This window comes from Oenanthe melanoleuca, chromosome 7 (assembly GCF_029582105.1).
Source record: "Oenanthe melanoleuca isolate GR-GAL-2019-014 chromosome 7, OMel1.0, whole genome shotgun sequence".
Classification (NCBI taxonomy): Eukaryota; Metazoa; Chordata; class Aves; order Passeriformes; family Muscicapidae; genus Oenanthe; species Oenanthe melanoleuca.
Window position 1 is genome coordinate 27,313,132 of NC_079341.1, and position 543,945 is coordinate 27,857,076.

At 42.4% G+C, this 543,945-nt stretch overlaps 3 protein-coding genes across 5 annotated transcripts; 2 read left to right on the plus strand and 1 right to left on the minus strand.

Annotated features, from left to right (window-relative positions):
- The first annotated feature begins 13,622 nt into the window (after positions 1-13,622).
- On the plus strand, positions 13,623-469,091 carry KALRN (kalirin RhoGEF kinase). Of its 3 annotated transcripts, XM_056495829.1 has the most exons (61): positions 13,623-13,665; positions 13,941-14,045; positions 163,991-164,065; positions 174,291-174,405; positions 198,142-198,334; positions 202,053-202,565; positions 221,927-222,049; positions 228,625-228,816; positions 235,450-235,581; positions 239,765-239,995; positions 261,277-261,399; positions 279,100-279,291; positions 291,299-291,468; positions 296,151-296,325; positions 306,174-306,369; positions 311,958-312,124; positions 318,004-318,123; positions 320,734-320,952; positions 323,829-323,978; positions 324,844-324,958; positions 325,352-325,467; positions 326,056-326,178; positions 328,470-328,652; positions 329,700-329,818; positions 330,955-331,021; positions 331,644-331,753; positions 332,886-332,955; positions 334,616-334,705; positions 338,289-338,381; positions 338,693-338,804; positions 339,940-340,130; positions 340,539-340,640; positions 341,304-341,446; positions 342,577-342,679; positions 375,505-375,534; positions 377,086-377,332; positions 415,045-415,328; positions 416,059-416,163; positions 421,262-421,392; positions 424,841-424,907; positions 426,155-426,258; positions 428,156-428,225; positions 428,755-428,841; positions 429,581-429,673; positions 430,754-430,804; positions 431,123-431,200; positions 432,005-432,190; positions 435,205-435,376; positions 439,233-439,471; positions 440,331-440,578; positions 443,703-443,826; positions 445,094-445,153; positions 453,340-453,367; positions 453,762-453,933; positions 456,058-456,179; positions 457,269-457,400; positions 459,098-459,262; positions 460,079-460,157; positions 461,286-461,486; positions 462,365-462,503; positions 464,369-469,091. In XM_056495829.1, the coding sequence occupies exons 2-61, from the start codon at positions 13,973-13,975 to the stop codon at positions 464,912-464,914; spliced, it is 8,856 nt and encodes a 2,951-aa protein (XP_056351804.1). In that variant the 5' UTR covers positions 13,623-13,665; positions 13,941-13,972; the 3' UTR covers positions 464,915-469,091. The 3 variants fall into 3 exon arrangements, with proteins under 3 accessions (XP_056351804.1, XP_056351805.1, XP_056351806.1); XM_056495830.1 differs by lacking the exons at positions 13,623-13,665; positions 445,094-445,153 and having other exon boundaries at positions 13,767-14,045; XM_056495831.1 differs by lacking the exons at positions 13,623-13,665; positions 443,703-443,826; positions 445,094-445,153; ... (7 more) ...; positions 462,365-462,503; positions 464,369-469,091 and having other exon boundaries at positions 13,769-14,045; positions 439,233-439,428; positions 439,526-441,521.
- A 1,504-nt stretch (positions 469,092-470,595) lies between these two features.
- Positions 470,596-476,010, plus strand: UMPS (uridine monophosphate synthetase). The gene is made up of 6 exons (XM_056496708.1): positions 470,596-470,775; positions 470,957-471,110; positions 472,408-473,070; positions 473,736-473,911; positions 474,415-474,529; positions 475,327-476,010. The coding sequence occupies exons 1-6, from the start codon at positions 470,626-470,628 to the stop codon at positions 475,506-475,508; spliced, it is 1,440 nt and encodes a 479-aa protein (XP_056352683.1). The 5' UTR covers positions 470,596-470,625; the 3' UTR covers positions 475,509-476,010.
- Positions 476,011-489,347: 13,337 nt separating this feature from the next.
- ITGB5 (integrin subunit beta 5) lies at positions 489,348-542,035 on the minus strand. The gene is made up of 15 exons (XM_056496215.1): positions 541,616-542,035; positions 537,586-537,671; positions 531,870-532,074; positions 528,924-529,173; positions 525,474-525,642; positions 519,491-519,652; positions 518,010-518,105; positions 516,865-516,954; positions 514,764-514,898; positions 511,502-511,931; positions 495,972-496,194; positions 495,182-495,285; positions 491,733-491,852; positions 490,456-490,622; positions 489,348-489,932 (listed from the first exon to the last, which is right to left on the minus strand). The coding sequence occupies exons 1-15, from the start codon at positions 541,722-541,724 to the stop codon at positions 489,837-489,839; spliced, it is 2,442 nt and encodes an 813-aa protein (XP_056352190.1). The 5' UTR covers positions 541,725-542,035; the 3' UTR covers positions 489,348-489,836.
- Between the last annotated feature and the right edge of the window lie 1,910 nt (positions 542,036-543,945).

A 543,945-nucleotide genomic window follows, 5' to 3' on the forward strand; every position in this document is an offset into this window, starting at 1 on the left:
GCTGCCTATGCAAATGCCAGACAAGTCCAGGGGTGATGTTCTGGTATTTGCCTACCATCAGCCTCTCCTTGGCTGGACTCTCTTTGCTGCTGATTGCTTTGAGCCATAGCAGAGACTGAGAAAGAGAGAAAATAATTTCATGTTGCCTCCCGGCAGGAATCTTGCACTAAAAATCTAGTGGCTATAATGTTATTCTCCATTACTGTAATATTGCAGAAAAGATAGAAGAAGCTTTTTTTCTTAAATTACAAATCTCTGGTTGCAAAGGAATAAAGCCTCTGAAAGGGCAATTTGGTGCTAAGGGAACTCCTCTCTGTCCCCTGTTCAATAGCAATATCTTTTTAGATGGTTTGGATAAAATGATGTTCGGCCTTTTTGACCTTTGACAGAGAGTCAGAGTTTGTTTGAAAACTTTTTGGGTGAGCCCAGCGCCTTGGCACTGAGCCCATTCAGGTGCTGAGCTGAAAAATGAGGCGGTTCTGGTAACGGAAATCTTTGTGTGATTCAATAATCTGCTTTCCCATACATGTACAATTCAGCCCGGTAAATCTCCTCATGAATCACCTTCTTGTTTATTTTCCACTCTCCCTGATTAATTTGCTTATTTCCTCAGTGCTGATGTTCATAATGGAAGGCTGTTCAGAAGGTCAGAATGCCTCTCACTGGACACTTATTATTTTTTTTTTTTTCATTTGCCACTAGGAAGCAAGAGCGTGATCAGTGGCAGAAAGGTTTTTTCTTGTGTTTATTTTTTAAGTTGAAACCTACAGACACCTTGCTGGTTTCTTATATATTCAAAAAAGAAACAAAAAACGTCATGTTTCTTTAGATAGTCTTTCCACTGCATTCCTAGGAAACATAATAATTTGGTTAAGTCATTCTGAAAGCATGTTTTTCGTTTCTGTTTTTTGATTAGTTAAAGTATTTTTAATGACTTGGATTGTATTGTATCACCTGTAATAAGAATAATGAATATTTACAGTAGAGGGAGCAATAGCCCCATTACTGCACTATTTCTCTTTGGCTGTAAGTTGTGTTATAGCTTTATATAGCAGATATACAGAAAAACAACAGTTAGTGAGATGTAATGATGTGTTCTTTTCTGTAGTAAAATTTCCCTCGTGATTCATATTAACTATTGAACTAATACTTTCCTTTTAAAAAGAAAATTATGCTTAATGGAGTTGTCTCACAATAAGCAGGATGAGCAGAACAACAACACTGTTTCAACCTGAAAGAGATTTCTTTTTTCAATTGCTACCTTAAAATTATGCTCTTATCAGAGAATTTTAAATTCTAATCAGCATATTTAGTATTTTTTTTTTTTTTTTTTTTTCTGAGATTTACTGAAGGGTTTCAAACCTTTGAGAGTGTTTTGTGCTACCTGTGGTTAACAAGACCCTTCTGGTGTTGCTATGGAAATTGTGAGGTTACAGTATGCACATGCTGGATCCTCTCCATGCTTAAATGGCCCTGGAAAAGGTGATGGTTTTTCAGTGTCTCTTTGTTCAACAACATTTCCCTGAAGCAGGAGGCAGTCAGAAAAATTAGGAAATTATTTGGGTAAAGTTGTCTTAATACAGGATGTGTCTTTAAGACCTCTTTTCAATGCAATGAGCCGTACAGGCTATTTCCCATATCAGCCTTCCCAGATTGGACTTTTAACTGCAGGTCAAATAAAAATCAATGCCATTACTGGGCAGCCCATTTTCATTAATCCTTTGGGTGGTCGCTTGAGAAAGATTTCTATATTGTGCAGTGTATTTCCTTCAACTGAAGAGGCTCTTGAAAAAGAAGGATGAGCTTGGCACTGATGTGTCAACTGAAGCTTTTGTGTGAAGCTGCAGTGGCTGCATATCACTGTAGGGTTTGAGTTGGTGCCTCTCCAGATATACAGGTCTGGATGATGTAGCCAAGAACTGAAATGTGCCGAAATGCTGGTCTGTATTCCAGTTTCTGCCCCCTCTTTACCTCAGCACAATTACGGGAAGGATGTTTCTCCTATATGGTTGGGATTTTTTAACAGATTGGCTCCTGCAACATGTGGTGTCTTATGAAGGGCAGAGATGTGACTCATCATGGGAAGTGGTTCAGGCTGGAGGACTAATCTTAGGTGAGAATAGAAGTCTCTTTGGAAGGTGATCAGAGGAAGGGGGGAAAAAGAAAGCTTGTCGCTCAAATGATCTTCTTGCCATTCAAGATGAACTGTCAAAACGTTGTCATTTATTGCCACTGACTAATTTAAAAAGCTGAATCACTAATGCATAAGTGCCTCTTATTTATAATGTGATTTAAATGGAATGCCTCTGATTTAGTTCAGTTTAATTTGGACATCATGCCATCTTTGCAGGATCATATTAGTGTCACTTCCATTTTTTTCTTAAAGGTTGCTCATCAACAATTCACAGCATCACCCTTTCATTTCACTTTGGCAGACCGGTCTTTCCTCTATGTGTGCACGCAGAGAGTTTCATTCTGATACAGACTCACAGAATGATTTAGGTATCGTGACAGAACCATGGAAACATTGTTTTGTCTCCATAAAGGTGTGATAATTACATCACAATGTCTTGAAGCAATTAGGATTATAATAATATGTTACAAAGTGTATGTGGTGTGTGCATAGCAGTCTGTTTGGAGACCTCCAAAGAGTGGTAGTTTGTTATAAATGTTTACACAATAATTAGCAAAAAACCCCCAATCTTCCTACCTTGTCATAAGTAATTGGCTTTTTCTGTGTTAACTCAGAAAGAATTGACGTATTAAAGCTATTTTTAACCACAAGGTTGACAATTTATGAACCAATTAACTCTCCACTTTTCAATAGCACTCCTTGAGCATGTCAGAAAGCTAGAGCAAGGACTCCTTGCCACTCTTGTGAGGCAAATAGTATCACTATACTCATTTTACAGAAGTATTAAAGTGGGGCACAGAAATGTGAATTGCTTGAGTTTGTTTTGCAGAGCCATAGCAGAATTGTTAGAAGATCCAGAGATTCTTGTGTGTGTATTGAGAATGTGTGTGCATGCAGACACACACACACACACACTCACACACACACACACGTGTGTGCAAATCACCCAGAGCCATCAAGCCCTTCTGACAATCTGTCACACAGTTGTTGAGTATTACTGCTCAACTTCCAACTTCAATTTTTTATTCAGGTACTTTGTCTTTTATTGAGATTATAGAGCAAAAGATGGGAAATAAGATTTCTAAAACCATAGGTAGAAAATTGCCAATTGCAAGGAAATAGAAAGCACTGCCCTAAAGAATCAGAAACTACAAATAAGGGTCAAACTCTGCTGCTGTTCTCTGTTTGAAATCTTGAACTAAGGCTAATGAAAATTTTGCTTCATCTGAGAGTATTACCAAAATTAATGAGGAAGTGACAGCCCTGGAACTTGAACTGTCTTTCCTCTGACTTCTATAACAATTATACTGGACTCTACAGAAGTAGGTGTCTTTGCTTGTGGGGTGAACTAAAAACGACATCTGTTGGGTAGGCTCAGAAGGAGTTTTCTGTCACCTTTTCATGGATTGGTTTCTTTAAGACTGACAAAGTTTTGCAGAGGGAGATTGCTGTTAGGTTGAAAGTTCCAAGCAGAATCTGAGTCGGTAGCTCCTCTGCCTGATGTTGGTGTCTAAAACTGTCCACCTACACTGTTATGGACAAATCCATAGCACAGCAGGGAGGCAGCTCCGTGTCTTGGCAAAGTGTGGCAGATGCAGTAATTTCTTTAGGGATTTTTGAAAATATTTTCATGGCCTTTGGCACTAAACATCTACAGAACTGTATTGGGAAGTCTACCAGGCTCTTGGCATAATCCCAGCATGGTGATGCTTTCCTTCTCTCCTCTTTTCCATTTCACTAACCTCCCTCTCCCCACCTGGGTTTGCAGGAGATGGAAGAGATCCTAGAAGGAAGGCCAATGTGTCAGCAAGCCGTGGCAGGTTTGTGGCACTCTTCTGGGGCACAAGGAGGACTAAAACAAATGAAGCCATTGCTGGTGCAGTGAGGATGTTCAGCTCCCTTGCACTGGAGAGGTTGAAAGCTTTTGACTCTATTTTAAGTGCCTGCAGTTTTGTTTGCATGCCATAAACCACAGAAAGTGTCATTGGGCCTGGAACAACAAAGTATTGTGTCCCTGGTGAGCATGGGAAGCCCATGGAGCTTTTGTTTTCTTTGAAGACGTATGTTGGAGTATTTTTCTTATTTTAATGTTTAATGCTTTCATGGTTGTGTTTCTTGCACTACTGAATGTATCACAACAAAATCCAATTCAATCTTAAGAATAATCACTTTGTAGTTTGGAGAGTATACCTTTCAATATACACCATAAAGATCTAGAAGATTAATTGAATAATGAGGTGGTGAAACCAAGCAAGAAAGTATAGAGGACTGGGAGAACATCTCGAAGGATTTAATAAATTGGATGATTGGGCAATATGATGGCAAATGAAATTCACAGAAGATAAACACACAATAATGCATTGGGGGAAATAATTGAAGCTGCTTCTGTGCACTGATGTATTCTGAATTAACTGCAACTTCTCAAGTGTAAAAAACTTGGTATTATTGAGGGTAGTGCAAGAACTGATGCAGGAGTACTGAGGGTCATCCTGGGCTACATTAATACAAGGTGGAAAAATAATTTTCTGAAAAACCCACTTTACTGAAAGCATGTAGAATGCAAACATGTTGATTTTTAATTCAAGTAAGAAATTTCTCCTGATTAAACTTCCTAGGATTCATTCTGGTTACACAATCTAAATGTATGATGAGTTGTGATGATAGTATTTGAACCTGAGATTTTCAGTAATAAAAGTATCTTATACTGATTAAACCGAAAGACATTTGGATGAAATATTGTCTTTTTGATGCTTGGCTTTTAATGTCACCAGATCAGGGACATTACTCCAGTCCCACTATTAGTCAGTAGTAGGCATAGGACACTCATGTACGCTACTGACTAAAACTAAATGCTGCCATTGGGCCAGTGTTACAGATACAAGGCATAGAAAAAGTATTCAATCTAACAAATTAGACAAGATGATAGTCACTGGTAGATAAATAAGAGTATTTAGTAGAGAACATTAATTTTCACTGCCAAAATTAGTTTTGTTTTGCCATATTTTAGAAAAGTACATATATAAAAAAAAGAAATGCATGTAAAACTTTTATGTGACTGTGAGAGAATCAGCACAAGTATGTGTGTGCACCCATACATATATGAAAGGAACAGGAGGGATGGCCTTGGCAAGAGATTAAAATAAAAGTATTGAAATGCCATTACACATAAACAAATACGAATTCATGGATTCCAAATTGTATTTGACTGTCTGAATGATAATAATGACTGTAGTGTTTATTTCTGTTGCCTAGGAAAGCCACATATGTTTGCAATATTGACATTTGAATCTTAAATTCATGTTGTGCTGTTCGATTTTATAGCTGATGAAAAAATGTAGCTTTGAAATAAAAGCTTCTCCTGGCAGAGCTTACAATCAGTTATTCTTTCACACTTGCAGAAGATCACACTTGAAGCAAGGGTGGCTGGGTGTTGTGGGTCACTTCTGTGAGCAAAGGAGACCAATGTGCCTGTTGCTCAGAGTGTGCCACCTGGGAGGAGAAGACAGAAGCTGCAAGGGGAATGTGTGTTCTTGGGCACCAAAGTGTCCTGCTAAGGCTCTCTATCATCCACCACAAATGGGAATATGGAAATCACCTCTGTACATAAGATCCACTAAGGCTTCTTGTAGGAGTAAAATTCACCCCAAAGTTGTGTGTTGTTCAGCTGTAGATCTAAGTATTCCACTGAATTGTAATGAATTTTGCCTTTCCCTGAAGGCAGGCATATACTACAGCCCTCTTGCAGATAGGTTAGTTATTATTTAGAGGGGTAGTTATTCTCTGTGAAGTTCACAGCATAAAGAAACCTTGTATTTGAATCTAAGAATCCTGGCTCCTAATATTTCTAATTTTCTAATATATATTTGTTGTTGGATCTTGGTAGCCAGAGCCTATGGCCTTTAGCTCAGAATTTTGGCAGCTCTGGAGCATGATCTGTCTAGTGCTGGCTATGCAATAAGGCATGCTAGCATAGAACAGCATAGAATTGTTTTCTTCCAGATGTTCACCAGAGCACAGGGAAGAGCTGACATGACACAATCAAGGAAAGGAAGATGCTTGGTTGCTGTGTACAATTTCTAAATTCATTATATCAGTCAGTGATACAGAGTGCTTCTTTTAAGCAGATATCAGTGTTCCTAAACAGATCCAGATGACCACTGAGGGTTTACCCTTTGAAGGAAGGCAGTACTTCAGCTCCAGCAGCTGTGAGGCATTATATTTTCAAAGATATTCAGAATCATGTGTGGTCCTAAAGAATTTATAGCATAGCTTTTCTGGAGGACAATTTTGATAACCAGCCTCTATCAGACTGACAGATGGGGCTGTAGAAATACCCACCTTGAAGGCAGCTCTTCTGCAGAAAGTATGTCAGTCTCACCTACTGTTATATAAATGACCTCCCTTGCAAAGCAAGTGTCACAGTGGTTTGAAACATATTGTTTTGAAAATAGTATCTGCAGATACTGTCTTGCCCCTTCTGCAGAACAGTATCATCTGTGACTTCCCATCTGGTTCCTAATTTTGTCTCCTTCTAAGCTGTCAGCACACCAGATCCTCACACTTCTGTATGAATCTTGGCCCCATCAGCACTGGAACTAAAAATACAGATATCAAAGTGGCAATATGTATTGAAAACCCAAATGATACAGACGTTCTTTCTTGAATGTACTGCCACTGAAACATCTCTTCTAGAGTGAAAAACATTAATACTTGCAATTGTTGGAATGGGCACAAACCCCATCAGGAATCTTCAGTACGCCGTATGTACATTGTCATCCCTCTCTAGGTCTCCTTGGGAGCCATAGGAATCCATCCATGACCTTTTTAATGCATGAGAAATACAAGATACTCAGAGCTAGATGTGGTGGCAGTAGCGAGCCACTTTTAAAGTTCAGAGCTAAGCTGGGGTTTGAACTGAGATCTGAAGTACCACTGCAAGTAGGTAATGACTAGGAGTCACTGTGGAGAGGGATGGAAGACTGGTTATCAGCCATGGGGTTCTGGGGAGCACAAGGGTGTGGCTGTGTGGGCACATCTTCCTCCTTGTCTAGTTAAAAGTTTCTGGTTGCTGTCACATCTGCTTCTCCTCTACTCCCAGTATGACAACACCTCCCCTCCATCACACTTGCCTGTAGCAAGCAATACTGGCAGGAAGCTGGAGATACTCTCCATCCTTGTGAATCTCTGTTTATAGGCAGCAGGAAAGAGACCTGCTATTAGTGGAAAAGAAAAAGCCAACAAGACAATAAATGTAGGAGAACATCTGGAACCTTTCCAGCTGTAGCTGTAAACCAGGCTGAAAATATACCTGGGGAAAGTGACAGAAGAGGAAGTGTGCTCAGCAAGGCTCTTAAAGTGCTCTAGAGAGAAATGGTGACTTGAAAGCAGGGAGACACTGAGTAACTGAGTAACTCCTGGTGTCAGGAGGAGTGATGGCTGCAAGAAGTGCTGTGTGTGCCTGGGGGAGTGTGGGGGAAAGCTCAAAGTCACTGAGTGACTCCAATGCATCAGATTTGGTCTCAGTAATTTACTGATTGCTGCTTTCAAAAACACTAATTTTTTTTTAAAAACTCCTTCCCCCCCCCCCCCCCCCAAAAAAAAAACAACCCCAAAAAACCCTAAAAACCCCAACAAAGCAACAAATCAAATCTACACTGCCTCAAAAAATACCACTGAGAGATATCTTCTGACAGTTCCTTGGGTAAGGATTTGTAGATAAGACTTGTTACATGAGGAATACTGGGATGTTTGCTTAATAGCAAAATAAAATTTATTTGATTAACTTTCTTCATTTGGATAATTAATGGAATTAATGGAATTAACTCCCCTTAGTGGGTGGAGTCTGGTATGAACATCAAAATGTGCATTTTCAGTGTTACAGCTACTGCAAAGCAGTAACCTGGATAAACAGCTCCAGTTACAGGGCTGCTGGCAGGAATTTCAAGGACTGTACTTTGTAGTAAGGAGTTCTACAGGATTTTGAAAGGTTGTCACCTGATTCGGTAGGAATGCATGACTCATTTGATGTGTTAGCTGATTAAGTTTACTAGGGCTTTTGAGGAGAATACAAAGATTAAACATTATGGCACATTTACATATCCGAACTTTAGTTTTCTAACTTTGTGTAAAACAAAACAAAACAAAACAAACCTGGCTCACATTGTTTTTGTTTTTTTTATACATCACTACTAGTTTTATCACAGCAAGAAATTTCTTCCTCACACTAATTTATACTGGTGAAATGGAAAACAGGTTAGTATTTATGTCCAACCATGTGTGAAATTAGTATCCTACAAGTGCATTGAAATGAGTGCTCGTGGTAATATAGTAGTAGTCACTGTTTAATTTTAATGCCTGCTTCACTTTAAAATTGGTTTTCTGAATAGCTACTATGTACATTTACATTCTTCCCAAAAACACTTCAATATTTAATACTTCCTTTTCCTGGTCTGGATCTGTAACTCCTTCTGCACTGGTCAGAACTTGCCTGGGAGATTGCTTGGAATTTAGGAGCTACTGGTAAATTAGTACTGCTCAGTATCACTAAGAATCTGGCAGAACTTCAGAATCAGGATTAAAAGTTTACAGGAAACTCAGAATAAAATGTTCCAGCTTAACAGTGCTTAAGACTGATGTACTTTATGTACATAAAAGTACAATGTAGACTTGGCCAACACAAGCTTCTCTTTTCAAGCCTGATGTAGCAAATGGAACCTGGCTAAGGAATGCCACTTTTGTGTTTAGATTTATATATTTCATCAGTTAACAGAATCTGTGATCCACTAGCACTTATTAGCAACTTATTTAACAAATTAATCCAAATAATTACCATGAATAAAAGAATTTTCAGTCACTGTTGGCTCTTCCAGATTCGTATCTGTAAACTTAGCTAAGACTTGTGTCTTCTTGGATGCATCAGCTGTTCTACTTGTTACTAATTCAGTCTAAGCTTCTGTGGCCAGAGTGACAAATGCAGTTCTGGAACTTATGAAGGAGACACAATTGTCTGACTGATGATGCTAGTAAACCTTTGCACTGCCACCGTGATAAAATTAATCTATATTTTATAAATTGTTTTGCTAATTGCTATTGTTTTCTTCTGGGTGGGCTGATGTTTCTGTAGAGAAGTGATTATTGCTCAGCTTTCTGTCCAAGTTTGGGAAAATTGGAATTTCTGTCAGCTCTGAAAGCAGGAGACTAGATGGCAACTGAGCAGACATTCCCACTTCAGCTGTGATCCAGAGGGGTAATATAAAAAGAGTAGGGATGATACTGGGACAGGGACTTTGGCATGGTATTAGAGCTTGCTCTAACATACAGCTGTTCCACATCTGAGCAAACAGTAGAGCTAAGCCACATGTGTGAGTGTGAATGTGGGTGCTGCACAGCCAACCTTGATGTGTGTGTGCTGTCTGTTGAGCCAGAAATAATCTTTGGCATATATATGGGCATTTGAGTCTAAGCATATGAAATGTCTTCTGCCTCCTCCATCCTGCCCTGGAGGCTTCTCTGAACACCCTGTTTCTGGGGACTTGCAGATTTTTCCTTGCAGGATTCCTGATTGTCTAGAATACAGATGGAAATTTCCATCCCACTGTGCCTGGTCCCATATTAGAGCACATTAATTTCAAGTCTAATATCTAGACATAGGCTTAAACAGGCGTGAGAAATTCTTCTCACATACCCAGAATGTAGCTGCAAATAATGTTAACTGGGCAGCCTTAGGTACTTTTAAGACTCCTGCTCTACTATTCAGGTTTTCTCTTGATCTCACCTCCTAAAAACACTCTCTATTTAGACATTTCTGTGTCGCTTAATGGGAGGGACCTTCTGCACAAGTAAGGGTCTCTGCAGCACCTTGCAGACTGCAGCTCGTCTGCTGAGTCTGGCAGATTGGTTTTTCTTCCGTCCCTTTTGAATGACATCTCTTGGCCCATGTACTGTGTTTTGTGACTCTTGAGCCTTTGTGCAGGACACACCTTTGTGTCTGCCTTCTCAGAGTTCTGTTCTGATTCCAGCAGTGCAGCTGTCCTGGAGCCATCATAGGTATTTCTCCTGTCTTGGATCTGCTATCTTGGAAAGATGAATTTTACTGATTTCTTGTTCACATTCTTCTCCCTCCTCCCATCCTGTAGCACTCAAGCTTATGAGACTTAGCTAAAAAATGTTTAATCTTGGATACCACCTATTGCCATCCCATTGGAAAACTTGACTGTAGCAGAGACCTTAAATCAAAAGCCTGTGTGACAGTTTCTGATCTTTGAGCACTTTAGGGGCTGTCAGAAAGAAAAACATTCGTACCTAGTTAAATGAAGTTGTTTGGTATGGATTGAGGTATTTGTCAAGTACAGCCATGCAAAAGATTAAAGCAGTGTCTGTCAGAGAAACTACTGTATTTTGGCTTACGTAATTTTACAGGGTTTTTTTTCCATGTTTTGCTTTTCAAGGAAACTGTAGGTGCCTTCAGCATTATATCTAAAAAGGGAATTATACATTGCAGATAGTATTTCATTCTATATTTAACAGCTCTTCTTTGAACAACAAAATCTGTAAACTCATTGCTGGGACTTGAACTGAAGTCATGGTGGTTCTTAGTTCCTAGTTGTTAATGATATTTTACAGTGACAGCCGTGTTCTGCTTGCAGTGTTAAGAAAAAGAGTAGCTCACTCAGTGTCTGTGTTTCCACTAAAGTTTACTGATATTGGACCATACTGATACTGCCCACCCTGCATTTCCATGGTGTGTGCATATAAGAGGTGTGTGCAAAATGTGACAGCAGAGCTGCTGCTTCATTGATAAAGCCATGCAAACAGTGTCCTACACAGCAGACATGAGCAAGTAAAAGGAATGGCCAAGTCTTGCTAGACATTAACAAAAAATGTCTCCAAACACTTTTATTCTTTAAAAAGTTTGAATTCCCATTTTTTCTAAATTATGAGAGATTTGAGACCATTTAGGTTACAATGAAAGTTTTCTGTGAAGAAAAAAAATCTTTTTGGAAGATACATGTACTTTATCCAGTAAATATGAATATTTTCACTGGTTTAATCATTAACCAGGAATCTGTTATATTGGGATGGCAGATAAGCTAAATGAACTGTTCTCCCTCTCCTCAGCATTTTCTAACACCTTTGATTGGAGGCTATACAGACAATTGTGCTTTCTCTAGCCTATATAATTCCTACAACTGATGCTGTAGAACACATCTGCAGGGTTCCTAAAGAAAGGGGACTATACATTTCTCTGTCATTGACAAAAATAATTCCCTTCGAATGATGCTAAAACTTCCTTGCTTGTGGGTGACTTCTGTCTAGCTTCTAAAGATGCTCCTGAATGCTTTTACTCTAAAACCAACCAGGTTGTATGAAATCCTGAGTGGATTAGAAGCTTCATGAGGAAACCACATTCTTCCCAGCTGCCCAGCTCACACTCCTAATTGAACCTGTATGTAAGATTCCTGGAGAGAAAGTCTGCTTTGGACTAGTGAATATGTAGAAATGAGATCTTGAGATGGGATCCGAAAGGGTGCAATTTGTTAAGCCTGGAAGAGGAAAGGCTTTTCTGCACTGTTCTGTGATGTGGAAGGGGTAAATGGTCACTGAAGAAATCTGGTGCTTGAAAGACTGATTTTACTCAAGTGCTTGTATTCCAGTTAGTACCTATGCTCTAGCGCTGGCATGCCTGATATGGAGGTGCTTCTGGTGTCCTGGTGGTCCTAAGGAGAGGAGCTCAGAGGCTGCACAGGGGTCTGTAATGAGCTTTGAAAGCTGGACATAGCCTTTGTGATGCTACTTCCTGCAGATAGTTGTGAAATGACCTTTTTAAACACCTAAACATAAAAAGATGAATGGCTTCACTTAAAACCAGCTGGAGGTAGGCATGGGAAATGGCACAACATGACATGTTCTGTTTCAATTGGAGTGGCAAACAGTAAGGTCAGAGGAGATGTGACTGGGAAATCTGTGCTCATCCTGTCGGGTCAACAGCATTTTGACAGTGCAATATCAGTGCAGTATACATCCAAATCCAGCCTTCTCTTATGCTCTATTGAGAAGAGATCATGTGGAGGAAACCTATGCTCCTCTGGCATCTAAAATAATCTGGGCTGAAACAGAAAATGTTCTGCCAACCCCAATTGCTAAACTACCTATGGATTGAGAACTGATCCAAAATGTCACTTACAAGCAATTGGCTCTGACACTTCTGCTAGACAAAGTACTTTCTTCCTTAAGATGCACTAGACTGATATCACTTTTGAAGTGCTCCAGTGCATCCCTCCATGCTGAACAGGTTTTTGGAGAGGTTTTGTCTTCAAGTCCCTTAAATATCAGAGATTTTCAATGGCAAATGAATGATGATTAGGCATTACCCCTAAAGGATAAAGACAGTGAGGCCATGGGGATGTTCTGGCTAAAAGACTTCTGTTCTTGAGAGTGATGGATGGGATCTTGCAACAAGAATGGGTTATCCAAGGGTAATACAGCCAGAGGGGTTAATACACCAACAGTTGATTTTTCTTTCTAATGGCAGAGGAAGCAAAGATGAACAACTGTGAGGTGTGAGAGTAGCACTCCTACTTTACAGTGGTGGTTAGGTGAAAAAGCAACATTTCTCCTTAAGCTCATTTTAGAGCTGTTATGAGATCATAGAAAAATGAGGAGCTGGGGAAACTTCAAATGGGTGAACAGGAAAAGAAAGTGCCCAAATGGCAAACATCTGTCTTCGTCTATCTCTGCCGGTCTGTGCTTGAAATCTTGATAGCTGGGCTCAGGGAAGAACATTTAACTCAGCGGCTAACAAAGTACAAACAAGTATTCCTCACAGCACTCCTTATGAGGCAACAATTATTGGCTCAAATCACAAATATTGGACCTACAGTAGAGAAGTCAAAATCATGTAAAGAGCAGAATCAACGTCTGAGCTGGGACCGGGACCTTGGCTTTCCAAACTCCTGTTTGGCTCTCTAGTCACCGAGGACTATAAAGAATAAAATATGAAGGCATACCTGCAACAACGTGCAGTTTTGCTGATCGCTTCCAAAGCAATTGCGCCCAACAGCTCCTGAACATAAAAAAAACCAACCCTCACCTCTCTACCCAACCCCAAAACAAAGAACAGTTTTTTGTGGTATAATCACATCAGCGTTCACTTTCGCTCCCCGAGTACCTGCCCACCTAACAGCCGAGCGCCGCGCTATGCCCCCGCGGCTGTTCATCACACGGGAGACACAGCAGCGGTGCAGCCCGGGGATGCACAGCGATACGGCTGCGGAGCGTACAGGGGTAGGGAATAAAACAAAAATTCCCTCCGGCCCCTCGGGGCGTCCGTGCCCGCACCTGTGCCCGGCGCGCCCCGCCCGGAGCGGCCGCGCCCCGCAGAGGGGCTGCCCCGGCGGCGGGGGGCGCCGCAGCTCCCCGGCCGGGCCGGCCTGGCTCAGGAAGTGCCGGCAGGGAAGCGGCGGGGGCGGCCGCCGGGGGCCGGGCTGTCAGCGCGGCGAGGGGCAGCGGCGGCGGCGGGGGGAGCGGAGCAGGTCGGAACAATAGCGGGTGGAGGGGAGGGGGCCGGCGGCGGCGGGGCTCGGCACCGGCACCCCGCCCCGGCCGCGCCGCCCAGCGCAGCCCGGGGGCAGCGCAGCCCAGCCCCGGGGCAGCCGCCCCGCCGGCACCGCGGAAGGGATGATCCGAGCGGCGCTCGGCTGCGCTCGCAGCTGAACGCGCCTCCATCCCTCCCTCCTTCTTCTCCCTCCCTCTTTTTCTCTCTCTCTCTCTCGGCTCTCCTCCTGCCTAACTCACTGGATATTACCAGCCGCTGGGCTCGCTGCCGCCTCTCCCCCAGCCATGAATCCCGCCGAAGGGGCGGCGGAGGAAGGCGCTGTCCCTGACTCCGAGGTGGATGCTTTCTTCCGAACAGGTAGGGGAGCCGCGGGGAAGGGGCCAGGGCAGCGCCGGGCCCTGCCTCCGCCCGGGATGCGGGGCTGGCGGCTGCGGCGGGTTCACCGCCAGTGGCGGAGCCGCGGGGATGGGAGAAGAGGGGATGGAGGGGGTCCCCGCCTGCCTCCTTGCTTTGTCCGCCGCAGCCCCTCGGTGCGCCCGTGCCCTCGTCGCCCATCCCGCCCCTGGGAGGATGCTACCGCCGGGCTGCGCTCTCACCGCCTCGGGAGAGGAGCGGCCAAGCCCCCGCCCCAGGCAGGCACAAAAGCCCCGCGAGGATGCTCGGGGAGAGCTGTCGCGTTGTTACCCCCGCGGGAAGCAGCGTCTGCTGGGCCCCGCCGGGCCCCCGCCCCGGGCGGCGGCGGCCACCCGGGTACCGGCTGGTATTTGGAAGCGGAGCTGGCTGCCTGCCCCTCTCCAGCCGGGCGAAGCGCCGGGCGCTACCCCTGCCGCCCTCGGGTGGGCAGTGAGTGAGCGCAGAGGCGCCTTGGGCAGCGCTCGCCCGCAGCCCCGCTGCCGACCGGGGATGCTGACCTCGCTAAGTAGCTCAAGGCTGCGTGAGAGCCCTGTGTTTCACTCTCCTGATTCAGAGGATGCTGAAGTGCAGCCAAAGTGTAGCTGGACTACAGCAGAGCATAGGGAGCCTTTGCTGATGAAGCAGTGGTTAATGAAATTTTCTGAGCAATAAGTACGTGCTGGGGTCCCCTCTCCATCACTCATTTGTGAGATGGTGTTTGTGTGGGAGCCCCCAGCTCTGAAACATGGCTTTGCACAGGATGAGCATCTCAACTGAAGCAACTTGTGGTCTGCATGACACACCCCCCCGTTCTTGCTTGCTCCCTCCCCCGTCAAAATCTTAAGAAAGTTTTATAATCTTCTTGGTAGATTTTTAATTAAAAATTGTAAAGGATTAAGTACTTGTTTCATAAGGGGATTGACCCTTTTGGGCTAGGACTGACAGTGCCACAGCTGTTTGTCAAGACTGCTTTTCAGCTGTTTCCCTTCTTCTACCTGCTCATTAGCTACACACAATGCTTTGAGCTCCAGTTACAAAAAAGCGATTATGTAATCACCAAAACTTTAAAGAAGTAAAATCCTGAAGGCTTGCAGCAGCTCCCTGCTATGGTAGACTGCACCCCATTTATGTGAAAACCCTTTGATCTAGGGGAGAAGTATAATAAGGTCTGGCTGTGTGTATCTTATGATCCGCAAGTCATTAAGCCATAGGGTATTTGCCTGTTGATAGCCTACCTGGTTACAAGATCATTTCCTAAGTCTCAACAATGACAGATTTGTTAGAAAAAAGAAAAGAAAAACAACCCACCAATTTTCCTTATAAAAGGAACATGTTAATTAAGGTTCCCCCCCTCTCTTTTCACTCTCTCCTCTCCTTCACCCAAAGCCGAATCATTTCTCTGTGACACTGCCTTCTCAAAGTAAGCATGTTAACAGAATTGAAGTTAGAGAGAGTCAAATCTGTCTAGCTTATATAAAAAAGTATTCCTAAATGAGGGAAGAGCATAGGGAGCCATGTGGCTAGACATTTCTCCCAAGGTGCCTATTTCACCTGTAGATCTGTGAATACACTTGTAACCTGCATTATACATTTAGCCCAGAGATTTCAGAGAGTCTCCTAACACTTCTGCTTCTTGAGAAAATAAGATCACAGGGTTTGGGAGAGGTGCCTAAGTCCTATCTTTGCACTGAAACATGTATGCATAGGCCAACCCTGATGGCTGGCTGCTTCACCTTAAGCTTCATCAAAGAAGATGGCAAAATTCTCATTTCTGCATCATTATGTAGCATCTTGTGTCCAAAATGATGATGTGGAAAAAAAAAACCCAGACTATTAGCAATAATTTTGGCTGTCTACTGGCAACATCCCTGAGAAATGGGGAAAATACGAGCACGGGTATGTCTTGTGTGAAATCACAGTGTTGGTTCTCTGTGTTGTTTGGGGCCCCTTCACTTGTGGGTTTGTGCACTACTGTTGTGCCTGTGTGAAGTTTGGTTTAGTGGATGGTGGAGAGAACAGCTGATGTGGGGTTTGGAAGAACAATTGTAGCCAGGACACAACTGACTCCCCCACCTCTCAGGTTCGCAATAGCAATCCTGTCTGAGTAAGGACTGTGGATTGGGTCTGATTTGTAATAGTAGATACAGAGTCCTGCATTGACTTAGCATTATTTTTCCTTTGATACTAGATTTTTTTTTTTTTGTTTGTTCTATACCTTATCCTGAACTTGTGTTCTGGATTTGTAAAGTGTAACCATTGTCTTACATGTTCACATAAAATGAATGTATATGGTTTAAAGATTAGCTGCTCTGATAACCCCAGCTTATACTAAACAGCCTAAACTCTTCCCAGATTCAGAGTTCCCACATGGAAGAGCATGAACTCATCATTTGTTAAAAAAACGGAGTCGAAACAACTAAACCTCTCTCCGAGGCTTTTAGCAGGCAGCTGGGCTTTGCACTGAGCCGGGAGGATCGATAGGCTGCTCTCTGCTACCGGCAGAGGAGGCTGACGCTGGGAGTGGCGCCGCTCACAGAGCAGCGCCCCCAGCAGCACCCAAACACTCGAGGTACCCGTTCCTTATCAGTGGAGACACCTGAGATAGCAGGTTTCTGAGCTGGACCTGGAAAGGTAAACTGAAGGAATTAACACCAAGTAATAAAGAAAGGTCTGTTGTGGTGCTTACACTGATGAGAGCTAGGAATGACTTTTAAGGAAAGGGTGGATTTAGCAACTGTGTAGTTGATGCTGGCAGTCAGTTAAAACCTCCCTGGAGTCAGGCAGAAAAGGGACTATTCTGATTTTCACCATCTGATATATGCAGGAATTCTCTTTTGGAGAATCAATCCCGTATAATTGGGATAAAAATTAACAGGCAGAGGGACATGAAGGGCAGAAATAACTATTGCTGTCTCCAGCTCTGGTTTCTAGGATAACACCACCTGGTAAATTGTAGCAGCAATTTCTGCATGACATCTATCACTTCTGTTTGAGTAAAACCCCAAATCTATGCCTAGGTATACCTTACCAAATTTCTTAAGTCTGGTTTTTTTGACAGGTAAAATATGACCAGGTTCTCTGGAGCTCTTACTAGTCTGTATTAAATGTGTACTGAAGCATTTTTATTGTGTGGAATGAAATCCAAATACTTAGTTTCAAACGTAAAGTAAGTCACTTTCGAAGTGTACATATTAAGAGAAATCCCTTGGAAACAGACACAGAGAGAAAGCTTTAGCTTCCTGCGTAAGTTGCAGTAATTTCTGCAGTGTGTTTTGGATACAGGTGTGAAACACATAAGGAAATTCTTTACCAAAATTTAAATATTTATAGAAATCAGTGACAGAACAATTCAGCAAACTACCAATTACTAGCAGAAGTAGTCGTCAATATTTCTCATGTGCTAGCACATACTGTTTTATTTTCTAATTTATTTTTCTGGCATTTAACTTTAACATTGATTATATCTGATATGAAGATGCTGACTTGGTCATCGATACTTCCTGTGAGTTGAAAATTGACATTATTCCATCTCCTTTGGATGCGATGAATAATTCTGTTTGCTCTCTGCTTTTCAGTCAGCTATGCTTCTAGTGTTGTTCATTTGTGCACAAGTGACTGACAGTTCTGCTATTAAATAACTTTAAAATGATTGGCGTTGGCCAGGCTATTTGATCAAAAGATGTGCTTGAAATGATGTCAGCAGAGAAGTGCTCCTCAAGGTTGATGGACTCAAGTGTCTTCTTGTAGAGCAGGTAAATTGATTCAATTGAGTTGTCACTGGGGTGAGGTATTTGTGTGATGCCTGGTTTCCTTACCTTGAGGCTTTATAATTCATAAGGCCTGGTCTGGTAATGTGTGCTGTTAAAGGAGGCTCTGTTGCAGAAAAAACTGTCAGGTCTGTCCTACCATTTGGAAAGCTCTTGTGTTCTTTGAGGTGATGCTTTTAATCAAAATCTGTTCCACTCTCTGGAGGCTTTGACCTCTGACCCTGTCAGGAAAATGAGTTTTGTTGTTTTCTTTCTTTATTGTCTAATGTAGGTGGTTTTTATTTTTTCATGTGATTGAGATGTGGGAGGAGTTGCTATTTTATTACAGGTGTGAACCCAGCTCCCCCCAGGACTCCCCAGTGCATGGGGAGGGCTATGCCCTCTGTCCCATCTACTCCACCTCAGGATTCTGAGGCAGATATGATAGTTCAGGAATTTCATGTAGACATGGGAAAGGCATGAGATGGTCTTGATGAGAATGACTGTACTCTTTCCTCTCTTGCCATGCAGATGTTGCTAAGAAATGGGGCAGAAACTGCTGGATTGTGGGGTCTTGTGTCAAAAAAGGACAAAAGGATCTCTTTTTGCCTGATGCTGGAAGTGAACGATTTAAATGAATGATTTATGTTCAGAGGAGCATTTCTTTCCCATAATGCTTCCTTCCTTCTCACGCAGCAGAAGTATGTACAGAACAGCAGGGAGGATATCTGATAGTTATTTACAATGTGTTTATTCTGGATGGGATTGCATTGTGTTATAGGACAGTAGGAAGATACTTATTCTATTTGATATTAATTCAATTAATATTAGACATAATTACATCCAGAGGAAGAGGCCTTTCACACGCAGCTTCTGTTCAGAGCTCATCTGTACTGGGGTTTACAATACGTGATTTCCAGGTCAAGGTACAATAGGGAACATAAGCTTAAAACACAGACATTAGTAAAGTGCACTGTAATGAAGCTTGATATGGTACCTACAGAAATTAAGGGAGAGGACCTGTTGCCTACACTGTGTTTTTGGGTTGGAACTCTAAAAGGAGAAAAGTGTCACCACAAAACAGGAACCCTCCTAGTGCTTGTGTAGACCATTTTACATGTAGACTTAGATGGCCATGTGAGTCTTGGAATAATGAGTGACTTGGATACAAGTGAGCATCCAGCCTGGCCAGGCAAATATAACTATCACTCTTTCCTACCACCTGCCTCCCATACTGTATTTTATCAAGTCTCATAATACTAACCTGCTGGGGAAACATGAGGTTTTAAAAATGGGAGCGGCTTTGATGGGTTTGGTGGGTTTTTTTGCTGTAATTTCCAGGCACACCCCCATGTTAAAAGCCTTTTAGGGAGTCCTCTGGCTGCACAGGTGCTCTGGTCCTCTTGAAGGCTGGGAATGAAGTATTCTGTTGTTTCAGCTGCTGTGACCTTATGGTCTCTGGAAAGGCTGATTATGGATGTAGAGCAGCTTTATTGCTCCATGGTGACATGTACCATACAGTACCCAGTGGTATTTTAAGTACTTCATAGTTACATCAAAGAAAATACTTATGGAGTATTAGGCCTTATAAACCCATAGTGCTGTGCCTTTTACTGCTGGAACTTAAAGTCATGAAATGACTTAGAGGTATTTGTGCTTTTGTTTGATTTGGACTGGTGTCCTGCTTTTAATATTTCTTTGGATAAACAACTCCCGTTTTACAGCCTTGCATGGCTCACGCACCCTGTGTTTAACTGAAGGGACTTTGCCACTTGGGGAATTTTGCCTAGAGAATCTGGCAAGAATAACAGGGAGTATTCCAATACATGTTTTGCAAAGGAGAGCTGGATATGAAAAGTCAAATATGATTGTCTGAACAGAGAGCCTTAAAGTGTAAAGGACTGTAAAAAAAAGAAGTCATAATATTTTGAATTATTTCTTTCCCACTCGCTTCTAGGATGGATTGTGTTACTGCTGTACAGATCCAGAGAACTTCAGAGGAATTGCTTGGGAGTTTTCACAGATGTAACTGAAAACAGAACTTGGCCCAAAGCACTGCAGTGGCAATCGTAAATCTAGGTTTAAGTCAGTCACCTGTGTGATATGTGGCCTGCAGTGTGTTGAACTGGGATTTAGAGCATTTCGTGCTAGGAATGGAGTAATATTTCAGCAAAATATCTAAGTTTTCATGTCATACTTCATATTTGGTTCAGAATGATCCTTGTATTTGAATCCAGGGCAAAGACTTTCCTCTATTCATAAGTCATTGTGAAAGTCATTAACCTATGTGATTACCGTGGATTCACATTCATTTCAGTTGTTTTTCATTTATTTTGTTTTGAACTATTCAGTGAACATTCAAAGTGATATATTGAAACTCTATATGTTCACTGCTGAAGTGTTAAATATAATTTAAAACATTTGTTGAAGTTCAAGTAATTTCTGTTACTTAATCAAGGGCTTAGAAGATAATTCTGTTTCTATTTCTAAATATAAATATTCATTTTGCTTGCTCATTTTCCTTAATGAGTGCCTGGAATAAATTGTGGTTTATTGGGGTTCTTTGTCTCTTATCAACGTGTGGCTTTCTTACTAAGATCTAGGAGTGGTTTTTGTTTCTTTCAAATTGCACAAAATGAAAACATTCAGGTACATAGGTCTAATTTGTTGCACTTCCACTTCAAGGCAACAAATTACCTTTAAAGCTAAAAATGAAATTCCTTTTTTAGTAACCCTAATTATATGAACCAGCATTTCAGTTTCACTGATGGAACAAAACTACCATAATTAGGCAGACTGTAGTTTTTAGTGTAAGGTCACATCATGCTTTGCTGAGAATAATAAGAGGAAATGATCTTCAATTTAACATCTTGGTGACTGGCAGACCAGCTGCTCTGGTCATTTCTTTTAGTGAAGTGGCCTTGGGAAAAAGGGTGAATGTATGTTGTTTGTGAGAGAAATTAAATTAACCTCATTACATGATTAGTACCCATGTAGACACTGTGGAGTTTTCAGGTTTTTAAAATACTTTCTTTGGGTGGGAGGAGGGTAGTTTTGGTGTGTGGAATTACTGTGTGGAAGTGGTAGAAGATGTGCCTTATTTTTAAAATTATAATAATAAAAATATAACAAGGAAATGCTCCCTTCTGGGGATTGTGACCCTTTCTTTGCCAGGTGACTGCTTGAGGAATCAGTAAAGGCAGCAGGTCAGGCATGCTCCAGTGCAACTGCCATAGAAAGGGTGGTCATTGGTCCCGGTAGGTTTGTTACCTGAAATCAGAAAATATCTATATCTCTCTCTGTATGGTTATATCTCAAAAAGTGCCTTGTATAGGTTCCCCGGTAATATCGGTGCTGCTGGCATGGTTCCTGGCTCCTGGAGCGTACCCCGTGCTCCCGCTGTTTTAGTGGCAACTGGCAGCCTACTTTGGGAGCAGCATCGTCAGCTGGAAACAATAGAGTCTGATTCTTGTTTGTCAGCAGGGACAATAGCCCCGCTGATGGGCTGCGGGCAGGAGAGGGGGCTTCCTTTGTATGGCAGTGCGGGCATGGCAGATGGCTAATTGGACATGATAAACCACGGGGGCAATGGGGGAGAAAAAGATCTGCAGGGATTAGCGGCTTGTATCCCCCACACTAGGAAAAAAATGTATTTTAAAGATGTCATCAACTTTAGTGCTTTGCCATGAATATATCATTCAGTAATGAAGAAGGAGGGCATCCTAACGAAAGTCTTTCCTCAGTTGTTGTGAAATCTGCTTTATTAGCTGGGAACAAATCCTGTTACTGTCTGGGAAGGTAGGTGAATGCATGGCCCCCATAGGCACTGGCATGGCACTTAGGAAAATTAGCAGTGCATATTTTTCATAGGTCTTGTAAGTCAATGTCAGACTGTTGTGCCAAACAGCATTCAAGCTGAACACAAAGAGCTTTACCAGCTGTGTTTGTCAGGAGCGGAAAGTTATGATCTACCATAGCCTGACTTGATAAGAAGAAATGTTCCCTCAATGTTGGAGCACTGAAAAGCTAAGCTGATGATCAAAGATAGAATTTATTTATTTAAATATATTTTCTTGGTCTTACTAGAATATACAGTATCAAGCCAAAGCCTGAGACCCTTGCACAAACAAACTTTTGCTTATTTAAAACAGTTTAGTGAAAAACGGAGCTAAAGCCTCTAGATTAGGTCCTTAAAATCGATCAGAGGGGTTGGGCACCTGTCCTATGAGGAAAGGCTGAGAGCTGGAGAAAAGAAGGCTCAGAAAAGGATCAGTTGCAATAAGACAGGAAGCATCATTTTTAAAGTAAAAGACAGTAGGTTCAGGGTAGAGATAAGGAAGAAATTTTTTTATGATGAGGATGATGAAACCCTTGAACCCTTCTCTGTTTGCCCAGAGAAGTTGTGGATGCTTCATCCCTGGAAGCCTAGATGGGAGTCTGAGTAACTTGAGGCAGTGGAAGATGTCCCTACTTGTCACAGGAGTGTTGGACTAGATGACCTTTAAAGGGCCCTTTCGATCCAAACTGTTCTCTGATTCTAAAGTATCCCAGGTAGTTTTTGGTATGAGATGAGTAGGCTTAGCTGATGGCTTCAGTCTGTGGGCTGTGAGCCCAAAACTCTGTCCACAGCCTAAGCAGCAGAAATCAGAAATTCATCCTAATAAATTGGATTCATTTTAGCTCCTTTTTTTTTTTTTTTTTTTTTTTCTTGCTGCCCCCTCCCTCTCCCCAACCAGTTAAGCAACTTTGGGAGTAACTCCACAGAGAAGCTATAGGAAGTAAGGCTGAAAAGGGGGGGGTCACAAGTGTTGGTGGCTGCTGCAGTGAGCAGCAGTCAAATCACTGCTGGCTGTAATTCCCTGTTCTGTAAAATGGTATCAAGTGCCTAGAATACTTTGCTATTTTAGTGTCTCCCATAATAATAATGTTATGGCATATAACAGATACATTTAAATTGTAGTAAAAATAAATCTGTGAGAGGTTAAAAATAATAGCTAGCAAGAAATATGCAGTTCTCTGGATTTACTTTCTGTGGAAATATCTGGACTGTGTTTCTCTTCCACTGTTTAGTATTGTCTTTTCCCACGGGACCAGTTTAGTGGAGACTCCAGATGAAAACTTTCAGCGAATTGCCTTTGGTTTTCAGCAGACCATTTAAGTGGTATACCAGTCAGTCTGCACAGCTTTTGAAGCTGTAGGTGCTTGAGAATATTCGAAAGATTGTGAGTGAATGCAGTAAGACTTCCTGTTGGGCTGTCCTTCTGTAGCACCTATGAGATTGTCATAATGATGGTTCCCTACCAGAAGAAGGGTTTATTATTTGTATTGCTGTCTCAGTCTCTGATTAGTTCCCTCTGAAGCAGATCCTGCATGAGCACTGAACAAAAGGTTGATCCTTGCCATTGAGCGCTTATGATAAAAGCGATCAAGTAGACTGTGATTTCATTTAACCAAAGATTCATGTTTTGCTTTTGTTTTTAAACATGTCTGAAGTGCAAGTCTGAGGAGTTACAGAGTCAAGCACTCTATGCAGACCAGAAGAAATGGCTGAAAATAAGATACAAGCAGAAAGATAGGGAAGAAATGAGAAAACTGTAGGGAAAGCATGGAAGAATGCCATAAAGTTACCTAACAGAGCACTTCAGAACTGGAGGGCATTTGGCTGAGAAAGGGATCACAGCCTGCATCCTCTGTGGAAGGGAAGCAGATGATGTCAGTATGGGGAAGGTCAGAAGCCAGAGGAAATCACGGGAATGAGACAATAAGATGTTTGATTGGAGTTGTAGCTTTTGGGATAGAAAGCCAAAGGTAGGTTTTCTGACACACTAGAGAAAAGGCAAGATTGCCTGGGTACATAATAAAAGGAAGGAACAGGCAAAGCCTGTGCATGTTCGATGCTCAGACTAGGTAAGGCAGCCATAAGAACTATGGCAAAGCACAGGAAAAGTAGCAAGGTTTTCTCTTCTAGATGTCCCTCACCATTGACGACTCTTATTATCACACTGCAGTCTTTTAATAGGGATGCACCAGATGCCTGCCTTGGTTTGGTGCTGTGAAGAGAAGGCATTTCCATATGAAGTAAAGACACGGAGCCAAAATCCTTGTGTGTTCTGCTTCATGTTTAATGCTTCTTGTTCACAGAAACATGTCATGGAGAGCCGACCTCCTTGCATCTGACTGCCACTCTGTTCGCAACAATTTAAACTTTCCTGCTCTGCTTTTCTGTGTTGAGACAGAGTTCAGGAGTGATGCTAATTGAGTCAGTCTGAAGCATTCAGATACATTTAGTCAGAAGGAGAAAGTCAGACCTACCGGGTAAATAGTAATGATCTTGTGCATTTCGAGGACTTAGGTCTAAGGTGTGCGAATCTCCTGTTAACAGCTTGCTCCTATTCAAGTCAGCTCTGCTTGAAAGTTAGCTGGACTGTTAAATAGGTCAGCTATCTCTGTTACAGGTTTCTGCTAGTCTGTAATCTGTCTACTACTTCAGGTTATTTGTCAAATCCCTAATGAGGCTGTCTTGAACTATTTGAGCCAGGAGAAAGTTTTTAAGTGTGTCTCTGATGCTAAAACTGGAGGGGAAAACCTGTTGATTGGATGAGCTTAAATCAATTGGAGCTGATCCATGTGGTAATGGGAGTTAGTAAAAATGACACTTCCCAGCATATAAATCCTTATAATAGGAATTTTTTTTTTTCCTAAAGCTGATTGTCTTCATCATTGAGCTGCACAGTAAGGTGTTACAGGCAGCTTAGACCTGGTTGCTGTGATTGGGATTGATTTCAGTGTTTGTTCCAGCTTCAACTCCGTCATGATGTTTTAGCCTGTGAGCCTTATGATGCTCATTTGCAACAGCTCAAACCCAATGACTGGTAGGTTTTCTCTCAAGTAGACAAAGGGCCAGTGTCTACAATATCCACCTCCAAAATCAAGAAATGCTTGACATACAGCAGGGTGAGCAATAATTTCTTTGCTCAGCTCCTCTTGTTGTGCAGTGGTAATGAAGGTAACACTAATTAGAAGTAATACACAGAATTAGTACAGCATTTCAGAATACTCTTTTGAGTTTTGTGATCTTTGTGTAAAGTAGGGAAGTCTCATCTACCAAAAGGGGAAAATCAGCCACAAAGCTGTAGTAAGTGGTTTTCTTGAGATTGTATGGGCTTGGTGCCCATGTTCTTGAGAAACCCATGTCCTAGTGGTGGAGCAAACCCTGACAAAGCACTGAATGGTTTCATCTTCTGTTGGCAGGCCATAGGCCAGGAAAAGCACACCAATCCCTTTTTACTGTAGGATTTTCAAAAGTTCATGCTGAAGTGACAGGTGAAATCAGAGAGATGTGCAAACTCTCATCTCTTCTTGAACCTCTTGGTACAAGTTCCTGTATATGGATGCAAGTGGCCTGCTACAGACAGGTTGTACTTCTTGGCCTTAGTCTTGGAAATGAGATTAACACACCTTCCTATGTCCACACCAAGAGGTCAATGGTCTTAAGAATTTTATGACACTTGGCCCTATTTGTAAATACATGCAGGTCAGAGCCACAGCTGGTAGGAGAAATGGCCCAGTGCCAGTGACAGCAGAGGAGCTGCAGTAATTGACACAGGCAGACATTTTGGCCTGTGTTCAGCCGACAGACTTGTGTGGGGATAGGGCCAAAGAAGACTGGTAGCAGAGTAAGGTATTTCCAGTTTAATGTGTTAAGACATCCACTTGATTTGCTCATCACCGTAGTACCCAAATGCTGACAAAAGAAGGTGGTTGGGCTCTGAGTCCATTCTGCTCATGTTTGGTGAGGTCCCTGTGCCTTTTTGGTAATGAGCGTGCTGCTGTGAAAGTTGCATTATTAAATACTAAATGCAAGGGAAATGTAATGACATGCTGTTAAGTTCCACCTACCTAGGGATGCTTTGCTTTCTAGGTTTCTTTCAGGTTTGCTAATATATTCCATATTTCACAGAGATCTCTCCATGAAGAGAGTGCTGTCAGGAGCCATTTACAGCTCTCATCCTGTTTTGTGGTTGTTTACAAGTGCCAGGTTCCTTTTTGCTGCAGTCACCCACTCTACCGTAGAGTTTATGCTGGGGATGTCTCTCATGAGCACATCAGTCAAGTCACATCAGAGCAAGTTAGTTACTTGGGGCACAGGCAGTGTGATTTTTTGGGGTATTTTTTTTGTGTGTTTTTTTTTGTGTGGTTTTTTTGGTGTGTGTATGCTTTTGTTCTTTTTTAAAAATCTGACGTGGAGTTACGTTAGCAGCTGCAGCTAATGACTTTTGGAGAGATCTCCTCTCCTGGGTCCCTTTTTGCTCTTCCAATCTCTATCCTTATATTTGCTGAGAAGTGTTCCAGGAGCTGAATTTAAACTTCCCTAGACATTACTATTTCTTTTGGTGTGAGGACACCTTGCAAACAGTGGCTCAGGCAGGAGCCTGAAGTAGTTAGATTCCAGAGGAAACCAACTGTAACAATCTATTTTTAAAAGGTTATTTTGATGAATTGGATTTTATGACCTGATTTGAACTGGTGTTGAATACCCACGTGTTATGTTGTTGCAGCCTGGACCCACAGGAGTGTCCATGTGTGCTGCTCTGCCATTGCAATCCTGTCTAATTTCTGTATCAGACAATACCAAATTATTCTCTCTATTTTCAATCCTACTTGTCCTCTGTGTCAGTAGTGGAAAGTTGCAGATCTTTTGCTGAGGAAAATAAAACTTGTTACATTGCAGTTTCTTGGCTGTCCTGTTTCCCATTTGACCACTGGGAGTCAGGGGTTGGGTCTGTCATCTTTTATGAAATATTATTACACTTATTTTGACTATTAAAAAAAAAATCCCTACAATCAAAGATTTTATGCAAGTTTATGTAAGGTTCATCCTTATTTTTTTTAATAACGTTGCAGATACTGGTACTATATTAAGACCTTAAGACACCAAACATCCAGACCTCTCAACTACAATGAAATTTGAACAGCCTTGATTCAAAAAGCCAGGGGCTGTTGCAGCATCAGTCCCTGATGCCTTGTCTGGACAGGTCCCTGCACAGCTCCTCTTAACATCAGTGGCACAGGAGTTTTATAGTGGGATTTTGGCAGGCACCAGCCTGGGCTTGTACTTCCTTGTAGGAGGCATTCAACATGTAGGAGTGAATATAAACCTTGCATTCAGTCTCTTGAAACTGCCTTAGTATTTCTGTTGTATAATTCAACACAATAATTCAACTGTGCTGAAGTGACTTGAGTTGATTCTCAATCCAGGAACAAATGGAAAGCTGTAATGGATGGCTTTGGATTAGGTATTGATGCTCAAGAAAGCTAAGTGACACACTTTTACACATGGATAAGTAAATGAATATGTTAATTTGTAAGTTTAGAACTTGTCATGGAGGTTTTTATCATACTGTAGTCCTGCTGTGACTGCTGACAAATGGGATTTTTAGATAGGAAGCCTCCATGGATGAGTAGGTGCTAATGGCTCTGTTGTTGGCACCCATCCATTTGAGACCCTAAGTGGCACTTAGATATTAGAAGTGCACTTTTTTTGAAGTTAAGGCTTGAGGTTTCACGGTTTTGAAGCTGTTGGTGCAAATAAGGTGTTCCCTGAGCAATTCTTGGAAAGGAAGGCTGCATTTCTGTGTCTTGCCCAGATTCCTCTTGGGGTAGCTATATTCTCTTGCTTTTCCACATTTCTACGGTGTGATTATGCTTTGCAATGCTTTGGTGTGCATGAGTAATTGCTGAATTTGACTGCATTAATTGCTGCATTTTCATTTTGAGAGGTGATTTGTATGTGTGACTCTTCCACAGGACTTCCGTGTGGAGACCACATTCCTAGCACCTCTGCTTGTCTTTGCACGATGTCCCTTGCTTTAGTCAAGGTAAAATAAACACAGTCTCTGGCAGCTGTGTCAGGAACAGCACATGCAGACATTGTGTCCAGGCACCCCATCCTTCCCGGCTGCTAGCAGAGCTGTCCGGGAACACACGGGCTTCCCCTGCGTCACAGCCCAGCCTCTGTTCCTGGAGGAAACCTCCTTGGGTCTTCAGCTCTTCCTGCACAGCTGCACGTGGCTCCAGCACGTCACAGCTCATTGTTTCAGATCTCAAAGTGTGCCACGCTCTGCAGCACGAGATGAGCTGGAAAATGTTAGTTTACTACGATGTTATTGTTGTTAAAGAACTCAATAAATGGTTAAGCACCATGTGTTGGTCAGACAGAGCTTCCCTACTTACACTGCTTGATAAGAGGCTTGTGAGAGAACACCTGCTATGAAAAGAAGGGGAAAGACAGGCACTGATTGTCTGCAGTATCCCAAATCAATGAGTGTTTTTTCTGGTGCTGACTGGAATTGAGTTTCCAATACCTCAACTCTCTCCTGCTGTTTTGTGTGTCATGTTCTTATAGGGTTAAATTAGGATGCAGCAGCCAAATTCAAGCTCTTCTGATAAGAGCTCTTGAGCTTCTGCACCCATAACTTCCTGAGGCTCTCCAAGGAGGAGTCTGCCATGCCTTATCTGACAGATAGCTCAATTGATATTTCTAAAGGTTTACTTTGCTGGCGTCAGGGCATCTAGGTGCAGCCAGAAACATTCATCCTGAAGTTGTGGGTATCCCCAAGTTCCATTGACAAGAATTCTATTACAATTGCAATAGAAATGCCTCAGCAGAAGGAAGTAAGTGGGCATAAAGCAGTAAGGAGTGCAGCATCCCTGTAAGATAAAACAGTTGTGCCTTTTTTGGTGGGACATAATTTGGAGAGGGGAATCCAGGCTTCTAATTTTATGCATCTCACCTCTTCTGATCTATGCCAGACCAGAAGGTTACTCAGTTATTCTTGTTCATCTTTAATATCAGTTATCCCTGTGCTGTGAAAACAGATTCGTTGCAGAACAAGGATTTTTTTTGACTTAGAGTAATCCTAAGAGAAAAGATTGCTGCTGTGAAAAGTAAATCTCTTGGTGTTCTTGTTCTGTGTTCCTCTTGTCATCATTAAAGCTTCTTGTGTTAGACTGTGAGCAGCCCACATCATCACCGGCTTTCCCTGCTGCTGGATCCTGCAGTGAGACGGTAATCCTGCATTTACCATCACAGTGTTTTCACATACAGTGTGATTTTACAAATCTGATATTATGTTTCTCTGCAGGAACAAGAGCAACAAGCAGCCAGCTAAACAGCAGTGTTAGCAGAAGTAAGCAAGTATCATGCCATCTGACAGTGCTGGACAAACAACAAGCTAATTTTTGCTGTGTAATACCAAGGTTGTAGTTAAGTTTAGAGGATAATGTAAAATTGTGGAGATGAAGATCCTACTTCTGCTCTGGCCTACTGGATGACATTAGGCAATTAGTGTTGCTCTGTGCCTCAGTTTCCCTCTGAAAGTTGGGTAATTGGCTGTGAATTAAAAGCCCTGCAAAATAATAACACTTAAAGCAGTGCATGTAACACTTACAGAACACTGTCATCATCTCCACTCCATAAATGTGAGGAGCTGAGGCAGAAAATGGTTTGCCAAAAGCTATTGATGTAGCTGGGGCAAGAGTCCTCATTAGACCTCTGGAGCTGGGGCTGCCTGCCCAGCCTGCAGGGTTTGTGCTGCTCATGGCCCTCCTGCCCCTGCCACCCAGCACTGCAGCCTTGGGGCAATGCACAGCACTTCCTGTGGGCTACAGATTCAGGCCCATTCCTTTCACTGCTTCTGCTGAGTGAATTGGAAAAGTAATACAATGTTTTTCATCTAGGAAAAAGATTTTAGAGTTGTCTGCTAAATAGTACAAACTATATAGGACAGCATTGTCCTAATTAGTTTTCTGTCAAAATTAACAGCCCTTGAGTTCAGTGGGAACAGATTTAGGCCAATATAGTGTCTTTGAAAAATTCACAGGACTTTTTGAATATGAGTTTGAAACTTCAACATCATGGAACCTCCTCTGAGCAGAGCTTTACTCTTCATATGAAATATTCTCCCTCCTTAAAAGCCTGCATCTTAGTGTAATTTGAATCCATCTTATTTTAGGGTATATATTTAGTATCCAGCTGATTTTTTCCCTCTAAAGTTCTTGGATGCAAGTCCACTAGGAAATCTCAGCATTGCCAAACCATTTTAAGACATTTGGAACTTCAATTACCTGCTGAACTCTTAAAAAGTAATTTGGTAATGAAAGCAGTGAATGCATTCTGCAGTGTTTAAGGATTGCTTACAGAGATAAAATGGTTTTGGCTGTAGGTCAGATAAATACTTTTTTGATGAAGCCTATGTGCAACCAGTTTTTCTCCTCTTTTTTGAATGATTCTGAAGAGTCTAATCCTTCAGAATATCCCCAAATGAATTTGGGTTTACTAGACCCTGTGTTCTTAAATGAAGAGAAACATTTAGTATTTTGCACCTAAGGAACATCTTTCATCTTGATGTAATTTACGAAGCCAAATATGTTCAGTTTAACCAAAATTGTGTGAAACATGAAAATGTAATTTCCCATTTTAGAGCCAGCAGCAGGAAATTATCTGACTCTCAAGTCAGGCTGGTAGTAGAGATTGCTGGAAAATGATATGAGATGGCATGCCTCAGTAAGAAACTTGGGTAACAGATAAAAAAAGGGTGCAAAACTTTTTGTCTCCCATTCTGTATTAAGGATTATGTTTGCATATGAATCCTTTATGAATTCTGCCCATGCCTGGGAAGCCAGACAAGGGCTCTGGTGTATGTAAGCACTGCCAGCATAGAGGAAGAAAAAGATCTGAACTGCCTTGCTACCATGCAGGTAACACACAGAGCCTTTCTTGTGTGAGAGAAACTTCTCAGATCTTGTAATGTGCTTCCATTTTAAAATTCACATTTGTGGAGTTGGGTGGCTGAAATAAATACCCACATAGCTCTGGTTTGAGAGGTGATTGAATTACTGTGGGATGCTTGTCTTGGTGTGTGGCTGTGTAGTATTAACAAGTTTATCCTAGTCACCCAAAAATGAAGAATTTAGTTGAAAAAGGAAGACCATTAGTACCAGAACTGGAGGGAGGGGGGGAAGGAGGGAGAAGTTAAATTGTGATAATGGAATCTGAAGCTTAGTTTCTGAATTTCCTGTGAATCGTATCCTAACTTTTTAAACTCCATGGTTTATTTGGGACACTGAATGTAGCCTCATTTGCCTTTTTTTTCCCCCCTGAGCTACAGCATCTACAGCTGTGGCCAGATGTGCTACTTGGCTTGCAGCTGAGCTGGGTTCAAAGGCTTTGAACCCAAGCCAGCCTTAAAGTGCCTGGGCACTGCTGGAGGTTGGTGTCTGCAGGCATAGCTGCAAATGTAGTCCTTCTCTAACCTAAATCAGTCAAAATGATCTGGGTTAAAGAAAACCCTCCCTGCTTTTAAATAGAAAGCCAACCTGGATCATTTTGACACAACCGGGTTAGGGAGTGACTGTGTACAGATATAGTGACAGATTGGAGGGGCTGAACCCAGCTCTGCTGCAGCTGAACCCTGCATGGGACCACAAGCCAAGTAACACTTGTGTGAGCGTTCAGGAAGCTGCCCTGACTTTTGTCCTATACAATAGTCTTGTTTGTAGGAAATCATGAAGTAGGCTAAAGGAGAGAAATGCAGCTGGTGTTTCCCCGTTTTAGCCTCTGGTGGCCAGTTTGCAGCCTGATGCCATCTATTGTAGATGTATGTTCCTGCCCAAGGGCCTGGTTATGGCTGGGTTTTCCCAATAGGAGGTTTAGAGCAACTTCCAGGTTCTGCTAAACTGTGCTTGTGTTCCTCGGCTGTAAGGAAGCTGCTACCCATGCAGTATTTTCTGTATAACATCAGTAATTTTCAGGTATTTATGCACATGAGTGACACACATGTAGTCTTGACGTGATAGATGCTCTGTGGGTCTTCTCAGCATTCTAAGTATGCTGATAAAGGGCAGATACTGCAAGTCTTGCTGCAGAAACTGAATGAAAAAACATTTGAGATTTTAATTCACAGAGGATAGCATGAAAATCTCTTGGGCAAATTTGTAAGCATGTGTGTGTTTGACATTGGACTTGACAGTGATCTCATTGATTTCTGCTGGGCTCAGACTCAATTGCTTTGGTTTAACATCAGTGCATTTGAGAGCAGAGTGAGGCCTGCTGAAAGGATGGATGCTTTTTCTTTCCTCTTGGGGAATCTTTTGGCAGTGGTTATGCAGGTCATGTCCACATGCTGTGACCTGTCTGCACAGCAAGCCACCACTCTATCACTTGGCTTTAGATATTTCAATACCTTCAGCTGTTTTCCCTCAGGAGAAGAAAGATTCAGGAGATACAATCCTCTTGTTCCCATAGCACACACTGGATGCTGTGGTCCAGCCCCTAACCAGGGCATTGTGTTCTGGCCATCATGTTCTCTTTCAGTTCTCTTTCAGTTTCTGGTGGAGGCAGCAATAGGAGACTCCTGGTTTTGTGTGTAGACTCATTCAGGAGAGTCGAGCATCCATTTAAACAAACAGAGGGATCCCTGCTGCAGTGAGATGTGTGGTGCATGGTGGTGAAGAGAGATGCTGACCCATTGGATGGGGTGCTTCCCAAACACAGAGGGAATGTCATTGACTTCAGTAGTCCCATCTAGTGCATGTTGCAGGTGTATTGATGATGAGACGTGACAGCTTCATGTCCTGTAGCCCTCAGGCTCATGATAACCAGTAATAAGAGACTTTCCCTTGTCAGTAATTATTTCCTAAAGCCTTCACAGCACAACACAGTGCTTCCTTCAGCTGTCTGTGGTGAAGACTTGACCCCTCCTTGTTTCACCTTTTGTGACATTTACTCATAACAAACAGGCCTAGATGTTGCAGTATGTTTTTCTGGATCACTGAATGCATTGTATGCTTGTCCTTCAAAGAAGAAATACAGCATCTTTCATCTCAGCCCATTAACTTGTTTTTGTTAGTTTTAATTTTGTTAAAGTCTTTTAAACCCAGTCATTTTGCAGCCTTGAAGGAAAGCCATATGAGGCATTTGGACAGTACTCTCAGGCACATGGTGTGACTTCTGGGGATGCTGCTGTGCAGGGACAGGAGATTGACTTGATGATCCTTATGGGTCCGTTCCATCTCAGCTTATTCTGTGCTTCTGTCAGTAGGCATTATTCATTTGGGAGAAATGAATTGATTCATACTGGAAGCACACTTCCTTGTGCACCCATTGCCACAAGGCTCTAGCATGAGGCAACAGCCATGAGTCCAAACCAGAGGGTCAGCTAGAGTGCTGTGCAATCTCTGAGGGGATGGGCTATAAAATCCTGCAGCAGTACTTGGACACCAGTGGGGCTGACCTGTCCCAAAACAGTCTGACCTCAAGTGGCTGTGTCTGGCAAATCTACAATTTCTCCTGTGTTACGAGCATGCTCTCCCAGCCAAGGCTCTCTGGTCTCCTGTGTGCAGTGTTATCTGCAGAAACAAGTCTACATGCAGCCTACAGGCTGTCTCCAGCATTTTGGAAACCTCTTTGCATGAATGGTTTATCTGCACATCTGGAAATGAGCTTGATTGACACAAAAACCCAGGAAAAGCTGCATCCCAGATGCTTTTGCTATGATTTGGTTGTGTTTTCTGTGAATACTTGGCATTTACAGCACTGTCTGGTCTCCTTCAAATCATATACCTGCCTGGAGGCTGGGACCCTGTGAGCTCATGGCTTGAGCTGGAATTGACTACCTTCAGCCTTAAATACTACTCTTCTGCAACAACTGTCTTTTATTTGTAGAACTGCAGTCCAATTTCATGGTATGCAGGCAGTTTCACTTACCATTTCACATGCTTTTTCCATGCCATCTCTGCCTCTCAGTGCAATGGTTTCCACATACTCTCATCCTGAAAATTTTGGTGGTAACAATAAAAATGTCCATGTTTGTTGATTTGGGGAAAAATATCTTCAGCTTCTCTTGAAAAAAAAGACAACCAGATAATTTGATGTGTTTGGACAAAAAACTAATAACTGAAAAATTTTGTTTGAAAACTACCCAGAATACTAGAATAGAAATTATTAGCTAGTAAGCACCAAACATTTTCCAACAAAAATATTACACTATCTTTGAGAGCTTTGGTTATTTTTCTGAGTCAAAGACATTTCATAATGAAAAGAAAGTTTTGCTGAAAACTTGTTCAGCCCTGCTCCTCCAACTAGCTCCTTAAACACCTCCTAAAAAAACATTGTTTGCATCCACAGTAAACTACCATGTTTTAATACTTTTGTTCAAAATGAGGTCTGATAACATATTAGCAAATAAACAAACAAGCAGGCAAGCCCATGACCTGCATGTGCCAAAGTTAATGGAGCTGTCAGCTGTGTTCATGCCATGGTGATTTATGGGTGCTCTGATGGAGGGGCCTCTTCCCTCTCTTTCTGCCTTGTCTGCATGTTAATGGCTCAACTCACTGAATAATGATGCACTTTAATACAGACTTGTCTTATTTTTGTTTCTGAGCACTGGCAGGGCCAGAGTTATGTCTGTGTTTCTCTGAAGCACCTGTCGTGGTTTTGGCCAGGAGGAATTTTACCTGGAGATGAGAATGCCCTTGCTTTGTGGGATCACTAGCCAGTAAAACCAGTTGCCATGTCATATTTCAGTGAATCTGAAGATTTGGCACCAGGGTAGATGAGGTCCTTGGAATATATGGGATTGCATGGATGTGCATGGGTATGCCTGGCATTTTGGGGTGGTTTCAGTGTGACAGAGGTGTGTGTTTGAGGGCAGGAGGGGCACACAACAGGCTGTTGTTAGGCTTCATGCAGGACTTTCCTCAGGCAGTTTGTGAGGGGACAACATTTTCAAGAATTGGAACAGACCACCCAAGGAAGTTGTGGAGTTATCCTTAGAAGTGTTTAAAGTGTGTGGATGTGGCTTGGCAGTGCTGGATTAATGGTTGGACTTGATCTTCAGGCTCTTTTTCAACCTAAATAAATCTGTGATTTTAGAATTTCAAGAGCTCAGGTATTTTGTTTGTCACAAAGATGTTCCAGATCAGTCTTTATTCACTTCTCTGTGGGATGAGGAAGACAAGCTCCCTGCTGCAATGCACCTCCTGTTTGTCCTACTTGATATTCCTGTCTCTAATACAGGCATTTATGGTAGGGCCAGCTCAGCATGTTATTAAATTTACGAGCCCTTGGTTAAATTGTTAGTAAGAATAAATATTTTAAAAGACAAGGGCAATTTAGAGATCCTGGGTTAGGTGTAGCAATTTAAACAGGAAAAGTCAATTAATTTTATGAATAGCATGGGCCAAGACTAGAGATTTAACAGTGAGAAAAGAAGGGGGCTTCAGGGGCATCTGCCACCAGAGTGTATCAAACACTGCAAAAGACCTTAAGATATTTGGATCAACTACTGATGTGTGATTCCAGTGTGTAAGGAGGGTATATGAGAAAGGCAAGATTCTCAATAACAAAACATAGTTCCCCCATGCTTTTATACTTTAAAAATAATTTTATTTTGGGACTCTGGTGGGTCAAAGTGATCCCAGGGCTGCTGTCTTATGTAGGATGCTTGGAAATCAGTAGACCTTTAGGGTAAATAATTCTTTCAAGATTGCAAATACCTTCTCCCTCCCATTTGCTTCAAAGGTAAGCCTTGGAATAAAATAAAATTCCCTGTTTCTGTTGACAAATATTGCAGAATATGGCATGAATATATAGTGTATGTGTGGGAAAACAGCAATTTACATTGTAGCTGCAGTGAATTTTCATGCTGTTTGGAAGTCAAAAAGTATCACAGTTCCAGAAAGACAACAGAGGCTGCAGTTTGCAAGCTCTGTTTCCTCCTGCTCTTGTGCAGTATTTATCCACCAAACTGTGCAGAGGGCTGTTAGCCACCAAGGCGCTTGGGGATTTATCTCCCAGGCTGGCTTTGTTTCACTAAGGGGTATGGAGCTTTCATCCTTTCATCAAGCTACTCTGGAGAGGGTTAGTTGTGAATATGCCAGTGCATGGTACAGCTGTCATAGTCCTGCTGCTTGAGCAGAAATTTATGGCAAGAAAAGACAGATACATGTGGTGTTGGGTTATGAGAGTGACAGATTTGCTGTCATGTCTCATAGCAGTTTAGGTGAGATAAATCTGTTTTTTATTTATTTTATTTTGTCATAGAGTGTAAAACTTGAGCAGAAATAAGGGATATTTAACAGTAAAGGAAGACTAATTTTCCTATTGGTGTAAATGTGAAATTTCTGTACTGATTAGAGATTATTAAAAAAAATTCTCAGCTAAGTGATTCAGAGGAAGCAGACAAGGTACAAGGCAGCGACAAGGCACAACCTCCAACATTCTGGGGACAGAGTCCCACCCCTCACTTGGTACAGTGTGAGCAGTGCTTACCTGCAATGGGTTATCACAGCTTTATTGAAATTGTTTTCATGTGTGAATTGTTGTCTTCCCTCCAGCAGCTGTCAAAACCCTCCCTTGAGTAACTTCTCAGAGCAGTGTGATCCTGATGCAGGAGGCTGCTGGAGCCTGGGCCCCCCGAGAGGTTGTTGCACACGGCTGCTCACATGGGAAGATGTGCTACACCACATGAAAATGAAGCAATTAGGGAAAAACCTGGAAACTGGGTTTTAAGCCAAGATTTTGAGTAGTTATTACCAACTTCTTAAATTTTCTGGCCCCTGCTGGTAGTTCCTGAAAAGGAGTTTAGAAACTGGAGGTTGTCTACATTGTAGTGCCTCTTGTAGTGTTTTTTTTGTTAGTATTTATGTTTTGAGACCATATATGTGACTATTTGTGTCAGAAGCTGTTGCCTTAAGCAAGCCAAGTAGTGAGATAAAGGTCAGGGGGTCTCCTCCTCTGTGCTTTCACAGTAGGTCTGCATGCCCATATCCTGTCCACTGAATGTGATTTAGGATGTCTAAGAGGAAAAGGATATTTTCCTGTATATATGAGTGTATTTCTGTCTCTGAAGTAAAATGTGAAGAATTAAAAGGAAAAAATCCATTCATTATGTAATTTCCTCCCTCGCTTACTGTATTTCCTTTGAAAAATGTAATCCCTGTGACACTTGGATGTTCCAATGAATTTGTTTTAAAAATTTTACAGGTGATTCCAAATACTTACTACTTCCTTAGTGGAAAATCAGTTTCTAGAGACTTCTTGGCAAATGTGGTTTTTTTTTTTTCTTTTCTTCCTACATCATGGTCACACTCTTGTCTAATTTATTATCCAGTTCTTTAGAAGAATAAATGAATCTAGGAAAACTGGGTTTATTTGCTCTATGCCTGGTTTTGACTTGTCACACAACCATGACCAGGACCATGGAGAGAACATTAACCTGGTTGTGATTTAAAGCATCAGAAAATGTATGTCCTTCAGGCTGGTGAGATTCCTCTGGGATTGCTAAGAAGAGCTGGCAATAGAAACAGCCAGGTCTATCCTGGGCATGACTTACATGGGGACATTGGAACACCTTGGCATTAGTGCAGGTCCTGCATTTACCACATTGCCAGGCTAGCACCATCTATTGCCATGAGCTGTCTTTTGAAACACTTAACTTTGTTCTGGAGAACAGCTGCCTGATGTTTGGAGTTTTTTCCCCTCACATGACTCTCTGTATCTCAACAACTAAGCTGCTCTGTGTACAGATATAAAATAATACTGCTTTTCTGATAGAGATAGTCATCTGAAAAAGAAACCCATTGTCTTGGTCCAAGATAGATGTCCTAAAAAGGAAAAATATAACCTCCCTGATTGCTTAGAAAATCTTGACTCCATTCACTCCATTTTTTAGTGAATGGATTTTTTAATTGCTTTGCCCACAGAGAAACCAGAAATTGAATGACTGCAATACTTGCTTCTTTTCATTATTTGTAAATTTTGGTACTTCACAAAGAAATATTGATATTGGGAAAATAGGCTTGAGATTTTTTTTTTTCCTTTTTACATCTGTATTTATCAATCTACTTTGTGTAAAACCTAATAGTAAAATGTGTTGAATATCTTCTGATGCCTTTGTTTCAATCCAGCATCAGCTTATATTGTGCCTTGGGTAAGGTATTGTGTTCTTAGCTTTCTGAAAGTTAATATCTGCTTTACCTGGAGTATTCCCTCAGCTAATGCAGCAATTTGTGGTTATCTGTCTTTTATTCTTTAGACCAGCTGGAGTTGTTGACATCTGAACACCTTTAAGTAAAATATGAAATCTGTTGCCTCATTCACTAAGATGCTGAAATGTACAGATGAGGAAAAAAAATCATGGTATTGCTGAGCCTTTAGTAATTAATATTCCTAGTATCCCTAGTTCATTAAACAAAACCACAAACAAGCAAGCAAAAATCCCCACCAGCCCTATTGGATACCCAAAGCAACCCAGTTGTTGTACATATTAAATGTGTAATTTGTAAACAGCACACAAAGGTCTTGTCTTCTCCAGCACTGTGAAAATGAGTTTAGAAATGAGAGTTTTGTGGGATGCTTATGCTAAAAGTGCAGTTCCTAATATTAGACATATAAGTACATTTTGGACTTGTATATGAATTGAGGCTGCATTTTGGAAAAGAGTAATAATATAGCTCTCCGGAGATCTGCAGATGAAGTCACTGGTTCAAGGCTGTGTCCAAGATGTTGGTTGTAGCTTTCAGAGTCTCTGAGTTGCAGCACAACTCATACTGGTGTTTACCTGGAGCATCCTTACACCCACAGTGAGGGCTGGGCCTATGAAGAGCAGTCTGTGGTGGTGCTCATGCAGCCCAAACAACGAGGTAGTTTTGCCTGTTCTGACCAAGCCAAGAGATAGAAATACTTGTTGGAGCTTCCACACCAAATAAGGCTGTGGCAGCAACAAAAGGTCAATTTTTTCTGTGACTTGGTGTTAATGGTTGCTTTTATTGTTTATTTTGATGATCAGGTGCTGTGATAGAGTAGTTCACTTAATGTCTCAGACATGCAGCCTGGAACAGAGAAAATCTGAGAAGGAAAAATATGTTTTCTCTAAACAGAGCAATTAGGAACTTAGAATGATAAATGCAGCTCTGGAACTGATGTGTCTCAGACCCTTCTTTTTTGCCCCACATTGCTCTTCTTGGGGTGAATTCACAAACAGCTAAATTTGTCAATTGTGTAAGAAGTTTTCACACTTTAAAGAAGCAAGTTTCAATATTTTTCTAGGTTTTTAAAATGTTAGAATTCAGGTTCCCAACACCTCAAGTTGGTTATTTCCAGTAATCCTCTTTCAGTAAAGTCAATGCCACTGCCTTTGGTAAGCTTAGGTGATTCTGCAACAGAGAGAAAGAGATTCAGTGATCTACTAGTTGGTCTGCTCCAACCACCAAAAATTCCCCTTTTCTCCATTCCCTGATCCTTTCTTCCACTGCTGTTTTAGCAGACATTAAAAGCAGCAGTATTGGAGACTTGGTTAAATTCACATCTGTCTGCTGATGTAGCAAAGCTCTGCACCCTGCTATCTGCAAGTTTTCCCTAAATTATAAAGTGTGCACACAAAGAGAGGCTTCCCTCTGCCTCTCCCCAGAGCCATCTGGGCTTTGTTTATCTGTGTGTGAAGTGGGGGGTTTTATGTGGCCTCCCTGTTGCTGCACCATCCTGGAGCATGTGGCCTGAGCTAAGCTGCACATGGGATGAGTTGGGTGCTGAGCCACAGCCCCTCAGCACTGTGGCTTTCACCAGGAAAGGGAAAGCTCAGCATAGTTCCATTCCATCCAGGACCAACACCAGCCTCAGCTGCTGCTGAACTGCCCTGCAGTCCTGGATCCTCCCAACAGTTAGGATGCTGTTGGGAAGGCAGCTGAAGTGTTTGAGCTCTTTCTTTGTGTTTTGTGGTCCAGTGAGCCTATATCTACTCTGTCCTTCATCCACTGCAGTTTATTCATAGTTATACCCCTACAAAATAGCCCAAGACAGTTTACTTGGGCTGACTAATTGCTCCTGTCTCTAATTTTATCTTCATACCAAGTCATACAGTGCTTTTTAAACCAATTGAGGATCAAAAAATAAAGCAGAATGTTACAAGAGGCCATTCTCTGTGCATGAAACAAGAGGCTGGTCCATCCCTCTCGTGAGATCTGCAGTGTTGCTCATCCTCCAGAGTGTCAGTGCTGAAAAAGTCTGTTCTGGCTCTGCAGTGCTTTCTCTCTCTGCTGCTCCGTGCTGGACTGGAAGGCTGCAGAATTTAAATTTTAAATCACATTCCTACAAAGTGATGATATGGAAATATGGAAATGATATTTATTTGGTGGTTGTTCTCTGTTGACTATGGCCTTTTAATGGTTTTTGTGGGTTGTTCCTGTTGGGTTTGGTTGGGGGTTTTTTGGTTGTTGTTTTTTTTTTTTCTTCTTACCAATAAAACCCAGTTTTGTTTTTTCAAATTCTTTATTCTCCAGTCATGCTTTCTTTGAAGCAGAGTGTGACCCAAACTGGACTGCAAAGGCTATTCTTCCACAAGCTGCAAGGAGGCCACATGTGGTCCCAAACCTCACTTACTTGAGATCATGAGATCTCACTTTACCCCACACCATCCTGAACTGCAAGATTTACACTAAAGCTGATAAGAGAAATTTATTTCACTGGATTTCCTGCTTTATTTTGCTTGCATGGTTTGACATTGCTGAAATTGTGGGAGAAGTTGGACCTTTCCCAGGGTCCCAGTTGTAGAGCCTGCCAGGTCTGCCAGCCACCATGGGGTTGGCAGTGCCCTCTTGGGAGGAACGTGGTGCCAGGACATGCAAACCGCTGTGAGGCCGAGGATCCTGGCATCACAGCATCTGTGGCTCAGGAGCAGGCTGCCAAGCCACTAGGGCCCCATTTTTCTTCTGGAAGAAAACCAGGTTTTTAAATACTAAAATGCTGCATTTGGCAACAGCCTTTTTATTCCCAGCTTTTGTTGTTCCTGACCCAGAAGGAAAAGAACCATCCCAAATTCCCCTCTCTCAACAGTTAGCTATTCCTTGGATGTTTCCCATTTAAGCATTCTTTAATGCAGTTCTCAGATCCTGACAGAAGGAGGTACAGCCCAGACAGCATGAGAGAAGTTCGTTTAGTCTGAAATAAACTTGATGAAAACTTCCTTGGATATTCCCTGAAATATTTGTGCAAAAACTACCATGACTGCTTTTTCAATTTTTAGGATCTGCTATGGTTATAAAACTGTTGCTGTCTCCCATTTAGGAAACTGAGTGGAATATGTAATATAAATATGCACTTATGTGTGCAGGCTTAAAGGGCACAGCTGAAAACTGAAGGCTTTGGGCTGGCTTCACCTCCCATTACAGAAGTTTTTAATACCAGCCCAATAGGAGACAGAACTGCAATCAGCAGTAGGTAGTGATACAGGAACACTCATTAAAACAGGGTGAAAATTATATATTGATTAAAAGTTTTGTCATACCCAGGAATGTGACAGATGGTTGATTTGTATTCAGGAAAAGGTTATTGGCTCTTAATTATTTATTTATTTCAGCAGTTCAAAGATACTCAGTTGTAAGACCTGGAGAATACGTGCAGTAATTAATAAGTTGACAAAGAAAAGAGGTGATGCTGTGCATGTCCTATGAGTGCCCATCAGCAGGACCAAAACACCATGGAGCCCTGGTGAGTTAATTCACAGAACAGCTGTGAGATGTGGGGAATTATTAGCATCCCTATTTTACAGATGGCACCAAAGCATGGAGAGTTGGATGCAATGGCAGGATTTGACAGTGGTTGAGAGAATAAAATGGATCCAATTTGCTCCCTCATTTAGAGGGTATGACTGAGGTTCTGAAATCCTACTTAAAGCCATTGTTTTCATCCTTCCCTCAGTTGTCTGGGGTAATTGTTTAGTGGGATCCCTCAATCCCCACTGGACTCGCCTAACTTTATTTTTTTGTTGTCATGTAGTGAGTTTCTCTGTATCCTGGGCATCCTTTCTAACACTGACATTTTCAGAGTTGAAGATTACCTTCATGTCTAAACAGCTTGTGGATTAAGAGCTCTTTAAAATTTTTTGAAAGGGCTGAAATTCTCCAAGTTATAGTTCCAGATTTCTCTTTTAGGTAGTGATGAATTTCTCATTCACCTCTGCATGGGTGTATAATTCGAAAAGCAAGACAAGAGGGATACACAGTTTGTTGTTTTCCTATGTGTGTGATAAACTTAATATCCCTGTTTGTCAGTTCCCAGCTTCAATTTTATTATTTGGACTTAGTCAAAGTACAGCATCCTCATTAGGTTTTCATGTTTATTATTGCTTATTTAAACAGATTCAGCATGCAAAGGGCCTCAGAAATCTTCAAAGAGAATTTACTAAAGGTCCAAGACAACACAGTTGTTCTAATTGTATCATAAATTCAGTAGGGACATTAAACTGTTGGTTTCATGCTAAAAATACTATTTGTATGCATCAAAAGAGGCACTTCCATTTGCACATCTATCAGTTCTTGTAGAGCACAGTTGTTTTCTCAGGATATTTCTTACCTGCAACCTAATAATTAAACAAACAAACAAACAACTTGTAAAATGGACTGAGAAACTGAATTTCTCTAAAAATGCAGGGAATGCCAGGCCAGATTGTGTGTGGAATGGATGGTCATACCAGGTGATGTAGAGGTCTAAATGGTAATGTAAAATATCCTCTAAAATGACATTAAAAAAAAAAAAAGCCACTCTTCTGATCAAAGTTCTGGAGAGATTGTGTTGCCCAGAGGGTAAGTTTCACAGCAGTTTCTTGGTGCTAGGAAGCTGTAGCTAAAAGTAAGAGATGAAGACTGGAAGTGAAATTCCAGTATTTTGGTTTAATTTTAGGTGTGGAGACACATTTTGGTGAATTTAGAAAATGGAGATTTCTTGCTGAGTAAACCCAGGCTCTTCAGCACCACATTTTATTCTTTTTCAGCATTGCTCATGTACAATGAATCCAGTTTTATCAGTAAAGTAGTGAGTGATATATTAGATCCACATTTACTGCTCTGGGGATTAAAATCCCACAACAGCACAAAGCTGAAAGGAGTGTGCTTTCAATGGATATGTGTATCTTAAGTAGGGAAAAGCAGCTTTCTGTCATCCTAGAATTGATACAAACCAGCTTAGTCACATTGAGGTATCGCTACAAGAAGTACAAACCCCATTTTGAATGCACATCTTTGCTGTGTTGGGGGGTAAAAAGGTCAAGTTAACCGAAGGAGGTCATGAGGTGATACAGAAAAGATACAGTAGGAGAAAATAATTGAAGACAGGAAACTTTTTCTCATACACTTCATAAGTGATAAGTGAGGAATGGAGTAATGTCATTAATACACAGTCAAAGTTGCTGCGGCTGAGATCTGTTCATACAGTGTTGTATTGAAGCACATGGGTTAAAAACCAAGCTAAAACAACACAACCCCCTCTCTCACCAACTTTTTAACCAGTTCAATCAGATTAATTTGTATTGAGTTTGGAAATCGCAGGCTTTAGCAACAGAAAGTCCTTTTTGTGCTGACTTTTCCTTATTTTGGTGTTATAATTGAAAACAGAGATGTAGCCCAAGAAGGATGTGACAGAGTCCTCTGGCTGATTTGTGAATGTAGAGCTGTTTATCAGGTCTTGCATCTTCTGAGTAGGAAAGTCTTTGTCATGTCCCAGTGAACATCACAAAGATGTGGTGTTCACCCAGGCATGATTTAAACCAGACAGTGGATCCTAAGAGGAATTCTGTCAAACCTGAGAATTTCTCCCTGTTTTACTGGGAAAGCTCAACAAGCTCATATTGAGTCTTAGAGACATTTGAAGGCAACCATCAGAGTGCTACCTGCACTGGAAGAACACAAGGGTTGTTACAGGTGGTGGCATCTCAGGGAAGGCAGAGCAGCATCTGAAGTGCATTGCTTGATGATGACTTTGGCACACTGCAAAATGGACAGGTCCCAATAGACATCTTTTGAAAATTGGTCCTTTCAGTAGTTATTTTCTTCAAAGGTATAAACAGGGTTTGCTTGTCAGGATTTCACATGTGTTTCTCATAAACTCCATGTGCAGGTATCTAAGGAACAGTTTACAGCTTAGCAATATGTGAGAATGGAAAATATTATTTTTGTTATAAGTATTATTGGCTGGATGACTGAAGTTTCTCATTAAAGATCCAATTCTTCTGAGGTGCCTCTGTCCCCAAGGAGCCTCCATGCTTGGAAGTGGTTCAGGACAGACTGCATCCCACACTCTGTAGGAATTTCAAATTTCCATAGTAACTTAAATGTCATTCAAGCTAGAAAACTTTTGGCCTTTTGAAAGTTCTCAGTGTACATAGCCTGGGTCTGATCCTGCTCTTATTAAGGTTAATGGGAGCTTTGTCATCAACTTAATAGGAGTAGGAAGGAATCTGCCACAAGCTGTGCCTATCTGAGCTGTGAAGTATTTTGCACAAATAAAGAATTTTTTTTGGTGTGGTGGGAGTTTTTTTGTGGTTTTTTTTCTGATTTTTTTTCCTCTTTGCTATTTTTTCATTATTATTTGTATAATATATATTCACTATTATTTGACTGAGCTTAAATATGCTGTGCACTGTATGAACAGGTACTTGGAGAGGAAGCTTGCCCCAAAGAGCTTGTAATGTAAATAGGAAGATAAGGGAAAGTGATTGATTCACAGGGGCTGGTTTATTCCTTGGAAAAGTCCTTCCCAAGTTCTGGATTTATCTCAACTAATTTGTCAAGTCTCTTCTGGGCAATATCCCATTCTTTTTTGACTACAGGTCAAACATGGTATCTGTTTAGCACAGAAGAGCATGAATTTACCTGTGAGCAAATACTACATTGCCCACACAGGTATATTTATTTTAAATATGTTAGTATCAAACTTTATGTCAGGATAAAAATCTTCTTCTGTTTTCCAAGGTATATTTTTGCGATAAATTTTGAGTGAAATTAATTAATTGTTGCAATAAGAAACACTACATCTTAATCTGCTTCCTCCCTATAGGAAAAACCACCAACATTTTCAACATGACAAATTAGCATTTGCTGTTATGAGCTTTCTTCTGTATGGGATACTACTTGAGGAATGGAATGCTATGGTGTATTGAAGGGCTGTGTTGTAAAAATGCATGTGCACAGGGGGTAAAATTAAGGTTGCCTGGGTAACCTTAATTCTGGAATTTCCTGATTTTTGAATGGTATTTTGTGCAACCTTCATATTGCCTCATAGTGGTGTTTGCAGTGTGTTCTATTTACAAGTACATGGTATAAACAAAAATAAATGTTTTGTAATGTTAGTAGTGGATTTCAGCTGGTTATTTGTTCTTGATTTCATGCAGGAATTGTTTTGTCTTTTGAGTTTGTTTTTGAACATTTTAAACAGTTAATATGCAAAGTAAAATGTTATGGAATTTGTCTTTCCTGTACTGGAGTCAGCTCTTTCCAACTGAACCTGGCCATATAGGGGTGAATCAGAAAAGAATTTGGCTCAAGTGGTTTCTATTTCCTTTGGTACTTTTCTCCTTGTTTTGCAGTAGTTCTGGATGCAGCTTTTCAGTGAGCAATGTATTTCTCCTACAGTTTCACTATACTAGAGAGATCAGGATGGAAAACATAACATCCAATCAAAGTGATGTAATCTCCAAGGGAAAAGTTTCTTCTTCAGCTTGCTATAAGTAGAAATTATGTTTCCTTTTAGCAGGTCTCCTGGATCAAGCTGTTTAGGGCTTCTAGAAGGGAGTGACTGCATCCAAATGGATTCTCTCCAAAGTAAAATGTTCTTTTTGTTTTGTTTTGTTTTTTGTTTTTTTTTTTTGGCTGTGCTTTTAATAGCAAAAGTTGTTTTAGCTCTCATCAATTTCTAAAAAGATAGAAGAATGAAGTTCACTGAATCATCTGAAAATATAGCTGATAAGTAATCATAAAAATCAAACCAAAGAAACAAGGACTGGAATGCAACCTATGATGTATGGGAACCTTGAGGAAACAAAGATGAATGAAGTGTTTTATTGAAGCTGGGAGCAGGAAGGAAGCAGGTGGGTAGAGCTAGCTCTAAATCAGATAGCAGTAAATATGGTCTCAGTTATTTTTAATATTACGTCTCTGATTCTTCTAATGTTGGGAAGGTATTTTGGTTTCCTGAGGTCTGATAATTGAACAGTGAGACAAATGTTCATGTTTGCAGCCAAGACTGATGGTGAGATCAGAGTTGCAAGCTAACTAAGGGAAGAACCTGGACAATAATTAATTCTTCTTGCCCATTAAACTCAGTAAATCTCAATGCCCTTTGGAACATGGGGAATGAGAGCAGGTGAACACCTTACCAAAGGGCTGATGGGGTGCAGTGTTGGGGTAACACCTCCATCACTGAGTTGATGGCTTTCAGCAGCCCTGTGTCCAACCCATTAGAACTAATCTCTTTCTAAAAATGTTTGCTTACACTGTGATTTAAAATTGACATTCCTCCCTGGCAGATCATATGATTTTCCAGCAGGGGTAGAGTGAGTAAAAGTGCTCAGGAGACTCCCAATATCAGCTGTTTCGATCTAAGTATGAGTAAGGAGTGGTTTGATGTCCCTCAGACCTGCTTTCCAGGCTGGAACATGCTGTTCCTTTTTCCTATCCTGAATTTTCCTATATACTTTGGGCCAAATTGCTGAAGTAAACACCCCGAGTACCATTTGAGATTATGGAATCCCAGACAGGTCTTCCTCCCAGTGGGGGCTGGAGAGGGCGGGGAGTATTTTATCATAACTTCCCCAAATCTGAGCACTGTAATCACAGTGAGTTTGAAGTTTAAGAGACACTTAAAATAAATCACTATGATATAATATGAAATGCACAATTAATCAATCTTTATACTAAAGCCCTGCAATAATGTTAAATGTATGGTTAAGGAATTTTAGTGGTTGTGGTCCTAGAATACATGCAAATGATTATGAGGCATATTTGAGTTATTTCTTTTTCTTCTTTTGGTATCTTGTAAGGCAGGGACAATTCCTGCTAGACAGAGAAATTGAATCCTTGATTCAATTTGCAAAATGAAATTCAACCTAAATATTGATTTGTTCAGAGTACTGTCACAGTGAGATCATGCAATGACTTGCAGCATTTTGTGCCAGCTTCTGTTTTCATCAAGATCACTGGGAACTTTGTTACCAACTTCTTTGGGAGCAGCTCTGGGCTGTTCACGTGTACTTGTCATGCCAGCACTCCCACTTAGCACAGCCTGAGGATAAACTGGTCTTGGAGGTGATGGTTCATTGCTCAGAAAGCCAGTGGGGAAAGATGTGAATTTTTTGATGTGAGGTTTTCAGTCACTTCCTGGACTATTTGGAGCCTCAATGCCATGTGGTTGTCACTGCTGAGCTCCTGTATCCATCACAGCTCTTCTGACCAAAGGCCCTTGCACAGATGCACCTCTACCAGAGCAGCTGTGCTCACCCTGCCCTGGAAAAGACTAGCATAAATCTGTCAAGCAGTTTTACCTTTTTTTTACTTAGAAATGCTGCAACCACAGCCTCATCAGCAGTTGTCCTGGTTTAATTGCATTGACATGAAACCCTTGCAACTGGCACAACTCTGTGAGCTGGACAAAAGACCTCAGCACATCCCTGGCAGACAGAGCGGCATAATTATGTGGGTATTTCGACACTTCCCTTGTGCTGCTGTAAGCCTTCCTTTTTCCTTTCCTTCAGGCCATGACATTCCCAGTGATGAAGATACAGCTCTTTGTAAAGAAATGACATTGACTTGTCTTGCCCTGGAGATCTGCTCACTGCACATAGTAAAAGTCAGGTCGTGGGAGTTTGTTACTCTGCTCTATAAGTCCAGCCAAAAATCCTGAAAGTTTCCCTTGTTTCTGCACTATCAGAACTACTGTTACCTGCATTTATCTTGCAAAGCCACCTGTATAAACTTATTGTCTTCAAATTATGCTCCCAGTGACATATGTACAACCCCAGAAAGGAAATGGTGTTGGCCAGATGACATGGGAGACATGAGTAATGGATTTACACAGCTCTGGAACTGAAAGGATTTGTGTTGTTACTGATGATGCATGAGCCAGAAAACAAAAAGAATTTGACTTTCAACTTGAGGTGGAGTTTGCAGTGGTGCTGTTTTACTTTTAACCTCAGTGTCATTTTGTAGGGGTTCTTAGCAGCTGTACAAGCCATGTAGTCCTGTTGTAGAGTCACAGTGCAAGGCTGACTGACGCCACACAGGGAAGATGGCAATCGTGAACATCAGGAAAGCTATCTCTCAAAACACAATAGCTCTCTGATGAGAAGAACCAAACTTTTTTCTTTTTTACCCCACCATGAAAATATGTGATGGAATCTGAAAGTCAGGAATTCTTTCCATCTCCTAATTCACAACTTTTAGATCAACATCACAGTATGTCATGTTGGAAAATTAATAGCTTCAAGCTGAGTTTTGTCACAAAATCCACAAGCTGGCCTTTACAGCCCAGCAAAAGTACAGACAGTGCTGGTTAAGTTGTTCTCTGTCTTCTGGTTTATTTACTTCAACAGTGTTTAGTTACTAAATATAATTTCAGGGCCTAAATTTTCACTGTTAACACTTGAATTTACTCTGTTGTAGTTCATTTGAAGCCAGGAATGCCACATTGTCATAAGAATGAAGTAAAAAGGAAATCTCTTACTTCAATCTAAAGAGTTATCGGGTGCTAACAGTTACAAGGAGAAAGGGCCAATATTTTCAGCACTGCATTCTAAAAAACTTAGACATTTAAATCCATATATGGATGTGCCTTTAACACATGCCTACTTTCAGACATGCTGAATCTCTGCAGTCCTTGTTGGCATAAATGGAGATCGACATGTTTGTTGCTAATGCTAATGAAAGACTTTGGGTCTGCTTTGCACATGTGCATGCCCATTACTGGAGCATCCAGGACACAGAGCCAGATGTTGAGCTTCCAGCTCTCTGGGATGGGTGGGCTTGCCATTCTCTCTCTTTTTGAGGGACTTCCTGTCCCAGCTCTCAAAATTTGCAGGCTACTAAACCAGCTTGAAAGCACAGAAGGCTGTGAAAAGCCTTTCTTCAAGTCTTATCAGTGCTTTCCCTAATCATCTAGGTTCTGTCTTCCAGACCCATAGATCAAGGCCAATGTGGGCTGTTGCTGAACAAGAGGAGATGTACCTTTTTCTGAAATAAGTAGCTTCCCTTGCCTCTTGAGTGTCCTCAGCCTTAGAAACAACAGACAGAGACCATTATTCAAACATGGCTTGGCACAGAGATGCAGTCACTAAGTGTCCAGCCCGGCTGCAAGTTGGTTCAGTTGAGCAATTTTATAGAAGGCTGATGCAATCCTTTCTTTTTTTTTGTTATTTTATTTTTTCCTTGTAATGGAAGAAAAAATTCATATTCTTTGGGTTTGGTTGGAAGTTAAATGATCCTTACTACGGTATTTCCCAAACTACCATGTAATCCAAATAAGTCTGGATTTGACTGAACTGTAAGAGGCTTAGTGATATCTGAGCTATTGTTTTAACTTAATGCTGTCTGGTGGGTTGATTACACCTAGTGTTGTAATGCTCAGAGATTTGTTTTGCTTGTTAAATTGTGGATAAAGAAGATGAGATTCCTTTCATCTCTTTTAGAAATTAACAGGTCCATCAATTGCTCATTTAACGATTAACAGTTTGTGGCGTGTCTCGCTGCACAGGCTTTTCAGGTTGTATTCCCAATTTGCACTTCTGATCAAGGATCTGTATTATTTTGGTGGAGCTGTGTGCACAAGGCATGATGATATTTTGGATGTTTCATTTCTTTTCTTTTTTTAATAGCCTCTCTCAATGGGGGTCAAATTCCTCACTTTCACTGCTGCAAATTTACTGCAAAAACTATGTAGTACAACACATCCATTCTGCCTCTTGTAATGGATGAGATTTACTGGTGTAATATTCCTTGTTTGTTCTTGGCTAGCAGTATGATTTGCTGAATGATTACCTGTAGCTGCCAGACTGGTATTACGTGACTGCTTACACCTTGTGAAGATAAAATCGTGACAAAGGATCAGTCAAGATGTCAACTCTGAAGCTATTGTTAGTAAGCCATAACTGTCAAAGGGTGTAATATTAATGGCAGAAGAATAACTGTATCATGTAGTAAAGAAACTTTTTCCCAAAACTTTACCATCAGCTATCAGCATCAGGAGAATGTTACAAATTGGCATCATTATAACTGCAGTGCCCAAGTCCTGCTCCCACTCAGGTGTAAACAATCAGGGCAAATTCACAGCATAATGATGGAGTTATTAAACACTGACACAAACAGAGCCAGATTGTGTCCTAGTTATTACCTTTGTGAATGTGTTCTGATGAAGAGGCAATTTTGGGGGAGACAAGCACTCCTCTGGTCACTTGGCAGCAAAATCTCATGCCTAGTGCCTGTGCAGGGCTCCAAGCATCAGCTGTGTGTCCTGCTCTATTCCAGTTCTGTCCTTGAGATGCTGGATGGAAAGGAGGGACTGGCATCAGGAGGACTTGAGAATCATAGGGTATTTATTTATAATGTCATCTGGCCTGGAGAAAGTTGATACCAGTTTGACAATTTAAACTGAAAACAAAAGAGACTCTGGGGAAAGAGGTAAAATTGATTCCCTCTTGTCATACAGGTATCTTGTCTGATATTTCAGTGACATTTACAGTGATTAAATAGAGAGGATCTGTAAACCTATGATTTAAGATTTTTAAAAAAAATATTTTTAAAAAAGTCATTAGGGATTGGGAAGAAAGCCTTTATGATCTCTTTAATCAGTTGGGGAAGACTTGATACTACACCAGCTCATGAGAGTCTGGCCTCATGGTATCTCTTTTCCTGAAGTAATAACTGTTAACTATATCGTCTATAATTTGAACTAACAAAAATGTATTGCACACTGGGGAATTGTTCTCTCCAGCTTCACTTCTTTCTGTCATTTGTATGAATGATGCTGTGTCATGTGTTAGCATAATATACTCCCCAGATCCTTGCCTTATTTTGAAACATCAACTGGAGTTTTATTTTTCCCTTCCCTTATAATTTCACTGCTGTTGCATTCCTGATGTTTGAGATCAATGAAACAGATGAGCTAATGACAGCAGGCAAAGTAATTATTCTGAAATTTTATTTATTCATCATTTGGTGACACCAAAAGCCTTAAAGAGGGTCTGAGGTCGTTCCCAGGTCCTGTACAGGTGCTAGCTGCCTGGCATCCAGATTTGAGAATATATTTAAGTGCCAAACATTTTTATGCTCTTGGCTCCCTATAGAAATGAGTAAAAATTAAGGGTCTAGATGCATCAGAAAATTAGACTTTTGTTTTCCACTGATATCAGTTCCCAGAATCTCATAAATAAAGACTTACTAAGCCAGCCAGGCCATGAAGTAGATTGTGTGGGTGCAGGTTATGGAGTGAGTGGTGTAGCTTTGGAAGTATTTTGATAACTGTCCATGAGAAAGCCCTTAAAGAGTCACATGTCAAAATGCCATTTGAAATCTCTGTTTTACTGCATTAACTGCTGCAGCTCAGGAGTATAGTGGCCTGGCATCAGGACAGGACATCAAGTTGTTCTTATGTTTATCAGGTACTTCCAGAAGTTTTCAGGCTTTTCTTGCCAAAAATATAACCCCTACACCTGGACACTAATGCTGTTATAACTCAAATAAACACATATGGAGCTACTTTTCCAATTGGCAGCAGCAGCCTATTTTTATCTGATAGCACTTAAGTCCTAAGTGGGGAACATGCTGTTAATAATAATTTGCTAAAAATATTTTGTAGTGAATTTATCATTAATGCAAAATGTATTTTTCTATTTTTGGAGTAACTTCTCTGGTGATTGCATACTAGTGGATATGAGGGCAATGGCCTACGTAGAAACTCGTACTAACAATTTTTTCTGTGATGACTTTGAAGCTGTTACATTAGAAACTTAATGCTGGTTTACCATCCCCTGGCTTTCATGGAAACTTCAGCCTGACTCTGTCCTGAGCTGGGAGAGGAGACGTGGCCTGCACACAAAACTGATGTTTCCTATTGACGAGCAGGGCTGAGCTGCAAATGGAATTAAGAAACCTTACCAAATCTCTATTGATGTTTTTCAGTCCTAATAAACACTTGAATACAATTTTTCGGAGTGTTGATGGTAGGAACTGAGATGGAGCTAGCATACAGCCTGACAGCTTGGAAGGGAAATAATAACTAAGAGTACTCAGTAGGCTGATACCCAAATGCAGTCAGTTCAGTGGTTAAGGAGGGCAGATTAGTTATATGCTGAATCTCTTCTGTGTCTGAGATACAAATTCACCTGCAGTAGCTCTTAGATAGGTTCCTGTGCCATCAGGTGCCACTCAAAGCCTAGTGGTAATTTTGGTACCATCACAGCAGGGCAGTGGTAGCCACACCAGTGGGTCACACCTGGGGCAGCCTCTTCAAACACAGCCCGGTGTGTTGGCAGGAGAAACAGACTTGTAAGGTCCTGCATCACTCCTGTGTGCACTAAATTTAGAGGGTCCCCATGTCATAATGAATAGATTTGTTATTTATAGGCAAAGGAGATCATTCTGGAGACCTCTCCTTTCCACAGATGTTGTTTTTTCATTAGTATCTAAAAGATTAATTGTCTTCTCAATCTGAACATAGGGCTAAAATGGTAACTGCTCTTAAGCTTACAAAATACTTCAACCAGAAAGAGGAAATGTCTGACTTTGTAGAGTCCAATTTTGAAAAAACATTGGCTTTCCCTTTATAAGAAGAAAGATTTTGTGTTGAAGGAGAAATGAAAAACATTCCCAGACATGGGTAAGTCTCTTACATAAGCCATCCTTTCTTTTCAGATGCCCAACAGTAAATGATGCAAATGAAAAAGATACAGTTTGGGGAGTACTATTTCAGTGTAATCTTCCACCTCACGACTGATGCCTGAATGATTTTATTATAACAACATGGTTTGGGGCACAGTGTCAGAAAGTCAGCTCTTGCCTGGAGCACACATTAGAACATCAGTAAGCCCTCCATTGCCAGTTGTCCAGAGAAATCTCTCTCCCTTATATTGTAAAATTTTTCTGTGCTGAATACTATCACTGAATTTCAAACACAAACCCACTGAAAAGGCAAAGGCTCTCATGTGGACTGGCTTTTCAGTGGCATTACTAAACAAGCTGTAATGTGTGGATTTCTTCCTGTTGGTGTAAATCAGTGTTAGGATGCAGTATTTGTAGTGTGACTAGATCTTACTAGCTTGTCACCAAAAGGCTTTGCAGATGTCACTTGCTTCAGGAAAACCCTCCAGATGCTCTTTGTGAGGGTTCTTTGATAAGGAGGAGCTTGCAGGGTGGGCTATAGCAGTAGTTTATCATATTGCAGGTGTGAGGATGTACTGACCAAGTGACTTGGGTTTCAGCTTTCCCCCAGGAAGAGATTTTACTTCATAGAAGAGTGCTGTGTTGGTACTGTAGGAACAATTTGTCTGCATCAGTGAGAAAATACAATCCCAGAGAGCATGTGGAGAGATAAATGAGCATCAGTGAGATTTGCCTTATGTAGATACACCCCAGGCAAATTGTCATTGCTTTGTAGTATGTGCTCTCCTGCAGGGTCTGCACCAAGCCTGTCTGTTTTGGGAGGAGGACTTCTCATCTTGACCCATGAGTGCCAGTCAAATTTAGGGATATAATTAATGTTTACTGTGTGGTCAGTCCATAACATAACTTACTTCCAGGCCAGTGCAGAAGTGCTGTGCTGAATTACAGCCTCGTCCAGGGAGTGCCAAATGGGTGTAACTTGTGGAAATAACTACTTTACTAGGACAGTACAGGGTCTGCTCACCTGAGCAGCTTGGGCAGCCTGTACTGCTGCCTGTTCAGTGGCTGTTTTCTGATATGCAGCCCTGCTTACCTGGCTCTGCTAGCTAACAGAAAACTTGATTTTTTCTCGTGTGTTTCCTCCAAAACCACATTTTTTTTCCCTTGTCACCCCCCACCTCTCTCTAGTGCACAGTCCCAGGCAGCAATTGATTCTCCAAGCCTTGGAGATGAAGCTCCCAGCACTTTTCAGCTTCTGCACTTTGGGACCTCACATTAGACCCTTTACTCTTGGCTGACTATGTGTAGGTACAGTACATTTCCCAAGTCTGAGGGCATGTTGCATGACAGGGAAGCATTGAGTGAAGGAAATAATTTTTCAGCCCTACACATAATTAAACCAGAGAATTCATTGTCACAGGAGGTTGTAGGGTTCAAAATTATAAATCGATTCACAGGCCAATTAAAAGCACTCCAGCAAAATTTTTGCAAAACAATTTAATTAGAATTTGTTTTAGAGAAAGCTGAAAACTCATTGCTGGAAGAGCATTCTGAAGAAGCATCCCTTGTCAGGGGCCTGGGTCTTATATGTGAGATTCCTCTGGTTATATCAGTCTTTCCTGTGGTCAGGCCTAGGGCTGAACAGGTATATCTCTCCAGCACAGATGTTCTCCAGAATGATGTGGTAATTAATTTTTTTTTTCTTGTGGTAGGTATGAGAATAAAAATCAAAGAGCTAGTAGGATAAAAAAAGGTCCATGTATATTCTCTCTGGTCTCTAGAAATCAGCACAACAAGTTCTTGATCAAAAAACAAGTAACTTCCTGGGACCCATGAGCACAAGTGCTGGGATGTGGATGCTGTGTTCCTACTCATGGCTCTTGGTGTGTCTTGAACTTTAAAGATGGTATAGAAGCAATTTTTTTCTGCCTTGACTCACTGTATGAGTATTTCTTGGCAAATTATTCTAAGCAGCAACACATTTGAGAAAACTTGCAATGTTTTGTTTGAGTTATCTGTGAACAAAATTAGATACTTAATTTGCCAGGTGAATTTGTTACTCTGAAGATTTTGCTGGTCTCTGATTTGAGCCAGTTAGGTTTGTTTTTGTAGTTGATATTGCTTGTATCTATTTAAGTGTCACCGTGTCTTATTGAATTCTAAATGTCTCACCTAAGTAATGTGTACAGAGCCAATGCATTTTGCTTTTTTATCAAACATGGGAAAATACTGATGCATAAACATATTGTAACCTTGATTTCTTTTACAACTTCTTTAAGCACTTAACAACTGCAAAGCCCCAGCTTCAAACACTTCCTGCAACTACTTAGGGATTCATTTGAATTAAGATAATTCAAATGTTGGCACGTAACTATGAGTTGTGCTTTAAAAAAAAAAAAGCTTTGGGAAATGAAAGGATTTAATTTTTTTCCTAATAAAAACAAACAGCTGGGTCTCCCATATGGTATTCTCTTGTAAAATATTTACATTTGAAAGGCGCCCAGACTCCTTGCAGTAGAATACATTTTAAACAATGAGCCCAAGTGAAAAAAATTCTATTGTTGTTGGTTCTGATTGCAAAGGTTTTTAGTGTGCACCTTCCTCCTTCTGAACCTTCTGTGCTCAGCAGTAGGCTGTCATCTTAGTGTTGGAAGATTTGCCTTATTAAGTAACTCAGTGTTTCTTTTCTGAAGAAATAAAAATTTTCATCAAAACTCAACCGGATACATGTCAAAGGGTGTGTGAGAAGCAGGATATTGTGAAGGAATTGGAGGGGAGATGATAGAAGGAATGAACTATTAGTACAAGAAATTCTTAATAGTTTGCTACTCTGAGCTGCAGGAAAGTTGGCCGTAGGAGAGTGTCCCTGGAAGCACCGTCTCTCCCTGGTTACTGGAAGCTGTTTCCTTGGCTGCATGGCTGCTGGAGTCTGTCTTTTTTACCCTGCTGCAAGTATAAATGTTAACTTTCCAGCTGGAATTGCTCTGTTTGCTTTCACAGTGAAAACAGAACTAACCATTCTGGTAATGTTATTAAAAAATATTTGTCATGTCAAAAAGTCTTGCTGCCTGTAATTATGTTTAAACATCCCAAACTGAATAGCAACATTCAAACTCAGCTGAAGTATTTGATTAGACTCAGTTAATAGTTACTAATGGCTGTGCAGCTTGTATGTAGGACTCGAGGGAGAGAATGGGGGAATTAATGGCAAGCTTATTTGGAAAGCAGTGAATGACTGAAGAGCTATGAGGTCTTGAACCTTGTCCTGTCCATGGAACAGGGCAGGGAGGCTTGTGCCAAGGCTGTTTCATGAAGCAAGAGACCTGATTTTACCAGATTAAGACTAGATCTTGATAGAAAACAAAACAGTTTTTATGTCTGCTGAATGCGAGGTTGATGAGGGTTGCTTTTTTCTTGCCTTTTTTCTTTAATTTTAAAAAAGTTTCTGTTTTGTCTCAAGCCCACAGCAATCTTTACTGGCTGTGTTTGTTGCTGGTGTTATGCTCTGCAGAGCAACAGGGACCTCAGTCTGTGGTGTTTCAGCAGCAAACCCTGATTACAGCTCGTTCCTGGTGCAGGACACATCGTCTGTGTTCACCAGACACCCACAGTAGTTTTCTAAGGCCTCCTCTCTTGGAGAGCTGTATCACTCCTAACACCACCAGTGCTACTAAAGCAATCCATCACTCCTTAATGTAGCTGCAGATTGGATAGTTAAAGGTGCTTTTCCCTGAAAAGGTTGATGCTCAGGAGAAATTCTCTCTGCATGGGCAGAGGTGAGCAATGTAATCATCCTGTGATGCCATAGCATGGCTTACTCTGGGAGGCTGCATTTATAGCTGTATTGGTATAAAATCCCACCCCTGACCAGCAGTTGCTCATGGAGGAAAACTGGGTACAGACCTGGTTTTGGTAATTAGAGAAATCCATGCAGTTTTACTTTCCATTTTATGTCACTCAGTTTACCAAGGCCCCTTGGTGTAAGCTTCCCTGCAGTCCATGAAGATGTAAAAGTGTATTTTGAAGGAAGCTGTTTTACCCTATCAATGTCATCATGACATCCTGCAGAATTAGTTTCCAGCACAACTTTGTCCTTTCTCCTGTTTTTTTTTTTTCTATACTTCCCATTCTGAGAGCATGCTCTCCTAGCTGTTGGAAAAGAGTATTTCCCTATTGAATTATTTATCAGCTCTGTCCAGTGCATGTTGTTTCTCAGGAATAAATATGAACTCCTAGCAGGAAGATAATTTTATGCTTTGTGGCAGTAGCCACAAGATGGTCAAAAAGCACTGCATCTTTTTATTATAGGCAATGCTTGGACTTTAGGAATATATTCTATTCAGAAATAGTGTGTTACCAGCACCTTGAGAAAAGCCATGAGACTAAAGAATGCTTGTTTCTGTTACTTAAAAAAAAAAAAGTTGTAAAGATAATGTCTATGACACATCTGATGTTTGAGATAAACTTCTTATTGGGGTATGAAGCAGCATGCTGGTTTGTTGTTTTCTGTTTTGAATGGAGGAATTCAAAGTTTTTGATTTATAAATGCATTTTTTTCTTAATTTGAAAAAGAGAATCTCAGTAAGTCAGAATACAAGAGCAGATAATCTCAGTGCAAAACTGATGGTTTCCTTGAATAAGTCTGGGTGTTTCATTTCTGACACAACTGCTAGAGGCTAGTGACCATTTTAAAAGGAACACAGGAAAGGCACAGCTATTTTATGCTGGAAAGGAAAGCACCTGGCATGGTTACATTGAATTCAGAGACCTACATCATCCGCCCATGTTTTTGGACGGGTCTGGAGGAGCTGGCAGGAAGATAATAGCAAGTTCAAGGGGTGCTGCTTACAGCAAAATCCCCAAAGCAAGGTTTTAACCCCTTGCTGGCTGCAGCTTTTCTCTTTGGCCATGTGCTGCCCTGGAACAGCTGTCGGCAGCTCTGAGCGCACCAGGCTCAGCACGCACAAAGGCTCAGCGACACCGAGGTTATGACCTAATGTTAATGGTGCTGCCATTTATTGTGTGGCTGCCATGGGACTTCCCCTGCTTTGTCTAGGGTCCTGCCTAATATTCTCTTTAAAAGGCTTCCTTGCACAAGGAAGAATTATGAAATCAAACTTTCTCTTTTATTATAGCAGCTTGTGTTTACTCAACGTGCTTGCTCAGAAAAGCTATTTTTGTCACCACTGGGAGGGAGAGAGTAGGTTCCTGCATGTCCCGTTTTAATCAGAGTTTCAAATGGTTGTTTTCCAGGGGACAAAAAAAAATCAGGTCAGCAGTCAAGGGATCTTTTTATGTTGATGGTGACAGTTTTTATGCTGCGGGAGTTATAATCTAGATGAGAGAGGCAAAAATACTTGAGGACAGATATCTGGCTCTGTAGAGTAAAAATGTTAAGTGTTGCTGCAAGGCTGAATGTAAGTCTTTTTCACTCGAGTGCTTTACTGCAGCAGTGCAGTTTTGCACCATAGATTTTCCCTCATACAGTCTGTGCACATCTGCATTAAAACTCGGTTTTAAAGTTTGCTTCTCCCTACCAATTGGATGGTGGGAGGCATTTATTTATTACATTCTTGGGGAATGTCTGTGGTGTTCACCCAACAATAATGTGAATAAATACAGCATATCAACGATGATTGATGATGATAATAGTGATAATTTAAAAAAAACCCAGTCCTTAGACATCTTTCTTTCTATCTTTCTTTCTATCTTTTTTCTTTCTACCTTTCTATTTATCTAAATAGAAGATCTCTTATCTGCAACTGGAGATAAGTTTAATTCCAGAAGGGCAGCAAGGATGGAGCATTGCTCTCCAGTTCCAAGAGCACAAGCCCTCTGCTAGCAGCATCTGTTCACATTTGTCTCTGGTTATTAACTTATAGCTGACCCATAGAACATGTTTGGGCAGTCCTTTTTGGGACAGTAAAGGGCAGCAGTGCTCACACATGCCGGCCAATTCATTATAATTAGTTTTGCAAACTGGGAAATCTAGAAGAGCAAAGGTTGATTAAGCACAGGATAATCAGAGCTGCAAAATTCAGTAAAATACTATTGGGCTCCTACTGTGCCCAGGGGATGCCTAGGGGAAAAGTGAATTATAGATACATCATGGCAGAGACAGTGCTATACGGTCCTGTCCAGAATTATTCCTGATATTTTTTTTCAAACATGGAGTTAAACTTTCCCTTTGGTTAGTCAGATTTAGTTTGAGATTCAGTGCTAAAATGAGTAATGTATATTTAAGGTTCTTGTCTCTTTTTTTTCTAGCTGGTGCCTAAAACTGAAATACCTGAAATAACTATGTGCTTGTTAAAATCTTTGTTAGGTTTTCATTCAGAAAAATGATAAATGGATGGGCAGGAAGAGGAAACATTTAAATTTTTTGAACATAAAAGCCTCATGTGGCAGTAGAAACAGAATAGAGGCTTTTTGCCAAATGCCTAGGACAGACGCAGGGCCCTGAGCACCCCCACGTACTTGTGATGCCAGCACTCAGCCACATGGTGAAATTCTAGCTCGCCAACTTTGTTTCATTACTTGGAGAATCTGTTTCAAATTTACTTACATAAAAACCCCACAACCTATTAAGTGTGGCTCATTACTGAGTTTAAAGGATATCTGTAATAGATATTTCTCAAACTTGCAGGTAATGGAGGGTACCCTTTGGAGAGTTACCTAAAATGACCCTTTGCATGTTTAAACCATTTGCTTCCACCACTGCAAAATGAATTATAAGGATATTTTAAAGGAAGTACATATTGATTAAGAGACTCCTAGGATCCTTTAGTTGTGGTTCAGAATTGTCACAAGATGATGCTGTTAAGTGTCTGATGTTTCACAGCTGGATGTTGCATTGGGGACCCCCGTGTTTCATCTCACCAGAGGCACACAAGAGCCCAGTGCTCCAGACAGGCAACACTGGTGTGGCTTGTTCATCATCAACAGATCACCTTTTGAAATGCTGCTTGCCAAAGTTGGGAGCATGTTGCTTGCAAAACAAATCATAGAAAATATGGACCTCAAGAGGTGCAGTTTATCCCCTACTTCATGGTGGAGACTGACTCTTGCATTTTACCTGGCAGTTCCAGCAAGGAGATGGCCACAGTCCTTGCAGTGGCATCTGTTCCAGCACTTCATTAATGCACTGTTTGTAAATGTTTTTTCCTAAAACTTTATCTCTTTTTCTCCTAAAACTTTATTTTTTGCAGAAATTTAAACAGGAATCTGCAAGTGTGAAGCTATCCTTTAATGAATTTTTTTGAAAACCCTTTCCATAGTCCTCACTGATGAAATAATCCCAGCTCTTTCAGTCTTTCCCAGGAGTATGTGTGCTCTGGACTTCTGCACATTTGCATCTCTAGGGAGGGTTTTTTTTTCCTTTTCCTTTTTTTCTGGCTAATGGCAAAGTTACAGAGTGTTTTCAAGCAGTTAATTGGGTAAAATAGAAGGCAAAACTAAAGAATTAACATTTCATTGTTCAACTAATTCAGCTTGTTCCAGGTGGCCCAGTGTCAATTTAATGAACTTCTTGTAATTCTGATGTGATTGTGATGGTTTCATTTCCCGAATGTTTTAATAAATGTATTTTCTCTTTATTATCTTCTGTTTCATTCTATAGTATTTACTTGCTGCTGGTTTTCAGGTGGAATTTTTGGGTAACTGAGAACAAAATGAAGAGATTCAGCACAAGATGGTGGAAATGTACTGACTGCTCTGTTCCATCCCAGCCACACACTGATTTATCTCTTTCTTCATCTGCAAGCCAGCTACTCTGATTCTAACTCTGATTCAGGCCTCCTTGCTGTTGGTGCAATAGTCTGAGACATAGGAAAACTTCTCTTGAGTTTCCTTGCTATCCTAACACTGTTGAAATTGTATTTTAACTTTTTTTATGCGTTAAAGAACAAAAATCCCAGGCACAGAAATAACCTGAACTTCTTTTTTTGTGTTTTTTGAATGTAAATCTTGACTGGCTGTTTGCTGACACCAGCCACCTTCATGGCTGTAAATGAGAACAGAATATGGTCCTGCTTCTTTATAGAAAAAAGAAGAAAACCCACATAGTTTGGACTTTCAGTGATATTATCTTTTGGTTGCTGATCTATCCAATGGTTTTCAAATTACGATTTCTAAAAAGTTACTCATAAGGCATTTGCTGAAGGATTTTTGGCCTAAGCAGTTTGGCAAAGTGCTGGTTTTACAGGATCTGTATCAGAGTTCTTGACTGTTAGTGCTTCTACTGACTTATCGTTTCTATGCTGATTTGCAGCTCTGAGTTGTGGTTACCTGCAGTAATAACTTTGGCCCTTTACACTGAGCAAATGGCCCAGATTCAGCACTGGAGTTGCAGGGAGGTTGCAAATCAGGGCCACATGTATAGACTTAATATTTGCAGGAATATGGATTGAAGGCGCTTTTCTGTCAGGGGAAGCAGCCAAACAGGATGGAGTCCAGTGAAGCCAAAAGCTGGGCTTGTGCAGTGAAAATGCTCGAGTTGCAGTCATGCTGAGATGGCCTGGAGGAGCAGCTCTTACCTAAGTTGGCAGCAAGATGGTGAAAAAAACCATCTCTCAAAACACAGCCCTTTAGGAGGGAGGCAGCTGTTCAAGTCTCTGAGTGAAAGCCTCCTATGATGGCTGCATGTCTTTTTCAAGTATTCTTGGTTAAAATAAATTTCTTTTATATTTTTGTGCAGAAAAAAATGAAAGAATAACAAGTACTGAACTTTCCCAAACTCAGAGCAGTGTCTTGGGATGATGAAATGGATGACAGAGACCTGTGCATGACTGTCTCCTCTTTTACAAGTTTAGTAGCCACAGGGTGCAATGTGGTGACAGCAGGCATTTCCTGGCTGGGCCAATAATTCTTAGAGGAGAATATTTTTGCAGGCCTCAAATACGTTAAGATCTGAATGTCCTCTTTTTATAGCTGAAGGAAACCATCTCTCTGACCAATCTTTCTGTTCACTTACTAGCTGTCTCAGCACTTTTCAATCCACAGTCATCTAAGTGACAGAGAATAGTAAGCTTGGACTTTCAGTCTTGAAAAGTACATCTTGTGGGGGGGATTGCATGCTGTTCCTGCATTTGGAGCTCAGGACACTCAGAAATGCTGTGGAATCTCCAGCTGGTACATAAATAGTAGTAAGCAATATGTAAGAAAGAATGAATCTGCACCTGAGGGGTGGTGTGAAGGAGCTGATGTTTGCACATTGTGTATTTCAGCTTTGGACCAGACCCATGGATGCCCAGAGCATTCATTTGTGGGATGTGTGTGTCAGTCATTTGTGTATCATTCACAAAGGTGCTCTTTGGCTGTCCATGAACCTCCTTGGCAGCACAAACCAAAGCAGCTGGGAGATTTCTTCAAATGTGTGTTTTGGACCTGTGCTGTGGTGCTGAGGTAGCTGAACCTGCTCTTACCCTTGAAAGGTGAGGGGCCATTTTATCACTGCTTTTAATCAGTGATAATTACTGCTGTTGTTCTGTAGGATGAATGCACATCCAAAACTCTCCTTCTTTACATTCCTTTTTCTCCATGTGACATATTTGTCTGTGGCAGCATCTGTTTAGCTTCTGTAAAGCAAAGACAGCAAAGCCCCTCCTGGTGTCTGTGAGGGCTGTGCTGTGCCCCTCAGCCAGGCAAAGAGCAGGCACCCAGCTTCCCTGCCTGGCCCCTCCACCTCCCTCTCTCCCAGGGAGTTGTGTGCACACATCAGCACTGCTCCCACTCAAGTGGTTGCTATTTTGGAAAAGAGCAGAGAGGATATCAGCCCCTGTATGGAGCACTTACTGGAAGTGCCTCACTGACTCACAGCAATTACTGGGGTATCTGAGGTTAAGGGAGTGATGAGTAATAGAGGTCTTTTTCACTTCAGGGATGCCAGATCCTGTCTTCTTGTGCACCCAATGGAGAGAAGTAATTTGCAAGCCTTCAGTAAAAATATATAATAGATGGATTTTTTTTTTTTTCCCCTCAACAATACTAGCAGTGTCTCTAAAATGTCCCTTTGCATAGACTGGATGTGTCAGCAAGAGCAGAGTGTTGCACACTGTATCCTCTCTGAGAAAGGTGCAGGGCTTTACTCTCCACCAGACCTGCAGAAACTGTCCTGAGACCTGACCTTTTCCTGCATAGCCCCTCTGAAATTTGTTGTATCACACAGATATGTTGTATAGAACACAGGGTTGTGCCTAAATAAGATTCTTGCTGATAATTTTCCAAGAGTGCTCTGTGCCTCTTCTTTATCAACTGGTGAGCCACATGCCTGGCAGACTAACGATTGATGCCTGATAGCAGACATTCCTGGGAATACAAATCCCCACGCTGCTCTGTTATGTATTCATAAGGCAATTATCAAAATGGAGGTGATCTTGCTGAGCATATAATTTGGATGCTGAATAATCTGTACTCAAAGTAGTATCAGTGCTGAGTGAAGGAAATGGTTTTTTGTCCCTGAACATGTAAATCTTCAAGCAGAGAATACAGCCCAGCAACTCTTTCACGTAAAGCTTGTCAGGACTGGGCACCCACAGTCCAAGCCCATTTACTGCAGTTGCCTCACCTCCCTGAAGCAGGTTCTGTTGCAGAAATGCTTAGCAATTATCTGGCACTATATCTTCCTATGGGTTATTGCAATTCCATCAGATGTACCAGATGGTTTCTCCTCCTTTTCTTTTTAGACTCATTGTAATTTTCTATGGGCTTTTCCATGTGTCTGTAAAATTCAGAGTTTGGCTGTTGTCAGTCTCTTGCCTGATTTCCATCACCAATTTTGCTCTCCTTTGTCGTGATGCCGGCTGTGCCATCTCCTCCTGGAGGATGCCTGCCACAAGCGACTGGAGCTGCAGCCCATACACATTTAATTCTTGAACTAAAAATACAGGGATGTCATTCCAGTCATTTCTACCCTGAGGCCAGACAGGCTTGGGGGGTGTTTTATCATGTAATGAAATGCTTCCAGTGACACCATATAAATGAAGAATAATAACTTATGCATCTTGCAGAAATGAATTCAAAACTGAAATATAATTAAAATTGCTTTTAAAGAACAATTTTTTGCTGAATTAAAAACAAGGAAAATTCCTTTTTAAACACTCACTTTTCTGCACAATGTTGGGTTTTAATCTGATTTAGTAAAGTAATGGGAGTTTCCAAAGATCAATGTTTATCTAAAAAATATTGGCTTCCAGTTATGTAGACAATACACAACCAGAATGGATGAGACCTTTCAGGGGAGAAAAAGTTTTGGTATCACTATTTAAAAGCTAGTCAAGAAAAGAAGGCTTTGTTTGAATAAAACCTTTCTTCCTGAGATCTGGGCAGAGTAGATGTGGGACTGAAGAATGGCTTGTAGGGTCACAGGTTCACTCCTTCTTCTCCTCAGGATCAAGGCAAGTCACCTGTGGCAGCTCCTGGTTTTTGTTGGTTTAGAGTTCTGTGTAAAGTGGGGTTCACAAAGTGAACTTCCTCAGCATCACATTTCCCAAAGCTTTCAGAACCTGGAGAGTGTCTTCTATCACACTCATAAGGCTTCAGATCTAAACACAGAAATGAGCCAATCTTTTCCTTGGTGGCTCCTGGCTATGCAGGGTGGATTTCTGACCCTATGTTTCTGCGATTAAACCAAAACTCGTCATGGCCCTTGGGTTTTCCTCAATCCAAGCAGGGCACCAGGGCACTGACCCTGGGCAGACCCAGTTTTCTGCACCAGTGCCCATTCAGCCAAAGCCTGGTAATTGTGCAGCCAATTAGTCTTTGTTGCGAGCATCTGTGACAAAATACACTTTGTTTTAATAACAATCATTATTTGAAAAGCCACTAAAAATTAAAACAGATGCAGCCATTATGTAGCTGCTTGCATTTGTGTGGCTCTACCGGCTTTCTTCAGTCATGAGTGAAATTGTAGCTTGTTCAGGGAATATGGCAGACCCCTAAATATGGAGATCAGGCAAAATATTTTCATCCGGCTGCCTTCACACAGAGGAGCTCACACACGCCTGTGCTCCCAGCGGCTCAGGGTGAGACAACGAGCTGACAGATTTTTGAATTAAAAATAAATTCAAGTCAGCCTTGAAGGCAGGGATGGGAGGGAAGCCTGTCTCACTCTCTCTGCTCCTCTCCACTCATATAAGTGTTAGGTCTTGGTAAAGCTCCAAATTAAAATATAATTTGCAGGTTTTAGTTTTGTGAGCATTTTTGTGCTTTTGAAAATTATTATCTCTGGAACTCAAAAAAATATCTTTCCTCCACCTTTAGTGATGGGAATGCGTTTTCTAGTAATCATAGCAGTAACCAGCAGTTACTCTTCCTATACTGTTCAGAGACTCTGCAATATTTGTCAAAGTAAAAATAAGTAAAAAAAAAAAAGCATCAGCTGAATGGTACAGGAAATGCTGTTTGAAAATATCTAAATCATGGCTAAGAAGATAGAATTGTCTTGTCACAATACTTGGGATGATATTCTTCCATTTTCTTAATATGCTTATTACCAGGTAACAGTGCAGTGGTCAGGTATCATTATATCTGCTGTGGGAAGTAACAGGGACTTGTTGAAAGTTTTCAGTGTATCATTGCCTGGAGAATATGAGAGACGAGAAAAGGAGTTAAGTGAGAGAGATGTCTTAGTTTTGTACATGCCACACTTGCTTTTTCCCCACTGGCCCTATTTGCCCAGAGTCCCCTTCCTTTTGCTGCACAATCCGTGCCGTGAGCTCAGATGAGAAGCAAGGTCTCTGTTCTTCATTTGCTAAAGGAAAAAAACAACAGGATGCTTTTATTTTTCTAAACTTCATTCCTCACATCAGAGCTTCTTTCAGAAACTGCTGTTCCTCATCTGTTCTCACTGCCTCCCTTTTTCTGACAGTTCCATGAAGTTACAGCTCTCAGTAACAGGCGCTAGTTATGGGCATTGTGCATCACCAGGAGCACCAGGATAGGTAGAACCAGAGAAACCCTTATTGTGATCTTTAACTGCTCTCCATTTTCCTTCCTTGGTATTACCTGCTGTGCCATGCATCCAGTAGTGGGCCAGTTAAGTCCTTACCTGAGAATTTCCATTAAAATCAGAGGGATGAGCAGTGATAGCAAGAGCTACTCACTCACCTGAGGAAGAGCTAAAGTGTGATACTGGAATTGCAAGTCAGATCTCCTTAGGCACCTATTGGCTTTATTTCCACTTCCTTATTTTTGTAGAGGTTAATGAAAGTTGGTGATATCAAGGAGATTAAGTGAGGAGATCACACTCCCAGGCAAATGTGAGTGCTGAATTTGTGGTGTCCAGCAGCAGAACAGGGAGCTGATGTTTGTTACCAGGTATGTGCCAAGGTCTGCCTGAAAGGGCTCCTGGCCGTGCTGCCCAGATCAGGGACTCATCAACCTTTTGTGCCAGATTTTTGCAGTGGGAAAGCTGCTTCTCAGTTGCTGTTCCTATGGATGTCAGTGCTTAAATCATGACATTTATTAATTAAAAGCCCGAAAATCCAATAAATGAAGAGATACGCAGGGTGCATAATTTTGGAAAGTTGATTAGAGACAGTAGAAAATGTGTTATATTAGAAGACCTTAAAAGTGAATCACACAGGCCTTTAAATAAATAGTTAATCCTAACCATAATTTTGTAGAGGAAGTTGCTGAGTAGAAACTTTTTTCCCCATTTTTCAAGTGATAGTCTGGGATGCAGTCATGTTAGTGGACTCATCCAAAACACAGTTTCAGAAGAAGATTAAGAGAGCAGGAATTCCTGGCTCTTGGCCCTGTGTTCAGACCATTTGCCCTAACAGAGAAGAGGAAACCACAACACACCAGGCACTTGGTTGGAGTACAGTCCATTAAAGAGAATACGAGACTTTTAAATTCAGCTCTGTTTCAGCAAGGTGCTTTCAGCTTGCACTTAATGTTGTGTGATTTATGCAATGACTTCACATGTTTTCCATGGGGTTACTCATGCTTAATGTTATTTGTTTGCTGAATCAGGGCCTAAATCAGATCTTCTTTTAAAACTTCCTAGTTAATTAGTGATCTCATATTATCTTGTGCCCAGAGCAGTTTCCAAACTGGCATTTTAGAACCTGTGGGTACATTTAGCTTAAAATAATCAAGATAAATGTTAGATTTGGAATACTAGTCCAATCCAAATTGCATGTTAACTAAAAATACTGTTTGCATAAGCAGTATTGAATGCAAATAATATTAAAGAACTGAACCAGCCCATGTGTGCAACTTAGGAAATGCTGGAGATCCATAAGAAGAGGGAGTAAATGAGAAAGCTATTGGCATATTAAAGAGCAAGTCACTAATTTCTGTCAGATTTGTGACACAAGGCTTTGTAGTAACTAGGGACCAGTATATTTCTCCAGCTGTTGTAACTTGGCTTAAACTTGCAGTCAATTTTTCAGCTGAAGTAGAGGCATAAGATGATGGAGGAAGAGTGCTAATGTGTTTATAGTACGTGATAGAAAGTCTGTGTTCAGTTCTTGTCCTTGCTATAAATGTCCTTTTGGACTGTGGGCAAATCACTATAAAATTTTGTGGGCCTCAGGTCTCTGTTTTCTGCTTCATGTTTCATTTACCCATTGGTTACATATCCAGAGTTTGGACTTTCCAGAACCGAGTCCAATGTCAAAAAGCTGAAAAAGTTTCAATATTGCTTCTGGTATTTCCATATCCCAAGATCTAAACACATATTTTCCATCTAAACAAGCTTATTTTAGATATAAAGAACCATGCCAATGGGTAACCATGAGACCTGCAAACAAATCTTCCCTAAGGGCAGAACTTTTAGAAACATAAAGATATTGTCCAATGCATACAACAAGAGAAAAATAATTTCATGCTTAAAAGCATTTTGAACAAGACTAAAGGGCATATTGATCACACTTAAATCCTGTGAAGGAACATACACAGTTTGAGCAGTGATCTCAATGAGGCCCTTGGTGAAGTAAAGCCACAGAGCACTGCATCCAACATTGCAGCCCTGAGCAGTGCAGGTTAGTGGAGTGGTACCAGCAGGAGCTGGGAGAACTTCAGCATCTCTTAGGGAAACAGCATCACTTGTAGAACATTAGCACAAAGGGAATGAAGCCAGCAGAGTAATTTTTGTTTTTTTCCAAATGAATAAAAATGACAGAACATTGTAGTTCATATAATTTTATGATTTGTTTATTGTAAATTGCAGGATGTTTCTTTGCTTTTCAGAAGCACCTACATATATTAACCAGATGTAGAACCCAGTGTGCTAAAACTGTATAGTTCTGTAGGACATCTGACTTGCATATCTTCTTCCCTGGTCCCTGTGTAGCAGGATTGAACCAATATAGAGTTGTTTGGTCTTACCTTGAAATGTAAAGAAAAATGGGCCCTTGTCATTTGTGAGATTACCCATCTCCATTTTCTTTAGTTTTGCTCAAAGGGGACCTAGTCTATGAAAGTAAATAATCCTAAGCAAACCTTAAAAGCACCACAGAGTAAGTTCAAAGGAAATGGATTAAGAATGAAAGCCATCTTGTCATAATTTAAATATTTTTGATATAATTACAAAATTATATTTGCTTGCTTGATGTTGGTACTGACATAATGCTGTTGTGCATTAACACAGAAAACATAAAGTTCATCTTTATCACTCAGCATTTCAACTTTAGTGTGATGTAGCTTCCAAATCAATCAGAAGTATGGAAAAATTTACTCACTGGATAGAATTCATCAATTATTTGAACTGCATTATAAATCTGTGTGGATGATTTTAATCTCCATGCTATCAGTAGTTCTCTGTAGTGGAGTAAGATGACATTTTATGATCTGCCTAAGCTGTTTGCATTTTTTACATAGATACATGGCATTACTAAGGTTAAGTGAAAAGAACCAGAAGGAATTTAATATGAGAGATTATTTAAGGAGAAAAAATGTTCTTAATATATGTAAAATGACAGCCACCCATCACTCATAGTCAGAAGCTGTAAGAGATGGACTTTTTATTTGAGTTCTTGCGAAATTGTCCTGGAACTGTCCCAGAGGTCTCTTTACCAAAAGAAACAAAATGTGTTGTAAATCTTGTACCACTTTTCAGCCTTAAAGATGCTAAGGTATAGAGAATGAATTTGCAAATATCCTTATTGTCAGCCTACCTCAGCCAGTTTGGTTGTTGAAGCTTTAAAAGTGATATCTGAAGGAAAGCCTGACCAACAAAGAGCTCTGAATGCTTTCTTTTCTTCTTATCCAGCCAACCTGTAGGTGCTCCCAGTGCTACCAGCTCATGAATATACATTCAGCCCTGGGAATAAACACCAAAAAAACATTGCATAATGCATAAGGCACCACTAAAACTCTTGAATGCCAGTGAATCAAAAGATTTTTTTTTTTTTTTACTAGTACATGAATAGACATTTCCAAGGGTTGCAGTAGTGGGGCTGTAGTTATTGGCCAGCAGTTCTTACTGATGCAGAACCTAAAGTGTGATTTGCAGCTAGGACTGGAAAAATTAATCTCTGGCTTTAAACCTGTATATTAATGTGGACATGCAGATACTTCATTTGTAAGTTCATTCAAGTACAAAACCAGCTAAATGATATCTCCAGAAGAAGCTGAGGGTGTAAAAAGATGCATAGTCATACTCCCAAAAAATATAGGAATAAACCTGATGCCTGGCTAATATGGCTTGAAATTGTAGGTCTTCAGGCTTTGCTTGAAAGTCTGTTGAAGTTGGTAGAGGGATCCTCCTTGCATTACCTAGGGCTTGCTTTTGACTGCAAGTGTATGCCAATATTTCAGAAGCATTAAATATGAATAATTGTCAAAGCAGCACATGAAATTACAGCCAACAGTCTAAAAAGGTGATGAACAGGTTAATTAAGGGAATCCTCCACAGATTCTCTGTGTTGTGTTACAATGCTGGGAGTTTGGAGATAATAGTAGGTGAGGTATAATTAAAGGGCTTTTCAATTTCATGTGCCAGAGTTTGAGGTCTGCATGGTACATTATCAGTCACTTAGCCTGAATTTTATTATGTGCCCTGTGCAGCTCAACAGCTTCTGAAGAATACTAATTTAAATGCTCTGCAAATGAAGAATACAGTATTGATTTGATGTATATCCTGTTCGATTTGAAAACAGAGAGCAACATTAGCCTTTGGTCCTTCCCCTGGATTCCTGTAGCCAGCTATGGATTCCTGTCCCAGCTATGAAGCAGTCATTGAAATCAACTGTTCCATGGGCAGGCAAGTATGGGGTCCATGGTGCTGCATCCCAAGAGTCTTCCTGACTTTCAGGATATCAGTACTCCACTCTGCTGGCATTACCATTCTTAATTATTCCAGTTACAAACATGAAAACCAATTGACATCAGTCAGGCTAAGTGGGGTTTAACTGCTTGAGGGGATTTAACTGCATGCAGAACTTGGCAAGAATGTGAAAATTATATAATAAATAACAGTTTTTGAGCTTGGGAATAACTGACCAGGCCTTGTCAGCATTGATGGATAATTTTCATCCATCAGTCCCTTTTTTCCCCCTTATAAAGATTGGTTATGATGACTTGAGGTTTTTTTTTTTTTTTTTTTTTTTTTTTTTTTGTTTTTTTTTTTTTTTTGTTTTTTTTTTTTTTTTTTTTTTGTTGTTTTTTTTTGTGTTGTTTTTGGTTTCGGTTTTGTTTTGTTTTTTTTTTTTTGCACAAAAGAATTCTTCCCTCAAGTGGTTTGGACAATACTTTGTGAGCTGTTTGTACCAGGGATGCTCCCTTGCACAGGTAATGTTCAGATGCCAGTGCAACTGAACATGAAAAATGTATCTGTATCACAGGAGTGGCTCCAACCAGACAATCTTTATGACCCACTAACAGGTCCTTCTCTTGCTGTAAAATATCACTAAGGAAATGCAAAATGTTGCCTATAGTTACAAAAGGTCTTCTCTCCCATCATTAGTTGTTCTGACCAATACAGTGGGGTTTTCAGCACTTCAATTAATAAACCTGTAGGTCTTTGCAGGCAGTGTTTGCTGCTGCCTTGCAGTGTGCATAGGAGCTCTTGAAGCAGACTATAGCAAGTCAAACAGCTTAGTGTGAAATTTTGTGTGATTTACATGCAATAAAATATAGGAGGTCTTGAGCAAAGAGTCCGTTTGAATAACTTAATGATCTGTGGAAAATGCAGCCAAACAGCTTTAAGGTGCTTTAGGGGAACTAAGGAGGTTGTCAGCAATCAAAAGAGTTGGGAGGTTTTAATGACTGAGATATGTGGGTGGGACTGTCTTCACCAGTCACTGCTGACCATAAAAACTCCTTCCTGCAGCCCTTAGGCAAGGCTTTCCTTGCCTGAAGTAGCTGTATAGTCACACCTAAAACATCCCATTGGTGTTAATGTCTTGCAGGTCATTTCACAAAACAGCTGTTGGTTATAACTGTGTAAGCATATTTGCACTCCCAAAAACTCAGCCTTATTATTGGCTGGTAGTTAGGAGCTTATATCTTGTGTTGCCCAGAAGAGACAAAATGTATTTACATTTCAGCACAGAGAAAAACTATGTGGGGATATTTTAGTAAGCATTTAAAGACAGCTAACAGCTCCCATCAAGAACCACATAAAAATCCTGTTTCTTGGCATGGCCCACACAGTTATGTTTGATGAACCTGAAAATGTTTTGTACAGAGAGATCTTGCAATGTTTTGTCTAATTGTCAGAAAATACTAATGATACATCCAAGTTGCTGTTGTTTTCCAAAATACAGTGGTAATGATGAACAAGGCATAAAATCTTCCCAGCAGAATGATGTAATATGTTTAAATATGTAAACTTTGTAAGTGGCTCTCCAAATGACTTGAAAGAAGCCTATAAAAAGCAGCCAATCATTACTTTTACCTTCCGTGTAGCAAAGACTCCTCAGTGTGTTTGGGGTGGTCACCAGTGCCCGTGGGACAGCCCTGGCTGGTGCAGAAGTGCAGAGCTGGTGCATAATTTCCATCCCTCTGAGGCAGAGACCATGGCTGCTGATGGCTCTGGAGTGTCTGTCAAGTCACAGCCTGGCTGAGTGGGTGATGGATGTTCTGAGCAGCAGTTCAGAGCTGGAGAGAGCCCCGAGGCTGAAGTCATTTATTTATGCACACAGTGTCCTGCACACAGCAGCGCAGCCTGGCCCTGCGTGGGGAAGCACCCAAGGCTGCCTGCATGGACCAGCTGTCCTGGGCATCCCAGTGACTTCTGCTATGGATGTGTGCCTGGAGAAATTGTCCAAAGACCACTAAGGCTCTCTCCACCACCTGTGGTGCCTGGGTCAAACTGGGAGGATTCTTGCTGCTGGTCCCTGTTGGTCGGTGGCTGAGCCACAGCCATGGTTCCAACTGCCCAAGCAGCTGAAATGGTGGCTTCCAAAATGCAGGAGTTTTCCATATCAGTAGTGGCTGGAGTGGGCATGTAAGTGATGGCATGGGAGGTGTCTTCCAAAAAGTAAGTAAGACTTGGGAAAGTCTGGGCAACATGGGTGCTATAGTACAACCTTATGGCAGCACAAGGATTTTGCTTCCAGGAGACATTGTATAGAACTGGTGACATGGAAGTGACTGGGCGTGGGTTCCTATACCCAGATTTGTCCGCTTCAGCTCAGGAATGACTGTAATATATATTATATTTGTTGTAGTTGTTCCAGTTTCCTCAGCAAAGAGTTTCCTGAGGCAGGGACAAACTGACAGAACAGTTAATTTATGGATTGCTTTTTTCTTTGTCCAGTCCATATTCTGGTTCCCTGGAAAGAAAAATGTTTACAATCAGGCTGGATTACCAAACTGCCACTGATGCTATCAAGAGTGATGATTTAGGATTTATTTATACCCACCCAATAGGAAGTGATGGACAATGCTGTTTCTGGCAATCCTCACCCACCAGCTCTTAAAGGAGCCAGTCACAATTTCACGTGATCAGGATTTCTTGTTGTTGTCTCAGAAAGCAATTAAAATTTTAATTAAAATCAGCACTGTCTTTATTGGCTACAACTGTAAATATCCTAAAATGATCAGACACGAGTCTGGAGCCTTTGGAATTGTGAATAGTGAACAGTTGCCAAAGGTTGAAATGAAGGAAAGTGTTGGCATGCATTTAAAACCCATATAAATGCTAAATTAAATCTTTTAGATTGGATAATAATCTCCATATTTATTTAAAACTATTTTAAGTATATCTGTCTCAAAATAAAGCAGGGAGGCAAAGGGAATGACATATACTTTAGACAGAACAACATTACTCATCAGACTTTTAACTTCAACAATCACAAGACTTTTAAAAGACTCTCTGTGCAAGTCTGTAATGTAGAACATATTTTCAGCTGAATATTTAGGACAAATAGAGTCAGTTGCTGCAAGTCAGGATTAAGCCTCCAAGAATGAGCTTTTTGGAGGCACTGGGATGACACCATGGTGGGGAATAGCTGATGATTTCTTGTATAATTCTCTTCTCCTCTCTATTGCTGGAGTCCTGACTTAAAGCTCAGTAGATTGCAAAGTTTGTTCAGTTTTTAAGACTGTAATAGATTTTTTTAAATTCATATTTCTTCTATTTTAATTTGTGTCCTTAATTTAAGAAGATTTTGGCATATATTTTAGGCAAAGAGTCTTGCTCAGGAGAATCATTGGTTTGGGGAAGAAACTCTACCAGCATGGTGTGGATCTAAGTGAGTGCAGTTTTAAATGTGAATATGTAAGAAAACTTCCCCTATTTTGCTTATTAAAGGTTAAAGCACAGGCTCAGTAGGTAACTTCTTGAAGGTGTAGAATCAAGGGATGTCTGCATTCATGAAGTGTCAGGCTGTCAGCAAAATGGGGAAAGAATCATAGAATAATATAAAAACGGGGATTTTATTGTAATGTCCCTTCCCTTTTTAATCATTGAATCTGCCAGTCTCGCCATGCCTACAGGACAGGAGTGTCCTTCACTTTCTAACAGAATCTCAGTGTTATGCAATGGATCTCACCCAGGATGTTGCAAAAGCCCTTATAGTCCATGTCCTGGCATTTCAAGCTGCAAGATCCTGCATGTTTGTTTTGTTTGTTATGGGTTGTTTTTTTCCTCATGAGAAAAGAAAACCTCAGAAATGTGCATAATTGCTAATACTAAACAGCCAGTGTGCAGTAAAAATAACATTAGATCTTGGTGTAGTTGTAGCTCCAGAGCTGCTCTTGCTGGTAACAGCCACACTCGGGGCTGCTCTACCAGGTTGTGTCTGCCAAAAGTCCAACTGACTGTTCTGCAGTCTATATGTACATGGAGACTGTTGCTGTGGATAGAGGTGTTATTAAAAAGGCACAGAAATTATGTTTTCTGGTTTTTCCATCCCACCTGGAAAATGCTCTCCCAGTGCCCATTGCAGAAGGTGGGTGAGAAGAGGTGCAGCAAGGAAAGAGTTTCCATTTTCTTTTCTGTACATGAGTGTCCTGCTTGGGGCTAGTGCTTGATTGCAGTAAAAGAGTTCTGTTTTCTCCATGTTAAAAGTGAATTTTTTGTATTAAATATGTGCCTTGGTAATACAAGTCTAAGACCAGATATTCTGTCACTGGGACAGGCATTCTTCAAGTGCAGCCTAATGGCCTGCTTTTGTTAATCACTGTTATGAATAGCCCTAAACAGGCTGAAAACCTAATCTCTCAGAAATGGGAAAATAGCAATGGTTCCTTTGGTCTGTGATATGTAGGAGGAAACAACCATCAGGAAATTTATTCCCAGAGAAGTGTTGCAAGTGGGGTTCAGGCAATAAGTTTGTTAAGCATATACTTGATAGGCATCAATAGTGTCCTGGTAAAACCAGAAGAAGTAACAGAATAAGATACCAAATAATGGAAAACTTCAAAATAATCCTAAATGCTCTGTACTTATAGTTATGAATATACCTGAACTGAACCTCTGTTTCTCATCTTCCTGTCAGTAAAAAGATATTACCAGGCACAAGGTTGTTTAGGGGTGTGAGGTTTCTCCTTCCTTTCTGGCATATGGTAGGAATCATTTTATCAACTTCGTCAGCTGGAAGCCTTAGGCAATGTTGTGAACCTCAGGCTTTCAAAAACTGTGGATTGGGTTCACCACTGCACTCAAAATGAGATTTGCAGAAGTATATCTTTGCTAGTTTTTTGTATATGTATCTTGGACTTTAGGCTTCAGGATCTGTTATTTTAAAATTTACGTTGATAACCAAATTTCAAGGGAAGCTTCAGGAGGTTTGTGGTACAGTCAGGAGCAATCCAATCTCTGTTTTGCAGCATGTTAGGTGTGGTAGGAATAGTTCTGGAGAACTGAAGTTTTATATCATATACTCTTATGTCTAATATATGTACTTCCAGATGTGACACAAATGGGACTTGTTGATATTCATCCAACACAATGCACTGATCATATGCAGTAATATTTCACAGAGATAAAATTTTGGAGGTTGGAAACAAATTAGTCTGGCTTATTTGAACACATTTAAATAGACACTCTGGGAACCTGCAGATCTCTGAGTGTTTTTCATTTCTTGTAAGATCTCCAAAGCTAAATTAGAGCAAAAGGCATCATTAAAAGGCCACACAACTGCCACAATTGTATTTCATCAACCTGTAATTACAAATAGTTCCCACCGATTTGCCTCACTGACCTCCAATGGAGGCAAATGAGCATTTATTTGGCACTGTGTTGAAAATTGTCCTGTGTGTTTCTTTATGTACATTGACTTTTTTTATTCTTTCCACTTTGTGTCTTTGTTTTTGGGGAATCACCAGTTGCTACTATTTTCCTGAAAGTTATAAAAATAGGAGAGACAAAACTTTGAAAGTGAAGAGGGAATGTGTTGGCAGAAAAAAATCAATTTGAAGCCACTGGAGAATTCCTACTGTCACTTGAAATGACTGTTGTGGGGAGAGATAATATTAAGGCCTGGTTTTTAAATGTGATTAAGATAAACAAGCAGTGTTTCTTATCCTTGAGCTGGTTACAATCTAATCCAAGCAGCTCAGTGTAAAAGCGCATTTTTGGCCTTAATTGATATTTTTAATAATGTCAGTGCACAGTCTGGAACGATCACATTTTGCTTTGACAGCATAAAGCATTGTGAAAGTTTTCATCCGTACCACTGAGCTATAAACATTGCCTGAGCCAGCCCAGCAGAGCTTGAACGTTTGAACTGGAGCCGGCTTGCCTCAAGCAGGGGAAGGAGACACTTTTCTTGCCGAGAGCAGAGTTGTCAATGGTGCTTTGGGGGGACACCAGCAGCAGCCACTTGCAAGAATTTTAGATTATATGGGTCTGATTCCATAAACTGCCTGGCCCTGAACTCACATGGAGCAGAAGTTGTGTGTGTGTGAGAGAACCAGGTAGGAGTTGACCCCAAGATAGTTTTAGGTTAACTGCTTGTTTGTGGGGCAATTTCAGTATTAACAGGGAAGAGAGAAATTCCTTAAGAGCTGTTGGATGCTGAAGCCCCTGCACAATGGTCATCACAATACATCCTCCCTGGTTATTTACTTTAAGGGTGTTAAGTCCATCTTAGCCCTTTGTAAGCCTGAGACTGAAGTTTTTGTTGGAATTTCTATCTGTGAGCAATGTCTCCACCAGTGCTGGGTTATCCCTTCTGGCCCTGGAGAGTGCTCGCCTCCAGCCAAACAGGACTTTTGCCAGAGGATGCTTCTCTCTTACTCAGAGCCACATTGTCCTGTGCTTGTAGGGGCAGCAATGAAAGAAAGGATCTTAAAGAAAACATGAATCCTTATTTATTATATCCATGGTGCAAATCAAGGCTTTGTCTGCTTGTTGCTAGCCCCAGGATGTAGGGAGAAGGTGTGATTGGGGAAGCTGCTTTGGGTGCTGGGAGCCATCCAGACTTCTCTGTGTTTAGGTGGTCTTGAAAAGCTTTGGGTAGCAGAGCATTGCCTCCAAAGAGTGGCACTCTCCATTCTGGACCTGGCTAAAATGATGCTGCTATAGGTTGTAATATAGCATATTACAGAGAGATTTGTAGGCTTTCTGCAATGATTTCCATCACTTGAGTTCAACTCTTCCATTTGTAATCTCAGCTTCTGTCCCATCCCCAAACCCAGGACCAGAGCTGGTGAAAACCTAGAGGAGGGAAAAGCTGCAGGTTTTCCAAACAGCACTTATGGTTTGATTTAGGGATGAGTGGAAATAAACTCACTATAAAGCATTAACAAAAGCAAAAGAAAAAAAGCAGAATGAAGCATCATAAAAACATTCCAACAAACAAAACAGGAAGGGAAGATAAAGTAATTTTCTATTTGCTTTTGAATTTAGAAAAAAACCCAATTTATAATGCTATAAACCCATATCAGTTTTATCTTACTCAACTCATTTTGTTTATTTGAAGTAGGAAAAGTTTGTACTCACTCAAACTGACTTATTTTTTATTTTGATGTACGTAGTGTTAAAGAAGTATAGGATAGTGTTGGTGAGAGTCAAACACCACATGGAAACACTGCAGGGTCCCCAGACCAGCATTCAGAGGGCCAGACTCTGAGCCACGTAGGACATTTATAGCTCCCACTGAAGTCATTTAAAGTTCTGCCGTCCAGTACCTTCCACATCCATTGCTTTTCCCTTTAAATCTGTTTGCAGCCTATCTGTCTTCATCCTTTTAAAATAAATTTCTGAAAACTCCTCTTTGTTTTCAAAAGCATGAGATCATTGTTTTTGATGGTTAAGAGTTTCAAAAGAGAAAGAACACACTCATTTTCTTCATGTAGTTTGTTTACAGAAATAAACATTGACATTCTTTTTGTTATTTCTACTTCATCTGAAAGCTGTATCTCTTCTTTACTGTCTTTAGTGGCCTAAAATTATAAATAAAATTTTAAAGTTTGTTTGCCTGTGAAAAAATAAATCTTGGAAGAAGTTGGCTGTGCAATCTTTATCCCAAACCAAACATTGAATGACAGAGCTGAGAGCAAGTGTTGGTGAGGAGAAGGAACACGAATAAGGCACTGATGAGGATTGAAAACCAAAATGGGTTAAGTGTCAAAGCTGCTACTCATGAGAGTAAATGGGAAATAAGATATGGAAGTACCAAACCTCTGTTTTCATCTTGACCCAAAGAGGCAACACTGACACAACAGAATACATCCATATGTGTCCAAGGCTGGTCTGTGCAGGTGAGAACATTTGGCTGTTACCAGCTTGTCCCTTTGCAATCTTTTCTGTGAGAGGAAAAAGAGCTGGGTCATGGTTGGCCACATCATGAGAAGACTCAGCTCTGAGTGCTGAGTGAACTGAGATTTTAAGAAAATGAAGAGTTTAGATATATGTGTTTGCATCCAGAGACTGCTATTGTCAATGTCCACTTTTTACCTCTTTGCAATGCTGTAAAGCCAAGGGATGCTCTGAGTTTTGTCTTGAGTTTTGTCTAATGCTCAAGTGCTTAACTTAATTCAAAATGTAAAGTCAGGAATCTCTCTGGACTAATTCCTCTTTGCTCAGTTGTGTATAGAGTAAAATAAAGAAAAATTGGTACTATCATATGAAACATGGTGTCTTTGCTGACTGTGCATCACCAGCCAGCTGGCTCCTCAGAAAGGATTTTAGTCCCCTCTGAAACCTGTGAAACACTACACAAGTTCACACAACCTCAGTAGTCAGATCTTGCCAAGGTTGGCTGGGATTCACACCACCCTGCATGTGGGTAGTTCAACAGGCCAGACTCCTGAGCAGTGTATTTGGAGCTGGTTGATGATTTTGTATTTATCAAATAAACCTCATTTGATTGTATTAATTCACATCCTCTTTGTGTATCACTGTCAAACAGCTGATTAACCTCTTACTGTCCATGACACACACCTGCCCTAGGGTGAGGTGCATGGACACCTCTATACAAACATACAGTGTGCTGTCCAGCTGAAACCTGTCTCTTCACATGATTTTCCTATGTCCATTTTGTTACCTTTCATGCTAATGAAAGACTCATTAGGCTAAAGCTGGTGCTGATGCAGAAATCAATGGCAAGATGACCAAAATGTTGATGGTACAAGACTTAATCCATTGCTTTTGTTTGTTTATTTCTTGCATCTTCCCTCCATCCATTTCTTGCAATTTCTCTCCATCCTTTTATGCACACTCCAAACACATGTTGAGTGGCTGTTTTGGAAGAAGGAGCTCACATAAATATTCAAGACATTCTCACCAGCAGCAGAAAGGGCTCTGTTATGAACACTTACCTGGCAAGTAAGTTTGGCTCACTGACATCTTCTGTCTCTATCCAAAGCACAGAGCCAAGGTGTTTTGAGCCTGCCAGTGGGGAAGTCAGGCCACCCAACAATATCACCAGAAGTTCTGTTTTAGAAATGGTCTGGTTTTGCTTCCTGCAAAGATAAGAGTTTAAAATATTCAATAAAGAATAGGGGGCCCATAACTCAGCTTTTGATGAGACTTCTGGGACAAATTTTGCAACTGTCATCATTTTTTCCATTCCTCTTAGAGGTGAATGGAAGAGCTACAAAGCTTAAGCAGCAGGGCTCCTTTCCAGTCTTTTGTATGCATACATCACACAGAGACCTCACAGATCTCTATCTAGAGTGATCTCAGAATTCCATCCAAATTGGCCAATATATCTATCCATCAGTATTCTTTTGAGAACTTAAACATGGAAAAGCTGAATTTACTGTACATTTGGGTACAGTGGCTTTTATACAGACATGCATTTTATATCCAGTCCTTGGCTTTTTCCACCTGTTGCAAAAAGAATTAAAAAAAGCATATCTCTGTCAGCATAAGGTTATCTTAACCCAGCTCGACTTGCCTTTTTGAGACATCCTTTTTGCCAGACAGCTTGTGGCACATGCAGAGCTCTGTATGGGCTGCTCAGAGGAGCAGCAACTCCCAGGATGAGTGCCTGGTACTCCCAGGGTGCTCATGACTGCAAAGTCCATGGTCTATCTGGAGTGGGATTGTCATTCCTCAGTGTCCCCTTTTGATGACAGCTGCAAAGAAATGAAGACAAGGACTGTTAAAAAGTTAAAATATATCTTTGTGATATTTCAAATTAACACTTGGTTATGAATTTTGGGGGTTGGGGTGTTCTGTTTTCTCTTTTTTTTTTTTTTTTTCTTCCCTCAAGAAATCTATCAGAGGAGTATGCTTGTTTATTACCTTTCAACTATGATCTGTGATCAAAATAAAGATTGTGCTCCTGGCTCAGAATTAGCTATGGTAAACTTCAAGTGTGTGTGTATGTGCATGAGAAAAAAAGGAAATTTTAAGAGAATGACTTAGAGTAGATAACTAGAAGTTGTTTTGGTCACAGCACAGTAACCCTTTTGCTTCAGACAGAAGAGTTGGATGCTGGTAAAGGATAGTTGATTGTAGACAGTGACACTGAAGTTACTGAAAACATCCAGCAAGTGGATAACTTCTTTGATTGTGGTGATGCTCTTCCCTAAATCAGTTTGCTTAGAGCAGGTTGTCTGATAAGAGCTCTGTTTGCTGTTGGAATGAGAAGTGGGTGTATTTAATTTGTGTCATCAGAGGTTAGATAATGCTAAGTTGAGGCAACTGTGCTGACAGATGGGAATGCTTAGTCACAACCAGCTCCTGGAGCCTGTAAGATCTCAGATTTATAAGAACCAATACATTTGTTTTCTTACAAGTGATAAGGGAACAAGAGACCCTCTACAGAAACATTGATTAAGTCTTATTTTCTCTCCTAATGCCCTAAAGTTATCTGATCCTTCATGAGAACTTGTGCCTACTTATCCTTTTTAATTTATTGAAATACTTTAAGCCTTTCAAGTTACCCACAGGTAGCACAGAAAAACTGGTAGAAGCGTATATTTCAGCAGCAAATTTTTCTTATTTTACTGATGTTTGGAGGAGAAATAGATGCTGACACCAAGAGAAAACCCTGCTGGTATGGCGGATGCATTCATGGTAATTAGTCAAGGAGCTATCAGCAGGAATTCTTACATTTCTGTTGTCTGTGACATCTCGAGATTATCCTTTCCAAAGTACAATAAACTTCAGGAGGCAAAGAACCCTACAAGGAAATTCCAGCTATGAAACAGTGTTTCTTCAGTGTAGTAGTGAGGAGAATATAGGGACTTGTAAGAGCATGGCAGCTTATAAAGCTCAGACCAATAATCCCTAGAGGTACAAATTTCTGTACTTAAAAAATTGTTCTTAATATTCTTTTGCTTTTTTAGATGTCTTTTTATTTATTTCCTCTCTGCTTATTGAGATGGAAGTGCATATGAAACGTTACAAAAGCAGTGGTGCTATTTTATTTCAGGATGTTACGTTTGTCCCCTTGTTTTCAGCCTGTTGGGTGAAACAATTTCATAGCATGCAGCAGATATTGAGAAATGGAGGTTTCTATCAGCTTTTATGTCTTTTTCTTTTCCTTAATGGTTGCATTGCTCTCCATTGAAAATCAATGTAAAACCAACTTGATCTTAGTGAAAATACAACTTTACCCAATGTGTTGCAGAAAGTTCTAATCATGTAGCCTGGTAAGATACACAATGAATACATTGACACAAGGATAGGATTGGTAAGGACAGTCTCACAGAGCAATTGTCAATTTGGGTCAGAATTTGAACAATTTGAACTTTTATGAACTTACATCTTCCCTCCCAAAAGCCACAGGAACGTTTCAAGGCCAAATGATTTGTCATGAAAAACTGTGTCTGGCTCAGGGACTGGCGTCTGTGCTTCTCTGAGTCAGGGTTGCTTAGAGGTCATGAGAGCAAAGAGAAAATATTGTCCATTGGTGGACATTTCCAGGGGAGCAGGAGTGGAAAGGAATTTGTTTCTAGGGAGGGGGAATTTGCAGGAGAAGAGAGGAGGGAATCAAGCGACAAAATTACAGGAGGAAAAAGGGGCTTATCTATGAGCTTTGTGGTCTCCTTTGATGATGTATTTAGGGGTTAGCACTGTAAAAGATGCAAAGGGTTGGTGGGTACCTGTTGTTGCTTGGCATAGCAGAGGTTGGATTGGAGCAGTGTATCCAGAGGCAAAGAACTTGGCCTCTGTTGCTATCTCTGAACACTCTGCTGCCAACTGAAACGGTGTTTGGGTTCATTCCTCAGCTTACTCTTTTGCAACCTCAATTAAGAAATGTTCAATCAAGAGCTGTGTACTCAACTCCATGAAAAAGCCACTGTGGCCTTGGATCTTTCCTCACTCTTCAGATGTTGCTGGGGATGCATTCTTTCAAATGCTGATATTGTGTCGCTTCCAGACTGAACCATTTTAGGATTGTGGTTAAATATCATATTGTTGAAATTACTGCTGTTGATATTAAATTGGCTGGATGGTGACTCTTGCTTGAGGTTACCACAAGAATAAATTCTTTCTCTAATGACTGCTTTCAGGTTCAGTGCCACTAACATTGTGCAGCAAATCTGTTCTGAATGTGCTTAACTAAACTTCTTGGCATTAACAGATGTGTTGCTTCCACTGGTGTACACAAAACAGATCTTGCAGAATTTCTTTGTTTTGGGAAATCTGGATTCTTGAAATCAAAGGGGTGAACTGAATGTTTAGAATAGATTTATATATGTTTTAATTCTTGCCCTGTGAAAATATTGTACTGTCTTTTAGATGATACCTTTAGATTTACATCCAGAATTGTTGACAAGATGTCTCTTAGAATTTGACATCTGAGTACAGTGCCACATACTATTTCAATCTGGAGTATTTTTCATTCATTTTATATTCATTTAAAACTTGCTAGTGCCAGTAAAGAACCCCTAAAAAGTGGTAATTCTCTACCAAAATAAGCTTGGAGACACATAGTGGATAGAGCATGAGAAATGCAATGTTCTGCTCTGCTATATTCATTTGCTTGCTAGAAGCAACATTTCCATCTTGGTTTTTCTGTTTGTGTTCTCTCATCTATGTGAATGTACTGTGTATTTGTTAAGCACTCATAATACTTTCAACACTGTGAGATGCAAATATTATAGTAGTCCCTTCCTCAAGTATTTCAGAAATTAGAAAATACAAAAATAAATATGCACCTGTGTCAGGACACTGAGAAGTCACTCAGCTTAGCCTAAGGGGACAGAGCAGACCTATAAAAATGCTTAAGTGAAATGTGTGCTCTGATTTTGGAAATAATCTAAGGTTTTTGGAGAGGTCAGTGTAAATGGGGAACATGCCTGCGCCAGTGTCTGGGTGACAAGGGAACTGTTGTGTTTTTCTTTGATAGCAGCTGCAGAGTATGAGGCAGAGAGGCAGACTGAGGCAGGAAAGGTGGGACCTGTAAATGCTGCAGTTGCTCACTCACATGAAGTGAAAGCCAAGGTGATAGGTGGGCGACTCACAGTGGGCTGGTGGGAAACCCTCTGGGGATGCCTGAGCTTGGGTGTGCTTGTGATGGTGAGTGGTGGGGAGGCCATGGCCAGCACTGGGTGTCTGCCCTGGGCAGCTCTTTGCATTTAGCTCAGTGTCCTCTTGAGGGGATTTGCAGCCTTGCACCTTCCAGGGAGAGGCCCTCTCTGATGAGCAGAGAAAGGCTGGGTTGGAGAGATTACAAAGCTGAAAGTGGTTTATTTTTGTGATGACTTTGTGACTGCTGTTTACATGGCTGATACATAAACTCTCTCCTATCTCTCTCCTCGCTTTCGTGCCATCTCCTGCAGTCTGCAGTGTCTAAGTAGCACCAGTTATGTTTATTTAAGAAACTTTTATGTTCTGTCTCCCATACAGCTTACTTCAAATCTCCTTTCTTACTTGAACCATTACTTATCTAACCCCAAAGGGGAGATAATCTTTAGAATTACTCCTGGCGCTACAGGGACAATGTGGGAGTCACTGTTTGAATAGATCCTTCTGGAGACTAACAATGAGCAAAGGGGACCCAACATGCACTGTATGCACGTAGAGAAATTTTAGGGTGTTCTTTTAATAGAGGAGATTTCTTCATGGCAAAAGCACTTCCAGAAAGGTTCACAGTGCATTAAAAAATGCCAGATTTTTATTTATGATGTGAAACTGAGTAATTTTCTCCCTTCATTAACCTGTAAAAGTGCAATTGCCAGAGGTCTAACAAAATCAACAGAGCTGAGGCCTCTCTGATAATGACAATCAGTTTCTAGCTTTAACTTATGAAAAAGAAACACAATAGTATTATGTGCAAAGCCATTAATAACTGGGTAAGTCTTTGAAATTAATTTTCTTCCTTCTCTAAACAGTCTTTCTGCCTTGGTCATTTGCATTATAAATCTTTCCTGCAATGCCATCGGTTTAAATTTTTAAAATTGAGTGTAATTAATGTATAAATAAGTTCATTTGTGTTGTAAGCAATGGTAGGAATTCTGGCTGAATAACTAAACACATCTTTTAATTCTTCTGTTGTTACTAGACTACCAAACACTGTCAAGAACCATCATCCCTAGTGATGGCTCTAGTATCAATTGCTAGACAGAGATCTTCTAAAAGTTTAAGTTTTCAGTTGTTTATATAGTCTTAGTTAGCTAATCACAAAGCATAATCAGCTGAGCTAAACCTCTGGCATGTTTAAAAATACCTGGGATGGGATGTGCAAACTGTGGTATCTAAACAGTGCAGAAGATGTAGAAAAGGCTTTGCAAAACAATTTGATAATCAACTGAACAAATTCAGTTTGTTCCTTAGCCCAGTTTCTGAAAGACCACCACCATTGTGGTGACTGAGATATACTGACAGTTCTCTGGGTAATTTTTGAGCCCAGTGGGAAAAGACTGAGTATGGCTTGAGTTACATCATTATTAGACTGTAGAGAAGTCCTATTGTAAAGGGTGGTTCTGAAAGCTGTGCTGTAGAAAAGGCTTTGGATCAAGATGCATCTTACACCCCAGGGAACTCCTCCACAAGACAGCAAGCTGTAAGAAATGGGCATTGTTAATGCCAGTGTTGATTGTATTTCATTAGAGCATGAGGCTGGGAAGCAGTAAATCTGTTGTTTGGTTGGGGCTTTTTTTCCTGACTCTGACCTTGACTTACTTTAACTGTTTGGGTAACTTTTTTTTCACCATCTTGGATAATCTTTAAAAGGATTTAAATGTTTTGCCCTCTGTTCTACTCTGTGTTTTACCTAGAGAAATGGCATTTAGCTCTTGTGTCACCCAGACCCACTTTTCACTACACTGAGATATTCTCATTAATGGGGATATTTCTGGAAACTTATTCAGCCACAGGAGCAGGGCAATGTTACTGAACTTGGATAACTACACATTATTAGCTTCACCCTTCAAGAAGCTTGATTTAGCATAAGCATAAGGCTGAGAGTTGGAGGGGCAAAAAAAAAAAAAAGCTCTTTTGTGACACTGTATTATTTCTAGGGAAGCAGTGTTAAGGTTAGGATGAAATCATTCTGAGTCAAATCAGTGGAAGCTTTGCCAATTGCTTTGGTAAAACCCAAGCCTTTAACAAAATGATTAATTAATGAGAAAAAAAATCCTGACCAGGGAACTCCAGAAGCACACTTTCTACCTTGTAAGTTCAAACTCAGTTTACACTTTGATGAAAACAAGAGAATGTTAAAGAGTTTTGAGTCAACTCTAAGTCAACAAACCATAAGCCTCTCCCTGGCTATGCTTTTCATCCCCACTTCAGGCTGTTAACCTGGTAGAACTCATTGATAAGAGCATTAAAAACTTATTGGTAAATTGTTGAGAGAAGCCACGCAAAGAGACCGATCTGGGAAGACTCCTTTCTCAGCTGCATATCAGTTTGCAGATACTTTCCAGCCTTCTGAGCAGCCAATCTGAAAAGCTATTTACTTTCAGACATATCAGGTTGGAGTTCTAGCAGCTGGAGCTGAGTGAATAATTACTTCAATTAAAATACATTCAGCAAGAGGTCAGTGAATATTTTGTGTAACAACATACCTAGTACTTAGCAGCTTAAATGTGTGCAGATTTTTCAGCTGTGCACATATACAAAGTGTCACTTTAGACCAGTTGTGAGAGGCCCAGAGGTCTGGTTTTTACTGCCCTGCTGTCTGGTGGTGGTGCTGGGCTGTGGGGCTGGAGGTGTGATGGGGGAGCAGCAGCCACAGGGGACGTGCTGCCCTGCCTGGGCCAGGACTCAGAAAACTTCTGCTGGGCTTGGGGTGCAGCCTCACTGACATTAGATATGAACACTGAGCACACAGATGGGCTGTCCTCTGCTATTATTATGCAATAACTGCACAAAAATGCTATTAAGCTAAACATGAAATTAATTGAACATAATATGGAACAGACCCACAAACTGACTCCATGGTCTGTCTGAGATGCCATGGTCTGGTATCCACAAATACAGATTTATTTCTAGGTCGTGTAACCCATTTTAGTTGTGACAGGTAGTTAAGGCACCTGAAAGGGAGTTCAGAGAATAGCATGTCCTAACTTCTTGATGACCTGCTTGTCCTATTTGTGGAGATGTTAATTTTATCCATCAAAAGACCATGGAAAATATTCTTAATTTAGAAGCATTTTCTTTTCCTCTTTTTTTAGCCTTTCCATATGTAAATCTGTATCTGAAAAATCTTCACTCCTTTCCCTCTTTTTGTTTTTCATTTAAATGGTTTAAATTCATTTATCCTTCACCAACTAAGGGAAGGTGGATGCTGCCCAGGTAAGGGATCCAGGCCTGAACTGCAGAAGTGCATTGAATTCCCAATAGGACATGAGAGCATCTGCTGTGTGACAAAGAGTGCATCACACCACTGAGCTTTGCTGCTGTGTGCTGGGTTAAGTAGGGGACTGTGGGTCAGGGTTGACTGTCATGCTGAGTGCACAGCTTTTAAAAGGAAAATATTTTACTCAGCCATATAAGGCTCAGCAATTGAGTTAATTTGGCTTTTTCTTTTTCCTGTTTTTTTTTTTTTTTTTTTTTTTTTTTTTTTTTTTTTTTTTTCCCCTGGAACAAAATCCTGTTTGATACAAAGATAGTGACAACTGATTTCTGACATAGGTCTTCCTAGAGTCAAACATATGGTTGGTCATGCTCTTTATATAGGCTTTCTCATCTGAATTTTTTTTTCTAAAATTGGCAGTAGTTAAACCCTGTGATGCAGTCAGATGCCTTACTGCTGGTAAACTATGTAAATTAAGTTTTCTAAAATCTCAATTTAGATTTTGTTTCCTATACTTGGATTTTTTTAGGCTAGTTTCTGCATTACTTTCAAAATTTCAATCTCACTGTAGCAACAGTGATTACCATTTACAGTAGTTTTCCAGTTCTTCTCCTTTAGCAGTTCTCTGTTTGCAGATCCCTTTTGTAACATCACTGAATGAAGAACTTGGGTTCAGCTGCTGTAGCTCATTAACCTAATTTCCTTCAGACTTGCTGCCTTCCAGAGACAAGTCCCACTTTCCTGTGCCCTTTGTTCCTTGTATCATTTTACACCTTGCTTTGCAAAAATACATGGTTTTGGAATGGATTCCCAAGCAAGCCAGATTGCTACTGTTCTCCCTTCATCACTCTTTGCTGCTTTACCAGGCCTTGTATCAATCAGGCATTACAGTAGTAGCAAAGTTAATCTCACCTCCTGAACACTGGTGAAAATATTCAGTGGCTTCAAGCATAACATTAATAATAACTCCTGAAAAAATTCTGCAAACACCCATCCTTCATGTGCAGTTTGAGATCTCAGCCAGGTCTGAGCTAATTTAATGTACACTTCAGTGGTAAATTATCATGCTAATTTTTAATATGGGTGTTGCACCATACTAATTTTAAAATTTTATAAATAGATAAGTGCACTGTGCCAATACAACCAGACTTAAGCAGTCACATTTTGCTGGCTCATTAAAGAATCAAGTCAGGTTTGTTTGACAAGATTTTTCAGTGACTGAAGTATGCACTGAGGTATTGATTATATTCATCTTTATCAATAGTTTTTTTAATTAACTTTTATATTCATCTCCCTGAGGTTGATGTCTGACTCTATAGTTTATGGTTGTCCTAACTCTGTGCTTGTACTTTTTAAATGTTGGCACAGCATTATTTGTCTGCTAAAGATTTTTCCCTGGCTTAATTTGCAGGCCAAACTTCTTAGCTGGATTTAAGACCTTTGAGGTTTGCTGCTTTTTGGTTCTGCTTTTCTTTTCCATAGATTCTGCCTGAAAATGTTTTCAGGTTTTGATTACCTGGAGAGGAGTTAATCATCTTTACATGATGGCAATTCATTGCTCCATTTCTCTCAGGGCATGGTGCTTTTTTCCCTGGTAACAATTCAACTTCTAGCATCTAGGAAAAAAGATCTACATAACTGCTAAGATTATAATTGCCGTGATTTATTTTTCTATAGAAGTTTATATAAAAATTCAAAGTGTACAGAAATTTAGCTGAAGGAGAATAATTTACTGTAGGAAGTGGATGAGCTCTCTGCTCTTATAGAATGCTCAGATCTAAAATGAAAGTTCAACTTGGCTTCTGGAGCAGCATGCTGTGTAGTTTTCCCTTTAAAGACCTTTCCTCCTTTTGCAGTGAAACCTTTTCATATAGGGCTTTTCTTCCTTGAGAAGATCTCATGCTGGTTAATGTCAGTGGATACACCCACGGCTGCTCAGGAGGGAGATGTCAGAACGGCGTCCTGCCGGGTTTGGATTCCCGAAGCAAGCCGGGTACTCTGCTCAGGGGAGGGAAAGGAGCTGAATGCTGCCTCATGCAGCAGTCAGTAATTTTCCCTGGTTAAAATGAAGCTTTAAATACAAAGCCCTGTACTCCCTCCCCCACAAGCCTAATCAAAATACTTATTTCTTTTGTTTAAAAAGCATAAATCACAATCATTTCATGTACTTGTGCATGCTATAAACTGAAGCTATCTACTTTTTCGTTATAAAGACCTCTGTTATTGTGACCTGTATTATATTTTCTTTTTGCTATTTGAAATTTTAGTCTTTGATGTTGTTGTGATCTGTAGCAGCATGGCCAGTAACTTGTGTTTCCTCCTGTCTGTTGTATCCTGTCCTATCTGACATGTGTGTACTCTGCTTGCCATGTCCAGAGCTGACTGTTCTCCAATGATGCATTAGGCAAGCTGAAGAGCTGAAACATGACAGCATCTCCACAGCTGAAATAACTACTATGCTTTAATGGCTAACTGACAACCACCAACACAGTGCTTCCAAGCTTAATGTAAAATACTAAGAAAATATCAGGCACAGAAGACTGGATATCTCTATTAAACACAGGTGCCTAAAAGGACTACTGCAATGATCAAAAAAATAGAAAAGATATATAAAAGTACTCGTTGAAAAAATACTCAATATGTGGTTGTTTAGTTTTCTTGAACAACACAGACTGAGGGGAGATAAGGGTTGTTTTCCTGTAGATAAAGGATGAGATAATCTATTATAGCACCAGTAAAAGAGATTGAACTCCACGTTATTGTCTAATACAGAATGTCTCCGAATTTCAAGTCAAGTTGGATTGGGTTAGTAGCTGGAAATTTTCTATGAGTTTTCTAGGAAACTGAAATTTAAACTTGGTCATCATTTGTGAGATTGTTGTGAGCTTTTTCTAGGTACAAGTAGATCCTTTCAAATCATGACCATTGTCTGGTGGACTGGATCAGATATCTTGAGGTGACTTAGTTTCCTATGACTTGCAAGCATCGTGTGAATACTTCGACAGCCAAAAGGAGAAGATGGAGGGTGCTGTGACTGAATAAGGTCACATATGCACCAGGTATGGCACTGCATGGCTGGAATTGGTGCAGTCAGCCTGTACAGAAAAGACTGGGAGACTCTGGAAACCATGGCTAGCTATTATCTCAGGAAAAAGCAAATACTGGATTTTGACCAATCCTCATGGACTGGTCCTCCCATTCCTACCCTGCTGGATCCAGAAACTCGATCTTCAGAGGGTGTAACTGGTGCTGCTCAGCAAAGGCTGCAGTTGTGGCAAGAACTCTTGTACTCCTTCAATCCCTACAGCTCCTATCGCCACTGGAAGGACAGAGAAAACAGGCACAAAAGTTCCAGTGAGAGCAGCTTTACAGTGCATTTAATTGTCATACAGTTGATCATCTCCCTTCCCCCCAGTGTTTTCTGAGTGATTGGTAATTTGATAGATTCAGGATGATCCTGAAAATATGTGTGGAAGACTTTTTGTCTTTTATTTTGTTCTGTTCAAAGAGAAATAATTAATTCCTTTTCTGCTGAACTCAATTCTGTCGCAACTTAGTTTTTATTCCTCATCTTACCACTTGACAGGCAAAATGTGTTTGTGTAAGAATTGGCTTATTAAAGTGGGATAGCCCAATAAACCAGAAGTAAACCCATCATATCCCAGTAATATCCTTGCCTAACAAAAAACCAAATCCCATGCAAGTGTTCTTGCTTATTGTTCCAGAATACATAAAAGTTGTGCCAGCCAGTGATGGGAAATAAACTCTTATTTTTATATTTGAGTTTGCGGGTAACAGAAAAGAGGAAATGTTCAGCTCTTTGAAATGAAATGCCATCTAACCTCAGCCCATGAGGAGGTACAGGCTGGATGTCTGGGTGCTGTCTGTGTACCTATCCTGGAGGTCTGTGGGAGGGTAATTGCAGGGCAGAGATGTTCCAAATTTTTGGGTGCCAAAAGCTGGATACTGACCACAAATATTCAGTGACATTTGGATTGCTGATGTTTGTGTTATTCTGAGTGTAGGTGTTTCTTTTTGTTTTTTAGTACTGCCAGGACTTTGCTTTTTATGAACATCTCAGGTGAGGGGGAAGAAGAATTGTTGAGTACAGCAGGCCAGCAGCAATTCCATTGCTTGGACTAGTCTCAAGCTGTTCAGAGAGAATTACCTTCCTCTCTCCTTATTAAATGCTAATAGCACATTGGCTTTTGAAAACCTTTCTTTGCTCAGGTACTTGGCTGATATCTGTTAATTGTGGTATTTTATGGAGGTGGGCTGAATATTTCAGTAACTGCAGAGTACTGTGTTCCCATAGCAATGGAGAAACCTTTTGCATGACTCACAGCTAGGAAAAGCAATCAGGGAGAATGGTGGTAGAGCCTACACAGTCCTAGTTCTTTGGGACAGTTTGTTGTGTCTGCTCCTTGCTGAGGAGGAAATGCTGACGTGGCAGTACTGGTTGAGTTGACCAAATCACGCTGAAAGACAAGACATCTGATATGATGTCACATATTTTGGGGACAGTATTCACCTAGATATGTCTTCAGTGTTGTGGCTGTCCTGTCCACAGCTGACAATAGGCAGGGTTGTCATGTGGTTGCCCTGTCTGTCTGCTGACCACACCTTTCCTGAGGAGAAGGCATCTGAGACCACCATTCTCCTGGTAGTGCCATTCTTCACTCAACATTCCTTTTCTTCAACTCAAAGTAAAGAATTTGTGCACTGCAAATACTGAGGCAATGAGCTGTTGACCGAACAGCTGCATGATGGTTTTGCCAGCTTTCAGGAGCAGCCAAATTTGGGAAAGGGCCTGACAGACTTAATTGACAGAGAGAAGTATCTGAATATATTTTCTGCAAAATAATCTTCTGTTATTTTTATAGTTTCTTTGCTTGATCAAACACAGAACTAGAGAAGTAAGGAAAAAGAGAATCTGGATTGTATAGCCAGATTGTCTTCTTCTGAACCATGGATCTTAACAGACACACTGTGCAGGCTGGAGAGCATTCTCCCTTGACAGGCTCTGTCTCTTTGTGATCAGAGGTTGTAGCATATCAGCTGGGTTTGGTGGTGGAAGGGGACAAGAACATTGGGGACTGGATGCCATTGAGTGCTTGGATGCAGGTTAGGGTGATTGTGCCCTATCAGTAATGCAATGGGGCTATGCCAGGATTCATTCTTTGGGCCAGCCAGGCAAAAGCAACCATGGGTTTGCCTTTATGAATGTGCAAGGAGGAGTTCAACTGCTTCTAGACAGCACATAGATATTCAAAGGAAGGCACTTCATATTTAACAGTTGTTTAATTAGTAGGAAGAGGCATTCTGAGATCCTCTCTGTAAGATGCAGTAAATTGAAACAGGAAAGATGGGTGACACTTCAGCCATCAGGGTTATGGCATCTGCAGCAGCTTACCAGCGGATGTTGGAAGTTCTTAATTACCTGCAATATTTCAATAAAGATTTAATAGCTTTCTGAAGTAAATGATCTAATGTGACCACAGCATGTTGCTTTGTTTCCAAGAACTGTTAAGGAATTATCTGCAGCTTGTCTGAAGTGGTGGATCTAAAATCCTGTTCTTGTGATAGACTCTTCTTGCTTCAGAACACAGGTACTCATGCTTTGATTATTTCTGCATATACCTAAGCAGTGAAATTAAAGGGGTTGATAAAACAGTGGATTAACACAAATTTTTGACTTTATATTTTTAGGCATAAAGAATCTTCAGGTTGAGTTTCAAAACACTTTTTGTCTCAGGCTTATTTATTATATATGTCTTAACTAATGAATAAAAAGCATGCTGAAGTAAAGTGCCTTGATCAAGGTCATACAAGAGGCTGGTGACATTACTGAGACTGGAAACATACCATGATTTTTTGAATACAATTTTTTTTCTAGGACTGAGGTGAGGCCATAGCATCTGTACTGGTACATTCTCTTCAGTCAAATTAGCTCAGTTATACTGATACTTGGTCTGGTGATCTGGAGAATTAGAGTTCTCTGCCCATTGCTAAAAAATAATGGGGGGAAAAAAGCAAGACAAGCCTCATTCATTTTGCATCCCATTCCTGTGCTGAAGAAAGGGTTTAGCTTGTGAATTTAAATAACTGTTAGCAGATACTCTTAACTGGCTGGCTGAAAGAACCTTGACAGAAATTACAGTAAAAGCAGACGAGAGATATTGAATATTTTTCACTACATATAACTTTTGACCATTTATGAAAATCTGCTGATAGATTCTGGCAAAGACAGTCCAACAGAATAATAATGTGCTTGACATTTTTGCTCTTACTGATGTGATATTCCCTCTATATCAGATTAGCAGAGGTGAAGTTTAAAGCTCTTTCACAGGCTGACCATTATGTATGTAAACAGAGAAAAATGCACAATTGTGTCTTTTACTACGTTAATTAATAAACTGCAACACAGTGGTAATATAGTGCCTTTTATGTCTCAATTTTACAACACATAACAGGTAAATAACCTTTCAATTCTTTCAGAGGAAGAAAATTAAATTCGAGGACCATGTCACTCAGTGAATCAAACAGTGACAACAAAGTTCCTCAAGTTCATCTCCATGTACAAGCAGCTGTCAGCTACCAAAAACCAGCACTTTCAATCATGACTGGTGGCTTGTATTTTGTGACATGACTAATGACAGTGACATACATAACTGGAGCTCATTTTTAGAGTCTGAGCCATAAATAAATTTAAAAGCAAGTCTTATTGTCTCTCAACATCACCTACTAGTTCTAAACTATTCAGATCTCTTTTATGTAAATGTTGCTGATCTCTTTGTCCTCTCAAGAAAATAACATGTACTTTTAGGCTGATTTCTAAGAAAAGCCAATCTATCATAATAATTTCCTCTAGCAGAAAGAATATGTTGTTATCTGAACTATCAGAGGGATGAAGTTTGGCTTTTTGAAGAATTTGATCTAAATCTTGAAATGTATCAAAGATCATGGTGATTTAGCAGAGCTTACCTGAACCTTATGAAAGTTCTCCTTTAAAGTTCTCTCTACTGAACTTCTGTTTCTGAAACTATTAGAGATGTCTGAGACCTTGAATTCTCTTTTAACAGAAACTTCTCTTGATTTAGCCCATGAGCAACAGCTGTGAAGATCAATAGCCACTAGTGGGAGGAATAAATTATATTGGCAGGATTTTTATCATGACAGGAAAAAAATGATTTTAGTATAAAACCAGGAGGTTGATAATGCATTTCTTCTGTATTTGTAAAATTTCCTATGAGCTTATGCATAGCTTTGTATAGACAGATTGGTGTAATTCTTAACCCAAGTGAATATTAGAATAAATATTTAATCAAACCACTTACAATGTAAATCATAGAGTGAAACATAAATCTCATGTACAAACTTTCTATTTCTTGCTCTGAATTTTGATGCAATATTTATTGACTAGGTCAAGTTGAATAATTTAGACTAGCATGCTTGGATTTCCCAGAGTTGTAAGTACTTTGCCTGCCATTTACCCAGCAATCCTCCCATATCTTGTTTGTCATTTTTCCTGCAGCAACTACTGAAATTATAAATGCCCCAGTATTTTTGATTTCTGCATCATCAACTTACGAGAAGCAAAACTAAAAGTAGAGATGGTGTGAATAGGCTGCTCAGTAACAAAAGGGGAAGAAAGCAAACCCAGCTGTAATCCATTGACATATTTTTTGTCTCAAGTATCTCTTCAGCAGGTTGGTTCTGCTTTTATAGGCTGGCTGTGCAATGAGTGGCATTAGTGATATAAACCAATGCCTACTCACTTTGTTATTAGACCAGAAGGACTTTCAAAATGAGTATTTCAGGAGACTGAGCTGTCCCCAAGCCACCTGTTAGAGAAAGTAGGACAGTTTGAGCATCTGATGTGTGCTGGAGCAGGGGCTCCTCTGCAGCCCATGATGTGGACTGTGGTGAGGCATTGTGCTCCTGGGACACACTGCAGCAGGGGATGCCCAAAAGGGGTGAGACCCCATGGGAAGGCATGCTGGCAAGACCTGTGGGCACCTGCAGAGAGGAGCCCAGAGTGGAGCAGCTTTGCTGGCAGGACTTCTAAACCTTCAGGTTACCCATGCTGGAGCAGTCATTTCCTGAAGGACTGCACCCCATGGAAGAGACCCATGCTGGGGCAGTTCACAGGAGACTGCCATGGGAGAGACCCCACACTGGAGCAGGGGAGGAGTGTGAGGAGTCCTCCCACTGAGGAGCAGAACAGACACGTAATGACTTGACTACAGCCCCCATTCCCCATCCCCCTGCACTGAGGGGAGGAAGGAAAGAAATTAGGAGTGAAGGTGAACCCAGGAAGAAAGGAAGGGTGAGGAAAAGATTTCAGGTTATTTTCATTATCCTATTCTAATCTGATTGATAATAAAAATTGTACTCATTACCCCAAGTTAAATCTTTATTATCTGTGATGGTAATTGGTGAGTGACCTCTCTCTATCCTTTATCTTGACCCAGGAGTTCATGATATTTTCTGTTCCCTGTGTATTTGAGGAGGGGAGTGATAGTACATCTTTGTTGGGCACATGGTGTCCAGTCAGGGTCAGCCCACCACAGGATCTCAGATACCAGATTTTAAATGACAAAGTAAATCTGTTCTTTATGCAGCACAAACATACAGAGCAGCAGTGACCAAAGAACAATGAAATCTGTCTCTTGTCTTTGAATTATAAATAATACCTAACATATGCATGTAATTAGGACCAGGATTACATACATGCAGAGAGCCAAGTGAGAGCTGTAACATGCTTAAAGAACAAGCAAGATCTTTCCAGTCCTGAAGGGATTATGTGACAGCATGTTCATTTTACAAATATGCTCCTAATGCGCCAATTTCTGCTCCTGATAAGTTACTGTTGTCTTACTTCTCATCTTGGCAGATGTTTAACCTGGGGATCTTTAATTATATTGTCTTGGGGACCTGGGAATACTTAGGATGAAGGGCTAACCTTCAAGGCCAGGCTGTCATCAGATGCTGTGCTCTAGATATCCCACAGAACAAAATACTGACTCTGGCAAGGGTTGGGCTAAGTGAAAAAATGGGAGAGGAAGAAAAGCTTGTTAAGAATGTAACAAAAATGGTAGCAAATCTGTGGTTTTACAAGTGGTTTCTTCACTTATGACCAATTACCATGTAGTTTACTGCTCCTAAATTTGCAACACCTGTACCAGTCTCACATCTCTGCTGCTGCAATAAGTGTCAGATGCACTGGAGAAAATCCAATGGCCCAACAGAGAGACAAGGAATGTGTCTCATTTGATATCAGTTGAGCTGCTTATTACAGCTATTATTGCTGGCACTTGTCCCTTACACCATGCATATCTCACTTGTTTAAGTAAAAGGGAAAGTACATTATTTTTCTCTTCTGCCTTTTGGAATAGAATTCAGTTAGTGGTAATTGTTTTTAGAGAGAACAACTTGAAATTCTTGTTTAGAAAGGTCCCTCCCTACTTTATGAGTCCAGACATATCCTGCTGAGAAGTATCTTGCTCTCTTTGACATCCTGCATGTCTTGCCTGTGCCCCTGGTGTGAGCTGCTGGTCAAGGAACAACAGATGAGAAAGAAACACGAGAAAGAATGTAGTCTCCTACTCCTATTGATTTGGAAAACTGATCACGTCCTTGTGTGCTTTAATTATGAGTACTTTTGCACCAAACCCAATAAGGTTTGCAGTTGTAGTTCTAGAAAATCAGTTGTTTGCATTTTTGATCATGATCATGCAAAACAGAAAAAAAAATAAATTATTACCTTAGATTTCCTTCCAGGATAAGGTAGACAATGTTCCTCTGGAGCTTGGTTGTAGTTCTTTAGGGACCAATAAAATTATAATACTGTATCTTGTTTAAATCATTAAGTAACTTTATCCAGTTTTGTAGAAGAAAATATTGTCAGATTATCTGCCTGCTTTGATGTAGAAACTTTTCCTTGGGTAAAGCTTTTTCCATTGAATTCTTATTCATGTCATTTTTATTATTTTATTGTTTTCACACGTGGACCCTATTATCAGCTTAGGGATGAATTGGTGCTTCTATATTCCTTTAAATAGAGAGTTCAATGAAAATATTATTAATCTTTCTGGAGTATTTATTCAGCATTACGAGTAGCATATCTGTGGCGTCAGTGTTAATGATTTTGTGCAGGAAGGAATGACATCTCTCTGTTGACCCTAAAGCACTGTGGGTTTGCCAAGTATTATTTTGTAGCACAGACATCTGCTACAGGTTGCTGTGGTTCCATGAAAGATGGAACATTGATTTTTTTCTTGTGCTCTTACATAGACAGGAAAAAAATGTTGCCTGCTACAATTCATTTGAAGGGGAATCGAGCAAGGTTTTTGCATTCCTCTAACCTCAGCTCACATGGGAGTTTGGGTGCTGCCTTTGTAGGTGATACTAAGGTGGTAGCACAAAAAAGGGTTGATTTAAAAAAAAAGGAGTAATTAGCTACAAGTGAAATTTGTTGAGCCTCTGCTCAGTATGTACCTTATTCTACTGGAAACTGTGGTGGAAAAGAAAAAAAAGTTGACCTTTCCCAGGAAAAAATAAAAGTTGTGCTCTGAAATGGAAGGTGGTAGCTGATGCAATACCCTGGCCAGGACCTGACCCCTGCCCATAGTGGAAGATGCCAGAGAAATATTTGTATTTGTGTCCTCTGAGTGGATCAATTCCATAGCTGTATGAGGCATGGCAGGCCCCCAGTGCTGCACGTTAACTCTTGTCACACCGTTAGGCCTGGATCTGTCTCTCTAGTTTATTTTTAGAAGTGATTTGGCAGAGAGAGAAGTGCCAAGACTTGCCCTTTCCCTGTGGAGGGGAGCTCTGATTATTCCTTTAGCTGCTGCATTCTTGTTTGTCTGTCTCTAATCTATTCTACCTCTGGAGGCATTTCTACTGCTCTCATTACTGTGGTATGTGAGCACTTTGTGCAGTGAGCTGAAGAGCAGAGTCAAATACAAAACCCCCCGGCGGGGTCCTGCGCCATATTCTGCTCTCTTTTCAGGGAGGTGCTGGGGGTGGGGAAACTGTTGGGTTTGCTGTCCCCTTTCTGTACCTTCTGTATCTGGCCCCATGGTGGTTACTGCTTTCTGTGGTTCCTGTCCCACCACTGTGTGCTAGAGGACTTTCTGTGTGGGGGCTTCCACTGGGACCTGTGGGTCCAACACACTGGAATGACATTGGCTGTGATGGGGCTACACAGATAGTACCCTCGAGTTGCCAACCAGGATATCCCACAGCAGCAACAGCACATGTGCTCCTTTGAACCATTTCAGGGTGATGTGATTTTTAAAGTCGTGTTTGTTTAAGAGTCATTTGTGCTCTGGGCTACTCCCTTTCCAGCTTGGACAGCAACCTGTGAACCGTGACACTTCCTTTACAAGCAGGTGTTTATCTTCTCCCTCACACGAGCTGTATGATCCTTTAATTGCAGTGCCATCTCATCTGCCTGTGCCAGGGTTTAGTCACAAGGCCCGAGTGTGTGTTTGTGTCACACATGCAGTACCCGGAGTAGAGTGGGTTTTGTCCTGTTTTGGTGCAGATGTGAATTGCTGCCAGATACATGGAGGGGCAAAGAGCTGTGCACAGAAAAGTAGAAGCACAACCAGCCCACACACTCGGTGACAACTTGGCATGTCAGGAACACTGTTTGCTGCAGCTTCTCCCTCTCGTATTCATAGTGTTAGGGGAAAAAAGGCTGAAAAGTGCCTGGGTCTCTAGAAGGTGCAATTCCCTATGCTGACAACCCACTGTTGTGGTGCTGCTGAGGTGCCTGTCTTATCCCTAGCTGCATTCCCTGTGCAGCATTGCAAAGAAACACTTTTGTCTGTGATGGCTCAAACACTCTGGTAACTGCTGAGGTATTTCGGTTTTTCCTTCTTTTGGCAAGGGATCCCTGCAAGGTGGAATACTTCTGTTTTCAGCAGTGATGGAGAGAATAAGAGGTACTCGTTCTCCATCTGCTGAGCACTGAAATTGTTATTCCTTCATGCTTTCCCCACCCTTCAAACATAAAATTGGCAGAAAAAAAATGAAGCTGTAATACAACAGCTCTGAATTAAAGCATAATTGTGCCAAGTTTTGTTAAAAAGAGCATTGCCCTCAGTATGCTCTTAACACTTCAGCTGTTATGGCTGCTGGGAAGAGAGGAAAATTGTTCATTTTTACCTGCCTGGATATTATGGGGTTAACAGACCCCACGCTGGGACAGTCAGTGTTAAAATCATTGCCTAGAACAAGTGGAAATCCGACTACAAAAGCAGTTGGGCAGCACCACTTAGTAGCCAGGCTGTCAATAGCTGGATGCACGGATTGCCAGCGAAAATACCCAGAAATGGGCAGGGCACTGCTTAGAAAGAAAACCTAGTAGGAGCATGCACAGTGCTGCTGGGAAGGGGGTGGGATCTTTACAAGAGTCATCAAAGACTGATGTGGGTGTCACGTCTGTCGGAGACTAAGTGAGCAGTGTAATGCTGATCTATCATAAACATTTGTTTAAAGTCTTCCAGAAGACTCACCCAGCCCAGGCAGGGGGCCCGGTGCATTAACTGACTGTCAAGCAAAGCTACTTTGTATTCATAGGCAGGTAGCAGCCTGTCTGAAAATCTGCCAGATTTTCTGTTTAATTATCTATGAGGGACGTGTCACCATTAGGACTGTTTCCTCTTTTGCATTCTTTGAGGAAATGCAAGAACAGGCTCCCTCTGCCAATGACAGGGAAATTCAAGGATGCCTGGAAAGCATGGCTTTGCTGGGGCTGCAGCTCTTTTAGGGCTGGTCAGAAAAATTTGGCAGAGGTTGCACTCTGTGCATTAAAGCTGAAATGCTTTGTGCTAACTGGTCTCAGGGATGTTTTCCAAAGCCATGATTTGGGAACCAGTGCAGACTGTAATTACTTCAAAGAAGGAGAAATCTCCATCAGACCTCTCACCTTTTCTACCTTGAAACAGGTATTTTGAGTATACTGGTTTTCCAGTAAAATTTGAAAAGATTTTCGGTTGAATGATGAACTCTAACAAAAGAAAAGAAATTATTCTTTGTTCAGCTCTAGGTTATGTCATAGCAGGGTGATTCATAGGCCAGCACATCTGACAACCTAAAAGTCCATCTTACATTTTCAGTCAGTAAGAGGATGCACACCCTGTGTACTGCAGGCTGAAAACTCTCTTTTAACTCTCTTTTCTCTAAAAATGAGGTTTCTTACTTTCCCTTTGATTATTTATTATTGGTTTCCTCTACGGTGAGGAAAACTGGTTGCTCAGAACAATAATTTAATTATTAAGGCAATCAAGGTTCCTGGTGTACTCTTCCCTTCAGAAAGGAGTGTTAGCAAGCAATCCTTGGTTCAATAAATGTATATACAGAATGAATTTTTAAGTCAGACAGGAAAAAAAATAGAGAAGCTTTATGGACATTCAGGGAAAATTACACTGAGAGCTGGTCAAGATACAAAGCAACCACTGCACTACCCTTTCCCTGCAACTTCATATTGATATTATTGGAAAAATACATTAGCAGATGTGCACTTTTCTGGGGAGAGAGCAAGTTGCCGTAATTAAGAGATGGATGATGTATTATTTAAGAGTAATTTGCAATTAGTGTTCCTAAGTGCTCTGCTATATCATTGGTTTCTTCTCTCTGTCTTGATCAAATGCAGTTGGATAATCTGTAAATTAAAAACGAGAAAAATCACTGTGAGTACAGCTTTGGCACTCTGGACTGAAAAGAGCAGGGAGAGGAATTGGCAGTTGCTACTCTGGTTGCAGAGGGTGGGTGGCAAAGCAGTGATGATGCCACCTTCTTGTGTTGTCACATTTACCTTTCCCTTGGTAGATTTATCCCTGCAGTGGCTATGGCAGAGAATGACCAAATATAACTTATTATTTCAGACATTTCCCCACTGTTTGTGGCTTTAGTAGAAATATAAAAGTGTTCAACTTGTAATGTCAATGCAAAGAATTAAATATTTATCATAAGCATAGTATTCCAGGGAGTGACTTGTAATTGATTAACATGTAGATTTGCATACAGGAGCATTAGGAAACCCCACATTCTTTTCTAAAAATACATGCAGAAACATGTTTTGTTTTCAAATTTTCAGATATATATGTTTAAAAGAAACCTAAACAACTGTGATTGACAAGATGCTGTAATTCTGCTGGCTTCAATGCCTGATTATGCTATGTATCCCATAGGGCAGCTGTCTCAAAGGCTTTTTTGTCTATCTACGACAGTCAATCTCTACTGTTTCTGAATCAGCAACAGCTTTAATTTGAGCTGGTGTCAATGTGAGCACCCAGTCTTTCAGGCTAACAGAGTGATGGTTAATTTGCACGGTTGGAAGCAGTCACATAGTTGTGGCTTCACAAATTCTACTTTATCTGGCAAAACATGCTAATCTACTGTTAGTGTGCTCTTAGGTTGGTGGGTTAATACCTTCATGAAACAGTGCACGTTTTCAGCAAATGTATTTTATTTCAGTAGTGAAGTGGGCTTCAAGTGCTCACACACTTATTGCAACTCAGAGGATGGGCAGTCAATTGCTGAGCTGTAATAGCTCAATCATTTTTGGTTATGGGAATATACCGATGCTTTCTGGTTTTATTAAGAGTTTGATTTTTTGTTGCAGGCCAAACTTGAGTTGGCAGTGGCAAGCTGGAAATGCTTATGAGTCTTTTTCAAAATCAAGCAGATCAATTTCAGTATTTTAAAGTGGTTTGTATTTGTTGTCACCAGTGCTACCTGGCCATTTAAGCAGAACCTCCTAGGAGTTCATTTCTTCTATCCAGGTGAATGAAATTACTTACCCAAACTAGAAAACCAGGAGGATTTTAAACCTCTTTTCACTGAGAGGGCATTTCAGTCTCTCCTGTGTTTAGGCTGGCAATTTGTGAGATACCCACACAGGAGTTAGAGGCCTGTTTTGTTGTTATTGTTGTTTGGTTTTTTTGTTGTTGTTTGTTGGGGTTTTTTTGTTTGGTTGTTGGTTTTGGGTTTTTTTGCTGAGTCTGTTAAAGGTGTTTGACACTGGTCTGGCTTGTAGAGCTTGTGCTGAAACCTGCTGTGAACTTGGCAGTTCTCTTGCAGAGATCATGTCCCACCATCCTGTTGGAGGTTATAGCCCATGGAAGATGTGCTTGTTCTGTAGCTCTCAAATATCTTTCCCTCTCCAGAAAGATAGGAAAAACTGTCTCTGATTCCACAAAGCTCCCCTGATGTTAGAGGGAAAACCAGAATGGAACTGAGCTAACTTATGGATATTGCAATATCTACCTTGCCATAGAGTTTAACAGGAAACTGTGGCTTTCAAAAAGCCTTTTGCATTTAATGTAAGAAAAGAATTTCAATTGGAGTCCCTCCATCATAGCTGTGCTCCTGATAATAACAGTTTCCAATATATTTACAGCAGTCAGCATGGCTCCAGGTATTTAAGAATCCTATCTAGTCAGAATTGCCCAAGTCTTTTTTACTCAATATTGTCTTCCAGTTTCTTGTCTTCTGGGAGAGGAGTGGGTAGTAGAGTGGGTGACCCTAAGCCCATTGAAGCACCTTATATGATCATATTTTCTGTTTTACCAACAGCATTGGTTCTAAGTGGTGATCTTTTTCTTTTTAAAAACTCATTCCAACCAGAGTTGTGAGGTTTATTTGTGCAAGTGTAAATGTCTGATACATAAATATTTCTGGTTTCTTTGGTCTTTTATGTGTTCAGAGCACTGATGTGATAGGATGCTGGAAATTTGGTTATTAACAATAGATATAGTGATGCTATTCTGAAGATTAGATTAGATTCAAGGTGCAGCCCACAATGCTTATTCAGTTTCGGATTTTCTTAGAGAAGTCAGACAATGAGAGACAAACCTGAAAGAGAATTATCATTTGTATGATCTATCATGATTCATGATAGGGTAGCACATTGTTGAATCAGCTGGTTTTAGACACCAGGTACCAATCCTGTGGTGTTGATGAAATTCCATAGAAAATGAAAAATGAAAGAAATGGAAAAGAATAAAACATGAACCAAGAGTTGAAATATTTTATGAAACACATGCTAAATCTCCCTGCTTTAGGACTGGTGGCCTACAATGGAGCAGAGTACTGGGCCAAAAGGAATAAATCTTACTCTGAATCAGTAAGACAATTTTATGCACAGCATGAATTCAGAAAGTGGAGGAAAGGAGGAGGCCGTAAGACAAACCTTAGCAGGAACAGAAAGAGGTAGAATATGTCTGCAAGAGAATGCAATTGTGACAGGAAAGGAAAATTGACACAATATGAACAAAATATGATGAACTCACTTTTTTGTTCTATGCTACTTTGTCTTCTCTGTCAAAGCCTATTCCATTACCTCACTCATTTGCTGAGTAGTAACCTGTGCTTCCCTGGGTCATTTGTTGTTCCCAAGAACTTTACTACTCATTCAGATCACCTTGAGGCTTGATTTTGCATTAGGTTGGTGACACTGGGTTTAGTCCTGATTTATATTATTCTAATCATATAAAAATCGTACACTTCATTGGTAACACTCAGCATTTCTTTAGGGCTTATCATTCATTTATCTCAGAGCACTCTGTGGCAGTAAATAATGATCACTTCCAGCAAATGGCAGATGATTAAAAACACCAAGGAAAGCAGAGAGCAGTTGCATGTTTTGCCAGTGATCACATGGTATGGTGGGGAACACAAGCCAGATCTCCTGATGCCTTGCCTATGAGATCATGCTGCCTCCCTAAATAAAATTAAAATAGAGTTATGCCATAAAAAAGGAATGACTCTGCTCTGATACCAGTCTTACTGAGATCAGCAGTGGGCCTCCACTTAATAACACTGTATTACTGCTGGCTTCACTGGGAACACCATTAGACTCCCATAACTCCAATAACTGGAGAAGAAAGTGCCCAAGCTTTGGTTTCGATCTGTACACAAAATGCTGTAGAACACGCAGCAGGAATGCTCCAGTAGGTGAAAAAAACAATCATTCACCTCACAGTTTACAGAACAAATCAAGTATTTGCTATATCCATCCAATCTGTAACTGAAAAAACCTGCTGCTCTTTTCCCTAAGGTGCAGTGTCTCCAGTTTATCTGTGATTTTCTGAAACTCATGTGTCTTCTGTGGGATGCATGTGTATCCCACCACCTTTCTCCCTCTCTTTCTACTCCATTCTGGTTGGGAAATGTGTTTTTAATATTGTGAATCAGAGATTGTGTTTCCATGCTACCAGCACCACAGGAAATTTAGCTCTTACTAATAATAAAAAAAGACTTAGTGATTTCAATTGGAAGGGAGTTCAGGACAAGTGCAGTGTGCAGTGCTCCACCACAGGGATGTGAAGGTAGGAGCTGGGCAGCAGTGGCCATTGGGAAGAGCTGTGGCTGTGTGGAAAATACACTGCAGCAGGGAAAATGCAAAGCAGTCCCAGGGTATGGAGCAGTTGGGATGGCTGCTTAGGCCAGTTGGCTCTATGGCAATGCTTCAAGGAGACATGGGGATGTCAGCATCACATTGCTGAAGGACACTGAGTTTTTAAGCTCCCCTGTCAAAATTATAAATCTGGGGCTCTGTACTCCAAGGTGAATGATGTATCCTGTGCCCCAAATAATTTATGCTTTTTTTCCCCATATGAAAAAAGGTAGAGAAAAAAAAGATGTTACTGTTTCACTGTTTTCCCTGAAAGTATACAGTTTTTCCTCTTGGATATTTTCTCCACCTCTTAAGAACTGTTTTGTATCAAAAGATCTGGACAAATGATCATAGCAGATGTTTAGGCCACCTTGATGCACATTCATTTATTTGTGTTGGATCAATTTGGCTCTGTGTGGTGTGTGGCCCACAGTTCCTGAGCACCTGAGGCAGAAAAGTTTTCCTTACAGAGCACAGGCACTTTCTGCTCCATGGTGCAGACAGGACCCCAGTTCTGCTCCTGTTCTGCTCACCTTTTCCTTGTTTGTAGCCTTGGCTAATTGCAGAGGCATGAGGGGGATCAAGGCTTTGTGTCAGGGAACCTGACCCCAAGCCATCTGCTGATCACTTCTGCAGTAAAGCTCTCTGATGGCAATGCAAATATATGGGTGCCCTGAATTAGGATGCAATTTTCTGGGAAATAATAAACTTAGGGGCAGTGGAGCTTAGGTACATGAACATAAAGTAGTCTGTGATAAATGACAGGGCAAAGGTGTAATGCTGCTTCAGTGAAATGGAGCCTGGGTTTATACCTTTCAGAAATGTGGCTGTGATTCATCTTCATGGGTCAAGGTTTGTTTGTGATCCAGTAGAGGAATGTGTAGGAATCTGAACATGAATTATCTTAATATTGCACAATTGAGCTGTAATACTGAATTTTGGTGGTGGCATGAAGTCATCTACTGTACTTTCTTGTGCATCTTGACAGGTGTGCATTGGCAGGGCATCCCTTGAAATATTTCTGTCATGATAACATATTGAATGTGTGGCCAGTCATATCTGAAGTGGTGCTCTGCAATGACTGACCATTTTCTTGTAGAAGGTTTTAAAAGACATATTTAATGTGTATACTTGATGGCATTAAAATATTTTGATTGCTTTAAAACAACACAATAAGAACAAAATTACAACTTTGAAGTTGGTTTGGAGTTCTGGCCTTCCTTTGCTTTGGTACTTCAAGTTTATACACAAAAGAAATACTGGGTTGCCATGGTAACTGCTTTTTCACAGCTTCATCCTGTGTAATATGCTATAAATCTTTCTTATGTGCTAGATGGCCAGAGATAAGGAGGTAAAATCTAGGATCAGAGTTTGATGTATGGAAAGCAAAGTATAAAGTGTGCTCACGTGGAAGTAATTCAAGCAGTGCAAAGCACACAAATGTGCCAGTCTATCAGTGCATCTCTCTCTATTTTAATTAGTATTCCTCTCTTGGGAATACCTGCTTCATCAAGTTCTCTGTATTTACAGGCCATCCAGTAGAACTGAAATTGTAATGTTATAGCTCTGTCATGTGGCTCATGGTTTTCTTAATAAACATTGCCTCCACCTATTTCTTAATGGGATTTGCTCAAAGCAGACTGACAAACAGAATTTGTGATGACCTCTGTGGAAAATCATTATTGCCTTGCAAGGCAGTTAGTGTCCCATAAATCAGTAAGATTATAACTCTTGCTCTCTCCACAAAACACAGCTCCTTCCTCCTCTGTTGCCCTGCTGGGCTCACACATCTGTGTGATATCTGAGGATAATGCCTGCGCTGGGCTCATCTCCCATTACACAAGCAGATTTTCTGAGTGTTTCAGTCCTGTTCAGCATTTGGTTTGTAGTCAGTATCTAAATCTTAATAAGGAAAAGCTTTAAATTGCAGAGAAATGGGTGTCAAAACTGCAAACATGTCTTGGTACATGTTTTTGGTAGTGAGAGTGCAGCACAGTTCTGGCATTAGCAGTCTCTGCCTTCAAAAACTTTCAGACCAAACAGGGGCAGCGAACAAAAGTTTTATGACAGAAACACAGGGATGTCAGAACTTCCCAAAGAGCACACAGAGATGCAGCAATGTAGTGGGGAGCAGAGGGGAGCTGAGAACTGGGTCTGGCTGGCTGTGAGGCATCACCTGGTTTGTCCTCAGTGCAGGATTTTGTACAGGTTCATGACTTTGAATGAGATAGAAAACTAAACTTCTCAATGTCTCCTTGTTGTGTATTGCAGGGTGAAGCAGGGTGAAAACCCTGGAGTGAGAATCTTTTGAGTGAAAAAATAAGAAATGGTTTATTAGCATTTGTACCAGATTTCAATGATAACCTGGGTGCATACAGAGAAACATACAAAAAACCCCAGTTCTTGGTCACACAGTGTTGTGGTGCTACTCTTATAGGTACTTGAGGACTTGATATTCTTGAGTTTCTCAAGCTTATCTCATCTTTTCACCCTTTTACCTTTGTGGAAAACGTGTTACTGGTGAAACCCACCACGAGAAACAGTACATTAAAACATGAATAACTGGCAACATAATCTGCAACAGATAGATCGAAACAACCCAGCATTTCCAACAAAAACCTGGCTTGCAGCCCTGTTTCTATTTTTACTGGTGGAATGAAAACCTAAGGAGAACCATGATGGCAAGCAAGTGCATGTAGACGTTTGTCTTCATCTCTTTCTCAACAGATACTGAAAGTCAGTTTTGCCAGAACTTTGAATTCTTGATCTGTGCTTCACTGGGTTGGCATAAAGTGGGATCTGACACCTGAAACACAGGTTTCAAAGGCTGCCCCATGTTCCTCTGCAGCATTACAGCACCACACAGGTTTTCACCAGTGAGATTCTTTTTGCTGGGCAATAAAGTTAGTTGAGGAAATTACCCCCATGTCATTATTATGTTAGAAGTGTTGTGGCTAATTGTAAATATCCATATTGTGTTTAGTTATCCTGGAACTCGGGAGCAGCTCAGACAAAAGCCTAAGATTCAGATTCTACTTACTGAAGGAAAAACGTTGGACAGCGTCTGATTTTATTTGCATTGATTGCTTTATCCATTAAGCTTACATACAGGGGAGCTTTTGTGAGTGGTATCAGGCTGAAGGTAGGCAGCATAAAGAGCTGCTGGCTGGATGCTCTGCTTATTACCAGCCACGCTATGGATGGGGACATCAATTGCCAGGAAAGTATTGAACAGTGAGACAAAAGGCTGACCTTGTAATGGGCAGCATAAGGGGCTTGTTATGGACCATTTCCTGGATGAACCAGGCACTTTGGCACCGGCCTCATCCCCTGTCCACACCAGAAACAAAAGTGCCTGAGAATCAGGGCCTGCCCTGGCTGTCAGGCTATTGCTGGCACGGGCAGAGCCACTTGCTGAGATCTCCTGTGAGCTTCTTTGTGTAAAAGGGAGGAGCTGCAGCCCCCACCAGACACCAGAAGTTTGATTCTTAAATAAGGGTCACAGGTAATTATAACAACAACAAACAACAAACAGTAACAACAACAACAACAATGTGTCTTTTAGGGGATAAGGTTGCAAAATGGTAGAGCAAAGGCAGTGTGGTCATTAAAGATCTCTATAAGCTTCCTGCGTGCCGAGTGTTTTCAACTTTCCATGAATCAGGAGTCCCAAATGATTTAATTGGCTTCAAAGCACAGAATGCTGTGCTAAGTCCCAGTCGTTCAATGTGTTAAAGCATAACTTGGGTTTCCTGAATTACCTTGGTTTTCTTCCATTGAATACAGGACCTGGAGAGGAGACAGTGGGACTTAGCACTTTCCCTGATGTTAAGTTGGGATGTGGCCAGAGTATACATCCAGAGGAGTGGGAAAAATTTTCCAGACAAGACATGATGGTTTAGATGTGCCCATGTAAACACTGTCTGCTTTTCCTGATTTATTTAACGATGTCACCTGGATAAACTTCTACAATGCTAAGTGTATCTTTGAAAATCCATCTCCTGCAGGGAATACTCACATCCCACTTTTATGCATTTGATCCGAGTGCTTCAATCACCAGCTTAGGTGATCTGTATGAACTCACTGGAGTCTCCAGTGGCAATTCAGAGCCTCTAAGTATCAAATTAGAAGCCACTTCTAAAGGGAGGATTTTTTATATGTCTTTTCTAAAACTGAAACAATCCAATAATGCTCCTTAAGTGCATTGTAGGAGTCTTATAAGAACTCATTCAGTGACTGTTTTGAGAGATCTGGAACGAAAAGATAAAAAATATCTTCAGTCTTACTGTGGCTGACTCTATTGCATCCAGATGGAGGATAATTCTGGTTAACTATCTCTCAGCAAGAAGAGTGGTGGTTAGACGTTAAAGGGAGCAAAGCACAAGGTGAAATTAGTATCAGAGATGATGAGGATATTGACTTTAAACATGTGCAACAGAGATGATACTAAATTTGTAATGGTTGCATAAAGGTGTGTTAGGAAGTAGAAGTGAGGCTTTTTGTCTACTTGAGGTCGTTCAGTTTCTATACTGAGAGTTGAAATCTTGCACAACTTCTGACCAGCTTGGTAAGTTTATTGAAGCACTGATTGTCTTTTCAGCCTGGTTTTCATACAGGGCATGGCACAGGGAAACTCTTCTGTGGAAAGGGATCTTGTGTTGTCACTGTGCATGTAATACATGTTCTTCTTGGCTAAAATGTTTCCTCTTGATTGAATTTCTTGAAGAAGTTCCAGATGCATCCATGTTTTTATTACCAAGATAACCGAATCCAGTTTACACACAGAAGGCAGCCTCTACTGTTGTTCTGGTTCTTTTAAAGTAGCAATAAAAAAAAAAATAGATTTTTTTTTTTTTCTAGAGAACATGTTTTTCATGCACTGTAGTTCTCTCATACTGTCATTTCTTCAAAATGGAAACAACGAGTTTGCTTGGTTTCATGGTGCTATCATCAAATCATTAACATAAAAGAGCATAAAACAGAAATGAAATGTAAATAATATAATGAATCATATTTAAAGATTTATTGTATATCTGCCTCATAACTCTTTGTCTGCCTTTTTCTTTTCTAACTGAAATCTATGGCAGATTATAAAAACTGGAAACTTTCCTTCTTTCTCCACATTCTAGAAAGCTGTATGTTAGGCAAAACATATAGGCATATGGACAAAACTGTTAATGAATTAGCATCTTAGATGATTTTGAAGTCCCCATCAGGAGACAAACTCAAAATAGTGAATTATGCAGTTGTTTCTTTATATGTATATTACCTACCAGATTCCCTCAAAAGAAGGTGTTGTCCCAATGAAAATTATATGCCCATATCCTTGTATAACCAAAGCATGTAACATAACCTTTCCTTTAAACTCTTGTGATTAACTGTAAGCTCATTGTATTTTTTGATGTATCCATAATTGATTGAGATTACAGAAGTGTGACAGCAATTCGTCTTTAGGAAAGTTGCTTTGCATTAATCATACTTGGTTGTGGGGAGAAGTGTGGGTGTGACTTTTCAAATTAAGCAGCCTCAGAGAAAAACACTTAGTGATTTTCTTCAAGTAAGTTAATGTTTTGAAAATTATTTTCCTTTGAAAGCAAACAATCTTGAGATCTAGGTTTGAGAAGGAGGAGCAATCTTTTATTTTTATTCACATTTAATGTTCTGTTCTCTTCCTTGGCATTTTTCTTGCACTAAAAAAATTAATTAACTTAATTGAGTTCATTTGGAAATAGTAACAGAAGGATGACAGACGCGTTTGTTGACCCTTTCCCTAATGAGGGAGCATTGTGTCATTCAGTAGCTGCCCAGTGCTGTGCGTGCATGGAAGGAGTACAGCAGTGGTCCCACTCCCTCTGCCACTTAATCAGCAGAAAAATTCCCCCCACTTCATTACCAGTCTGCAATAAAAGCTGCAAAGATGCTCCTGCTGGTTCCCTGCTGGGGGTAGCAAAGCCATCTCTCTGGTGCCCATTCAGGGCCTTCCTTGTCTGTGTCCAGACTGAAGAACTTTTAGTAGGACAAAAGTCTTTGGAAAAAACAAGCAAGATGAAAAATGAAGATGTTTCCATATGGAGGCAGGAGGAGGATGTCTTGTCCCTCTGTGCCCCTGCCATCTCTGAGCAGCCAGCATTGGCATCACTGCTGTGGCCCCTCCAGTCCTGTCCTTCTCTGGCTGCAGGTATTTACAGTTGCCAGCTCTTTTCTGTGTGTTTACATGCCACTTTCTGTGCTGGTTTCTGAATTTTATCTGGGCTTCCATGTGCAAGTGCTCTGTAAAAAGTAGTCCTGTGAATCTGAGTAACAAACATCATCTGGACAGGAGGTTCACTTGGAGAGATCAGCCAGTGTGAAGTTTTTACTTTGTGCTGGGATCACACAGGAAAAGCTGACTACACAGAAGCCTTAAATAATCTCTCAGGAATTTACTCTTTTTACCTACATGGATCATCCGTTAAACAAAACAATTAAATTTTTGCTTATTTTTAAAGCTGAAATTGAGGGCAATGTTGTGGGGAAGGGTTTTTTTTTGTCGGGTTTTTTTTGTTTGTTTTTTTTGGGTTTTTTTGGTTGTTTTTTTTTCTTTCCCTATCTAATCGGATATCCAAGGGGACAGCCCAGAAGTCAAGAACGGGTGCAGGGGAGTTGGGGGCTTCTCCTTTGTGGCATCTCCCCTTCCCCCTTGGGTTCAGGTTTCCTCCCCTCCAGCTGCAGACAGCGCTGGGGCAGCAGTACAGGCTCGGGTGAAGACAGATCCTCTCCCACATCAAGCCTCCCACGAAGCTCCAGAGATCCAAATTTGTCTCATCTTTTACGGTCTCAGCCTGGACGTTGAAAACATCTGCTAACCTGTCCTCAGACATAAAAAAAAAGGGGATTTATGTATTGTAGTCAACTTGATTTAGAGGGGTAAGAGTTATTGCAAGACAAGGAGGTATGGGCTGTTCCTCGCAGAGCGAGAACCACCACATGGCCACAGCAGACTGCTTTTGGCAAGCACGGCTGAAGCTCACTAATGTTCATGTTTCCTATGGAACACGAGGGATGAGCCATGAAAAATGCCAAGCAGCTCTCCAGGAGCAAGGCACTCTTGGCTTTCCTCACTGCTGAGCCCCGTTCCCCCACGTTCTTCGGCTCCTCAGGCTCTGGTTTACCACACCTCCCCTGTGGTAAAAACACACAAAACACACACACGCATGCTCGAAGTTAAACCTGCTCCTAAGACTTATATAACTCATTAAATACAAGCATATGCGTTTAAATGCTCTCCTGAGTGACACCCTCACAGCACATGCCAGCAAACACATATTTAATTGCATGTGTTTGGTGAAATGTTGATTTTGTTTTATTTATTTCATGCTTGGTGAGAAGGAAAAGTTCCTTTCATTTTTCTGCAACTTTCTGTATAGAGAGTGTTGAAAACCTGGACTCCCCACCATCAGTGAGAAGCTTTGCTACTTACTAAATCTAATTACTTCCCCCCTGTGGTTTGAAAAAAATCAATGGTGATTTCTAAATGAGTGTGCTATATAATAAATTAAATTATTTTAACAATGGCTTGTATCCTTAATATCTGGCTGCAAGATAAGATGTGTTAGCAATTGGGCATGATGTGTAGAAGAAGAGGAAACATTTCCAGTGCCCAGTATAAGTTTGACAACAAACAAGCAGTAACATTTATTTATTAAGATAAGATATGTGTATTCCTGCAAATGAGATGCCACCACACAGCCAGAGCTCAGCAGAAAACATCCTGGCTTTGCTCAGCTGTTGCATGAGCGTGGCTTTGCTGGAGCAAGACAGAATTTTGAGGAGATGTCTTGTACATTTTTCTTCCCAGTGAACACCATCATTCCCCTTGCTGAGGTGTGCAGTTTCCCTGTTTAGATTGGACTGATCTTTACAGACTTATTTCAGCAAAGCTTTTGAGCATGTTCTTACCTTCAGCAGCAAGTTAATGAGCATGCTTTGATGCTTGTGGGTTCATTGCTGCCCCTCTGATCTGGAGCAAGGTCAAACTAACACTGGAGCAGGACTAGAGCTACCACACTTCAGATATGTCCAGATTTGGCTATTACTAGGGTAAAAGTTCTTAAATTACTACAGGTGGCAAATTTGTACCAGTGGAGCTTTTGGCTTGGGATCTTCAGGGGGAAAGATGAAATGCTTCTACTTTTCTAAAAGTTGAACTGCCCTTGTGAGATTTTTACCTTTATCTTTTTGAATAATGCCTTCCAGGTGTGGAAGGGAAGCCCCCTTTCATTGTTTGGCCTGAATGTGCAATGGGTTTGGTGAACCATAAACAGACCTGTTACAAAGTATTGTCCCCAGAAGGATTTCTGATAAAAGTGAAGGACCAGACAACATATTTCTATTATTTTTAAATGGTTAAGAGTGAATAATGAAGCTATAAGCTAGTTTACTTTGGAACAGGAGACTTCTTGGAAGCTTTCTCCAGTGGTGTGATAAGAGAACCCCTGGAAAAGTGTCATTTCACTGTGGACAAGCAGGGTAAGGGCTGGCTGGCAGGTAACACTAAGGATATTAGAGGAAGAACATTTTTTATAGAAATTGCACATAGGCCTAATGGGGGGAGGCAGGTTTTGGAAGAAGGTCTGCATGGAGGAGCAGAGGCAGAGGAGCAGTTGTGTGCTGCTGGAAACTGGCCTCCTGCCAACAACTGATGGGTGCAGATGGAAAATCCAGAACTGAAAGGGTTGGATGGTGTGGGAGCCCGTGGCACAGCTGGCGAGGCAGCAGGGTGGGCACAGGGCAGATGTGCTGGCAGCTGGGGGCTCCCAGGCCTGCAGCAGCTGTGCCCCTGCAGCTGGGGGCCCATCGTGCACATGGGACTGCTCCTCCCCTGGGCTGCCAGCCTGGCACTGACAGAAGGTATCCTTGATTTATTAAAACAGTGTAAATCATGAAGATTCTGGGGGTTTTGTTTTGCAGGAGGGGGTTGTTCAGGTGCAAAGATTTAAACTGAAGCAGTGTTACAACTTTTCTATTTATTTTTTGTCATGCCAGAATGAGAACTATATGGTGACCACAATGTTTTCAAACCTATACTGAGATAAATGCATGCAGTTGCATATATTCATGTCTTTTGGACACAGAAGGGAATTCTTTTTGCTCATCTTTAAAGGTCATTGTTCCTAGTCTGTCTAATAACAAAATATTAATTAGAGTAACTTGTATAATCCTCGTTTATCCCTGACAGTTTGCTAAAGCCTGCATAACCCTGCAGGCTTACTGCCAAATTTTAGTGAGTGCAAAAGATGCCTTGGATTTGTGGTCATGGTAGTTTCTTGTGCTGTAAGTAAATGAAATGATCAAAATGCACAAGCAGCATCTGACATTAATTGCATGAAATACAGTTCTGCTGAGAGTTAAACAAAAGAGAAATTCACTGCTGGAGACTCCTTGTCTTTAAGATTGATGCTATGTGGGACAACAGCCTTAAAATTCATTATTTAAAGTTCATTGGAGGCTGCTGACAGGGGAGGCCTTCTCGATGAAAAGAACTCTTCGTGTGGGATTTCCTAGTTTCCTAAACAGGGCTGGGATTTAAAGAAAACTGTGTTAATAATAGTTAGACCTTTTGGGTTTTCCTTATGTTCTCTGTAATGCCCAGGAAATCTGTGCTGCCCCATATTCTCAGATTCAGAAATAAGATGGTGCAGGTACAGGCAGCTGCTTAGTGCACTGTGTTTAAAAAATGACATTTCCTTTCCTGTTTGGAAGCAAAAGCACTGTGAGGCTTATTAGAGCTCAATTAACATAATATATTGCAGTTACTTCTCTCAGAATGATACCAGACATCCCCCTTGGAGGGGGTAAATTGAATCCTGATAACTGGCATTTAAACAAAACTGGAAACCAGCACTTAATAATAGGCAGAAAAATACAGAATGTAATTGTTCCTCTTCTGAGTTCAGCTGAGTCTGGTTGCAGGTAAGGAATAGATTTCCATCTTATGTTAAGAAAAAGTAAAAAAAGGGAAAACCTTGCCTGAAATAATCATTACATTTGATAACATGGTTTGCTGTCAGTACAGAGCTTAGAGAGAAGGAAGGTTTTATGGTCCTCAGTTTAGCACTTGATGGACATTTATGGACTTTATCAGACATTTCTTCCCAGGCCCTGCTCTCATTTTCCTAAAGGACAAAGATAATAATTTTTCAGCCTGCTATAATCTTCCAGACTCCTTAATATGGTCCTTCTAACACAGGAAAAAAAAATTTTGTTCCAGCTATAGCCTTACAGAGAATTGTCTGTGTGCTTTGTAACATGTTGGGAGAAAAATCACTGTTGAGTTAGTGCCTCAGAAACAAAAATCCAATGGCTATTATGTTGCCCACAAATCAATATGATTTTCAGGCTTCTGAACAGAGCTTCAAGTTATTTTGGTGCTGTAACAAACAGTTTATATGAAAATATTTTTCTCTAAATATCTGTTTTTATCATGATTCCCAAATCATAATCTTTTAAACAAAATCATTATTTCAGATACAGGAAGTTTTAGGACATTAAAAGTGAATTGCATTTAGTCAGTTCCTCGTCGTGTCTAAAAGAGATGCTGCCATGGCAAGCTGCCAAAGCTGTGTCTGTACATTGGTGTGCTTTGTGGGCTTAGCTCAGCAGCAAAAAGTTAAGTTGGGAATGATCTATCAGAGAGTGGTTGGGTGGGACATTCTCCCCTTGCTTCACCCAGCTGTGTCTATCCATGACACACAGTGATGCTAAGTAAGAACATTCAGTGCAGCCAGTTCTGGAGAACAATCCTTGATTTAAAATGTAGTCCCTACTAGAAAGTGTCAGCTGGAAAATTTGTCAGATGGAAATAAAAGCTGAGTTGCAAGACCTGTTAAAGATGTGGGGATCTATGAAAAAATGGTGATGGGTCTGAGGGTATTTAGTTATTTTCATTGCATGTAAAACACAGCTAAAATAACTTCCTGGGATTATTCACGTGTAACCTGAAGGAATTATGACAAAGAGCTGGCAGGCAGGAGCTGCCTTCACAAGCCACTAGTGTTCACACTCTGCACTGCACTTTTCCCAGGTCCTTTTCCCACCCACACTCATATTCAGCAAGATGCTTGAGGTCATGCTTACATCCATTAAACACCTCTGAAACAGATGATCAAGTACTTTATTCAATAGAAATCTTTGCTGACTGGGGCAGTCAGTGCCATGCCAGCCTTTCTGGTGACCTGCTGCCTTTGCCCCATGTCAGGGCTGGGTGCCCTCAGCAGAGCCCATCCCCTTGGTGTGCAGCAGCACAGTGTTGAGGGCTTGATTACTCTTTGTTAAGTGATTTGAAATTTGTGTAAGGAAGTTGTCATAGGAAAGCAATATATTGCAAAATATATTCTGTTCTGATGTACTTGTTAATAGGTTCTGAGATCCCTTGGAGATAGAAAGTGTTGCATAAATGTGAAATTTCAATTATTTAATGTAGCATTACTCATGCAAACGTACTGCAGACCTTCTATCTGATTAACATCTGTGCTGGTTAATTTCAAATGTGTTTAAATATTGTTATTGGACAAATTGAAAGTACAAACAAAACCTAATTTGTAGTTTTATATTGGTGGTAAGACTCCATTATTATTTTTTATGTAACTTAATACAGATTATGTGCATGTATTAATTATGAATAAAACTGTGCAATGGAATGGGTCACAAGTGGCCAGTATTTCAGTGATTAAAATAACAAAGCACAGTGGAAAGAAACATATATAAATTGAGACCCATTTTTAATTAATATCAGCCTCTTTTGAAACATGTCATGCAGGTCTGAGAGTGGCTGCTGATGTCCATTGCAGTTTAATAGCCTCCTTTGTGTGGTTCCAATTTGCATGAGATTTACTTGGGAATTGATTCTTCTCCAGCCCTGCTAGCTGCTATTTTAGGAAGACAAAAGGGACCAAGTATGGTTCTGTAGCTCAAGCACAGGGCAGGATTTCAAGAGCTGAACCCCAACAGGCTTTGTATGGCTGTCAGGCTGCTTTGTTTTTCTGAGCTGCTCCAGTCCAACCACTGAGTTTGTGAGCCTCTGTCTTACAGAATAGAAGTAATAATAGTTCAATTATTATATCTAAAAATAGAAATAATAGAAAGTCCAATTTTCATTGGACCCCAGGCATTTAATAATCTGTTAATGGTTTATGCAAGTTCTGAAGATGGGGAATTGCAGCTTCTTTGTAGCAGGTGAAGCCCAAGTATGAGATCCTCAGTCCCGGCCTGGCAGCCCTTTTTGTTCTGGTACAAGGAGCAGGGGGAGCAAGGAGCCTGAGCCCAGCTGGGGCAGATCTTTCCCTACCTGGGAACCAAGCTGCTTCCCCAGGGTCCTGCAGGAAGGGTTTGATGTGTGCCACGCAGGAGGCAAGGGTGTATAAGGCACCTGGATTTACTGCAAATGTAACCACAGTTCCTCATAGGGCAGGCTGGAGCAAAGTCTGTGACACAGAGAAATCATCACTGAGATCACCCAGGCCCATGGCCTTTCTAGCCCCAAGGTGCTGGGATTTCGAGTGTGCAAAGAGGGCTTTGAACCACCCAAGGCTGCTCTTCCCCACTGGCTGCTTGCTTTAGCATGGTTTTACACCAGGTGACCTTATTCAAGTGGCTCCTGAAGGGCTGCTCATTGCTTTTATTTCCACAGGGATTGCAGTCATGTAGGTTGTACCTGTATAACTCTGGGTGAAGCTCATTCTTGTGTAGGTGTGACCATGGCTGGGTGTGCACTTAACACCAACTGACAAACCTATGAAGTTGTACAGGTACAGCACAGTAACGTCAAGGGCAACATCCAACAGAAGATCAGATGTGGGAAATACAGTTTGCACCATAGCCCAGGGCGTCTCTGCTGAGTTTGTAGACAAGGGTGCCAAGCAGTCTGGTGCTAAAGTGATTTTTGGGATATAAAGGCCTATTTAGCAGCATTAGCACAAAAAAGATTACAAATTTGAAGTAACTGAAAAGGTAAAATCTAAATAAACAGAAAGAAAAACTGAGGGTGCTGTGGCAGGGTTTTTGTACAGTCTTCAAAGTAGAAACATATAACTGTAGCACCATCTGAGTCTCGAAGAGAGGCCAATCCTGCATGGTCCAGATTCTTGTAGGAAGCAGAGCGTCGGTGGGAGCTGAGATGACAGAGCTCCTGGCAGGATGAGACCAGGAGCTGGCATGTTTCAAACGTGGCTCTTTTTGCTGTTAGCAACCAGCTCTTCTTTGACGAGTAGCAAAATAAAATGAGTGATGTGCTTTTTTGGTTCAAGGAGTTTTAAAATGTGATGGAGAACTGCCAGGATAGGAGAAGCACTCCTCCCTTATCTTTGCTTTTGATGTGCAGAGAATGATGTGCATTGCCTTGAAATAGTCTCCTGCACTGGGCAAACAGGAGAAGAAAGGGAAGAAAAATCCTGGCAAAAGGACCATGGCAAAAATAGTGTGCAAAATAGCCTCAGTAAAATGTGTCACGATAGGAAATCAATTTTGAATTATACTATGTGGCGCATACTGTATTTTCCATCCTTCCTTGTAATGAGCAAGCACACCCTTACATAATTATGGCTTTTTAAGAGAGATTGCCTTTGGCTGAATTTATTGCCAGACAGATCTATCCCATGGCATTTAAACTTCACAATGCTACAAAATGTGCAAGCTGGCTGAAATGGCAGGAGGATGCTTGTAAAACTTCATGCCAGTGAGGGCCATCTTTCTTTTGCTCTTGCACCTCATTGATTTCTTGCAGTGGGTGAACACCAACACAAATTGGTGCCACAGATCTCTTGCAGGAGCTGAGTTTCACCCCCCTCTTGCTGTACCACAGCAGCAGCAGCACTGCTGCAATAGGAAGAAGGGGTTTTCCTTAGCACTGAGATCCTCTGTCCATGTACCACATCCTGCAAGGAGGGCTGAATAGCTGACATGGCTGAACATGCAAACGTGGTGACAATCATTGAAATAACTGCACAAACTGGGAAGTGAGGCTTATGCTATCTCTATGGAAATCCCCAGAGAGTGTAGATGTTGCAAGTTGTTGGCATGCAATGTTTGCAGCTTCACATTCTTCCACAAGATATTTGGGCACATTTTCCGGTGTTACTTCTGGGTTGAGACACATCAGAGGCCCTGAGTGAACCTGTTTGGCTCAAATGGGAAGGGAGACACTCATCTTCCATGCACATTTGCTTCTTCAGCCTTGCAGCTGAGGTGCAGGTGCAGATGCAGGTTATGATGGTGGCTTCCATTCCAAAAGCCGACAGATGGATGGATGGATGGATGGATGGATGGATGGATGGATGGATGGATGGATGGGTGGATATACGTTCATGGAAGTCAGATATCGCATGTGGATAATTTTCAGAGGCTGGATTTGAACTAGACCACTGTGGAAGGAGTGCTGTGCTGGCTGATTGCTACTTCCCAGCAGGGAAACAAGTGCACTTCCAGTGGCAGTTGCACTCAACTGTCCTGTTCATCTTAGAGTGTATTCATAATTGACAAGACAAGATGAGATTTTCACATTCTCTGTATTTTTGTTGGTAAGTTTCTTTCTACAAATGGTGGGGTGAAATCCCCCTCTCCTTTTCCCAAATGGGATTACTATTTAATGAATATGGACTCCTTCTCAGCTTAGAAGACATTTTCAGCAATGCTCAAAGTGAAACTCAGTGACTTATTTACTTCTAGAAATTGCTAGCTATCCAAAATTCACCCAGGAATGTCAGAATCCTTCTCACAGAGTCATGTTATAGCCCTGCTCAGCTGCATGAGATGCCAATTCACTGAAAACCAGAAAAACTGAGGACCCAGTTCCTGGTTTTGTAGTGCTTTAAAGAGATAATTTAAATTATAAAAGAACTGGTTTTGAGTTTTCATTTTGAAATGTAAACTGGACTTGGTTGGATTGTTCACTGTGTTTGCAAATTCTGTGAAAAATGTTGATATTTGTTCTACCTTGTCCATTGAAATGAGGAGGTATCTCCTGGGTCTGAGATGGATGAGAGGTGCCCAGCATGGAGCTTTGTCCTGACAGACCCACAGAAGCCTTTTAACATAAATATTATCTGCAGCCAGCTTCACTGGCTCTTTAAGGGTTACTTCCTTCATGTTGAGAAGGTCAAAACACCATAAGGAAATTGAACATAACTTCTTGACATTTGAGATCATGAATTTTCCTTTTGAATTAGAGCAGTAAATTTGCAAGTTAGTAAGAATAAAACTCTGAATCCTTCAGATGGTTTGGGAAGGGGGGCCAATTCTAATTAATTCCTCCAGGTTGAGCAGTTCTTGCTCGTCTGGTTTGATTTTGATGAGCTGTCTGAGCTGCTGTGTACAGAAGTGTGCTGCTGTTTGTTTTGTTTCCCAAAGCACAACTGCTGGAATCCCCCAGTGACAACAGCAGACCTGGATGTGCTCAGCTGTGGCAGATTGGTTGTCTTGGTGCTACCCTCGGAGTCACTGGCTGTTTGCACAGCACAGAGGGATGGATATACATCACTTTGTCCCCCAGAAATGCACTGAGCTGAAGCTCCCCAGCAGTAGAGACTGGGGGATGCTTAAGTGCAGATCTGGTTTGCACCTGAGCTTTTCCTGTTCTCGTCATCCTCCCATCGTCCCTTCCTCTCCTGCTCCTTGTCTCAGCTGCTCCAGAGGGCTGTAGGGTTTGTGTTTGCAAAGTGATGGGGGCAGGACTTTGGTTTATTCTCCAGAAGGGGACAGAGGATGTGCAGGGCTGCTCTCTCAATCCTACATGCTGTGATCTCTGAATGGGAAGGAGAGCCATGACCAGAAGCCAGCATCTGTGTGTGTGTGTTCACCTGATGTGGTAAGAAGTAATTCCCATACTGCAGCATAAGGCTAATTAATCACCATCTTATTGAGAAAGCCACTGAGTGTGGACTTGGGAGTGCATCTGGACCAACAAGTTGAATGTGGTTTCAGATTGTTTGCTAGCAGAGAGGGCATTTGGCATGGGGCAGCCATGTCTGTTGGTACCATGGTTTAGCCTCCAGAGCAGGGTGGCTACATGCAAATTGCTCATGGGAAATAGTATATGGCCTGTGCTGCCCTGCTAGGAAATCATTTAGCAACAGACTAAGCTAAAATCCTGCCAGGCACCATTTATTTGACAACAGAAATCCAATCTGCATTTAGTTTACTCATCAAATGCAACCTGTGTTGTCACAGTTCAAAGAAATGAAGAGGGAAGAGGAACTGGCTGCTCCTCTGCTCGTGCAGACTCCAGGAGGCCTAACTTCCCCAGAATATCCTGCAAGATGGGCAGGGAGAGCACAGCTGTCTAAAGAGTGTCATGGGGCCTGTGGTTAGACCAGTCTGACTGGGATAGAAAGAGCTGCACCAATGCAGAATAGCACAGTTATTTTATTAGAATTTTCCCAGAGAAGCATGGAACGGTCAGTGAGGGTGTCTGGAAGCAAAAACAGGCTGTTTGATCTGCTAGTGTAAACAAGCAGTAAATCTAAAGCCAAATTCAGATCTGGTTTGCAACATATAATCCACCTTGGCTTAACGAGGGTTAATGAGGTCTAACCCTGGGCTGGTAATGGGCCCTGAGAGGTTCCTTCTCATCTGTGTAACAGACCATGGATTCTGCCTCACTCACTCATAATTATTTCGACGACAGTTCTGGGTCCAGAGCCAGGAGATCTATTTGTTCTACATAACAGAACAACTTTCCAATTTATGTGTGCTTTACAGTGCTATTTTTGTTAACACTGGACTTATCCAATCAGTCTCTCCTAGTTCCAATTTCTATAGGTATTTTAATTACAATTTCATTGCATATACAAATATGGCAGCATTTCTTATATCACTACTGTTTCCTGTATGGGGTTGCCCCAGATTTTGGGTGGGTTTTGTTATCCATTCCTACATGGGTGTGTTCCAGCTCACAGTCACCACTTCATCCATTAGCCCTTAACAGGTCTTTGGTCTGTGTTTGAGCAAAGCAGAGTGTCTTCCTGGCATCTGGTGTAATGTGGTAACCTATGGAACAGATATTGAATTATATATTTTCCAAGGACTACTTCTATCTACGTTTTTGTATGGTGTCACATCTTCCAAGATTTTAATAACTTTTTGTTTTCTTTTTAAAGACAAATATTTCCTTTCCTTTTACATGCTTCATGCTGCTTTTCAGAAACACGCAGGGGAGTTGGAAACACCAGCTGTTTCCTTTCAAGATCTCTTTGAAGATCCCTGGGCCATGTACTCCTTATTCAGCTCTCGGGTAGCTGCAGGGTCTGTGCTCCATGCAGACAGCAAGGGAACAGTTTCCAGCCTCTCAGTCTCACCCAAGAGTACCTGGGGCTGACGTGTCTCTTACTTGTGGCAGCTTGGTCATCCCAGTCCGACCATGGTGGAAGCATGTGACATCTTTGTGACTGTCAGTGATAAAAATTCCTGTTTCTCAATCCCTGTGAGGTGTGCCTCCGTGTTAAAGAGCAGCAAGGCAAAACATGAGCAAAGTGAGAAAACGCATTCCTATGCAATTTGCAGTCAGAATTTGGATAAAAATTACATAGGAGAGGTGGAAATGATCACAGCTGGTCTGTTTTAAGAATAAAGGGCTACAGCAGATAAAGTGTGCTCAGCTCCAAAGAGTTTAAAGACACCTGCTGAGAGCAGCCACTGCAGAAATGTAGGAGTGGTAATGCTGGATTTGGTCCTGGAAACATTCCATTGTAGTCAGGGGAAAACTGTAAATGGTTGCTAGGATAAAGTCCTGACTTGCCCCTGACACATTTCTGGGCATGTCCTGCATTTGGGGTCATTACCAGGCTGCTGAAGCTTTCCCCATGAGCATTACTCCCATTGCCATGACAAAAACATGTCTGGTGACCCCACTACATTGACTCTGCCCTTGCCTGGACACGGCCCACCATGCTGGGGTGGCTGATCTCACAGAGATGGCCATTCTTCCCTACCAGCCAGTGCCAGTATCTTCACACAGACAAGAGCGTGGGGAGGTGTTTGAAGCTGAGAAGTGGCTACTTAGTCAGTCCATGAAGGGACCTGGTCCTGTCCATCTCTTCCTTGGTCCCAGAGAAGGGATTTAAGGAACACTGGCTACCTCTGTACAGTGCCAGCTCTGCAGCTCAGCCACCAATGCCATCCTGGCATCAGAACTCTCTGTGAACTTCTGGTCATCACAGAGGCTGGTGCTGGCTGTGTCCATGCTCATTATCCATCCCTACCCAGTGCAGGAACTTTTCCCCCTGAATATTACTCCATCATAAAGAATATTAGCACGAGGTGTAAAAGTAAATCCCAGTTAAGAAATATTTGTTCTAATGATGCATTCATGGCATTGCTTTTGTTGCTCTCAACAATGGTAATCACATGGGTTTCTGGAAGACCCTGCAGCTAAGAGATAACCATGGCCTTTCTATTGCAAATATGCCTATGGGTAACTTTTTATGCATATGCAGCCTCATTAAGCCATCTGTAGAAAATTAGACTGCTCACTGCATAATTGTTTGCAGGAACAGGAACTGGGTTCATCGCCTTTCTAAAAAATTGTATATCTGTCTAGAGAATGACGACTTCATCTTAATTTGCATCAAGGCAGTGGTAATGAAGTAGACTTGATGAAAATGAAAAACAGAGTATGAGAACCTGGCATCAGAAGTGAACTACTGATAGCATAGTCTCATATTCAGTTCATCTTGAGACTGTGCTGTGCTAGCTCTGGGAAAGTGTCAGCTCCTTACTTATATCCTGAGAACATCAATCTTTTAAATATCTGTATACCAATATTGGTGCTGTGTTCTCACTGCTTATACTCTTATATACATGCACTCTCTTTTTTTAAAAAACAGAATATTAGAATTTTCAAATTTTTCTTTCCTTTCAAAAAAGGACAGCCCTTTACTTGAACATTTTACTATGCTGGATTGAGGTGGTTTCATTCCCAGCTTTTCCTCTCTCTGATACTGCAGTTTTTTCATGGCATAAACAGGATTGTGCACTTTCCCTTCTCCTGCTCTGTATGTATTGTCTTTAGAGATTGTCTTCTCCTTGGGAAGTGCAACCTCCTCAGGTTCCAAGCTAATGCAAACAGAGTGTGCCAAAGGAGGGGCTGGCATGTCCCTCATGTGCATCCTGTTTTTGTTCTGCTACAGACAAACCTCTAGATGTGAGCCTACAGGAGAGCAAAGCTTCTTGTTGTGCTGGTGACCACACTGCCAGGCAATGCCTGGTGCACTGGTCTGCTGTGTGTCAGGCACCCAGAGTTTGGGATCTTTGGGATCTTAGAGGTTTGAAATGTGTTGATGGTTTGAAATGTGTTACACTATGAGCTTTTGCCTAAACTGTTGAAAATCTTCCTTCATGCTTTTTTTCCCAAAGAATTTCCCCTCCAAAGCAGAGCATTTGGTGCTATTTGGATTAAATATATTGGTTTGCTACTAATGGCAAAACTCCTCACTGAGGAAACTCGAAGGCAACCAAGGATCTCAGCTCTCTGAAGGTGTTGTGGATGGGATTGATAGATCCTACTTCAGAAGTTTACAACTTTTACACCTTCATTTGGGCTAATCACGAACCTCTTTGTTGTTAATTTTGAGATGTAGACGCTTTTAGAGATTGATGCATTCCATTTCTGTTTAGATGTCTTTCAAATGAGATTAATTCTCCCCTATATTGTGCCATTTCTCTGTTCTCTCCTTTGATTCTGTTTTAAGCCATTTGCAGCCCATGGAGCAAAACCACCAACCTGGCCTCTCCAGTTGTCTTCCAGCACTGCACTGCAAGGGGAGAGTTTGCACCTGCCCCAACCCCGTGCAAAGTGAAGGCTCAGCAGGAACCAGGGAGTTAGAAATGATCCAAAGTGTTCTTACCTGAAAAAACAGATTGAAACCCACAACTGAAGGTACTCATGAGCTCACACAGTACTCTAGGGCTTTATTACTTTCTGTGCAGTACCTCTTTACAACCTGCTCTATTTCTCTCTCTTTTCTTCTGCTTTCCTTGACTGAGAAGCATCTTTGACTTGGAAGGGAGCAATGAGAGATGGTAGCAACTCACACTCTACCCCTCTGTGTGCTGTTGGCAGCTGAAAGGGGAGGATACTTGAGCTGGAAACTTCCTCACTTGCATTTTTCCCCCACCCCACAGCCATATCTTACAGACAGGGAAGCAGATATTGCTTGGGGGGCTCTGGTTATTTCATATCATGCTCTTGTGAGACTGAAGTGCAAGTGCACAAATCAGCCAGTGCCATTAGGGGTCCTTAATAAATATTAATTTAAGTGTGTGCTTTCCTGCTAAGAAGGTGACTGATGAGCAGAGTGCACACTGGCAGCTGTGCACAAATTAAACTTTTCCATTTGCTGAGCTCATGCATGGCCACAAAATGACATGGGGAGAGAAGATGCAGCAAAGAGGGCAGATGCACACCAAAGTCATCACACCATGGACTCCATCCATTCTCTGTAATTTACATCAGAAATGTCTTTGGGTTTTATTTTAATTTTTTAATCTTTTTACAAGGGAGACTTGATCTGGTTTAGTAAATTTTAGGATATGATAATTTGCCAAAGTACAAGTACAAAGTACACCAAATCTGGCAGTTTTGCCAGCAAGAGAATACATTATACTTAAACATAAGCAATTACATAGTTTCAAATTTCTTTCTCCTATTTGCAACTTTTGGGCTTTAATGGCTCAGAAAATAGTGAACAATTTTATTCTTATTTACCAAGTTAATTTTCATTCATAGTTTATACTAAACTTGCTAAGAATGGAAATTGGATTTCAGTTAAAATGCAGAAAACCTGCACTGTGAAATTGCTTTAGTATTAGTTAAGTAAATCTACTTGTGCTGGATGAAGAGGTTTGGGGTTTTTTACTAATCCAAATATACTCGTATTTTAAAAGGTATAAATCCAATTTTTAGGTAATAAACTAGACTGATTATTTTGGGGCAACCTGTCCTTCCAAATTATTAGATCCCAGTTTTCCACACTCATTTCTTTTTGATGTTATAGCAAGGGAAAAAAATACTCCTGTTGTGTTGTTTTTTTCCCCCCAATACTCAGTTCTTCTCTTGTTGCTGGGTGAACTGATTGCACTATTTTTAGTGAACTAAATTAACCTCAGCTAAATGGATCATTCCATTGAGACAATAAATATTTGCAAGGGTGGCCGAACCTAGCCCTAGTGATAGATAAAGTAGTATTAAAAGGAAATAGTTTTTATTTTCCAGACCTTGAAATGTTAAAGTTTTCTGTAAAACTGTATTTAACCAAATGCATAACTCAGTCAATCCTAGATCCCCAATGATCAATTGGTTGTTATTAATTCACTTGATTAAATCAATTCTTGATCTAAAATGGATAATCATTGATTTTAGAATGCTACTTAACACAATTAAAAATGAGGTGAAGATTTTTTTATGTCCAGAAATATTCACTGTGATCTAGATAAATGAATAATCATGTGATTTCAGAGTTGAATATAAATAGAAACTGAAAGAGTTTCTATTGTTAGCAAATATAGCTGATGATTTTTAATACAGAATTCTTCTTATTTATCTTTATAGTTTGTAAAGCTAAGAATTGTTTATACATTGAAAGTCAAACACAAACTAAGTATTTTAGATGCAGAAGAAAAAAGTCATGTAAATATATTGGGTTGGATTTAGTTGAGCGAGGTTATTAAATTATTCAGTTCTTCATGTGATATTTAGATAAATAAAGTCTCATTTTCCACTATGCAGCTGATCTCATTAAAGGGAAAAAAACCCTTTAATGTTTAAACCAGCCTCCTCTAATTCTGAGCAAATCCCTAAGAATGTTCTAAGGAGAGAGAATTCTTAAATCACTGGATTTTGTATCCTAATTAAATCTCTTGACGGCTCTCCGCATTATGTGCAGCAGTGGCTCAGTGCAGTACAGGAGGTGGAGTTCAGCTTTTCATCATTCTCCTTTTTTACAAAATAAGACTGATATTTCCTTTTTTTTCTGTGTACTGAGGAGCCCTGTTTCCGGGTATCCAAGTTCAGTTACTCCTTGGAGGTGTCTGTTTTCTGGGTTTTCTCCTTGCCTGGGGAAGGGGGACTGTCCAGAGGAGGGGTAGATGTTTCTCTTAGTGCAACAAATTAGGAGGAGGAGTGGATCTTTTTCTGAACTTGTCTTTAGAATGAAGTATGGGATTTGACTGATAGATTTTAAACCTTAAATGGATTAATTAGACTGTGACTGAGATCATGTATAAAAAGGAGCAAGCTAATTAAGTCTGAGCAGTACTCCAAATGCCTTTTGTACTGATGACTGGAGATCAAAGGCTAGAGCAAGTTTTTTAAGATTCTATTTCTTTAAGTGAATAAATGAGCCTTGCTAAGGGTGGACAGCATATCCTTTCAGTCAATCCAGGCATATTTTCTACCTGGTTGATACCTTAGAAGTGCCTGATTTTTGATTGATGCTTGGGTATTCAGGTATATTACACTCCCATGCATTATGGCAAAATAGATTTGTACTTTTGCATTTTGATGCCTAATTTAAGAGAAAAAATTTTCTCCTATGCCTTGGGCTCAATTGTCAGAGATTCTAGAAATTTTCTTATGGATGGGCTGTAACTGCACCAATCCAGGAATTGCACATGCCCTGATGACTCCAGACAGGTGTTTTCTTATACTCTGTCCTGCCTTGCTGGTGCCTGCTCCTCTTGCTTTCTGGGCTACACATCCAGATTTGGGGTTTGTGAATATTTTGGGGCCAGGTTATAGTCATCTTGTTATGGATTCAAGGTAACGGTAATAAACATCAAAAAGCATCTCCTGTGATCTTCTGAATGCCAGCTGTGAGCCTGGAAATTGGGAAAATAATGGCAGTCAGCTCAATACAAAGGAAAACTGAATGTCAGTGAGGATTAGGAGTCTAAGTGGCACCTTAGTTTTTCTTTAACATTCCATTGCTGTAGTTTAAACAGAAATGATAATTTCCCTGAGCAGAACAAGCCAAACCCAGATACATCCTTGTGGAATTCAAGAGACAGTAGGAAGGCAGAAGAACAGGTGTACACCTCACTGAAAACTTTGGCATTTTCACATAGATATGATTTTGATGTACATTTTCTGTATTGAAGTTGAGGGAATTTTTTTCTTATAGACAAGAAAAAAGCAAGGAGGGGGCTACTAATTTTTGACCACTCCATTCTAAACTGAGAGCTATGTCCATGTGAATTTTTAAATGAAAAGAGTAAGTTTTTGCCTCTTGTGGAGGTAGCATGATGTCTTGATCCTGGATGGATCGCTTGTATCCTGGATGCAAATGATGTCTTGAGAGATCTGGTTCTGTTTTTTCACAAGTTCATCTTAGAATAAACCAAATCATTCAGAGTTACACCATTTAATTAATGAGGCTTATCCCTTTTCCCGTCCTGTGGTTCAGCTACCAAAATTTAAAGGATTTTTTAGGACAGTGAGAGTCACTGGTTAATGCCCAGGTGAATGTGCAGAGTCTCCTGCTGAGGGTGTTGAGAAGCTGGGCAGCAGATGAGGTTTACAAGATATTACTCCTGGCAATCTCATCAGTCAGATTCAGTCTGATATGCCAAGACTTGTGAATGGGATTGAAGGAGGATTTATTTTCCTCCTGCTCTGGATGGCCTGAGGTGGAGTGCTTCTCTCCAGTCTGTGGATTGTTTGCAACATCCCTGTTGCTTCTCATGCATCACAGCACAAATTGCTTCAGTCTGTAATGCTCTTAGAGAAATAGCACCATTTTATGGCAGTAAGCATCACTTGATGGATACTCCAAAAGAGGTTTTGTTGACCTTTGTGTCTTTCTTATATTTTCTGATTTGTTTCTTTTTTGGTGTTATCCATTGTAGAACAATATAATTTCAGAAATGATAGTAGCTGCTAGCTGGAGACTTGAAAGCCTCTCCTGTTGCTGTGTTTGACCAGCAACATAGGAAAACAGGAAATAGCTGGTTCCTCAGCCTTTTCCTCCTGTGTGAAGAATGAATTGATGTTTGGTACCTTTCAGTCCCCAGCTCTGCTTTAAGCCAAAAAGCATCTCCACCTCTGTGCCGATGGGTGCTCTGCAAGCACCTCTTTCTTTCTCCAGTTCAAACTGGAGCACCCAGCACCTGATTGCAGATCATGACAATGGTATTTGGACACTGGAGAGCCAATGGCATTGTGGTTTTTAAACCTGCATAACAGCAGAGGGGACCTTTGAGTCTCCAAATCAATAGCAGAACTCTTAGACTTGGATAAAAACCCTTAAATACACCCAAGGACAGATCTGTGTACAAAGAAGTGTAAATATTACCTTGTGTGTCTTGCCAAATCCACTTAAACAACTTTCCTAGATCTGCAAGCAGTTACTATTTGGAAGACAGATGACTATCAGCCAGTGTTCAAGCCATATCTGCCTTTCTCAGGGCTAACTAAATGAGATGATGCCTCTCAAGCACTTTTATTTGCAAATAAAAACTGTTCAAAAGCATATTATGGACAAAGGAAGAATTCTGTGGACAGGGAGATGGGATATATTATGCCTGTTCATAGAAATTTAAACTAGGTTATTTGGCAGGGCACAGCATGCATGCAACTGCCTGCATTATGGAACCTTATTACTGTATGTAATAGAAATAAATCAAGTGCTATTAGATAAAAATGTTATCATCTCCATTATTGTTACAGCAGCAGCCATTCAGCCCAGTTCAAAACAGCACTGGAGTCACTCTCCAAGCACACAAAGGCAGGTAGGTGGCAAAAAGCTATTTGCTCCTCAGCTGCTTGTCACATACTGAGGAACAAGTCTAGAGGAAAGTCTTGTATTCAGGTACATAGTATGAGCAAATCCATTGTAAAATTGGGATTGTAGCTCCACTGCAGAGACATTAAGTGGAAGTGCATTGGACACTTCAAAGTTCTCAGGAGTTACAGTGGAAAACACATTTCATTTGCTGTGTATGAACACAGCATTACTCAGCCCCTGGGATCAACTGTGTCACTCACAACATCTTAACCAGATGGCAGCCAAAAAGAGCCATGCCATGCATGCAATGTGACCTGGAGAAACAACTAATGTCATCCAGGAAGCCAGAATAAGTCACAGTGAGGCCACATCTTCTAGAAAGCTGGGTCTCTCACAGATATGGATGGCAAAGCTAAAAGCTCCTTCCACACAAAAGCATTTCCAAAAACTGTCTGTCTCAACTACTAGTGGTGTTGCACTTTTATACAGGCTGCTAATCTGACAGGTTTATACTAACCACATCCATATATGTGTATCTCTCTCAGTATGGATGGTATAAACATTTACATACACACACATGCACACACACATGCTCAGTATTCTCTCTCTGGCTTTCACAACTCTTTGACTTTTGCAAGTGGCCTGAACAATGAATATATAACACAAGTTATGTTATTTTGTTGGTTTTTTTTTTTGTTACCTGGATGATTTTCCAAGCAGTGCTCTCACTGCTGTCTTGAAGCAGCGCTGGTGACTGAGAGGTTGCTTTAACAAGATAGGAGCAGAAATCTGAGTCTGATCTGTGTAACAAGTAGTCAAAGTAATTTAAGATTATTGAATGGAAGATGTGATACTTAAAGCAGAGCACTCAGGTATGGCTTTTGAAGCCCTGAGCCTTTATTGTGGTTTTCAGCTTTCTAACTGAATTTAGGGTGCAGAATACTTCTAGGTCTTTGATACAGAGCCACACAGAGGCAGAAGGAAGCACAAGGATTTAGCCTCTTCTTCTCAAGGCTGGCACACAAATGAGGGTGCCCTAATTATGCAAAAAATTACACCTGCAAAAGACATTCCTCATGTGAAATCTAGCCCTGTCTGAAATGCAAGACAGAAAGGAAATCTGTTTTTTCCAGTGAATTGGGAAAATGTGGAACTTAAGTTAGAGGAACTGCTGGTATATATGCTGCTGCTGTTTATCTTTCACAGGAATAAAATTTAATATGAATATGTTTATTATTACCTCATAAAGCCAAGCAGCATTTTACAGCAGAAATATCTTTGATGGATTGTTTCCTCCCATTGGAATGAATTCCCAGTGAAAACAATAACATGTTTAAGGAGTCCTTTGGGAAGCAGAGGATGACGAGGCTGAAAAGCAAAGCCTTGTGCAGTTTCACACTGGTCTATAAATAAGCTCACACCTCTCTTCTGTCTCTATCCACCTGGGAAGATGTTCATTTTTAGGACACTACCTGTATTTATATTACTGTCTCTGGAACTAGAAGCAGTTCATGTACTAACAGGATTTACTTTTGAAACTTTTTGAAGCTGAAGACATTAAAAATTAGAGTTGTCCTGTTCCTTTCTAGAGTTAACTAGATGTTAAACTCCCAGTGTATTTTACACCTTCAACTGCTTACAGAGCAGGGTAATGTGAGTGATGTATGTGTGCAGGGGAAGTTTTGCAGCTGAGAGGGAAGCACAGGAAGGTGGATCCTGCTCCTGAGGCATGTAAGCTGCAGGGCCTGTGTCTGCTTCTCCACATGTATGCCTTGCTCACAGTGAGGTTCTTCTGGGATATTTGTGATGTCAAATCCCACAGTGGCTGTACTTCTCTGTCCCTCTGCTTGTAAGACTTGAACACGGACAGATCACTTTGAAGTTTAAGGGGTAACTTAATTGACTCTAATGCATGCTGTCTCTTCTTCATCCTTGATCTCTTCAAAACACTTTGAATACTCCAAATGAAAAGTGCTTAAAAAGGTGAACAGTATTTTTGTCCTGCACATAAATTAATGACCTTATTTTTCTTAGTGATTTGAAGGGTTGTTTCTGTACCAGTTGGCAGAACAGCATCATAATCTCTCCCTGTCTATACAGAAATAGAGGCAATTTGATTCAAAACCCCCCAACAAACACAAATAACCTTCACCATTAGTCATCAAAGGTGTTAATAAACAGAGCACATAAATATTACATTGACTATCTGCCTCAAATAATACAGCTTCCACAAGATAATCTTCATTATAAGGATTGACCTGTCTCTGTTGAAATTTTTATGGAATTGTAGCATGTCAATCATTACTTGGGGGAAGCAACTTAAATTACCTGGAGATGTAAGATTTGAGTGGAAAAAAAGGCAACCCCATTTCTGCAAGATTCAATGCCCAAAAGAAAGATATCCCCCTCTCCCTCCCAAACACAAAATCACTTATAAAAGGAGAAAATTTAATTAAAGGATTGAACTTGGAGACAGCAGCTGAATCAGATTTATAGTCTGAAGATCTAGGACACTCCTGCATCTCTTCCATCTGGATCACTTATTTGTTAGGAAAGAAATTTTTCTGCTGTAGATGGTTTACTATTACACAACTAACATTTATGAAGTGACTGAAATGGAAATGGTAAAGAAACCCACTTAAAAATCCCAAATGAAGAAATATCCCAGAATCAGTTTAGAGCAGAGAGGTGTCTTGTCCCAGCCAGTGCTGAAGGTCAGCTTTGGTTATGATATTTTCCCTCGTGTCTTGCTGCACTCTCATGTGAGGTCACTTTTCTGTTCAACCCCTCAGAGATGTCCATCTCCTATCAGCAGGTCCCTGGAGTGTAGAAGCAGGAGATGAATATCTAGGAGGTCCTGTCCTCCACCTGTCCTTTGCAGAATATTGTCCTTTGACATAGTTGTCATTTGCTACTTGATTATGTTTAAACTGTGTAAGTGGCCTTACTGCTGAAGATGAAAGTAATTTGAAAGTGCTGTCTTTCAAGGTGTTAAGTATCCTTGTGTCTCTTATAAAGGCAGTGGGAGGTGATAGCACTAATCACCTCGCAGGAAGCATTTACCATCCCTGAGGTTGGAGCTGTAGATTACCAAGTCCCTCGGGGAAGGAATCTGTCATGATTTATTTGTCTTTGAATCTCCAGAGTCCCCTATGGTGCTGTATAAATAACAACACCCTTCTGGAAATGCCATTTGTGCAGCCTTGCTAACTGACCCACTTATCTTAAACATCTCAAACATCTTACACTTCTTTTCTACTGTGATGCTTGAGGGTGCAATGTTTGTGCTCTCAGGAAGCTGAGCAGGGGGTGCTGGTGGAGTTTTGGGGCCCCCAGCCCAGCAGCCTCCCCTCCAGCACCACATTGTGAAGTGGCACAGGCCCAGGGGCTTCCCCTGCCCTGGGAGCACTACAAGTGCTTGATAGCAAGTGCTTCACTTGTCATTAAAAGTTTACCTGGAAACTAGTTTATCAAAGAGGTGACCTGCAAACTCCGAGAAGAACAAATTATTTTAGGACAGTGTTTCAAATGTCTCAGACTGAGATGGCGGGGGAGATTTGTGGCTCATTTTCTCCCTGTCCTCGTTAATGGGATCGCAGTGGCTGCTTGGGGTGTCTGCTGTAGGATACACTCCACTGCCTGTGCTGTGGCATTGAGGTGTCACTTGTCCTCCACCACTGAACATTGCTGCATGCTGCCTCTGGGTTTGTCAGCTTGGTTTGAAAGGCAGAGCAGATCAGCCCACCCTCACCGTGGCACTCCAGCCTGTGCTGGGGTGTCATTGTCACTATGCCATGGTGGAGGCATCAGGTCTCAGAGAAGATTCTCTGAGTGACCCACACTCAGTGCATCACTGCTCATTGCCAGGAGCCTGATCAAGCAGATGTGTCTCCAGGTGGGAGCACGTGAGAGCCACTGTCTAGACTAGGCAGAGAGGAGAAAAATAAAAGATAAAATCTGACATCTGTTTGGTGTCAGATACCCCCCTTATCCTGCTGCTCTGCATGCTGACTGAATTACAGATTTACTGCAGAGATTGAAGCCTCTCCCTTTTAACACCGCCAATTTGATGCAGGTTTAGAGGGCTAATTTGCTAGTTCCACTGGAGAGAAAGGTCATATACTCCTTTGCTTGTAGCTAGTGATTCCAGTGAGTACAAAACCCCTCAGAGCAGCACTGCCAGTGCATTCAGCACTAGGAGTGTGCAGGGTGGTGAGGCAGGACACCAGCTCCTGTAGCAACACAGGTGTGTGTCTGTGAAATCACACATGGTGATGTGTCTTTGGAGTTTGGATTTCTGTATTGACTGTAGGGGAACAGGAGAGGAATTCAGGCTGAGCTCTTTGCAGCTGAAGGTGACCATATGCTCCCAGCTAAGCAGGGAATGTCACAATGCAGCCCAGGCACTCAGAGTGCTGTCATCAGAGCAAACCTGCTTGCTGCTCGCCACCCTCAGCTCAGGACTTGTGCTTGTGGCACAAGGAAAGCAGCTTTTCACTCCATTTCGGGCATTCTGAATTCCTCAGTTACAGCTTTCCTGGACTTGGTTAATTCAAATTTTTGATTTTACACTCTGCTGTTGTTTCCTCCACGGAAATGGGGAGGCTGAGCATGTTTGTTTCCTTCTAGCCATAGCAGCCCCACCATTTCAGTAATGGTGAGAGCTCTATGAAAAGCTTTTATACATGAATTGCAAGAGGTTTGCTCCACACTAAAGTGCTTTCTGATCAATGATTATCAAGGTCAGCTATTACTCTGTAGAAGTTTCAAACCTACTTGTTAAATTAGGAAATTTTTTAGCGATGCTGTCCTGGAAGTACTTCAGATCAGGTGTGTACAATCCTCTGGCAGAAAAAGCTTCCTATCTAATTCAGAAATACTAACATCTGTTTTTCAGTTGTTTTGCAGCTCTTTTTTTTCACCTCCTTATTACATACTCATCACCAATGAAGTGAAGGAGAATCTAAAATGCAAAGTCCACTCCTGTGGCCAAACAATTTTTTGTCTCATGTGAAAGAGTTTTGCTGCTGAATGCATTATCTGCTGTGGGAGACAGAGCTGACAGGCCCTGGGCTGGGAGTTTGACTGTTAAATCCCACCGACAAGGCTGGTGATGACTTTGACAGATAGCACAGCTTTTGTGTTGTGGCTCAGCTTCACATTCATATTTTCTTAACCTCATAATATTGAGATCTTCTCATGAGGAGATGCTCTGACAAGTTGAAATATTATTTCAGTGGTGGCCAGCCAAACACACCTCTCACCCAAATTGAATTCTTTTGGCCTTCTCTGTAATTACATGATGAGCCAAAGAGGGCAGTGAGCTGCACAGTTGTTTGGGAGCGTGAATCAGCCTCCTACTGGGGCTTTTCAGAAGCTTGTCTCTAATGTTACACAGCAAGAATATCAGGACCACACAGAGGCTGCAGGACACCCCAAGGTCAGGGTGCATCACAAGGTGGTGTGATATCTAAGGTGTAAATGCAGAAAAGGGGCCCAGAGATAAACTCTTGTGGGTTGTACACATTCTTTCATGTGCTGAAGAGCCCTGAATAGCAGGGCTCCATCCGTGGGTGGGTTCATCTGAGGATTTTGGAGACACTTCTTCCCCAGGATCCTGGCAGCCAGACCCTGCATGATGCTTCTTCTCCCCATGGCCATTACATTGAGGTTCATCTCTCCCTGTTAACTCACACCTCCTCTGATCATTATTTTGTGTTGGACTTTGCAGGAAAGCAAAAAAAGGCTGCTTTTTTGTTTTATGTTTTTTTTTTTTTTGTGTGTGTATGTGTGTGTGTGTGTATGCACACAATTCAAATCTGCAAAGTGCTGAGTTTATTTAGGACTCACTTGTGCCAGTGAATGAATGAGACTTGTGGTGATGCAGCTGATTTATATGTAGAAAAATGCACAGCAATATCCAGGGCAAAGATCAGTGCTTCCAGGTAGGAAAGGATCCCATGCAGGGACTTACATCCCCACCCAGCTTTGGTGCAGGGCTGCACATCCAGGTAGGGGCTCAGCGGAGTCTTTCCTTCTGTTAAGGTGTCAGCCCCTCACTCTGCAAAGCCTGATGGCAGACTCGATGGCTCCTCAGTGAAGCTGCTTCCCTTTCTCCTGATCTTTCTCCTTCTGTGGGCCAGATCCTCAGCTGGGACAAATCATAACAGCTCCCCTGGGTTTCACTGCAGCATGTGAAATTACAGCTGCTGACTCCAGCTGCTGAGGATCCAGCCAGCACCAAACAAAGAGCCCAATGAAAACCTTAGCTCATGGAGATGGCTGCCAAAAATTCAGATGAACAGCTGTAGACCCAAAAGAAAATCTGGGCTGTGATGTCATTGCTCATCATTGTGCCACTCAACCAGTGCTTTAAACCTGATGCTGCAATACAAACAGTGGAAGTGCTGGCTACACCTGCACAAACCCACTTCCAAACCCAGGGACTCAAAAGGCTGCACAGACATAGCTCAGGTCAAAATCTGGCTTTCACCTTTCCACCTCATGCCTTTTCTGCCTACTCTTGGCTTCCTTTGACAGGTGCCAGCTGGATCTTTGCCTTTTGTCTGGCTTGGGCTTGGTGAGCATCACTTTGCCCCCACACTGCTGGTGGACAGCCATTTATGATGTGTTTATTCTTGTTGAACTGGTGAAGCACTCAATTGGGAGGAAAGCCTGCCAGTCAATTTGGTAGGAATGGGGTTGTTTCTCATGTTGTGCCATTTGTGATGTAAAATCCATGAGTTTCCTCACACCTGCGAGAGAGGCCCTGGGGTACAGCTTCGTGCAGGGTTTTGGAAGATGCCCACCAAGCTGTGAATGAAGGGCTCCAGTGGATTTCAGCATGGCTTCAGTCCTAAAGCATGCAGGGTTTCTGGCAGCAGGTTTCTTCCAGCACCACACTTTATATATATACATAAATATATATGTATTGGATCTCACTTATTCGTGAGTGTTTTTCTTTTACAGGAAGGAGGACATGCATAGAAAGGAAATGTAATGGCTGTATATAGGAAAAATGTTACTTTCTTTGGCTTTAAAAGTTGAGTTCATACAAACCACAGGAATATTCCTCCTCCCACTGGGAGAGTCAGGTTTTGTCTGGGTATCATGTCATCTGTCCATGTTCGTTTTGGATCCAGGAGAAATTATTAAAAATGATTGAAAAATCAGGCTTTGAAACAGTTGGTATGGAAGTGTGAGACCTGTCTATCACCTTCCATCAAAGAAATCTTGGCACCTTTCTCACCATCTGACAATTCTCCTCACTCTACTTCTGTAAAACAGAAATGCTGGCTGCTTGTGGTGGGGGAATGCAGCCCAGTTGATACCAGCAGATATTCTGTGCTCACCATGTGACCCATTGGTAAGCAGCCTTGGTAGAAAATTAATCCTTTTTGAAGAGAGTTAAGGAGACTGGAGGCTATTACTGTGCCTGGCAAAACATGTTGGTCTCTGTGATAGGGACGACAAGAAATCTTTTTGTACTGTTTTTTAAAGCAGGTGCTTTCTGTTCTCCATCATTGGCTTGTTTGATTTTTTTTTTTTCTGCTGTCACTGATGATTCTTTCTTGGTCAACATCCTGCACCATCATCTAGTCAGATTTCCTTTAAACTACTTTTTTTCCAGCGTTATCCCTTTTCTCTTCTGTTCTCAGAAGTGAATGATTGGCCTATTTTTTCATATCTTCATGTTTCTGCATCAGTCTTTTTATCAGCAGGATGAAGTGTCACTCACTAATCTAGGAAAACAGCCCTATCCCAAAGTAGCATAGGCATAGTCTAAGTGCCTTCTTGAGTTTAAAACTAAATCATAGCCTTCTCCTGCTGTCTCCCTCCCACCAAGAGAGCTGTTTCCAAGCTGGGACTGCAGTCACAGATGCAGGGCCACTGCAGGATCAGTGCACAGGGTCAGTTTGGCAGCCCCAAGCTGGGATGAGATTAGAGGCTGAGACTCAGCTGTCACAGGCAGCTGAATCACTGCAACATGGGAGCAGCAAATTTGGGCTTGGTGCTGACACAGCCTTTCAATAACTGGATCATGGGGGCAGAACACCTCCTTATGCAATAATATATACACAACTTTATGTATAACAAGGAAAATTAGCCCACATATTACTTCTCCCCCTACCTGCTAAGTTACTGCATTGCCTTCTGTGCTTGCTTGTTGACTAGAGAGAAGGCATCTGTCTGCTGAGAATAAATTCAGCAGGACTGGCTTATTCATTATGGATGTGTCCTCATTGTCACCTCTCTACAGGGAAAAAAAAAAAAAAGGTCTGTTCACCTTGACACTCCTCCTGTGAAGGTGTGTCACTTTTTATTCAAGTTACTGCCAGTAACTTTTCCCAGTGCTCAGGCTGGGCTCAGAGAGCCTGATGTCCCTCACTCTCTGTCCTCAACCTGAGCTTGCCTGGTCTCTCATCTGCTCCTTATGGGGAGTTAAAGGATTTCCTCCATAAAGGTTCTTCAGGCTCTTGCTCCTGACTTGCTGATCCTCCCAACCTCTCCAGAGCACTGTTTGATTTTAATTGTTCTTATTCCTTTTTTTCGGTCATTTGACATACTTGCAGCATGTTGCCTAGCATTTCATTAATTTTTCATTTTCTGCCCCCGGGAAATTTCTCTCCAATTTTGGCATGTTTCCCTCATTCTCCCTGCAGAACACTGAGTCAAAGAAATCATTTAGTTTCCTAGTAATATCCGCCTCATCTGTCATCATGAGATAAAATTACTAAAACAATGAACAAAAGGTTAAAAAAAAGCTGGATGTGTCTAACTGCCAGATTATAGGTCCTTGCAGTGAAATACTGGTTGTGTGTGTATTTCCCCTGTATGCCTTCATGTTTGCCTCCTGCCTACTCCCTCCCCTTTGATCTGATCCATCTTTCTTGCTTAAAAAATGGGGTGGAAACCCCTCCTGAAGGCATCATTTTTGCTGATGGGACAGCTAAAAGGCTTTTAGAGATGTCTCTTTGTTGACTGTCATTAAAGGAAGTGTAGAGTGGTTTGTAGCAACAGAAGTTTTATTGGGATGCTTGTGAGTGGAATGGGCAGCTTTTGCCTTGAGCATGCAGGAAATGCTCAAAACATTGGGTAGACAGAGCCAATGCAAGCAGGAACAAGAACTGGGAGTGCATAGCAGAGAAGAGGAAATTCTTGGCTTGTTATTATTCATATTGTAAACGAAAGTGTTTTTTCTAGCCATCAGATTGCACAGAGAATTATTATTATTATTATTATTATTATTATTATTATTATTATTATTATTATTATTATTATTATTATTATTATTATCATTATTATTATTATTATTATTATTATTGCTGAGGACAAGGATCTGCAAATGGATTATAGCAAATTTCTCTGGATACAGAAACTCCTTTGGATAGCAGCAGCTCACACAGGTGTGACAGATGTAGTAAATGACTGACAACTTTCTCCAATTTGCCTTCTGGATCCTGAGGCAGCAGGTGTTAGCAGGATGTGGTCCCTTGTGGAGCTGGGAATGAGAGGAGAGTGCCAGGGCCAGGCTCTGTCCTCGCTGGGTGGTGCCAACCTGGAGTTCTTGGGGCAGTTAAACCAGACTGACACTCACATTGCTCAGATGTGCTCTCTTCTAACTGCTGCTTAGTTGAAGGTCTTTTAATCTTCACACATCTTCAGGCCTCTGCAAATTACCTTGCAGGTTTTTCACAAGCAAGTGTTAAATCCCAAGTAGGTAAAATTGAATAAAACGTTGTCTGAGTCATCTAAAATTTGTACTGGGGAGCTCTTGTTTAACAGGATGAGACTAACTGTATGTTTCAAACAACTGTCAGGCTGAAGCTTGCTTTTATCCCAGATGTGTGAACTTCCAGCAATGTTATTAACTGGATTTTTCATCCTCAACACTGTATGAAATTCCTTCCTGCTATTGCCATTGAAGGGAACAAAGGAAGAAAGAAAAGGCTGGATGGGATGGGGTGGGGTGGGTGTTTCAAGGTGTCTTCTGCTTTTCTAGAGTGATTATAGAATAAAGCTTCTGACAAAGCCACACTCTGCAAGTCAGTGAATGCGTTTCATGTGATAAAGGAAAGAAGGGTAAAAAGCCTCAAATTATGTGTCAGTTTGGAGAATTGTGCTTTGGGATTCTGGCAATTTTGGTGGATATATTAAAGGTGGAATCCAAAAAGTGTAGAAATGTGTGATGGTTTTGTGATGTGTTAGTACCAGCCAAAGTCACCAATTCACCACTAGCCAATGGAGAAAATACATTTTTTAAGCCTTGACAGAAAATATCTTTGTGTTTTGCATTTGGGCTGTAGTTCAGTTTGAACTTTTTGAAGACTTTCTCATCTGTGCTCCTCTGGGTTTGGATTTTTCGCTTTTAAAAAGTGACACAAAACTCTTTTGCTTGAAAAAAGGCCTGCCCTTATGGTGCATTGATTTTCATATGTTTAAGCATATGAGCAGCATGAGGAGCAGAGAAATATCACCAAATCATGAGCTTTATTTACAGAGTAAGTAAATAACTGGTAGCCATCAAGTTTATATCATGAGGTCAGAGGGAAGACTTTTGTCCAGTCACTGATTGTCCAGAAAGTGTGTGTGTGGTCTGTCCTTTACAGCCCATGACCATGCTCTGTTATGAATTTGCCAGAAGAATCAGTCTTTCTAAAATGCTTGTTTTTCCAAACTGCTATGGGAGCAGTCCTGGACCACTTGCTATTCCATAATTCAGGTTAGTAAAACACTGTAAGTTTGCTTTTCTCATTTTAACTTGATGACCTGTGATGAACAAAAATTGAGTGAGCTATTCCAGTTTATTTCCCATGTGCATTTTAATTCTGCATCCAATGCAGGTTGCTCTATCAATTATATTTTTCTTAGATCAAGAGTTGCTATTTAATTTTTCCAGATATTTCAGCTGTTTTAAATTTGCTCTGCTAAATGACCACTAAAGCATCAGGATGACAGTTAGTCAACACTTGGGAGTCTGTTTTATGAAAAATTTTGACATTACCAAATTTGTTTTCTTTCAAAACTCAAATAAAACCAACCTTGTTTGAATTTCCCGTTAGAAAAAAATTTGCAAAGCTAGAGGTGAAATACGTCTTTCCATCATCATTAAAAAGTGTGAGAGGGCTCAAAAAGGCTGCAGTAATCAAACCCCATCATTGGCAGCACAGAGGAAACTCTACTGCTTTCTAAAAGACAGGCAAGTAGAGGAATTGAACAGAAGACCGAATTTTAAATCCATCTCCGTAGCCCATTATTGCTGTTGATTAATTTTATTTAGCTTCAGAGCCCATTAAGACCCACTCCTTGTCCCTACAAATGTGGCAGATAAGGGCAGGGTCCTCTGTCTCTCTCTTTTTCTTGTGTTTAAATGTACAACTCTAGTGATCTTTAGTATACATCATCAGAGGAAAACATATAGCTCCTTTTACATTTTTATTCAGAGGAGTGGGGTTCTAAGGTGACATTTCTGGTAGTGTCTAATGAGCAGCTTTATAACATGTGCTTGCATGTGTATCCTCTAGTACAAAATCTCACCATCATGCTGGGTGCCACATGACTTAACACTGTAAATGTCATTAGTGTCTTGTATGTTAACAACCCTAATTGTTTTCAGTGATCTGTCCTGGATTGTTAGCTGAGGACACCAGCTTTTAACAGGAGACGTTGCACTAATTGGCCAGTTTTCACAGATTGGCTAAACCTTTGGCCTTTTGCAGTTTGTGTGTGTGTCTAATCTTGGTTAAAGGCATGCAGATGATGAATAGAGCATTGAGCTGTGCAACCACCCTCCAACAGTGACTATGGACCTCAGTGGTTCCTACCAGTGAGTTCCTGGGAAGAGACAACCAGATGTTAACGACTCTGGCTGCATTCCTTCTTATGTTCAGAAGCTCCTGGAATAAAAAGACATTACAGAACCTCACAGTTTATAATTTGTGTGAGACCTTGTTTAGCTTTGAATTATTTGGAATCTTACTTCTTGGAATCTGGGATCACATTATACAAACACACTTCAGCCATAAATTCTGCAGACTTGCAAAACTGGTTACAAAAGCCAATGCTCTGAAGTGGTGAAAGCCCTTCTTTGGTGCTTTAAATGGTGTCTCACTTATTTGCAACTAGTGAAATTCAACTACAAAAATCCTTTTTTAATGAAAGGAACTTCTTTAGTAAATAATGCTGACATGTGTAAAGCAATCCAGAATAACAGCCATCTTCAAAGTAATGTGACTTAAAATTTAATGGCAAGAGGGGATTTTGTCCAGAAGGCCAGGAAAAACAATTTAGGGGACAGTAAGCATTTCTCTTGCTGAGCAGCTACCAGAGCAAATCTCTCTGCTGCCTGGTTCAGCAGTGCCTCATGCACTGTGCCACTCCATGCTGCTCTGTGGTGACAGATAGCAAAGCTGACAGGAGCTGCTGGGACCCAGGGAGAACCCTCCTCAAATTGCTGTCCTGGGGTCGAGGGATGCCAGAGGCTGGGGTGGAACCATGGAGGGGGGAGCCCAACATGTGAGCACATTGTACTGGACAGCATCTGCAAACACAAGCCTGATGAGCCAAGGTTCAGGGAACTCTTCTGTTTTTAAAGTAATAGGGAAAAAATGTTTGGTTTTGTCAGAAATTTGGATTAAATTCCATTTCCATCAGCCTGTGTTAAAAGAGAAATTGTGACTCCCTCATAATTGTCACATAGATTTTTATTTTCCAAAGAAACAAAATATTAATAGATTCTGAAAGTGTAAGACCTTGTAGTGCTTGTGTTTTGATTTATGGCTTCTAATAGCGAAGGAAGCAATACTGTGTGAACAAATTATTCAGACATCAGAAAAAGCTAGGAGGCAGGGGAGGGTGGGGGAACAAGAGGCCACTAAAGAAATTTGCCTGAAGAGGCACCTAAAGTGATTCCTGTTTCCCTGTGGAGAGCTGGGATAAAGTGTGCAGCACTGAAATGTGACTGAGCCTACCAGATGTGGGGGAAAGGAGAATGTTGGACTTTTTTTGCAGGGAGAGGATTTTTTTGTGTGCTGTGCTGCTCTTGCAGCAGTGGGAATTAGGAGTCTGCCTGGTACCACAGCAGGTCTATTGAGGACTCCTGTCTGAAGCAGGGCTTTAGCATTCATGATACACAGACTGAACTGCTGACAGTCCATTCAGCAGGGAAAGTGAAAAGGACAGAACTGCCCTGTTTTCTGCTCAGCTGCACTGCTCTCTGTTTTGGACTAAACTCTGCTCCAAGGGCAAAGGAAACTCACGTCTCTTTCTAGCAGTAGATTAGGCAAGCCTTGGTTGTATCTGATATTCTGTCTGCTGAAGCATGGTGTGAGATGCCAGAATGTTCTGCTTTCAGAATTGCAGGTTGAAAGAGTTTGTCATTCGATAATCCAATCTATATAATTCTCTTTAATCTCTTTTCCTAGTGGAGTCATTAAGTACACAGGAGAGTTTGGCAGAGAAATGATGGAGTGTGATATATCTTATTTTGGGAACTGACTTTCCTTTTTAATAACAATGAACATTTTTCCACCCATCACTTTTGCAACTGACACAGGAGATGTAGTAAAATTCCTATTCAGAGGAAGTGTTAGGTCAACCTGCAGCATTTCCTAAATACACAAACAGCTACCAAGATTGTCTGGGTAAACCTCTCAGATTTACAGCCAAGTGCTTGTTTGAACTTCCTAAGCATGTTGAAAGATTGATCTTAATGTAAACAGGACCTGCTTACAGCACTGACAGTAACACCTTACTTTAGTGGGAGCAGGAGGAGGGTGCACAGGGGATCCAGCAGACTGTGTCTGATACAACACTGAGAGAAATTTTGCCAGTAGAAGCAGATGTTTTGAGGGTTTATATTTTCAAATTTCCCCTCTGAAACCTCCTGAAAAGAAGCAAGGTTTAGAGCATGCTCCTCGCTTCTCTTTTTGAAATCTCTACTCCTTGAGAGGTTTCTTGCAGTTGCTAAGAAACTAGGTTCTCCAAATGGACATCCCTTTGAAAATCCTGGTTTATTGTCAGAAGCATTTGTGGTATTTCAAGAAGGCAAAAAATGATGAACAGTTCTATGTTTTGTTCCGGGGTTGTTTTTTTTTTTTTGGTAAGTTTAGGGCTTTTGTGTTGTTTTGGTTTGGTTTTTTTGGGGGGGAGGGGTGGTGTGTGTGTAGGGTTTTTGGTTGTTTGTTTGGGGGCTTTTGTTATTTTTGTCATTTTTGGCTTGCTGCTGTGGGCAAGTACAAAAAGAACCATCTTTCTCACAAAGACACCTGCCATGAGAAATTTGGCAGAGGAAAGCATGTTCATCATCCTGGCACTTAGGAAGGTGCTGCTTTTATAATATGAGAAAATTGGTCCGTGTTCACAGGGCCAACATAACACAATCCCACCTCACTCAGGTCTCTTTTCCAAGCCTGCATGGCTATCACAGGTGAGCCTGTGAGGGAGGACCATGGGAACAGAATAAGGAGCATCTTTATCCTGAAGGCATGCCCAGCTTTTGCTGTTCAGGCTCTGCTTTTTCACTGCCCTGTGTATTTCATTCCAGACCCAAACTCTTGCAGTGAAGAGGCTCCAGGAAGAATTTCCAGATGGTGAAATTGTACTTGTGGTTACTGTGGCAAGGTGACCAAGAAGCTGACTCAAATGATGCCAGCTTGAGCATCAGTGAGTGCTTGAGCAGGCTGGGGCACACATTTCTCTTGCCTAGAAGATGGGTAATGGCTGTGCCAAGCTTTTTAATGTGGTAGCTTATCCAGTGCATTTATAACTGCTTGATTATCTGTACATTCCACTGCTCTTTGACATAGAGACATCCTCTTGTGAGCTGTCCTCAAAATCTTTCTCTGTTTCTTCAGAAAAGTGAAAAGCCATCATCACTCTTTACACTAACATGGTTTTGTGTTCTTCCCTGGGAAAACAGCCATCATTTGAGCCTATCACCAGTCTCTAGCTTGCTCCATTTTTTGTTTAAAGACGTATTATCTTCAAAAATAGAAATCAAGGTCCAACTTTTTTGATTTATACAGTCCATGCTACCACCTGGTCCTGAATCCACAGTGATTCTGTGTAAAGATTTCCCATCTCTTTCAGTAAGTGTTTCATGCATGGATAGCATGAACTGACTTATCCTTGTAATGATATGTTTGCTGGAAGTGTTTATTTAGCTGCTAGTTATCTTTGTGTACTATGGAGAAATTCAGGCAAGATTTGCTACTTGGTAAACAGGAAAGCAGGGTGGGAACCAAAGTCTTTTTATACATGCCAACTCCTTTAGGATTTTTCTACAACAAATATTTTCTGTTTAAGAAAACTGTCTGACAGAAGAAAAATGGGAACAAAATGATCATGGAGTTTCAGCTTGGACAAGAAATTGCATACTGCTTTTATTTCAGATTCTGGATTTGAATATTATCTTGTCTGGAAAGGTTTGATGAGGTTTTACTGCCAAATACCAGCATGTTCTTATCAACCCCACACCCTGTCTCCTGATCACCGTGGAAAAATGGATCATTCAGGCCTGTTTTATGTTCAAAAAGGCAGTTTATAATTTGAGCAAGTTAGCCTGAAATAAAGAATTATGGCTTGGATGTCTGTCTCCCTCATCTGCATGAATTTACAACATCTATTTGAACTGGCACTGATTTATAGTCTTTAAAATAGTGCAGGGCTTTTAATTGAAGAGGACTGACAAATATGCAGGGAATAATAGGCTGTGAAAGGAATGAGGTTGCATAGATATTTTCTGGGTTTTTTTGTAATTTGCCTTTGAACCTAAGTTAAATTTCTTTTTCTGTGCATATAAGATAAGCAGTAGTTATTTGTCTTGTTTGAAATGATTTCTTGATTTCATTAATCCAAACCATTCTGGAAAATTGATTCCAAATCATTCTGGAAAAATAGAGGCTCAGGCCCAATGCAGAAGTCACACTGTGCTTGTACTGTTGGTCTATAATGATGCATCTGCTTCAGATTCATGGATTCCTTCCATCTACCTCAAACTCAGGGATTCCTCCTTTGGTTTCCAGTTCTCCTGGCTATTCTGATTTCTTTTCTTTATTTTTCCTTTCTTTTTATAAAAACACTTTCCACTGTCATATCATCCAAGGATGTCCACTGGCTGTTGGGTGTCTCTCATACCATTGTGGACATAGGTCCCATCCGTGCATTCAGAGACAGTGTGCTGTGAATTTTCTGTTTCCTGTGAGTTGGGTATTGAGGCACAGCTCTAAATGACAGCCCAGGCAACCAAGAGGTAAGTTACTAGGCTGTTTCTAAGCAGAGAGAAAGGGGAAGGAAAAGAAAGAACATTCTTGTTTAACAAATTATTCTGAAGCTTTTCCTCATCATCTTAATTATTAGTTCCTCACTATTTCCCTCCATAAGTAATTATGAAGAAGAACAGTCATAAATTATAACTTAATTTGCCCCAATTAATGTTGAATGATCAGTGCAGTTTGCAGAATTGAGTGATTCAACTGCACTAATGGATCGTGGTGAAAATGGCTTTCTGTCACGTTGTATAATGCTCTGTTATTGTCTTTAGCTCAGCCTGTGAGATGCTAGAAAATCTCTTGTTTGCACTTGCTTGGAAGCTGGAGTCTGTCTCAGATTGCCAAGCAAATTACGTGGGTTTTCTCCTCAATGCTGTTACCAGGAGCCCTGACAAAGTCCAAACCAGGAAGTGGCTGGATTTCTTATTCATGGGTTATCTTTATGGCAAAAAACCAGTATGAACTCATTACAGATAAATGTACTTGCTATACCCATCTTTAAGATCATGGTCTTACATATTAATTGTCAAGATTACCAATTTCCCAATAGTTTGACTGAGATCTGCAAAAGCCATTGATAAGAGTTTATTTCCTGTCATGGGACTAGACTCTGTTTCCAGTTACCATCTTACAGCTTTATGTGTAACAGATCATTGACTGTTTAGAAGACAGGATAAGAAAAAAATCTGTATAAAATGTACTTCTTTTAACTTGTGCCACATTCAAATTTTCTTCTTTTGACTTTTAATCATGCAATTTAGCAGGATAATATTTTCATTTAAAATTGAGTCTTCCTGTCTCTCTTTTTTTTTTTTTTTTTTTTTTTTTTAATTCAAGGTCCTCATTTTCACTTATTATCTGTCTGTTCTTACCCCATTTCACTTTCATCTGGAAAGGCCTGGCAGTTCTGAGCTATCGATCTTTTGATTGAAACAATCTTTTTCTTTTAGGAAAGTCCTAGATATTGCATTAAGTTCTTATAAATTCCAGTTGGGTTAACAGAAGATCATAGGATAGTTAGATTACCCTGTTTTCAATAAATAATATGTATCTGTGACTTGAATAAATATGTATTCAGCCTGCAGAAATGATAAGCATTGTCTCCCAGATGACACCAGTTCTCTAACAGGAAGTTTCTATAAAGATATTTGGCTTCAGCCTGGAGAAATTGGAGCACATCTCTTTATGACTTCTTGACTGCCTTTCAGCACAAGTCCCCTCATAACAAGATCCAGGTCTTGGCCTGAAAAAGGCCTTGGAAAGGCCATGGAATTTGGCCTTCTATGCCAGAAGAACATGTATCTGGGACCCACTGTAATGGAGATGCATCTGAGACCTTGGATGTATCTCCTGTCTGGAGGAACAGATTTGACTCACAGCTACAAGTTCTGTGTGAGACCTGGTTTTGCTCACGGGACATGCTGCAGTACCTAGGTGATTAGGTATGTGGCTTCATGCTTTATTTTCAAATCTTTGGTAGCTGTTATTACTCAGAAATTTAGTCCAGTCTTTGTCAGATATAATGAAGACATGAGGGGAAATAGATTTGGGCTAACACCCACTCTGTGCTTAAATGTCTGTTTTACCAACTAGACTCCGTATCTTCTGAGGATCACCACTTGCTGTGGTGGGAATTTCAGATCTAATGAAATGTTTGAAAGTTCAGAAGATTGAGAATGTGTAAACATGCTTCTGAGACAGGCACCTTTTAGAAGTGTTAAGTAAAAACAGCCCTAAACATCTGCAGCATGGAGGATAAGCGAGTGCCTGGTTTGGTGCTGGTGTGTGTCAGGGGAGGCCAGGCAGTGCAGGGCACAGGGCTCTGTGCAGGGACAAGGCTTTATCCTGAGCCTGTGATAACCCCCTGCATGACCCCAGAGAGGGACTTGGCTTTCCCATGCCTCTCCTTTCACCCACACAGGAGATTTGCTTTACTGTTCTCCATGGTGGCTGCTCCAGAATAGGAGCAACCCTGCTCAGATGTGCGTGTTAAAAGCTCAGGGATGACTCAGACAAGCTGGTTTTCTTTCTGAATTTCTGAATGCACTATTTGCCACTCTGATTTCTCACTTCCTTCAGTAAATATTTGTGCTGAGTGCTGGGTTGCAACTGAAGGTCTTCACTAGGTCAGAACAGGGCAGTGGGGCAGCTGAGAGTAGCTGTCTCTGACCACCATGTGCTGGAAACATACTGAGGCTTGCACTGCTGGTAAATTAGATTACACCCAGTGCAGTTCAAGCAATCAGCAGACTAATTGCTCAAGATGTCGCTTGGCAGCAGTGCTAATGTGTGGCACTTGAATATTTTCTCACTTTTTTAGAGACGGACTTTTTCTTTCAAGAACAGCTTTATATCTTTGCTTTCTGCCTTTTAACTTCCCTCTGAGCTAACCATACAGAAAAAGCCACCCACTTAGCACTGATGGTATGAAATTTTCTTGGCCAGTGGAAACACAAGATGCTGCTTCCAGTCTCTGTCAGTGCTCTTGGGAGACAAGGAAACACGCTGTCCCCAGCATATGGGTGAACCAAGATGCTGGAAGACTGAACGATTTGCTTGTGATCACAAGTTATGTCAGTGCCCAGGATTAAAAGCCAAATGTTTCTGGCTAGCCGTGGGCACCATTATCCTTTCTCATCTTGGGACCACCAAGGAAAATGTCAGAGCTTCCTGGAGATGAGAGCTGGCACAGCAAGACCCCAGGCACAGCCACATGGCACTGGGGGAAGAACTCACATATTGGGCCACCTGCAGCTTTCTTCTGCCTCACTGGTGACGTGGGTTACCTTTTTCACAGGCTTTTGAAGAGGGTACATCAAGCTTCCTTCCTTGGAAGGCCATTTCCTTCCAAGGAATCAATGCAAGTGTAGATTCAGTGTTAATTTCTAGAGAGTGTTCTGAAATGAGCTACAGAAATGGATTGGGACCTGCACTGATGTCTGGGTATCTCCATCATCTGTTTTTTTTTTTTTTTTGTTTTGTTTTGTTTTGTTTTTTTCTTCAGGATAACAGTTAAAGGAATGGTTAGAGATATCCCATGTTTATAAGGCAGTAACTGTTTCTTGGGCTAAATTAATTTATAAGCAACTTTGAGTAAGATATACTTCCTGAGGCTTTCAGCCAATGGATTGTCCATGATGGCTTTATTGCCAGATTAATGTAGTATACCTCTGTGCTACTCTTAGCAGACAGATATGTGGTCTTTTTTTTTTCTCATCCTAAAATAATTTAATAAGGGAAAGATAAAAAATTAAATGGGCTTTCAGTATCAATTTAATCTGCAAAGGGCTTTCAATATCAATTTAATCTGCAGCTATCAGTAGTACTGTGCACTAGCCATAGCTGTGTACTCCTTCCTTGATATCCCTGGAGGCTCTGCACTGTTGTTAGTGTTCCTAAACACTGATTTCCATACTTCAGCTGTAGTGGTTTGCTTTTACATTTAAGTCAGTTCTGAATTTTCTGGATTTTGTTTTGGGGTTTTTTGTTTGTTTGTTTTTGTATTTTTTTTTTTGTTTGTTTTTGGTGTTTTTTTGTTTTTTTTTTTTGGGTTTTTGTTTTTTTTTTTTTTTTTTTTTTTTTTTTACTTATTCGTTTTTTATTTTTAATTTTTTTGGGTTTTTTTGGGGTTTTTTTGGTTGTTGTCTAGAATAATTACAACTTCCCACAAAATGCTGCTTTTGCCTTTAGATATCTGAATTTACTCAACTTAGATACCAATTAAATGTTATTTTTTCATGAAAATTCAAGTAACTATGCAATGTTCTGTGCTGTAAATGACAAGGCAAATCCACTTCTTCCTTTAAAGAATGAAAATAATTTGCAGAGAGACCATGATGAAAGTCACACAGAAGTGTGGAACTTAAGGATGCTTTCAGTGGGGTAAATCTACAATTCTCTGAACACTGTCAAGTGCTGCTCCTCTCTGCATCAACATGACAAAGGACAGGGTTTAATCCAAAGTCTAAAGCACTAGTATTGTGAGGGCTCAATTTTCCTCCAGCCCCAAGCATTTCATTGTCTGCCATCCTCCCATGCCATCTGTGCAAGGCCCTTCCCCTGGCACAGCAGCCCATAGCTGTCCAGGGCTGGCTCTGCTCGGAGCACTGGGGGAGAAGCCGAGCTCTGAGCCTGCAAGCAGAAACTCTGTGTTACTGGTTGGGAACTATTTGCATTCTCAGATGAGGATGACTCAAATAGCACGAGCTGTGACTACTGCTGGGAAAATATCATCTGGAGGATGGAGTGAGCCACAAGTACACCCATTCCTTCTCACTGTGCTTGTTTCAGAGTCCCCTTGGCCATTTAGGAAGGCAAGTCAGCAGTGGCTTGTTGCAGGAGCAGCAGCCTCGCCTTGTGTGACTGTGAATTTCTAAAATCGCCAGGCAGATTTCATCATCATGGGCAAGACCTTGGCTGGGGCTGGCTGGGAAAGGATTGGCAATTGCCTGGCACTAAAAGGTTGTGTGATTGACAGGACTCCTTGGGAGTATGTCCTAAGCAGCACAATTAGCTTTGGAGGCTGCACTTACTTAGCTTATACCTGAATACATAAAGAGATTCAGAGAACTGAAATGCATCTTTCAGCACCATAACAGCCATAATTGGCCTGATGTTACATTGATCACAGTGCTCCTAAATGATGAAAGCCAGGCACGCTGCTTTCCAAATCAACTATTTCACACTTAGCTAAAAATGTTAGCATTTGGATTTAATTAAACACCCTTGCTTGTCCTTGTTGGAGGGAGACAGCAAAGGGAGGAAAGCCACAGTAAAGCTGCAAGGATGGCCTGGCAGGACTGCCCTTGCAAGCAGGCACCTCCAGCTTATGAAACCAGCATGGAAAGGCTGGGTGTGTAAGACTGGTTAATGTTTTGGAACGTTCCTCAGAACGCGCTAACTCAGTACATCTGCAAACACTGGCCGTGTTCCCAGCCTTTATTTTCAGCCCACTATTCCTGTAAGCTCTTATGCAGTATCTCTTTGGTTGCCATCAGGCATTGTTGTTAACTCCCTAAGGCACAAGGGTGGAAGAGGTAAGTGCGGGTCTGGATGGGGTGGTCAGCATTAGTGCACCTGTACACCAGGGAAAGCTTTGTGACAACTGAGTAACAGAGCAAATGTTCTCTCAGTTTACCCTCCATGAATCTGTGTTTCACAAACACTTCAAAGCTAATGCTTCTGTAAACCCTTTGCAAGGCTCGAGGTGACCATCACACTGGGATCACAGAGCAGCTCTGTGGGTATAATATATGTTTAACCCTTTGGCACAGGAACCCAGAGGAAGGAGCTGGATGTATTGGGGGATGAAATGAGGAGAAGCCAAGGCATGACTGAAAATTGTTGCTGTAGGGAACTCATAAGAAGACGTGACAAAGAGTTAGAGGATCTGTATGTCGACATGGTAGGAAGCTTATCTGTTCTTTGGCCCCTAGAACATCGTGTTTCTTTCATGTGCAGGATAATGGGACTCAGAAACCTGATTACAACCTGTCAGAGTCGCTGTGAGGGAAACCTGCTAACCCTTACAACACTGGGGTTTACAGACAGCTGAGGAATGGTTAAGTTACATGTGAGCACATGAGTCTCTGTAAGCAAATTGGCCATGTCTGTAATGCAGTAATTTGCAGCTGTCAAATAGTTAATGTCGACTCAGCTTGCGGACTCATACATTTCAGTTTAACATGCAATTCTGCTCCGACAAGTGTCTGTATAAAAATAACACCTTCCTACAGAAATGATCTGCTATCTGTGTGTAATCACATGCAAATCTGATTAATTTGCTGACTAAATTAAGGGGAACAGTTTTGAAAAATGGGTGTCTAAAGTTAGGTACATACTATTTATGTACCTAAATATGCAGTAAAATTTTAAGTGGTACTTAAATCTTGTCACTTTGAATTGCCCTTGGAGTAGCTTTTAAAATCAGATTACCTTTCTGGAGCCCTGAAGCGCAGAATTAGATAAGTGGGTTTGAAAATATTGTCTTCATTTTTATTCCTTATTATCTCTGTTGAAGCTGGAAAGACACAGCCGCTCCAGGAGCAGGCAAGCAGATTTCTTTTTCATTCCTCTTGCAAGCATACAAGCCAAAAAGATGACAACTTAACTTCTAGATCCCAGCATGAGTTTGCAGACCTGGTAGTTGGAAAAACAAACCAAACATCTTTTTACTTGTAAACTGACTGCATTTGATCTGGAAATCATTGAGATGCAATAAGCATGAACTCCATGATTCTGTTTTTATGGAGCAGTTTTCTGAGTAGAACCACACGTAACAAAACAATCATTATAGTTGAATGGCAATGCTTATGAAAAGGACTGGATTGAAAACAGTGATGACAGAAGCCTTCTGTTTATCCCTGGAACAGCAGTGACAGTGGTAGTGTAAGCTACATCACACTGTTCCCCAAACAGCTGACACCCAAGGGATTGACTGGTGTGGCTTCAAGTGCACTGTTTTGCTGGATTTCCATCCGTGATGGGTGCTCCTGAGCTGGTGGTGCAGTAAGTGGTTGCAGAGCCACTGAACAGGTACTGGTGACTTAGGGCACTTCACCTTACTGGCACTTTTGTAGCTGTGCTATTGCTAAACACTTTCTGGAAGCAAAGGAGTGAGGAGGTATCTCAGCTGCTATTGCTTGCTTGGTCTCCACAGACAAGCTCACTGCTGTTCTCTTGATTACTGCTGGCTGTGCAGAGCTTGGACTCCCCCCTCCATCTTTTTATGCTGACATCTGTCTGTTGGACATCAAAGGGCAATCTTTCAAAGCCAGAAAGTCGTATGACTTAGGGAACACTTAAGTGATGATCTGCAGAAATGGGGGTGAGCTCGCTCCTGGAGGAGGCATTCTGCTGTCGTGATGTGTTAAAACAGCTCTTTGTATTTGGGCAATAACAAAGATTCATTTGAAAGTATTAGCTATCATCAGGGCTTGACCTCTTCAGAAAGTACTCTTTAGTCTGGGTTTTAAAGTGGATTTGGAAAGATAATTATTCTTGTCCCCAGAACCTGAACAATTTATGTGCCCAGCTGACTTCCCACTTTGGCTTCAATGGATATTTATTCCATGAAATGCATGGTTGTGCTGTGTGGCAGAGGGTGATGGTAATGGGCAGATCAGATACATGCAGACAGAGATACTGCTCAGGGTGATACATTCTTAATTGTCAGTAGTCTTATAGCAGGCAATGTGCTCAGTACTGTTGCACTTCAGTGCAGGGGAAGATGACACTGTTTATTTATCTCTTTGTTTTTTCTCTGTGCCTAGGTTCACAAAACATTTTCAAAAAACCTTCATTTGATGGCCATGAAAAGATTGTTTGTATCATTTAAGCTAGTGTACCACTCTGAAAATTGAATTTTGTGTCTCCTGCCTGATAACTTTCTTTCTATAATATTTCAGTATGCATTTTTTGTTCCCAAGATGTCATTATTGATCTATCTGGCAGCTTTCATTAGTAGCCAGTGTCATGTATCTCAGCTTTCTGGAGTTGCTATAAATGGATATCACAACATTTGATAGGGCTTCCTAGGAAAAGTGAGAAAGGGAGTAGACGTATTTCTACAGGCTGAATTTCCATCATATCACAAGATGCAAGTAGGCATTATCAAGAGGATTTTTTTTCTGGACCTCTCAGTCCCAAGTTATAACTCTGATGTTGATCAGTGGGATCCACTGGGTGAGATATAAACCAAAGATCTGCAGACTCATGAACATTTCCATGCTATGTTCCTCAGGAGCAAAACAGGTGGAACATCACAGCAACTTTTCCAATGCAGCTTTATAAATATCAGGTTTATAAAAAGCTAATATAAATGTCCTGTATCAAATACCTGGCCGTGACACCTGCATTCTGCCATCAGTCTGCTCCTATGAAATATGGGAAATGAAATTGTGCATCTGGTTGTCTCCCACCATAGCTGGCTCTGGTCACTTTAAGCACTTTGGGGTAAAACTGATCTCTCTGATGTGTTTGTGCATCTCTACCAGGGCTGCTGACTGGACCCTTAACAAAGCTTCAGGATGCAGATGTAAGAGATGGTGAGGAGCATCAGCACAACTACTGTTTCCCATGACTGACACATGCATGTTGCACCAGCTGGTGGTGGCAGAGGGGTGGAAACAGATCTTCTTAATGTGCACCTGCTAATATAAATTAATTATTATACTAATGAAGCCAGGGCATGATGAATCTGTTCTCTCCAGTCCATCTTTAACTCTGCTTTTCTTCATAAGCAGGCAGAAAAACATCTCTGCATTTCTTTATTTTCCTTTGTGCAGTTAGTTTGCTATTTCTGATTTGTCATCGCTCCTAATGTTTCATTGACTTCTGACTGTGACTTGTTTATTCAAAGCAGTATTAAGTGCCTAAGAGTTATTGAACAACTAACATAGTGGACAAGTCATTCCAGCAGCAGAGCTGGAACTGGCAGGAAAAGGTCATGGAAACCCTGGGCTGAGTTGTACGTTGTAGGTTGGAAATGTGTACAAATATAGAAGGTGTGTGGGGTTGCATGTTTGTGTGGGAGAGCAGGGATGCCTGGTATGAGATGTTTATGCAGGATGTATTCCTGGCTGGGGAAAAATACAAAACTGGGTTATTAAAACTGCTGCAGCCAAAGGAGTGAAATCTCACCTGCAGTAGGAGATGTGGGAGAAAATGTGCTTTCTCCTCATCTCTTATTTACTGAAGATATTAAATGTCCTTTGGTTGACTTACCTTGATTTATGCTGAGCTCTGCTCCACAATGTTATACTCAGGGGAGGCTTGACGGCACCTGTAGCAAGGTTCTACAGGCTACAATAGGTCATCTCAAAAAAATACAATTTCCCTGTCTTTAGAAACCTACCTAATAAACTTGGTGGACTGTTACTGACATGTTGAGTGTGACAATTTTCTCTTGCCTGGAATTGCTGTTTTTTGCAGAGCATACTTCTCCGTGAAACCAGTAAATCTATTCAGAGGAAGGGAAAATGTGTGTGGGAAAAGGATTTTATAATTCAATCTGTGAAATTAAAATATCATTGCCAATATATTGCACTTCTGTCACCTCCATTGAAAGAAAAAATGCAACCTGGAAGTGGGCTGGAAAGAGGGGCCCCGGAATATTTCCCTGTGCTTCAGGGAGGAGTTGGATGGTCATCTGCCTCCAGCTGTCCAGGATCTATAAAGCAGCAGCTTGCACCCTCTGGAGATCAGTCAGATCTCATTAACCTGTAGCCAGTTATTTGTGCAGCTCTGAGCTCCCCCTTAGTGAAAAGAAGGCAATTTGCTGCATTTAGGTGATAATCTTTTAGCCTGTTCCATAAAGATAGGTATATTTGGGATGGGGAACATACTCCTGGTAACTCTGCTATCCAGAATCACAGTCCCTTGGGTTTAATGGTGGATTTGGCAGTGCTGGGTTAACAGTTGGACTCGATGATTTTAAAGGTCTTTTCCAACTTCAGTGGTTCTATGATTCTACAGTAGATGAGATGAGATTGAATAATAATGTTTGTCTTTGAAACCTGCCCAGTGGCTTTTTGTGACTCTACCTTCCAGTGAGTAGCATTTTGGCAAATTTAAGGGCTGCTTGTCCAGAAAGACATCCAGACAGCTCATGAGCTTTAATGCCAGTCATCTCTTTATATGTGTCCTTAGCTGGAACAAACTAAAGGAAAGCTGCATTTTCAACCAACTATCCAGTGATCCTTTTGAATTCAATATTATAATAACATCGCAGGTTATTAGCACAAAAGTGTCAAGCTTCTTACAGCACTAAGTCTTAGGGCTATAAACATTTATACTAGCATGCTAAAGAGATTTGGGCATAAGGGGCCATACTGGCATCAGGGAGCAGCTGAAAATATGAGTAGGCTAACATTAGATTAAACAGAGGCAGGCAGTAATTTAATTGGCATTTATACGTTGAGAGAAGGAAAAAAATAGTAAGTTAAAAAAAGAAATGTGGCTAAGAAGCTTTTGGAAATCAGGGAGGTAATTTGCTTTCCAAAATGATTCACAGCATCTCGTGTTAGCTAATTAAGAAAACAGCAGGTTTGTGAATTTAACTGCAGTGGGGCTAGGGCTCTGTGGGCTCAGCTCTTGTCCATGTGTTCCTTGGGGTCTGTTCAGCCCCTTTGGAGCTTTTGCTCTGCTCTTTGGCATCTGGGGGAGCCTGGCCTCTTTCAGAGGGCAGAGTTACAAGTGGCTGCACTCTGCGATAGGAGCCAGATGAGGGTGAAAGGGGCAGGTGGAGAGGCAGGAGATTATCCATTGACTGGCATGACTCAGCCATCCATAAAATGATTTTCATTAATGTTTAATGTGTGTCAAAAATGTCAGCATCCGTAAGAGAGGCAGATAAATTATTTAGTCCTGTGAGTGTCTTGCCTCTTCCCTCCCACTGATGTATGTAAAATGTTTGCCCTGGTTTTGTTTGGATGTGGGTTGTGGTGGGGGAGTTCAAGCGATTGCTGTTACACCCAGAGTGCTTCCTGGCCAGATCCTCACAGGAGCCACTGCCACTTCACAGTTCGTTTCTTGGTCAGAGAGGTCTGGGCAATCTGAAGCCAGCTGCAAGTGGGCTGTGCACAGGCCCTGTTGGTGGGCTGCTGTTGGTTGTAGATTGGTTTTCAGAGGAGTAGACCCTGGGAAATTGTAATAAGGACAGAAGAGTGGGGTGTGACGGGAGGTCCTGCTCCCCAGGTCAGGGCTGTGGAGGGCAGCTCTTGGAGTAGCCCAGCACCACAGTGCAGCCTGTGAGCTCTTCCCTGTGCTCCCAATGGGCCTGCCTGATGTGTCCCCAAGCTCTGCCTGATGTCAGCTGCAGTGCTTTCTGCTGCTCTTCTTGCTGCCTTGGTTTTGCTGGGTTTGTCCAGAGATGCATTACCTAGAGACCTGCTACTGCCCTGTTTGGATGAACTGTGTCCTGCTCAGGGGAGGGAGCAGCCTCTGTGATCCCACCAGGGCTTTGCCTACTCTCCCATGTGCCCCTCTGCAGGGACAGTTTCTATTTTTGCCTGCCCTGTGTCAAGAGCTTAGGGCATGGATCTTGCTTTATCCCTAACCAGGGAATTCACGCACAGGAAGGGAAAACTCCCATTTGAATTGCAGAATTAGGTTTTCTTTTATTCCTTTTTTTTTTTCTTTTTGTTTTTTTTTTTCTTTTTTTTTTTTTTTTTCTTTTTTTTTTTTTTAAATCAGCTTCCCAGGATAACACAATAGCTGCAAGCTGAAATCATAAGCCCTGGCAGAAAGAGGGACCAAAGGAGATGAGCAGAGGCAGAAATGTATCCGGTCAGAAGGGATTTGAGGCGACGTGAGACAGGGGAAATGTAAGCCTAATTAATTGTGAGGTGCTGGTTTGTGAATCTTGAATGAACCACCATCAAAAATGACTAATTTAAAACCCAGTCTGACATTCATATTAGACACAACCATCCTTCCTGGACAGGGATTTTTCTGAAGGCAGCAAGAACTTTGTCAATCTCTTTGGATGGGGTATGTCAGAAAAATTAAAAAGAGAAAATGTAGAGTTTTTAAACATGGGACGAAATGCAATTGCCTTGTTTGTTTAGGATGTTTTTTTCTTTTTTAGGCCAGTCACAGGCTTTGGGAGAAGGATCTCAATTGGCCTCTAATTAAAGTTGCTTTCTTAGTGTCTGGCATGAAATCCCCTTGGGAGGCAGATGTTTGCAAAGCACACTTGGGGCACTGGCATATGGTTCCTTTGTATGGCTGGCGTTTCAGCAAAGTGCCTCCTCAATGTTGTACATAATTAGATATTTTATTTTATTTTTTTGTCCTGGAGAAGTTACTGGTGGCTGGGGACCTCCAGGATGTGAGTAGGAGGCTTTCTGGGACACGGGTGGGAAACCCTAAGCACGTCACTGCTATGTGACAGGTGCTGGCACATGCCCTTTTGCAGCTTTTTGGAAAAAGTCTGTTGACTAAACCAGTGCCAGTTAAAGGATATCATTCTAACCTACAGAATTTAATAGAGGATGGGACCCAGGGTACCCAGACTCTACAGCTTCAAAAAGGGCCTGCATCCTTCATGCAGGAATCCATCAGCAGTTCTAAAATTTTTATGGGATTATAAAATTCTGAGGAATGTTTCCATAAGAAACCAAATTGTAATTGAGAGGGGAGTGAAATGAAAAGAAAATATTCATGCACACTAGACCTGGATAGAGACCATGGCTGTGTTTAAAATGTTACTTCAGATTACAAATGGCCCATAGCTGTTTATTAACACCATAAAAGACTGTTGCATCTGGGTGGTCACTGATGTGTAGAGCAATCTGTAGATGGCAAGAAACTTAACCACTAAAAGCTCAAGGTGCTGAATATACTTATTTCCCTCTAGGGTAGCACATCTATCCCTTGTACACTTAAAAAATAAAACACAGGATTTTGTGTCAGATGATCTAATTTTTCCAGTTCTAATGTCTCCCATTCCTTCCCAGAAAGTCCTTTCTGTGATCACCAGAGCAAGTCTTTCCTACTGTCTATGCCTCATTTTTGCTGTCTATAAAAGTGCACTGCAACAGTTCCCTGCCTCAGAGAACTTGGAGAGGTTTTGTCAGACAAAATTAATTCATGTTTGAAAGGTGCTTTTGAGGTCTGTGAACCTGACTGTGCTTTACTAATGTGGGCAGCCATTATTTCCGTTCTGTAGAGAGGAAAACCAAGATCTGGCACAGTTTAAACAGCTTGCTCAGGATCATAAAGCATTTAGTAGCAGAACCACAAATAAAGCCAAGTCTTTTGACTAGCAGTCAGATGTGCTATCCATGGGGCTATCTATAATGTCTAATTATTTTTCTAAGTCTGAGAACTGAAAGATCTCAGCCTGATTCTAAAATCCTGATGAAAATTGAAAGGAAATGTGCAAAATATTTACTCATAGTCATTGCATTATTTTGACATCTCTATTAGTATATGTTTAAAATGAAATGAGTAAAATCCCCCATGGAAGAAGTGGAAGCAGAGCCTTTGCTGCAGATTGTGCATAAATTCAGTATCCTTGTGATGCTTTGAGTGATTTTGTGCCACAGGAAAAGGCAAAGCCTGGCTGCTGGCTTAGGTGGGATGCACTGGGTGGGATGTTTTGGGCTTCAGATGCTGAACACGGTTATTAGAGGCCACACGTGCACACAGGCTAATGAATTTGCATGCTTGCTGCAAGGCACTCTATCTTTCTTGAGGCTTTGCCTATTCTTTGGCTTGATTTCAAGCTGAGGCTACTGTTTAAATGTGTGGACACTCAAAGGCTGTGCTGGGAGGCTCAATGCTGCCAAGTACCTCGTGGAAGGAATAACAATCTGGGCAATTAGCAAGGTCCCCCAAAGCCCAGCCCTGCCTCTCTGGGTGTTACAGGCAGGGCAGGGAGGGGGGCTCTGCTGGCAGGGGCTGTCCCTGTGCGGGGATTCGAGCCTGAGAAACCAGACACCGACCTGTTGGTGTAGGGGGGCAGAAAAGCAGCCAGACCTCTGATGTTCACTGGCAAAATTTGGAAGGGGATGTGGCTTTTAGTACTGCCACCCAATAGCTGTAACCAGAAGGATAGTTCAGCAAGCAGGAGTGGTGTAAAATTAATAGAAAGAAGGACAGTTAAAGAAACACAGAAAAAATAACGTTAGTCTTGGACTGAGCCTAGCTATTACATATAAACCCAACATTCATCTTTTAATTTTAGAAAAAATGCAGCAATGTAATGCATGTGACTTTTGTCTCAGCTGGGATAAAGAGTGTGGCATGTGATGCAGTGGGATTGATCTTTTGTGCAGACAATCTATTTGATGTCCAAGTGGTTCCTGCAACTTTTGAAGCTAGGACATGGATCTGTGTGTCAGTCTGCACACTGGATCTGGTGGCTGGAGAAAGCAAACAGAGGAGCATGGAGGGGCACAGCCACCATCCCTGCCCCAGGGCTGTGGTGCTAATCCAACATGTCTTTCACCTTGTCCCTGCCACACTCCAATCTGCAGTCCCAAATGCTTCCTGTGAGACCAGGTATTACCTTTTCTTGGTTATTACAGAGAAGTATATAGTTCTGGGTTAGTCTTCAGTAATAGTTGGTAACAATATTTACAGCTTAATTTTGTGAGGTGTTTTTCTCTCTGGTGCTGTCTTTAGTTTCAGTTTAATTGAATCCTTCCTTTGTGAAATCAAGGCCTGCTCTTCTGCTGCCTGCAGTGGGGAAGGATGGCAGGAGGGCCTTGCAGGCTCCTGGGGAGCTCAGGGCACCAAAATGCTCTTTCTTTGCATCAGGGATCAGACTGTTGTCCACAGAGAGCGATTGGCAGATGCAGAGTGTCCAGCCTCATTTATCTCTGCCAGATGGTGCTAAAATGCTAGTCTGGAGCACATGTTGCTCCTATTCAACCAAATGCTTGTGCCATGCTGTGGCCTCTCTGCCTTTGAACCAATGAGCCTCAGCCAGCAAAATCCCAGAGGCAAAGGCCCCAGCAGCCCTTGGCTAAGCCCCTCTGTGTGGCTTGTGGAAAAGCAGGGAAGGCTCACAGCCCTGTAGGGACAGACAATAGCCTGCAGGAAGGGGAGGAAGGGGTTAAAGAGGGTTTAGCACACACAAAAAGTAAATATTTGAGGCATAAATGCAGAAGGAAAGAATAATGGAGAGAGAAGGGCAGGAGGAGGAAATCAGAAGTGTAAAGAGAAGAAAAAGGAGGATTATATTCTGCTGGGAAACAAAGGGATGTTTGTATGAGAAAAGCATTGGGGAAATGAGGGTTCAGCTCTGCACAAACTTTCTGTCTGACACTGGACAAGTCAATCTCTCTGTGTCTCAGTTTGCAAAGGCTACAATGGGAATACTAAAGTCTCCTTTGTTCTGCCTCTCTCTGCTCACATCAGACGTCCCTTCTGTTTGTGTATTGTAGAAAGCCAAGATGCTACAGTACTGCAAAGACAAATAAATTCCACTGAGACTTGGGGTGGAGGCGGGGGAATAAAAAGGTAGGAAGAGAATAGGCAATGATAAACCTGGAAGATAAATGCCCCAAAAACTGGGGTGTGGGAGTGGGGTATAGAAATACAGGAGAGGCCTTTATTGGGGGAAGAAGAAATATGGACCAGATTAATCCTACTGCTGCATCCTGGACTCCAGTGGAGTTCCTCGAGGGATGGGTTTAGCCCAAGGAGTTTGGTTTTGTTTGGTTAAAGAAACTTTATGCCAAAGTTTTTAAATAGTCAAATCTGTTCTGAGAACTATGAGAATGTGGGCTGCCTTTCCTGAAACGTTGCATGGGACTTGGGATGAACAACTCTTGCTGAAGGCATCGGGAGCCAAGTGATTAAGCCCCATGCAGTGCTCTGACAGGAGGCCTTCTTCTTGCCTACGCATACTTTTTTTAAGTATAGAAAGTATTTCCATATTTCCAGCAGCTGATCTTTATTTGAAGCCAAGAGCTGCATTTTTCGGATTAGAACTAAAGCTTTTCTAGGAAAAGCCACTCTGGAGCAGACCACTGCTCCATCTAGCCCAAGAGGGTGCCTCCAGCAGAGACCCTGCACTCTGCTGCGAGAAAGAAATGCTAATGCTCACAGGGCTCTCTCTGGGGATAATTTATTTTTCACTCCAAGAGTTAGAGCTTGGTTTTCACTTCAAAGTCTGTAGGCTTGCATTTTTTCCAAAACCCTTGCTTATTTTATTAATCTCTACAGTTCTCTGGAAATGTTTGTTGTTTGCTGATCTCCAACCTGTTCAAGGAAGCCCCTTGAGCTGCTGACCTCCATGTCCTTCAGCAGTGAGCTCTCCAGGCCAATTGGAGGATTTGTGCAGGGGAAAAACAAATTTTCTTAATTTCAGGACTGTTGCATTTACCATGGAAGCATGCCTTGAGTTTCTCAGCTCACCCATCTGGCTTCTTATTACAGCATCTCATCTAAAACTGTGAGCTGCTTTGCCACCCAGGGAATCCCTGCTAGGAGATGTTCTGTGCACGTGCAGTGCTGCTCTGCCCTGAAATGTGAGTCAGCCATGCTGAGGATCTGCTCTTAATTCTTCAGTGCTTCCAAGTTTACAAGAACACATTTCACTGTCAGCCGCTCAGGCTTGGCATGGTGTGCTTTCTTCTTGAGTCACTGGAGTAATAAAAGTTTGTCGCCAGTCATAGTGTCCCTGCTCCATGGATAGCACATTAAGCCAGGATGTGATGAAGGTGTGAGGGGCTGCAGGGTGACTGGGTCACAGTACCTTGCTCTCTGTGCCTCTCTTTTGGTAAAGAGGTGATGGCAGTGCTCGAGTGTCTTGGCAGTCCATGCAGGTAGAAAGCAGGAAGGGCTTTGTTGTGTGCTCTGATGTTTATGAGGATGGTGAACCAGCAAACCAATGCATGGACAATGGCAGGATGGCTCAGCCTGCCCTTCCTTCGTCCCTCTGTCTCTGCCCATCTGCTGCAGAAGGGCTGTCTGAGAGAAGCAGCAGAGAGGTGTGGGGCGGGCTACAAAGCACAGCCTTTGTGTGCACGGGGCTCTGCAGCAAAATGAGATGGTGCTGTGCAGACATGGCCTTGGATCCAGCATGCAAACAAACAAAACAAATACATTAGAAACAGCTGGGGAAGAGGATGAAAATGAGCATCATTAGGAATATGCTTATAATAACTTACAAACTGGGGAATGCATCATAGCTATGCTGGCCCCTCCTGGAGACAGATTGGCTGCTGCTTTTGGAGTCTGTATGAGAGCCATTGGTTTTCCCATTTATGTATACCTTGCCCCAGCTCTTGCTGGAAACCTGACAGCATGCTCAGAGACGTAGCCTCTAATGCAAGGATTTTGTCAGGAGCTGGAGCAACCTCTGGAAGCACTAACCATGGCTGCATCTGTGGGTCGTGAGCTGCCACTCGGTTAAGTACCTTGCATTGTTTTAGGCACATCTGCCTTCTGGAGGTTCCTTCTTCATCCCAAGGGAAGTTCTGCAGCTCTTGGGACTTTTTGTTTATTCCTGGTTGTAGGACAGGCTCACAGTTTTTCAATTCATTCATCATTTACTTTGGAGTGTGTCTGACTTGTCCTGGGTGGTACTGTGGAAGGGGAAAGTACCTGCTGCAGCACCGTCCCCACTCAAATCTTTCCTTGCCTCTCTGTGCTCAGTCAGGACATTGGGGCTGTGACCAGAGAGCCCCTTGCCTGCAGCCTGCCCTGCTGCAGCTCAGGAGGTGACCATCTTTTAAAGTCATACATTTTTCTCCTGTCTCCATGCATATTTCCTCTGTGAAATGCTGTTCTTCCTTGCAGGAGAGTGTCTGAAACTGGCCTTCAGTCGTCAGTATAGTGAGTTCTTGCTAGAACTCACTATATTGTTAGAATAGCAGTCCTTGTGCTGTGCTTTGCATACACCCACTGGCTTTTTTTAGCAATGTTCACAAGGATTTCAGTTGTATACTGTCTGCTGCACAGTTGGGTGCCTAAGAATTGACTTTGCCATTTTCCTGACAAATTTAACAAATACTGGGCAAAACTCAACTTGCACTGACACTGCAGATCTTGCAGCTGGATAAATTTGGCCCAGTACTCCACTTGAGTGTCTTCAAACCCTTGTGATGTGTCTCACACATTGGCTGTTCCCTTTGCTTCATGGTTGAATGAGATGCTTATATACAAAGCTTCTTAAATTGCAAATGATGCCTGTGGCTGACCACTTTCTACCTTTGATGTAAGAACTAGCCACAGCCTGGGATCTGAGAGGTTATTCTTGTTAAGAGGATAAGTTAATAGCAAAGTCTCATATATTAAACACAGAGTGCATGAAGTCCTGCTTACTTGAATACAGAAAGAGTTCAGCAATCAGGACTCATTTCCCTGGTCCCAAAACACTTCACTGACACAATGCACTCTTTAGGCATCCCCTGGGATTGTGCTGCAGTGCTTGTTCAAATTGCAGTTACATTGGTCTTGGCCTTGCATTGAATTACCTCACTCCTTTGAGTGCTAGTTTTTACTAGCTTAAGCCAGTGAGCTTAACACATCTCCTGGAGCTGAATGTCACAGAGGTGACACCTGAGAGCAAGTGGGGACACAGAGAAGTAGTTGTAGCCTTTGGTCACCAGCAAGGGACATATTTACATGTATAAGGCAGCCTTGTTGCACAACCTGACTGTGACTGGCAAAAACAGTAAACCAACCACAATATTGATAACACTTGTAGATCAGCTGCAGGTGAAAATGGATGTTTCGGTCTTCATCCTGTGTGTTGCAAATGTCTGCATGGATTGAACCTCTTTGCCTTTGCAGGCTGCTTGTTGGGAGCAATAGATGACAATGCAAAAGGGGTGCTTTTATCCCCAGTCTCACTTTCAGATCCAAATGGTCAGGTACCATCTGTTGTGTTCAGCAAGGAGAGTGTGATGGCTGCAGCAATGTTGCCCTGCTTCTAAAATCTGCTTAGTGAGAAGACTTTCTTACCCTGACACTCTCTCAAAAGAGTGTTGGTTACTGGCTGCCTGTGAAAGGCAGAAAGTGAAAATACAGGGTTTCAAATGTGTTATATTCTTTGGTGAGCTGGAATAGATCTAAGGCCTTGTCATGATGGCTATTATTCACTACTCAGTGATGGATGAGTTACTTTTCAGGGGAACTGAAAAGGTGTCCTTCAAACCCACCTTTTAGAATAGCAGTGTCTGGATTGCTCTGGAGTGATCCCTTACTGCTGGTCTTTTGCAGAGCAGAGGGATGCTGCTGGAGCCTGAAACTGGGCAGTTCTGTTCCCAAGAGAGTAAAAGTCTGTGATTTCTTTGGTGAATATTTAGATGCATGAAGTAATTTGCCACTTCAGGGAAGGCAAATGGCCTGTGCAGATATGCTTAATGTGTAATCAAACAGCATGAATTACCTGAGAATGTGCCCTCCTTACCACCCCTTACCCAGGGAAGACTTTGGATGGCTCATAAGGACCATGTCTCTGAGTGCTCTCCCACTTTGAGCCATTGCATCCCAGCTGTGCTGGGCACTGCAGAAAGGGGCAGAAGGGAAAAACCCTTTTCAAGCCAACCCCTGTGCACATCTGTTTCAAAGGTTGATGCTAAATGGATGTGTATATGCTGTAATGTTCCTGGAAATTTTGCCTGGGCTATGTTCAGAGCAGTGAAGGGAGAAGGTTCCTGGCTCACTCTGCAAGATGGGCATCTCCCAGGCTTGATACTGTGGTCTGTGAAAAAGGCAGCAGGGATTAATCTAGTTACTTGGTGGGAAATTTGTTACCTTTCAGAACTTCTGAAGGACAGAGCAATGAGCCGATTCTCTGTATTTGTTTTTTGGTTTTTTTTGGGTTTTTTTTGTTTTTTTTTTAATGAACATATCTATATTGATGTTAATGTTTGTTCATCAGACATTTGGGTCTCTTTGTTGGTGCTTTTATGTAATTTATAGCCTTTCTCCAGTCTGATTTTGACAAACATGGCATGCCCATGAAGCTGGGAGCAAGAACATGCTCTCTTCTAACATGACTTTCCTGTTTTTCTGTTTTGCAGGTTCTTTTCGAAATGATGGTTTAAAAGCTGCTGATGTCCTTCCTATCCTGAAGGAGAAAGTGGCCTTTGTGTCAGGTGAGCACATCTTTCCTTGATCCCTCCAGCCCATCATGAGCACTGTCTGCCACATCCTGGTCCTTATGCTTCAGTGTCTCAAGGGACCAGTTTCATATTTGAATTTGGTAGTACTTAAATTAGCTCTTCTGCTAAGGAAAGGGCTGCATGTGGACCAGGTCTATCCAGTAATACTCAGAGCACTGGAAACCATTCCACATTAATTTTCTTCATGTTCTGAGACAAAGGTAGGATGAAAGGCAGCTACTTGGCTCCAGCCCACATGTGGGCTGTCTCAGCATGCAGGACACTTCAGGGACCCTGCTTCTGGTTCAAGGTCAGTTAATAGCATTCAATTCCTGCATGTAGGAAGCACTCAGGCCTATAAATCACTGGTGTTCCATTTACAGTCCCAATCAGCTTGCAGTTAAAACTACCATTGATGCTGCATTTACATAATAACTCAGATGCTCAAACTTCTCCTGCCATTCTGTACAAAGATTTACAGCCTTCATTCAGGAGACAAATCTCAAGGATCTGGGGGTGGATGAGGACTAGACAATATGGAAGAGGCTTTGAGAATAGCTTGGATGATATTGCTTCTGGTGTGAATTACAACTTGTCAGTGAGAGGGGGAAGAGAAATCTGAAGCAATCATAATCTTGCATGAAGTCACTCAAATTGGCAGCATAAACCCAGGGTATTTCCAGTGGCAGTGTTTCTGATGATTACAAACCATTCAGGTTGCTTGCAGTGAGAAAACCTCCATCAAGAATAGCCAGCTCCTCTTGTTTGCAGCCTTTGCTTTTTGGTTTCCTTCACCTCCACAGTAATGCAGACTGCAGAAGGGAGGAGGTTGCAGCATGGCTGTTTTGTGCCTGGACTCTCCCTCCTGGCTCTCTCCACAGGAGTTGAGTCCCCCAGTCCCTTAAGGATGGAGTTCATCCCCATGCTGGGCCACAGAGATGTCTTCCAGGCAAGAAAAGTTTTTCCCTCTACTGATAGCTGGTGGAAGATGTCTTCCCACATTTTCACAGTTAAATGGCCCACGGATCACAAGTCCAGCTGTGACTTGAGGAAACAATTTGAGGATCTATAAATGCTGACTAAAATTTTTCATCAATTACATGAAAATCCAGGAGCTTGAGGGAAGTTTCTGAAACACGAAGTCTTTTGTGAAAACCCAAGACTATCCCAACAGTACTCACATGCAGGATCACTTTATCTTGCACTGAAGTCTCATTATGAATGTCCTGAAATGTTTTATATGGTTGGCTTTCACTGCTCTGAGGAGGGGAGCATAGTCATAAAAACACAGCGTACCTGCACACCAGTTTGAGACACAAAAGCTGAACTGGGTGCTCTGGGGAAGTGAAGGGGAGGAATTTATGCAGGGACTGTACTGCAATTTAATTCTTGGCTCCTGCTGTTGCTTTGCATGGAAATGATTGCAGGATCATTTGGTAATTCGTGGAATATTTATTAACGACAACCTGTCTGGATTGTTTATGTGGCCCCTTCCACTGCTGGTGCCTGTGTTCAGCTCTGAGCCAGAGGGTCTCACATCAAATCATCAGCTCGTTAGACACTGTCCTGTGCCAAGCCTGCCTGCGGAGGGGGGTGTTAAATAATCAGCGCCAGCACAATCCCCCGGGCTTTCACACCATGATCCGCTGCAGGCAGGGTACAGCTTGCTCCATATAGGCTCACCAGCCTCCAGACTTGGATCTGCTCAAAATGTGCCGTTCCTGACACAGCTAGAGGTCCTAGGATTTACACCTCCTCTTCATGGTCTCCAAATGCAATGACTACAGGCAGCAGTTCCCTTTGCAGGCAGAGCACTTTGAGCTGCTGGTGTTCACTGCAATAGCCCCAGCATCCACTTCCAGCCCAGAGTGTAAGTACTGCCAATGGTCCCCTGGACTGTTGTAATAAAGCTGATTAAGAGAATGATTTTAGCATTTCAGCTGATGGCTAGGTTCTCCTTAATTAAAATGGATTAATTTCCTAGAGTATGCTTTGAGCACTGAAGAGAAAATGTTTGACAAAAAAGAAAAATACCTGGACTTTTCAAGATCAACAGCAAAAAAAAAAAGTTCTGTAGCTAGCACATACTCTGAGAGCATATTGTGTTTTAATCAGGCTTCCTTGAGGAACAGGAGAGTTTTATTGAATCTTCTTCAGAGTTTAATACTGCAGTTAATTTTAACGATAACAGTACAGTAAAGTTGTCAGGGGGGCTCTCCTTACACCAGCAGAATTTATCAGCACACACAAAAACTCTCAGCTGAACATGCCAGTTACAGAGTTTATTGCTTTTCTCATCAGCTGTGGCTCACCAGCTTGTTTGTCTGTGATTCAACAGGAAAACTGCAGAAAACACGCAAGACCCTTCAGGCAAGGGCTACACCTTGCTTTGTGTTCCAGTGAGGTGGATGCTCCACACCTGGACCCTGTAAGCCAAAGGGCAGAACAGGCAGGCAAGGCAGAGCCACTGCTGCCTGCTCCAGAGCAGGCACAGCAGGACCTGCCTGCACAGCCGTGTCATCTCAGAGGAGCACTCAGCCTTTCACAAGTGCACTTAATTTCAGAGTTGACATACAGCTCTAAGTGTCTGGGCATGGATTCATCCAGCCTGAGTGCTGTCTGGGGCTCTGTGCCTGGCACTTCCTCTTGGCTGACTGAGCCGGCAGAGAGCAGCAGGCGTGGGGCTCTGCATCTGCATCCCTGCACTGCAGGAAAGTTGAGGGGTGGTGGATAATATCAAGATTTTTTCCTGGAACTGGTTCTTGGTTTCTTCCAGTGATCTCATCTATGAGTTAGACTGAACCTGAACAAAGTTCACATGTGTGCCTAAAGAGTACCTGAAAATCCCATTCCATAGTTCCTATGCAGAGCGATGGACTGAGCAGTGTGGGTGAGGTGCATCCCATCCATCACTGATTGCTTCCATTGCTCACCTCCTGGAAGCAGATTAAGCAGGGGCTGGCAGGGGGGAGGCTTTGGCCACCTGCTTGTTGTCTAAACTCTAATAAAATCTTGGCTTTGCCTGGGTGGTTCAGTGTGTTGCTTCCAGGAATGGAATGGCTTTGGGGACCATTAGGGCCTGAGTTACAAGCCAGAGACTGATTTTTTTATATTCTGAGAGGGAGATGAACACTGATGAGAAGAAATAAAACAGGTTGTAGATTATTTTAGGTGCTTTTTTTCAGTGAGAGGTGGTGAAATATTTTGGAAACTGGGCTTATAGTCTTTCTTGGGAAACAGACACTGTTTTAGAAGAGTGGTGTAAATTTGGGTGTTGTTCAGCTGCTTGATTATATTTATGGTAGATTTTCTATTGATCAGGGCAGTACAGAATGACATGTATGAACTTTTGGGAAAAGGAAGGGAATTTGTTACCATGTTGCCTTCCCATGCATGGAAATTTTCATGCCCTTAGGCTATAAAAAGCTTGTTAGTTGACTGATGTCACGGGTCTCACTGAAAGCATTTCCCCACATCCCACCCAGAAGAGTTTCTCAGGATCCTTCCCGGTATTTCCGCTCCCTGGAGGGCTCGGGAGAGCAGTGGTGCGTGGGCTCCTGCTGTCACCCAGGTACTGTCTGCTCATCTGCTGAGGCAGGAGTACAAAGGAGGAGGCTGGCCAGGTTTCTGAGCGTGGTTGAGCACAGAGGAATCAGCAGCAGAAGGGTGGAATAAGCTGGTGAGCTGCTGCAGCTGTGACAGGCAGAGCTCCCAGCGTGTGTCTGCAAAGCAGGAGGTTTTTCTATCTGCTTTGGGCACCAAAAGGGCACAGAGCAATGAGAAGTGGATGTGGTTACAGCTCAGCCATCCCCATCCTTTGGTAGCCCACTGTCCCCAGCCCCACATCTTGGGAGCAGCCTCATGATCTGGGTCACAGCAACATCTGGCTGAGACTTGAGGAAAAGAAGATATTTCCTGAAAGGTTTTCAGAGAAGGAATTTCAATGTAAATAGATCTAAAGAAAGGACAGCTTTACAATTAGGTTCCACCAAATTTAGGCCAGCAGGATGAAAGAAAGAGAAAAGCTCAGAGAAGAAGACACTGCTCTTTCCAAAAACTTGTCCAAGGACACCACAGGTCACATAGTGGCAGAGATGCTACATGTGGAGGTGCATGTTTTTTCATTTTCTGCTGTAAATGCACTTCACTCTTCAGAGAAAGGGTTCAAATGAGACCCCCAGTGCCTCTGGGCACTGAAATAGTTCACATCCTGGTTTCAGGTCACAAATGCTGATTTGTGGACACTGGAATTTGTATTGGGTTAGGAATAAAATTAACCAAAATGTCTAATTTTTGAGTGATGTAAACATTTTGTATTTACACAAAAATTTTTGATTTAAATTAAAAGTTTCCATTCTCCTTTTCCTCTGGAATGGAAATTTCAAAGGAAACATTAACAATTCTTCTATATTTTGTTACAGAAAAAGATCTTCCTTTTTATGCCATTGCCAGGTGAAGTTTGAAATCAACGGAGATTTCAAAAACGGGAAATCTGCTTTTAAAAAAACATTGCATTCCTTGGGTATTTCTCTGTGCTTGTCTGCTTGTCCCAAATGAGGATGAGAAAGACTGTGTTGTCAGGGTGAATCTGTCCTCTCCTTGTTCTGTACAACTTCTAGCACTGTGCCCTGTGGTGTGAGTTTGGAGTGTCTGTCTGTACCACCAACACCAGTGCCTGGCAGCGCCTCATGCTGTGGCTTATTGGCCAGTATACATTTCAAATTAAAGAAGGACCCCAAAATACTTGCATAAAGCAGTGAAAATTAATTACAAGACACAACAGGTTGTCTCTTCAAATCCATGCAGTGGCTTTGGGTGATTGCAGGACAAATCTACTCAGTAGGAAAAGAGATCATTCAGTGGCTGCTCTGGGCATCCCATCTACAGTCTCTGACTTGCTCTGCCAGGAGATCTTCTAGTGAGAACAATTAGCCTCATTTTTGCAGTCATTAATCCTAAATGTAATGTCATAAGAGTTTGCCATTAGAATTTGATTTGGGAAATTAATTCTGAGACGTGGATGCTGCAAAGAGTGGCACTCTTGAGGATCAGGCCCTGGTGACTGCACTGCAGCTGTGTTAATTGGCTTGCTGGGGGAGCTTAAATTTCTATCACTTTTAGCTGAACTGGAGAGTGGTCACACAGCTAATTCTGTGTATGACCCTTGCAACAAATTAGTCTATCTTGAAGTTGCAGGAGTTTTAGTAGAGAAGTCTGCTCACAGTAAGTTCAGTAGCACAGAGCTCAGCTATGACAGAGAAAGGAATGTTATTTTAGGACTCTGGATACCAATTCCTTGATACTTTCCTTTCCTAGGAAGTCTGTCAATTAGATTTAGAAATCCAGAGTGTATTGTTTATCACTGCATTGAGGTGCCTGACATCAGCTGAGCACCGTCTGTCTCCTGGTTCCCTTCGTTATAATTCATTTTTTCACCATATTTGGGACTGAAATACCTGATGAGGATTATTTCAACTTCTCTGGAAACTCACTTATGGTCTCAGCAGAGTCTACAGCATCAAGATTGATCAGCTTATGATGTGCAGGGTCAGATGAAGCGGCGCGTTCCTTGAACTGCAGTAGACATCTGAGCAGGGGCCAGAGACAGCGTGTGCTGCTCCCGTTTCCGCTGCTGGTGTGCTGCAGGATGTTAGACAAGGTTCTTGGGAGCCTGTACATCTATGGACATTTGCCTGTGTCCCTGGTTAAACCTTGTGACCTCATGCTTGTGAAGAGAGTGCAAAAGGAAGCAGCGGGTTTGAAACTCTTAAATGTGGATCGCTGCAAGCAGGTGAGGATTGTGGTGGAAGGGCTGATAGAACTGGAGGGATGCAGCTTGAAAACAGAGCTTGATAAAATCATTATCTGCTGTATACAAGAAGTCTGCATTAACGGAAACTGATAATTTCCTGTCCTCAACAGGACTACACATAGCTGGAATTTCAGTTTATTGTGTATTTACAGGGATGGCTGTGCCTCAGGACTTGAGATTGGTAATGCCTGTACACAGAGTTCATATCACTAACACTTTGGGATGGCCAGTTTCTTGGCTTAACTGTGGGCAGGTGGAGCCACTGTAGGCAGAGACATTTGGGTGCACCACTAAGAGCTGTTCATGCAGCTGCCAGAACAGGGATCTTTTCACTGGGGTCTCTTTCCTCTTGGTTGCAGGCTTGACTGGAAAAGTGGTCATCAGAAGGCCACTAACTGTTCTGCCTTCCTGCATACAGGATTTCTGAGGTTTCTTTAAGGTTTTCTTTCTATGTGGTATGCATCACAATGCCTTGTGCCATCACTGCAATGTCCCCTGGATGATTTGTGGAGGAAACTTTATGTGATCTTGCTTTTGGGAAAAAAACCCTGAATTTAGCCATGGGTTCTTATAGGATGGAAGAAAGGGAGATGGGAAGAACTGGCAAGGAAGCCACTGACAGGAAAGGCCATCAACAAAGGATTTTGTAAGAGAAATGCAAGGCATACATGGCTAAATATTTGTTCTCAGTGTATTCTGTGCCCTGAAGAACATGTGTTTTTCTAACTCCTTTTTTCCAGAGCACTAATAACCAGACCATCTGTTTGCCTCTCTAAATCAGAGCAAAGCTCATGAAAACCCAACTTGAAAAACAGTAAGAAATTATCAGCTGTTTGTTTTAGCATTTAATAACTGTAATTAGCAAACCTAATGACATGTTTGATTATTTCATCACAGTTCTGTGAGTCCAGGGGGAGGCAGGAGATGGGACTTATTGATTAGAGCAATTGAGACTCCTGGCTTCCTTCTAGTTTTTATTGTCTTTTAAAACAATGTGCTGAGTAGCTCTCTGAAGACTGTGGAGATCATGGCTGACTTGGGGCAAGATTTGTCTCCCTGAGTGGATTACTAAAAAGCAGAGACAGAGTCTCAAGCACTGTGAAGCTCCAACACAGTGGATCAAGTCAGAAAACCTCATTTCTCCTCCTGGATCTTCAGGTGACTCCCTCTGGCATCTGGGCTGAACTTCCTCCCCTCTCATTACTTTACTACTCCCTTCAGTAAAAATATAATAATAAGGAAAAGGAATGGTATGGACAGACTCCCTGCATGGCCAATGCCAGAATGTTTTCTTCTCTTTTATTTTTACTACTTCTCAGCAGATTCTGTTAGAGATGAGCATCCCTATGTAGGCATGTTCAATGATGGTGATCCCCCTTCAGTCTGCCTAGAAAAGCTGAGATTTTGGGTTACAAAAGATAACAAAAACATTGCATATTATCAGTATTTAAGAGAGTGAGCCACAGTAACTGCACTCTGCAAGTGCAATGGTCAATTAAACATTCAGGGGTTGGTTCTGGAAGAAATCTGATGTTTCTTTGTACAGGCTCATGGTAAAATTGTAAATTATGTAGGCATTCCTAAAAATTAGGCATTTCTCAGTAATTGGGGTTGCATGGAGTTGAAGGAAGGAATTGAAGGATTCTAATATGTACGATGTATTTGCAATAATTTCACTCTATTGCTCAAAGCCTAGAGCTGCACTTTTATCACAAATGAGAAACATTTGTTTCTAAACGTAATATATCTTGATATTTTACCCAAGTCTCCTTGTTTTTGTGTGCTATAAGACTAGAAGGAATCAGTCCAGGTGCTTATTTTTCTTTCCATCACCCAGAAACATTCAACTGGGTCATCATGCAACCTTCCTTCTCCAATGAGAATTAACCCATTTTCTCTGGTCTGTCCTGGTAACTTCTCACCCTGTGCCTGAGCCTTATTTATCCTGCTCCCCTGAGGACAGTTAAGATGTACTGTTGAGGGACAGTTTTTATCCTGAAGCAAAGACAGGACAGGAATGTTCTGGTTGTTATTTTTTTTTTCTATAGCTGAAATCCTTGTGTTGCTGCTATTTAAAGGGTCAAGAATTTTCTGACTTAATGTTTTCAGCCTACCAAAATTTACACAGGCTTCTATTTATTTATTTTGTAGAGCTCCCTTTGGTGGAATGGTAGGTGTTAAAGGGATCCCTGACCAGAAACACAATTTTTGGTTTACGAAGCCAAGGTGAATGGGCAGCATCAGAGTGATTAGTGCTGCTGGGCTGTGGGAAGCTCATGGCCCTTTCCAGGTGTTTCATATCCTGGGAGAGGATTATAAATGTGGGCTTGGATATCTTCTGATCTGAACTCTCAGTGCTTTTCCATGTTGTAAAAATATTTAAATAATTGTGAATGAAGGAGAGGAGCCTGAATGAGTAGTGGGTAGCATGTTCTTCTGGGATGCAGTTCAAGTTAAGCTCTCTGCTTCAGCAAATACCTGGAAGCTTTTGAAAGCTTGGTTACGTCTAGATATGATGGGAAATTTTTCAAAACCTTGAAAAGCTTCTTGTGTTGAAATAATACTTCCCTCCAGCTTTAGTTACTTGTATTGGTTTGCCATTCTATAGGCTGGCTTGCTTTTCTGTTGGACACATATCATGCATGATATAATGATTTGGCATTGATGTGGTGTGTGAAATAATCTCAACAAAAGGAGAATGTACTTAAAATGAGGAAGCTTTTTTCATATAAAGATCTGGATATTCAGATGCCTTGCTTCCTTGTAAATTGAATCCTTTTTTACATTATGCCCCTATTCTCATGCTATGTTGGCAGAGGCATGGGTCTGCCAAGGTGACACTGAATTCTAATGGACCTTCCTTACCTTCATGATATAAAGCCAAAGGCAAATAGCACAGAGATTTGGGTGGAGATTAGGCAGGACAGTTTTTGTATTCCATATGTACCCCTGTCTGCATGAAGGCTCAAAACAAAGATGACATCTGTTGTTTGCCTCTCCATTTGTATCCCTGGACAAATCAGACACCACCTGGTTCCTATGGAGACTTGCACAATGTGGCCCTTCAGGTGTATTGCATCCACTGAAAACCATGGGTACCAGAGGCATCTCTATTTGTGTAGAGGAAATCTGTGTAAGAGACTCTGTCTTGTACAGGCAGCAGTGCTGTAGAAGACTCTTTAGATAGATCTTAGCAATTAAAAATTATCTGTATTTTAAGAAAACTTAAATATAGCAATGAGAATGTGCCAGTAGCACAGACTGCAGGTGTCCTGAGTTCTTAATGAGAGAGCAGTGTGGATCAGTGCCGGAAACGTTCATGTCCTTGTGTAGCTTTTTCTTCTTGTTGGCCAAGTAAATTAGCTCAGAAAGCACGTGGGTTTCCTTTCTCAGAAATGATATTTCTGTTAAAGGGATTATACTTTCCATTGAGAAGTGCAAACTCATGTGCATTTTTACAGTTTGTTTGCTAGGTCTTTGCAGTTCCGTACCAGCTTTTTGAGCTGTAGTTTAGCTGTAACTTTTTCCTAGATAATAATGCAAACACATATCTAACAACACACAATTCCTGGAAGAAATCCTGAGACAATATGTGCAAAAAGAACTAAACATTAAATGAGGTACTAGATTTCAGTTTCAATCGCCTTAAATTTTATTTTCAGGAGAGAATAAAATAAGGTGCTTCAGAATAGATGTATTTGCCCCTTTATTTGTGATTGTATAATTCAGGGTAAAGTTATTCCTTTATGGCTAATCCTTGTAATTGTTGTAAAAGATAAAGGGTCAGACACTGACAGTTTAAAATAACTGGTTTTTAAGACAGGAAAGCTACAGGAAACCCACAGGAAACCCCCCCCAAAACAAGTATTCCGATTGCCAACAACACTTTATAAATGGAAAGCTTAGAAGACAAACTTCTAATCAAAATTTTCATTCTAATGAAGTACATTATAGATTAGAACATTGTGCTGCATAAACATTACCAGGATACTTGGCTTCAAACTGGAAGGACGTGGTAAACTATCTTGGAATGAACGGTGCAACACAGAGCAACAGTGAAAAATGCTTTCACTCTCCTGGTGTTGGCCAGTTTAAAACTACCCCCACAGTAGGATTTCATTAGCATCGCCTGCTTGGAGTGGCAGATATATTAGATGTGATGGGATTAGGTGAAAGAAGAAGTGCTAGTAGCAATTTTCCTTGTGTGGGCTTTATTTTTTTTCCTTATATCCCCCATTTGGAGGTCCAGCAAATGCAAGCTTGTCTTCCTCAATTAGGCAAGTCTGAAAGCTACGAGTGCGCAGACTCTCAAATGTGCTGTAATTTATAATTATCAATTCAGTGCACATAGGTTTTTTTGATGTGTGCTTCCTGCCTGATTTTCTAACAATCCTTTATTTTCCACAGGTGGCCGTGATAAACGAGGTGGTCCTGTCTTGACCTTCCCAGCCCGCAGCAATCATGACAGAATAAGACAGGAAGACCTTCGTAAACTTGTGACTTATTTGGCCAGCGTGCCAAGGTAAAGCTAGAAAGAAAACACTTCAAAGCTTAGGGTGGATGGGTGGGTGGGGAACTTGTTCTTGGCAGTTGCTGATTTCCAAGTATTAACATTTAGTACCTTGAGTTCTTGGGGCGGAGGAACAAAAGTGTTCCCTTCCTCCTCCTGTGTGCGCTCCCATGGTTTTTATGGCACACGTGGCAATGCAGGAGCCCCAGAGGGGAGGCAGTGGGAGCAAACCTGGGCTCCTCACAGTCTCAAGGAACAGCTCTCATTCTCCATGTTTCAGTGCAACTGTTTTAAGGGAGCGCAAAGGGAGGAATGCTTAGAGATCTGCAGTTAAATATAGCAAGCTGGAGAGAGCCTGCTGTCTTGTTGCTTTTTAATACCTTGTGGGAGGTTTGGGAGAGCTGGGGTAGGGGGCTGTAGTTGCTGGGGAGGAGAGAGTGCCTGTACAAGCAGGCAGATCTTCCTGCTCCAGTACTTTCCAGAGATTTCTGCAGGTCAGGGAAGGAACATGGGTAGACTTGGGAGGAAGCTTTCAAGAAAGGCATTTTAAATTGTTCTGAATCTAAACCACCACCTTTCCCCGCATTAGTCTCTGTGGCTCTCTTCCAACAAGCAAGTCCCCATCCTTTTCCCAGGGATGCTGGAGGAAAGGTGTGTTGCCAGAGCATATTTATTTTTTCAAGCTTTGGGAGATCATTTGTAGGGCTCGGTGCCCAGGGAGGTATTTCTGATCCAGCCTCAGAGAGTATGAGACTTCATATTCCCTCATCCAGCTTCCTTTTCCTATTTTTAAGCTTGTCAAATATCCTTGCCCAAAACCCACTGCACCAGCTGTTAAGGTGAGTGTTACCCCAGGGCAGGTGAGGGAATGAGAAAGGATGCTCAGGGTCCTGTGCCACCCAGGGCTCTCTTTTAAACCCCCAGAACATGAGCTGTTAAACTGTTCATGTTTTGGCAAAGAGTGTGAAGTTAAGAAATGAAGGGCAGAGGGGTTGGCTGCATCTGGAAGTAAGGAGGTAAGGGTCTTGGAAATGCACACAGTTACTTAAACATGCAATGTGCAGAGGACAAAGGTTGTGTTTGGTCTGGGAGAGGGTTAAGGGCTGTTTGGAGGCTTAATCACTTGGCTGCAGAGTCAATAACAAATGCAGCCATGTGTACCAGATCTTCCAGTGCTTGTTTCCTGGACATCCTAAGTCCTCTGGTGATGCACTTTTTGCTCTGTTGAACTTCTGGTCATCAAGGTTTTACTAGTAAGCTAAGTCTGTTTACTTTTCTCCCCACTCCCTCTCATTTTATTCTCTAGTCAGCTCCATTTTCAGCCATACTGTGAGAGAGATTACAGATGTGCTGTGGGGCTGGGGGAGCAGTAGGTCAGTCCCTGGTGGTGTGTGTCCCAGAGCTTGGCAATTCCCCACAGCTACTGCAGTAACGAGACTGGTCCCCTACATCTTATCATTTTTTGCATGGTTGCAAGTATGAAGATAGAACATTACTTTGGGTTGCAAGCAATTGCAGAGCAAAAATGAGCTTCTAGCATGTCAACCTTTTCTATAAATTGATCTTCCCTCGTGGAGGTGGCAGTAATAGAAAGACACATCCCTTCTGTTCCCCACTGTCACACAGCTGAATCAATTAGCTTCATCTTTGATGCTGCTTTTGGTTGCCTCACTCTGGATCAGTGCAGCAATGATTTTTCTCTGATGATGCAGAACCTGAGGACAGAAGTATGTGCTGAAGGAGCCAATACAAGACCTGGCTGCCTGCCTCCCTAGAAACATTAAAAACCATTCTCCTCCTGGTGGTCACTACAAAGCCTTGTTCTGTCCTGGTGCACAAAGTCTTTGGAGGATGTCTCTCTCTAGTTACACCAGAGAACATCCCTTCCTCCATGGTACAATCTCCTGTCATGAAAATGCACCCAGCAGTGAGGGACTGGCTATGCATGGAACATTTTCACTGGCTTCTCAAGGGTCCTGGCAGATTGGATCTCTGGAGGTATTAACTGGAGTACTGTCTCCTTCTTGGGTTGTTTGCACATTGAGAGATGTGGAGCAGAAAGCAGCAAGAGTGATCAGAGGTCTTGAAAACGTGGCCTGTCAAGGAAGGATTAACAGGCTAAAGGTGTTCAGTCAAGAGAGTGAAAAGCATGTGCAAGCATGGGGTGATGCTGCAAAAGGAAAGGGTTTGTGGGGCAAAGACAAACAAATGTGTTACACCAAAGAAAACGAAGGCTGGATATGAGGAAAAGATTTCTACTGGATTCCCACTAGCACTATAAGGCATTTAATTTTTTCTTAAATCCTTCTGTTGTTATATAGACACGCCTCTGGCATTGATACAAATGTTACAGAGAGGCTATGACAGATCAGGAGGCTATTTCTCCCAGTTCCTCCTAGTCCTGTTTTGTCTGGTGCAACAGCTGTGAACTTGCTGCTCCAGGAGGGAGATGTGACCACAAACTTCATGGGTTTGGCACATGGGATTGTGTAACCTGTGTGGTGTAAGGAAATACTGAAAACTCATTTTCCCTAAACATTTTGTTCACTTTAACAAGGGCAAGCAGCAGAGCTTTCAAACTTATTTATGTTTTGGAAACAAATGTATGGAAGGAACAGTTGGAATTCCTATCACTGGCTCGCAGTTCATGTTTATTCCAAGATGAGTGCTGTAGCTACTAACTCTATCAGCCATCCACCAAAATAAACAATTTCATTAGCAGAAACTCTGAACAGGATGTCAGAAGAAACTGTTCTGATGTTGAGTGCTAAAAGGAGAAGAGTTTTCTTCTGGCTAGCTGAAAAAGTAGAAATTCCTTAGGAAAAAGAGACTGTAATTTATCATATTGACACAGGATAATAATTCTTTCTTTATTCTTGGTGCATTGGTTTCTGAGTGAGACAGATTGCTCTCCACGTTGATACTATCTGTCACTTAACCCTTGTTTTATATCTTAATGGAGGGGGCAGAGGTGGCGCAGTGCTGGGAGCTTGGAGCAGGTATGAGATTGGTGATGAAATGTGATGATAGATTAGGGTAAGTGAAACCAGGGTCTTGCTAGCAGTTTTCAAAGTTTCTGATTCAGCTTTCTGCAGTTCTTTCTTCAAAATCAGAATAATAATGTGGGCTTTCTGAAAGCAGCTATGTGTGCTTGAGTTAGAGCAGAATAGTGAGGGCTTTCATGCAGCTGGGAGCCACAGTGAGGCAGGTGCCTGCAGGCAGTGGGGTTTCCTGTGTGGTTGAGGATTACTGCCTGGGGGTGAAGATCTAGGAACACAGCTTGTTCCTATCCCAAAATGGTAACCTTTCAGTCCACAGTGCCTGGGGTAATTTAAGGCTCCTGGAAGGTTCAAAAACCTGATCCTGCAGTTTTGGGTAGGAGGAGGAGGTTGTGTGTGGGTATCTGAACTGAACTGACGCTGTCCTGGTTCAGTGCCCTATGTTGGTTCTTTCAGGCATATCATAAAGTCCTTTTCTCTAAACAGTTCCACTGTAATTAGTTACTAAGAAACGAAGACACTATTCATTAGATGTAAAGATAATTCCACGGATGCCAAGTTTCTACCACTGCCATTTTCTGCTTGGTTTACATTTGCACTAATGCTTTCTGGGTAGGCGAAGCTGTATTTCTTGTGTCTCAGGATAGCTTCTATTTACATGCAAATTTAAATGGATGCAATGTTTAGAAATTTGGAGGGCGTGACTAAATCTAGGATAACATGGTGTTTATGATCAGGGGAGCTAAAGGAGAATTTTCTGGCCTTGCTGAAGGCTTTATATTTTAACACCAGCACAGTGCCATCTATTCCATAGACTGAGCTTTGATTTATGTGTGTGTAAATGAAACTAGCACCAGGCCAATCTCCTCTGCGAGCCCTTTGGAATTACGAATTAAGTTATGCGTAGGCTATAGGAGGATAAAAAGGAGACAGAATATTATTAGCCTGAGTTATCTCCTTGCATGGTGAAGCAATACGATGAAGGAAATGTTCTCTGTCAGCTGGAGTGAACCTTCCGGCTGAGCACATCAATCTGTTCTGGAGCCAAGATAAGCAATCTTCTGTGCTCTCTGCAGAGGGGAAACCCGAGATGCCTCGGGGGCCTGTGTTTTTAAAGACATCTAGTTTTTATTTGTGCTCTGTTCAAAAGCTGCTCAAATGTTTCCCTGTTCTGGGGGACATCCAGGCTCCTAACAGCAGCAAAGTGTTTGCAAGGGCCAGCCCTGGGTGTTTGTATAGCTCCTCAGAGCTGCCCAAGCTGGAGGAGAGGTGCTGGGAGCAGTAAAACAACTGAAGTACCCCTAATAATTAGTTTAATGACTGGGACTTTGTAAAATTAGAAGAACAATACCGGGGTTGGGAAAATGTAACAATATTCACCCACTCTTGGATTTATTTTAAGCACTTCTCTGGCGACCTGTGATACTGTGTATATTAGTTCCTCTGGCCGGGAGTAGTATGAAACTCATTTTGTTGATTGATAGGAATTAAACCCTAGAGCTCTGCTTTCTGTTATGTGATCTTAGCACAGAAGGAGCTTTAGAGGACCTTTTTTTTTTCCTTCCCTGGAAGCTATTGTAGATTTGTAAAAATAACCATCTATTTAAAAAATAACACCAGGGACGTCATACTAATTTTAGTAACTAAATATCTGGTGCCATCGATAAGATAATTATTCCACCATACACTTCTTTCAAAATACAGCAGTAAAAAATGCAGTGAAGCTAATGATCTTCATGGACATGTAGTATTTTCTTCATACCTAATTTAACAAATAATTGTAAGGTATTGTGGAGAAAGACATTCATTAAAAGTAAATAACTGACATGAGTGCTGGTGCATTTAAGAGTGTTTTGCCACTCTGTAGCCAGTTCAAATCCAGACTCTACCACATGTGGTACTGGTGTGTTATGTTTTACCACTCTGTTAGGGATTGGGGGACTTCTGTTGAAATATGGGTGCTCTTACCTTGTCCTACTGAAAAGCTTCTGAGCTCACTGTCTGTACAGATTGCTTCCTTCCTCCCCTTACTGACCACCTCAGGGCCAAGTTACACATTCACTGCTTGTTGGAAATCAGCACTTCAGGAGAGGATCTCTGATTTCCTCTCAGCCATGTTAATAACCTGTTGAGGCATTTTATTCCTGGGTGAGTGGACAGTATAATTGACAGCTATAATTGATGTTGAAATTCTGCAGCAGGTGTCTACAGCTGCAACCTTAGAAACACCCATTTACTAGAAGCTGCTAGAAAATGTGGGCTTCATAGAAGTGCAGAGAGAGTGACAAGAGATGTCAGAGCCTGGGGAGCAGGAATTATGAGAAAAGATTGAAGGTGGTGGGGCTGCTTATGTTAGAGAGGGAAAGTAAAGTCATGTGTTGAAATACACTTTGCAAGCCCAAGCTAAAGTAAACAATTTAGTCTCAGTGTACATGGAAAATGTGACAAAAAGAAAGTGATTAAAATCACAGATTGAAGAACTGAAGCAGATTTCTCTATCCTCCCCATCTTGGAGACCTTGTTATGAGGTGTGTCTGGAGAGACCAGGTCTTGTCACTCCTGTCTCACCGCAGAGGCAAGAGAACAGCAGTCACTCCAGCCTTTGTAAAACTGCTTTGTATAAAGATGTGGGGGTTTTAAATAGATACACAATTTCCTATGTTTGTTTTTAAAACAGCCCAAACCTAAGGTAAATGGGAGGCCTTTGGTATCTGTTTCTAAATTACTTCCTGCTTTCATTGCCTGTTGCTGATTTTCTGGATAGCGTAAGGTCAGATCTTGCACAGCTCTGGACCTAAAGCAGATGTCCTCTTTTTCTCTGCCCTCTGTGGGAGCTGAGAGTGCTCTCTGAGTGATTCCAGCCTGGTTACCTGCTGAGCCTTCTTCTGCTGTCCAGCTCCATAACATTGCAAGTGTTTTCAGGCAGGTTTTGTGATGAGCAGCACAAAGAGCATGATGCTCTTGATGTAATGTGAATTGCACAGCTTGGGTAGCCTTTTCCCTCTACAGACTAATAAAAGGCAGGGTAAGCTGGGGTCTGCATCTCACTTTTACCAGTAATCATCGATATGGGTCTAAGAGAAGTCCCACTTTATTTTGAAATAGAAACAAATGAGATTAACTTAATCATAATATTTAAATAAGTTTATGAAAATTTCATTATCTTGTTTCAGAATGTGAGTTTGGGAATTGAAATAAATAAAAGGTTGATGCTTGTACAAGAGTGAATTCCTTATTTAAAGTAAATTCCTTAAAGTACTTGCAAAAGGATTTGCAAAGTATTTTCTAAGTAGTTTATCTTGTATCCAAACATTTTGTACTGTTTAGGAAGACCTGAAAATCTCTTACTGTTTTTTTTCCCACAAAGTTCTGCAATATTTCTTTATTCTTAAGTATAGCTTACTCTATTTAATTATCTTTTAATTGTATTCCAATAAATAATTGAAGTTACTGATTGCCACATGCAGAGAAACTGGGATTTCAACTTGTCATTGTGTTTTTAAGCATTGTATTCAACACTCAACATCTGCTTAATTTTAGGCTATAAATCTGCAATTGAAAACAGTTAATATGAACAAATCCCTCATTTATTATGTCTGAAATATTTCCAAGGCAATTGTTCTATTTTACAGGGTAGGGGAAGGAGTTCAGCTTTCTCTTACTGCCAACCATGCAGGCCCATGCTGAGATTTCAAAGTCATATTGGGTTCTTTCTGGTTCATCTAATATCTCCAGCACAAATTCAACAGGTTAATATTTTGAAGATTTAGGATTGCAGAGGGTAGCCCTACAGGCCAAGTTTAGCATAGAAGGGAAATGCACAGGTCTGGAAGAGAAGTTGCCTTTCCTGGCACTGGGCTGTTTTCCAGCTGAGTGGGAGCTCAGTTGTTCTTTCTTCAGTGGAGTCAATAGGTAGGGCTTGTGGAGGGCACACATGCAATGAAATTAAAGGTGACAGTTTTACTTTGTGCTCCTCCCAGGCATCTCCACCCAAGGTCCAATGCCTTTTGTTTTTACTGGTCTAGCCTTTTTTTGTTTCAGCCCTGCCCTCCCAGCTGCAGAGCTTCTCCTCCCCACAGGCAGTGCATTCAGGCTGCAAGCTCAGAGCAGCCAGAAGAATGCCAGTGAGTGGATTCCATCCCACATCCCCCATCTTCCCATGTCCTCTCTACTGAAAATAGCCAAAAGGTGCTGCTGCCCAGCCCCAGATCTGTAGTACCACCACACTCTTACTGGGAGGAGAGCCATGGGAGGGCTGTTAAACCCTCTGAGCACAATCAGAGCTGCCTGTGGCTGTGCTTCCTGCTTGGTTTCCTGCCAGGACCAGGAGGGCTGACCTGGAGACGCTGCCTCTGATATTGGTGGTGGTTCCATGCCACCACTCAAGGTTTGGTGGGCTTTGCCAAGGGTCTGAGCTTTGCCAAGGCCCTGAGAAAACCTCAGTCTTCCCAGGGGAGCCTCAGGTGCTGCTCAGCTCCCCTGCAGGGACTGTGGGATGCTGATTCTTGCTCTCTTACATGAGACGGGTGCAGCCTGTGCAGCCTCTCCCTGTGCTGCTGTATTTCTGTTAGCAGTGTTGCACGTAGCACCTCACTGCATTTCCAACAGAGGATTCTGCTTGGATTTCTCCAAATCTGGATCAAACAGCAAAACAACCCGTCACCATTCATGCCACCACAGCTGGGATGCAGGAGCCACCACGGCCTGGTACCACCAAGTGGTGCTGGCAGGGTCTGGGGCCTGATCCCATCCCCTGAGTTGTCTCACGTAGAGCTGTGCTGCACACTCTGCTTTTTGAGCTCTGTCCAGGCCCTCAGTCTGGGGATTAGATCAGCATTGTTCCTCCTCCTAAATGGCTTTTGCATGTTGGTTGTACCGGCTCTGCTGCCTGGAAGAAGGAGCTGAGGTGATGGAGAAAAGGCAGAAACTTGTAAACTAGGATATATCCTGCACCCAGTCACTGCTGAGGCAGCTGGCGGGCACCACAGCCTGCTATAAATTTTATGCAGAGCATCATTCTCTCCGTCCTCTTCCTCAGTGGCTCTCTGAGAAGTGTTTTGTGAGTCTCTGCAGCACACCTCCCCATGCTGCTGTCCCTGGCCTTGGCCACGCTCACGCTGGTGTAAAGTTCTTGCATCTTCCTCCTGGGCCTTTTAACCATCAGACCTGTGGCTCCACAATGCTCCAAGAGGTCCGGGCAGCAGTGACTGGGAGGATTCCTTGGAGAAGGCAAGCATGTGCTAATGTGAGCAGTAATTCAGAAAAGCTAAAATTAGCAGACAGAGAGGTTTTGTGGGGGCGTCTCGCTGGCAGCAGAGCTGGCACAGGCTGTGCACAATTCCCTCCTGAAGCTGTCAGCAGCCATCAGTGGAATATGTAGCAGTTCAGCCAATCCTGAATTTTCTTTTAGGTGATCTCTTTCCTACAGTTTTTGCAGAGACTGAAAAATAGTTTTTGCCTCATTCCACTGTGGATGCTTGTGTTCCTCATCAGTAACTCCAGTATGTGCTATATCCTTTTCACTCTTAGAAATTATTACAATTTGGAAGTGGCTTATGCCATCTCTTCATGGATGTCATTAGAAGCAGGAAAACCACTTCTGTGCTTTGCAGTCTGCTTTGTGATGGGCATGTTGTCCAAGTTGTCTCAATATCAATGGAAAGCTCTTCTAAACTCCCATGGAGAATGGATGAAACCTTTACTGTGTGCCAGTATGAAGCAAGTAATGGGAGACACAGGAGGAGAGTCGTCTCAGCCTAGAGAGGCTGATCCTTATCCTCATTGGATGCATGGGCATGTTGGGGAGCCTGCTCTAAAGTCTGGGTTCCCCAGTGCACACTGAGGAGGACTGAGGATATGTTTTCAGCAATATACTTTTAGCCATGTCTCCAAATGAATATTGAAAAGGTGATGCCATCATGCTGTCAGTCACTGTTAAACCAAATCTGTCAGAGAAACTGCTCAAGAATATTAAATTTCTACAAATTTAATAAGAATAGACAGCTGCATCAAGAAAAGAGACCTAATTAGTGTCCACAGAGATGGGAGGGTGGTCTGAACTCAGCCCTTCTCAGAGACTGGAAGTGTGCAGATATCCCTAGATCATGTAATATGCACATTTGTTATTAACCATTAGAGAATCAATTTGCAAACCACTACCAAGGGTTTGGCAGTTCCCATGCTCATAAAAGCCCATGCTAGTTTATGGTATTAGAAAATTTGATCATAAAAAGATAGAACAATGACCAATTCATGGTAACATGGGATTGAGCAGGCTGATGTTCTTATAGCATGGAAAGTATGGCTTGGGACTGGCAAAATTTGTCTCAGAGGTTGGATGCTCAGTTCCCTGCTGTTTGCAAAGGGAATTGGTATCCAAGTTGGGTAGACAGTTGTAAATCAATGGTTTCTTCTCATTTTCCATAAGGTGTTCCTAACCAAGTCTGTGGTGTTTTATGCCTTCCTTGTGGATCCTGGCACTGCTTCAGAGCTCCCTGTGGATCCTGCAGCACATAATGTAACTCTATGGTGTGCAACTGTTGGGCTACTTAGATTAAGAGAAAAAAAGAAAGAGAGAAAGAAATACTTTAATGCAAAGTAAAATCCTAAATAAGAAAAATAATTTTAGACTCTCTCCTTTCCCCCCCCAGGAAAAGGCAGCAAAGTGTAATTCAGACATGCTTTTGGCTTGGCAAACATGGTCTGGTCAGCAACGTGTGCCACAGTGTGTTTTTCTGCTATTAACAGGGGAGGATTGGTTTCCCTGACTATGTACACAGGGCTTTATTTTATGTCTAACTTGAAAGAGAAACCTTAGTCTCTAGAGAATTTTCCAGTGATGTCATATTTTAGAAAGATCCTTTGTGGTACTTCACCAACAAGGCAGAGCACCAAAACAGCTTTTCCTTGTCCTGCAACTGTTTTCAGGAAAATCTTCCACCTCTTAAACATGCCTATGCTACTGTGCAAACAAGAGAAAGTAGAAACCTGCTGTAACCTTGATGCTGTATTTACAAGGGACATCTTTGCTGAATGGTCCTTTTGCTTAAAGTTATTGAATAGAAATTGTAATAGAGCATGGGCTTTGTAGAATAATTGCATCTCTCTCCAAAAATCATAGCAGCAGCTCATCTCCAGCCAGAGCAGGCTGCTTTCATGTGCTTTTCCTGTCCCTTTCCCCTGTTTCACAGGGGAACACAAGAATTGACAGTCTCTAATATTAATGCTGTGTTATTAGAAAACTTTTGCTAGAAGGATATGTTAAGTTTTATAGTTTGTTTATTTATTTGAGAGTCTGCCAAGCCAGATGCTTATGTTATGGATGATGTCATTGAGGATTGAATAAATACTACTTTTTGAAGTTTAATTTGAAAGTATTACTAATTAAAAGTTATTTTCCTTGGTAAGCCATATTAAACTGATATTAAACCATATTAACTGATATTTTAAATCTGAGGATAGAAAACCCTAAGTGGTTTTATTAGAGATATGCTTCATGAGGCAGAAGTACATATCCTTTAAACAGTGTGCACTGATTAGACTTCTAATTTCTGGGAAGGAGGGTCTTAAAGCTGTCTTTCCCAATCCTGAGTTGGAAGCACTCTGTAAGAAATTGATTGTGTACTGTGTCACTGCCTGACCTTAGAAAATGCACTTGGAAAGCATGTTTAATTATGAAATGTACCATTTTACCATGCAGCAGTTCTAGGGAGTGGAAGAAGAATTTAGGGGAGAGCAGTAATCTCAAAGGTGTCTGATTAACTAATGAGTGATCTTGCACCTAGGACACATGGCTGAAAAAGTTTCCTTGTTAATAAACTTTTGGTCTAAGAATTATTCAAGTGGGCAATATGTTCTTTTTCCTTAAGACCTCTTTTTTTTCTTTCATTTTAAAGACAGAACTAAACTCTTACAACACTGATTAATCACATCCAATTTTGTGGTTGTGTCCTCTTATTTCTCCATTTGTCTCTTTCTACAACATTTGTAATTTAGTTTAGAAACTGCATCTGGAGAAGCAAACATTTCTGGGATCACAGATTAGTTAAGATTTTGCTCCCCACTAGAGATTTGTGGGTAGTAGCTGCAATTCCATTCCAATATCTAATTAAAAATCAGGTACATGGGAAAGTAGTGAAAAATCTTACCCGTAGGAAGAATGTCTGGGAGCTCTGCTTTTTAATGAACTGTTAGACTAGGAATCAAATACACCAGCAGTATGTGCAGGTTTTTTAGGGTTTTATTCTTCTCTCTTCACAAGGCAAACCTCAACTGTTATATCATTCTTCACTTCAGGCTTACTGGAAATCTCAGTTTCTCTTTACTTTCCAGAACAGCCACCCTAATGATTTTGCAGGGTCGGATCGTAAACTGTAGGTGACATGGAAATAGGGTCAGCTAAAAATATTTCCTGGGATTTTCATTTGGGAATGAATTCTGTAGGACACTTCACCACAGTACTTTTAGGGACTGTTAAATTGCATCTGTGTGTATTAGCATCAGCAGCACTCACCCGATGACTTGTTGGGCACTATGAATTATATGAAGAAGGCACAAATTGTTTTAGGTAAAATCCACTCGATACCTTTGAGAAAGAGGCCATTTGAGAATCCACCTGCTCTAACTTGGACACTAGGTGTAGAAGAGTTCATCTTAGCAAATAAGATGTTAGTTGGAAAAATTAAAGCAGAAATGTTTGAATAACACACAGAATTTTGAGCAGCTTAAATCAAATATATTGGATACAATACCAATGCAAATCTGTCTTGACCTCCATTTCTGGGCTTTTGGAATTGGTGACAAGTCAGTATTTCCAGGAGCTGAAGTTCATTTTGTCAATACTGTGCTCACATTGCCCTTTCAGAGGCAAATGGCTTATAACTGTTTTTACAATGAAAGCATATTTTTCCCTTTTTTTGTGGGAGGATACAAATGCACAAAGAACTTCAACTGTGTTCATGCTGCCTTGAAAAGATGCCAGAAGTCAAATGTGTAATTAGGGATTCTGTTAAAAGTCTAATTCCTCTACCTATGAACATTTTTTTGACACATAGCTTTTTGTGTCATTGCTTTCCTTTTTGTATGTCTTATTTTTTTGGCCAAGAAGTAAGTCCCCTTTTCACAGGAAATTGTCATAGATTTTCTGGACTGTTACTTGTTCTTTGTCAAAGTTCACTTTTGTTTTCAAGTGAAATACTCTAAAGCATAATATTGGACCCTGTTTTATTTAAAACCTGGTTACTCATGGAAAATCTCTTTAAAATCCTTCATTAGATGTTACATTTTAAGATGATACAACAGATTATGTAATATATTTTTATGATGTAGGTTTGTTCTTGCAGCGATAAAGTTGAATGTTTTCAATGCTGGGACACTTTTTATTCTACATCACATGGGTTCAAATGTTGGTCAAGTTCTAAAAGCTAATGATGAACTATTTTAGGTAGGTAGGGCAGAGAGAAGATCAAAGAAATCGTGATCACCAGATGATGTAACAGAATTGTTGGGGGTGGATTTTAAGGTAGTTGGAAGCAAATTAATATATAGGGTAATTTTATGAGTTAGTCTCAACTGATTTATCAAACCATTAGTTTTTCCTACCTTTGATGTGTGCCTCCTGTGAAAATTACAGGATTCCCCTGTTGGTTCTTCCAGGCTACAGATGACTTCAACAGAACCTGAATGAACTTGAAATATATATCTGCTCTGCAAACAGAATCAGGCAACAAATAAATCTCAAGATGATAGACTAGAGAGGGTTTTTGTAGGCAGCCATTACCAAGCTCTCAGACTTTTCCACAAGTCTCGTGCTTTTTAAGACAGAATAAAGATATTTATTCATTGTGTAAGTTGCCACAGGCATAAGAAGGAAATCATTAAGGTGGAAACATGCATTCACCATGTCTGCTCTTAGCCACAAATGAAAGAAGGATATCAATACTTTTTCAGGCTAACACATTAAATTACTACAATAGATTGGAAACTGATGCAAGAGGTCAACCAAAGCAGTAAAAGGCCTGCCTGGCCTGCAGGCTTCTACTTACCGTGTCCTTTACTAACTCTTATTTAAGTACTGTGATCCTCCTCCAGAGAAGCAGTCAAGTGTGATCATATGTCCATCCACATCCAGCAAGTGTAAACATGTGCTTCATGCACCATCTTAATTGCTTAATGAAGCTCCTTCTATTGTGAGGCACAGCCATACAAACAGGAACCAGATGGAAGATATTTTTATCAGATGGGCCATAGGACTAAAGAAACATGGTCATTGAACATTGCTGTCCTTAAAAACCCCAGGGTTGGGATACGACTGCATCCAGGCAACATCCCCACAGTGTGATAATTCAGACAGCAGCCACTGTCGTAAACCCAGACTGAGTCTTACCTCCCCTTTCAGGTACCAATGACCTGAGCTTGCTTAAGGGGCATAAACACACACTGACAATTATTTCAGAAGTGTTCATATCAAAGAAGGCAGAAACAGTTATTTACGTTTGGAAGCAGGGTTGTTTGTTTATTTTTGGTTTTTTTGAGTCATTAGTTTTGTGGATGATTTTAACAGTTTGTAAAGCATCACTCTCATAAGAGACCAGTTCAGCATGCTTTTTGTTTTCAACTGGTAGGAAAAAGTCTGAGTGCATTTGAGCTGTTTTCTCTGCTGTTTGTCATGCCTGTCATAGCAACAGAGGTTTTAACTTGTTTTCCTTAGTTTTATGTTAAAAAGCCCTAAAAATTATGCATTAAGCTAATTCTCCTGTGGGTTCTACATCAAATCCCCACTAATTGTGCTTTTGCAGTCTTTTCCACTATAGGATTCAAGTACTAGTTTGATTATGCTGTGATCACTGCTTTTACTCCACACAATACAAAAAGAGCAAATCCTTGATTATAATTGCAGGCATGTTTATTTGGCCAGGCTCTTGTCCAGTCCTAATTGACAGCCTGAATTGTGCAGCATGGTCATCAAAATGGGCAAGAGCATTTGTGAATAATTCATGGCTTTGACAAATGTTGTTTCTGCAGGTTTGGTGGCAAAATTAGCAGCAGTGAAATAGTTAAAAATTCTGGTATTTAGGCTGCCAGAATTGGGTTTTCAGTTAGCACCTCAATAAGATGGAGAATGCAAGTTCATGTTCTAGTCTCATTGTTTCTTCCCCTGGCTGCAGACTCAGCAAGACAAATGTGCATTAGTTTATATTGTCAAGGCTATCTTTGCAAGCAGATGGGCTAGAAATCTAATTAAAAAACTCAAAAGCTTTGATTCTGGAAAAAAAAAAAAAAAAAAAAAAAAAAAAAAAAAAAAGTCCGTGGGACAACCCTAAATCCTCTGAATTAAATGGATGTTCTATGTCAATGCTGTTCTATTGTCACACTTATAAATAAAATATGAAGGGGTCTACTTTCACATAGACCCATAAATGGGCTCATTTATGAGTTTAATAAACCATGTGTATGCAGTACAATTAGATAAGCATATGTATAGAGCAATAAATGATTGCTATATAAAATCAGCACACGTGTAATAGAAAATATATCCCAGTGTGGCTAAATAAGCACATGGTTAGATTATTAACTGATCTCTCTTAAGCTTTTTTAAATTAACTATGAGGCAGCCATGACTATTTGCAATTTTTTTGCAATTATGGATCTTCCCTGTGTCTGAAGATGTGGTAAATATAATACATTCAATGGAAGAATGCAGTGGCTTCAACAAAGAAAAGTGTGGTATCATGCACAAGGAGGAGATGAATAACCCAGTGAGGTTCACTTGACTCAGTCTCATGCCTTGGACTACAATGCTCCAGCCAGGTGCAAAAATGACAACTTGTGAAGCTATAATTGTAAGGAAAATAGCTACATATATTTGTGTTATCTCAGTATCAGGGACTCACATATCATAGGCTTTTCTTAAACTGGGGAATGTATCCAGTGTGAGGCTAGGGATTTGCAGAGGAACTGTGAAATGGATTCTGTTGGTTCTTGTCAGTTGTTTTCTGGTGGAGAGGGGAAGGGGTAATTATGGTTATTCAGCTTGCTAGAGAAACTCAAAGCATTGAGCCCATCTCTGCACAAGATATTTTACAGGCATTAGTTTAACTCACAGGTAGGAAACCCATTAGTCTGGTGGAGTAGATTTGGCCTGATGTGTGCTTGATGTGCCTCTTCCAGGTCAAATGAGTGGCTCAGTATTAGACCAATATCATTAGGTGCAGTATTTCAAGAATCTGTTCTCTGATTTTCATTAGTATGGGCTTGCTGACATCCACAATAAATTGTAAGTTCTCTGACTAGCAGATTCCTATCATTACTATCCTGGCATATGTTAATTTGTCAATATAATTTTCAGGTCTGTCAGCAGGAAAAGCACCACTTGGGGTATGTAATTCCTGAGATGAATAGGTTGATGATCATTCACATGTGCCACTTTTAGATGGAATTGGCAGTGAAGTTTTATTGTGCTTTTGATAGAGAAGCAATATAGCTAATAAGGAGAAGGGAGCAGACAGTTTAAACCAGGCAATGACTTCAGAGCATTTATCTGAACCTGCTTTAGCTGATAAAATAATACCTCTGGTTTTTCCAGTTAGAGGTGACTGATAGGTACAGGTACTGATGGAGAACTGAAATTATTTGCAGTAGTGATGAACATTCAGGATTGTAACATTAAAACTGCATCGCCATGAGAGCAATGTGTGCATTCCCAGCTGTGTGGGTAAACCTGAGGAGACCACACCCTGGCACCTGAGGAACTCTGTCTCCTGCAAAGGTCACAGCATCTGAGGCTGGAGAAATATCTCAAGTGGTCTTGGGAAGGCTCTCACAGTTACCTCAGAGACAGACTCAGCTAGGGCTTGCACATTTATTGCCAGGATTTTGAGTGTTGGATTCATTTTTGCTTTCCAGAAGCTTTTTAGATTCAGCTTTCTCACTCTGGGTGTCAACAGTGTCTTTCAGGTCTTCTACTGCCTTTGAAATACTGAATTATCAACCTGTTTGTGCTCAGTCAGCTCCAGTGATTTTGATCTCTCCCATGTTTGTGTCTCCACACATAAAAAGGGATGATACCTCACATCCAGTGGCTTCATTGGCATGGCTTATCCCCTCTTGCTAGACACAGTGAGAGAGCCTGGCCTTTCTAGGAGACAGATTCAGAACAAATTGGATGGGAGCTAGAGGTTTTGGAGCTGGGTTAGGAATAGCACACCAGTTTCCCCTGTCTCCTGAGAACTTTGTTAAAAGGACTTTTCGACTCTCAATGCCATCCTGGTAGCTTTTTGAAAGAATGAGTAAAGTCTGCTGTATGAATGAATACACAAAAATTGATTTTACAAGTGTATCTTACAGCATAGATTGATTTTGTAGCTTCAGAGCAAGTCCTTCTGGATGTAATACAACAGGCAGTCTTCACCCAGCCTGGCATGGCAGGAAGCATCTATCTGATAAGTGAACTATTTTAGGTAAATCATTGTGCCTACAAAGACCTGCTTTGTTTGTATGTGGGTGGAGCAAAAAAAAAAAAAAAAAAAAAAAAAGTGTACCACTCATTTATTAGTCATAGTCAGTCCTCATTGTCGAACCCAGGGCAAAAAGAGGCATCAGATTTTTAATTTTGCAATTCTAAAGAGAACTGAAATTCTCATGTAGTATCAAAACAGACCCATGGACCATGGAATGTTTCTGGGATGGAGCACTCAACCTTTCCTCCTAACAGATGCACTGGAATCCAGTGTTTGCCCTTATGTCAGTGGATTCTGGCCAAAATCCTGTAAGTCTTAAGGAATAGTTTAACCATTTTTGCTTAGAAGATGTAAAGTGCAAAGCAAATCTCATGCTGAACTCTGCACTGCAAATAGGCAGAAGCTAAGATAGTTGTGGAAGAATCTGCTTTTTTGAAGTGCAAATTTTTAAGTGAGGAAAAATCCAAAAGATTTAGAAATTTCCCACAAATTGTTATGTCAGTCAAAATATTTTGTTAAAATTCAAAGGGTTTCTTTTAAAGTAGACTGATAAAAAAAAGGGAACAAAATAAAAAAAAAATCTGAAAAGGTAAAACAGAATATTTTGCTGTTATAAAAGCCTTTTTCAGTTTTAAATTCAGTAAAGCTTTCATGAGAACCTGCACTCATCATGAAATATCTTACTTGTAATTGATATGTAGCATCTCATCTTCTCTCCCTAGTTCCTTATTTTAATTGTAGTTCTTCTGTAATGGGTATGCATTGCTCTCCTGCACTGCCAGGAGCTGGGTGTGGGAACTGATGAGTGCTTATTGCACGAGATGTCAGTACTATGCAGAAAAAGTTGTTTTACCATCTTTGAAGAGCTTTTTTTTCCTCTCATCCTCTATGAGCTCAGTCAGCTCTGGATTAAATGTGCAAGTCCCAGAGTGGTTTTACCTGCCTGCATCAGGAAGGAATTTGGCATGGTGTCTGCCTGTGGACATTATTGCATTTTACCAGGTGCTGCTGTTGACTGTCTAGACCTACATTAATCATTCTTTGCATGAGCTGAACATGTTTGCAGGCTTCTTTATGCTGTAAAGGTCTTTCCCCTATGGGTTTCTCTGCCTCCCACAATGTGTTTCAAGGAAATGTATGTATTTGCAATCTGGAGGCTTTCCACTCTGGGGTGACTCTGTTTTATGGCACTGACTGGAATTCCTGGAGCTGTTCACCCTGCTCCATTCACTCACTTGTTAAGTCACTGATGTTGTGAGCTGATAAATTAGGATGCCATGTCTAAGAGCCCAAGCACTCATTGCCCAGATGAAGTATCCCTTTCCTCATGTCAAAATCTGGCAGTGCTGACCATAGACTAAACTTCATAGTGAAGTTAACAGCATGTGAAATGACCTTCATGCTCTCCTTCCTTGAACTGTGAAAAAAACTCATAACACAGGCAAAAAGATCCATTTATTTTCTGAATCTTAGTAGCTTGACTGTGCTAAGCACAGCCATATATATTTATTTCTCCTCTGGAATCCAATGGCTTTGAATCTTCAAACCTACTTCAAATAGCCTCTGCTCATCCAAACCTTTTCAAGAATGGTGTGTTTATATTTCAACACAACCCTAATATTTATTTTTTTCCAGTAAATGTCAAGAACATATAATTTTCATTTAGTAAAACATTTTTGTTTTGTGTCTGCTAAATCATCTCGAATACAAGACTTTAAATGCTCAAGAGAGAGTTGAATGGTACTTACTGTTCAAATATTTCTTTGTTGTGGTAACAAATCTTTAAATGTAGCCCTGCTTCAACAAAAACAAAGCCCTGATTAATTTCATATTTAACTCAGCAGCTGTTTCAAGGAAGACCTGCCAGATATTGATCCAAATATAGTAGACGTGCAGCAACAAAAGGGGAAGAGGGTAAATGGGTTTAGATGAAGACAACATTTACCAGCAGAAACTTAACAGGAATGTGAAAAATTATAGCATTTGTCCTCCAGATTGGGCTTTAACAGCTGCGATCATGCATTTTTTGGACGCAGCTGTGTTTTATATCTTTGCCATGTGAATGAAGAGGGGAAGCTTCTCAAATAGTGTTTATTTGCTCAATTAAATAGGAGGCTGAACTTTGCAGAACTTTGGGTCCCAATTCTGCTCTGGGATGTAATGATTCAGATCTGGATTTTTACATGGGTAGAAGAGAGCTCAACACAAACCTGCTGAACCCTGAGAGAGATGCCAATGGGACCTGCACCTCTCAGAATGACTCCCAGGCGCTCATGGGATCATGGTTACATATTGGAAAAAGGTTCTCTTACACCTAGCTGGTGCTCTTCCTAGCTTACATCATTTTACAACAGAGTTGCTTTGAGTTCAGAGCCGTTTTTCTTAGATGTAAAAATCGAATACCAAATGAGTTACTTGCTTGAGAGTAGCAGGAGAACCCATCTGGCACCAGTTAGCTTCTGCTGCAGTATATGGGTTTTTTCTGCCTTTCTGTTCCCTTCCTGATGACTTGGGGCCAGAGGCAGGGGTTGAATGTTGTTGTGCAGCCCACACATCTACATTCTTGTGCCATTCACAGACACACCTCATGTCCCCTAAGAGCAGTGGCTGGAAACCAGAGACAGGAGGCTTGTCTTTGGCTGGACCAAACTGGCTCAAAGTCTTTTTACAACATGTCACTGACATTTCTCTAGATCACTGCTTTACGTCCAGCTGCTGCCACTGTGAAACTGGCTTTGATATCTTTCTTTCTCTCTCTTTTTAAGAAAGAAAAGTGAGAATGAGTGATTCCTTTTCAGTGCTGAAAAAGGAACAAATTTAGGTCAAAGTAAGGAAGAAAGTATCAATTGGAAGTGGAGTCTGGATGGCTGTTTCTTCTCTAATTGCAAAAAACTATTGTGAAACCAAGTTCAAAAATGTAAGAAGGAAAATCTAGGATGAAGATTGTCCACCTACAGTCTTTTAGGTAGCTGAAGTTCTCTGGTGGGAGCTTGCTGTGAATTGTTGTTCCAGAGTAATGGTGCTCTTGTGTTGTGCATGACTGAGCTGCTCCCCTGGTGTCTGATACAGCAGCACAGAAGGGAGATGTGAGGATCAGGATCTTTGAAAGCACAGTCAGTCTCATCCCACTGAGCAGCCACTGTCACTGGGGGATGTGGGTGACAGCTCAGACTGACAGCACAGGAACACATTTCTTAACTGGGATAAAAAGCAAGATGCAATTTGCTGAGAAGTATTAAATAGAACAAAGTATTTAATAAATAATGCTAGTTCAGGAGTGCTTGGAAAACAGGTCTACTAAAAAGTACTTTATCTGGTCCTTTAAATGTACTGGAAAGTAAATTATGAATACAGGTACTGACTGTTTCTATGGACAAGGTGAACTTCAGGCTCAACATGGTGATGTGAAACCAAAGTATGAAAGTCTATAAGTGATGCTGATTATAAACCTCTCTGTCTAGTTTTATTTCCAAGCTGTGTAAATAAACCACACACAAAATGATCAAAAAATTGCAACTAGTCAAAAATATTAACACATAAATCACTGAAGTGATCCTTGGTACATTTTGATATGGAAGCAAGGCAGCAGAGTTAATAAGCTCTCATATGAAGTGAGGCCTTTGGGACAGCAGTTTGTGCTTGGAAGCTTTTACATACCTGTTTTTCTTCTCTCCTCCTTTTCCACGCTCAACTTGTGAACCAATTGGCTGACTCCAGCCACATTTATCAAAGGAACGGTGATCTCAACAATAATTAATTTCCTGCAGATTTTGCTCCTATATATTGTTGCCTGAAGAGCTACTTGTTATTCTGACAGTGTCTCCTGACAAGGTTATGCTGACCCACCTTAAAAGAGATCTTACTCTCCTTGTTAACAAATCATATTTAGAATGAGATGCTGGACATGTCAGATCTGGGCTTTTAGTGGTCCAACAGGAATGCTAAATGTGCTGCTTCATCATTAACTCATGACTGCAAAATGGGAATGGAGATTTTATGTCATTTCAGCTAATCAAGTGCTGAAGCTTCCAAATGCCAGAAGCTTTGGCCAAACCATAAGGGTGAAAAATACACATAATCAATAGGTATCTGAAAGATTAATCAGTAAGCATGAAGTCCTTAAATTCATTTGGTACCCAGCAAGCCAGCTCTTGCCAAAGAAAATACAATTTAGAGCGTGCCTGAATTAAAGAGGAAATTTGAGAAAATAACCTTATGAAAGTACCCTAGGAACCAAAATAGAGGCATTTATTTTTACAAAATTATCACATCTGCTTCTGAGTTTCAATTTTATGCCTTTTTTAAAAAAATCCAGATTATAAGTATTATTTTCACAAATATTCTAGGGTATTTTTTTCAAACTTAAAAACTGGCCTTTGTCTTTGCTTAAAAGCAATGGAGCAACTGAAATGTCTTATCAACTATCAAATAATTTCTGGTCACCATTGCAAATCTAGTCCAGATGAGCACAGCCAAAAGGCTGATGGAATTGTCCAAATACCTTGATTTGAGTGTTTTTTCCAGTTTCTGGTCAAATATCAATACCGGAAAAAATTAAGCAGCACAATCAACATTAATTGCCATACTGAAGTGGTTACTCGTGTGTAATAGATATGTGTATTGATGGATCATCCTGGGAGCCAGGAATACAGCACGTCTTGCCTGGAAAATGTGGAGGAAGCTTGATTGCTACTGATGCTTTTCCCAATCGATTGCTAAATTGGGAAGGGTTTGAGTTGGTGCTTTTAAACAATAAAGTTAATAAGCACAATGAGACTGTTCAAAAGGAGCCTCATGTCATTTCCTCAGTCTGTGCTGAGGTAACTGAAGAAAAATGAGTGACTGTCAGAGATGACAGATTGTCCAAGATTGCCTCACCAGAGTTTATCAGAGCTTCATTATGTCTAGGCCAACTTTTTTAGGATGCTGTCAATAGCTGGAAATATTTGGATATTGCAAATTCAACTTGAATTTTTTTTAATAAATTGTCTGTGAGGTGTCCTCACAATTAGGTTAGCTTTTTGTGCTTTCACATCCGTGTTCAGTTTTGGTTTTGCAGACACATATTATTCATTATTTTTAATTCCCTGGATTTGCATTTATGGTTTCCTGAAAAAGTAATTTATTGGAATTTATTCCAGATAGCTGAAAACTGTAGTATGAATATGGGTAGCTGGAGACCTGCTGCGAGGCAGGCTCCTTAAGCAAACACAGCATGGCAGATGGTCCTTGCCCTAAATAGTTTTCTTATCTCACACTTCTTTCTTTGAGATATTAGTATCTGGCTATCTGTTTGTGCAGAGTAAGTGCTCTCCAAGGCACCCTCTCTGCAGCAAGCTCTGCAAATGAAAGTAGAAATGATGAGCAGGCAGCTTTCTGTCTTGCAACAGTTTAAACACTGTTAAATAATAGTTTTTGACAAGCAAGTTTAGAAATCAGGAGCTAATTTTTTGCAAAAAGTCAGAAGAATGTGGAGTTATCATTGTGCTGGGGGAATCAAATCATGTAGAGGAGACTAAAGACCCAGAGATCTTGTTACAGGTTAGTACCATTCATCACATTAAAGAAAATAAATGCAAGCGGAATTACTTCTGCAAGAATGTGGCCAACACTCATGAAATAGAGTTAGATTTTCTCAAAATGATAAATGCCATCCATTTGTATGTTTCCTGTACTAGAATTGAAAAGGGGTACCCACCTTTGCACTTTTATATTTCTTACAGGATTTTACATGCCTGTGTGATGAATGAAGTAGGGAATTGTCTTTACAATAAAGAGCATTGTTAGGAGTTTGTATTATTGGTGTAAAAGTGGTTACTGATGGTTATTGATGTGTTTTGAACATAAGAATTCTATAATTATTCTTCTTTCTTTCCTCCCTTTGCATCCCTCTTTCCTATCAGTTTCATATTTGAAAATGTACTAAGCTTTTTGGAAATTTGGTCTAGTTACAAGGACTGTGGATAGTGCTAGTAGTGAATAGCTGCTTGTTCCAGAAAAGAGTAAGAAAGCAGTCCCAGCTTGCTCCTCAGGATCAGTGACCATTCTCCCATGTCCACCAGAAAAAGCTGGGGAATTGTTGCTGTTTCTGCTGGGGAATTATTGCTCTTTCTTCTTCTACTGAAAACATGCTGTGAAGTTTCCAAGGACCCAGCTTGTTGTCCCTGAGTGCTCCTGTCTGGCACTATGTTGAGACTGTTCAAGTTAGCAAATTCTCAACATACATTAGCCTAGTGTGCATCCTCTGAAGAATATTCCTGTCCTTGTTCTAGCCCAGAAACCTAGTTCTAAGCTTTATAGGACTGTTTTCCATTGAATATGTAGTAGATGAAACTTATTAGCAGAAAGAGCGTTTTAAGAAGTTAAAGAGGTAGAGTGCAGTGAAAATCCTTCTGTGTATTTGTGCACTCAGAGTATTTCTGTGGAGGAGGGACAGTTACAATTTCTACATTATACCTATACCTCTTTTTCTGAGGATAAATACTACTATGTCCCTTCTAAAGCTATGCTGAAAGCTGCACAGGCTTGACTTGAATTGATATATCTTTTTATTCTTTCTTCTTTCTTCTCGTGAGAAAAAAGAAGAGATGTGTTTGCAAGGGAATGCTGTGGTGTTGTTGGGCCCCATGCATTGCCAGTGACCTGGCCAGATAACTGCCTTGGTCTTCTGAGAAGGCTGGAGCAAAAGTCTGACTGCAGATTGAAAAAGTCCTGCAGCATTTGGAAGATCAATTGAAAAGGGCCCCAATGATAACAGCACACATGCTGAGTCACAAGGGCCTTCCTGTCAGGGAATAAATGCAAGGCATTTTTCTAGACATGACACTTTTCTGGAAGTGAAACTTTTTAAAGGGGCCCTCTAAAAATGAAGGTACCCAAATTTAAAAGGGGCTGGTAATGCTAAGGCACAGGACACTGCTTGTTGACTTTGCCTGGGTTCAATATGTTGAAAGCAGAATCCATTGTATGTACACATAAAGAGATTCTATACAGATGTATTTGATTCTGTTTTCAATTGTGTGAAAGTATGTATGTTTTTAGTGAATATTTGAATTACATATGTTTGGAAAATTAGAGATTAAACTGTAATCTAGACTCTTGAATTTCATGTAAATTGCATTATAGTCAATTTAATATGACCTTTCTTATAGCCTTTATACTGTACTATCTTTCATCTTTTATGTTAATCATTCCTTGCTTTGCTCTGAAGCACCAAACACCCTCAACAAAAGCCAAGTCTCACTGTGGCTGCCCACAATATTAATTATCATGATGTGCTTTTATTCCTGCAGTGAAGATGTTTGCAAACGAGGATTCACTGTTATTATCGATATGCGGGGATCCAAATGGGATTTGATCAAGCCTCTCCTAAAAACCCTTCAAGAAGCCTTTCCTGCTGAGATTCATGTTGCCCTGATTATAAAACCTGATAATTTTTGGCAGAAGCAGAAAACAAACTTTGGCAGTTCCAAGTTCATCTTTGAGGTGAGAGTCATGTAGAAATTAATTGTAAAGTGTTATCTCTGATGAGAACTTTTCTTCGTGTAAAAAACCCCTCTGATTGAAAGCACAAAATACATCTGAGGGCAGGTGGCAGGAGTGATGCCCTGGTATCAGGTTGTTTTCTGAGCACACTGGTGAAATGGGTTGCATGTTTCATCCCAGAGGTTCTTGTCATATTTATTCTTGGTGATGTTGCATTAAGTCTTTCCTTTGTTTCTCATAGGAAAAAAAACAACAATAAAACACAGCACCAAATCAGTCAAAATGCTAAAGATACAGTTTTCTAGATACAAATGTATGAATTTGTTAGTTTACTTCTACCCACTTCCACTAGTGGCTTTTTTGAAAATAAAAGACATTTGCTAATTTTTCACCTCTTTAATTTGAGATTTACAGTTTGGGGATAGCATGAACAACTTGTGTAATGATAAGGTGCCTCAGGCATGTCCTTTGAGAAGTAACCATTATATAACAAGTGCATAACTAAGGAGAATTTTACTAACTTTGTTGTTGATGAAGAAAAACCAGCTGTGTTCTCTATAGCACTTCAGTTTTCTGTGAATTTCAGCTTCTTGCCCAAATGAAGCAAAACTCAGGTGCATGAAGTGCTTATGCATCAATCATGCCACACCATGACTTAATCATTATGTTGTTTTTTCATAATTCACTGAGAAACACTTATATTGTTGGCAGTTTTACCAATCCATTAATTTCAGAGAGACACAGAGATTTTGCATCTCAGAAACACAGAAGAGAAATTGGTTATAGCTCTTAACATTTACTGCAATGGAAGACTGTATTTAAGTATCTGTTTAAGTTTTGTTGAAATCATTGTGATATAAATGTGTCTTTATTTTCAACCTATTTTTGCTGTGGGGAATTAGATTGCTGTTACTCATTAACACAATTTTACATTATTATCACATTTTAAGTGCTTTTAAATTTTCACCTCTGTTTCACAAAATCCAGTAAACTCATAAATTTTACTTTGATTATATAAATCTTCACACTCCTCGGTACCTTTGAGGACAGATAAAGTAACAGTTCAAGCACATATTTTTAGAACATTTGTTTGTTTTTAAAATTAATAAATACCTTCTGAAGGTTTGACATATTTTTATTATGTGGTGTTGTTGTGATGGTAGTAAACTCTGACCAAGTTATGCTTCATAATTGCAGCTCTGAAAGTTATTGCTTAAAAAGCTCTGGATTCATTTGCTGTACATGCTGGAATTCATTAAGAGTATTTTCATTTTGTGTGTGTTGTCAGTGCCTTTGAGCAGTTCTTTGTCTGCAGGGCTGTTCACATGGGTGTCCAATGGTTCACAAATTTTTGGGCCAGAGGAGGAGGGTCTGTGCTTTCACTGTGCATTGGACCGTCTGCAGACATTCAGAATCATAGAATGGCTTAAGTCCTTCAGTTCTATGATTCAAACACGGATTTCCTGAGCTGTGGTCCACTCTGCAGTGTACACAACACAGTCAGAGATCTTCTATTGAAAGGATCCTTTGGGATGCTGCTGCTGTCAATAAGCTCAGGCTCTTGGCCAGCTCATGCTCTCTCATAAGAACTGTGAATATCAGACAAGGTCAATATGGCCCACATTTATCTGATTTATGTGGGGCAATTCACAGGTACCCTCTCTGCACTGACCTGCCATGGCAATTTCCCACAGCTTGGATCAAACAAAAGGGCCTTGGCAGGAGCACACTGCAGTGGAAGGCAATGGAAGTCTCTGTTGATTTACCCCATCCACAAACTCAGCTGTACCCAGTGCCAGTTTTAAGGCTAGATTTCTCTTTTGAGCTTAATGGAAGCATTATGTGTGTGCCAGGACACTGTAGGACCCTTACTGGACACTGATGAGCTGGATTTGGGGAATGAGATTCTGGCATGGTGTTTCTATGTCATGGTCCAGAGTGAAGCATATACACAAGTCTTCACTCAGAAAGAGAAAGAAAAGTGTCTGGTTGATGTATGTGGATTCCAAAGTTTTCTGTCACTTTGAGGAATGGACCAGGCAGCTTATTTAGCATTAATTCAGAGGTGCCTTCAAGACCATTTTCTTTCTCCTGATGAAAGAGGCTAAATAGTGGACAGCACTTTTTAAATTGATTTCAAAAAGAAGGATGAGCAGTGCCTAGGAAACAGTAAGAATCTACCTGCCTCACTAAAAATGTTTTCATTAGAGTTTCAAGAACTGCTTAAAAAATCAAACCTGAATAAAGAGAATCTCTGCAGAATTTAGAAATGAAAAGCCTTTCTACTGTCTCATAATGTCAAATTCTGTGCATGATTAGAGCAATGTTTCCATTAACCTGACAGACTGCAGGAGATGCCAAAGTGTTAGCCATGAAGAGAAGTATTTCCCTGACAGGCAGTTAAACTCTAAACTGAATTATCTTCAAGGTCTCAGTGTCCAGGTCAAGAGGTTTAAAAATTTGAAAATGCTCTGAAGTGACATACTTATCTTCCCACTGTTTGTGTGCTCCTCCCACTGTCCTCTCTTTTCCTCACAGTAAGGAATATTGCAAGAACATTTTAAAATAATCTTTCTCCTGAGTTTAAGTTCAATACAATGCATTGAAAAATGCCTGATATTTTTGGATGAATACAAATTGGAAGAAAAAGCCCATTATTAACCTTTAACCAGTAGCTAGCCTACTATTTTGGACATAACTTAGGATAATAATCAGGATTTTAGGTGTTTTTCTTTGTATATGACTTCTATGAGAGTGCTGTGATTATTGGGTGCCTCCATTTCTGAAGAGCACAAGCTCTAGCATTCTTTAGAGGCCTGATCTTTCAGGGATCCATGTGTAGTCACTGATGAAGAGACAAGCCTTTAAGTGCTGCCAGCTTGGGTGTTAACATGAGAGCACTGGAAATTTCTAGTTACATGAGAAAACCCTATGCTCCTAATTTCAGAAAGAAGTAGTTTGTCTAAAACAAATGGGAAAACCTATCATTTGCTGTGTCCTTAGACTGTAATCTGCTTTCCAGACACCCAGTGCTTTTCTCTATCAGCAGTTACTGAGTTTGAATGAATTAAAACCATTTCTCATTGACTGTGTATGATTCGTGAGCAGTACTTTCTATTGGCAATAAATTCTAGTTGTTAATACTTCAATGACATTTCATTTTTACATTGATTTTAGCTTAATTACATTAGGAATTGCTAATAGGGAAGAGTGGCAAAAAGCCAACTGGAATTATTTGGAATAAGAAACGCAGCCTATCCTCTGTTATGGCAATTTGCAATACCTGCTTCAGTTCATATACCTGAAAATTTTGCTTCTGTGTAGCTGCTAGCAAAGTGCCTGTAATACCATCTACCTGTTTAGTGAAAAACCATGTCCAGATATCCAAAAGCTTCAGTAAGAAATCTTCAGTGTCCAACTGGGCTGATGAAATCTGTGGCAGAAACATTTTTACTACGTGTTTTTGATACTGAAAAAGATAGGCATTATTCCAGTAAATATCACATATGTAATAAGTATATAAGTAAATAAATGCCATCAGAAGTAAGGTTTTATGTCCAATTAATATATCAAAATTGAACACATTCCTTGACATCCTTTACCAATGTTCCTTCAATTATGTATTGATGAGGGAAATACTTCATACAGTTTATGGGCTGTGCTGTTAATTCTGATTGGATGGTTCCTAATTTAAATGCTGTTCTTTTCCCTTCCTTAGACAAGTATGGTGTCTGTGGAAGGCCTGGCAAAGCTTGTGGATCCTTCTCAACTGACAGATGAGTTTGAAGGGTCCTTGGATTATAACCACGATGAATGGATAGAGCTGCGTGTCTCCTTGGAAGAATTTTTCAACAGTGCCATCCATTTGTTATCAAGGCTGGAGGATCTCCAGGAAATGTTGGCTAGGAAGGAGTTTCCAGTTGATGTTGAGGGCTCAAGAAGGCTGATTGATGAGCACACGCAGCTTAAGAAAAAAGTGATTAAAGCTCCTGTGGAAGAACTGGATCGTGAGGGTCAGAGGTTATTACAATGCATAAGATCCAGTGATGGTTTTTCTGGTAGGAACTGCATTCCTGGAAGTGCAGATTTTCAGAGTCTTGTGCCAAAGATCACCAGCCTTTTAGACAAGCTGCATTCTACCCGGCAACACTTGCATCAGATGTGGCATGTCCGCAAGCTGAAACTGGACCAGTGCTTTCAACTCCGGCTTTTTGAGCAAGATGCTGAGAAGGTAGGGAGCAATCTGTTCCTTTTTTCATACTTTAAACCAGTCTCTATTGCAAGGGTGACCATTTTTTCTGTAAGTGGCAGCATGAGGTGTTCATCACCGTTGTAAATCTCATGTTGCCAGCAGATACACTTCATGTGACTCCTAAACCAAATTAGCTGAGCTAACTGTTAGATGTAGCAGGCACAGTAATATCCAAGAGTAATTTTTCTGTGTTACTTTTGGTGAAAGTTACTCTGCTTCTATATCTCATAATGAGTATATTTAGTAGACATTATTACAAGAATCTGACTTTTTTCAAGCTTCTTTACTAAGCTTATGAATATATTTATCTACTTGTCACAGCACCGAAAAAATGATTTTGGGGCTTGATTCACTATGATTATTGTTTGCACTTCTTGGAGTCTATGGGAAATTTCAAGTGTGGGTTTCAGGGAATTTACTTTAGAAAATTGTGTAATGCTAAAGGCTTGGCTTTCTTAATGCAGAAATGCTTGGCACCTTGTTAGGTGATTTTGTGAGTAGTCTTTGTTGGCATCTTTAAAATTCCAGGCCATGGAGGTGAGGTATTCTCAGTGGAAGGTACTGAACTCTCAGACTTGTGTTTATCTCTATATCCATCAAAAGCACCAATTTTTGAATCTTCTCTACTTAATGTATTATCCAGTTGTTTCACTAATGTGTCTGCCTGGATGGACCCAGGAGGAGTTGAAGAAGAAAAGCAGACTTCATCTGCAGGGGGATTTCATGAGAACATTTTTATAAATCGGCTACTAGTTAGTGTCATTTTAAAACATCGTGGAGAAGCACATTGCTGAAACAAACGTAATGTTCAGTAGTGCGGAACAAGACACTTGACATTGGTTTTCAATGCATGTACCAAATCTTGCTAGGACTGGAAAAGCTCTATCTTTGTATAATCAATCCTCCTGTTGAATTCAAATGAGTCCCTCTAAAATAGGAGTCACTGCAGCATCACTCATGGACGCATAAGAGCAGGGTTTTATTTCCCAATGGTACATTGGTAGCATTCTACCTGTTCCTTCTCTGTCATATGCTGTAAGGAGGCCACTCACTTCTGTCCTTCCCAGCAGTGGCTGTACTTTGGTCAGTGCATCACTTTAGATTTTCAGTTTCTTTGGGTTTATTTAGATGACCACTGCTTAATAATACAATTTTATAATTTATTGTTATTATTCAATAATATTATTAGTGAATTATTAGTATTTAGGAAGTTATCATAATTAGTGATGTTAAAAGCTGGATGTCTCTCAGATCAAGTCAGTGTTTGAGAAGTCCTGGTTGCCAAGCACTGTTCTGTGGCATTGAAGGAAGAATCCAGGGAGTTTCCTTTCTACCTCCTGCATGGGCACGAAAGGATAGTGTGATATAAGTCTAGGCAATGTGACAGTAATGCTCTTTACATGTATTATTCTGAGATTGATATGTGTAAGGTCTAGGCAAGTCAACAAATACATTAAACTTTTGAGATCAAGGAGGAAGCAGTGAGAATGTGATTTCTGCCTTTGTAACTCTGGTTGTCTTGAGCAATTCTAGTTTGACAAAACCAGGATTCTGCTCTTCCCTTCTTCATCTGCCTCACATTAACTAAACACATAGTCAGCTTCTCCCTGCTTATGCTCTGCTTGCCTTTTCTTGACTTCTACATTTTCCCAAAGAATATAAAATATTTTCTTGTTTTATATACCCAAATCTGTCATTTTAATCTTCTCAGTTTGTGAGTCTCTAAAATTCTTCCTGGAAGGGTTGCAGACCCTTTAACATCACATTTCACACGTGCAGACTGATGTAAAACATTGATGTGCTTTTCCTCTGTAGTTGCCTTTCTGAAGTCTCTTTGAAGTATTCTGATCACCTCAGACTGGAAAGTACTTGTTTCATAAACTGTCCAGAGCTAAATCCAGCCTGAATGCTGTCTCCACTGCAGAAATAGCCACCAATGTGTCTGTGTATTGAATTTTAGAGTTTCCAGGTACCTCCATTTTCTCAGTTGCATTCTACTCAGATATGGTAGCAGAGCCCAGTTACTCTTCATCTCCTGGAGAGAGACACAGCTCTTTTTGTATAATCTGGACATGTCATGTAGCTCTAATCAAATGATAACTCTAATAGCCTGTGAAAGCTCAAACTCCAACATAAAATTCTGAACGTAAACAAGGGTTGAGGGCCTTTTAAAATATCTGTCTATATTCATTGGATGATATTTCAGGAAACCTGTTCTACTAAGAAGAAAATAGAAAAGGACTTTAATTTTCTGGACATCCCTGATTTAAAAAATTTCAGGTGTCCTCATTGCCTGAAAAGTTCTTAAAAAATGGGGTAGGAAAAAAAATAAAAGGGACACCAGGACTAAAACACACATATTTTAAGGAAGGTTAATTTTTCTCTTTGGTATTCTAGTACCACATATGTTAAAAGCAGATCAATTCATTTTTCTTCCTCCTAGAAATCCCCTGTATTAGAACATTTAGAAATGGCAGTCACTGCCTGGACACACAAAATATTTAAATTACAGGCATTAGAACTTTCAGAAGTCTGTATAGTTATGTGCCAAACAACTCATTGCCAAAATAAACAGAGGGGGTGGCAGCCACAGCCTGGGCTTCTCCCACTCAAATCAGTGGGAGAGAGCAGGGCTCTCTGCAGAGAAACTTTGTCCCCAAGTCAGGCCTGTAGAGTTTTGCTTTCCTGTACTGGGGCCAAGGGAAAGGAAAAGTGGGGCTATCACACAGGCACAAGCAGTGCAGTGAGATTGAATCTCCAGATGGAGACTGGAAGCTCCTTGAAGCTCAAGTCAGCAGGCAGGTCAGCCATGTGGGGAGCATTGGCAGAGGGGTGTGAGGAAGTTCACATGCTGTGCAGTGCTGACTGTAATGATCTGCTGATAAATAACACATTTCAGCTGCTGGCAAAGCCCTGACCCTCACTGTTCAACAAATTTATTCCTCACCAGCTAATGGAGAAATACGTATGTACGTATATATAATTTTGAAACTAGAACTGAGGCTTCTCTGTGGTTTACTGGGTAACAGGGAAAATATTTTTAGTCACCACTAACATTAAAAAATGTGTCCCTATCTAAATTGAATATTGTTTGAAACAAAAACTCCCCAATCAACATAGATCCAAGTATTAGAACTATCTGAGAAATGATAATTGGTTGGTGGAAATCTGGACAGGGAGAAGAATTCAGGCAAGAGTCCACATGTTTTGCACTTGAATAAATACCAAAAAAAGACAAAAAATTAAACTTATACTCTGTACTTTCCAGCTTTTCTGGAAATCATTTGTAACTGGCACTCAATTTGACTTTTGTAGGAATTTCCACATCATTCTGCGTTGGTTCCACACCAATTTTACTACCCCAACATGTATGTGAATGAAAAACATCTATCATGATGTAATCAGCATTGTCCATGCTAAGTATAAACAATACAGTCACTGGCAGGACCGAGGTGAGGGTCTGCACAGTGAGCTGCCCACAGCAGAGCAGAGAGCTGCTCTAACACTGTGGGGGTCTGCCCCAAAGGGAGGCAGAGCGGGCTTGGAGTGTTCTCTCTGTCCTCACATCCCCTTCTGCTTCCTACACAGTCCACTACACAAAGGCAAACTCCAAAAGATGGAGTAAGAAAATGCCATGAGTAAATTTCATTGGAAGCTTGCGGTGGGAGAAAATTTTATTTGGATCAGTCCAGCTTTGTAGAAAGTCTAGTGGCAAACCACAGGCCACATCTAGTCTTCAAGGAGCAGTGAAGTAGCAGGCTTACAGTCAAAACCATCAGCCCCGTGTAAACCAAGGCTTCCCTTTGAAAAACACAGCTCTGGCAGTGGTTTTCCCTGTGGAGCAGGGATGGGAAGCTGTGCAGGCTGCTGGGGCTGCGTGGTGCTGCTGCTCTGCGAGTGTCTGCAGGCAGAGGCAGCAGAAAGCAGGGAGAACTTGCAGCTCCTACTCCTCAGCAGCTGTAGCTCCCATTTCCCAGGTGATGTGACCAGCCTGCAATGACAGAAAGATTTCAGTGAGTGCAAGAGTGATGGGAATGTGACTAACAATGCCACTGCTGGCCCCTTCCTCAGTCAGGTCTCCTTAAATAAGGGAACTGATGTGTTATTCTTCTGAGTAGGTGCTATTAAACTTAGCCACCATGGAGAGAAATAAATAATGTGGCATTTGGTTTCTCAAGGAAGGAAATCACAGATATCCCAGCTGTACTTGACTCCTGTCCAGTGTCCAGTTCCAATTCCTAATGAAAGTGTTGGGAAGACTCCTATTAATTGTCAGCAGAAGCACATTATACCCATTAACTAAAAATATACCCATTTTGAAGTGTCAGATGAAGTTTAGGAGTTCCTACTTTAGAACATCACTTAACACCAAGCAGAGTTAGTATAGAAAAATACAGAGAAGCTGTAGCTCAACAGCGAAGTCAGTGGGAGAGAAGAATATCCAAGAATATATAATTCAAGTATTTGAACCATGCTCATGCTGGTTTTAGAGTATTACACCTGCCAAGGTTCATGTTCCTCAGAAGGAAGGAATGTTCTGCAAGCTACTCTTCATCTAAAGAGATGCAAGATGGATAGCTTTGATGGATAATAGAATGCAAAATGTGGAAATTCATGCTGTGGTTTAGGTGGGAAAAGATGGCTTTAAAGAAGAAACTTTGATAAGTTGATGTTTGAGAGAAAGGAAACACTCATTTGTGATTACATGACACCCATATTAACTGTTTTGTACATTACTTCCCCACATACTGCATTTGAAAATTCTGATGCTGTATGTTCTACAATAAAATGCATTGCAAAACTGATGATATGATCCTTCTTGCTAATAGGAGACAGTTTATTTTATTACAGTCCATTAAGTAGAGCAATTGTAGCTGCTCTTTTAGTCAAGGGAAGCATTTCCTAGAAATGGGCCCTAGCTGACTTTCTGGAAAAGCAGTATAAGAAAGATTAAAAACCAACATTGCTTTCTTTTACATTCCACATCACCTTTAAGTTTTCTTCTTTAAGCAGTGTCAAACGACCCTTGAAGTGATGCATAAAGCAAATTTATAGAGTTTTCCTGTTTGCAACATGTCATGTTAACCCTCAAGGACTTGCATAATTCCACCAGGCTCAGCACCTGGGACAGGCTTCTCTGACTGAGATAAAATCACTTAGTGAAGGACCATTTCCCCTCTCTTATTTCACTCCTGGAAGCCCTTGGTTTCTTTGATCTGTGCTATGTGCCATAAATACAATTGCCTCCAAGATTTCATGTGAATTGTTGGCTTACAATTACTGTGAGAGGGATGTGTCCTAGGGAGTGAGAATTGGAAACCAATGAGGAGAGTTCTGAGAAGGTAACAGAGGAACCTTTCATATGTGAAATGAATAAAAAGCACAGGGGTTCTGGGAAGGTGGTTAATTAGGACTGGGGAGGAGGCAGGAAGCACATTAAGAGGGGACAGAACCACAGTCAAGATTAATAATGAGAGCACATCTGAAGTACATATACCCCACGTGCTGTTTGACTGTGATAGGATTTGTTACTGAATGAATGGTATTTAGCAGTTAACAGCAATAATGATACAGTCATAATAATAATGGATTAGACATGGATTTTTGTATAGGATTTAGATTTCATTTAAGTTACATGAACGCTGAATTGGTGTGCAGAACTCAGCATGCTCTGGATTTTCCATCTAAGTACTTACACCATGAATATCACAGCAGCACAGTGAGTGAGCATTGCAATCAGGAGCTTTCCTGGAGATTTTGAACACAGGGGATGTTAGACTGAGGTAAGCTCCATAAGACTTTTGCAATAAAAGGAGTCCATAAGCTTAGTGTCTTCTGCAGAGATATTTGACTGAGGGTCTAAGTGAGACTCATTTAAGCATGTTTCTGTCATCCTTAACCTATTTCAAATATCTGTGCAGAGAAAGGACAGGGCCTTGGGGTACAGACACTGCCTGGGAAAGGCACTGGCTGTCCATGTTTGTGAACATCCATGTTTGCAGAGGGCTTTATTAGAATAGTGACCAAGAATTTCCTTGAGTGAGCATAAATGAAATCTCTTGCCCATAATTCCAGAAAAAGAGTTCTCAGAGGACCAAGGTGTTGGTGGTCAAACCCCTCTCAGCCCAAAACAGCTGCTTCTCTCTTCAGGTGAAACAATTTGGTTTCAGGTTAGTTTTAGCTGTAGCCCTGGTCTGGTTGCATTTTAGTGCCCAAGGTCTCCCTGAGCTGTCTGCCAAAAAGACGGAGGCGTGGTCATGTAAAGCAGAAAGAGTTTCAGCTATTGAAATCTGTGAAGGACTGAGGTCTCTCTCAGAGCTCCCAGTGACAGCACTGAGTGAGCTGGAGCAGTGTGGCAATGCCTGGTACCAGGAATATATCCCAGGGTTCTGGTTATGTTAGTTCTCATTTACAACATTATGGACAGCCTGATTTGCCAGGGCTTGCAATAGTCCTGATATATGAATAACAAGCTTTGAAACCAATTCCTGACACAAATGGTTCTTATTTTTATTGCATTGAATAAATATACAGATCTCTACATTTACAGATCTGGAATAGACATTGCTCAAGAGTCTTTGAATTTAGTCGAGGTATTTCAAGTTGCCTTAACATCTTTGTCTTTTTTCATGCAATGGACTCTCGAACAGAGCACGTAATATCTGTTCTCTCCTGAAACCTTGTTTCCAAATCTGGCATCTTCTCTCCCATGCTGCCAATGAAAAATGCTTTATTTTATAATCTGAAGATTCCCTTAGCATATGGTGCCTTTTTTTTGCTATAGAGATTCTCAGACAACTGTTCATGAAATCAGGTTTGGGTTGCCAGTGCTGGGAAGGAAATTCAGCCATCAGCCAAAATAAGCTGCCATGTAAATAGAAGGTCATCATCTCATCCCCAGGCTTTGTACTTAAGTCCACTCTGAAAACTAAAACAGCGGAGGGCAGGCCCCATGTTCAACATGAAGTGTTTGCTCTGACACATCTCTTCTAATACAGGCAGAACACAGAAAATAAGTGCAGATAGGTCCCTAAATTACTGGATTAACAGACACCATTTTACAGTATCAGATCATAAAATGTTGGAAAGATGGTTATATAGGTGACATGGAAAGGAGGCTGGAATTGATACTGAGTTGGTGCATAAACATCAAATAGTTGAGTTTGTGTTTGTATGACATCTATTGCAGCTAGGTCCTGAATCTGACTGGGATATTGGCTGTTTCCAACAAAGAAATGCATATTTTCAGTTGAAAATAGCCCTTGGAGATGTGAGGGTATGAAAACATTCCTATAGAATACAAATGTATATCCATAGAGGATCTGGATTTCTTTGGCATATACTGGGAATATTCTGCTTCACTTAAGCTGTTTTGAGCAATAACTCTCCTGGTAGCATCAATCAAGGGCAGACAAAGGATCAACACCGGAAGTTCATATCAAAGGGGGAAACTGTACATCTATTCTTAAAAATCTGTGTATTACCCCAGATGAACCTATGCCAGCTCTAATCACTTGCATTTAATTACTTCACACTTCCTAGAACAAAGGAGGCTCTAATAAACAGGTGAACATTGAAAGCATGTAGCAATAACACTATTGTAGCCAGTTTTAATTAAGTTTCAGTGTTTATTCAAATATGTTCTTTATCATGTGTCTTTTGTCTTGTAGCATTTAAAAATAATTGCATTTTGCTACTGAGTACTGCTTCTGCTTTGTCTTGAAGCACATCAGTACTCACTGTCATGGGTAAGCCAGTATGAAGTATTCTGATGCAGCTGGATAATCAGTATGATGTTCTGAATGCATCTTTTCTGATATTTTTGGAAGATCAGTGGTGGCATAACAGGCTCATGGATTTCCCGTATTACTGGGCTTACCTGGTCTCAGATTTATTTATTTTTTTAACAAATCAAATAAAAGAACAAAGTTTGCCTAGAAGCAGAAAAACATAACAAGAGGTGGTTGTGCACAGAGCGTGTGTTGACAGTTCCTTGTGATGCTGTGAGCATAGATGTCATGTGCTAAAGAGATTTCATAGGGATCAGCACCTTCCCTTTTGGACGGCTCTGAGAGTGTCACCTAAACTGTATCAAACCTGCCATTTCCATCACCTGGTCATGGGCACCAAAGAATCATTGAGGAACCGTGAGGGCAAATCTTCTTCAGCATCTATAACAATAAGTTATTTGCAAACCCTTCATCTTTAAGAGGAGGATGAATCCTGCATAGCCTGCATCTCTCAGTTCACAGCCTGCATGCTGGCACTTTGCATCTTTTCAGGCTGCAGTTCTGAATTAAGGATGCAGTGAGCTGACATCTGCTTGCTTTAATCAGAAGTCTCCTTCTGACAGGTTGCTAATGCCATCCACAATTTGTTGCCCCCAATCTAAAGTGAAGAGTTGTCAGAGTGGGAAGTAATCGTGGTGGGCTCTGTGGGAAGTGTTCATTACTGTGACCACTGCTGGTCACACTTAATAAGACCCTCTTCTTGGTACCTGTAAAAAAAAAAAACAAAACCAAAAACAAACCACTAGATTTTTGCAAGATCAGGAGATCGTTATAGACGTTTTTAACTTTCCTCAAAGCAGAAACAGAGCTCATTTCTGCTAATTGGACTGTAAAAGAAAAAAGTCTTAATTAATAATGATGTTCCAAAGGAGCTTGCAGGTTTTCTACCGTGTCGAGCTTGTACCCTGCTACTTTCCTATTCATCAGTCTAGACCGGGGGCTCTTCCCTTGTGTGCCAATAGCATTGTGAACATTTGCTTTTCTGCCTTCCTATCCATCAGTAGAAAGCTTGGAGACAAAGCTAATAACCACAGGACAAATTCACCAGTACACACCAACTGCTTTGTGCTGATCCTACAACTGAAAGCAGCTACAAACCCATTTTGCCATCTGGTTTGAGGAAGTGTGGGATTGCCTTGCCTGCTGAGCAGAGCAGTACAGAGATCAGGGTAAATATATATCAGAAATTCTCTTCCTTGTGCCTGTTATTCTAGTGGTGAATGTCACCTTCCATTGCTGTAACCATCACTTCTTTCTCTGTGCCAAAGGGACAGGACCCTTTGTAGCCTCCTATTGACATTTCTGTTTCTCCTGCAACAAATCTGCTGCTGGTTCAACTGCTCTGAGGGTACAAACTTCTTCCCTTAAAACTTCCATGACCTGAATTCAGAAGCAAAGACCACAAGAATGTTCTGAAGGCATTTGTACGAATTTTTCAGATGTGGACAGCTGTCCATCAGGAAAGTCAATCATCTGCTGGACACGGATTTCTGTTGAGCTGGATTGGCATTGGAGCAGCAAAGGAAGTAAAGTTCAAAGTTAAAAATTGGGCATTAAAAACCACAGGGGTTAACTGCCTTGTCTCCTGTCGCACAGGAAGCCTGTCCTGCAGTGGGAGTCCCGATCTGATGTGTAAAATAAACATCTCAGTGCTTTCCTTTTTCTCTATTAATTCATTCTGTCCTGTGCTGCCAGATCTGGTGGGTTTTTTTCTTTTATTGGCAGATAAATTTGTTGCCTCCACAGCACTTGGAATTGAACCCGATGTAAAAACAGTGACAATGCCTCACTCAGCTCGGGATGAAGGAAGAGCTGCGCATTTCCTCCATGCTGAGCGTGCCCTGCAGCCCAGTTCCAGCGCTGGGGCCCTCTCTGTCCGCTGGGACATGCAGCAGGGCTCTCAGTGCCCTGTTGGTGCAAGGGCTCAGCCCCTGCCCTGTTCCAGCCCCTGGATGCCCGAGGAAGCTGGGCTGGAACACGCCGTGCTCGGCTGTCCGGGGCTTCCTGCTGCCGACACTGCATACGCACTTACTATTCCTCCTGCTTCCTCCTCAGCATTAGAACGGGTCCAAAAATAATTGGAGGCAGTATGTTCTGATGGAATATTTTTGCGTTTGCAGAAATTTCCTCTTTCTTTCGCTTGCCAATTTTGATAGGGAGCATTTTGAGACTGTTTCAGCACCTCTGACTTGGCACCGCTGGGAGGCACAGGAATGCTGCCCTGATCAGTATGACACAAAAATGAGTTTTGACACCTGAATGCAGGCTTAAAACTCATTTCTAAGGATGATTATGGCACGTTTTAACCACAAAGTTCTGTTTTAGTGAATGAAGATGAGAAGACCCAAATGCTCTAGAGGGCAACAAAGCCCACACATCTAGAAAAAGATGGGCAAGCTGTTTTTTTTTTTATTTGATTTTTTATTTATTGCTTTGATCCTCAAATAGGTTAGGTGGTAGGAGACTAACTGTCAGGAAATAATGTAATTAAGCTGTACATGAGGTTCACAGACTTATTGTGCAGCATCTTTCAGATGTAGCCATGTGATTATTTCTAAATTAATGTCTTCCTGGCCTGGCTGAAATGCTTTCAATGGCCCACACTTGGCAGAGCTTGGACTCTTAAAAGTGTGTCTTAAATTACCCTTCATATCTATTTATAGGGAACAGTAAAAGTAGATGAACAATCTTCTCTGGAGCTGGTGGGGGTTGAAAAGGAAAAAAAAGGAGCATGGTCTGTGGATAGTTTCCAGAAGTATCAGTGTCATTTTAAACCAGGTGGCTCTGACTTTTCTTCTTACAAATCATGCACATTACAGAGAAACTGATTCAGAAATATTTTCTTCAACCCTCGTGTCTTGCAATACCCCTCTGTATTATTTGGCACCAGAGTCCTGGATGCCTCATGTCCTGCACAGGTGCTGAAAAGGTGTCACAGACAAAACAGTCTTGAACTGAGGAATTTTGCTCAGTTTAAAGCTTATGAGCACAAACTTCTGATCTTGATTTGAATGTTGAAAGTAAAAAGCAGGACACACTGCCATAAACACCTACTTTTCACCAGCCTAAATTTCCCTCATTTTTGTCTTGGTTTATATTCAGTCCATCAAAAGTTTGGTGGGCTGGTGGGCAGCAGGGCATGTCAGGGATAGTATTCACATAAGTTTGTTTTTTCTGCTCTTACAGCTATTCTCTAATTCTTAATTTTTTCTGCTGTTGTTCCTTAGAGTTCCTGCTCTGACATGACCCACTCATCCCTCAGTGTGTTTCCAGCACATTGAACTGGTTGATTTAAGGGATGGGGTAGGGGGACTGGGCATCCCAAAATCCAGTGGACAGCTGATATCCTCCACTTTCCATCTACACAGAGATCCCAGCACCAGACATGAAGCTCCTTGACAAGTCAGGTGTTTAAAGCTGTGGTTACACCCAGCTGCATCTCTGGGCCTCACACACACGTGGGCTTGGCAGAGGAATGCCACAATTCTGGTTCAAACCAGCAAACATCTGTCTGGTGTTCAGTGCTTAATGGTAGCAGCTATTTGGAGTCACAGGAATGTCACACATTCAGCCAGGAATAGAACCAGGGTCTTTAACAAAGTCACCAAACTCCTACAGTGTCTTCAACTGAATGAAAATTTCTTCGAAAAACTGAGAGGAAGATCCACATCTGGGGGGAAATTTTCATAATTTTCACCATGTTTTCCATTCATGTAGCTGTTAACTGTTTATATCTTTTAGTATTACATTTCCTGTCCAACCAATGAATTAATTTCCACTTAGACAGCAAGCAGTTCTCTGTAGATGATCTGTGCCCAGAAAAGGTCATTTCCAATTTAAGAAACAGAAAATCCTTTCCAGAAATGCTTTGGTGTTTGATGTTACTAAGTGTGGTGGAAAGGTGCAATATCTCAAAAAGCAAGCAAACAACACAGATAACAACATATAAAATATGCCCAGACATCATTAGTTGTATTTATGTGTTCAGGATTTGCAATTTTCTCCCACCTTCAACAGTAAAATTCTTACTTCTCTATTCAACATTGTAGGAATCACATACCTTACTTTGTTCATGGCTGTGGCTTGATATGTGTCAGGAAAAAAATACAGACCTCTTACTCTTGCATTTAGTAGGAACATTCAGAGTGAGTATGTTGGAAATGGTGCTCTGCTATAAATACAAAGCTATTTGTCACGTCACACATCTCACTAATGTTCTAGTGAGTTGAAAGTTGGGCCCATTGTCTGGAATAATTTAATGTGCTATAGCCTTACTTACTGTACTCTATGAATCATATATACAGATATTCATAATGGAAAAACTGTGTTCATGCAGCATTGAGGTTTACACAAATACAGCTGTGGGTCTGAATCTTCAGCTGGTGTAAATTGGCCTTGTTGGAATGACACCAATTTATCCTGGCCATGGACTGCACTGAACACATGTGAAAGGGAAAGATCTGGCAGAGGTATTGGCTTGTCCATCACCATCTGTAAACACGAGACAAACACAAAAACAAACACAACGTGGTATTTAGGCCCTGGCTTAGCCAAGCATTTAGATGTATGCAGTGTTCTATTTTAAAGCTACAAGTGCTTTGATTTAATTAAGGCTGTATTTACAAAGTGGCAACAGGAATTACAGCAGATTGGAATTTTTTTTTGTTGTTGTTGAAATGGTTTTCATAAAATTTGTTGATTTATGAAAATAAAATGTGCTATCAAAGTTTTCTTTAAGTCCAAATTTTATTCTGGAGCCAGTACCCTCCTACCTGAGAACAGCCATGTGACTGTGGAGGTACCCAGCCTGCTGTAAGAGCCCTGTGGGCACTGATGGAAATTAATGACCAGCCTCAGTGCCAGCTTTGCCACAGGCCCTGCTCAGCCAGACACTGATCTATCAATTCATTTTGTGGCATGACCTGGGACCTCCTCTTTGCTGTGGACCTGAGCTGTGGCCACGGGGCTGCACCTGAGCCTGGTTACCCTCACCAGACCTGATCCTGACCTGCTGGTTGACTTCGTGGCTTAAGCTTGAACTTGTCACCACAACTTGTGCAATGTCCTCTTGTTTAAATCTGCTTGCTGTCAATTGCAAACCTCAGGGGCTGTGGGACTGGCTCTGGTTAATGAGGTCCCTGTTCTACCTGCTGAGTGTTTCTGGCTCCTTATCCCTTGGGGACCAGCTAGCCTGGACAGCCAGCATCAGTCCTCTGTTCTGCTGAATTTAGTTCAGGGGCATGACTGGAGGGATTTTTCTGTATTCCAGGTAAAGTCCTGATTCTTTAGACTGTTGGCATTTCCCATGTCCTCCTTCATGGATGTGTTGCACTTCTGTTGGCCTTTCCCAGACGTTTAGGTGACCTAGACATATGGCTGGTTCCAATTAAACTGTAGTTTTGATTCTAGTCTGGAGACATTGGAGGAATTTCTTGATTGTCTCTTATAAAGTTAGCTCACATGCAAATCTTTCCTGGATCATGCCCTTGCATGTCAGTGTAGACTGTGTGTGTACCACAAATCTGTTGCTCAGTATTCCTTTAGTTCAAATACTGGCTAAATTCAGTCGCAAAAGATGTGAGAAATATGCCTTGATTTTTGTTTAATTGAGTTGTTGTGAATACTTGAACTCCCTTAATGAGATAGGAAAAGACCTTGTAGCTGTAAACTTTGCAAACCTCAAGAGAGGGACTCTGGCAGTTACTGTTCTCTATGTGTTTTTATTTTGTTTATATTGTGGAAACATATAAAAAGGAACTTGCTTAGCAGTAGATGCTCGCAGAGTGGAGCTTTCCACTTTCTGTTATAGATTATTCAGTTTAACAATGGCTGGACAGTTTTAAAAGTACAAAATGCACATGGACTCTTAAATGGACCTCTCCTTAATAAGCAATGCATGCTTACCTCCCAACCTGTGAATCACAGATATTAAGTTTCTTAGTGGTTGGTAAAAGCATTTGATAAAACAGATTTATTCTTTGAAGACCTTAAGTGACTACAGTGCTTGCCTTGAAAAAATTTATGGGGTCCACAGATTGGAAGAGATTGGAAAGCACTAATCTAATAGGGATTTCATCTGGCACATTATTAGTGATCTACCCTCTCCACAACTACAGGCAAGACAGTATTTTAGATTAACATTTTTTGTCTCTTTGTTAGCAGCATATGGAGGCATAGTGAGAGAATACATTTATGATTACCTGGATATCAAAACCCTGCCTCATATTTTCCCTAAGTGCTCTTGAACTTGCTCTTATTCAGAGTATCACCTGAGTTGTGCTTGTCAGAGCAAATCACATGAACACTACTGGTCTTTGTCAGTATTTGTGCAGGGAACTACCAAGAGAAAAGATAGTGAGGCAAAGCAGAAGGTACTGACGTTGATCCAGCAGCTGTTGCTCTCCCACTTTTGTATCTCCTTTTCTAGAACTGATGCCAGAAGTACTGCACAAGTTATCCTAAATGATGTCAGCTGGAGTATTTCCAAAAAAGAAATAAAATCAACATTTCACAAAGTCCTTAGGATCTTAGTTGGGATTGAAAGATATCCATGAACTAAAACAAGTGCAGAGAAAGGCCATGTATCTTAAGAAGCTTCAAAAAAGCAGGTTTGCAGTAAAACAAACAGCACAAGAGACAATGAGCCCACCTGGTCCACACTGGAAAAGGTTTAACACTTGAGAGAACTTTTTTAACTTATAGGGAAATGTTGACCTAAAAGAAAATGAGCCTTGGACATGAGCCTTGTGGAGATCAGGGAGGATGTGAACAGCTCACAGCAGCAAAAAGTTTTTGGAATTGCTTCTCATAGGAGGAGCTGAGCTGTAGCACTTCACTAGTTTTCAGGTGGGGCTTCATCCCTTTATGAAAGGAAATTTTATCCTGTGGTTGGTTGCCAAAAGCAGTGATTGGACTTGACCTGAATATCCCTTTGGAACCATTTTCTTTATATATGTCCTACACTGTTCCTCAAGATGACATGGCTATAATGGTTATCATTCTGCCCTTAATTAACCATATGAGTGTGATATTTATGGCTCAGAATTTAGAGAGAAGATGATTCGCTACAAGCCAGTTCATAATTAATTCCAGCCCTAGTATAGTGTTCAATAGATTTGTGATTTATTATTTCTAGCATGTATAAACAATTTCATTAATAAATGTGTTCAGTTCACCAGCTGCCAAGGCCATGAGGACTGTAATCCTCCCATCAACACCACTGGCACAGGGTGTCCTGCCAGCCATGGGCACATCAACCTGTGGTGCTCTGCACCACTGTGTTCAGAACCCAGTGCTAATGCTCCTCAGCAAGCACTGACAAAAGCCAGGGAGCAGAGGTTTTTGTCTGAAATGATGTTATAAATCTCATTTTAGCTGATGTAGTGCTGGACTCTGCACAGCCTGCATACATGCTGTTCCATATCCTTGTGTTTCTTGTCTGTTCTCAAACAGCTGTTCTCACCCTGTACTCACTGGCCTGCCAGATGTTACAAATCCAGGGAAAATATGGAGTCACATTCTCCCTCTGTAGGACTTACTCACAACCAGCTTGAGACCTGCTGTTTGGTCTAACACTTAACCTGTATTTTCTAGTAACTCATCAACTATGATGACAAAACATGAGGTTAAGGACTCATTGTTGCCAGCAGGACTGATGCTGGAGATGTGATCTGATACCCTAATCTCAAGTGAAATTGCCTCAAAACCACATCTATAACAATTACTACTGCATATATGATCACTAGTGACAGTGAGGCTAGATTCTTTTCAATGCATGGGGAAGAGACCCTTTGGATCATTCTTAGTTCTTCTGACTCATAAAAGACTAATTTCCTTAATTCAATGTAGCACTTAACATTCTTCAGTATATGCATTTAGTTTTCTTTATGTATTGTGAGAAACAGGACTACAAGAGAGAATAACACTGAAAGTTTCTCTTTTAAAAGTGTGCTTAACCCCTCCCCCTGCTTCTCAGTCACTGGAAAACTCCTAAGTACTGAACTGGTCTCTAGATTATCTAGAGCAAAATGGAGAAGTGCCAGTCTGGGAGACATTGAGGATAGTTGTTTCACGTGTTTTTAGTGATGTAATGTCCAATCTTAGTTATTCTGTGCTGCTGTTTAGTGTGAATTCATGACTGCAGGAGTGATTAGAAGACTCGAGAGCAGAATTATTTCACTGGCAGTCAGCATGACTCCAACTAAGAAGTCTCAGGAATAATTAAAGTTCCATTAATTTGGTGATAATCACTAGACTAGGTTTTTTAAGACAGTCTTTTTCATGGATGGGATGAGATCAATTGATACAGTGCTGTACAGCAATGTTAGAGTGACACAGAAAATCTGTTTGCTGAGACACTCTATCTGGCTTAAACTGATCTCACGGGGCACATTCTCCACTCTTTGATGTTTATTGTATTAAAAAATCATCTCTTTGACAGGGAAACTGACTTGTCAAAGGATCTTGAACATTTTTCCAGTAACCCCTTGAAGCTGGGGCAGTCCTTGCAGGGTTGAGAGAAATAGCAGTTGTTGGGTCATTGCCGCGTTCACATCCGTAATGGCGCGTTTTAATTAAACAAACCAGGCAGCACACTCGCTTCAGGAACACAGGAAGCATCAGAGTTTCTCATGTGGAAAACAAGTTTCACTTGAAAGCTTTCAGGAAATATTGCTGGTAATGTGGGCCAGGCCAGACACTGTTGACAGACCTTCATACCAAAACCTCCTGGCCACGCATTGCAAACTCTCACAGCACCATCACAACTCACATTTCCTCTGGTATTTCAGAGTCTCTGCTTGGAGTCACATTGTTATGAGAAAATTGTTTGAGGCTATTTTAGAGTTTTTGGTCAAAGAAAAAAGTTTGAAAACACTATCTGTTGTATAAGACCTCATTTTTGGGTATTTCTTTATTTAAATTCTATCATTGTTAAGGAAATCTTGTGACCTGTGGTACTGTGTAATATTTACATATCTCATCATTGAGGTCTATTGCTCAGTGTTGCTCAAAATTCTTGAAGGACATCCTTTAAACTGTTGTTGTATATTTCAGTTGAGTTAACAAGACAAAAAAAGGGCAAATTATCTCATAAACTTCCTTTCTTTTTCTTAATAGTTTATTATTTTATATTAAAAGAGAGAAGCATGGTTTAACTTAAGCTTGATTCTCATCCAGCAATATGTATATAGATTAGATAAAGGAAATGCTCCCTATCCACAGAACAATAGATTAGTTGTTTAAATTACTTGTCTTAAAAATCCTGATTCGGCTTTGCTGAGCATAAAATATTAAATTTACTGTTTATTTTTAGTGGGTTCCTGCCAATTTTCTTCTCCCTGACTGTCTTTAGATTGTTTAAAACATTAAATAAAATGTTCTCATCAAACATATATCTGCTTACAAGAAATCTCTGTTGGTCTTTCCACAGAGACATAAAATCTTGTTGTTAGGACTTTGTATGAACTTTGCTGTTATGGAATTTTCCTTTTTTATTACCTTTGTGTTTTTCCTGTCTTTTTTTTTTTTTTTTTTTTTTTTTATTTAAGCCCACAAGTGTGGCAAATTAAATTGTGCTAATGTTGCTTATTAAATCTTCATAAAGTGAGAAAAAGGAGTCCAATGAGAGTGCTTCAAATGTCTCTTCAGGTGCAGTAGGTAGTTTCATTCTGTTTAATTAGCAGTAATGTTTGAAAACTCTGACCTTATCCTTGCAAAAAAATTGTTACTTATATTTCCTGAAAAAATGGTGATAGGCCTGATCAGCTCCATTTGGGAAAAAAAATGGGAAAGTAATTGTGAAAAGAAATGGGAAAGTATCTGTATCATTGATATTACTTTAGATTTGCCTCTTGAACTAAATTTGGTTTTTAGGACTATTAATCATCAGAAAATACAAGGCTGATGTGGATTCTATAGCTGCAAGTGTATTTTCATAAATAAAAGATTAGGAAGTCAGGAATATGTGACAGATTTTTGGGACCAGGTCAGTGTAGTATGTCTGGTGACACTTGGAATGTTTATTTGCCTTTGGTTGAAAGGGATATTCAGTGTTATTTCTGCAAATCCCCTCCATAGGGCCCAACACACCCACGCTGGATTGAGAGCTCAGCATGAAATGTTGTTTTTCCTGCAGGAATCTTAGGTGACCCATGCAGGGCCTCTTCTCTCCTCTCAGGAGCATCATCTCCACAGGGAATGAGGAGCTGACCCTGAGCAGCTACAGCAACAGAGCAGTGAGCTCTGAGTGTTCTTCAGCTGTCACAGGTCAAAAATTGTTATGCAGTGCTAAAGGACAAACCAGCTTTTTATTGGAGGACATGTAAATGTTATAACAAAGATCTGGACTGATCTTTTGACCCTAAGGTGGCTTCTTAGAAGCTGCATCACTGCCTTTTTACCTTAAAACACTTTTTTTAACACCAGGGACTGAACTGACCTGACCTCTGCTGCCTCTATAGTTAGGTTTTCTTTTTTCTAATGAATTAATGAGTTAGGCAGGTTTCATTGTTATTATTATTATTATGAAAGAGTCCTTATTAATGGACAGTTCCCCAGCTTACTGGGATGGAGATAAGATAATGTGATTTTTAAGGGATCTTGTAAAAAACAAAATGTTTGCAGAAAAAAGAGATCTGAGATTGCAATTGCCTGCAGAGCTGTAATCAGGAGTAAAGAATGAAAGGTTCTGACTGTGAATGCATTTAGTCTCTAACACAACACAGAACAGGCTAAAACATAAATGCACTATCTCTTAGCTGACTTGTGACAGCTTATAATGAATGAATGTGCTGCAGATTGAAATGTCACACTGACGTGCTTCTGAATAAGAAATGAGTTTCATCAGCTTTATTCAATATATTTTTATCTGTGTCTGAAGTACTGAACAATCCATTTTGCTTGTGAGTACATTTGGAAGTGGAATAAGTTGAAATGTGTGCTCTCTATAGATATTAATAAAATTCTTTTTTTTTCTCTTCATTCCCAAAAATAGTAAGTGAGTGATAGGCTGAGTTCTGGCTTTGAAATTGGAAAGATCTAGGAAATAAAAGTGTAGGAAGTCAACTGTCTTTTTGAATGTAATGTTTGGAAACTTTATGTATAGATAAAAAAGAAAGGGGTTTGAGAAAATCACATTGGTAATATTTATGGAATTTTTGGTCCATTTGTGAATTAAAAGTACTTTATGAACTGCAAGATCTTTGGTCAATGAAGAAATCCCTGATTATAGTTCCCTCTGCTGACATCTTTCTATATATGAAATTCCCATTACTTATAGGAAAAGACTGTGGGATCAAGCTTACTGAGGGACATGTTCAATAAATTATTTTTCCTGACCTATCATTCTGTTAATAGTGAAATTTTGTGATAGCTTCAATGCTTCCATTGCTCAACAACAGTTTGTTTTAATGAGGATCATAGGAGAGATGATTTTGGCTGTGTTGCATACACACCTATCTCAGAAGAGGATTTTTATATTTTGTACTGTCTCTTACCTTTTCTCTCCTTGTCTAACAGTTTTTTCCCTCTCTCTTGTGTGGCCCCCTCTAGATGTTCGACTGGATCAGCCACAACAAAGAGTTGTTCCTGCAGAGTCACACCGAGATCGGGGTGAGCTACCAGCACGCCCTGGACCTGCAGACACAGCACAACCACTTTGCCATGAACTCCATGGTGAGTTGGGAGCAGCCCAGGAGGGGGACAGGGCCAGCACAGGAGGCCACCTCAGTGCACAGGGCACCAGGGACTGTGGCAGGTGGTGTAAGGGAGGCCAGGCTGGCTGTGGCTGCAGCAGTGCTGCTCTGTCCAGCCAGACATTGATGTATGGTAACTTCCTTAAGAGCAGCACAGTCCTGTGGAGTTTGTTTACATTTTGGACAGCAAATACAATATTTTTTAAGTTTTTTGACATTTTTTTGACTGGGAATTAATGAGAGCTGTAGGATACACTTTAATAATTTATACTTCTTCCTCCACACCCTGCTAAGGTACTTTTCAAAACCTTGAAATGAAGACACTAATCAAGCTGTCAGTTGTGGCCACAGTGGGATTTTGCTTTTTTCAGTTGTTAATTGGTCAGAACTTTTGAATACAACTCAATTTACCTTTCTTTTTCAAAAAGAAAAGTCATCATTATACCTTTATAAGTGCTTTTCTCATTTTCTTATTCTTTACAGGCATAAGGTAATTGTCCTGGAAGCTGCCCTGCTTTCAGTACAGAAATGAGGACAGGATGTATTGATGTTTTGATCATTGCAGTGGCATAGACCAATGCATGTATACCCCCTGCTGCAGCTACACAGTGCAGAGATGAGCCCTCACTCAGCACTCTCTGTCAGCTACAGCAAAGCTTGCCCTGAGTGAACCACTCCAGCAGGTGAACCTCCTCCTGCTGAGCAGGGTCAGGCTGCAGCTGCCAGGGCTGGCACCTCAGAGGTGGCTGCAGTTGATGTGCAAGTCACTGGGGAGCCACAGCTGCTCTGCTGCTGTCTGAAATGGGACAAAGAGATTCCCACTACCTGAGGAAGTTAAAGACCCCACACTGCTTTCATAAGGTTACAGGCATTAACCCTGGGATTCTGGCCAAATTCCAGGTCAGGTAATTAACTTCTCTGACCTGGATCTCACAGGCCACTTCCACCTTGCTGGCTATTCCCCACTAAAAGCACTGTGCCTCTCTGGGCATTGCATAGCAGTGGGAGATGAGAAGTGTTTATAATGCCTATTAATGTGTTTATTGGGATTGTATCTGAGCACAGCACTGAAAACCAGGCTCTAGGTACCTGATAGTTAAACTTGCCATCACAGTGCCATCTAGCAAAATCCAGGATAACACTGCTTCCATATAACACTGCTGCTCTCAGAGTCCCAATAAGTAAATGTGTCCTTGGAGGTTAGAGCATTAAAATTCATTTGACTGATGAAAGATGCAAAATTGGTCATAATTCTTCAGAAATACTATTAGAAGAGTCAAGCTGGAGGATCTCCCGCTTTTCTTTTTTGTAGTAATAATGCCACAAAATATGGTAATGTAAAATAATGTTGTCTAGTATTATTTTCTTAAAATAACTGAGAGTTAGGCTTGGAAAGAGATCATTGCTGTTAATAGAAAATTAATAATTTTGCTAGAAATTTGATTTCTAAATTAGCTGAATCTTTTTACATGCAATACATCAACAACTGTTGGATTGAGAATAGCTCAGCTGTTTATTACTCAGAAGTATGAGTAATAAAATAACAAAATCTTGAGGCACTTTTTTTGGTCGTGAGGCTTGGGCTTTTTTATGGTATTGAATTTTTTTTTGTTTTGTTAATACATTAAAATCAGTATCTAGTGAAGATCTGGAGGAAGACAAAGTAGCTAAAGTTGGCTGTATGTTTAATGGAGAAAAAAGCATACAAATTTTGGTGAAGGATCAGATCTTGGATCTCTGAGGTGTTTTGGTTTGATTGTGTTTTTTGTCTGGTTTTTTTCTTTACACTGTGCCTAGTGTCCTTTAAGCCTGACATAACTAATAATAATTAAAATACAGTCTTCAGTTCCTCTATAAAATGCACACCCCTAATGTTTACTGGGTCATGCCTTCTGTTGCATGATCTTCCTGTACATCTCTATAGGCATGCTGTGACCAAAGCTCCTTTTTAGAAAAAACAATTTGCTGCTCTGTTTGTTGCAATAATAATTCTTCCTTCTAAATGATCAATGTGGGATCTGGGGAAATCATATATTTGAGGTAATAAACTGTAGTGTGTTATTTTTCTTTCAAATAAGGAGCATAGATTATTTTTTTTCCTGTGATTCAAGGTAGTGCTTGTTTTCACTTCAGTTTCAAAATAAATTGTTACTCTTTATCACAGCTATATAATGTTTGTACTGAAGCAATAATACTTTTCACAAAGATGAATATTTATCTCAGATATTTTTCCAGCAATATCAGTAATCTAATAAATTCACTAGAAAACAAAACCTCAGTGTTCCAGTATGGCACAAAGCATATGGGTGTAGGTCTGCACTTTGATACCTGTGTACATGCCATTTGTTCTAACTAAAGTTATTTGTATTCCCTTTGCCTGGACTTTTTTATGCCTGGATCTAATAACTTCCTTAAATTATGAGTTCTTGCTTTCTGCACACAAAAATGGGAGTGTTCAGTGCTGATACTGCTGCCTGCCCTGCTGTCAGGGAAATACCTGACAGCACACAGAGATCCATGTTGTCCTAAATCACAATATATTTCTAACACGTGATAATTATCATGTAAAGGCTAATAATGGCTGTTAAATATTCCCAATATTTGTCTTCAATGAATGGTATTTTTCTGTATGTAGGCTGAGCTAAAATGCCATCCAATATTACACAAGCTACATGTAATTGGTCTTGTTATAGAAACTTAAAGGTCTTAAAGATATCTCATGAGGGCTTTTTTTGTCACTGAAACATTCTGCTTTGGATTTATGTGTTAGGCTCATTTCATGTACAGTTTCTAAAGTCACAGTAGCACAGTACAAACTACACATTTTTTTATTTAATTTTAAAGAAAAACCCTTCAGCAATCAAATGTCACTTTCAATTAATCTGCAGAACCCTTTCTTGTAGCCCACCTTTGCTGCTTGCCATCACAGTATCTCACCCAGTCCTCTAGGAAATAAGATGAACACAGTCAAATTCCTTGCAGATTTAATGCTTTCCACTGCTCATTTTTCTTTTGTGAGTGTCAGGCATTCTTTTTATAAGTGTGTCACAAGAAAGTGTTGTCTCAGCCAGGCTTGGAGGGTTTAATTAAGAGGGGAGGTCTCCCAGCATGCCTGAGAGATGATCAGGGATGGATTGCTGCATTTCCCTGGGGGGACCATTCCACAATTGCAGCTCCACTGCTGTCAGTGCTGATTGCTGGCACTGAGGGCTCTTGCTGAGCCCGTGCTGGGACCTGGGCAGTGCTTGCTGTGCTGGAGGGAGCTGCTGTCACACACACTGGGACCACAATCCAGGCCTGGGCTGGGCCATAGAAATGGGCTGAGAGCTGCTGGACAAAGAGGGGAATGGGAACTTGCAAGGCATTGCTCAAGGTGTCTGTAAACTGTAAAAGAAATGCTTTCCTATCATTATATCAATATACATGCAGGGAAATTTTGATTTTTTTTTCCAGCCCAGTGATTTTTAGAAGGTAAAAATCCCTTTTTTTGCACTAAAGTTTCAAAGTTGAAATAAAGGAGATAAAAAGTTAACATGAGGAGTGCCATTGAAAAATGTGCAAGTACATGTGAAATAAAGTTTTTTCAATGCTGAAAGGTATAAATTAGCCAAAACTTCAGTGCATCCCAGTGTCTACTGAAGCACTTTTATTCTAGACATTAATATATTTTTTCCTCATTTTTTGACCTATTGTGCTCTTATGTACTATAAATGAGTGATCCCTTGCAGTCCTCTTCAGGGACCCCTCTCAGTTTTGAAAGATGAGGTTAGGTTAAATTTAAAGTGAGACTTTTCCTGCACCTGCTATGCTGGATTTTCCAAGCCTAAAGGAAAAACAAAGTCACAGACTTTAGTTGCTCTATTGAATTTATTTTCTACTAACGTTGACAGGTCTATATAATAGTGATGCAGAAAAAAATCTCAATTCACTCAGTTTATAGAAATGAACAAACCAGAGGGAAAGGAAGATTTAACTTTGTGAAATGTCAACAGATTAATTTCATCAACATAGATTTTCCATTTTACACATTGACACATAAAGATGAAAGAAAAAACCTGGCTTATAATGTTTGTTGTTCTTCAAGGTGGAAAAGAAATGTCTTGCATTTTGTGGATTGTGGTCAGTTAGATGTTGGGTTTTTTCCTGAAAGTAAATTATGGATTGCCTTAAAGCCATACTGCATTTTACTTCATCTGCAACAGCAATACAGGAGAGCACATCAAAGGTGATACTGCATTTGAATGTATTTGTTGCTCAATAATGAGCAGGAGAAGCTCAGAAGTCTCTGTTTTCTGAACCTTTTCCACTTGGTGCACAAAGAATGGAAGTGTGAGCTGGTGATGCCCAAACTGCTCCTTGCTTCCTGCTGAAAAAGCTATGGAGTCAGTGGGTTGGTACCCTTCCATGAAAAATTCTCATGTAGGAAAGGGAAATTTTCATCCTCATCCCTGTATAAAAATACAACAGACATAACAATATATAAATCTCTCTGACTTAAAAACCAGACTCAGAAGATCTGCTGCAGGTCAGCTAAACTTCCCCTTACCCTCCTGCTGGTTAACACATCTGTGCACTGGAGCCATTGGGAGCCAGGGAATTCACAGTTGTTTCCTCCATGCCCACTGAGATAAATCAGCATGGGAAAAAAGAAATAAACAAAATCAGGATAAAAACAGCCATTTTCTACATGAAATTGAAACTTCTTCAGGAGCTTTTTCTTCAAACACAACAATGTTTCGTGACTTTGGCACAGCTCATCTAAGTTTTAGCACCTGTAGTGATGCTGCACTACTTTCCACCAAAGGATTGAATGAAATGTTGCAAAATTATCTTGGCTGAGGTTTACTCATGAAGGATTTCTGGGAAAAAGGCTTAAAATTTAGTCTGATTTCCAGTTTCTAACCTAGAGGGACACAAAGAAATGTTGGACTGTGGCTGGTGGTCAAAATTTCAAATCATAGTGTCTTTTTTTAGTATACTTTAAGCTCCAGAAAAATTTTGATTTGTTTCTCTAGTTGTAGAGAAAAAATAGTTATTTCTTAAAAATTAATCTAACAATTTTGAGCCAAATCCAACTTTTAAGAAAAGGTTTTGTGATAAGGGGAAAAACCAAGACTGAAGGCTGGGTATTGCTCTAGATCTATGTTATTTATGTCACAGTTGGCACAGTCATGGTTCTGCCAGGGAGAATTGAGTGGCTCAAAGGGCTGGGACCCAATCTTTTTCCTCTTTAGCACCTACAGTTATGATGAATGTGCTTCAGAGTTATCCCACACACTTTGCAGACATACTTTGCCCTGCTTTACAACTTAGTTTGGACCCGTGCCTACCTTGGCAGTGCTCTGTTGCATTTCATGTTTGGATTGGCAGATACCTTTCCACGTTTTGCTCCCACTCACTCTGATGAGATCCTGCTCCAACAAACACTTCCATCTCTGATTTATTATTTGCCCATGAGTAATGCTGCTAAAATCTTCAGGGCTGTGTCTGTCCTTGTGCCTGAGGGTCTTACAGATTCTACTTCTAGAAATTTCTAAAGCCCTTAGGAAATAGTTTAGAGAGACAAAAGAAGCAGCAGCAAGAAGCATAATCAGCAAAACATCTCAAATTTTGAGATGTTCCTTTCCTGTGGTGAGGAGGAAAGAGAAAGGGAAAATACTTAAATCAAATGACTTTCCAGGAATCTGCAGGACAGCTGTCATTTTTTCTTTGGATGGTGCATCATCGTAGAGCACTGTCATTATGGCTATTTATTGTCAGCTTACATTCCTATGCAGAATGGGGGTATTGTAATGCAATTATATTGCTGTCCGTGGTTTGGTTTGAGAAAAAATTATTCTTCCATTTCTTCAAGGCTGAATAAAAACAATAATGGAAAATTCTTATGAAAGAACAGAAAATATTACGCTTTTTGAGGTTTTGAATCCTTCTAAATGCAGAATAGAGTTGAATAATATCTCTGCTGGAGAACAGCTTAAAATAGCCTGCAGAAAAGATAACATTTTAACTGAAGGCCGTAATGTAATAGACATTTCTATGGAAACACTTATATTTCTATAGAATATCCTTATGAGCTCTTTTAAATTCTGCAAGACTTTTCCATTTGTTGACACTCCATGTCTATAAAGGATTATCAGACAGTTCTCAAAGGGCATAAAGCAAACATTTTTCTTAAAAATTGGTGGATATAACATCCATAAATATGAATTAGTGCAACAAAAATATCAGGAATAATATTGAATCAATGAGTACACCCTAACAGGTGAGTGAGTAGGTGAAGTATGGCAAATTAGTTTTACATAAATAAATTCAAGGAGAGAGGGGGAGATAACAATGTTAGATAATTGCATAGATGTACAGAAAAAATGCAGAGGGATGTGTTTTTAGAAGGGAAGGTAGTATGCCTCCTATTCACACATATTTTAGCAGGTGGTTGATTGCTCTCACTGAACTGCTTGGCTTTACTCCAGCTGATGGTGTTTGGAATGTGTAATGAAGGCAGAGGGTGGTCACAGTTCTCCCTTCTCTTATTTATGTGTGCTGTTTAATTTTCAGAATGCCTATGTCAACATCAACCGAATCATGTCTGTGGCATCACGGCTCTCCGAGGCAGGCCACTATGCTTCCCAGCAAATCAAACAAATATCCAGCCAGCTGGATCAAGAGTGGAAGAGTTTTGCTGCAGCTCTGGATGAGCGCAGCACCATCTTAGCCATGTCTGCTGTCTTTCACCAGAAAGCTGAACAGGTGAGTCGCTCTGGGGAGAGGCAAAATGGGCTCGTGCTGCCTCAGAAAAGGTGATGCTGCAGTTATTACTTGGTGGTTTTTGGCTTGTGTGCATGAGGCTGAGCTTTGTTCCTGGGGGCTCAGTGTCCCAAAAACAAACAGTAACATTTCCACCCTAAAAACAGCCCATATCCCCTGGTGGGTGAGAAATTATGTTTTCACTTTAGTAATGAGAATGTGATCATAACTGAATATGAATGTGATCATACATTGGGGCATTAGCAAGCTGATTTATTTATAATATTTCATTAGTGCTGTGAATAAATTCAGGGTTTTTATGGTCAGGAAAACAGTATCTGCACTCATGTATTTGTGCTATGTACAGATGAACATTTACACGTGTGACATAGGCACAGACCAGCAGGCAATTTCTAGGAGACAAATAATATTATTGTTAATGAATATTATGGAATTCATTCCCTCACTTACAGTGCTCCCAATAGCCCCAGACTTTGCTAGACCTCACCAAGTAGAGATTTCAGAGACAGCTGTGAACATCAAAGAAAATTTTCCATACCCCTGAACTCTATTTTGTGTCTTTAACAACTACTAGAACGGTTCCATAGTTCATAGCTGGAATAAAGATTTAAAATGTCACTGAATAAACCTTGTCCTTTTTTTTTTTTCCATCTAAACCAGATCCATCTAATGATGATGCTTCAACATTGATTATATGTTCATTACATTCATTTTCTAGTGATAAACACTGCTTTGGGGCTCTCTTCAGTATTGTTGTGTGCTTGTTTTTCCAAGTAGTTAATACCAAAGCTGCTAAGTGGGTGTGCTTGATATTTATAAAATAACCCATACTTGAAGCATCTGAAGAAGGAATTGTAATAGCTGAACCAGAAACCATGTCTCTTAAGCCAGAATATGTGTGTAGTAAAGGTTATATTAAAGAGTAAAGATTTTCCTCATTGTTTGTTTCTGACTGTAAAATTACGATGGATTTTTCTTTATTCTGTGTTTCTTATTGACAACAGGCAATAACATAGAGCAATTACTCACCCTACTGGGCACTTACTCATGTAAGCACAGCCAGTGCCTTTGATGGGACTGATAATCTAAGAAGATGCCCAGTACAAAAACTTTCATCTCCTTACAGTGGGCACTGTAGTGATTAGGTGTAGTCTTCATGTTAACAGTTTTTCAATCTTCATATATTCATACAGGCAAATCAAAAAAATAATGTATATGAAGTCTGTAGTCACAATGAAAATGCTAGGGTTTATTAATGAATTAGTTCTTTTTTGCTTGGTTTAGGTTTGGGGTAGTTTTTACCACTTTTTTTTTTTTTTTTTTTTTTTTTAATTAGTGGCCCCCTACTTCTCTGAAGTGTCTTTTTCTGAGGTATTGTGCAGCATGAAAGGCAACAAACCAGAAAACTATACTGACCTGCCTGGCACTTCTTCCCAACAAACTGAAGTTTGTGCTGTCTGATAGGAGCCAATCTCTCATTATTAACAGACAGGAAAATTTGCTAATTGTGCCAGCAGTTGTTTCTTATTTGCAGTAAAAGAAAATTCAGTGGAAGAAAAATGCTGGTGTGAAACCTGTGAACTCAGCTACAAAAAAGAAATGGGGGTGTCACTGTGTCTGTGAGCCAGGACTAAAATTTCATCCCTGCCTTAGTACTCTGGCATAAATCAACATCTTCAGCTAATAATTTGGTCATTTAACCTCTGTACAGTATAAATAGTGAGGTGATTGAGATTTGATGTGTAACTAAGTCTGTTGTCTATCAAACATTCATTCCAAATGTGAGTCTTAATTAGTTGGCATCAGCCACAGGGGCTTTTTAACTCAAATCAGGGCTTCATTATTTTACAATAAATAGAGCTTACTATGAAATAGGGCTTTATTGTGAAGCAAAGATAGAGATAAACCCACAGTTTCCTCTGTTGCAGATCAAATCTGTTTTTGCTCCCTTTGTTCTCTCAGTAGGGATTATCTTGTTGCAGATGCAGCCATTTCTCCCAGAGTGTATCCCTGCTTCCCTCACACCAATCTCTGGTGCAGATTCTCATTTCTTCTCCAGTGCAATAAGCTGCTAAAGTCTTTTTGTTCATTCCTTCCTATTGATTGAAGGTCTCTGTGCTGCCAAAAGGAAGCCAGTATTGTAGGACCATAATCTTTCAGCCTCTGGCATGCCCTAGCCTGCAAGGAAGTTGTTGGCTGGAGACAGAGATTTATGAAATATCTATAATATGCAAGCTGAGCAGGAAGAAACTTGTGTTTTCAAGGTCTCTTCCTAAGGACCCCACACAGAAAACTGCACAGAATACAATTTGTCTGGCTTGGAAGGATGAAAGGCTGAGTCAACCCTGCTGGGAATTGAACCTCACATCTGTCTTCATGTGCCTCAGAATCTCAGTGCTTTCCTGGCTTTTATTGCAGATACATGTGGCATGTATGAATGGGACTCAGCTGAGTTGATTCCTGGATGCTTTTATTTATTTATTTTCCTTTCTTATTTTTTTCAGTGTGTGTGCACATACTTGTCTTTCTTAAATTTTTAAGCACAAATAGCACATACTAAACCAGCACCAAGAAAACAGCAAAGAATAGCAAAAAATAAAGAAAAGAAGGAATACAATACAAATCTTGCCAACTACTTAGCCTCCAGCTAGGCACCCTTCATACAAGTGTCTGATCAAAAGCCAATAGACTGCACTCCAAACAACCACTGTGTCCAAGTCAAGGTACAGCTCAACAGATTCAGTGGAGGTGTTTCCCAAATGTCCTATCACTCCACCTGCCACATATCTCTCAATTCCTTAGTGTTTTATTTTTTTCTTAAATTTCCCCTCCCTTTTTTATGCTAACATGGAGATATTCTAGAGCAAAACAGAATCTGCTTCTCTGGGTTTATGTATGTCTGAAGCTATTCAAAGTGTCTTATCTCACTGAGACTTCAAGAGAACTTGCTGATTTTCTCCAGATGAGATTCCAGCTCACCAACCACCAGATGGGGAAGTGCCCACCCCCATTGTGTGGTGTCCTCCCCATTTTGGATGTAATCTCTGAATGTACTAACATGTTCATAAGGTTTTCACTCTACAGATCCTATCAGAATGAATAAATTGATGTTTTGAATTAGCCAGGAGGTCTCAACCAATTAATTCTGGGTTAGAGTCTACCCTCAGAAGTAGAATGACTGTTTAAGGCAGTAGGTGTTAAGTGCACACACTAGACATTTATGCTGATTCTCAGAAAAGTGACCCCTGATGATTTATTTCATATTACTTTACTCCCCAGTGTGGAAGATTACTGTTCTCAGCTCTGCCTGGATCTCTCTAAGCACACCTTCAACTCCCCTATATGAGGCAAGGAAATGAAAGGAGAGGAGAGGAGAGGAGAGGAGAGGAGAGGAGAGGAGAGGAGAGGAGAGGAGAGGAGAGGAGAGGAGAGGAGAGGAGAGGAGAGGAGAGGAGAGGAGAGGAGAGGAGAGGAGAGGAGAGGAGAGGAGAGGAGAGGAGAGGAGAGGAGAGGAGAGGAGAGAAGAGAGAAGAGAGAAGAGAGAAGAGAGAAGAGAGAAGAGAGAAGAGAGAAGAGAGAAGAGAGAAGAGAGAAGAGAGAAGAGAGAAGAGAGAAGAGAGAAGAGAGAAGAGAGAAGAGAGAAGAGAGAAGAGAGAAGAGAGAAGAGAGAAGAGAGAAGAGAGAAGAGAGAAGAGAGAAGAGAGAAGAGAGAAGAGAGAAGAGTTAATATTGATAAAATGCAGGGTCAAGACGAAAGCACACTGGAATTTTATTTTAAATTTTCTGGGTCCTGGAGAGCCACCCTGGTTATTCTGCAGCTTCCACACAGAGGCAAACAGTGAGCAAGGACTGGGCAAAAATATTGAAAAATGCAGAGTACAAAACGTCTGAGCTGTGTTTTGGAGCAACCATGTGGTACAGCAGAGCAGTCCCTGAGGAAAATTAGTAATAATTCTGAGAATCCTTTATTACCTGTTAAAATTTGCATACAGATTTTGCAACTCAGACTGTGAATTAGGAGTAAGTGTAGGTCATAATTTTAAAGATACTTTTAGATTGGGTCAGAGACACAAAGGTACCATAGGGACTTCTTTATTTTTGGGAGACATTCTTCCTAATCTTTCATAAAGCCTTGGAAAGCATGGACAATTATTTTAGCCTGTTATTTCAAATCATATTTAAGGAGTTTTTGTTCCCAATAGGAGATATTCTAGTCAATAGAGTAATTACAAATTTAAGCATTTCATTTAAATGGTGTTGAGTTCTAGTAGAGAGTAATGACTCCTGTTCCAAACTAGCAGTTAATAATCTACAATTTTAAATGCAAGTTTTTGCAACTCAGTCAAATGGTGATTTTGTGATAAGAATTTGCTTCTAGCATGAAGGGTTACATTTAAATAATTTTTTGTCTGCCTGCCACAGTGTGTGACAAATAATAAAAATTAACAAAGCTGCTCTTTTCAAAATATCCAAATCAATAGTGCTATGGCCTGAACCAGCACTTTGCAACAATCCTTAGAAAAAACCCTGTTTGCTCTTCCTGCATGGTTCTGCACACAGTACAGACCATTCTGCACTGTTTCAGAATATCAAACACTGACAGGCTGCATCTCTTTTTAAAACAAATTGTATCAGCTGCTCTTGCTAGTGGCAGAAGCAAAATTAACAAAGTAATTGTGGCATTGTCTATATACAAAAGATAGATGTGAAACAACAAGGTAGAAGTGTGCATTGGATCTCCTTGAGACTTCTCCCACATACTGTGCAAATCACAGTCTGGAGATGTGACAATAGATGAGTAACATGACTGTAAGAGCTTTTACTGAAATTGGTAGAATTCAGCAGTTTTGATAAGAACCATAACAGTGTGATTCCAGCTGCAGGAGCACTCATCTATAAGGTGTAAAGGTCTTTTGTTCACTGTTCACCAAGATGTTCAAGGAACAGCCCTGAAAGGGATTGATCCCAGCTCTGTGCTCTTAGACTGCATAGGAAATCGTGTGAATTCCCTAACTTTGGCACAAAATATGATGACTTCAGCTTTATGCAGGGGTGTTTGGGGATTTCATCTGAACTGATTCAACAGATCATAAGTCAAACCAGTGCAGGAGAGCCTGCCATCCCTGCCTCTAGCTTTCTAGAAAGCACAAGTGTCACTGGTAGATTCGTACTTTGTAGACATGAATGTTTAGGAATTGATCTTTGTCACCAAATCTTTCTGCACAGAAGTGTTTACAGTGCAAACAATTTATAGCCTTGATTCCACAGCAGCATGGTGAATAGCTTTACATTACCAATAAAAAAAGATGCTGATGCCAGAGACAGAGTTGAATTGGAATGTTTTGCTTTGACTCTCACAGCCCTTCATGCTGCGAGTGAGTGCTTAACTAACAAGCCACAGGTGAACACTTCAGGAGGTGACAAAGCTGTGATCCTGGGGTGGTTTTGTGGCATTATACATTCATCCTACAGGGCACTGCATCTGTTATATAATTAGCTGTTCTTTTTTATAAATAGCCCAAGGTATGGCAGGCTGGTTTAACAGAAAGATGGAGGAAGAGAAAGCATTAATGAGAAGTAATGAGGTGGCATTAGGCAGCTCATATGGACAAAATATGAACATGGGAGCTGTGTCATTGAACCAAGGCCTGCTTAAAAGAAAAACAGGGTGGGAATCTTAGAAACTAAATTCCTCTTTTCTTTCATAAAACAGGCAGCACCCAGGAGAGCTTCCTCAGTTTGTTCTGCCAAAGTGCATCAGCACTACTCTGGAGGCCTTTCGAGTGGAAAATTTTTTTCCACCCCTTTGCACCCCAAAGTGTTCAGTTTCTGGCTGACTGTTAAGGCTTCCAACCAAGGTGCTAAACCATATCAATTGCAATGGCAATGCTTTTTTTTTTTCCTCTCTCTTCATGGACATCTGCCCACCAGGAACTGGACTGAGACCAGCAGCTCATTTTGTGCTGGCTGCTTTGCAGCCATCAGATGGTAATGGTATCTGATCACTGCTGACCTGGGCCAGCAGCACATGTGTGCTCAAAGCTTTGGCATCCTAGTAGTAATCCCACCAAGCTGGACCTGAGTTGGGATCTCCTTGAATGTAGACTGTCTTTCACTGAAATGAATGTCAGCAGTGATTTTAAATGGGAGTTTTCTGTTGCTCATGTGAGTAGTTTTAAGGACAGATAAATTACTGAGGGAAGACAGATGAGGCTATGCCAAATGCAGCTGGAGCTGTCACTGTGCCCTTTTCTCCTACATACTGGAAGTTTTTTTCTAGACATATTGCAGCCTCTCTTTTAGGAATGCAGTATTGGAGCCTCCCTGGTGATGTGCCATGGCTTTTAGAATTTGCAGATTTGCTGAACCTGCTTAAATAAACATTTATTTTCAATCCAGAAGAAACAGAAAACTTTCCTTTGTATCTAGGTGTCCTCTGAATACTGAGGAGGTGACAGGAATATCCTTTTCCAAGGTGCCCAAAAAGGACTCCTTTGTAACTTCTATGTTCTTCTCAGACATTGCTACAGTCATATGTGGCACTCTACAAAGTTTTCTAATGTTGATGAGCTTGTTTTATGTCACTGTTGCTCATTGTTCCTGGAAATGTTTCAGTTCCTTTCAGGTGTGGATGCCTGGTGCAAAATGTGCAGTGATGGAGGCCTCCCCTCAGAAATGCAAGACCTGGAGCTGGCCATCCACCATCACCAGACCCTCTATGAGCAAGTAACACAGGCCTATACAGAGGTATGTGCTTCCCAGAGCAAACGTGAGTGATATCTGCCAGGTGATAACAGACAGTGACTGCATGTAGGAGCTTAGCTTTCCCAAATGAGCTGGGGTTTCCTTTCCATTTCTGCAACTCTTTCAAAGATAGAGTCAGACCCAATCCCAGGCTCTAGTACATGACTTCCCAGCAATTTGCTTGTAAGGGAAAAAACAAAGGACAACTCTGAAACCATATAGAAATGAAATCTAGAACCAGTGTTGGCACCCTAAAGAAGAGCCATGTCTCTGTCTGTGCTGAACTGGGAACCCCCTTTTGCCACCAGCACTTTTACTGCTTTTGCTTTCCTTCTGTGGATGAGTCCTGCTCTAGCACAGGTATGTTAATGGCTCAAAGGATGCCAAAGGCTTTTTCCTTCAATGTACAAGTCAAAGGGATGTAAAGTCCTAATTGCAACAAATGCTCAGAAGTCTTTTCTTTAGATAGAATTTAGAATTATTTAGACTGGAAAAGACCCTTAAAATCCTGAGTCCAGCTGCTGAGCTAAAACTATCATCTACCACTAAATCTTGTCCCTAAGCACCATCTCAGATGTATTTGTATGTATTGTTTTAAATATCTCCGACCTAAACAGGGTATGTGCTTTTTTCCCTTAAAAAAGATGACAAGAATGCTGAGACTAATTCTCTGGAATTTTGTCAAAAAAAGCCCACATGATATTCTTTACTTGCTTTTTTCCCCATTCAGGCTACAGCATAAAGTAAAAGCTCCTGACAAAAAAATCTGTTTCCCTGGCCTGTGCTGTACTGGAGTGTCTCTGGCTGTGAAGGGATTTTGCTCCTTGCAGGGTTTTCCAGACTGGACTGGAGGACTCTGGTAGTGTTTGCTATACTTAGTAAATTACCAAGTGAAGACTCAAGACAGAATATATATATACATATATATATATATATATATATATATATATATATATATATATATATATATATATATATATATATATATATCCCACTTGCTCATCCCTTGCTCTGGTCATCATGGAGGAATTGTATATTTGCTCTAAATCCCATTTTTTCCCCCTAGTGCAAACTGTAGCTGTTTCACAGATGGCACCATTAGTCTTGTCACTTCCAAGCCTCTGGAGGTCTTCCTGGCCCTCTGTAAAGGATATCTGCAGATTTTCACTTATTCCCTATCTTTATATAGAGCAGCCATGGGATGATTTCACTAGCACAACAGTCTGTCTTTTGGTTCACCCAAGGTTACATAACTTTTTTCAGAAGCATTTGCGTTCTGCCCATCCTTTTCCTACCACAAAGCCAGGAGTATCACCAGGTGACAGGACTGTATGTGTGTTTTGTGTCAGGTGGTGAGCTAAACTTTCCCAGAGTCCAGCAGCAGCTGTGTACTTCTCAAAATAAGTGAGAAATTATCAAGTTTGCTTTGATAAATGCAACACTGGCACTTACACCTTACTGAGACTGCAAGTCATGGCATGTGGATCCATTCAGCTTCAGGCTTTTGCAATACTTAAAAATATGTTGTAAATAAGGTGTAAGTCAAGTGATGTGACTAACACAGATCATTTTGCTTGTTTACTTGCACAGTCCTTGAAAAGTTTAAAAAGATTCACATGAAAAGAGTTTTGTTGATTTACTTTTGCAGTTATGAGGAGAACATGGAAATGACTGAAAGAGCACAGTAGGTGGCTTCTCCATTTGTGAGGCTGTTCCTTTCTGAAATCTGCTCATTAGGGAACTCTGAGACCTCCTGAGCTATTGATTGGGAATGCAATAATATTCCAAAATTTGGAAAACAAACTTTTTAAGCTGAAGAATTTCGGAGCTGCAGATGATATGAAACCCTGGAATATCTATGTTATCCTTAAGAATACTGATTGCCACTAGTTACCTGATGGTCACCATGCTCCTTTTCATTTATTTAGTCCAGTGTGATGGGATAGGGATGTAAATTGGAGAACAGAAAACACTTCTAATAGACTCTGATTTGTATTAATGATTATTAACAGGAAAACACAATTACTTCAAATCTGTGTTTTAACTCTGTCTATGCAGAGAATAACTAGGAGGTTATCCCCATTAGGGAAAAATCATAATTTGTAATCTCTGAGGCTTTTTAGACAGACAACAGAAACAAATTGCCATGCAACAGATAAAAACCTACATCCCATGGAAGAGAAAGGAGTAAGAGATGATGCAGAACTAGCTATTAATAGCTCTGAATTATAGCACAAACTTTGCAAAAATTGTCTTGAGTAAAACATGTGTGTTATATTTTCTGTGCAATCACATCTCTTACTGGTATACTTTTGAACCTTTATTTTTTAATCCCAGTTCTGCTGTGACTGTAGAGTTGAAATCTGTTAAAACTTTTGGAACACCACCCAGGGACTGATTCAAACCATTTCTAAGCCCAAATCCCACTAACAGAATCATAGTGAATTACACAGTGGATTCATCCAGTGCAAAGAATGAGTTTCTGGTCTAATAATCTGCACACACATGTGTCCATGGCCTTGGTTTCCTGTTCCCAGCAATTAAGTAGTTGCTGCTTGTCTTCTCACAGATAAAATAGGCTGTATATGCCTTATCTTCTTCCTCTGGAAGCTGCCTCTTCCTGACTAGCAGCTAATGCCTTCTCCATAATCTTGCCAAGGTAACACCTGTGCCTCAGTGTTTCCTCCTGAAATCCTCTATCACATCACCACTACTCACTGCTGTTGTTCCCTCTGTGACCCCAGAAGGCTCCAGCATGTGCAAATTATTCCTGCTGATCTTCTCAAGAAACTAAAATTAAGTATTGGAAGTCAGTCCCAATGTACTCTGCAGTTTTTTCCTGATCTAGTTCCAAATTGCCTTGAACACTTTAAAAAAAAATCAAGAGTTTCCTAAGACCACCAAATAGTCATAAATATGATTACATTTGTCTCCACATTTTGCTAGTATGCATCTCAAAAGGTTCCTTGGTTTCTCTGAGAATGCACCAGGTACCCAGTGCTACCACAGACCAGGATGTGGCATGGTTTGCCAAAAGACACAGACTTGGGCATTAAAAGGATATTTGCTGCATTTGAACAAACAACTTATAATACAGGAATAAATGAGACATGGAGATCCTGGAGATGTGTTTTAACTTTGACTGATAATGTAAACTGGATGAAAAACATTCATTACCCTATTTTATGTCAAGATCACTGACTGAAATTGCATACAAATACACTTTTCAGGAAAACTTGTCATTTTCACTGCAGTTTGTTTCAGAAGGAAAAGCAAAAAGTAGGCTGGGAAAAGAGAGAGATTCCAATAGTGTTCCAATCTGGAACTGAAAAAATGTTTTAAAAAGCCATTTTTCAAGAATCAGTGCATGCACATGTTTTTTAGCAGAAATCTGGTTTTCATGGTTTAATTTGTCATTTTGCCCCTGCAATATGAAAATGAAAATGGTTCAGGAACATTCCAGAAAAAAAAAAAAATCTGGCATTAAAAAAACCAGGCATTCTCATTTTTTTAAATGCCCAAATGCCTTTGCATCTGTAAATATCTTTCAATATGCTTGAAAATGGTTACATGTGTGCAGAGGGCTTTGCATTTACCAGAAAACTTCATAATATATTGAAAATTGAGACCATAGGTCCCTCTGAGCTGTTCCTGGGGAAGAAAAGAATCAGTCATATACTGATTTATTTTTCACTGCCACTGAATGAAATACAGAATGGAATGTCACTCTTCTTAATGTATAGACATACTTAGTAATCCTACAAAGAAAGGACTCTCCCTTATTATACAGAATATGAATGACTCTGCCATCTGTGGTTTTCTTAAAATGCCACCTCCTCACAAAGATAGGCCTGCTCTTGCAAATGCCACCTGTCACCAAGCAGCGTGTGTCAGGAATTTTCAGTGCCCGGGTGTCACAGAGGAATAAAGCCCTGGGATCTCTGAGTGCAGCCCCAGCAGTGCCGTACCTGTGCTCCTGCTGAGTGACACAGCAGGGCCACTAGGAAGCAAAGGCAAGAGCTGAATGTGTAAGCACAAGTCAAAAAGAGATGTTATGAGCTCTTTCTTCCTTCTTGGCTGAAATAAGGAAAACACACAGCAGAAAAAGAATGAGCTAGGCTGTTCTCTGTCATCTGCCAGATGTTTACGTACCAGTGCAGTGAAGCAGATCTATTTCTTCATTCAGGTGAGCCAGGATGGAAAAGCCTTGCTGGATGTCCTACAGCGTCCCTTGAGTCCTGGGAATTCTGAATCCCTTACTGCTACTGCAAACTACTCCAAGGCTGTTCACCAGGTGCTGGATGTGGTACATGAAGTGCTGCACCACCAGCGGCGCCTAGAAAGCATCTGGCAACACAGAAAGGTCCGGCTACACCAAAGGCTGCAGCTCTGTGTTTTCCAGCAGGATGTTCAACAGGTAATACCCCTACTAAAGAGGTAAAATGTGTCCCTTTATTTGCAGCCATAAAGGTTAGTGCTCATCCAGAGGCTGGTGTCATAACCAAGATTTCACACAGCTCTAGAAATCTGCTAAAATCCTAATGCATCTTTCAGTATCTCTTGGTATATCATGTTGGAAATCATCAATCAGTCCATTCCCTGTAAGAATGTGACACTATTTTCAGTGGTTAATTTGTCACAAGTGAGCAATTAGCTATAGGTACTCTTCTGTTCCTGAGAAAGTGATGTTTAATAGAAAAAAAATTCAAGTGTGAAAAGCAATTGAACTGTGCTTTGTTTCACCTTTCAGTGTGGAACCAGCATAAACTGAGAGTTTAGTGGTGCTGTTTATATGATCTTTGCACTATTACCACTTATGGAGTCCACATGCCCATGCTATGAATGTGCTGTCTCCAGTGAAGTGCACACACCAATGCTTAGAGCCCTTCTCACAGAAATACAGTTTATACATCACAGCTCGTCTCAGAGAACCTCAGCTCCAGGTGGATAACTTTTCTCTCCCCAAGGAATCCCTATGAGTACCAGCACAAGAGTGTGAGTGACAGTAAGTATGGGATGCCACGTTTGCAGCTGCCAGCTCTGCAGGCACAATCAGCAGATGTTCCAGGGCTCTGCTTGCTCAGGGTACTGTGGTTTGTTTCAGGGCCCCATTACAGCCCAAAGCAGATGTTGGTAGCAATATGGTACTTGCTTTAAATGAAGAGGCTGAATGCTCTAATCATGTTTATGGAGCATTCTAATGTCCCTGGGGTTTCTTTATGCCACTGCCTTCCTCCAAGTGAAAAATGAGGCAGAGACAGAGTGACAAAGCTGTCACATGCAAAATAGACATGAACCAACAAGGACAGGAGACAGGCAACTGTTATTCAACCTGTGAATCTGTGGTGCTCTAAGTGCCATAACTGGAGTGCACCAGCACAGGCAGAACTGTAGCTGTAGATGTCCTTTGGAAATATTTGTGACAATTTCTTTGGCAGTCTTCAAAAGTTTGCCAGTATTTCTACCTACTCAGGTTTTTCCTGTAAAGCCACAAAAATATTCATGACATATATATATAACTAAGACTGGGACTGAATGTAACAGATGCTTAATTTGAGCAACTTTTCTTGCATTATGCATCAGCAAACATACTGCATGGTAATTAAATTCATAAGCTATATATTAAATAGAGAATGTATTTGGTATTCAGTTAGAATACTTTCAGCATACTATATTAAGTTAATACTATATGAAGTTTTAGGGCTAAAATCTAAAATCAAGGGTTTCAAATTCTGATGGTTTTATATTTTTCTAATTATGGTATTTAATATCAAAAAGGATCTTAGGTATCTTACCCTCTTCATTCCCTAGGGTGATTTACCCTTTTGTTCAGTCTTTCCAAACTGAAACTTTCTCTCTCACATATTCTGAATTCAGTAGAAGTGTTTATGAGGTTCATTCATGAAACCCATTCAGACTTCCCACACATGCAAGGCAATGAAGCTCTGTCACTGGTTTTCAAAAGGAGAAGGTCTTTGTGTGTTGTGGCTTTTGGTGAGAGAAAAAGAAACAGGCAGTAAGAATCTCTGGAGCACAATCACTTTAGAGAGTATTACTCTGTGTGAGTTCTGTTGGCAGCAGTCTTTCAAAATTTTTCTCTTAATGGGTAGTTATTATCTGGGAAGCAACAACTTAATGACAGACATGCTTCCATCCTAGCACACAGTGGAGGCATCTCTTTGTCCTACTTAGAAAGTAGAGAGGAAGAGATGAATCATTCTGTTCACTAAACATCTGTACTATTCAAGATAAATGCTTTGTAACTCATTTATGAGTTACTCAGCTAAACAGAAATATGAATTGTAGATTCCATGAGGAGGAGGAAGATCTCTGCTTATGTTGATGGGGATTTTTTTTAAGCTAATCACTTCCTGTATATCTGTCATGCAATTCCTATTATGCTTTTTTTGTTAAATGCCCATCAGTTGGCAGATGAAGCTGTCTACCTGTATGTTGTCACTGATCATAGGCAACATTTATCTATAATAATTTCTTGCCTTGTCAAAATTTAATAACTTTCAACTGAGTTCCCCCTAGTTCAAGTCTAAAATGAAAAGAGGTGGGAGAAGAAATCCTGACGAGAGAGCCCTGAGTCTTCTCTGTCTTCTAAACACGTAATGATTTAGCATAATTTCTCTAAGGAAGATATTCCTCTCACAGCTCAGAATTAAAAAGTTTCTCACAGGTGCAGTTTTCCCTCTCCAGCTGTTGTCCAGTGCAGTAAAAGTTCTGGTGAAAGATGATCTCTGTGGCAGAGCTTGCACTCCTTCACTTGTTCATCCACACCTTTCTTGTCATGTCACCTGCTGTGCATCAATCTTGTCTTACATGTGGATGTTAATAGGGACAGGTTTTTTTGTGCTGCTTGTCTTGATAGAGACTCCCAGATTATTTTGCATCCTCTCAGTCTGCTATTAACAACATTAATAGATTTTGGTAAAAACATCTCCAAGAAAAGACTCCTATGGACCCTGAGAGATCAGTAATTCCTTATTAACCACTCTGGTCTTGTCAGAGGGATTTAGTATTTGGGCATGGAATATCAACTGTGCACAGAGAGGTCTTGCAAAACTGATTAGCTGGATGAAGGCTTTGTGCAGGCCAAGTGTGTGCCATTTGAACTGGAGTTGTGGGTTAAACTGTATTCAATAGGGCTCGTTCATATAATTTCCAGTTATCTGCACCATTTGCAAGGCAAGACTAGCTGCTGTATGTACTAATCAGGGCTGTGTTCTCAGAGAATTTCACACTGTCAAGGAAATACTTCTGGTTCTAGCTGGGTTTCACCTTGAACTGCACAAAATCCCTACAGTCACAGCATAACTGAAATACACACCGTGCTGTATAAAAACCAGTGTAAACACTGTGGATTGCCAAGTTACAATATTAATGTAAGAAATGTTATGCTATAAAATATCATTAGAAATAATCACTACCTCACACCTTCAGACATTTTACAAGACTATTTGCTACTACATCTATGTATTAATACAATTACATCCATTTGCAGATGTGAACCAAGGTAAATAATAGTGTGCTGAGGATGCTGAATTATGAATATATAGTGTTTTAAAGAAGGAAAGAAAATAAATGGTGTGAAACTGCATTTGCAGCCTTCACAGGAAATAGAGCACCATTCACACAAAAGCAACAGCAGTTAAGAAAATTTGTGAGCTGCCATGAGGTTCAACACAGACAGGAACTGACAAGAAACTCTTTTAACACCAAAAGTACTTAGGATCATTATAAAAATATTGGGTTGCTGAGTGTGTAAAATACTTCATTGCTTCAGTTGTTTTTTAGAAGTTCTCTGGTTTCAGATAGGGAAGAACTACACTGTTTGATCCTTTCAGAACACAGCTGTGGGAGGAGGTGCTGAGATTCTGTCCTGTAAGGGAGAAGAAAAATCTCGTTGACTTTTGTGCTATTATTTTGTAGCTGCTGCAGATGCATTGGCCCATTTTTGGTACCTTTTTCCTTTTGCTCCTCTCTGCTATGTGTCTTTCCCTTCTGCAGACTATTTACCATCAATTTTCCATTTATGTTGAGATTTGAAACTGTTCTCAAGTTTTCTCACATTTCCACTGCTTTGCACTGTCAGGTCCTGGTTTATCCTGCCAGCCTCTGTGTGCATCACTCCACTCTAGCATGTTCCCTTTGCCCCATGAACAGCAACACCATGAAACAGCAAGGGTAGCAAAAGGCTTGTAGCATGAAATGTTATCAAACAGCCTTAGAAAGAGCTGAAGTAAGTTTATAAGGCTCTTCCTCACCCCATTGCCTCCCCATCCCCTTTGTTTCACATGGGCAAGAGTTTCACCTGAATTCTCCACTCTATAAGCTCATTCAAGTGAAGCACACCTGTTAAAGTAGAAGGAGAATTGATGCATTATTTGAACGGTCTGGGCAAGCCTTGAACTTGGTACTTCAGCACAATTTAATGTCAGAATAGTCACACTGATACTCTCATTCTGCAGCTTTCATTGTCTCTCACAGAAATTCTCAGTCTTTCCATCATTTCCATACCTACATGCCAACACAGCCTGGCACAGGCAGCATGCTTCTCCACAGACTCACAGGATTCTCTGGAGGTAACTGCTGATGCTTCTTTCTTCTTGCTTCACGTTGGTTGGGATGTCTGCCTCTAAATGAAGAGTGGAAAAATGGGTGGATGTAGAGGTACTGTGTGTGCTGGGGGTTTCTTGGCTATGAGCAGTGTTGAGTTAGCTGTGGTGGCTCTGCATGGCAAAATGGAGCAGGCCCATCATGGCAGATGAAGACCAGTGGCACACAGCAAGATGACAAACATTTACTGGTGAGAGGGTAGGCAGTGCTAAGAGAGCTGGAACTTTGCCTTTCCAGCTGCAGTGAAGTTTCAAATCCTCTTGGTTATTGAGAAGATCAAGCTAGACTTGTGTCAGGTTCATCTGATTTCTCTAAATTTGGGATTTGCCTTCTGTTGGCTTCATTCCCAGATACATTAAGGGACATAGTTTAGGTTTCCTTACGTGGTTATCTGCCTCTGGTGATGGATAAAAAGGCCATGTGGCCATTCTGATATCATTACATTTACCAGCTGCCATGGTGGGAGACTGCAGAGTATTGAAGAGGAAAGGCTGTCTCTCTTCATAGCCAACCACTTTATCTTGTACTGTGTCTGGGTTTTACTGGCAGAGAAAACAGATCAGGACATGATCCTGATATCATTCGTATGGAAAAATGTCCTGCCAACATCTGTCTGTCTCCAAACACTATCTGGGAATGCTGAGCACTTCATGTGATACATGTGATCTGTGTAGTCCATTTGCAGAAGAGTGCACGGATATTTAGGCAATTTATGTCTCATTTAGCTCTCACACAAGATTTTAGAGGATTAGGTCTGTGCATTACTCCCCCACTTGCATGTGTACTCATGGTTATTTTGATCCCTTCAAAGCAGTGAAGAGTTCTCCAACATTCTGTAGTTTTCCAACTTGTCATAGTTTGTTTCAAAGACAAGAGAAATGAGACCATGTATCTGTTTTTATGCTTAGTTTACAATAATGCCTTCAATGGGTCTTGTAAAACAAGAGATTTATTCCTAAACAATTGCTAAGGAGGAAAAAAAAACATAATTAAGTCAAGATTATATTTACTACCAGATGACTTCAGCCACATCACCCTGCAAGAATACATCACATGCTCTGTGTGCCATCTGAACAGATTTAGTCAGTCATTAATTAAAACATTACAATTCAAAGCATCCTAGAGAATTTTCACAACTCCTTTGGTAAATAGATGTGGTCATGAGATGCATTTAATGTTTGTCACTTACATGTTTACATTTTCAGAGTATTACTGCTGTACTTTCTCTGAGCCTAGGTGGTGTGTGTGACCTTACCAGCCATAAGTGATAGTGAGTAGAGGTTCTAATTATGGTTATATTGCCCCCACAAAAATAATGGAAAAGGAATCAATACTGATAAAACTTCTTGGCAACCTTCTCCCAAAGGGATACAACAGGAGAGAAAACAAACTTTTGTTAGCTGCAACTGATAGATAAATACCTTTATTCTCAGTAACCTTGTCCTGCCAGCAGTTGGTGATGCCACTGGTTTATTATTGATATGAATATCTCACCAGACAATTCTGGTAGAACACCATACAACTTTTACCTGCAGAGCTCTAAAGGACCAACTTAATGCTATGTGCACGTGTGTCCAAGCTCACTACATCTCTAACACCTCTGATGTAGCACTTCTCTGCTTTACTATTTATGCAGTAAAGGATGTACAATTGTAGTAAAAGGGTTTTCTGTTTGCTCCCATCCACATCACAGACTGTGCAATAAAACATTTTGTCAACTGGTTTTTCACAGCAGTTTTCATTCCATGCCTGTTGTTCCTGCCAAAGGAATGGGAACGTTTTCAGGCAACGTGGGTGTGAGTCCAGACAATGAAGAGATCTGTGTCCCCACTCATCTTCTGAAGAGGACTTATAAGTAACCAGTGCTGAAAGTAAAGTGGTGGTTTATTTGTGCTGATTGATGAATATCCTGCAAATATAGTGAAAATGGATGCTTAAATAACAAGCATTGCTGAGTGATTTAGTTGCTTATTTTGAACTGTTAAAAAAGGACTGTCACTCCTGAATTTGAACCCACAGTGGCATATGATTATGCAGGAGTTTCTGGTGATTTCTACTGACTGTAGATGTCTCTCTAAACTCTAGTGGTGACAGAGTATGGATTAAGAGCACCCTGCATAGATATACAACCCTTGGTGCTCCTTGACCAGATTGTGCTGGATTTGCTGCACAAGTAACCACACTAGGGAGGAGAATGTTGCCCACAGTTCTTCAGTTCTGGTGATTTCACAGGGATGTTTCTCTAGTTCCTTTAGCTTGCAAAGACTTGGAGCATTTATTGGCAGTGTGCTCAGGGTTGTCCAACACAAACAGGACAGGGTTCTTGGAAAAACAGCAGAAAGAAGTAATGTGCATTTTTCCTCTTTACCAATAACTGTCTTAGAAATCCTCCCTTTGAAGGGCCACAGCAGAGCTTCCTGAGTGAGGGTGCAATCATGTGGCATGTTCTATTTGTGTACATTCAGACTGCCTGTTGGAATAGAGGCAGGCTCTGTGCTTCTGTCCAGGCAGAACTGGGACATCTGCACCCTGTAACCACTGATCCCTGTATGGTATAAGAACACCTCAGATGTCTGAGGCCTAAAAAGTAAATTGCTTTACATACTTCAAACTCACATAAGAGAAAGAGAGCTCTGTTCTTAATGTCTGACAATGCTCTTAAATTTAGACCAGTATTATCTTGTATTGTTTTTGTGCCAAAATTCTTCACAAAGAGCTATAGGATAAAATTTTTGTTTAAAGATATTTATTCTGGAAATCCCTTAGAAGTTGCTGATTAACAATACACTATCCTCTTCATAATTTGATTTAAAGTATAAAATTGAAATTATCTGGAAACAACCTTTTTCTCATTCTTCCTTTATATAGTTATTAAGACAAGCAGACCATTGTTCTTTGTGATCCTAAAGAGTCAGTGATGAAAAAATAATAATGATCACTTTTTAATTTATACACAGAGCAGTAGTGCAAGGGATATCCAACTCCAGGGGCCAGATTCAGTTACCAACTGAAGTTTACTTAGCACTGATGTATGAGCAGTGCAAGAACACTTTGATGAGCTTCACAGCTGTCTTGGGAGATAAGATCTGAAGAAATCTGAACAAGCCAGCTTGATCTCTGAACCTATTGAAGTGAGAAGGGGAACAGAAAAAAATTCCTTTGTCTGTCAAAAAGTGTTTTTCTTGTTTAGAGCACTGTCTGTTCTCCAAGACCTAGTTCCTTTCAGATGGTCTGTTTTGCTACTTCTTGAATGGCAAATGTTTGGGTTCTTAGACTAAGAACCTAAGAGGGTTTCTTTTGTGGCAACCATCTTGAATCATATTGACTTATTGAGAAGTTGGATCTGTCTTTCAGTGGATGAAGAGGACACAATCATAGCATGGAGAAATGGAGGGGGAGATATAAAGATGCAGTTCCTTCTCTGTGGGCAGGTGTAATGATCCATGGTCTGTATTTATCCTGCCTGTCTTTAGAAGCATAACTGAATCATCCAAGTCAGGAGCCTAATGCAGAGTTCCCTTTTATAGTCAGTGGAGAGACTGGCATCTCCAGAGGATGACTCTCATTGTACCCTGGACACTTCCCTCTCTTAGTCCAGACTGTCAGGGAAATAATGATAATGTAGGCTCTTCAAACAAGACCTTCAGTACACTGCCTAATGTGGGATGAATTTTTTTTAAGATGCAGAAGCCCAAATCCTGTGTGATGCCATTCTGCTGGGCATTCAGTGTCTTCCTGATCCCAGATTTCCTTTCCAGCATTCTGCAGGGAAGTCGGTCCTCAGCAAACTGCTAAAAATTTGATGTTACACTTAAACAGAATTTGTAGTCGTTATGTATCATGTCCTCATTGTCTATTTCTGTCCCAGGATTGTTTGCATGTCAGCATTCCTGAAAATATCATGTGTAGTTTATTGTTTCTGAAAGGCATCGTTGGCTCTTAGTGTCATGGCAAAGGATGAGAGAGAATTAGGCTTGTCTGTTACTGATTAGCCCTGCAAAAATAGAAGGGTTGCAGTGGTGAAGAAAGAGAAATAAAATAGAGTTTTCTCCAGCTATAAATATATATTTTGAAAGCAATTGCTAGAAGGAGTAATTGTCCTAAGGACATGGAGAAAAATAAGGTCTTTGAGCAGATGTAGACTGGAATGCCAGAAAACTTTCTGCCCTGTAACTTTAAGAAGTAACAATAATAGTAGTGCTTCTCACTTATTAAGGTTTCTTTCATTTCAGGATTATGGGTTTTTTAAAAGGTTGATGTTAAGCAACGTGCCAAAGGTCACTTCAGTTTTCATGACTAGAACTTTTCATGTCAGGATATCTGACTCACAAATCCTTGTTCTAAACCAACAAAGTCATTGCTACTCCAGTTTTACTCCTTATGGAAAGATCTTCTAGGATTTATTGGGACTATCTAAAAATGAAATAAAGGTATGTTATGCTAAGAAATAAATATGCTATTTTAGGCACTGGTTTAGGAGTCCAAAATAGTTATTCTTTTCTAGTCCATTTGTTTCCCTTGATCTTTCCTTTCATTTATCTCCTCATATGGCCTCCCAGATTTTTCATGGTCCTGCCTGTCACTCAGAGTGATATTGCCTTTGACTGATGGCCAACAAAAGTTGTTTTCATTGATGTGAGAAAAAACCTTGCCAGACAACAAATAGCATCATGAAAGCTACTTCCTGATGTATAACTAAAACACTTTTCCCTGTGTTTTCCTCCATGGAGCAGCTGCTCAGCCAGCTGGTTACCTTCCCCCTCTGTAATGAATTACACTCATGGTTTGAGATTATTATGTCTTGCTGGGTAGCAAGAACCAACTTAGGCTGAGCTGCTCTGGCACCATGACCTGTCTCTGCCCACTGCTCCTGTCCATGCCTGTCATTCCCTTTAGTTCTCACAGCTCTGCCTTGCTCCATGCCACAAACTCCTTTCTTGGCTGTGCTCTGCAGCTCCTTGCTCTGTTGGCATCTCCTGAGGGCTGTGCCTGGGCCCTGATTAACAAACCAACCTGACTGAAGAGTTCTGGTATTTCTTTCCATGGAAGAGAGGTTGTGCACTATTTTGAACTAAATGCAGAGTTTTAGCTCACAGGAGACTTTCAGGCAACTTCTTTTGTTTCATATTCCTCACAGGGAAGTCTTACACAAAGCTTCTTGCTTGTTTTTAGAAGCTGTAACCTGGATTGTAGTTCTGGAAGCTATTGCCTAGGCTGGGGTAACCCTTCAGGCACATTTAGACAGAGCTGCTTGGCTCCAACTCCTGTATACTTTTACAGCCATAAACTTCTTTTATGTTACACTATGGTTCCTTTTAACAAAAATCTCTTTCAAATGTGAAAATATGCAAACCAAACACGTTTCAGGTCTATCCGTTGGTCTTTCACCTTTCCACTCCCTTTGTTTTGAAAGCTCTTGACTTCATTTTTTTTCCAGCCTTTTGGATTTTTTTTAGATGGAAAGTGTATTGTGGGATGGAGAAAATTACTTTTATTTTTGGCTTCAGCAACATATAAAACATTCTGACCTTCAGATGGTTCTCTTTCCAAATAAGGAGGGAAGGTTGTTGGGGGGGAGGGAAACCACAAAATGAAACTTTCTTTGTATTGTTATTTTCCTTGTTCCTCCAACAAAGAGGAACTTTAAACAATCAAAATATATTTTGGATATGGTTCCTGCTTGCTTACCTCTCCATGTTTTCAAAGTCCACAAGGTGTTAGGGAATAACATGAGAAGGAAGATCAGGATGAGGGGATGCTGTAGCCCTGGAGCCATCAAAGTAAAAGAAAAACAAGAAAGAAAGTTTTTCACAGAAAATTTCAGTTTGGGGAAAATTGGGATTTTCTTTAAATAGGTGCTTATAGGGAAAGTCCCCAAACACTTCTGCCCTTCATTCTGCTCATGAGTCTCACTCCTGAAATCACTTAAGTGTCTTCTCTTTTCTCGGAACAGCTCAAGGTTGTTCCTTGCTGAAAATAGTTTTCATAAGTCTGATTCTTCTTGCCTATATATTCTAGCTTATTTTTGCATTACTTGTCTGCCATAGGAGTCTGAGCAGTCCATTGACAAACAGCTCCTCACTGCCACTATCCATGGCCTTCTCTGATGCATCTGTAGGATCACTGGCCTTTGAGCCTTTGAAACCCTCACAGGATCCTTTTCTGCTGTGACATGTGAAAGAATCAGCAGGAGATTGCACAAAGATGTAAACATTCCAGGCTTTTTGTTTCAGCCCTGCTGTGCTACAGGCAAAGCTTCTCACACACCACAGCAACTTGGCCCTTTCCCAGTTACCTGCAGTACTGAGCTGAGACTTCTCTGCCCTGGACATGTATGTTGAGCACAGCTGGTTTGCCTGAACAGTGACTGACAGACAGCAAACACCAGCAGAAGAGGTGCTGCAGTGGCTTTACAGCAGGAGAGAAGCTGTGTTGCAGGTTTGAATCACTGGGCAGAGCCAGTGTCAGGGGAGCACTGCCAGAAGGTCAGACATAGCCTTGTACTGCACTCCTTTCTCCCTGCACACATCCTGGCACATGTAAACTTGGAGATAAACAGTTATACTATTATAGAAAAGTTCTGGATGATGAACAGCCACTTAAAATATTCAAGGACTTTCTTTCATCCCTGTTCTCCTAATTCTCCACTTCTACTCCTCTGCTTCTTCCCCACACGGTTTGCACTCTCATATTTTACCTCTGGTTTCTAATCAGGTCAGAGCCCCATGGAGAAAGGTTGTGTTTTCCTACCTGTTGGCAGGATGCTCAGCCCCAAAGGGCTCTGTTCCTGGCAGGGGTGTTCAAGACCACTGCAGTGCTGCACTTGCCATCCTGGTGAGTTTTTCAGTTACTGCCAAAAGACTGTACCAAGAGCTGTTTGACCCAGCTGGGATTTGTTCTCCTACTAAACCTGTCTCTGCTGTGTGCTGTGATTGTAAGCCTTGTTAAACCTGGATGATTAAATCATCTGCTCCCCATAGTAACCCAAAGCAGGGCTTTATTCAATATCCTTTATTCAGTATTCAGTCACTCAGCAGTTTTCTCTGTGGTGCAGAAGGCAACTCAAACACAGTGGGGGGTGCCTCTGCTTGTCTAGAGCCTAGAGGATGGCTCTTGCATTAAAGCAAGCTCATGTTTGCTTTCTCAGTCTTTTCTCTTTGATACTTACCTTTAAGTTTCTTGTTTAAGAAAGTAATAGGTTTCAGTGGGTTGATACTATCAAAATGTACATTTTGTGATAGCAGTAATGGTACTGTTATCCTAGTCTGACATTCATCTGACAGAGAATTTCTTTCTTTGTTTTACAAACTGAGACTCTGAAAGGGAACATAAAGCAAATCAGTGTTGGAACTTTGAAGAACATTTGTGTTTTTTTCAGAATCTTTATCCACTCTCTTTTAGTTTTGCTTTGTTTCACCTTTTGAAACTCATTGACCCATCTGTCACTGGCAGAGTACAAGTCAGTTGCTCTGCTTATACTTTTGAGAATAATGAGTTTTTCTAAAGAGCTCATGTAGCTTCTCTTTTCCTTCCTGCAAACCTGCTACACATTTCAAGGGATCCTTCTACACTTTGGACACTCCCAACAAGAAAAAAAAACAAATTGAAGCAAACAAATGCAAGGAAAATACTTCACAAGCCATGAAAGGCCCCACCTTGAAATGCACAAATTTCTCAATAGGATCAGAAAACTTTGCTTAAGCAAAAAATCAACAGCTTTTCAGGTTGCCTTTGTTTCAATGCTTACTCTGCATGGGACAATGTTCTTCCCATCCCCTTAAGCTGTGAGAGACCTGGGACATTCTTTCAGAAAACTCTGATTATGTCCAAGCAAACAGCCAGATGGAAGGAGACAGACCTAGACCTAGAGCTGGCCACAGCCATGTCTGACCCAGCATTTGCATCTGTAAAAGTGATGTGAAAGGACAAACGTGGGACAAGAAAGGGAGACCTGGGAAAAATGTCTTAGTCTCAGAAGGAGCAAAATCACTGTTCTAACTGTGCTAACTAGTGCTATGGATAGCAACAACAAAAAGTATCTATATGCCCTAAGTAAGGAAATATTTTTGAATTTCTGAATATTGCCATTGGTCATAGTCTGACAGACTTGATTAATTGTATTGCTAATTCATTATCCTGCAGCTAAGTGCCAGGTATGATTACTGAGAGTTGTAGAAAAGGCTCACAAATAGCAACCCAGCAGCATAACTGCAAAATAAATAATCTACCTGTCAGTCTGGAGAAGCTTCATGCAGAGCACAGCAGCGTCTTTCTATGCTGATGCAGAGCACATTTTCTGTGTCTTGTGCAGAAGGAACATGCACAAATGTGGTTATTTATAGCTTCTCCACCTACACTCAGCTTTGAAATTTTGTCTAAAAGAAGTTCAGCATTTAAAAAATACAAGGATTTAAAAAATACAAAATTTTAGCTTGAAGAGATGTTTTTTCTTTTCTTGATTTCCTTAAAAACAATAATCTTGGAACATTAGTAACAATCCAGGCATTAAGGAAGAAACATTAGTTCTTCATTTGCTTGTCTATTGTTCTCTTACTTGGAATGTTTTTAGAGAGGCGGTTGCCAAATTTTATGAAGTAAAATATTTAATAGAGAAAATGAAAGATAAGTGGGATACATTTGATGAATGTGAACTTTCCCAAAGGAAAGCAATGTTAAGTTGAAAGAAGCTCCTTCTCAGGGTAAGAGCTGTGGTTATATTCCCACTCCCTTTTGGGGAGCTCACATCCCATGTGATGGCATTTAGTGAAGAGCAGGCTGGGGCTGTGTGACCTCAGGCATTGCCCAGAGGAAAGGGACAAGCCTTGCTTTCAAAATGCCCAGCCTACACCCATTCAGCTCTGCCAGAGCCCAGAACTGAACGTGCTGTTTCCAAGAGAGACAAAACTAATTCCTACGTTTTGCTAATTGCTAGAGCTGGGACCAGCTCTTTTCTTTACAAGAAGGTGGATGGGACCAGAATACATTGTATTCTCGCTCTTCTCCAACCCTGTCAGTTTCAAGCCATCATGATACTTTTATAGATGTGGAGAACCTTAAGTACATAGTAGCCATCTGCAGGAAGCAGACACAAGGTTATTTTCACCAGGTATGGCTGTGAAAGGCAAGGAGCTCAGGCGGAGCAGCTCTGTGGGAAGCGTGTCCCTCACCATCGCAGGAGGGGAGCAGCAGTGCTGCCCATGGAGGGTGGCATATCTGGGATCAGATGTGCAATTTTGACTATTGCCCAGGTCAGTAGGTCTACAATAACATGAAAGTTCTTGGAGGAGAGTGGGGAATGGCAGGGAAATGCTGCAGCAAGACCCTGTGACCTTCTGAGCCTCTGCTAGAAAAGTTGAGAGCAGTCTCATTGGCGTGCAGTCCATTGCTATGGGAGATATTTAACATGTCTTCACTTAGTCATCCTGTGAAGTCTGCAGCCCTTTCATAACCAGTTTGCATATTTTTGCAACAGAAACTTCTAAGAAGGGGGTTGCTGGGGGAGTTGTTATTCTGTAGTGTTTTCCACTGCAGAAGCTGTTGATGAACAAGGATCCTGCTGCAGGGACTGTCTTCTCTGGATAAACTCCTACAGAGCTGTTTCCAGATGGGCTTGTAGGATATCTGTGGGTGCTAGAAGCAGTGAGAAGTGTGAACAAGACTATATAAATGTATTTTTGCATATCTAGGACTTTCCTGACACTCCTCTGGAGTAGTTGTATAATTTACTCAGATGTGTTCAGCATGTCAGCTGTGCTTTGTGAGGCTGCCCCACTGCAAAGAACACAACATGGATGTTCTGTTTTGACAAACTAGTGGGGTTTTAAACTACAAAGGTTAGATTTTTGTTGTTAAAATGAAAAATTGTGCAGAGGTGAAACTTTCACATAATGTCCAGGAAGCTCATAAAAACACCTACAATCCGACTTCATAAAGACTCCTTTTTTTTGGTTGAATGTAGACAAGAGAATAAAGGAAATTTTTTAAAACATGTTTTAATTGGCTCTGCATTTAATCCCTCTTGTTAATTTAGTTGCAATATGCAGCAAAATACTGATAGGTCTGTAAGGTTGTTTTTCCCTCTAAGGGTAAATGGGACTGTATGTTTTCTTTTGAAAAGACCTCTTTAATTATGTCGTGGTATTTGGAATAGCTACAATTAGAGAGCAAAAGCAGGGAGTGATTAAAAACTCCTACTTAATAGCAGCTGTATTAGTTCTCTGGCTTTTGAAAGAGACCCAGACAGTTGAGTCCACACATACCACACAGAGGAGTTGTGGTGAAAAGGAAAGGCAAAATGGTGGTCCAACATTTTTAACTGATTTTAGGGAGCATTGTCTGTTGTAGTGTTTTAAGAGATTTCTTTCTTGAGAAAGGATTGAAGAAGTATCAAAATTCATCTTTCTTGTCCAGTCTTCAGACTCTGTTAATGAATGTAGCTCTGTTCACTCAATTCCACCTTAAAACAAACAAATAAACATGCCCAAAAAAACCTCTGAAAACTCAGATTGCTTGTCTGGTGTTAGTGGGCTACACCATGCATGAAGACAGTTTGAAATAAGTCACTCTTATTATTTAGAGTCTGAGCTGAATTAAGTACAGAAGAACTTGGTAGGCTGGCTATATTATTTTCTGAAGATGAATTAGTCATTCCTGCATGTACAGATCAAGCTATGGTATTTCAGGATTTATAGGCATATGCTCATCAATTAGGCATTTGTACCAGAGTGGTTTTGGAGCAGCTTACACCTGATTTTAAAGCCCTGCCTTTCAATTGATTGCCTGTTCCCTTTTGTACAGCTGCCATCATGTTGCTTATTATTTATAATGTTTCAGTATGTTCCTTTAGTGGAAAAGGTTCCTAGAATCCCCAACCAAATCTGGAACCACATATTCCTAGAAGCTGCAAAAACTTAAAGTGGAAGGCAGCTTTCTTTCCACTTTCTCTGTCAGCCTTGCCTTTTTTGACAGTAAATGTGATTAATGTCAGTTTAAAAAAGTGAATGGAGGCAGGGGTGTTGAATCATTGGCTGAACTGCCATGCTGGGCATTGAACAAAATCACTCCAACTCCAATCTACTTTTTATATTAAATCCTTGTTGCTTTCTACTTATTTAAACATGAGGTGTGGTCCCCATCTTTAAAAGGTTTTGTAACAATATTTTACTGTGCCCCCAACATAAATTTATAATGAAGAAAGAAGTAAAAAAGGGAGCTCAGATTTAGAAGGAGGTAGAAAGCACAGATGAGAATGACTAAGTTTTGTTTTGGGTTCTATTATAAACCATTAATAATAGCAGGAAAAGCCAGAGGATAAGTTCCTTTGTATTATAGTGTATTTTCTCAGCTAGACCTTTATTTGACATTACCCTGCTGTGACAGGGCCAGGGTTAATCAGGAAAAGGAATCTATTCTCAGCAATGATTTGGAATACAAAAAGAAACTGATTTAAATCAGATTGTGTGTGCATTTTATTCATTACAGAGGATTAGTATTTCTTAAGTCTCCTTGAGTTGTTGTGTGTTGGGGGATTTCTCATTTTGTTTTTCTTCTGATTCTCAGTGCTTGTTCTGTCTTCCCTGGTGCTGCTGCCGTCCCCAAGTTGTGCTGGAGGGCCTGGTAGCAGGCCAGGGGTTGGGCTGGCCATGCCATCCTGCACAGAACAGCATTATCCACTAGATGGAATTCCAGTGGAGAGAGGCTGACAATCCCACGCTGCTGCTGCCTCCACTCATAGTCAGTGGTCTCCCTGGAAAATGTGCAAAGTATCTCTTAAATGTGCTTTTTCCCAATAAAGGAGTGATTTGTGAGTAACCTGAGAGCACATCTTTTTTGAACTGTGCTGTTCATAAATGCATATATGATGTGTAGCTTCTAGTTCTGCTAGAATAAAAGGAAGTGTCAAGAGATTGTCTTGTATTTGCAAAATTTGGTACATCCAGTAAGTATTACTAACTAGGCTTGTACAATTTTGAAGGGCTTTGACAGAAAATATTATTGTTGCTGTGCAGTGGAACAAAACATTTACAATAAGCTTTGGATGTATACTATGATCTGAAACATGAACCTTTTAACTGCATTTCTTGATGACAAAAAGCAGGCTTGGCAAGAAAAAGCAAAGCTTCTGGAATAACAGTTTCAGACACGCAGGGCCTTGGAGCTATGGAGTATTCATAACAGCAGCTACAGAAAAAGTGAAGATAAGGTTTGATTCCTGTGAATTTTCAAGTGCCATATGAATTTCTGTATCTCACCAGAATTTAGTTAGCCCATAATGTCTCTAGAGCAAACAAGAAAATGCTGGTAGCTTGATATTGCCTGGCTTCCTTTCACTACAGTTTTAGAGGCTTTATCCATGTGTTTAAAGTTAAGCAATGCTTATACACCTATTTGAAATGGGGCCTCATTTACAACTGAATAAATTAGGTGGAATCGCTCTGGAATTTATTACAACTATGTTACCAAAGAGTTAAGCTAACCCCTTTGAGTTATACCAGGTTTGTATTGTTCTGAGGTCAAGATCTGACTCTCAACTGCTTGAAGTGTAACATGGTTTAATTTCTTTTCAGTTTTCAGAATAACCTAGTTTTAAGAGTCACTCTGGCAATAACAGTAGGTCTCAAGGTAACAAAGATTAATGATTCCCTTGGCCAAGGCACTTCAGTGGTCACCTCACTCAGGAGCAGTGGAACTGTTCACATGGCCTGGCTCAAATGCAGAAGTGGGGGAGCTCTGTCACTGTTTTTACCACACACTGCATCTTAATCAGCAGCTCACAGTTCTCATCTCTTCCTCTTGCACCAGGGCAGGGTCAGTGACTGCAGTGTCTGAGCAGCCCCGAGTTCAGGCTGCCTGGGAAAGCAGGAGTCACCATCCCTGCAGGCATTTCAGAGACATGCAGAATCTTAGGGACCTGGTTTAGTGGTGGGCTTGGTAATGCTGGGTTGGAGTCAATAATCTTCAAGTTCCTTCCCAGCTTTAATGATTCTCAGCCAGGTCATCCTCATTTCATCTTCTTTCATTTCTGCTAAAAGAAATACAGTTTAAAAGATGTGAAAATACAGAAGTTTTTCAGCTAACTTCAAGAGGAGATATAGTTCCTTAAAGTAATGGATTTACTACTCCTTTGACATTTTGTGTTCATGTTAAATGGGTGCAGATCATGAGGATTTGATGGGAAAGAATTGGTTCCCAAGGAGATTTTGATTTAAATTGGATAAAGTTATGAGATGTTTCTTAGTTTTCACATTTCCTGATTAGAAAAGATACCTACAGAGAGGGACTTCATTTTCAAAGTGCTTCTTGAAATGTCTGCTTTCCATTTTAAAATAGATAACCATTGCTTTTTTTATTATTTAAAAATTAAATTAACTTTTTTTAAGTTTTTGAAAGACTTGAACTTAACTGCACTAATGCAATCATCTTACCATATTCCCATCATACAAATTAGCCTAGAGGAAGAGTAATTATCATCCCAGAACTTTGCTAAATTATTGCCTGATTGCTTCTTCAACCTTTTCCCCCTCAAATCACTCTTCCATCTCTTTCTTTCTATGTTTTCTGACAGTATCCCATACAAAATTTTAGCATTCCCTGCCAGTGGACTCTCAAGTATGTTTTCCCCTGACCAGGATTTGTTTTGCCAGTTTAGTTGTGCCGTAGGTCATAGACTTCCCTTAGGCAGGAGTTTGGTCCTCAGCAAAGAGGAGTGTGGAAAGGGCTCTGAAGTGGCTCTCTTCAAATACCTCCTTCCTAATGCTCTGCTCAGATGAAACCTGTCTGAATTGCCACTATTATTATTTTAACAGTTGCACAGATCATTCTACAGGGACAGTTATGGTTATTCTTCCTCCAGGTAGCATTCTGAATCTTGTGGTTATCCAGCCATATAATGACTGTAATAGCTGGCACAGGCAGCCTGCTGTAGCTGTACTGAGTTTTATTTAGTTTCTCAGTGATCTGGGTTTCCTGCTTATTTTGTTAGGTGTGTAATTGTGCCCTTAAGGAGATAAGGAGACAGGACATGCACATCATAATAGAAAATAATGTTTCTATCAATGTTGATCTTAAACTAGTGAAATAAAAATTTTCAAAAAGACATATTGACATAGATACCTCAGTGAACAGAAACAGCTTTTAACAGAACAGAACAGTTCTTTTAATTCCAAAGAACTTATGAGTTACAGTCCTTTTCTAGGTAGAATAAAATACAGCTTGGCAATAAAGCACAATTAGGAAATCTGAAGATTTAATTTGGAAAACACTCTTCACTTTTAATGGCATCTTCAAGCTACTTAAGTTTTTAAGGGATAACTAAATTATTTCAACTAAGTGACTGTAACTTCAATGTCTACCTGTATCTGCAGATGTTAATTTTTGGCAGTAGAGTAAGTTGCACAGTCCATGCTCTCAATTAAAAGGTTAATTGCTTATCTTGAATTATTATGCAGTGATTCTAGTCCTAAAGACATTTCCTTTCTTCAGGATAGGGGAAAATTTCTCTAAATATGCTGACATATGGATGTTTACAAGTGCTGATGATTTCAGGTTTAACTGGGACCTTTCAGAGTTCTTCCTGCATTTGCCACAGACAGACTGCTTAGTATTTCTCATTATATGCACAGCAGATTAAGTGCTTTGTGTCCACACAGATTTATGTTCTTGCTGTTGCTTTATTCACTCAGTTGTTCCATATCTCAGCTTTGTAAAGTGCCAACTTTCTGTGTCTTTTATGATGGAAACAAAAATGTATTTCTCTGTGCTTGCAGATGATTGGGAGTTTATTAGATCCAAGTGCTTTATATGTGGAAAAACATTATCTTTATGAGCATCTTAGTAAATGCTGAGGGTTCTTTTGTTAATTAGGCCTATCAGGTTATCAGGGCCTCATACTGACATCTTAACTTTTGCCAATTACCTGGGGCAACTCAGGAATTCACTTAGACTTCTTATATAATATATATAAAGTATATATGTAATGTTTTTATTTCCCCCTCTTCTATGCAAATTGAAATTATAGAATTTATGTGTTTCACAGAATGGTTGTGAAAACAAATTCCTTGATGACTGAGGTGGTCAGATATGTTAACATGGGTCTCCAAGAGCAGAAAATGCTGTTCAGCAAGTTATTCTCTGATGACTACTTCAATGCTATAAGCATGAAAAAATTATTGGAATAGTTTTCTTTAGAGTTACAGTAAGTGATATCAATTATTAATAAATAAAAAGCTCATACTGCATACTAATTTAATATGAAATATTGTTTAAAGTAAAGCCATTTGCCATTTAAAAAAGAATGTAAGATGAGATTTGTTCCAAACTTGAATTTGGCTCTGCTTCCATTTTTAATAGATACATTGAAAACTCATGACAAGAGGAAAGAGATTGTTAATGGGGTTATTTGCAGACTGTTAACAACACAAATGCTGGGAGAATGGCCCCCAGTAATTGTCATTACAAGACATATAGTCAAAAACATGTTGCAGAAAAGCTCTTAGCAGACCAGTTGGCACATGGCTGTCAAGCAATTTGAAGAAATGTATCTGGGATTTCCTACCCAGAGCAAATGGGACACAAGCTGGCCAAAGAAAGGGAAGCAGGAAGTGATGGCTGAACTGACAACACATCTGGCCCTGTTTCCTCATCCCTTCAATGTCACTTGTGTCAAATACATTTTGTCCCTGCAGGACATAAGTGCTTTGCTACCCCATTTTGTGAAATTACTTGTACTCTGTGGATGAAAAATGTGCTGTAAACACAATGTTTTAATTTAAAAAATGCTTTTCTTTGTAAAAAAACAGGCTTGGAACATAAGTGTATGTGTATAAAGCTTTGTTTGTATTTTCCTATAAAAATACACCTGGGATCTACATTACAAAAAAACCTGAGAGCTCAGGTGGTTTAGGTTCTGTACAACCAAGCCACGAAATGCCTGAAATAATTTACTTACCTGAAATAGATAGATAGATAGATAGATAGATAGATAGATAGATAGATAGATAGATAGATAGATAGATAATCCCATCTTCCATTTCTGCAGTGGTAGGTTTAATCTGGGTTTAATCAGTACCTGTGGTATTGTCACTATCCCGGATCTGCCTGCAGTGTCTTGTTCCTTCAGAGTGACAGAAGTTCCAGCTGCTGTATCCCAGTCCATTGGCATCAGCCACAGTGAGGATCCAGAACTTGCTGGGAGTGCAGGGCTCCTTGCTGAAGGAAGCCCCACCTGTTACAGAAATACCAGTGCTCAAGTACTATATATTCCCTTATCTTCTGTGAGAGAAAGAGTATCAATATCATTCTGAAATTTCCCAACCTTATATTGTCAAACTTGGGGTTTTCTTCCAGTTTGTAGTAGACCCCAAAGAGATTTGATCTAAATTTTACTGTCAGTGTTACTGTGAGAAGCAACTCCACATGGGTGCTGCACATACAGATAACATACTTTTAAAAGAGAATAATCTGTCACTCTCAGAGTATCAGGTTTGTCATCCTACTTTTCCATAAGGATCAGTTACATTTGGAACTCAATAGAAGAACCAGGAAGAATTGAAGTGTTCATATTGTCAATATTTTCTTGTCTGCAGTGAAGGTTTAACATTTTCATTCCAGTAACTCTGATAATGCTTTCTCCTCACATAAAATAGATTTTAATTCATCCATCCACCATGCTTGTGGACTACCTCTCACATTGAGATCTGAAATCAGCTGTTGCTGTTTTGCAGTTTACACAAGCTCAGAGGAGGAGGGTACTTCCTGTAAAAGATTCCAGATTTCTGATTCTCTTTCTCCAGAAGTCATCTATGTGAAAGTAAATATTTTATATCTGCCAGGCTCCAATAACTAAGCTACACGTCAAAATAAATTGAATAGCAAAAATTCAATAAACCTAATTTAGCAGTAGCATCCTTGAGCATTTATCTTCTTTCCAGTTAGGATGGATTTTTGACAGAGCTGCTTGTGCTGAGCCATAGCAAGCACAAGGCATCCCCCTGCAGCTGTTCCATCCTCACCCTCACAGGGTTTCCTATGCTGCTCAGACAGGAGAGGTAACTCAATGTTCTTGTTTTCTGGCAGGTACTGGACTGGATTGAAAATCATGGGGAAGCCTTTCTGAGCAAACACACAGGAGTGGGGAAGTCTCTACACAGAGCACGTGCACTGCAGAAAAGACATGATGATTTTGAAGAGGTAGCACAGGTAAGTGTGAGCCAGAGACTCCTGCTGGCTTGATTTTTATTATTCCTTTTGCATATTCAGAAAAAGCTATCACTGTTTTGGGTCATGCTGCTCTCTTCAGTCATTTGGAGCTGCCCAGGTTCCTGCCTCTGAGGTCTGGAATTCAGCATGCACACTGCAAAGAGGGGTGGTGGCAGGACTTATAATCAGAAAATCACCACACTGGGTTGATGAAAGGGCTCAAAGCCCATAAGAAATTACAAGCAGCTTATGGGAAAGTAGCAATTTCTGTTGTGACATAGAAGAGAAAGATTATGAGTGAGAGCAGTGGAAAAACCAGTCATAAATACAACAGAGGAGATTGAGGGCCTTGAGCATAAGGTGGGAAGCAGCAGTCAAGAAGCAGGGGAAACACCAGAGTTTGCAGTAAGGACAAATACCCTTCCCATCCTTCAGTGCATTATGTGGAAGGGATTTTTTGTTTTGGACTGAGAGGCAAAAATCCCTGAAGACTTTTCTAACCTCCCTATTAGGCCTCCTTCTCTTCCTCTTCAGCCCATCTCTCTGTGGATAACTTCAGATAGATTTCCTTTCACTTCACAAGGCCAAATTCAGAGAAATAAATCTTGTCCACTAGGTGACCACATGTGTTCAGATAAAAGTGGATGTTTCAAAGGAGGATGCAGAGGAAAGGAAAAAAGTGTCATTTATGAGGTTATAGAACCTTTTGGGTTCTTCTGAATCTGATTCCTTTACAGCTGATGGGTAGAATCACTGAGTGTCTCATTGCTCTGCCTGGACTGTTTATGGTGCATCCTAATTACAAATAATTGACACAAGTTGAACCTAGTTCCTTCCCAGCAGCTCTGACAGGAGCACTTTGCTCTGGTGCATTCACATGAGAATAGCATTGCTAATTTATGAGACTTGTCTGCAGTGTGACACTGGAATGTGGGGCTGGCAAATGGACATGGGGACATGAAGTGAAGGGAAGTGAAAGGAATCTCAGGCTTTATCTGAGGTCAAGGACTTGGGAATACAATACTCTTTGCTTTGGACAGAGTAACAGTGGGGGTAAGAGGAGGGTCCATAAATTTATTACACCTGGGATTCTCTTGCAGTAGCTTCTAGTGGGGTTGATTTTATAGCTGGGGAATAAATGTCTTCTCTGCTTTGATTATAACCAATTTTTATTCTTTCTTACTCCCTTCTTGATGCTTAACACTTTACAGTTGGTTGGAAATTAAGTTTAAATATTTGTTATTTTTCTCAGGCTAGCAAGCATCTTTGCCATGGCTAGAGTGGATAACTGCCAGGGCTTTTTCCCAATGTAACAATGTAATAAAGCAGATATGCCACCATCCTAAAGAACTGTTGAGTTTGCCCATTCCTCTCATCAGGATGTTAATTGCTAGCTTTAATGATGATTAAAAGGGTTATATTTGTTTTTCTTAAAAACCAACCAACCAACCAAAAACCAATATAAAAAGTGTTCTCCTGACACACCTGGTGAACTTGACAATATAAGCAATAGTATTTTCTATTGGCAGTTCTCTGATAAAAATGCTTAGCCTGCCATTTAGTATAAATTTCTTCTCAGAAATCCACTTTCTCTGGCTCTAATATATTTATTCTTATCTCTTGCTGTTTCAGAAGGGCATTTGCAAAGGTCAGACTAGAAGCAATTTTCAGGAGTCTTCTTGACATTTTTAACAGGGGGCAAAACATTCCTAGTCTTGCCTTACTGAGTGCAAACCAGAGTTTTGTGTCTGGCATAGCTGTGCTGGGAAATGCTGTGATTGACTGACCTGCCACAGCCCTAGATTGAGAGGTGGAACATGCTCCCTCTATGTCTGATTAGAAACTGCAGGTTGATAAATCTGGATGTAATGATTCAATCAGGCATGGCCCAAATAGATCACATTCCTGCATACAACTGTGCTCAGAAAATGTCAGTGATTCTACAGCACTGTGTTGTGGGCAATAGGGAATGTGATTTGGGGTCTCTTTCTCTCATAACTGCTGCTTAGACAAAGCTCTGGCAATTTTTCTGACTGTATTTATACTACATGGAAGGCACAGATGGCAAATGTTTGAATTTGGATTAAAAAGCCTGAGCTCCTGGGAGGGAGGCTGTTATCTTGTACATACCTGTGGCTGTTTCTCAGTCAGTGCTGGTACTGTTTGCAGGCTGCCTCTGTGCAAGGGCCAGCCTGGGCACAGCACAGTGCCTGCTGACATTTGTAGCCAGGCATTATCAAGACATCACCACAGCAATATCACTCTGGATGTAGCTACAGTGTTCCAATGATGGCCTCTTCGCTTGGCTGGAATTATTTTTTGCAAATCAGATAACTGTAGTCCAGCCAGTTATAGTTGTAAATCAAAAGATAATTTTATTTTAGGCCCTCTAACTTTTCCTTATTCAGGATAAAAGCCTGAAAACAGCATACCTTCCAGCTGGAAAAGTCTCTCAACACTTCAGCACTGTCTAGCTGAACTGCACATGTTGGAAATGCTTCTCCTGTTGAGGAGAGGGTCACAGATCATTTTCTCTCTTCTGGCATTCCCAGCAATCAAAAGTTAATCAAGATCTCTGCTCGCAGAGAGCATCTCTGCCTTTGTGTGCTGCAGAATTAGGAAGCGTCCTGGAAAGCTGATAATCCCTGGTTTGTGCTGCCGCAGTCTGAGCGGGCTGGTGAGTGTGTGAAGCGAGCATTTCTGCCCGGGTGCCCTCGGAGCCGTTTCCTCAGCGTGAGCGCTGCCCGAGTTGGGGCTGCCCGCTCCGCCGGGCGCAGCGCGGCTCTCGCCTGCAGGTGGCGCTGGCGGCGCGCGTTCCGTGCCGGCCGCCGAGCATTGCCCCGCCGGGAACGGAGCGGGACCCGAGCGGCTCCTCCCGTCCCGCTGCTCTCCCACCCCTACAAAACCCAGCCTCTTCAAGGTCACCCAGAAAAACAACACCCCCAATATTTTATTTTTTTTTAATGCGAAGCTGGGTTAAAGCCAGGGTGGTTCTTGTCATCTGCGTTTATGGGATAAGCTGCTATCAAGGCTCTCGGGCCACATTAAGCTCGCAGCTACAACTGGGTTTGCATTTAGTACCTGTGTGTGTTTGCATGCAACAGTTGGTGTATTTTTCATGGTAATCCAAAGGGGCTGATGTTTATCATAGCACAACAAAGTACATGTTCTGAACAGCCTTGGCTCAAAATGTGTGGGGCTGTCCCTTCTTATCAAACACAGTGAGAAGGTTGACTTGAGGCTGAATGTGGCCGTTCATGGGGTTTGTCCAGTGCAGCAGCTCTCGGTTCAGGCCTTGTGTCTAAAACAGTTTTGATGCAGGTACAGGGCTGGATCCTCTATTCCTGACTCTGAAAGTTTTATGGGATTCATTTTGCCAAGGTATAAATGCAATTCAGTGGACTATCATTGCAAAGAAGAAGAGCCAGACAAAATGTGAGAGAAAGGCTGGATATTGCACTCTATCATTTGAGAAGCTATTAATTCCTGTTCTTGGGTGTCTGTGCTTGCCTTCCTTCAAGAGAGCTTTGGAAGATGATGATTAAACACCTGGACACTGGCTTTGTACCATCAAAGTTAAGCTTTGTGTACATGCACAGTTCCCTTTAGATGCAGCTCTTCCTTTTATTTATCTCAGGGAGATAAATGTTTCTTCTGCAAGTGAAGGCTTTCAGCAGAGACCTTGGAAGCCAAAGGCCTGTATCAGCTGTAAGAAATCAAAGCTCAGGTGATGTTCTTCATCTAAGAAGCAATTTGTTCTCCAATATTCCTTTCTAGACTATTCCCTTCCTCCACTCTGCTTCTACTAAAATACTGGCAGTTCAGAGTTTTTGAAAAGCCCTTGCAGATAAAAAGAACTTTAGGTGCAAATATGTTTAAAAAATACAGTTATGTTGTTTGCCATGTTGAATATCCAGAGGATCCAGTAATTTTGCAGGTAAAAATAGTATTCTGTGACCTCTCAGTCCCACATAGTTTTACTTGAACTGCTTTAAAACTAAGTGTGGTAATGGAATAGTCAGGCCAAAGCTGAATTACAAACAGCTACTTGTTTGGCCTTCATGATAAAAACCTAGTTCTTTCCCATACAAATTCCAGCTCTGTTGGATGTCGTTGTTCTAAAGTTTGGCATGAAATTCAGTACTGATGTAAAACAGCTAGGAATAAATTAAGAGTCCATGTTGATAATGAGCACTTAGGAAGCATTGTCCTAGGGTGGGTTTATAAATTAGTATTTTGTTTTACTTTTTACAATTTTGTGACCTATCTGGTTGTTGAAAGGAGTAGCTTGGTGGGCATGCTGGGTTTTTCCCTTTGGGTTGAGTGACTACAATTCTATGTAGGATGAAATATTAAGCCAAGACAGCGAGAAGGCAGACAGTTAAACCTGGTAAGAAACATGTTTAAAGTTTGCAATAATAACTGTACTTTCACTAATGCCAGATATTTTTTGAAATAACAAAAGCATGAGACAGGCAACAAAAAATGAGGCTTACTCTTATTTTCATCATCCTTTACATGGTCACTAGCAAGTTCTGAAGCTATAATCTACATTTTCCTGTTCATTTATGTAAATGTATTCACTTCTACTTAAAGAGGAAAAATGACCACTGGCAGCAGATCACACAGGCCTTTGTACCATGGTGCAGGAGCTCCAGAACTCTTGTTTTCTGCTCCTGGCTGGCATCAGGCTGCATCTGGCAGTCACAGACAGCAAAGGTCAGTGGAACTGCCAGCACATGGGCTGTCTGTGGAGGTTGTGTAGGCACTGCTGGATCCAAAAGCTTCTAACCTGGGGGCTGGATATTTTGTCATGGGAGCCATGGCCCAGCTCTGTGCATCTAGAAGCCTCTGGGTGGCTTGGGACCTATCTGCATTGCAAGAACAGGGACACTGAAATGCTCTGCAGGCCTGGGCCAGGAGCCAGAAGGGCTGGGGAGGGCTGGGCAGACTGCCTGGGTCAGAGTGATGCCTGGGGACTCGACTGCCAGACCTGAGCCAGGAGCAGGGCATGGGAGACGTTTTCCCTGAGGAAGCTGAAGGGAGGACTCTTCAGAGCACATTGTGGGTATCAGTCCCATGGGGATTCTGGTAGCAGCAGCCTGGCAAATCTTGTGGAAGCAGTGGGATTGAATTGGTGGCCAGTGGTGCTCCATGACCTATTGGTAGTGGGGAATCTGTTTTCAGACAGGCTCTATAATGGCACAGGGATTTTCCTGGCAGTGGTGTGAAGGGCTGTATCTATTATGCCATGTCTGTGAATTTGCATTTCAGTGTATCTCTCCTCAAGCTCAAGGTGATTTTCTTTCCTATTTCTTCTCTTCCAAAATTACTTGACAGCTGGATCTTTTCACTAAACCTCCTGCAGCATGATTCACAATCTAAATGCTCTGTATAAAATCTCAACTCTTGGCATTTTTTTACAATTGCCAGGAGCTAGCTTCCTATCACTGGTTTATTTGGGTAGGTTTATTTTTGTGTCTTTAAAATATGTTCCTTTAATTCCCTGTAAATGCATAATGCTATTTCCATGGTAGAAAAGGAGACAATGAAGCTACTTAAGAAATATATATTTTTAATTCTGGAAGTTCTGAAAAACAGAATTTCTATTGTCTGGTAAATTCTGAGATTTTTAAATAATTTCTTTTTGAATCAGAAGAAAGCCAATGTTTCCTAAAGAAGATAAATCCTGAAATTTGTTTCTTCAAGGCCCAAAACTTCTTAAAGAGAATACTGGAAAATTATAACACTGTGTTATAAACCAAGTACTAAAAATATATTCAATATGGTACTGATGTATCAGTTTAATAAATCTAGAGCTAAAATAAAAGGTATTTACCTCTGACAATTTCTGTGAAATATTCTCACTTAAAAAAGCCACTGCTGTTCTGACTGACCTGTCTGTATTGATGAAAACCATCATCATCTAAAGGCTTTTAAAACTTTCTGGTCATTTTTTTCTGTGCTCTTCTTATTGGCAGGTCAGTGGGTTATCAAACTGTACCTTATTGATTACAGCAGATGAATTGCAGCAATGTCCAAGTCTCATTTGTAATGATAGTGGACTGGTATTCTTCAATTTCTTGTAGCTATTGATAACAGGGAGGCTCAAGGGAGCAGCAGTGGCACTGAGAATCATATCAGCATTTTTGCCTTGAGATTCTGTTCTAGGGCAGGAGAAGAAGATGCCCCAGGCTGTGCTGCTGCCTCTGGGCCAGCCAGTGATGGCTTTAGGAGAATGGTACTACTGGTTATGACATTGCTGCCAATCACAAATGTGCTGCTTTGCAGACACTGGTAAAAAGGAAATTTAATGTAGATTAAACCAATATTGGGGATTTGTATGCAGCAACAGAGCAAAACAATTTTCAAGGACAGATTTCAAGTATTTGTTATCATTGTACAAATTTTCTGGAAATAGACTGAGTTCCATTGATCACTCTGCTGCACAAGATTTAGAACAAAATCACACTTCCAATTTCAGATAAATTGCTTATAATGAACTTGTTCTGAAGAGTGGAGAATCCAGTTTGATGGCTTGACACTGCAGAGAAGCTGCTTGGCAGTGTGATTGTGCCTTTCTTCTTTCCCTATATCATGGACCAGTAATTGTCCAGATGAAGGATGTACTCTTAGTCCCTCATCAGGTGTTTGAATTGTCTAAAAACTACACTTGCATTATGAGCCTACAGCAGAGGTTCTATACTGATTATGTATAAATTGAAAGTATTCAACCATCTTTTTAATGCATATAAACCTATTTTTAAAATTTATTTTCCTGTGATAGCTGTTCAGATCTCAATTTCCCTGTATAAAAATAGAGCAACCTCAGTGGATTTACAGAGCTCTTTTGGAATTACACGTGTGAATAGGGACAAAAATCCTAATGTGCATATAAATAATTCACTTGTTGATTCAGTGCTTGTAACCCAGCCATTAATCTTGCCCTCCATAACTGTGGTCTGTGAGGTCTGGTTTTGCATAACTGAGTCCCAAGGAAGCACTGGTTTGTGTCACTGTGGAAATGGCTTCTGGTTTGAGGCATTTAGGCTCCTTTGTTTAGTGTCTGGTTCAGAGCACCACCACATGCAGAAACACAGAGCCCTCTCCTCCTTTGCTGAGCCAGGGAGAGAAATTCTAAGGTTTCTAAGGTTGACATGAGAAAAGCAGCCGGAATCAGCCTTCTCATGCCTCTATGTTGGAAATGAAACTTGTTTGGAGAGAAAGAAATTGCAGAATTTGCAATTCCACAATTTGCAAGAAGTCAGGAACTGGGACAGGAGATGTCTCTGAACTGACAGTGTGTGCACACGTGTTAGTTTAGCATCACTGCCTGTTTCAGTATGCAGCTGACAGAATAGAAACCACAGTGTGCTCCAGAGCAATGGCTCCTATTAACACACAACTCTCATTTTTATCAGGGTGTTTTGAGCAATGCATGAGATTTTGTCAGTGCTGTTTTTTTTTTCTGTGCAGCGTAGGTGAGTCTTTGTGATATTGCCTCCTCTGGAGTAATGTCAAAGCTCAGTTCAGAAGTGCAAGGCATAAAGGGGTGGTTGGGACTCATTGGTATCAGGGAATGGGATGTGCAGCCTTCATGTTAAATGTGTCAGCTGAAGCAAGTGCAGTGCTGGGTGGAATGAAGGGGTTTCTGCTTGGAGAGGAGAGATGGCTGAGAGCACTGGGGTTTGGCCTCTGCCTCCTGGTTATTTTGCTAGTGGCCAGGATTTATATTGACAACCAGAGCTTGGATTTGTCAATGCCTACATCTCAAAGCTGAGCACGGGAAGAACTGGAAACCTGCAGTGCTCCATGGTGGGGAAGGGTCTGGTACCATCTCAGTCTTATTTTCTGTTGTCTTCTTGGATTTGTTTTAGGCTTAAAATAGATGTAATTGAAACCTCTGTAAAATCAGAGGAAGGTGTTTGTTCCCATAAAAAAATGGCTCAGATGAATACTACCAGTCAGGAATGCATTCACACCGTTTGTCCTTTGGAAAAAGGTAATCTTTCCTGACTCGGGGTGGAGAGCTGCTCCTCCCAGTTCCAGGCCCCTTCCCAAAGGATTCCCAGTTTCATCTGTGCCCCAGCACAGCCCCTCAGTGCACACTGAGTGATGGGCACTGCTCAGGCTTGGCTGCTCTGTGACAGAGCAGTGAAACCATCAAACACTGAACGGGAGAGAAGCAGCCCTGAGCACGGCCAGGGCTGACATGCCACTCACCTCTGAGTGTGCTCCCCCTTGGGGTGGGCAACTGGGTCACTAGGTCATCTCACCATTCAAATTCAGCTTTCTATAGGTGCATGTAAATGTGGGACAGAAAAAAAAATACATATATATATATGTGTATATATATATATATATGTATATATATATATTTCAGACCACAGAGCAGAACCCAATCTGTGTGCTAACATCAGGATGTGAAAAAAGGAGATTATTTTGAGATGAGAATGCTGGGAGGAGTAGGACTTGCTGTTTGGACCTGTTAGACATGCCTCCAGGATGGGGTTTGGCACAGAGACAGCAGGCAGAGAGAGATCAAAAGACAACTCAGAGAGATTTCTCTGATCTTTGTCTTTGTCTCATGTCATGGCCAGTCTTATCCATTGGGGGATGATTTGGGATTTTTGAAGGGGATTGGATAGGGAGAAGGAAGGACTCAGAAACACTAAATAAAGAATACACTAGGAAGCTGTCAGGTTTTTTTAATAGCAAAAATATGGCAGATGTTGACTGTAGAGGCAGTATCTCATATGCCTGCAATATTCATGGGGATCTACTACTTGCCAAAAATCAGTACATTTTATATCATGAACATTTCTGGTGGGAACGCCTCTGTACCAGATTTCTCACTGTAAGTCATTATTAAGATATATTTATCTCAGATCATGTGTGGCCCCCTAATAAGAGCCAGAAATAAAACCATGATATCTTTCTAAATCTTTGTTTTACTTATGGATAAGCTGAATTGAATTTCATTCACACAGTAGAACACATTTTTAAAATGCACCCCATATGAGTGCTTTCTGGCCAGCATGAAAAATGGTAGTTCCTGTCTGGAACTTCTCTAAAGTGTAGGAATAAGTCTGGTATAAAATAAATAAAATGGCCTGTTACTTCCAGGGTAGTGAAACCTTCTTCCATTTTTCCTCAATATTAGAATGCAATACATCTTCCTAGGTTTTATAGGACACTTTAATCTTTTGAAGTTTTAGGGAAGACAAAGCCTTTAGTCCATCCTACTTTGGTGGCACCTCTGAAGAACTAATTTGATGGGTAAGCCATACAGACAGTTCACATGTCAGGGAAGCAACGGTGATGAAAAATTGGTTTATAAATCTAATAAGATTCAGAGAATGGTTTCTACTCATTTGAAACAAATTCCAGTGTGTAAACCATGACAGAGAGATGAATTAATGCTGACAGTGAAGAGATTCTGAATCCAAAGGGACAGTCTTCCTGACCTGCTTCTAAAGATGCTCAGCTAGAACAAGGAGATGAAGTAAAAAGTTACTTCAATTTTAATTGAAGCTGGGGGAGACTGTTTTATTATTGTAGAGAGCAGAGGGGCATTCTCCATGCAATTGTCTGAGATCCAGAGAGCAGGGAGATGGGGATGGATGTTATCTGAGTGGTGGGAAGGTGATGTGTTACCATTCCTGCTGACAAGATATTTTAAGAAACTTCCTTTTGCAAAATGGAAATACCCAAATTGTGAACAGGACAGAAGTGTTGGTGTTTAATTCTAACTGTGTGTTTGTTTCTGGTAGGCAGTGTACTGAAGTGTGAGGTTTATTCTGGAAAGATTTTGATTTTTTTTTTTAAAGTGATGAATTTTAAAAAGACTCTTTGCTGCAAATTAAATTTAACAGGGCAAATTGGAGGGACCCAGGAGAACACCAAGGGGCTCTCTGCTTTCCTCTGAATCTTATATAGAATCTTAATATAGACAGTGCTAGGACATGGCACCACAAGATGTGATCCCCTCACTGAGAGCATCTCCTGCACCACTCCCACCTGGGCTGGTGCATGGGAGCTGATGCAATGCAGCATGTCAGAGAGGAAACCTGTATTTCAAAGGAGCAGCAGCAAAAATTTCATTAAATCTCTGCACCCTTCTTCTTGTAGCAGCAGTGCACTGACTGTGCTTAGAGGATGTGGCATATCTTTCTCTGTTTTTTTTTCTGCCAACAATCAGTTTGCTTGTCAGAGGTGGCCTTTCACTTACGGCAAAAAAAAGAGTTCACTGCAAATCTGGAGGTCCTGTGATGCATTAATGGTACACTTACCTTTCTGCAGCAGCCTGTGTTGCCTTTTTGTCATATATTAACAAACGAAAAGAATGATTTCTATGTGATATATATGCAGCACTGTTCAGCTGTATAGGAATTCACAAGCTGAAAGATCAGGAAAATGAGGGTCAAAGTTTTTGCCAAATTTTCTTCCATTAAACATTATCTCATTTGATGAACAGTCCCATACCACTCCTAATGGGCTTCAGGAAAGGTTTTCTGACACCTTTCATGTGAACCTTTCAAGTGCTAATCTTCACATTAATGGAAATAAGAGCATAGCTGAGTTAGGGTGGTGGGGGAAACAGAGAGGAAATGCTTTGCTGTCTTATTTGAAGTATTATAAAAAATGTATTTCACAGAATTCACATTCTCACAAGTTATTTCTGCTTTTGTTTTGAAGGCAACTGTGATTCAAGTTGTACTTGGTGCTGGCTTTTCCCAGTGCTGCTGACAGTCCAAAGCTTTTTAATACTCTCTTTGCTGAATCTTTGAACTCTCCAAACCATGAGCATGATATTAAACCCAGAATGCCTGGAGTTATTTCAGTTCCAGAGACCAACCGGACTTGATAAAGCTGTCATGATTGCACTGTATCTGTAGGGCTCAGGAAAGATGTGATGTGAGCTTTTGGGACAGAAAACAATACCATGCCCTCCTGGATTGCTGCTCACCTTGGAGCTGCTCTCTGTTTATTTCTCCACCTGCCTTCCCTTTTGCTCCTATCATAAAGAAGTTGTGGAGCTTTGCTCTGAACCACCTGGGTTTTTTGATTATATTAATCATTTAAGAAGTTTTCAAAAGGAGCTGCATTTCACTCCTGACAGTTTGCCTTCTTGTGCTCCCTTGTCATTTCCACAAAAGAAAATGCTTTCCTCATTTTTGCTGAATTTCAGAGGCTCAGTTACCGTACAGTTGCTTGAGCAGCTCTCAGTTGTACACTCTGCAAGTTACTCAATTCAGTGATAATTCAGTGATAATTCTGTGCAAGTGGTGCACTCACTGTGCTGCATAACACTGAGCATGAGTTTGGTTTCATGTTTGGCACCAGAACTACTGTTTTGTTGTCTTCACTGTCCTTCTTTCCTTGCTGCTGCTCACTTTCCCATTCCTGATCCTGTACAAGGATGTTCACAAAGTGAAGGGACCAAGCTGTTTTCATGTATATAACCAAGGATAAAACACTAGAATAAAACCCAGCCAGTAATCATCATCATTCCCTAATTCTTATTGATCCTTGTAAAGACCATAAAATATTGGAACACCAGGAACATTTCATCATCTCATTTTAATATTCTGTTTGGATATGCTTTTACCAGAAGACCAGTAAGATGGCAGACAATAAAAACTGAAATATCCTATAAACACAAAATGAGCCTACATGTAGTTTGCTTTGCCAGCTGTCCACCTCTCTTGGTCTCAGGATGACTCTGAAGATGCCTGAGAAGTGTAGATCTTTGCCAAGCAAGCTTTTGTTCTTTATGTATTTGTACTGTGTACACACAGATGTACATCTATGTGTCTTTATATACTTATTAATATTAGATGTGTGATTTTAAATGTAATTTAAAATATTTTTCACTATATTTCACTGGCATTTCATTGAATAATGGTTGTGATCACATTGGAGTTAATTAGCATGATTGTGGTAATGGGAGTGTTTTCTACTTGATGTATGAGTGCCCTACTGATTGAGATGAACAATTGGTGGGATGAAATAACACCATAGTCAATTTTTTTTTTTTTTTTTAATCTAAAGTAAGCACTCAATATGAAATAGCACAAAGAGAAATTCTTTTAGCTAATGTATTCACAGCTATTAATTCTAATCTTGCTTATTTATTAGTTTAAAGGTATGGGGTAGCTTTTAATCAATTTGTCTAGCATTTCAGAGTTGATGTAATGTGTGTCACCCCTTTAAATTCAAATAATAAATTCATGTTGTTTTGTATGTGAACCCTGAGGGAAAATGAAAATAACAATACATGGAAAAATATCTGGTTCTTCAAAATGGTCAGTGAAGAATCTGGGTTGTATCCACTTTGTCATTCCTGGGAATATTTCACATCTAATAAATACTGAAAAATGCCATATGCTTGTAATTAAAACATACACATGCAATATATTATACATAATATTTTATACAATTGACTGAAATAATGGAATTACTGGAAGTGTAAAGTAGTCAGTATCAACATGATATCAGTGCAAGGAGAACTGGGGTGAAATTATGACAAGAAAAACTAAAGATGAATTGCCATATTTAAGGGAAGAACAGACTGAGGAAGAAGGTGCTGATGGAAATTTCATTAGCCTGGATATTTTTTTAAAAGGTCTGAAGAAATTTCCATTCTAGTGTATTGTGGGGGACAATCCTGTAGTGACAGAGTGAGTGGTTGCATTACCTCAGAGAAATGTTCTGCCTGTAAGTTCTGTGACTGTAATTCCTGGTAAGCCTGTTTTGAATTAGAACCACAGAGCACAAGTAAGAATATAAGTCTTGATTTGATTATGTGCAATTCAAATGGAATAAAATCACAACTTATATTAGATCATCATATGCACTTAGCCTTTGCCCTTCTTAAGGGAGGAGGTATTTTGACAAAGATGGATGCTTCCTTAAACCCCAGATTTATTTATCAAAGAAATGTTTCATTGTGGTCACTTATTTTAGCTTTAGAATATCATGTTACTAGAGATATAATTCTTCACAAAGGCCTGACTGTGAGATCACTTAACCTCAACAAATACTGGAGCTAATTTTAACAAAGTAGCTTGAGCAAAGAATCTGATAGCAGTAACTGAGCTTTGTAATAAAGGATAACAGTGGTTTATAAGGCTTGACAAAACTGCAGAATCAGCTCCACAATTACAGTTTTGCCAATGTGAATGGTGCTGTAGTTTCTTTGGGCAGGAGTTCTACTCGCTGTCTATGCACAGAACAGGTACCAGCCCTCCAGAGTTCTTTTTTTAGCCCTTTGCCATTTTTTCTGCCCTGTAATCTTGGGGAGATGGTTAGAAGGCTGACCCAATTCTCCCTGAAGTCAGTAAAATCCTTTTTACTCTTTTTGGTAAGAGCTGGATCAGGCTTTGAACTTTGTCTCTACATCCCCACTTCCCAGCAGGAGTGCTGATACAGACATTTCATCTTTGGTACTGAAGAGCTGAGTCACAACTGCAAAGAACATAAAGGAGATATCACATCAGAGAAAGCCTAATAAGTCTCCTAAACTTCAGCCTGCAGGCATAATAGGGGATTCACATCACTCATCTTTAGTCAAGAATATCAGATCTAAGCTAGTCCTCTTACTCTCTCTAGTTGGTACTTCCTGGCCTCCAGATGCCATCTCTTCTTGCCCTTTTCATGGTAAAACCCAGCTGACAAAGCTCTCTCAATCAATGCAAGGAACTTTTTCCTGGAACTGCCTTGCACAGCCCCAGAAATAGATTAATACAGACTAGTGCTACCTCATTCCCCTTATCTCAACACCTACTTGGGAAGTGAATTCTGGGGTATGTAGTTTGTGTTTAATGTGATCATGTACCTGATCACCTGCTATGTTCCCCCTCATGTTCCTCCTGATGTTTACAAGAAACACTTTTCTCTGGCTGATGGGAATGGCTCACAGCCCACTGGACAACTTAGAGACAGTTACCATGAAAATCCCTCAAATAAAATAAACAGCTGTAAAATAGTGTACAATAAACAGCTGTAAAACAGTGTCCAGTGGCAGATTGTCCTGGAAAAACTTGTCCAGATTAAGGGCATGAACTCTTCCCTGGACTACCACTAGACACAGCTATTTGCAGTGTAATCAGCCTAAAAACATGCAGCAATAAACTAGTTACATGTGTAGTTCCTAGCAGTAGATAAAAACTACATGGAATAATTTTCTGTAAAAGCACATGGGGCAAAACCAAAATGCTGCACTAAATTGATTGATACCTTAAAAATGTGAGGAAGATGACAAAGATTGGATGGATGGATGGATGGATGGATGGATGGATAGATAGATAGATAGATAGATAGATAGATAGATAGATAGATAGATTGATAGATTTTCTTGTGTTTGCAGATTTCATTATTGAAATAGATCATTATGCAAAGCTTGGTCTACCAAGATTATTAAGAGATGTGAGGTGGAGGCTGGTTTTGTGCATGAAATGGTGCAGAAGTGTAGAATGCCAATTAGCAGTTCACTGAGAATTTCAAATGTTTGCTCATGACAGTTCTTTCATGGGTAATACAATATTAAGAAAAAATGCCACACAAACCTAAAATTTCAGAAAGCACGTCATTTTATGACTGATAGGTTTTTGTTTTTTTCTGGATAACTTGTGCTATTATTGTTTTTGAGGAACTAATCTCCACAGATAAAGAGGAGAGATTCTTCTTGGGATCTCTCTTCTGTAGAGATCAGTCATTTTATTTCAGGATACTACAGAAAACCTGCTTCAGTCTGCAGTTTGCAGTAAAGGGGAACCATGATTGTCCTTCTAGAAGCAAAAATTTACTTCTGCAGTTGCATTAGATCTTACCTTCTTCCAAAGTCTTGAACTGTAATGCCAGTTTGCAGATGTGCCAGATCCCGTGCTCCTGCCAGATGTCAGAAGGGCTGGGAATCTGAGCTAACCTCTTCTGGCTGGGAATAGTGGGACAAGGAGGCACTTCATGCTTTTCTTCATTGTACAGCTTCATTTTCTCTTGGATTCTCCCTGCCTGATCCAGAGTTATGTCACACCAAAAATGTGTCAAGTGCTTCAAAGAAATAAAATAGGGGTCTGTACCCCAAAGAGCTTACTAACAAGAGAGCAAACTCAGAATGGAAATGAAGGGAGCAGGGAAGCTGTGCAGCATTACAGCACCAACCAGGATGAATCTCTCTGGTTCAAAAGTGCTTTGGTTCAATGCTTGAAGAGAAATAGATGCACATGAAAATATTTGATATGTGTAACAACGTCTGGTATGATTTATGTGCACTTCAAGCAAACAAACAGAAGAGAAGTAGAGCAAGCCTTCAGCAAATGAGTAACCTCTGGCTTATTTGGCCAGAGCTGTGTGTACATTTTGATAGCTGACAAGAGGGGATAGCCTTTTGATGAGCACATCAAGCTCAGGAGTTCAAGGAGAGGGTGGGTAACTTCTAAATGTGGCTGCTTATCTGAAATGCATCTAAATCTCTTAAATCTGCAACAGTGAGCTAGAAATCTCTTAGCACTAGGCCTTCATTTTAGAATGCCAGGAATATAACCATTAGTTGTTTTTCCTAATCAGTGAACTCATCTCATCCACAGGGAATTCGACATAGCACGTGTTGGAGTCAGTAAACTGCAATGGCTTTCAGCAGAGATGGACCTAAATGTCTTAGGGACAAATGCAGCTAATCTGTGTCCATACTGTATTTCAAAAAAACTCTTTTGTGTCCCAAATCTGTGCCACAACGAGAGGGGGAAGGCATTTACAAGTGCAGTAAATAATACATATAAAAGCAGGAACACTCTTCTGCTCTGGGAGCTGGACTGGTGTGTGAGCTGTTGTGGTGGTAATGTGTGAAAAACCCTGGAGTGGACTAGACTTTGAAAAATTGTGCTAGCTTTGGCATCTGCTCCAAATGCTATTGGAAGAGGATCATTCAGAAAGGATACTGTTAAGTGAAACTGGACCCTAATTCAGATCACATTAAATGGAACATTTTTTACAAACTCTCAGGTAAAGAGGTTTCCAAAAAATGATTACTAAAACATAAAATTTTGCTGCTGTTAACAGCCTAACCATTATAGCAGTAGCCTGAAAGTGAGGGAATAAAAATTTACTATTGGTAACAAAACTGTCTCAAATATGTTCTTTGCAGTCCAAAAGGAGAAATGCAAATACCGGATATTTATAGTCAGCCCTCAGAAACTGGCAAAATGAACAGTGAATGAGATGTTTTCTTTTTGCTTTTTTAACTAGAAATATTTTCCCCCATTAAACATTTGGAGGTCAATGCTCCATCTCTGTATTGAACATTTTCTCAAATAACAACTGTTGACTGCTGCAGGATATTATCTAAGTAGGAACAACATGGCTTGATTCATTGCTTTTATTTTTGATTTATTAATGTAATGCTTAGAACTATGTGTGTGTCCACAGTGTTCAGAGCTATTTTGTGTATGTGCATCAAGTTAATGCATTTTTAAACTGAGGAGGATTTTGTCAAGGAAGGTGCTACAATTCTACTATTGAAGCAGAGGTTAAAATTCCCAGTGGGAGCAGTCTCAAGCCAATGCCAAGAAGTTCTGAAGATCTAGCCCAGTAATGGAAGCACCCTTAAGCAGATAACTTTGTCTCTCTTTATTTTTTTAAGTGTTGAATACCAAAGAGCAATTGGCCTCATCTTGAGTGAAGAAAGCTTTTGTATGACAGCAAGGGCTGGCTTTGTTTAGTTTGCTAAACAAAGCTGAGTAAGGCATAGCTCCATGGTTCTGGAGAAAATGACTGCACTCGCTTTCTATTTCTCCTGTTAGTCATGAGACTCTCTGGTGTATTAGTTGAGTGGTGCTTTCCAGAGATGTGAAATAGAGAGAAAGGATGGGAGGGAGTTTGAAACCTGAGGGAAGTTGGATGGAGTTCCCCTCTCTTACTTGACAGTCTAGCACATTTTGGGTGCATTAATTTGCTTCTGGGTTCTTCAGTTCCCTCTCTATAAAGTAGGAGTCATACACCTCATATCATAAAGGCTGTGGTACAAACCTATTCAGGACAGTGCAGTGTTCAAATTCTTGTGTAATGCAGGGTAGGTACATACCCTGGGTAAACTGGAAATGAGCATTACATACTGGCAGCTGCAAGTAAATCACATGGACTCACTCCATCTAGAAGTATGATGCAGAACCATAGACAAGAGGAAAAAACCATAGAAGGAGCTTGAAGACATGGTCTATCTCACAAAATCCAGTAAAAGGCCAATATTTCTTGGGGCTGAGACATCTCTGGCTAGCATGGTTACATGCTGTAGTGTGAGAGCAGCTGGGAGGTCACTGCTGCAAGCTGGTGGCTGAGTGTCACGTGAGGCACTGCAGCCTTCTGAGCTGGAGAGTCCCACTTGCTTCATGGCATTATCTTTGAGAAATCGCAGGGAACTTGGAAATAAACAAATGGGAGATCCTATTGCTGTGCCTGGCAGGATTGGGTTGGGGTGGAGTGTTTCAAATAAGAAATTATTTCATATGTACTCAGGCATTAGTCTACGTGGCTTTGTACTTTCTCCTTTCACAGATGGCAGTGCCACTAGGAAATATCGCTATTATTTCAAAACTCTGGTAATCACTTGCTTTCATGCTTAAAGATAAACAGCCTCTTTCAGAGGTTTACTTGCCACAGCTGTATCCCTCATACTGTGTTTTTTGCTTTGTTTGCTGGTAGAATACATACACCAATGCAGACAAGCTCTTGGAGGCTGCAGAGCAGTTGGCTCAGACTGGGGAATGTGACCCTGAAGAGATCTATAAAGCAGCCAGGCATCTGGAAGTTCGGATTCAGGACTTTGTCCGGAGGGTGGAACAGAGGAAACTTCTCTTGGACATGTCAGTCTCCTTCCATACCCACACCAAAGAGGTAAGATGTGCATGAGGGAATTTTGCTGTATATTCTAGAGTGCTGCAAGAGGCTGGCTGTGAAAACTCAGATCACAGAGAAAAGGAGTTTTCACCACACAGGGCTGATGTTATCCAGTTCATTTCATGCACTGGAGTAACTGTTGTAAAGAGGAAATACAATGTGAATGAAGCATATGAATGTTACAGCACACTAAAATATAGTGGTGCTTAATCACAACTAGAATATATTGTTAGCAAGAATTCTCTTGTAAGAACGTGAGTTGATATTGACACTTTAAGTATAAACATACCAGCAGCATGATCCTCTGAGGATTCCATTTAAATGTACTGTTAATTAATATATCCAATATCATTATGTGTTACTAGAAATCTTACATTGTTTAATGAGGCAGACTTGACTTTTCAAAACAACTGTTAAAGAAAAAAACGGCCACATACTGATACAGTGAATCAGTGAGGACCTGAATAAATGCTGTTTAGTGTAATTGAAAAATATCCAGAGATAAGACTGACTTGCCAGAGGAGATACAGTGGACAGGACATCAAATGGGAGGCCACTGGGGATGTAATTAAAGCATACTTCACATTTTCTGCAGTCCAAAGGCCATTCAGTGGTGAGTGACTTTTAAAGATAGGGTTTCTGCTGAGAGAGATGGAATTAGTCAGGATTGTTGTTTTCATGTTCTGCAACATCTGTTTGCAAAAGCATGCTTGATCAGGAAGATACTCAGAGAGGCTGAAATCTTTGCCCATGCTTGTTGATTTACATGTTACAAACAAGTTGCATATATCAGGCTTCAGTGTGCTGGGGAGCCCCTGAAGTAGAAGGCATATGCATATATTTATATATATATGTATGGAAGATGGAATTTACAGCATGTATATTATAGCTGTTGGTACATGAAGATTTTTCTTCTACATCCTGCTTCTGCAATATAATAATATAATAAATATACTAAAATAGAGTTAACTTTCAGCTTGTGGATAATGCTGTTGCTCCCAGAGTTGCTCAAACACTTGCAGCTATGTTGGTTTGCCACTGGGGAGACTTAATTGGTTATTTCCTCAGTAAAAATTATTTCATAACAGTTTCCTGCTGTGATTAACCTTGATTCACCTCTGCAGGTGATGACTAGTGAAAAAAAAAAGATAGTTACTGGTATTGTGTAGCCTAATTTGGCTTTGGGAAATAAAGCCTCCTTGTATGAAGTGATTGGAATACTACTGTTCTTCAACAAGAAAAGAGTTTGCCTGCTCTACACACCTGGTGTTGATAAACTGTGCTTTGGTGAATAAAAATGCAGATGCATTAAAAAATTCATATTTTTAAAAAATTGTTTTAAAAACCAGTCTTCTGTGGTAGCATCCATGCTGTTCTCTAGATGCTAAGAGTAAATGCTAAGTCTGCCTCATTAATGTTTTCCCATGAGACAGATTGGTTCTGTGATGTCTTTTTGCAAAGTTCAGCAATTAATTAATGTCATTTTTAAGGAGATCAAAAGTGAACAGGCTCTGGGTGCCTCTCTCCTATAAAGGTCCCCTTCAACCCAAACTATTCTATGATTCTGTGACTCCCTCCCCAGAGGGAGCTGTAGCATTGCTGGGACAGGAGCAGAGTCACAGGATACAGGAATCCACGTCCATCATAAGAAGTGAAAGCCATTGGGTTGGGCTGATAAAGTTGCTCAGTCTCCAAGAGTTCCTCAGAGTCTAAGGATGCTCAGGAGCTCTATGAGGGGAAGATTTTGTTTACTTACCCCTGTGTTAATTCACTCCTGTAAGGGCCAAACACTGATTTTTCTGGAGGTTCAGTAATTTTTGACTGTGTGCCGCCACCTGGCTCCTTCATTGACTTGTTTCTGCACTGGTGAAACCCACACAACTCAGTATCTTGGGGTTTTTTGCCAAAACTATTAAGGAAGTTGCTGCAGGTTTCCTCATGCAGGAAGCTATGGCCTAGATGCATTTTTTATCACAAATTCTCATTATTTCATGTTGTATTAATCTATTGAGACAAAACTGGTGAAAAGGTAAATTAAGTAGAAAGAATTTGTCTTACTAACACTGTATCTTTTTTTTGGAAATATTCTAAATATCTTCCTGCAATGAACATGTTTCTTCTGACAGTCTTCCTAGCACAGGTGAGTTGTGTTTCTGATGTGGTAATTCCCAGATGTGGATGAGTTCATTACTGTGAACTTCTCACTGCTTCACCTGTACTCTGCCCCCCTCTTCATCTCCACCTGCAACTGCTCGGGTTCCCACCACCTGAGAAACTTTTAACTGCTCCTTTTTTCCTCCTGTCAAAGAAATGTTTCCTTTTGTAGTCAGTCTTTCTGTATTTTCTTCAGGACATTAGGCAGTGTTGAATTAGGGAGTCATTAAAAGGTAGATATCCCCATGGGTAATGGAAGTTCAGAGTGGGTTTTTTATAGTATAGACTTGAATCACTACTTATTCCATGTGAAAGCATTAAAGAGGATCCCTTCTGCTAAACACTGGCTCACACAGTTGAAGGAATATAAAAAACACAGTCAATTAAGCAAAACAATAATTTTGATGGGTTTTTTTAAGTGACCTTATTGAACAATACATACAATAGGCTGGAATGAGGATTTTTTGGTGTGGTGATAACACTTCAGAGGCATAAATTGGAAGCAGACCTGTAAGTGATGGTTGGTGCCATAACTGTTGAGTAATGTAGGTGTCCTATTGCCATGCCTGTAAACAAGAATTTGTGTGTCCCACTGTCCTGCAGCATTCATCCTGCTTTTCTAGTTTGTAATCAATATTTTCATACACTTTTGGACCAAGGCACTTCTGATGGTGTAAGCAGAAACTTGGTACAGTGGGAATCAAATCCAATTATCTGTATGGCAAGGTAAAGTTATAAATTATTATCACTGGGATAAATGCATTCAACAGACTCATACCTGAATAATTTCTCTCAGGATTAAATGTAATTGAATTTAGGTTCTTTCTTCAAATCTGAATCAATTATTGTCAGGATTGTCAGATCTTGCACTTTTATCACAAATCTCATGGTAGTTGATGTTTTTCTGTGAACTTTCAGCTTTAGGTTCAAATGATGATAGAGGATTCTTGGCTGACATTTGATTTTGTTTAAAAGAAAATATTTTTTGAGCTTCCTGGAGAAGAGGTTGTAGATGTCATAAAATCACACCCTGAAGACTCAAACCCCTCAAGGAACATAAGAAAAACATCTTGCAATTCATTGTCTGAATCTTAATATTTTACTGTCTCACAGTTTTGTACTTAAGGTTCTGCAGTGTACTTTACATTTCCAAATATTTAAATGTAGATTGGAAAAAGCACTATGACCACTTCTATATCATTAAAGCCTTTTTAAAACCTCTTGCATAATTGATGACTTAGGTTGTGTTGCTTGTTGTATTGGTTGGTGATGCAGTTGATAACTCTAAGAATGAGAAGGAACTTCACTAAATTTAGATCCATTTATACTATATGTGCCTTAACTAAACTATATAACAGTTCTGCAATTGTTTCATACTTCTTTGGGGTATGAAAAGCCCCAAAAAGCATGTCTTACCACCTCTAGGTTTCTCATTTCTCAATGGGCCTCAGATTGCCAGTTCTGTGTTAAGTCCAGCATTTAAAAAAAGAGAGGCAGAGAACTGTGTTTTCAGATCATGTCCCTGTGCTTTGTTGTTCTTTAGAGGGTCAGAAATGCAGGAGGACGAGGTGCTCAGTGCAAGCACTTCCAGGTGGAACCTGCCATGTCTACCTGGCCCACGGAATGGGGGATGAGTATGCTCAAAAAATATTTAATGTTGAGAAAAAGGAACTGCCAGTTTCCTAACAGGTTACTATGAACATGTGCAAAGTGGAACTTGGCAGAGGTCTTCTGAGTGACCAAATTTGGGAAAATGTTCACATGAATGACATAATGTGTATTCTTGACATCAAGGCTAAGGCCTGCAAAATTTCAAATCCTTGCTTAAAAGCATGGAGGGTCTGGAGCATCTCATTTGAGCAGAAATAAAACTAACACAGGCAAAGTACCTTTTTTGTCTCTTCCTCTCATTCTGGCCCTTTTACCTCAAAATTCATCAAGTTCAGCCTTAGGCAGACACCTGGTATGGAAAGTTTCACTCTGAAAATCTTGTCCGATAAGGCCATGAGAAAGTGAGAGCTAAGTCCTGGGCCACTGAGTGTCAGACAGCTTCCTGTGTTATAACCTATATTATTTGTGGTCAGCAGGTCACCCTGGTCACCCCACAGACATCAGTGGGGTTACTCAGCTGGGTAATGGAGTGGGTCTGCCCTAGCAGTCAGGAATGGCAACAGTGTTTTATTGCAGGCACTGCTGACTTAATTCTGCTTGGTGACCAAGACCTGTGAAATTAAATTTTCTCTGCTTGAGTTGATGATTGTGATTAGGAGATTATTTCAGTGTAGATCACTAATTCTGACAGGGCTTGTTCTTCACTTTGAGGCAGAGCTGCTGGGATGCAGGGGGCAGAAAGCTCATGGGACTGAGGTCAGCTACTGTTGACTCCCACCAGAAGAGTTGGCAGAATGCATCAGAGTTAATCATGGAGCAAACATGACAGTGGTTCTGGGATGTATCCTGTAATCCTGTCACTCACTGTGAATTGACATAGGAATCAAAGTTAATGTTACTGAACTTAAAATTTTGTTGTTTGACTTTTACTGCTAATATTGACTTTCCAGAGCAATCGCCTGCTTGATAATAAAGATTTGTGAAGCAGGGGATATTCAGTTTAGCTACTCCACTTGCTGGCAACTTCTGGAAGTTCTGAAAAGGTCTTGTTCCCTGAACATGTGTTTGTCTAACACACTGCTCCTGTTCTGGACAGCACTTCTGTTCCTTTTCTCATATTATGTCCAGATTTAAAAAAAAAAATGAAAGCATAAAACATTAAAATGTCCCAAACTGTCTCACTGCACATAAAATATTCATTGAGTGGCCAATCCACACCCCAGCATTTTCAGTGTTAGAATGAAGCACTGCGTACCTTGTTCAAAAGCTAGAAATTTTGTCCTTCACTGGGATAATATTAACAGCTGAAATAGATGCACAAGGGCATGCAAAATGGAACTTTGAAAGTATTTGTCTCTCCTCTCACAGTAGGGCTGTGAAACATCAGGTTTATGTCTCCTATTAGTGTGACCATGATTTTTGCTGGGAGCTGAATCTGTACAGTGGGGGTGATAGGTGGATGGTTGGATTTAGTGATCTTAAAGGTCTTTTCCCACTTTAATGATTCTGTGATTCTGTGATTCTAAGTAAATGCTGGGTTTTTGTGTTGGCATGGTATTTTCAAGAAGTGCTCAGCTCCTAAATGTTCTCCTATTCCCACTAGAGGTGAATTGGCAGGCAGAAATTGGTGGTAGAAATGAACTGCCAGAGGTGCCCATACAGTAATGTGTGTGCTCTCCCTTGACTGGGTGGCAGATTCCTTGGAGAAGGCAGATCACCTCCCAGCTTATCATTCTCATAATTGTACCTGTGGAGAGGGCTCTGCTGGTATAAAAGCTGTTATTTTTGTGAGAGCTGTATCAAATTACACTCTGATCAATTACCATGAAGCAGCAAAATAAAATCAAATTCCCCTCCAACTGCAGAGGGCAGACTGTGGCCTGGACCAAATGACAACATTCACCAGCCACTAACTTTGGTGCTTTTTTTTTTTTTTTTTTGCAGAGCTAAATCTTGTATGTAAAGCTGTCAAAGGGGAACCAGGACAGCTGGGGTGGTACAGGGTGCCCTTCTTTCCTGTCCATTTGTTGCCCAGAAGCAAGTTTTTTTCATGAAGGATTAAGTAGCTGAGAAAGAAAAGAACTGTGCTATTCTGGCAGCACATCCCGCTCTTGAGCAGGGGAGTTTGAAGCACAGCCAGACCACTAGTGAATAAAATTCTGCCATCTGTGATGGCAAAAGATTGGTAAAAGAGACAGAATCAAAGTAATGAGAATTAAATGCTTGTAAATGCAGCCACAAACCAAATGTCAGGAAGTCAAACCTGTGCATGGAAGAGAAGCTCTTTCCATCCTTCCACTTTGTGCCAGCCAAAGGATTCCTGTAGACTTCAGTTAAGTTCATACTTTGTTATCCACATTTTTCAGGCTATTCACCAGCATTGTCACAGACCAGTGGCAGTACACCTTCAGTACATCTATGCACAGGAGTCTTTTTAACTAGTTGAAAATAGTGTCAATGGAGTGGCTGAAGTCAATGGATGCAACAAGACTGACTGGTTAAAGAAAAGTCATGCAGTTTTTCCAGTCCTTAGCAAGTTTCAGAATGATTCAGAATCGTCACAAATTATTTATTTCTGCAATTTCCAGGACATAGTGCACAAAGTTACACAAAAGGCTCAAAGCAGATCAGGGTAAGACTGTGAGTGACAGATAGCCAGTCCCTGGAAAAAGCACTGAGGAAAGAGGTGCTGCAGCTTCCATTTGAGAAATTATGTTTAGAACTAATTAACAATATACAGGATGCATTTCTTTTAGTAGATTTTGTATTTGTAGTGTGGGAGGCTTCTCCTACACCAATTGTTCTGTATCACACTGGTGTAAAACTGATTAAATCTTTCAATGTAGGAAGAACTTTTCTAAACCAGTATGATCAAGTGCAGAACATGATTATTACAGTTACTGAAGTTAATTACAACCAGATTCCTAATTACAAATAACATATTAAAATTATACTAGAAGACTAACATGTTTTTACAATCCATGATGCTGGCAGAAGAAGCATTGAACATGTACATTTGATTCTTCAGTTATAAATCAATTTTCTCTTCTAGATCAAATAGTCCCCGAATTACATTTACATGACCTTGGGCTGGGGATCTACACACTCCCTGATGTAAGCCTAGCTACCCAAATCATGTTTCCCTTGAGAGGAGATTATTTTGTGCTATAACAATCTGGTCCATGCAGGACTTGGAAAAAGCGTCAGATGTTTAGGCAGTACAAATCCTTTTGCCATAGGCAAGGTTACTAATTAAAAAGCCTGAGCCTACAGAAGCACCAGATGCAGCCCAAACAAGGATGAATGTCAAGAAATTGGCGAGGAAAAGGAAAAAAAGCAAGAAAGAGGTTAGGGAGAGATCAGATGGGTTTTTTCACAGAATGTTCCCTTTCCACTTGTCATTTCTTCCCAAGCAGTTTGGTGGTATCTGACAACATTGGGTCTTGCAGCAGGGAGTCTCATGAGTTGTGTCTTACCATGGAAGTCGTATATTGTGACATTTCATACGTAGTGTCTGGTCATATCCCATCCTGTCACCTTTTATTAGGTGTGCTGCCAGTATGTGACACTTTGCTTGACACACTGAGGTCACTCTGCAGCTCATCATTACAGAGCTTGTTTTCTGTGTTTGTGTTGACGTTTTCTTGAGTGCTTGACTGCGACTTCAGCCAATGCTGCTGAAATATGCTTCCAGTTTACAACAACCCTCAGGTCTTTCAACTGAAACAGGACTGGATGCATTCTAAGTGTGAATAAATATCAGCTGATGAAGGTTAATTGTGGTGTAAAGTTTTATATTCACCACCATGTTGGTGTGGGGACAATTTAATAAAGGCTGTGCGGTTAAGATGGATGCACAACAGCATTTAAACAGATTCCTTAACACAAGCGCAGACTGAAATTCTGCCATAAATTAACCTGAACTTGGTACCTGTGTGACTTCCTAGTGCACATCATGGTAAAGCTAAATATTGCCATAGAATTGGCTTGTATAAGCCTGGCATAGTAGCAGGGGGAAATAGGGCTGATGGACATCTGTCTCTGCAGCAAATCTGCTTGTGTGTTTTGGGTTTTTTTCTTCAGCCTGCTCTTGGTTTTCTGAACACTCACATTGCAATTCATGGAGTGTCAGCAGGGTCCCTGCATGTTCTGAATTCTGCATTCTTCTCTAGTCTTCACTGCTGTGGTGAATATTCTCTTCCTGAGTTGTCGTGAGCATCCTTTGGTGGCCTGCCCTGCAATACATGATGCTTCTCTGACATAGTAAAGGGGTAGAACATACACCTGGGGAAGTTGCTTGTTTCTATTAACATCCTTGTTTTGAAGACTAGCAAAAATGTTGTACAGCAGTAAATCTCCTGGATTGAACTGGTTCTTTGCACTGCTCCCATAACTCAGTGCTTTTAAACTGCTTTTGAGAGGATTATAACTCATCTCTGTCATTTACAAATAGCTGCATACAAGCATTGGGTGTTTAATAGTTATTTCAATCATGCAGGCAAGATTTTCTTAGTAATCTCTTTAGGTTTTAGATTTTGTTTAAAGTGTTTTCTTTTTCTAAGTCAAAAGCATTATTTTTTAGGTAACACAGGTGTCCTTCAGAACTCCAGTTAAATGGTCTCACTAAATACTTGAGCAAAATGAAGGGTATTACATCAGATGAAGTAGCTGGGAATAAAGAGCTGTATTGTCTCTTAGGTGGAGGGAAACTGCCTGTGTTTCGTATCCAAGAAAGATGCAAAAGTTCTCAAAACATATGAGGGGCACCAGATACTACCCCAAAAGAAAGGAGGGGTGTCATTCTTCTTTCCCACTGTCCTAGTAATCAAAGAATTAGTTTTCTTGTGTAAAACCTTGATAAATAAAGCTTCAGTTGTGGAGCTATTATGAACCCTCAGCATTAATATCTTAGAGATTTACCAGAGGCTTCTGGTAGCTAACAACTATAACATTTTTACATGTAGTTTGCAAGAATCAGGTTTGTGTCAGATCTCTGATAGACTTAATTCAGGTGCTACCACTAATGCATTGAGTTCTTCATATCCAATTAATCATACCAAAGCATAGATCAGTTGAAGAAAAAGCAGAACTTACTTTTATGATATTTCTGTATTGTTTTCTAGGATTCTGTATTGTTTGTTTAGTACCTGTTAAGTAATGTAATGCTGAGGTTATCTCCTTTTCTGGACACATGCATGAATGGCAAATGTAGTAGAAGTCACCACAGGTGGATGTGCAAAACCTCTAAATTTGGAATATCTGCAGGTATCTACATGTGCTCCCTGTATAGGATCAAATGGTACCTTGGTAATAGTTTGAAGTTTGTATGTAAATGGGACAAGTGCTCTCAAATTTTGTTCATGGTAAGAATAAAATAAGTCAATTTCTGCAGATATGAAATAAAAGTTGTGCTGTGCTATGTGTCAGATTTCAATGGGAATAGTTTCTTTGGTTTAAACTATCTAGCTTAGAGTAGGTCACAGCATGGACTGGAAATGCACAAGGTATCCAGTGATATGGGGCTTTAATAGTCAGGATTTTTTTTTTAATCAGTCAAATACTTGCACTGGAATGAAACATCACGTCCTAAGAGGGACTGATTTTCCTGAGCAGTGACAACCAGGATGTGATTTCTGTTTTGTGATTTACTGCTCTTCTGACTGTGATGTTGCAGTGACATGGAATTGGTTTTTTCATTGTTGTGGCATTCACAAGTGGGGCTTGGTAGCAATTTATTTCAGGTGCTATTAGTTCTAGCACATAACCTAGGAGGTTTTGTAATCAGGGTCCTATGGTGAATTTTTCCTGAAAGATCTTCCTAATCTTATTACTATTGACTGATTCTTTGTATTAGGGTTTTCCAGGGATTGGTTGAGTCTAAAGGATTAAAGGCCTCTGAGTCAAGGATGACCTAGATTCTGATAGATTTTATTATGCAAATCCTTACAGTCAGAGGTCATTAATGGAAACATCTGAAGCTAATGTGAGTTAATATATTTGAGTGCTCTCTGAAATTAAAAAGTGTTGCAGTTCCAGGTGAATACAATACAGTTTAAGTATTTTGAAACTGATTTAGAAGCCTACTCAAAAAGTGGAGTAAGGTCTTAAATGTCCAATGCTCCTTCTGAAAAGTTGGGTCTTGGAGACACTTTTGAGCACTAGATTTTCCTCTGAAGGTTGGAAACAACTTCCTTCTCTGCCCTAACTGGATAATTTCAAGAAAACAGCAGATTCCTAACAATGAACAAAATTCCCAATTTCACTTTCATTTTTCTAAAGAAAATTCCCTGAGCTTTTTTAAGTTGAAAAAGGCAGTAAGAACTGCAAGAAGCTAAAAAGCTACTGGCTTTCCCTCTCAAACAGAAAGAAGGATGATTTATACTCATAGCTATTTTTCTGTATTTACAAAGTGCTGTATTACTTGAAGATCTGATAAGCAGAAATAATGTTCCTGAACAACCAGGTCTTTTTCTGTTTTGGTCCAGCTGTCCCTACTCTTTGAGTAGGTGCAAGGATTGGATCAAAACCAGGAAGATTCTCAATATAATGTACATATAAAGGCACCAGTTCATTTTCCTTTATGGTAGCTTCCCAAAGTTCAGCACATGGACCTCAAACCCCAATTGAAAAAGCTCTCTATTTGGCTTGTGAAATATGTTTTCATTTTTTCACTTATTTCTCATGCCTATGCACTTACATTTGTTTCTTTGATTAATAGTTCCCCTTTTATACTACGCCTTTTTCCTAAGAATGTGAAAATATGTAAATATCCCAAGCAAAGACATTTTGTTTCAGGCCAGTAGCTGGGCAGGCCATTATGATTATAATATTTATGAATAAACAGAGGCATTTACCCAAAATATTCAAAGCTGACTCTGAAAAGCCTGCAAGTAAGGCATATGTTCTAATACTTGTTTTTGTAAGTCTCTCAAGTGAGGAGTCAGTAGCAGAGGTGGGAACAGAGCAAAAGGCACTGGGCTCTCCCTTTTCTGGTATCATGAGTGTTATGGTACAGCTTCTAATTTTGATGATTTTGATTTGGACTAGGGTAATATCCGTGAAGTAGTGTGTGTATAGTGACTGCCCTTAGGTGTGGGCCCTGGTAATGAGAAGCTTTGGCAGCTGGAGCTTTAGAGATCCCCATCCTCCTGTCGTTCAATGTGGACGTGCAGAATTCACAGTCTCAGAGGAAATGCTGTAGGATGGGGATCAGTGCAACTGGCTTTGAACACAAACATTTTCACCAGCTCTTTGCCACCCACTCACAATGTCCCCCTGTGCTTCACGTCCCCCCAAGGTCGCTGTGGGACAAGGCTGTGCATCCCTGGGCCAGCCCAGCGGCTGCGTGCTCGCCCGGAGCTTCCAGCAGAAAGTGGGTTAACGGGGCAGGCGTGGCACAGACAGGTCTCTGGTGCAATCATTAAGGTTTGCTGGCAGGCTGCCAGCTCGGCTGGTGCAGTTTTACACTCACTTTTCAGCAGAGGCTTAAAGGGGAAACCTCTGCTGGCTTTAAGCCTTTTCAGCCAGAGGCTGCCGGGGCATTCCTGCCCCTGCCCAGACCTCTGCCGAACAGCTGGCTGGAAATTCTCTGCTAAGCACTTGCAATGATTTGTGGCTGTGATTGTGGCTTTAAAACTGGTAGTCAAAATTAATGGATCTGCATGGGGTTGATTGGTGATATTGCTGTCTCCTACGTTTGGATTTTCCCAGAGTTAAAATGCAGAGTCTGAGTGCATTTTGAGGAGGGGGTTGAAGTGCTGGAAGCAAAAAGAAACCCCAAAACCTCGACCCCTGGGAAGGCATAGCTGAGCAGGTACAGCTAGACTTCAGTCAGTACCATGCACACATACCAAAGATTGTAGGTCTGTCCTGCAACAGGCTTCAGCTGCATGTAAAATTAATAACAGCTCACAGTGCTCAGCTCCTGAAAGGGTTAGGTTATGACAGCTGTAGGAGATTTTAATTTGTTACTTGTTAATCAGAATAAAATAATTGGTTATTGTTGTATAATAAACTAAAATTGAGGGTTTTTTTGAAAACTACATGAAATTATATTAATCTTATTTTCTTGCTTTAAATGGAATCAATAACAAATGTATCTTTTTGTATTTACAAATTTTAGGTCAGTTTTCCTGTGAAATATGCAGCCTGAGTTAATGCCTATTGATCTGGAATTAGAGAGCAAAAGGGTTAAATCTCAATCCCTCTCTGATTTATATTTCCCTCCCCTTCTTGCCAGCTGTGGACATGGATGGAAGATCTGCAGAAGGAGCTCTTAGAGGATGTCTGTGCTGACTCTGTGGATGCAGTTCAGGAGCTTATCAAGCAGTTTCAGCAGCAGCAAACAGCCACCCTGGATGCCACCCTCAATGTTATTAAAGAAGGGGAAGATCTAATCCAGCAGCTCAGGTAAGCATCCACCTGGGGCACAGGTGTTGAGAAATCTGATGCATGCTGTGCTTTAGGGGTGCCTAAATAGGGAGCTGCAAGCTAGGATCAACTGGGAGACTTTGCTAATTCTTTGCTTATTTATAATTCTTCAGATCCTTTGAGTATTTTATTGAAATTACAAGGAATGATTTGTGTGGACTGATTAGAGTAGTCTGTGGATCAGCATTGGTTTCCTGTTTGACTGAGATTATTTATAGGCACTGGGAAGTGAATGGAACCAAATGTGTTTGAAGTGAATATTTTTAGTTGGTATTTATAGAAGATTGTTAAATGGTTGTGAACTGAGGCTTCATGATTTATATGGTTATTCCTGATGTAGGGTAAGTGTATTCCTCTTAATAAAATGCACACGTGTCTAACAGCCTTCACTGTTTCATTTTGCATGCAGCACCCTTCTATTTATCTTTGTGTATGTGGGGTTTATTCATAGTGTCACAGAGGCTCTTTTACTGCTGGGTCTTCTACTAGCACTCTGAATTAAACCAGCTCATTTTTGCCTAATTTAAAATACATGGAGAGACTAGCCCCAAGAACTGGGGAGGGGGAGATGTTGGGGTTTTTTGTTGGGGTTTTGATGGTTTCATTTTTTTTCTTTCTCAGTCTAGAATTATTGTTAAATGAATATTTGCAGAGTAAGTTTATACAGAAATTGTAATTGTGAAATCTCTCTCGTTTGTTGTTACAGTGGTCTTCTGTGCCTGTAGCTTTGTTGACAGCAGTGAAGTTTTCCTGTCTTTTAGGGATGTTACTGGGCACTGAACCAAGTCAAATACATCACTTATTATTTAGATCTTTGTATTGTTACAGGTTGCCCTTATGCACATGCACATAGTGTGCATGTTCTGTATACATTATGATATGCAAATATCCCAGGTTTTATGCATTTCACCAGCCAGTCCAAGAGAGAGACATCATCCTCCTCACCCTCAGCTTTCCTTATCTGATGCTTTTACTTCCCACCTGAGATGTGCAGAAAGTCATGAGCCATGACAGGAACCTGTCAGGAAAAGCCCAAGTTGCTTTAGAATAGAATGGACAATAAGAGCCCTGGTGGAGCTCTGCCCTTAAAAGCCCTCCTGGAGTCCTTAAGTATTTTACTACTGCCATATGCTGAGCTTTCCTCTAAGCTTTTTCCTGTCATCCTGGATGCAGACTTTTCTCTGCTGGGTCAGAAAAAAAAAATAATGAGAGATTTGAAAGGACTGCTCTAGGTTTTGATTGTCATTCAGCCCTGGGCAGCCACACCAGAGAGCACACAGGGGAGGGCATGGGACTGGAGTTGTGGTATTTCTGCAAAGAAACTGTTTGCAAAGTTTAGGGCATTAAAAAAAAAAAAAAAAGGCAGTAAAATTGTGGGCTGAAATTTCTTTGTTATTCTTCCCAACTATTGGAATGGCATCCCTTTAATGTGAACACCCATGGAGCCTGAAAGGGACCCTGTACCATCAGGTGGAGTGTGGAGTGGTTGTGGGTTTGCAGAAAGTGTCAATATTCACAAAGTCCTGATTCTGGTTGTGGGATTGGCCTGAAGGATTTTTGCCTGCACCTGAGTCAGAAGGGAAGTGTGGAGAGTGGCCAGGGTAACATCTGGAGCTGAGAAGTCAGTGGAGCATGGGGAAGTCATGAACTGCAAGGTGATATGTGAGACTTCAGCTTTTTCTTAACGTGAACATAGTCAATTCTTAGCTTCAGTCTTGGAAAAGTGACAGTGGTCTTAGCTTTGAGACTTTTTTTTAATCAGTGTCATGCTCCAATGTTTGCAAAATACCAAGGCAGGATTTTTGGCAGCTGTGTTTAACACAGAAAAGTTGGGTTTGGGGTCTGGTTTGTATTCTGGGAAGTAAGCAAGGTGGAACAAGGTGAACACATTTGTGCAGAACAATCCCCTGGTTCTGATGAAGTTAATACCAAACCCAGAGAGAACAGCTGCCAAGCCTTTGAATGCACACAAAAGTTTGCAGTGCTGAACTGTCAAGATGAGCTGGTTCAAGTGTTGGTTTGAGCACTCTGACTAACTGCAAAGCTGGTAATGTGTTCCTGGACACTTTCAAAGCAGAACAGTGTGGAAAAACCCAATGAAGCTGTCTCTGTGTGTGCCCACTCTTACCAGCTTCCATGGCTGCTGGCAATGGTAAAGAACACACAGATAAAGGAAAAAAGGCAAAACTAGAACTGCTGCAATCTTTCCTGAACACAGGATTGCATTTCAGTGTGGATCACCTTGTACCTGCCATGAGAATAGATGAAGATTGCAAATGCTACAACAATGAAGAGAATAAAGCATCTTATCAAGCATGTCATAACAGGCTAAAAGCAACAAAATTACTGGAGCATTGGAAAGTTTTATGTTTCTTGTTCTTATCTTTAAGTGAATAGAGTTTGGTTTAGAGATCATTTGTGTAATAGCACTCTGTTTCCTCAGATAGGCAATGAAAAGCTCAGCTGCCTGAACTAAATACCCTGCCTGGGACTGCACACCAGGTCTTCAGGGCCTCAGTGACTGCAGCAGGAGCCATACCCATCAGGAATAAAAGAGGCTGCCTAGAAACTCTGTGCATGTCATGGTTCACATTGGAAACACTTTTCCCTCTTCCTTATCAGTGCTTTACTGAGGTGATCCTTGTTCTCAGCAGCCAGTGCAAAGCAAACCTTTTGAACTGCTGGTCCAGGGGTGCTGCTGGGGGCAATATTTCTGCTCATCTGTGAAAGGCAAAACAATGACTTGCTCCAGTGAGGTGTGAAAAGCAGAAATGTTTGTGGCTGGAAAAAAAATGTCAGTGAAGAGTTAGGTATCTTGCCTTTTTTACAATAGTTCAGCATATAAGCTTTAGATAATGGACATTTCTCACTGAGCTTTCTCCCAGTAAAAGCACTAAAGGTGATTTTAGGAGCATAGTGTTCATTTTAAACAAAGTCAGCATCAATGTACTGAGTCCAATTTTATGTTCCCCAAAGTTTATTTTGTTTTTTTTTCCCAATAATTTCTTTGAATTTTAAAACTCTAATCCATAGCCTTTCAAAGATTAGTAAGGGTTTTATATTTATTCTTTCCCAGAGTTTCTCATCACCAGACAAAGCAAGAAATATTGTGGCAGAAGCATGCAATCTCAGAAATGTTTTTTTCTGAAGGGAGATCTCTTTCAAGCCAGACTAGCTTGGGGTTGTCAATACCTTATCCAAGGAGACTTTAAAAAACCACCAGATTACTACTCTTAAACTTTTGTATTGCATCAGTCACTGAAATGCAAGTGTGGCTTGATTTGAAGTGTGAAATGTTTAATGAAAAAGAATTTCTAAAACTGAGTGTGTCTGTAGATCCCATGAGAGATTTTTCAACACCGGTCTTGAATAATTCATTGAGTAATTTAGATAATATATGAATAGTTATAATCTTCTGAGTGAAGACTTATTTCATGTCCTTTTATAGAAGACAGGTGCTGACTGGAGGAAACAGAACTTGATTGGCTGCAGCCTCAGATTAAGCTGTAGTTTCAAAATCTCTAGTTATTTTCATTCCTCCTTCCTCTGTGCAGCTCTGATGTGGAGGCAGAGACCCTGTGATCACCAAGAATATTAAAATAGAATATTAAAACAGAATATTAAAACAGACAAAGTGGGGCAGAAACCATAACACCTGGAGAGGGAAATATCAGTGTAATATTCCCATAAAAGCAAGGGAAATAGGGAGTACTTGCATCAAAAATCTTGCTTTAGCCAATGTGCCAAAGCCAAGATTAAATTTTAGCTTAAGAGTTTTATTTCTGGCCCTTCTGAAAGTTGAGGGCACATTTGAGGATAAATTTCAGTTCTTTACATCTGCAAGTGCTGTTTATCCATAGAACAGTCACTGAAAAAAAATTGCTGAAGCCACATCAGGTTGTAGGTGAGCCTATTAATATACATGAAAACACAAATTAGAAAGGAGCTGTCAGGACTTGCCTGTGCTTGTGCTAAGCTTTCAAGTACAGCAAATTCCCCCTTGGTCCTGGTCCACCAGTTAAGGGGTTTTCTCCCTCCTGCTGCCTGTAAATGGAAAATGTAACATCAACAAAAAGCATCTGACCTGTCATAGTCACATCTCCTTTCACTTCCCCCAGTGAAAAGTCAGGATCTCTCTTGGAGTTTTTGAAAGGTGTGTTGCATTTTTTTGCACTGTATTCTGTATCCATTGCTGTACTACCTTATCTAGAGGATACCAAGGCATCCCTAGCCCTTGATCTAAAATACTCATAATTCTGATTCAATTAGTCTGTAAGTAATCAGGCAAATGCAGGCATTTAACTTGTGAAGGTCCAGGTGACTGAACAGCATCTCAGTTTATGTAAGTATAGGCAGGAGCAGGTGAGCCTGTGGCATTAAAGGTGTTTGCCAGCCAGTCTCCTCCAGGGAGCCATTGGGATTGATGTGCCATGCCCCCCTGCCCCTCCCAAGTGTGTAAGGTCACAGTGCCACCACAGAAAGGAGGTTCCCTGCTCCAACTGTGCCGAGCTCAGGAGCCGCAGGGCCCGGCGGGCAGAGGGGATGAGTGCTGCTCACGCCTTCCCTGAGCCCCTTGTGCCTGGCTTTGCTCCTCAGCAGCATGCAGAGCACAGGTGTGCAGTTCTTGCTCAGCTTTGACCCTGCTGTCTGCCTTGCTGCAGGGACTCTGCCGTTTCCAACAACAAGACCCCTCACAACAGCTCCATCAGCCACATCGAGTCCGTGCTGCAGCAGCTCGACGAGGCCCAGGTACAGATGGAAGAGCTCTTCCATGAGAGGAAGATTAAGCTAGACATTTTCCTTCAGCTGAGGATTTTTGAGCAGTACACCATTGAGGTAAGAGCTGGCTGCATGACTGAGGGGTGGGAGGGGGAGGACATGTGAATACACCCTGTGAAGGTACATCTGGAGCTGTTTGATTCTGCTCAGCTGCCCAGTGGGGCAGAAAGAGTCGCAGCTGTGCTTCAATTCAGCTGTTGGACCTAAAGCATGCTTTGGGATAAGCTGCCAGAATGCACTGAAATGGGTGCATGGGTGCTCATCCTGGGAATCTGCCTGCTTTGCAGAGAAGCTTTGTGAGATGCCTGTTACACCTCTCTATTGACATGAGTCACTCAGGGATTTGAAAGTTCTGTGTCACTTATTGTTGAGGTATCTATTGTTTGTATCTCTTCAGATACAAATACAGTCTTTAAACCAAAGAGTGAAAAAACCATGTTATGAATAAAGGAAAGGATATTTAAAGGGGGGGCTTTTTAGACACTGAAGTAGATTTATTTAAAAAGGGGGAAAAAAAGTAAAGGGGAAAATTAAAAGGATGTTTCTATGCTCTCATGCAAAAAAATGGTCTTTCAGTTCTGTTTCGTACTTTTGTTTTGGAATCAAAAGTACTGGATGCAAAATTCATCAAAATATTGGGGTATTCTTGGACTGAGAATTTTTTTAAGAAATTGCAGTCAATCTCAGTAATTACTTTCTGTAGTTCTGATAGGAGATGAAAAAAGAATAAAATGTATATTAACTTGTACACAAAGTCTGTGAGACTCCTGTCAGTGTTTGTGTCTTTGTGGGGTGTGCTCCTCCTGCTGTATCCCCTGTGCTTGTTCAGTTCAGGGAGCACCTGCAAGTGTTGGAGGATGATACATTCCTGAAATTATTATTTGTAAAGCTGTAGGTAGTCTCAAGGTGGGTGCTGGGAACTGATGGGAGCCTCAGAATGCTGTGTTACATTTTGTGTTTAAGCTGTGGCATGATGAATTACAGTGAATAAAAGGCAGGAAGCAGGTGTTCAGTTTCCTAAAAGGTGTCCTGTTCTATAGCTGAATGCCAGACACAGGAATCAGTCAGGAGTATCTGAGCTTTTCTGGTGTGACTGCACAGGGAGGTATTTCACTGCAACCTGTCCTACAGTGCTTGTTAATGATGTAAATTAGAATAGTTTCATTTACTTACCAGTTATGTGCAGCCTCCTTGCTATTGACAGGCAGCATTCTTTGTATGTGTGTATAAATATAAATGTATTTATTTCATGCCAGATACTGCTCTTCCAGCAAAGTGTGTTGCCTCCTGTATTTACTTTGATACATCTGTAGGTGTGGCAGATGCTGAATAATTCAGAGTTTTACTCTGAAGATGTAAATGGGTGTGAATGCTTTACTTGAACATACCTATAAATGGCACCTGTGTTTTCAAAAATGAAGGAAAAGGAAAAAAGAGACAACCAATATGTGCTTCTGGAGCATAAAATGTACCAGATGTATATAAGATATAGCCAGATGTATTTGTAGGCTGTATGTGGTGAACCCTTGTGAGTTACTCATTAAGATCTCAGCCTGTTTCACTGCAGATTCAAGGTCTGAATCTTTAATTTTGGTGCTGATTAATGTAAAAATATTTTTTAAAAATTAAAACAAATCACTGTTCTCAAATTCTTTTCCTTTGTAAATAGTCTTTCAATCAAAGAGTGTCACCAGGCATAACTTTACTGATGGGGCAACTGAGGCATCAGGAGAGGATGTAACTTACATCATTCTCCTCCCATGGGATACCAATATGGAAATACTCTGTGGATACCTTTGATTTGTTTCTGCACAGGTCCTACTTCTGTATATTCACAGAATGTAGTGGCTGTGATACATTAAGATACTTTAAATTGGAAATGTGCTTCAGAGTCTTCTGAAATCAGATTAGCAAGAAAGGATTTTAAAGAAAATCACCACTTAGTTGTCACTATAGATTTGGTATTTTTTATCATAAGAACATCTGAATTCCCTCTGCAAGATTAATATTACAGGGAAATCTGAGAGCATGTTTCATAGAGAGTCCATGGGCAGATGATTTTATTTAGAAAGCTCCCTCTCTCGGAAAATTATTTTTTATTTTAGAATAGTTATGACAATTTCTACTGAAAACACAGTGAAAAACATATCCAGGTCAATATCTTAAATTCTCTATGTACAGTTAGAGCTTAAACAAGAAAGACAGTTTGATGGATAATGAAACAAAGACAGTTTGAAATAAAATGTTAAATAACACATGTATGCTATGCATTTCAAACAACAGCTGAATTGACACAGTAATGGTGCTTAGAAAGTAGATTGCAGTCAGTTGCCTCAGCTGTATAATGAAGATTCCAAGTCAGTAGGAAACTGTTACAAGAATTAACAGAATTATCTCATACCATTGTTGAGAAACAAAAAGATTTTTCATCACCATAATTTAAAAGCATGTAGTATTTCTGGTGGTTGACTATTCCAAGCTATTGAGGGAAAAAGTTGATAATGTTTAAAACAGGAAATTAAGTACTTCATTCTACTAAAGACAAGTAGCTTGAGCTATGACTTGAAATGTATTTAGGTTTTAATTTTCCATAATAGCCTAGATCCTCCATAGATTAAGAATTGTGAAATAATGTGTACCAGTATGATTGATTGTCAAATTAATTTCTCCTTTTCTAGTCTACATAAGCCCCCTTCCATCTGTCCAAAGAGCAGTGCCATATTGAACACATCCTTAGTGAAAGGCCTGTACCTGCTGCAGCTGTGTTAACCCTTCCTGTACTCACACAAACCCCTGCAAAATGTGGGTCCCCCTCCTCCCCCAAACTCAAAGATCCTGCTCCTCATTGCTGCTTCTGCCTTGTCAAGCACTGAGTTTCCCTTTTTCCCCCCTCAGGTGTGTGGTCTTGGGGCTGCTGGTTCTTGTGCTCCAGGGAATCCCTGGACATGAGGACCCTTCCCTGGTAACATTTTTTTAGTTTTCTTTAGGAAGTGTCTGTCTTTTCTTCTTTAGAACCTGCCCTGCTTTGACTCTTCTCCCTAAAAATTAAAATTTATGCTATTGATCACATAACCCGTTCCTCTGGCACTCCTTCCTAAACTTACGTTGTGCTCATCTGTTTTGTAGCCCTCCTGGTTTTTGAACTTTTCTATAATGTTTGCATCTTGACAGAGGTTTGGAGTCCAGACAAACTTTAGGATTGATTACTATACAATCAACACTTATTTCCATCTATTTAGGCATTATTGATCTTGTACTTTAGTGAAATCTGTCAACTATTGTTGCATTTTGTCTTGAGGAAAAATACTTTCCTTTAAGAGAGCCACCTGCCTATTTCTTTGGCAGGGCAGACCAGTGTTCATTTAGGATTTTTAAGCCTCACAGGCAGCTTTTGTGTTGCACTGGAGTCATGGCAGGTTTGGCAGATAAGAATTTGGGTACAAACACACAGGCTCATGGCATTTGCTGCCTGTTCTTTCCTTCATTAATCTCATTGTATTGACTGATATTTACACTCTGGGTTCTTGGGGTAAGTAAGAAATCCAAACTATGGCAACACCTGGAAACAGACACAACAGAAACATGAGAGACCCTGGCTGTCCCTACAGGAGGCTGCTCTGCCCTAAGTTTTTACACCACAAAATGACAGCCCATCCTTTATTTAGGAAATGTTAATTTAGGAATCCTTTATTTTAACTCTGTTGCCTGATAGGTTTTATTCCTTTACCATGCCACTGCACATTTCAAAACAAGATGGGGTGGTTGGGATTGTATAGTTGGTCTTTCTATATGATACAGACTTCAACTGAGCTTGTGCAGCCAGCCAGGTAATTTGGGAGATTTCATGGAATGTGAGTGTGGGAGCTGATCTGTGAGGGAATGAGGAGCAAGGCTGGAGGGGTGAGGCTGGCAGACACCAGCAGCAGTGCTGGCACCACCCTGAGTGTGTTAGACACACAAAGCTCAGTCTTGCTCCAGAGTTATATCCTCAGGAAGATCTGTCAAGTATACTTTGTGCCTTGCTTCAGAAATAGTGATTTAAAGGCTTATTAACCATTATTTGAGTGAAGGCAAATGTACAGCAAAATGCTGAATAAATGTATAAAAACCAAATGGTAGAACACACTGAGTTGCACCCCCTAAAAGTTACTGCCATTAGAGTCTTTCTGCATATTTTTCCCTTAAAGCTTTTGTAGAGATATTATCAAATTCACCTGTAGGCCTCTGTAGAATGCTGTGACTGAGAACAGGAATTATCTCAGCCAATACATGTCCAGCAACACTTACTGGTTATCTCAACAAAATCTTCCTTCTCAGTTTCCCAGAAATGTCCAGCTCCTTCTCTTTCATGTAGTGTTTCTTTTCCTACAATGTGAAATGCTAGACAGAACCTGTATTCTGTAGTATTAGAGTGTTGTGATTCCTACACTAAGACAGTCCTGGGAGGGATTAAGGGAGCTCCCACTGCACAGTATAAATTGAATCTTGTAATCCCCGTGATCACTAAAATCTTCACCTGCTGGATATCTAATTTTCCTCCATTCAATTTCTTTGGCTCCATTTCACCTGCTAATTAAATTTTCCAGCCTTGATTTCTCTTGCTGCCTCTTCTGGCTGTTCACAACCATCCCTGAGCATGAGTTTAGGAGGAAACAGGAGCCAGCTTTCACAGCAGCTCATTCCACTGTTACTTACAGCTGATTTGAGTGTCCCATTCCAGGTTTATAACACTAGCAGAACCTTTCAAGAGCAATAGCTGCCTGCATGAAGGTACAAGATGTTTTGTAGCCCCCTCATTGACTAAGAACAGGTGTGAACTTCTTTATTAGAAATAAGTGTTACAGAGATTTTGAGATAGATTTGAAAGAAATATCAAACTTTTCATAAGCTGGGATCATGTAATGTTTCATGCTTAGTGAGGTTTTGCTTCTGTTTTCCATCTGTACTGAGTTTTCCAACTGCATTTCACTTCATTTTAAGGAAAGGAATGCTCTAAGCTGTTCTGGGCATCCTGTGTTTTTGAGTTGAATTCCATTGTTGCTCCAGATATTTTTGGGATTCAAAGGAGTCAAAAGCACTGGAGCAGAATCATCACTGTGACAGTCCTTTCACACTTCAGTAGCTCAGGTCCCCACTAAGCCAGTGTGGCATCTCTGTCTGCTGTCAAAAAAAGGGGGTGACAGTGTTGTCATTTAGCACAGCATCAACCAAAACCAAGGCCTGAGAAAGAGGAACATGCAAACTTTCTGCTTATATGATATAAGCATATATATGATATAGAAGTGATAGTTCCATTTACCCTTTTCTATCTTAGTCTGGTCCTAGACCCACTTACAGTGGCACATCCAGCCCTCTGCTCCTCCAGCCTGCTCTGAATGCTGTTACCTTTGGCATTCCTGTTGCCCAGTCTCTGGTGAGTGCCTTAGAGATCTGGTCTTACCAACTCTATTATAATTCCTCTCTTTCTACACTCACAGACATTCCCTCTGCATCCAGGACATAGAATTTTTTTTTTCTACTCCTTCCTGGATCAAATCTTATCTCTCATCTCATCCATCCTCACTGTTAATCCCAGCTGTATGGCTGTCACTTTTTTTCTCTTGACATGAGGTAGCTCTTGCCTTTTCAGTATAGATTTGCTCTGTGCCTGTGTGACTGTTCTTCCTGTCCTGGCTCACTCCCATGCTCTACCCACTCTTCTCACCTTTGCTTCTCTTCCTACTTTCACTATCATTTTTGTTCCAACCTGCCTCCTACATTTGCTTATTCTTCCCAGGCATCTTTATTCTTTTTCAGATCCCTCTCAAGCCCACTCTTAGAGTTGATAGCTTGTGTTCCCAGGATAGAACTTTCTTCCCTCCTCCTCATATGCCCTTCCTCAGCCCATACTCCAGAATATCTGCTCCTATGTGATTCATTCTCCATATAGCATTTCTCTTCTTTCACTTGATTCCTCACTTCCCCTCTCCACCTCCTTCAACTGGCAAACAAAATTTTCTGGTTGTCATTAAACAACAAGACTTTAGATGCTGAACACTGAATCAAGGCCAAACAAGCAGCATTCTACCATTCTGTAGAAAATCTCAATCAGCAGCATAAAAAATATATATTTAATGATTTATATAAGAAATTATTGGAGATGCACAATTGTCTGCACTGCAGCTGCTGCAGCTATGGCAGGTTCTTAGGCCTAATTCATGTAGCCTGGGCTAGTCCTGTTGTCATTATTACTGCTGCTGCTTTTCACCTGTGTACCTCTTATCTATACCTCTCATTATTTTCCAGGGCTGAAGAACATGTCCCTCTCCATTTGGTCATGTTTCCTGCTGATGTTGCAGCATGACAAATCCAGGAGGCAGCAAATACAGCAGTATTGCAGGAATTTGGATATATTAATTTGCTGTTTTAGGAGGATTCCTGCTTTGTGGTCTAGACTGTGGTCACTGTGTCTGCATGGAAAAGAGACCTGGCTGCCATAGTCTGTATATCCATAATTGCTCTGTGATAATCTCGTGGAGCTCACACAAACTCAGCATTTACTCATGTGCTTCCTCCATTTCTCTGATAAGGATATCTCAGATTTCTCACTTCATACTAGAATGGGTTCACTGCAGCATTGCTTCTCCTTCCATTATCATAGCAGCAGGAGCATGTGTTTCAGTGAAGAATGACAAAATGTGCTTCCTAAGCTCTTTGGAACCAACAGCTTTGTCATGGCTTTCTCTCATCAGTATTCCTGGGTCCTTTGACCTTCCTTTGGCAATAGGGAGCTGTTTCTTGGCCACTGACCTTGTATGACCCACAAAAAGGAGGGGGCTCCTTCCAAGGAGTGTGGCTGACAATGAGTCATGTGCAGCTATCCTTGGAACAGGGTGGGATCCAGGGGATAATGCTGCTGCTTGTGCTGGTGTAGAGCTTGCACTGCTGCTCTTGCTGCTCTCACAACCCTTCTGCTGTGGTACAATTGCTTTCTCAAGCCACAGAAGAACAGAGCAGAGCTCAGGTCTTCTATTACAGCAGGGCTTCCCTTCTCTCACTGCATGTGAGGGTTTCTGAGGTCTATTCAGAATCACTAACACTGGTAGGTAAGGGAAATAAAAAGTGCTGTCAGTTCTTCCCACCAGAAAACTAGCACACAAACAGGGTAAACTAATCAACCATTCTTCTTTGTCAAAAGGGAATAAAACAAGTTCATGGCCAAGTGACCCTCATTTATGAGAGCATTCCTGACAGAGGCCCAGTGCAATTGGGTCTTGCCACAGCTTAGGGGACAGGACACTTCTGTTTGATGCAGTCCAAGTTTTATCAGAGATGTTAAGGCCTGACTAATCTGTGAAAGCATCTATTCTTTGAACTTGAAAAATATATGGCTATAGTTAACAGCTGCTTAATTACATCTTCTTCCTCAAGAAAAAGAAATAATTTACCCTATACCCAAATCAAATCAGCAAACTCAGACACTGGCACCATTTCCAAATGGTCCTGTTTGAAGTACAGAAAATGCTGGGATTTTAAGGCATTGTCTGTACAGACAGAAAAGGAAATGTCTTAATGAGATATGCAAAGCAGCATGGTCTCTGGAACAGGGCACCAGATTGGGATTCAGGAAACCTGGGTTGTTATCACAGCCCTGCTATTGCTTCTTGCCTTAGTGTGCTTTAGATTCCCTGCTAGCCATCTGTTTGTTACTCAGAGCCATGTACCCAGCCTTCCTGCACCCACTGAGCCTGAGAGATTTGGTGTTGTTCCACCTCTTGCTGTGCCTGATTCCTTCCTCTCTTCTCCTGACCCAGCACATGGGGTGACTGTCACTCGTTCATCAGCCCTCAAAGGCTGATTCCCTCCTTCCTTCTCCCCTGCAGTGGTGCTGTTCCCTTGGCCTGGCAGAGCTGGCACTCATGACACAGCTTTGTTACTGCTGGATGTGTCTGAGTGTCCAGAGCTGCTCAGGTGCAGCCTCTGCTCCTGGCACTGACTCTGTTTGTGCAGCCTGGGTGAAGCTGGTTGCAGCCATGAGCACGAGCTGCACTGGTTGCCTGGTTTCATCCTTCCCCTGAGTGTTTGCAGATGCCTCTCTGCTGCAGACCTGTCTTGGACACTCACACCTGAGAGGCAAAAAAACCAGTATGGTCAGGAGGAGCCATTTCCTGGTGCTGGAAAGAAAATTATTGTAGATTTAACAACAATAGCAGTAGTGATCAGTGTCCCTTCTGCAGGCAAGTGGAGAAGTTACCAAGAGAAAGTTCTTCTGATTCATTTATGTCACATGCTTTTCCATTAGAAAGAGCAGAAAGGACTTTACATTGAACTTTGTGTTACTGTCATGACTGTGGGAACCTGCTCTCACTCTGAATTAATTCTGTTGTTTGTAGTTTGAAATGAGGTCAAGATCACCTCAGTTCTGATTACTGTTAGCTGAGCATCTGTCCCCAAATGTAAATGTATCTTGTAAAACTCTCCTCCACCATTAACTGGACATTTTTCCATAGCTGCTAAATCTGCCAATAAGTCTCCACAGTCCAGGGACTCCTGCTGAGATATGTGAATGAATCAGATGCTGCTAGAATCAGGAATGGGGGCAAGGACAGTGTAGAGATAGCTATTATTTAAAGGTAATTGAGTGGAATGGGCAAAGGAACAAGCTGAAGAAAAATAGAAACCCCTCAGGATATCCACGCTCTGCCTTCTACTCTGCAGCTGAGTCCCAGGTTCTTCATTGAGTAAGTCTGCTTTTCTGCTTCTCTCAAAAAACAGCCTAAAACATACACTTCTTTTTTTCTGGTGCAGAAATGTGTGCTCCTGTCCATTCTAATGTGAGAAAGACTGAGAACTTGTCCATTTGGGTCTTCTTCCTAAACCTGTGTTGCATATAATGTATGTTTTCTGGAAAGGAGAGCTGAATGGAAAATTTTGAAACTTGGTTCCTTAGGAAGTGGAACATCTTACTGCACATAGGTCCTGAAGAAAAGCAAAGAACTTTTCACTGCATCACAATGTGCATAAGTGGGAATTTAGATACTTGCTTTTAGCTCTCCTGAATCTAGCTGTGAAAATTGACCTATTAATCATAATTAAGGCATTTATTTAATAATTTTTAATCCTTCTAAGACTTGTACTCTCCACTGTATGACTTATTTCCCATTTCCCTTGCTCCCTCTCCCTCATTCATTGTCACTAGCACATCCTCTCTTTTCGCCTGCAGCAGCAGAACCTAGGTTGAGGTGAGACTGGGCTGCTTAGGTGGAGACTAGATCTTGCTTTAATTGCACAGGCAAAACTGGAGGGCTTTGATACCAGCTGGCTACTGTGGAGAAAGTTGTAAAATGCAGGAGATACAATGAAAGGACTGCTAAAATCATCAGCCTGTGTGTCACAATTAGGAAGCAGAGAAATTCAAGAAGATTTAGCATGTCCCCAGGAGTTACTGGCAGGTCTTTGGTTACAGCCTGGTACCATTTGTGAAGCTGTAGATGATTCACCTGAACCTTGAGTGTGATGTTTCTGTGTTGTGCACTACATCTGTGATATGTAACATGTAATGTGTTGCAAAATGCTTTTAGAAACATTCAGGCCATTTTGGGATTGTGTGGTTGCAGGGAGTTTTGTAATTCCAGAAGCATTATTTTTTCATTCAGTTTGAATATATTTAGAAACATTTGTTCTACCATCAATGAGAACATAGTGGGTGTTCTCTTCCAGTGTCATTTGGGATATGTAAGGGAAAAGGAAGGTGACAGTTTTTGTTGGACCAAATATCTTTTCATGGATCCTCACATAAGAAAAATGTGTCATGATCAATGATCAGAGTCAAAATGCAAAGTATTTTCTGATATGAACATTTTTTTTTTAGAGTTTGAGAGTAAGATATTTCATTGATCCTGAGTATCTGTCTTCTGCCCATGAAGGTTACAGCAGAGTTGGATGCTTGGAATGAAGATCTGCTGAGGCAAATGAATGATTTCAATACTGAAGATCTGACTCTGGCCGAGCAGCGATTGCAGCGTCACACCGAGCGGAAACTGGCCATGAACAACATGACCTTTGAAGTCATCCAGCAAGGGCAGGACTTGCACCAATACATCATGGAGGTCCAGGCTTCAGGTGAGAAGAACAATTTGATTTCTATTTTACATGGGGAAAAAAAAAAACAAAACAAGGAAAAGCCCAAACCCCCCCAAATGTACAGCAAGCAAAAATACCTCAATACATATCAAATAAGCTTTTAACATAAGTATAGGCAGCACCTGTCTCTCCACTCCTAGAACTGTTCCACAAGTTTTGAGAATTTTGGTTCAGGATTTTATGTAAAAACCTGCTGTTTCTTTGAGACTGAAACTCGTTGAGGAAATTAAGTTGACTTTCAAGTTTCATTCAGAAAGTTTCACAGCTGCAGGATGGAGTTTGTGTTTGACTCCAAATTGGATGGAGAGGGGAGGGCAAGACAAGCTCCTTGTCCTTGCTCCAGCTCAGAAACAAGCACTGCAGAGTCATGAGCTACAGATCCTTGAGCTGGGCAGTCAGACCTCAGGTCTGGATGAAGTCTAGTCATTCTAGTCTCCTAAGCTTGTAAATCTTAGTGCAAATAGACTTTAGTGAGGGTCAAGCTGACCAGATGGGCTGGCTCCATTCTCTGCAGACTAAAGTTCCTTTTCCCTGTTCCCCATTTCAGGGTGCAGACATGCCTAAGGGAAAGAGAGAGGGAGTGAGGGGAGAAAGAATCCAGTTATCCAAGACTCCTCCAGGAAAGAATCCAAATAGGAGAGTCTTGAAACCACACATGAAATAGAACTTTTGTTTCCAGCCAGTTCTGTTTGGAATTATTTTGTGTAAAAAGGGAATATGATACTGGAATTGTCCTTTTGAGAGTGAATTTAAAGGTAGCAGCTTGTTTGTGAAAAAGCACTTTGAGGTGTGCTCTTAAATGAAAGTCTTGAGTCATTTAGACAGAAGTCAGTCTGATTTTACTATGCTTGTCACCATAAGAGAATTTCTAATACATTTGTAGAGTCAAAATTTTTGTATCCTTAAATTTTGCATCTGGAAAAGGAATGTAATAATTCAGATTAACCACTGCATAAAGCCCAGAAGTGAATGTTACTTGTGTAGTGCTTTAACCTTCTAAAATGTTTGGAAAGAGTGCAAAGCAAGAGCAGTTCCTGTTCTTTCCCCTGTTTGAAATAAAAAGGATTTTATGGTATTATTCTTTGGCAAACATTTTACCTCTAGGCACCTACCTTCAAAACTATCTGGCAGTATCCAGCCTGATTTGGCAGGCTGCACACAACAGAGGCTTGAGGACAGCTTCAGGAGGATGTTGTGAACTAGATAATTTCTGTGAGCCATGTGTGTGAGCCTCTCTGTGATCTGCCCACATGATGCCTGGCTCTGTGCTTCAGCCTCCCTGCTTTCTGAGTTAGAAAACTCATCCTGAGACATTGGTTAAGATGTTTGTGCTCTTTTGTCTGATTGTTTTTTCATCCTGAAGGAATCCATGGGAGCTAAAGAGTATGATCCAGAACAGAGCACAGTCAGGAGCCTCAGTGACTGATTTTTAGAAAATAAACAATAAATAAATTGTGTGTTTGTCAAGAAGTTAGAAACAACTTCTTTTGGATTGCTGACAAAATGTTAGCAACTCAATGAATTGACCTATAAAAAAGTTTTTGTAAGATTCTCTAAGATCACTTTCTATGAAGCCTACCCAGTAAAAATCCACTGCTCCCAAAAGCAGGGAAGCAGAAATCCCATGGGGATGTTGAGTAACTGTAGTTAATCAAAGGTAATGGCCATGTCTGCTATGCATGGAATGCTAAATGCTGGGAGAATGGAAAAATAAGGGAGAAAGATAGTACTTGGGAGCCTACTGCTTCTTACTTCAATAAAGTACAGTTATACTTCATAAAAAAGTGATTAAATTTTTCTCCCTCTTCCTGAATCCTTTATCAAAGCCATCCAGTGCATAGGGTAGGGGATGATTGTTCTTAACTGCTGGAGCTGAAAACTTGCAGGGGTTCTGGGAAATCAGCTGCTAATGTTGCTTCCTATTGTACACTGTCACCACTGCTGCAATCAAAACTCAGCTGTAGCCACAGAAGACAAAGCCAGAAAAAAAGTGGTTTTCCAGAGCCATTCTATCTAACCAGCCACCCTTAATTGGCCAAGTTTCTTCCCTTCCCTGTAACTCATTGAGCTTTATTCTTTTCAACATGCCACACAGGAAACTGACTTGATTTTGATCACTCTGTCCTTTGTCTTGGAGGTCTTTAAGCCAGCAAGTCTGTCAGATAAAATCACATCCAGCTGCTGCCATGTATGATGTCTTTTTCACTTGGAAGTCTTGAGGAGGTAGAAAAGGAAGCTTTTCAGCCATGATTTTTGCATGTCTGATGCAGACTTGGAGAAGTGACTCTGTGGAGTGCCTGAAAATCCTTGTGAACATTCTTATGCTGGTACAATAAATCCAGTGGTTGTGTGATGCACCAGGTCAGACTCTGTGGATATTGAGGGCATCCATTCAATCAGGCATCTCTGCAAGCCCACTGTCTCCAAAGTTCCATCCTGCTCAGGGTTGTGCTTCTGGGATTCCTTCCAATACTCCAGGACGTACGAGTGAGCCTGGATTAGAATGGGTTTCCATCACAATAACTATTTTTTAAAGACATGTTTTGTTTTGTTAGGGAACAGGTAAGATCTGGAAGTCAGGTTGCATTTCCTGAAATTCTGCAGTATTGAAAACTGGTGCAAAAACCTGTGTCAATCAGGAAACATATTTGTAGATAGAGAATATTATAGTAATATTCTCAGCAAGACTGGACTTTTTAATGAGCCAGCCCTTTTTGTTTCAAGGAACCTATCTGCTATTTTTCCTGTTTGATTTTAGCTCTGCTGCTGATAGCAAAGCTAAATATGTAGGCAAATAATCTCAGAAATGGTTATCAATTTTTTTGGATGCCTGACTCAATATGTTGAAGGAGCCTAGTGTTCCCAAAAGTGACAACTTTGACATTTCTGAGAAATGCATTTCCCAGAGAAAGTTTAGGATAGTTATTCAGGAGTGATTCAGCACTTGGGCCCAAGCTGCGGTGATGATGTGCTCAGGTAATTTATTAGCATATACACCTTAGTTAGTCTGATTCTAGGCATTAAAAGCAGTTACACTCTAATAGCTGGTTAATTGATTGTGCAAATTTATTTGATTAATATAGTCCATTTGCATTGTCAATATCATTGTCATAATGAGCCCCCAGCTGGGGGTCTCTTATGGTTTACAGAGCTCCTTTTTCTATCTTAGACAAATTGCTTCTAAGTCAAGCCTGAAATACACTGTAGAGCTGAAGTTGGTGACATTTATTCAGTCTCTGCCTGATACACATAAAATTCAAAGTCCTTTTGCTTCCTGGTCATCAAGCTAGCATTGTTCACCTCTTTTCCAAGTGTTGCATTGTTTAGAAGGGAAGTGGAAATCTATTGTGATGTCCTTTATAGTTAATTATAACTATAGTTCGTATTGCAAAGAAGAGAATATTTCAGCATAAAGGAGGTTTAAAGCAGTTTCAGAACAGTTTTGTGCAAGTTAAAAAGCAATACCCCTTCCTTAGACTGAATTATATCTCACATTGCAAGCAGTTCAGGTGTCACTAATATATATTTTGTGGGATGCGAGTACTCTTTCCTGTGAGATTTTTTAAAAACATTTTCAATTCAATATCATTCACTTGACATCTGCTGCACTGTTTGAGGCAGTAGAAGAAAATGGCAACCAAGTTCATTTGATCAGAAAGTCAGCTGTGCTTTTCTAGCTGTCAAAACACAATGTAAAGATAATATGTAAGGAATTACTGGGGAAACAAGGCTTTCTGTTTTGCCAACCAATCCTTGAGAAGGAAAAGAGCTCTCACGGCGTGTGCTGGCACCACAGAATAAATCTGTGTGACACATGACAAGCAGGAAAGGGCAGACCATCCATCATGGGGAGCACACAGTGCCCTTGGATAGCATCCCAGGCAGTTCCCTGCTTGCTGCTGCTGGGTTAGCACGTCAGAGCTGCACCAGCTGGGTGTGCAGGAGGGAAAGCTGTGCAGTTAATATCCAATAGGTGTGGGCAAGTCAAGCATACAAAAAGCCATCATGCCCTCAGGATACAGAACCATATGCAGGCTAATTGCAGCAACAATGCCTGGTGTCTGGCAATTGAAAAGAACTTCACTCCCAAGAATAGAAACATATATTAAATTTCCAGTTTTAAATGGGAAGCCAGGGGCCATTCCACTTTATTTGGTAATGAAGGAACTGTTTTGCTTTGGCTGGGAAAGGGAATAAGCCAATCATTTGCATTCCCATGTGCTTTTTCTGATAAAACCAGAAACCAGGAAAAAGGGGTAGGGTTAGTAATGAGGTTGTATTTATTTTGTGCGCTGTTCTGTGTAGATACCACTGAATGAAAGTCATGAGTCTCTGAGGAGGATAAAGAGAGAGGTAAAGACAACTTTCTAAATGGATTTCAAAAACAGTGTTCAAGACTTTTTTTCAGCAGCTTCTAATTAAGACCTTTCTTTTTAATGCCATATTTCTCCAGGAAATCAAATGGCTTTGGAGGAAAGTGCAGTGTTTTCTCAGCATTTCTGCAATCACGTTATTTTTATATTAGGTTCCTTATCCTTCCTGTTTCGAGGCAAAATTCCAGTAGACCTTAATAAGGGAAGAGCCAGGTCTTTATTAGTTTTCAATCCCAGGGATGACATTTCCTCCAGGCCAAACCTTCCAGTCGCACTGGTAGCGAAGCCAGCGTCGCAACCGCGTCGGTGTCACCCAGAAGGGAGGAGGGAACTCTGCTCTGTATTTCATGTGACCACCACACACGAGGCTCACAGTGCCAGAAAAACATTCAGGAGGGAGGAAGGGCCTCAGGAGGTCTCTAGTAAAATCTCCTGGTCGAGTCAGGGCCATGAAATCAGACCAGGCTGTGAGAGGTTTGCAGGCTCATGCAGGATGCAAGGGAGCGGGATGTGGTACATCCTTTCTGTCTGCTGTGTGAGGATTGGACAATATCAGTCCAATGTCATCTGTGGAATAATTCTGAATGAAATAGAGTCTGATTTAAATTAATTTGCTGTTCATGATCCTCTACAAGGCAGTGCCTCCCCACGGGGGGCGGGTCCTCCTGCCAGCATCCAGATGGAAAAAAGTTTTCTCTGTGGAGTTTTCTGCACTTATAGCACTACTGTAGATGGTGCCTAGAATTTACTTCCTGCATTTCCCTTTTCTATTTTCTTCCTTGTCTCTTTTCTCTTCTAGTTTTTTTTTTTTTCAACATGCATTTCTAAAGTATAAGTTTATAAATGACCCTAAAAAAGGGAGGATTTTTCTGTCTTTTTTTTTTTTAAATTTGATGTTCATGCAAGTTTTTGAGCAAGATTGTGCTTAAGTCAGTCCAACTGGCCAGATGCTGATGAGTCAGATGAGCAATGACCACCAAATAAACATCACTTTGTAGAAAAATATAGTGATGAAGATTAGGGAGCTGGGAAAGCCAACTATTACATGTGAGAAAGTTAAGTGAGAAATAATTACTCAGACAGTTGCAAATCAATGTTTTAGGTGGCAAAAAATTTTAGAAGTTTACAGTTATGCAAAATTGAAATTTCAAGTAAGTGCAATGATCTCTCTCTCTCTCTCTCTGCATGTTACAGGCATTGAGCTGATCTGTGAAAAAGACATTGATCTTGCAACACAGGTTCAAGAACTGCTGGAATTCCTTCATGAGAAGCAGCACGAGCTGGAGCTTAATGCTGACCAAACTCACAAGAGGTTAGAGCAGTGCCTCCAGCTCCGGCACCTCCAGGCTGAGGTCAAGCAGGTGAGAGTTGTTAACCTCACAAGGGGCTCAAGGCTGTTCTCAGCCATTATCCATTCACACTGGAGCCAGAGTCTGCCAAGGGACAACCCTGAGGTGGGCAGTCTAAAGGAGTGCTTGATTTCCTGACAGGTTACAGAATGGCCCTTTGCAAATAAGAGGGGCTCTGCTCTCCCATGGAGTTTTTGGCTTTGTGGGTAGTTATGGGAATTCTGTGCAGAATGGACCATGTAGCTCATCACCTGGAGAAACTGCCTCAAACTCCGAGTGTTCTGGGAATATAATTGTTTGATTTGTGACCCAGACTTAAGCTGAGGTGGAGAGCAGGCCCAACTCTTCTGAACTGAGCTGTGAGACCCAAGTAGGACATTATGGTAGTTTCACCTTTTCAGTTATTGCTATATATCTGTCATCTTGCACGAGTTTTTAACATCTTCTGATGATATAAAAAATTTTGTCAGTGGTCTCCAGATCCTAGGACTTGTTTAGACATCTTAGTATTATTACATTGCCTTTTTTTCAGATTTCATCCTAGCATAGGCAGTCATGTTCTGCCTTCCTTGGTTTTCCCTAATACTTAATTTGGATGTCTCATGTTTCTTTGTTTTCCTTTACCACACATAGTAACATTACACTTCCTGCTTCCTAGCCCATAGCCCATAGCTTCACACTCTAGTGCCATCTGTCTTTTAATTGAATGGCCTTGATTCCATCAGGAAAAACAAGAATGTTTTTCCAGACACCTGAAATACTCAGTTTTCCATTTTACCTATACAAATAGGTGGGTTGGGAGGTGGGGTTGGGAGAACTGTCCAAGTTCTACAAGGTACTCATGAAAGATATCTGCTCATCTGTTAACTTATACACATACACTCTCTGAATCTCAGTGCATATGATCATAAATATTCACTTTTGAAGACAGAATAACTGAGTGATTATTTGTCTGAATTGCTTTATCACTACTGGCAAAAAATATCCTTCACACTCAGAAAACTGACAGCACTAACAGCAGTGCATATATTTTCTTTCAAAGTACTCACTTTGATGTGAGTATTTTGCAACTCTTCCTAAAAGTAGCATAGATCTCTCCTATTTATTTTTTAAATATGATCATTTTGCATTTGTGATTATTGAAAATCAGCTCCTCATGAAGTTCTGGAGCTCTGTAGACTGCTTGGCTTTCTTCTGAAAAAAAAAAAAAAAAAAAAAAAAAAAAAAAAACTAAAGAGAAAACCACCCAAGCAAAATCTTTGTGATATTTATAATCACCATCTTAACACAATTATGAAGTATATATTTTTCTTTTCTATAGGCTCCTGAAGTTCTTATACACAGCTTAGCTAAGCCTGGAGGTGTATATGATAGATTTATGATGAAGCGGAGCCATTTTAACTTATGACAGAAAACAGAGAGGAGTTCCATTCCATGTGTAGCACAAAGGCTAAAGATGCAGGTTGCCCACTTGCCCAAGGTGAAGTGCAGTCAGCCCTGTGGCTGCTCCTGCAGCCATTCAGTGGCAGTGCAGCACTATCTGCAGGTACCTGATGTTATTTGCCTTATTCTCAAATATCTGCTGGTCCTTAACTATGTTACAACTGAAATCTACCCAGATGAAGTGCTTATAGGACTCAGCTAATACTGTGAGAGAACAGCTGCCTTGAATTAGTATTTCCTTAACAGAGCTTGGGACCATCAGAGCCTTTGTTATTATGTGACCTCTCAGCAAACCAGTAGTGAAAAAACATTTTATTTGTTCAGCTGAATACTAAGGGCCCCTTTGCTTGTTAACCTATAAATTACCACAGCTACAATCTCCCTCAGAAAGACACAAGTTGAAATATTTCTGTGTCCTATCTATTTGGTTTCCTGTAAATGAGTCATATTCCCAACCATTTAGTGAAATTGGGAAATGTATTGATTTTGGCTTGTAGTTCATTTCCAGTCTGGTCCAGGTTTCCTTCACTTTCAGTTTAGTGCATCTGAGATGATGGATGATCTCATTACCAAATTGTTCTTTCTCTCCTGAATGAGTTGAGATGTGGTTGCTTCAAGACACCTCCTGTAGCTGTGTTAAGTTCTGCTGACAGAGTAAAATTGGTCAAAGCTGCTACATGTACATGTGTTTGCATTTTGATATAATGGCTCATGGAAATAAAAAGTCTTTTAACTGTCTCTATCTATTTAAGTTTCATTTACCAGAGGTTTCTGCTTTATATCATATGTACCAAGGGTTTGAATGCCAAGACAATGAATTGAAGTTTGGGGCCATTAAAGTGGAACAATTCCAAGTGAGATGTTCTGTGAACTGCTTTAGAGAGGAAATAGTAAAGATCAGTAATTCACAAGGTCTTTGTTATTAAGAAAAATTTTGCCCAAGCCTGATTTTCACTCATTTGGATCCTACTTATTTCTGACAGAAACTACAGAGCTTGGCCTGCTTACATAAAAGTAATAGCAGAATAGATTTGTAGAGATCAGTTTAAAAAAACAAACTCTAATGCTGTGCCTGCAGCTGTTTGGCTTCCCTATCCCCTTAATTTATCTTTGTATGGTTTAGGATTTTTTTTTTTTTAGAAGTGTTGAACTTGACCTAATTTGCTCCAAGATATCCTCGAGGTGTCCTGCTATACTTGCTTTCCAGGTTGTTTTGAAGTATATTTAATCCTTTTGATGTGCTTGTTATCCATCTATTTTTGCTGTTTGGTATTAGATTTGCCTCAAAATATATATGCCCAAGGGATGATGGGAAGTAGTCATCTGGAGACACTGAATATATTTGTTTTATCCTAATCTAATGTCAAATAGCTTCTGGAAAACTGATGCAGTTTTAAGCATGGTTAAAATTACCAGAGGCTGTCCTTGATGGTTGTGTCTGTTAGTAAAAGCTTCTGAGGGAAGCTGCAAAGGGACTGGAGTGGTAAAAGATTGTTTTGTCTTCTGAACTTAAAAATCTTTTCTTATCTGACTGGACAGGTATCCATAACAATAAACTGAATAAACTGAGCAGTAGACAAAAGCACAGCATGGTACAGAGCTCTCATTCCTTAAGGATGACTGCACAAGGGGTGCCTCAACCTTTATTGTTCCTGTGGAGTCTGACTCTGTGCTCAGTGAAGATGGCAGAGTTCCAGGGAATAAATTAGGAGTTTTAGAAGAATTTAGTACTATTATTTAATTACAGAGAATCCCTGAACAGGAGCATAGCCTCACTAAAGCAAATTGGAGTCAAAGGTGGGAGTTGTTTCAGAGCTGTGGTGGTTGCCCCCTTCAACAACCCATGCCTTGCTGTAAAGCTGTTCTCCAGTGACAAGTGGCTTTTATATAAGATCCCATAAAAGTGTTTCTGCTTCTCTGTTATAAAAAATTATTAGGATGTATAAGAAAGTCTTTGAGGATATATTTAACTCCAGAACTATTTCATCACTGCTTCTACAAAGCTGATAAAATCTGTAATTTGTAGGAAATGTCTGTTTAAAGCTATCTTTTAGGGTTGGCCTGTCTGCATGTTGCTAAACAATGGTAAACCTATTAATACAGGAAATGATCATAGAAGTGCCTTGGTGCTGTAATAGGAGCTTTTCTATATATTTTAATGAAAAGGTAATAAGCACTATATGAGTAGGAGTCAATTTGTGAGCAGGTCTTGTAAACCAGACACAAATGTGTAAATGCTCCCCTGCCCCAGCCAGTTCCCTATTCTAAACCAGGGACACAAGGAATGTCTCTGCAAGGGTTTTGAACTTAGATTTAAGAAGTTTTGGTTGTGCAACTGTTTTGTTTTGTTTTGTTTTGTTTTTTTTTTTCATTACTGTGTGTAAACAACACAAGTAAGAGAAAAACATTAGTATGAAAATAGCTGATGCAAAACCCAGATGAGGCTCTAACTTTTAAGTGCCAGACTTCTGGAAGTGGAAAGGGGTCACTGTGTAAATGCTTCCAAGCAAAATTTGCTAGTGCTTGGGTGCTCTTTGGACCTGATAAAGGGAATTTAGGGACTCCAGAACGGGGGAAGGAGAGGGGGCAGCTGCTCAGGGATGTTGGCAGCAGCCTTGGCCAGGGGTGGTGCTGGCAGCATTGCTGGCACATGAAATCCATCAGTTCACCTGAACTGCTTTCCCTTGGGTAATTTGAGTCTGCAAGACCTTTGAACAGAGGGATGAATTTGTGTTGTTAACACAAGAGGAAACCTGGCAGATTGGTTGTGTGGTCCCTCTTCTTAATCAAGTTGCTTTGTTTTAAGACTGAATTTCCATATATTTTTTTCTGATATTTCACTGTTTAGAGGTTCAGATATTTGTGTGAAATCTGTGTCAAACTGTCTGTTTTTGAAAAACTCAGCTGAAATGAAAGCTGTTCCACAGAGGGAAAAAAAAAAAAAAAAAAAAAGGTGTATTTTTAGCATACACACTCATTCTACATTCCAAATAGTCCAAGGCAGGGTGTATTGCAGTATGCAAAATGTGAAAGCATGTCTTGGCTCATGATGTCCTCAATTCAAGCCTTTCCCAGGTACAGTGATTCTTTGGTTAATTTCAGAGTTTGGTACCATGTAGTTGGTAATAATGCAGGGTTCAAGTCTGATGGATTATAGAAAATGCCAGACAATATAATCTCCACCTGATAATTCAACTGCTTTTCCTTTAAATGTGTGATGCATTTCCCACAGGAACAATTGCACCTGCTGATGAAAGAGAAACTAATGAAATTAAATCTTCCACACTGTTGTACTGAGCAGAATATAATTTTCTACAAATTAGGGTCAGCTACATGTATAGATGTCTCCCTTTTTTTCCCTAGGGAAAAGTCATTTTTTACCCTACAGGGAACTGAATGGATCTAACTAGGAGCATGCATGATGTAGGAATGAAAAACAGAGTAACAAAAAAATCCCTGTTTCCTCCAGGCAATTTAATGGACCCCTTGTAGAAAATGATAGTACAAAAGGGAAATTGCTATGTAGACTATTGCAGCAAAGTCAGTTTTGGAAGTCATGAGCTAAATTTAGGGCAGTGATTGAGCAGTCAGGATTTCCTGTGCATCTGTGAATTGGACTCAGCAACTTTCTGGCTTTACTGGACTAATTTGACACCTTCACAGGTAGAAAAAAGGCTTTGATACAACACAGGAAAGAACTTGCATATGTGTTCTGGGTGCAAATTTCCTAAACACATGTCTTAAAATAGCAGAAAATGTTGCTGCTTAAATGAGTGAGTACAAGTTTGATGGATTAATTATGTACATTTAGGATGTGATTCTGCAGTCATTACAGCATGGATTGCATGTCTACAAATAATTTTAACATGTCTGAAGTAAAGCCTCTTGATTAAATACAAAATGCAAGACGTGACATTTTTTCCTTGCTCTGTGTGCAGGTGGAAATTCCGACTGCATCTTAACTCCATGCCAAATGAATCCAACTGTGTCCTGTCCCTCCCCTCCCCTGAGCTCTTTTCTTACACAGTTTTTGTGTGAAAGACACACAGGCAAATTAAGCAGAAAGGTGTGGCAATATCTATGATTCCAGTCAGAAATCTGAAAATATGTTTAAATTCAAATCTCCCTCATTATGCTTTGTGGTTTTGCCCTGGGGTATTTGCATAGGGACCCATTCATTTTTGTGCTCAAACCTTGAAAATGAGTGCTCTTTGCTATCCAAATACCCATGTAAAGGCAGTTTAATTCTTCAAGCACTAACTTTTTCAATAAGATCTTTGCCTCCTACAGCTGTGTGTCATCAAGACCTTATGCTAGGATTTCTTTCTGCTCACAGATGCAGCCTGAGTCCACGCTTGCTGCTCAGCCAGGCTGAAGCACGTTCTGCTAGGTGACTGCATAAACCCTGGTACTGAGGCACTCTCAATGAGCTCATCCTTTGTTTGCAGGTGCTTGGCTGGATCAGGAATGGGGAGTCCATGCTCAATGCAAGCCTTGTCAATGCCAGCTCCCTCTCGGAGGCTGAGCAGCTCCAGCGAGAGCACGAGCAGTTCCAGCTGGCAATAGAGGTAACACAAGCTCACTTTGTCTCTCCTTCCCAGGTGAACATCACACAAAATGAGCATCAGTCATTGCTTTCTTGAAGGAAGGGGAGGAATAGAGGCTTTAGAAAATCAACTTATCATTAAACTCATAATGTAGCCAGAGGCCAATAGTGAAACAAATTATTTATCACCTGCAGCTAACTCTTCTGCTTCCAGATATCAGCTTTTCCATTCATAAAAATGATACTCAGGCATCTCCTGATAATTTCTTTGATAAAAAATTAAGAAGACTAAAATTATAAAGTGATCTGAAATGGGAAAAGTTTGTCAAGTCAGTTTTTTTTTTTCACATCCACAGTTTGCAGGTCATTCTACAGCAATCATTTGTGAATATTTTTTTGCTGAATAATGCTCTCAAACTAAATAATCTTTCATTCAGCTTTCCTTTCATTAACATCAGAAAAGAAACTCATTCCAACCCTCACCCTCAAATAACTGACAAAGAGGCAGAGCGGCAATTTTTAAGAATTGACTGAAACTGCTTTTCCGTATTCATGCTCTGGAGTGACAACACATATTTGACCTGGCCTTTGGAAACTGATTGTGAGCCAATCCATTTGCCTCACTCCCAGGGCCAGGAGGAAGAGCCCCTGCTCTGAGCAGCTTTCCTTTGAATGAGAAGGTGCTGAAGGGCTGAGGTCTGCTCTGAGCAGGGCTCTAAAAAATTCCTAATTAAGCTCAGCCCTTCCTGTATCTCTGTTATTATGAGCAAACCCTATACTCACAGAGTGTGCTCACATCTAAGAAAGAGATTGCTTTCTAGCATTGCTTTTTCCTGTTCCAGCTTAAAAGGTGTGTCTTCTTCCTAAATTATATTAAGTGTTAGCTTTTTGCAGAGAAAAAAAACACCTGAAAAATACCCATATACTTGTAATCTAAACCAAATTTTAAACTCTGCATGTATGGAAATTTGAAGAGATGCCACTGGAGGTGGGAGGTGTGGGGAAGAGGAAGGGATGTCTCCTGGTAAACTTGAAGTCAGTCTATATACATTATTAGCAGTCATGCTAATAAGTATAGAGTTTAAATCTCAGCTAATGACTTATTTTGATCCAGCTCTTCTCAGAGTAAGGAAGGAGCAGCTGTTGCAGCTCCTAAATTAAAAGGAAGAAGTTTTATATCAATTCTGTATGAGCTGGCTGGTACCAAGCTGTGCTGAGCACATCTTGGCAGCCAGCACCAGACAGCAGTGGGGAACAAGACACTCACTGGCTGAGTTATCACAGCTTCTGACACTGGGGTACATTGGTGGTAAATGCAAATTGCAGAGGAAGAAGAGGGTTACACCACAGTAAGGGGAAAATAAGTTTTCAAAAATAAAAGCCAGTAGATTAAATATTTAAAGTATTTAAAGCTCAATATGGGGAAGAGATCAGCAAAGTACACAAGGCAGATTATTCTCTAAAAGTATTCTAGATGTGGAATTGATTTTCAGTTGAAATCCTTCAAAGTCTATTTCAAATAAATATTACAATTCTAACATCAGTAAAGCATATATGGATATTAAATTTAACCAGTTGTTCTTGAACATCTTCCTAAGTTCATGCCAAGTATTAATCCTTTTTGTTTCCTAATAGCTTTCTCTACATTGCATTATTCATCAGTGTATTGCCAGATGATTTCAAGCTTTTTTTCCAGGTTCATGGCTTAGATCATAAAACTATCACATGAGAATTTGTCAGCAGCTGTTACAAATGGGACATAGCACAGAGGAGTCTGAGAGATTTTAGGGCTTCTGTTCAAAAGACTAAAATCAAATACTGGACTTAACCTTGTCTGAACAGTTACTCAGGAGGCTGTGAAGGGATAGGGGCTATTTTAGCAGCCCACAGAGGAAGGTGTAGCCACCACTTGGTAGATCTGAGAGGAGCTGGACTAGGCTGAGGGATGGGGCAGATGAGTCAGTCCTGCCTGAAAAGTGGCTACTGAGTAAACTGGGGAATGGTGAGGGAATGGTTTGACTCTCCCCAGCTCTGCCCTTAAAGGCAGGAGCATAGGTCTAATCTCCAATATGAGTGAACTGACTGTCAGAAATGCATTTTGTAGGGGCTGATACTTGTGATAAAGTTCATGCCCTTTGGTAAGACATGTTTGTATTTTCTGGGGTTGATGTTTTGCACAACTGCACAAGTAAAGCTGCAGATGCCAGGTAAACTGCCAGGCAAGAGCTGAATTAGGGTGATTAGGCCCATAGTTTACTAACTGTTTGGGGTTTGAGTTTTGGGCTGCAGACTGTGTGGGATGCAGTCAGCACTGAGGCTGGGTGAGAGCTCAGCACAAGAGCTGGCAGCACCCAGAATGGGCCCCTGGGAGCCCCACCCATGTTACTGCCCCAGGGGCAGTAGCTGAGCAGAGGAGCCAGCCCATCTTAGCAGTGCTTACATGTTCCAAGCTGTATTAACATGTTGCAAATGAATAACTGAGACTAAAATGCTTTGCAGAAAGTGACTGTTGACTGAAGATAACTCTGCAAATCTTTCACTCTCTCGCATCCCCATGCTCACGCCTCGCTTCACCTTCCTACCATACATCTGGCACATCTGTACAACCTCTCTTTCCTCCCCTCATACACAGTCCCTCTTTCATGCCACTTCCTTACAGAAGACCCACCAGAGTGCCCTGCAGGTCCAGCAGAAGGCTGAGGTGTTGCTGCAGGCTGGACATTACGATGCTGATGCCATCAGGGAATGTGCTGAGAAGGTGGCGCTGCACTGGCAGCAGCTGATGCTGAAGATGGAGGACAGGCTCAAACTCGTCAATGCCTCAGTGGCCTTTTATAAAACCTCTGAGCAGGTGAGCTGGACAGTGTCATTTCTGGGCTATGGTAAATACCAAGTCTGAATCAGTAAAAATTAATTATTTGACAAGCATTTTAACACCCAAAAAAAAAAAAAAAAAACCAACCTAAATGCAAATCAAAAAAACATAACCTCCTCCCCCACAAAAAAGACAAAAAAAGACCAGCAAGCAGTTTGTAATAACTTTCATCTTAAAGTTTTCAGTGTAGCAATATAATTCTTGACAGTGCTATTTTTGTTGGGTTTTTTTCAATTTTTCCCCTTCAAACAGGAATAATTTTTGAAATCCCACTACTTTTGTTTCAAGTTCTTATGAAACTTAGTTTTCAGGAATATAAATCTGCTTTTCCTTGAGAACTGCTTGCAATTAATTAATTGTTACTTTGTGAGCCAATGTTTTCACTAGTTTTTAAATTACCACCATGCCAAAAAAGATGCCACAATTCCAAGGGTTTTCTCCTAAATCCACCTGCAGCACAGATAATTACAGCAGGAACCCATTATATGCTAGCACAACTCTACTTCATTCCAGGTGTTCATGAATTGCAAAACACATTCCAGTTGGCTGCTGGCATGGTGGGATTATTCATCCCTTGCACAAGCAGGTGCCCTTTATTCTGTAGTCAGAGAGAATTAGTGTCACAGTGTGGCTGCTGGAGCAGCCTTGCCTGATGTCATTTACTGCAGCCAGGCAGTTGGTGTTAGCAGGGACACTGCAGGAAACTCTGGTTTTACATAGAAGGCAGCACTGATTGCCAGGACATTTTCTATTGTTACTGGCACACAGTTAGGTCCTCAATTAGAGAACCAGACATGGGAAGATTTTTAGCACAACTAGATATGTCATTAGGGAAAGACTGTACTTTTCCTTAACTTGGAGGCTGTAGAATGATCCTTGGGCTACTTTTTGGTGTCATTTGTTCAGTGTATTTTTAAGATTATTTAAGAGGAATTCATTCCTTGTAATTAATGTATTTCACTGTGGAGAGTTCCAAACAGATTTACAGTCCCAGGTGGATTCAAGATCAGAATAAATTAGTGCTGATGGAGGAGTGTGAGAAATGAAAACTGTAAGGGGATTCATTAGAGCTTTAGACAGTTAAATATGCTGGCCAAAATATGCATTGCCAGTAATTTATCAGTTCAGCCTCTCTTCCTGCTTCCAAGTCTCAGACAAGCATTCTGCAGTGCCCAGCAGTCCATTCATGGGTTGTGTCTGTTCAGCGAATGTGCAGGGCAAAGATGGTTCAGCCTTTGAATGCTCATGAACTCATGCTGCAAGCCTGTCATCTTCTCTTGGGCTGCACAGCTCATCTACAGTCCTTAAGGGTCTGCTCCCTGACTGCCTGACAGTGGAGTGAATAATTTACTGGATCCTGAATTCTCTGAGTATCTAGAAAAAGGAGCTAAAAGAACAGGGAGAGTGTCACATGCAGCCAGACTTTTTCATGCCTGTCTTCCCCAAGTATATTGTGTTCTTGATATTAGTGGTGAAGCCCTGGATTTCAAATAGCCCAGTTTCTCTCTGACTTCATTGATAGCCCATTTTATATTCACTTCTCTCATCACCTTAACAGAAAGATGATATTTGCATGTGCAGAGACAATTCTTTCTGGAAATATGTGAATCCCAGGCAGTCAATTTATTTTCATTATTTAAATTGCCAAAGTCCAGTAGAATGTCAAGATTTTCAAGAAGTAAAATGGAAATGCTTTTCTGTGGCTAAATTACACATGAAGCACTTGTTCTCCAATAAATCTTTGAGGGTGAATGCTGGTTTGCATCCAAGCAAGAAGATGATTTCAGATTGCCAAGTGTATAAGGTCCTTGCATAATGCATAGTGCATAAGCCTGGCAGCAGGATCAGCTATCACCTCACCTTAATTCACCAGTTTTAAAGTGGACTTCAATGTGCTCTTGATCAGAGTCACATGCAAATGGCCTGTGATAGTGTGGATGACTGGGGGGCCATTCTGGAGTCTCCTCCAGACTGTGCTTTTAATCACCTGGGGTCCCCTGAATTACAAATGTGTTCATATTAAAGCAAGAATGAGCAAGGAGAGGATGGACATTGCTACCTGGATCCCAGCAATAACTGACTGAGTCATCTCAGCAGTGGAGTCTGTAGGAAGAGCCCTCTTGGAAAGAAGAAATTTCCACATGTCCTGGAAATCTCTTGCTGTGTCTGCACAGGCTACTGAGAATGTTCTCAGGATCTGCAACATAAAAGACTCAGCCTTGTCTGAGGCAATTGCCTAATTTCTAGGCTGTGTTGGGTTATTTACCTCATTTCCACTATTCTACCAAGATGGAACATATGTGTGTGAGTCCTGTGCAGTGGAGGACCTGCATCCACCCAGGTTGTGACCCTGATTAAAAGTCTATTGGTTTCCATCAGCCTTCAAAAGAACTGTAGAGGGAGCAACTAAAATTCAGCTGAAGAGAATTAGCTCCAGCTTCAGACTTTGTTTCAGGAAAGTATTTAAGCATGTGCTTTTCTTTAAGTATGTGTTAAGTCCTTTGACTTCAGTAGGATTTTAAACACGTTCTGGAGTAGGGATTGTTTCCTGAATGATCCACTGGGGCTGGACTGACCCCTGCCTTGATTCAACCTTTTGTGTTTTCTTCCATTATCCACTAGAAGAGAAGAATGATTTAAAAGCCTTAAATAAGATAAATTTTATCCCAAACAGTAAAGATCCCTACAGGTAAGAAAACCACCTAGATCATTCTGTCTGTTTTACACCCAGTTACCCCCATAGTTACCCATAGCACAAAAATGAAATGTCATTGGTCACAGACTTTTACTGAATGTTCTCCTCCTGGTTTTGGTTGTGGATAACTGAGTTGTTGTGCTCTGGCATGTTTCAGGTGTGCAGTGTGTTAGAGAGTCTGGAGCAGGAATACAGACGGGATGAAGACTGGTGTGGAGGCCGAGATAAACTTGGACCAGCAGCTGAGATAGACCATGTCATCCCTCTGATCAGCAAACATCTGGAACAGAAGGAGGCTTTTCTCAAGGTCTAATTTTAGTTCTCTAATAAATCAGGAAACCTGTCCATTAAGTAGACAATTTAGAGCAGTGTTGGTAAGTTTGAGAGGATGATTTGGCTGTATAAACCATAGGCCAGTTTTACTTTGCTATAGCAGGGGTAATGAGCATTATTATCAATACATATCTCAGACAGATGTCATCAAGACCAATTAGCTGGTGTTTGTACTTGCAGGATGTAATCTGTGCTGGTTCAAAGTTCAGTTCTTAAACTCACACTATAAATGACAGGAATTATACATCATTTTGGTGTTGGCTTATACAAACCATCCAGCATTTCAAATTTTGTCCTCCAAGCCAATAACTTAAGAACTAATAATAACTGAAGCACTTTTGTCTCTGAAAGGCAGCACCAGGATGGAGACAGAAATTTCTTCCTGCCTTCCAGGTGCTGCTCTGGAAGAACAAGGGATCTCCCAGGCTGATAAGTGAACTGTCTGCCAGCCTCCCACCTGCAACTAAAACTGTTACACAACATGAAACTACACTTGCAGTCAAGGCTTAAGAAATTATGCCTCTAGATTTGAAAATTTTTTGAAACAATGAATACTTTTCTTGAGAGATGGGTTAGATTTGGTTAGAGAAAATGTGTGAGGTACCAGTTTTTAGCAAGCAGTTGTTTTATTACTGTCATTAATTTGCCTTAATATAAAAAATGAGCCTCTACATTAAATATTACTCATGTTTTAATACATCTGTGAGACTGATAGTTTATTAGTGAGTTGATTGACTCTTAGCTGAAGTTCTCATCTCCACCTATGAATATAAGCAAGAGCTCCCTTGGTCCCCTCTGCTGTCTTTGCTCACCTGTGCTGGTTTTTGGGGCTGTTCTAGGCGTGCACCCTGGCCCGCAGGAACGCCGAGGTGTTCCTCAAGTACATCCACAGGAACAACGTCAGCATGCCGGGGGTGGCCAGCCACACCAGGGGCCCCGAGCAGCAGGTCAAAGGTTGGTGCTCATGCAGTGACACACTGAAGGGCTGCTTTGCTCCCCCTCTGCAGCGAGCTCCTCCAAAGGCTGCCAATGTGCTCAGAGGCAAACTCTGTTCTGGCATCATTTCCTTTACCAGAGCGCCCTGCAGCTACACTCGCTTGGTGGTGGTTCTTGTGTATGTGGTTTGGGGGTTTGGTTTTGGGTTTTTTTTTTTTTTTTTTTTTTTTTGAGCAGTCCCTTTGAATCAATGCTTGTTTTTAAGAAGTGTGATTTGGGCTCTCTGCATTTGGGAGCAAGGCAAAGTGAATTTAATCATGATTAATCGTGATTAAATTCATCATTTCATGGCTTATTTCTGTGTGCACGCAAGGAATCCCCAGTCATGCAGATGTTTTCCTTTGCCTGCAGCCATTCTGAGTGAGCTGTTGCAGAGGGAGAATCGTGTTCTTCACTTCTGGACCCTGAAGAAGAGGAGATTAGATCAGTGCCAGCAATATGTTGTCTTTGAGCGCAGTGCCAAGCAGGTACTGTGAAAACTCCACCTTGTCCTTCTGTCCTGGCAGTGTGTAAAATCTCCTGTATCCATGAAATGCCTCTTTGTGGAGCTCCTGCTGCAATTTCAACTTGTGTTAAACACTGTAACTTTTGAAAAACATGGCAAAAATAGATTTTAAAACTATTTAACAACAATTCCAAAACCCAACAACGAGATTCACTATTTTTGTCACCTCAGATTAACTTCTGTATTTGTTCACTTGTTTGAAAATAAATATAAGAGCAAACTTGTTTTATTGAGCTATTTCTGAATGATAAAACTGTTTTCCCTGCAGATTTATCTGTATGTAGGTGGAATTCCCTACACTCCTTTTTGTCCTAGGAAACACAGAGTATAATTTTGTATCCTTTCCTGCCTGCTTTCATTATTTTATTCTTTTCATGTGTTCCTAGAAAGTGTTTTAATACACAGAGTATTAAGTCCCAATGCATTTGATAGTCTTTATTTGGCAGTTGGTTTTTTTGTTTTGTTTTGGTTTTTTTTTGTCAGAGGATTAGTTCTTGAATTACAAAACCTGTTTGTTTTGTTTTTCCTTTGGTGTTTTTGACATTCACAGGCCTTAGACTGGATCCAAGAAACTGGTGAATATTACCTCTCTACTCACAACTCCACAGGGGAATCTGCAGAAGAAACTCAGGAACTCCTGAAGGAATATGGGGAATTCAGAGTACCTGCCAAAGTAAACAGTGACTTAAATCTAATTAAGCCATCTGCTTTAGTCTGTATTTATGGTCCTGTTTGAATGCCTTAAATCTCTATAAAAATATTCTCTTGATTTTATAGTTGCCCTCTAGAAGTCGTAGCCCTAAAGATAAATGACTTTTGAGAACTTTTAGTGAGGCATAGGCACAAAAAGGAGGTTTTCTCCACTTTGGTTAGTACTGGTTATAGAAAATTTCTATTTTGATCAGAAGGAAGAGAAAGTCCATTCTGCACACAGAGTTCACATCCATCTAGAAAGACATTCCATCCTCCAACAGTCATTCTAGACTAATTGATCTGAATACATCCAAGGCCACAATGGACTTCTGGTCTCTATCTTCTGTCATTAAAACCACAATTTATCTCAGTAATTCCAGCTGGGTTGATCACAGATGATCATTTATCTCATTAGAAATAATCTGCTGATCCCAACAAATTACTTTAAATAGATGAGTCTTTAAACTCTAGGGTGAACTTTTTTGAATACAAAACTGCATTACCAAGAATATATTAATTTATATGGAGCAATTCTGGGAAATCTGGTGGGGTTTACACCACTGATTGGGTCTGCTTCAGACAAATTAATTCAAACCATAGGTAATTCATAGACAGTGAATCCACAGGGGTATTAACAGTCTGATAAGGATGTAAATTGCAGACTTGGACTGCAGGAAGACCATGGCTTTGGTATTATGTAGTTGCATTTCACTGTGTCCTGAAATTGATCTTCTGTAATCCTTAAATTCCTCCTTAGGCTGTCTGTGCTTGTATGGGTTTGATTCACAGGCTTTGTGGTGTTCTTGTCCCCTTCTCTTAGCTTAGCTTGCATGTTTCTGAAAATGTGAGATAACTAGCAGTGGATGGAAGGTAATTTCTTTGGACAGGACATATACAACATTCTTTTAACTACTTCTGAATTCTAACCACCCATAATTACTCCACCTGAAATTACATTCAACTTCATAATTTAATTTTTATCGGAATAATCCAAATTCATAATGAAGTTTCCAAGCCATTTTGACTCTTGACTTAGCCTGGGATTGAATTTTAGACCTTGTTCATTATTAACCATTACTGGCTGTTTCTTACACTGACATGTCTAAGTCTTGTTCCCTGGGGCTGTCCTGCTGCTCCTACTGCTGATGTAGAATATTTTCACTGCCATGTGCAATCAGGTAAATGCATGTCATTCCCAGACTGATGTTATTCTCAAATTAAGCTGTAGCTGAAAGCCTTCCTGATCCCAGTAACTTTCTGGCCAAACCAATTGTTTGGAACTCAAAATCACCAGTAGCTTTTGGGAATTAATCACCCTTTAAATATGACAGGAAGTTAGATTTGTACATCTCCATACCTAGCCTTGCTTAGGTACTCATTTAATTTGTTAGGATGTTGTCTGATTCAGCCAGATTTTGTGGTGGTGAAATTCCTTGAGTTTAGTTTTGTGTTTGAAATCTGCTGGATGTTTTCTGGTCTGATGTGCCTTTGTCCAGTTGTGATCAGATCACTGGTAATGTTAAGTATCTGACAGTGTGTCTTGCTTCAGGCATGGTGGAACATCCTCTCTGTCTTTGACAACAGTGCCTCATTTCCTGGGATAGACTTGGAATCAGACCTAAAGTTTATAACCAGGACTTTTGTGCCAGTTTTCACTAAGGGCAGTCAGAGCCTAAGTGGAACAGAAAACAGCTCTGGAAGGTTTGGGGGCTCAGTGTGTGCTTTGCAGTTCAGGCATCTTTCAGCTGGTAATGTCCTAACTGGAACTAAAATACCGATGGAGGATTTTATAGTAGACCATGAATTTGGATTTAAATTCTGTTTGTTTTTGAAACAGAGTAGTAATGACTCAAAATCACTTCCTGGGATGATATGTGGTGTATTAATGACCTTCCTACACAGATCTGCAGGTATAGACTCAGAGTAACTTGGTGTATTTTAAAATCTTGTCTTCTACTCCAAGGCTCACCAAAACTAAGCTCTTGCTTATGGGAAGGAGGCATGTATAACTTCCAACATGTTTTATGTGTTTGTGTCTGTGAGGTTTCAAAAACTTGACTTTCTGTCTTCTTCAGCTTTATAAATGTCCTTATAAAAATGTCATTCCTTTCATGTTTTACTGAAAGAGTTTCAAGTGTCTGATTCTGTATAAGATGAAGTGCAGACACTCTTTAATGATGTATAAAAGTTGTGAACTTCTTTTGACTGCTGTGTGAGTTAAAAGCTAAGGAAATAATAATAAAACCTAACCAAGGACCATGTTTTGGGCAGCAAACAAAGGAGAAAGTGAAGCTCCTCATCCAGCTGGCTGACAGCTTTGTAGAAAAAGGACACATACATGCCACTGAAATCAGGAAGTGGGTCACCACCGTGGACAAGCGCTACCGGGACTTCTCTCTCAGGATGGGGAAATACCGCTACTCCCTGGAAAAGGCCCTTGGAATCAACCCAGAGGTACTGCAACACCCTGTCCTGCTGGGGTTCTATACAGAGCCACAGGGCAAGGAGAAGCCTGGGGTATGGATGCTGTTGGTTTTCATGTGCTCTTAGAAACACTGAGAACTGAGCCAGCCCACCTGGCCATGCTCAGAGCTGCTTCTGGAGAAAAGGGGTTAAAGGGTTTTTTGTGGTGGGTCAGTGAGTGAGGAGAGGCAGATGAGGATCAGAAAGATTTTCTAAACAAATGTTTGCACTATTTTTCAGGAGACCATACAGCTTTCAGGAGCAAAGAGGGAAAAAACATTAATTGAATAAAAGTCTGTGTTAATTTTGGTATAAACCATAAATCCTGTTCCCACACCATTCTTTTGCATCAAATTTGAACTTTGACTCCAAGTTTTCATTCTCTCATCCTTTAACTAACAGAAGCAATTGATCCCAAACCTAATCTCTGAACTCTTTTAGGTGAAGTAGAGCATCAGAAGAAGCAAAAATTAGGATTTCTGACTATTCCCTGGCCATAGTATTAAGGGAGAGTGCCAGAATCAGAAACACTTAAAAACCTTTCAGTCAACAAGTCTTTGGAATTAAGTAGCAAGAATAAGGAATAAATCCCCTCACACCCTCAGGGTATTTTTCATGCACTGTTCTTGTAGGGCCTCTAGTTTACACAAAGTTCTAACCAAGCCTGGAAAGGCATTCCAGGTAAATGGCCACTTAAAGTTGTCTCTGCCTGGCACTCTACTTGATCAGACTGTTTTTTATGAAGTCCCAAACTAGACAACTAATTATATATGAAAGAGTAAGGTAATTTAGGCTTTTTTATCAGTATTGATTCCTAGTTAGGAGAAACAGTGAAGATTACAATGAATATAATTCCTGTTTTTTTAAGATTTCTCTCTCAGCTTTTTAACTCTTCTCACAGTAATTCTCTCTAAATTTCCTTCTTTTTGATATTATCTTATTTTTGTCCCTTCTTACCTCTGTGATCTCATGAACATGCTGCACTTTGCACAACAGTAGGATTACAATGAAGTTAAACTCTGTGCTTTTTTCCCCTAGGATAACAAAGACCTGGAACTAGATATCATTCCAGCAAGTCTTTCAGACCGGGAGGTAAAGCTGCGAGATGCAAATCATGAAGTCAATGAGGAAAAAAGGAAGTCAGCCAGAAAGAAAGAGTATGTTCCCAAACACTGTGTCTGCATGGCACATTATCTGCTAAAGAATAATTCTGTGTTGTTTGCATGACCAGAACTGACTGACAGTCCTGTAACTCCTTCCAGCTGCAGAGCTATTGAGATAAGTCTGCAGATGTAGGGCAGTTGTTACTTGTAGGTTAGAGAATTTCAGAAGGTAAAGGTTGAATTTCTCTTGGTTTTAATCAGAAGTTAGAAAGGGAAAGTAGTGAGTCAAGAACTTGGATTGACCCTGATGTTGTGGAGTTGCTAATTTCTTTCTGGTTGTATGTAAAAAGTAACATGAGCAGGAAAAAAATAAAGATAATTTTTAGGAGTCTAAGTATTATCTAAACAGTGACCCAAGAGTCCATGTGAAGTTTAGGTTCAAATTTCATCAAGTGTAGGACTGAGAGAACCAGAAATAGTTCATATTAGAGGAAATACTTGAGAAGTGCTTGTTGCACTTAAATCCAGTTTTCACAGTATTCTGTCTTATTTTTTGTGTAAGAATATTGGGAAAGTATTTCTCAGCCCTCTGGAATTGTACTGCAGGTCATGATTGATAAGAAACCACTTACACTTTAGAAAATGTTACCCTTGCTCTGCCTGTGGCAAATTTGCAAAACAGGAATTCCAACTTTGAGGGGCCCAGCCTCAGGCTCTACAGCTGCCATTATTGCACTTCACAGCATCTGGATTTTCTCTGGCCAGATACTAAGCTGTTGAAGTCTCTTCAAAGTAGTGGTGCCTCCCAAATCCATCTGTGTGGCCTCTGAAGGTAACTGACTGTCAGCAAAGATGCAAATGTTATTGGGGAATCACAATTCCTTAATCCTGAGAAAGATCTGATAGTTAAGCATGGACTTGTATATGGTAAATCCCCTGGACTCAGGGTTGCAGGAATACAATTTAATAGGATTTTGTGCAGAAAATATTTTTTAAAAATAACTGTACAAGGGACTGGAGTATGACTTGGTATTTTTGGTCATGGACCTGAAAGGTGCAAAGTAAGGCAGCTGTAGGTCTAGGGTAGAAATACCCTTATTCCTTAAAACAACAGGAGGATTTTTTTTTTCCTGTTCATTGTAGAAATGTCTATAATGTCCAAAACATCTAAAATAATCCCCTTTTTTCAGATTCATTATGGCTGAGCTGCTGCAGACAGAGAAAGCTTATGTCAGGGATTTACATGAATGTTTAGAGGTAAGTTATTGCCCAGGAGTCTTCAGTATTTCCTGGAAGTATTTTCTTGGTGTTGTCCTCTGCAGTGGGGATGTTCCCTTTAATATACAGTCTGTGCACATTGATTCACAGAGCCTTCCCTTAAGGATTCAAATCTATTCCTTTGAATCATCTCATACTAGAGAAACTTCTGGATTTGCACAGTCAAATACCTCTCCTGGCTGTACAGCAGGGTGTTCCTAAAGTGATTGGTGATATTCAGGGCAAAAACCAGAGTGTAATTCAGTGAAATCTGTCATCTTTCACATTCCTGCAGTCTGACAGAGATTTTGATATATCTAATGCTACTGAAGTGGCAAATCTGGCTTATCCTTCAGCTGTTTCTGCCTGCAGTTTTTGGACACCATCAGGTGGACAGTAAAGACAGGTGTTGTTGTCATGTTTCTGCTTTTTCCTCAGACAATTTCAAAGCACTTTGAATTTCTCTGGAGAGCTTCCTGTCATATTGGAAATTTATTTTTTTAGCTTGCCTATTTAATCTCAAAGTACACAGTTCCTTTTTAGCCTTTGGCAATAAAGCAGGGAGATCTAGTCTTTTCCACTGCATTTATTCACAAAATTAAGAGTTTCTGGTGTCTTCCAGACTTACCTTTGGGAAATGACAAGTGGAGTGGAAGAAATACCAGCTGGGATCCTTAATAAAGAACACATCATCTTTGGCAATATTCAGGAGATTTATGACTTCCATAACAAGTAAGTTTTTCTTAACAGTTCTGCTAATGTTTAGGCACTTGTGCATCTCTGTGGTGTCTGCAGAGAACCCTACAGTACAGTGCACACCTGAGTGTAAAGTAGTTGATCCAAATTTTCAAAATAATGTTTGATTTTTTGTTTTGGTTTGGTTTTTTGGGTTTTTTTTGTACAAAGATGAATTGCAAACTTCACCTTCAGCTGATTAAAAATGTTATACCAATGCTTTGCAGTCTGATCAATGCTTTCCATCTCACAGCACGAGATCTAGTCTGGACATTTGCCTGTCAAAAATATGATCTTGAAAAACACCAAAGGGAGAAAGTGGAATTTTTGGCACGAGCTGGGTTAATAAGTAGCTTTCTGCCACTTCTTGGGGACTTTCTGTTCTTAATCTGTAACTAACAGTACTCCATCTTGTTAAGATAAGACTGTACCAGATCAGCACAGAGGGCATTGTTTCCATGGAATAAAGGGAATGCATCAACAGTTATAAACTTAACATTTAGGGGTGCTGGTCCAACAAGTTCAGTCTGAATTCCAAATTTGACTTCAGGTTACACTTTAAAAACAAATTAGAGAATCCTCCCCTGTTCTAGGAGGAGCAGCTGAAGAAACTGTTTCATATTCTTCTTTCCATCAGGCATTGTACAGGGCTCTGTCTGCAAACAAGTGTAGCTTGTGGTACAAGCTGTTCAGAGAAAGTTGATTAAAAAAAAAAAAAAATCTGTATTTTGGAAGTTTACTGCTTACCTATGAAATGCTGAGCTTTTTTAAGTTGTTGTCCTTTGTCCAGTGTGCTGAGTTGGGTGTTGGGAATCTGGCAGCTTTGGGTTTCCCTTATTTCTCTTTGGACCACTACACAACTCTTTGAAGATCTATGTTCAAATAGAACAGTCCTGAGCACACTGACTCCCTGCTAGGGGTTGCCTCTGTTTCCTTTCTGGTGGAGCTGGGCATGACTGCACTCAAAAAACAAAGCACTCCTTGGCAAGTGACACTTTTTCTGCTGGACACTTGGGTAGCCTCATAATCAAGATATTAGTATTGATCATTAGCACTGATTACCTCATTGGTTATCCTCATCTCCTGGTATTTGACTGTAACTAATTACATTGGTGTCTTCATTTTTCAGCATTTTTCTAAAGGAGCTGGAGAAGTATGAACAACTGCCTGAGGATGTGGGCCACTGCTTTGTCACCTGGGTAATGAGGCTGCTGCTTCTCATTATTTATTCAAATTAATTCCTCCAGCACAGATGGGAACAAGCTGGCAATAGGTGCAAGGGTTGTGTCCCCAGTGAAAATGAGATTAGGAGCCAGTCTGGAGCTACAACTGCTTTGTCCTTCACCTGCCCCAGGGGGAAAGTTCCCACCCTTCTCCTCAGCAAGAGTGTGAGGGCATTCCAGAGCCTCTCTCCTTGTCCTGTACTGACCAGCACAGCTTTTATTTACCTCTGCTCTCTTTAGCAGAACTTCAAACCAAACCTGTTTTTAGGGGTGACATTCATTCCCCTGTGAAAGGCCCTGGGAGGACAGACATTTAAAAATCTTAATATACCTTCCTTAAAGAATTTTAGTCATGCCATGAGAGCTCCACAAAGGCATGGAGAACATATTTTATCAACATTTTTTCTCCAGAAATTAGTGTCAAATTTCTGAGCCACTGTGCTCTCTCATTTCATTATGCAATGCCAGGATAATTTCCAACAGGACTTTGAAATCTTGATGCAGAGTCTTTGTGAGCATAGGAGGCTCAGGGAATTTGCTACAGCAATTTATCTGTGTGAAAGCTGTCCTCTTTTCAAAATATTTACCAGTCAAGTCAGCCATCTTTGTATTTTGTCTGATTTTTTATTTATATATCAAAGCAAAGAATTAGTATTTTAAGAGTAAAGATAGAATATTTTCATTTATCAAAAATATGAGCATTTTAGATTATTTCAGGTGGGCTTTTAATTTAAAAGCATATCACAAGTCTTGAGGAAATGGATTCAGAAATATTGTTTACAAAGAATATGTTACCTGTTTAGGAAAGATGAATGCATTTATGTATCATTCTCTGCAAAGTCTTCATGGTACTGTAAGATACTGCTGCATCTCAGCAAAGATGCATGTCCAGAGCTGTGTGTGTGGTTACAGATATACATCCAAAACTGCCTGCACAAGTGCAGGATCCTATTGTTTAAATATCTGGAATAAAAATATGCAATAGCAATAAAGGAAAACATCCTCCTTTTCTATTTGCCTCCCTCTTCTTGAGACCAGAGTACATTAGTAAGAGGTGGGAGCCCACAGATGTTTTTAATTTCTGCTTAAAATAAACAAATTAGGAAATAAAATGCAAAACACCCTAGCACAACATAAAATTTGAGCCACTGAAGTTTGAACCAAAGTAGGAAAGGCAAGTCTGGGCCAAGGGTCACAAATTTGAAATAAAAAGTGTTGGCTCGTGCCAGTTTAAAATTGGTAAGTCACTTGTCCAGTTTCTAAACTGGCTTTATCTTCAAGAAGGTGATAGAGTTAACACTTCACAACTGAGTTTTGAGACCTTCAAATTCTTGTGTAACATTCTTAGACCTCTTAGGAATCATTTTACAGCTGGATAAAAGATTTAGGCCTTCCCTCTGTGATATCTGTTAAAGAAAGCCTCCCACAGCCCCCAGAACTGCTCAAGTGAGGTATGACCCTTAAAGCCTTCTGCTATAATTTGCAATTCTTGTGCTGCTTGGTAGCAAAGGTGGGAGTGGTAGTGGGTGTGTGGGAGAGACTTGTCACCTGTATTTATCCTGGTGTGCCTTAATAAAAACTTGTGGGAGCAGAGAAATAGCTTATCATGCTTTTCCCTTGCTGTTTGTTTTCACAGGCAGATAAATTTCAGATGTATGTCACCTACTGCAAAAACAAGCCTGACTCCAGCCAGCTCATCCTGGAACATGCAGGGACTTTCTTTGATGTAAGCAGCCATTGCTGTTTTCCTTCCACACACCTGGTGCAGCTGAAACACCTCTTTTTTACAGCTATGGGTTCCTTTCTGTGCCTTGGCATTTGGGTTTTTCATTCCACTGAAATATCACGTGCTGTGAGAACTGATAGGCTGTGGTGTGGTGTGTGCTGAGGTGTGGAGACACACATTCTTATGGGAGCCTTTGGGCATTTTTCAGACCCAATCCATTCTAAAGATCTCATTTAGATGTAATCTCTGTTTCTGGTTAGTGAGCAAATGAAAATCTCAGATTCCATTATATATTTTGACCTGAAATCCCTAAATCTAAAATGAGCTCCTATCCTTATGTTCTGCAAACTCTACCCAGCCTATTCCACATTTACTTCATTATGCTAATAAGGAATTCCATTGACTCCAATTAGACTATTTCCCATGCAAGCACTAAAACCAGTGATAGATTTTTTTAGGCTCCAATTCCAATTTTGTAGGCTGAGAAAAATTTTTCAAGTTTTTTAGTACCTTCAAACCAAGCTCTTCCTCTTATTTAACCTCATCCATTTTGTCATGCATGTCAGCTACCTTGTAGCTTGAATTAGTCATCTTCTGGGGGGTAAAAAAAACAAAAAAAAAAAAAAATGAAAAAAGAAAAGGAAAATAAAGTGCTAAAACCTCTCTTCCAAAGCACTGAAGGTGTTTGCAAATGTAAGAGATCAGCAGGATCCAAGCTGTGATGGAGTTGGCAGCTGACATAAATCAGCTCCTCTGGAGCTCGTTCGTGCCAATGGTTACAGCATTTCAGTCTCACCCGGCAGTGAAAGGTCTCTCCTGAGCGATGAGCACCTTTTCCCTTTGCTTTCTGGTCTAAAAGCCGAGTGGACCTGAAGGGGTTTTCCAGGAGGTGGCGCTTGAGCCTCTCGAATGGTTTGAACTGGTTGGGGACTGGAGGCTCGGAGCCGCCTTGGTGTCCATCTGTGTCTGCACAGGTTAAAAGCTTTTCCTCTCTGCATGGGCTGGAAAGCTGCCTGATATTGCTCAGTAGTGAGTATTCGTGTGTCAGCATCTGCTGTTTTGCCAGGGGGAGGTGTTTGCCTTCCATCACCCAGTGATGCCTGTGCAAAAAGAGAAAGCTGACCATCCCCCCCAAAAATCCTCAAGGAGGCACTCAGTGTGAGTGACTAAGGTAATGCACAGAACCTGCAGATCCTCCTTACCTTGATCTTGGAGTGGCAGTGGTTCAGGGGTAGGACAGCCTGGCACAAGGAATACAGAGAAAATAGATGTTTCTTTTTTCCAGGCAGAACCTGGAATTACCCAAAACCCTGATGATGAGAGTGAATTATCTAGAATAACACCCCTTAGTAAGAAGCCTGCTTGAAAATCACAAGTGTTCCTCAAATTTCATAAACTTTCATGGAAAGCCACCTTTGTGGTTACAAGCAGTCCCAGTAAATTGTTTGAACCCTTCAAGCCCATGGAAAACTTACAGCTACAGGGCTCACTGTATGGATTAGCTGATTAGGAGAAGGAACAAAGATAGGTTACACATCTCATTTGAAACCATGAAGAGAAATACAAGCAATGCTGAGAGCTGGGATGTTCTCAGGATGTAAGTGAAGCCATGTAGAGAAAAGCAATTTATTTTTTGAACCAGCTGAAACAGGTGGAAAACAATGCACAAACTCTCAACTGTGAAATGTGCTTAGTTTATCCTACAGCATTAGTCTAATAAAGCATAAAGATTACCATCTTCCCTTCCTACAGATGGTGCTCTGTTTATAAAATCCAGAAGTTGTTGGTATGGTTATATTAGCTGGAAATTGCACAGGGAATGAAAATGGTGTGTTTATTCTGACTTAACTGCAGTAGACTTTACTCCTTCAGTTTTTGTGTCTGCCTTGTTCATCATTACGTGAAATTGTGTTCTTTATTCATCAGATTCAAAGATAAATGATGCATGCCATGTTCAGCAAATTTTAGTATTTGTAAAACCACATACTTTAGGCTAGCCAAGTATATTTTTGATTACCAACATATGTTAGCTGTCAACTTCAATTGGTAGAATCAGCATGTTATTGAGGTAATCAAGTTGATTTTAGTGTCTTTAGCTAAGCAAGCTTTGATCTTTGGGACAGAATTTGGTTGAGACATGTACATGCTTCTGCTATTTGGAATACTTTTTTTTGCTTTTAATCTTGGAAAAGATCTGGTTCTATATTCAGGAAGCCACAGGGCACTTTAGATTCACCTGGCCAGCATGGAACATGGCAAAGCAAAAACAAGTGTACTTTTCCAGCTCCAGGAAGTTCACAGCCGTGGCCGAGGTCTCTCTGGCTCCTGCAGTTCTGAATTGAGTCTCAGCCATGTGCTCTGCAGGCACAGCTCCTCTGTGAAGTCAGCTATGACTCAGCTCCATGCAAAATCAGAGCCCCTTCCCTTCTGGGTCTTCTTCATGGCACCAGAACCATTAAAAAAAAAAAAGTTTCTAGTAAAAGCAACCAAACCAACAAACCAAAAATTTGTTGGCACGTTCTGTGAAAAGTGGATGGTTTTCCATCCCAGCATGAAGACAAACACTGGAGCTAAAGAGAGGCAGTAACCTCCCTAGCACTCAGCAGAAAATCAGATTGTATACAAAAGGAAAATCTCTGTTCTTGGCAGCTCTTCTCCCTTCATCTTCCACAACTTCTTCACTTTACAGTTGCAAATTTACACTCCAGTATCTGCAGAAAAGTCCCATTCCCCTTTTCCATTTGCTCCCTTAGGAGTCAAGGATTTCCTGGTGCCCAGGAGCAAGGCAAGGCATGGCCAGGGCCTGGCAGACAAAAGGGTTTCCAATGTGTTCTATTTCAGCAGAGAATCTGCCCCTGTAGGGCATGAGTTTGGAGTCTTTTAGATGGCTAAATATGTTCATTAGGGTCCTGTAGGATTTTCAGGAGCTCCTAACTTCCCCTAGAGGAACTGGGGGGAGCCAGCTGAGCCCTTTGCAGCCCTCAGCAGGTCTGTGATGTCTCCAGAAATTCATGAGCACATCACACTGATCAGCCCAGACATTTTGGTTGAGGTTCAGGTGATGAAACAGAAGTCCTCAGTGCTGTAACAGGTATCATAAGGGGATATCTCTCCTGGCAGATAGAGCAGCTCTGGCAGCCCTGTGTCAGACCTGTTATTCCCATGTGGATATTTCAGCTACCCCAGGGCTCTCAAATGGGACTCAATGCCTATGTTTAGACAGCTAAATTACACCCTACTCATGCAATTTAATGTCATTTCATTTTAATTGAATGTTAAGATTCTGCTTTTAGCCTTCATAGCTAGGGGAAACCAGATGACATGACAGGTAAGTCATACTTAAATCAAGGCCTGTTTACTCAGCAGAGCTTTAGCTTGACCTGCAGTTTAAGTGGCCTTAGGGGGACTTTGCAGTTCACTGCCAGCCTCACTGAAACCACACTTACATGCATGTGAGCTTAAAGAGAGTTAAACATCTAAACATAGAATGCATGGATCCAGAGCTAAAATTAGTTATGGGTGGTTCTGTCTGGCAGGGGGTTTATAGTTTTCCATGGCTGACCGCTGTTTTTATCCCTTCTAGGAAATTCAGCAAAGACATGGTCTGGCCAACTCCATCTCTTCTTATTTAATCAAGCCTGTCCAGAGGATCACAAAATACCAGCTCCTGCTGAAGGTACCTCAGTGAGCTGCACAGATCAACTTGTGCAGAGCAAGTTCACAGGTGTAATGAGTTGTCTTTTGCTTAAGGGAGCTGTAAGCATAGATCCCCAGAAATCTTCCAAGGGCACAGTCTCCCTTGAGAGCACCTTGTTTTGTCTTGTGTTATAGTGGCTCCCATGTGACCCCCACTATTTGTGAGCATTCACAGTGGGGTTTGCTGCAGTTCAGCTTTCTCCTGGCTCTGCAGCAGCTTGCAGGGAGCAAGGAGCACAGCTGGGTGTGAAGTGGATCAGTTTGTTTATGGGTGTCTGCATTGCTCCTTAGGAACTGCTGACCTGCTGTGAGGAGGGCAAAGGGGAGCTGAAGGATGGTCTGGAGGTGATGCTCAGTGTCCCAAAGAAGGCCAACGATGCAATGCACGTCAGCATGCTGGAAGGTGGGCAGGGGCCAGGGCAGGGGGACCTGCTGGGAAATGCAGTTGATAATAACTTGGGGGGAGTTAGTACAGGTTGATTGTAGCAATAGTGTTGTTTCATCAGAATTTTTAGGTGCCTCCTGGCTCCTTTCTGATATTTCTACAAAAGTCTTAAATAAAGCTGGCTAGGAAGTTTGGGGGGCAGGAGAGGAGGGGAGGTATTTATCTGTATCTTCTGTGAGTGTATATGTGTACATATGTGTGTGCATGTATGCATATGCAATGTATGTATATATATATATATATATTTATTTTTTTTTAGCTAAAACATTCCTTCTCCATTAAACAAAATAATCCCCTCCTGAAACAGTATCAGTTTAGCTGCTGACAGCTGTAAAAATTATTGGATGAAAATATTTCATAATACTGTTTCAACATTTCAAAAGTTCTGGTTTTCTGAATAAAAACAGCTTGTGTTTCAAAATGTTAGCATAGTTATGCCAACAATTTAGAAAGAAGCATTAAAAATATTTTAAAGCTACAGAAAAAAAGTTTGATTGGTACAAAGTGAAGTCTTTTATTGGCTTATTATTGTGTAGAGTGTTTCTGAAATGTAAAAATTTTATTCTGAGATGCTTTATTGTGTCTCACACATTTTCTTGGCCTGGGAAAATTATTTCCAGCTCGGCTTGATGAAAAACAAGCGAAAAAAGGAACTGGTGCCAGTAGCCAGGCAGCACAATAAGCCCAGGTGATTAAAATTGCAGGAGAACAAACTGAATTTGTAATGTAAAGTGCATAGGATTTCTTGCAATGCAGTCTGTGTACAGTAACCACCACTGAAACCTTCATATTATTTTTGAGTAATTATTACAACACTTCAGCAGCAGCCTCATTTAGCACATATGATATATTTGACCTCTGATGAAGTAACTACATCACTGCAGTAGAAAAAAAAAAAAGGAAAAAGAAAAATATTATCACTGGGGCAATAGATAAACATCATTGTCCTTTCAGAATATGAAAAAAAAAAAAAAAAAAAGAAAAAAAAAGAAGAAGAGAAAGACCCTTTTATTTCAAGTCTTTACTACTCTGGTGTTTCTGTGAATTGCTTGTCCCAAGAAAAAATGCAAATGATTTTATTTTGTGGTTTTAGGGTTTGATGAGAACCTGGATGTCCAGGGAGAGCTGATTCTTCAGGATTCCTTCCAAGTGTGGGATCCCAAGTCTCTCATTCGGAAAGGCCGTGAGAGGCATTTGTTTCTCTTTGAAATCTCTTTGGTGTTTAGCAAAGAGATCAAAGATTCTTCAGGACACACGAAATATGTTTACAAGAACAAGTTACTGGTAGGTGTGGCTGCAAAGAAAATGTCTGGGTGTTGTGTTTTTGTAGGTAGAAGTGGTGTTTTGGAGGCTCACATGTCCCCTGCTGGGTTGAGGATATTCCTGCCCCTGGAAGGGCTGGCCCTGAGTCCTGCAGGACTCACCTGGAAGTCAGCCTGCAGTGAGTCTGAGAGGTGTCAGGCAGTGAGGTGTAAAAGGGTGGGGGGAAATGCCAGCAGGATCACTCCAGCCATTCACTGCCCTGCCACCCCAGAGCTTTTCTGTTTCTTTTATCTGTGTATAGCAAACAGAGATAAGATCCCGTTCCCCTACCCATCCCAGCCTCCCCACTTCTTCCTACGAGTCCAAAGTTGTCTGGACTCATGAAGCTTCATATATATGAAATCTTTCATCATCTCTCTTCCACACTAGACCTCAGAACTGGGAGTGACTGAACATGTTGAAGGAGATCCCTGCAAATTTGCTTTGTGGTCTGGACGAACACCATCCTCAGACAATAAAACGGTGCTGAAAGTAAGTGTTTTCTATTTATTTTCTTTACCTTTAGCACTTCTAGCTCAGTCCTTGGGAGTCCTGAATGAAAGGTCAGGCTTTTCCCTCCTGATGTTCACATGGCTCCCATGTCTGCCTGTGGGGTCATGCCTGCATCAGGAGCTCTGAGGCCTCAGTAGCACTTGGACAGTTGTGCAGCCTTGCTGGAATTGCATCTCCTCTTGCAGCCTGGGTTCAGCAGCTGCACATGACACAGGGCAGGGCTCAGGGTGTTTGGCTGGGAGGTGTAATTCTCTTAGTCCTTTCCATTGGGCTTGTCAACAGCCAGCCTGTTCCACAGAGCTGCACAGCTGACAGCCTGTTCTGTCAGTGAGTCTCTGCTGAAGAATCCATGTTACACTTGTTTCATCTCAGGAAATCCCAGCTGTGCACTGATAACCTGTTTCCCCTCTACAGAGCATGCTGTATTGCTGGCATTAAAGGTATTTATCCAGAGCTTAGCTGCTTTGCTGCTGCTTGCCAAGTAGCTCTGGTCAGAATGCTCTCAGTTCCCTGGGGTCACCAGGTACTCCAGCAGTGCAGCAGGGAGGACAAACAGTTAATCATGGCATTCACCAGCTGACCATGACTCCTCTACATGAGAACATGGTAAAGTCTCTGTCTTTCTGCCTTGTGAAACTTTAGGCATCCAGTATTGAAACAAAACAGGAATGGATCAAAAACATCCGGGAAGTTATTCAGGAAAGGATCATTCATCTGAAAGGAGCTCTGAAAGAGCCCATCCAGCTCCCCAAGACACCAGCAAAGCAGAGGAACAACAGCAGAAGGTAACTGCAGTCACTGCCCACAACATGAAACCACTTGTGTTTTCTCAACCCACAGCAATGTGGTGTCTGTGGACTTTTTACTGATTCTTACTGTAGTCAAGCAGTTTTCATTGTCTCTGCTTTTTTTATGTTGTCCTGGCAAAAGTAGATAGAAATCTTTTTTATGATATACATACAAAGATCTTTCATTTTATGCTCCCAAGTATAGAAAGAAACAGTAAAAATTCTTTGGAGTCTAAGGTTATAGTTCTCTTCTGAAGTAGATTTTACTTCTTCACATTTGAGTAAAGCCAGATTTTTTCCTTGTTTGGCACATTTAATTGTTTGGCAATTGAAATCATAGTTGATCCTAACAATACATTGAAGAATATATAGTGAATAATCTGTATTTCATCATCAAATACAAACTTGTTTCAGCCTGTCAAGTAATATTAAATTTTTTTTTGTCAACTTGTTCAATCCTGAATTAAATAGAAATTATAGAAAATGAATTGTTCTTTTTCTGATGTGGCATTCCCAAAAGCCACCTGTAATTTGAGCATCTTCATTTCCTCATCAAATTTTATCCCTTTTACTTCAGGCTGTTTTATAGAGACATTCAAAGCAAAAATAACCAAGTCACCCAGGAGACCTGTAGCAAAGCAGAGATCCAGACATTTCCTCTAAGAACATGGTCCAGTACAAAAGTTTTCTTGTACAGAATGGAGACATACTTTTGCTTTGTCCCTAAGGATATATTTTGTATTATTTAAATATTTACTTTGAGAGACCAATAAACATTTATGATAATTTTATCTGTACAGCCAAAGGGAAGAAAACAGCCTCAGTGAGGTAAATAGGTAGAGCTCTATACTGTCATTATCTGTATTTGGATAGAATCTTTATGGCTTAGTATTAAATTCCTGAAGAAATTTAAACAAATGTTGTGATTATCTGCACATCCAATCCCCGTGGCTGAGGGTGACATCATTCTAAATTGCAAGAGCTCTACAGCATCATGGCTGCCTCAGTGGGAGAATTTTATTACAATCCAGCTCTGTCCTGCTGACTCAGCACTTAACTCCACTGTAAGGCTGTCTCATTGGTGGTGTGTCAGGAATGTCATTGTTCCCCAATCACATCTCTTGCAGAGATGGAATAGATGATGCAGACAGCCAAGGGGATGGCAGCAGTCAACCTGACACCATTTCCATTGCCTCCAGGACATCACAGAACACAGTGGACAGTGATAAGGTAGGACTGAAATGTGAAAATGTGTGGCAGGTAATAACCCCCAGAGAAATGTAAGTGAAAAGCAGAATAGAAGGCAAAAGAAGGCAGCCTCTCTTCTGAGTGAGCTGAAACTTGTGTTCCCCTTTGCTAGGTTATTAAAACCCATCCTGTTTTTGTGTGCTCTCAGTACTGCTCTTCTCCAGGGTAACATCTCTGTTACTGCTGCTTGTTTGTGGTTAATACACAGAGGTTCAACTGGCTCTGAAGAAACAGCCCAGAGCAACCTTTTCTTGCCTAGTAAATCTTGTCCTGTGAGATCCAGCTTCTGAGTGAGCAAACAGCTGCTAATGTTACAAATTTCCCTCTGAGCTGAAATCAGTTGTTTGTTGGAGGGAATGCAGGTACTTACACACCAATTAATGCAGCAACACTGGGATCCTGGCTGGTATCTTGAGAGCCTGGGAAACCTACCAATTGCAGAGACTGATTCTGGACCCCTCTCCTGACAGCCATATGCTGGAGCATATGGATGGCCCTGAGGCACGCTAGATTCTGTTGGAATGCTGCACACTGATGGCACCTATGTACTTGTCATTTTACTTGTCAGACAGTCTGAGGATGCCTCACTCCGATTTGTCACCCTGATGCCTCCAGCTGTGCTTTTCTACTGCATTAGCAGTTGATTGTAGGAGGAAATGGGCAGTTAACAAATACCTTAGCTACACTGATGGTCTTTGTCATATCCCCTGAGAGAATGCCCAGATTCTCTTCAGGTGTTGTTGTGAAATCACATGTGATTTGAAAAAAGCTGAATTCTCCCACACCTTTATGGATTTATCTGTTTGTCAGGGCTTTAATTATGCTGCCACTTAGACAATGTAGAAGGGTGTCTTCACAAAATCAGAGTCCAAGCTTTGGTTGTAAAGTTCACAGGTAAGATTCAGTGCAGACACTGTTTTGAAAGCTGGACTCAGAAATATAAGTTAATTGCAAATAAAATATCTTTGAAAGACCATCTGTTGTATTTATCTTAAATGCGTGCCTCCATGATTTTACTTTTTTGTCCAATAACATGCATTTGAAAAGTATTAAGCCTGACAATCCAAAGGCCACTGTAATGTATGCAAATACTTTGCCTGATGTCTGAGAAGTCTTCAATGCACATGGTTTGTCTTACTTTCTGTGTTTTTCACATTTATCATTCCTGCTAAAAGGCCCTGACTTAGTGCAGTACTTGAGCTCATGCTTAATTTTAAGCACTTGCCTAAGCTCTGCTCGTGTGCCCCCAGCCCATTGTCTCGGTTGCATGAATTCTGGCCACGTCCAGGTAAGGTGCTCCATGTTGCATGCTGCAGCTGCATACAAGGGCTATGGTGCCAACACAGGCTGTGTACCCTGAAAGACAGCCCATCATGGCAGGAGTTGGTTTAAGGATGCATGAGTGGAAACATTTATAGGAATTTCTATCCAGAACCTTTGTTTCTATGCAAACCGGTTGTTTGAACTGAACAGCAAATGTATATGAGATAAACTGACTAAAGATCATACAGGGAAAAAGTTGTGACCACTGGGGAAATGGTTGTGTTGTCCTTTTAACTTTTTTGAGGTGGGCAGGTTCACTTGCTGACTAAAGGCTGTGTGCTTTTTTGTGCTGTTATACATTTAATGAATAGAAACAAATTGGAGTGTACAGCTAAGGCTAAAGGTTGCTTGTATGTGCTTTGTTGAATCTGAGGTAGCAGTCTATCATCCTTAACTAGAGAGACAGCTCCTGCTGAACAATTTCCTTATTGTCTCTGATGCTAATGCCAGAACACTGTGGAGAATTCAGCTCCTAGAGTGCTGCATTATCATGTCTTTGCTCCAAGGAGAATGAACTCCCTGCATCTCTTTATAGTTCTCTCACTTTTCCTGCACGATGTTACCGAAATTGGTGGCAGATGAAGCTGAGCTGCCTTGCCTCCTGCTCCTGGCAGAGTCACACCTGTGCCCAGTGTCAGCTCAGACATGGGGCTCACCTGCTGGCACAGAGCCCTCTGGCCCCTGCTGTGCAGGGACTGTCCTGTCAGCAGATCCAAAGCTCTGACAGGACTCCTAATGGTGACTTTTTACCACATGGGATTTTTTCCTTCAGTGTGTAGCTGAGTTTTTCTTCTAGGAGGGTCTGAATGAAATGTGATTGGGCTGGGAAGTTTTATATTCTCACATGGACTGGTACTGGTTACCAGCACTGAAAGACAGACCATGTCACGCTCTCCAGGCAGGTTTTCTTGGCAGAGTGGGCAGTTCTTGGTGCATACTGTAGTGTACATACTATAGTTAACTTGTGTGGGGCTGGTAGCAGCTCCAGTGGTTCAGGGTTCAGCAATCAGTGGTTTCCCTGCCTATTTAACTCCAGCATAGTCAAGAGATTTATTCCCATGAGTTCAGATTCAAGCCTAGAGGCTTTTTGCAGCTGCAATCTCCATGGGTGACTCCTCTATGTGCCCCAGTGAGATCTCCAGCCAGAGGAGCCAATGGAAAGAGCTGCTACCTTTAGAAACTCTGGCTGCTCACAGCAGCCTCATCTTCAAACCTGTGCCAAGAGCTTTGCAGTGCCAGCAGCGTGCCAGGATGGCAGCAGATCAATCCTGCCTTGGGACTATCTATGTATTAACTCCATGCCTGAAGCAATTCTCAAGTAATGCCTAAGAGTTGATATTCCTCTCTGAAGCCTAAAGAATTCAAAGATTTAGCTGACACACTTTGTCCTTTCCCTAAACCTTGCTATTATGCCTGAGGATTGCCTAATGCATTAGTTGAATGTTCAGACAAAAATGTCAAGCAACATTTTAGACAAAGAAAATCACAACTTCTCAAAGATTCTCAATTTCAAGTAGCACTTCTGCTTAACAACACTCCTCATGCCTCAAGTCATATCTATTTCTTTCAACTTATTTGTGAGTCAGCTCCTCCTGAGTTGTAAGTAGCAATTTCTGTTTTCTCTCACCATGGCACAGCCCTGGAGCTAAGCTTTACTTTTGCATTTCAAACTCCTAAAAAGACAAAAAGGTTTTTTGTTGCTAAGTGGGAATGAAATAACCTTACTGTAAATTCAGCAAGGATTTGTTTTCTCTCAAGACATGTGAATGTAGCCACAACATTTATCAGGGGGATCCTTTGGTGCAGAGGTTAGAGAACTTTGACTGGGGGCTGAGTCCTGGTTCTGCTCTGTCACTCACATGTTGGATTCCATCACAAAGTACATTTGATGGCACATTACCCTCTCCTTTTTCCCCCTTGTCTGGATGAGGCATTTGCAGGGATAGACACAAATTCTTGCAAACATTACATTTGTACATTAACAACAACATTATCCTCCATTGTCCCAACATGTGATGCAGAGCTGATTTCAGACCTGGTTTTGTAGTCTTATAGTAGCAGACTCTGCTTTGAAAATATTCTGAGTTATGTGCCTGACTTCAGAAGTGTTATTAAGCCCTTCATTATGCACAACTTCCTGACTGTAGGCAGTGGTCAGGTGATTATATAAGACTTTCCAGATTTAAAAAAAATAAAGAAATAATAGTGTCTGGGTCTGTTTAAATTAAATACCTGATTAAGTAGCTTCTTAAATCTGGATATGAGTATTTAATATCTTTACTTTTCTTGGGCTTTTCTCTCTCAAAAATATGTAAAGCTGTTATCCCCAGGCTCAAACATTTCATTTTCATTAAATAATATATAGTAGAAACACAGACTTCAAGTAAGGTCTGTAGGTCTGCACCTTTGTAAAAGGAAAGAAGGAGAGAACATATAAAATGTTTCTTTTTCCATTTGCAATCCATTACTACTTCTATATGCAATCTATAATTAAAATATTTCGTATACAGGAAAATAATTGTTTAGATTGTCATTTGGATTGTGCAAGTTTTATATAGAGGTGGAAAAATGGGTTGATGACCCAGACTAAGTGCTAAAGAATCAATAGATAATGAATACTATTCCAGTAATTGCAATTCCCATTGAGCATCCAGGTCAGGTCTTAGGTAACCTACTAAGCAAAACTTCTTCATCCTTTTCCAAAAGGCAAAGGAAACAGCTTTTGTTCTAAACAGTAAGCCCTCTTCAGCATGCTATCTAAAATCCTCTCCTTAGAGAAAAATCCTTGCCCTATTCACAGCAGACAGGATTTCAGTCTTTATATTTGGATTCAAAGCAGTGGGGAATTGCATAAAGGAAATGTTACATGCAGGGCATTCTCATTTGTTAAGCCCATTGAGCTGTTGGCTTGTGGAACAGCTGTTTCTGGTGATACTGGTCCAGCTTCCAATGGCCTCCTTTTTGTTGGCTTTTGCAGAGTACTGAGGAGAGCAGTTCTCATTTCCTTCTGTTGTTTTTGGATGTGGAAAAAGGTTCTGAAATGTGAACTGAAAATGTTTTACTCTCTAAAAATATCTTTTATCTTTTCCATTAGATACTAGACACAGCTCATCTTTCAGCAGTCATGAGACTCAGATCTTGACCTCTTCTACATTGGTGGTATTATATAAAATCTGGGAATAATCATTCTTCTAATTGAAGGTAATTTGTACAAGAGGGGAGATTTTAGAATTAAGGCTTGTTGGAACAAGTCACTTAGGGGTAAATTCTCTTTTCTTGAGAAGCTTCTAATCAAGGTAAAATAGCTTTCTCCCTATGATATTGTTGCCAAAGCAGAAAAGCTCACTCACTGTCAGTGAGCTCTGTGTTGAGTCACCTGCAAGAGACACATTTCTAGTGCAGTCCTGGAGCAACATCAAGGGACAGGGAGTGTTGACCCCCTGTGAACAGCCAAAACCTGTGTCACCATGGACTGGAGTCTGTGCAGCACCTGAGCAGTGGGACTGACCTGAATAGCAACACCTGCCAGTGGAAAAATCTCCCTGCCAGTGGTTAGTGGGTGCTGTGTACTGCACTGATGGGAAAGGAGCTGGAAGGAGCAGTGCAGACTCTGGGGCAGAGCCAAGGCAGAGCAGCACATGGCAATGTGGAGTGGGTGGTGAAGCAGGGAGTCACTTAAATACAGGATCAGGAGTATTTACAAGTGTTCTTGTTTTCTGGAGCGCTGTGATAGGTGCCAGCAATTTATCTGCTGGGCATTGACCTGAAGAGGTTTCTTCCTCCAACCAAGATATTTTGCTCTCAGTAAATTGGATTAGATTAAACAACTGTGAGTTTCTAAAGGGCAAAGGAAGGGATTGATTTGGTCTCATTTGTGTAAGCACTGTTGAGCCACTGTCCAAGCAAGTGACATGCCAGAATTCAGTGTACTGATTCCTTGCAGGGATTGATGAGTTATGGGACCACAAATAAAACTAAATTTATGTAATAGAAAATGACTGCTGGCTGTTAAGTGGATTTTTCTGTGAAGGTATGATAAGGAGGAGTGAATTATGGCCCCAGAGGATGTATTTCTATTACTTGAATGCTGCCTGGCATTAGAGCAATTCTCACACTGAGTTCCTACCGCCCTTACCTGTGGAAAAGAGAAAATATGATAGCAATCAAAGGAAAACCTGGCATAAAACATTTTTGCACTTTATTTAGCCTTCTTGAGGGCTCACTAGCTATAGATTATTATCTCCTTTGAAGATACTGTCATGTAGTAGCAAAATGTTAATCTTACCAAGGAAATAATTTGTTCAGCCAGGAGCTGACATCTCTGTCTCTCTAATGATAATTTCTTAAAGTTTCCTTAGGCTTTGGGAGGCTGCCTCTCAGTTCTGGCTCTGAATCTTGGTTAGGACCCCTATAAATTCAGCTTTTCCCTGAGAAAAATATACAAATGTATGTATCTTTTTTTTCTTTTCCAGTGTGAATAGTTTCCTGGTACTGAAGTCATTGAAGTGACATTTTGAGCTGATAAAATGAGACTGGTTTCTCTCTGCTGGCAACGCCTGATTTGGCATAAACTTACCTTTCTAATAATTGATGTTCAGTAATATTACTGTGGCACATTTATTTTTTTCTCTCCTTCCTAAGTATAAGTAAGGACTTTGCCTTTGCTTCCTGTATATCTTATCAGGAATGCAGCAGTGCCAATATCATAAAATGTTCCAGCTTTTGATTTGCAGAGCTCTATTTGTCTGTCTAAATTTGATGCTTTTCAGTCTTTTGGAAAATTAAGTGGAGGCTCTTGGAGTGAAATATAGCACACTCAAACAGGCAAGGTATAAATGACATTTTTAGATTTTCAAATGAAGGAAATCTGGACTGAAGTGCTACATGTACTTTGAATTGTGCAAATTTTCACGGGCACTCACAGAAAACTCTGAACCACAGAGGGGATCCAAATAATTACAACCATTCTTTTCTCAGTGTTGGGCCTATGCTCTGCCTTGGTATAACTATCTCTGCTTTGAGGACCTGGCTGATAGGTCTCACAATACCTTTATTTATCTGTGCACCAGTCACTGTGGCTTGTACCTGTACAGGAATTCACCCACCTGCCATCTGCAAGCAGAGTCATTTCACAGTTCTTTTTTTAGGTTTATAAGTTTTTTTAGTTCTTTTTTTTAGTGATTTATAATGCATGTGGCAAAGAATCTCCAGCTCAGGTATTAATACTGGCTCTGCCTACAGCACAAATCCCCCAGGACAATTCTGGGGCTTTTGGCACCATGTACTTTGAAAAAATGGACTTTGATCTTCCCTGGACTGGAACCAGATTTCAAAACAATCAAAAAAGTAACTCTTACCAGCTTTGATGTTCAGCCTGGTTTAATCCTGGCTTGAATTACATGTTATCTGTCTTTTCTGGCACCCATTTCTAGATGTAACAGGTAGGTGATCAGGAGATTTACCTCTGAGAAGAGATCTGCCAAGGGTGCAAGTGCTACTGACAGTGAGACATTTGCTTTCTGCTGCCAGCCAGTTTTTGCTGCAGCTGTGGGTGGAGGCAGCACCAGGCACAGGCTGTCTTGTTCCACAGCACCTTCTTGTAAAAGCTTCCTTTGGAAAACAAAATAAAATATGATCAGCTGCTTTTAAAATAATACACTTGTTGGAAGCACTTGCAAACTTCATGGTAATTATTCAGGGGACTTTAGAGAAAGTCATGTAGTGAAGCCTTATTCATCTTTACTTGTACAGCATGGCTGGACAACTCCCCACACACCTACCAAGGAGGTGATGACAATGGATGAGTTTCCCAAAAGGTCCCTTTTATTTATTTTTTTTAATCTAGTACTTGAATTTTACCAAGAAATCTCCCAGAGATTTAAGTGTTTCACACTGTGTAAATACAGCAAAGCCAAAACATCTGCAGTGCCCATGGAAATAGCAATCATGTTGTTCATTGGGTAACTTTTCCAGGAAATAGCTTCATAAAAGGCAGGCATGAAATTTGCCATGCATCTTAAATATCTCAGCTGGGATTTCTTAAAGTGCAATTGAACTTTAGTGGGATCTCTGCTCCCAAAGTTCTTGGAGACAATCCTTTCCCTAAAGGAAAGCCATTCCTGTGGTCGTCAGTGCAGGGTCACTTCTCAGCACCCACAAGTTTCTTTCCAAGCCAGTGAAAGAAGCAGCAGATATTTTCTTAGCACCTCTCCAAAGTTTGGTTGGTTTTTTGAATCTAGATTCAGTTGGGTGATCAGATGCTGAGAACAGATTCAACTGCAGGCCCCTGAAAATGAAGTCCTACAGAAAGGGTTTCTTCAAAGATGTGTTGTCAGCACTGTCCTCCATGCAGAACTGGCTGTTGCATTCAGGGCAGGTAGAATATGCTCCACTTCTTTTATAAAGTGCACTGTTTTGTGAATTTTTACTTCTATTGCTATCCATTTCATAACAAACATTCATTATTGCTTGAATAAATTTTGCTTTTTCATTTGGGACATAAGGATCAGCATTCAGTAAGGTTTCAGTCTTATTCTTAGATCTTTTAAATCTAATTTCCTTTGGTGGAAAATAAGTAAATCAGTAACACTTGAAAATATAAGTCAAGTCCCATTATGATAAAACAAGTGTGTGAAACTCCTTCAGTGTGAAGGTCTCCTGAGAACATTGTAGATGTAAATATCAGCACATTCCTGTTGAGGGTATTTAAATGTAATTTCTGTGGTAACCCACTTGATCTCTCCTTTCTATTCCTGCAAGCATTGTGAAAATCAGATTCTGTACTGATGTGCTGATGGACACACTCCCCAGAGAGGTGCAAGGCACACAGTCAGGGTTTGTATAATCATGTAATCTTAGTTCATATGATGAGTATCATAAATCCACTGCAAATGTTGTTTCTCTCAATCACAAGACACTTCTGAAGCACATGTGATCCTGCTTAGGCAGGATGGTTGTAATTTTAAAATGTAAAAAATAAGGTGCTGCTCTTTAAAAGGGGGCTGGAAACTCAGCTGTGGACACCACTATGGTCTTACATGACAGGAAATAAGCTCCATATCAATAAATCTATATTACTAAGCAAACAAAGAAAAAAAGATATTTTGATGCCTGCTGTGGAGAAAGAGGATGTTTAAGTTAGGGGGATGTTTAAGTGAATGACTTTGATGCAATCAAAACAGACTAAGAAGGAAGGAAGGAAGTACAGTAAAATCCCTGTCTTTTATTTCAAAGACATGAGCAACCCAGTGATTTTAAAATAGAAGGATTAAGATAAATTATTGATTTGCACAGAAGAATTAAGGGATATTCTGAGTTCCAGCTCTGCAGAGATGTTGTTTGACTTTTCTAACTGTGCTGTGATTTTCAGAGAATCAGATGTCAAAGATTTGTTGCCATTTACCTTGCATTAGAAATTGAGTTGGACTTTGGTGGGAGAGGAGTTTCCATCTCTGAACTGGTCTTTGACTGATTGGGAAATAGTTCAAACTGATTCATGTTAGTCAAAATTAGTATTTTTTTCCAGCAAAAATTGTTAGACAAAACCACACGCATTCAAAGAGATCAAGTGATTGACTTCCTTCCTCCTCTATATGCACTAATGTCAGTGGGAGCTGAACTGTAAGTCATTAAAGGCCATTTCCTCATTATTGCCATCATTGTGTTCCTTCCCTTTCTCCTCGTGGATGACTCCTTTTCACCTTTGTCCTTCACCTGGTGCCCAGCAGAGGATGCCAGTCCTGGGGTGACACTGCTGAGGTGGTTCCTCACCTCGGGCTGTGCAGACTGACCTGAGCCATCACTTCCAGCAGGGGTGCACAGCCCCTGCACAGACCCCCTTCCCAAAAATCTGACACCACTTTAGAAAGCAGCCTGCTCAGCACAAAAAATGGACACTCCTGCCTCAGCCTTGTGCTGGAGTTACAAATTAGTCTGTTGATTAAAGGCACAAAATACTTAAATAAAAGTGGATAGACTATGGGGTCTCCTCCAAATGAGGACACAAATAGAATAGGAATTGTCCATCAGTATTCTGGGGTTGTCTCTGTATCCATTCTTGGGCCACTAGATCATCTAAAGTGCTTGGCTTGGAAAGAAAGGAGCAAGCAGGATTCAGAACTTGTTTTTAAAAAGGGTATTTTTATTATTTTTTTTAAATTTCATCTCAAGTTCTACTTTCTATGTTGTCATTAAGCAAGAAGTTGTTCCTCATCTAAATCCAATCATTTTCCCCCTGTTCTTCAAAGAATTTGAGTTCATGTTTATTTTTCCTGTGCTGTTGTTTTGAGTTGTTTCTGGGGTTTCATTCTGGTGATTACAGTGTGTTTGTTTAATTTGGATGTACAATATAAAATATATCCCTCTGGAGGAACAATATGTTTTCTTTTTGGCATAGGTTTTTTTTTCATTTTAGAATTCATCATGTGTGTGTGGTTAATGCTTACTAGAGATGCCAGGTTTGTTCAAGAAACTTAGAAAACCTTGGAACAGCATGGTTCCAGCTATAAAGGGCACATAGGGATAACAAAGAATAACTGTCTAAAAATGAAGAAAAGTCTAAGTGAGATCAGAACTTAGTATTAGGAACTGACCTTTGAACAACACTAAACTTCATTGATCAAGGACATTAGAGGACACTGGAGACCATGCAAGTTCAAAGTTAATATTAGCAAGTGGTTTGATATTGGAAAAAAAATCTGTGGGTGAAGGAGGGAGACTGAAGGAAACAGTTCCAAATTCCTTTTTTCTTCATATCAAGGTGATCAAGTCAGGAAAATATTTAAAAGAACACCTTTAATTCAGTCATGTAGCAGCTTTTAGGTGGGTTCAGAAATCCTGCTGAAGGGTCTCTTCTTTCATTAAGTGTATACCTGCAGCAGCCATTGCCACCTTGCCTCTGAGGGATGGTAGTGTGTGCTGGTGGCCTTATCCAGATTTGGCTGACTCTTGGTGAGCTGAATTTATCTGTTCCTGGGGAGTCATCCAGACTGTGTGTGTCCAGAGCTCATCAGTTCTTGGGAAAATGTCACAGCCAACTGTCTCAGCTCACACTTCTCCTCTCTTCACCTTGCTGCCTGCTGGTGAATGTTTCTCCATCCAAACCTGTAGATAAAACTTATATAAAACTCATTCATGCATTCTCCTGTGGCATGGCCCTCACACAAGGTAGAATGCCTGATTATGGGCAAAAAGGAGCAGCCAGATAGTGAGATAATTTATTTTAACTCTTAAACCTTAGTCTTTGTGTGTTGGCTGGTTGAGCACAGCTGTGACCATGGAGGACCATGAAGTATCAGAAGAACACAGGCACTGGACTGGGAGGCAAGAGGAGGAGGCACAGGGCATGGAGGGCAAGCCTCAGGGAAGCACAGAGCTGGGCAAGAAGCTGAGGGAGGTGAAAGCTTTCCTGAAAACTGGAGATGTTCCATGTGAGGGGACTGGAGGAAGTGATCACACCACTCAATGTATCATTATTTTGTCTTCTCTTTCCCCTTAAATCCCAGTAAGAGATTATTTCTTCTTCTCACCCCTAGGTCAAGTAGGTAGGAAACGGCTGCTGTCCAGATCAGCTTTATTTTTCTGTTTGTGTCTTGCATTAATTTAAAACCCACCAACAATCCAAATCAAACTCTCCCTCCTCAAATGTGTGCAGGCAAGAAACAGAGGAGTGTGAAACATGGCACAGCTCCACAGCCCCTTTTCTGCCTGGGTTAGGTTAATTTTTCCTGACACTACAGCATCACTTCCTGACCATATTTGCAAATAAACAATTATTGAGAGCACAAGGCTGGCCCACACATGCGTGTTTCCCACTGGCATGGAGAAAAGCTGTGTGTTGATTGCTGATTATTTATTTTCACAAGAGTCAGTTGGGTTTGTTTTATGTCTTTAGGGCACCATCTCTCCAGGTGTTGATCCTGCTCAGCTTGCAGGAAGAGTTGAGGGTGGGAGCCAGCTGTGCCCCACAGGTCCTGGGCCTCAGCTGGCATTATTGCTAGAAGTTCCCCAGTGTTGATATTTGCTGCATGATCCTGAGCAGTCAATAGGAAAGGACAGCAGGGGTCTACCCAGCAGAAGGAGCACTTAGCCAAGCCATGTGATTTTCCTTTAAAACTCAAGTTGTTGTTAAACCATCAGTTAGAAGTGTGACATTTATATTGAGAAAGGAAATTGAAACACACACAGAGAAGCTTCAGCTTTCTGGCTTGTGCAGATAATGCAGTGAGAGCAGATTTTTGTATGAATTTAAGTGATTGTCCTTAGAAAGGTAAGGGCTGTATTCTCTATCCATCTCCACCTATAAAATGGGAAAAATGGCATTCAGCTGACTGGCCCGTGCCTTCCCATCCTGGACAGTCCTGGACAGTCCTCTGCTGTGCAGGCTTCCAGTGTGAGCTGGGCCACTTGAAGGGCTGATGGCCCTGCCCCAGCAGCAGGTCCAGCCTTGCCCATCTTCCTGCTGGCTTGAGCAGCTGTGACTGCAGGGACAGGCTGGGACTGAGGTTCCTGAATGACCTGGCTTGTGCTGCAGTGGCTGAGCAGACTATGCAGCATCCCCAGCCTCAGATATAACAGAGCTGCACACCAGGCCTCCAGGGGTTGTTTTTGAGGGTTGTCTTTTGGAATCTCTGAGGTTGCATGTTCTTTCTTAGGTCCTGGCCTCAGTGCAGTTATTTTGAGAAACTCCCTCCAACTCTGAAGTTCTGCTTTCCTCCCCAGCAACTGAACCTTTGGTACCTTTTGCCTTTATGAAACCTCTGTCCTTCGAACTTCCTGGGAGAGAAATTTGAGGACTGAGAAAGGACTTTAAAAATCAACCATTTCTCAGGCTCATGGAGTTCCTGCCTTATGACCTTCTCTTCGTGTGATGCCCATATGTTATTTACAAGCACTTGGCTGCTCATTTCCACCAAAAAAAAGGGAAAAAAAAAAAAAAAGATAACATTGTTGAGGCTGAAGTGCAATTAGTTCTGTGGCACTGCAAAGAGCAAGAAAGGGAATGGTGAGTGCTGGGTTAGGCAGCTGCTAAGGTCAGAGATGCAAGGCACAAAATGTAAGTCTTTAGAAGAAATGCAAAGCAAACAGGGTGATAGTAAATCAGATTTACTTCATGTCAAGGAAATCACCTCACTGTTCACCAGGTGAATATCTGGCTCTGAGCCTCTCATAGCTCCACAGCACATCCAGCCTTTCAGGAGTTCATCAGCTGCTCTGGGTTTTGTTTCAGTAGGAGCAGGATTCGCCTCCAGCCTTTGAACAAATCACTTTCCCTGTGAGGGGGGAGGTAAAAGGATAAAGATAGTTAAGGAAAAGCTGGGCTGAAGCGGATGTCTTTTAAAAAAATATACAGCTTATTTTCCATCTGTTGGTTCCCAGTCCTTGCTTGCTGTGAGGACAAAGAGCAGCACTGCTGCACTTCAGGAGAACCAGGATGTGCTCCCCAGGTACAGATCTGAAAGGTGGCCACTTGCATCCACAGACCTGGAATTTTTGCTGATAGGAGCAATACAGTAACTACTAAAATTGATCCTAATGAATGAGAGCCATCCTTTGCTTTTCCTAATGTTATAACTGATTAATTCCCCAAAGAATTCTTTTGGGCATCCCATCCCTATGTAAAGACTATGGCTAAGTGGCTTAATAGGATAAGTGCTTTATAAAACAGCTCTGCAATATTTTAGTTGTCTCTTTTCATTTCAGTAACAAGCATAAGGAAAGCTAATGTCCCAGTACACAGGGATTTACAATCACCATTAATGGAGATAATTCTCCTCATGGGAAACAATAAAAAATACCATTGCAAGAGCTAGAACACTTTTCTAACTTTGCATTCTCATCTCAACAGATTGTGTCTCTCTTGCTAAATTTTTTTGTGCTGTAGAGGAGAAAATAAATCTGGCAAAGAGAAGCAACTTTAATTGTAAAGATAAACTCATAATGGGGCACAGTAAGGGTTTCTGAGTTTCCCAAAACAGCATCTGTATGATTGAGGAAAATAAAATAAAATCATGGTAGCTATTAGTAGTTCAGTGAGTTTTAAACAAGACCTGAATTATGGCAGAATTTAGAAGAGTTTTTCCCTTTTTCACATTATCACCTCTAACAGAAGGGGTCTCACTTGCTGTTTGTTCTATTTTGATGGTAAATCCTGTCCTAACAAATGTGCTGACAAGCTGTAAGAGAGCAACTGACTTCAATTGCATGGGAGGTCTGTCTCGTATTCCATATGCATCTTAGAATCTGGTTTTCATGTCTTTAAAATATGCAGCAGTGGAGATTAATACATTGGTTTGGTTTTAATGAGTGAACCTTGGAAGGTTTGCTGCAAACTCTTTTATATAAATGCTTAGAATGTTATGCATAGCATTATCTGGCTATTAACTGTTGTGGCAAGATGGATTTTAGGATTAAATAAATTGTGAGCATTCCTTTGAAATTGCTGGAGCCAAAGGGGTTAGGAGTGTAGGAGTGTTAGATTTCCCAGCTGCAGTCATTCCCCCTGCACAGCCTTGTGATGTGTAATGGGGGTTCTGGTGGCTGGGTAGGAGGGAAGAGTCGCTGGAAGCAGCTTGGATTCCACATCCTTGCATCACCACACAGGGTAGGTGACCATCCTTTTCCATGAGCAGCAGGCAGAGAGAGGGAATGGTAGCCTTGATTTAGCACAATATAAGCTCCATGCTGGGCATATAGTTACTGTCCTTTGAAATCAGTCGGATTTGAACCTTTTGTGCCATGGTTGCTTATGCTGCATTTTCTGCTTTGCCCACCATTATGAGCTGGTGCAATGTGCTAATGCAAGAGATTGTTCCAGGAGCTGCTTGAGGGTCAGCATGTTTCTATTGTGTGACTGGTCCCTGGGATTTTTCTGGTGCAGAAAAATAGACAGTTTCTCTTTCCTTCAACTGTAATATAGCAAAAATAGAGTTCTCTCCTGTTAGAAGTGTGGTGTTAGAGCACGCATATGAGCTGTCTGTGTTCAGCTGCCTATCCCACCTGTGCATTCCCACCTCCACTTTTGGAAACCAATTCAGCCAAACCCTGTCTCTTTAAGCACAAGAGGACTGACTTTAGTGGGGCCTGAATTTGTGTCCCCTCTCAAGCAGGTTATTGCTTTGAAACAAGAGAATGTTGTGAGCCTCCTTTTGGCTTTGAGCCAACACTCGTCTTTTAGTCGAGCAAGGAGGAGTCATGTTTTTAGATCCATAGATTAAACATTTCCTTCCTGCTGTCACACCTGTTTCCATTGAGAAGTGCTGGCTGCATGAAGAGCTGCTACCATCTAAACTCAGCTCTTCCTTGGAACAAATCATCCTCTGAGCACAGCTTTCCAGCTTCCGCTGAAGTGCGTTCTTGGGTGATTAATTCTTATGCAAACAAACTCTTGACTGGGTGATCATTTCCTTACCTGTTTCTCATATTGATGTGTTATTCCCCTGCCTGATGGGTAGTGTGCAGTGGTTTACTCTGTCTTCAGTTTTTTAAGGAAAAAAATAAAGTTTCCTATCTTTCATTTTTCCATATATCTAGATCCAACCTCAGTGTTGCCAAGAACTTTGTTAACTGATGCCAGTTAGTCGAGGAATTGTTTTTGTCCCACCATCTAGTTTTAATTTCAGTGTTCTGGCTGGATAACTGGCCCAGTTATTTAGGTTAGTATGTCTCAGTTGTATAAAGATACAGAGTTTATCTTGTTATATTGACTTCAAATACAGCAGAAATCAATGTCAACTTGAATGTCATTGTTGGGTGAGGTTTTTATGTTAATGGAATGGGGAAGGAACTGGAGAGGAAAAGACAGTAAAGAATGAGTTGCTCAGTACCACAGAAATGAAATCAGGAGGTGTGACCTTTAGTAGGAAAGAACTAGCAGAAGGAGAAGGAATCACATTAACTTCTCTCTTACGTCAGTGGATAAATTTGGCATGTTTCAGCACAAGGGGTAATGGGAACAAATGATTCTGTGACTGTCTTGCCTATTCTGTAGGCTTGAACAGTAGTGTCATTGTTTGGTCTGATCTTACCTGCAAAATGGACAGCACAGGGTGCTTCTGAAACCCCTTTGGTCTGATTGCTGAGGTTGTTATTTTACAAAAACCAGAAACACTGTCAGGCAGTGTGCCTGGATAGCAAGGGCCTGGTGGGATCCAATTGTTGGCTGCAGCTGAGGAGGAATCTGACACTCTCCAAAGATACCAAGGAGCCTGTTGGCTGAGATTCCTTCTCCAGGAATGAGACAGCATTGGTTAAAGATGTTCTTGGTGTGCTAATCTGTCTTTCACAGATGAGTAGGAGAAATGACTGGAAATATTACCTTTTGGAGTAGGCTCCTAGCAAGCAAATTACATACCATGAGTAATGAATGCATTTGACAGCAGATTTTTTGATTTTACATTCACACATTTATAACATCTTGGAGCACTTAGTACCTTGTTAACCCAATTAGTATACTCTGAAACTGCCAAGGCAATCTGAACAGCTATTAATCACATGCCAAACTAGCCAAGATCACACTTTGTTATTACTGCAGAAGCAGCCAGGAGTGGATTGGGAAAGAAGCAGCTTTAAACATCAAAATACACAGACAACTGGTTACAGTAAAACTAAATAATACTGAATGGGAAATTAATACAATAAAACAAGCCATGATTCCATAAACTGGCCTGCCTCATTGGCACTTTAAGAACTATAATAGTGTATGAGTGGAAGTTGCTTATCCTGGAGCTATGAAAAGAGCTCTACATGATTTGTGCTGAGCAATGCTGATGGTACCACTCCAGCCTGGGGGCTGTGCAGGTTTTCTCTAGCATGGCCCAGGAAAAGGAGCACAACTGCAACCTGCAAGCAATCAGACATGGACCTGCACTGACTTAACATCCTGGCATTGAGCAACTTCAGGTTATACTCACCCTGAGTCATTGCCAGTCTCTGGGGTTCAGGGCTAACATCAAAGTGCAGCTCAGCTCCCAGGAACAGCTGATCCTTGACCCTGTGTTGCAAGACAGCTTTTAAAGCTGCAATTCAATGGGATGGTTTGGTCCTGTCCAGGAGGAGAAGGACAGGGGGTTGTGTTAGTTAACATGTCCATTAGGGAGCTGCTTTTCCAAATCTGCTCAAGTTTCATAGCAGGGTCTCTTATGCTACAAGAATGTCTGAATTATAGCAGCAAAGCTGGTATGGTTTTTACTGACATAGTAATGGATATCTGTGTTCCTGCATGAGGTATAAATAATACAGAAGATCCTGAGAAACTTTCAGAAATTGCACTTAGCCTAAAATAAAAACAGTAAGAGGATTTGTGTCAGATATTCCACCTTACCTGTCCGCTGATAAAAACTGCAGTTTTCAAAATCTGCTGTCTCATTTGTAATTAATACCACTGAATTGCAAACCTGGTGTATTGGCTCTAGGAATAACAATGAAATAACAAATAAAGAGCATGAGTTAATGATGTGGTAAACCTTATTCATGTAAGTAATGCAAGTTAGCACCTGTTTATAGAAAATAAAATTAAACTAGAGTTTTTTATGAGTTTATAATTCAGCTAATAGAGGAAATAGTGATAGACTTTTGTAGGCATCTGATTTGGGCCATGTGATATTTTTATTAACAGAGGAGAACAATAGAAAATAAACATGTGATGTATTAAATGATGGAAACCTGGCTAGTTGACAGATACTGATAAAATAGAATTATTATAGGGCAGGCAATTTTATAGAGAAATCCTGGAGAGATTTATCCTTACCTTTGTGATAGGAGAAATTTTTTAGCCTAGTTTTCTGAGGAAGCAACATTTTCTTTCATGTTTTCCACATCTGTTTGTGCTCTGCCCTCTGATGACTTTTGTACCCATTGGACAAATTTTAGGCAACTTGGCAGAAGCTTCTGATCTCATTTCTGTGGAAATCCTCATAAGGCTAGGGAGAGCAACCAAGGATTTGCTCTAATTAGAAGAAATGCAGTAGTATGAACATGTATTTATGGACACACACATTACTAGAAACTCCCCATGGCTGAGAGACCTCATAGATGCTTGACCCTCAGGAGGAGCTTCTGCTGTAGCTGGAGACTGTCCATGTTCCCCATCTCTGTGGGAAGCTGGCCTGTGCTGGGTCTGCTCCATGGGGACTGCTAGTTATGCATGAGAAGCCAAAAAAATTAGAAGTATGTCACTAATGCCTGCAGCTGGACGAGCAGTCAGGAGCAAAAAGAACAGGCTGCTGATACAAATAGCCTGGCTGGCATTCCATAGGTAAACAGGAGCAGTGCTAATAACTGCAGATCTCACTGTGATAGAGGGAACAACATCAGCCCTCAGGGGCCAGTAGTGGTGTTGAGGAGGCTGGTGACTTCCCCAGCACTGAGGTGGCTTTTCTCTCTGTAGAAAAGTGCTAAGCCAAACAGCATGTTTCTTGCAAAAAAAAAAAAAAAAAAAAAAAAAGAAAATAAAAAAAGAAACCCATGAGTTAAATGCAAGCTTGTACTTGGTCTCATGAAATGTGACTGGCACTATCCCCATTTCCTTGACTCAGAAGAGATACAGGAGTGGAGTCATCCAAGTTAAACTCTGGGCAAGAAAGAGAGATGGAGTTAGAGCAAAGATCATCTATGTCCCAGGCCTTCTGCTGGGGTTTTATTTCCATATCTGTATGTTCCTATTTTTAAGTGGCAAACCAATCCACATGAACAGAATTCCAGCACCTTTCTTAGCAGGAGGTTTGTAACAGCTGGGGGCCCTCAGCACTCTTGAGACACAGCTGTGGTCTGCTCCGTTGCTAATGGTTTTGGATTTTAATTATTTTGAAAACACATTTGTAGCAGCTTATACAAGAGCAACAGGGTAATAGTTACAATAAAGCTATGTTGTGTTTTTGGTACAAACTCTTTGGTTTAGAGTTTACAATTTATGTGTTCTGGAACTGGATTCTTGCCCTATAAAACAATGCAGCAGCCTTTTCTCATTTAGTTAGCCATCCATTTTTATTAGGGTGCTCTATACAATGCCTGCAAAAATATTATAAAGGTGCACAAGGTTCATTATTTCACAACAAGTGACTAGCCAAGACCATTATTATTTTTATAACAGCCAGGCTTTCTATTGAAATACAGTTTGGATTATAACCTTTTTTCCCTCCTCCCTCTTTCTCTTTTCTCAAAGCTGAGATGTGCAATTGTTCCTTTACAGATTGCTTTTCCACTCCCCTACAAAACATGTCGTTTTCTGTGAAATGGATGGATTATAATGGGAACAGATCAGTGATAATGCATTGCTGGAATACATCTATCCCCAAGAGGGCTTATAATAATATCCATTCTTCCTAAGCTTTAAAATCTGCAGTTTGGACAGCCTATAGCTCTAATATGGAATCTAGCTCTGAATTTTCTCTGCACTTAGAGTTCTTTGATGCTCAATTATTGTTTGGGTTCTGCCCTCTCTGTCACATTGCCATGGCAACTGCCTTGTATAAAATCCTATGTTCAGACAATACAGCCCCTGCTTTATAGAGGGGCTCCAGGCTCAGGAAAGTTGAAATTGTTCAGAGAGATTACTGAAGATTAATGACTGTGCTTTGAGCACTGCAGAGTATTTCTGAAAATCATGGTAATTAAATAAAAAATACATGCAGGTGGTGTGCTCTCTAAGTCAGGAGTGTTGACACCTGCTGGGAGTAGTAGAGGTACAGTAAATCTGCAGTAAAAACACCTGGGGGTCTTATTCCAGCATACAGTTTCTTCATGCTAAATAGCTGTGCTGTGTAATTAGCTGTGCTGGTTTTCCTTTGCCTGTTCTCTGGCTGTAAATGGAACACCCTGACCAGGGTTCCCCACTGGGGCTGCAGGGGTTGGTGTGTCCCAGGCTGGTGCTGAGTGCTGGGCTCCATCAGCCCAATGGGCCCCTTGATGAGGCCAAGGCTCCATTTCTGCCACTGGACTGTTGTGATTCCATGGACACACTAGTGCTTGTAAGGAAGATGAAAACAGAGCTGCAAATTGCTTGTGCTGAATCATAAACCAGGACGTGTTTCATGAGCCCATTAAGCACGTGCCCATGATGTTAAGCATATGCTGAGCTCTGTTCAACAGGAATAGAGTTTGGTTAAGTATATGTTTTTAAGCCCTGCACTGGTTTGAAGGCCTTATAGAGTTGTGAACCACACTGGGACAATGAATTAAATATGTTGATTTGATTCACAAAAGTGTTAGCTATTTTCATGTTCAGTAATAACATTAATATTACATGCCACATTAGCTGTAAGCAGCTGCCATGCAATAAAATTTAAAATAATCTAAAAGGGAGTCAAGGCATTTTGTCTTCCCCAAAAACAGTAGAATACCCTTGGTTTAGGCTTTTCCTCCCTCCAAGGTGAGCAGTGCTCCTGGGGATAGCCTCCAGAATCACATCTGTTTGAGAGCAGTGTATTACAGCCTTATGTTGCTAAAACACGTGTACTAGGAAAAGCCTAGCTTAGGAAAAAATCTCGGGTATTCTAAGGGGATACAAATATTAACTCAAACCAGATGCATAAAGGCAGAGACATCTTTGTTCACTACAGCAGGTCTCTCAAAACCCGTTTCAGATCTTATGTCTGCCACATAAGATCTCTGTTTGCAAACATTGAGAAACCTGCAAGTATGGGAATTAATAAGAAATCTTAAGGTGTCAAGCAAGAAAGAAATGCATGCAGTCTGAAAGGGAACAATAATTCATTTTGAGATCTAAACTTGTTTTTAAATTAACTGTGTGGATGTTAACTTCCTCAATTCAGAAGCTTAGCCATCTGTGTCATTGAATTAGTTAGCCTTTGGCTGAAGTCTAATCATTGTAGGAGCAAGAGGCAGGGGAATCAGGAGCCCTAGAGGATCCATAGGAACTATTTCCATGAGGCTGAATTTTGCATCAATCCCAGTTCTTAAGTAAAGGGTGCCTTTGCTTTGCTGCACAGGGTAGGAGCCCTGCTGGGCAGAAAGGCTGCTGGGGTTGCACAGTGTCTTATTGCTCCCTGGGGATTCTTTGGGTTCATTTCCAGATCCAGGACAAGATCCTCTTTGAGGACTGCTGGGCTCTCCCTTGATGTGGTGAAAACAGTAATGATGATAATAAATAAATAAATTTGTACCTCTGAATTTGCTAACCTGATGTTCATGGCCAAAATAGTCCATTGTTCTCTTGTTTGTGGTGAGCTGCAGGTTTTGTAGCAAAAATCTAAGAAGCATTCATGCATCTGGGCCAGCCCTTTTCCACTGGGGTTATTTCGTGTCAACTGCTGCAAATTAGACACATATAAAATTTATCATGTGTGGGTGTCTGTGCACAGAAATTTAGCTTCCTCAGTATTTACAGAACATAAAACAGTCCTCCTTATTTAAGGCTAGGATGAACATTTCTGTCACATTAGGAAAGGCAACCTTATTTCATTCTGCAGCTGCTATTTAAATTCTACAAGATCTCTTTTAATCCTAGGCAAAGTTCAAAATTAGATGTTTCAAACATCTGCTAACTATTATGGGTTATGCCTGCTAGTGGTGGTAATAAATTATAGCCAAGAAGAGAATCAAATGTCTTAATAATGTTTTTTGTTCATTGCTTCAAAGTTTGTCCTCTTTCAGTGTTATCTGTTCTCTTTTTGAGCATGATAGTCAACATGCTTACAAAGAAGATTGTGCTGTGGGATTGGGATTGCAATGGGATGAGGGTGACACCCTCTAGTTTAAGTTAAGAGAAAAACAACAAACACATTGATTTCTCTATCTCAGAGCAGAGGGAAAGCTAAATCAATCACAGAAACTCACTCTTTGCACTGCGTGCCAAAAACAAGAAGGGTGGGTCTAGCAGAATATGGGAGAGAGGGCATTTCAATTTCCTCCAAAGGGGAGATAACAGATCAGCTTTCCAGTTTGTCATGGAAACCTTTTGTCAGCCCAGTAACAATGACGTCAGGTGGCAGTGGCACAGAGGCTGGGTTAGTAAATGCAGCTCACACCTGTTGAGCTGCCAGAGGGAAGGTATGTTGGCTTTTACATTTTCCATCCCTGAGTCTGAACAACTTTGGTGAAGGTTTAAAAAGTGTTTTCAAGTCCCAAGGCAGTTTTCATGAGCTGTAGCAGATTCCAACCGTGAGCAGGTGGTGCTGGAGCTTTCACTCATGGAGAAATCCTGCTAAAAGGCATTTGCTCAAGCAGTGCCATTCCCTCCTGTTTTGGGTATTCCTTTAGAGGGTGGGGAGAGCAGACTTGTACTTCAAAAGAACAGCACCAAATTCCTTCAGTGTGTTTGCTTTGCTTGGGAGTAAAGGCTCTGCTGGTGTTTACCAAAGGAGTTTTTTAGAAACACTTCTAAAAAAAGAGAAACCCAAATTTACTACCCCAGATCTATAGCTGTAGATGTATAGCATTACACTGTAGACTGTTTTTGGGATGATCATTCTCCTGCCTATTTCTCTGGTGGGTGCTATGCTTTTGTGTTTAGTCTTGTTGACTGGCTAGTTTTGCTTTTGTGAAGAGAGCGTAGATCACTTTTTTGCTTCCCATTGTTGTCCCGTTTTTAGTAATCAAAAAATGCTTTAACAATTTAGAAATAAGCTTACTTCTTTTCACAAGAAAAGTATGTAAGCAGGGAAAGCAGTCCATCTTTTCTGCACTATTCATGTTTACCAGCAAAATCATAGAAGTTGTGTTTGCAGAAGACTTTGAGTCAGTTAAAGTGTTGCACTGTGCCAATAGTCGATGCAGGTTCTGTTACTGTGGCTAAAACATGAATTTACATTAGTTGTATTTCTTGTCTATGGTAACACATGATAATTCTCTTAAAGTGTGCCCTTGTTGTTGTCAACCAACATGCATGATACAGAATATTTCCTATCATATAGCTTGAAAAAGGAAAAGTAGACCTATTATAGGGAAGATGGGTCAAATTGTATCAGGTTGCAAAGTAGAATTAAGGCTGAGAAAAAGAATGGCATAAATGACATAAAGTGATCAGAAAAGGAAAATGGAGTCAACCAGTGTAAATGACATTTTTTGTACAATTAGAATCCAGCTGTATGTAGTGGTGCCAGTGAGCTGTAGAAATTTTTGCAAAGGAACAGTCTGGGATTATAATTGTTAAATAGCCAATGTTGATGACCCATGGTATCCTAATGGAGATGGATGATGTCAAATGGCTGTAAAGTTTCAAAGAGGTAGCAAAACTAAAATTGGGTGATAAACATTGTTTTCTGTGGAAGATTAAATTGTCTTTCATGTGAAAGAAATAAGATTTAGCGACATTAGTATTGTTGCCATTGTGGTAAGTGTAAATTCTCTGGAGATATCTGTGAAGAACTATGATTCTTTTTGGCTTCAATTTGAAAAATGTTGAACACTTATCTATATTTTTTCTTTACACCCATTACTGGTGATTTCAGCCTGACAGAAAGTCTCTGTAGTATCACTTAATTTTTTTGAAACTTTCTCACTGGAAGGCTAGAAAAAGGTATGATAGACATTTTGAAATAAGACCCTTCCTAAGTTCTCACTACCATGGATAGGTTGCTGCCACTCTCAGACACTGGCACATCTTCTGCTGTCACCTCTCAGCAAGTGTCCCCTGCCCTCTGTGGGGAGCAGCAGGAGCAGGGCAGGGGGAGCCCAGGACCTTCCTCCAGGAGGGGAGGAGAGGGGCTGTGGCTGCTGCAGCAGGCAGTGATGTGCAGTGACCAAAACCCTCTGTCTGTCTGCCAAGAGTGCCTGCCTCTGAATACTGTGTCCCCTGAGTTTTCTCTCTGTTTTCTGCAGGCCTTTTCAGATTCTCTTTGGTTTTTTTCCCATGCCTCAATGGTGCACATTACTGACTAAAATACTTTTGATACAGGAGAGAGGCAAATTCATTTATCTGCACCCTGGATCAATCCAGACATTAGTTACAGTACAATACAGAGCAGTGTGATAAAGGGTCCCTCTTTTACTGGAGGGACAGAAAAGGGACCAAGAAAGAAGAGAAGGAAACAGTGCAGGCTGTGATAAGTTAAGTACATGCCCTTAATAGGGCCACTACTTACTAAGCCCTTTTGAACCCTGAGAAGGAAAGATGATTTGCATTGTGTTCTCATTGCTTTCTTGCAGAAATTTATCATTGAAAGAGCCACCACCTCATAACCATAGTGTTAGGTGTGGTGGTGAAACAATAAATTCCTATTCCATGCAGTAAAGGCTAATTCATTCTCTTCTTATTCAAGAATGTTTTTCCTCCACTTAGGGTTCATTCTGGCAAACAGAGCATTTCAGCAGCTTCTTTAGATTGGGTGGGGATTAATGAGGTTTGAACACACAGCTCTGCTACTGTATTGCCTGGGATAGAGGAAATTGCTTACTTATTATTTATCATTCTTATTTAATGAAAGGAAACAGATGTTTATGCCAAAAGTCTTCCAGCATAGATGAAGTAATACTGAATTCATAAAACAGAATTTGTTAAGGGAGTGTAATTCTGTGACTGAAAAAGGAAATACACAGCCAAGGAAGTGCCTTGTTGGATATTCAGGTTAAGTAGATGGAATAGTATCATGTTAATTGCTATAGACACAAGCATGGCAGGCAGGCTGTCAATGTAAGACTAGTAAGAAGTGGAGTTGAAGCAAGAGCAGCAAAGGTTAATAGTTTTTTCCTTAATTATAAGATTCTCCAGTATGCAGCTTGAGAACCTGATCTCAAAGTGGATTAAAGCTGTATAAGGCAATTGCTCAGTTTCATTACAAGGCTGTTTATCAGCCTGGCTGATTATCACTGCTGGTGTTCACCACTTTCCTTCGCCCAGCCCCAGGTGCCTGTGCTGCTGTCTGCCCTCCACTGCTGCAGCCCAGTGCCCCCACAGCCCTGCTCCTTTCCAGCACCTCCATCCCTCCATGCAAGGGCTCCCAGTGCCCATCTCCTGAACCTAGGGTGCCACAACATCCCTTGCTATTCAAGCTGAAATGAAACAACTCTGAGTCACTGTCAAATGCAATGGACTCACTGTCTTTTTCAGAAAGACAATTTCTTACAGTTTATCTTTTTCTTCCAGTTATTAGCAAAAAAATCAAATGTGGTTCCCCCGAGCACATATCTTTATATCTTCCAATTAAGGATAAGATGGAGATTTAGCCAAGGTCTTGCAAAAGAAACCCAAAGAAAGCAGTGTCCAATCCACACTGAACCTCACTGACTGCAGGCTCTGTCCCTTCCCAGCAGCAGCTCTGGAGCTGACCTGCCCTGGACGTGTCCTCCACACGGTTTGAGACACACTGGATATGCTGTTGACAAACATTAAGTGTACTTGGATCTCAGGCTGAAAATGTTACACTTGGCTACCAAAATCTTTTGTTTCTCCTGGACACTCTTGCATCACACACTGCCAAAAAAAAAACCCTGAGGATGTTTTAAGCTCAGGTCCTCTGCATGCATTGAGCAAAAAAGAGAAATGTGGTTTTAGGGAACAAAAGAGCACATGTATGAGTGTTGTGGATAAAGTCACAGACATCTGTCTGTGAAAACTGAGGCCCCCATATTGGCTGAATTGAGTGTGGGAAGAACAGAAATTAGTGTATTAGTCTGGGAACAATTTACATGTAACAGTTATAGCACAAGCCAGAGCATTTTATTGGAAGTGTCTTCAGGGAAAGAAATTAAGCAGGGGCTGGGAATGTGCTTATCAATAGACCTTATTATTCTGCTCACTGTTTGATAAATGAACCTAGCAAGTTCTTTTAGCATCCTCTCAATCTTCTACTTGTTTGTGCTGGATTTCATTGATTCATATTTAGCCCTCCCTGATAATATGACATGACAGAAAATGTAAATGACAGAGTCAATGAGCACTTCTATTCAACTGAAACAAAGCAAGTGAGATCAACTATCAAACTCTTTGGATTTACATTCTTTGAAATAGAATTTATTACCTTGTTAGAAACTAAAACAAAACACACATAAAAGAAGTATACAACCATTTTTTACTATCAGAGTTAAGAAAATTTTATGGGAGGAGTGTCCTTTGGGCATGCTTCAGTCAACTCTGTCTAACAGAGTGGCCAAAAATTATAAAATTCAAAACCTGCAGCTGCTGGTTCCTTTGGGAGTCACATTACAGTAGTACGAGCAGCAATCCTTCATTTAGAAAGGAAGCAATGACAGCAGCCAAAGGCCTCCCAGTGCTATTTTAGGTAAGCTGATCTTCATAAAGGCCATTGTAATCTCTGGTGCTGCTCAGGTTTTAGGGGATATTTTCATCTCATAATACTGTGTCTGTGTCCACTGCAAACATCTGCTCCGACGTGCCAGGCTCCATCCTGCACCCTGTTACATCACTTGGCAAATGAGGTCACCTCAAGTAAATGGCAGCATTATGGAGAAGGGAATGAAAACCCCAGGATTTAACTGTTGGAAGCCAAGCTGCAGCCCATCATGGGCTGAAGATCCAGCAGCAATGCTGGAAAGGCTCAGAGGGTGCAGTGGGCAAGGCAAGCAGCAGGGAGGATTCAAACACAAGTGATCCTCTCTCCCAAGTCCCTTTCTCCTCAGTGCCAGACACCATCTGAGGGTATTGGTGTGCAACAGTTCTGCAAACTGTCCCACTCAAGGTCAGTTTGTTTCAAGCAGAGTTCACCCCCAGCCTATGTGCAGCAGCACTGCCTGGTTTTATTGATGATTAATGGGAACACTGAGCTGAAGCAGATCATTAGGATGCCCTCAGCCATCACATGTCCTTTCAGCCTGAAGCCTGGCACTCAGCATCTTCTATCAATCATGTTGGTCACATGTACTGATTTTTCTAGTGTATACAAAACCCTCTGAAAATTCACTGTCTTCAGTGTGACACATGCAAGGGGAAAAGGGGCAGGAAAATGTGCCAGCCAGGACCAGGTCTTCCTTTAGTGGCTTGGAGATGAGCACCACTCACTGTCACATTCTTCCCAATGTGTTTTCTGTATTCACATCTGCATTTTCCTTAATATTCTATTAAACCAACCTAGTACTGAAAATCATGCAAAGCAATTTGTCCAAATCCACCTTTGAATTAATTTTGGGCCTAAGGACCTGATTTATAGTAATGGGACCTAGGGACCAATAATAAGAAAGAAAAATAGCAGCTATTAAATCTGTAAAAAGGAAACTACTTGGAAATGGAGAGGGATGCCAAGCTGGTCTCTCCAGCAATGGCAGAAGGGAGTCAGACTTACAGGACCATATGGCTGAGACACAGTTTAAATAATCTCCTCCAATTAAAAACAAAACCAGTTTTATGTCAAACATCTGTTCTGTGAATTCATCAATTTGGCCAAAAAAAAAAACAAACCATCAGGGGATATTTTCAGTACTTCATCATAGTTTTGGTTTCTCTGTGCAGATCCTCACCCGTTTTGAGGGGGTTCATATCCCTGAAGGAGGAGTGCTGTGGTTTCCTGTGATGCCACCAGGCATTAGGGCAGACTTTTGTGTTTCTGTGTGCTGGGCTCACAGATGGGAGCCTGCAGATATCCAGCATTCATTGCAGGGGACAGGGGGGTTTAGGACAGTCCAGAGCACCTGAGGCAGGTCAGTGAAGGTCAGCAGAGGGTCTGCTGGAAGCTGGGCATGGCTGGCACTGGAGAGGGTATCTGTCTAATGAAATCAGTCTTATTTGTGTCTAATCCACAGTGGTATTTGGCTACCAAATCCTGATTCTTGCATGCTAGCAGAGATGAGGAAGAGAATATAAGATTATTCCTTTTCTGTCTTCAAGCCCTCACTTCTTACAGCAGGAAAACACAGCTTTGAAGCAATCTACAACTCCTTGTCTTGAAAATGCCTACTTTTTAATTGACAAAGGGAGGGAGATCTTTCAGGTATTGTTTGAAATTTTATCAATTTTCATAAGTCCATTAAAGGTATAACTGTGCAGACAGCAATGTACTGTTTAAGATAATTATCCAGATTATAAAGGAAATACATTCTAGGGATATGTGTATTAAGCAAACCTGATCTAGTGTACAACTGAGATTTACTTTGTTCTAAAGCATCCTTAGGTGGCCTTATTGTGCTTTATTTTTTATTTACTGTTGTATCATTTGTTTCCTTCCCAAGAGGGCATCTGAGGTTTCTCCTCTGGTTATTGTGAACCCTTATTCACAGTTCTTCAGGTTTCCTTTTGGTGTAATTTAAAACCTGAGGTGGTTAATTAAGGACCTAATTATTTCCTGATGTTGATATCAGGGAATCTGTCGGTTCCTTGCTGAGAAACAAACAGTGGGGGTCATACTCAGCTGGGAGCACTGTGGAGGGAGGAAGGCTTCTGGAAGATTTTTTGATCTCTCTTCTTGAAATTTTGCTCAGGGCAGAATGCCTCCCTTAGATAAAGATAGATATGCATATAACCCACCTTTTGCAAGGGCTCATTTTCTGATCCCTTGTGTTTCTAAAGCTTCCATCAGACTCAAATCCTCCTTTTACAGCAGTACCAGGTATGTGATGCCTGCAGCTGGGTTTCTATTTTGAACTCATCAGCTGTGAAGAAAGACTTTTTTACTGTGCACACTTGCTGCTTATATCTGGAGGTGTTTCACAAAGTTCCTGGCCAGAATACATGATCAGACTTTGTGTACTTGCTAGAAGTGTTTTGGGAGCTGGTGTCTGATGAATCATCTGTGACTGGAACCCTTGATGCCCAGTTCAAAATGGTGCCAAACATGAAAGAAAACAGCTAGTCAGCTCCCTGATTGCAGTCTATTCTTGCATTTTTATTAACCCTGGTTGGTTGGTTAGTTTAGAACATCTTGTGGCTGCAAGACAGCAGGTAGGGATTACTTTGGAGGGTTTCAACTATCTGGCTTGCTCACCCACAAAACCGAAGGGTTTTGGAGCCAGATGTTTTGGCTGTGTGTCATTGAGGAGCACAGATGATATCAGCTCCATTTTGTGCTTCTCCAGGGAAGGCAAAAGAATGGAATTTGAGCCAAATGCCATGAGGAAACCCTCAGATCAAACACAGGCATGCTCTGGTTCCATTTGTTGTGTAAAACAAAGTGAATCTGGTTGTCTTTATCTTCAAAAGCATTTTTATAGCTAGAAGTGCTGTTTCATTTGGAATGACTTTAGTCTTACTTTCTGGAAAAAATACTCCAGAAAGAATTCAGACAGCTCCATTCAAGCTGTTCTGCAGATGTCAGCATGTGCCAGAGTCCAAAATCCATCAGAGTCAGGATATGCTTGTCTAGCAGGAACTCCAGCAAGAGATGGTGGAAAGGTATGTGCTATTTGAGACCATAACACCAGATTTCCTTTCCTTTAGCATATTTATGTGTCCCACATGCCATCTGTCTCTTCTTCCTGCTGTGGAATAACTTGCTGTGCCTGTATTTATAATGCTGCACACCCAGGTGCCTCTGTTATCTCCTTGTTGAGAAGAGCAAAGATGGTACATTTGGCCCATTGGGTGTCACCATTATCCCAGCCATGTGTTTGATTAATTGCCTAAATATAAACATGCCTTCCCCTGAAGCTCAAGCACTGATCCTCTCTGATCAGTCAGACAAAACAGAAAGAGTGGGAAGCACCAGCTCCATCTTAATGGAGGATGGGTAGTGGGGACTAAGGAGGGCTCAGATGAGTCAGGCATTTTCCACTGAATTTTCAATTCAGAGCTATTCAGTCCAGAGCAATGCTACTGACTGCAGTAGGTTATTCCTGGTTAGCCCATAGCTCCTGGAATGCAGCCTGTCCCCACAGAAACAGCCCTGAATAGATGCAGCAAAGCATCCACCAGCATTGCCAGAGCTCAGCATCCTTCAGAGCTGAGAGGCTTTAGAGTGAGAAACAGGGTGACTCAGAGTTCACATGCCAAACAGAGCCTGTTATGGAGTAAAAAAACTAAAGCAATTCTCCAGCACTGAAATTCCTCAAAGGCTTTTTTCTGAATTTGATCTCTCACTCTCTAACCTCCCAGTAAAAAGAAAATCTCTATGAAATTACAGAAATTTTCACAAATAACTCTGCAGGGGATAAGATTTCTCATGTCCATCCCCCAGCTAAAGTGACAGCCCCTGGATTTATTTCAGTGCAGACAGAACCAACATCTAAGTGGTTTTATTCACTTTTTTTAATCTCTTGATAAGAATGCAAATCCCATTCTTGCTCCCAATGCCTCTCTCACCCTCTTGAAATAGGCTGTTTATAGTGACTAAATGCTTCTATTCAAACTTGGCTTTCATCCAGAAGCAGACAGGCAGAAAGCCTAAAAGCAACAGAAAACTAGCAATTTATATTAGACTGGAGTGCTGCAGCACACCAAATTGCTTTGTTTAAACTAGCCTAGCTCTGTGTCCTCTGGAATCGATGTAAATAACCAGCTTGTGTGGATTCCCACAGCAGTGTGGGCATATTTCAAAACAATTGGACTTCAGACACCCACCTCCCAAATACCTGCTCACCCTGCTGGAGAGCTAACCATGGCACTTCACTTTCACCTGGAGTGGATTTAGTACTACTTAAGGTCTATTTTGGGGATTTATTTGAGGGAAGGAAGGACAGCCTGTGACCTGGTAGGTGTTTTCCATCTGCACTATGGTGATAAATATGCCTCTGGTGTTCAGCCCTGCTTCCTCTGGCTGCTGCTTTGTGGCTGAAAATGAAAACAGGTGCACAGTGACCCTGCACACACACTGTGATGCAGGAAAAACAACCTCATGGTCATCCTGCACTGACCAGAGCCTGCTGGTGGCTGGAGCTGAGCTGGCTCCTGCTCCTGGAGCAGCCTGGAACCCCTCAGCAGGATGTGACCATGCCTGGGCTCATTTTGGCTGCTTGTTCTTCACTCTCCTGAGGCTGATGGGCACTGGGATGGGTGTTCCCAGGGCCAGAAAGGCTCGTGTGGGTGACAAAGCTCATTCCCCAGAGTCAGTGTCTGACATAAACTGCTCCCATCAGTGCTCTGAGGTTTGTAAGCAGTGTCCTGCAGCAGAGGGCAGTTCCCAAGGGCTGTGCCTGGATCCTGCCTGCACTGCTGAACAGGCAGATGCTCAGATGTGATTAGAACATCCTGATGAAAACATTTGCACACTGAATGCATGGTGGTGTTTCCTAGCCCGAGAACACACGAAGGCAGAGGGTGGGAGATGCTCTGCTGATGGCAGCACTGTGGAGACAGGCTGGGGCTCCTGCCAGCTTCTCTCAGGACATACAGCCCCTCCAGACAGCTTGGGGCCCTCCTGCTTCATCATCACATTTTGCTATTTGCTTCTACCATTTCCTTTTCTTCATCATTTTAAGGCTGTTGCTTGCTGTGTAATTTGTTAGATCTGTCCCTGTGTCAGATCTTTCAGTTATGCCTTGTGCTCTGCAAAGGCATGTGCATTGTTATTTCTATTTTAATGTGACTCGTTGTGCCATATACAGATTAGAGTGCTGTCTGGGTTCTAAATATAGCCAGTCAGTGGCTGTAATGGTGGTTTTAACCACAGGAATAATAAAAGTGAATGTTACATGTTAAAATGTGAAGCCCTTTACCTTAAAGTTGTATTTCAACCTTAAGGACATTCTCTATTTTCTTTCCAAAACAAATATAATATGTGTGAGAAACCAGCAGTGCACCTGTATTCCTATTTCCATGCACCAGCATAGAGGGAAGCATGATATACTTCTCTAAAGTTGGAAAATTGTTCTCTAAAAACAAATTAAGTAACTAACAAACAGCTTGAGTGATCACTTTGTAGGTGAAATTATTTCTGCCATGGGGAATCAGATGTATTTGCATTATTCCTCAGTGGCTTACAAGTTGTATGAATATTAGTATCTCATAAGTTGTTTTTTTTTTGAGATTACTTTGCTGTGGGTTAATTTGGTGAGAAAATGTTCTTTGTGGTGTGGTGGTATGTAAGACACAGAGCAGGTCTGGGAAATACTTGGGAGCCCTTGGGTAAAAGGAAGGAGCTCCTTTTCTGTTCTTTGGAGCTGGCACCTAAAAATGATCTGTGGGCCCACCCTGAGCTACACCTACCTGTAAAAGGGAACCTGCTTAATTCCCTCTGCCAAAGAGGAGCTCTTTCCCTGAAATGTGTTACTTTAGCACGGGCTCAAGCCTGTCAGTTGGAGCATGTGGAAGCCCTGGTCTGCATTTCCATCCAGCAGATCCTGGAGGAGCAGATGATATAAATTCATATTCCCTCACACATCAAAGGTGTGGTCTGAAGGTGAGAATCTCACCTGCTGAGGCAGAAGTGGATCACACCAGGTGCCCAGGAGCTCCTCCAGGGGATCCTCACTTCCCATTCTCATTATATGGAATTGCTGCTTTTAATGGATCAAGGAAAACAGGCACACAGAGCTGGATGGTACCTGAGGGTCATGGAGCACACCTGGGATAACATTTACAGGTGCTGCCCAAATTGAAGCATATCTGTGTCACAGATGTTTAGCACTTTTGGGAGGGATGACAAAGCTTGCCATAAACTGATGTTAGATCAGCTGCCCCTCAGCCCCAGTGAGGAGGGCAGGGAGCTGCTTAGCACAGCCCTTCTCAGGCTGATGCTCCCTGGGAAGTGCCTTGTTGTCCCAAAATTTCCCAGAAGTCATCTTGACCAGGCCTTTTTCCCTGGAATATTCCCAGGCTGTTTCACCCTTCCTGCTTAAGCAATAAAAATTACTTCTTTTTCAAAATTCAATCTGAACCATCTGAAGACAGTTTTTTAGTACTCTGGAACATCCTCTACACATATTGACAGCAGTGAGTGTGGGGATGCTGTCTGAGCCAGCTCCTGCATGCCCACACCCTGCACCTTGTTCTTAGATAAGCACCATAAGAAAGAGTTAATTCCTCATAGCAAATTCAGTTGCTGTGTGATGGTGAACACGGACACCTAGTGGTACTCTGGGACAGGGCATGGAATGCTATTAACAGCTCTCTGGGAGAGAAGCTGATACAGCAAGTATTTGTTTACATTTTCCCCTGAAAGAAGGAGAGATTTGATTCTTTTCAGAGAAGATATCGTAGATAGCATAATTTGGGAGACAGAAAGTTTACTTAGCATGGAATAGTGGAAGAATTAGGAGAAATCCATCACTTCTGGTATGATATGTCTGTGTATTCAGCAAGAAGTAATCAGTTTTTTCTTCCAGTCTTAAATACCCCACACCATGCCAAATCATACGCTATATTGGGTCAGGAAGATTTTCTGCTCTTCGAATTAGCCCATAGCAAAGAAACCTCAGCAAATATTGTAGCAGTATCTCATTTTTACCATGCCTGTGGATGTCTGTTCTCCAGGTATGGGGAGACTGTCATCATGGTGAGAGGTGGGTTTGCTGATAAACTGCCCAAGTAGGTGCTACTCTGACTCCTGTGCACTTTCATCAGTGCACTGAGCTCTTTCTGCCAGGATTAATGCCAGCACTTTGTCTGAATGGCCTCAAACAGCTGCCATGGTTTGTTTTGTTTGTTTTTTTTCTATTTATTTACAAATAACCTTTCAGAGAAATATTTCCTTCTTCTTCCCCAAATCTAGCATTTCGTCTACGGCAGAGACACAGGACAGGTGAGAACCAGTCCTTGTCCACTGACCCCTTTCTGTAATTGTGAATATCACCCCTGTGAGTGGCATTTCTTCCACATCTGCATTGGACACAAAAACCCCCAAGCCACTGAGTGGGGAGACAGGCTGTTCCCTTGGGAGTTTGTATTAGGGGCTGCTTGGGCTGAGATAAAGGATTTTGAGATTGTACCAGCTCAAGAGCGAAGTCCGTAGAGATGTGCTTGCTCTCCTCAAGGGCTTCCCATTAAAGCTGAGAAGCAGACCCCAGTTTTTACTGATTCCACAGCTAACCCACATCTGACAAGATTTATTTCAATTCAATTTGGATTACAAATTGTTCATTTAAAATCATTTTCTGTTATCCTTGGTTTTAGCTTCATATCCTAAGAAAACAAAGTTATACTGTTATGGTTTTTAGTATCCTCATCTTAATAATTTTGCATCAATGAACTAATTTCTGTCAAAATCTCTATCAAATTTGACACTGAAATAAGGACCCCAAAGATTCCTGCTCACCTCAGGGAAGCAGGCAGCACACAGGACAAAGGAGGGTCCCTACTGACAGGCAGGCAGCAAGAAATCCACATTGCAGAGGAGCATTAAGAAAGATTCATCAGGCCAGAAAAACTTAGATTCATCCTCACACCTTTTTAGACATGCAAGGATCCAACTCAGATATCCAATTCTGTTCAAGAAACCCCAAGCTTTGTTAAAAATTAAAATCACTTCTTTATATACACACAAGTGTTTAAATTCCCAGTCCCTGGCTATACAGAGACTGTGGTTACTGTAGTTCTTCGAGAGTCACAGGGGGTGAGGCTGAAGGAAAGCAGCAGCTCCAGCACTCAGTATGGAAGTAAAATGACACATTTATTCCTAGGTACAAATCCTGACAGTCAGCATGTAATCAATCACTCTGTGTTTATATATTTACACCTCTGGGTTCCATCAGAGAGCATGGGAGGAGCTTTCCTGATCTGCCCCATCAGGATTTCCTAGCCTCCCAGGAGGTCCCTAGAGCAACTGTGGGAAGATGAGGGTACATTTCTTGTCTTCCAAGAGAAGAGAAGCTGTTTCCTCACTGCACTGGTGGCCAGTGGGATTGTGTCTCACCTGTGCTGCAGAGGGATGAGCTGGAGTTTGTCACACCGTGAAGCGCAGCACTGAGGCATCCTGGGCTATTGCCAAGCTAGAAAGTGACCCCAGAAATTAAAGAAAAAAAAGAAAAATCTCAACAGGGTTTCTGATGGACACTCACAGCTAGAAAATTCCCAGCTCAACCCTCCCCACCCTCAGCTAGCATTCAAAAGGTGACTGGGTGGGTAGCTTTGGTGTCTCACTTCAGCCCAGCAGAATCAATAAGAAGTAAAGGAAACCATGGCCACAGTGTGTTGAACTTTGACAAAACAAATTATTAACTTGGGTTCTAAGGAGCACAAATCCTGTCTTTGCCAGTGTAAATATGATGCAAAGATGATTGCTTTCATCCTACCCTTGCTAACGTCTATTCCTTTTCTTTTTTTTTTTTTTCTTTTTCCTGTTGGACCTGGGCAGTTGTCTGGAGGGTGTGAACTAACTGTGGTGCTCCAGGACTTTACAGCAGGCCACAGCAGCGAGCTGAGCATTCAGGTGGGGCAGACAGTGGAGCTGCTGGAGCGGCCGAGCGAGAGGCCAGGCTGGTGCTTGGTCAGAACCACGGAGAGGAGCCCACCCCAGGAGGGTCTGGTCCCCAGCAGCGCCCTCTGCATCTCCCATTCCCGCAGCAGCGTGGAGATGGACTGCTTCTTCCCTTCAGGAAAAGGTAGGCAGCAGCCCAGCTGCTTCGAGATCCTTTTGGGTTTTCCCTTCTGTATCGTGTAAGTGCAAAGCTGCTTGGGCTGCTCCTGCAGTCGGTGGGTAAAGGCTGTTGAGTCCTTGCTGAGTTTTGTTCCCAGGTCCCTGTGAACGGGCACAGCACCAGCCTGACTCCATGTCCATGAATCAATGTTTGTACATGTGCGTCTTCTGCTATGTGGTAATCATTGTCTTGAGATTCTGGATAAAAATAAGACTTTTAAACAACAAGAGAGACTGTTTTCAGTGCCTAAAGGCCTAGAATGAGGGAAAGCCATGCTGTCTATACACCCAGGATGCCCCAAATTGTGGATATGTTATTTTATGATTGCCAAAGTGCACACTAGTTCATGTTCTTTTGGTATATCCCTGTCTGTAAATGCAGAGGCCACCAGTGAGTACTGGTACACTCTGCTACCTTGTGAACTGGAGACATTGTGGGCAATGGCACAGTACAATGGGGAAAGAATCCTTTACAATCAATGTGGAACAAAACACATCACTGGTATTATCCTGAGAGCTTGGGCTTCACTCACAAAGATTGGTGAAATATTGTTTGTCTCTGTGGTGTCTGTGGCCTCTTTAGTTGATGTTCTGTTCTGAGCAATGTGTGTCCATGCAACCAGGCTTAGGAGATGCTCCAGACTGGTAGACCAGGACTGGTTCAGCTCAGTGTGGCCAGAGCAGGTCTCCTTTTGGCTGTGGCCCCACTTCTGGCCATGCACAACACAAGTAAGGCCAAGGGAGGAAAGGCTCCTATCATCCCACTACTGACTGGAAGCTGGCAACCTGAGCTGTCTTTTTAAATTTTTTTCCACTCAGCATCAAGAGAAATAGAATTTGATCTATTGTTGCTAGAGCAAGTTAGGGTTGGTGGTTTTGTTTCTTTGGAGAAAAAGCACTGAAACTGAGCTGTTGTTTGTCCCCAGTCCCTGCCTGCACTCCCACTGGAGTGGGAGTGGGACACAAACTCAGGACAGAGCAGTGCTATAGGGCCAGTCTGATATCAGAGTTTCTCTTCAAGAGGATCTCATCCAGACCCAGGGGATGAGAGCTCAGCTTCTCTCAGATTTGATCCCCTCAGCTCTGATTGCAGTGTGAACTCCAAACTCCTCCTGCACTTCTTAGACCTGCTGCCACCCCTTCTCCCTGCTGCTGTGCCACAGGAGCCTGTCCTGCCCTCAGCTGAGAAGTGCTGCAGTTGCTTACATGCAAATTAAGCATGTAATTAACAGAAAGGTAAAGCTGGAAATCAGCCTGGTCTGTGTAAGAGCATGACTCACAGGAAGCTGGGGAGGTGTCTGCATGGTCCAGCAGCTGGGCTTGTCTCTGCTCAAGGGCACTCTGAAACACCACTCACACATTTGAGAGCATCAGGTTGTAGAGCTTCTCCTTGAATGAAGCAAAACTTAAACATTGCAAGAGTAGGCTGTGAAAAGGGAGGCAGGAAATTATGAGGATGAAGACAGGGTGGTGCAGGGGCTGCCAGGGGACATGGGGACTCTGCTTTTGGCATGATTGTGCAAGCTTCAGGGCACAGCTGCAGCACAGGTAGGGCTGGGCTGTGGCTGGTGGACCAGCACCCACTGACACCTGGAAGCCACCAGGCTGTGTCAGCAGAGCCCCAAGGCTTTGCTCTGCCTGCCTCTGGGCAGCTTTTCTCACCTAGCACGCTGCCAGCACTCCGGGCTGGAGCTGCCTCGTGGCCCAGCATCCCTGAGCAAGTGCTGAGTGAGTCTGGGGCTGGCTGGCTCCAGCCATGTGTTCATGGCCTTTATTTCCTTTATATCTCTTTCCCCCTTGGCCTCAGTTTTCTTCCTGCACATACCAAAGCTGTATCAGGGAGCCTCAGAATTAATGGGATCTCCAGAAGTGCAGCTAGAAATAATAAAAATAACCACCCAATCCACAATTTTGGCCAGCGTACAGCAAATAGGCTCTGTGTCTAATCAGTTCTCCCTCCATTAGGAAAACAGGAAATTGTTTAAACTGAATGAACAGATGCTGGGAATAAAGAAAGAGCAGTAAGTTTAAAGGGGAAAATGCAGTAGCTGCTGAAAGAGCCTGCTGGTCTCATGAGGTGCTGGAAAGATTAGCATGACAAATGGTTTCTGACTATTCACACTTGTGCCCTTCTCTGCCTCCAGTACCTTTAGGCATGGGTTGCATGCAGAATGGCTTAGTCCAGGCTTCCACAATTTCTTGCCTTTCTCTACAATCCAGAACAAAGACTAGCACATCTTACATCAACATTAATGATGATCCTGGTCTGCTTCAAGTATGTAAACACACACAGTTGCAGAAAAGCAGGTTAGTAGCTGTATTTTGCTTACAATTACCAAGGCACATGATTCTTTGCTTTTACAAGCACAAGTAATTTCAAGAACAGAAAGTACCTATGCTTAAAACTTAACATTTCTAATAATAGAATTTGCCATCTATTTTAGAATATGCAGAGTTTTGCCAAGTATCAAAACATAGTTACATCTTCCTAGAGGGAAACAGCAAATTACTGTTTGGTCCTATTATAAGTAATGGTGGAGTATAAATGTGAATCATGGCTCACAGAAGCTAGTTATTGTCCTTAAAATGAAAGATAAAGAAAGTAATATGTCAGCCAACATCTGAATAGATGAAGAAAGATTTGGTGGGATCACCAGAACATTTTTTAAAGCATCAGTGCAAGTCTCCATTCAGCCTTTCTGAATTGTCTAATTAAAAGCCACTAGGAATGCAAAACCAAACTTCACAACTGAACATGTGCTCTGTCTGGCTCTTCCTCACTCTTTTACACTATTCCTTTGAAAATAGGTGGTGAATTAACATAAAATATTGCAAAAGGAAAAGCATGGTGTGAATATAACAGAACACACCCAGAAGAGAACACTTCCTACCATTTGTAATGAAATATCTGTACACATCTCTCTTGTAGATCATTAAGAGTGCAGAGACTTTAAGGACTGGTCCCCCAGCCTTCCTGACTGCTGGCTGTGTTCCTTTGGAGGATACACATTTGATTTTTTCATGACCTGGCTACAGTTCAGAGCAAAAGTGGCCTCCTGCCTGTCCTTCCTTTCTGATGCTCTAACAGTATTTACAATTATTCTCTGTAAAAAGGCAAACAGATTTCTGGGATTAACCTTTTGTAAGTGACATACAGATGATTGAGTAAAAGGAATTAGTCTGCAGTCTCTGTACTAGACTCCAGAATTTGCAGGACATCTTTTGTTTTCTGATTAGCACTCCTAGGAAGGAAAAAGAAAGGCCTCTGGTACTAGAAATGAAGCTCTATTTAAGTATCCCACTTGACTAATTACAGGAAAGCTGTGACTTTTATTTCTGTCTCTTTTACCCTATAATTGAGCTCTAAGGTATTAAGCCATAAATTTCAAATTGAGAGAGAAATTCACTTGGACAGAAAGCAATTTAATGACCTTCATTTAGGCCACTGAGACAAGCATATTCCTGGTGGCAACCTGTTAACTTTGAGTGATTCCAAACTTGAATTTGGCCCATGAAAGAATTAAATGAAATCTTGATCTTAAAAGTCATTGTCTGATGACCCTTTACACAGGGTTTTTTTTGTAACATTAAACACACGGGGTAACTCAAAGAGTAACAGAGGATAGTTCTTGCAGTCATTTTAAGCAACCTCCATCACAAAAAGAAAAAGAGGGATAAAAAAGAGATAGGGTTTCATGGCATTTGCTTTGGATTGATGATACATGAGAGGAGGGTCCTGTTCAGGGCCCCAAAGCAGATCCTGCCCACAGGATACTTGTGTCTGGTGCATGTCTCTGGAGGAGATGAGGAGATGAGCATCTTATTTTTTTAAGATGCTGTGCAAACATCTTGCTGTGCAAGCTGAAGGCCACTTAACAGCAGGGCTTTGGTGGCAGTGGTGTGTCCTTGTGCCAGACCAAACAGAAATAACTGGATCTTTTCCAGAGGAAGAGGAAACAAGATCTTGCAAAGTGTATGTTAGCAGGGTGACCATCCTGCCTGTGCTTCCCAGGTGGGTCACTTTGTCCAGGTGTCTCTGGCAGAGCACCTGCCTTTGGGCAGGGGGATGAGAGTTTCAGGGCTGTGCCAGTCACAGCTCACGTGTTTGGGGGTCACCTGCAGCCTGAGAGAGCCTGGGGCTGGTGGGTGCCATGGCAGGCTGGGCTGGGACAGCAGGAAGCAGAATAAGGATTAAAAGGCTGGAGAGAAGAGGGGTGTCATTGAAAAAGAGGTCATGCTGAGACCTGCATTTTGGTAATTTCTCCATGTGGGAAAGAGCAGGTCATTAAATGCATTAGTGTGCAAAGCTGGTGAGGCTAATACAGCTCTTGCTGTGTTTGAAAGACTCTTTCCTCCAGTTCCTGATCTCAGAAGAATCCTCTGTGTAGGGAAAGGCATAATTGTTTCTTCCCACGTCTCTGGTTTTTAAGAACATTTGGGTTTTAGTGCTGGAAAAGAGTCTAGGCTGCTTTTGTTATATCCCTGCTCCTGTTGAGCTTTAAATTGCAACCTGCATTGGCTCACACACTTTCTCAGTTGTGTTTTAAACAATCTCTGTTGCAAACATATTTGATGGAAATGACTCCTGATGTCCCAGGGGAGCTGTGTGAGGACGATTCAGAAGTTTTAGTGCGCTGCATTAAACCTTCATTTGTCCTTGTGGAGGCTGAGAAATTGCTTTTATTTCTGAGACACTTAATGAAGAGTGGTCAATTAAAATGTTTGTAAGGCTCTGAACAAAAGGAAACATTTCATTAGGTAACACAGTTGATTTAACTGGTATGTAAGCTGGTCATGGGGTTCCTGTTAGAAAAACAATGTTCAGGCTCCCATTGTCAATATAAATATGCAATATTTAAATTAAAAAAAAAAAAGCCTCACTTCTGTTCCTGATACTGATCCAACAAGGGTGTTCAGAGTCAGTTTGTTCAGTATAGGTTGTCTTTCAAGAGAGATCACACAGACCCCTTCTGCTGGCACTAAGTGCCTCATGGCATCCTTGTTACAAGTTCAAGACATGGCTTACATAGAAAAATCACACCAGGGAATGTTCATTTTCACTCCTCCTTGGTTATGATACAGAAGCTGTAACAAGCTGGTGACCAGTGTGGTGGGACAAGGCAGCTCTGTGGGCTGGCACCAAGGTCTGCCACAGCCCAGCTCAGGGCTGCTGCTCTGCCTCAGGATCCAGGTGTGGCTCCATGCAGCTCTGAAAGGAGTAGGAAAATAAAGATGAAAGAATTCAAAACCACTTTGCTAGTTCAGTCACATCACCCTTTCCCTTGTTTTTTCTCTACTGAGTTTCCCTCCTCTGTTTCATCAAACAAGGTCTGTCTGCCTTCACTTGGATGGCTCTTTCTGCCTCAGTGGGCAGTGCTGGAGAGCTGGTGATGCCTGACTCCCCTCCCCACTGCTGTATTTTGGTCCCACACTTCTGGGCTTTCTCCTAGTTCACAGTCACCCTGCAGAAGAACTCAAACACCCATAAAGTGTCCATCCTTGGAGTTATTCATGCTTATACCTTCTCCTGGGCACAGTTATCTCCAAAATAATAATAAAAAAAATAACAAGTAGCAATCTGGGTGATGAGATCTGATTTTCATTGTGTCTAAGGGGTAAGCCAAGTCAAGCTGAGAGGATGAGCAATATCTGTGTAGGGGTATCCATACCACTGTGCCAGGGGTTTTATCTATACATCAAGAAAACAAAACTAAGCTGACCAATCCTTGGGAGATATGTGTCCTCCACAACCAGTCACAGACCCAGCTCTGTGGGAGCTTCCAAGGTGCAGAGAGTGTGCAGGCTGCTGGGGCCACACTCCCATGGCCTGGGAATAGCCCTGTTTGACTGATGTGGTATTTCTGTTTCATTCTTTTTTATTTTCAGTATGGCATCACTAGACAGTAACACCTACATTCAGCCATGGGGACATACCAGGTACCATTTAAGTCACTTATATTTATTGCTCCAGCTTCTTTCAGCTTCAGTGATCTAGTCAAAACAAAAGGCCTCCAGTACTCAACCTGGGACTTTATTTTTATGGAGAAGGACAATTTTGATGAATGCTTTGATAAAACAGGAAAGGCTATTTTAGGGGAAGTTGCTTTGCTTTTGTACAGAGGATTTTTATTATTTTAAACACAGGATTCTTTGTTTAAAAGAGAGAAGGCCTGCAAATTTTCTTGTTTACTTTGCCTTTGCTTCCCCTTCTGACAGGGGGTGGGTAAAATTTATCCACATAATTGCTGTCAGCTTAACCCCGAATTTCACAGTGCAGCGTCTATGCTGGTTTTATCACTGGAAAAAAAAACAGAAATTGAGGAAATTTAAAATGCTATAGACCACTGAGACTCAACAAGAATGCCAAAGGGGTCAGCTCTTGGTCTGGCAAGGAAACTGGAGAGAAGCTCAGTAGTGGTGTCCCTCTCTGTGTCAGACTCAGGACTGCAGCTCCTTGCACAGCCTCTGAGGAAGACCAGGGTCATAAATTCTCCATGTTCTCCTGCCTTCCCAGTCTCCTTTGCTGGGGCCAGCCCATGCTTTTCAGGGCCAGGTCAAGCCAACCAAGATATATTCCTTTTGCTATCCTGCAGGGAAGTGAGAACTCCCCTCCTCAGCTGCAGCTCATGAAGGTCCCAGCTGGCCCCTGGCTGCTCAGGGGATGGGGGAGTGGGTGGCCACAGACCTCTCCTGGCCCCACAAACCATCTGAGAGGGGATGGTCTGAGAGAACTTCAGCTGTGCATACATGCTGACAAACAAGACTGCATCAGGCCTTTTTTTCCCAGCTTGTCTTCAACACACACTGGAAAAGGAAACTAATTTTTATTGCTCACATATTGATGTCCCAGCTGTTGGGAAATCACAAAGACCAAAGACCATTCTACTGAGTAAATATTGTAATTAATTGAGATAGTTTTTGAGAGTAATGTGGGCTGTGCAGCATCCCATTTGGCCTGGCAAAGACCAGAGGCATCTTCCTGACTCCAAACCAGTCCCCAGCTCTCCAGTGATCCCAGCACGTGTCTGTTCATGGAGCTGCAGAGCTCAGCCTTCCCTTGTGTTAGCAGGATCAGAGCAAAGAGGGGCCTTTGAAGCACCACAAATGGTGCTCACAGAGTCTGAGTGCTTGTTGTGCTGAGAAAGGGCTCAGCTCTCCTGCTGTGGTACTCAGGGCCAAGAGATCAGCTCAGGGATTATCCAAAGTGCTCTGCACAGTTAGCCAGGAGAGGAACCTGCTGGAAATGGTCTGAATACTCTGTTTATTAACTGAAAAAGAACCACAGATGCCTTCTGTTTCTTCTGCTCAGGGAGCTGCAGTGCCTCAGTGCAGTGCAGAGACACCAGAGCAAGCAGGCAGTTCAGTTTGTACCACGAGTTTTACACCAGCTCTGACCCAAACCAGCAGCCAGAGCATCCCCACACCTCTGCCCCACCAGCGAAAAACAAACACCCGGAGGAAGGGTACAAAAATATAAAATAAAAACGAGTCAAGTCTGTGTGCTGTGTATAGTGGTGTGTGTGACACAGCAGTGTGGTGAGCAGGGCTGCTGTGCAGCACTTGGCCCATGGGCTGACAGGAAGGTCATCCCCAAAGATCAGCAGCAGCATGTGCACGACTCGCGTCTTGTGTTTCCTCTGAGCTCAGACTAAATTTAGCACTTTCACAGATGGACATTGAACCATAATCCATCTGGGACTGTGGGGTGAAGAGTGGGGTGGGAGTTGTTTGCCTGGGCTTTTTGCTGTGTGACCTGCTTCACTGCACCACCACTCACTGTGATCCTCAGGGTTTTCTGCTTTGCTCAGTATTCTGTAACTTACTGCCTGATCCTTTTCCCTGAAATTTTAAAAGCTTAAGCAAAAAGGAAAAGTAAACTGCTGGTTCTGGGTACAGGCCTGACATCTCTATTAAATAATGTCAAACTGTGGATGTACTTTTTAACAGCACCATCAGAAAGAGTGAACCTATAACTACTGGTCCCTACAAGAATTGCAGTAAGACAAATACTAATGACTGATGGTTATGGTTTCCCCAAAATGTTTCCTTCCCACTCTTTTAGCTTCCAGAAAGTTAAAGGGACTAATCCTAAATGTGGTATCTGTACCCTGCAAGGTCTGTATACTGCTGGGCTGATCTCCTGTTGCTAATCTTAAACAACTATTTTATGAACATGTTTTGAAATGAACTAGTCCTGCTAAAATTCCCATTTCCCTGACTGGTCTGAGCCAGAAATAGACAAATCACATGTGTATTAAATAATGTATTTCCAGTAATAGAAATGGTGTTTCTGTGTATCTGCTTCAGCACATTGCACAGATTTGATATATTGATCCTGACACAAGAAGCCTGATTTTCCTGTCATTTACACAAGCATTTTGTCAGAGCAGTTATTCCCAGGTTACACATTTTGCAAAAGAGCCTGAAACAATGTCAAATTTGCTTAGTTCAGATTAATCCCAAATTTCAGAAAGTAGAGTTAATGTTATTGCAACTATGATGGTCTAAAACATCTAGAACAGGAGGTCATTTACATAAATGCCAGTGTATCTTTTCCCATTCGTATCAGCTGGTCTCATAAAGAATATAATCTCTTCATAAAATTGTTGTCTTTAACTCCAGAACTGCACTTTTCTTGGAGGCAAAGTCAATATTTGACTGCATTTTCCATAAATCTGTTTAAATAAATCTCTCACAATCTAGAACAGGAAAATAGATGTTAAACCATTCTTGTCGTTGGATGTCCTAAGAATTTATTAGAAAGTGCTACTTTACATTTGTATCATTAATTCTTCATAAATGCATTGAACATTCACTGATTCTGCAGAATTGTAATGCAGTCAAATAAGTTTGTTTTTTTTCTTCATAGAATTTGCAAAATACAAATTAAATTTTACACAGCATAGAGATAATTGCTTGCATATTGCAGGAAAGATTGGGATGGCCTCCAGCCTCACTAAAGGTGTGCCTTCCAGGAAAAACAGTCATGCACTATCCAACACTTCACTGATAAAGCAGCCCAGACTTCTCCTTAGCAAGACAATTTGCAGCTCATGAGTCTTGGTGACTCCCATTTTCATGAAGTGAATCTAAGGCTCCATTTTTCTCACCAATAACATTATACTGCCTGATGCCAAACTGACAGGGTTTTTTATTGCCCTTTGCTTTTGTGAGCCAAAAGGATTACAAGTTCAACAGTAGCACCCAGTGATCATATTTCAAGGGCATTTTTCTACTTCCTAGACTAGGGAGGAACACCAAAATATTTGAACTCAAGATACACTTCTAAAAGGTATTTTTAGTTTTACTTCTTCGAGATTATACCCAGCTCTTTATTTTCTCTGTAGATTTCATGTATCTTCAGGATTTTAAGGTAATAGCTGCATTTTGCCAAGGAACATACATCTAGTTTCTTTGTAAATCTGTGGGAATTGCATTTAGGTACCAGAGAACAGCTTCTGGCCTTAAGAACTAAATAGCATTCTTCAGAAAAGCACCGAAGAACTTATTAACTCTGCAGGACTCCTACTCAGGGAAATAAGAACATGCTTCCATTCACTAGAAAAGTCAAATTAGGCTTCATGCAGGGTGAAGGAATCATGGTGCTCCTGGTGCCAATCTGACCTGTGAAAAACCTTATTAAAAAAGCTTTGTGCATGGATGGCTGGTGAAGGAAGCTCAGGCTTTACATCCCATAACCCTCATGGCCACTGCACATCTGTTCAGACACATCTGCTGTGGTTGTGCTGGGCACACACAGTGCTGGGACACAGCCTTCACCTGGGAGCTCAACACCTGCTGCAATGCTCAATCTGCTGCAGCCTTTCATTATTCCAAAGATGTGCCTTTCTGCACATAGAAATGCAAAAATGCTCATTCCTCTCCCATCAGCTTCTGATTGCCATCATAAGATGGGATGTGCAGGCACAACAGAGGCAGGCTGAGCTCAGCAGCACTGGGGCTGCTGCTTCTCTCAGCTGAGCAGAAGATTGTCAGCCAGCTGGAAACACCCATTTTGTCTCACACCACGAGGATGAGCTTCCCTGAGCATCAGGGATGTGTCCTGTGCCTGCCTGAGCAGCCAGGACCTACCAGAGGGGTGGGATCACCCAGACAGGAGACAGCACAGCAGTACAGGTGATGCAAACAGCCACACAGAGTGAGGCTTTGGCAGTGAAATCTGAGCAATTCTGACAGGAGAACGAAGGCAGATCATGGAACTGATCTGAGCTCAAACAAACCTTCTTTTCCCCACTAGGTTGATTTTAACCTGGATACACTTGGGGATCAGATTCACTGTGAGGCTGCACAAACATTTCTGTTGGCACAGGGGAAGCAGCAGGAAGGAGCAGGCACCTGGGAGAGACAGAAAAGGCAACAAAGGGATTTGGCAGGACTGTTGGCTCTTGACAACTCAAGTGCTCATGGAACTATCATGTAATGTGGAACTGCTACATGCCAAGAGGTTGCCTGAACATAGGATTAAAAAGTGCTCCATGACATCGTGTACTTGTCCCTCTTGCAGAAAGACAAGAGGGTTTTCTGTCTTGTGATGTCTGGAAATTCCAATGTGTAGAAATCCAGCAACGTCTGATGGTACCAAGCAGAAGGGGAGTTTCCAGAGTTTTTGGTCCTAGACTGTCAATTGCTCAGTGACACTCCCAGGAGCAACATTTCTGTACAGAACATCAGCAGAAATCCTGTCTGTCAAAGAGTTAACATCCTCAAAATATCCTAACTGCTGGTATATGGACACCAAAGAATGAAAGCAGGCAGAGGTGCTCCACGCTGAAAAAACAAGGGTTGTTTTCTAGCCAGTCATTCCACCAGCTGATAAAAATAGCTCTAAAACTACCTTTTTTTTTTTTTTTTCCCAATTCTCTGCACAGCAGGCTGCCTGTTATGTGTGCCCTTGTTATTTATACCCACCATAAGTTTCAATAGCAGCTTTACAGATTATTTTATGCTTGTCTTAGGTCTGGTGTTATAAATCAGAAAGCTTTGCCATCCTAAACATTGCCTGGTAAGAACTCCTCTGCATTCTTTTTACCTTAGAATAAAAGGGAAGCAGAAAATACAGTTAATGCAGTCATTTGGCCCAAGTAAATATAAGCTTTTACAATACTGACATTGAATTTTATGTTAATTTGAGTGCAATTCCTCCAGATTGGCCAAACAGAGAAAAATTTTCCCCTTAAACAGTAAAGAGTGTGTGCCAGTTTTTAAATTTTTCTTTTAGCTTGCCTTGAACCCTGTTTGTGTTGGGTATTCGGTAGAGGAAAGGTGATGAACAGAACTTGAATATGCTGCAAAACATCTCAGGAAAATAGTCTGAATACTCTTCCATTAAACAAACAAACAAACCAAAACAGGTAACAACTTACTCTAAAGAAAGGGAAAGGGCATTTAAAGGAAAATCAGCTGTGGCTTCTACCATCCAAACAGAACAACCTCAGGCAAGTTGGGACAAGCAGGCTAGGAATATTTTTGTTACACTGTTAGTTTGTAGTTGCTGGAACAACTCACCTTTGTCATGCACCAGTGAGTGAGGCTCCTGCTTGTCTTGGAAAGCAGACTATGGTGGGCTGAGACAGGCTCCTGATTTCCCCACTGTGACCCAACACAGTGAGACAGGAGCCAAAACATCCCAAAAGGCAGTGCTTTAATGCTGCTTGTCTTCTGTCATTGGGTATTGCTCTAACTCCCAAAGATATTCTCTGTTCTAATGGAGATAAGTGCTTCAGGAAACACACAAACCTGCTTTAAAGTTTTATTTCACTCTTTTCTGCTGAAGGGTTGGGGTTTTTTTATTCTAACCAGTACTCATTCAGGATGTGTCCAGCATTCACCCCCAGTGAAACTGGATATTGTACCAACACAATGAGGTGTGTGGCTTCGCTGATGGGGTCCCAGGCCAGGCTGGTTTGTGAGGTGAGGCTCTTTGCTGCAGCCTCATCTGAGCATAACTCATCTGGTGGCACTGCTGGCACCCTGCTCACATGAGACCTTGCTGAAGCAGCAGAGCCAGTGCAGGGGCAGGTGAGCCTACAGTGAGGTCTGGGAGAGACTGGGGGCTGTACTTTACACCAGCCTGTAACTGTGTTTTAAGGAACTCACTGTCAGCAAATGGTTACTGCTTAGGAAGAAGCTGTATATACAGGAGAATTGGTCCTGTGCCCAGGAAACCAGAGGAACTGGACAATGTAGGAATCTGTTCTGAGCCCTGTGAGAGGCAAAGTTAGCTGGAGGCTGAAGGGGTATATGTGTTCTGCAGGTGTGTTCTGCTCTGAAAGCAGGTGAAACTATCCTGGGCTGTACCTACCTGAATATTTTTGGGGCAAATCTAAATTCCCTTCAAACAGACTGAATCACATGAAAGCAAATATGTGTCACTTACTCTATGGTCTGCTCTACAGGCATCCACCCTTACTTGATGATCTTTACAAAATACTTTCTGGATAAGTGTCCAAGCAACTTCTCTCCTTCTGTAGAAATTCTTCCTTCACAGAATGCAGAGAAAGAGAAAAGATGGGCTGTAAATAAGGAAAGGAAGGCTGGTGCCAGGGGTGCTTGGGAGAGGTGGGTGAGCAGTGTGCAAGGTGAGGTCCATCACAGCAGGGCAGACAGCTCTGGCTGTGGCCTTTGGCTTCACAGTAGAGTTGGTGGGCCAGGATGCTGTTAGGTCATGGCAGCTCTCCTAAGCTGCCATAAATCCACCCTGTGCTGACACCCACAGCAGAGATAAGGATGATATATCCTAAGATTTGCTGAACATATGCCTACATTGCAGTTCAGCATGGAGGTTGTGCTGGACTGTCTATATTTCTTCTTAATTTGTTTGGTTTAGCTAGTTGAGAATGTTCTTTTTCTGCCTACCACTGTGCTGAACTGAGAAGCCAAAAACCTCTCCTTGGAGCTGTGCTCTCTTGCACCAGGAGGAAATATGACTCCATTTATTTATTTATTTATTTTTAATTTATTTTATCTGTTTTAGTACCCTATACACTTGTTGTTTTTTCCAACTGGCACGACAAGGCTCTGGCTATTTTTAAAGAATGTGGTTCATTTGATTTAATCTAATGAATGTTTAGTGCTGTTGAAAATAGCAGGAGCCAGAGCCAAGAATAATGTACTGAAATGTGCTGGTTGAGCAAGGACTGCTTCACTCTGCCAATCTTTTTCCCTCCAGTTGTTCAGATTTACCTGGTTTTGCAAGCAGCATTTGCAGGCAAGATTCATTGATCAAGGTGATTTTTAATGCTGATTCCAAAGGCCAGTAGTGCCAGAGCCATGTTTTGTCACACTCATTTCAAGACACAGCTAACAATGACAGCCCTTCTTGTTGTTCAGTGCAGGATGTCTAATCTCTGTTTCAGACCACTTTAAAGGGAATGTGAAATGCTGATATCCTTTTATTTCACATAGGAAAATTGAGGCATGAAATGGTATTTTTTTTTCCCTAAAGTCACCCAGAAAGCAAGTGAGAGAATGTGTAAAGAAACCAGCATCTACTGGGCTCCTGAAGCTGCAGTGTAACTCCTGATGTCTCCATGAACTGAAGCAGGACTGTAATGTGAAATCTGCTATGTCCTGGTGGTTCTCACATCCATGTTTACTGTCCTGCCTGCACTTTATGAATTGCTCTGTAGAGGTACCTAACTCTTCCTATTAACCAAACTTAAATTTCATGCATGTCTTTGCACTATCTGAATTTGATGCTGCAAGCCACACCAAATATTTAAATTATGTTTTTAAAACTGTATAAATCCATCTTTCTTTTGCCCTCCATCAGTTATTTCTGTTAGATAATTGGTTTGCTCTTCCTCCCTAAGAAAGGGGTAGCTAATACTTAAGCTTCATTGGATTAAAAAAAATAAATCAACCGTAGTACATCTTATTCCGTGATAGTGATGTCCATAGGGATGGATTTTCTGCAGAGATTGCTTTACACCCCAAAGCACAATGTAGGACTGACTTGCATAAGTAATGAACAGATGCTCCTGACAGTTATTACATTATTCATCTCCCAGTGCATGTGATGGGGGGAAGGAAACAGCACCTGTTACTATGGGAGAAATATTATCACTGCTGTTCTGTATTACAGACCTCCAGGGCAATCTGGGCCAGGCCAATTTCACTGCATTTGTGTTGACCCAAAATGAAGCCATGCCAGTTTACCTCCCCTCATTATTTGTCGTTTGTTACTTTCAGACAGGTCCCTCAGTTCATAACCTAAGAAAATAAAATAGTTGCTGCAGGTGTGAGAGAGCACTGAAGGCAGTGAAAAAATTTGTTTTCCATCTTTCACCCCAAATTTTTCTCAAGAAGGCTGGGTGCAACTATTAGAACATATTTCCCCCCTACAACAACAGTATTTTTTACAGACCATCTCAGGTTTCACATGAAAGTAACTCATATGCCTGGGGAATTTCTAAAGGAGTATTTAAGAGTAGACAGGAGTAATTTCCTTGTCATCCTGACATTAGACTGAGATGACTTCCCGTCCATCATGGGCATTGGGCAGGGCAGCACACACGGCCCACGGTGCAGGCACACTGCTAATAGACTCAGCTTCAGATGCAGCCACTCAGGGCCATAAAATTTCCTTGGTCACTCCACTGCAGGTAATGATTGGAGCATTTGGAGTGTGCTGCCAGGAGATGTTTCCTTAAAGAACTTCTGTGACTCAGCCTTCCAGTAAAGGGGGTTTATAGGAAAGAGGGAGGGTGCCTTTTTACACAGGCAGATAAGACAAGGGTCAATGGTTTTAAAGTAAAAAAGGAGAAATTTAAGTTAAATGTTGGGAAGAAACTCTTTGCTGTGATGGTGGTGAGGCACTGGAGCAGATTACCTGGAGACATTGTGGCTGCCAAGTGCTCAAGGCCAGGTTGGATGGGACTTTGAGCAGCCTGATCAAGTGTGAGGTGCCCCTCCCTATGGCAGCAGGGTTGGAATAAGATGACCTTTAAGGTCCCTTCCAACCCAAACCATTCTATGACTCTATCCTTTGACTCAGGCACAGGTTGGAGCAGAGGCAGGGATGTTTTCCTTGTCAGGGAACTTACTGATAATTCATGGACCACAGTCACACGTAAATTCATCCTGCCCAATGATCTTCTAGTCCCAGACAAGCAGCTCCTTGCCCTTCACCTCAGGCAAGTGGGCTGTACAGATTTCCACCCCCCACACAATCTCTGCAACACTTCCACATCCCAAAGGCTGAATTTCTATTTGAAGCTAAAGACTCAGTGCAGTTGGCAGCACAGTGCCTATTTGTTGCTGCTGACAGATGTTTTTCAGAGCTAGGGCTGGAGCTGAACTAGACTGCCCCCAGCATGTCTCCTCTTCTTTACAGGAGCTAATTGATATAGTGCAGTTATTAAGAATGCAGCTTTCAGGCTTATTTTGTGAAATATTTATTCCATGTATCATTCATCAGTGAGTATGAGTGGATGTATGTGTTTTTAAAGAGGAACTTTATAGAGATAACCTTCACAACACTGCTGGAACTGTAGATTGGGGAGGGGCAGAGCCTGCCTCCTCACACAATAATTACTCCAATTCTGTTTTAATTAGGGAAGGAGTTTTCTTAACACCTGAAATTGCACCTTAATTATGTTTTAAAGTTTGGCTGCAATTACATTTACAACCTTGCTTCCCAGCCCTCCTCACAGTCTCAGACTCCATGTCCATGTGCTGGTTTAGTGAAGCCTCATTCCCTGGCAGGGTTATTGTGGCTCCTCTGCTGGCACACTCTCCATGTTTTTCCACCACTATGGCTCTCAGCTGATGGCTCTGATCAGCCCAGTTCCCCTGCCTCCCCAAGCGTGCCAGGCCCTGCTGCCAGGCTCACACAGAATCACAGAATATGCTGAGCTGGAAGAGTCCCACAAGGCTCCTCAGGAGTCACAGGAATTTAGAGGTGAAATGCTAGAGGTGAACACCTTAGGTTGTTTCCTTGTTCCTTAAATGAGGAGTGTTAAGAGGTTTTCTTAATATGATTTTTAAAAGCCACCAAGAGCTGGGATCTGACAAACCAGGCACTGTGCATGACCTGCTCCTGCCTCAGGTCCTGTGTTGCAGGTCTGGGCAGATGCCACACGAGCAGTGAAGTGCCAGTGAAGACCTTCCCCCTTTTCTGTGTGTACAAAGCAGGCTGAGATCAGGTGGGGGCAGCCAGCCCATGGGGCTGCTATGGTGGACATGCTATGGGTGGGCTAGAAAAGAGGTGCAGTTCAAAGCAGTCTTCTCAGAAGAGCTCTGGTACAAGTTTCCTGAATCACTCAGAGAGGCTGAGCTAAGCTGCTGCCTGGAGAGCCATGGCAGGGACAGACACAGAAAGGAAGAGGTGCAGAAGGTGAGGTGTCCCAGCTGGTTCCCAGCCCATCTTTTCCTTCTCTGGCTGCAGCTGTGGTTTCTGCTTCATGTGTGACACATTATCTCCCTGCTACAGGCACAAGAGCCCTGAGTGCACCCTCAAGACATTCCGTTGCAGCACCCAGATAGGCAAAGACCCAAGTCAAAGAAAGACACAACACACAGCAAATGGGAAACAGTTACAGTGCCCTTTGTTCTCATGTACTGAAAACACCTTGGTGCTTAAGGGCATTGGCAGGAAAGTTTGCATGCTTCAGGCATGTTACAAGGGTGTCAGTCCTTCCAGTGAGGCTGTAGTCAAAGAACAGCTCCTGCAGAGCAGCCAGAAGTGCAGCAGGAAGGTTTCATACTTGTCAGTGTGATGGAGGGAGTCTCTCAGGGGGGCCCTCTGTCCCTCTCCTGGCAGCAGGCACTGGGGTCTTTCTGCCAGGCATCCTTCAGGGTCTGCATGATCCACATGGAACCACTCAGTCCAGGCCTGCCCCTGGACAGCAGCACCCACAACAGGGTGGGTTTGTGAGCACTCTGCCATACCCTGCCTTCCTGTCCTAGACGGCTTTTGGCTCCCTGGGAGTGGCCCTTAGCCCAAAGCCATTCCCAAAAGCCTGAGTCCATCAGCAGTGTGTGGCACCAGTAGAGCTGTGCCTGCTCGGGCTGAAGCCCTGGCACACAGTGGCACAAAGCATGGCACATCTGCCTTGTGCTCTTCCCTCTCAATCTCTGTGTCTGCCTGGGAGAAACAGCTTGTTGGGTCTGTTCAGCTTTTGATGCAAGAGTGCAAAACTATGATGCTGTTGCTCTGGAATCCTGCCCGACCTCTCCTACCAGCTGCCTCCAGCAAGGTTCGGGATGTTTTTGGCACCTCCAGTTTTCTGTGCTTTAGGTGGGAAATCCTAACACAACAGGCTGGCACCTTCTAAAGCAAGCCGTGCCTCTGGATCTCGAGTGTCTTGGGCCGTGTGTCAGAAGGATCAGCATTCCCTCTGCAGTGCTTCAGGCTGCAGGAAGCAGGCAGGACCCTTGGGATCACAGCCGGCTGGGCAGTATTTTCAGCCAGTTGTAAAGAGTTTTAGCTGTCAGATGCTTAAGTTAAGGAATGGCACTGGAGGCGGGGAGGGAAGCCAAGAACATCGTGAAGTTTAAAAAAAAACCCACAGCAACACAAGTTTTGCCTTTTAAAGGCTTTGGTGGAACCCCCCCATCCGCAACGTATCAGAGCTTTAGCAAACTTCCTCCAAGGCAATTTCTCGCTCCCGATCTGGGATACCGCAGTTCTGCATTTCTTCCCGCTGAAAACTCTTTTTGCTGTTTTTTTTTCCCTCCCGAGCGGCGGCCGTGCCGTGCGGGCGCGCTCCGCCCCGGCGCAGCGCCGCCCCCGAGGTGCGCGCCGGGCGCGGGGGGACAGCGCTGCCGGCTCTGCCGCGGCTCTGCCGCGCTCCGCCGCTGGTATTCCTGCTTTTTAAAATTATTATTATTATTGTTATTATCTGGTTAGTTGTTTTTCGCAAGCGGGCCGGTGGCTCCTTGCCATGAGCAGCCCGAAGGCAGCATGAAAGCGGGCAGGCGCGGCTATCCCTCCCGCTCCGGTGTGGGATGGCTCCTGGCGAAGTGCTGCTGCTGCTGCTCCTGCACAGGTCGGTGGGGCCCGCGCGTGGGGAGCCCGCCCGGGGGCGGCTGGGGGGTCGGGGGACAGCGGTGACACCGGCAGGACAGCGGGGGGACAGCGGTGACACCGGCAGGACAGCGGGGGGACAGCGGTGCCCCCGAGCCCAGGGACAGCGAAACCCCCGGCAGGACAGCGGGGGGACAGCGGTGCCACCGGCAGGACAGCGGGGGGACAGCGGTGCCACCGGCAGGACAGCGGGGACAGCAGTGCCCCCCGAGCCCAGGGACAGCGAAACCCCCGGCAGGACAGCGGGGGGACAGCGGTGCCCCCAAGCCCAGGGACAGCGGGGACAGTGGAACCCCCGACAGGACAGCGGGGGGACAGCGGTGACACCGGCAGGACAGCGGGGGGACAGCGGTGCCCCCGAGCCCAGGGACAGCGGGGGGACAGCGGTGACACCGGCAGGACAGCGGGGACAGCGGTGCCCCCGAGCCCAGGGACAGCGGGGACAGCGGTGCCCTCGAACACGGGGACAGCGGGGGGACAGCGGTGCCCTCGGGGACAGAGCCTCTAACGGCACCGCGAGCGAGAGGACAGGAGTTGCTACAGTTTCACAGTTATATTTTACATTTTGTCGTTGCTGGTAGGAAACACCCTGGGACTGTAGGGTCAATAGGGCGGGGAGAAATATTTGCTTAAATGATTTCTCCCCCCCCCACCCCCTTCCCCTTCCTTTCTAGTCTTTCTTGGGCTCGAGTACGAGCAAAATGCTTTGAGAACATCTGTTTCTCACAGTTCACAAATCTCTGAATGGTGATGGGGGAAGGTCTGGGGAAGCTGGCTGAGCTGAAGTGCTCAGAGAGATGTGGGAAAGCCAGGGCAGCTGGAGTGCCTTGTAAAAATAAAATCAAAATCTGGCTTTTATGTGGAACAGCGCAGCTCAGACGCATTGACTGAAGGTTTCACAGCCTTTATGCTGCCTTTATGCTCTTGGACTTGTTCTGGATAATGTGAGGTTTTTCTAAGATCTGCTTGTGGTATTTCGATGTTTCCTGTTCCCTGAATGGCCAAGCAAAATGTCTTGAACAAAACTTGGCTTTTGTTTTGTGCCTCTTTTTTTTTTTTTTTTTCGATAACTAAAGCTTTCACATGCAGTCACTTGGGTAGCTCTGGAACCCAAATAAAGAGCAGATGAAAATTTGAGACTTTGAGGATGGGTGGACCTACTCGTTCCTTGAGGCACCCATTCACAGTGCAGGAACCCTCTTTCCCCAGTTACTGAATTAGTCACGCTCATGTGGTGACAGCAGCAAACTAGTTGGTGATGGAGTTTGCCACTACTTTGTAAGATGTATCTTTTTTAGCCTGGGGAGAGCTCACGACTCACGACCTCATGCCAAGGAAGTGATTCTTGAGGTCAGTGCACAGCACCCGCTGTTTTGCAGCCTTTAAGAAGGAACATGTAACGTGGGTGTAGGAGTAGGGCTGCCTGCAGAAGGGTACTAAACCACTCTGAAAGCCAAGACTCTTGGACAGCCTGTGCTTTAATGTGTTGGCCCATGCAGCAGGCTGGAGCAGTATTCAAGCTCTCTGACAGAGCTCTGGTTTTGAAAATGTTGATTCTAAGGGATTAAAATCTCCCTGCTGCCTGTCCTGCCTGCAGAGGTCTCTAGAAGGGGGAAGGGGAAACAGCTGGCTCTTCTCTCTCCGGCTGAGATGTTAACTGTGTTTACAGTTCTAGTTTACCGGGTTGGTAACAAAAGGTGTTTTGTGATACAAATTGATGTACTTCTTTCTTGTCCTTGATTGTAAACTTTGGGTGAAAAGCTCTAAAAGCTCTCTGTCATGGTGCTTTTGTTAAAGAAAACCAGAGATGGTGAAAGACTCCCTGACTTTAAGCAGGTACCAAACCTGACATTTGACAAGGGATTCAGCTGCCCCAGATTACAGCATCAGTGTGCCCTTGTTGGCAGCTTTTCCCTTAAGCTTGGAGATGTTTTAATGTGGCAACCAGAGCTTTGAAGCTCTAACTTCATGTATTCTGTGTTGTCAGCGATCACCTGGGGGGAACAGTGTTCATCCCAGGGCTTCTCACTGATCTCGGTCCCGCAGTGCAAATAGGTGACTGTAGTTTGTATTTAAGATGGGTGTGAAACATCTCAGAACTATTCTCAGTGCTGCCCCATAGATGACCTTACCTTTTCCTTTGGAAATGTGTCTCTGCTTTTTCCTGGTGCCAGTGCCTGATGTGTCTTGATCTTTTGCAGCAACTCAGTAGGTTTTGTTGTGTGAATAAGAACTGTCCAGTGAGAGAAGCAGGGAAGATGAGCCTGCATTCTGTGTCAAACACAGGTTTTGTGCTCAGGTAGTTGGTATGAGCTGCATCATTGCTTTCCATGGAGCTTGGAAGTGATGTGGATGCTTGATTTCCTAAATAGCAGCAATAATGCAGAGCTGAAAAAGCCAAACCCGAGGTCCCCTGTGTATCATGAAATACGTAAGTTTTGTGTAACTGGGCATTTCTCTGAAGGATTTTGACAGATGACTCAAACTATTTTGCATTAGTATTCCACTGGCTGCTGCAGCAGTAGAGGTCTTGATGCTGCTTTTTTGCTTGTTTCTCTTGGTGAGTTTCTGATCTTGTCAGCTTTGCCCATGTACAGAGCTGTTGGGATCCATCCAGGGAAAGCAAGTGACAGTACCATTTGCAATTTTGCCCTGAGCCCAATAGTGCCTGCAGGAACTAAATAAGGACTACTTCTCTGTTCTGCAGTATAGAGAGATATGAATCCTAATATAGGAGTGCCTCAGACAAGAGTCTGTCACTTGCTTTCACCCATAAAAAGAGGTAGGTAGGAGCAGCACACTTGCAGAACCTTTAGGCCAGTGGCCTTACTAAACCAAGAGTGTGCAACCAAGGCTTTTTGCTGGATCTCCTAAATGCAGAAGTGCAAAGTGACCTAGTGTAACAGGATGCTTCTTAATGCTGCAAAACTGTCCCTGGTAAGAGGGTTCAAATTCTGATGGTCTTCTCATAGCTAGAAAGTCATTGAACTGTCCTTAGAAATCAGCCTAGGATTTGCAATTGAATATACCTTATTTTTTTTTTTAACATGACATCTCTATCCTCAGTTATCTGTGTGTTTCAGATAAGAGATTATTTTAAAAGGGAAAAGAGGGAAAATAAAGAGATGGGGGGGATTCCTGCTTTGTGAAATGTCTTTTCTAAAGTAAATAGTTAGCTGCATGCCTTGGATGTGAGAAGATCAAAACTGTGTTGCCTTTAAGCACAGAGCCAAGTGTGTGAGTGCCATTCTTCTGCACTACCTTCTGCACAGGGCTCTGAAGCTCATCAGTGAGTGGGAACATGGACATTGGGTGAGACTAAATCCCAGGCTCTGATGCACAGGAGCTCAAGACTACCAGTATCTCAGATTTAACCTGGAAATTAAATTCTGTGTGCTGCCTTAAACCCAGCACCTTATTTAGAAGACATTTTTTTTGCAGTAGTTCAACTCATTCAATTCTATCACAAACTGGAGGATGCTGGGGTCTCACTGCCCTCAGGGACACCAGGAGGGTAGAAAGCACAAGCAAGGTGTAAGAAATGCTTTTCTTTCAGCACAAGGAGACAGATGTTCCCATCTGCTGGACTTGAGCTGGCTGTGACTGTACCAGGTACAGATGAAAAAAAGGTCTGTGGTTAAAAGTAATCAACTGTCAGACTTTAGAGTTCATAATATTATATTGTAATATATTATAGTAATATAAAATAGTAATATATTATATAGTAATATTGTGTGGCTGCAGCTTGGCTCCAGGTGAGAATATAGTATGCTTTCTACTTGAGGGTAGCCAGAAACCAGGAGGATGGATTTAAATGGATGTGCTGTATTGGCTTCAATAAAGAACACATCTTCTGCCTCCTTGAGCAGTTGCTCTTCTGAGTAGGCTGCTGGTTGTATGCAAACTTCTAATTTCAGACAAAAGAAACTTAATCTCAATGTCAAACCTTAAATCTCTGTCAAACTTAAATCTCCACGTGTTAAAGTTGAAAGTTCGAGTGGGTTTCTGTTTGTGCTAAGCTCCTGGGTAAAGCTTTTATTTTAAAATTTTTGTCCCTCCAGCTTGTCCTATCTCCTACACTTTTGGTCTTCTTTCTGCAATTCTCTGTTTTATTGTTTTCTTTTTCTTTCTTTCCTTCTTTCCTTTTCCTCTTCTTGCCTAAATCTTTGATTTGTTAGTGGATCTTTGCTGTAAGATCAACAAAGAAAGCTTGTCTTGACCGAGTGATGGTCACTTTGTGCAGTGAAGGGGGCTCAGCCAGCCACCCTGTACATCTTTCCTAGCTGGACAGAAACAGAGCCTTAACTGGAAGTTAAGAAAACCAGCATCATCACAAGGGCTGTCAACAGCACATTAATAACAGTTATTTCTTCATTAGGTAAAAAGTGAGATCTGATGGTGCTTTTTATAGAAGGTGCTGACACTGTTCAGGGAGCTGCAGAGCTTTGCTGAGGGAACTGGTACCTTTGTGCTGAGTGGTAGCAAGAGAGTGATCTGCAGTAATATATTCAAGCCCATAACATTTCCTAATTTGAACATATTTTATTTAGTGCTTCAGGCTGAGCCATGGTTGCACTGTGTAAAGCATAATGGAATGCATGGCCAGAGCAGCTCTGTCAAAATTGAGGCAGAGGAGAAAACAATAGTAAAATAAAGGGTGTCAACCAAAGCTTGCTTAGCTTCCTGGTCTTTCTTGAATGAGAAATATGAGGAAACTGTCAGGTTTCCCAAATAAACTCCTTGGGTGATGTCCATCTGTTGCTCATTAGCTGTATCTCAGCAAAGTCAAGAGGATCAAGTGTGCTGGTCCTCTGTAGGCAGAGTCTCTCTCCCTCTCATGCCAGAGTTGAGCTCTGCTCTTTGTCCTGGCAAATTCATGAGCAAATGGCTGTGGAGAGGTTTGCAAGAGTTGTTGTTATTTCCTTCCAGTTCTATTAAGAGAAAACTGGTTAGCCCATGACACAAACATCTCTTCCAAGTCCTGTGTTTTCCCACCTCTGCAGGCTGAGTCAGGAGTCAGGTCATAGCAGAGAGTTATTGGAAGGGACAAAAGAGTTGATGAAAATGCTCAGTGGAGCAAGCAGGATTAACATGACAAGGTGAATACTCTTAGCAAAAAAAAACAAAAACAAAAACCACTCTTTTTGTTGGTGAAACTGCCTTCTCACACCTGCTCTACACCCTCCTGACACATAGTCCTCAGTTAAGCATGTCCCAAAAGCCTGACTGACAGTCCCCATGCCAGTCTTTTGGGTAAATAGACTCACTGTTTAGCGTTTGTGTGGCAGTGACACACAGGAGGAGCTCAGGAGGAGTCCTGGGGCTGGTGAGTAACCCCTGAAGGTGGACAGTGGAAGGAAGCATGGGCACTGCTGTGCTGGCAGCCTGGGGGAACACTGAGCTCCTTGAAGGATTACTTAGTGCTGTTAAATCTTACCTGTTTGCAGGAGGGCTTCTTGAGGGTACGAGCCTTGTTCAGAGATACAGCAGGTCCCATTTTCATTTTTACTGTCAAATATAAAGTGTCCAAGATCACAGAAGGTTGGAGCTTTCCAGAAGTGCTGGTTGCTGCACATGGCTCTGTGCTCACTGCTCTCATCTGCCACCAGCCACTCGCTGTAAATCGAATGTTTATCATGTCAGTGCCAGCGCTGGGATGCTGTAGCGACTTTCTCTCTGTTTACAAGATCCAAACAATAATAGTGTTATTATTTTCTCTCTTGAAAGTTACATGCAGTGCTAGACAGCTCTAACTCTGCTGATACAAGCTAGTTCCTCAGCCTCTGGCTTCAGGTCTCCCTGTTGTGACTAATCTTGCAGTCTTTTGACATGGTTATAGACAAGATGCAACAAAAGTGGTACAGAAAATAAACTTTCAGATATTCATTCATATGTGAAAAAGAGGTAGCAAGAGCTTCCATAAACATCAGCTTTCAGTTGCTGGTCTGGGTATGAATATGTGGTGGGGATCCCTGTTTTTCAGATTGCTATGTCGTTTTCAACTTTCATAAATTTGTCCAGCTTTAGAGAAATAGAGAATTTGCTTTTATGCAGGCAAAGCTCCAAAACTTCCCATTCACTCCCAGGAGCATATAAGAACCCACAAGGCTTTATTCATCTTGTCAAAAACCTGAGGAAAGTAGATTCTATTCTTAGGAAAAGAGAACAGATAAATGTGAAAAAATATAGCTTGGGTTACTCCCTGCTCAGTGTGAAGACGTGGGGCAATTAAATAGGCTGTTTTCCTATAAAGTAAGTGCCAGATAGATGTATTGTTTAGGAATTCAATGCACGGATGCTGAAATAAAATCTGTCCATTTTGATGTGAAACAAAAAGGGCAGTCACTTCACATGACCCCAGAAGGATTTTGTTTGGGTTTTTTCCCAAACTGTTATGTTTCAGCACACACCTTGTTAAAACTTGTGTGTGTATTAGGGAAACTAATCTATCATTCCAAACTTCCATAGTTTTCAGAATAAAAATAGCATCTAGATACTTCTCAAGCACACCAGAACACTGTTGCATTTCAGTCTAATTCCTGTCTGTTAACAGGCTTTATGAAAGCATTTTCATATTTGGCAAAAGTTGCAATTTCTTTTCAAAAGAGAGGAATTGGTTCGGCAGTTAGTGATTACAGCAGGGATCTACAGATCCTGTGGTTTTCAGTTCAGTAAGGAAATCCAATTTTCTGCCAGTTTAGCCACTGCATCAGTTGCTATTGCAGAAGAGTTTAATTGCTGATATTGCATCACACAATTCTGTGTCATGTATAGAAGCACATCTGGATGTTTTCTTAAGAAAGATGCATAGATCACACCTGGGACTTCAGGACATGTAAAAAATTATTAGAAAATAATGAGATTATCTCTAATGAGATAAGCTTGAAATCGTCTCCCTTGACTGTTCTTCGCCATTGGAAAACCACAAAACAAAAATTAATGTGTTTGCTCTTAGCTCCTGTTGTTTGATGTGGCTGTTTATGCTGAAACACAAACCAGTCCTTTAGTTAAAGATAGTGCATCCCATTGGGCCTCCTGTTGAGTTTGACCTGCCTCTCATTCCTTCAGCCTGTGTCCTGGACCAGCCCCACGATGCCCTCCCCAGCAGGCTGAGGACCTGGGAATCACACACATCACCTGGGCTCCATTCATATAATCAGGACAAAATATGAAAATGTCTCCAGTGAAGTTCTAATGAGATGAAAAATAGACCCTGCAAGCTGAATTACAGTTAATAATAGAACAGCCATAGTGTTTCTTCTCTCTGGGGGGAGAAACCCATTATATACAGTTCAATGTATGTATTTGTCATATAAAATCATGTTGCAGAAAGTCCTGACTGGATTTTACTCCCTGGCCTCCCAGTGCTTCCCAATGGTTGTGAGTGCTACTTTGCTAAACAGAAACCATGGCTACTTTTGGAAAATGGAAAAAGTGTGTCTCCTGTTTTGTGTGTTGCCACATGATGGGTTAGGAATTGCTATTCATTTGCCCTTATTGCACCCCAGTGCACTTGGTTGTCCCATGTGGTACAGCCATTGCTAGTCCTGGGACAGCTCAACAGCTTTGAAATCTTGGATCTGCTGCAAAATGCCATTCCAGGCTGTGAAGTTCCATAAGGGAGTGAAGCCTGGGAGCCAGACCTGCTGGGAACACATTAGCAAACATCCTGAGGACCCAGTAGGTGGTTTCTGATGAAGATTATTATATTTTGTATTGGAAGGTTGTAAGTTAAACACGTGGAGCAAGCTCAGAGCACAGAAGAAAGCTGGGAGTGGCACATCCCCAGCCACAGCTAAATCTTCTGAGGACACTTTTTCATGCAGTTCAGGCTTGCTGACCATCACAACTACAGACTGTAGCAGCCAAGGACCTCTTAGGCTCTGTTGGGTTTTTTTCCTCATCCCTTCATAAGACACCTGCAGCTTTGTGAGCAGAGTTTTCTCACATCCTCAAGACACGTGGTGCAGCCATAACCTCTCTGAAAACACATTACAGCTCAGTCAGCACTTAGAACCTTCCTTGAGGTCATGTAGGAAACCAGTGACCAACTGAGCATCAGATCATCATCATTGCAGCTTCCAGATTCATCCTGACCAGTTGATTTCAGCCTTTTTGTAGGCCTGCATGTCCTGGGCAGCACATCATGCACATACCGAGATCACCTTGTTCCAGGCTGATTGTGGCCAGAGCAGCAGGTCCCACTCCCATGTGTGTCCCTGCTCATCAGCTGCACTCCTGAATCCAATTTGTCCATGCTGAGCACCCCTGATAACAAGGCTCCAGCAAGGCTCCAGCTCTCTGCTGCCTCAGGAGTGAGCCAAGGCAGGCCATGGGAAGTGTTGCACAACCAGTATAATTGCACTGCATGCTGAATAAATACACTTTTGAGAACTCTTTTGAAGAGATGTTGCCTAATTAATCCTGCAGGGGGTATAATATGTATATTTTTGAAACCCAGTTTTAGCATCATGCAATTAGCTTTTATGCCTAGGGATTCTGATTTAAGACATTCTTTAGTTACTAATGGTAATCTGTTTTAATTAGAAATGCAAATGTATTTTAGATCCAAATGTGTCTGAGATGTACAATGTAAAATGATGATTCACAGTGAATACCACTGAAGTGCCTCAAGTCTGGTATTCTTTGTACCTTCTGCAGTTTGAACTCTGAGGATCAACACAATGTTCAAACATCACTCTCAGCTGAAGCATGTGGAGGCTGAATAGATTTCTTTAGGAAATGGAATAAATATTAATCAACAGGGATTCTTTCTAGGATGGCAGGAGGAAAATCATAGCTTTAGGCAAGAAGGAGGCAAATGCTTTGAATGTTAGTGGCAACTTCAGTGCCACAGTAGCAGAGCACAGCTCCTGCCAGGATGCAGGTACCGAGCAAAGAGCAGCATCTCAGCTGACTTTGTCTTAGTACCTGAGAAATTTCCCAGGATTGAGCATTCCAGGTTGCTCATGGCAGGCAGGAGCTGCTCAGAGCTGTGTTGCTGTAAAATTTGATCTGGCAGTACAAGGCAAGCTCTAGGCAAACATTGAAAGGTTGATGCTTGCTAAATATTCATTTCAGTCACTTGTCCTGGAGATACTAAACTATCAGGCAGGTGATGTCTGTGATCAGACATCCTAAAATGCAGTAACAGGTCACCTGTATTGGACAAAGCCTTTGTAGAATCAAAGAGCCTCTGCTGCTAATCCTTGCTGTTGAGTTCAAGTAAGTGTTTCTTTTTCTGATTCCTTGGAAAGATGGGGCTAAAAGAAAGGAACCACTCGGCAGTAGAGAATATGGCTCTTGTGATGGAAGTTTGTTAGACATGTTGCTTGGTAGAGCATTTTTACAGTTGTTTGCAGTGAGACATGGTGATGCAGAAGGGAATGAAGCAGTTTATGCAGGACATCTCTCCACATCTCTGCAAAGCTGGATGTAGTAATTTTTTTTTTCCATAAAGATGCTGCTGATAAGGAGCAATGATGTAGACACCACAAAAGCTGTGGATGGCTCTGTGTGGCCCTTCAGAAGTCACAATCAATCAGTTTCTTAGGACTAGCCTCTCTGGGAAGGCTGGTTCTGGGTCAAGGCACTGGCACAGCTTCAGAGGGCTGAGACCTCGGCAGGGAGCTGCAGAGAGCGAGCTCTCCTCTTCCCATCTAGCAGATGCTCTCTGAAACTTCAAGTTCCCATCCACCTTCCTTGCTGACGCAGATAGAGTGTAGTAGTGACTTTGTCACCTGAAATTTGATAAAGTTGTTGACTGGCATCACAGGGAAGCTTCCTCACTGAGCTGCTCCCTGCAGAGCTGTCAAACGAAAAGCCAAGACGCAGATCGCGTGAGCCTGTTATATGGGACAGCAAGTGGTGTTCTGGTTTTGCTGCTTAAGCTGAATGAATTAAAGCTTCCCACAAGTCTGACTGATAGTCTTGAGTGTGCAGTTAAAAGTCTCTGAGCTGCTTAGCCATTTCCCTGTGCTGTGTTCAAAGAGCAAAGTGTCACCAGCAGCAGCAGTTCTTATCTGTGTGTTTTATTTCCAAGCCGCTGTTTGCATTGACTTCATTCATTACTTCTTTTAATTCATCCCAATCAGTACCTTTGCTGTGAGCTTGTATTTTCTGCTGGCATTTCTGGAGGACAAGGGTGTGGAGGAAGCTGCTTTGGGCAGCAGCCCTGGAAGCTGCAGCTGCAGTGTGTCTGTGTCAAGCACCCCAGCCTCGTTGTTCTTGGTGGTTTCGTGGTGTCCGCTCCTGCCCTGCGCCACTTGCAACTTATCCTTATTCCATTCTTTTCTTTTCAGGGGCTGTCAGAGCCTGAATAATTTAAGAGTGAACAAATGAGAGACGTTCATGGAGGACTCTGTTCTTACCTAGGCACAAATTGACAAGCATGTAGATTGCCTTGGGTTTCCACTGCACCTACCACAACTTTACTAAGAGAAATTCCCCTTTCCTAGACATCTGTGTCACTCTTGCTTAGTAAAGTTATTCAAGATCAGCGCCTTTGGAATTGGTTGGTAAATGGACAAAGACTTTCTCTTTGCCCGGAGCTCCTCACAGCCTCCAAGTACCAAAGAGAACTCCACAGCACTAGAAAGCAAGAGGCAGCTGCTGAATGTTGGAAGCTACTGCATTTGGCAAAAGAAGCTGATGCTAAGATGCACACAGTTGTGTTTGTTTGTTCTGCTTGTTTTCTGTGCTTTCCGAGCCCTCTGTGTGCCTGGAAAGTTTAATGACCGATCCCTTCTTTCTCAACATGCAGTTTTTCTTCCTATCCCAAAAAGCTTTGGGTTCTGTTCTTGCTTTTTTTTTTATTTTTTCCAATTCCAAGTTTGTCGCTGATACTCTTCTGTTGTTTCCGTGGAGAATTGTTTGGGTACATAGCCACAGCTTCCTTTGAAATAGGGAGACCTAAACATGATACTCAAATACCATTGTCTTCCCTCCTCTCCCCCATTTGGCATAGTGGTCCACCTTGTCACAGAGGGTGCTGACTTCAAGTATAAGGCAGAGTTGACCTTAGCAATGATGTCATTTAACTGAGAAATTACTTCAAAATTCTTACAGTAGCTCAATTTGAGAGCTGCTGAATGAAGCTGACCCTTGACACTTCACAAAAGAATAAGGCTTGTGTTTTACTAACAGCTGCTTGGAAACCATGTGTAATAAAGTTTGTTTTTGTGCCCAACATCCAGGATAAAAGATGGCATTTGCCAACTCTGGTACCCTTACGCTCCCAGAAGAGCAGAACTGCTTTGATCAAAGTTAAAAAGTCTGCTTCTATGTGGGTGTCTAAGCATTTCACAGTTCCTTATGCTAAAAGTAACAGTGTACTTGCAAAGGCCAGCAAATGCTGCTCTCATTCAGCTTCAAACATGACATTTTCCTCCTTGTCATCCCATATAGCTTTTCATAAAGTTTCAGGGTTAAAACTTTTTTTATGGAACATGCAAAAATCTCCCATCAAAATATATCAAGGGGGATTTTTGCTTTTGTGTTTGGAGCTTTGTTATTTTTGCTGCTAGCAACACTTATTCTGGAAACTTCAGGGTTGGAGATTATTTTATTTTTGTCACAGAATGAGGACAGTGTAAATACAAAATGTAAAGTAGAACTGAGAGAAATGCTTCAACAAGTTGTTTCAGTACATTGAAATAAATGTTGATTTGTTCAAAAAAAAAAAAAAGCATGCCCTTTCTGGATCTTGTTAGTCTTGATTTTTTATTTCCTTTCTTTGCTAAAGAAATGTGTGGCTCTCGACTTCAGCAATCTGCTCACCCAGCTGTGAGGCATTGCAGGAAGGCTGCTCCATGTGCACTCCCAGCACATGTGTTGGACCAGCTTGGGGCTGATCTGGGACCTGTGCTGGGCACAAACTCGAGGCAAGGGAATGGGTCAATGAAATGAAGTGCACACACATACTGTGTCTGGCCTCCAACTCTGCTGTGTGGAGCAACTGCTTTGTTTCTGAGCTTTTCCACAACTTTTTATTCAGTAAAAGTCTATTCTAAAAAGCTGTTGCTTCAAGGTTCCCCTGAAGGTATGTTATTACCCTGCCTTGATTCCTGTCTCACAGTATTTTAGGATAGGAGCTGGCTAGGAGTATCTCACCAATGGGTTGGTGGATTCACTCTGAATATTTGTTCTCTTATTATTTTTATTGTGAATTTAAAGCAGCTGATGTGGGGTCTCAGATGGGACTCTGAAGCAGGACGAATTAGGCTGGTACATGGAGGCAAAAAGGCTCAAACTTCCAACCAGAGAAGATACCCATAGCAGTTGTAAGCTGTTCTGGGGAAACCAGAGAGAAGGACCTCAGGTGTTTCAGCTGCTCTTCAGGCACTTGGTGCCACAGGGCTGAGTTGAACACTTCCCTGAGGGTCTCTTTGGAGGCACAAGCACGTGTTGTGCCTTCATGTGCAGCAGCTCCTGAGTTGAATGCTCATCTGTAGGAAACGAGACCCTGCCCTATATTCACCTGAGCACTCATCGTGCTCTTTTCCCCTTGCCTTCCCTTGGTCACCTCTGACAAAAGCCTAGATCCACATGAAGCAGCAGATACAATAGAGAACTTCTGCATTTGTTCCTCTCCCTAGGCACTCTTGGGCAGTACTGCAGTCATGTTTTATTTCAGCAGGCTCTCTCTCTGTGCCTTCCCTTGTGCTGTTTCCCTCCCTGGAGACCCAGCTCACTCATTCAGCACGCTCTCAGGATTTCTGTAACTTCTCTTGCACGGTCTCTGGGGACCATGCGCCTCTGTGCTGTTTCTCCAGGCTTTTGGGTTTATCTCACTCTTTGAAACTTTCCCAGAACTGCAGTGACTTTTCTCTGACCTCCAGGAACTGCAGCTCTGGAGCCCTGACACTCCGACTGGCACAGCGAAGACCAGGAGACTTCTTTGGGATGTCAGCTTTCCCAGCACATGTTGGATGGAAGCTGCATCTGAGCAGCACCAGCTAAAAATAAAAGCTATTCAACCGAAGCTAATGGCAGGTTGCCACGAGTTATTGCTCATTAAAGTGAATTGACAGATGCTTAACTTCAGCTAATCATTCCCTGCTGAGGGATCGGCCTGGTATGAAGTGTACTCAAATGTGGGAAGGGGATTCACAATAACTAAATTTAGCTGAGGGTATAATTTCCTTGGACTCCCTCTGTAGTTAATGGAAAGAGAGAGGCTCCTGCGGGGTGTGTCCCACTCTGCATCGCCCTTGGGCAGAGCGTGCTCAGCTCCTTGACTGCTGGGAGCAGGAGATGAAGCTGCTGCCTGCCACAAAAATGAGTGGCTCCAAGTGTGACAGTGTTTATTCACCCCAGCTGGGTGAGTGCTTGTTTTCCTCACTTTAGGTTTCAACCTGGAAGTAGTGATCAGAAAGCTGAATATTGAAGCTTTCAGATTGGTGACTGTTTCCCAAAGCCAAAACTCATGCAAAATCCCTCTGGAGCATCCTCTGCTTTGCAGTGTGTTAAAGGGAATTCTGCAGATCATCCTCTGTCTCCAAGTAGCTCTTCTTTCATATTTCCAAGAAATGCCAGCTATTCAATAGTAAAACAGTGTGTTCTAAATGTTGTGTGATTAATTTAAATTCTAGTCCTTTTTTTCCCTTTGGAAGTTAGTCATGTTTGCATGCTTGGCAGTGAAACAGAAAGTCAGATCTTGAGGTTTTATATTACAGTAATCAGAAACTTTGTCCAGTATGTCTGCTGCTTTCCCTATTGGACTAGAAACTTTTTTTTTATAAAATATTTAACTCTATACCATTATTCTTGAGTTTGGACAGAAGTCATTTCATCCATGTAAATGGAGTTGTGAGAATCCTGCCAGATTGATTTTGATGTTACTTCCAGCTTGAAGCTGCAAATGATGCTCCCAAGACACAAACAGAAAATTCAATTGAACCTTTCCAATTTGCTAATTTCCAGGAGATTATGAAGTTAGGGAGAGCTTTTGAATCTCTGAACAAAATTTGCACTTAGATTTCAATGGCATTGTTTGAACCTGTCTCTGCCCTGTGGTGTGAAATCCTCTCCTACACGTCCCATCTCATTTTTAGCTCGAGCTGGAGCACAGGGCAGGTCTGTGGCTGGACACGTGTGGAGCGGCTGGGCAGAGCTGGGAGCACATGGGGAGCTGTGGAAGTCTCCAGGGCACATTTTGCAATTCCATTGCGAAAGTTTAATGCTCTTCCAACCTAAAGGGCCTTTCAAGCCAGTTGTCCTCTGTCTCTGTCTGACATGGGCACTGAAAATTTTCTTGTGTTTACTTATATTCTTCACTAGAACCTTTTTCAGAGGCTGTGTCTGAGGAGACAGCTTATCTGTTGATATTAGAAGTTGTAAGATACATTATTTGCACTGTTAACCCCTAGTGTTTTCACTAGAGGAATAGCTGTAAAGGGACTTTGTCTTACCCAAATGTTGTTGCTTCCCAAACTTTTACAAATCCATGCCAGGTTTTACAGGCAGAATGGGCTCTGACACTAAAACCAGGATCGGTACTGTCATCTGCCTAAGCCACAAAGTTTTGTAACCCTGACTCGTGCCAATAAAAATGCTTCACTGAGAATGTTTTGGACATTTAATACAAAAGCACAGAAGAGACCAAAGGAGCAGTGTTCATACCTCATTCTTTGCATGCATCAGGTAGAGATTTAGTCCCAAATCCCTTGAGCAGATCCAAGGGGTTCTCAAAGCAGCATTTCCCAGGGGACAGTATAAAGCTTCAAGAGACTGAGAACTGTGAGCTGGAACCTGCAGCCTGAAAGATGATGGAGGTGCTCTTGAAAAGAGCAGGAGGAGTGCATTTTGATGGTTTAGATGGTTCTTGTTTGTTTAGTGTGAAATACACAGTCTAGATGATTCCTGCTTTTCAAGATTTTTTTGGGATGGAGATGCCCATTCTTTAGGAAATTTACTTGTATAGACTGAGTTAGTCTTTTAACCACATCTGATTACATTCTGTCTTTGTCACAAGTGTTTTTTTATAGGAACCACTAAATGTGGGAAGTGGGCTCTGTTTAGCACAGCAGAGCTGATTTATGTGCTCATAGTCAGATTGTCATTATTTGCTTTCACAAGTGGAATTATCTGTAAAATAAAAATTGTTGATTTAAATGCACATACTAGTGGGACTTCAGAGTTCCCATTCTAGCTCATTTTCTTTGACTTCTGTGGAAAAATCCTTTTCTCTCAGGCTGTTATTCTGGGATGTAAATGGAGCCATAGATAAATCAGAAAAGGATTTATCTCACTTAAAGCAGGACTGTGCCCTGCTCTAGTCTCCTGTTTTTATAGCTATATTCTGTGTTATCTTCTGGTTATGGACACATATTTCTTTCTTCTCCTTTATGATCTGTCATTATCAAATAGAGTAGACTGATGTTTTCTTCTGAGCTGCTCTGAGAAGCCTTTTCCTTTCCCTGTTAGAGGTCTGAGGTCCTACAGAGGAGTCTGGTGCTGCCTGAACCTGATCAGACAAACCTCCCCTCCCATGTGTGCTCTGGGGAACAGGGGGGTAAAAATAAAATACCTTGTATTTGTGCTCCAACAGGAATTCCTACTGACTCAAATGAGACTATTACTGTGTCTCTAAAACCAGGTTTATGAGATTCTCATTTTGCTTTTCACCCAAGGTTGCACAGAACTGGAAACTTTTATTTTCCAAGTACAAGAGCTGTGCTTTTACAGATGTCTGTTCATTTGACCTACAACAACAAACATTTCATGGCTGCAGCAGTGCAAAAGCTCTGAATGTTAAAGCCCTTTGGTCTGGCTGAGTAGCTCTCACAGTCCTCTTGCCAGAAGTTTCTTGAGGTTTGCTTAGGAGTGTTTTGGAAACCATCATTTCTTCTGTCTGAATGAATGGTTTGGCCAGGAAATCAATCTAGCCACATGAGTCTGCTGACCTCCCTACACCCGTTTTGCTTCACCAGAGCCCTTTTTTCAGACGTGTGTGCTGGGGCATTGGTGCAGGACAGTTGCTCAGGCAGACCCTGCAGTGTGGGGACACACACTGCTCTGCTGCAGTTATCACACAGTGAGCTGCTGCAGCTTTCCCTAAAGCTCCCTGGCTTTTCTTAAACAAACTGCATTTCCAAAGAGCTCTGCTAAAGCAGTTTGCAAAACGCATGTGTGCTAGTGCTTTGCAAGAAGAGCACAGTGAGTGTCCTCCCCTTCCTCTCGATCCACCTGGTGTCTGGGTCTCGGGCCAGTATCGAGTGTCGTGATTAATGTGTTTGTAGCAGAACTCATGTGACTGAGGAGGTTGTCTGCAAGGTCTTTCCTGGCAGATTTTTTTTGTGTTTCATGTTTCTTTCTCCCAATTTGTGAGCTCTGCTTTTCCTTGAGCTCCAGTCCTGCCTCTGCAACCATGCTGATGTGACCTGCTTTATGTGCAAAGGAGATCATTCTCAGTGTGGCTGGCAAACTGCAAATGTGACTTGCTCACAAGTACACCCACATTTGCAGTTCCTTTGAAAAAGAAAAAGGCTGGTTATGAATATTGTGTGTGGATTCTTGGTGTGGATTTTGGATAAGGCATGTTTGGTAGCAGTGGGAATTGGGATGGTGAGATGGAAGTGCTTTGTACCGGTGTAGGGTGTGGGCAGAGATAAATCACCCAACATGGAAGGGCTCTCATGGTGGCTGGGGAGAAGGGAAATTCATGCCAGCCTTTCTCTCCCAGCTCTTTGCCTGTTCCCCAGCCAGCCTTACCAGGCTTACCAGGCAAAATAAAGCCATGTCTCCAGTCTTGGGTTGCATGGGCCAAGCAGAGTGTGGGCTCTGTCCCATGCCTTACCATGCTCAGCCAGGGCAGTTCAGCAAACAAGGAGAAAGAAGGGGACTTCATATCTGACAGGGTTGCATGGCATGACCAACATGTAGTAACCCTTTGGTAAACAGCCCTTTTCATCACCAAAGGCATGACCTTGAGCAGGAAAATCCAGCTGGGATCATTGGATGGTGTTAACAGTCTCCCTCTGGAGAGAGCTGGTGGCTCTGAAGCTCATGTTCAATCTGCAGAAGGTTCTTGGATCTGGGTATCAAAATTAGTACAAGCAGGCAGGGTGGGCTGTGGGCCAGCTTGGGACTGGGACTGTTTCTGCCCATTTGCTGCCTTCCTGGGACTGGCAGGATTACTGACCATGGCTTCCCCAGGACAGCTGAGCAGAGTGCCATGGCAGGAGAGGTGCTGTGTGTCTGTCTGTGCCCCAGCTGTGGCTGTGTGCTGGGGAAAGGAGAGGGAGGCAGCAAGGCTGGGCCTGACCCTGCTGGTAAAACCTGGGGTGTTTTCTGCTGTCCCTTCACAGGCATCAGAGCTCCTGAACTTGGCCCTGCCTTGAGCCCAGTGGTTTGGGATAGGATTGCCTCTCCCTTGGGGCAGTCTCAGGCTTCATTAGCCTCCTACCAGCTCCCTTCCCTTACCAAAAGTTAAATTGGCAAAGTGCTGTGGGCTGGAGGTGGGGGTTGGACTGTGCTCCTTACAAGATGGAGTAAAAACCTCTCTGTACATCAGCTGAGATGTGCTGAGATCAGCTCATCCTTGGTTCTCCTCAACTGAGCCCAGTCCCCAGCAAAGGCAGGGAGTCCCTGATACAGCTGCTCCCCAAACCATCCCTGGAGTGGCAGCCCCACAGAGCAATCACTTGCAGCGTTTCTCCTCCTGACTGCAGCCCGGCTCCCTTTTCTGCAGAAATTCCCAAAGTTCATCCTCCTGCAGCAGCAAAGCCCCTTGGCCAAGAACCCTCAAGCTTCCCCCACTGCCTGTGGGGCTCTAGTGCTGCCAGGGGCACGAGGGCACTGGGAAATCCAGCCCAGCACTGTGAAACCTGGCGTGCTGCTGACGCAAGGCGCTGATAAACCCGCCGAGCATCGCGGGCAGCCTGCAGGGAGAGCTGGCCAGAGCCTATGAGTGGGAGATAAGCTGGGCCTGACAAACATTATCTGGCACTGGTTGATTTAGCACTACTTCAGTACATGAAATACCATCAGCAGGAGCTGTTGTTAAACCCAGCCTTTTGGAGATAAGGCTGCTACTTTGCCCTTGCGGAGGAATGCCAGAAAATCCCCAGCAGCTTCACCTGGGATCAGCTCCACCTGGAACCCATCCTCCTCCTAGTTCCTCTTGCACTCACTCCTGTTGTCAAAAAACAGATGATTGAGATTTTATTCTTGTCTGGGAAATGAACTTCGACTTTCTCTAGCTTGTTAAAATTATTTCTCTATGTTCTAAAATTTTACCTTTGACATCAGGTATGTAATAACTTATTGGTTCAACTTCTGGCTGGTGCTGTGTATGGCTATAAAACATTCTGGTTCTCATGGCCTGCATTGTGCAAGCTGGCAGACAAGGCAGGATGCAATCTCTGCTTCTGCAAGCAGCTCTGCCCGGAGGGGATGTGATCTCTTCGTGCAGGTAGCAGGAGCTGCCTCTAAAACAATAGAGGTAATGATTGTCTACAAGAGTAGCTCTCCCTCAGCATGTGTATCCCAGCATCTCTAATGGTATTTATTGCTGAACTGAGAATATCTGGATGCACCAGTCTATTTTCATGTGTTTCAAAAACACAGGTTTTTGATTTCTGCTGGGACAGATAAAAGATTCAGAGATAACAAAGTAAAAGTATTTAATCGTATCAGTTGGCTCTTTTCTGATGCACAGCCTGAGATGTTTCTTACAGGCATGTGAGAGTGTCTGAATTTTGTAAAAAAAAATCTTCATCTTAAACTGTGTGGAATTAAACATCTCAGTCCCTGATAGGGAGGGGAGGGAGTTTCCTTGCCATGGTTTCAGAAAGTTGAAAGCAGGGCACTTGTTCCTGAAGGGCAATTGTGAAATCTTTGAGCAACTTGTTTGTTTTGGTTTTAAAGCCTTACTGACATTGGCACATCTTTGGTCTGTTGCATTTGGGGGGAGTAAGGAAGGTTGAAGCCCTTTCTGAGGTGCCAGTCTGAACATGTGTATCAGTAACTGAGGTTGGATGCAGTTCAGCAGAACCTCCTGCTTCCATATAATGAAACTATTGTTTCATTTTAAACCTTATTGAGGTTTGAAGACTTTGTCATCTTTTGTAATTGCTCATTCCAGTTTCTTAGTTCTAGTGAATGTGTGAACTCTTCTGACAGATTGCTTTCAGAGGCAAATGAGATAATTTTAAGGTGCTTCAAAATTAATAAGTAGTCTAACTAAATCATGCCATTGGGGTCTGGAAACAGCTGAGGAACAATTATGGAACCTGACAATGTGTTGGTGGCTGTCAGGTTTCCTGTAGTAATCTACTTTCTGTGCTTATTTTCTTCTTGGCAATTCACAATGAAATTGTGGGAAGAAGCTGAGAAATTCAGCACTCAGTGTGAAAATTAGGCTCCCATAGAAAAACCTGAATAAAACCCTGCACATAAAGAACTTTGCTGTCTGCAATCTTTCATAGAGACAGTGCGGTAGGAAATGAGAGAGGTGTGTGAGATTGTGGGAAATGGCTGTTGCAGGGCATATTCCTCTCTCTGGTGTGCAATAAAGTTTGCATAAAGTCCATAGGTCAGCAAGGCTTTCCCCAGGCAGGCTGCACTCAGGCTCAGCGCTGCCCCGGGAGCTGCCATGAGGTCTCACCTGCGCCGTCTCCTTGCAGATGCATATTCAGTCTCCTCCAATGACAACGGGGGCAAGTCTGACTCCGTGGCCAACCTACAGCCTCAGCCATCCCTCAACTCCATCCAGAGCTCCCCGGGCCCCAAGCGCTCCACCAACACCCTGAAGAAGTGGCTGACCAGCCCCGTGCGCCGCCTCAACAGCGGCAAGGCCGAGAGCCACGTCAAGAAGCACAAGAAGGTGCGAGACGGCAGGAAGAGCTTCGACCTGGGCTCGCCGAAGGCTGGCGACGAGAGCACCCCGCAGGGGGACAGCGCGGATGAGGTGTGTGCTGTGCCTGGGGCAGGAACTGCCCCGCTGCTGGGGTAGGCTCCTCCATGGGAGGGTCTGGAGGGAGCAAACCATTCATAAAATTGCTTTGTAGCAAACAGCATATCATCCATGAGCAATGAAATATGTAAGGAACAGTGTTTCACAGTTTGCATATATTGTTATCTTTTGACTACATTTTTAATAGCCTATTAGAAAGCTGCCAGGGACAGAAATGAAGTTATTCTGGAGCAGCTGTTATCACTTTTTGCTGAGGTTCATATCACCTTTATGCTACCATGGCAGTGTAATTCCTTAATGAAAGAAATACTCTGAGAAATAGCCATGTTTCTGTTAAATCTGCTCTGTGTTGTAGCTGCAGTTTTTCCACAGGCGTATTCTCCACTGTATTTCCTGGTAAAGTGAATGAGGAATTAAAAGCCAAAAATGCAGAAAAATACTAACTGAACACAAATAGAGGAACACCTTTAAAAAACTGTTCTTATTTAAATGAAAAAACTACTATTCTGTCAGCACACAGACAGATGTAGCTGCCTTAGCTGCATGAATGGCACATAAACTGTGTTTCTGTAAGCCTTAGAATGCACCCAGATAAACCAGCAAAACCTTATGTCTTTACTGCTTCTCTTCCATTACCTGCAATTCCCTCCATCCAACACAATTCTGAACTGAAAAGATAAAAGAATCCTGTCTCTGTTTCTAATTATATTTAACTTTTCTTCAGAAGAGCAAGAAGGGCTGGGGAGAAGATGAAGCAGATGAAGAGTCTCACACACCACTTCCTCCTCCTATGAAGATTTTTGACAATGATCCAACCCAAGATGATATGGTAAGGCCTCCCTTACTATATAATTGTTCTGTTTGAGTGCATTTCTCACATAGCTGTATCACAGTGGTTTTGTAGTGGTCTTCTAGTATCAAGGGCCTAGACTTGTGGTGAAGAGTCTCCAATGTGCAAATGATAATCTAATACCTTTCTCCAAGTGAATTTACAAACAGTGCTAGATAAGAAATTTAGCCCTGGCATCCCATTTCATGGCAGGTCGATGGTGTGCCTGTGCTGTGTGTGTCAGAAACTCCCCTTGGATCAATAATGTGTGTTTGCTACACCTGCTTGGAAAGTGCTGCTGGTGTCTGGCTGTAGCAGGAGAAATGGTGTTTGGTGGCACTGTGCTGGTGGTGGTAGTTCTCTTCTCTGACACTAAGGCAGGATTTGCTGGTGGTGGTAGTTCTCTTCTCTGACACTAAGTCAGGATTTGCTGGTGGTAGTAGTTTTCTTCTCTTCTCTGACACTAAGGCAGGATTTGCTGTGGTAGTTGGCCCTGTGGCTTGCAGGGTGCTGTGCTGGACTCAGAGAAGGAACCTGTGGATATGGCTGAGACAGTGGTTTGCATTCACAGCCAGTCCTGTCAGTACAGGTCCCCACCCTTTCCTGGTGCTGTCATCTCCCTTGTAGAAAACCACCCTCCTGTTTTGCAGCTTCCTGCTTTCCTGCTGGCATCTGTTTTTAGCGCTGCCACTTCTGTATCACTGTCCTCTGATTGTAATTGCTGCAGGCAAAGAGGCAAGGATTGGGGAGATTAATAAATTGTCAGGAAAGAAAAACCAAAACAACCCAGAATGTTCTTGGGGAAGGTTCAGGCAGAAGTTTGGAAATACAGAGAGAAGAGGATGTAAATATTTCTGAGACTCAAGGAGCAGAGTGATGGAGTAAAGGATTTGGGGGCCTGCTGCTAATCTGTCAGGAAATGTTATGACATTGTGGTGGCAGCAGGAGCAGAAGGAAGCAGCTGGAGCTGTGGACTCCTGCCCTCAGCTCTGTGTGCTCATGGCTGTCTGGTGATGGCAGAGAGGAAAGGTCAGCAGAGCAGAGCCCTGGGGGATCCATGCCCAGCACAATTGCTCCTGGCTTGTTCCCCATGGAGGTTAGCTAAATGTTTGGGGCTTAGCTTGCTTTTTGGTTTTGGGGAGGTGTTTTTATTTTGGGGGATTTTTAAAAGAAAAACAAAAGTGCTGCAGCTCAGGTCATGGTGCCATTGATTTCAGTATTTCTTAAATATGTTTCTGACAGCATAAATGTTGTGGAATTAAGCTGTTTTCTGCTTCAGATGTCTGAGCTTTACAGAGTGTTTTGGTATCCTGTTTCTTCACCCACTCCTAAAACAGAAGATTAAATAGAGCAAAATGCCTCTGAAACCCTTTTTTTCCTTGCCTTACTCCACCTTTTGTCAGGGGGGTAAAAGACTAAAGCCAATAGGGTCCTGAATCTCTGGCACAGGAGCACCAATTAGCAATGTTTGAGCCATGCAGGAACTGAAAGCTCTTTAATGTGTTAATTTGGGCACAGTGTCCTGCTCATGTCCTCCCTCTGTGCTGACAGGCATGGGCTTAGGCTGGACCAGCAGCAGCAGTGTGGGGCAGTAGCTGCATGTATGGGAGGTGACACTTTTCCCCTGAGTCCATCTGCCAGGCAGCACTGATTGTGCCTCACTGCTCCTGGAGGCTCTCATAAAGACAAATTGCAAGATCTTTTCATTTTACAAATTCATAATTTGCTTCCTAAAGAATAGAAATACCATATTTCTATTTTCCCCACTCAAACCAGACTCTTGTTGATCACAGAAGTTTTATTTAGCACTGGAATTCTTGTAGGCAGCAAATGTTTTCATGCTTCCTTCAGAATCCTGCAGTTATTTACTTCTCAAGATATTGAGCAATTTCAGTTAAAATAAGTGAGAGCAACAGCTGTTAAGTGCCTCCAAAAATTGGACTCCTCCTGCTAGAATGGCTATGTTTGGCAGTTATCATCAATGTCTTTGTCCAGTATCTTTTTAACATCTTTATTTTCAGTCTATTTTTTTTTTTTTTCCTAGACAAGTCTGTCTGCATTGCAGGTGAAACAGGCAGGCTGAGCTTTTACATTAGTATGAGATTCCTGCATTACCAGCCTAATTCCTCAATTACCAGCCTGATTACCTGTAGTTTTTGTTGTTGTTGTAATTAGAACTGTTGATTAGATGTATTATTTGTGAAAGACAAGTTGATGAGTAGCAATGTGTTCATGTTTCTGTTCTGTCATGAGGCTTCTGGTTAGGTTTAATCTCGTTTGCCTTTTTTTTTTCTTCTCCTGGGGATGTGTCACTCAACAGGAGCAGCCTCCCCAAAGGGCTGCTGAAAGAGGTGGCCAGCTGCCTAATTCCTGCCATCACATTTCCCCATCTCCCTCCCAGCCCTGTGTAATCTCTGTCAGATGCCTGTTTGCTGGCACCTGCACAGTGACTTCACTGAAATAGCTCCCTCCACAAGACTTTCATGAAGCAGCTGAGGGATGAATAAGCTTTTTCATCATTTATAAAAATTTAGCCATGCTTTAGTCTCTGTCAGCCTGACAACAAAAGGAGGTTGTCCAAGGGCTTGTAGTTTTAGTCAGTGCTGGTATTGCCTTCAGAAGAAATGTGTATACAGGTGAGCTAATAAATCCCAATTCCCATAGCTACTGAGTGGATTTGGGTGTTCAGACTGAGGTTTCCTAGAACAGCAGTCAAGGGGTGATATGCCCTTGTGGAGCAAAAACCTTAAACTAAAACAGAGTTTTTCTGCCCTCCTGTGCCAGGTACCCAGGAGAGGTGAGATATGTAGGGATGTTTTGTCTCCAGTGGTTGCAGAGAGGGGACAGAAGAGTTACACATTTTAGATGACTGAAGTTGCTTGAGTTGGAGGTGCCATCCAAGTTCATTTGGAGTTGCAGTTGATCTGGGGAAAGGATGGGGGATGATTTGTTCCCCCCTGGCTCCCTCCCCTATTGCCTGTAACTCCCATGTGTGCCTTGTGCTTAACTGCTTTTATTAAATATGCATGTCTGGGGGAGGGGGTAATTTCTTACATCTGCAGTAAAAATCAATTTTCTGGAGCCTGTAAGGCCGTAGATGCCCTTAGAAGGTGGAACCAACTTTAGGAGTGTTGTAACCTGTTTGTACATACACTTCAGTTGTTTGACACTGTTCCCTGGTGCCAGTGTTGGAAGTGCTGCAGGGAGGTGTGCACCAGAAGTGGATGGCAATTCCATGCTTGTGTGACACAGCTACACTCACTCACTGACCTGCATGGTCCCTCCTGCCTTCCTTCTCCTGTCTCAGAAGCTTCTTCACTGACCCCTTGGTTTCCTACTCCCTTCTCATCCTGCTAACTTGCTTTTCCTTTGCCACCTGGTGTCTTGCAGTCCTCTTCTTTGCTAGCTGCTCGCCAGAGCTCCTCCGATGTCCCAACTGCTGCGGATCTTGTCAGTGCAATAGAAAAGTTGGTCAAAACTAAGCTGGTAAGTTTAGTGTTGTGAAAACTGTGTACACAGCAGGCCCAGTGGGACTCTAAGGAAGGGCTTTAAAGGCTACCTCTTGTTCTGGTTTCCTTGCTTTCTACCTTCATCTGCTCTGCTTTTATTAACCCTGTGTGCTCTGCTTCTCAGTAGTGTCCAATATTTTGTTCCCCTGTGAGATGAAGCCAGCATCTCACACAGGCTCTGTGCTGCACACTCAAAAGTCACTTCTGGAGTGGCTTTGCAGAGCATGAGCTACTGTACTGTACAATTTCTGGGGTCTTGTTAGCATTCAAATATTTTACACAGTGAGATGTTCTGTTTGTTTTATTTTAAGGCTTGTTCTGAGGCACAGGAGTTTTACTACCCAATGGGAATTTGTTTGGTGTTCTGGTTTCGATGAAAAGACTCTCTAAAGAGTAGAACTGCTTGAAGTACCACAGCTGTGCTTTAATTTTACAAAGATTCATGTGTCACTTTTAATCTGCCTTGTCAATTCTTTCTTGCAGGGAGTGGAATAAGCAATAAAAATGCTCTGGGATTAATTTGTTCAAAAATTTCATATCGTGTGCTCTCACTGTCTGATCCCATGTCTGCTGGACAAGGAGTAAATCCTGTTTCATGTCTTGGCTTCTTTTAAGTTTTCCCTGAGCAGTTAAAAATGTTAATATTAAAGCTAAACCTTTTTCTACATGTCCCAAGACCTCTAAAAGTAGCTAAATGCTTTCTCTGAACAAGTTTAACATAATTAACAAGCAGGGATATGATGAACCTACAAAGGTTCATTTCCTTACATCTACTGGAATTATGAAGAGAGTAAAAAGAAAATTTTAAAATCCCCACAGTGATCATTAAATTACTGCAACTCTGAGCAAGCATCTTTATCTAGTGAATCACTTCAGAAGGCTTTGGTATTTTCCCAGTTTGAGATGTTGTACATGAAGAGAGTCAGCGTTCATGTGCTTGATAAGGCATGAGTGGTAAAGGAGCTTTTTGTGGCATGGGAAGCCAAGAAGGCTTTTCCCAGGAAATTCACTTAAAATGGTTTTATTCCAGTGAGGGACTACTGACAAACTGAAAAGTATTTAATTAATCCAGTTAGACATATTTTTTTGATGATATTTTATTTTCTCTCCCCCACATGCAGTCTATTAGACTATTACAACTGCTTTCAAGGGATTTGGGGAAAACTTTGATTATTGTGGAATCTTACTATGTGTCTTTTCTATTTCTGTGTTGTGTTTTATTTTATTACAAGAACCCCCCATTCAGCTTTTGGCAGAGGAGCTTTTAACCACGTGTAGCCTAACAATGGTCCTGATTGAGACATCAGGATATTTCCAGGTTGATTTGAAATAATTTGGAAGAGTTTTCTTTTCTCAGATCTACTGGAACATCTTTTTCCACCTTCTAACAAGAGGATGACAACTCTGCTTTAAGGTTTTTTTTTTTGTGGGGTCCTACATCAACCTAAAACTAGTTTGGTTATGTTTCACAAAGTCCTGCAGGAGAGTATTTCTGAATACTTTATAATGTTGGTTGCAGAACTGAATTGAATACTGATGCTGAAGGTCAAGGAAAATGTTTATTCTGTTGTTCTTTGGGGTTCTTTTAGACCCTTGAAGGAGGATCTTACCGAGGAGGCTTAAAAGATGCCACTGGCTGCTTAAATGAAGGAATGACACCTTCAACTCCCCCACGAAACCTTGAAGAGGAACAAAAAGCCAAAGCAATGAGAGGCAGGATGTAAGTTGCATTACTGGTTCTTTCCAAAATATGTACCCCAGGAGGACACACAGCAGCACTCCAGGAACACCTTGTCGTCAGTGAGTGAGCATGGAACTGAGAGTAAAACCATGTTCTGCTTGCTTCTTGTTTTTCTTTATGTGTAAAAACGCTTCATAAAAGAGCTTCCACACACAGGAAATTCATCATCACTCTAAAATGTACAGCTTTTACACCAGATAGCAAATATATATTGCTGTAGAAGCCTCTGCAGAGCTCAACAGGTATTACTGAGATGTTTGCATTGGTAATTACTGCATTGCCAGAGGTGAAATCAGCTCTCAGAGGGGGGATATGTGGCTGACCTTATTAGCTACCTTTGAGAAAAAAACAGAGAATCCTTCTAGGATTTTTGAAAGAGTTATTTTTTGCTGTCATGATTAGCAAAGGGACATGATTCAGATGTATCTGTGGTAGAAACATGCCACTGAAAATAAATGGTAATGGGAGAAAAAAGAAGTGGTGACAGCTCATGAAGGTTGTTTTTTAAAATTAGCTGTATACCCCCTTAAATTTGGCAAAAATAATGCTTATTCCTTCAAAGCCTGTAATGATTAAAGCATTTCTTAAATGCATGTTCAGCTGAAGAACACAGAGAATTGGAGCAACAGGATCAAGGATTATAGGACAGAAAGCTGAGGTGGCTGCTTTCTTTGTATCAACTCTTACACTAACACCAGTAACTGCAATGATCTAATCAAATGGAAGGGAAAGTAAAAATTGAAGGGAAAAGTAACCTTCCATACAGCTCTCATGGGAGTGTGGTGAGGTGAGAGATGGAAGAAGAGCCCTCCATTTGGGAAAGATGCCAAGTCAGGGAAGAACAAGGAGGTGGTTAAGAATAGAAGATGAAGTAGGAGCAAAGACAGTGAAAGCTATCATTTCTTCCTGCAGTTTGTTGCAGGAAGCCAGAGAAGGGATAACAGTGAGGTTCTGCAACAACTCCCAGCAGCAGACAAGGACATGGCACTCCTGGATGTTTCTGAATGGCAGAAATTTTCTGCAAGGCAGGGAACCCACAGGGAAACATCTCTGCCCATGACTGTCTCCTAAAAGCTCCTCAATATTGCAGGATCTGGAGTTCCTCTGGCAGCAATTCATTAATTAGGTGACTGGCAGCTAACTGCAGGTTGCAGTTTTAGTGCAGAGACCTCTGCCACTGAATAAGCACAGCTACAGGAACTCTTCTGGCAGGGGACTGGCAGCCTATTATGTGCAATTAGTAGCTGCCAGAATTCCTAAACACCAGGATGTTTAGGAGCACCTGCTAGTGGCTTTCAGCACAAGACATCTGTCTCCCCTCCAGCTCCTTTGTGTCTGCATTCTGTTCCCTGCAGCTTGCTGGGTTTAATTCCATAGTCATGTGAGGCAGCTGATCTCCCAGCTCGAGCTGTGACCCTCCAATCCCCACAAACAGCAGCTGAACCCTTGCACAGGCATGGGCAGCAAATGTCCTGTTCCTGGCAGCACATCCATGCCAGCAGTTAGCCCTGGTGTGAGGAAACTCCTGATTCCATCAGGCTGGATTGCTGCATTTGTAAGCAGTAAGACAATAGTCTTATTGAGTGTCATTGTTCAATATAGGTCTAATCCAGAGTTTCCAAGATATCCAGCTATTCAGACTCAGTCAGAAATGAGGAGGCTCAAGCCTGGCTCCTGCTTGTGCCAGTTTAAACACAGCTGTGTAGTCAATGCCTGATGGTGACCAGGGCAGTTTGCAAGCAACTCCCTGCCCTTGCTCCTTCTTATCAGAGCAGGAGATGAGTGAACTTGAATTTTTGCCTACATGCATCTCAGAAACCTTAAATTTGGAAGTACCTCTAAGGTGCTGCATCAGATAAGCTTCAGAGAATGAGTAGAGATGGTCAAGGTTGATTTTCCTGCTTGGTAGGAAGAGAGGAGCAGAGGGAACCCTGGTGCTGAATTTAAAGTAAGCAGTGGAGGTGCAGACCCTGAATCCTAGTAGAGGTGTGAATTGGCAGGTTTTGTCTGTTCACCAGAACCCTGCTTGCTGCACTGGTTTTTAATAAACACCCACCTGCCTGCAATGTTATGTACTGCAAGTACCTGCTGCTTTTTTCTCGAGCAGAACAAAGATCCAGGTGGATCTTTGCAGTAACCTCGTGGGTGGGAGAGGTTCTCCCATTCCCTGCCAGGCTTGCCCTGAGGCAGAGGGGGCTGTGGAGGCTGTCCAAGGGCAGGTGGCTCAGGCAGCCCAGGCTGTGCTGGCAAGGGGCAGCCTGTGCCTCTTGCCTCCCCCGTGTTTGCTGCCCGGGCAGCGCTCGGCAGAGCGCTCAGAGAGCACCAGCGTCTGCTGTGGCTGCTGCCAGCCCTGCTGCTGCCAAGGGGGCTGGATCTCACCCTCACACCACAAGAAGCTGTTTGACTTTTTTCTGCCACATGGCCAGAGTATCACCTCTGCTTTGTCTGAGCAAGGGACACGTTGCAAGCGCAGCAGGAGCAGGGTTGATTTTCTCAGTAGCCTCTCTTAACTCTCTCCTTGCAGTGCCAGTCTGGTTGCTTTTTTTCCCTCCAGGTATTTATATCTTAGCACTGTTTGCCCTCAGTCCTATCACTTCAAGGGGGTCAGTCTGGTGAATGATGGGGACAGAGCAGTATCAGACATGAAAGCTCTGCTCTGACAATACAGAGGAAACTTGAGGACAGATGGAGTTTATTTGTCACGTGCCAAATCTATGTATTGGCAAAATTGTGAGACAAACTGTCTGCAGCAAGGTGTAACTTTCTGAAATTGTCCTCAAAAGAACATTATGTGATTAGCCAGTTTGAGTTACAAAGGAGGGGCTTTTTTTAGCCTGCTGTTGTTTGCATGCACCAGGCCTTCATTAGATGACTCCCTTACCTAGGGTTATTAGCTCTGAAATCAGAGTTAAAACATTCACACCCACACATAGATTACCTACTCCAAACGATTAGGCTTTTAGTTAGGGTGGGAAAGGGGATTTGTTTTCCAAGTGTTTGAAACTTCCAAATTGATACTTAATTGATGAATCCATTTGGTGAAGCCAAATGGACTGGGGCAAGAAATTCACTGACAATCAGGACACATCTCCATCGTTCTCAGGGGGGCTGTGCAGGGAATGGGCAGAGGAGATCAGGGAGGGGTAGTTTAAGGTACAGCAGCTGTTTGTTCTGCTGCTCTTGCACCATCCTGGGATATGGGGGGAAGAGAGATAGCAGGAGAGAATGGTTAAGAGATTTGAAACTACTCTGACCCAACATGTGATGTTTTTGTCTTTTGCATTCCACTGAGCTCTGAGTGAAGGGTGAATTGTGTTATGTGATCTGGATGATGATGGGGTTTTATGGTGAGGTCATATGTGGTAAAGGAGCAAATGGTAACATCAAGGAACATGGTCAAATACTTGTGTGTTCTGTTTTAATTTAGGTTTGTCTTAAATGAGCTGGTGCAGACTGAAAAAGACTACGTCAAAGACTTGGGAACTGTTGTGGAGGTGAGCTGAAGCAAACCCTGCTATGCAAAATGTTTTCCCAATAAAAAGCACCATGCTGACAAGTGACAACAACAAAAAATACAGCATGAGAAACAAACTGCTTTATTTTATTTTGCAGTCTGCTTCCATGGTCCCCTTCTCATGTTGACAGAAACAAGAAGAAATGCCTTTGGAAACTATTTTTGTTTCCATCTAGCAAATGTTGTATTTTAGGTTCAACTCCACTGTGCAAAGATTTTTCTTGGCTACCCTACTTGTGACAAACTCTTTTTGCTGTATTGCAGCTTTGGAAGTGTTGGTGGAGAATTAACTTATGATCTTATTATGAACTTATTTCATGCTTTTCTTCCTGTCACATTGGGTAATGGTAGCACATACTTTACTTGAACTTGCACCTGGACTTATGTCCTGTGTCTGAGTACCTTTCCAGAAGCTGGGCCTGGAACTGTGTTGAGGTGCATGCGTGTCCTGTGGATCATTGTTTTGCAAAAAAGCCTGAGATAAAAGAGAGTTTAAAGTTTTTTTACATTAAAAACAGTCTTTCTTTTTTTAAGCTTCAACTTGCAAAGATTTGGCTGCTCCCTAGGGAACACCTGCCACATCTAACTCAGTGCAGTTCTTTTTCAGTTCAGTTTTTTTTCCCAGCTAGGACTCAGAACTGGAGACATGTGATTCACCAGTCCAGAGAGAATTATCAGTCTATCTAACAGTGATTTTCAGCAGCTTCCAAACTTGAAAACCTTTGTGTTATGTTCTGTTTACACTGTGCACCACTGGCAAACCTGACAGGGCTGTCTTGCTCCAAAGGCTTACAAAGAAACTCTCAGGAGGTGTGAGAAATCCTGTTCTTGTGACTCTAAACTTACTGCCACAAAATACTCATGGTGATGAATGGAAGAACTCTATACAGAATCTGATTTCTTCCTCTTAGCAGAGAAGCTAAGAGCTTGACAAACTATTTTAAATTTTATCTTACAATTGCACTTGTCACTTCAACTACGTCTAATAATGGTTTGTGCAAGTATTGCAGATATTCTAAACAAATCCTTTAAAGTTTTCTTTTAAGCAAACTGTGTAATTTAAAGTATCTACTTAGGTTTCTGGTTTTAAATTGAAAGATATTTTGAGCATTTTAAATGTAAAAAATCCTGGCATTAAACTTTAGCTTCTTTGAAAAAGAAAAGAGTGTAATTGTGCTCCCCCTTCAAATGAGCCCTTTGCTGAATCACTGATCCTTAATCCTAAAGGGCTTCATGAAGAGGATGGAAGAAAAAGGAGTATCTGAAGATATGAAAGGGAAAGACAAGATTGTATTTGGCAATATCCACCAGATCTATGACTGGCACAAAGAGTAAGTTTTTGGTTTAGTTCCTCTTTAAACACCTTTCTAACCTCTTGTCCATAGAGGATTAGACTGTATGATGTCTGTATGTCTAAGCTGCTTTTAATTGAATATCATCAGGTTGTTCAGGGCTGAACTTCCAAAGGACCTTGCCTCTCTTTAGATTGTCTCTGTTGGTTTGTAAGTGCTGCTTAATGACATCACAAATCCTGGCTACCTTGAATCCTGAAATTATGTTCTGATTCATGTGCTTTTAGCCAGTCTCTCAGTACTCTAAATCCTGATGGAGGGCTTTGTTTTCCCAGGCAGAACAGCACAACTGCATGATGGAAGGCATTGTGCTTACCTCAAGTTTTCACAGTGAGCCTTGGCAGGCTGTGGCCAAGCTGATGCTTTTGGCTCTGAGTTAGGAACTCCATTCCTTGAAAACCTTACTCACAGAGGCAGATTACGAGAAGCTGCTGGAAACACCAACCGTGGGCCATTTCCCATGTAACTTTGTGAACAAATTCTTGCTTTGTCCATGTCTTACTTATGGAGAATATGGTCATCATTTAAACTCTGCCACTCAGAAATACTCTGCAGCTCCAGCTAGCTAAAATTTGAGCATGAATGTACAGACTTCAACAATGGGTACTGGACTGGGTCTTCCTTCAGCTCTGGACATTTCCCTCAGCCAGGAAACACAGTGTCCTTGTTGTCCTGTGTCCCATGGGTGCTTATCTCATAGCCTGGGTCTGTCCTTCTGTTCCTGACAGATGACCTTGTGAGCACAAACTAAAAAATGTCAGGGAAAGCTTCACCTTATGTTAAGTTGATACCAGAAAATGGAGTATTTTTACCAGTGCCATTCCTTGATTAAGTGTGAGGATAGTAGTTTTCTGTAATACAAATGGAAAGATTCCCTATTTTTAGTTCTGTATATCTGGGTCAAGAAGCCTATTTAAATGTAGATGAATGTAGCATTTATAGAGGATTGGGTTATGGAAGCAGCTGTATCTAATGGTAGCAATGAAGGTTTTTAATTGGGACATCTGTCCAATTTGCATAATTTTTTGAGTTTCTGGGATTTCTTGGGATCAGATCATTGCAAACATGTCCTCACAAAATCTGGCTACTGTCACAAATCTGTGGAGGTATTCAAGACTGAAATCCTGAAAGGAAAAAGGAAAAGATCATGGACAGGATGATTTTCTGGATTTGCCTACCAGATAGAAAAATCTAGCAGTGTTTCTGGAGTTTTCACCTCACTTTTATGCATCCCAGTATATTCTTAGAAAGGGCATTTGAGCTAGAATGAATGACCTCCCTGAAGCTGCAAGTCAAGATGGAGATGGTGTTTATGAATTACTGTGGCTATTGTGAATTAGATATTGCAATTTATTAGGAAATAAGAAACAGTGACAAACAGAACATACCATAACTCCACCAGCAGAACATGTTGATTGATTTATTCAGGTGGAAACATACAGCAATCTCTTTCACATTGACCAGAACTCCAGATCTGCTCATGCAACTGAGAACTGGTAAAGCTGGAGTTTTCATAAGCTGAGTTTTCACAAGTTGAGTTTTCACAAGCATTTTGGTATATGGGAGGGTTTCACTTTGGGAGTTCTCAGTGAAGGAAAGCAACTCTTGCAATTAGATAGTGATCAGCACTTTCTGAAAACTGAAACCACTGTCATAGTAAAGAACAGCAGATAGTTTGTAAGACAAGACCTCCACAATTCACAGCTCTCATCTAATGATTTAGAAATCCCACCATTAAGGGCTGAAGCCAGTCTTACCTTTTCATTTATTATTGAATACTGGAGTTAAAATGCCACTGTTACATCTGAAGGATGACTAGTGTGCTGCTTGGATGACCTAAAGAAGTATTCTGAAGTGTTCATATCCTTTCTTTTAGCTTTTTCCTGGCTGAACTGGAAAAATGTCTTCAAGAACCTGAGCGTTTAGCACAGCTTTTTATTAAGCATGTAAGTTTTATTTTGTTTCCTATATCTATACAATTGCCTTTTAGGGTGTGATGGCTACTTTTCAAGTTTGTGTTGACTCAATGCTTTTACATGTCTAAACTGAATTTAAACATAAAGTTTCCCTGTAGTTACACACTTTCAGTGGGCAGCTGGATGGCACTGAGGCATGTGTCATTGTCTTCCTGCAGACAACTTACTTGGGGGGCAACACTGATGTGGTCAAGGACATCTTCAAAAATACAATTATGGCACTTGCCAACTGCTACAGTTTACATGTTCATGTGATGTTATCCAAAGTATAACTGCAGAGGAAATTTCAGACCTTTCAGAGTCAGTGTCACATCTCCCCTTGCCAAAGCGCAGAAGTGGAGAGCAGAACCAGGATTTTCTTTCCTGCTTTAGCAAACTAAATCTTTGATTAAAGCCAAAATAAGGAAGACCATGCAGAATATCATAGCAGCTTTCTGCCACCTTTCAATAAGAGGAGGGTGGGCAGCATGTGAGGTGTGCTGTGTCCCTTGCCTTCCAGGAGCGCCGGCTGCACATGTACGTGGTGTATTGCCAGAACAAGCCCCGCTCTGAGTACATAGTAGCTGAGTATGAAACCTACTTCGAGGTAAGCACAGCTCATTTTACATCATTGCTGCTTGAGCCCAGGTCAAGGACACTGTTATGTAACCTGTGGGGTTTGCCTAAAAGAACTCCTGGAGATTTTGGTACTGCACATGGTACTGAGGTCTCTGCCATACAGAGAAAGTGTTACTATTTAATTGCTTTTAAATTCTCATATTGTGAATTTCTAATAGCTGTATAATTCAGTAGTAACTGTGTGTGGCCCTCAGAGTACCACAAATGCAGTAATTTCTGTTCCAAGTGAAACAGGACTTTTAAATCAGTAATGTACAAACAACAGGGGAGGTAAAAGCTGTTGGAGCTGGGTGGTGCCTCTCATAAATCCCCGTCTGTTTCAAGAAGTCTTTGGGACTAGACACATGGATAGTAATGTGAAATGAGCTTGTTTAACAAGGGAAAGATGTTTCCTTTCCCCCAGAGTAGGAGGCCTGTTGTGCAGGGCTAATCCCCAGTGCAGTGGGAAGGGTGACCCTCAGCCCTTGCTGGTCAGCTCCAGGGGGGATCCTGTGCTTCCAGCCCCTCCAGCTCGGTCACGACTCCTGCCCAGGAACTGCCTGAATAGGATATGCCAGATTCTTAAACCCTCAGAAATTCCCTCTTGCAAACAAAAGATTAAGAACAGACCAACTTTCTGTGGAAATAAATCTCTGCTGAGACGTTTTATCATATTGTCTGTCTTACTCTGGGATTGTTTGCAATTGTTTTTAATCCTCATTTTTTAGGAGATTCAGCAGGAAATAAGCCAACGGCTGACCATCAGTGACTTTCTAATTAAACCCATTCAAAGAATAACTAAATACCAGCTTCTTCTCAAGGTGAGTGAAAAAATGCAGTTTGGATTAAACTCTAGTCTGCATGTTGCATTAGATGCTGTTAGTTTAAATCTGCCTTAGACTTAAATGAGGAATAAATTAATCAAATTAAGAGGAAAGAGGAGTCTGCTCTCTGGGCATGCAGTGACAGAGGCCCTTGGAAAATGTCCAAAGAGCAGGAGGCTGCATCTGTGTGAGTGGTTTGTAATGTAGGAGAGTAAACAGAATTTTTTTAACTTTCTTTTGGAATTTTTTTATAGAAGGGTACACTTCAAATAGGAATTTTCTTCCTCTCAAGTTTCAGAGCAAACTTTCAATTTTTTTTAAACTGGAACAATGATACACAAATGTATTGCAGAAGTCTGTCTTAGGTGCTGAATGACATGCTTCTAGTAAATTCCACAGCCTTCATTTCTGAATATCTGTCTTCAAATTAGCTGAAGAAACTTATTTTCAGAATATTCTGAATATCTTAAAATTTGGGGAGCTCACTGCAATTTTTTGTCCCAAGGAGCCTGACCACTCTGGTTTATGCTGAGTTATCCATAATGGCAATTACTCAGAACTCTTGAAAATTCATCCTGAGGGGTCTGAAGCCAATATCTAAAACCAGGCATGTCTGAACCCACCCTGTAGTGTCCAGCAGCACTGGGGCTCTGAGCTGGTTTCCCCTCTTTTTTTCCCCTCTCCCCCAGCAGGCTGCCATCAGCCCAGGTTTGGGAGCTGCACACTAGCAAAGGCACAGCACTGTGCTCCCTAAAATCCCAAAAGGAAAAAAAAAAATCTTTGTGAATGTGTGTGTGTGTGGTCTTGTGGCTTAAGACAGGGACCAAATAAGCATTCCCAAGGTCTAACCCCAGCTTTGTCTTTTTTTCTGTGATCTTCTCAACAACCATCCACACCCCTCTTCCGTATTTCTAAAGTGGTTATGGCATTCAGCAATCTCTGAAGATAAATTTATTAATATGAGCAAGTTTCTTCTCAGAAAATCACATGCTGAATATGCTTTTTCCTTTTCAAACTGGTGCCTTTTGTTCTTTCTTTTCTGAAGTGCCTTAATGCAAACCTTTCTGCTTTCTCCAGGACTTCCTGAGGTACAGTGAAAAAGCTGGTCTGGAGTGCTCCGAGATAGAGGTACATTTACATGCCCTGGACAATAGGGCTAATGGGACTTTGTGTGGAGAAATGAAAACCCCAGTATTCCTTTGACAATAGCTGAAGATCCTACTGGCATTCTAAATATGGCATTTCTCTTAGTTTAAATCAGAGCTAAAAGATGATGGCACAGTCCTGCATTTTAGTCCTGCACCATCCTCTTTTAGACATCTATTCATGAGGGCCTTGCCATGAGTCACTCCAGCAACTGTGCTATTGGGCTCCATTATTTGAAACTATGCTTTCAGGAACCCTCTGGTTCTCTTGTAATAATGCAGCATCCCTTTTCCTCAACAGAAAGCAGTTGAATTAATGTGCCTTGTACCAAAACGTTGCAATGACATGATGAACCTGGGTCGCCTCCAAGGCTTTGAGGTATGCATTTGCATTCTTCTTTTAATAATGACTAGATAAGGAAAATTACTTTCTCTTTCTATGATTGTCTCTACAATCTACCAGAGCTACTTATACAGGGCTTGTTCTGCAGTGCTGAGCTGCATGCTTTGGTGAGGTTTCAAAGGTGGGGGAGTTACACAGCTCTCACTCTAGACTTGGGACAATTCATATTGTTTCTTCAAAATGTGAGGTCTGTAAAAGCTTCTGCAAGCTTTAATGAGACTTATTATATCTATTACCAGAGCAAAACAAATGATGAACCAGCCTGCTCTGCCTATTAGCATTAGCATGAATGTCCAGGAGGGGACTTGGGAGTTACAACCCCACAGGGTTCAGCTTGTGGCTTGTAACTAAGTGTAGGCTTTGGGGAGAGGTCTTATCTCCAAAAGGAATTAAGATTTGTCTTACTGTGTTATGCACTGCAAACAGGTAGGTCCTGGCTTTTGCACATTCTGAGGTGTTGTGTCAGTGAGTGCTGGCATAGGGCATGATGGAGAGCTCTTGGCTGGAGCACTACAGTGGCATAATGGGAACAGGATTTGAAATGAAGTGAATAGAACAGTCTGCCTGAGACCTCTTGCTTCTGGTTTTATCTACACAGTGGCAATGAGAGCAAGGAAAACCTACGTTGTTTTCCTTCAGCTGAAGTCACGATTTATAGGATTGCTGCTGTGGTGACTTAGAGGGGATAATGCAGGGCTGCCTGGAAAACTTGAGCTGCATGAAACAGAACACATCACAGTGGGTCAGAGTCTGTAATGTTGGTGCCTTGTGTGCTTCCAGGGCAAGCTGACAGCTCAAGGCAAGCTGCTGCAGCAGGACACCTTCTACGTGACGGAGCAGGACTCGGGGGTCCAGTCCCGACCCAAGGAGCGCAGGGTGTTCCTCTTTGAGCAAATAGTTATCTTCAGTGAACTCCTGAGAAAAGGGTCTCTAACACCAGGCTACATGTTCAAGAAAAGTATAAAGGTGAGAAAGAGGGAGAAGCATATTCTGTTTGATGGTCGTGTGAGGTTCATCCTGTCACAGGGGACAGCAATGTGCAGAAAACTTTGCATTTACCTTTCAGTGGATCAGAAGCTGTTTAAGGCCATCTCTAAATAAACCACTGGGTCTCTAAATTTACTGGGTAATTTTTACAAGGAACACAGCCAGGGCAGGTCCTCTATCATTCATAGCTCTGAATTAGCAAATATTGCTACAAAACCTGCAGTACTCAAAGGAAGTTTACAATAACTGCTTTTATGCATGATCATAAAAGGTAAATGAATGTACAATATCCAAAACAGTCATTTTATGCCAAACTATAAATCAATACTAAGTCTTTATATGATATATCTGGAAATATCTCCCTAATCCGGGCGAGGGCTCTTAGTATAAATTTGGATGTTGCAAGAATGTTTCAAAGACAAATAAAGCCACACATAATTCTAAAAATACAGCTGTGAGGAATTATAAAACCAGCTAAACTATAAAGAGAGTTTTGAGAAATTAATTTTGGTTTTAAGTAATGTGTCCAGACTTTGGGGCTGGGGCTAAAAGTAAAAACTGAAAGTAACCAGCGGAAATCGTTCTTTGTTTAACAAATGCAAAGTTAACCTGTGACATGGTCAGTGAAGGTGAATGAGTGCTGCACATCTCCTGGTAGAACAGACTTTGCTGTGCCTGCAGAAAAAGCAAAACCACTAAATCATTTGAATTTCTGGGTCGTTCAAAGCTAAGAATCCAGTCTGGCATTGATTTCCTTTTCAAAGATACAGGTTAGGAGACATGGGAGAATCTATTGTGTTTGCTCTAAATTTTAAATGGTGCATTAATATGAAATAGAAGAGAACACTATCAGCTGAAATAATGCATATTAACCAGTATAACTAAACAAATTTACAGTAAACAGAGTATTTACTGAAATGAGGTCATCTTCTTGGCTAATGGAAACAGCAGCATTTACTGAAAAGCCTATATTCATTTGCAAGTCAGTGTATTTTATAGTTTCCAACCAAATAATAGGCTATAAAGGGAAAACTTGAAGTGTACAAATAAACAATCATCTTGATTTAGATGATCAGCTTTGTTATATCTTTTTGCTGATTTATATAATTATTAAGATTGGAGATGGAAATAGTATGAATCATTTTTACTTCAGTTTATTGTATATATAACAATGAGGCTTTTATCTGCAGGAAACAATTTCTGAATCGTGTATTGTAGATAAAGAGAGAAAAATAAATCTCTCCTAATGTCAATAAAATTAGCTAGCATCAAGAGTATGAGTTGCTTTTCTAGTTACACAGCCCACGAAAGGAATGCTGTTCCCACTGCCTGAGTTCAAAATTTTAGTGTGATAATTTTCCAGCCCCTTTTATTCCAGTTGGCAAACAGCTCATTCTGCTGTTGAGTGTCTGCTGCAAATGTGGGATCCCCTGTGGCTCCATGTGTGTCTCTCCCACCTCAGCTTGGAGTTTGTGTGCCAGCAGCTCTCACACCCTCCCTCCCAGCCCCTGCTTCAGCTTCTCACTGCTTTTGCATTGGTGTGTTTCCCACAGAGAAGAGCTGTGGCTCTCAGTGGGGCAGGACCATTCCCTGCCTCCCTGGGCTCTGAGCATCCTCACCTTGCAGTGGAGCCTGTTTCTTTCCTCTCTGTCACAGCCAGAGAAAAAGTGCCTATGACTTCAAATACAGCTGTTCTGGTCTGTCAGTGGGATGGGACTCCAGGTATTGTTCTCCAAGGTCTGTCACACTCAAACTGTGGCAGAAGCTTCAGCATCTTGTCCTGCAGTAGCAAAGAACCCTTTTTTACACAATAAGGTCCTTAGTGTTTGAAAAATGGCACATTCCTTCTCAGATGCTTCTCAGCTGGGTACCTTTCAGGCTCTCCAAATACCTGAGTGGAAGTGCTGATGAATGCATCTCCCTGAGACACAAATAGGAGGTTAGGGGACATGTGTACATGTTTTTTATCTGGAGTCATAGCAGGGTTGGTTCGGTTATCATCCAAAGGAAAATGAGCTCAGATCAGGGCTGTCCAGGCTCACTTGTGTGTCCTTGTCCTTTCCTTACCCTCATGCCAGGGGAGTTCCTGCTTGTCACTGTAACTTCACAGGGACCCCCAGAAGCAAAGGGAGATGCTAATTCCAGTTTGAATGCTGGACAGTGTTCTGATGTGGAGTGGATCTCCATACCATGTCAGATACTCAGAGCAATTGGAGATGGATTTCTTCTAGGGAACATTACTGCTTTAGTCTTCAGAGCTGTCTGCTTTTGACATGAAGACACTCCCTCTCTTGTTTTTTTGGGAGGCTATGCCAACCTATTTTAGTTTACTACCCTAAGTGTCTCAGGAAAAGCTAAACTTATGCACTTAAGCTTGGCACTTAAACCAGAAGCCTCCCAAGGGCAGGGCAGCAGCCAAAATTCCCATCCTTGTGATTTCCAGAAAGAGTATCTGTGACTAGAGTCAAGTGAAGTGATTGCACACAGATGACTCTAATCTGCTAGAAATAAGATCTGTTGGAGCATCATGGGAGAATTGCTCTTTTTTTTCATTATATCCTTGTGCACAGTCCATTCCATTTTTAAAATGTGCTAATGACTGAAACTTTCTTATCAGAAGACCAAAAATACAAACACTTATTTAAACTGGAGGAATGATAGACTTTATTAACATATTAATAAGAACATTTTTGCTCTATTTATGGGTTTCAGTAAATTTAAAGCACACCAGTCAGGTCTATGCTACTTAAAATAGAAGTTGTAATTCAAGACAAGGCGGGTGGATGTCTGGTACATCTGTCAGAGCTTTATTAAGCATCATACTTAAGATTTAGATTTATCTGGGTATATCTAGATGAGACAAATTCTTCTTATTATGATCTAGCTGTTGGTTATTGGACTTAATTATTTTCAGGAACATTTCACAACAATTTTGATTCTTGTGTAATGTTAACTCATGCTCCCTGTGAAATGCTTGCCTTGGCTTGTTTCAGATGAACTACCTTATCATTGAAGAAAATGTGGACAATGATCCCTGCAAGTTTGCTCTAATGAGCCGGGAAACATCAGAGAGAGTCATTTTGCAGGCAGCTAATCCAGAAATTCAGCAGGCTTGGGTACAGGACATCAACCAGGTCCTGGACACACAGCGAGATTTCCTAAATGGTACGTGCATGCTCTTTGTTCTGCTTCCCAAAGTGTAATGCTAAATGGGATTTAGAGTCTTTGTGTGCTTCTTTCCTCTGTGAGGAAATTATTGAGCCACTCCTGCACGTGTCAGTTGGGCTCATGTTCCTCAGGTACCTCGTGGGTGCTGCTTCTGTTGGTGGTACTTTTGTACTGGGGTTTGCAGGGCTCTATCACCTGGTGCAGAGATATTTTAAATCTGAAGCCATCTCAAGTTCATGATGGGGCCATGTGGCTACTGTGTCTACACAGCATCTCTCAATTACTCAAAATCAAGGTTTGTGCCCAAGAGCATCCTGTTAGACATCACAGTGAGGTACCAGCTGAGGATGTGAGGTGGGGTGAAGGCTGCCTCACCATGCACCTCCCTGCAGGTCCCAGCTCTGCAGGGCAGCAGCAGCTTTCAGTTAAAAAAAAACAAAGGAAATGGCAAGGAAACAAGGGCAAGGGCTTGTTTCTCCTAGGAGCCATGGGAGCTGTGCCTTTCCAAAGTATCAGCTTTGCTGTAGAAATACATTTCAGGTGGTCTGAAATAATATTTCAGATTAAAGCTATGCTTCAAAAAAACCCCTCAAAAACCAGACACACACAATCAACAAAAGTGTGTAATTTGAAAATACAGAAGAATCAAGTTTGGTTAACAATTTTAGCTTGTTCTTGCTCCTGAGTGGATGGGGGTAAGAGAAGGGAAAAGGACTAGAGAAAGAATCTAAAAAGAATACATCTTTTGTTTGTTTGGCAGGAACAAAGCAATTTTGGATGCCTCCAAGATTGCTTTAAACTATTCATTTCAAAACAGCTTATTTTATAGAGGTTATATTAGAGTTCTATATTTAATAGCTTAATACATGATCAATAATAAAACATATTTGCTTTAATCAAGATGCTTGGTCTTGGCACAATAGTTAGGTTTTGTTTGTTTTTTTGGGGTTTTTTTGGGTGGGGATTTTGTTATTTGGTTTTGTGGATTTTTTGTTGCAAAATGGGAAGAGGCTCTTTCAGTTCACATCAAAGTAAAGGTTGCCTTTTCTTCAATGTGGACGTTTTAAAAATTTTAATTCAGCTTTATTTTACTTTTCAGAAGTTAATTGGGAAGGAGTTATATGCAAAGTTGCTTGTGACAGTTCAGAATCTATGGCTGAGCTGAGAAGGGAAATACATTTCACCCATGATGCCACAACTTGATACTGTGATTTTGTGACTTGGAATAGAAAACCATTGTAAAATGATTCCTTAAATACATTGGTGAGACAAAGAGTCTAAGTTCTCCAGTCTGACCAGTTGGTACCAAAACTTTATGGGTGGATGTCAGTGCAGTTGACTCTGACTGAGGAATTACTGAAATAAAACAAGTTCCACTAACAGTTAGCTGCAGACTTTTTTTAAAAAGCCTTGTGAGAGCTCCACAGGCACTAATGCAGGGTTTTGCTGTCCCTTCCATATCTTTCTTGCTTGTTCTTTTTATTTTTTTAGGTATTTCATCTTATCTTCACAGTACTTAACTGCCCTGTGAGCCTTTTTCTACTGTGGCATTTTCATAGCTCCTATTCAGCCTATCTTCTCTGAGGCCAGCATGCAATTTGATGGGTTAGGAACATAATCATCACTATCTCTAAAGCAAAAGTAAAAATGTATTTCTATTAAAACACAAGCTTAAGGATTTACCTTTAAACTATAAATAAGATCCAAGAAAATAATTCTGTATCCAGATGAGCCTGTCCAGTCCAGAATATTTTAAGTGGCTTTTAGAATGGAATCTCATTGAGGCTGATTAATCTTTAAATATGTTCTTTAGCTTTGCATTTCTTTAAAGCAGATGTTTTGTGTCCTTAAAATCATATTAATTCCACACTGAGCCAATGCTGCATAACCTCCATAACAAAATATTCCCCTCAAGCTCTTGGCCAAGCTGTCTCTGATTTTTCTCTTTTCACCAGGGAAGTCCTAAAGAGTAGGGGCTATGTACAAAGCATGGGATTTGCATCCAAACTTCATTAATGTAGAAGTGTCATATTCAATTTTTCATATTTTTCCACGGAAAAGTAAAAGGTGCTAAGCTTGAGAAACAGGCTGGGCATCAAATGATGGGCTGTTATGACTGTTCTTTAGGAAGCAAGCTGTAAAGAAAAATCTGCTGTCACTGCTGGACATGTTTCATAAGGGAAATGCCATTCACCTGTTTCTTTTTTAAATCATGTTTTGTGGGGGAATTTGAGAGAAAAGGAGAAAACATGCAAGTAGATGGACACTGACTTTTGCCAGAAGCTTCTGAGAATACTGACAATGTTTAACAGGGGGCTGGAAGCCAGGCATCACTGTGATAGCTCATGGTGGAATTAGTGGTCAGAAATGGACCCTCAACTAAATACCCTTTAAAAGTACTGAGTACAGGAGATTGTTTCCAGATAGATTGATCAGTACCCATTCAGATCTTACTGCTAACAACCTTGCAGCCTTATTTACTGTATACAGTAGGAAAATGTCACTGTCAAAAATCATTGTCAGAGTTTTTCCCAGCCTTCCTTGCCCTCTGTGGCTGGTCTGCAGCAGGACTAAACCATTTCCAGCTGCAGCTGAGGTAAGCAAGTGAAACTGGCAGTCTCTGTGGTATAAATACAATCTGCTTTTGTGATAAGGGTCAGGTTTTAGAGACAAGTAATCTTCCAGATTGCTACAGATCTGTGTCTGTGTCCTGCTTAAGAAAATGGTGATCTGGCATCCTCCTTGATTTATTTTTCCCAGTCATTTGTTCTTTAGTATGAGTGATTTCTTGAGTTGTCCTGCCTTTTTCTGGAAGGGGAATGCTGTATGGTGCTGAGCTTTTCTGTTTTTCTTTCCTTTTCATTTTGTTGAGGAAGACATTCCTTCTGTTGTGGTTCCCTGGTGGGGCTGATGCTGTGACATTATGTCCTCTGTCTGCCTCTTGCTAGACTAGTCTCTCTGCATTCCAGTAGGTTTAGTCTGGTGCATGTACACAGTATTAACTGACTATAAATCATCAGTTAAAGCCACATGACATGCAAAAAACCAAGCCCATAGGTCTGGGCTGGTAGCCTGAGCCCAGCAAATCTGCTCACTGTGAGTCCCAGCCCTGATCCATTCTCCAAACATAACAAATTATTTTTTTCTTACGATCTGGATTTTTTTTCTTTCCATCTCCCAGTGCAAGCTCTCTCCATGACTATAAAATCTACTCTCACAAGCAGACTTTATTTTTTATGGCTTATGAATCTGCTTAGTGTTGCCTGTTGGGTGTTTTCTGGAGAGGTTTTGACTGGAGGGATTGATGTCTTGGTGCCATCTATACCTCCTCACTTGCTGGCCAGTTCCAGCAGTTTCCCTGAACTGAAGCAATTAATGTAGAAAGCACATTGAGAGCCAAGTGTATCACGTCTGAGGAGTATTTAATAGTCACACTTGCTTGGGAATATGCAAATGAGGCTTAGAGGTCTTGACCTGTGTTTTCTGATGTTAGCAAAATTCACTGCAGATGTGCTGTGCACCTCTCAGTCAGGCTTTCATTTATTTTGACTACAGGATGTGATTAATTTGTGCGGTTTCAAAGAAAATGAATGCAATTACGTATGTAAAAATGGCAAGCATTTTATCCTGCTCACAGTGTAGGTTAGATGTGAAGAACAGCCTGGAGAGCTGTGTTCAGCTCATGCACAGCGCGGCGTAAAGTGCTTGTGTCCTGTCTAGCCGTGATTTTGCCACGTGCTCCCAGGGGCAGCATCTCCTGTTGCTGTTTGGTTTGCAGCGTGATTCTGCTGTGTTGGAGCACCCCCCGTGTGAGCAGCCCCTCGGGGCAGTGTGACCCTGTCCTCTCTTGCAGCGCTGCAGTCGCCCATCGAGTACCAGCGCAAGGAGAGCGGCTCGGCGGTGCTGCGGCCCCCGGCCGGCCGGCTGCCCCCGCCCGGCGCCCGGCCACACTCCTCCATCCCCGCAGCGCCCGAGAAGCCTCTCAAGGCCCCCAGCCGGAACCCATCCCTCCCACCCCTGAAGATATCTACCTCCAACGGCAGCACAGGGTATGAGCACTCACAGCCCGGAGACAAGTATGAGCAAAGCAAGGTACTGAGCTCCTCTGATAAAACATGATCTCACGGCCCGTTTCTTGTACCACAGGTGATCCGTGGTGTTAGCTTTGATTAGCAGCTAACCAGGTCAACAGGAATCAACAGACTGAAGCAATGGGGTAATGTGATTTGGGATTAAGCAGCTCATGCAAAAGCCCTGGCATCCACATGGATGGCACTTCATCTGGGAAACACAGAGCCTGACCCCGGAGCACTGATCTCAATGTTTTTCAGGGCACTGTGCTTGCAGATCTGGTGAACGAGATATCCATTGCAGTACTGGCAGAAGTAATATTCTGGCTTCTCTAATATCCATTAACCACCCATTCCTGAAAAAATCTGTGGTAGGGAAGAGCTTGGACCTTTCCCCACATAGCAGCTCGCAGGGTGGCAGCTAAAGGTTTTAATTTGGGTACATGTGCACTACACACAAACCACCAAAGAGTCAGTGGCCACCAACCGTGTTTGGACCCTGCTGCTGACTGAGGTTCACCAAAGCCACTTTCAATCTGACCTGTATTTAACTGTGAGTATTTAACTGTAACTCAGCTTCATTGTCTTTGTCCCTGTTTGGCTTAGCCACAGACCCTTCATCTGTAACACCCCCACAGACGAGAACACCCAGGGACACGGTCATTAGCAGCTTTGAAGTCTGATGTGGAATTGAAATAGGAGACTGGTTTGTATTAGGTTACTGCCACCTTTCAGATCTCTAAAATCCTTTTCTGCCAGCATGAACTTGCAAGTGTTTTGTGTGTTTTTCCCTGGTCTGGTTAGGCTGGCCACGAGGCGGTGGGATCGCCGCTGGAAGGGCGGTTCCTGCGCTCACCGGTTTGTGTTGTGTCCGTTTGCAGACTGATTTGGGAGGGTGCAATGGGACCTCTTCCATGGTGGTGATTAAAGATTACTATGCACTGAAGGAGGATGAGATCTGTGTGAATCAAGGAGAGGTGGTTCAGATCCTTGCTATCAACCAGCAGAACATGTTCCTGGTGTTCCAGCCCGCAAGCGACCACTCTCCAGCTGCTGAAGGATGGATCCCTGGCAGTATCTTGGCTCCCCTCCCCAAATCCACTACAGATAATAGCGATGGAAGCATCAAGTAAGTGCCCTATTGGCTTCGCTGGGAGCACTATGTGGATTTTTTTTGAGGAAAATAAAATAAATAAATAAATAAATAAATAAACCCAAATGGTAGGGAAATCCTGCTGATTTTTATCTACAGTGCCATTGGAACAAACTGAGTGGTGAATCCGCAGCGTCGGGCAGCCATGGTGGATAGCTCGGGTTTTGCTTATTTTCATTTTGTGGGATTTTGTTTATACTTTGGAGAGAAATAAAACCATAGACGGTTAAAGATATGCTTTATGTGACACAATTTTACACCAACATGGACCTGCTTGGACTGGACTTATATTTATGTTGTATTAAGTTACTAATCTATATATTGGTTATAACAGCATCTAGATAAAAAAAGCAAACACAAAAATCCAGGCTCTGTGTTGGACTGAGGTTTGCTTCTCTAGGAGGAGAGATTTTGTTGTCTATGGCAATTTCCTTGTACAGCTTGTATCTTTTTTTTTTTTCATTTGTTTTGATTTTTTTTTTCTGTTTGCAGTAACTTTTGTAATATATTTTTGGTTTGCAAGACCCCCATCCAAGTACATTCCTGTATAAACTATTTTGCACTATTTAAAAAAAAAAAGAAACAAACTCACATTGATGAAGTCAGGTTGTGCAATATAATGGATAGTCGCAATGTTCATCATTGTACCTGTAATGTAACTAATTTTAAATGTACTATTTTAAATATGTAAAATAAATTTTCACCATGAGCATGTTTTAATGAGGTAAAAGAATTAGTTTGACCCTTTTTTTTGTTTGATTTTGTTTTGTTTTGATTTTAATTTTGTTTATAATATTTTGTTGCTTATTTAACAAATGTGTGGATATATATTTTTCTTTTCTGATTTTTAGAAATTTGTCTGAAATGACTAATGCAAGAAAGTGGTTTTTTGGTATTAAATACAGAAGGTACAACCCTCTTTTCAGTAATACCTGTTGATTTCTTTTAACATCTAAAAGGACTAGATGGTAATGCATGATGTTTGCTACAAATTGTGTTACCTTACACAAATACCTCGAGGCGCAGAATTGAACACGAGCAAAGATTTTGTGACAGATTCACTAAAAATAATAACTTGATCTCTGCTGCCATTTCAGTCAAGAGAAATGATGACTTTACCTGTCAGTCAGTGATGAATGCTACCTGGAATTGCATGTTAAGCCAAAGGAATTGCTTGGCACATCTCTTGCACATCTGCCACGGCCATTCCCGGGTTCCTCTCTAGCCACAATATGTAACCACATCCCCTTAGAATCATCACAATACCAGACTGCCTGTGAAGACTGATTTCATGGCAGCTCTACAGTAAAATTCTGCATCAAATTCTGTAGGCAGATGAATTGTGGTCAGGAAGGTGTAACATTGAAAGACACATGAATTGCCCTTCTCACTGCAGTGAGATTTAAAGTCCTAAACAATGTTTTCAGGCTCAAACAGCTAAAACAACCCTGAAAACAAAAAGATGCTTGAATAATAGGGGTCCTATGAGTAAAAAACAACCTGGAGCTGTGCTATCTTCAACCCCATCTGGTCTGCCACATCACAGTGACTACTTAGTTTAAGTAATAAAACTGTCTTCTGTGACAAATGCTGTACACTGATCCAGCGGTGTTGGCACCATGAATTACTCACCTATGTTCATTACACAGATCAGGGAGCCCCATCTGCCATGTCCTTGACTCTTAGATATCCTACAGGAGAATGTAACAGTGCTGAGTGTGGGTAACTCCCCTGCTGTGCCGTTCCCATCTCACACCAGTCAGCGCTCAGTGCCTGTCTGAGCCGTGCTGGGAGCTCTGTGCTCCTGTGCTCAGACACAGCTGCCTGTACAGTTAGTGCAGATCTAATCCTGGTTGCAGAAGCAGTTGTTGTGACCCAGTTCAGTCCCGTGGCTGTGGCAGGGTTTGCTTGTTCTTTGAGCTGTTGCACAGCTCCATCAGAGGCAGCGTTCATGGGGGAGTGTCGGCTGTGGGGCATCCTTTGGGTCCTGCCTTGCTAACATACTGCGTTTTATTGGCACCACAGGTGGTCCCTGGATTTCATACAACTTCCTTTGTAAAATGTATCAAGGTACTGTAGACGTGACATGTGCCAAACATTGGGCTTGAACATGCAAATCAAATTTGCATGACTTAAAGGTGGGCAGATGCTTTGAACCTGGATCCCAGCTCATCACACTGCTGTTTTGAGAGCTTTATGCTTTAGACAACATACCCTTCCCCAAATTCCCCCTGACCTGTCCACTATTTTAATCAAATTAAATCCATATCAAGAACTGTTTTGATTTTTTTCTTACGTCTGCTTTGATATGCAATTCTCTTGTCAACACAGCATTGCTCTTACAAAGGGTGATTAGTCTTTTTTTTTTTTTTTTTTTTCCCAAGAATAGGGTCATAGGAGCAGTAATAAGGGGTGACAAATTTACTGGAAATGGTGCCTGCTGTGATGCTAGCCAAAACCCGTGGGCTGTCCTCTTTAACTGGATTGGCAAAGTCAAATGGGAAATTCTTAGTCTTGAGAGGCACAGCAGAGCTTGTCATTCTAGGAAATTACTTATCTTTTGGAAAATTAATAATGCAGCTCCTATTTATTGAGCTGTTTGTGTTCTGAGCAACATGTAATGAACAACAATTTGAATTTCTTTTTTTTTTTTTTTAATTTACTATACTGAGTAATCTGTTAGGGCCATTCTTACAATTTTATATTTGTTACACTGCTTTTAACCAACGGGACTGAGGACCAAGTTGGTCTCTTAAATGTAGTGAAATTAAGATCAATTTCTATTTGTGGCAATGCAAGACAAAGCCCCTGAAACCAGATGACCAAGTTTGAGTTGCCTGTGCTTCCATCATGGACATTTTTTTCCTGCTCCATGCATTTAAACAGCAAGTATGGCACAACATCTGCTTTGCAGAACTCTTTGGTTTGGTTTTTAACTTCAGCTCTCATTGCTGAGATTGAGACAGGCATATTGCCTGCCAGTGGCTTTCACCTTCTAGGGAATTGCAGTAATTGCAAATGTGGATGCTGGTTCCCCCTTCCAAACTCTTCCTTCCTGCTATGATCTGCCATTTGATTGCTGCGTTTTTTGGTACAACAGGAAGTCATGTTCATGGCATACCCTGCGCATGAGAAAGCGGGCGGAAAAGGAGAGCAGTGGCAAAAATGAAGCCAATGGGCCACGTAAATCCAAGGATATTCTGGGCAACAAAGTCTCAGTTAAAGTGAGTAAGGCCATCTGAAAGCTCTGTGCTGCTCTCCTGCTTCCCATTCCTTTCCACCCCCTGTAGCATCCTCTCCTGAGAGAGCGAGGGGGCAGCAATTTTGAGTTTGGGTTTTGGTTTTTTGTTGATTTTTTTTTTTCAATTTCAGTTAATTTTTTTTTTTTTTTTGTTCTTTTTTTGTAGTATCCATTTTAGCAGGATTTTTGCATGCAAGATAAAATGCAGTCTTTGTTTTTTGTTTTCTTTTTCCTGGCATCCCACATGCAAGTAAGTAATCCTTATCCTCCAACTATATACCTGGTTAAATAACTTAAAATTGGGACACTAGTGATTTACTGATCTAGCCTGGTCTGCAGCTTCATCATGCAGCTGCAGCAGTGAGAAAGCCACTGGGTGAACCCATGGCCTTGCTGATGAGTTTTCTTTAGGTCAGTATTTCACCAGATGTTAAGATAAGGGGATTCTTAAGGTTCCTGGTCTAGGGAGATGGTCTCAGTGACCTTTTTCTTTCTGTGTTATCAGACAGGGCAGAGATGCTGACTCTGTCTTGCCAGGAGAAGGTCTCGTGTGTGTCTGTGTGTGTGTGTGTGTCTGTGCGTCCGCGTCTCTCTCTCTTTCTCTGAGATCTCCCAGTGTGGAAAAGGTTGAGAACTGTGGGGTTAAGCTCCATCTTCTGCTCTGGGTGCCTGACTACTGTGCTCCAACTCAGAGGATCCATCCCTATAAAGCGACCATGAGGCCTGCTCAGGACTAATCTGGGGCTTTCCCTCCCAGCAGAGGCAAGCGAACCCTTGTTGTGATTTTGGCACAACCAAAGCCCAGCCTTGACTCAGGAAAGCACTTGAGCATGTCCTTTGGATCCACCCCTCTGCAGGAGAGTCCATGGTGAAGTGTTTTCCTTTGCAGAGGCTCTCTGTCTCCCAGGCCTGGTGCACTAGCCCTGGCACCATTCCTGAGGATGAGGAAGGACTGGGCACGAGGGAAGGGCTGCTCCAGCATGGTGGCACAGTTCTTCCTCCTCCTGCTTCCTCCTCCTTTTCACCACCTGAACGAACTGCAGAACCACTGCTGCTCCTCTGGCAAAAGCATGTCTTTGCCTTTGCTTCCCTTGTTTTGTTGTCAGTTTGGTTTTTGTTTGTGTTCTAGGAGCATTTTCCCTACTGTTACCCATTTCCATGCTGCTCACAACTGTGCTGCTCTGCCCTGACTAACCAATCTCTTTTCTAATCTCTTGTTCTCTTTCTTCCTCTTCATGCTGCCAAACAAGGAGACAAACAGCTCAGAGGAATCAGAGTGTGATGACCTTGACCCCAATACTAGCATGGAGGTAGAGACAATCATCCTTGTGATTATTTTTTCCCAAGAACACGTGTCTGTTTTGAAATGCCTTTGCTGCAAGGGGAGTTGGTGGGTCTGTATTGCCTACAGACATATGTGCTAATTTAGTGTGAGTCACAAAAAGTGTCAGTTCTGGTTTTGCCAAGCCTTGAACTGGAGTTTGGGCTTCTTTTGTAGTGGGAGCAGAGAGAGCTCAGTAATGAGCTGCTACTGAGCTGGAGGCTCACATAGCCACTCTCAGTCTCTGCTTCCCACCTGGGGCCTCATTCCAACACTAATGCTGATAAATGTAGCACCTTTCTGTATTAAAAACACCCCTTGCCCTGGCAATACACACTCAAGCTGCCAGTCAGGCCAAATGGTGGTGTACCACAACCAGCACTTTATCTAAAAAATCAGAAATGACATTTCCCTTTTCTCTTAGCAGAGTGGGAATTGCATTTCTGTCAAGGTACTGAAGGAGAATGGTAAAAGCAGTTGTGTGTATGGCAAGGCAGATGCAGATAGGTGGACCCAAATTATGCTACATTATGCCACTGTTTTTCCATTGTGAAACCACCAGTTCTAGTGGAGTGCCTTGATGAGAGAGCCTGAGAGAGCTTAAAATCATGAAGTGTTGTGTGTCTGGCTCTCCTCAATTAAGATCTAGCAGGATCCTTTTTTTTTCTCCTGTTTATAGTGACCACACAAAGCTTATCTATACATTTTTCCAAGGCTGAAAGAGGTTCCTGCTGAAACAGGCAAGGGCATGGTTCAGAGAGGTGGTGATTTTGTGGTGATGACAGGACAGGTCTCTGGAGAACAGAGATGTCTGTGTCCTAGCAGATCTCCCGGATGCTGCCAGCCAGGCTGCACTATAAACATCCTGCAGAAGAAAGCTGATCTTCCTCCTGAAGGGAGAATAAAAAGAGGGAGAAGTGTATTGAGGTGCACCACCTAAGCTGTTAACCTGAAAGCTAGCTTTTATTTTAATTGTGTTGGGATGTGTACTAAAGGAAAACTTTTGACCCAGCTGTCATCCTGGAGACTGAATGGTCCTCACCTCTAAAGCTGCATTATGCTCAGGAGTGTGTTTACATTTTCAAGCAGTGTTTTGCCAATCACAGGTAATATCTGGAACTGTATGTATTTGTTATAAGACAGTGCCCGTTATTGCATGGCTCTGTGGAAGCTTTCACTCACTGAAAATTGCCCTGTGGAGCAACAGGTGGCTGAGACAAGAGAGGTTGTGCAGAGCTGGGTGAAAATCACTGTTCTTTTGCAGAGGATTTCTGTGTTTTGACTTTGTTCAACAGGAAGAAAAACAGATGGCAAAACTCTCTGGGGCTGAGCAAATATTTAAAATGGCAGAGGAAGAGAAAATAAGAGAACAGTTGTGGAGGTGACTTACTAAGGTCACACTGCCCTGCAAGGAGCAGCATAGCCCTTGCTTTGTGCTGGTTTTAGTACATCTGTAGCCAGGATTGAGTGTGATCATCTCGTTGGTCTGTCTAAGAAATACTGGGGGAAGGGATTGCTGATACCCAGTATAAACTAAATAAAGTCATCTGGAGGGAGCAGAGCAAGGGCAGGCTCATAAAATGCTGGTGAAGCCCTAGAAGAGGCCATGGGGAAGTCTGGTCTGTAAAGGTCTCAGATATTCACCTCCTGGAAGCCACAATTGCTCTCTCTTTCTGTTCATTATGGGTGTTTAAATTCTCCTTTCCAATCTTGTTACAATAAATGGGCTATGTTACAGCCTGAGAGGCCAAAGTCACTCCTCATTAAATCAGAGGCAAAACAAGCTAATTCCAACACCAGAGCCTGATTCAGGGCTTCATTGATCTTCTAGGCTTCATGTGCTGGGCTTAGATACCTTAAGCAACTGTGCTGCCCCTCCATCCCCACCTGTGTGTGCAGTGAACATCTGCATCTCACCTGGCTTTGCTTTCCCTGCTCTGTGTGGAATGTCCATGGTGAATTCCCAGGGCAGCTGGGGACAGTGTGATGGCCCAAGGAGAGGGAACACCTTGTCCTCACACCTGGCCAGGCTCGTGAGGGGTTTTACAGATGCTGGGAGTGCTGTGTCCTGCCAGCAACACCCAGGGGTGCCTTTCCTGTGTCATTAAGGTGGAGTCATCACTACAGCCAGGTAATGACAGGGCCAGTCACCTGGCTTCTCTTACAGACTGTCACCCTGACATCCCTCTTCGTCCCACCGTGCATGAGAACGTGGAACACACAGAGCACTCTCTAAATGCAAAGCAGATGTAGTAATGGCCTGGAAATGTGGGTGCAATTTATCTCCACCCTACTTCTGCACAAGAAGTCAGTAAGCTGGTCACTGCACCCATGAAGTCCCACAGCTGCTGTGGCCTTTCAGATCATTTATCTTTGTTTGCTGTTTATGAAGTACCACAGTGGATTCTGTTCAGTAGATTCCAGGTTTCTGAAAGCACTTTGTCTTTATTTCAAGGGAACACAAAACCAGAAAGAAATGTGGAAAACATATATTGTGAGAGCAGGAAGCAAATTCTGAGTGACTGTTTAAAAGAGCTAAAATTCCACTACTGGGTTTTTGTTCACACAGGCCTTGGAGAATTTCCTATAATAGCACCTCTTGCTGACTGTTTTTTTCCCTGTTCCTTTATTAATATGTAATGAAAGTGTATGAAGATGGAAATGAAGTTTGATTTTTCGCCCCAGTTTTCTTCTTTGTGCTGTAGTTTCACAAAACAAGGCACAAACTCATCCATTAAGTATGTGAGTGTAGGAGCAGCACTTAAGGGCCATGTGCCCTGAGTGACAGGAGTAACCTACACTTAAGGGTGATCAGGGAGGATCTTTCCACATGTCAGTAGTTAACTGCACAGGGACAGGCAACTCCACTTCTGGGAATTCTTCTTGTGAATCAGTAAATACCAGCCACACCCACGTCTGGGTTCCTGGACAAGGACAACTAATTGTCCCACAGTTCTGTGTTGTAACATCTCACAGTTGCAGTATTGCTGAGGGGTCACAAGGCAGATCCCAGCAGGATACCTCTCTTCTCTAAGGGAATGTCCTTCCAGCAGTCAGAAGATCTGAGCTAAACCTCACTAAATCCAGCAGCAGCTCCTCCCAGCTTTGGGCTGGACCTCAGGTGGCTCCAGATGTTTTGCACACCTCCAGCTGCAGTGTTAAAGTGCAGTTGGGGACACAGGTCTGTCACTGAGCCTCTGGTGTCTGTGCAAAGCAGAGATGAAGCCCAGACCCAGTCACTGGAAGTGCCACCATTAGATTAGAGAGCTGAGCTGTTGCCAAGGTAGGTACGTTGGGCTCCCTAATCTGTTTTTTTGGTTGTGACATTTTAGCATGTCAAGAACTAATCAGAGACACTTAGACCAAGATAAGTACTAGAAAACATCCACTGTGGAAGAATATTGTGTTAGCATCCCCACAGTCCCCCCATGGCTGAGTAAATAATGTTTTAGTGGATACAGCACTGCTCCAAGTCCCCACTCAGCTCAGGCCAGGAATTCCCAAGTGCTTTATGCAAATGCCTTCATCCCCTGGCCACCTCCAGAGTAGATCTAACACTCTCTTGGCAAAATCTTCTTACAGTACTGTAAGAAAGCCTTCCCTGGCCTGTTGCCCCAGTGTGAATGGGTATAATACTGGCAGTTTCCCTGGGGCAGCCTCCACGGGCAGCCCCTCTGTCCTGCTGCCCTGAGTGGCCAGGGATTGCTGAGACACACCAGGAAGGTGGCTCATCAGTGTGACACAGCCCAAGCCAGCAGCACAGACATGGTGCATTAGCTTTTGGAAAAGCAAGAAGTGACCTGCTTCATCTGCAGGAAGGTGTAGGGTGCTACAGCAATGCCAGGGACATCCCATGGCTCATGGAAGCCACCAGCCATTAGGGCCAGGCAGCAAGAACATGAGGAGGGCAAAGAGGGCTTCTGCTCTGCACAGATGCTGTGCAGCATCCCTTGTGCCTTCCCCATCAAAGGCAGCCAAGCCCACCCAGAAGGCACCCCCCATCCCTGACAGAAGACTGATATTGGGATGCTTCATCAGATGCCATTTTAAATTATATTTCTCCTTTGGGAGCCTCTATATAGTGGAATCCTTATCTGCTCATTTTATCAAGAATTTTCTCTAGTTAATTTGTTTCTTTTTGGGGGAGGGGAGGCTGATGACACTGTGAGTCTGTCACGCTAAAGGTCTCAAAAAAAAGTTGATCTAGCCAGATATGGGTGGTAGATATTTTCCTAAAAAGTAGAGTTCACCTAATTCCTCTCTAATTAATTTCATTTATTTCAGAGAATCATAATTTCTGGTTTTGAGTGAGGTAGCAAGGAACATGCTGCTGACTCTGCCACCAGTATGAGCAAAGGTGTCAGTATTGTATTTTAACTCAGTGACCTAGAGGTGCCATGAAATGTTTACAAAATGTTCATCTGCTTGTCTTGGAGTAAACATGCCCTCTGCTGTTTAGGTGAAGCACAGACCCTGTGACAGAGGGCTTGGTTTGCAGATATTCTTATGCTTTGGGGGAAAAGTAATATTCTCACTCCTGGTTTTGATATGTTCCCTTAAAATGGGATTGAAACATGGCACTGGAAAAATCTGGACATCTGCTGGCCCCTTCTGTGCACTGGTGTGTCTGGGCTGGGTAAAATCCCTCCAAGGAAGTAGGTATGGCATGGGTAGGCATGGGAAGGACACCCCTGCAGTGGAGAAGGTGAGAGCCCTGTCAGGCAGCTGAGCTGTGCTTGCAGAACGTTTTGGGACTGGCCATTGGCGTGGCAGGATGGCTTCTCCCTCCCCACCAGAGAAAGCACGTGTGCACAAGTGAAAGATAAGATTATGCCAAGAATTAGGGCACTTAGAGTCACTTTGCAAATGGGCTTTGCAGCTACTGATGCAGATGCCTTTCTATCTTTATAACATGAGCTTAGCAGACCATCTAAAATACTGCAAAATAGTGAGTTTCTGGAGAAGCACCATGGTTCTGTTCTAAAGCTTGACTGTTAACTTACACTTTATTGACCTAGATGCAAGTCACTTAGATCCCTGCAGGTGCCCAAAGGCATTCAAGTGTATGGATTATGTGCCTTTCTTGCTCTGAGCCCTGAAACAGCACAGGCTGGAAGAGGGAGAAGCAAGGTCTGTTTCTGGCTTTTTATTGAATAGCCCTGACCTGTCCTCACATTCCTTTATCTCACCCCCCTCCCTTCAGCTGCCTGGTTTTGCTTGGTCAGTGTTAGACCCCACATTACTTGAGCAGAGGTCATTTCATGTTCTGCCTTTTGTTACTTTGCAAAGGATTTCCACTTTTAGCTGTCACTGTATGGGAAACAAATTCTCCTGGCCACAGAGGGGAGAAATTTTCACCTGTTCTGGGCCATGCAACAGGTATTCCATCCAATAAAAAAAATATCTACCTCATCTCAATTAAAATTATGTTTCAAGGAAAAAGAACACAACTGTGTTTCTTACATGCACTGCAAACTGAGTTTGATCCCCCAGGGTTTGTGTTTGCATGGTGTGGACTGACACTGAAGATGGACTGAGAAGTTCTTGTGCTGGGTGGTTCCATCCCCGTGAGTTTCTCCTCTCACAGCCAGACTGGCAGCCACACTGGTTTGTTGGGATTTCTTCAGGCAGCCCTTGTCAGCCACCTTCCCCTGCTCATGGCCACCGTGGCCACAGGTGAGGGCTGGGCTGTGAGATCCTCATCCAAACTGGCTGAGGGGGCAGGATGTCCCCAAGGGGAACCAGCCCTGGCTCCAGCAGGAGCCTTGTGGGGAAGCAGCACACGAGCTCCCATCCTCTGAGGGCAGTGAGGACATGCCCTGCAGCTCCCCTTCTCCACCCCAAGGGTTACAGACCTCTTTGGCAAATGCAGAAATTGTCTCCCAAGGTCTAGCAGTTAATCTAGCAGGGCTCTCTGGAGCCTGGCCAGCCTGCAGGGAGAGGCAGCAGAACCCCAGAGCCTGGGAGCAGATGTGTGAACCCATTCCTGCCCTTCTCACCCATCATTTGATGCCCTTCAAAGCAGAAGAAATCCCATTCCCTCATAAGGTGCTGTATTAAATCACTTGAGTATTCTTGTGCAGACAGACTCATTTTTGTCTAAGCTTAGAGCAGGCTACAGCTGTGATGTGGCTATGGGGGTGTTGTTAGGTACCATTTGATTAATTAACAGATGAAGTTTTGGGAAAGAAAGTGTAAATTTTACCCACAGACTCTTCCAATAGTATGTAGCAGTGATAATTTTCTTTCTGCTATTCCCATGGTGAGGCAGTGAAAAAAATTGGTGAGGCAATTATTATAAGTTATTGTACCTTGAAAGTCACTAGAAATGTAGAATTATTTATTTACAGGGATATCTATTACATTCATTATTGTAGTTGCATCTTCTAATGAATCCTTTAGAGTAATAAAATTAATATAAAATGCTCATGAGTGTTTCTTTCTCCTGATCTCTAATCCTACAGGGATGGAGATCAGTGAATAATAAGGGAATTTAGTGCATGCTGCAGGGAAGGAAGAGGAGAGCTCTGTAGAACAGATATTTCAGTTAAGCCAAACACCACAGAAACCAAGATGCATGTGCAAATGAGCTGATGCCTGGGGTTACTCAGCTGAAATGTAGATGGTGTCTGTGAGTGAAAGTGGCAAGCAATGGTTATCCACAAAACAGCTTTTTCTTCCTTGGCTGTGTTGTGTGAGAGACACACCTTAATCACAAAGATCTCCCTCTCTTTTTTCACATGCACAGACAGGATAGGGGATGTTTTCCACCAGTACTCCATTGTGCCTAATTTCTTCCTGTCTGCAGGGTCCAGGGTGTTTATGTGGGTCCTGAGCCCTGTGGAGCAGCAGCTCCCCAAGCCCCTGGGCTGGCAGGTCCATGTGCTGCTGGCCCTGCCCAGCTGCACCCTTCAGAGGGACTTTGTGCTTTCCATGTTTGCCTGCTTCCTTTGGGAATGGTGGTGGTGGTAGGGGAAAGCAGACCCTGGGGTCCCAGTGCTGGTCCCAGCTTTGCCTGGGGCTGTAAAGAAAGGCTGTGAAACCAAAACAAACCTGAATATGTGCAAATGCCTCCTTGAATGGCACCCTGGAAAACTATTTATAAAGCCAAAATGTAAATATGAATTTTGAAGATGTATCTACTTTATTTTCAAGGGTTATTGCTTCTGTTTTGTGGCCTGGTTTCTGAGCCTCTGTAAAAACCTCCTATCAGCTTTGGCAGGCCATGAATTAGGTCACTGCTTCATTGGCATCTTCCAAAATAGCTCTGAAACTAATAGTTACAAAGATATCTAAGGAGATAACACACTGGTGTTTATGGTGCTTGAACATGAAATTCTTAGGTTGAATTTTAATAACAAGGCTTATGAGATTATTAAAACAGTGAATGAGGCTAAAACCTCTGTACTGCTGTACACCACAATGTAGTTAGGATCCATTCTGTGAGAACTCAGTGGTGTTATCTTTGCTTTTCCCACCTTTGCTTCCAGAGTTACATTGGCACATAGAGACCACAGAGTAACAGCAGTTTTTCAAGTCTTTGCTAATTTAGCAAATTACCTAAGTTAGATAAAATAACTCCTAGTTATCCAAACCTCGTTTCAAGCTGGAAAGTTTCCAGCAATCCAATGAAATGAGTGAATTTTCACTCATGTTAACAGACCAAGAATTGTTGCAGGACTGATCCTCAACAATGGGCAAAATGAATTATTTATGGTCTAGTGCTTTACCTTTGTTCTCCTGAAGCTGAGCACAAGTTAAAAGACATTTCCTTAGGCCTGGTTAGTGGTGACATGCCCCAGCTGTGTGGTGACTGCAGGTGCTGAGTGGCACAGGTTTGCAGGGGGCACAGGTGATGCACAAACCACCTCTGGGAAGAGTTAATGGCTTCATCAATATCACATAGGCAAAGAGGAGGCATGGACACCCTCCCCAGCCCTTGTGCTGTGCCTGTTACCTTTGATGCTTGATCAGGGTTCAGGAAGCCATAGCTTTCATTTACTTTCCCGTGTGTGTTGTCACTAGAGCTTGCTGCACCTGCTGGTTGATAGAAGATGATTGTTACCACTGCAGCACTTCTGCAGTTCTGGACAGTCACCACTATGCCTTGTGAAAACAGATGTCTCTTTGTCACTGTCTAGGAAATAAATGCTTGTATCTCTTTGTATTTTTCAGATAATCAACCCCAATTTCATCCAAGAAGGTGAGTTAAGGACAGCTGTGCTGCAGTTGTGATTTACTCTGGTGCCTCAGCATGCTCTGTACCTCCCAGCATTTGCAGCAAAGGCAGCTCTCTGCTGCTCAGTCCCCAGGGAGAGCAGGCTAAGCACACAAAACCTGCCCCCTCAAAATCTCATCCACCTGCCAGAGTGCAGGGCTGGGATGGACTCCCCTCAACCTCCTTCTCTGAGCTGTAGACAGCTGGCTTTTACTGGAGGGCAGCTTCAATGACATAATCCCAGGGCTCCCAGCTGTTTGGGCACCCAGATCCCACAGCTCATCCTATAATGTATTCTCTAGCCCTCTGTGACTCTGGACATCCTCACCTGAAGATTAAAAGAGGTGTTGTGTGTGTGTCCCCATGGTTTTTCTTACAGTGGCTCCAGAGTTTCTTGTGCCATTAGTGGACATCACCTGCCTGCTTGGGGACACTGTGATGCTGCAGTGCAAAGTCTGTGGGCGACCCAAACCAACTATAACCTGGAAAGGACCAGACCAAAACATTCTGGACAATGACAACAGCACAGCCACTTACACAGTGTCATCCTGGTAAGGTCCTGCCTTGGATCCCAACACAGCTGGTCCTGGTGATCGTGTTACCCTCAAATATGGCACCAGCCTGGCTACAAGACTCATTAGGATGCAGTTAATTAAGTCTGGCATGGCATGTTAGCACATCAGTGTGGCAAACAGTGGCTGGAAAGGGTCAGACTTTGGGGCTAGGGTAGCTGTGTTTGTTTCCCAAGCTGATGTAAGGTATATCCACAAAGTGCTGCTGCCAGATGAGAGCTTGCTCCCATTGACTTTCTGAGCCAGCTGCAAGCCAGAAGCCAGAATGTTTACAGCTTATTGCCTCTGCTGGGGCTTCTCTGCCTGTCTTTGATGCTTTGATCTCCTTTGGGAGTCAAGCAGAGCAAGCCCCCCCAGCTTGCAATACCCCTATCACTGGGCATCTCCTGATCTCATTGGCAGGGGTGGGGTTGCAGTTTTCCTGAGCCTTTCCTCAGCTGTTCCTAAAAAAGCCCCCATGTGCTCCTGGGAAGGCTACATCTGGCTGTGCTTGGAGGGAAAGATGCTTGTCATAATGTTCCTGGCTTGGCTAGCAGAGAGGAAAACTGTCTTTACAACAAGCACTGGGAAGATTCAGAAAGAACTGGAGTTGAATTCAGGTCAGGTAACAGCCTGCTGCTGGATGCTCATCTGCAGCTTATATAAGCAATTTGGGCCAAACTGCAGTGGAAATCTCCAGGAGACAATCTTTCATTTGAACTTTTCAGCACTTCTGGCTCTGGCTGAAATGAATCCAGAGAGTACAAAGTCACTGAAAATGAAAAAAAAAAAAAAAAAAGAACAGTAAGAGAGAAGGGATTTTACATGTTGAATTAAAAAAAACCCTTACATCTGATCAAGAGCTTCCTTCAGAGACCATTGGCTTTTGAAGCTGCCCCACAGCATCCAAAATTATCTTTAGGTATTGCTCAGTGGATCTCCTAGTGCCTTATTTTCAGCCTCTGGGTTTGAGATGGGGGGATATTTCCATACAGAGTTCTGGTTTTCATCACAGTACTCCTCCTGTTGGCTCCCTGTGCACTATCAGCACTTGTATTGTCTTGTTACTCAAATAATCTTTCCAGTGAAGACACTGCCTGCCAAGCAGAGGCCCAGCAGATCAGTGGCTCTTACAAATCTTGCTGGCACAAGTGTGTGGATTTCAGGGAGAGGGGATATTTCTGTCCTGTTTTAAGCCAGCACAGTCAGGCCAGCAAAAGCTGCAGAGTGCAGACAGTTATCCCAGCAACCATGTCCTTCTGCAGTACCCAACAGATTAAGCTTCAAGAACTAGCCTACTTTTGCCATCAAGGGAACTTATTGTTGGCTCTAAGCTGGGTCTCCAGTACAGCTAAAACAGTTACACAAGCAAAATCCTTTAATTCAGGCCAGCTCCCTCAAATTGCATATTGGAGACTGAAGTGTGCAAACGGCAGTGACTATGAACAGACCTGCTATAAATCCATGAGACTGCACAGAGCTGTTTATTTTCCCAGATTGGCCCAAAGACTGAGTGTGTCTCATGAACTCAGTGCTGTGCTCTTTGTCCCTGGCTGTTATGAGATGTCCAGTCTTCCAGCAGGGGCCCTGGCAGCAGGGTCAGATCAAGGGCACACGCTCCAGGGGTCTGAAGCTCCCTGGAAATGTCACCCTGTGCTCTGTGACTGCTCCCTGCATCTGTGGGAAGCCCAGTTTGTCTGGTGTGTGTTGGACTTCACTGCAGAGGCACAGCAGCTTACCATCTCCCAGGATAGGAAAGATCTTCATGGGTAAATCTTTCCAGATATATCAGATCTAAGCATCCAGCTCTGGACAGGCACAGGCAATGTTCAACTGGACTGCTTGCTGCTTGAGTGATCCTTCCCATCTCTTCCTACACCACAACAGACATGAGGATTTGCCTGGCAGGCAATTTGGACCAAAGGTTTGCTCAAAGGTTTCATTAACAGCTAAACCCTGACATATGAAGGGTACTTGGGCACCAAATTGCTGGAGGGATGTTCCTTCAAATGGGTTCACAGGACTTGTGTGCACGTGTGTTTGCAGTGAGGCAGGACAGGAACTATATAAAAGCCATTAGCAAGTGAAGCAGTGATTTATAACTTGGGCTTCCTGCATCCACAGTGACTCAGGAGAGCTCACCTTGAAGATCTGCAACCTGATGCCTCAGGACAGCGGCATCTACACCTGTGTGGCAACCAATGAACACGGAACAGCATCAACCTCTGCCACCATCAAAGTCCAAGGTAGCACATCTGACCTTAGCACTTGGGATTTTTCCTGTGTGTGGTCCCTTGGGGGCTGGGAGCACACAGGAACAGCCCCTGCAGAGGCAGCCAGATGTGAAGCTGTGCCAGGTGAATTGAGATGCTAAAGTCGTACAACCACTCCCCAGCCACAACTCCCACCCATGGCTCAAAGCTTTGCATACTCCTTGTTCTTGATTAAGTCATCTGACCATAAACATCACATTTGGGAAATGAAAATGCACTGGCACTGGTCCAGCTCCTGCATCCTGCTCCTAGTGCTGCTTCCCAGGAGCTCAGTAAAGTCAGCCAGGGGAAGCTCAGCTCCCTTGGGCAGCAGTGATGCCCCAGCTGACTGCAGGAAGCTCTGGGCTTCAGAATCTGCCTGGGGTAGGAGGAACTGGCATCCAGTGACACCTGTTTTCTGCCTCCCCTTGTCTTCAGGGGATAAAGGAGGTGAGAGTAAGATTTAGCCCAGATGAAACTGTTCTTCAGAGATTCAGCTTGGAGACACATCTCCAAGCCTGAATTCTCAGCACTGTAATTAGTGACCCATCTAACTGGAATGAATATGGAATAATGACCTGATGCTCATTGCCTCCAGCTCTGAGAAGGGATTTGTTAGCACTAGAGATGAGGTGCCAGCTGTGTTGAAGGGGATGATCCAGAGATGAATGTTCAACTGAAGAGTTATAGATGCAGCAATATCACGAGCATTTAAAAGTTTATTTGTTTGGTCTCACAAACCACCCTAGAGATCCAATTTCCCCAATTTATCCAAGCAAGTCAATGGCTACACTAACTACTCCCTGTGCTGAAGGGAGCCCTAAGCAAGCACAGAAGGATTACTGGTCATTTGTCAATCTGCTCCCAAGAAGCACCCTACACACAGAAGAGTTCTGAATGCCTTGCTTGTGTAATTTTGGGGCATTCAATGGTAACTGACTCCTCATCTGCTGCTTAGTTAAGCCCCTCTACAAGGTGCAGCTGTCCAGTAGTGACCTGATGTACCTGATACACCTGATCTTTAATAAAGCACTAGCACTTATTGATGTGCTGCTGGATTTGGTGTTGTTTCCTCTTCCCCAGGTGTGCCAGCTGCCCCAAACCGCCCCATTGCTCAGGAGAGAAGCTGCACCTCTGTGATCCTACGCTGGCTACCCCCAACCAGCACAGGCAACTGCACCATTTCAGGCTACACTGTGGAGTACAGGGAGGAAGGTAAGTGGTGTGAGCTGTGCTTGCTGGCTGACAGACTGAGAACAAGGTAAGTTTCCTTCATGACACAACAGGTCCTAAAAGCTTTCTTGTCACCACTGGCATGCCACTAATTGTAGCTTACAGATCCCAAAGATCTGCTCTCTAAGGCAGAGAGAAGCCTTTCTATCACCCAGTCCAGCCACTCACATATTACAGACCCTTCTATTTCCTCTGGTCATATAAGACAAGTAAAGTGTGCTAAGCTAAAACATCCATCAATGAGGCATCTTTTTATCATTTGTATTTTACCACCATCCTTTCTGGTGGGTGCTTCCCAGAAATGCAAAACCAAATCAGCCTCATTATTTTTTTGACCTGGATAAAGTTGCAGATCCCTGCATACTTTTCAAGCTCAGCTCTGAAATCCATTTGTTCTTAAACCAAACCATCCATTTCCCCTGAAAAATTAGCTAGATATTAAATGCAAATTTTTCCTAATATGCACAGGCATATGCTCTTGTAAAGGACATTTGAAATTATTTACATCCCTTTTTGCATTCTTCCTGCAAAGGTGTGAGAGTCCCTGGGCAGTAAATATACCTTGCTTTAGGTATATGGCCTCTGTTTTTTCCCCTTCATCCTTCAAAAAATCCTACCCCATTTTAATAAGCATGCAAACCTATTCAGTGCATCATGTTAATGTCTTCTCCTAGTGAATATTTCCCCTCACTGTGCCATCAGTGTGACTGAAATTTTTGTAAAAGAATAAAAGCTCCTTTATTACAAACAACCAACAAAACAAACATAAAAAAAAAAAAAAAAAAAAAAAAAAGCAGTGTTTTCAGTATTCCTCCCACTTCAAAGGTAAAACTGACTCTTGTAAAACCAACCATGACCTTGTGAAATCTGACAATCAGAATTTCTCCACAGGACACACAAAATAAATGGGTCATGGTAAATAACATAGAGGTAAAGCCCTGAACTTACTAAAATAAGATAAAACTTTAAGTATTCTGGTAGAAATCTCCCTCTGTGACAGGGCTCTGTGTTCCAGGGCTCCTCTTGTGATCTCTGACTCTGTACAGATGAGTAAGTATTGGTCCTTTGGTTGCCACAGGTTGGGCAGGGGCTGAGTTCGATAGGAGCAGAAGCACAAGACCAAGTCACACATTTCTTTGCTGCAATTCTGCTTCATCTGCAAGCTGCTTGTGTTAAGTGTCAGAAAGCTGGTTCTCCTCCTGCAGCTGCAGCTTTCAGTGTAGCTTTCATCTGCAAAAGCATTCAGATTCCACTGATGCCCTGCCTCAGCTTCATCTCCCTTGCCCATGGTTTTGGGGCTCTTTTTCAGTATTTCTGCTACTGTTTCTTTCACAGCAGAGCTGTCATCAAACCAGCCCTCCCTTCTGTCCTATCACACTGCCCTGGGACATCGCTTGTAGCACACAGCCACAGCTACAGTGCTGGAGAGATCAGCTTGTCCTTGGGCTGAGCTTTTTCCATCATTATCCTGAGTCAGATGAGGGGCATTTCCTTCTTTTCTCATTTAGCCAGACGGGAAGGTGGCTGCAACACTAAATAGCTTGTTGTTCTGCTTTAACAGTCTGCTGTAACAGATTTTACCCTCCCAGGGTACTACCTAAGCTGGGCAGAGAAACGTCAGCCCTGAGCTCACCCAGTGAGTGTTTCCCTCAGCTCCCCTCCCTCCCTCTGCCCAACAGGCTCGCAGGTCTGGCAGCAGTCGGTGGCCTCCACTTTGGACACGTACCTGGTGATTGAGGACCTGTCCCCAGGCTGCCAGTACCAGTTCCGAGTGAGTGCCAGCAATCCCTGGGGGATCAGCCTGCCCAGCGACCCGTCCGAGTTCGTCAGGCTCCCCGAGTACGGTGAGCGGTGCAGGGGGAGATGCACTCAGGGATCCTGGGCTCTGCATGGCTTCTTTTGGTTGTCCTGAGAAAAACAGGGATCCTGGACCGACTAGGGATACAGGAAAAAGCATGGGAGGTGCACAGAGCCAGCTCTTGGCCCCAGAAAGGATTTTTGTGTCTTCACCTCCATCCTGCCCCTGCCACAGGGGCTGTTGCAGATTCCCAGCAGCTCCCTGCTTTCTATGCCCAACAGGCTCCATGTCCTGGCTGGTGTCTCTCCTGCCTTTCCAGCAATGCCAGCAGCACCTGCAGCTTCTGCTGGGCAGCCCAGCTGGGGGCTGCAATTCCACTTGCAAAATATCCCCCCTTGAGCAATGCAGCTGGAATGGGAATGCTGTGATGGAGGCAATTCCCAAGCACTCAGTGCTGCAGGAATTTGGGGCACAGCTCACTCTCAAGTGCTGTGAGCAGAGCCCACTGTTGCAAAAGTTTTAGCAGCCCTGGTGTGTAACTGGGTCTGTGACTGGCTTGGATAGCTGGTGCTGGGTGAAGCAAGAGCTCACACAGCATAGCTCTACCCCGTCTCTATGGCCCTTTTCAGCCCAAAATTGCAAGGACATATTTGAGTCCCCCTTATCCACACCTTCCCCTGGGGAGCTCTGGCATTTAGTGGTCCAACACACTGGAGCTGTGCCTGAACAGTATGAAAATAGACTCCTAGTGATAATGCTTCTTGTCTTAATAATAAAGTCTCACATAATTTTCAAATATGCTGTTTATAGTCCACAGCAAACTGTCTTTATACCTTCCTGTATGTTCTTTGTTCTCTCAAAGACTCTGCTGCTGATGGTGCCACTATTTCATGGAAGGAAAACTTTGACCTTGCCTATGCAGAGCTGCATGAGATTGGGAGGTAATATTTACCCTGCTTATCACTGCAGTAAAACACTCAAACAATGGCTTTAAGCTTTTTCCTTGGTGGGGAGTTTAACTTTTGTAGTTGGCTTGAAAACTGCTGCTCCTTTCAAAGAGCATTGCATATCAGATACTGATGAAAATACTGACTAAATTCTGTTTTTCAAGATAAGTTCTGATTTGAGAATTGCAGATTAGCAAACTTGTGAGCAATGAGGCAGCCAAATCTCTGGCAGTTGGTATCTTCTCTATCATCCCTGATTTGGGGCCCTGTTTTGAAGTAATGACAATCTACTGGTTCTGGATAAGCTTAACCTCAAAGACTGAGTTTGCCAAAACACTTGGGCATGTGACTGACTTATCTTTGCTGATTGGGAGGGGGAGTTGAACAGAGCCTAAATAGGAGCAGCACATGTTGTCAGCCCTTGGTTCTCTCCACAGATAAGGGGCATGGAAATGTATCAGGTTAATGCAATTATTTCTTCAGCTCAGATGTCAGAGACAATTCTGGGGCTGAAAGGACAGGAGTCCCTCTGGTTCTGTAGAAAACGGATGGATTACTAAGAGCTCAATTTCAGCACATGGTTTCACTGGGTAGTTTACTTTCAGGAATGGTACTATGGTCTGTATGAGTTTTCTAAATGCTTTCCTGACAGCTTTTTTCTTAATTTCTTACTGTGTGTCTGAAAAAGTGAGACAAAATGGTACATCAGTGATTATTTAACAGGGCTTTCTTTTAGTTGTTTGAGGAAGTTTGGTACCTTTAATAAAGCAGCTGGAGAAGGGAGACACACAGCTAAAATAAAATGAGATAGAACCTGTAAAAGTGGCAGCAAATTGAACCCAGGGGAGGTTGTTAGAGGATATCAGTATGGCTGCACAAAGCAAAGTGACACCATTTGCTCTCAGTGTTTGCTAATCCCCAAAGAATCTCTAGACCCAGGGTAAGAGATCGAGGGCCTTTGTTGGAAAAGGTTATGAACAACTTGTTAAATCTGATGCCTTGTGAAATATTAATGTGATGAATCAAAAAAACCCTTCAAAAATCATTCTGTTATTGCACTAAAAACTAAGCATGATTTATTCATGAGGCCACCTCATTATTCTGTTTTCTTTATAATTTCAGGGGTCGATTCTCCATAGTAAAGAAATGTGTCCACAAAGCCACCCGGAAAGATGTTGCTGTAAAATTCATTAGTAAAAAAATGAAAAAGAAGGAGCAGGCAGCACATGAAGCAGCTTTGTTACAACACTTGCAGCATCCTCAGTACATCACCATCCACGATACCTACGAGTCTCCTACTTCTTACATCTTAGTTCTGGAACTGTAAGTACACAGAGGTTGGATTCAAGTGTCAGCCCCATTAAAGCCAGGCATAAAGATCATCCTGAGTTCAGCAGGGCAAAGATTTTTATTGATTGAGATGTCAAATGAAATAGCCATTTTCTGCAGTTTCCACTGTCTTTTCTTTACAGTAAGTAAGATTAAGAGGGACAAATAAAACTGCTTTCTACTTGGGTGAAGCTTGGGTAATTTGTGCCATTGAAAGGCATCAGACCTACTTGGGCAGTTTTGTTCACTTTCTACATTTGTGTAAAAGTATTTCAGCTTGATCAAAGCCTCCATCATTCTAATGCTTTTTGGTGACAAGATCTGTGTAGCAACCAGGCTGGTCCAGTAAGAAGAAACAGCAACCAAACTCCAAAATGCTTTGTTACAGTATATCCAACAAAGTACATTTGGGCTATTTCTTTGGGTTTTTGTACAGATAAATAAACTAGGTGGAAAACTTTTATTGGATTAGTTTTCCCACAGAAAATATTACCAGCTGAAAATGTCAATGATTTTTTTTTCTGCATGATGTAACCAGCTCTATAAATAAATTGATTAATCCAAATAATTAAGAAGTTCTGGGTCCAAAGGGGTTGTCTCTGTCTATTGAATCCATCCTTAAGCAAATGAGTTTTCTTTAAGACTGTTGCTAAATTTGTTGAGGACTGGAGATAACAATTGAGGATTAATCATTCTACCACTTCCATGGCCTGCAGTTTCTTGAGATATCATTAAATACTCATCAGATCTTGTGTTTTATTTTCCTCCCTTTTTTAGGTCACAAAGTTTCCATTGCAATTTTATTTTCAGATGTTAACTGTTCCTAGAGATGCCATGTGATGTTTCAGGCACAGGGTTTGGTTTGTTTGTAGGATGGATGACGGTCGTCTCTTGGATTATCTGATGAACCACGATGAGCTTATGGAGGACAAGGTGGCATTCTACATAAGAGACACAATGGAAGCCTTGCAGTACCTCCACAACTGCAGAGTGGCTCACTTGGACATAAAGGTAGGAACCAAAGAGAATGATGGTTATCATCAAGAGACAAGAGTGAGATGTCACTAGCACCTGTTTGAAGGAAAACTATGAATAATTTTATGGAGTATGGTTTGGGCTCACACTGTACCAACTCCAACCTTCCAGAGCAGAGCTGGCTTGTGCCAGGCTGGCAGGGGCAAAGGAAAAGAAAAGTAGCACACTACATTGTGCTGCAGAGCCTGAGAGGGGAACTGGGTGGGAAAGACACCCAGGGAAGGGTTCAGAGGAAGAACAAAGGACAAGCTGCACTGTGGAGAAGAAATTGGGGTATTCTCTAACGTCACACTCAGACTAGTACAGCTTGTACCTGCTTTTGTGAGCACACATGGCAGGAGGCACTGTACTATCCTGGATTTGGCATTGTACTCCTGTCCTTCCCAGCATCCCAGTTACCTTGGATGACAGAGAATCAGCCATTGAAGTTGTGATCAAGTGTTTCAAGTTTTGTGATCTGCAACACTGATTCTGATATGCCATTGCCAGGGATATCAGATAATCTATAACACTTTGAAGACTTAAATGACAATTAAAAATAGGGAGTGAGGAATGAATTTAACTTTCTTGTATAGTGGATTATCCAGCTTCAGGGAGATTTATTTTCATCTCTCCAAGCCCCAGGTATGTCAGATGAAGTGATACTTTCACTCTTCTGCTGCCTCTACCCCTACAAAAAACAATCCATTTGTACACGACCTTATATGAGAATTAAGACACAAAAGGCTAAATCATCCTGGTTCCTTTCTATGCAATTGTTTGTATTTTTGGTCTATTTATATGACCTGTCAAAAAGCAGGTATTACTTGGAGGTTAGAAACTGCACTGAATTCTCTGTTTGATCATAAGATACTTCCCAAAAACAAGGTGGAAAGCTAATTTTCTGTGACCTATTTGCAGTTTCCCTGAATGAGGGATGCTAAATAAGGCACCTTCTGTTGCTAAGTGGGAAGCAGGAGATGCACTAGCAGTGACAGCAGACCTATCCATGGATTGTATTGTTCCTGCTCAGGGATATGTTGATTTTGTCAATAGAGACTGCACAAGAGAAGAGCAAGTAGAGAGATGGGAACAGCCATGTAGCTAACTTTGCTTTACATATATATATATATATATATATATATGTATATATTCAGAAATCATCTCAGAGCCAACAAAGGAAGGATAATCCATGTTAAGTGCCCAGAACAGAGTGTATAGGCAATGCTCAGTATCTCTCACTGACAGAGAGACCTTAAATACTGAAAGTTGCTCAAACAGAGAGAAAACCAATTTGGATAAAATGTAATTTTATTCTCTTTTGGAAAGCATGACTGTGTCCTGGTGTGAATAGGGCAACACTGGCAGCTCCATGTCAATTGACAGCAAGAGTAATGGCACACACCAGTCCCTCCCAGGATAGTGGGTTCAAAATTGAACATGAAGAACATTTCTGCTGCAAGTTATGAACACTTACTTAGCCAGCTGTCATCTGAACAAATGGAATCTAAATAAACTGATCAGATATATATAAGTCCTATTAAAATTTAAACATCTATCAGTGCTTTTAATCTGTAGAGATTAGTTTGGGAAAATAAACTGTAAGTATTTGGAACAAAGTGCAAAATCCCAGTGTGTTGCCCTATTGAAAAAGAGGATCTTGTCATTGTGACTGCAGCATTGATCTCAATTTAGAGCAAAAAGCAGCTGAGCTGGTTCCTTATCATTCACTCTCCTGACCTCTCCCTCGCACATCTGATTAAATGTAACTATTGTTTGGCTATTAAGCCGACATGAATCCTACATATTTTATTTGCCAAAATATAGTTCTGATTAAGTTTATATCGCTGTCTTTTCAACAGCCAGAAAACCTGCTCATTGATTTAAGAATCCCGGTGCCTCGTGTCAAGATCATTGATTTGGAGGATGCAGTCCAGATCACAGGTCATTACCACGTCCACCACCTCCTCGGGAACCCGGAGTTCGCAGCCCCTGAAGTCATCCAAGGCCTGCCTGTGTCCCTGAGCACGGATATCTGGAGCATTGGCGTGCTCACCTACGTCATGCTAAGTGGTGTCTCTCCGTTCCTGGACGAAAGCAGAGAGGAGACTTGCATCAATGTGTGCCGAGTGGATTTCAGCTTCCCGCACGAGTACTTCTCCGACGTGAGCCACGCCGCCAGGGATTTCATCAGCGTGATCCTCCAGGAAGACTTCAGGAGAAGGCCGACAGCAGCCACCTGTTTGCAGCACCCGTGGCTGCAGCCGCACAGCGGCAGCTATTCCAAGGTCCCGCTGGACACCTCCCGCCTGGCGTCCTTCATCGAGCGCCGCAGGCACCAGTACGACGTGCACCCGGTCCCCAGCGTCAAGAGCTTCCTGCTGAGCAGGATGAACCCGGGCACGTAGTGCCTGCCTCCCTCCATCCCTGGGATCCTGCGCCGCCGTCTGTACATATCCCGGGGTCGGGTTTGCGTTGCACCAACTGCGGGGGAGTCGCTGCAGACGTGGTAGTGGGACAGGCAAAGGGGGTGACAGCAGCGGGGACACGCTCCCTCTCTCGGGGCACGTGGAACTGTCACATCCACCTCCAGAAATGGACTGCAGGAAGCAAACACCGGCTGGGAATGAGAGCCAAAATTGCAGTTGCCTTAATCTTGTGAGGCAGCCTTAGAAGAAATCCTCTTGATCTTGCAGAACTGAATTCAAAATGTACAAAAGATTAGGAGTAGGATAGTGGGGAGAATGAGACCAGGCTGACCTTAGCACTGCACGTACTGCAGAACTGGACTGGTCAGTTTTTGCTGAAATCATTGCAAGCCTGCTCCAGGTTATCAGTCAGATTTCTCATGCCCCATATGCCCAGGTCTGCCATGATTTCAGTGGAGACTTTGCCTGCATAGGATATACAAGATCAGGCTCCAGTCACTGCTGGATCAGCTCCCATGGTGGTGTGGCTTAGGTACACTCGTGTTGCATGGTAGTGCTCAGACCAAAATCCTCCATTAAGCCCCTCCTTGGGCTTTCTGCTGTGTTAAGTCAATGTGCAGCACCTTTCAGAGCTATGATTAAGGCAATGAATTCATTGGAGCATACAGCTGGTTCTGATTAAGCACAATGGGACTATGGTGGGTTTTTTAAAAGCATTTTATACACATTGTACAGAAATCTTTTGCAAAACCTGTGCATTGAGAAAAGGCAGAGTCCAATTTTTGCAGTATCTGTAAAGTAGATGATGATGGTGATGAAGACAATTTTTTCTATCACAGGTTTTCAGTATACATATATTGTATCATAGATATAAATATATATAAATATAAAGGATCCTGTTCCATTTCTAGCTTCAGAATTGCTTGGCCCAAAGTCCATCTGAGCCTTTCAGAGTGCAGTAGGAATGGTGAGTTCATTCTCGTGCTTACAGCTTGAAAATCTTTTTCAGTGTTTAAAGTATGTCATTTGTTTCATTTCCAAACTTGTAAATATCTCTCAGCCACCATTAGCACCTCATAACCAAAGCATTCATGAGGATGTTTTTATGTCCAAAGCCTAACTTGTAATAAAAATAATAATATTCACAATTAAAACATTTCTCTTTTGCAAGCCAAGTTGCAACATCATCATATTGATGTTACAGTGATGAAGCCAGCCTTAGGTATAACCAACACAGGGAGTCTGCAGTGACAAATCAGCAGTTTATAGGTTGGCCAAATCTTCCTTTCCAGAAATGGGACTGGAAGGGGAAACCAGCTGGGGCTTCCCCATCCTATTGCCACAACACAAAGCTCTACAGCCTTGAGGGGTTACAGTCAAAGAGATTTCTTTCCCCTGGCACGTGGGGACTTTGTCTCAGTGCTGAGTACCATTTGTGTTCCTGTCATGGGAAATGGCAGTTGTTACCAAAGGCTTTCCTAAGGAAAAGGGCTTGATGTGCTCATACATGTGCTCATACAGACTCTCTTGTAAGGGAGGGAGTCAAACCTCGTTTGCCATCTGAGTAACTGCACTGTGAGCCTGCAGGAGCAAGCGCTGTCTCTGCCAGTGGGTGGTGGAGATACCCTGCAAGTTCTGGTAAATTCTCAGGGCTCTGACAGCCCTTTTCTCATCCACCTCCAAGCTCCCTTTCACAGCAGGTAGCAGACTGGCCCTTCTCTTAGTGCTTGCTCTATCTCTACACCAGAATGGTCAGTATTTTGTTAGTGGAGGAGAGGCACAGCAAAAACCCTCAGCATTTGGCACTGAGATCAGGAAGCCACAGGCAGAAGGGTGAGCCCAAGTGCCTCAGCAGAGTCAGAAGTGGTTCTGTGAGAGATCCAATACAGGGAGGGAGTGTGGAAAGGTTTGAAAGAGACAAGTGTTCACAGAAGGTTAAGTTTTCTGGATCATGTAGAACCTATCATCTCAGTTCCTCTCTAGAGTTGCAGCTGATTTTCGAAGCAATCCAGCAGCACTTCTTAGATAAAGAGCAGACTCATCCTGAGCAACAGTGCAAAGTATGCAATTTCTTAGCAACTGAACACAGACAGCAGCCAATGGGGGTCTCTAATTACCACCAGCCTCAGGTACTTTCTCACTGCAGGACTGTGTAATTCTTCCTGTTTGTCAAAGCTGGCTCTTTGTGCTGTGATTGTGCTGCCCTTAAAAAAATATTTGTGGAAGTGTGGTCTGTAAAACCCACAGCTTTTATTAGGCCCATGGGTACAGTTAAAGCCACAGGCTTTCTGCTTGGCATTAACAGAAACAAATTCTCATGCATCACATGAAATTTTGAGTTATTTAGCATTTTGTTTTCCTGCATTCTGCATTCATATATCAAACTACAACAGCAGACACTTCAGATGCACAGGGGGAAAAAACTGGACTGTTTAAGGTAATATTTAAGCCTCTCACCAAAAGGCTGAAAGAGAGAGGATATATGATTAGGTATTGGTGCTCAGATTCAAAAAAGACTCCTTGTTGAGAGAGCTGGAGATACTGAATTCTGAAGACGTTGAATGTTCTGGGGTTACTTTCTTTTGTGGTTTGGCTTTTTCCATATTCGTGTTAAAACACCTTTTCCTGGACACCATTCTTCTTACAGCCCATTCAGGAATACCTGAACCAGCTAGAACTTCTGTATAACATTTATGATTACCAACCATTCTTGCTTTGCCTGAATAGTACCAAGCTGGCATGCAATGCTGGCATATGATAAATGCAGAGGATGTAGAGTAGAAGAGCCAGTCCAGGGTTGTAGACTTCAGTATTTTACAGCAATCCAGGCTTTAAAATTTGTAGTTTGTCTCTCTCTTCTCAGTGATACCAACAAATTTTGTTTAATCTTACTGCCCTGTCATTTTAAAAGACTATGGTTAGGGTTTTTTTTCAGTAACATGTATCTTTTTACATCTAAGTTAATGCTGAGACAAAGTCTGTGTCCTCAACTGACCCCGAGGCTGTGGCTTCAGTGGAGTTCATTAGCACTTCAGACAATTCTATTAGGCCTGTGCTATAAATACTGTGCATACAGGCTGAATGCAGAACCACACATTATAACCTGACTCTATATAACCCTATTTTAATGCCCTTGCAATGAGGAGACTGTGTCAAGTACCATAGGATAATATAAATTTCAGAGACAGATGTAAAGGCTTCTCTGTGCACATAAAGGTCTAACAGAAAATTTACATGCACAGGGGCTCACCACCTTTTTTTGTTCTTGCTCCTTTCCCAGCAGAGGTGGGTTCTCCTCTAACACAGGGCTTGGGTTTATTTTCGAGCTCATTCACTCATGTCCCATCAGATAATGGTGCTTCCCCAAGGAAACAAAATCAAATCCCATTTCACTAGGCTGACTGCACACTGCCATCAAGTGATGTGCTCTCGTTCTGGGATCTGTATAGTGCTGAGTGTTTCCATAGTGTCAGGATGCTGAATGTTTGCTGTAACTGTAGTCTTTATTACGGAGCTAGTGAAAAACCAACATCTTCTCTACTCAAGCCATATTTCACCTTCATGTCCAACTTCTGATGCTGGTGCTTTTACTTCTCTTTCTACCAAACTGTTCAACAATGCTCTGCCACTGAGGTCAATTTGCAGATAACTTTTGGAAAGCAAAGCCAATAGCAAGTGCAAAAAAAAAAAATCAATCTCAGACTTATTCACCGAGATAAGAGCAAACAGTTGGAACTGTATTGATGCTTTTCAATCCTAGCAACAATCCACTGAAGGAGGAAAAAAGAAACAGTATTGCTAACAGCTCAGCATTTTCAAGGTGCAAAGTAATTCCACAGCCTTAATTATTTCAGTGTATTGCTGGTCTGCCTTAAATGTATCTTCAGTTTTATTGTGGATTTCATTTTGTATGTACACAATGTTGGTTTGTAAAGGCAGGTTTGTAAATATTTCCTTTGTAAGTCTAATCACTCATGTGTACTGTTGTGAGGTGACTACTTGCTGTCCCATGTTGTTGTTACTATACTGCAGTATATATGATCACCTACAGACGTAGCTTCGACCTGTACATCTCCTGTCCTTGCATTCCCATAAATAGAGTGTACTAAAGACTCCGTTTCTGGGCTTTTTTGATTAAATAAAATTATTCAGAGAACACCGGGTCAGTCTTATTTCACATGTGTGACATCTGAGAGAGGCCCTGGAGACTCGGGGCTGGCTGAGCTCATGGAACCCGCCCGAGGGACTGTCACCCTGGCTGCATCCAGCGAGCGGCCATTCGGGAATCACCCGGGAGCCGACACGGCCACAAACCCTCGGGTCACATCAAACCCTCTGCACCGGCGGCTGCTGCTTCCCGCGGAGTGTGGTGTTATAAATGAAAAACAAAATTCAGATTGGTTTATTTTATATAGACAGAGCAAGCAGCGCGCTGAGGAAAACGTGAGGGGTCACCGCCCACTCCACGGTTCCACCTAACTTGGTTTGCAGCTCCCTTTTTATAGGATGGTTTTCCTTGTAGTAATCAATAATTGTTATTGTTTTGTTGTCATAATTCTGCAAGGTAAGCAGTGGTGGTCAAAGAAACTTCCAAACTTCCGTGGGGCAGCTCTTCGGACAATTGGTCATGTAACCATCTGGTCGTGGTAGATAAAAAACAGAAGATGTAGGAAGTCTGATCTTTAGCAGATAGTTTGCGATTGATTACACTAACGCAGGAAATTTGATTCTGCAAAAAAACCTTTCAGACTATGGAAAACCCTTTTTTTTTTTTTTTTCTTTTACAAACTGGTATACACAATATTCATAACAGGGGGATTTAAACACAGTGGGTTGAATCATCTATTTCCCTTTATCTAGGGCCACGTTCTTTTCTTATTTTAAGTATTCTAGTTTATACAAACTCCAAAACTTCTATGATTTACACGGATCATTTATCAATTATCACAGTGGCGACGAGAGAACTGGGAAGGGGCAAAAAGTAGGGCCGGGATGGAGCAGGGAGCTTCCCTCAGCAGGGAGGGGATGTGGGATGGGGCACACGGATCCCGGGATGGGGCACACGGATCCCGGGATGGCTCAGCCGGGGTTCCCTCATGAGTGAGGGGATGAGGGATGGGGCACACGGATCCCGGGATGGGGCACACGGATCCCGGGATGGCTCAGCCGGGGTTCCCTCATGAGTGAGGGGATGAGGGATGGGGAACACGAATCCCGGGATGGGGCACACGGATCCCGGGATGGGGCACACGGATCCCGGGATGGCTCAGCCGGGGTTCCCTCATGAGTGAGGGGATGAGGGATGGGGCACACGGATCCCGGGATGGGGCACACGGATCCTGGGATGGCTCAGCCGGGGTTCCCTCATGAGTGAGGTGATGTGGCGTGGGGCACACAGATCCTGGGATGGCCCAGCTGCGGTTCCCTCACGAGTGAGGGGATGAGGGACGGGGCACACGGATCCCAGGCTGGCCCAGCTGCGGTTCCCTCACGAGTGAGGGGATGAGGGACGGGGCACACGGATCCCGGGATGGCCCAGCTGCGGTTCCCTCACGAGTGAGACGTGGCTTGGGGTACACGGATCCCGGGCTGGCTCAGCGGCGGTTTCCACCCAGGGCCGGCCCACCTCCATTCCCGTGTGACCCGCCGTCCCCGCCCGCCCCGCATCATCTCCGTGCGCCGGGCCCGGCATGGCGGCGGGCCCTGCGGGGGCCGTGGCGGCGGCGCTCAGCGGGGCGGGCGCGCTGCGCTTCGGGCACTTCGTGCTGAAGAGCGGCCGCTCGTCCCCCGTGTACATCGACCTGCGGAGCCTCGTGTCCCACCCGCGCCTCCTGCGGCAGGTGCGGCCCGGGAGCCCCGGGAGCGGCGCGGGCCGGGCCCCGTGTGCCGCTGGCCCGGCGGCTCCCTCACGGCGCGGGGGCCGGCACCCGCAGCCTCTCCCTTCAGGCAGAGAGGCTTTCATTGATTTGGTCACGTTCGCTCCAGGCGGGCTCTTTAAAAGCGTTTGTTTTTCGCTTCCAGGTTGCAGGACTCCTTTTCCAGGCAGCCCAGGATGCGGGTGTGCAGTACAGCTGCGTGTGCGGCGTTCCGTACACGGCGCTGCCGCTGGCCACCATCATCTGCTCGGAGCACCAGGTGCCGATGCTTATTCGGAGGAAGGAAGGAAAGGACTACGGTAAAGCATTCCGATCAAGTTTGGGAAATGACTTTATATAATTTATGGTTCTTTTGCAAGGCTCCGTTCCGGTTTAAGGTTGCCATTGCAATTTAAGACGCAGGCCAGGCCCTTTCCCCCCTAGAGCAAACCTCCCGCAGCATCCCAGCCTGATCAGCCTCTCCCAGCTGGTTGCTGTTTAGGCTGCAGCTTTAGTCCTGCTGTAGGAGGTTTGGAGACTCTTGAAGGGTGTTTTCTGTTTCTTTGGTTTTGTTTATGAGTGTTTGTTTCTTTTCTTTAGCAATGTTTTTTTTTTTTCCCTTTGTTACCCTTGCCATGGTTCTGGGTTGGTGGCCTCATCCAGAGATGAGGATTTATAACTCAGATTCTCCAGCATGCTGAGACCAGAGCCACATTTTGCTCTCAAACAGAACTTTTTGCTTATTGACACCGAAAGGAATTTTTCTAGTCTCTTCTTCGTTTATCTCTGAAACCCCTTTTTCTTTCATTATCCTATGGTCCTGTAATCAATGAGCCAGGTGTGCAGCAAGCCCTTCTCTACTCAATGAGCCATTTATTTGATTGTGTAAAAGGAAGAGGGAGAGCAGACTGAAGCATTAACCTGCCATATAACTGGATTTCTGCACATCCTCTTCCAACAGTGTGTAATTAGAAAGTACACTTGTCAAAACAAAATGCTACTCCTGTGTCAGGCAGTGGGCCAGCCATGGAAACATTTGCTGTTCCTTCTTGTGAAGCTCAAGCCAGTTGTGACAGCGATTAAGTGCTCCAGGGAAAGCCAGGCATCCTTTGTCCTGGCCCCCCAGGAGGCCTTTCATGGATGTGTGCCTGTTGTGAGTTAGGACAAAGGCACTTGAGGCTCTACTCCTCCTAATTGTTCTAACAGGCATATTAGGCACATAGTGCTGCCTGTGGAAAACTGGACATGCTGAAGGGTGCCAATAACTTGGCTGCCTTAAAGATGTTTTAAATAATGAGAGAATAATTTTTTAAGTCTGAGCTTTCAAGTCATGACAGTACTGAATTTCTGAAGGCATCTTATTCAAATGTTTGAATTTGTGTTGTTAGCAGTGTGTCAGTTTTGTTATAGAATATAACTTCTGGAAATAGGAAGTAGTGGTTTATCAGCTTGGAGAAGTAACAGTCTTTATGAACTGAGTTACAGGTCAGTGAGTGAGATGTGATAAAAACTATGATAAGTGGTTTCATCTAATGAAGTTTTGATACTTTAAGGTTTTTTTTTTTGGGTTGTCCAACCTTTCTTAATTTGGTGGAGTGTTTGCTTTTTGTTTTTCAGGTACTAAGCGGATGGTAGAAGGCACCATTAACCCAGGAGAGACATGCCTGATCATTGAGGATGTGGTAACTAGTGGATCCAGTGTACTGGAAACTGCAGAAGCTCTTCAGAAAGAAGGATTAAAAGTGACAGATGCTGTAGTGCTGTTGGACAGGGAGCAGGGTGGGAAGGCCAGGCTAGAGGAACATGGAATTCGCCTGCACTCCGTGTGCACCTTGTCTGGGGTGCTGGAGATTCTCCAGCAGCAGGGAGAAGTGTCTGCTGAGATGGTTGAAAAGGTGAAGAAATTCATTGAGGGAAATGTGTTTGAGGCTCAGAATGGTGCTGCTCCTGTGAAGAGATGCTGCAAGGAGCTGAGCTTCAGCGCTCGTGCCCAGCTGCCAGGGGTGCATCCTATTGCAGCCAGGCTTCTCCTGCTCATGGAAAAGAAGCAAACAAACTTGTGCCTTTCTGCTGATGTCACCAGCCCCAAGGAGCTGCTGCAGCTAGCTGCCACCCTGGGCCCCAGCATCTGTATCCTCAAGACTCATATAGACATCTTGAATGATTTCACCCAAGAGGTAGTAAAGGAGTTGAGAATGCTTGCAGATCAACATGAATTCTTGATTTTTGAAGATAGGAAATTTGCAGATATTGGAAACACTGTGAAACATCAGTATGAAGGTGATTATCATCAACCTGGATTTACTATAACTTTGCCTCTGGTGTATGTAACTGCAGTACTGGCACAGGTTGCCAGGAGAGAATGTGGAATCTCCAGCCTTGGGAAATAGTCAAGGGGATCAAACCCTGAGCAATCTGACCTAGCATTGAAGTTAACCCTGCTAAGAGGGCATGACCTCCTGAGGTCCCTTCCAACCTAAACCTTTTTATGAATCTGTGGTTGTGCTCAGTAAGTACTTCTGAGTTGTGTGCCATGGGAAACTGCTGTCTGCTATTGTAGTGCTTGTGTGCCCAGCATGGCTTTCCCTTGATACTCCATCTGCAGCTGTAGAACTGCAGTTCTCTTTTCCTGGTCCTTATGTCCCATGTGATCTGCATGCTATCTGGGAAGATAGCACCTGTGACAGCAGATTTCTGGGCTACCATAAATGTCTCAGTAAATATTAAAGGTGAGACACTAACAAGTGTGAAACTGAGAGATTGCACTTTGTGGTTAGGCAGCTGTCAAAGCTGTCTGATGAGACTGAACTTGTAACTGCCAAGCTTGAGCAGTAAATCTGTCTTTTAAATATGTGAGTGATTAAGTGTGCAGCTGCTTTTGTCTAACTTGTGCTTCCTGTTCCGCACATTTCTGACAACTCAGTGTCTCCTGCCCGTGTTCTCAGGTGGTGTGTTCAGAATCGCATCCTGGGCTGACATTGTCAATGCCCACGTGGTTCCAGGCTCTGGAGTTGTGAAGGGTCTGAAGGAAGCAGGGCTTCCTCTCCAGCGTGGCTGTCTCCTGGTTGCAGAGATGAGTTCCCAGGGGTCCCTTGCGACGGGTGAATACACAAAAGCTGCAGTAAGTGGCCAGTCTTGTGTCGGGTTAAAAGCTTGTCAAGTGTGACAGGGAGGTTTTATGTGTTTGTAATATTTGCACTTCCAGAAGTCCCTCCAGCTCTGACTATTACAGGTGTTTGTTTTTTCCTTGGAGACTCAGGAATATGACTGTGGTGTTTAAATTTGCAGCTATAGGCCAGTGATGTGAGGTGGTCAAAGTTCACACTTGGAATTCTAGTATGCATTCCAAGTTTGCTATTAACACCCCTTCCTTTTTTTTCTTTCTTTAAGCAATTAATTTATCATTAACTTAAATTAATTCATGGTATTATTTATAACATGGAAAGAAACACAATATTCACTTTCCTGCCAGAGGGAAGGAGTGACTTTACATTGGGAGAGCAAGAGGTGTTTCATACCCTTGCCTTGCACAGCTTAAAGTTTCAGAGGGTGAATGAGAAACAGATTGCTAGGTCAGCTGAGTTTTAAGTATATAATTTGTAATTGTTCACTGATCTTTTTCAGGTACAGATGGCTGAAGACAACTCAGATTTTGTTTTTGGATTCATATGTGGATCTAGAGTTAGTAATAAACCAGAATTTCTCCACTTAACTCCAGGAGTGCAGCTGCAAACTGGAGGTAACTTTTTCAAAAATATTTTTAGTCTGTTTGTAAGTACAGAAGTGATCTGATCTCCAGTTGAAAAGTGGCTTCTGAAGAGAGCTTGGGTGCTGATACTCAGCTGGGAGAGGAGTCTGTTTCCCTCTGAGGCTGTCTCCCTTATTTCTGGATGTGCTGATCCCTTTCTTGGGAGCTCTGGAAAGCAGTGAGCAGGGTATGCAACCTTTTTTCTCTTGTTCTGAGGTCTGTGCATACCATAAAGCATATTCCTGAAAACATGTAAAATGTCTTCAGATATAAAACTATTCAGTAGGAGCAAAAAAAAAAAGTATATAACAAATAGAGAAGTCCAGCAGAAACGCTTGGTATTGGTAGAGATGCAGTGCCAGTGAATTAAAAGTCTTGTGCTGACTAAAAAGGTTGTCATTGAAGCAGATAGGGGAGATGTTTCTCTGCAATACTTAATTCCTATGAGACCTAAACTCACAATCACAAGCTTTTACATTAATGTTTGGGTGTTTTCCCTGTTTTAAGAAGGCTGAAGCTTATTTTAGTAATCCTGATAGATGCTTCTTTGAGTAGCTGTTCCTTCTATAGTGATTGGTAAACCATTAAAAGGGTGCCTGGCTGGCTGTCAAATTTGGTCTGTGTTTTTTGGTTTGCAATGCAATTTCTTGTTCTGCTTGTAGATTGTTAGGATGAGACCTGGGACAGGGGACCCGTTCTGTGTTCCAGAACCTCTCTGAAGGTTTTTTAGTACATAGTTTTGTACAAAAAAAAAAAAAACAACCAAAAACCTGGTGTCTGTATTTCAGGTGATAACCTTGGACAGAAGTACCTAAGCCCCAAGGAGGTTATTGGTGAAAAAGGCTCAGATATCATTATTGTGGGTCGTGGCATCTTGGCAGTTTCAGACCGTCTCCAAGAAGCAGAGAAGTACAGGAAGGCAGCATGGGAGAGCTACCTGAGCAGGCTTGGTGCTCCTGCAGAAGACTGAAAACCAGACCCTGTCCCAGCCAGTAAGCAAAGCTGATGGAGCTGCAACCCTCATGAGGGGTCCAGTTAAATACATGGACACTTCAGCCCATGGAAAACTGCCCTTTTGGAGAAAAAAAAAAAGTTGTTTTAATTGTACACACAGAGGTCAAATTGTACTTGACATTGTTATTTTTTTGATATTTGAATGTAAGAATCCAGACCTTCATGCCTGTTTTTTAGCCTTGGTAGGCTTTCTTGTTTGAAAAATGGTGCACAAAACACTCCAAGGGTATTTTGTTGGCTGTTGTTGCCATTGTCTCTTTTCCCCATCCTCAAATTTTTTCTGGCTGTGGAAATGGTATTTTGTTATGATCTTAATAAACATCATCTGCACACTTGATGTGCTGCCCCACCTTCACAGGTTTATTCAGCTCTCCTGTTTCTAAGGAGCAAGTGCAGGTCTTAATGCCACACTTTGGAATTGAATTATGTGGTGTTTAATAAATACTTTTTTGCTACCATTTTCCTTTTCATTGGCTCTATATGTCTCTGTTCTGGGGCAGAAGTATAATAAAAAGTCATTCTGGTGTGTCTGTGACTGCAGGAGTTGCTCATGATTCTGTTTACAGAATTTGTCAGAGTAGTTAGTTGTTGTGTGCTTAATTAGAGAGGAGCTGTTGATTCCTCTAATAAAAATATACCTTATTAGACTTTTTGTGACGATAGCTGGAATACTTGCAGGCTTTGCTTTCCACTGTACATGCTGATTTGTTTGGTTTTGATTATAAAGTATGGAATAACCTTAAGTGTATCTAGCATGTATGTGGTGCAAATGGCAATGAAAATTTTACTGATCAAGAAGTCAAAAACCAGTGGTGCTGCAGTTTTGGATTGTGGCTGTTCCTCAGCACGCTGAAAGCTGGGCCCTTTTGTTGATACACTGTAGGCTAGGAACAACCATTTAATAAGGTTTTTGTCTCTACTGCTGGACTCTTCAGCAGATCTTTGAAAATAGGAGATTGGAGGGGCTTTTTTGATTGGCTTAATTTATGCAGGACATCTAAGACCAAGGCACACAGGCTGGGATCTGAGGGCTTTGCTTTATGCCTCATGATTTAGTGACAAAGTGCTCTGTTTGATGACTCAGCTGGTTGTGGGGCTTAAGATGTTGTGGAGAGAATGTTAGAACATTGTGTGTGTTATTTTCCTTGGGGCTACCAATTGTTTCAGTAGGATTATGTATCATAATTCATGCTTGGAGAATTCCACCCTGTGGAATTGATGGAACTTGTTGGTTTTGAGGTTTCCTGTTCAGACACCCTGCAACAGTCAGGGAGATGTGATATTTCACATTGACCTCCAAGAAGTTCCTTCAACATGAACAGGATTTGTTTGTTATCTCAGTATCTCAGGGCCTTGAGGCCTGTAGCAGAAACAAGACTTTCTCACTTAAACCTTTTTGCAGAAAATGATCTTTTCCACCAGAGGGAGCTGAGACTCTATTTTTGGGGAGCGTTGAGGCTCTGCTGTTTTTACAGCTTCCAATAATTTCCAGCTCTATATAACCCTCAGAATGAAAGTCTGTCTGGTTTTTAACAAGTTACACCCTTGCTGCTGGGTGTATTTAAAACATTTAAATGTCATTCCAGCATTTAAAACAATATTCTAAAACTCATTTAAAACAATAGTTTATCAGAAAGCTGCCTCAGGCTGAAGCTCAGTGCAGTGTGTTGTGGGCTCACTGTTACAGCACAAGCAGAATTTCATGAGTTCAGTATTTTCCACTAACTCTGCTGAATCATGTTTAAGCATGTGTCTGACAGCCATGGAGCTAAATCCCTGAGCAGGCTCTTTGGAGAGCAAGTTTATCAGTCCTCTAGCTTAAAAAAATAGCAACTGGGTTTGGAAAGAAGAATGTGATCTAATATGCAGTCACTTTCAGAGGGTACGTGCAACTCACTCTCTTTACAAAGCAAGTTCTGAGGAACGGATCGATTGGGAAACTCCATTTCACAGTCCTTCTTTGTGCCCTCCAGAAAGAGCTGTGTTCTGGCACTTTGTGTGACACCAGTGCTGCAAACATTTCAATTAGGAAAACAAAAACGTGTTACCTCCTATATGCATTCTTCTGTCAGAATGATTTTAGTAAACAAGTGTGTGCACTTCCTTTTAGGCACCTGAAAGTGATTAAAAATCCATTTCAAATTAAGAACAAATGTTAATTTCCTTGCTTGCCCCTGCTGCTCGCATTCATTGCAGTCCCTGCTGTTGGTCCCAACTGTTCCTAACATGGGAACTAGGTCACAATTTACAAAACTCATTTGCATCATAATATATGAATCTGAAACTCTTGCAGTTCATTCTGTGATCTGATTGAGCCAGTGGTAAAGGCATAAGGCTATATTTAAATGTCTCAGTTTAATGTTGACTGGCAAGTAAGCATTTATATGAAATTGTGATCCTTACCCACTCTGGAGTATGGTTTATAACAAAATGAAAAGAAATCACTCTTTTCATAGTGAAATAGGACTGTGACAAAATGTTGCCAGTGCTTGAAGCAGAGAGCTGCATGACTTGCTGCTATTTCTGAGCAGCAATTCCTGAGACCAGCACAAGCTGGAACCACTAAGGAATCATTATGTAGTTGTTGATATTTGTGTGTAAAGTCCACTCTGTGTCTCAGAGGTTGTGGGTATCCAAGAGTGCTGTGTCAAGAGAGCCCAGCCAGGGCACTTAAATCAGCATAACTGCATAAGTACAGTGCTTTACTCAGACTTAAAATTCTTGCAAAATCTTGATAAACCCAGTGCTGAATTAAAACCAGTCAAGTTAAACCAGCATCATCCTTAAAAGTATTATTTGTATGCCACAGTATCAACATTGTTTTATTATTGGCTAAGTGGCAGGTCATATTATAGTTTCCATAGCCTAGTCTATGAAAATTTATTTGAAACTTAATCCCAGAAAAATAACTGAATCACTTCCCTTTAAGTTTACATGGAAAGTCTGTTGCTGTGGTTTTTTTTAGTAAGAGATACAAACATTGCATTTAGAAAATAGCACCAGAGGAATGCGAAACACCCAGAGGAAGTTTGTTTTCAGATCTGACTTTTGGAGGTCACTATCTCAGGGAATGCTCTATTTTGGAAGGCTTTGTGATTGGGCTGTGGGCTAGACACTGTTTGTTTGTTTGTTTGTTTGTTTGTTTGTTTGTTTGTTTGTTTGTTGGTAATCCTCCAGCTCCCTTTGCAGGTATTTTCATGCTGGAAGAGGTGACCCTGCCTGTGTGTCTGGGTTGGCTTTGTCCTAAGTTTCAGTTCTCTGTTCCTGCATGTCCCATGTGGCCTGAGCATTTTCTCATAAGCTGATGTGAACCAGAGTCTGCTGTGAAAGTGCAGGGCTGTAGGTGGAGGCTGGCCAGGACAGAGGACAGGGGGAAGCCTGGGCAAGGCTGTAGCTGTGCATAAGGTGGTGGCAGTATGTCATAGGCTGTGTAATATTGAAACACAGACTTGATGCTAGTATTGACTGAAGCTGCTGTGGAAATCCCTGTTTGCTTTCTGGTAGTAATTTGTAGAGTAGATACACTTGTTTTGCCAACTGTAACTGTGCTTGCCTTGATAGTAGTAAACTGTAATGAATAAGGGAAAATAAGTAATAAATTCTTTGTGCATGACAGAGTTAGGCATACTACACACAGCTGCAATCTTTGTATACTCACAAGCCAAGTAATCCTTCTGGGTTGTGGCATTAATTGATATCAGAAGTGTGGATCTGTGATAAACAGGTATGGATGCTTGGGAGAAGGCAGCAGGAAAGCAGTGAAAATGGCAACATATTTGTGGAAAACCCCTGTGTGAGACAGGGATAAGGTGTCTAAGAATTAGTTGAATTTAGAAAGGCTGCAAATTGAGTTTCAGAGGTGACAGGACACTCAAATGCAAAGCAGAGAATAGCAAGGGGCCCCTCACCGGGCTTCTCACAGAGGTGTCAGCTTAGGTGCTTTGTTTAGCACTGCTAGGCAGGAACTGGAAGCTTTGCAGCAAGCTAAGGATGCAGAAGTGTGAGCAGTTGCCTTTGAATCCCATGGCTTTGCTGCAAACCAGTTAGTTACAAACTGCCCTCAGATATCTGGATGTGTGGCACCTGCAGCAAAAGCCTACATGGCTGGTCTCAGAGCAGGATCACTGAAAAGACACGTACTGAAAATGGAAAACCAGGAGGAGGCTTTCACTCTGGCAGTGTCTCCCTGTCCCTCCCAAAGCTTGTTGCCCAAGCTTTGTCTGGATAACAGCCTCCTTGAACCCTGGCATTCAAACTTCCCTCCTGGCTCCTGCTGGAGAGGACCATGGCCAGAAACCAGGTGCCCACCGAGCCACTTTATTTCTCCCCTTCCCAGCAGAACACAGGAGAGAATAAGATGGAAAACAACACATAGGTTGAGATAAAGCAGTTTACTAAAGCATAGAAAAGATATTTGACAGTTTGCATGCGCATGAGCAAAAGGCAAAAGTCAATCTCTACTTCCCATCAGCGAGTGATGTTCAGGCACTTCCCGGGAAGCAGGGCTTCAGCTCGTGCAGTGGCTGCTCCAGAGGGCAAACATTGCAGAGTAACAAATGCCTCCCTGTTCCTCCTCCCTCCCTTAGCTTTTGTATCTGAGCTGACATCACACGGTATGGAATAGCCCTTGGTTAATTTGGGTCAGCTGGCCTGGCTGTGTCCCTCCCAGCCCCTTGATGGGGGGATGTTAGAGGGACAGGTCTGCTCAGCAGTAGCCAAAGCATTGCTGTGTTATCAACACCTGTCCAGCTCCCACTGCAAAGCACAGCACTGTGAGAGCTGCTAGGGGAAAATGAACTCTATCTCAGTTAGCCCCATTATTCCATACACTGTCCCCCCCTTATTCCATACCATTTGTGTCATACTCAGATCCCACATAATTTATATACCTACAAAGTCTTCCACTGTATTTATTTCTCGTTACTGGAATGTCTTCTTGCCCACACCTACAACATAAACTGCATCCTGAAACCATCTCTATGCCATACATACATTTTCCTTAACCACTATCCCGTGTCCTTTCAAAAACAGATATTATTTCCCCGTTTAATGGGTTTCCTCCATCCCTCCAGATCCATGACTTGGGGTGCCTTCCATCAGGATGAGCAAGAAGTAGCAGAAGAAGAAGCACAGTAGCACACTTGATTCTTGGGCACTGACACCAGCCTGGCTCAGGTTGTCGTTGCATTCTCCTTGCTCCTCACAAAATTCATTCTTCATCATTTCTGGTTCTTCCTGCAACATACAACTTACTAAACAGATTATTTTGCCCCCAAGGTTAAATCTCCTTGAGGTACACACTGGGTCTCCCCATCCTTCATCACCCACCAAGTACACCCAGGTCCTTGGGCAAAGACAATCCCACAAATGGGCCTGCCTTTTCCCATGGGAGGAGAAACCCATACTGACTTCCCCACTTCCCTGTGTGTGCAAGGACCTTATCTCCTCCCACAGTGTGTAGGGGTTTAGTTTGGGCAGGACCAGGGCGGTTACCAGATCCCCTAGAGTTGATAAGCCAAGTGGCTTCTGCTAAATTTGCAGCCCAGTGCTTCCATTCCCCATTGCCTTACACTCTTTACATAGTTTTCAGCAGTCTGTTACACCTTTCAGTCTTCCCAGAGGTCTGTGGGTAATAAGGGATGTGCTATATCCAATCAATGCCATGTTTCTTTGCCCAAGAGTTTATGAGGTTATTTTAAAGTGAGCCCCATTGTCTGATTCAATTCTCTCTGTAGTACCATGTTGCCACAAAATCTGTCCTTAAGGCCTGGGATCTCAAGGTCTCTGGAGCAGTGGCAATGTTTTACAGGGGATGTTTCCAGCCAGCCAGTTGTTGTCTCTACCACAGTGAGGATGAAACTCTTGCCTTGGTGTGTTGGTGGCAATGGCCCAATACAGTCACTTTGCCAGGTCTCACCATACTGGAACCCCAGCCACTGCCCTCTCTCCACTTGTGTGGCTCACTTGATTGCAGCACGTTTCACATTCGTGTACAACCTGTGTGGCACCACCTGGCTGCCTTTGACTCCAGCTGATACTGAATTTCCAGCATGTCTGGTACAGCAGCACTCACAGGGGGTGTGACTTCATTCAGACCCCCATAATCCATGTCAGCCTCCATTCCCCATCTGACTTTCACACTGGCCATGTGGAGCTGTCAAAGGGTGAGCAGTCCTGCTGATCACTCCTTGGCTCTCCAAGGACTAATGGATGGAGGATTCATGGATGGGGGTTACAGTCTTGGTTGGTGAGATTCTGCTGCTGGTGCACAGTCCTGGTGGCAATTGGTACTCACTGGTCTTCATTCAACCTGCAGCAATCCTACAATGAAGGGATCTTCTAAGAAGCCAGGCAGGGTAGATAATTGTTTGATCTTCTGTATTCACTGTAGCTACACTAAGAGCCCACCAATACCCTTTTGGATTCTTGAAGTATCTAGTTGATGCCAAGGATAGAAGGGGCCTCTGAGCCAGTCATAGCAAGGTGCTTTTCCAGCTTGTTCCCTGTTAAACTCCCCTTGGCTTCTAACACAGAGAGCTCCTGGCATCCCCTGTCACTCCAAAGATCCTGATGGATTCTGCACTCCTGTGCATTGATGGCATCAACGTACAATGCATAAAGCTTTCCACTTCTGTGGATCTGGTGTGCCAGGCCATCAAACCCACACAGTCCAGTATGCCTGTCATGCCTTTCCTCCTCCTGGCCGGAGGCAGGGACCCTCTATTCCTGCTCCTGGTCAGAGTACTCACTGTCTGACCTCTGCGATGCCATGTCAGAAGTCCCCTCATCAGCGTGAAAGGAAGTGATTTTAGCTCTTTTGTGTCTGGGAAATCGCTGGCTGCCTTCTTGTCTCTCTGTGGCAGCTCCACTGGCAGTCTTCTTGGGTGACCCTTTGACAGCTTTCTTCCCTCTCAGCTCACGGACACGGGCCTCCAGCTTGAAGGTGGGCTCACCGACCCACTTCCTCATGTCCTCGCCCTGGTCGCGCAGGAAGAACCAGAGCTCTCCGCGGGGCCGGCGCTTGGGGCTGCCCTTGCCCCTCACCGGGGAGGGAGAGGACCCTCCTCGTGGGCTGCTGGCTTGGAGGGATGAGGAAGTGCCCAGAGTTTCTTCTACATTTCGGAGCCAGGAGGACGCCATCTCCACGGTCGGTGTGTCCATTTGTGGGTGGTACAGCGATACCAGGCTGCTGGAATAGGATCCAGGCGCGCTTTGCACCACCTTCCTCCACATGGCCATGGTGCAAGGGACGTCCTCTGGATCTTCAAGGACCCTGACACTTTTTAGATCACTATAGATGATTTCCAGCACTGCTAATTCTCTCAAGCACTGGATACCTTCGTCTGCAGTCATCCACTTCCCTGGGGAGTTCACAAGATCTTCCTTAAATGGGTATCTTGCCCTCACACTTGAGAGGAGCCGTCTCCAGAGGCTGCAAATTCCTCCTTCTTTTCCAATTCCTCTTTCAATTTCCCTATCTTTAGCAAGGGATCCCAGCTGCTGGGCTTCGTGCCCCTCCAGCTGCTGCCTGCCAGCCCCGTTATCCCAGCAGCGCAGCAGCCAGGCGGGAATGGGCTCACCTGGCTGCCGGCTGTAATCTTTGCGCAGGTCTCGAAGCTCTGATGAGGTCAGGGGCCGGGAAACTTCGGCTTCCTGTTTGATTTGCCTCACTCCTTTTGATTTTTTCGTTGAAGGACCTGCCTCTTGATCTAACCCCTCCTTTGCTACTGTTACTTCCCTTTCTTCTTCTTCCCGTTCTTCCTCCTCCTTTACTAATGGATGGTGAGGGTGTGTAACTTGCCCAGTCCATTTCTCTGCTTTTGCTTCTGGGGCTATTACTGCAGCTGCTGTGGTTTGAGTCCCTGACTCAGTCCGAGTGTTCTCAAGTGCAGTTTGGGTTCCTGCCTCAGCTACAGTCCTCTGAGAGTACTGAACAGTGGCTCTGTAGGCAGAGGCCAGGCCCCAATACAGGGCGAGAAGCTGCTGGTGCTCCGTGGGGTGGGCAAGGCACCCCTCCATCAGCAGACGGGTCAGCTTGTCAGGGTTGATTACCTGTTCAGGTGTAAAGTCCCAGGCAATGGGAGGTGATAACCGCCCCAGGAACCTGCCCAAATCCTTCCATGCACCTTGCCACCCAGGAACTGGATGCCTCCGGGCATCTTTCAATGTCTCCTCACTTAAAGTCTGTTTTCTCCTACCCCCGGATGATGCCAGATTCCATGAACTCCACAGCAGGCCAACAGTATTAGCTACAATTATTAAGAGTATTATACGGCTCACATAAGGATGAGCAAAGACCACAGGAGCCTGCATGATTAAAACATTTACATCAGTTACCATCCCCAGAAGATAGCTCCCCACACACAGCAAGGCCATCAGTGTAAGAGCAAAGCACAGAGCCATTGTTTTTGTTAACATGTTCCCAAACTCAGCAAAATAAAGAGATAAGCAGTGCAGCTGACAAGCTCAGTGTCTGCACAAGAGCTTGCTCTATAACTATGATTTAGTTTCTACTACAGCATGTAATATAGACATAGATATATAGATAATATAACTGCCTTTATCTCAGCCCACGTTTGGGCACCAGAAAGGACTGTAGGGTACTGACCTTGGCCAGGCACCCACTGAGCCCTATATAGCTCCCCTTCCCAGCAGAACACAGGAGAGAATAAGATGGAAAACAGCTCGTAGGTTGAGATAAAGCAGTTTACTAAAGCATAGAAAAGACAATTGACAGTTTGCATGTGCATGAGCAAAAGGCAAAAGTCAATCTCTACTTCCCATCAGCGAGTGATGTTCAGGCACTTCCCGGGAAGCAGGGCTTCAGCTCGTGCAGTGGCTGCTCCAGAGGGCAAACATTGCAGAGTAACAAATGCCTCCCTGTTCCTCCTCCCTCCCTTAGCTTTTGTATCTGAGCTGACATCACACGGTATGGAATAGCCCTTTGGTTAATTTGGGTCAGCTGGCCTGGCTGTGTCCCTCCCAGCCCCTTGATGGGGGGATGTGAGAGGGACAGGTCTGCTCAGCAGTAGCCAAAGCACTGCTGTGTTATCAACACCTGTCCAGCTCCCACTGCAAAGCACAGCACTGTGAGAGCTGCTAGGGGAAAATGAACTCTATCTCAGTCAGACCCAAAACATTGTCCAAGTGAGACTTCTCCCATTGTCAGCTGGCCCCACTTCTGGGACGGGATTGACAAGCACTTGGTAGCAGCAGCAATTTACATAACATTTTATATATGTATGTGCACACACACACACACACACATATGAACACATGCATATACAGGCATACATATAATCTCAGAATCACTTAGGTTGGAAAAGACCTTCAGAATCATTGAGTATATGTTTATAGTCTGTGCTGCCATCCAATGACCCTAGGAACTGAACGCACACAAGGAGGGTTGCTGCTTTTCTGAGCACACTGTCTGTTGTTCAAATACCTCCAAAGTTAACCATGTCCTCTTCATTCCAAGTAAGAAAGGGTTAGATTAGAATCCTAAAACCATAGAATCATTTAGGTTGGAGAAAAGCCTTATGATCATCAAATCCCAGTGTTACCTCAGCACTGATGAGTCCACCACGAAAGCACATTCCAAAATGCTACATCTACTTGCCTTTTAAACACCTCCAGGTTTGCTGCCCACCACTTCCCTGGGAATCCTGTTCCAATGCTTGAAAAATCTTTCAGTGAAGAAATTTTTCCTAATATCCAATCTAAATGTCCCATGGTGCAACTTGAAGCCGTTTCCTCTTGTCCTAAATAATAATTACTGGTAAGTATTTTTGCTGTTTTTCTAGTGGTAATTTTATGGTGACTTTTGAAATTGAAATATAGACTTCCTACTGATATTCATTACTGCTAATATTGATTTCTGCTGCTGTTGAAATATATATTTACTTGAGCTGGTTTTGGCTAGGATAGAGTTAATTTTTGTTCAGAGCAGCTAGCACAATTTGGATTTTTTCTGGAAACAGTGTTGATAATACAGAAATGTTTTAGTTACAGCTGAGCAGAGCTTACACAGATTCAAGGCTTTTTCTGCTCCTCCCCTCACCCCACGAGCGAGGATGCTGGAGGTGCACAAGGAGTTGGGAAGGACACAGCCAGGACAGCTGACCCCCCACTGACCACAGGGATTTCCCTGAGCACATGGCATCATGCTCAGCACACAGCACTGGGGGAAGAAGGAGGAAGGGGAATATGTTCACAGTCATGGCATTTGTATTCCCAAGTCACTGTTAGGTATGAAGGAGCTCCATTTTCCTGGGACTGGCTGAGCACCTGCCAGCCAGACTCTGAAGGAATGAATTCCTTGTTTTGCTTTGCTTGTGTGCAGCTGTGGCTTTACTCGTTGAACTGCTTTTATCTCACACATTTTCTCACCTTTTTCCTCTTGTGATTCTCTCCCCTATTGCACTGTGGCAGAGTGAGAGAGTGGCTGTGTGGGGTTGAGTTGTCAGCTGGGGTTAAACCATGACAGCCTTACAGTAGTTATTTGTAGCATAGATATACTTGTTTTGTATAATCATCAGTATGCTTGCCTTGATAGTGGTAACTTGTATTAAAAAACAATAAAGTGATTTGGGAAATAAAGCCTCCATATCCTTGTGCATGACAAGGACCTGCAAACCCATAGTTGCAACCTTTGCCCCCACACAGACTGGGTGATCCTGGGTCATGGCAGCTGGATGGACAAATTTCTGATGGGCTGTATCCAGTGGAGACCATGCATAAAGGGAGAGGATGAAAAAAACTCCTGTGTCTCTGCTGTATAGTTTTGAATTTTGCAGGCTGGCAGTGGAGAGGAGGGCAGCACACAATTCCAGTTTGTGTGTTCAGGTATGGAGATGGTGCTGGAGATGGTGCTGGGCTGCAGATGCAGTGGGTTACCTCACTGGCATTTCCTGCAGGCAGCTTAGTGAACCTTTTCTCAACACTGTAGCTCCTTGGCTTTCCACTTGGCTGGAGAACTGCAAGGTTAAATAGGTTCAAGAGTGTGGAGCATTCATCTTCCAGAGCCTGGGCTTTGCCTTCAGCTGCTGAGCACCTTCTTAGTCCACTGCAGAGGGCAATGAGGATGTGAGAGACATGCCTTACTCAGGCTTGTGTAACAGAGAACGGTTTCACTGCATCTCCACAATTAACAAAACAAACAATCTGCCATCGGCCTTGACTCTTCCCAAGGAATGGTGCTGTCTCCTCCCCCAGAGCAGCAGCACAGGGAAAAGGCACTGGTGAGCCCCAGCAGCTGCAGCAGCCATCAGCTGTGGCTGGGGAAACAGGAGGAGATGATGTTGCAAGGGCATCCGGATTCCAACTTGGCTAGGCAGGCACTGACATTTTTCCATCACATTTGACCCATTGATGCCTTGTGCAGGAGCTTTCATTCAGGAATGCTAGCTGTGGTCAGGCTGCATGTATTTACAGACACAAATAAACTGTGGCTGGCTGAAATACACCACTCCCATGACTGTGCTTGGCACTACTCTTGCAAGGGTAAAGGCAAGTAACTCACCCAGTAACACAAAGCCTTAGCAGTGCTTCCTTACTCTTTTTAATATGTAAGCTCGTGGAGAAGCTGAGTTTGGGGGGCTGCTCTGCACTGCCTGGTGCAGCAGCACTGACAGTATCAGCCCTATTCCCTTCTTTTAGTACACTGGCTTAGTGTCCTGGCCTGTGGCACCCTTCCTTTGCTTATTTGGTCCCTCACTGCTCCCTCCCTACTCTGCAGACCAGTCTGCTTTACAGCTGAGTTGTCTCCCTGTGCAGGGGAAGGAGGGCACTTGCAGTCCAGTCCCCAAGCATTTTCTCTGCTTTTTTCCACTCTCCCTGCCCAAACCAACCCTTAGCAATGAGTCAAATCTTGGCTCCCTACAACTGCCTGAATTGCCCAGTCTCTCAGCTCTAACCCAGTGTTGTGGGAAATGCCACAGCACAAAGGTAATCTGCAAGAGTGCAAGGGAAAGGGTGGCAGGGGGGCATTGCCTGTGCCTCTCCTTTCAGAGTGCAAAGGGGTGGATTTGTTTTTGAACTGCTTGGACCCTCACAGATTAACTGAAGCAGAACTGTATTCACAGTGTTTGCTGCTTTGGGTGGCAAAGCTGGTTTAAAGTATTCCTGCCCTTCCTTTCCTTCAGCTTTCCTTCCTGCTCCCCCTTTCCATGCCTGGGGCAGTATGACTTGCGTGAGACAGCCACGTGAACCAAACTAAAATTTGCTCTGTCTCCTTGTCATGGTTATTTTCTGACTGCTTTCTGTTTTTTCTTTTGTGTCAGTGATGCAATCTGCCTTGCTATCTTGGCACGTGGCAGTGGGATGGTCACAAACCCAAATTTGCCCCATGGATGCTCCTTCCCAGGTGGCAGGGTTAGTCACACGTATTCAAAATGCAATTTTTCAGCCTGCAAACTTTAGCCTGCATTCCATTATTGTGTAGGAGGTGTGGAGCTCTGAAGAGCTGCCCCTGTGCAGTACTCAGGCCTGTCCTGCTGCTCGTGGTGCTGCAGGGAGGAGGTGGCGCAGCCTCCAGCCCACCCATGGTGGGTTAGAGAGGCAGCATTTAACCAGAGCCTGCCCCTGCACTTTCAGGATGGATGTATGCACCCTCCTCCCCTGCTAGGACAGATTTAATGGAATCAAGTGGAAAGACAGATAGATTTCACTAGCTTGAGGTTTTGAATTTTTTACCCTACCTGATCAGCACTGATGCCGCCAATGCATCACTTGCTGCCCTCCTAAAAATCCCAGTTCCGACATATTTTTAGTATGGTCTGCTGTATTTCTTCAGTGCTGCTTGTAGGAGGAGGTGGGGGGACATAAAGTTCTTGAAGGAGAGCTGTTTTTACTGAACAAATAAGAGCTTCTGTTTATAGAGGCAAAAATATATAAAAAAAATAAATCCGGAAGGATGGGCCCGTGGCCCTTTTCCAATGAGAAGAGCAAGTCAAAACAATGAACACCATTTGTTTTTGCTTTTCCCTGGCAAGCTTCCTTCAGCTGACTATTGCATGATCTGTTCAGGCTGAAGAGACAAGAAAAAAGAAATGTGAAAAAAAAAAGAAGGGAAAAAAGTCCAGGCAGTAGCAATTGCTCCAGCTTCTCTCTCCTGCGGCGGCTGCAGCCCCGTCTGTGTGGGTTTAAAGCTGCAGCTGTCAGCAGGGTAACCCAAACCCCAGCTCCAGAGGAAAACAGACAGTGCTGGGGGGAATTGTTTGGGGGGGAAAAAAATTTAAAAAGCAAAAAAACCAAAGCAAAATATATGTTGTGAAGCAACATCACTGGTCTTTATCAAGTTCCCTTTCCAGCCAAAAGCTCAGGGCTCCCCTGCTTTTCTAGCTGGGCTCCACCAGACCCCACAGCAAGAGTCCTCTGGTAAAAAGTCAGGAGTCTGGATGAGCTGCTGTGTGATCCCAGCTGCCCTCCTGGAACCACCCTAGCTGGACACCTACTTGCACACATAAGGAATGGGTGTTTATATTAGTTTCCTCAGACTAAACTCCATTTTCCTTGGGCTTCCACCAGTTTCCAATCTGTTTAACACCACTGGCTCAGAGCAGGAACTCCCTGAGGCACTCCCTGCCCCGGGTCAACACCAGTATATTAAATCATCACAACTTCTGTGGCAGTCCCTACAGCTCCAGCTCCATGTTTTATAGCCATGCTTTGACTGATAAGGCTCTACTAATAAATCCACCAGGCAGCACAGCACCACTGCTGCTGGCAGGAAGAGCAAGCCCCAGTTTTGGTGGGGGGCTCAGCAAAGAAACAATCAACTCTACTCACAGCATCATATATGCACAACTGTTTTATTTTGGGGTTTATATAAAAAAAAAATTCCTAAAGACTGCAGAGCTTTTTTATCCTAATTTTTTACACATATGGTTCCAAGACCCTGTTTTCAAGCTAATTCCCCCCTAACAACTTGTGGTAGAGTGGGTTCCCCTGATTTTTGACCTAGTCACCTTTTCTAACAGGATATGTCTAAAGCTGCAATATGGCACTTGGTTCACTTAGTTGGCAGGTTTAATACATCTGGAAAGCTGGGGTACGGAGATGCACACGGCTCAGAGTCCACCAACACAGGCAGGGACCCTGCCCTCATGTCTGTGCCTCCAGGATGAACCAGACCTTTCTCCTTACTGTGCAAATAACAGGCTTTGGTCATCGACCAGTCCCGTCGTAAGGGATTCTCGCCCCTGAAGAGAATCCCGTCTTCAAGTGGGGAAGCAGCCTGGCCATTCAAGCAATTGTCCATGGCAGTGCAGGCACTGAGACCCCTTCAGTCAACTGTACCGTTGTAAGACTTGTTGAGCTTGTTGAACGTGAACTCCACGTTATGCGTGGAAATAGGCTTTCGGTAGAGAGGGTTGGATGCCTTTGGAGAAAGGAGACAAAAAGAACAAAGGTGAGGAACAAAGTCTGTGTCATGGTAAAAACATACCAATTAGTTTGGTGACAGCACTGTGTTTGGCTTTGAGTGAGCTGAACATTCAGATCCAAAGCAGTGCTGTTTATCCAGAGTTGGTCCATCAGACCCACCTTCCATCCTGCCTGCAGGCAGAGGCACTGCCCTCCAATGCTGAGCACCCCCACCAAACCTCCCAGAAGGGCTCCCTCACAGTCCTGACCAATGTGGCTGCCACCACAGCCCCTACCTCCTTCAGCCTCCAGCTCTGCTTGGAAATAGTTGATGAAACCAAAGGCTGGGTATTGTTTTGCAAAGCATTTATGACTTGCCTAGGAGAAGGCAGTGCAAGATGCTGGACCCTGAAGGCACCACAGGGCATGGACACCTGCATCCCTCGTGCCTGCCACCCTTCTCCATCACTGCAGAGCTGTCTGCTGCCAGGGCATCCCAACAGCCCCCCACACAGCAGCAGCACCCCACCCAGGCTCACCATTTCATATCTGGCACGGGAACGTTCGCTCTGGAATCGGTCGAACTCGCGCCTGTCGTGGATGGTGACGAGCAGCTTCCAGAGAGCCAGCAGGATGATGCCAATCAGCACCACGCTGCCAATCACTGCCAGCACGATGGTCACAGCACTGGGGGCTGAGCTGCAGGCTGGCAATGAGGGAGAAAACAGAATTAGCTCTTGTGAGTGTATCCCGGATCAGGATACCGGGATGTAATAACTTGGACTGCAGCCACTGAGCAAGTGACCCCAGGCAGTGCTAGCAGCAGTGGCTGAATTAAAAAAAGCAACAGCCCCCTCTGAAATCAAACTGTTGTTTTTTTTTTTTTTTAATTACATAAATTCCTGGCTAGAGGCAGGTCAAAGGGACACCTCTCATGGATTCCACCAGAGCTGGGATGTCACGTAGTAGGGCTGCAGTGCCCTGCCAACAGTGACGCAGGGTTTTAATGCCAGGTGACACACATGGGACACAGAGCATTAAGGTGCCTCTGGCAAAAGCCAGCTCAGCTTCTCCCACAGAGACAGGTGATCACTAAGGACTTTAAATAAGGACATTAACTGTCAGCTAATCAACTGATCTTTCAATTAAGTGCAAGCTGCAGGACAAATGAAATAGAATACGAGGAATCCCAGTCTTTCCCATATTGGCCCACGCCTCAGAGGACCAGAGCAGATCACAAGAAGCTACTGCTGGATACTCACCAGCTTGTCCTGCAACACCATGAGGGGTTGTTTTTCAGCGACTGCATTGCATGTGGTTAAAATATTGCTGGAAGCACAGCTGTCTGCAGAGCCTGGGGAGGGGAGAAGGGACACCCAGCCCTTACCCTGCCTAGATCAGAGCTCTTTGGCAATGTGGAAATCCTTCGGTGGTGCAGGGCTTTCCCAACATCCTGACTTAACCAGAAGCTACACCAGGTGTCCCCGTCTGATGTTTTTGCTCCCAGGGGCTTTCTCTCCAAATCAAGCTTGCTTTTTGCTGCTTAAATAGGCTCAATTTAATTCAGCCTCCTAAAGCTCTTCAGCCAATTGCTGGCAATGGTGATGGCTCAGGTGCAAGGTTTACTCTCATAGTTCTTTTTTACTAAGTCGGGAGCATTTGGAGCTGGCTTTCAGCACTGTCAAACCCTACAGTTTAAATCACTCTGGTTTATCTGCTCACGCATGCAGCCAGCCTTTCTGCAACCCACCAGCAGCCCATCACCTCTCCTGAGGCAGCCAGTGCTGCCAGAAAAGAAAGCCAAGGGAGGGCCAACCTGGCTCCTTGAGGACAGTGAGGTTGGATTTCCCACTGGGAAGCTCCAGGTAGGTGAACTTCATGACGCAGTTGTTCACTGGGTAGGCGCAGAGGATCGCGTTGGGGTCATCGGTTTCATCTGGAACCAGATGCAAGAATCACAGGATTTCGTGTAAGATTTATACATTTTAAAAAATCCCAAACACTGCAGAAATTTTGTGCCCTACTTTTTCAAAGAAATGCTTCCAACACCCTCTATTTTTAACATAATTCCCCCCTAACAATTTGCAGTGGTATGGGGTCCCTATTTCTGAACTAGTCACCCTGTCTCATAGGCTATGTCCAAAGCTGAAATACAGCACTTGGTTGACTTAATTGGCAGGTTTAATACTAGGAATTAGCACAGCTCTCCCCTGCAAGATAAGCAGAGCTTTCCAGGGATTCCTGGGAGCAGAGGAATGGGGAGTAAGCCTGGAAAGCAGCACAGTTTGATCACAACTCAGACAAATTGTAACTGAGCAGTGTCCAGATTTCCTGCTTGAGAAAATGTGGCACTTGGCAAACATCACATAGTAAACAGACTCAACCTCACACACACAGATTCTTTCTTCATGCAAGTCTGCTTTGGCAACAAATGCCATTTTCTTCTTAATTTGCTAAATTTCTTGGAGAGTGGAAGGTGAACGGAAAACAAGGGGCACTGACTCAGGGCTGGCAGCCCCATGGCCAGCTCAGGCTCCAGCTGTACCGATGGCTCCAGCTCTGGAAACGGCTGAGAAGTTTGTTTTCAAAGAGTGAGATAGGAAAGGAAAATGGGAAGGGGAGGAGGGAGGGAGGGGGAAGGGAGGAGCTGGTTTCAAGGATGATGTGGGAGTTGCAAAAAATGAGAGGACTTCATTCCCAGGGCCATACAGACACTGTGTGTTTGTGTCTGACACTCCACAGCACCAGGTCACTGTAAGGTGCTGCCTGAGGAAGGCTGCTTCACAGAAGCAATTTAAGATTGAGCAAAGCCATCACCTGAGGTTTGTAGATCTAGCTTAAGGGGTGATTTCAGCAGAGCCACTGCCCTGCACAGACACAGCTCATTGGATGCCCCTGTTGCAGGGACAGTGACTGGAGGGAGATGGGGAAGCATCTCTGGGTGTGACGGGAGCACAGCTCTGCAAGCCTGCAAGGGCTGAGAGTTTCATGGGAGAGGAATTCAGGGCAAAGACATGCATGACTTTGTCTTCCATGTCTGGAAAGAGCCCTCCACAGCTCTTGTATCCATGCCTGTCTGTCTTGCTGAAAAAATGACTGCATTACTGACCTCAGCTATGCCAGTCCTTTAGCTGTCTCCTGTCTGTTTGTTTTTCCTTTCAAATCCTTTGACCTGCATCCAGTTAAAAGATTAATACCTTCCATTTCAACAGCTGAGCTGAGATGCAGCTGCCCCTCTGGTGAGTCCTGACACATTCCTGCTGTGGACAAACCTCAGCTGTTCCTACCCTGGGACTGGAAAACCTGCTTTATCTACACAGTGGTACCAAAGCATGGGCCAGAAAACGCTGATTGTTACAAGGCAAGTACTAATTAGATCAATATAGATAATACTTCCACATTTCTTGACTAAATGCCCTTTTGAGTTGAGCAGCAAATCTTAGTTCCTGTAGGTCTAGCTGCTTTCACTCCCATCCTTGCACCTTTATTTTGGTAAAAGATACAGTGATTAAAGCTTCAATAGCAGTGATTTCTGTTGATCTTCACTGGGTTTCAGAGATCACAAATCAACAGAGAGAGGTGTGAGGGCTCCACTGAGTTGTCTGTGCTGCTGCCAGGTTCAGCTTGGAGCAGCACCTGTCATGCTGCTCTCACACTGAAAGCTCCTCTCTGGAACTGTCAGAAATGCAAAGGTAATCCTGCAGAACTGAAGGAGATCCTGCAGAGTCCAAAGTAAGTCATACAAGCCTCCTGTGAGGCAGCATTCTGGCTCGTGAGTCCAGTGACAGACACCTCTGCTCTACAAAGCTTTGAAACCCTGACTGCTCTGCCTGCCAGAATCAAGAGGCAGCTGGGGTGTTCAAGGCTGTGTTCATTGCAATTTGATATTTAGAAGGTCCCATCCTCCTCTGCCAGGACAATACAGACCTATGTATTCTGTGAGAAATATCAGCATTCTGCCTTTCAGCAGGGACTTGTAATATGAGCTAAATTATACAAAAGCACTTGAAAACCAGGATTTGGCCACATTTGCCTGTTAAGAAGTCCACAGTACACAAAAACTTTCTTTAGGAATATTTTGCTTTACCTCTTTCTCTAGTAGCCCTGATCTCCAAGCCACAAAGTGCCTTGAGCTCCCAAGATCTCAGCACTATGTGCAATCCGACCGCAATAGTTCAACAAAAGCATAAGTGCAATTCCCAAAAATACCTTATAGCAGAAATCTGGCTGTTTTTTTTCTCTGAAATCCATGCAGGGGGCTGACAAACTACAGCCCAGCCTCACCTTCCAGGGAGCAGGCAGAACAAAAGCTGACTTTAGGCATAGTACAACCTCTTGCAGAATGCTGGTGCAGGTGCACTCCCTGCTAAACTGCATAGTCAATGGAGAGAATGAGAACAAGTGTCCCAAAAAGAAGGTTAGGAAACTCCACTGGTCATAATTTAAAAGTTGGATGTTGGATTTGAGAGGAGTCAATGGGAAAAACATCTCCTGCAGACAGCTTAGGAGGAAGTGAGTGAAAGGCTGAGCAAGGTGCAGGACTCCTACCTCTGTAAACTAAGGAAGAGGAGGAAATGCCAGATGCAGACAGTAACTTATCCCTGCTTGATCTACACATCCACCTCCAAGAGATATTGCCAAGGCCATGATCAGAATTGTGATTAAATCTGTCACAAGTTTGGATCCCCTCTACTCCCCTAAATAGTAACCAGGGACTCCCAGAAGACATCTTGAAAAGAGCAGGGAGAAAGTCACCTGCTGAGAGATGCACATGTGGGGTGACCTCTAGAACAGGACACAAAGGGCAGGAGATCGCCTGGGGCACTTGTAGCAGTTAGTTCCACCAAAGCAGAACTCATTTTCAAACCAGCTTTGTTTTCCCTTACAAGCTCACTTCTTCCTAGATTAAACCTCAGAAGATTAGAAAATTACATTTTTGGGTGATTCTTTGTCCTTTTGCACTCTCTCACGACTCATCTCATCTGTCTCATGTGACCTCATCCCACTCTTTGCTCCCTGCACTGGCAGTAGTGGTTAGATGCTATTTAAAATCAAAGAGTTTTTTACTTCAGTATGGATTATAGCCTGAAGAGGGCATCACACATACCACACATACACACATACATACTACCTACACACACACATTTCTAAATACCAGGTGTTCCCTGAAGCTTTCTTTACAGATATGTCTTAGTCTGGTTAAGAGGAGTTCAATGCCACAGTCACCAGCTCCCACCACCTGCAGTCCTGCTGCTGCCAGCTTACCAAGAACATCCACAGTGGTGATGATCTCATCCTTGCAGTGCTTTTGGCAGGTTTGGTTATCAGCCAGTCTTCCTGAGTTAAACAGCTTGCATTCAATACAATCCCTGCAGGAACACATACAGAGGGGAAGATTAAGCACACGTCAGAAACTGCATGAACGTAGGGATTCAGCTCTTGAGACTGTGTGTTGGTCTGGAGGCTGCACCACAAAGAAGGAGAAGCTTCAGGGCCAAGCATTTCCATTGCAAGAACGGATTTATTCTAGGATTCAATGAAGGTGCCAAGCAGCTGGTAGGTTTGGAGTCTGTTTGTCCTTTGGATGTCAGAAGCTGCACATCAGCTACTGCAAAATCCATCCTGCCCGAGATCAAGGCAGGCAGTCCTGCTGCTCTGTGCAGGTTGATGCCTGAGGCACCTTCATCCCTGTGAGGCAGGGCCAGTGGTTCTGATTCCAGTCCTCCCCTCCTCTCCAGCTCACAGCTCTCTGCACCCAGACATCTGCAGCTCAGAGAGAAGCAAAACTGGGGGTGCAGCCTCTCCTGCAGAGTGAGACAGCACCAGAAATGAACAGGGACACGAATCTCCATGAGCACTAGGGCAACAAGAGTTGCTGCTCTACCTGGGATACTGTCAGGTTGCTTAGCAAGGGCTCCTAGCAGCAGTAGGCTTGCCTGGGAGTGATCACACATTTACCAAAACTGGAATAATTCCTTAGCTGAAAAGTCTCCCAGGAAGCAAAGAGCTGCCCTTCCCACGAGCAAGAAATCCCTGTTGAACTGCCTGCGAGTACCTTTTAATGCTGCAGACTCCTGGGCAGGTGGGACACTTGTCACAGGTCTCTCCGAACGCCCCTGGCTCGGTGCACTGGCACTTGCCGCAGACGCAGGCGCCGCGGCCGCTGCACATCTGCCCGTCGCTGGACACGCAGCCCTCCGTCTCCGTGGAGCAGTTGCAGTTGTCCCCGATGTAGCCGGCGTGGCACTTGCACTCCCCGCAGTGACACTCCCCGTGACCTGAAGGGGACGGCAGGGCACAGGTGTCAGCACAATTCGGGGCCACCGGTGGGTGCTGAGGTTGGCAGCAGCCCAGCAGGAAGAGCTGCCAGAGAGACTTTACTTGGCAGGGCAGCAAACACCTGATGGGAAACAGCTAAATTATCAAATTAGTATCAACATTTACCAGCTCAAAATACCTACTCACTGCACTTCCAGCTTCCCTCTATAGTTGCTCAAGGTAAATGAGCACCTCCTCCTTCCCACCTTTGTATGAAATAATCTCTTCTTCTCTCTCTACATCAAGAGATAGTAAGATGAGAATGGAGTAGTGCTTCCTTGCTGGCTTTGAGTCCAGAGTTTTTCAGCAAAAAGCCTAGGAGGTCAACCACCTCATAAAGTATTTCCTTCCCTTTCTTCTTAACAATTTTACTTAAGAAGTTCTCTTAAAACCTTGAAAAAAATGATATCAACAAGCACTATTTCCTGTGTCCAAACAAGACCTGCGTCCCAGCCAGAGCCAGGAAGGTTGCTGGGACCAGCTGAGTCACCCCCAGGCAGTAGCTCAGGGCAGCTCACAGCAGAAGTGGATGAAGAAACCAATCCAGTAAGGGCTCTCCTCCACTGAAGCATCCCCTTGGAGCTACAGGGTTTAGTGAAGGGCTGAGAAAGTCAGCAGGTTCCAAGGCTGTCAGTGACAGTAAGTGGAGAGGCTGGTTTCAGAGAGGCATCCATCTGCTGGAAACTGCTCAAATTTTTCCGTGGCTAGTCCCTAGGAGAAGGGATGCCTTTGCAGGCATAGTTTATAGAGCTGAAGGGTTTGTATACAAGGCTCATCAGCAGCCTAATTACAGCTCAGCTTTTCCACTGGAAAGAGCCTGGAGCACCCCAGACATGATGAATTATATACACGCTCCTTTCATCGACACAAACCCGCGGATCCCCCTGCCTCTCCCCCTGTGCCAAGATTACCAGAGGCTGTGGATTGCCAAGCTATATCCCTTGCCAAAAGTCACAGGAGCACCTTCTGTTTTACTAGGCATCTCATATATCCCAGCACATCACAAGCTGTCCTTCTACAGCCTCCTCTGCACTCACACCGTTTGCTTTGGATCCAGCCTGCATATTCAAACATTACTGGACAAAGGAGATTATGTTTACAAGATCTCTAGAGGTGACCTCCTTCTGTGCCTACATCTGATGGAGATCAAAATCCCTTGCTCTGCTCACCTTCACAATGACAGCCTTGGCCTTTCCCCAGACAGAAAGCTCTGGGTTCAAGCCCATGGGCTCAGCTACATCCACAGCTGCTGCTCTTTGGGGGCAGCTGCAGAGTGGGCACTCACCACTTCAGAAACAAACCAAATGGGGTGTCTGGCTTTTATTCACAATTAATTCAGGTGATTGGGCTCTCACAGCAGGTTTGGTGCCTCCATGGCAATGCATGTGTCCAAACTAGCTATAAACTATGGTTTTCTTAAATGGCACTGTTTCAAGGAATCCAAAGCAGCTGGCGATTAGTAAATGTGCTCAGGCTTGAGGGCCAAGAGAAGCAAGCTGATGGTATTCATATCATCCCTCAGTTCTCCTAGGACACCATAGAATGCAGCACAAGATGTGGCTCCAGAGGAAATCTGTCTCTGGACCATAAAATGGTTCCATTTTTAAAGACATCAGAGCCTGAAATTACTGTCCTGGGGAAGGGAAATGGCCATTTGCAAATCATGTATCCTATTAAACAAATGTGATTGGAAAACTTAAGAAACAGCATCTTAAAGGATGTGGTTTTGTTTATTTATGGGGATGAAGAAAAAGCCATTCTGTATGAGGGTGACTAATTGTGGGGTGTGAGCTTAAAATGTCAAAACAGGTTGACATGTGTTTCCTGCCTTGGCCACACTGGCTTAGTGTGCAAGAAGTCACTGGCTGAAGCTCATCAATGTGCCAAGAGCAGGAATTTCCATCTTGACCTTCAATAGCAAAGATGTCACAATCCTCACTGCTTCCATCAGCTTGAAAGAGTGCCACTCCTGCCAACACCATGAGCCACCCTTCTGGTGCCATCCATCTCCCACACAGCCTGAAGACTGGAGAAACTCGGTGAATGAGAAACATTTGGTTTTCATAGGGACACAGTAAGAGTTGTATCACTTCTCAACATCCACCTGGAGCAGCAGAGGTGGGAATACACTCCATCCTCTCCCTGTGTTTGGGACACAGAGTGAGAGGAGTCCCAAGGCAAAGCTGCAGTGAGGCTTTTGGTGACAGTGACCCAGAGCTGTGGTTTGCAGTGTTAGCCAGTACTCACATTTTGCAGCACAGTGTGCTGCCTGTTCCCAGTCCCAGCTCTCCCACGGTCACACACAGTGCTGATGTGGCTATGCAGTCTCTGTGCCATCGTGCCTGCAGGAAACCTTCCACCACTGTGCCCATGATGAACCCAGTTTCACTTCCCAGTTTCATTTCCATGGCAATGTGTCCTCAAGGAGGGTGTGTTTCAAGTCACCTCTGCACCAGCAGCAGTCTCGTGGTGCAGGACATCATCCTGAACTTTAACCCTCTTGAACCCTTTGAGTTTGTACATTCTCTGTTAAAGGTGGTTTGTGAAGCCAAAATACATTAATTATGTTCTCCAAACATAATAAAGGATGTTTTCTTCTGTTCCTATCTTTGAAATGAGACAAGCTAAGAAGTTTAAAAGATCCAGATCTAACTAGGAAATGAAATGCTCCCTCTGAATTTGATAACATACTTTCCAGCCAGCTCCTGACCTTTGGGGGGGGCTAACACAAAACACATGGCAGAAGGCTGCAGAAACCTGCTGGGAGGGTGTGCAGAAGAAAGCAATGCTTTTGTGGGGGGAGAGCAGTCCCCAGACTGAGCTTGACTAGTCTGGGATGCATCAGGGCAGGAGCCACGGGGTGCACTGCTGCTTAGAGACACATTCTTCCCAAGGAGGCCACCAGAGTGGGCAGAGACTCTCAGCCCTGCTGGTGCTTCCATCTCTCTCCTCATCCCAAAACACATCCCCATCCCACTGCTGTGCCCCAGCTGGGCTGCACATCTCACTGTCACTCAGGCAGCTTTTGCCAGGACGTCCAACCATCCTCATTTCAGCCCAGCTGTCCCCCAGGATGGCCACAGGCCAAATCCTGCCTGCCCTCAGCCTGGCTCTGCAAAACCCAGCTTGGCACCCCCACACCACTGCTGTACTCCTTGTTCCCAAGCAGGGTCATTCCCAAATCGGGATAGCAGCTTCTGAGGGAAGCTTGCAGCCTCTGACCCTGATTTCATCCCTTTCTGAGAGCAGGCTGTGACCTGCTGGGCAGGACAGCCCCTCTGTCCCACCTTTCAGGAGCTGCCACGAGGGCTGAAACTCAGTGCACTAAAAACTCTCACTAGGGCTCTGTCACTCTGTCACACTAGGTGATTTTTCCTAAAGCCTCCTACTTCTGGGTACAACAAAAGCATGCAAAAATACCAATTTTCTCTTGAAAGAAAAAACATGATCCTATCTTTTATGGAGAAGTAGAAAAGGTTTGAAAACAAGCCTCCTCAACACTCCTTTTTCCCACATCTTCTAGAACATTAACCTGGTATACAAGAAAATATGTGCCTAACATACAAGAAAAACAAGTCATGATTTTAAAGCCAGTTTAGTGGTTTCTGAGCACTCAGCAGGAGAAAGATGATACCATATTTTGTTCCCATTAAATCAAGCCACTTATTTTTGTGCCTCTGTGCTCACATCCAGACTTTGGGTCAGGATCTCCAAAAGGCCGTGCTTTTGTCATTTTTGGTTATTTGAACAACTAGTCTGAAATAGGAAAAAAAACCCCACAGGAAAAACAACAAAGAGAAATAAAGTTATGGCAAGCAATTTCCAGATTCTCCAGTGTCATCCCTTTAACAAGCCCTGGCTGCTGTGCCCATCACTCAGAGAGCCCCAGTGCAGAAGAATTCCACAACCATGGATCAAAAACATCTGCTTATGAGAAAAGTCAAACCCTACTGACACAGGGCACTGCTTGAGCATCAGTTTTGTACCAGACCAGCCAATCTCTCAGCAAAAGTGCTCGATGTCTGGGAGAAGGCTCTGTGAACAGCACATTTTGAGTGGGAGGAAGAAGGGCAGCAGAAAAGGCTTGGAACACATAGAAAATACAGGGCTTTTCATTTGGGAAAGGGCTAGGGTAGGACACAGTGCCTGCTGAGGCAAATAAATCATCAGCTTCCCTAGTAATTTCTGTCCATGCTCAAAGCAGCCAGCGCTGCACATCAAGAGCCAGGCAGGGCCAGCCTGCCCATGGCACCGCCCAGGCTCAGGGCACTGCCAGATGGGCAGCACCCACAGCGACCTGGGGACAGCTCCAGAAATTTTAAACAGCAGGCATGGGTTTAGGATCCACTGCTGGGTCATGCCAGTGCAGGAGGGAAAACAAGGGTGGTAGGCTGGCAGCAGCATCCCCAGCCCCTGGAGCCCATGGAGCATAACAACCTCCTTGTGCTAAGGAGGCATAAACACAGACAGACAAGTGTCAAGGGTCCAAGGCTTCTGTGGAACCTGAAATTCATCCACCTGCCTCCACTCACACCAGGAGAGAGCTTGCCCACACTCATTTATCCACAATGCAATACTGAAGCAGCAAAACAAACACTAAGAAGTTAGTAAGAAGTAAATAGTGCTTTTCTGAACGTTATTTATACCAAACACTATGGATCTGTGCATCCTCCCATTGCAGTGGATATTTATATCCTAAAGCATATGGGTTTAACCAAGATTTCAGTCCCAGCACTGGGCTCACCAACCATCAAGAATAGCACTGGAGATGCAAACTAATGAAACCAAAGGTGAAGGAATAAATGCAGGCTCAAGCTGCTAATTCAGCCTTGGGTACCACAAATCCCATCACCAGCTGGACATTTCTGCCAGCATCCCCCACAGTGCAGCACTGCCATTACAAAAACCCCCCTCAGAGCTCCAGCTTCTCACTCACTTGGGAATTTCTGGATCAGTGAGAACTGGGCAAGGAAGATATGGTTTTGGAAACTGCTGTTTCATGAAGGCAGCTGAAAGCTATCCGGGGCAGGCGGATTTCCTGTGGCAGCCCTGGCCAGCCTTTCCTCATTTTCCCTCTCTCTGTAAAGAAGTGGAGTTGAAATGCAACCATGAGATACAGCTGATGATCCATCAAAAACCAAAATGGGCAGTGAGAAGTCATTGAAGTAATTTCCTGAAAGAGATCTAAAGCTGCATTTCTTAAAATAAAGCCTTCCCCTTTTTTTTTTTTTTTTTTTTTCCAAGTAAGCTCAGCACTCCACAAATACTTGACTTCTACTTACATTAGCTCCTCAGCCAAGCCTGCCACATGTGGCCTTTTGGATGGAGACCCAGAACTGGGAATTGGAGCTCTCAGGTCCTGCTGCCAACTCTGTTTCTGATGCAGGGAGAGCTATGGGGCAGGGGCTGCTGCCAGATCCTCCCAGAGGCACAGACCTTCATCCCAAGTGGGATGGATGTGCTGGTTCCCTGTGAGCCATGGGCCCAAATACCATCCCACCATTCTGGGCATGAGCTCATCCTTGGCTTTGTCACCCTTCCTGTGCAAAATGCAGTGCCTTAGGAGCCTTGTCCAGTGCTGTGTTTGGATGCAAACACATCATTTGGTGCAAGTTCAACAAAGGTCCATGGTTTTGTAACAGATTTCTCTCTTAACAAAATACCTGGAAAAAGTCAGAATACCACTCAAAATAAGACAAAGAAAACAAAAAAAGAAGAAAGAATGAACACACAGGCTGTGCTGCATTTCCCTTTCAGGTCAATTACTTAAGCTAATTCTTTAAATGAAACTGTGCAAAATTCACAGGTTGTCAGTGCATGTCAAGAAATGTACAGACCCAGAATTCCACCTGCTGTCTGAGGCTTTCATCTGCCTTTAAGCCTCAAATACAAGCCCCACTTCCAAATGTGCATTTCTGTCAATGACTATCACTAAAGAGATCAAATTCAGACACCAAACTCGCTGAGATGCTGGCCAGTAGAGCATTTAAAGTGAGTTTGCTCTAAGACCATCTAAGCTTTGTTTTCTGAGTTCTTCTTGGCAGAGTTTTTTTGGGGTTTTTTTTGAGCTTTCTATAGGGCTTTTGGCCCTGGGAGGGGGCAGCTGCACAGGACAGGGGGTTTGGGTATGTGCATGAATCTTCAGATGACACCTCTGGTTGCAACCCACTTGTGCCACTTTAAGAGCAGAGCCACAAGGACTGAGTTCTGGCTCCCATAAAGATGTCAAAGACATCACTCCTGTATTCTTTAATTCTGCCAGGGTATTTAATGCCTCATTAGCATGCATTAACACTTGCTAAAGGTCTGCTCAGGGGCAAGGAGAGACTGCAGTGAAAAGAGGCAAGAACAGCAGTGCTCTGTGCGGGTTGGCCCTCAAGGAGCTGCTGCCAGATTTGGGGAGAGCTGCAGGGTTTGGACAGCAGTAAGAGCCTGGGCAGGGAGAAAGGAGGGATAACAAAGAGCAGCTTTGCCCTTTCGTGCCAGGAATAGAGACACTGGGAGAGCAGTACTTGATACACTGGGGAGAGAAATGTCCAACCTAGCTGCTGTTTCAGTGAAAAGCCAACACAAACCCCTGGTGTGAGCAAGGTGGGGCAGGCAGGGTATGCCTGCTGCCAGGAGCACCAAGGAACAGCACTAAGCACAACCAAAATAGAATCATCATTTGTGTTCCTGTGAGAAATCCATGCAAAGGTCATCAAATATCTCAAGCTGGAAGGGACCCATAAGGACCAGAGAGTCTAACTCCACAATAATAAAAAATTTTTATCAGGCAACAATGTAATGCTAATGCCTGGAAGTGTAATAACAAATACAGCATTTAATTGCTGTGAAAGAAGGCTAGAGGAGCAAATCCATGGAGCACAGAGCATTCTAGCTAAGAACCATCCAACCAACCTGCACTGACCTGCAGCCACCTCTGACCTGAAGCACAGCACGGGGGTTGCTAGCAGTGCAATTAGAGGGAGGACCAGGCATTTTTACATTGCAGCTGCAAGCACTGGCCATGCTTTCACAGGTCACAGCCAGCAGACAAGGGTCACCCCATGCTGTTTGTCCCAGCCCAGAGGCCATTTGAACTCTGGGATCTTTGAACAGACATGGAGCAGGATGGGGAGGCACACGCTCTGGAGGACAGTGGCACATGACTCAGTATTGAACTGAAAAGAGAAGAGAAACCAGGTTAAAGAGGAAAAAATAAATTGGGAGAGGAAGGAGAAGAACAGAGAGATTGGGGAAGCATGGAAATGATGCCCTGGGAGGAAGCGGTTTCAGGAGCCGCCCAAGGACTGGAGCTGTGAGTAAACACATGCACTGAGTCAGCCCCATGCTCCTCCAAAAGGCCACTGAGGATCTGTGTGCCAGACTTCATGAAGATGCAATCTGGAATGCAAACACCTCCCACGTGGCTCTCAGCCCCCCTCTGCATTGGGACTGTGAGCCACAGCTCATGGAGAGGAGCACCCAGAACACCATGGGACACTTTGCTGAATTTGGCCCTGGCCAATGCTCAGGAACCTTTGTCTACAAGGAAAAATCACACACTTCTACAGAGGACTGCTACTGCCAGCCAGCCACTCACACAACTCAAGGGTGGAATCTCTCTACAGCCTTTCAAATCATCTGGGAGCTCAGGGCTGGGTGTCCCTGCCCACAAATGAGCCTTCCCTGCACAGACAGTGCCACCCTGGCACAGCAAGCACAGAGCACCACAGGCTGCCCACAGCCTTAGGTAAACGTGTCCCAGGCATGTGCCTGTAGTTTCTGCTCCTCTTCACACTGTGTGAAGAGCAGACTTTCTCAATGACACTCCACACTAAAGGCTGAGAGGTTTCAAGTGTTGCTCTCAGAGCTCACTGCAGTCTGGCAAAGCATGGCCAGACCCAAGGCACCACGGGAAGCAGCCCAGGATGACCCCAGGGCTCAGACACCAGCTCTTGTTGCCAGAACAAGGCCTAAAAGCCAACATCCCACATGTGTCAGCAGCAGCAGGCGCCTCCACAGTTCCTTCCTCACCTGCAGAAATGTTTTCTAAATCACTGCTTGAGCACTTTCTGCTGCTCCAAAATGTTGCAACAGCCGGGCAGCCCCAAGCTCTGCAGGAGGGCAAGCAGGAATGCAGGAATACCAACAGTTCAACAGGTGACCTCAGAAAATATCTAGTTTATAGAAACACACATTAACCAAAAAAAAAAAAAACAAAAAAAAAAAAAACAAAGGCATCTTTCATGCAGCCAAATGGACACACAGCCAAACAGCATCTGCAGGGAGCTTGTAAGCAGGGCAAGAGTGGCATCAGTCCCAGCAGGATGAAGTTGGATTCAGCTGACTGCTCTTCCCCACCACAGTCCTCAGCCCTGCCTGCTCCAGCTGACCTGGTCCTTACATTTTTTTTTCAGGCTGACACACTGGATGGGAATAAATTGAGCTGACCTAAACTAAATCTTCCATTTCTTTACAGCAATCCACGTGATGAGAATCAGTAGAACAGCTTTGCAGTTTAACCCCAGAAAAGGAAGAGGACAGTTGAGGTGTCCCATTTGATTTGTTTCTTATTAAATGTTTGTAGTTTATTTTTACTGGAGCCACACTATTTCACAGGTGGAAGAGGGATGTAAGCTGGAGAGGGGCTGCCCACCCATAGTGACACCAGGCACAGTGCTCTGGCCTCAGTTCCTCACAGCTATGGGACACAGCAAGTCAGAGGTTTATTTTTCCTTCTTTGTCCATTTATTCTCTGGCACCTTTGGCTGAGCAGCTTCTGCAGATGATAAAAGCAAAGGCCAAATGGGAATATAACAAGGAGAAAGATCTTTAGGAAGCTCAAAGATAAGCATGCAGTCTGTTTTGACCTCACTGTAAAAGAGAGGTGCTGCAGCAGTGCCATCTTGTTGTCTGCTCTGGGCATAAGGTCCCCTGGGCTCTGCAGGTGGCATGGTAGGCAAGAGGCCTCAAGGTGCCTGAGGCCAGGTTTGTGGGCTGCCAAGGAGCCATGGGCTCACACAGTGTGACATCATATACAGACTGCTGTCTTCTAGCTCAGACTCAGCTTGTCTTCAGCTCCCTGCCTCCTACCCTGCTCTTTGGAAAAGAGAAAATGCCCTTTAGGGAAAAGGGGCATTTGCAGTGCTACAACACCCTAATGATACAGGGGTTTGTTTCAGAGGACTTGGTTCTGCTCACCCAAACCACCCTCCCATGCCCTGCGCACCAGCAGCACTGGCAGCCACTGACCCCTGAGCCCCCAGCCTGCTGCTGATGACTGGGACTCCTCACAAAGCAAGTGGCACTGTGAGTTACAGCACAGTGACCTGAGCTGACACTGCACCCTCTGTCACCAAAATAAGCCTCAAGCATGCTGGTAGATGTGTGCTCCCCATTCTCCTCCCACATGGGAAGCAGAGAGGGATTGACCCAGGGGGCAGCTGCCCCAGAGACAGAGCTGCATCTCCCTGCAGCTGCCTGCTCACAGCTGCACTAGCACTTAGCAACAGCCAAAGGAGTATTTTTAACTTCAATATTATATGGTCCTTTTATCTCTCCACTTCAGGTTCTCTTTTACTAGGCAGTGCTCAGAAAAACCTACAGATAACAACACTTGACGTGATTTAAAAGGAAACATTGCAGATGTGGTTTAGTCTGTTCCCTCTCTTCTTTCTGCCACAGGCCACCCTCTTCCTTCTGGCAGGAGTACATTTGTCAATAATACAGCCACAGCACAGTAGGCACAAAAGAAGCTCTACCTCCTCCCCAAACCACACTTAAACATCACCTGCACCTCAGAGGTTAAAAAATCAAATACTACCCATTTCTTTCTTAACAGCAGCTTCTGGTAAAAATTTAGGCATTAGGAATGAAGAGAATTAAGACCAAAAATAAAAAGCTGTTGTGTTTCTGAAAGATGTGGATCATCTTTATTCTCACATGTGAACTTTCACATGCACACCAGCATCCTCCATCCAAGGGGCAGTTATTATTACCACCCAGGACAGCAGTTTTATTCACCACTGGGTAGGTGAATAGTAACTACAAAAGTACATGTGGTAAAAACTCTATTTCCAGACAACAGGCACAGTGATTTGTATAGTAACAGATACATCCAAATCTCCAGGTGGAGACACCAGCAGGGAAATCAAACCCAAGTGCTGCTCTCAAAGCATGAGGCTGTAATGCAGGACCAGAAACTGGGGCACTGGCACTGATCCATCATCCCACTGGCTGTTAAATGTACAGCAAAAACAAACTGGAAAAGCATGAGTGATGTTGCTAATTTGAGGCTGTGTTAAAACAAAGCAAAAAAGCCTTATCTCCCTGGGCCTTAGTACAAGCTAAAACCTCCCTGAGCTTCCCCACTTACTAAAACCAAGAGAGGAAGCATTCAGAAGTAAATACTGAGGGCTTGAACAAACTCAGCAGTTTTTGAAGTGATTTCTGCAGGGCAGCTGGAGTCACATCACACATCAGCTTGGCTATTCTCTGCAAAATAAACCCCGAATTTTCAATGAGCTGTCTCTTCCCACATCCCATCTCAGAAGTGATGGCACTTGCATGTACTTGCAGATTTGGCACCTGATGCTTTTGCTTTTTTTTTTGTTGACCTGAGTTCTCTGTGTCACTGGAAGCCCTGTGCTGGTGAGGGAGGCCAGAGCAGCTCCTCTGCTCCAAGGCACCACCATCATGCTGTGCTTTAGCCAGCCAGGACCTTCAGTCACCTTAACCAGTTCAGATGCTCACAGCTGCTTACAAGCTAGAGAGACATTGAAGAGCTTCATTTGCAGATGCAAAACTGTTTATAAATCTGATTTACTGCCCAATTCTAAAAAAAAAAAAAAAAAAAAAAGAAAAAGAAAAAAAAAAACTGAACAAGAAAAACCACAAAAGACCTGATCCCCCAAAGCTGGACCACCATCAGTACTGCCCTGCTGCTCAGGCAGTATGGATTTTTTGGGATGAGATCTTTTGTGTTTTTGGGGGAGGAATGGCTGCAGCACGAGTGCTCTTCTGTAATTAGTGATGTACAGCCAGAGTCCTGGGCTGAAGAATACACAAATGACACACACAGGGAGCTGGGGAACAGTGCTGGTGGGTAAGGGGAAATTTCTTTAGAGATCCATATGATGCCATATTACTCTGTGTCCCCCCATCCAAGAAAAAGTAGGTCTGGAGCAATTGAAGCTAATGAAGCTTGGCCTCCAACAGGCCAGTCTTTCTTCATTAGTGGCAAATCTGTGATGCCCTTACTGGGGCCTCTCCTCCCTCCTGCCACCTAGTTTTATGGGACCTTCAGGAATGCAATTAGGGCAGAGATGTTTCCTCCTTTGTCAAACTGCCTGGCAGGCAGCCAAGGAGTTCAAAAGCCTGTGGGTTGTGCAGCCAGCTGCCCCTTCCCCAGCCCAGCTGCAGGCAGGGGCTTTCAGCCCCTCTCCCACAGCCACCCACATTTCAGAGTAGAGGGGACACAGTGATGCAAAAAGGCAGCCTCTCCACCCAAAGAAAAACTGGGAGTAAAGTATTTGAGGGTTTGGAAAGCCTCTGCCTGCCTTATCAGAGCACAGTGCTGCAGACAGCCCAGCTGCATTTCTTCTGGAAGAACAGAGCACTCATGCAACCCATCCCCTATGGCCCCTCCAAAAGCTGGATCAATGGTTTGAAACAGCTACTCTGGAGCTGTTAACTGGATTTAGGGAGCAGCAGGACAAATGCCACTTATTAGTGACTAAGTGACATGGACTAGGAGTTGGATGCAACTTGAATCAACATTTACTCCACATTATAAATTACTCCCTTTTCCCACCTGCCTCACAGATGCAGGAGGCACTTTAAACCTCCCACTAATAGGAATTAAATTCTTGCTGCTTCTTTAGATTCTCTCTCACCCAAAATATGCTTCACCACTGCATGAGGGGGACTACAAAAGGACTGGAGCCATAGGCAGCACTGTCTGGAGGCAGCTCTCCTCTCAAATGCTGAAAAAATGAGGCTCCAATATTTATAAATGGACCCAAGAATTAAAGTGTTTTTTCCTAGCCAAAGGACCAAATGCCAAGAGACAAGAAACAAGTTCATTTCAGAATATTTCAACCCCACTGTGGCTTTTGCTGGGAATACAGGATGCCTGAGCAGAACATGCCACCCATCCCTGTGCAATTGCAGTGACTCAGTGGGGACAGCTTTACTGCAGTTCATAAAAGGAAGAAATGCCCACATTGGTTGGCAGGGGGTTCATGGGGCTCTGAGCTGAGGAATGCCACAAACCACAGCCACGTAGGTGCAAAGGAGTTTGCCTAAGTGGACTTTTAGTTCTCAGCTCAGAAAACTGTGCTCTCCTCCTGGTGCTCCCCAAAACCTCAGTTTGGGTTGGACTGGCTGTTTTCTCACCAGCTCTGTCTGGGATGGGCACTCCCAGGTTCAGGGTATCATCCTGTTCAGCAGCTGGGGCAGGTGTAAATGCATTTGAGGGGGACACCACAGCCTGTGTGCTAAACCTGAGGTTGGGTTTCATTGTCCAAAGTACAGTCAGTCATCAGAAATGCACTGAGAGGCAGTGACTGTCTCCTATGCAACCAGAGGACTCAAAGAGTATAAATAAACCCCTTGACAGCAGTGATGAGTTTCTTTCATGGGTCCAAGCCAAGAAACTCCCAAGCAAGGACAGAGAAAACAATCTGCAGCAAAATGACACCTCCCTACATTGCTTTTTTGGTTTGTGCATTAGCTAAAACCTGTTGGTCTCCCCCTGCATTGTCCCCAGAGAGTGATGGGCACAGGGATGACAGAGCCTTTCAGGGACAGACTCTGTGCCCAGGAAAAGACAGAGTGAGGCCAGGCTGCCATTTCACCCCCTAGCAGGAACAAAAACAGCAACCAGCCACCACAGCAACTGCCCTGGGAATCATCCTGCTCCCAAGGCATCACCCAAACTCTTCTGGCTGCTGAGTCTACTGCATGTGTTGGTGGACAGATGTTCAGTGCTGGGCTAAAAACCTGGTGTTTTCTAAGAAGGCCCCATTTGTAGAGGGGAGAGAGGGTGCTCTGCTGGAAGCCCCCAGCAATGTTTGGTGTAGCAGAGGGCTGTTTTTAGGGGCAGCTTTGGGCATAGCCCTGCCATGCAAGCTTGGTGGGCTGGTCAATCCCAAGCCTCTTGGTCTGACAAAACCACCTCAAAATGTTATATCACTGGCACAGCACTTGCTACAGTTCAGATTTAGGATCATAATTGCTGGAATTTCTGGAAAAAAGAAAAAGCCAACAAATCACCCCACACAGCTCCATCCCATCCCTCGAGCAAAGAGCTTGCTTGGCCTCAGCCTACCCTTTGTTTTCTTTCATAGCTATAAAAAGGACTTTTAAATTACTTTTAAAAACTTCAGTAAATCCCAAACCAGCTATGCTGTGCTTCCCAGCACCAGACATCTTCCACAGGGACAGAAGAAAGCAGGTGCACAGAAGAGACATAACTTGCTTTCCTGTGTAGCAGCAGAGCTCTGGCCCTCCTGCTGAAAAGGAAATTTGAGCAGAGGTGTGTCCCTCTCTTGCAGCAATTGCTACACCAGTAACTCACAACCTCTCTTTATATCATTGCTCCCCTGCTTGCTTTTAAATGTAGTCCTTTTGGGTGGGATGATTCTATCAAAGCAATGTGGTCTTCTGGAACTCCCAGGCAGTAGTTCCCCTAATTACTTCTCAGTTGAGTTTAATTTTTTCCCTCCATCTATTTTCAAACACTTTTTTCATGCTCACCCATCTTCTCACTCATGCATCAGCTGGGAGAGCCCCAAAGACCCCTCAATCTTGGCAGTCACTGTCAGGGTGGAACTGGCCTTTCCCACTGGATGTCCAGGAGAATTCCAAACCCAGAGTACTGCCTGCCTCATCTTTAGAGACAAAAATCACTAGTCAGGCTACAGGAAAATTAACACAAACATCCTCTATCCACCTAACAACACAACTTCCTCAAACAGCCAGAAACTTTCAACCTAAGCTTACTGCCCAACTCTGAAATATGCAGGGCAAGATAAACAGCAGCAGAAAAAACGCTACCACTTCCCTGGAGAAAACATAAAAAGTAACTATTTTTTCCAAGCTTACACTTGTTTGAAATTTTTGTCCAAGGTTTTCAGCTACGGAAATATTTTAGTTACTTGAAAGCAGGCAAAATTTAAAGAACAACCCTTTGCCCTGATCCAACTGAAGGAATTATGTATGAGGGCTAATCCAGGCAATTATGTTCAAGGTAAATTATTTGACCTTGGACTGGCGAGGTTTTAAAACCATTTTAGCAAACACAGCTAAATAACTCTTCTGCCTTTGTTTAAGCAAAGCTGACTGGCTACAGCTTCCCCAGTGAATGACTTGTTTTCCCAGTGGGAGAAAACTCTATACATAAAACAGCTTTAGGAATCTTTAATACAGCTTTTCTCTAATAAGTAACAGACTGAAACACAATCTTTCCTTTCACCTGTGATGTACCAGGGGATTACACCAAATACTTCATCTTTAAAAGAAGATTGTTTCTGCCTAGGCAGGGGAGGATGGCACACGTAGGAAAAATCCAACTATGAAAACACCAAAAAAGCCTCAGAGGATTCAAGCCAGTGCTGGTTTACTCTTTCCTACGGAAATGCAAGAGATGTGCATAGTTACATCAAAATAACAACACCAAAGCCAAGACTGTGCTCATCTCATGGGACCCAGGCAGCAGACAAGCCTGCAGGGAGAGAGCCTTTGACTCCAATGCTGGAGTCAAACCAGCCCCTCTAGAAATCTCAGCCCTCATTCTAGAGAAGCTGAAGACTGTATAGAGGAAGCTTACCAAATTAAATACTGGGAAGGTGGTCTCTTTAACATTCAGCAGAAACTGGATATCATCCAAAAGTGATGTAACAGATTCAAAGGAGAAGAAGGAAAGGAAAGGCTGAAGAGCCTTATTCCCTGCTCCTCCTCTAACAAACTGGGTACATAACCATGATCCATACATACCTTGAACAGATTCCAACACCTTTACAAACTTTCTATAAACCATTATCACCAAGCCTAGCACAACAGCTACCCTAATCCACGCCATTCTACTGTAAAAACTTGTGTTAGGGACAAAACTGGAGCTACTTCTGGATAGGAAAATAAACTAGTAACTGTGGATGCTCCTAAACCTCTCCCTTCTTTTTCCCACAGGGACTCCTGCAGCAACAGGGCAGATTCCCTGCCCCATTCTGGGGCAGCTTTGGCGCTCTCGACAGGGAGGGCAGAGGGAGGAGAGGCTCCTACCTGAGCAGAGGACTCCCTTGTACCTGGCGCAGGAGAAGTCGTCGCACTCGCAGAAGGGCCCGTAGATGTTGCCGAACTCGCTCTCGTAGCACAGGCACTGGTTGCAGCTGCACTCGCCGCGGCCGCTGCACAGCGGCTTGCCCTCGGCCTCGCGGCACAGCGCGTGGTGCGAGTCGGCGCCGGCGCCCTCCTGGCACTCGCAGCGCGCGCCCAGGGAGCCGGGCAGGCACTGGCACAGCCCGCAGCTGTAGGTGCCGTTGCCGCTGCACTTGGCGCTGGCCGGCGCGGCCCGGGCGCTGCAGCCGCAGCGGCAGCTGTAGGCCACGGCCACCTGCAGCGTGTCGCGGAAGCCGGCCGGCCTGATGGTGAAGGTGTGCGGCCTGTCCTCGGCCGGGCAGCCGCGCGCCTCCACCGCCACCTCGAAGGACACCTGCGGAGAGGCACGGTGACAGGCTTGGCCACGGCACTGCTTCCCCAGCAGGGAGGGGAATACCTTGTGTTGGGTTGATGTGGCCAGAAATGCGTATTCTATCACCACCTGTTATCTCCGTGGCACATACCGTCTGCTAATGGGCCGTCTTTAAGATGGGGCAATCATCTTTATCTTTCCCGCAACCCATCCTCCCTCCAGGAAAATATCATCTGCTGCTGGGCCATTCAGTCCCACTGCATGACTGATAAAATTCCATCATCCCTTTGGAAGATGCTCCAGCCAGGGGGAGGAACCAATCCTTTCCTACCTAGATAAAAAATGAGATTCTGGACAGCAAGATACCTCCTTTCCACTGGATTCCAGAGGAGAAGCTGGACCTTTCTACATCATCCCTGGACTTTTGGAGGAAGGCTGCACCCTTCTACAGGAGCACTGCTTCAGCTGAACCACATCTGCCACTGCAGGAGGATGCAGCCACCATTGAATGGGACTGCTGCCAACACCCTGACTGATTGAAAGGGTGTCGGGTTGTATTCTGACTCTGTCAGGGGTTTTTTTGTAATACCATATTTCTATTTTAATTTTCCCAGTAAAGAACTGTTATCCCTAATTCTCATTTCTTTGCCCAAGAGCCCCTTAATTTCAAATTTATAATAATTTGAATAATTATAATAATTTGACCCCTCGGGTTCCCCACCCAAAGTTGTCCTTAATAAAGGCCTTAAAAAGGGAGACGGGTCTCCTGGCCCACTTATTTCAGGGAAGAGTAAATGTCCTGGGGAAAATCCATGGAGCAATTCCATGGAACAGGGCCCAGCTCAGTGTGGCAGAGCTTTGTTCCCGGGTGTGCAGAAAAGGCCCAAACAATTGCACATCCAGCAAAGGTACCTGCAGCTCAATGCACCAACATCTGGCAGTCCCATGGGGGCTGGGCATCCAAAGCATTTTAAAACTCTGCTGTCAGCTATTCACAACTGGTTTCTGTGAAGTGGGAAGGAACCTGCCTATTCCCATTAATTCAACAGGGCAAAACTCTAGCAAATAGCCCAGTTTTCATGCTATTAAAAATAGAAAACTCTCTCAATATAAGCACTATCAAAGATCTAATCAGCACAGCAAAGAACCCAAGGTGCCTATAAGATCATGGATTTAGAAGGTTTTATGGGACTCCTGATTTGCATGTGGAAATGTGTATCAGCCCCACAGTCTCAAACTTTTGGCATGCTGCTCACAGGCCATTTTTAATGGATGCTTCTATCAAGCCTGGCTTCAGAAGGGTTGTACACATCATTAAATGGTCATACATCACACCCCTACTCGTTTTATATTGCTACAATCCAGTGTCAGGGATTTTCTCCTTGAGAAAACGAAGACCATGCTTTGGTTGCTTGCTTGGCCCCCGATTTAATCCTGCTCTTTGTTAGGGCTGGCCAGCACTGCCCGGAGCTGCCAGTTAGCAAGGAGGATTAACCTTATTCCAAGGAAATGAGACCCTTTCCTAGGCCTCAGGAAGGAATGCTTTCTCTCTGGGGACATTTGGGGGTCACCTCAAGCTCTCACTGACTTCACTGTCCCACAAGTCAAGGGGTGATGTGCAGATGAAGACACAGCAGGAAAGCTGCACCCCCAGGAAATCTCCCTTGACACCCTCCCATTCCCAAAGCCTGAAGCAATCAGGATAGAAGCTCAAATTACAGAGGAGGAGATCAGAAAGCAAGATAAGGGGATCAGGGTAATCCTGCTCCCTTTCACCCACTGACACCCACAGCCCCAGGACTGAACCCTGGCAGATTAGGGTCCAGTGCCAGCATTATCCTCTTAGGGAAACTTTCTTAGCAGGAGTCAAATCTCGAGCCATGTGGAAGCAATGGGGCAGAAAGCAGCTGAAAAGAGGGGGTGAGGTACATGATCCCACAATCCTGTGGCATCTCTGCCTGTGCAAGCACCTTGACACTCAGAGTGCCCCTAAGATGGAGCAGTGCCAGTGCCAGCTCCTGCTGCACCCACAGCCAGACCCTTTATGGCACAAGCTGCAGCAGCTGGAGCCATCCCCCTGCTCCTGCTGAGCCTGGGAGCCCAGGATCAACCACCAGATTGACTCTGCTTCCTTGGGGGTTCAAGTTTTCCTGTAGGAGCAAGGAGCTACAGGGATTGCTTTTACCCACCTATCCAAGACCCAGTAAACTCAGTTTAAAAAGCAAGGCCACCTCCCTGTTTAACACCTCACATGATCCTTATTTGGCGGGGTAAAACTCCAGCTACTGTTGACTCTTTCAAACTATTTTTATATGCCACAGCACTGAGAGCTCTGGTATGTTTGCAGAATCACTCTTCTCAAATAAGGCAATCAGGCTGCTAACAAACCTACACCCACGGCCTCAGACAGCAAAAGTCTGGAGAAAGGGAGGAGGCTCCCCACTGACCTGAGCCCTCCTGCCCTAGCCTGCAGCCCAGCACCTCATTTATCTGCATCAATACTCAATTCAAACAAGCCAAGCTTGGCTTCTCTGCTTTTTAAAAAGCACAGGATGGATTATTCCATGTTAACATTTATTTCAGTTTGTGCTGCCATCCAATAACCTAGGAACTGAACACAGGAGAGGAGGGCAGCTGCCCATGAAATTTCACAGAGTGAGAGTGTGATGTGAATATCTGTGATTAAGGGGAAAAAAGCCCATTTTTGACTATTGCATCCTGCTGCCTGATCAGGACATTTAGATTGTACTGTAGACAAGATGCCTGTATTCCCTCTTTCCTCACAGCTCCTCATCAACCAAGGGAAGTGGGTGAAACAGCCTCTCCAGGGAACAGACTGAAAGGCAGACTCACCGTGTCTCCAATTTTGAGATCCCCACACTTCCTGAGCCCAGGATAGGACAGCCCATCCTGGCACGTGGCAGTGAAGGTCAGGCCAATGTCCTCAGGGCTGTCCCAAACTGTGAGCTCCACCTTGGACCGAATACTCTGCAAACACAATGGGAAAGCAAACATCAAGCTCCCAAAGACAGAAGGGTTTCTCCTGCTTTAGTCTCTTCTCCTGGTGTTTCCAGAGGGTGGTAGGACATCCACTCCTGCACACACATTGACATTTGAGTTTCATTCAACCAGCACAGAAGACTTCTGATGATCTCAACTGGATTTCACAGGGAGCTGTCTGCCACCCCTGCAGGTGGCCCATGCCCTCTAGGACAGGTGTAATGGACACTGCAGCCAACACTGGGAACATATGGGTGCACAAGAAAAAGAAGAAAACTTTCTCAACCACAAACTGAATATCTCTGAATGGAAGGTCAGAGCTTTCTGTGCACATCTGCACATTCTCCTCCCCATAAACCAGCTGAGCAAAGTGCACAGCCTGAGTCTCCACTGGCAGCTGTCCTGCAATGTCTGTTGTGCAGCACAGGGAAGACATGAAGCTGCACTAACTCTGTCCTGCTTTCTTCATTTCACCCAAATGGTCAGAAAAATGTATTCTCCCTCTTAGAAGAAAAAGCTGAACAAAAAGCACCCTTTCATAAGTGTCAGCTGGAAACAGCACACGGGGAAAAAATATTGAAAAATCTCTTGCTTTGAAAAAACTTTTCAAAGTGAAGAGCATTTTCCATCCGTGAGGTTTTGGTGGGCTTCTACCCCTTTCTTCTGCTTCTCAACTCTCTTCCCTGCTGCATACACAGACTTTTTAAGTCACAACAAAATGTAGTTTATAAATATTAATTCAGAATGACATTGTTTTGTTTAATTCGTCCAATGGCTGGAACTGATTTTTATACCAGTGGTGTCCAAAAACGACAAAGTTTTTCAAAATGTAGCTTTTTGTACAAATATGCTTATTATCCAAAGCCAGCTTCCAGCTCCATCCCTCTTCTCCCTGCCCTCACCAAAGAGGCCAGATTAAGGAAAAGTACTAATTCAAACTTCTTGCCAGTACATGTGATGACAAAATCAAGGTTCACACGCCAGCAAAGAGCCAATGCTTCTAGAAATGGACAGGAAATAGATGAGTTTTGGCTGGGTGAATCTAAACAGTCCTTGAGGAAAGAAAGGAATAATTTCCCATCTCTCTACTCTCTACAGAGAAGCTGTTCATGGGGTAGAAACTGGGACCATACAGAGCACCCATTGCCTGTGGGCTGAATGCTGCGTGTGCCAATTGCCAATTAATTTATGGACACTGCTCCAGCCCAAATCATCCTGTAGAAATTAGCTGCTACACTGATATGCTCCCCTGTCCTCTTTCCCAGAGCAGGGCTGACCTGTTATGGGGTCAGATCTCCATACCCAACACCCAGAAATATCCTTGCAGAATCCTGACCCATAAGAATTCAGGGAGAAGTCAACACAAATGTTGACACTAACAAGCTGCTTCTAATTGATCTGCTGCCCTGATCTCCATGGAGATGGACAACATCAGGTCAGCAGAACAACTCCAGGTCCCTTGCTGTCCTCCTCACTGTGGCAGGGCAGGCTGCACAGGCAATGCCACACAGGCAGGGCTCCTTTGGGTGCATGGTGGTACTCACAGGGTGTTGAAAACCAACGTGGGCTGCACAGAGAGCAACTCAAGGATTCGACCTTATCTGCACCTGACCACATCCTTGAGAGGCCTCTGAACATCAGATAACAAAGAAATAATCTATTTTACCTACTGGTAGGGTGCTCTGAGAGACATCTGTTTTAGATGGGGGCTGTGTTTTGTGGGTAATTCTGCACACAAGAGACATAAGGTGAAATTTCTGCTATCCCACAGGTTCTCTTGGATATCCATGCTGCTTCTCCTCCTCACACACCTTGTTTCCCTCTCCAGGGTGGACATCCCAGCTCCAGCAGTGTGGAGAGGACAGGGGAGGGAGGCAGCCCAGCTGGGTGGAGCTCACTGGGGGGAGCTGAGCTGGCCAAGCTCTCAGCAGCTGTGGTATTAAAATGCACTTACGTTGTAGGCTTTGACGATCAGCTCAATGATATTCTTGGAATCTTTGTGCAAAATTTCCACTGTTGTTCCAGGGATCAAAGTAGTAAAGTTCTTAAAAAAAAATAAAATTAAAAAAAATAAAAAAAAATAAAAAAAAAATTAAAAAAAAGAACAATTAAAATGTTGAGGTGCAGAGAAGAAAGCTGAGGATGAGGAAGGACAGGGACACAGGGACACAGGCCACACACACTGCCCCATCACCCAGTGGTATGGTTAGGCTCCCATTAATGTGGAGCATTAAAGTAAAGCATTGCTAAGGAACATGTCAAATATTAAACAAAGCTCATGGCCACGGGACAGGGACAAACATACCTGGCTCTGCTGCTGGAGGGGGCAAGACCCAGCTGCTGTGCACTTGGGAAAGCTGGCACTGCAGGGAGGGAAGGGCTGGGTGCCTCACAACCCTGAGCATCCCAAGAGAGGGGGTGGAGAACAAGCTCAGCCCTCCCACTCCCCTTGGGCTAACAGCAGCATCCTGACCATAGCAACACAGCTGCTTGTTGCTCCTGCTGGAGCCTCGGCAGAGGTTTCCAAAAGCAGCCCCGCCTGAAACAGCAGCCCTGCATCCTCAGAGCAGCAAAACCCCACGGGGCAGCTCCAGGCACAGGCTGCTCTTTGTGCCTTGGGGCAACTTTCCTTTTGGAGGGGAGAGCAGGAATGGCAGGAGAGTTCAACTTGTGTGTGGCACATCAGGGCCCCGGACTCTGGGATGGAAAAACACAGCTGGGCAGAGAGGCTGTGCAGGATTAGGTAATGGGATTAAGTCACTGCAGAATGGGCCGAGCAGGTTTCTGCTCTCTGGCACGCTGCACACTGGCAGCCATCCCAACACCCAGATTAACATGGAGTCTATTTTAGCTCTTCACATGCTCGCTGACACATATAGATCTGTTTGCTCTAAGAAGCTTTAGTGCTTTCTGCTGGAAGGACCAGCAGGGCTGAGCTGTGCCTGCCTGCACTGGCAGCCTGTGGGCACATGCATGCAGCCTCACCATGCACACACGTGCTTGCCACTGCACACACACATGTCTGCAGCTGCCTCACTCCCCAGAGCCTCAAGAGGTGCTTCAATCTCCCCCCAGCCCAGGCAGCTCAGCAGCACTTACCTTGTACAGCATGTAATGACTTTTTGTAACAGCAAAAATCAGGTGGATGTTGTTTTCAGCAAGTTTCTCCCCAAGAAGTGCCAGGGAAGGATAATCCTAGGGGGAAAAAAATGGGCAGAAAGACTGGTGGGTAACACAGAAACAAAGACTAATTTCATTGCTCTTCTCTTCCCAACAGCAAAATTCATTCCAGACACATGGCGTGTTTTGCTGCGGGATGAAGTCCCTGATGTAGCAGCACAATCCCAACTGAAGTAGTAGAAATCTGTTAAATATTTCTGCTGCACTCCTTGCTAGAGTGCATGACTGACAACACCACTAGCCACAGCAATACCCTAAACACTGGGTTTATTTCTCTCCCCTTTCTATTTTGCCATCAGCAGATGCACATGTGCTAAAAGGCTGTTACCTCAAGGGGTGCAAGACAGGGAGATCTAGAACTGCAGGAAGTGGAAATGTATCAATTTTTTTTCTCCCAAAACATCCATTGCCTGTTTTTTCTCCATAAAGAGATTACAATAAACTTTAATTCTGCAGATTTCTCAGGCAGAGAGGATGGCAGGGAGACACTGCTCGAGCAACAAAATAAAGAACCAGGGCTCAGTTTCAAGAGACCAGCTTGTTTAAAATTCCTGCCTGCTTCTGAGGTGCTGTCCTTGGAAAAAAATCACCTCATTTACTTGAAGACTGGAAGGCTGGTTGAGATTCAAACATGGGAGCATCAAGGCAGCATCCCCATGCCAGCTCCCCAGAACTAGCTACACATAAGGGAGCTCAGGACTGTCCAGGGACTGTGCTCCCTTACACATACATCCACTTGGTAGGATTGCACAGGGGTTCCAATGGAGAGCCCAGCTTCTGACCTTAACACAGCCACCTAGATTCCCCTCCCCTCACAGGGCAACATTCTGGAACAAAAATCATAATTAGTGTATGTGATCTGCTGAATAAAGCACCACTCTGCAGAAGGATGGGATAATGAAGTGGCAGTCAAGTGCTCACTCATCCCAGAAGTTTCCTCCACTGAGTTCAATTTTTAAAGAGGGCTAGTTTGCCTGTTTATTACTAAGGTTTATGTTAGTGTTGTGCTCAAAGGCTGTGAATAAAAGGAGCATTCTGTTGTACTTGCTGGCGTAGCCACATCAAGGTAGACACATCCTCCTCAGAAAAATCCTCTGGACAGCCCTCAGACACATTTCAGAAAAGGAATGACATATTCTGTGTTTCCTCTACACTTTGCAGGCAAAATGTAATGCTCTTCAGGACACCAAGTTACTTTTCCATCCCTTGAAATGAGCTTTGAAGGAATTCACTAACTCATTTTTGGACGTCACAGAAGCATTCACTACGGGGGAATGCCTAAGGGAAGAGCAAGTTTTATTTGCAAATTGCAGAAGCTGGGTTAGAGCAGGCAGTGCATTTGGCAGAAGCTGCTGGAGGGGGGCTGGCTGGTGTCCAGAGGGGCCCCGTGCCCCACTCACCAGCTGGCTGGACGCGCTGTACTCGTTGGCATCGTTCAGGTGGCACTGGCCATCGTGGGGCTGCACCAGCCCCCCCAGCTTCCCATCCAGGGCTATGTGGGGCACGTCGTCCGTGGTGAACACCAGCAGGTGAGACGCCTCCTTCCTCCAGCCGATCTTCTCCTGGGGGAAAGCAAGCCTGTGAGAGCTGCCCTGGCAGCCCTGCCAAGGGGCTTCACCCCTCACCCTGCACATGGCCCCAGCCACGTGCCTGGCCAGCAGCAGAGCCATTAGCATTAATTAGGAGAGTACCATGCTCCTGTCCACCCGTCCCTGGTGCAAAAACAAAATGTCAGGAGCTCATCCAGCATTTCCCAGCATCTCCTTCCAACACACTTAATTTAAAAAGCATGAGGAGGTGTGTGGACTGTCCACCAGACCTTCTCTACCAGATCCAGGAGTAAGAATTTCAGCTGCTTTTACAGCCAAAGGAGACCTGCCAACTTCCTCCACACACATTTAATTTGACCTTGTTTCCTCAGCTCTGTGGAGCAGCCAATGCAACAGCAAGAGCTGCAATATCCCCACTCAGCACTTTCCTTACTGCCCGCTCATAAAGGCTCTTTCTGAGCTGTGATGGACACAGTGAGGTCCCTGCCTGAGGGGACTGGCTTTGGTGCACCCACATTCATGCCCAGGCACTCTGCCCTGATCCCCTTCTGCACACATCTCCTGGAACCTGTGGTGCCTCTGCTGTAACTCTACACATGCCCCAAGCAGCTCCATCCCCCTGCACCACAGCCCAGGAGGGCAGGGGTACACACAGCCAGAGCAGAGCATGGACCTTTGGCCTTGGTGCTGCCACTAATCCCACACAACCAATCTGCACAGGGCTGCTCTGAGAAACTTCTGCCTATTTAAAAGCATGGTAATGTCAAGACATGCTGTAGTAGTTCCTACAAAAGCACTGAGGTGTCAAGCACAGCACACGAAGTGTCCTCTGACCCCTCCTTGGTCCCTCTGTGCAAGGACCAGACATTAGCACAGTCTTTACATGAAGACAGATATATGGACAGATTTTTTTCTAGTAAAGGGATAAGATCTAGATTACAAACATTTCCCTCCCATGGAGCTTCCCCAGGTTTCCAAGTTTTCATCAGCCTGAGAAGCAGATCTGTGCCTTTAACAGCACACTGAAGCAGTTTGTTGCAATGGAAGTGGAAGGAAACAGGGGTGTCCAAAGCAAATTTTTGCAAACCACAGCACTGCAGCAAACCCTGTCTGCTCAGAGGCTGCTGCTGCTGCCAGGTCACTGCCAAGCTGGGTGGGCAGGGGTCCTGCTGCTGACCACAGCAGGGAGATCCTGCCATGGCACAGAGTGGAGGCAGAAAGCCCCATTGAGTTTCTCCTGGGGCTGGCCACACTGGCCATCTGCCAGCAGAGACACAGCCCCATGCCCTCCCTGCCCACACACCTCCAGCATCCCCCTCCCTCCAGACCCTGGCTCGGAGTACCAGCACACAAATCCTTTGGGGAAGGCACAAGAGAAAAGCTAGTAGAAGCTCACTGATGGGAACATGGTGCAGATGGAAATAGCCAGCTCCTCCAGAGTTACTGCTCAGCATATTTAGCAAAACCCAAACCCTGCCCTGTTTACAGGAAGGTGCTGGCCCTTCCTATGGAAAGCACTGGCGTGGGCAGGGCAGGAGGGCAGAGCAGGCAGGAGGGTGCAGAATCGTGTGTGCCAGCACAATTTTCACCTCCGAATGTGAGTCATAGCCCAAAGCCTGCTGATCTTTCCAATAAATATAACTCTTGCTTCAGGGACACTATTCCAGAGTAGATTCCATTTTCCTCCCAATTACAGAAGGTTTATTTTCTTTATTGGTGTTTTAAAGACCCCCATGACGTATATAAGGCCATAGGAAGAAATTTTTGGCAACACACATCCTTTACCATGCACCGGCACGTTACAGTCCAGCTCAGGAAGCAATAAGGACTTTTGTTTTTGCTCTGGGAAGCAGGATTCATTCCACTGAAGTTACCCCACTGGACAAAAAGCTAAAACTTCATGCCAAAATGTAACTTCTTAAGAACTCAACCCAAAAGTGATTACAGCTCTAATAATGCAAGAGGCAGTTTTCAGTCTACTCAGCCACCGGACAGAAGCCCATCCAATTCACTTTTCTTTGAGCATCCAAAGCTGATTTATTCTTAAATGATTAAGGCCAAGAAACTCCCAAAGAGATTAGAAGGATTAATCTGAGTTTCATTTCCTTAGAAATGTGCTGCACACAAAGAAAAGGAGTGCATTCAAGGAGCAGTTGCAAAGTCACTTCAGGGGTGCTGGTGCTGGTCACCTGCCTGCTAAGCCCACCTTTAAATCATGGGCTAAGCATTCCTTTGAAGACAAACTCTCCATGACTCTGACATAATTTCCACATAAACAATATCAAAACTGCTGTGGCAGCTCAGTTCAGGAACTCACTCCCAAAAAAAAATGACCACCCACAGTCTCAGTGCCAATATCCAGGCACTGAAAGTATGTGATGCCTCAGAGCATCAAACCAGGGTGCCTTGGATGGGCTAGCTGAGCCAGTGCTGATCCCAAAACAAGCTGTAGATCTATAAAAAGAGCCCCCCAATGAGTCTGGCATGCCAAGGAGCATCTCACACTGGCTCTGCCAGCAACTTCCAGGCACTGGAAAATACAGCTCTTGGTCATGGAGTTTCCACTGAGAAACCCAGAGCAGCGCTCTGCTCTGCTTAAAGCAAATAACAAGCAGAATTTCATTTATTTTTATTGGACTGGGATTGATGAACAAAAACCCCTGCACTGATGCCTACCCCTTCATCTGGTTTTTGATCCTTATGGGATAAGGACTTTTAAAGCAGGGGTGGGACTGGACCCAAAGCAGAATACCATGTTTCCACAGGGCTGAGGGTGCTATAGATCCCACCCCTATTCCTACCACCAGCTGCAGTTGCCTCCTGTACCCCAAAAAACCAGCTTCTTTCTCACTCTACACAGCCAACAGTGACTGGCAAAACTGTCACAGCTGCCTCAGCACAGCTCTCCAAATACTATTGAAAAACCTGCAAAGCCTGTATTTCCATGCCTGAATAAATAGCTACATGTATACTTTGGGCACTGAATAAAAGCCATTTAATTGCCAAGGCTGAGTTGCCAGGAGACCCCACTGGATTCATCAATTTGTCTAAAACCTCACCAGTTTCTCAGGTGCAGACCTTCTTGGAAGCAAGAAACAGATACAGGTGCAAGGCAAGTGTGCCTTAGGATCAAAAGTCAAAACCTCCTTCACTTGGTTTTGCTCTGAAAGGCACCTCAGTGTCTGCCAGATGTCTTGGCTATCTCCACATACCAGTGTCTAGCAAGCACCAATCAAAACCATTCCAAAAGATGCTTTATTTTCTAATCTAGCATTATCTCCTCACTCCATCTTAGCATGTAAGATCTGAAACTTATACATACCACCGAGCCATATGAGGCTTGCACTTAGAGAATGGCAAAAAACCAAAATACTGCAAATGGAAAATGTAATTATGGAAGGCTGATTAATATTCCTGGCATAGTATTTTAGCATCAGAATAAAGGCTTATTGTCTCTGGCTCTTTCATTGCCTCGAGAATAACATTTACCATATCTTCATCTTTCAGAAAGGAGCCAAACCCTGGGCCTGCTCCTTAGTCTCTATTAGCTGTACAAACTTACCCTATTCCTTGTGTTGAAAACCAGGCCAAAAAAATTACTTGAGTGGTACAGAGCCCTTAGGCAGCTCATGCAGAAGAAATATTTGCTGTGCATTCCAGTGTAAAAACATCTAGTCAACACAGGAGGTATTGTTTCTGACACCTCAGAAGGGGAGGAGAAGACACCATGGCTTGAGACCAGCTCTCCCCTTGATGTTGAGCACAAAGTACTTCATGGACAACATGCTGCATGTCCCCAAGGCAGGGGACTTTCTAAGGTGATAACTACCCTGGAAAAAGCTGGAGCATGCCAATGAGATGCCACAGCAGTGCTGAGGAAACCCATCTCAGAAGTCACCAAGGTACCCATTTGCTGCTCTCCTTGCATGGGGGGGAATAGCTCCTGAGTTAACAGAAATTACTGTTTGTGGGTTTTTCATCCCCATGATACTCCATTAGTCACTGCAGGATGAAAAACTCCATGCCAAGAACGTGCTGGCCAGCAAGCTGCACTTTCACTGCCACCCCAGATGTCTGCAGCCCTCACCCCTCTCATGGTGTTGAGCCCCACCACAACCCAGAGCCACTGACCAGTCTGGGCCAGCCCTTAGGGACCACAAGGGAAATTAAGCAATAAGTTCCCATTTTGGTTATGGCACCAAACATCCTAATGTCAATTAATCATTTCTGCTGCCCTGAAATTTTGGTTTTTTTTTAACTCTGGACAGAGTCTTTTCTGCTTATGGCTGTGATGAGAGGCAGCTGCTCTATCCAGAGCAAGGTGCTGCCAGTGCAGCTCGAGTCATGGCACAGCCTGTTCTCCTGCCTTGCACACCAGTCCCATGGACTTCCTTTCCCACACCCAAGCTCCTGTAATTAATTAACTGCTGTGGCTGCAGAAATTCGCTGTCATGACCTGCCACATCATGCCAGCAGCCACGCATGTGAACATGCTCACCTTTGCTCACCCTTCCTAGAGGGTGCTCATTCCTGAATTTAGATGGTACCAGCATCTAAATTCATCTTCTAAATTTAGAAGGGACCAAGCTGGGCATTCAGAGACAGTTAAAGATCTTGGTCCTTACCAAAATACTGGCACAAATATAGAGGAAATATCTTGCAGATCTCCTGCCTTCCACCAACACTTCAGAAATGAGCCCTTGTGATACACACTGAAGTGCTGCTGCATCATAGGAAAATACTTGCCTGTTTTTGCAATAACATTGTGGAAGGGAGTGCAAAAACCCATATGGTGAATGGCACAACTGAGTCACCATCCTGAGCCATCCCTGCTCTAACCATGGGAGCCACTCTCCAAAACTGAGAGGCACTTTATATCCAGACAATTACTGGGAGCAGCACTGCAGTTGTGCCAACAAGAGTATCCGTGGGAAGATACCCCAGTGGGGCAGGTTCAGTCCTGCCAAGACCATGAAGCACAGTGAAGCCAACCCAAGGAAGGAAAGATCTGGTTTCCCACAGCAACCCATCGCTCCCACAGACCATGCCTATCTCCCAGCTCCCAAAATTCAGACCCAGAAGAAAACATGCCCAACCAAAAGGACTACAAAAGGCTGAAGCAAACACAAAGTAAATTGCAGCAACAGGGCAAATAGCAAACAGAGCCATTCCTGGTGAGCAGGGAAGCTCAAACTTGTGTCAGAGTAGAGCAAACACTTTTATCCATGACAAAGGAATATGGAGCAACCCAACTACTTGTTCCAAAAAGATCTTCAAGCAAGAATATCCAGAAACCCTAAGGACATGGCTAGCATGGCACCAGCCTAATGAACTCTGCTCCAGTTCTGCTGACAGAGGGAGAGCAGGCTATCAGCACCCAGAGGTGAGATCATCCCCACACAGGCAAAGAGTATCAGCAGTAGGAACCAGCTCAACCCTCAGCATGGGTCAACAGCTGCGAGATGTGTTTGACACACCCTTGAAAACACATTGAGCTGATGTGCAGTGCTGCTGCACACGAGTGTATGTGAATCTTAAAGGATTCTGTCCCAGGTGCTCAGCACCAGAGGTCTAACTGTGTAATGAAATATCAGCCCTAAATTTGCATTTGAAAAATCTCCATTTTTATCCCTATAAACTAGAAAAAGAACTAACCTTTTTTCCTTTGCCTATTTATCCACAAAAACACATAAAACAAAAGAATCTACTTTAAAAAGCATTTTTCAGTTTCTCCAAGAAAAATTTAGCAGTTACTTCCCAGAAATGGCAAACTGAAGCTTTGCCTTGGTTCAAGGACAGAGCAGAAGAACCTCCAGAATGCAGAGGAGCTCACCTTGCACACAGCAGCCTGCAAAATGGCATCGAAGCCGCCCTCTGGAGCATCTCGGTTACGGGAAACTTTCTGTTTCTGGACTTCCTCGTTGAAACGATCGACTTTATCCGTCAGGGACAGGAGGTGGCGGAAGCCAAAGGATGGGACACAGCTGGGGAACAGCTTATAACTGTGGGGAGAGCAAAGGAGTGGTCAGCTGGGAGGAACCACACCCGCAGCCAAGAGCTGCTCCCAGCTCTACCAGGTTGGTCTCCAAAATTCTGTTCAGAGGGTTGGAATGTTTTCACAATGCTTCGTATTTTGGGCACTTCAGTTTCTGGCTGTTTTTCTACAAAACCCTGCAGTAGAGCCCATGTTGCTTTGTTTCCCCTCAGGGACTTTCAGAAGCTGAAGTTTGCAGAGATCCTACCAGGACTGAACCTCTCTCTCCATGTATGATGTGAGTGCAGACACTGAGCACCAGCCCACCCTGGGCCTGCAGCTCTGCAGTTTCAGCACCCATAAAGTGGCTTTCACTGGGAATCTGCAGCCAAGGATGTGGCCCAGTGATAGAGAGGCTGCATTTTGGCAGGTCCACCCTCCCCAGCAGCCCTGGAGGGCCATGGGAGCTGTGTCCCACACCTGCAGAACCAGTGGGATGGTGTCAGGGGGCAGGAGCATCACTGCTGAGCCACCTTTCCCCTCTTCTGCAGTACAGATTTTCACTGTGTCATCCAGTTTTCTTGCCAGTACAAGCCACCCTACACCTACTGCACATCACCTGGCAATTGCCCAGTACGAGATGGAATAATAACCAACACCAGCTCAAGCCTCCTCCCACTCTCCCTGCAAGCTGGTGAGCAAACACCATCTCTGTTTCCCAGGGCGCCACTGGAGCAGAAAGGTAGGAGAGGCACCCTAAGGCAGAGAAATGTCTTGGCAGACTACCAGGAAACCCTTTTTTTTTCCATACAAAGCCATGAGAAGGCAGTTTTGGTGCTCACCTGGAGAGCTCAGCAGAGCATCTCCTGTGGCATGGGAAATCAATGAGTGTGTGCAGGAGACAGGGATGGGAAGGGTTAAGAAGATATATGTTTTAAAAGGAGTTGGCCTGGCACTAATTCACTCTTATCTTTAAACACATAACCCAGAGTACAATTAAAAGCCTCTGCTGACACATGACCCACTATGGGTAAATTGCAAGGAGCTTTTACACACAGGAGTATTTAAAATTTACCATCACTGAGAATTTGAATCCCTCACAAGGGAATGCAGAGCAGGGATTTCCATCCACACAGCCACACACACACACCTAACCATGAGGCAGATCTCACTGCCCTGGGCTTGGCTGGCAATTAGAGCCATCCCTTCTGATCCATGATCCATGTCCAGGCTTGCATTGCACTCCCACCCAGGGCCATGTCTGAAACCTCAGCACTGCAGGGTTTCATTCAGCAGGCTGCTCTCAGCCCACCAGGATGCTGAGTCAGGAGCAGAGGTGAGGAAGGACACAAGGCAAACAGGGCTGCACTCCACCCAGACCTGCAAGTCAGCCACCACCACAAGAAGAGGAAGGGAGAGCCTGGACCAGCAGCAAAAAGCATTGCAGCTCATGTTTACTTGCAGCTTTTCTTAGATGCTGAGTGGTTTGTTTTGACACCAGAAATAGCTGCAAACAAAACCACGCCTGGCAATTCACCTCACTGCAGCAGTGACAGCCAGAGCCCCACACTGAGCAGGCTGGGGAAGGAGATTCCAGCAGGGAACCAGCAGCCCTGGTTTGGATGGAGACACATGGCAACTGCAGGGGAGCACCCACTAGATGGGCTGCCGTGGGCAATCCTTCCTAAATGTTTTCCCAAGACCAGGCTGGCTTAAAGTAACCCAGAAAAGAAAAGCAGCACCTGGATAAAGCCAAAGGAACATGCAGGTAGCCAGATCATGGTGAGAAAAGCTGAGGTGACAGTTCTGGATGTTGTTGATAAAAGGTCATTGGAGTTTCAGGTACACCTTGTTGCTGAGTCTGCAGTTTCATCCTCTCCTCCTTTTGCACCCATCTCCTCCTGCTCGTCTCACTCAGCAAAAGCCTCGTCACTCCAATTCAATCACACAACAGCCAAACAAAGTTCCCAAGATTTCTCCAGCTGGAGCCTGTCCCCAGCCTGAGGGCAGGTGTCAGAGACTGAGGATGACAGAGATAACTGAGAGGATCCCTCAGAGGCTGTGCCAAATTTCAGGGAGAAGCAGAGGAAGAGTGTGGTGTGCAATGCCATTGTGGCAGGGACACCTTCCTGGCTCAGTGTGGGCACTTTCACCTCATGATTAAAGCAAGAGTTTCCCATGTTAAAATCCATTTGGCTTTCCACTCTGGACAGAACTGGTGAAAAGGGAATACAGATAATTTTTGTCTGGTCAACAAGCAATGTGCAGTGAGATGCCAGTGCTTGGTCAGTGCCAAGAGCTGGCCTAGAAACTCACAGCTGATGCAAGCTGTCTTCATCTGCCTCTCAGAGCATGCACAGAGCTGGGCATCCATGCATGAGGTGACCTTACAATGTAAGTATCCACAAATGGCTCAAATGAAAGGGTTATGCTCACTGCCTTTACATGGATGAGGTGAAGATGGGGACTACAAAGGTGTCAGTGGTGATATTCTCCCAGGATGGCACTTGCTGCTGCATCCATCCCTCAGTTCCAACACCCAAACCTATCTGAGCAGGGGCATCCTTCCCTACATCCAGTTCCACTCTGGCATAATCCTCAATTCAATTGACTTAATCTCTGGTGGTTAAAAGGCAAACAAAAAGACTCTTGCAAAGACAAAAATCAAACCAAAAATAAAAAAAAAAAAAAAAAAGGAAATAAAGGGACGAAGGCTCTGATATCACCACAAAGTAAACCACAGCACTTGTGTCTTTTGCAACTGCCAGTTTGCTTTTCTTCCACAGCAATAAAGATGGAAAAACCTGCCTGCCACCTTAAAAACACTCTACAAAAAACTCATTAATCAGCAGTATAGGCCATCACAAATCTCAGTTCCTCCAAACACTTTTGTTGAGAAGGATTTACATTGCCTTGGTCTCCTTATCTGTAAAATGCAGACAAAAAGCTTAATTGATTTACTCAACGCCAAACTATGACTCAGAGCTAGGATCAGAAATCAGGAATTTCTGGCTCTGGCTCCTTTTCCTTAAAGGCTGTAAAAAAGCCTGCTATGTCTGCATCCTTTTCAGGTACTTAAAAATAGCTTCAGGCTCTCTGGTACAACAGTTTCCCATGTCTAGATGCAGAAATCTCCCAACAGCCACAGCAAAATTAGAAGCTGTCCTATTTTGAATTGCTGAGGTATCACTGTGACAGCCACAGCTAATCATCATTCCCAAAATCCAGGGCTGAAGCCTGGCTCATTATTTAAAGCAAAAGGGCACGTGAAGAGAGCCAGGCTCTGCAAACACAGCCTTGCCCACTTACCCAATGCAGGGGTTGTTTTGGTATCTCGGTGCTGTGTAGGAGAAAGGAGAAATGTTCTTGTCCACGAAAGAGCCAAAGCCCAGGCGGAAATTGCTGGTGAGCTTCCTCATCTCCTCAGCCAGCTTGGTGCCCAGGTTGCGGATGTTGTCCAGGTCGTCGTTCATGGACAGGGACAGGTCCATCAGGTAGTACAGGTCCACAGGATAATCCTCCACCTGCCTCACCTGCACTCGGAACGAGGTCTGCTCACCTGCACACGCACACAGCTCGGGCAGCTGGAAAGGAAACTCCCAGCACACACAACAATCCACATACCACACTGTTTTTCCCCCCCCCCCTGCAGAGCAATTGCAAGACTTACAATGGCAAGCTTGACTTTAATTGACTTTAATTTAGTGCTGCAAAAATGTGTTTAAATCTGGGAAATTATTTTCCATGCCCATGTTTTTCATTCCTAAATATTTTCCCCACCAGAAAAGGGGATGTGTCCTCTGTATTTTGCAACATTTTCATTTCCAAAACCAGTGTTTTTCCCGCCAGGAAGGCTATTTGGGATGCTGTGATCAAACATGCTTCTCTTAATAGTTACAAATTTATTAGTCCCTGAGAAGCACCAAAACCAACAGGATCCTGTGGCTGGTTCTTCTTTCATTCCTAACTGCACAAACCAAGTATGTTAGAGAAAACATTGCTAATGTATGTAGATGTAAGTGCAAAAGAATTTATTATTCTCTATGGACAGTATTACTCTCCTACTTCTAGGGATAATCCAGCCTCCTCCTTCCTCATGTACTGTTGCCACCATCCTCTCCTTAGGGCTTTTACTGAAAAGTTTTAAACTCAGAGCTTAATTCAGAAATTTTTCTTGGATACCATCACACAGAGGCAGTGCAGAAACTGGAAAATTTTATTTTGGTCAATTTAAGAACATAAACTTGACAATCATGTTTGTCCAACTTATTCCTGCTTGGTGAGGCTTATGGCTTGATGGGCAACACAGCTTGCATCTATTCATTTTTTAAGTCCTTTTACACTATTTCTATTTCATTTAACTAGGACACACTACAGCTGGAATCAAGATTAAAAAGCAATATGATAAAAACTAAATGCTCAATTCAAAAGCTACTTTGTAAGGACATCAATTACAGGCCTTTGGAGTTTAGCTGAGGACACGGATTTGGGGATGTGACTTTTGCCACAGGATGATGAGATCAAACTGCCTGGGTGGGAACAGCAAACAATTGACAATCCACTCCCTTCTGCTTCTGCTTAGCAGTCTAAGAATAAAAGATCACCATTGCCACAGACTGCTGCGTGAATTCATCTTTGAAATAGAACACCCCTCATGCCCAAAATTAAATCAACATTGTCTCCTTTTTGTCTTGGGTTCCCAGGGTGAAACCTGTTTTCCCAAGCTCAAGGATTAATGGATAATTTAAACTGGGCCTGCTAATGCAAGGGTTTAGAAAGTCATCAGCCTGAAGCTGAACTGCTGCCCAACATCAAAAACAGAACAAAAATGGGAGACACTATCACAAACATCTAGGTTTGTCCCTCCTGCAATGGCTCCAATGCAAGAGGAGCACAGGGACAGGAGTTCAGTGGCTCAGTGTGGGAATTGCTGTGGGGTCCTCAGGGTGATTCCTGCAGCTCAGGGCTCCTCCATCACAAAGAACTGAGGATGGCCACGAGCGTGGTCCCTGCACGGGTGGGCACAAGCAGCACAGCAGCACAAGGTTTCCAAGAGCACAGACCCCAGGAGCCATGGGATGGATCCCCACACCCCACACTGAGCAGTGGACATTGGATGGGCAAAGCTGTCAGGAACAGGGAAAGCAGAATTTGCTGAGCACCAGGCACTGTGTGTGGAGGTGGGTGTACAGGAGGTGAGATGTGGAAGCTGAGCCAGCCCTTTCTGTCAGGAATTGCCTCAAGGAACAGCAGTAATAACAACTCCCTTTTGCTCCCTTTTTAAATACAATATTCAGTGGCAGATGTATGTGCAGTGGTATCTGATTTTAATGCTTTGAAGTATTTTTTTTTAGATTTGAGGGTCTGACCAATGACAGCTGAGGAAGTTAATTGAAAAACATGACAACTCCTAATTTACACAGCTAAAACAAAAACTCCTGCAGCAGCTGGTAGGCTCTGGGAGAGCACTGATAGCATAAGCACCAGCTCAAACCCATGTTTTTCTTGGGCAAAGCATCAATATTTCCCTTTTCTGTATGCTTGTGAGAGCTGTCACAAAACTGTAAGCCTTAGAAACCCACACCAATCGCTTATAATGAATCAAGCTTTTATATTTGCTTCTTATCTTTGCAATAAAGAGCTTTTTTCCCTCTTCAGAAATGTCAGCTGCCAAATTTTTGCAAGAATTCTAAACCCACATTAAAGCCTCCCCCCACCATGCAAAAACTTTTGATAACAAGCGTGCTCGCATAGCTCAGATGAGCCGTTCCCTTCTAATTTTTAATTAAAAGGAAGAGATTGAAGAAAGTGATGGCTCAGGAGAATGAAAGAGGGACCTGGCTACAGTCCAAGGCCTGAGTCACAAGTTCAAATCTCCATCTTCTGCCTTGATCCCATAGCTCTTTTGCATACTGACAGAAAACAGATACGTGGGTTTGTTTTCAATTTATAGCCGGAACTGTCTCAGTTTAGAGTCATGCCCTGTCAGCTTAGTGGAGGAACCAGAGTTATTTTAACTCCTTCCACACAGTGACTCCATGCTGAAACTGAGCAGGTTCCTCTCAAGCACATGCAAGTGTTAAGAGCCCCAACAGAGGACACGTGCCCCAGCCCCACACTGTTTGTGACACCCCAAAGTTCACGGTATGGAAGGGGCCAGCAGTCCCTGCAGTGGGACACAAGCCCACAAGCTCCAGCACGCTCCTGGCATGTCCTGACCCTTTCTCCCTCCCCACAGCCCACAGGGGGACTCACCAGGACGGAGATTCAAGGCGACCTTCTGGGGTGTGAGCTGCGTGACGTCCTGGTGGGTCTGGCCGGAGCCCTTGGTGCTCAGAGGGACGCTCTGCAGCACGGTGCTGCTGCTGCTGGGGCTCTCGATGGCCCCGGCGCAGCCGCCCGCCAGCAGGTTCTGCAGGAAGTCACACCGCGACGTGATGGACCTGGAGCTGCCAAAATCCTGGGGGAAGCAGGGACAAAAAGGAATTGGAGGGGAATTCATCAATCCCACAGCAGGGGCTTTGTTTTGACATGCTGCTATCTAACAACTGGGCGATGACAAGGAGAAGCTGGTGTCCTTTGTGATGGCTGCACTGGGAAGGAGCCTGTGCTGAGCCTTGAGCCTTTCCAAAGGATCAACCAAACAAGGAAATTCTGTGGGGATTTGAACACTGAATTTGCTCACAAAGCACTGAAACGGAAAGCTAAGCCTGTGTTTTCAGCCCAGCCACAGCAGCAGCACCTGTTCCCATCCCTGGCCACAAGAGAGCAAAACAAAGCACTTGGTTTGCTGCAGGGACAGCCCATTGCCATCTCTATTATTTTATGCACATGCATGTCTCAAAGGAGCTTGGCAAAAGACAGAAGAACAAGGAGGTGGCACTGAGGAAATCAGGATACACCCACCAACCCAGAGAGGGCCAAGTAAAGATGTGAAGCTGAGCACTGGCTGGGTGGCTCCCTCTTCCCTGGTGGAACACCACACACCCTCACACAAGCATTGCATGGAGAATAAGGGATGTGGGAGAAACTCCACAGGAGCTGGGGAAAATGCAGTCTGTGCCCACACAGGCAGCTAGGCACAGGCAGCAAGGTGCAGGCAGTGTCCCACTCCCAAAGGATGGCCAGGAGTCTCCCAACACCCATCCCAGAGCTCCAGCCCTTGCTGCTTGCCCTGTGCGTGGTGCACAAAGCAGCCTTGTGCAGGCAGCACTCAGGAACAGCCAGAACACAATGCACCCTTTTGCAAAGAGCCTGTTTGTTAGAATGCCCTTTTTTTTCTCCCCAAAAGTGCCAAAGGGAACAAGTCACATGCCCAAAACTTACTGGATTTTCAACAGTCAATTCCTACTTATTTCTGCACTACAACAATAGAGACAACCCTCTTCAGCTCCAGGGCTGAGGAACTAAAATGACATTAAATAATGCAGAGACGATGCTTGCAGCCATGCCAGCCCCTCCTCCAGCTGTTCAGCCAAAAGCAGTGTGGGGCTGAATAAACCCCACTTATTGCTGAAACTCCAGCATGGCAGAGGACAGGAGAGGCATCAAGGAGGGAGAGGCTCCTCAAGGGGTGATCTCCAGGGGTCCCTCAAGGACAAGCTTGGATACAGGGCCCTGGGACACAGACAGAGGCTTCCAGCTGCATTTTTCTCACTACAAGGTCCCAGTGCTATTTGAAAAATGAGAGATTTGCATTCCAGCATCCAGCAGCAGGGTCCAGCCAAGAAACCAACAACGGCACATCAGATGGATGCGAACACAAATTTCTTGGAACGCGCTGTGTAAACAGATGAACTTCCAAAAAAAGAGGACTGGGACTATTTAAATCATCTCCATCATGACAAAATAAAAACTAAGAATCCCTTACAAAACTGAAAACAACACCCAGCCTTTCATAGCTGCACATTTCCGGCAGAATTGAAGAAAAGTTTCTCTCGGATGTGGTTTTACCTGAAATCAGCAAAAAGCTGGTGTGGTCCAGGTGTTTTCTATCCACCCAGCAGCAGGCACCCAGGGGGAGATGCTCTCCTACCCTCCCAGCACCCAGACCACAGCTCTGCCAGCTCATTTCTTCTCCCACCTATTTAAAAAGACACCCAAAAAAGTGTTGCCAAAAGCAATACAAACAGCCCAGGAGCACAGCTGGAAACTTGTAGTTACTAATGAGTAATTAATACTGGAGAGAAGCATCCAAATAGGACAATATTTAGGGCTGCTCACAAAACTGCATCTTCTACCAGGTGTTTCCAAGCCTTCCCAGGGTATGCTGCAAAGACTCCAAAGGAAGTTCAGGTCAGGGAAAAGCTCCTACACAGCTCTAAGGTCAGCACTACCTTTGCACTCCTGCAGACCCCACGTCCCTCTTGCTTGACCCAGCTATTTTCTCTAAACTTTCTCCTAAAATGGGTCCAAAGGACTTGCCAAAGGGTAGCAATTGCTAACCTGCAGCTCCAAACAAATCCAGCTATTTTCTTGTCCTGTGCAAGGTGTATACCCATACACTCTCAGGGGTGCAAATGCCCGAGGGGAGGGTGGTGCAGCTCAGCACCAGGGGTGCAGGACTGACCCTTATGTCATCTTAATTTCTTATCTAAGCAGAGTCACAGTGAGCAGGGGGGTGACAGTGGCCTTGGGGAAGTCCCAGCAATCATCACTGCACCCTGCAAACAAACACCCAAACTGCATCCACAGGTCCACAAAACCCAAAGCCAAAACTGGGGCTACAGGTGCCATCCAACTCTAGGGAAAGGTTTTCTGTGACAGAGAAAATCAAGGCTCATGGAGGTTTAGCAAAAGGAAAAAGGATGAGCACTGGGGAATAAAGGGCATAGCACAGGCCCAGACAGCTGATGAGAAACCACATTAAATGCATCCCCACAGCAGCTCAGACACAGCACACTGGCTCAGACCCCAGTTTTCCCCAAGCAGAGAACACCCTGGGGTAAGTTAAGCAATTCAGTGTGCCCACGTACCTGCCAACCTCTGCCTGCAGACCTGCTTGGGCAAGACATGCAGCAATGCCCTCACAAGGGGGAACCACCCCAGACTGTGCACAGAGAGCATCCCCCAGCCCCTCTCAGTGCCCCTGGCTGCTCCAGCCCCCAGGCACATCATGGTCCAGCCTGGGTGCTAACAAGCTCACAAAGGCAAAGGCACAGAGCAGACAGAATGAATGGAGACAACAGCGTGACAATTACATGCTCATCAGTTTGACAGCTTTAAGACAAATTGCTTGGTTCATGCTGTAAAATTGGAGAATAGCACTCACTGTATCTAATATCTAACTCCTGACTAGGCATGTCCCTATCATTCAGCCCATCCTGTTCTCTTTAGCTGAAGGTCTCAATCATTTTTTGCTTTAATCAATTCAATTCTGCATTAATTCAGTCTTAAACATGCCTACTTTCTCCATTAAAAAAAAATCAACCCAAAACCAAACCAAAACAAAAAAACCAACCAAACAAACAAAAAAAACCACCCTTGACAGGTTCCCTTTAGAAACATCCTTGATTTTCTTTCCTCATTCTCTTGGCATACATTTCTGAGAAGGGAGAGGATGGGGTAAAAGCACCTGCTGGAAAACAGAGGGTGCCACTGGTGAAATTATATATTATATATATATATATAACTTTACTACATATATATATATAAACCATATAACAGACATACTGTATGCACTATATATATAGAATTACACTACATGTACTGATAGACTTCTACCATGTGTATTTCCTGACAAAATTATTAATTGTTGCTTACAAGGTCAATAAAAGCTGGCCCAATTTGTTCCCAAACCTGCAAAGTAAGTGCAAAGGGAGCACAATATACACACAAATCAGCTGACTGATGTTCTACCACAACACAACTGCTATCTGTGGAACACACTCCAGTATTTACCCCTAATATTTAAAGACTGGCAGAGCTATAAAATTTGACTGGCATATATGCACTCAGGCAACATAGACAGCAAATGGCAGTGACTGGAAAAAGCTAAGGAAAACACATTAATAAACCTGACTTGGCTGCAACAGAGGGAGAGGGAATAAGGTAGTGAAAAGACTATAAAAAGAAGGCAGATATTACAGGATTTATAATACTTTAAAACTTTCTGAAGTTGAAAAACTCCAGGTATCTTTTTGAAATTCTATTACCTCACCTGATAATCTCAGCTAAAGAGAAGTAATTAGTTTCAAACAGTACATTCTTAAAAAAAATAAATACAGAATTAGAATAAGAGCTTGCTTAGTTTTAGCATGTAATGGGAACAGCAGCTTTTAAACACATAGCTCTTGGCACAAAACACCTTGAACAGTATCTTTTTAAATAGCTGCTGCAGGCTAAAGGTCAGGAAGTATTACAGGACTTCCCTGAAAACACCGATCTTCCTCCTTGGCCCCTCCATTCCAGTCAGGAATGTTCTTTTTTTTTTTGGTAACTATCCTGTTTGCATGATAAGAGTCAGGCTGCCAGTCCCATTAGTACAATTAGTGGCCACAGTGGCCACCAGACAAACATTTCCACTAGCAGCATTCTGCAGAAAGTTGTCTTTTGATGCCAAGTAAGAAAAAAACCAACAAAAAAAGCAGAAGTTATTGGGTGCCCATAGCTTAATAGCCAGTGTTCCTGGATCCAATCTCACCACCACAGATTAGCTGGCTGGAAGAGGAGCTCTTACAGCTGTTTACAAGATGTCTCAGAAGCAAGATCTATTGCTTTACCCTTTCCCTCCAGCACACCAATTGCCTTGCTGGAGAAAACCAGCCCATGAAAGCCATCCCACAGTCAGGCAGTGTGTGTTTGCAGCATTACAGGGTTTTCCCTGGGGAGCTGCAACTGTGCTTGCCAGTGAAAAACCCAGTGAAACAGACCTGGAGAGCCTGGGGCACCCCAAGAGCCAGCCAAAGCAGAGGGGTTGGAAGGCACCTGCACCCCATCCATCTCCATCCCCGACCCCATCCTCTGCCCTGGAGCTGGCAGAGCCCCAGGCAGGCTGGCAGGAGGAGGGGTGGCACAGCAGAGGGGACAGAGCTGCATCCTCAGCACCAGCTGCAGCTGGAAGGGGAACTGAGTGCTCAGAAGGGGACAGGGATGGCCACACAGAGGAACAAGGGCCAGCAGGGAACAGAACAGCATCACCACTGGCCATGCCCACTGAGGTTCAAGATCATCCACTGCTCTGGTTCCTGACACAGCAGCTGTGCCAGCCTGTTTGTCAGATATTTCCATGCATCTGAAAGACTCCATACTTCTCTCCTGAGCACCTAGGACAGGCACTAAGCAGGAAATTGCTTTTTATACATCAAACATTATTAGGTCTTTCACACACCTTGTTCTCTAGAAATTGAAAGTCTGCTTGATAAGACATATATTGGATTGTATGTATAGACCTAAACTCATGAGCAGCCCCTAGGGAGCAGGGGGAGGTGTTTGCAATTCCTCACAAACAAGGATGCACAATTGAATTCTTCAGCATCAGCACAAGGATGTATTTTCCCCCTGAAGTGCTCAGTTACCCTGTGCAGCTCATGGCACCAATGCCAGAAGCATAGGTCACTCCCCAAATGACACAACAGATTCAGAAAGAAGAATTATCTTTGTTACAGACAGAGAGCCCGTGCCAGGCCACACGACAAGGGACACGTAGCAGGACACCAGCCAGGGGCTTGGGGCTTTTTGGGGAGAGAGCTCTGGAGCAAGGCTCCCTGCAGTACAGAGCCCATGCAGGGACCCAGCACCCACAGAAAACAAGAAGGTAATTGAAGGGACAGAAGGACTGAAGGAACAGTGCTGCTCTGTTGAGGGTGTGTGGGGACCAGTGGGGTCAGAGACTTATTTCCTATGAGAAATGCATGGAGCATCCTCTGCCCTCACCCACCCCTTGTGGCACGAGTCAGGAACAGGCAAGGTGAGAGAAGAGCTCCTTTCCAGCAGTACACAAAGCATGAAAGACAAAGGTGTGCCCACCTACCTCCTTGGAGCACCAGGCACACTTGGGATGGATGAGGAGACACTCTTCACAGGACGTGGCACTTCCACTGGTGCACAGATTGAGACCTTCAGCAAGAGAGAACAGGATGGGCTGAATGGTTATTCCACTCCAAAACAGTGTTTAGGGGGTCCTGAGACATTCTTAATGCTAAACACACTGTAAATTCAAACAGCAGCAAATAATCTCCCAGAAACCTAAAAGGCAGGACAAGCTGTAAATCTCTCTTCACCTGTAAGGAGGGCTTGTTTTCTTTTCCTTCCCTAAGGTAATGAAAAGGCCAGAAACTTGCTTTGGGGTGCTGAGAACCAATAAAATATGACTGAATCTGGTGATTTTTCTTTACTCTTTTTCAATAGTGTCTGGTCAATCAGAGGCCAGCTACTCATCTGCTTAATCAAATACTCCCATTGCTGTGGACAGAAGGCAATGACTGTTTGACCAGTCTGAAACGTGGAGATGGCTGTCCAAAAGCCCCTGAGATGCTTTTAAAGTCACATCTTTAGGCATACCTTCTCATTTTTTCTAGCTGAAAAAAAAATGAAAATTTTTTCTGCTCCCCATAATTTTCCTGTTAAAGCACTCTTGAAACATACTCATCTCCCCTTCCCACACAGGTGATTCTCACAGTGGACTCATGTTGCAGCAAACTACTTTTATTTTATTACAGGGGACGTTTCCACAGGATTTCCAGGTTAAGTCTTGCAGTGTGTTTGCACTGGGACACATCCAAGGCAGCAGGGGTGGAACACACTGAGGGCTCTCCCTGCCTGTTATCCCAGCAGGGGCATCAGCCAGGCTGATGCTCTTTGCTCCTGGCTTGCTGGTCCCACGCAGGTTTTCCTTAAAAAAAAATCCACAATTTGTGCTTTGGGCATTAAAAATGAAGTGGAAGCACACAAGTGAAGCCAAAGCAGACATCAATGGTGTGAGCTTTGAATGCAGCAGCTTGTTCAAGCATGCCTGTGGCTATGAATGTGCCCTTCCATACCACTGATGGCCCAGCTCCCCCGGGTGCAGCTATTAACTTCCACTGTCAATAAATGATTAAAGAAATCTTCAACCCAGCTTTCAGCACAGAGGCTGCACACTCCAAATGAAATGCCTCAGGCTTGAACTCCCAGTCTGCTATTTTTTCCAACCCAAATGTCAATAAAAGCATTGTCAGGCCTCTATTTTCAGCCAGTTGCATCTGCAGATACCAGCACACCACGCTGCTGCTGGGTGTAATCTGCAGATTCTGCAGAGTTGCCAACAGCTGCTGAAGAATCCCATGAAGTTTTCTCCTGACCCAAGAATTTTCTGCCATGAGAGCTTTGGAAGAAGGATTTTTGCTGTATCCCCTGTGAATACTGCACCTAGAAATGGAAAGCAGTGGCTGCCTGGGTCGCTCCCATAAGGGGCTGAGCTGTGAGCACAGGAAGCAGTGAATCAAGCTGGACAGCTGGAGGAAAACCTAGCCTGCCCTGGACTCAAAACAAAAAGAGGAGAAGCAGGTCCTGTCAGTCACCCTCAGTCATGGCAGGGGCCTGACTGTGCCAGAGCCCTGCTCTGATGCTCTCTGCTGCCCGCAAGGTGGTTAACTCTAACCCCAGAGAGACAAGCCCTGCACTCTCTCTATGGCTCTCATTCAAACAGGCTCCTTGGGCTCATTCATACCAAACAAGAGCCTTCTTAAGATGGCTTTTTTTTTTTCCTTCTGGCTGTTACCACATCCCCAGGCATTTCATTCCTTGTTCCCATTCAGAAGTTGTATTCCAGCTCCTGGACACTACAAGAGCTAAAAACATAAATAAGTAGTATAAAGCAAAATGTAACTTGTTCAACTGAGTTAAAATTTAGACAGCAATTAACACTTGCATTTGCAAACCCTACAACATGGCCCAAAGCCTCTCCTTGAGAGCTGCAGCCCTGGCAGCTGTGCACATGGTAACACAGCAAAAATAATGGGCTTTATGTAGCAAATACTTGCATTCAAACCCTGGCTACCCAGGCCTGGCTCTCCCACTGCTTCACTCGCCCATCTGCATGGAAATATTTACCTCCACTGCCAGCTGCTGGGTTTTTGAGAGTTTACTCAGTCACAGTAATAGCTGAATGAAAACCAAGGTCTCCTCCTTCCCCTGCGTGCCGTGACCAAGGCAGCCCACGCTCCTGTGGCCAGCCATGGGGTGACATTCCTCCCAGTGGCAACTTCTGAAGTTTCCAAGTATGCTTTTCTTTCCACTCTGTACCAAGACTAAACCATTTCCAGCATTGTTGTGAAAACAGAGCCTTGTGAAGCCCTCCAGTTTTAGACTGAAACCTGAGCTTTCTGAGCTGGAGTAGAAACAGGCAGGATTTTCAAGATGCAAGTCTTTGCTGTGCTTGATTCAGTGCAGTCTTTCCTGAGCCAGGCAGAGCAAGGACCTGATGATGCTCATGCCAGTCCAGATCCTTGCAGATGCTGGGGCAAGTCACCCACTGAGACTGAAAGGAACTCAGTCTTCTCTTTGGACTGTGATACATTTAATAAAAACACTCCTTAAAAATCAACTAACCTTCTTATAATGGGGGAAATTCCATCCAGGATTTAGCTGGGATTACTCTGGAGGTAAATAATCCACTCCTTGGATTGCTGATCTGCACAGCCCACATAGAGTCCTTCATACTGATGCCACTCAGCCCTAAGCCCTGCACCCTATTTATTTTGCACAGTAGTGTCCAGCAAGCACAAAGAACCTCTCCAGATGACATCCTTCCCTTGGACTGAGCTGCAGGAGAGCTCCAAAAAGCAGAATAAAACAGCATATCCCACTAGACAGCAGAGATTTTAATACATCAAACTACAGATGCAGAGCAAGATAAGAAACTCTGATGAAAGGTACTCAGCAAATTTACTCATAAAGATGCTCCAGGCAATCAGACCTCATTTTAAACCTGTTCTGCAAGAAATCCTAGTTTGGGCAGCTCCTCAAATGGAGATGAATGTACTGGCTTGCTTAGGGAAGACAGAGGAAAGGAAAGGAAAAAAAAAAAAAAAAAAAAAAAAAAAAAGTGATGCACTTTATACAGCTAAGCATTAAAAAGGAACATTTCATCTGTTCTCACAATAAGCATTCTAAGAGACCTGAGATGGTCTGTGGCAATACTGAACCACCAATTTCATGGATCAAGCACAGAAAAAAAAATAAAATTAAGAAAACCTCTTCTGAGCTTTTGCAGTCATATGCCACGGCACTCTGCAAGATGAGCCTCTTCTAAAGATTACTCATTAAAATATCAAGCACTGAGAGTAGGCACTGGAATGTTAGACTTAGGCATTTTGTGGGCTTCCTCCTTATAAAAAAACTTTCCCCAAGTGCTCAGAGAGGAGGGAAACCCTATTTCCAGTTCTGCTGGAGCAGAGTTACAAACTGCACTGTGGTTCACGTGTGTGTGTGTAAACCGAGAGCATCCCCACGGGGGACAAGGACCGGTCTCTACAAGGACCTCTCTCTCTCTGGGTGCCAACAGACGGGGTGGGGACGGCACAAGGTGCAAGTGAGGAACGATACAAGATGCGAGCCTGGAGTCCTGTCGCGACAGCTTTCCGCTGCTACTCCTCATCCCATCGATTAACACACAGCGCTCCGGGGAAGCGCTTATCCATTAGGAATATATATAGAGCGAGGTGTATAAATAGCAGCTCCGTGCTTTTTAAGGCGGAGATGCAACACCCCGCGGATGCGGTCCGTGCCCCGCAGCGAGATCTCGGGATGGGGCCGGCGGGGATGCGCGGAGAGCTCCGGCAGTGGCCACACCGGGGCATGGGGACAGCGGGGACAGAAGGGACAGTGGGGACAGAAGGGACAGAAGGGACAGCGGGGACAGAAGGGACAGCAGGAGCACGGCAGGGCGGGCGCCGGGGGGAGGCACCGGGGAGCAGGAGAGAGCGCAGCCCGCAGCACAGAGAGCACAGAGCTCCGAGGCGGGTCGGGGGGACGAGCCGGCGCTGGCAGGGCCGGGGCGGCGGGAGCGGAGCGGCCCTTACCTCTGCCGGGCTGCAGCGGCGCGGCCAGCAGGAGCAGGAGGAGGCGCAGGAGGAGGAGCGGGGGCGGCCGGCGGGCGGCGGGGGCCGGCAGCCCCCCTCGGCGGGGCATGGTGCGGCGGCCGGGCTGCCCTGCCCGGCCGGGCCCTCCCCGCCGCCTTTTGTGCGGCCGCGGCGGCGGCGGGAGGAGGAGGCGGGGGCGGCGCCGCGGAGCTGCCGGGGGACGGGACGGGACGGGACGGGACGGGGCGGTGAGGAGAGGAGAGCGGGTCCCGCCGTGCCTGTGCCTCTCTGGCCGTGTGTCTGTGTCCGGGCGTGTGTCTGTCCCGCTGCCCAGGCTGCGCCGCCGCCTCCCCGCCCCGCGCTGGGAGGCGTTGCCCGGTCCGCGGAGCGGGACCCGCGGGCACGGACACACGGACACACGGACACACGGACACACGGACACACGGACACGGCACAGGGACACGGATACAGCACACGGACACACGGACACACGGACACGGCACAGGGACACGGATACAGCACACGGACACGGACACACGGACACACGGACACACGGACACACGGACACGGCACAGGGACACGGATACAGCACACGGACACGCGGACACACGGACACACGGACACGGCACAGGGACACGGATACAGCACACGGACACGGCACACGGACACACGGACACGCACACGGACACGGCCGCTGCAGATGCTGGTGAACCCGCACGGACACGGACTCAGAGGCACACGAGGAATGCGCGCCCCCCTCTCTCTCACAGCAGGGCTTGCGCTCATTCCCCACGGGTCACTGCCTGCTCTTACGTGGCGTTTTCCCTGCTTCAGGGATTTTCTCTGTGCAAACAGGCTGTGTCTATTTGCTAAAGGGCTCTCTGAGCCAGGGCACCGGGCAACGCTGCGCTCGCATTTTTGGCACGGTCCACGCTCCCACCGGCTGGGACATCAACACCTCAGATGGAAAGGAAGCATCGGATTATGACCGTGTTTGGGTTGCTGGAGAGCTTTCTGTATTTTTCTGCTTTTAAAATAAATCATAGATCATTCCTAGAGCTGATCATTGATTTTAAAAGCAGTTTATAGTAACAGGTAACTTACCCATGACCTGCAGACCTTCATGACACCCTCATGTCTACCAGGTCTCACCTCCAGATTTTATTTAAAACGTGTGTGCTGTGCTGCTGTTCTCAGACTGAAGTGATTAACTGCAATGCCACCTGCCAAGATTTCCCCTTGCTTGCATTGATTTCCAGCGCTGCTTTCACAGACCTTGTTGATTTCTTCAATCTCTTCAAACACCCAGGAGATACAAGGTTTGAGTTTAAAGCGACTATTTGCTGTTTTAGGAAATACACACCTACAAAAGTTGTAACATTTTAACTGTCCCAGTGCTACTAGATCAAAACACGTCCTGGCGGGGCTGTAGGAGCACCACAACCATAGTGCTTGCAAACAGTGCAAAAATATCCCTAAATGCCTCATCAAAACCTCTGCCACGGTAGGAGTGTGGTGTGTGGGACAGGCAGTAACCTACAAGCTGCCCTCAAGCTGCTGACTGTGCACGGGGAAAGGGACAGCATCAGCTCTCCCTGGTATCCCAAAAACACAGTAAGGTGCATGCTGTCACCCTTTTTTATAATAAAATTAATACTGGCCATGCTGGGACTGACTTGGACACTCAAGATGTTCTCTGTGGGGACTTGGAACCAGGTTGTTCCTCTGTGGAATATTTTTAATATTCCTGTGGAAAAAAAAAATAAAAACAGAAAGTGAAATGCAGATCCTGCTCTTGCAAGACAAAAAATACCCAATATGAGCATTACTGCCTGGAGAAGCCTTGTATAGACCTAGAATTCCCTTCTTGGATCTTCTGGCCATGCCCAAGTACCCCAAGACACAACTACAACTACAAATATCCATGGATAGACTCATGTTTGAGAGCTTTATTCCTGGTTGTAGGAGCAGGGAGACACTCATCCCTTGGGCCATGCTGCCCAGGAAGCACTGGGTGAAGGAGCAGATGCCCAGGGGCAAGTGATGAAAAAGGAAAGCTGGGGGAAAGGGAAAAACAGGGCCATGGGGTAAAGAAACTACTTGGAGGGAAGGAAAGCACCTTCTGAGACTCAGCTGTGGCATCTCAAGGAGCAGAGAAGAGGGCTTGAGGAGGCAGGCAGTGCTTTCAGAGGAATGCATTGCTCAGGACCAGAGCCAGGCCAGGCGTAGGAGCTCCCAGTCACTGGTTATATTTAGCTGAGGCTGAGCTCTCTCTTTCTGCAGGAGCCTGTGGCCCTGGCACAAACACCTGGGGCTCACCATGTCCTCAT

Bases quoted from the DNA above. Each gene is read 5' to 3' on its own strand.
- KALRN (XM_056495829.1), top strand. From the start codon at position 13,973: ATGAATCCCGCCGAAGGGGCGGCGGAGGAAGGCGCTGTCCCTGACTCC. The intron at 164,066-174,290 runs GTGAGCACATCT...TATTTTCCACAG, and splicing joins GAAAGTGGCCTTTGTGTCAG to GTGGCCGTGATAAACGAGGT. The intron at 198,335-202,052 runs GTGAGAGTCATG...TCCCTTCCTTAG, and splicing joins GTTCCAAGTTCATCTTTGAG to ACAAGTATGGTGTCTGTGGA.
- UMPS (XM_056496708.1), top strand. From the start codon at position 470,626: ATGGCGGCGGGCCCTGCGGGGGCCGTGGCGGCGGCGCTCAGCGGGGCG. The intron at 470,776-470,956 runs GTGCGGCCCGGG...TTTCGCTTCCAG, and splicing joins ACCCGCGCCTCCTGCGGCAG to GTTGCAGGACTCCTTTTCCA. The intron at 473,071-473,735 runs GTGATTATCATC...CCGTGTTCTCAG, and splicing joins TGTGAAACATCAGTATGAAG to GTGGTGTGTTCAGAATCGCA.
- ITGB5 (XM_056496215.1), bottom strand. From the start codon at position 541,724: ATGCCCCGCCGAGGGGGGCTGCCGGCCCCCGCCGCCCGCCGGCCGCCC. The intron at 537,672-541,615 runs GTAAGGGCCGCT...CTCTTGCTGAAG, and splicing joins GCCGCTGCAGCCCGGCAGAG to GTCTCAATCTGTGCACCAGT. The intron at 529,174-531,869 runs GTGAGTCCCCCT...GTGCGTGTGCAG, and splicing joins CGCCTTGAATCTCCGTCCTG to GTGAGCAGACCTCGTTCCGA.